The sequence below is a fragment of the Phyllostomus discolor genome, chromosome 14, assembly GCF_004126475.2.
Source record: "Phyllostomus discolor isolate MPI-MPIP mPhyDis1 chromosome 14, mPhyDis1.pri.v3, whole genome shotgun sequence".
In the NCBI taxonomy this organism is placed as follows: Eukaryota; Metazoa; Chordata; class Mammalia; order Chiroptera; family Phyllostomidae; genus Phyllostomus; species Phyllostomus discolor.
Window position 1 is genome coordinate 6563616 of NC_040916.2, and position 541143 is coordinate 7104758.

Genomic DNA, 541143 nt, shown 5'->3' on the forward strand with positions numbered 1-541143 from the left:
CGCCCTCTTCCAACCATGTTTTTTGACAAGGTCTGAACATGAAAAGAGGGCATTCAAGGAATCCATCTTCCTGGAAGAGAGCGTGGCATACAAAGGGGGGCAGTAATTTTTCTGGGGATTGCTTTTAATAATTTCCTTGCTAATATTAATCATGGTCTTACTTTGTACCCTGATTCCCATAAGAACAGAACATGAGAAGAAAGAGGCTCAAAAACAGTAATAATTGATTTTGAGGGAAATTCTGAAGGGACAACTAGTTCTCCCTAGACTATTGAATCATGCCCAGATTGTTTTAAATCAAGTGTTTATAAACCTGAGTAAGAAATTATCCCCGATTGTTCCCATAAAAGAATTCATAAATCAGTTACAATAGGTTGAATTATTGGCAGACTTTCCCATGCCTGTTCCTTACCCATAGATACAAAGAGTCTTTCTAGAAAACAAGAAAAAAACTATATAGACCCTTACCCACAGCCCAGGATACCCCTGGGTAGCATATTAGATTATTGGCAAATTATGGTATCCCCCAAAAGGAGCTAATGGTCTCCAGAGGGTTCCAGATCTCCCATTGCCTTATACAGGAGCATATAATGAGGGTGACATTAGAATGGTCAATTAGGATGAAGTTCAAGTGTTTTATAATAGTCTAAATTTCATGGAAAGGCTAGCTTGAAGCAGGCCTCCCTGGTGTTTATTAACTAAAAAATAAAAAGAGTTTACTGTAGCTGAATTTTCTGTTTATCTCTCCTTACCTGGTTGTTTTGGAGATTAAAAGGTGGTGGGATTGTTAGATATCTGTATCTCAGGTTTATTGATTTGCATAATTCCAATGAAGTTGTATAAAATAATTTCCTGACCAGAGAATAAAATCCCCTCTAATGAAATAGCCCCTGAGTGTCTAAAAGTTGTTGGAGTAACAGCCCCACCTTTACCTTGAATAGGAATATATATCAAATAAAATTAGACAGGCAAAGAAATAAAAAAAGCTGATTAACTATTATAAATTAAGCACATAGAAACAGTTACCAGGGAGTTAGAGTCCATGGTACATAGAGAAATATTTTAGACAGAAAGGTAAATAGGTAAGTTAGACATCACAAAGGCCTTATAATAAATTTCCTATAACCTCTGTTCAATTTAGCGTGTCCTTTTGCCCCAGGACAAATTCTGAGAATTTTAATAAACAATAAGACATTCAAACTCTGTACGTACAGCTATTTCTAATTGTCTGATTTATGGCTTTCATGGTTATAATAATCTTTGTTTAATATAACTGAATCTATGGGAATTTTTGGATTTTTCCTGGTTACCTTTGTATTAATTTTTTTCTGCTTTACCTAATCGCAAATGTCAATCACTGCTAAAAATGAAAGTATAAAAACCTGCTTGTACTTGCAATAAATGGAACAGAGCATCACTGTCCTCTGAGGCGTGTTGTCGTCTGTCTCCCATCGCCGACGCCTTACCCACCTTTCAGGAAACCCTGGACCTAGCTGCGGCTGGACCGCGGCAGCCCCCACTGACCAGTATAGTAAAGTTGTCATTGTTCATACATGTGCATTCCAGTCCACTCTCCTTGGCACAAACCATTCTCCTTATATTATCAATTGCTGGACTTCTTCTAGAAAGACCTAGTATGCATGGAGTAGTCTTTTTATACTAATACTGTGGAAATTCCATTGCACACTAGAGACATTATTGCCTTTCTATTAAAAAATTAGGCACATAAAGTTATCTAGATCAAATTTTCCTCTGTGAAAACTGGGCTATATTCAGAATATATCAAGGCTATCTTCAATGCCCATTCCACTTCTCCAGAAGTATGCAGACCATGAAACCAACATGCTCCTAGCAGGCTAGAGCTCCTATTTGGGTCTCTTGGATTTCACTTGGTCTTCACATTCCCTGTCTTTTAGTTCTTAAGTTTTCATTGAGGGAGAAAAAACAGATCATTTTATTGGTAGAATTTCCTCAAATGCTTGAGCAAAGGGGGAGGTTTGGGCCATTCTTTTGGTTCAGAGAATAGTAAGGAAAGAGAGAGGCTGGAGGCAGGCGTTGCAGAGACTGTTCTGCCAGGAAGTGCCTACCACCACCCTGAGTGGGCTTCCCCGAACCAGGACACTACAATGTGCATTTACACAGCAAAGGTGGCGGTGCTGTCACTGAAGGAAGAATCTGGCAGGTCAAGAGTTTGTGTACAGAGCCCTCTTGCTGGTCCACTCGTGTGACAAAAACAAAACCAACCTCTCTTAAATCTTTATTTTGCCCAAACTAAACAACAACCTATTGTCTGCCTTCAATCAGACTACGGTTCTAACTGGGTGGACTATCAAAACAGAAGCATGTCGTTTAGGAATTTAGTCACCTTTTCTTAAATTTTAAGGCTTGCTGACTTCCTCAGGTCATTTGAAAAAATAAAAATCTGGCCCTGACCAGTGTTGATCAGTTGCTTGGGCCTAGTTCAGCAAAGTGAAGGGTTGCAGGGCCACCAGTTGGATTCTGGTCAGGACACCTACCTGAGTTTTGGTTGGGACCTGGTTGATCCAGAAGTCCCAGTTGCGGAGTGTGGGGGGGTGGGTGTACCAGAGGCAACCTATTGATCTCACATCAATGTTTCTCTCCCCCTCTTTCTTCTTCCCTTCCCCTGTCTCTAAAAAATAAAATCTTTACAAAATAAAAATCTGGATCCTATGGGTTGAGTATCAGTAACAGCAGAGGCAGCAGCCTTCCCTCTGAGCCACAAGTAGAAGTTAATAGTCCTTTATTTGTCAGTGGAACACCCAACCTCAATCTAATCATTCACTATCCAAAGAGCTGTTCATTTAAAAGAATCAAGGACTCTCAGTTCTGCTTGTATAAGGAATACAACAAAGCTATGGGTTTTACTTTACATTTTAAATAATTGGAAAAAAGAAAATTTTAAAGTTTTCTTAAAAATAAGATGCACAGGTATTTATGTATTTGATAAAACATATTCATGAATTTAAATATCATAACAGGGGCTCACATTATTACAACAACCAATCAGAAGCTCACACTTGCAGGCAATATGTTACAAACCATAGGATGACTGTTGCGTGTGGGTCACTGGCCAGCAGTGACCACGGAACACTGTGGATGGCTCGCCGAAAAACACGCGAGAAACATACACAGAGACAACCAGGTCCTGTGGGGAAGTAGGGACAGAATGGCCACCCCCCCTAGTGGGGAGGGCCCTGATTTACCATCCATACATGCTTTTATTGGGCTCATTTTGCATAATAATTCAGGTATAGTACAGTACTTATCAGGGGGAAGTAAGGAACTATAGAAAACAAGGAACTCTGCTGGTCTATTGAGTCGGGGTCAAAGAGCTGTAAGACTTTGAGGAACAAACTTCCTCCTTGGACCCTTCTTATTCAACTGAGAGCATTTTAAACAAAGAAGGTTTCACAGTAATTTACATGTTCTTTCTTAGGACTAATCACCCAGGGAATCTACCCCTTTTCAGCACAGAGCTATACCACCCTGTCATTGTTTCAGGCTTAGCACGGGAACTCAGGCAATAAGATTTTCTCCCAGACATGAGAACTCAGGCTATGTCAAAGCCAAGGAGCGAGGGTCTATCACCCTCTTACGCTGCAGCCCCCAAAGTCCTTCTTTTGGGGGGCCTCCCAAAGTGATCGTGCCTGGCTTAGGTCATTCCCCCCGTGGGGAATCTTACCCGTCTTTGGCTAACCGACCAAGCTTTTTGGGGTTCAGCAGCAGAAGCAGCAGCATTCCTGCCAGGGAGACAAGCCCTTGTCTCCTTGCTGGCTTACGGTTCCAAGGGCGTTCCCTTAGCCTTAGCCTAGGCGGGGGTTTCAGCTTCTGATACCAGCCAGGGCGGTTCCCAACAGATGACTTTTACATGACATGGTTGTGAGAGGCTTTGTAGGAGAGATGGCAGGAAATACAGGTTAACCAGGCTAGCATGCAGTTAAACAGGCAACACAGGCTTTCCCCTGCTGAAAGTCCCACTCAGAGACAATGGCCTTTCACTAAGTTAGCTAACTTATAATAAGACAGTATGCCACACTATTCCTAAGAAAACATAATTACTTACTGTGGGAAAATATATTTTCAAATCGAGACAATAGAACTATTCATTATGGGAAAATTATTGTAACAAATAGCACTGTGTTGTGCTTAGATTTCAGGAAAACTAGAAATTACCAAAATTTATAACTTATGATGCTTCAAAAAGAAGACCGGATAAAATCATTTGTCTCCACCATTAGGATTGTATGAGTTACAACGAATTTGAGAATTATTGTAATTTTCACAATAGCCATTGTTTTATGTCATTATATAATTATTTAAAAAATATTTATCAAATTATAAATGTAATTATCATAAAGTATACTAATATATATTCCATAATAGATAAACTGATAGAGTGAAGTGGGTAAATACAGGTACAGACCCAAATTTATATGCAAACTTAAGTTTGAATGAATTGATAACTCAATTCAGCAGAAAGGTATAATTTAAAAATGAGGTCAGCGTAACTGTACATTGTTCTGGAAGAAAAAATGATTGCTCCATCACAACATTTACATAAGAAAAACCCAGGTAGATTAAATATCTAAAATTTAAATATAAAGCATTATTTTATTATGCATTATGTGTGAGTATAGAGGTATACAACAAAAATTGAGAATAATAATTGAATAAACAATACCAGAAACCCAAGAACTATAAAGTATTTTATCACATTAAAAATTAAAGCTGACAAAATTCACTGTAAGTGTAAACCAGAGAGAAAATATTTAGACAGCAAGTCAAAACCTAATATAAAATTAATTTCATACATCGAAAAGAACAATACATTCAAATAAAAAAATGGACAAACCATACAAATAAGCAATTACAGACAAAAAATTCATATTGCCAATAAAAATACTAAAAGAAGTTCAAACTCACAGGTATTCAAAGACATGAAAATAAAAATTATAAATTAATTTTGATTAATCAGAGAGGCAAAATTTAAACAATGTTGAAAATATTTTGGTAAAGCAAACATACATTGGTGAAAGAAGTGTCAAGTTCAAGCACTGGAAAGGAATCTGACAGTATATAACATTCTCTTTCCATCTTTGTCCAGCAACTTGGACAAAACCTTTGAAATTAAAGCTATGTGAACATCTATTATATCTATTACCATTCTTAAACAGAGAGAAAACTAGATTGCAGATACTGTTCTAATAATTTTCCATATGCAGTTTTACTTTATTTTATCTTTATAACTGATTATCTTCTGTTGCCCAATCCCAGAGACTTGAGTTGTTAATATGGCATCTATAAACTACATAGAGTTTTCACATGGCTCAATATTTCATAGTTTTTAAAGCATATCTTATTGATTATGCTATTACAATTGTCCCACTTTTTTCTCCCCTTAATCCCTCTCTGCTCTGCACCCCTCCTCCCACCAGCACTCCTCTGCCTTAGTTCATGTCCATGAGTCATACATATAAGTTCTTTGGCTTCTACATTTCCTATACTATTCTTAATTTCCCCCTATTTTGTGCCTATCAATTGTGCTTCTTATTCCCTGTACCTTTTCCCCCATTCTCTCCCCTCCCTCTCCCCACTGATAATCCTCCATGTGATCTCCATTTCTGTGATTTTGTTCCTATTCTAGTTGTTTGCTTAGTTTGTTTTTGTTTTTTAGGTTCAGTTGTTGATAGTTGTGAGTTTGTTGCTATTTTACTGTTCATGGTTTCGATCATCTTCTTTTTCTTAGATAAGTCCCTTTAACATTTCATGTAATAAGGGCTTCATGATGATCAACTGCTTTAACTTGACTTTATCTGGGAAGCACTTTATCTGCCCTTCCATTCTAAATGACTGCTTTGCTGGTTAGAGTTATCTTGGATGTAGGTCCTTGCCTTTCATGACTTCAAATACTTCTTCCCAGCCCCTTCTTTCCTGTAAGTTTTCTTTGCAGAAATTAGCTGGTAGGCTTATGGGAACTCCTTTGTAGGTAACTGTCTCCTTTTCTCTTGCTGCTTTTCAGATTCTCTCCTTATCTTTAATCTTGGTAATGTAATTATCATGTGCCTCAGTGTGTGCCTCTTTGGGTCCAAGTTCTTTGAGACTCTGAGCTTCTTGAACTTCCTGGAAGTCTATTTCCTTTGCCAGACTGAGAAAGTTCTCCTTCATTATTTTTTCAAATAAATTTTCCATTTCTTGCTTCTCCTCTTCTTCTGTCACTCCTATGATTCGAATGTTGGAACATTTAAAGTTTTCCCAGAGGTTCCTAAGCCTCTCCTCACTTTTTGAAAGTTCTTATTTTGTCCTTCTGTTCTGGTTGAATGTTTATTTCTTCCTTCTGTTCCAAATTGTTGATTTGAGTCCTGATATCTTTCCTGTCACTGTTGGTTCCCTATACATTTTCCTTCATTTCACTTTTAATAGCCTTCACTTTTATCTGTATTTTGCAACTGTACTCAACCATTTCTGTGAGCATCCTGATTAGCAGTGTTTTGAACTCTACATCTGACAGATTGGCTATCTCCTTGTTGCTTAGTTCTTTTTCTGAAGTTTTGATCTGTTCTTTCATTTGGGCCATGTTTCTTTTTCTTGGGGCCTCTGTTATGTTGTAAGAGGCAGAGGCTTAGGTATTTCACCAGGGCAGGGCAACCGACTTCACTGCGTATGGCACTGTATGTGGGGGAGGGGTCAGAGAGGGAATAATACAGCTTCCTCAATTCTTACCCTGCTTTCAGTCATGTCTGCTGCTACCCACAAGCAAATTGGGCATTTCTGGTGTTGATTCTTGGGTGAGTGGGTTTGTGTACATTCTAGGACCCCATGGGTCTCTCCAACAAACTCTCCTTTGAGCCTGAGAGTTTCTCCCACAACCACAGGTTTTTACTATCAGAGATTTTGAGGCTTTATTTTCCTGCACTGGAACCCTGGGTTGTGCAGTCTGTCTTGCTCCCCAGTTGTTCCTCCTGGCTTGTCTGCACACAAATGTGGGATATCCCTGTCCACTGCCTGCTGTCTCACCTGCCTGGTCTGACTTTTTGCTTTGCCATGCATCCTCTCTGTCCAGCTGCCTGTCTGCACCCCTCCCACCAGTCTGGATGAATGTTTCCTCTTTAATAACATAAAATGTTAACATTTTAAACAAATATATGATGATAGCAAAGAAATTTATCATATCGTATTGCTGATGTATTATGCTTTTCCGTATGCAATTATTGGACAATCAGTTGCTTGTTTCCCCATTTTTTTAAACAGGCAGGTGGACTTTAATCAGTTATGGTTATGTCTCCATCTAGTGGTAAGAATATATTTGGAGTACTTGTACAGTAAGTAAAGCCACCATCACACCAAAAAATCTGAAATGCTGTATAAACAGGAAGTACTGTGGTTGTTATTATGTAGATGTCATCAGGGTCCCCACAAGTTATCTTGTTGTTACACAGGGAGGCAATACTATTTTCTACTACATAACTTTACTTAAATTTTACTTGTCTATTTAAATTAGTAGCATCAAGTTTTTGAAATATTAACAAGATCTTTTAATATAAAACTCAAAACTCTAACTTAAAACCATACCTTAAGTGTGCAGCTGGTTCTTATTTATGTGATAGTCAGTTAGTTATATGGCTATTATATCAGCTCTGCCTAGATTTAAACCTTCTGAATTTATACACATGGTCTCACCTAACCCTTCCCACAATTTTGTGAGAGAATGAGTGTTTTATGTTTCTGTCTTATGATGAAGAAACGTGGTGCTAGGAGATCTTACAATTTACACAATCTCAATAAATAGGTAGATGTCACAGACAAAAGTTTATCCTAGATTTTCTGACTCCAAATTCAGTGCTTTTCATAAAAACTTTCTTATTTGCAATTATGATGAATAATTAAACAGTATTTCTATAAATACTCACATACAACAGGAATATAAAGTATTATAAACTTACATTATAAAGATAACAATGAGGTCCCTGAATGTAAGAAATTATGAGGAAGTATGATTAAAAGCTACTTGATAAGAGTATATTCTTCATACTGAGTTAAACTGACCATCAAAATAAAAAAAAAAATCCAGAAACTTGAGAGACTTCAAATACATATAATTTATAAAAATATATATACATATATATGTGTATACATATACACACATACCTCCCCACTCTTTCTAAAGCCATTTTCTTAAAACACTGATGGATGAATTATTACTAAGTTAAGATTTCTGCCAAAAATTAGAAGAATGACCAGGAGAAAATGCTATGTAGTTCAACAAACATTTGTTTATAATAGCAAAAAAAAAAAGGAAAAATACAAGTTAAGTACCTGTATTTGTTGATTGTATATATAAGGCACTATGTGTAAGAAGTGTGCATGTAAGAAGTAAAGGCCAACTATAAAGGAGTAAGATGAGGTTCTTTTCTTTTAAAAAAAATAGTTTTGTTTTTGTCTTCTTCTTACACTTCACTATTCTATTCATTCTATTTCTAGCAAAGGGGCTGTGATTTGTATAAAACCATAAGACAACAGGAATGGAGGACAGATAAAAGGTGTCACAACGTTTTCTGTTCCAGTTTCTGCAATATCTGAACAAGTAGACTCCAAGTCCAATTGAAGGTCCACTATTCTCAGTGGTACCTTAGGGATCTCCTGTATGTGGACAAGCAGATCCTAAGCATATACTCTATGCGGATGAGTTCCTAAATTGCGATCTCAATTTATCTTAATTTCTGCATTCTGTCCTCCATCATCATTACCATATGCATTCCATTTAAAAAAATGAGGTGTAAAACCCAATGCTCTGATCTCAAACCCAAATCTTGTCAGCTATTACTAAAAACAGAGGGGACTGAAATTACTTGTGGCCCTAATGAGGCACACTCAAAACTAATCACAGATTTTTGTTTTAGTACAATATAAGTTCTAAAGACTTTCTCCCTTCCTATAACAGGCAATAAATAAGCACAGGCTAGTCGACACATTTTTCTGCCCCTGGAAAGGTTCCATTATGTCAGGGCAAGTAACTTCCCAACCTAGGTCAAATTTATCCTAATTGTCTTCCACAAGTCAACTCTGAACATGTTCTCCCCACAAGAACTTTTGAGTTGTATCTTGAACAGACATCTGGCTGCATATTAGGACATCAGATTCCAGGCCCAGCTGTCACTAACTTTTATGATCACTTACCTTCCAGGACCTTAATGCCCTCTCTTGTGAACTGAATGAATTAAAGTGAAGAATCTCAAAGGTTTCTCCCAGCATTAGTACTGATTCTACAGTTTAATCAAGTGCTAGAAATGAATTTCTGACCTCCACTTCAAAAGTCCCTGGTAGTAGAATGAGTTGATTCTATGACCAATCCTTGCAGAAAATCTGCTGTGAAAATAACTGAAAAAAACTTGGTATATGTTTTTCCAGAAGAAGCTGCCTCCTTTCTTATAGGTTTAACATTTTCTTTGTCAGTAGAGTTAATCAGTTTTACAAGTACCAAAAGGATACACTTGACTTTATGTCTCTGGAGAACCACAGTTATTGCTGCTTTTCCTCTTAGTAAACTCTACTCAAGATTTTAAAATTTCATGGAAATCACAGATATTTGGGTGCTTTTAGGTTTTTAAAATATACTGCTTGAGTTTTATCTTTATGGGTTCTTTTAGACTCTTTCTCTGAAGGAGGAATGGAACATTGCTTCTGATCTCAACTTGGCAGTAAGGTCCACCAAGTCTGTTCCACTCAGGGCTGAGACCACCTCACTCTTAAAACCTGCCCTCCCCATGACTACTTGTCCCTTCAGTGATCTTGGGTCTTTATGGAGAAAACTTCTCTAAGATCCTGATGTAGAAATCAGGCCCCGAGATAAATTATTCCCCTACTGTGTTCCTCACGTTTCTTAAATTAATGTCATACCTCCCTCATTCTCTTTGTGCCCCTCCTTAGAAGAGTCTTCTAAAAGACTACCCAAAGACCCAAGTTTTCCAAATGATTGATTCCTTTGCAGAAAGTAAGACGTTTCTCTCCCTTCAAAGTCTGAGGCAATCCAGTTGCATAAATTTCCAGCTAAGGGCTTCCAGGGAGTTTCTTAAAGCAAGGAGAGATGGAGTGCTTCCAATTCTTCCTGAAGTCACCAGCTGGGAGGTCAATGAGAGGCCAGTTTTAGTCCCTGATCACACAAACCCTCTGGGAGACACTGCCCTTTGTGGGGCTACAATCAACAAGTGTGAAGAGGTTTCAGAGTACCCTACAGTTAGCTGTCCCTCCTCTTTACAGAAGGGTTCCCTGCCCTTGCCTTCACCTCTGCTCTGGCTCCAGATCCTGAGTCTGCTTCTGAGTGGTCCAATACAGACTTCCAAGAATGCTGCCACTCATTCCTTCCAGATTCCCTACTCCCATTTGTAGGGTTTTGTTTCTTATGCTGTTTGCTAGGAGCTTATTATATCTTTCTCTATACATCCTTGTTTATCTCAATTAATGATAAAATATTTCAAAGGATTGGATTTATCCTGTCACTTTTCACTTTAGCTCATTGAAGCATTGCTTCTTTGAGTATTTCTTACTGAGCTTTTCTAATGACATATTTTCTTATCAGTTTAATAGAGAAAATAAAAACAATAGCCACTAGTTGAGAAATTATTTGCATACTTAAATATTTAAGCTATTTTGAATCAGGTAAAATGGTGAAATTTTGTCTTGTTTTATTTTAAAAAATTGAAATTTTTAAAGATTTTATTTATTTTTAGAGAGAGGGGAAGGGAAGGGGAAAGAGGGAGAGAAACATCAATGTGTGGTTGCTCCTTGCATGTCCCCTATTGGGGACCTAGCCCACAACCCAGGCATGTGCCCTGATGGGGAATCGAACCTGCGACCCTTTGGCTTGAAGGCCAGTGCTCAATCTAATGAGCAATACCAGTCAGGGCTAAAAATTTGAATTTAATAATACAAGTTCTTAATAAAGTTTTAGAAACCTCCCTTGTGTTCTTTTCAACAGATAATTATTTAATACTCTGTTAAGCTGGTGTTGCAGTAGAACTCCAGAGTGTACAAATTAAAATAACATGTTCCACACCATTTAAGTTCTTGATAATCAAATAAGGAGATAAAAATTCATACTCTAGCATCTAAAATTATTTTCAGGAACAAAGCATGGGATAAATAATGCATTCATTAAAAGTAAACGACTACCTGTGGTTCAGGAAAACATATGACTTGAGAGGGAGTACGATGTACCTTTTATTACTACACATACATCAAGGCAATATGGTGGACTATGTTGACTCTCAAAGCTTCCAATCCCACACAAAATAATACAAAACACCCAAATTATTTTTTAAAAATATATAACTGAGCTTAAAGTTAAGAATGGAAATCCCCAGGTAGAAGAAATGAATAGAATATTCAAAATCAATGTAGTGATCAAGAGCTAAACCCAGTGACCTATAGAGGAGACCCTATGGGGAAATGGTTAATACCAGGATTTGGGACTTGAGCTGAGTCCCAAGCACCACTGGCCCCTAGAAAGGGGCCCTTTCACAAATCTGAAAGCCAGCCCATAAAATGGAAACTGGAATACCCTGCCCTTTATACCAGGGAGGCAACAAAAAAACAAGAGGGAGGAAAAAAAGATGCAGGAAGCCCACCTCAAGCCTTGCTCAGTTTGTCGTATGAATTTGCATTAACCAATGTGTAAAACCAGAACTGATAAAACTGAAACTCTCGGGGCCTTGGTAGAGTCAAATGTGTTCCTGTCCCTCAGGAGCTCCTCTGCAAACCAGTCCACTTAACTCCTGTGAAAACAACTCCCACTGGAGAAGAGTTCAAGTAAAACATGTGTAACCCTCAAGAGGAGACAGAGAACTAGTGAAGAGACAGAGAGAGAAGGTACAATGAACTAGAGAAACCACATTTAATGAAATACAGACAGTAGAAAAATATGAGCATGCCATCAATTAAGGATATTTACAATATTTAAAGAAAAGTAAGGAGTAGAAATTGTAATGCAAGAACACATAATGAAAAGGACTACATATGTGGAAAAGAAAGAACAAAGCAAATTCTAAAAATAGAAAATATAGCAATTTATACTTTCATATCTGGCCAGATAGCATAACAAGTACCAGGCTTGCCCTGCTACTGTAAAACACAAAGGAAAAAGGACTCCTGGACATGGACAACAGTGTGGTGATTACAGAGGGGAAGGGGCTATAAGAGGACTAAATGATAATGGAAAAAAACATAATACATTAAAAAAACAAGTAAATTGGATTAAATATAGAAGAGCAATAGTTTCCAGACATTAAATAACAGCCAAAGCAGGACTATGCTTCCTGAGAGAAGGAAAACCAATTATGTGACTCCTATACTTGCTCTGGCTTCTTACAGGGACATGTTTTGGATCACAACAGAGAGGGCTCAAACACTTTGAGAGATGGAGATCAGAGTTCAGGGAGTCTGAAGCAGCAGAAGCTGTCTGGAGGGAGGACAAGAGTGGAAAGAGCTGTACACAAACCGAGCTCCAGAAATCCACCTAAGGGTCACCTTACATCAGACATAGTTCAAATAGCAGCACAGACTGTAATCCTGGAGGGTGAGCTTAATCTAAGGAGGAGCTTGCTATCTGGAGACAGATACCAGGCTGCAGCACAGGGACCAAGCAGTCTGGCAGAATTGACAGGCAGCCTGAAGTTTGGTGTGGGCCAGGTGGCTACAATTTGCTGGGCCAAGTATCAGAGAGAAGAGAAGCTGCACAGATTCACAGAGGGGTGCTCTCAAGTGTGTGACTGAGTACTAGTTACACATGGGAAAAGAAACTACCTGAGGCCAGAGAAACAAGCACCAGAAAGACACAGGCAGAAAATTCTTGAAGCTCAAGACGAAGAATAATTTGTGTTCTTACAGGCAAGAGTACAAAGATCTCAGCATGTGTAAAAGGGTATTCCCTTACCACTGAGGTTAAATTAACTCTAAAATAAAGACTGTTCTGAATCCACTTAATAAACTTAAGAACAGAAAATAAACAAATTTAATGCTATTTTAAGAATTTTTTTACTGTAATAAATATACATAAAATCAACACTATTTAGGCAGTTAAGTACCTTTACCACACTGTGCAACCATCACCACTACTTATTTCTTGAACCTTTTCATCTTCTCATACTGAAACTCTGTACCCATTAAACGGTAACTCCCCATTCTCCCCTCCCTTTATCCCTTGGTAACCTCTATTCTACTTTTCTGTCTCTATGAAGTTGCCTATTCTAGGTGCCTCATGTATGTGGAATCATACAATATTTGTCCTTTTGTGCCTGGCTTATTTCATTTAGCATAATGTCTTCAAGGTTCATCCGTGTTGCAGCATGTATCAGAGTCCCATTGCTTTTTAAGGTGAATAGTATACTATTAATGTATACATAATTTTTAAAAATTCATTTTCTGTTTGAAATAGTAGGCAGTTATGAGTCAGGAGATAGGAAGGAGGAAACTCCAGAGGGGCCCCAGGGCTAAAACAAAAGACACTGAAATAGGACAGAGACCCTGTTCTAAGACTGGTGCCCCCACTTTCTGGAAAAGTGCTGAATCATGGCGAATCATGACTGCCCCTGCTCAGAAGATGCTACGTGACCTCTACTCCAAAAAGCATTATAATGCATTAGCATTGTGGGACCCCCTGCACTGGTGGCCAATCAAGGAAAATCATGGAAGACTGCATGTGCAGTAGCTTTAAAGTAATATAACTACTTGCACATACACAATAAAACCCCACCAAAACTAGCCAGGAAATATCTACCCTATGAGAACAGAATCCCTCTAGCCACTGAGGGTCAATCTCTGCTTGGCATTGACCCGCTCCCATGTTCTGTGAGGTGTACTATAGCTTAATATGTCTTGCTCTCTCCACTATAAACTCTCTGTGTATTTGCTTCAATTCCTTGTTCGTGATCACTAAGAACCTGGTTGCCTGTGCCCACCTGCCATAGTTAGACAGGTATGAGCAGAGTAGGAATGACAGGCCAGGAACACAAAGGTTATCCAGGGCAGAAAGCCCCAGGTGTTTAGCAACACACAATTGTAGGGCGAGACCTCACCACCAGGGTGAACTTTTTCTCCCCTAGCACATTGCTGGTTGTTTGGTTTAGATCCACTGATCTTACATATTGCTGGCCATGGGGTTTGAATCTTTCCCTGACCTTCCTCTCTCAGAGAAAGAAAAAGGGCTGAAGAATATCTTCCAAGGACTCCCATACAATCCTTTGCAGAACCACTCACTTAAGTATTAAGCATGAGATATAACATCTAGGCCTCAGTTGTTTTTAAGCCCCAGGCCCAGAAAAGGAGCAAGGCCAGGCATGGCAACACCATGGCTAACATCAGACCAGCTGTGATAACTCATGATCACCTGCCTTGGCACTGGCCAATGAGTTGAGACCATGACCCTGAAAAGATACACCTGGAAAGCTCATGAACATTCTATTGAGAACCTCCTCTGAGACCTCCAGATGAAAGTCCTGAAGATTAAAGACCCAGATTACTTCTATGTCTTTCTCTCCTCTCTCACATGCCCATGCCTTCTCCCACTCCCTTCTTACCTCAGAGCACACTCTTTGGGTCTCTGGAGCATACCTGTACCTATCCCCTTCTTCTTCCCCTGCATGGGTTACTTTTGTCTTTCTTTCTCCTAAGCTCCAAGGGCCGTTCTTTTGCTTCTGTAACTTGTTTTCTGAGCCCACACAGCCCAGCTTACTCACTTCTTTCTACTTCCATGACTATCTAAATAAACTTTCTCCTTCAATTTGAGTTCATTGGTTCTGAATTCTTTCTTTGCCAAACTCAAGCACTGAGATTGCTACACTGAATGAAATCCTATTGCCAGTAACACCTGGTGCCATTCTTCCTCTAACATTTTGATAGACATTTGGGTTGTTTCACATTTTGGCTATTGTTAATAATGATGCAATGAATACTGGTGCACAAATATCTATTGGAGTCCTTGTTTTCAAGTCTTTTGGATCTATACCTAGAAGTGGAATTGCTGGATCATATAATTTTGTTTAATTTTTTGAGGAGCTGCCAAACTTTTCTACTAAGTGGCTATACCATTTTACATTCCCATTAGCAATGCATAAAGGTTCCATTTTCTTCACTTTCTTTTTTAAAACAAGCAAGTCCATTTAATTTTAATTTTCAAATTCTTCCTGCCCAGCTGGTAGAAAAGTTCTCTTCATTCTGGTGCATATGTTCTTTTGGATTCGTGTTTCAGGGTCCTTAGGATGTAATCCCAGCAGTGGAATAGCAGCACAATTTACAATAGCCAAGTGCTGGAAGCAACCTAAGTGCCCATTAGTAAATGAGTGGATCAAAAAACTATGGTACATTTACACAATGGAATACTATGAAGCAGAGAGAAAGAAGGAGCTCCTACCCTTTGCAACAGCATAGATGGAACTGGAGAGCATTATTCTAAGTGAAATAAGCCAGGTGATGCGGGACAAATACCATATGATCTCACCTTTAACTATAACATAATCAACAGAAGAAAAAAGCAAGCAAAATATAACCAGAGACACTGAAATTAACAACAGTCTGACAGTAACCATTGGGGAGGTGGGCGGGGATAATGGGGGGAAGGGTTTTCAGGAACTACTATTATTAAGGACACATGGACAAAACCAAGGGGGAGGGTGGAAGCAAGGGAGGGAGGTGGGTTTGGCTGGGGTGGGGGGAAAATGCAGATGACTGTAATTGAAAAACAGTAAAATAATTTTTTTTTTAAATTTCTCTTCATTCCTTCCTGTGCCCCTCACACTCACCCCAGGGCTGAATCAAAAATACAAGGAAAGGTGTTGAGCCCTTTGGCCCACACAGATTATCACTGAAATGTTCTTTGCTGCTGTCTGACCCCGTCAAGGTTGGCTGATTTTTGTTGCTTTTACACTACTGTTGAGACAAGGCACATTCTTTTAAGGCAGGGAACCTCGGGTCTGTAAGTTCTACTACATACACATTGCTTACAGCCATTTCCCCTCTGAGGTCATGTAAAATCCCAGCACTACCAGAAAGTCCATCCTGGTTCCTTGTACTCTGAAATGCACAGACCCGTGTCTCCATCCCTGAAATCACTGTGCTCTCTGGGAGCAAGTTGCACTCTCCTTTCTGTCTCTTCAAACCCCCCAATTTCTCTAAACAATTTTGCAAATCTTTACATCCTCGAACAAAAGACCGGAAATCTTGCACATAACTTCTGCTTTTTTGCCAGCCACATACTTTCCCAGAAACAATGAAGACAGGGTCACAGTAAGTTACACCTGATCAGTGCAATGGGGGAAGGAAACGGAGGCATTGGGGGGGGGAGGCTTAATTAATACTTTAAAATATTACCCAGACAAATAAACAATTATATTTAAAATAAATACAAAAATAAGACATACATGCTCAGGGGAAAAATTTGAGAAATGCAGTAAATATAAAGAAAAAATTATTATTTATATTCACACCACCTAACATTAACATTTTGAATATATCCTTTCAGTCTTTCCCCTGAATATAGAAATGTACTTACAACGTAAGCTGATACATGCCACCTTTCACCAATTTAGAGTCTACCTTTATTAAATAACTAAATAAAATGTTTTAAGCTTCTATTTCATGTGATTTCCAGAAATCTAGTGCCCTTTTTTCTAGTTCTGAGATTTCTGAATGGCAAAAAACCTACTACATTCTTCTGGTTGTTTTTCACCCACTGTTTCTGGTTTTATCTAAATTCACTGTGCTGTTCAATATCATGGCCATTAATCACATGTGGTCATTTGAATTTAAATTAGTTATATTTAAATAAAATAGAAAATTCAGTTCCTCAGTCACACTGAAAATATTCAAAAGGCACACGTGGCTAGTGGCTGTCATATTAGACAATGCAGATGTAGAACACCCCATCATTGCAGAATGCTCTATTGGGTGGTACTGCTTTGGCTCACTTAAACTCATCTGACTCCTCCCCTGCACCTGCAACCATTTCCTCTTACCACCTAGCTCCCACACCTATATTCTCCAAAACACCAAAGCCCCATTGCTGCTGGGTGTTTAATAAAAAAAAAAAAAAGTATTTTCTAAAGGCTTAGCAATAGCAGAGGGATATTATTGCAAAAACAGGAAAATAACTTCAAAAATAGCGGGTGTCACAGTTGCTCCAATTCACTAACCTGCAGATATAATGTGTAAACCCATCCAACCAGTAAACTAATTGGGCCTCGGTTTTGCAACTGATGGGTAGAGCAACAATTACCTTTTTATTCAAGTGTTAAATGATTTTGAGCATTTATCATGCTCTTCTCTTATAGTTAAAAACATCATGTAATAAAATACATATATGATGAAAAGTTAGAAATTAAGATCAAGTATTCTTATGCAATTAGATGTCTATTTTCATTACAAAAGCAATCTTTCCTCTGTCGTTGACCTTCTGCTATATTGTTGACCTTCTTTTGCTTCTTTTCTCTTTTTTGATCAAGGTCTCCAACATTCCATATTTTAGGCTACCAATGCAAAAACTGAAAATTTATTATGCTATTATGATGAGAAATTTGGCTCCCAATTTTCTAAATTTCTCCCTAACTAGACTGGCCTATGACTTCTATTTTCAGAACCAGAGATGCCCTGTCATTGACCTTTCATAAGCAAATGAGCAATTTTTTCTGAAGAAGAATTTTGTCATTCTTCTAAAGTGCTGAAGCAGTTACTGGGGAATTTTGTTTTGTAACTGACAGTTTTTTTCTCCCTTTCTTAATGTTGCTTTGTTCACTTTCTTAATATTTTCCATATTGTGTTTTATACATTTCTATATAATGTTTCCTTCATGTATCCTACTTTACCTAAGTATCCTTGCTATTGGATATTTACATGTTTGATTGGTCCATTTCAATCTGACTACAAATGCAGGGATTAGTAACTTTGCATGCACTTGTGATTATTTCTCTAGGATAATTTGGATCAATTATTTGATCCATAATAAATTTGTAAATATTCGCTACCTTCCACAGGAGATATGTTTACATCCTGATACTCCTCCCCTCTCAACATTGATGTGGAGCTTGGCCAAGTGACTTCTTTGGCCAGTGAAATTTAGCACATTTGACACAAGCAGAAAACTTAAATATGCTTCTGCATTTAGGCTTGCCTTACTGCCCTTTGATAATCTTTCATGAAGACAGCACACTATGTAACTGCTACCTATAGACAAGGCCCTAGGAAAAAGTAAAAACAACACAGGGAGTAGGCTTGAATTCAATCTATAATCTGGAGACAAGCCCAGATTACTTCTTCTAATGCAGAGTCACCCAGTTGAGCCGCTTCTAAATTAGCCAAAATGCCATCAACCTGCAGAAGCATGAGCATGAGAAAAAATATTGGTTAATATGGCAGTGAATTTTAGGATAGTTACACAGCATAATTGCAGTGTAAATCAATCAATACACTTTCCTTATTAAGCTTTGCATTAAGTTACAAGGTTCCCAAAATGACCCTGTCATGGGTTCCAGGTGAAATTTATGATTTTGTTTCCAGGAAACTCAGAGACAAAATCTTACTGTGACTAAAAAACTTTTTAATTACTCAAATAAAAACAAAAGCCAGACTAAACTTGCGTAAACTCAACTAGACTATAATACTGCAACTCAAAGCATTAACTTTATAGATCTCAAATCTTAGGGAATTTAGCTTTTTATCCCCAGACAAGAGTCACTGTGATGATTTCAAATTCATACTATTAAATGGTTTTATCACTGAAGAACAATAATAACTGTCCACAAGAAAATGAATACCTGGGTAACTTTGCTGCAAACTCTGGCTACTTAGCATGCACTGGAAAAAGCTGAACAACTCTAGGTTGAGAAGATCAGTAAACAAACATAACATGTGCCTTGGGCAACAATAAATAAAATAAATGCATTTCCTATTTTTACATCAGCTGTAAGGAAATGAAAAGGGTTGAAAGACTGCATTGTTTGTTTATTGATTCTAAATGCAGTAGAGAATTTGGAGATAGAAAATGACAAGCCCTAGGATATTTATAAAAGGACAAAAATATTCAGCACCCAATCAGGTCAAATTTATAATGCCTAGTCTTCAACAGAAAACTGTCAGCTGTGCAAAGTGCAATAAAATACAGCCCATAAGGGAGAAATCAATCAATTTAAATTTGCCCAGAACTGACATAGATGATAGAATGAACAGACAACTCCAGTAAAAACAGTTATGATTATATTACAAACATCTAAAAATAATTAAAAGCATGGAAGGTATAAAATGACATAAGCTGAACTTCTTGAACTAAAAACTACAATTTGAAAATGAAAAGTACTGTGGACATGATTAGCAGTATATTAGACATTGAAGAAGTTTCATGATTAATAAACATGAAAAGATAGTAACAAAAGCTATCCAAATGAAACACTGAGAGAAGAAAAAAGGGCAGAGCATTTCTAAACTGTGAGATAACTTTAAATGACCTAAAATACATATAATATTTGATTCTTGGAGAGGAAATAAAAGGACAGAAAAACAATATTTGAAGAGATAATGATCCCAAATTTTATTGATTTGGTGAAAACCATAATGTGCAAGTCAAAGAAGTTCACTGAATCCCAAGCATAAGAAATAGGGAAAAAAATTATTCCAAGACGTATCATGATCAAATTGCTTGAAACCAGTTGTAAAGAGAAAATCTTAAAAGCAACCAGAGGAAACAAACATTTATGAACAGAGAAATCATGGTGAAGATGACAGCAGATTTATTGATAGAGACAATGCAAGAAGATGGTGTAGTAACATCCTCAAAGTGCTGAAAGAAAATTCAGTGAAATTCTATACCCAGTGAAATGTGGAAAAATAAAGGCAAAACAAAGGCTTTTTCAGACATAGAAAAGTTGAAAGAATTTATCATTAGCAGACTTACACTACAAAAAATGTTAAAGGAAATTCTTTAGGCAGAAGAAAAATATCATATAGAAATATCATCCTATACAGGAGACAGAAAAGCATCAGAAATGATAATTAAATGGTAATTGTATGTTTTTTCTTTATTATTAAAACACAGGTATATTGGAACTTGGAAACAGATTATGGACAAGTTATTGACCTGCACATAATTATGTCACATGGAAGAATCCAGGAGACCCTATCTGTCCAAGAACTTGAAAAATACATTGATGAGAAAAATTCCAACATTCTTTAAGTCCTGTGTACTAAATTTTCTTTGCAGACTAGGAATGGTAGTGGAAAATTATGCCATTGAAAAGGCCTCTTTGAATTCAGTGAGGATAATTGATATCTGAAGTGCTGATGTCCAAATGATAGTGCTTATTAAGCAGAAAATAGATGGTTATGGTAATCAATACCAATGCCAAAGCACTAGTAATGGTTGACCCACAGATGTCTTTGACCTTGACTATTGAATAAGATTTTTCCTTTGACTCGTTTTTGTTCTTTTGGTTTGTTGTTTTTTTAGTATATTTTATTGATTATACTATCACAGTTGACCCATTCCCTCCTTTATTCTCCTCTGCCCTGCACACCCCCTCACACCCTCATTCTCTGCCTTTAGTTTATGTCCATGGGTTGTACACGTCAGTTCTTTGGCTTATACATTTCCTATATTATTCTAAACCTCCCCCTGTCTATTTTGTACCTACCATTTATGCTATTTATTCCCTGTACCTTTGCCCCCTTTTTCACCCTCTTCCAATGACAACCCTCCATGTGATCTCTATTTCTGTGATTCTGTTCCTGTTCTGGTTGTTTGCTTAGTTTGCTTTTAGGTTTGTGTTTTTTTTTAGGTTTGGTTGTTGATAGTTTGTTGTCAGTTTACTGTTCATAGTTTTGATCATCTTCTTTCTCTCAGATAAGTCTCTTTAATGTTTGATGTAATGAGGGTGTGGTGATGATGAACTCCTTTAACTTGACCTTATCTGGGAAGCACTTTATCTGCCCTTCCATTCTAAATGATAGCTTTGCTGGATAGAGTAATCTTGGATGTAAGTTCTTTCCTTTCATGACCTGGAATACTTCTTTCCAGCCCCTTCTTACCAGCAAGATTTCTTTTGAGAAATCAGCTGATGGTTTTATGGGCACTCCTTTGTGGGTAACTGTCTCCATTTCTCTTGCTGCTTTTAAGATACTCTCCTTATTTTTAATCTTGCGTAATGTAATTATGATGTGCCTTGATGTGTGTTTCCTTGGGTCCAACTTCTTTGGGACTCTAGGAGTTTCCTGGACTTTCTGGAAGTCTATTTCATTTGCCAGATCAGGGAAGTTCTTCTTCATTAGTTTTTCAAATAAGTTTTCAATCTCTTACTCTTACTCTTCTCCTTCTAGTAACCCTATGATTCAGATGTTGGAATGTTTAAAGTTGTCCCAGGGGTTCCTAAGCCTCTCATATTTTTGAATTCTTGTTTCTTCATTCTGTTCTGGATCAATGTTTATTTCTTCCTTCTGCTCCAAACCATTGATTTGGGTCCTGGTTTCCTTCTCATCACAGTTCATTCCCTGCATATTTTATTGTATTTCACTTTTTACAGCCTTCACTTTTTCCTTTATTTAGGGACCATACTCAACCAATGCTGTGAGCATCCTTATTACCAGTGTTTTGAACTGTGCATCTGATAGGTTGGCTATCTCTTCGTTTCTTAGTTGTATTTTTTCTGGAGCTTTGATCTGTTCTTTCATTTTTGCCATTTTTCTTTTTTGTCTCGGTGTGCCTGTTACATAGTAAGGGGAAGAGCCTTAGGTATTTACCAGGGTGGTGCAACCCACATCACAGTGCTCTGGCACTGTATGTGGGGGAGGGGTCAGAGAAGGAACAATGCTGCTTGTTCAGCTCTTTGCTGACTTCCAGTCACTTCTGCCACTACCCACAAGCAAACTGGGCCCTTCTGGGCTGATTCCCTGGAGGATAGTTTTATGTACATTCTAGGACCCTGTGGGTCTCTCCAATGAACTCTCCTGTGAGGCTGGGAGTTTCTCATACTGCTGCCTCAACCCTCACATGTCTTTTTGGTCAGACATTTGAGGCTTTATTTCCCCAGGCTGGAACCCTAGGTTGAACAGTCTGTCTCACTTCTCAGTTGTTCCTCTTGGTTTATCCACACTCGAATGTGGGACCATCTGCTCCACCAGCCACTGCCTTGCCTGCCCTGGTCCTCCAGCCACTGCCTTACTGAGTCCTGTCTGCCTAGCTGCCCATCTACACCCCTTCTACCAGTCTAGATGGATGTTTCTTCTTTACCTCTTTTGGTGTCAGACTTCCATACAGTTTGATTTTCTATCAGTTCTGGTTGTTTTTTGTTTTTAAATCTGTTGTCCTTCTTTTGGTTGTGCAAGGAGGCACAGTATGTCTACCTATGCCTCCATCTTGGCCAGAAGTTCTATATTTTCTAATTCTTGAGTGAATAGATGAAATGCACACACTCAACAACAAGCAGAATCCAAATATTTTTTCCCCTAATTTGTGTATTGAGTGATATTCTGGTAGGAAAACCAGAGAAACTGGCTAGTGAAAGCCCCTAGAACTGTCACTATTTACCCCAAAAATAAGCCAAAAGAAATCTTGCTTTCCTCGAGAAATTGTAGAGATTAATACACTCATTAATGATCTGAAGAGTCCAGAATTCATGATTTCTACAATATATTCATTTAACTCACTTGTTTGCCTTATGCAGAAACCAATGCAAATTGTCATGCAAACTATATGAGCTTATTATTAACTTAATGAGATGATAACTTCTGCTGACAGTGCCACTCAACACAACTCCTCTTATCTGCCATGCAGATAATATGATCCAGAAAATATTTCTCTTCACTTCCTAGTGAAGAGAAAGTGATTTGCTTACACCCAGGAGGGTCATCAATACACATTTTCTGCTCTACTTATTTTTTACATCAACTCTCCATCCTTCTGCCTTAATCTAGTCTGTAGCAACCTTCACCATCTCTCCATTTCAAATAATATTATAACCCTGTGACATGGTTTAGGAATAAAGAGAAAACTAGGAAGACTATACTATAAGATAAGGTTAGAAAAATCAGCAAGGATGAGACAATTCAGCTTCTTATAGACCAAGCTTTGAAGGATGTTAGGATTTTGGTCTTTAGCTTAAGGACAATGGAAAGTTTTTAAAGATTTTAACTTTGAGAGATTGGTAAAAGTAAGGAGATAGACATTTTTTTAAATTGTTAATATTACTTAAATAACAGTAAGGAACTTATTCTAACCAAGAAGAGCAAAATGAGAATTATATTTTAAAGATTAATTAGTATTCTGTCAAAAAAATGGATTAGAATGGGTAAGGCACTAGAATTGAAGGGAAATTAATTAAAAGACTACTACATTATTGCAGGTGAAAGATGGTAATAGCTTAGAATATGGTGGCAGAGATATGGAATGTATGTATGTATAGAAGAGATATTTAGAATAAAGAATAAATGGATTTCAAAGATGGATAAAATAGTGGACTCTGAAAGAAGTGTGGTGTCTAATATTTTTAAGTTATGCAACTGGATGAATACATGGTTTTTTCCATTCAGTGAGATTAGAAATATTGGAGAGAACAAGCAAGCTTTGGGGCAAGTTAGGTGTCTGACATTTTGAGACTGAGGAGAAGTGTGAGGTAGATTTAGAACTTTTTTAAGTCATGCACATACACTTGTAATAAGTGTATTTTCCTGTGGAGATATAACAGAATGAGAAGAGGACAGACCAGGCTTGTGTTTTGAGAATCTCTGTCATTTAATTAATAAGTAGAGGAGGATAAATCTGCAAAAACAAAAACAACAAAACAATTTTTAAATTATAGAAAGGAAGAGTGGTCAGAATATTAGGTAGAAAATCAGTAGATAATAATATTTCAGGAAGCTAGAAGAATAAACTGTTTCTAGAGGAAACATGAGGTTAACAATGTCAAATTCTACTGAAAAAAATGTCCACTGGATATGACAATATGGAAGTGATTGTTAACCTAAATGAGAGAGGCAAAGGCCTAATTAAAGCAGATTGAGCATTAGTAAAAGCTGTTGAAAAGAATAAGAAATCTATAACTCTTTTAAAATGTAAAAAATATTTGGCTCTGAAAGTAAGGAGAAAGGTGAAAATAAGGTGTTAGCTAGAAGAGGGTCTGAATAGAAGATGTTAGAGAAAAGCTTTAAAATTTATTTGCCTTTACCATTTCATTTATTTAAATAATTTAAAATCTTTGTTTAGGTTACTTAAATATTTACTTTTTAGTTGTAGTTGACATATACTATTGTATTAGTTCTAGCTGTACAGAATAGTGATTAGGCTTTTATATACTCTACAAAGTGATCACCCTGATAAGTCTAGTACCATCTAGCACCATGCTTAGTTTTTACAATATTGTTGACTATGTTCCCCATGTTGTACTTTCTATCCCTGTGACTACTTTTATAATTGACAATTTGTACTTCTTAATCCTTTTAACCTTTTTTTCTACCCGTACAACCCCCTCCAATCTGGAGACCATTATTTTATTCTCTGCATCTATGAGATTATTTCTGTTCTGTTTATTTATTTTGTTATTTTTAAATTTCACATATAAGTAAAATCATATGGCATTTTTCTTTCTCTGTTTGATTTATTTTACTTATAATATCCTCTTAGGTCTACCATGTTGTCGTAAATGGCAAGGTTTCATTCTTTTTTAATATTTTAGCAGAATAATATTTTACTACATATATGTACATCTTTTTTTTATCTAGCCACCTACTAGTGGATACCTAGATTGCTTCTATATTTTGACTTTAAAACATTTTTAACATGTTTAAATATCACCAGAAATGATACAATGTTAGGAAGCAATTGAAGATGCACCAAAGAGAGGAATTATTTGGTAGTGTAATATTTTTGAAAAATCTGGAAAGAGTAGAATTCAAGACTCAGGTGAAGAGATTAACCTTAAGTAGGAGTATAGACAGGAAGGTAGAAGAAAAAAATGGGTTCAGATGGAGGTTCATAGAATTGGTAGCAAGAAACTCAAAGAATGTATCTTCTGATGGCTTCTCAGTGAAGAAAAGGACAAGCTCATCAATTAAGAATGAGGTGAAAAGTCAGAAAAGAGGCAATATGCTTGGAAGGATACGGAGTATAAAGAAGGCTCAGAGTAATTACTGAGAAAATCAATTAGCACAACAAATTGTAAGGTTGCCTTGCAAGAGGGAATATCCATTTGAAATTGATTACTGAATTTCTTCACCAGTGCAGCTTGCAATTGAAGATGAAGGAGGTGCAGAGAAAGAAGAAAATAGGACTGATACAGGCTTGGAGCTTCCTAAACACTTGTAATAAGAAAACAGAAAGGCAAAGGAGTCTCGCATTATTGGTAGAAGTGTTATTCAATTTGCGGTTTATAGCCTCTAGAGTAATTAAGGAACTGAAGAAAGAGTGAAGGGGTGGAGCTACAGAAGGTCCTAATATGATCAAACAAAAGCCAAGAATGAGAAGTTTCTAATTGAGTCAAAGGTCAACAGTGAGTAGAGAGGAGATTATAGACAGAGAGCAGGATGCTGACTTTGTAATTTTGTCAGTGATGCAATATTATGACATAACAAGGCCTACAGTGTTACCAAGGAAGTAGATTGTCAAAAATATCTACTTGAAACCATGCTAAATTTTAACCTTGCTCTTAAAGTCAATATATTGACAATTATCATTTGATCAGTCTGTAAATTTAAAAAATAAATCCACTGGGAATACACGTTCATGTGTAGTCTCTGAATCCATTCTCATAGACGATATTTGCATATTTTAAATTGGTAGCAACTGTAAAATTTTATATTTAGAGTGCACACTTCCTTTCAATGGCATTCAAATTTCTTTTACTCACTAGCTCTATAACCTTGGCTGATCATCAGAATCACCTGGGGAAATTTTTAAATTCATAAATTACCAGCCTGCTCACAGCTAAACAGTAGTTCTCAGTAGATTCAGTAGTTTTCATGGGGGAAAATGGGGAGCGGTATATTTTAAAAAAAAACCTCGTAAGTAATTCTGACAATTCACCAGGGATGGCAACCATTGGCCTAAGAGATGGGGGAAGTATTCTGCCTCTTACTTCTCAACTCCTCAATGCAATCTTTTCAAGCTGGACATTTAAAAAGGAGCAGCAGGGATGCTGGAAGAAGGGGCCACAAACTGTGAACAAAAGGGGTCAAAATTTACATTTCATGAAGCTAATTTATGGATTTGAATAATTTTAAAAAATTAAGATATTCCATTATTTTAATTTCTGATTATCTTTTAAAAAAGTAAGGGCTATTTCACAGTTTCTCTATTATAAGAGTAATACTCCAATAATAATTTTATCTATAATATTATATATTATGTATTATATAATATTACATATAATATTATTTATTATATAATGTTACATATAATATTATATGTATTATATATATAATCAGAAATTGAAATAATGGAATATCTTAATATTTTTAAATTATTCAAATCCAGGGATGCCAAACTCATTTTTACCGGGGGTCATGTCAGCCTTGAGGTTGCCTTCAAAGGGCTGAATGTAATTTTAGAACTGTATAAATGCAACTATTCTGTAACAGTTAAGAGAGAGCTCAGTGCTGCTACAGGGTAGAAATAAGGTGTCAGACTGGATAAAACAAGGTGGAGGGCCAGATTTGGCCTGCGGGCCTTGTGTTTGCCACCTGTGTTATATAATAACTATATCATACACTTTACTATAAAATGGTATAATATTTGTGATATTAATTTCAAAATGGTCTTTTTTATATTCTCCTCCGTATCTGATTTTTAAGACTGAAAAAAGAGATAACTTGGATAGTTATTGTAGAAAACTCATTAAAGATGATGACGAAAACTACAAAAATAGTAAAAGGCATACAAAGAAGAGAACAGAATAAAAGTGAGTTATAGGATAGAGACAATTTAGGATTAGGAATGTACCTTCAGATTTCTATAGGAGTTCTAAAGCTAACTTTTTATAAGTAACACAAAGAAGTTGTTTTTTTCTTTAATTTTGGTTTAAAGACTGGCTTCACATCATCTGATTATTTCAAATTATATGATTATTCCGAATATTAGCTTATTCTTTAACCAAAAAAACAACCAGAGACTTAAACCCAACTCTCAAAGTTGCTATTGTCACAAACACTCTTTAACCTAAGAAGGATTAAAAAAGAAGAATCGAAAAGCAAGTGCAGTGTACCTTGCTTCCTATTTCCCATGGGAACTCTTAAAACCTATGGGGGAGGGGAGGAAGTGAATTTAATTATGTAAGTCAAATCAACCACAGAATAGCTGGGAAAAAATAGTAATAAGACTGTCAAACTACAGGTAGAGACAATTAAACCCTTTTAAACTCCACATGTTTAGAAATATAGTTCAATGACTATAACACACTACTGGGAAGCACATTTACGATCTATGAATTTGTGCTTAAATTAAACTCATTGTATTCTTACTTAAGCCTTTATAAAATAATCATTCCTTACAATTGATAATTCACCTTAAATAAAAGACTGGCTTTGGCCCTCTTAATGACTTGGAAAAATTATTGATGGCAGATGTACAAAATATATGATTAATGTGAAATAGGAATGAATAGCCAGAGCTGGCTGTAAAGGAGAAGGATCCAAAATAATATTAACATAGGAAAACTTTAGGTCAATTCTAACAGAAGCTAATATTCAAAATGTAACTATAAACACTGGTACTTAATTTTTAAAATCTTCAAATGTTCAAATGCATAAGTTCAGCATGGGAACTAACATGACTTAAGAGCTGTTCACGTGAAAACAATTTCAGTATTTAAATAATTCAATATTAGCCAATAATGTGATAGAACAGTCTAAATCAGTGTTATTATTTTGGAAAACATTCACATAAGTGTAGTATTGAGGAAGAAAGTATAACCTCATTATTATCTTGTTGAGGTCAGCTTTGCCCACCATATTTTAGAAGGAGCATAAGCAAACTGGCTTGTATAGAACAGTGAAAACAATGGTACAAGAGCTTGAATCTGTAATATAATTTGTTAAAGAAACACTTGGCCTATAAAAGAGAAAGATCAGCTGGTCTCAAATATGTGAAGCAGCATTAGCTCATTCTGTACAGTTCCAAATGGCAGGACTCAGTAAGGTTGATGGATGATGGACAAATTTTGCCTCCATGTCAAAACAAGTAAGGACAAAATATCTCTACAAATTTTAACCCAAGGGGAACTAGAAAGTTCTCTGGGGATAATACTAACATATGGTCATGCTTTAGACAAAGAAATAAAATGCTCAGTGACTTTAAAATGTATTCAAATAGTGGTCCCACACTAACAACATCAAAATAATAACCTGAGATTATTAAAAACAAAAGTTCTAGATCCTTCACCTGGGGATTCTAAGTTATTTGGACTTATCTGGGTTGCAGCACAGAAATCTGTATCTTTAACATGCTCCTGGGTGATTGTGATGATCAGCCATGTTGGGAAACCACTGAATCACATTATTTCCAAAAGTCTGTTCCGACTCTAAATGGTATAATCCCAAATACTTACAAAAGATGATGTTATTGGCCAAATAGCCTAAAGAAATATCCAGTGGGGTTAAGACTCAATGTATATTTTTATTTATATAAAATATATAATTTATATATTTAATTTGTCATTAGTTACCTTATAAGAATATCCTAAATATGTCCTGAAGAGAATTTAGAAGAAGAAACAAAATACAAACACTAGTTTGTTTACTGTCTAATTATCCTACTAGATAAATTAAGAACATTGATATTAGCTAGATTTTATGGATGTCCCTGGGTCAAATATAGTACGTCTTTGCCATGCTGTAGAAAGCACCGGCCTTTCTTAGTTTAAGATAGGGATTTTCCACAGGGAGCAAAGGATCTTTTGTCTAGATAGACAACTCTACTGACTGCAGCTCACTTAAAAAAGCATATTAGAAAGAAAATTGCTATGAGTAAATTCTCACAAAGCACAATGTCCTTTAAATTTAAATTTTCACATTGTCCTTTAGTCAGCATGCACTAAGTCAGTAATTCTTGGGAATTTTTTCTTCACTATCTGTGAACTACTTCTGGTTCAGGTTCCACTGTGTTGTACTCAAGCATGTGGCACTGGGACCACAGACAATAACTTGTTTACATGAGCAAGGATAGCTGAACTGACAGGGCTGTGATTAAGGCAGACTTTCTACAGATGAGGCCATAGGCCCGTTTGCAGTAGATTAGTTTTCAAAGTGCTAATGTAGAGACTTAATAATCATAAAACATGAGAGTTGACACAGCCCTTAAAGAGTACAAAGTTCAAAGGTTAGGAGAGGGAATGTGACTTGACCAGGTCTTTCCCTTAGACAATGATGGAACTGGGACTAGAAACTGAACATTCAGTCTCAGGTGTGCAGGAGAAGAAAATCCAAGAGTATCTACCTCAGACACCACTCTTAGGAAAAGCAGTCCCATGTAAATGGAGATAGGCAGTGGTTAACATTTAGTTTGTATGTGGTGACAGTGACAACCAAATGGGGATTTGCTCTACAAATAGAAGGTAAACATGTAAGATGACTTTGGTGGGGGAAGCAATGGCAGTGGTGATTCAAGAGCAAAGGAAAATTACTGGAGGCTTAATTCAGGTTATTGAGTAGAAATTTAACCTAGGGTCTAAGACTTATGAGATACTGTTTATATAATAAATATAATGTAAGAAAGAGAAAGACAATCAGAAACTTAGCACAGAAAGAAGAAAATCTTGCAAAGAAAGATTTTGATGCACTCAACACATTGTGGATTCTTTGGGGGGCTGGGAGGTGAGGGGATGACACCTAGATAGAAGTAATTGGCTTTCCCTGTACCACCACAATAGTATCACAATATTGGCACCAAAATCAAGTTCTAGAGCAGTTTTAAAATGAAAAATGAGGTGCATATTAAAGAAGTTCTCAAATAAATTAGTGTCTAAGAGACAATATTTGGAAATATTCTATAAGAAAATTAGGATTTTGGTCCACCTATCAAATCGGAAAATAGCTGTTACTGAACAAAAAAGTTCATCCCCCCCCAGAACCAGCAGAGCCAAATGTTGTGCAGTGGAGAAATCAGTGTCGCTTTACTTGTGGAGCACTAAACAAGGAGAATAAGAAGCTGTATTGCTTAAAGCCTAAGCTCCCCAATGGCTAACCATCAGAAGGTTTTAAGGAGTTAGGGGCAACAGATATGCCAAAGTGCTGGTGGGGCAAGTTTGGTTGGAGAATTTTGGAACTTTACCATTTATAGTAAAAGGTTTCAGCACTAGATCTTCCTTGACAACAGACCCTCTGCTTCTTAAAAGATTCCAGTGTTCAAGTTCCCATGATGTCCTGTCTTTTGGTTCTGTGGGGAGTAGTGAGACTTTGCTTCCAGGTGGAGCTGGAGGACAGGGTTGGCACAACAGCAGGCTGCCTCTATAAAATCACTGGAGGACTGTATTAATCACCAATCTGCCTTAAAGCTGCAGAACCAGTTTTAAGCTGGTCTATGTGATTTGTATGCTGTTTCACAACTAGGTATTGTAATGCTTTATAGAAATGCTGTAAACCTACAACTAAACTTCACTAGCTGTAATTCAATATTTTTGGATAGGACTCTGGAGTCATAGTTAAGTTGGGTAAATGGTTAAGTAAATTTTGGAATATACTTGGTAGCATATTAATATAGATATTAAAGTGATACACATGAAGATTTGAGAAATATATGAAAAATGTTAAGATATAGGATAAGTGAAAAATAGGACATATATCACAAGGTTGTTGTAAGGATTAAAGTCGATAATTGATGTGAAAGTAATTTTAGACAATAAAGTGCTATTAAAATATAAAGTATTATAACTATAGGAAAACTATTTTGCATTTGCATGAGGAATTTAAAAAACTGCAAAATATATGTAGTTGTTGTCTTAAGAAGAGTGGCTTAGGGCCTGGTGGTATGGCTCAGTTGCTTGGAGCTTCATCCTGTACACCAAAAGGTTGTGGGGTGGATCCCCAATCTGGGCACATACCTAGGTTTCAGGTTCCATCTGTGAGCAGAGCACATATGGGAGGCAACCAATTGATATTTCTCCCTCTTTAAAATCAATAAATATATCCTTAGGCGAGGATTTAGAAAAAGAGCATCTTAAGGGCCTAATTTTTAAAATAAACTTTTTCAAATTAAAAAAAAAACATTTGTTTTAAATAGTTAAGTTGAATCCTTGCCAAAATTGAGAACCTATAAAATGTAAAATTTCAGCTGCCTAGAGAAGGAATAAATATAGTTTTACCACTCCATAAAATGTCTAGGAAGAATGGAGATTCATAAAAAGGAAACACATAAGAAAAATGTGCACTATAATTATGATTTTATCAAAAGTAAAGGAACTGTGGAATTTTTTAGTGAAAATTTTTTACAGTATAGAATTAGAAATGAACCAGATGACACTTGACTGGGACCAAAAAAGTTGATTCTCAAATTCCAAATTAGTTTGGGAAAGCTACAAAAGGTAGTCTAGAATATAGCTTTTGTGCTGGACAAATGACAACTTCCAAAACCAAAGGGTGTTAAAATCACAAGGAAAGAAGTTTGTGTGTATTTTCAGTTTTGCCAAAAGAAATCTTCCCTGTATGTCTTCCCAGAATCCTACCACAGTTAGCACTTAAGCAGAAGTTTTTTGGGTTGTCTTAATTCCATCATGTAAATCCTATGCAACTTGGACATGACTAATGATGGTGTTTTTTAAAAAAATGCTTCTCTAAGTTTTGATGTTTCAGATTCTTAAATTATCCTTTACCTGCTTTTTTCACTGGCCCCAATTTTGATTTGAGTTGACCCAGAAGCAAATCTGAGTGCTAGTTGTCTCTAAGGAAGGCACTTCCAGAAAATACTAGGGGTGGGGAGAGGATGGGAAAATGAAACAGGAAAGGGAAGGAAACTAACAAAGTGTGCATCATCACACTCAGTCCTATTGAGGAACTCTGAGAGACAGCAAATAAGTCACATAAAATTTATCCCAACAGAGGGGCAGAGCAGGTGAGATAATTTTCCACCAATTCCCCATTTGCCATTGGTTGAGAACTGCTTATGGGAACATGATTTTCCAACAGGTCTAACTTGCCCTCTCTGGACCCAACATTCTTCCATAGTGAGAAAAATACTGGGACAGAGGATCCAGTATTTGCACCTTGGGAAAAATGCAGGCTAGAATTAAGATGGAGTAAGAGAGCATGAGCATTTCACTCTATTACAAATACAGAAATATAGCCCCCCACCCAAAAAAAAGGTGTTTTTAGAATGTAAAAAGCCCTTGGATATGGAGAAGTCCAGAGTCTTATGGGAGAAGATGGAGGGGCAAAACATGAACATGAGGATTCAGAAATGCTCCTTAGAAAAAGTAAGCTTTAAATTGACACCCAAATGTTGAGTAGAAGCTAATCCTTGTCAAGGCTGTTTTCCCAAGGCCCAGCACAAAGACTAGATAGAGCAAAGTAAATTCCCAATTAATGTTTTCCAAATACATGAATGAGGACAAGCAACTGAGAAGAGAAAAATATATATAGGAGATTCAATGTTTTGAAAGAAATCACTTTGTTTTAAGGCAAATGGTAATAACATTGTATGGATAAGCAAAGGATGAATTTCCATCTGAAAGGAATAATACTGATGGTAAAAGAGAATTATTTATTCCAATAGAAATGGGGCTGCAAACTTAAAAGTTCATTTTCTGTCTATGTATTGTGCACTTCCTTCTAGCTCCAATAACATTTAAAACAGCTAATTTGCAAAAAAAAAAAAAAGAAAGAAAAGAAAAAAAAAGAAAAGAAAAAGAATCCCTGGGGTTTATAAGATCTAAGTTGAAACCTGAGCCATTAGTAAGAGTTGTCCAAAAGAGGGGTGGTTGTAGCAATCGTGGAAAAGGAGTTGGAAAATATCCTAGGCAAGGGAACAGCTTGTTCAAAGATGTGTTAAGGCAAGTAACTAAGTAGTGTGAGGGAAAAAACAAGAACATGAAGCTGGAACATCTTCACTGTAAGATTTACAGGTCACCTTAAGATATTTGGGCTGTACTTGAGGATCATGATAAAGCAAAGGATTTCAAATGGAGCCATATGACCAGGTAGAAAGAAAGGGTAAGAAGGTGATAAAATTGATAAAATCAGGCCAGCTGGCCACCCAGATAAGTTTTCTCAAGGTTTATATGTGTGTCCTCACATTTTAATGACTAATCCTTGATTTCACTAATTCAAAAATTGGTTTTCATCAGCATAAGAATCATCCTCTGGTGGTCAGACACACTAACACAACTTGCATGGAAATGTTTCTATAAATTGTGTAAATTTTCCAGTGACCTATTCATGTCTCCCACAGGAAACCTCTCCTTCCTTTTATGCATACAAGTCTAGACCTCAGAAGGTCACTTCTAGAGTTGGAATTACAGAAAATAGACAAGGAAAGTATGTTATATTGAGGAATATTTCACCCAATTTTACCCAAGCCTATGATTCTTAATCCAGACTGTGTGTTAGAATCACTCAGAGAGCATTTTAAAATTATTGATGTGCCTCTTATACGGATTGTCAGTTAATGGGAATGAGTCCCAATTTGTTTTTGTAAACATGAGTAGGCTGTGCTACTGTATAACCTGATGAGACAGTTTCTCCGCTGAGTAGATGTTTACATCCCTCAAAATTCTGTTTGCCTCACTGCACAAGATGAGATATACACTGTCCACATTCTTGTCTCTGGCCCCAGGTTTTCTAGCTTCTGCTACAAACCACTTGTGTTTCATCAACACATAGTTTCTTTTTCATTTTACAATATTTCAAACATACAGAAAAATAGTTAGAATAATAAATAACTGTGAACCCCAAACCAAACTTAGTCAAATCTTAACCATTTTACATATTTGCTTCAGATTATTGGTAAAATTAAAGATATTAATTTGTCTCCTATATATCTTAGTCCAATCCAATTTTTCTCCCTTTCTGTTTAGAGATATCCATGATCTCTAAAGTGGTACTCATTATTTCTATGAATGTTTTATCTTTTTACCAAAAGTAGATTCATTTTTAATATATGCATTTTAAAAAAAAAATGTATCCCAAACTAATACTGTCTTGTTTACTTGTAATATTTTATAATTGAATCATTTTCCATGTAACCATTAATTTTCTATCTTTCTCAAGAGAATGTTTTTGGAATTATCCATGCCAATACATGTAGCTTTAATACAACCAATTTTACCGATGTATAAATTATGTACCTTTGTATAAATGTAACTTCCATGCTAGAGTTTCTCTTGGGTATTCACCTCAAAGCAAAATTAGTGGACACACACACACACACACACACACACACACACACACAGGTCTGTCCAGAAAGTATCCAGCCACACACTATGAAAAACAGAGACATTAATTGAAGAAGATAAAAGATACAAGAAATATTGTACATAGGACAATGGTGCCTCATTCTCCATCAAAGTTATGACCTTTCTGAGGAAATCTGGTTTATTAGTAGCAGTTTGAATTAAGTCATTGGCAACCAGTGCATGATGTTTCTCCTACTCGGGTATCAGAAGCCATGGAACAAATTTTGCCAGGAAACATTTCATGCCAAGATCTTGCATCAAAAATCTCAGACATAGTAGTTTTTGGAATCCCCAGATCAGCTTCTGGTTCTTACATTGTCAGTTACCAATCTTTGTTGATTGCAGCCCATACATGTTCAGCATCCTCAGGATGCTACAATAGCATTCTGCTTGTTGTGGGCCTTCCAGAGTGTGGATCATTTTCAACCTTCTCAACCATTTTTGAAGCATATGTGCCACACTTTTATTTGTGCTGTGCTCATTGCATTGTCCCTGAAAGCCTTCTGAGTCATCCAAATAGTTTTCTCAGAGGAACATTCAAGCTTAACACAGAATTTGATGCAGATTCATTGCTCTACTCACTTGGTCATTTTGAATATGATGGCCACACAGTGCACATGTTCTCTCAAAGGTGTCTACCACCCCCACTGACTAGTATAGTAAGGTGTCATTGCTCACCCAAGCACATTCTGGTCCATTCTCCTTAGCTGATTGGTTATATCAATGTCACAAACCGTTGTCATTATATTAACAATAGTTGGACTTTTTCTGGACAGACCTCATATATGTATACATGTACATACATAGAGATTTACTAAATGTGGTCAAATAATTCTGCACAGAAGTCCTAATTTACTTTACCACCAGCATGCCGTGAAAATGCCTTTTGTGTCACATCCTCATCAGTGCTTGGTATCATTGACGATAACAACTTTAAAATTTTGGCCAATCTGATGGGTGTGCAATAATATTGGTTTTAATTTGTAATTTCTTGATTACTAGTGAGATTTAGCATCTTTTTATACAATTATTAGCTATGCAGTTTTCCTTTTTTAGGAAACATGAGTCAAGAAATTTTTCAGCCAGCATAGAAAGATTTATAATGTTCTTCAGAGGAAAATATTTCAAAGCTATGTTTATCATTGGAAATGTAGAACTAAATACCCATTTGATCATGAATTATTACAAATTACATAGACTTATAGGAGAAATATGTGCAAAGTGCATTTTCACAAAAGCAGAAAGTAGAAAAATGTACACAATGAAATGCTTTAGGAAAGAAGAGGATTGGGATGAAACAATGAAAAATAGTTCGAGTATTCTATCTCATCAGCAAAGGAGACAGGTTTTATTGTTTTTATAAACCCCACAATTTATCAATAGATAAATGTGTTTCATTATGGCTCATAGAAAGAAGTTTCAATGATATTGAAATCTTTGGGAGCTAGGAAATACATGAAATAATTTAATTATTCAGAGATATTTGAAGTTACACCCTTTGGGACCACTTAATTACACTAGAATGATCTTTTTGCCTATTGTTTTTCCAGCAATTAGAATAATGTTTGGTCCATATCATTTGTTCAATAAGTATTGTTGAATGAATAAATGACAAAATAAATGAATGCCTTCATTTACTGTTATGTAAAGATATCATTGCCCTTGCCTGTGACTTTTCCAAAAATACACCTTATTTTCATGTGAGAACCCATGTTTCCATGGGTTCCATGTTTCCATGGGTTCTCACATGAAAACCCATGTGAGAATAGCAACAGAAGGGAACAGAAGGGAATAGCATATGATAACAGGGTGGACCAGTTCTTTTGGAGACACGGCTTTTAAAACCTCTGATGACTTACAGACCTTTCAACTACCAGAATACCAAAGATAAGTATGTTATCATATGCCAAACTTCACTTAATATGAATGTAAAGTTTCTAGGTAGATTTTCTCAAAAGAGACCTCCCTCTAGGAAGACTTGTGATAGAGAAGTAATGTCCAGTATGTTTTCAAAGAAATGTCAGCCTAGATGCTGGCAGATGTATTCTCCACCATTGACTGCACTCCCTGGAGAGGTAAGTGCTACAGACACCATTGCTATCTACTCATTTTATCAATATCACAACAAAAACATTAAGCTCCTTGAAAATTACTCAAAATTCTTCAAGACTTTCTCTTTTGTAATATATAAACACTGGCAGAAATAGTTTATAAAGTAGTAAAAACAGATACAGAATATTGAAATGAGGGAGAGACCTGAAAACAAGTTAGCCATGAGAAAAGATGCTATGTGAGGAAGAAACTGTGTGATTATTATTACATGTTGAAATTGGGAAACTGGCTCCTGACTTGGTAGAAACATCTTTATTTTTCAAACAGACTTAAGCAAAGAAAAATGGAAGAATTGTGACAAAATGTACTGATAATTGAATTTTTAACAGTTAAAGAAAGCAATGCAAAATGTACAAGGAGGGAGCAATGCCATGTGGGAGTGATTCTGAATTAAAGCAATTGAAGGGACAAACAACTACAACAAAACCTTTTACTGAGGCCTAAACAAGAGCTTCTGTGTGTGATTTTGCAGTTTGTTGTGCCCAGAGCTAAAGCACAGACTGAAGTTCAATTCAAGTCACACCCCCCAGCACCAGGCTGTTTCTGCCTGAAGGGGGCCCTCTTTTAGAGGCTATTGCTAGTGGTACAAAGTCTATCAAGAAATCTTCATAACCCCTGTTAAGCTTGCAAAATCACCAGCCAAAGATGCAGCAATAGCTTGCAAAATAAAAGATCCCCAGAGGAAAAACTGCATGTTTAATTATTTTGAGCAAGTTCACGCGTTACTATTTACTGTACTTCTTATACAACATGTTTCAGTGAAGTAAAATTTTAGATATATGACTTACAATATACCAGGGAGTTCTCATCTGTAATTTTTTAAAAAAATATTTTTATTGATTATGCTATTACAGTTTTTCCAACTTTTCCCCCTTTACCCCTTCTCTGCACTGACATTCCAACCCTCTAGCATTCCGCGCCTCTTAGTTCATGTCCATGGGTTGTACATATAAGTTCTTCAAGTTCTCTGTTTCCTACACCATTTTTTATCTTTCCCCATCTATTTTATGCCTACTAATTATGCTTCTTCTTTGCTGTACCTTTTCCTCCCTATTCCTCCTTTTCCCCCTCCCCACTGAAATCCTCCATGTGATGCCCATTACCCTGATTCTGTTCCTGTTCTGGTTGTTTGTTTAGTTTTTGTTTTCATTGTTTTTCTTTTTTTTAGGTTCATTTGTTGATAGTTGTGAGTTTGTTGTTATTTTACTGCTCATATTTTTGATCTTCTTTTTCTTAGATAAGTCCCTTTAACATTTCATATAATAATGGTTTGGTGATGATGAACTCCATTAACTTTATTTTATGTTGGAAGCACATCTAAGATATTAAAAGATAAATTAATAGGAATAGAGAAATGTTTAGATGCAATTGTTCATTGATATTTTCATGCACTACTTAACCTTGATGCATGAACTACTTTCTAAAACTTTTGAAGGAAGGAAAATTTGATTTTCTTTTATTTGCTGCACATTACAATAGAACTTGAAATAGTAACTAATTAACCCTTAAAATTGTATGTTAGCTGGCAAGAATTTATAGATTTTCTAGGTTGGGAGATAATAGATTGTCTACATTTCCTACATGCTGTCACTGATGATTTTGTATTTCTTTAAATTGAAATCAAAAGTGAGAATGCATACGCATGTGTGTTTTAATATACTGAGTGTTGTTTTGTGAGTGGCAAGTTGTAGACCCTTGATGAACTCTACCTTTTTCAGCTACTTGCTACATTTGTAAACATTATCTATCATTGATCTACTTCCACCAGACATATATAAAAATAGCCCAATCTCAAATTGCTCTGTGTTGCCCAATGATCTGGGAAGTTTAAAGGGGATCTTTAAAATGTTTATAAAATAAAGTTTTTATTATATTGATTGCTATGCTGTTGTTTTTTTAATTGCTTTTAAATTTAGAGAAATTGCTTTCACTTTGAGGTTTAAACCCTGTGACCTCAAGAGAGCAAATTGACTTAGAACTTTTATAGATGTGTTAAAATTGCTTTAATAAATTTATCAAATTTTTATGTATGTCATTATTCTCATTGTGAATAAATTAAAATTTTCACTGGATTATTATACTATTTGTCATGTGAATTATTAACTTTACAGTTTATAGATTTTAATAAAATTCAAAACTAGTTCACTTGATTATTCTGTGTCTTGTTTTGGTGTTGAGCATTAATCTTTCAAATTCCTCTTAATACACAAACTGAACTTCAACTTATGTGAAAATTTATTTCCAGGAATAAATGATGATGGAAGAAAAATTTACTTTGAGAGGTGAACATATGATGCAATATATGGATAATGTATTATAGAGTTATACACTTGAAACTTGTATAATTTTATTAACCGATGTCACTCCAATAAATTCAATAAAAATTTAAAAAGAGAAAATATGGGCTTTAGAAATGCTTTTTTAAAATCCCATTTTGGATAGGGGAAAAGATGGCAGCTGAGTAGGTAGAAGCTGAACCCACTTGCTCATGCCCCCAGCACAGATTTTCAGCTGATCTTCTGATAAGTGACCTGAACAATCGACAGAATCTTAGCTTAAAGGAATTTTTGAAGTCAAAAAGTACAGAAGAAGCTTTGCACCATCGGGTAAGAGATTTTATAAAGTGAAGGGGGAATACCCTGTGTGAGGTGCTTGAAGCAAAGAAAAGAACAGAAGAGAGAAATTGCAGTTTAGTAGCTCCCACTCCTCCTGAAGCAGGGGAGCCCCGGTCCCACACAGGGAACCCCCAACCCTAATCAGGAGAGACTTGGGAGGATATACAGAGTCTGGGAGACTCAGGTTGCACACACACAGCTAGCAGCACATCCATAATTGCAGCACCAAAGGGAGAGTCTAAGAGAGAAATCCTAGCTCCTAAAACTGTCAGAGACACTGACAGGCTGTAGCTAGTTCTGACCTAGAAAGACTCTTGCCCTTTGGGGAACTGGAGCGTGTGGAGATTTAGGCAGTGGCTTGGGGGTGCCACATAGGGACTTTTTTAAAAGAGAGGAGCAGAGACATAGCTGAGGAAACTCAAACACGTGTGCAGCTGCCCTGCCAGTAAAGAGGCCAGATTCAAAGCATGGTTCATGTCCAATGAACCCAGCTGGGCAGGAAGAGAAGAAAGCTGTACTGTGAATGGATTGAGGGGCCCCATCAAGCATGGCTGGCAAGCAAGGGGCTGCACGCAGGATGCAGGGTTTGGTTCTGAGCCTCCTCACTCCGAGAACAGTGAGCTGGGAACTGGATAGGCTAGAGCTAAGCACTTGAGGTTCCTTACAGCCAAGAAAATCACAGAGTACAAACTTCTGGGAAGGGGAAGTGTGTTCAGCCCCATTTGCAAACTCTGCAGAACAGTAAGGCCAGGCTTAAGAAGCCCCTGCCAGGTGCATATCTGCAGAGGAAAGAAAGAAAATCTTCAAAGAAGCCCTTTATGAACTTTTTATCAGATACTATGCTGGTCCTCCTTAGGCCCTACTCTGCTGAAAACAGCAGAACAGAGATATCAGAAATCAGTACAGCAAGAAGTAATCATGGCCCTGCCCTGCCTTGGCTCTCACACATAGCTGCCATCAATTTCAAGCAGGAAAGAGCTGGCTTATACGCTGTCTTGTTCCAGATTGGTCTCTCACATGAAACAGGGAGTTAATTAATCAGAAACTATACATTACTGGAAATAATCTGGAACAAACCAAGATGTGTGGCATGGGACCAGGGGAACACACCCACCATCTTCCCTGAAAACTGAGGAGTGCCTCCTGGGGGGTTGGGGTGGGGTGACCCAAAGATCCCACCCACCTGATTGCACCAGAGTTCCTCTCTGGAGGCAAGTGGAGGTGGTAAATGTGGTGCTGCCAGTCATTAGAGGAACTACCCCTGGGCCTTGTACTGATCAAAAGCCAGCAGGGCAAAACAGCGAGGACTAACCAAGCCTGAAGGAGACAACCACAGGCTGTGGGTCAACTGTAGCCTCAAACAGGCTGTCTAAAGCTAGGCTGGGACACCAGCTGATATCAGGGATGGATCTTGAAGGGGAAGACAGTAAGGCCAACAAACACCAGACTCTGCTGTGCTAAAGTCCACTTTGTTCTTTTTCATTATTTGCGACATTTTTTTCTCCTGCATAGTGTTTTAACACTGTTGCTTTGTCTTCAAATTTGTTCTGATTAGTTTATTTATTTATTTATTTATTTATAGACAGAGGGGAAGGGAAGGAGAAAGAGAGGGAGAGAAACATCAATGTGAAGTTGTCTCTCATGCATTCCCTACTGGGGACCTGGCCTGCAACTAAGGCATGTGCCTTGACTGGGAATTGAACTGGCAAACGTTTGCTTTGCAGGCCAGTGCTCAATCTACTGAGCCACACAGGCCAGGGCAATTGTTTATATATGATTTTTACTTTTATTTTTAAAATTATTTTTAATTTAGTTTTAACTCCAATCACATATTTTACACTTCCCTTCTCTATTCCATTTTGCCTTCATCCTTATCTTTCTTATTTTTGTTTTAAATTTTACTTTTATCCTTTTTACACCTTGTTTCTATTCCTCACTTTTACTATTTCTCCTCCCATCATCCTCTCAAAACATCTTTCTTTCCTTTAGTCATTTCACATTCTTTTCCCCTTTCATATAATATCCTGTAGTCATTCTACTTTTATTAATATTTGCTTGGTTGTCATTGATATTGGCGTTGTTGGTGCCCTACTTCAATTTTACTCCTAGCTGTTCACTATTTTTTTTATTTTTAAATTTCATATTTTATTGTTCCCCTGTCCTACTCCATTTTGCCTTCCTCCTGCCCTGTCTTATTTTTGTTTTGAATTTTATTTCTGCCCTTTTATAGCCTGGTTTCTGACCCTTACACTTATTATTTTTCCTCCTTCTATCCTCTCAAAATCAGTTTTCTTTTCTCTAGATATTTTACAGTCATTTTTCTTTTCTTTCTTATAACATTATTTTTCTCTTTCCACCTTTATTAACCTTCATTCTTTGTCATGGATATCACTGCAGTGGTGGTTTTCTTCTATTTGGTTCCTATTTTTCACTATTTTTTCTCCAAACCTCATATTGTACTCTTTCCCTTTCTTACTCCAGGATGCCCTATTTCACCCTATTTTATTTATATTGTAAATTTTATTTTCTCTTTTTCTTTAACATGTTCATATTCCCTACTCTTATTATTTCTCTACTCCCTACCCTTTCAAAATCATTTTCTATTAGTCATCTCATATTTTTTCTTTTGTATAATATTTTTATTCTCTTTCCACTTGTGTTAATATTAGCTCATTTGTTGTTACTATAGCAGTAGTGGTTATGGGAAATTTTTGATGGTGTGGATGTTTTGTCCTGGCAGTTCCTGTATAAGACCATACAAGACATGATGGGGGTTGTGACTCATAGTCAGCCAGCCAGGAGAACCCATCAATGAATGAACCAAAAACAACCACAACACAAATATAAGATAGCCCATGTAAACTGCATAAAGAGCATTCCTAGAGGATGTAGCTCTAGAGCTCTAGGATACTGCACCACTGAGTTCCTCAGGACTGCTACCATAGAAGGCCACCCAATGAAGAGAGGGAGTCAAAACAGATCAATCTATTACATGGGAACAAACAAAAATAGCCACCTAAAATTGGAGAGACAAAGAAATAATTCCCAATCAAAAGGAAGAATCCCAGAAAGAGTGCTAAATGAAATTTAGCACTTGCTGCTAAATTTGCTCCTAGATTTAAGGCAAGCAATTTATCAAATCTAAAGTGCAAAGTAATGGATATAAGGATACTAAAGGAACTCAGTGAAAATAACAAGGAACTTAGTGGTAACTACATCGGCATGAAAAAGGACATAGAAACTATGAATAAAAACCAGGAGGAAAAGAAGAATACAATATCCAAAGTGAAGGATACACTAGAAGGAATTAAAAGTATGCTAGATGAAACATAGGATCGAATCAGCGAGTTGGAATTTAAGGTAGAAAAAAAACATCTAGTCAGAGCAATAAAATGAAAAAAGACTCCAAAAGAATAGAAATAGTTTAAGGGAGCTGCAAGGCAACAGAAAACATAACAGTGTTCACATCAGAGGGATTCCAGAAAGAGAAGAAAAGGAGCAAGGGATAGAAAACCTGTCTGAAAAAATGACAGAAAATTTTCCTAACTTGGTGAGGGAAAAAGTCATATAAATTCAGGAAGCAAAGTGAGCCCCAATCAAAATGAAACCAAAGAGGTCCACTCCAGAACACATCATAATTAAAATGGAAAAATCTAAAGGCAAAGAGAGAATCTTAAAGGCAGCAAGGGAGAAACAGCAGTAACATACAAGAGAGCTCCAATAAGGCTAGCAGCTTATTTCTCAACAGAAACACTACAAGCCAGAAAGGAATGGCATTAAATACTCCAAGTAGTGAAAAACAAAGACCTCCAACCAAGACTACTCTACCCAGCAAGTCTCTCATTTATAAAAATAAGAAGCTTCCCAGAAAAAAAGATTAAAAGAGTATATCCCCACTAAATCAGCATTGCAAAAAGTGCTTTAAGATTATGAAGAAAAAGAGAGAGTAAGAGGAATGCAGACACAAAGGGAATAATACCAATGAATAAATATCTACGGATGATATGGTTAAATGCTTCAATCAAAAGACATAGGATAGCTGAGTGCATAAGAAAACACAACCCACATACATGCTATCTATAAGAAACCCACCTCAGAAAAAAAAAGATGAAAAGAAGCAGAAAGTGAAGGGATGGAAAAGCAAATGGACATGAAAAAAAAAAAAAAGGTGAGGTAGCAATACTGATATCATACAAAATAGACTTTCAAAACAAAGGCTATAACAAGAGACAAAGGCCAACACATAGTACTTAAAGTTGTCCAACAAGAGAATATAACCCTTGTAAACATATATTCACCAAAGATAGGAGCACCTAATTACATAAAAAAGTCTTGGAGAACTTTAAGAAGATCACAGCAATACAGTCATCATAGGGGATTTTAACACCACACTATCAACAATGGATAGATTGTCCAAACAAAACATTAACAAGGATATTGTGGCATTGAATGGCATGCTAGGTCAAATGGACTTAATTGATATTTACAGAGTATTTCACCCCAAAGAAGAAAAACATACATTCTTTTCAAATGCACATGAATCATTTTCAAGGTAGATCACACAGTAGGACACAAAACAAGTCTCAGTAAACTTAAGAAGATTGAAATCATATCAAGAATCTTATCTGACCACAATGCTATGAAACTAGAAATCAATCACAAGAACACTGAAAAACATGTAAAGACATGGATGCTAAATAATATGTTGTTAAAGAAAGAAGGGGTCAACGATAATATCAAGGGAGAAATCAAAAGATACCTCAAATAAATGAAAATGAGGACTTAACAGTCCAAAATCTGTGGGACATGGGAAAAGCAATCCTAAGAGAGATAATCATAACATTACAAGCCTATCTCAAAAAAAAAAAAAATAACAAGCAAAAGCTCCAATAAACAATTTAACTTTACACTTAAATGAAGTAGAAAAAGAACAATGAATAAAGCCCAAAGCTAGTAGAAGGAAGGAAATAATAAAGATCAGAGCAGGAATAAATGAAATAGAATATAAAAAAGTAATACAAAAGATCAATGAATCCAAGAGCTGGTTTGTTGAAAAGATAAAATTAGATCCAGAAACCTTTAACCAAACTCATCGAGAAAAAAAAAAGAGAGGACCCAAATAAGTAAAATGGAAGTGAAAGAAGAGAAATAACTGACACCAAAAGAATACAAAGGATTGTAAGAAAATATTATGAAAAACTACATGCCAACAAACTGGACAAAATAGATAATTTCTAGAAACATACAATCCTCCAAAACCAAATCAGGAAGAATCAGAGAATCTGAATAGACAGATTCACCTAATGAAGTTGAAACCATAATCAAAAAACTCCCAGCAAGCAAAAGCCCTGGACTGGATGACTTCAGAGGGGAATTTTACCAAATTTTTTTCTAAGCAAAACCAACACCTCTCCTCAAACTATTTCATAAAATTCAAGGAGGGAAGGCTCCCAAATTAATTTCATGAGGTCAGCATTTGTTTAATTCCAAAACCAGATAAATACTTTACCAAGAAAGAAAATTATAGCCCAATATCCCTAATGAACATAGATGCTAAAACCCTCAGCAAAATATTAGCAAACAATATACAGCAATGCATCAAAAAGATCATGCACAATGATCAATTGGGATTTATTCCAGGAATGCAAGATTGGTAGAACATCCACAAATCAATGTGATTTACCACATAAACAAAATGAAGGAAAAAATACATGATAATATCAATAGATACAGAAAAATTATTTGATAAAATTCATCACCCATTTATGATAAAAACTCTCAGTAAAATGGGAAGAGAGGGAACATAGCATAACACTATAAAGACCATATATGACAAATCCACTGCCAACATCATACTCAATGGGCAAAAACTATAAGCATTCCCCTTAAGATTAGGAACAAGACAGGCATGTCTGCTTTCACTTCTCTTATTTAAATTAATACCAAAAGTCCTAGTCACAGCAGTCAGATAAGAAGAAATAAAAGGCATCCAAATTGGAAAGGAAAAAGTAAAACTATCAGTATTTGCACATGACATGATGCTATACATAGAGAACCCCAAAGATTCCAACAAAAACTGCCAGAACTGACAAATGAATTCAGCAAAATAGCAGGATAGAAAATTAGCATCTGAAATTAGTTGTGTTTTTATATACTAATAATGAACTAACAGAAAGGGAGATTAAGAAAACAATCCCATTCATAACTGCCACAAAACAAAAAACAAACTAACAAAAACCCTAGGAATAAACAACCAGGGATTTAAAAGTCCTGGTCAGAAAGTTATAAGGCACTGAAGAAAGAAATTGAGAAGATACAAATAAATGAAAACACATTTTGTGTTCTTGGATAGAAAGAAGTAACATCATCAAAAAGTTTATACTACCCAAAGCAATCTATAGATACAAAGCAATTCCTATCAAGATTCCAATGGCATGTATCACAGAACTAGAACAAATATTTCAAAAATTTATATGGAACCACAAAATGTCCCACAATAGGTAACAGTAATCCTGAGAAAGAACAAAGTTGGAGGAATCACACTACCTAGGTAATATCAAACTCTATTATAAGGCCATAGTAATCAAAGCAGCATGGTACTGACATAAAAATAGACACATAGATCAATGGAACAAAATAGAGAGCCTAGAAATAAACTCACACCTTTATAGTTCATTAATATTTAACAGAAGAAGCAAGCACATGCAATAGTCTAAAGATAGTTTACAATAAGTGGTATTGGGATTTTGGACAGATAACATGCAGTAAAATGAAACTAGATTACCCTATTACACCATACACAAGAATAAATTCAAAATTGATCAAAGACTTACATGCTGGACCTAAAATGATAAAAATCATAGAAGAAAATATAAACAGCAAAATCTTGGACATTGCTTGTAGCAATATTTTATCTGCATATTTCCCTAGGCAAGGGAAACAAAAGAAAAAGTAAACAAATGGGACTATGTCAGAATAAAAGTTTTTGCGCAGGAAAGAAAATCATTAACAAAATTAAAAGACAACCCACAGAATGGAAGAACATACTTGCTGATACATCTGATAAGGAGTTAATATCCAAAATTTATAAAGAACTTACAAAACTCAACACCAAAAAAACAAACAACCTAATATTAAAAATAGGTAAGGGACTGAAGAGACACTTATCCAAAAAGAACTTATAGGTGGCCAAAACACATATGAAAAAGATGCTCAGCATCACTAATCATCAGAGAAATGAAAATTAAAACCACAAAGAGATACTATCCCACACCCTCCATAATGGCTACCATCAATAAATCAACAAACGAGTGCTGGCAAGGATGAGGAGAAAGGGGGACCCTCTTGCACTGTTGGTGGGAATGCAGAATGGTGCAACCACTGTTGAAAGCTTTATGCAGATAACTCAAAAAATTAAAAATGGATCTGCCTTTCAACCCAGCTATCTCACTTTTGGGATATATCTGCAGAAATCCAGAACACTAACTCAAAAGAACATAAGCACACCTATGTTCACTGCAGCATCGTTTGCAATCACCAAGATATAGAAGTAGCCCATGTGTCCATCAGTAGATGAGTGGATAAAACAACTATGGGACAGTTACACAATGAAATACTTCTCAGCCATAAAAAGGAAGAAAATTACCTTTTGCAACAGTATGGATGGACCTGAAGAACATTATGCTAAGTGAAATAAGCCAGTCAGAGAAAGACAAACACCATATGATTTCACTCCTATTGGAATCTAATGAACAAACTGAACTAAAAAGGAAAATGGAGACAGACTCATAAATGGACAGCAGGATGACAACTGGAGGCAGTGCAGGGAGTGTAAGGGGTGGAGGGATTGAGCAAAAAGGAAAAAAGACTGAAGGACATGGAAAACACTGTGATGATTGCTAGGGGGAGGGGCGTATAAGAGGGCTAAATAGTAATGGAAAAACTAGAATAAAGATCCATTCAAAAAGTACTTGACTGTTAAGTAAATTAGGGAAAGTGCTCTCTTTTTAATGAAATTATGTATTAAATGTTTGGAATTTAATTTAGTGTAATTAGTAAATTAGTTTGTTGAAGTTATTTTAAAAGTGAACTCTAGGCAAGGAAGATGAGCTGAAGGATTTCTTCACATGTCGAGGAAAATAGAAATAAAGACAATGAGCCATGACTAAGTCTTAACTTCTTGAAACCAGTGATCTTTGTGTAAAATTTGGATAAACCCCAAAGAAGAAACAAAGGAGCCACTAAGAAAGGGTAGAGAAGTCTGGAAAAAGAATGAAAGGACACCCTCCTCCACTACTTACTGACCCCTCACTGCTCTTCTTAATCAGGCCATTGCAGGAGGCAATGATGGGATTCCACAGCTGATAGCAGTCACCATTCCCATTGGTGATCAGGGGGATATTTCAAGTATTCTGCACCTCTGAAAACTGTAGGTGCTCAAGTCTTTGCTTCAGTACCCCACAAACACAGAATCTGAAGTAGGTCAAAAGCAGTAAAATATATACAAACCCATGCATTTTGCAGGAAGGTAGATCCAAATGGCAGCAAAATCTCTTCTGCCTTGACTTCAAAGGAGTGAAAATATAAATGATCATGAAATGTCTGTAAAGAGGTAGCCTGGAAAGCCCCTGTAAATGTCCCTAGCCTCCTGACCATCCCATACCATTGTCACCACTAGCACCACCACCTAGTCTCAAGGTTCAGCATTGCAACCCGATGTTTGACCATTTTCATGGAGGGTTCATTCATTAACACCGTATAATAGAATTATACTGAAGTAATTTACAATACAGGCTGTTGGTTCTAAACCAGCCGCTCACTTAAATAATCAAGTGGTTTAGAAGGAGGAAAAAATTGCCCTAACCAGGATCTAGACACTGATTCTACTGAAGCTGATATTACATTAATTCTGCTTTAAAGGGGAAAGAACGTTGCTCTTTGTGTGACTCCTGAATAAACTTCTTTCACTATTGAGGATGCAACATTCCACACTCCAAATCCAGTATGGAAACCCCCCAAAAGGGAGCAGTTCCTCTTCTGCTTTTTAGATAAACTGACCATTTTTTTTTCTTTTAGGAAATCCCTAGGAATTGATTTTTCTTTCTTTACAAAAATGACATTGTGTTGTATTCAAGAGATCCACATTCCAGGATGTTAATTTAGTTAGATGGTACAAGCATGGGAACTGTTTTTAAACTCCATAATAATGTCATGACAGAATTAGTGTTGTGACAGATTTTTAAAACACTGTTTGATTTGGGAAAAACTAACCCTTGTGGAAAATTATTTCCTTCTCTGGTAGCTACCTGGGGGCTCTCTACCATGCCCAGACACTCACTATACATGTGTATTCTTGGCAATATGCCAGGAAGTTCAAGCCCCAGACCTTGTCACCACTGAAAACCACAACTAGCAGATGTGTTAGCTCCACATGTATGGCACTTATAAAATGTGCTGGAGCAAGGACCCCATCCATTCCTATGGTCTAAGGTCACCTGAGTATAAATAAAATTTTGTTGTAAGAAAGGAGGACTAGAAAGAGTTAGCTTCAGATGACTTGATATCAATATCCTTTGTAATTCACCAAAAGCTGGAAGTTCCACAACTGATCAATGGTCATAAACAGTATTTTGGGTAAATCATACTGGGAAGCATTTTGCTACGGACTTGTAGATTGGTTCATTGAACAAATTTGGCAGGCTTTCTTGATCCATCTATTCTAATGACCTCTTGTACATTTCTAATGTTCACCATTACTTTTATTCTTTTCTCTGTTGTTGAACACTCTCACTATTCATTTGTCCAATTAATTAGACTTTTAAAAAAAACTTTGTTTTTATTTTTTTATTTGACTGATTTTTACTCTTATTTTTAGAAAACCTTCTGCTATTTTCTTTGGATTTCTTTTTCTAGCTACTTGAAAGAGGTGCTTTTCTGATTTTCTTTTCAATGTATCCATGTAAGACTTCGCATTTTCTTCTAGAACCTGCATCAGCTGAATCCTACAAATTTTAATGTGATTTTCTCATTTGATTCATTTGAAATACATACTAATATATGTTAATTTCTATTATAATTTTTCTGTCTGGTGCATGCATTATTTGGAAATGTTTATCTTAATTTTCAAATTGAAGTCAGAAAACATACTGTATGATTGAATCCTAGAGGGTTTATTTGAGAATTGCTTTATTACCTAGTCTGTGGTCAACTTTTGCAAATTATCCTTATGTACTTAACAAAAGTGTGTTAAGTACACCCTTGGGCTCAGTATTTTGTAAGCCCATTACTTATATCATACTTATTAATCACACTGTACAAATTTTCAATACATTTGCTAATTTCCTGTCTTCTTATTCTATCGATTTATTTTGCTAGATAAATTAAAATTTATATGTGATTTTTGAATTGTGAATTTCTCTATTTCTTCTTACTGTCAAACTTGCCTTACATGCTTTGATGCTATGTTATGGTATGCAGACAAATTTATAATCATGACATCATCTGAAGAATTATTCTTTTAACATTATCAAGTGACCCTCTTTACCTCTAGTGTTTCCTGCCTTACTTTCTATTTTGTCAACAATTGATATAACTATATTTTATTTATCTTACTGGTATTTGCATGTTATATATTTTACCATTATTGATTTTTAAGTTTTCTGTATCTTTAAGTTTTTTGTAATCAGCTTTATTGAGTCATTTAATAGTTCACATACATTTAAAGTGTTCAATTAAATGGTTTTTAGTATATTTACAAATATGTGCAACAATCATCATAGTTAATTTTAGCATGTTTTTATCACCTGAAGAGGAAACCTTGCACCCCTTAACTATCACTCTACTATACTTCCATTATCCTCCTCTTCGTCAGTGACTAATGGCTAATGTACTTTCTGTCTTTATAGATTTCCCTACTTCCATACCAATGGCATCATATAATGTGTGGAATTTTGTGACTGGTTTCTTTAACTGAGAATGTTTTCAAGGTTTATCCAAATTGTAACATTTATCAGTGCTTCATTCCTTTTAATGGCAGAATAATATTCCATTGTATGGATTGTTTACCCATTCAACAACTGATTACCAATTGGGTTTTTTCCACCTATTGGCTATTAAGAATAGTGCTGCTGCCCTGGCTGGTATAGCTTGGTGGATTGACCCCTGGCCTGTGAACCAAGGATTACTGCTTCAATTCCCAGTCAGGGCACACACCTGGGTTGCAGGCCCGGTCCCTAATAGGAAGCGTGCAAGAGGCAGACACACATTGAAGTTTCTCTCCCTCTCTTTCCCCTTCCCTTTCCCTCTATCTAAAAACAAATAAATAATATCTTACAAAAAAAAGAGTTTTGCTGCTGCAACAGGGTGCAGCCAGTCCCCCCCCTCCCCCCCACAAAAGGGGATTTGTAACAGGGTCTAGAACTTGGGGTGTTGAGGAATATGGGATATTCCCAAATCCACAAGGCAGGCAACCATGGGGGAATGGAAGATGTGGAACAGGGCCATTGAGACTTATTTTGCAAATCAATAACAGCAGGATAGTTTAATACCTGGTATGAAAAATGGTTATTTTGCATATCAACAAGTCTAGCTAGGGAGATGGGAGTGACTTTGACCAGTGATGTAACTGGGGGGCAGCTCCCCCTGGTTACAGTGCCTGCTTGAGAGCTTGGAGATGGTTTGCTCCATGCCATCAGGCCACACTTGCCTGGACTTACTGACAGTCAAGAAAGGCATAAAAACTGCAGGAATGCTACCAGGTGTAGCCAATTGTGGGAGGAGTCAGAAATGGGGTTACAGAGGAAGATTTGCACCAGGATTTAAACCTAGGCATGGCAGCCATGCTGGAGTCTTAACCACGTGGTTTAGGGAGTGGAGAGGGAGCTCCATTGACCACGTGGTTCAGGAAGCAGGAAAGCAAGATGTGGCAGCCATGAAAAATTCTCTCTCTCTTAGCAGTTTGAAAGAATGCAGAAAGACAATGTGAGACCTTGCGGGAAGGAAAGGGGTGAAAGGACTCTCACTGGTGGACCGTGAGAAGGGGCCGCATGGTTTTGGATTGAGAACTGGACATCAAGGCAAAATAGCTGAAGGTGCTCTGAACCACGGGAGTTCTGCCCAGAAGAGCATGGATTACTGGGAGGAACCGAGAGTCTAGCCAAGATGTAGACTTCTATTTCTTTTTCCTGAGATATGGTACCCCTGAGTGGCCTGACTGGGCAGAGGGGGAAAGGCAGGACTGTGTGTGTTTGGTGTGTTTGTGGGTTTTGAAATTTTTAAAGATGACATTCTGCCATTACCCTGAACCCATATAACTTTGGAATAAATAGCTCCTTTCCCTTTTACCAAACTCTAGCATTGAGAACCACAATTCTTAACACATGGTGGCGGGCAAGACAGTACAGAAAAGCCCTGGGGGAGGGGTCTTATTTCAATAATAGTATCTTGGCCCCCCAAAGGGTTCATTCTATAACTGCTATAAATAGGCATGTACAAGTTTTAGTGTGGACTATGTTTCATTTCTCTTGTGTATATATGTAGGAGTGGAATTGCTGTGTTCAATCATTCAAAAAACTACCAAATTATTTTCCAAAGTAACTGACAGTTTTACAATCCCACCAGCAGTGCATGAGGGTTTCAATTTTTCCATATTCTTGAAACACTTTTTATTATCCGATTTTGTCATTCAAGGAAGCCTTGATTTCTTTCCAGTGGCCCAAAATCTTTCAAAATCAAAACTCAAATTCTCATATACCCTGAAAACTGACCAATTGGTTTTCCTCTTTCTCTTTTATTTTGTCCTGATACTTCCACTGATATAGTTTGACTATATATATTTATATTTATATTATGTATTTATAGTTATATTTATATGAATATCTAGATAGTTAGATCCATATCCATGCATACACAAGAACTCACATGTGCATGCACATACACATATTCTAGCATTCAGAATTGTTTCCATTGGAATGATTCATCTATTTAACTTAGGACATAATGTAACTAAAAGTAGAATTATGTTCTTTTGTTTATTTTTTCATGTTTTCTTATTCTGGTTGATATGTAGGGGTGTTTATATGTCCTGCATAATAACCTTAATTTTAATTAAATAAGTTGCAGGGTTTTTCTTTTTGTTGACTTTATTGTGGTGACACTAAGTAACAAAATTATACAAATTTCAGGTGAACAATTCTATAACACATTATCTGTACACTGTATTGTGTGTTCACCACCCCAATGAAAGTCCATACATGATCATTTATCCCCCTTAATTATCCTCCACCTCCCCCCAGCAATCACCATACTGTTGTCCATGTCCATGATTTTTTCTCCACTTTTTCTTTTTTGCTCAATCCCTCCACCTCAACAGCCTGTTCTCTATGAGTCTTTTTGTATTTTGCTTGTTAGTTCATTTTGTTCATTAGATTTCTCATATAAGTGAGATTTTATGGTATTTGTCTTTCTCTGTCTGGCTTATTTCACTTAATGCTCTTATAATGTTCTCCAGGCCCATCCATGCTGTTTTAAAGGGTAAGATTTCTTTCATTTTTATAGCTGAGAAGTAGTGCATTGTGTAAATGTATCACAGCTTTTTTATCCACTCAACCACTGTTGGACATTTGGGGTGCTTGCAAATTGTGGCTATTGTAAATAATACTGCAATGAGCATAGAGGTGCATATGCTCTTTTTAATTGCTGATTCAGGTTTCTTCATATAAATTCACAGAACTGGAAACAGTGGATCATATGGCAATGGCAGTTACATTTTTAATTTTTTGAGATATCTCCATAGTGTTTTTCACAGGTGGCTGCCCTAATCTGCATTTTCACCAACAACGCATGAGGGGTTCCTTTTCTCCACATCCTCACCAACACTTGTTTGTTGATTTACTGATGATAGCCATTCTGATAAGAATGAGGTGATATCTCATTGTGGTTTTATTTTGCATTCCTCTGAGAATTAGTGTCATTGAGCATCTTTTCATGTGTTTACTGGCCATTTGTATGTCCTCTTTGGAGAAATGTCTACTCATGTCCTCTGCCCATTTCTTAATTAGATTGTTTGCTTTTTGTGTGTTGAGTTTTATAAGTTCCTTATACATTTTGGATATGAAGCCCTAATAGCATATTGGCAAATATGTTCTCCCAGTCAGGGGGTCATCTTTTCATTTTGCTCATGGCTTTCTTTGTTTTACAAAAATTGTTTAGTTTGATATAGTCCCATTTGTTTATTTTTTTTCTTGTTTCCCTTGTTCAAAGAGATATATCAGAAAAAACACTGCTCTGAGAAATGTCCTAGATTTTACTATGCTTTCTTCTAGGATTTTTATGGTTTCAAGTCTAACAGTTAAGTTTTTAATCCATTTGGAGTTTGTTCTTGTGTATGGTGTAAAGAAGGGGTCTAGTTTCATATTTTTGCATATATTTCCAATTTTCCCAACACCGTTTTTTGAACAGATTATCTTTAACCTATTGTATGTTTTTGCCTCCTTTGTCAAATATTAATTAACTATGAAGGTTTGGGTTAATTTCTGGGATCTTTATTCTGTTCCATTGATCTATATGTTTGTTTTTAAGCCAATGCCATGCTGTTTTGATTACTATGTTCTTATAGTATAGTTTGATATTAGCTAATGTGATTCCACCAACTTTGTTCTTCTTTTTCAAGATTGCTGTGGCTGTTTGGGGTTTTTTTGTGGTTCCATATATATTTTTGGAATATTTGTTCTAGTTCTGTGAAATATGCCATCGGTATCTTGATAGGAATTGCACTGAATCTACAGATTGTGAGGTTAATTCTTCCTGTCTATGAACACAGTATGTGCTTCCATTTTTTCTATTTCTTTCTTTAGTGTCTTATAATTTTCCAAGTAGAGGTCTTTTACATTATTAGTTAAATTTATTCCTAGGTATAGTTTTATAGGGCTTTTTTGTTGCAATCATAAATAAGATTGTTTTCTTAGTTTTCCTTTCTGAAAGTTAATTATTAGTGTATAAAATGCAACTGATTTCTGGATATTTATTTCATATTCTGCTGCTTTACTGAATTCATTTATCTGTTATGGTAGTTGTTTGAAGGAATCTTTATGGTTTTTATTTATAGTATCACATCATCTGCAAATAATGACAGTTTTTATTTCTCCCTTTCCAATTTTAATGTTGTTTTCTTCTTATTTTCTTATTGTTGTGGCTAAGACTTCCAGGACTTTGTTAAATAAGAGTGGTAAAAGTGGACATGCCTGTCTTGTTCTTGATCTTACAGGAAACACATTTTTTCCATTTTTTTTCCATTAAGTGTAATGTTGGCTGTGGGTTTTTCATATATGGCCTTAATTATGCTGAGGTATGTTACTTCTATTCTCACTTTGCTGAGAGTTTTTATAATAATTAAGTCCTGAATTTTATCAAATGCTTTTTCTAAACTTATTAATATGATCATGTGGTTTCTATTCTTCATTTTGTTTATGTGTTTTATCACATTGATTTGCAGATATTGTAACTTGCATATCTGGAATAAATCCCATTTGATCATGGTGTATGATCTTTTTAATGTATTGCTAGGTATAGTTTGCTAATATATTATTGAATATTTTAACCTCTATGTTCACTTGGGATATTGGTATATAATTTTCTTTCATTGTACTATCTTTATCTGGTTTGGGGATTAGGATAATGCTGGACTCATAAAAAATAGTTTGAAAAAATGCTCAGCATCACTAGCCATCAGAGAGATGCAAATTAAAACCACAATGAGATATCACTTCCCACCAGTAAAAATGGCCGTTATAAATAAATCAACAAACAACAAGTGCTAGTGAGGCTGTGGAGAAAAGGGAACCCTAGTACACTGTGGTGGGAATGCAGACTGCTACAGACACTGTGGAAAACAGGATGTAATTTCCTCAAAAAACTAAAAATGGAATTGCCTTTTGACCTGGCAATTCCACTGCTGGGATTATACCTTAAGAATCCTGGAACACCAATTCAAAAGAACCTATGCACCCCAATGTTCATAGCAGTGCTATTTACCATAGCCAGGTGCTGGAAACAGCCTAAGTGGCCACAGTAAATGAATGGATCAAAAAAACTGTGGTACATTTACATGATGAGATACTATGCAGTAGAAAAAAAAGAAGGAGCTCCTACCCTTCACAACAGCATGGATGGAACTGAAGAGTATTGCGCTAAGTGAAATAATACAGGTGGTGAAAGACAAATATCATATGATCTCACCTATAGGTGGAACCTAATCAACAAAACAAGCAAACTAGCAAAATATAACCACAGAAATGGAACTAAGGAAAAAACTAACAATAACCAGAGGGAATGGTGGAGGGAGATAATGAGGGAAAGAAGGGGAAGGGTCATCAAGGAACATGTATAAAGGACCCATGGACAAAGACAATGGGTTGTGGGGAAGGACTGAATGTGGGAGTTGGGGGTGGATAGGGCAGGGGAGAGTAATGGGGGGAATGGGGATAACTGTAATTGAAAAACAATTTCTAAAAAAAAAGAATAAAAAAGTTTGTGAGTCTTCCTTCCGCTCAAATTTTTTGGAATAGTTTGAGAAATATAGGTGTTAATTCTTTGAATATTTGGTAAAATTCACCTGTGAGGCCTTCCAGTTCAGTACTTATATTCGTTGGACATTTTTTGATTACTGCTTCAATTTCACTAGTTGTAATCTGTGTATTCAGATTTCTGATTCTTTCTGATTTAGTTTTGGAAGCTTGAATGTTTCTAGGAATTTACCCATTTCTTCTAGATTGTACAATTTGTTAGTATATAATTGTTTATAATATTTTTATAATATTTTATATTTCTTTGGTGTCAGCTGTTACTTCTCATCTTTCATTTTTAATTTTATTTATTTGGGTCCTCTGTCTTTTTTTTCTTAGTGAGTCTAGTTAAAACTTTGTCAATTTTGTTTATATTTTCAAAGAACCCATTCTTGCTTTCGAGTGTTTCAACACAAAACATGTAATGTGTTTTTAGATTATATGTTCTTTATTTTTACTCTGACCTTGATTATTTCTTTCCTCTACTCACTTTGACCTTTGTTGTTATTTTCCAGTTCAAGTACAAATTTATATTGTTTATTTGAGATTTTTTTTTTTTGGTTTCTTAAGGTAGCTCTACAATGCTATGGATTTCCTTTTAAGGACTGCTTTTGCTGTGTCCATAAATTTTGTTGTTGTGTTCTAATTTTCTTTTGTTTCAAAGTATCTTTTTCTTTCTTCCTTGATGTCATTAACCCATTCACGTTTTAGTAACATGCTACTCAGCCTCCATGTCTCTCTGTGCTTTCAATTTTTTTTCTTGTGATTTATTTCTAGTATTATCCCATTATGTTCAGAAAAGACAGTTGGTATGATTTCAATCTTCTTAAATGTATTGAGATTTGTTTTGTGTCTTAACATGTAGTCTAGCCTAGAAAATGTCCCATGTGCATTTGAAAAGAATGTATATTCTGCTTCATGGAGTGAAATACTCTGAAGATATCAATTAAATACATCTGATCTAGTATGTCATTGAAGGCTCTCATTGCCTTGTCATTTTTCTGTCTGGGAGATTTATCCATTGATGTGAATGGGGTGTTCAAACCCCATACATGACTGTATTATGCCAACCTCTCCTTTTATGTTCATCAAGATTTACTTTGCATATTTGGATGCCCCTATGTTGGGGGCATAAATGTTTATAAGGGTTACATCTTCCTGTTGGATTGCTCCCTTTATCATTATATCATGTTCTTCTTTGACTCTTAGTCTTTGTTTTAATGTCTATTTTTGTCAGATGTAAGTATAGCTACCTCAGCTTTTTTTCTTTCCATTTGAATTAAATATCTGTTTCCATCCCTTTACTTGAAGTTTGTGTGTTTCTTTTGCTCTGAGGTGGGTCTCTTGTACACAGGATTATATGGGTCTTATTATGTTATCTATTCAGAAACCTTATGTCTTTTGATTGGAACATTTAAACTATTTACATTTAAAGCGATTATTGTTAGATATGTATTTATTACCATTTTATTCTTTTTAACTATGTTCCTCTCCCTCCTCCTCCTCTTCTTCCTGCTTCTTCTTTTCTTCTTAAAGAAGGTCCTTTAATATGTCTTATAATACTGATTTGGTGGTAACAAACTCCTTTAGCTTTTGGTTGTCTGGGAAGTTCTTGATTTCTCCTTCATTTTTAAACGATAGCCCTTCTGTGTAAAGTAGTCTTGGCTGTAAGTCCTTGCTTTTCATCATTTTGACTATTTCATGCCAAATCCTCCTGGCCTGAAGTGTTTCTGTAGAGAAATCAGCTATCAATCCTATGGAAACTACCTTGTTGGTAACTAACTTTTTTTCTCTTGTAGCTTTTAAGATTCTCTCTTTGTCTTTAAACTTTGCCATTTTAATTATGATGTGTCTTGGTGTAGGCCCCTTTGGATCTATCTTTTTTGGGACTCTCTGAACTTCCTGGACTTTTGTATCTTTTTTTTCTTCACCAGGTTAGGGAAGTTTTTGGTCATTATTTCCTTAAAAGGTCCTTGACCTATTGTTCTTTCTCTCTTCGATGTCTGGTACCCCTATGATACAAGTGTTGTTATACTTCATGTTGTCCTAGATGTCCCTAAACTATCCTCATGTATTTTTTTTTCTTTTTTGCTGCTCTGATTGGGTGTTTGTTTCCTACCTTGTCTTCTAAATTGCTGATTGGATCTTCTGCTTTATCCAACCTACTATTTATTCCTTCCAGTGTATTCTTTATTTCAGATATTATGTTCTTCATTTGGGGCTGATCTTTTCTTATGATTTCTATTGCTTATGAGCATCCTTGTAACCATCACTTTCAACTCTATATCTGATAAATTGCTTGCCTTCATTTCATTTAGGTCTTTTTCTGGCATTTTTTTCTGTCCTTTTATTTGGGGTCTGTTTCTTTGTCTCCTCATTTCAGCTGCCTCTTTCTGTTTCCCCCCCCCCCAAAGTATTAGATAGATCTACTATGCCTTCTAGTCTTTGTGAGGTGGCCTAATTTAGTAAGTGTATTGTGGAGTCCCATGATGCACTCTCCATGATCACCTGAGCTGGGTGCTTCATAATTTCCCTTGTGTAGGTTATGTGGGCCCTCTTTTGTCATTACATCTTGATTACTATTGGCCTGTTTGTATATGGGATTGACCCTGGGGCTGGCTGACTGTGAGGCTCAACTCAGATCACATTGTGCAAACTGCTGTGCAGGTGCTGACCACACAAAGTTAAATTCACCTCATCAGAGTTTGTTGCCCACTGAGGTCTCCCTTTGGGTATGGCACTTGTGAACCTAATTGGATCCTACTCATTGTCTGAAGCTGGCCACTGGGTATGTTACTTCTGGGATCCTCTTGGGAGGGACTCTGGTCAGACCAAGGTGAGATGCTACCTGTGTGAGATGCTCTGGATAACTCGTTCAGAGCTACAAGGGATCCACAATTTGTGCCTGATTCTACTGGGTCTTGGCACACAGGGAGGGCCAAGCTCAGCATAAAGCTGGCTTTTACCAGCACTGGGCCTGGGGGAAGGTCAGCAAAATTCCAATGTACCCCTATATCAGCCTCCCCTGCCTCCACCTGCTAGCTGTAATTTAGGCTCAGTCATTGAAAGAGCCTCTGGCTGTATTTTCCAACAGGGCATAAGCTCCACAGGGTGGGCCAAGAAGGAATCTACAGGGTGGGGCTACTGCTTTCCTCCAGGCTGATGCTGAACGGAAGGGAGTGGTCCACCCAAGAAAAATTGTGTTTTTGGTATGGGAGAATGACTCAGCACAGTGATCCCAGTGGTTGTCTTTTCAGGTTATTCCCCAGAGACACAAACCCCAGATTCTCCTCATGTGAATCTAGTTCACTCTGCCCTTCCTCCACTGGATCTCAGGGTGAGTGGCTGCATGCATTGTCCCTTTAAGAAAGTGCCTGTCTCCGGTGGACTCTCATCTCTCTCTGGTGGACATCTTTTCACATCCAGATGTTATGTGGGCACCTATTCCTAGCTCTAGTGTTCTGAGCTAGGTAGCCCAGCATGGTGTTAAGACTCCGTTCTCAACAGGAACCCCCTGCAGCTGAGATATACCTCCAGAACCTCAATTGCAGCTCATGAGAACAGGGCCAGCCCTTTCCACATTCCTGCTCTTCCTACCAGTCTTGATACAGCTTCTTCTGTAAATCCTTGGTCCTAAGACATTTTTTCAGCCAGTCTTCAGTTGGTTATTTAGAATGATTATTCTGAATATAATTTAGTTGTACATCCAATTTGGTCCTGGAATGAGGTGAGTGTAACTTCCACCTACTCTGCTGCCATCTTGGATCTATAAATATCTTATATAGTTTATATGGTTTTACCCTCAATAGTGCCTTTCAATGAACAAAGTTCTTAATTGAATATAGTGGAGTTCATCCATCTTTTCTTCATTTATGTCTATTATAAATTCTTACTCTAAGGTAAATTAATATGAAATTCATAATTTATATATAAACATAGATAGAAAAATGTAAATAGATATAGGAATAAGTGTACATAAATATATTTCCCAGCACTGCCTTCTCAGAGGGTGTAGAAGCAATGATACTCCAATAGCAATGAACATACTTAGCATCAAATTCTTGGTTTTCAAATACTAATCTCCACTAAAAGGAACTAGCATTCATTGGAGAAATGGCAAGTTCCAGTGCTGGGTCTGGAAAAATACAAGGTGAGCTTGGGACATCTTGTTTTGCCAGAAAGGAAGAGCTCAAAGAATGAGGGGTACTGGTCAATGTGATACTGGAGCTAACTTGAGGGCTCCCGTTGGCCAAAACAGGGGCAAGCTGAGCACCAAAATAAACAATAGTAGTAATAAATTATGCCATTTTTAAGATAAAGTCTATATTGATATAGATATGTCCATGTTGATATAGATAAATAAATGAAAGGAAAGAAAAAGCTTTAATTTACAGTAGAATGTCAACAGCTAAATATAGAAAAAAATGATTGAATGAAAACAATACTGTTTAACAACCACCATAGTAATCATTGATGCAGGCAAGAATTACCTAAAACACTAAATAGTAAAATTAGTGGATGAAAATTTCATGAAAAATAAGATATTTGCGTATTTTCAAAGTATCTCTTCACAAAATCTTACTAATTTCAAAGGAAAAATAGTGAGTCAAATTAACATCATGAGCAACAGGATAAATAGACACTATATGCCTCCTGATATAATTCAATGAAAAGGATACATCACTTTTGTGATGTTACTGCAAAAAAAAAAAGCATGACCTAGATCTGATCAACAAGAAACATCTGATAAAACCAAACTGAAGCATGGGGTAGCCAGTCCCCAAATGACCCCAAGTGATGATCCTCATTTCCTGATATTCCCATTCATGTATAGTGCCATGCCCTCTCATACTGAAATGGGCTGATATGTGCGTCTGTATTACTGAAAGTTCTCCAGAGAAACAAAACCAATCAGAAAGAATGAGGGGGAGAGAAATTGTAAGGAGTTAGCACATGCTATTATGGGGGTTGATGAGTCCCAAGATCTGTAAGGTAAGTTGGCAAGCTGGACACTCAGGAGAGCCCATGTCTACCTCTTTTCTGAAGGCTAGCAGGCTAGCACCCAGGAAGTGCTGATATTTCAGTTCAAGTCTGAAAATGAAAAAAAGAAAACTAATATTCCAGTTTGAAGGTAGTCAGATAGGAGGAATTTTAGATTATTCATGGAATGGTCATCCTTTTCTTATATTTAGGTCTTCAAATTATTGGATAAGTCCCTCTCATATTAAGCAGGTCAACTTGCTTTACTCAGTATACTAATTTAAATGTTAATTTCAGGGGGTTTGATCCACAATAGTAACATAGGAGGCTCCTGAATTTCCTCCCTTCCACACATAAGCCAAATGTAAGCTATGCATGGAACAATTCTCTCTGAAAGAAGTCCAGAAATCAGCTGAATGGCTCCTACACACTAAAAAAGAAAAAAAAACTCTTTAAGATGAATAAAAATGGTTAAGATATAATCTTGCCTTTACCCCTGCCCCTGTCAGTACAGTGATGCACAACTGGGGGGAAACTCAATTCTCAGCCTATCCTTGAAAAGTGAAGGGTTTGGACTCATTATCTAGCACTCTAGCTTTTAAGACTTCCACATGAAGAATGGGCCCTCAAACTGCATGGCTCTAAAACCCACAGGGAGCACACAGAAATGCCCAGTTCTATTTTTCCTTGAAAGAGGTCTACATGCATACTTAAAGGCTTCTTCCTGAGGGTTTAGCTTCCAACCAGCCTGCATATAGGTGCTGATTGAGATCTTTCCCTTTAGGGCACTGAAAGAATTTGGCATACCTTCAACCACTGTGAGCCAGTAAGAATGAAAAAGGTGGCTTGAGAAATCACAAAGATTTGAGAGAAAATCAAGAGCTAGAGCTAGGCTGAATAATAATCTTCTACACAAGACCACTCTTTCAAGACTGAAGAGGTGAATCTTTTTTTCTTTTTTTAAAATTTTTAAAAAGATTTTATTTATTTATTTTTAGAGAGGGAAGGTTGGGGAAGAGAGAGAGAGAAATATCAATGTGCAGTTGCTGGGGGTCATGGCCTACAACCCAGGCATGTACCCTGACTGGGAATCAAACCTGCGACACTTTGGTTTGCAGCCCGCGCTCAATCCACTGAGCTATGCCAGCCAGGGCTTGAATCTTTTTTCTAACGTACCAACATAGAGAGTCAAGGCAAATGAAGAAACAGGAATGTTTTATATATTAAAGAATAAGATAAAACTCCAGAAATAGAAATGGACCTTAATGAAATAAAGATAAGTGATTTACCTAATAAAGAGTTCAAAATAATGCTCATGAAGATGCTCACTGAGATTAGGAGAATAATGTATGAACAAAGTGAGAATTTTAGCAAAGAGAAAATACAAAAAAGAATTTAAAAAATTATAGAGCTGAAGAATGAAATCACTAAACTAAAAAAAAAAAATCAGTAGAGGGCTTCAACATCAAACTAAATCAAGCAGAAGAAAAGATTAACAAACTGTGAAACAAGACAAAAGAATTAATCAAATAAGAGTAGCAAAAAAAGAAAAATAATAAAAAGTTGTAAAGATAATATAAGGGACTTGTAGGATACCATCATCTGTATCAATACTCATATTAGAGGAGATTACTCTAGAAGGAAAGAAGAGAGGCAAAGGGACAGAAATGTTTGTTCAGAAAAGTAATAGTTGAAAAGTTCCATAACCTGGGATAAGTAACAGACATCAGATTCAAGAATTCCAGAGAGTTCCAATCCAAAGAGACCCACACAAGGTTACATTATAATTAAAATGCTGAAATTTTAGTGTCCCAGGTTCGATTCCCAGCCAGGGTACATTCCTGGGTTGCAGGCCATAACCCTCAGCAAGCATACATTGATGTTTCTCTCTCTGTTTCTCTCTCTCTCTCTCTCTCTCTCTCTCTCTCTCTCTCTCTCTCTCTCTCTCTCTCTCTCTCCCTCCCTCCCTCCCTCCCTCCCCTCTCTAAAAATAAATAAATAAAATATTTAAAAAAAAAAAGATGAAATTAAAGACAAGGAGAAACTCTTAAAAACATTTAAGAAAACAGCAATATGGTGTTTAAGGGCAGCAATATGGATATAAGGGCAATCCCATAAGAAAATTAGCAGATTTTTCAGCAGAAACTTTTGGCCAGAAAGGAATGTCATGATATATTTAAGTGCTGAAAGAAAAATACAACTACCAACCAAGTCTACTCTATACAGCAAAGTTGTCTTTGAGAATTAAAGGAGAGATAGAGTTTCCTAGACAGGCAAAAACTGAAGTGATTTATCACCACAAGACCAGTCTTATAAGCAATGTTAAAGAACTTCTTTAAGCTGAAATAAAAGGGTGCAAATTAGTGATAGGAACACATATCAAAGTATAATCTCACTGGAAAGACAAATATATAGTTAAATTCAGATTACTCTAATGTTGTAATTGTGGTTGATAAATCACATTTAAAGAACACTCCACCTAACAGCAGGAAATACATGTTTTCTTTAAGTGCACATGAAACATTCTGCTGCATTTTTATGTACTAATAACAATCTTTCAGAGAAATTAAAAAAATATACCATGTACAATTGCACTGAGGAAGAATAGAATACCTATAAATAAATTTAAATGGAGAAGTAAAAGACCTGTATACTGAAACTATAAGTCATTGGTGAAAGAAATGGAAGAAGACACATACACACACACAAAAAATAGAAAGATATTTTGTGCTCACAGATTGGCAGAATTAATATTGCTGTAATGTCCATAGAACCCAAAACAATATACAGGTCCATGCAATCTCTATCAACATTCCAATTATTTTTTCACATATACAGAAAATAACAATCCTAAAATTTGTACAGAAACACAAAAGACTCCAAGGAGCCAATCTTGAGAAAGAAGACAGAGCTGAAGGCCTCACGCTTCCTGTTTCAAACTATATTACAAAGATTTAAAAAATCAAAACAGTATGGTATTTGCATAAAGACAGGAACATAGATCAATGGGAAAGAACAGAGCATCCAGAAATCAAGGTCTGTCAGGAAAAAGTCCAGCCATTGTTAAAATAATGAGAATGGCTCACACAAAATCAATGTAACCTGGCAGCCAAGTAGAATGGACTAGAATTTGCACATGTCAACAGTGATGATTTCACTGTACTAGTCAATGGGGGCAGTGAATGCATTGAGCGAGTACATGTACTGTGTGGCCAACACATTCAAAATGACTGGGAGAGTAGAGCAATGAATCTGCATCAAAATTTTTGTTAAGTTTGAACACTGTTCTATGGAAACTATTTGGATGATTCAGAAGGCTGCAGCTATCAGCAAACCAATGATTGGCAGCTTCATCATGAAAACCTGGCCACTCATGCATCACATATCATGAAGAGTTTTTGTGCAAAACATCAAATCACCCAGATGACTCACCCCTCTACAGCCCATATTTGGTGTCCAGTGACTTCTGCCTTTCCCAAAGCTAAAATCACCTTTGAAAAGAAAGAGATTTTGAACCATCATTGAGGTTCAGGAAAATACAACAGGGCAGCTGATAGGATTGGGAGAACTATGTGAGGTTCCAAGGTGCCTGCTTTGAAGTGGACAGAGGCATCATTGTCCTAGGTACAGTGTTTCTCATATCCTATATCTTCTTCAATAAATGCCTCTATTCATCATATTACATGTCTGAATACCTTCTGGAGAAACCTCATATATGTGGTCAGTTAATTTGTGACAAAGAAGCCAAGAAAATACACCGCGGAGGACAGATAAATTCTTCAATAAAGGTGTTGGTCAAACTTGACAGCCACATGCAAAAAAATAAAACTGGCTCCCTGTCTTACACCATACACAAAAATCAACTCAAAATGGATTAAAGACTTGAATATAAGATCTAAAACTTTTTAAAACTCATAACAGAAAACAGAGGGTAAGCTCCTTGACATTGGTCTTGGTAATGCAACATAAGCAAAAATAAATAAGTGTAACTACATCAAATTAAAAACCTTCTGTAGAGCAAACACAAAAAGGTGCTCAACACCACTAACCATCAAGGAAATGTAAATCAAAACTACAGTGAGATATAATCTCACATCTGTTAGAATAGCTATCACCAAAAGGACAATTGGTAAGTGTTGGAGAGGATGTGGATAAAAGGGATCCCTTGTAGTCTTTTGGTAGGAAGGTAAATTGGTACAGTCACTAGGAAAACAGTATGGTGATTCCTCAAAAAAATAAAAATAGAATTACTATATGACCCAGGAACTCCACTTCTGTGTATATATCCAACAGGAAATAAATCACTATCTGAAACAGATGAATAAATGAATGAAGAAAATATGACACAGGACTTCTGGCCAAGATGGAGGAATAGGTAGATATACTGTGCCTCCTTGCACAGTGAAAAGAAGGACAATAACAAATTTAAAAACAAAAAACAACCAGAACTGCCAGAAAATCAAACTGTATGGAAGTCTAACAACCAAGGAGATAAAGAATAAACATTCATCCATAATGGTAGGAGAGGCAGAGACGGGAAGCTGGGTGGAGAGAACTCATGGCAAGGCCTCAACTGGAGAACTGGGCAAAGTGGAGTGGAGAACTAGCTGGTGGAGTGGGTGATCCCATGTTTGTGTGCTGATAAACTGGGAGAAACAACTGGGGAGCAAGACAGACCATGCAACCCAGGGTTTCAGTGATGAGACATAAAGCCGCAAAACCTCTGACTGAAAAAAACCAGTGGGGGTTGTGACAGCAAGGGAAATTCCTAGCCTCATGGGTGAGTTTATTGAAGAAACCCACAGGATCCTAGGAGGTACACAAACCTACCCACCCATGAATTGGCACCAGAAGGGCCCAATTTGCTTGTGGGTAGTGGAGGCAGTTACTGAAAGCTGTCCCAGAGCTGAACAAGCTGCATTGTTTCCTCTTGGACCCCTCCCATATACAGCACCACAACATAGTGACTTGGGTTGCCCTGCCCTGTTGAATACTTAAGGCTCCTCCCCTTACTACATAACAGCCATGCCGAGACAAAAAAAAACTATGGCCCAAATGAAAGAATAGATCGAAGCTCCAGAAAAAATACAACTAAGCAACGAAGACATAGCCAACCTATAAGATGCACAGTTCAAAACACTGGTAATCAAGATGCTCACAGAAATGGTTGAGTATGGTCACAAAATGGAGGAAGAAGTAAGGGCTATGAAAAGTGAAATAAAGGAAAATGTACAGGGAACCAATAGTGATGGGAAAGAAACCAGGACTCAAATCAATGGTTTGAGCAGAAGGAAGAAATTAACTTTCAACCAGAGCAGAATAAAGAAACAAGAATTCAAAAAATTGAGGAGAGACTTAGGAACCCCCAGGATAACTTGAAACATTCCAACAACCAAATCCGGAAGGTACCAGAAGGAAAAGAGGAAAAGCAAGAAATTGAAAACTTATTTGAAAAAAATAATGAAGGAGAACTTTTCTACTCTGGCGAAAGAAATAGACTTCCAGGAAGTCCAGCAAGCTCAGCGAGTCCCAAAGAAGTTGGACCCAGGAAAGCACACACCAAGACACATCATAAGTACGTTCTCCAAGATTAAAGATAAGGAGAGAATCTTAAAAGCAGCAAGAGGAAAGGAGAGAGTTACCTACAAAGGAGTTCCCATAAGATCATCAGCTGATTTCTCAAAAGAAACCTTGCAGGTAAGAAGGGATGGAAAGAAGTATTCAAAGACATGAAAGTCAAGGACCTACATCCAAGATTACTTTATCCAGCAAAGCTATCATTTATAATGGAAGGGCAGAAAAAGTGCTTCCCAAAGAAAGTCAAGTTAAAGGAGTTCATCATCACCAAGTCATTATTATATGAAATGTTAAAGAGATTTATCTAAGAAAAAGAAGATAAAAAATATGAACAGTAAAATGACAACACACTCAGAACTATCAACAACCAAACCTAAAAATAAAACAAAAAACAAAAACAATCTAAGCAAACTACTAGAACAGGAACAGAATCACATAAATGGAGATCACATGGAGAGCTATCAGTGGGGAGGGGCAGGGAATGGAGAAAAGGTGCAGGGAGTAAGCAGCATAAATGATAGGTACAAAATAGACAGGAGGAGGTTAAGAATAATACAGGAAATGGAGAAGCCAAAGAACTTCTACGTATGACCCATGGACATGAACTAAGTAGCGAGGGGATGTGAGTGGGAGAGGGTGTGCAGGGTAGAGGGGAATAAAGGGAGAAAATTGGGAAAACTGTAATAGCATAATCAATAAAATATATTAAAGAAAAAAGAAATTGTGACACACACACAGAGGACTACTATTCAATAATTATAAAGAATGAAAATTTGCCATTTGTGACAGCAAAGATGAATCTTGAGGGCTTTATGCTAAGTGAAATAAGTCACACAGGCACAGACAAATACTATATGATCTCATTTATATGTGGAATCTAACAAAAGCGAACTCATAGAAACAGAGAGCAGGTTGGTGGTGTCTGGAGGTGGGGGGTATGGAGTGGGCAAAATGGGTCAAGCTGTTCAAAAGTCACAAACTTCCTGTTAGAAGATAAATTAATTCTGGTGATGTGATGTACAGCATGGTGACTATAGTTAACAATACCATACTGTATATTTGAAAGTTACTAAGAAGATAGATCTTAAAGGTTCTTATTATAAGAAATAAGATGTAACTATGTAGGTGATGGTAGTTAACTAGCCTTATTGTGGTAATCATTTTACAATATATACATATATCAAATCATTATGTTGTATACCTTAAACTAATACGATATTATATGTCAATTATATCTCAATAAAATGGGAATAATGGAAATAAAAGTCACTTACCACTATAAAAATGTTCATCTTATCCATAAGCACCCTAACAGAAAGACTCAGAATGTTTGACCATGTATCTGACACATGAAATTAATCATCATAGTATCCAATAGAATATCATGGAAATAACATACTATACCTTCTAAGGGTAGATTATACAAAATATTGTGGCTTCTGCTGTACTCTCTTGTTATGGGAGTAGAATAAGAATGAGCCTCCATGTCACAAGACTGCTCAAATACAGGGTCCAGCACAAGTAAGATCCCCTTTTTATTACAAATCCTTTTATTAAAAAATCATAAGCATGTAATTCTGTAACATAATATCACACTCAAGCACACCCTATGACATTTCAGGTGAAATGTTTAAATTAAAACTATAAATTATTATACCAATTTTATTACCCTACCAACCACACTCTAGCAAGCCTTACTTCTGCCAGATGCTATAGTATAATACTATGATGAGGTCCACATGGTGGGGATATGAAGCCTCCAGCCAAAAGCCATGTCAGTGAACCATCTCACATGAGGATCTTTCAGTCCCAGTCAAGTCTTCCAATGACTGCCGTTCTGGCTGATGTCTTGATTGCAACCTCATGAGAAATTCCAAGGCAGAACCACCTTGCTAAGCTGCTCTCAAATTCCTGGCACACAGAAACTGTGTGAGATAGTAAGTATTTATTATTTTTTCAATCCTCACCTGAGGATATGTTTCCTGATTTTAGAGAGAGAGAAAGGAAGAGAGGGAAACATCAATCAGTTGCCTCCCATATGCACCCTGACAAGATCAGCCTGCAACCTAGGTATGTGCCCTGATCAGGAATTGAACCCACAACATTTTGGTGCATGGGACCACACTTTAACCAACTGAGCCACCAGGCCAAGGCAATAAATATTTATTCTTGATTTAAATCAGTAAGTTTAGGTTAATTTGATAATATGCAATAGATAACCAATCTTAAAGTCATTCTACCAAAAATAATTGATGTGTACTCTTCAAAAATGTGAAGGTCATGAAAGGCAAAAAAAAAAAAAAGCTGAAGACTTTGTTCAGACTAAATGAGATAAAAAACATAACATTCAAATGCATTGTATGATCTTAGAATGATCCTAGACTAGAAACAAAGTGTGTTTGTATATTAGCTTATAATAACCATCACTGAGATGATTGGAGAAATTTGAGTATAGTCTATTGCTTAGATAATAGTATTGTGCCAATATTAATTTCCTGGTTTTGCTCATTGCATTGTAGTTGCGCAAGAGGATGTTCTTGTTTTTAGCAAATATAGACTGCAGTATGGATGAAGGAGGGATGTCATTCCTGTAAGTGATCTCAAACAGTTCCAAAGTAACAATTATATAATTATATAATAATATGTGCATGCATCTATGTATATTATATTCATATATATGAAACTATATCTATCTATATTTATTCTCTGTCATTATCTACCCATCCATCCAAAGTGAAAGAGAGACAGAAATGGTATAGAAAAAATGAAATGTTAACATTTGGAGACTATATATATATATACACACACATATATCCATACACATATATATATATATTCAATTCTTTGTGCTACTCTTGCCACTTTTCTGTAGAAATTATTTCAAAGTAAAGACAAATACCATATGATCTCACCTGCAAGAGTAATGTAAGGAACAAAATATACTAATAAACAAATTAGAATCACAGACAGGGAAACATGGAACAGACTGCAAGTGACCAGAGGGAAGTGGGGAGGGGGGTAATGGTGGAAGAAAGGGGAAGGGACTAGACAAAAAACATCTATGAATGGCCCACGGACATGGACAACAGTATGGGAATTAACTGTGGGAGGGGTGGGATGGGCAGAGGGCAATGGAGGAAAAACTGGGATAACTGTAATAGAATACCAATAAAATTATTTTTAAAAAAGGACATGATAGCAGAGGTTGCCGCTGTTCAAAATTTCCTTTCTAAATAAACTCTTGTTTCAACCAGGGGGTTAGAATTAATAGCTTTTTAAATAAATTTAGTGGATTCAAGCCAAAATTTAAAAAAAAAAAAAAACGAGGAAAAGAAATGTTATTCTTGATTAGTAAGGGTGATTACTATTTTGTGAAACTTTTGTTCCACTTCTCCAGAGGCAAAGGCAGATGCACTGAATAGCACAGTGGGAAAGTTGGAAAGCCACGGCACTGTTGGCTAGAGTGTTAGCCAATGACAGGGGGTCAGAATTCCACCGTTCACCCGCCCCCTCTGACCTGCCTCTTGCTGCCAGGGCCACCCTAACCGGCGTGGGCGTCCGGCCCCCAGGCAGCCTGCAGGTGCACGTGCAAAGCTAACACGTGATGCCAGACACTATTTAAGAGGGCACCTTCCCTTGCTTGCAGCTGCCTCCTGTTTCAGCCCTACGCTCCTGGAGCTGCCAGAGGCTCGCGGATCTCGGAACGCATCCCACCGCTGAGGCTGCCGCCGTGGCATGGGCACCGCGGGCCTGCTCTGGGTTTTCTTGGCTCTCCTCACGCCTAGGGTCCTCGGTGAGCTGGGAGGGGGAGCATGGAGGTAGGGACGCGTCTGTTTGGGTCAGGGACGATGTTTTGTGCCATGAGGCAAAGCAGAATCAAAAGCGAGAAGGTGGGGGCAATACCAGACGCTTGCCTTCCTCCAGCTCGCTTTGGGGGACCCCTGCAATCTCTTGGTCCTGAAGGTACTCACTGGCGGCCCCAGGGGCTGGGAGCACCAAAACTGGAGGCTGCCCTACAGAGGGGCGCTGTGTGATCTACCTGGTGAGGCTGGTGGCATGCACTCTCAGTTCCCTCTGGCTCCCCGCCCCTAGTCTCAGCAGGTGCTCCACACTCTCCGCGGGGTGTCTGCTAGCTCTAACCATGGCCACATAGCCAAAAGCTGCCCTTGATATGTGCAAAGTCCGAAGCACGCTCTACTAGTCGCGGGAGTTTTTATATCTGCTGAACTGGCTCCTGCGGCGTGCAGCGTGTCCTCCCGCTTCCTTCCCTAAGAATGTCTGCTTCCTAGGCATGGTGCTCACATTTCCCGCCACCCCCCCCCCGCTTTTTTTATTGTAATTTTTGTAAAGAGCTCCTAAACAACAAACTCCTGAAGTTACTTAGACAACGCGAGGCATGAATTAAAACTAGTTGTCTTTGTGTTGTTTATCTTCTGTGATGGTTATAGCTGCAGAAGGTCTCATTTAACATTTATTGTAACCTCCACCCCAAGACTGGACTAATCTTAAAGAAATGTAATTTGTCCAGATTAGAACCTCCTGGAGACCAGATAGGTCTAACTTTCTCCTAATTACCTCCAGGGTACAGTGAATTCCTAGTTTACTAAGAAGGTAACTCTATGCAGACCTCAATGACTGGGTGACTTTGGGCAAGTCAGTTAGCTCCCTGATTCTCAGTTTCTTCCTCTGTGAAATGAAGCTAGAGATCAACTGCTCTGCCACCTTACTGAGCTTCCCTGAATAGCTGATGAAATTGACAAATGTGTGTTAGATATTAGTTGTTACTACTAACTACCAGTAATAACACTACTTGATGGACCAATTTTATGCAGCCAGCGTTTAAGCTTAACCACCTCCAGCCTGTTAAGGAAAAATTACAACTTATTTGTTCTGCTTCCTGACATTAACTTTCTCCTGACGCTTAATTGACTATTTTCCCAAACGATTGTCTTATTTCTCTCTCCTACACATTAACTCCCTTTAAATGCACATTCACAACTTTCTCCAACACCTGTGTGGCACAGTTGCAGTCCAGGCTTCCCTCCAGCCTTGCATTGCTATTTCTAACTTTTAAAGAAACGATTATAAATTGAAAATCAAATTCTTCACCAGCTCTGCCAATCACCACCCCTTCCAAGTGTGCCAGAGTATCCCTTCTCAGTACCATCCTCTAGGTCACTTAAACCCAAACACCTGAGAGACTAGGTCTACCAACCTGACAACTCTGTTAGCTAATGCAACCCTTTTGTTTGTATCAGTCATTCTAATGTGGGTATTATATAACCTGTGTAACAACCTCCTTTCTTACAGGTTGCTATGATATCAGTCTTTAACCTTCCCAATAGTGGAAAATCAAAATTCTTGAAACTACATATATTTTTCATTATCCTACTTCCTTTCTCAAAAATCTAAAAGGGTTTTATGTTTAGAGGGGGAAAAACTGATTTGTTAGGGAAAAATGAAGTCATCACTTTCAACCTCATTGACCCTACCCCCTCACCAAGGACTCTTTCAATGGGCAACAGTGGGAGTCTCTGGGGCCCCTGAGGGCAGTGTTTGGCTCCATCTGCCTAGTTCGTCAAGATCAAACTCAACATTGAGGGACCCATTTAATGCTTTTAGCCTGCAGAGCGAGGAGCTTTGTTCCTTCCATGTGTTCTTAAACTGACTGTCAGCTGCTAGTTTGGTGGCAGCAGACCTGGCCTCTGTCAGTGTAGGGGCCTTGCTGGCTTCTTTCTAAACAGCTCAAGTTCTCACAACCTGCATGGAAAACGTATGCAACAGAACATGTTCAAAAAGAGAAAAAATGGAGGAACAAGAAATGGCAAAATTTTAGCTACAAGGCAGCATAAATGTTAAGAATTCTAAATATGATGTAAGAATTATACTCAAATAGAACACGAGAATTTATTTTTTAAAAACATCTAAAAGGATTTCCTACTGCCTGTGTAATTAAAAAAAAAAATCAAACGTCTTCAGCCTTTCAAGCCCTTTGTAATTGGATCTCACCGAAGCATGCCCCTCCAGATTCCTCATTTTTCCTATCATGCACATACCATTCATTGTCTTCCCTGACTGTCCCCCCATGGTTCTTTGTTTATACTTTGCCCACACCCCTATCCTGACTTTGTCACCTACTATGTACCTTCCCCAGACTGTTTCTTGGCTCTTGGCCAGTTCCTGCCCCTGAACATGCTTAAGAAGTTCTTAAGGGACTTTTTTAAAATACAGGTTCCTAGGTTCCACATCACACTCTAGAGATCTGTAGGTTTGGGATGTGGCCCTTAAAGCTGAGGTTTAACATGCACTCTGGAAAATTCTGAAGTAAGTATCTATGGGGCATACTGCTGTAAGCAGGTATATGGGAAGCAAATCTCCTTCTTAGAGTATTTCTCCACTTCTTTAGTTTGCCGATTTACATGATTCAAATTTACTGCACTAATTAATTTCATTCTTGCCAAGATCCTCAAACAGGAATTCCCTTGTTTTCTAGTCATCTACCTCCATCTAAGATCAGATCCTTTTACTCACTTGCTTAAAATCTGTCAAGGGCTTCCCATCACATTAGAATAAAATTAACGCACCTTATCCTTGACTACAGGCCTCTGCCTCTCTCTAAAATTCTCTGTCCCACCCCCCAACTTCCTCTGTTCCAGCCACACTGACTTTCTTTCCATTCCTTGGACACACATTTGTTTAGTCTTTGCGCTAAGTGTCCCCTCTGTTGAAATGCTCTTCCTACAGATCATCTTGACTGTCTGCTGGGCATTCAGGTCTCAGCTCCACCTTTATTCTTTTCTGACTTTTATCTGAAGCAGTTGTTCCCCCAGGTCACTCTCTATCCCATAACTATGTTCTATTTCCCAAAGAGCACCTATGTCACATGAAATACTCTTGCTTATTTACTTGCTTGGGTTTGTTTCCTCACTGGAATGCATGTTCCAGGGGAACATTGCCCAGTGAATTCTAGAACTAGCATATAACTAGGAGTTCAATAAAGGTGTTCTTTTCCTTTTTCAAGAATGGAAAAAGTATCCTTTCTACTGAAAAACCAACTCCTCTTCCTGTATTCATGATTACATTGCATCTCCTCTTGCCTTTGGAAGGTCTTTACTTCTGCAATGTACTCTGACTTGTGTCATTCCATTTATATCACTTGTTGACTTATTCCCATCAGGAGTTAAACATGCCCTAAGACTTCCTTTATTTGGTAAAGAGAACTTCTCATAACCAATGGAACTTCATTTTTCTGCATCTATCCCTCATCATTTTCAGCAAAATTTTCCATTGGCTACTTACTCACATACCTTTATCTCCTTAACCCACTCTAGACAAGCCTCCTTCCCCACCATTTTCCTAAGGCTGCTCTCTCAGCAAGCTCACTACTGACCTTCATGCTGGCAAATCCAGTGATCATTTCTCTATCCTTATCTTCCTCAGGCTTTCAGCAAAAGCTGAATACTTCCAACCTCTTAAAGCAGTTCCATCCTCATTTTCCAAGACAGGACACTCTTACCTACTTTTTCTGTACCTCTCTGGTTGCTCTTAGTCCCTTTTGCCCTATCTCCAAATATTAGAGGGCTTGGGGGTTCAATGCTGGACCTCTTCTGTTTTTCTCAATACTTTTCTTCCTAAAAGATTTCACCCAATTTCATGGTTTTAAACACTATTTATATGTTAATGACTTATTTGTTATCTATAATCCTAACCTATCCACTGACTGGCAAATTTGTACATCCAACCACCTACCTAGCATTTCCATCTGGAGACCCAGTAAGTGTGTTGAATACACCAAATCTAAAGTGCAGTCAATTCTATTCCTACCATATCTTACTCACCCCCTCCACCCCACCCCCCCCCCAAAAAAACTGGTTCTTTCCCAGGCTTTCCCCTCTTAGTACATATATTACAATCAACTAAGTAACTCAAGTGAAAAGCCTAGAAATTATTACTAAATCCTCTCATTTCCTTAACCCCACATCTAATGTACAAAAAGTCTTCACAATTTATTTTTATGTATATTCCAAATTGATCCACTTCTCACTATGTCCTTGTAGTCCATGCCTCATTTTTACTGTCTGAAATACTATCATAGCCTCCAGACTGCACTCCTTGGCTTCTGAAAGTAAAAGTCCAGTCTATTCACCCAATTGCCAGAGTATTCCTTTTAAAAAGTCAGTCAGGCTGTTTGACTCTCCTGCTTGAATTCTCCAATGACTTCCACTCAGGATAATCTCCAGACATCTGACTGCCACTTGAGGAGCCCTATGCAATCTGTCCTTACTGAGACTTCTAACTTGATGTCATGCCCCTCTGTTTTAATCACTGTATCCAGGCTCACTTGCCTTTTGTCTCTCCCTAAAGAGTAGCAAACCCATCCCTACTGTTAGGCCTTTGTGTACAAAGCTTTTATCTAGTGCTCTGCCTGGCTGGTTGCTTCTTGTCCTTCAGTAACAACTCAGTGCTGATTCTTTATAGGCCTTCTTTAAGCATCATAACTAAAGAGATATACTGTGCTATTCCCTCATCCTTCTGGTGCATTACATTTTGACACATCACTCTGTTTATTTCCTTTAAAAATCTTCTATCTGTTTATTGGCATTTATTTATTATTTGTCCTGCTCTATTGGAATATAAATTTCATGAAGGTGGGAGCCTTGTCTCTAATGTTCACTGATGCATCTCCAAATTTAGGACAGTACCTTGGTTAATACATATAACCATTATTCAAAAATGATCAAATAACAAGGAAGCCCAGTGTTAAGTGTTTGATTATAATAATTTTCAATAATAATTTTCCTCCTACCTGCTTTCTGACTTAATTTTTATTTTTACTTATATTATCTTATATAGTTCTTTTTTTTCACTTTTTAAAATTGATGTTTGAATACAGTTGCCTCCATTTTTCCACCACCACTTTCCCCTGCCCTACCCATGCCCACCTCCCACCCTCAATCCCACCCCACTTTGGCTCCATCCATGGATCCCTCATTCATGTTAATTTACATTCCTTTCCCTTCTTTCCCACATTATTTCCCTCTTCCCTGCACTCTGGTTACTGTCAGTTTCTTGTCGATTTCCATGTCTCTGGCTATACTTTACTTGCCAGTTTGTTTTGTCAATTAAGTTCCACTTATAGGTGAGATCATATGGTATTTGTCTTTCACCACCTGGCTTACTTCACTTAGCATAATACTTTCCAGTTCCATCCATGTTGTCGTGAAGGGTAGGAGCTCCTTCCTTTCTGCTGTGTACTATGCCATTGTGTAAATATGCTGCAGTGTATTGATCCACTCATTTACTGATGGCACCTAGGCTGCTTCCAGCACTTGGCTATTATAAATTGTGCTGCTATGAACATTCAAGTGCATAGGTTCTTTTGGATTGATGTTTTAGGTTCTTAGGATATAATCCCAGTAGTGGAATTGCCAGGGCAAAAGATAATTTCATTTTTAGCTTTCTGAGGAAATTCCATACTGTTTTCCACAGAGGCATTCCCAGTTTGCATTCCCACCAACAGTGTACTAGGGTTGCCTTTTCTCCACAACCTCACCAGCACTTACTATTAGTTGATTTGTTTATGATGGCAGTTCTGACCAGTGTGAAGTGGTATTTCATTGTGGTTTTAATTTGCATCTCTCTGATGGCTAGTGATGCTGAGCATCCTTTCATATGTCTCTGGGCCCTCTCTATGTCCTCCTTAGAGAAATGTCTGTTCAGATCCTTTGCCCATTTTTTAATCGGATTGTTTGTCTTCCTGGTGTGGAATCATGTATAGTTGTTCTTCATTAATTTCAAATGAATTTCTAAGCCATTCTAGGAAAAGCTACTTGGATCTAAATAAAAATTAAATGTATTTCTGTTCTCTAGAAATAACTTTCTCTATTTAGTTTTTAACATGTTTTAAGGAATGTATATGTCAATGTCTTGCCACTATCTTCTATTTTAGATCTAGTCATGATCTACTCAGATTTTTATTTTGGATATTAGGAGATATGAAGAGGGTTCAGTGATGCTTAAGAAAATTCATATTACTCAGAATTCATGAACTAACCTTCCCTTTTCTGAAATGGAACAGAACATGATTGCTAAAAATTCTGTCTTTGACCTGGGATTTTGATAATTTCATGACTAATGAGAGCTAGTGTCTGCCAAAAGAAAAAAAGTCCCAAGTATTCTTATTAAGGATACAAATTTCCCATTTGCCATTTGGAAAGTGTGATTCTCCTCTCCTTTCACTTTGGAAGGTCATGTTATAGAGTACCTTTCTGCTTTTGCTGCTTCAGAATCTTGGTTCCATCGTACTCCATGTCTTTGCTCTAATCTTGTGGACTAAAATTGGTTTCCCAGCTTGTGGAGAGTTATTTGATATTGTCCTTATCCACATTGGATAATTGCAGGTTAAATCACTTGCTTAAATTGACACAAGTAATGTCATGGCTGTGAAGATGGTCTTCATTGAGGTCAAACCCTGTCTTTCCCTATAGAGGCCTGGTGTTTTACACAGGCAGGCACTTGGAGACATTTATAGTTGTTAATGGAGGACACCAAAGGAGTCAAGAAAAGGAATAGAAGGAGACCTACAGTGTGCTCTGGCTCCCAACAGTGATGGGTATTCTTAGTAAATCTGTATGACTTCAGCAGAAGTGTTGGGCTATAGACAGGCTGGGACTGGCTAAAACTGTGGGAGGTCTCTTTGCCTTTATGTTCACTAGTCCACATTTTTTCTTTAACTTTCACTTGTACCCATCTCAGGTTTGTTTGAAAAAGAGATTTCTAAATTTATTATTTAAATATACTGCCATTCTAAAATTAAAACTTGAGATTTTATACCTAGAAAAATGACTTTTCTAAGCATATCCTCAAGTATGTGGGTATTACAGTTTCTTACCCATATCATAGGATAAAATTTGTTTCTTAGATAGTGTTATTATTATTTTTTAACTCACAGGGAATTGTCTTGAAATGACTAGTTCCTTTTATCTGGCACCTGTCAGGAAAAAATTACTAAGCTCTCTTAGAGGGCATATTATTCGACTAGGTTAATGGAATGCAATAATGAAGGATAATAAACACACACATTTTTATTGGTAGAAACTAAAGCTTTAATGACTAAGAAAGTAATGTTAATTCATTAAAATAATTTTAGGGAATCTTACATGCTCAAGCTCATTAGGCCTCTGATGTACTTTAGTTTCCTGTGCTATATTAGAAAACTTTATTTATAAGGTTTTATTTCTTATATGGGAGGTTCTGAAAAGATGAAATAACTCCAGGGTCTTTATGATATTTTATGAAAACTGATTTTCTCCATCTAAAGTCTGTCCTAAAATGTCTTTGAACTTATCAGCTTATGTTTTCTGTGTATGCACCCATACTGCAAGATATATGTACTTTGTCTAAGAAACTATTGCCCCATTTTGGGTTTACTTTCTAAAAGTTATCAGGGTAATTGGTGACAAAACAGAAGCAGAGTAGAAGTTTTAGCCTCTCTTACTTTCGATATTCATGTGGTCTTTGTCTCTAGGTCAGTGTAAGTTCCTGCCAAGGTATCCTTTTGCTAAGCCAAAAGTTCAGAGTAATCAGTCTGAGTTTGCTATTGGGACATCTTTGGAATATGAATGCCTTCCTGGGTATATCAAAAGGTCATTCTCTACCACCTGCCTAGAGACCTCCGAGTGGTCAGATGCTCAGCAATACTGTAAACGTGAGTAATCTTCATAATAGAGGCATCTTTGGATCTATTAGTATCTCTGTGGGCTAACCTGTTATTTTTCATGATAAATGATTAGCAAATTAGCAAGTCATCTCCATAAAGGGGGTTCCTGGGTTTTTCTTCTTTTCTTTTACTCCTAAGGGTGTTGAGTATTGAGGTTAAGTCACCACAGCTGGCCCACCCTGTTTACCTCTGATTTCCATGACTTTATGTTCTCTGTACTGTGTTAGAGTGAGGTTAGAAGTTAGTATGCACAGAATAATAGTTTCACATCATTCTTACCTCCATTTAATTCAAGAGGTTTTTTTTTTTAGTAACTACTAGGTATGAAGCTTTACGTTAGATGATGGGGCTAGAGAGAACCATAAAAGTCTGCCAGTCCCTTCCTGTGAGGAAATCTTATACTAATTGTAAAGACTGGCTTTTAAACAAATACTGTACTATCATGTAATTTCACTTATTCATAGCTGAAAAATTTCTATGAGATCATAAAAAATGTAAATAATAAATGCAATCTAGGAGAATTAGGAAAATCTATACATCATAGGCAGAGGAAATATCATACACAAAAGCATGAAAATGTAAAAGAACATGACATCTTCAGAAAATAGAAAAATTCAGTACACAGTGAGGAATAGTAGTTGATTAAGTAAACTGGAGCTTAACTGTGACTGGCCATGAATTTTTTCAATCAACAATGTTAAGTTATTGTAAGTTAAAATGTAGGTAGTGGTACAACCATACTTGTGCTTCTGAAAGGTGATGTGTTCACTGGTAGATGTGCATAGAAGTTGGAAACCAGAGTTAGAAAGGTAAATTTGTTACTCAATTCTCCAGTGAGAGATTACAGCTTTGATAAAATAGTTGGTTTGGAGATTTTTGGAATTCAGTTACTAATATTTGGTGACCAGCTCAATGAAGGGCCGGAGATAAAGAATGAGTTACAAAAAGGAAACGATGACTATTAAGTTTGTTTGTTTTTTTTCTTTAAGTCACAAGAGCTGGTAGATGATGCCATCACCTGACAGAGTATAAAAAGGGGAAATAGAGATTATAAATCTTGTTGACCACAAATAACGTTTTGCATGCACACTCAGAAATATAGGCTATATACTTTAAGTAAATGTTGTTCTGGAGTTGACTATTCCCTTGGAAGATAGAAGTTTTATAAATGTCAGAAATTTCTTTGAGTAAACATAAATAAGCTAGCCAAAAAGTCCAGTCAGGTTGGGACTTATATAAAACATGAAAGGCTCCCCAAATCCTGTTTTGTTTTGTTTTATTTTCCTTTGTAGGTAAATCATGTGTAAGTCCTGGAGAACTCCTCCATGGCTCTGTCCTCACACACATGAATATCGAATTTGGGTCTACAATTACATATTCTTGTAACAAAGGGTGAGTTGGCAGGAGACATTTCCAGGGTACGTGGGTTTTATAGCCATCATTTCAGCCAGAAGCCATTTGTCTTCAAAAGGGGATTTGAGTAATTGCCACCTACCCTTCAAAATAGAGAAGCAAAAAGAGAATCACCTCCCTCATCTGCTCTAGAGACTGTCTTTCAGGATTACCCACAAGAGAGGTTACCTGGAAGAGAAAGTAGCTTGGGCTACCCTTCTTCCAATTGTAAATCTCCAGTGTTACTGACCAGCAGGCAAATTTTACTTGGCTTTAGATTCTTTAATCTTTTGTATGAGTCCTTAGTCCATCACTGATACTTGTCATACATGATATTCCATCCTTTGCCATTCTTTCAGTGGACAAAGAGCTAAGCTTTCCTGAAGTGTACACCTAGCTGAGAGGTGATCACTCATCTCTTTGTCTTTAGATACCGACTCATTGGTGACTCATCTGCTACATGTATTATCTCAGGCAATACTGTAACCTGGGATAAGGACATGCCTTTATGTGAATGTGAGTACAATGATCCCTTTACTGCACCCTATGTAGTTCTTCTTGTATTCTTCTAGAAGGAAATTAGGCATCTGCATATCAAAATGTGTACCCAGACAAAGTTACAGTTGGTTTGGAAATTTCTGGACACAGAGTTGTGGTTTATGTTCTTCCAATTACCCCCATCCCACCACACTTTCCTTTCATTTCTCCCCTTTGATGATAAGTTATTTCATACTGAATAAGGGCTTGAATCTAAATAAAATATACCATGAGATTACACTGCCAACTTTATTTCATGAAAACTGTAGGTCATCCCAGGTACCTCATATAACAATTTATCTGTATTCTGAAGATGAGATCTAGTGATCTTGTCATAGTTTTGTTTGTTTGTTTGTTTGTTTTTTATACTTTATATCAGGGAAGTTCCAGGCATTTTCCTACCTTTCAGCCTCCTATATAATCATCTTTAAGACAAGGTTATACTATTCAACAAAATGTGTTCCTTGTAGACTGAATTAGAGTTAAGTTTTTAAGGCTGAATATAAAATTCTCAGAAGGTATAACATTTAAATATCTCCTTTCTTTTCCACCTGATTTTCAAAAAGCTATTCCTTGTGAGGCACCCCCAGAAATCTCCAATGGGAACTTTTCTAGCAGCAGTAGAGAGAATTTTTACTATGGAATGGTGGTGACTTATCAGTGCCATGTTGGACAGAATGGGGAAAAGTTGTTTGACCTTGTGGGTGAGAAGTCAATATATTGCACCAGCAAAGACAATCAAGTTGGCATCTGGAGTGGCCCTCCTCCTCAGTGTATTAATCTAGTCAGATGCCCAATTCCAGAAGTTGAAAATGGAATTATAGAATTTGGATATAGACGTTCATTTTCCTTAAATGATACTTTGATGTTTAAGTGTAAGCCTGGCTTTACCATGAAAGGCAGCAACACAGTATGGTGCCAACCAAACAGTAAATGGGATCCTCCACTGCCAAGGTGCTTCAAGGGTGAGTTGGATTGAAAATTTGGTAATCTATAAATGAAATTTGGTTTAATAGACACATGGTAGCTATGAAAGGAGGAGGAGAAAGATAGTAGATATGGTTGGGTATCCTCACTAAAGAATTTCAATGTGAACTTTGAAAGTAAAATGTACCCATTGATGAGGTAGGAAATTTACTACATCATGGAGCAATGTGAGATCTACATTAATGTAGGGGAATTTAGAAGGTGCTTTCAAAAAGCAGATAGTGCCAGAGCCAATGATCAGATATTTTTCTGAAACACATACATAAATCAATTTTATTTGAAGTTAAAATGAATTCTCAATCCCATTAGTCATGCCAATGGGGTAATTGGCTGATGTTGGAATTTGATTCAAATATTTGTAGACATTACACATTCTTATATTGAAAATAAGGCTAGAATTAAGATTTAGTCTCTTCCCCCATTCTCTCTTTCTCCCCTATTCTTATTGAGAATATCTGACTTACAAAAATATGGCTACATTCAGATCCCCTTGCTCTCACACTACAAGGCCCAGAACCCTTATTGACCTGGTTTGGGGAGCAGGAAAAATGAGGTAGATTTTGGTGGTAAAAATGTATTACCAAAGTTTGATTCCCTTGACTACTGTATCAATGAAAAGAAAACCACCATCATTTTAGTTAAATAAAGTAGAAAATGATGAGTAAATGTAATGTTTCCTGGTACATTAAGAGAGAAAGCAGATGGTTGCATGGTTCATCATGTATAAAAGAAAGTAATGAATGTTATCCCACTCCAGATTACTAAAGGACTCTCTGCTTTATATTAGGAGAGTTGACATGACCAACTTCATCCCACCCCTGAGACCCCAAAGTTGGCTTAGGTTGTAGAGAAGAAAGTTCTTATTTCACAAATAAAAGGCCTCTGGTCGTGTTCTTTCCTCAGGGTGTCTACCACCTCCACATATCCACCATGGTAATTATAACAAAATGGATAAGGAATTCTTTGCAATTGGACAGAAAGTGTCCTACAGCTGTGAGCCTGGCTACAGTCTCATTGGAGCTAACGCTATGCAGTGTACATCCTTGGGAACCTGGAGCCATACAGCCCCCAAATGTGAAGGTGCCTAAAGCTCAATTCCATATTAAGGAAACTCAGCTGTTTCCTGACTCTTCATGTGCCAGCTCTGTCTTTTTTTTCCTAGTGGACTCATGCGATGCCATTCCAAACCAATTTCTCAACGGCCAGGTGGTGGCTCCTCCTAATCTCCAGCCTGGGGCAGAGGTTTCTTTTGTTTGTAATGAGGGGTGAGTGTGAGGTGACAGGGCCTGAATTGAGACTTATGACTTGTAGCTATGCATTACAAAATGTGATCTCTAGGACTGTTACTGTTTTTTCCTCCCTCTAGTCCTTTCCCTCCTGTTCTTTACCATTTATGACTAAGAATCCTGTTATTAATCAAGTCTGGTTAAGAATTCTGTTATTAACCAAACTAGTTTTCTTCAAGTATAGATATTGTGCATGGTCTGTGAAAAGTGGGCATTATGTACTCATCATTAAAAAAGGAAAGTTTGAGGTCCAAAGAGAAGACTTCTCTTATGGAGAATGAATAGATGATGGGGGGTTTAGTGAAAGAGACTCTCTGGGATACGCTTAGGGAAAAAGATCTTTGATATTTACTTCACTCAGAACTGAGGTTTATTCCTTCAAAATTATCAAGAGAATCTTGAAATTTGGAAGCCAAAGAGAAAAAGGAGAATATTTTAAAAATTCGTAATCATTAATATTTTTTTTCTGTTTTCACTTGGTCTGATGTCATCACATAGCTGAACTGATTCACAAACAGTCTTGGACTTTTCCAGCCTAAAATGCTTTAAAAAACTGAGCTCATTAATACCACGTGTTTGAGAAATATGATTAATTCCATGCAACTGAGAACTGGTTTCTTCTGGTGATGATTTGCTGCCCCTTATTGTTTAAGGTACCGGTTAAGTGGCAAATCTTCTAGTCAGTGTGTCTCAGAAGGGATGACAGTACGCTGGAATAATAAGTTTCCCGTCTGTGAACGTGAGTAGAAGCAAAAATAAGTATGAATCTCACCTCTTGATTTTTGATGTTACCATGCATATATAAATTATAACATCTTACCCATATGTGTACTTTGAACATGGACATGGTCATGGACTCTTCAGTATGTTCTAGAGTGCAGACCAAAATGAAAGGTATTCAGTTGGCTACATATTTCTTGAGTATTCTATCTATATTAAGATAAAGGCTCTGGAAAGTTACCCCACTGTAACTGAGTAGCACATCTGTGTTGAAATGGTTTGGCCATGTGTTCTTATCCCAGTTCCTCTACTGATGAGCAACTCTTAGAGCTAAATGGAAATCAACCAGCAGTTCTGAGGTTGGCACTTTTCCTTCATTCTGAGACTCACTCAGGAAAGGTGTGTATACACCAATCCAGCTGTAAAGAATTAACATTAGTACAAGAATATAAAGGATATGAGGTCATTATTCCAAATCCCTGACTACTTCCTGTGGCTTTTTCAAAAGGATGCGGCATCAAAGGATGACAAATGACTGTAGTGAGCCTGCAGTATCTTTAGTAGAGGAACAGAATGTCCTTTCACCACTTGTAGCCCCAGTTGTGTGTTTGAAACAGGCATCAAATAATTTCTACGTTTCAGGTGTTGTACTTGCTCATTTCAGGCCTTTTATCTCTCTGGGTCCCAGTTATGACCTTATGAAGTAGCTTGATTTATATGATACACTAGGAAACTGAGACTTAGAGATGGTAAGACTTGCCCAAAGTCACACAGCTATTGAATGACAGTGAGGATTTGAAACCAGGTCACCTGAGCCCACATTTCATTAGTCCATGGTGCCCCCACATGTGATTAGCATGTCATTAACATATAATTTCATGTGCTGTTTGTCTTTGTTTTATTAAAGTTGATTAGACTCAGAACTATTTAATAAATATGTTTTATTGTCATTGTTTGGTCAAGATGATACCTATAACTTGTATATTGATTTGTTTGCTGAGGATCAAGTGAATGGTAAGAATTTAGGATCTTTGGTATCAGTAGGACTATGAGTAAGAAATAAATTATACACATTTCTAACTCTGTTTTTGATAAAGTGACATATCCTGTATTTGGACATTTAATCTAAATTTGATTCTTTTTGTTGTCATAATTAATTTCACTGCATATTTCTTTTTTTAATTTTCAGGGATTTCTTGTGACCGTCCTCCTGAAATAAAAAATGGTCATACCAGTTCTGTTACTGTCCCTGTACCTATTAATACTGTTGTGAGGTACAGGTGTTTGCCTAACTACCGCCTCATTGGAGAAAGAAGCCTTTTTTGTATTAGTAGAGACCAAGTGAAAGGAACCTGGGATAAAGATGCTCCTATATGTGAATATTTCAACAGGCGGTCTACTTGCCCTGAGCCCATAGTACCAGGGGGATACAAAAATAAAGTATCTAGGCCACCATACAGACATGGTGATTCTGTGACATTTACCTGTAACACCAACTTCACCATGAAAGGAAACAAGACTGTTTGGTGCCGAGCAAATACAAAATGGGGACCAACACCACTACCAATTTGTGAGAGTGGTGAGTAAATAGGAAATTAAACTGAGTTGGGAGGGTGGGTCCTTGTATTTCTGTGCAGGTGAAGTTTTGTATCATTCTGAAGGAACAACAGTGTTGATGTATGAATGGTGGGGATTAGGGTGGAAGCATGGCCAGGATGAAAAGTATAATTTTCCTGGGGTATTTTTTTTTAGTTGTAAAGGATATGAATGTTCATTCAACAAGCATCAATAGAACAAATGTTTTAAATTATGATGGGAAAATGTAACTGAACATACCTAATAATTGAATTGTATAAGTCTCACAAAATTGGGGGTCAGAGTTTGTTAGTGCTATGTGAATTATGTGGTTTTAAAGCATATATCTGAGTTAATGTTAAAATGAGAAGAAATGTGAGATCTGTTAGCAAAATTACCACCCCATGGACTCAACACTTATCTATAAATAGCCACTGATACAGCCTGGCAACAATGGTGCCCTGTTCTATGTGACTCCATAAACACTTTCTGAAGTGATCCAGTATTTTTCCAAATTATCTCCCAGTCATAACATTTCAAATCAAATGACTTTACAAGTGAGGTCTCCATTAGTTTTTATGTAGTTGGGCTTATGTTGTTGCTGAAATCTAAATCTGAATTTCAATTATACAGTTACAGGGACTGGCATATTTGACAAACATTTTACCATCAACATTATCTATTTATTTACTTAGTGAAGAACAAAATCAGTTTGAAATTAACAAGTTAAAAAAACTATTATTGGAAAAATATAATTTTATGTATATATTTATAAATAAATATATAATCTCAGAGGTACGGATTGTCTGAAGATAGTCACAAAATGAGGTGACTGTACAAAAGAATTAAGCCAGCCCTGGCTGGCATAGCTCAGTGGATTGAGCACGGGCTGGGAACCAAAGTGTCCCAGGTTCGATTCCCAGCCAGGGTACATTCCTGGGTTGCAGGCCATAACCCCCAGCAACCGCACATTGATGTTTCTCTCTCTCTCTCTCTCTCCCTCCCTTCCCTCTCTAAAAAATAAATAAATAAAATCTTTAAAAAAAAAAAAAAGACTTAAGCCTTTATAAAGATTTAGGTAGATCTTTATGTATTTACATGGAAAGGTCTCATATGTATTAAGCAAAGAAAGAAAGGCATAAATTAAGATATGAGTACACAGTGTCACCCAATATGTGTGTGTGTGTGTGTGTGTGTGTGTGTGTGTGTATATATATATATATATATATCACATATAGGATCCCACAAAACTGTTACTAATATCTAGCAGGATAACCCCCTAATAATATGCTACTTTCGGAGAAGAGAATAAGCTTAAATGGAGGTGAGAGTATCTGTGAAAATGGACTATTTTTTGATAATTGATATTTCTCACAAAATAAATCATAGTGACTAAAAATGAAAAACAATGAGCTATTTGTAGTATAAAATGGATATGATTAAATCACACTTGTTTGACCTTTAAAAACGTTGAGTTGAAAATTCATGACTTGTTACCACAGATCATGTGTCATTTATTTGGATTTGTGTACTATGTTAAAATGTATATTGTGAAGAACATTTCATCTAATGGTCTTTTTTAAAAATGTATGTGTGTAAAGATTTCCCCCTGGAGTGTCCACCACTTCCCATGGTCCTCAACGGAAATCACACAGGAAACAATGTTGGCCCCTTTGTCCCTGGATCGTCTGTGAATTACCACTGTGAACCCGGTTACTTGCTTGTTGGAGAAAAAAACATTCGTTGTTTGTCTTCAGGAGCCTGGAGTGCTGTCATTCCAAAATGTGAAGGTACTCTAAATTTACAATCAATTTTCAGAAATTAGGCTATTCTGTTGTGTGCCATGCCTTGTGCATCTTTGGTGTGTTTCCATAGAAGCACGGTGTGCACCTCCAAGTCCATTAGTCAATGGGAAGATAAAGGAGCCTTCAAGTCTTCAGGTTGGCGTAACTGTGAGCTTTTCCTGTAATGAAGGGTGAGTGTCTGGAGGGTCTATGAGACTTAATCCTTTGGGCTTCTCTGTGCATGGTGACCTGTGAAGGCTCCTCTGTGAGGATCTATGGAGAGCTGGGGATGAGGTTGTGACAGATAATGCTAATAAGAGTAGATGCACACAAATCAAATAAACTTACCTGGGTCTTTAAGTAGAGGTTATTGACACATATCAATGGCTGCCTAATAATTCTGAATGACCACCCTCTGTCTACAGGTATAGATTAGAGGGCCTACCTTCTAGTCAGTGTGTAATTGCTGGACAGAATGCTTTATGGACCAAGATGCCAGTGTGTAAAGGTAGGTTATACAAACTGTGCTCTGCAATTAGTTCCTTGTCTGAGGCTCAGGAGGGCACTGAATTCTTTCGACAAAAAGTTTCTAATTAGAGAGCAGATATTTCTCCTAGACATCTCTAAGGGTTATAGCTGAAGCATTTTTCAGTTGCCTCTTTATTCTGTTTATTCAAGTAAGGCAGGGTCCTAGGCTTTTCTTTCTCTGAAAGCTATGTAGACTTGTAATCTGGGCCATGTATATAAAGGGGATAATATACTCAGTAAAAGAAATCGAAGGACCAGAAGAAAATCTGGAATAGATCATTTTTTTTAATTATATTCTTACAGCTGCATTGATTGTTTATTGAAATTCAGGAGTTAAGACTGGCATCAAGTTTGTGGCTTTGTTTGCAGCTCAGCTACAATCTTGTGATTTCTCCGTGTAATTTCTCTAGAAATTCTTTGCCCACCACCTCCTTCTATTCTCAATGGAAGACATACAGGCAACCCTTCAATGAACGTTCCATATGGGAGCACAGTCACTTACACCTGTGACCGGGGCCCAGAGGAAGGAGTGGACTTCATCCTGACTGGGGAGAGCACGATCCGTTGTACCAATGATAGTCAGAAGACTGGGACCTGGAGTGGCCCTGCCCCACGCTGCAAACTTTCTATTTCTGGGATTCAGTGTCCACCTCCCCAGATCCTTAGAGGCCAAATACTGTCTGGGCAGAAAGATCAATATTCATATAACAACACTGTGGTATTTGCTTGCTCATTTGGCTTCACCTTGAAAGGTAGGAAGGAAATACGATGTAATGGCCAAGGCATCTGGGAGCCATCCCCACCAGTCTGTGAAAAGGGTGAGTGTTCCAATACCAACAAAAGGTGCTACTGACTGATCCCATCAAACAATTAAATGAATGGGTTGCGGACTTAGGCAGGGCCTTTTCTAGTTTCTAGTCCCCTCAATTTTACTAAATACTACAGTGTTTATGGATTATGCAGAAGGCTTTTTTTAACACTGCCCCAGTGTTGGTTCATTTTGTGGAAGTATCCTTAGGAAAATAACATTAGGGAACACTAAGTTGCTCATTTCTTTAGGGAATAAAAATGCTTGTTTATCCTAACACTGGTGTCTTAGAAGGGAAGTCAGCAAAGCCCCCACCCCATGGAAACATTAGAATCTGTCATGAAAGCATACAAGGTGATTCCTTAAGAAAGGAAGAGACAAGAGAGAAGGTAAAGCACTGAGTGGGAATTGAACAAAATCTGCAGCAGCCTAAGAGCAGAAAAGAGGAAAAGATCAGAACCACTGATCTAAAATTACCCCAAACTGGGTTGCAACATACCTTCTGTATCATACAATTGCTGCCAGAGGGAAATTATAACATTACTGTAAATTTCTTTGGTTATTTCCTCCTGTTGCTGTTGTTTATGTATGAAAATTTTCCTTCCTTCTCTCTAGAGTGTCAAGCTCCTCCTAAAATCCTCAATGGGCACAAGGAAGATGGACACAGAACCCTCTTCGAACCTGGAACATCTATAAAATATAGATGTGACCCTGGCTATGTGCTGGTGGGAGAAGAATCCATACATTGTACCTCTGTGGGGGTGTGGACACCCACTGCCCCCAAGTGCAAAGGTGCCAGGCTTTGCATGCTTGTGTTTTATGATTTTGAGATTACCTTGAGTTGATTTCTCATCCTACTCTCTTTTTTCTTAGTGGCAGAGTGTGAACCTATAGGAAAACATCTCTATAGAAAACCCCAGGCTCAATTTATTAGACCAGATGTTAATTCTTCTTGTGATGAAGGGTGAGTGAGTGCTGGCTCACCTGAACTAGGGCTGGCTTATCAGTGCACACTGCAAGCTCTGTGTAAGAGTTTACTGCAAAGACCTGTCTCTGTCATGTGTTCATGGAAGTGCTGATTGTGTCATTTTTCCATGTGTGGGAACTATGGCAATGGCTGATGGAGCTGATGCTGGCTACATTTTTGTTCCTATTGCTTCTTGTCCTGAATGTAGTGAGTCTGCTATAGCGCCAATAGCTCTTGCTTAGCTTAGTGGTCACTAGATGGTAAAATGACATGACTCTACCTCTAGGTACCGGTTAGGTGAGAGTGTTTATCAGCTTTGTCAAGGCATGATTCCTTGGTTTATGGAGATTCGTCTTTGTAAAGGTGAGTAGCATATATAACAGAGAAATTAAAATAATGTGAGACCTATGCATGCCCTGGGAGATTTCTGTTTTAGGCTATGTTTTGGGAATAAGATATTAAACTCTGTTCCATTAACTTTGTCAAGTTTTGCTGTCTCTCCACTGTGACCTCTCTTTACTTCAAAGCATAGCAACCACTTAATTTAAATGTATTCAGTTGCTGCTCCTCTTCTGTGATTTAAGAGTATAAGATGATGAAAGCAGTAAGTATATGAGTCACCATGCTTAATTTGGGGTACACCGTGGTTTAGTAGAGAAAAAGGAGATTGGTATGGGATCTGACCTCTTATTCTGTATCTACTGCATCGTATGATCTTGGTGATTTATATAACCTCTCTGAAACTTTAGCCCCTCATCTGTAAAGTCAGCTCAAGAATGCAGACTTCAAAGTTATTATAATTAAGTGGTAGTATCCCTACTCTGTAAATGAGAATATTGCCTGTCAAAAAGTAAATGCTCAATCAACAATAAATATTCTTGACTAAACTATCATATCACCTCAACACAAAGATGGCACTCCAAATATACTTAACTCTATATGCTCCTGTGCCTTTTATTCACCTATTGTTTATTAAAACCCAAAATTTTAATTACTAATTTCCTACTGGTCTTGACTGCCTCACAATGTTATATTAATGTACATGTTCATTTTTAACAAAGATTTCCATTACAGAAGTCCTTTCTATGAACCCTGTTTAAGCTGAATTTTACACATCTAATAAGCTTTGACATAACTCATATCATAAAAATTCATCTGTATTCTCCAGGAAATGTGATAACAGTGGTTTCATAACCAGGTCCATGTCTCTTCTTTGGTTTCTAATACTGAAACAGATTTATTTAATCACTTCTCATCCATCCAGAAATCACCTGTCCACCGCCCCCTGTTATCTACAATGGGAGACACACAGGCAGTTCCTCAGAAGACATGCTGTATGGAACCACAGTCACTTATACGTGTGACCCTGGGCCTGAGAAAGGAGTGGAATTCAGCCTCATTGGGGAAAACACCATCCACTGTATAAGCAACAGTGAAGAGAGAGGCATCTGGAGTGGCCCTGCTCCTCTGTGTAAACTTTCCCTCCCTGCTGTTTGGTGCTCATATGCCAGCATTGCAAATGGACACAAGATATCTGGCAAGGAAGCTCCATATATCTACAATGACAGTGTGACATACGAGTGTGATGATGGATTTACTTTGAAGGGCAGCAGTCAGATTCGTTGCAAAGCCAATAACACCTGGGATCCTGAAATACCCATGTGTGAAAAAGGTAAAACCAAACACAAAAATAGGAGGTATTTACTTAATTTTCTTATCTCCCACCCAAAACTAGAGTCATGGGAAAAGTCAATGGGGCACAAATTACTCTTCTGTTTCTTCCATCTGTAACAGAATGTTCCATGTGTGTTTTATATGTTCTTCATGTAAATACCTCTTGTATCCAGAGGATATTCAGAGTAGATAATGACAAGCCCTGATTAAAGATGTCTAGTTCTTTCAAAAGTACAGAAAGCATTTAGTATTTAATTGGAGTTTTGTGATCCTTGGCTTAAATGTTTAAGATTGTCTATTGTCAAATTTTGTACACTTAATGTTCCAGAGCACAAATTCCTTTTTGTTGGTATTTATGTGGGGAGTTTTCTCTTCAGACTGCCAGCCACCTTCTGGGCTCCTCCATGGTCAGCACACAGGTGGAAACGGGGTCCTCTTTGTCTCTGGGATGACTGTAGACTACACCTGTGACCCTGGCTACTTGCTTGTGGGCAGCAAATCCATTCAGTGTATGTCTTCAGGAAATTGGAGTCCTTCTGCCCCTCGGTGTGAAGGTACTTTCAGTTCCAGAGTTGCCTTTCTCTTTGATCCCAGGCATGTATAAGTAATTCCAACCTTCTTCCTCTAGAGGCACCATGTCAGCCTGTGGGAGAAGATGTTCAAGAGCTTCCAGGTGATTTCCCTGTGATTCCAGTTAATACATCCTGTCATGACGGGTGAGTATGAGATGGCCCATTCGGAGAGGCTCTCCACTTGGTTTTGTGCAGTAGTCCTACCCTCAGCTTGTCCTGATGACTCTCTTTAGAGGTTACTCATTGCCACACTCACAGGGAATGTGAGGTTCCAAAGGTCCAACTAACACCTCTGACTTTTTAGTTCTTTCTTGACCTGGAAATGGCTTTGCTGTGAGCAACTCTAAATCTAATAGTTTTCTTACTTGGAGGGTCTAGTGTTTTAATTTTTCTTTATCAAAATTCGTGTTTAAGAGTGCTTCTGCATTTGTGTTGTGAGGGGGCTAGGTTTCAGAGATGTGACATTGAGAAGAAGAAATGTATTATAATCTCTCTCTAGGTACCAGCTGACTGGACATTCTTATCGGAAGTGTCAAGATGGTGAGAATGGGGTTTGGTTCCAAAAGATTCCACGCTGTAAAGGTAAGACAGCACTTAAAATTGTCACTGGGGTAGTAAGGCATTCAAGCATCAGGCCATTGAGGAACCACCTCAATAGTCTTTGTGCTCTATCTCAGTGTACCTCAGATAAGAAATATCTTTCACTGTTTGGTCATCACTGTGTCACTGGGAAGCAAAGCTGTCAAGTAGGAGCTGAGTATTTGGCATACATCTCCTAAATTATATTTATATGCGATGGATATAAATTATATATAAATATATATTTCTAATTCATGGTAATATAACTGTGTTTCTTTTACTCTTATTACTTTACTGGATTTTTAAATTTTTTAGAATGAATACATACTATTTATATAATCAAAATGTTTATAAACTGTTTAAAAGAACACATTGTAAATCTAAATCATATTATAGTTATGTGCTATACACACAGTTGCAAATCCTCATTTGTATCTGAATGATGACTGTTCACCTTGGTGTACTTGCTAAAGCAGAACTTCCTGAATCTCTTCTGCAGCTATTCACTGCCCACCTCCACCAGAGACTGACAATGGGAGGCACACCGGTGTGATGGCAGAACACTTTCTGTATGGAACTGAAATTTCTTATGAATGTGACCAAGGATTCTCTCTTCTGGGAGAGAAAACTATACGATGCATAAGTGATTCTAAAGGACATGGATCTTGGAATAGACCACCCCCACAGTGCTTAAAACCTCATCCTGTGACCCATTGCTCTAACCCAGAAGTCAAACATGGATACATACTCAATAAAACTCATTCATCATATTCCCACAATGACATTGTATATGTTGCCTGCAACCCCGGCTTCATCATAAATGGCAGTGAGCTGATTAAGTGTCATACCAATAACAAATGGGTGCCAGGTGTACCAACTTGTATCAAAATGGGTAAGTTATTTTAGGACATTAACTATAGGATGGTGCTCAAAATCAGGACAAAGATTTTTCAATCTGTACTTGCTTGCTATTTGACTTAAAGAAATGCATGTAAAAGCTTGCTTAAGAAGATACCTGCCTTATCTTCTCACCCAATTCTTTTTTCTTCTCTTTATAAGTGGATTGAGCTAAATATATGAAAGGACAATGGTTAATTGGCAAATTGTTATTGTCTACAAAATTTATTTTGTTACTAAATTAGAATGATAAGAACACACCTACCATTGAGGGGGGTGGTCAAAGGTGTGGCTTGATAATTGGATATTTAAGGCTGTAAGACCAGCCAGAAAGAGAACTTTGCATATTCTGAGGAGTGAAGCTGGCCTTTGGACTCTTTGAATTCTCTCTCTTGTAATTGTAGTTATCATTTGTCTGTTTTATTTCTGTCAGTGACTAGGTGACCATGTACAATAGAGGGTGGCAATTAGTGACCCAAGAACTGAATTTAAGTCACCAGAATGGTTCTCTTTGGCCAACATAATATTCTCATTTTAAGTGAAACACATGTTTACAGCCCAAGATAAATGTTGAACCTCTGATTTAGTGAGGGTTCCCTCTGCTCACCTGGCAAGCAGCAGTTGCTTGAATTGGCCTTTGGCTGTCATGTTTAGAAGGGCAGGTTCTCTCTTCTTTGTGGTATCTAAAGGGAAAAGTGAAGACTACTATTGGTTGGTAGATTACAATTGTGGGCTGCAGCCATAGGTGTTTCATTATCTTACTTTTGACATTTTTCTTCAGATCGTGTACAACATACACAGACAGTGCAAATCTCTGTCCAGTGCTGCTTGGTTTGGGTGGAAGGGATATGACTAGATACCAATCAGTTGGCTTGTTGCCTGCCCTCTTTCTGTATGGCCGTCACCCACAGAAAGTGTTGGCTGTGCGTTCCTCTGCGCTAAACTAAAGACCCTTTTTATTGGCGTCTAAGCCCTCATAGGATGTCAACCTCCATTTAAGATCCCCAATGGGAATCACACTGGTGGCGATACAGCTCGATTTTATGCTGGAATGTCAGTCCTGTACAGCTGTGACGAAGGCTACCTGCTGGTGGGAGACGCACGCCTTTATTGCACACGTGAGGGAACCTGGAGTCACCCTGCCCCTTTTTGTAAAGGTGCATTATCTACTTAATATTTTAAATTTGTTCTGAATAGATATATTTAGTTAGGAACTTCGAATTTAGAAGCAGCAAATAAATGTTTAATTAGATTATTTAATTAAGTGCATTTTAATTAGATTAATATATTAATTAACCTAACTACCACAAAATAAGAAAAATGACTGAGTGTGTAGTTTGTTGGGTGAATGATCAATTATGTAATCCTTTAAATATAGAAAGTTGAAATGTTTATATAAATTAAACAACCAAAGTGTATTACACTGTGATAACAATTATGGTAAGTATGCATCTGACAAAACACTAATGAAAAAGTACAGTGACTTTTTTCAATGTATTTCCTTTGTGTGATGATGGGATTATGAGTATATATTTTTTATAACAGTTTCAGAATGTCATTTTATTAGGCACATAGAATATGAGGAGTGAGTTAAAATGAGGGGGAACCCAAAAAACCTAGACCTTATTTATTAAAAAATTGTGTATTTATTTTTACTTGTTTAAACTTCACTCACCTTTAAAGCACTCTCCATTTGATGCAGTACACCTATTGAGACATTTTTTCCACTACTCAAAACAGTTTTCAAACTCATCAATTTGAGTGCCTTTTAGTGCTTTTATTTCTTGTTTCACCTCTTCCACATTGGCAAAATGTTTCTCTTTGAGGACTTTTTTCAGCCAGGGAAACAAAAAATAGTCACTTGAGGTGAGATCAGGTGAATAGGGAGGGTGAGGTATGGGGGTCATGCCATTTTTGGACAAAAACTGCTGACTACTCAGTGATGTGTGGGCAGGTACACCCGTAAATCACCCATCATGAAATGGGCAAATGTGTTGAAAGAGTTAAAAAAATTCAGAGGCTGCCCTGGCTGACGTAGCTCAGTGGATTGAGCATGGGCTGCAAACCAAAAGTGTCACAGGTTCGATTCCCAGTCAGGGCACATGCCTGGGTTGCAGGCCATGACCCCCAGCAACCACACATTGATGTTTCTCTCTCTCTCTTTCTCTCTCTCTCAAAATAAATAAATAAAATCTTTAAAAAAAAATTCAGAGGCTGAACGTAGCCTCTCACAACAACATCAGCTGGTACACTGATACAGATGGGTTCCTAGAACACTCACATAGTAGGGGAAGCCTGTACTACAAGGGGTCCATTCTCCAGAAGATAATTACAATTTTGGGCTCCCTCCTCATGTGTAACATTTGGTGATCACTTTTTCCTGTGTGTCTAACACTGTACACAGAATTTTGAGTGCATTGTCATTTAGCCTTTTTGAGAACCATATGAAGTTGGTACCATTTTTATTTTTATATTAGAGATGAAGTCTCAGTAGAATGAGGAGATTTGTAACTTTTCCAAAGTCACACATTAGGAAGGCCTAGTACCAGGAATCAAATCCAAAAATCTCCCAGTATTGACCCCTACACTGAAGAGATGAAAGAAAAAAGGAGGAAACATGTACATGTATGAATTGGAGAGTAAGAGTTGACGGTAATAAACCAGTAATTCAGAATTCCTACCCACTTAGCCCTCACAATTTCCCTGACAAGTCATTAAAATTAACTAGCTATTAGTTTAGAAACTAAAACACAAGGAAGGAAAGTAATCCTGGTTTAAATTACATAGAGGTTATTGAGATAGATGGCTGACCCTGAAAGACTCTACCTATGTTATATTTGTTTTTCAGTCAGACTTTACTTACTGAGATGAACTAAGTTGGTTCTGTAAAACTTTTCATTAGGGGTGGAATCTACTTCATTGCTAAATTAGATTTCTTTGATTTCAGAGGTAAACTGTAGCTTCCCAGAGTATATGAATGGAATGCAGAAGGGGCTGGAGTCTGGGAAAAAGTATCAGTATGGTGCAATTGTTACTTTGGAGTGTGAAGATGGGTATACCCTGGAAGGCAGTCCCCAGAGCCAGTGCCAGGAGGATCATGGATGGAACCCTCCCCTGGCTGTTTGCAGATCACAAGGTAAGTACAAGGGACTTTGCTGGCACTTGTCTCACTGGAGGGAAGTGACTGAGGGATACCCCTCAATGTTAGGGACTCCTGGGTTTTAAGTTGAACTAGGCCTGTAACCAGCGGTACAGTAATAGACAAATTTTTAGTTGGTTGTGTATTCTAGAAAAAGCAAAGCTTTCTGAGGATAAGGGAAGTAAAGAAACAGGAACACTCACTTAAAAGGTACAAAACTCACAACCTTACATTTTGTAAGGAGCTGCTGCTGAGACTTCCCTTGTTGCTGTCTTGATTTATAAGGGCTTACCAATTTGACAGGGACCTCAAAAAATATGTTAACAAACCAGTCATAGCAGTTAATAATTGCATTCCAACCTGACTATATTGTTTTTTTAGTTAGTGAACTACCCAACTTACTTAATTAAAAAAGTGAAAACTCAACAAGTTCAATGAGTTGCAATATAAGAAATGAGGAAAGAGTGGGTAAACCTAAGGTTCCAATTCATCCTTTTAAGTAGACTTAGAGAGAGAGGAATATTAACCTAGAGAGAATGCTAACTTCGGGAGAGTGCTGTGGGACTTTGGGCTATATTGATTCATGCAACTAGATTAATATGTTCACAATTTTGGATTTTCCTTAGGCTCGCTTGCTCCTCTTCTTTGTGGTAAGTTTTCTTAAATAATTAAGAATCATTCTAATGATTTATAAAAAATTTATATAAAATTTGAGGTCTTACATTCTTCCTGTTACCATTGGTTCTCTTCAACTCATAAGAAATGATCTTTTTTGGCATTTTAAGGAAATTTTAATGTGCCCTTCACTTTGAAAACTGTCACTTTTGGATACAATTGAATAAATAATTTGAATAGCCAGCTATTCCCAGTTTTTAAGTTGAAAGTTTGGACTATATTTACTCTTGGTCTTTTGCATGATCTGGCACTATCAAAATAGGCTGGCTTATTCTACAACAGAAAATATATTTCACAACTGAGAATTAAATGTTGTCATGCAAAGTCATAGGACCCTAGTGTCCCCAGCTCCTAACTTTACCCCGGTGACAAGAATATTACTAGCAAAATGGAAAGGAACAGAGAAGCCCAACAGAACTTGACTGGAACCCTGGGGTCAAATGCTTGATGCTTTAGATTAACAGTGGAATGTATTGTATCAGAAAAACCATAAGGCCAAGTATGATTATTTAGGAATTCTATATTTATATGGTGCAGAAATGGTAAGCATAAAAGTAGCATGCCATATTCTCTTCCATTAGGAATAATCTCCATAATCACTTCAAAACTTTATAGGTAACATTTTCCTGCCATTTGATACTTGCTGTTTTGTTTTCTAGGTCTTTCTGCAGGTTTTGTGATTCTTATCTGCTTGATTGGTGTCGTCTTACACATGATATTAAAATACAGAGTACAGTAAGTTCAATGCATGCTTAACCAAAATTCACTACAGGTTTCAGCTTCTTGCCTGAAACTAAACACAGAAGCACAAGTTACAGGAAAGGAATATAGTAATGTGAGAACTGGAATACAATGTCTTATGCTATATATAGGAAGCCCTATCTGTAAGATCTGAAAAGATATTGAACATTTATTTAAATGGCTTATAATCAAATGACACATTATAAAAATTCTAGAAAACAGAAAGAAAAAATCCTAGAGGTAGCCCTGCCTGGCGTAGCTCAGTGGATTGAGCTCGGGCTGGGAACCAAAGTGTCCCAGGTTCGATTCCCAGCCAGGGTACATTCCTGGGTTGCAGGCCATAACCCCCAGCAACTGCACATTGATGTCTCTCTCTCTCTCTCTCTCTCTCTCTCTCTCTCTCTCTCTCTTTCTCGCCCCCTTCCCTTCCCTCCCTAAAAATAAATAAATAAAATCTTTAAAAAAAAATCCTAGAGGTAACAACTATAGATATTTTGGTATATTCCTATCTGATCTTTTTCTCATACTCTTTTTCTCTTTGCTCTTCTTATACTAAAATTACCAAAATTTACTTTGGTAGTATAGTCCCTCTGCCTAATATTTTTCACTTTGCACATTTACATTCTTTGTATCTTTACATCATGCTTTCTTTTTTCAGAAATAATAGTACATTGTTCTATTATGTGTATTTCTGCATTGTGGAAATGTAGGTGGCTTCCACATTGATCTTAATAATAAAGATATGAGGAATACCTTTTAATAAATTTCACATGTACTTATTTCAAGTGCTTATATTTCTGGAGTTAGTAAGGATAAATGTGATGTTTTAAGATATTTAATAAATATTGCAAGTGATTTTCCAGAAAGTTTGTTCTAACTTGACCAAATATCAAATGATTAATATATTTATGTTTGTTGTATTTGTGTATGTATTTCTGTATGTTGTGCTTCTGGACTCCTTTTTCTGCTTTATTGATATGTCCATTTTATCAAAACCACTTTGTGTTGCCCTAGCCATATTGGCGGGCATCATCCTATAAACCCCCAAAGTTACCAGTTTGATTCCCAGTCATGGCATATGCTTGAGTTATGGGGTTCTGTGCTTTGCCCTGTCAGGCACTTACAGAAGGCAGAAGGCAGAAGGCAATCAATTGATATTTTTCTCTCACATCGATATTTCTTTCCCTCTTATTCTCCCTCCCTACCTGTCTCTCTACAGTAAAATTTTTAAAGAAAAAAAGCTACTTTGTATTTAATAAGTATGGCTTTCTACTATTCTACTCTTTGGTTGGACAGGAATCCCCTCACTATATATATTTTTTAAGAATATTTTCCTCTATTGTCTTATGTTTGTTGTTTCAGGTAACTTTTTGATCATTTGTCATTTTCTAAAAACATATGATGTGATTTCATTTATATCTATAGATTATTTTGTAAGAAATTTATCTTTTCTGTAAGGTCTTCCTATTCAGAAACATACTAGGCCTTTTTTCTTTTCAAGTAATCATTCACTCAGTTGTTGTTTTCATAACTACTTAAGTATATTACTAGGTTTCTATGTTTTGTTATGTACTACTATACAGTATTTAGACATACCAGTACTGGCTTTTGATTTATTAATTTTTAATACATTTGAATCTATAATGTTGCCAAAGTATGCCATGTAATATTTGGTGAGGATGCAAAACAAATAATCAGTATTTGAGATTTTTGATCAGAAAAAGTTCCACATTGAAGGAGTTTTTTTGTTCTTGTTGTTGTTGTTGCTTCTCTGTCTTTTGGCCAAAATCAAGTGAAGGAGCTGTTTTAGGTGAGATTTAAGAGAGTGTACACAAAAATGGAAAGTTCATACAGGCAGAAGGAGCCATTTAAGTAAAGACCCAGAGGCTTATCATTCTACCATTTACTCTGAGAACAAATAAACAGTTTGACACGACTGGGAAATAGGTGAAGGTGGCATATGTTAAGGTGGAGGCAATGGAATAAAAGTCCTATTTGACACATAAGTCTGGTGGGAATTACAGGATATTCTGGCATGTGCAAAGGATATATTATTAGCAAATGACACCATCAGGTATCAGTCTTGGAATGTTCTTTGTGCATAAGTTCTTATGTACTATACATGACTGTTAGCGAAGATAATCAGATGAAGTCTTACTAAGTCTCAAATTCCAGTGGAATGGCCAGGTCACATCACCCCAAACATATCACTCACAAACTCCAGCAAAAGTTTCTTTAATATACCAAGTGATCTGGATCTTTTATTTAGCATACAACCAGTACCATCTGATTACATTGTTCACAGTTGTATGTCTAGTTTAGATATCAGACAAAAAGGGACTACATTGAAACTATGCAATGATAGCATCGATGAACCTGAATAGTTTGTTCTAAGCCTGGGAGGGCCCGAGCAGGACAGGTCTGGCAAGGGTCTACAATTGGAATGTGCTTCAGACTGTTGTGTTTGCCAGAGAACGATGCTGTGAATGACTTCAGGAGAAAGGGGATTCTTTGACCAAATAAGATGGAAAAATACTGCATACTATATTTTTTTCATGGAGATTCACAATCACCATGAGAATAAAGTCCTGTAATAAAGAAGCTAGTTAATGTTTTTTAAACTGGAATTTCCCAAACTAATTTGACTGCACAACTTTTTTTTTCTCACATAATGCTTTTAACATCCCTTGGAACTGACCTGCATTTAATAGACAATTTGGGAATCTAGAAAGGTGGTCAGAAGCTAAATCATCAAAAGCCTGCAGGCTGTAACAGGGAGTTGTGGTTTATTTTATAGGAATTTAATCAAGGAAAAAAATATGTTCAGATTTGCATTTTCACAAAGTGGCAGGATTGAGTCATCAGCCAAAGCAGCAGTGGCAGGGATCAAGAAGATAGAACAGATGTAAGAGAAATCTTCACTGTTAAGACTACAAGATTCCCAGAATTGTGTATCCTGTTGAATGTAAGGAGAGGGGGGCACAGAGACTGAGTCAAGAGGAGGTGACTGGGTGGTCCTAGTGTTGAACCAAAAAGGGAGAGGGACAGGTTTGTGGGGAAAGTTGATGAGTTCAGTTCTGACCATGAAACTTTGTGGCACCTGTGATGCAGGATTCAAGGGGGGCCTGGACTTGGGTAGGTGACATTTAACTCAGAGTTGAAACTTTGGGACCAGAAAGAACATCAAAGATAAAAATAGGGATGAAACTAATTTCAGAAGGACTGCAATATTTAAAATGCAAGAGGGGAAGGAACAGTCATAGGTAGGAAGAAAGTTAGGAGAGAGTAGTTTCACAGAATTGAAGAGAGAAAAGGGTCTCAAGAAAAAAAATAGGATGTCATTTGCATGACTTTCCTCACAGGAAGTTAAGAGATAATTTTAGCCAAGAGTAATTGCAAATTTAAATAAATAGAAAATGTGGTCTCTATCTCTTTCCTTCATTCTCCTTCCTAAGCTTGCTATCAGGGCATGGCATGTGTAAGGGAATTTTCAACCTTTGGAAATGCCTACAAACTCAAATAATTCATAGTGTTCCAGTCTGATTATTATTAATTTTATTAGCATAATTATAGCACGTGCTATTATTTAAGTGTCTCAACTGATATGAACCAAATTCAATTTATTTTTTGAAAGTTGATATAGACATTTGAGCTGCCTTGAATACTTATTGTAAATGAGATGAATAATCATTTTGAAATGGATGGAGAGTAGGATTATAGCTGGGGTGGAGGGAGGGGAGGTTGGGGGTGGACAATTGAGCAAAAAGCAAAAAACTCATGGACATGGACAACAGTGTGGTGATGCTGGGGGCTAGGGGTCATAAGGGGACTAAATGGTAATAAAAAATAAAAACAAAATATTAAAAAAGTTAAAAATTAAAATGATGTCCTTCATGAGCATGGACAATGGTGTGGGGATTGACTGAGAGAGTTGGGACATGTGCTTGGTGGAGGGGTACAAAGGTGGAAAATTCAGACAACTATAATAGCATTAAAATTAAAATATTTAAATAAAAAAATCAAAAATATTCAACAAAATGGATGCCCTGTAACAAAACTAAATATTTATAAAAAGCATCTAAACATTTGAAGGGGAAACTATGCTATTATTTTCTAGGTCTTTAATATATTTTGATAAAATATAAATATCATATTGACCTAAAATTACCATTTCATAATGTTCTTAATGGATCTTCCTATAAGCTGGCTCTTAAATATGGTAGTGAGAGGCATGCTGTAAGTAACCTTAGAAGTAATTTTTCTTTCCCAGTAATTATGTAATACTTTCTGTAATACTTTCTGAGTTCTACATGGTATTATGATCACATTTTTGCCCTTTGCTAATTTCAGCAAAGTGGTCTTAGAAGCACCAGAAAGTATATGTGCTTTCAAAGACAAAAAGTAAAAATGTCCTCAAAAAATCATATAAAGCTTTAGTGCTGTATGACCATGTAAGGATTTTGAACTAAGCATCAAATATAAAAATTTTCTTTTAAATTAGAAAGATTATGTCCCAAAAAGGTAAACCTATAATCATATCCTAAAAAAAAAGACTTTAATTTTTTTTCCAAACTGGTGGTTATAGTTATTAGTAATTAAAAGTCCTGGTTCTCATAGAAAGCTGCCTAGTATCAACTTTTGACTTGGACACTTGGCAACCTAGTAAGTTATTTATTTTTATGGTCCTTTCCCCCCAAAATGGGGATTTTAGTGATTATTTTATAAGCTATTTAGGACAATATAATGGAATCATCCATGAAAAGTACTTACCATGTATTGGGAATCATGGAAAGAAGACAACTGTTACATGTTTATAGCAATCATAGTGAATAAGTAAAAATGTTACTTTTCTTTCTTCTTTCATTTAGCCATTATTATACAAATAAACACCCTACAAAAGAAGATCTTCATTTAGAAACACGAGAAGTCTATTCTATTGATCCATACAACCCAGCAAGCTAATCAGAAGATAAACTGGTATCTAATGAAAATAAAATATTTTTATTAATTTCTATGTCAAAATGTCCTTCAAATTCTATTTATCAGTAAGCATAGTACTAAGTATGTATGGTTCTATTGCACAATTTTAAAATAATCTTGCATAGAAATTGTTACTTAGGTCATACTGCCAATTAATGTTCCTGTTATTTTTTATTCACTTAGCCATTCAACAAATACTTGAATAAATAACAAAATGATTGAGAATATTATCAATAAGAAGATGGTATTATGAAAACAAAAAAAGCAGGAAAAGGGGATAGGTAGGGCAAGGTGGTTAAAGAGGAACTTCTTACTGAGAAAATGGCATTTAAGCAAAGACTAGAGTGAAGTAAGGAGCCATCCATGTGGGAGAAGAACATTCCAGGAAGAAAGATCAGTAAGGCCAAAGATCATAATGTGTTATGTGCATGCTGTGGCCAGAATGGCTTAGTATGGACTAACTAAGGAACAAAGTGGTAGAGATGAACTCAGAGGTAAGGGAAGGAGGGTAAGGATGATTGATCATGTAGAGTATGCTAGGCCATTCAGTGAATTTGGGGGTTATTTTGAGATGGGAACCATTGGAGGTGTTAAGCAGAGAAGGAATTTATCATTGTAACTGTTGTGTTAAGAACAGAGTGTAGGAAGCCAAGGGCAGATGATGGGGAATCAGTGAGGACTCTACCACAATAATGCAGGCAGTGAGTGGCTACCACCAAGCTGGTGAGAAGAGATCAAGTTCTGCATGCACTTTCAGGACAGTGACAGTAGGATTTGTTGCCAGTTTGTGTCAGAATATGAAAGAAAAGGAGGAATCAATAACAATACAAGTGTATTTTGGCCTGACAAAGTGGAAATATAGAACTGCCATCAATTAAAATGCCAGAGAATTTGAAAGCAGGATTTGCAAGATAAACCAGGATTTCCACTTTGAAGATGTTAAGTATGAAATATCAAATAGACATCCAAGTAGAAGTGCCAGAAAGGCAGCTGAATATACAAAATAGGTCCAGGCTCGAGATGCAAATTTGGGTCCTGCCAGTGTATGGATTTACATAAGAACAAAATCAACTAAGATCCCCAAGGGTGAGAAAGAGGCTAGGGAAGAGAAAAGGTCCAAGGGCTGAGTCTTGGATCCTCCAACATTAGGAGTCATGGATTAAGAAGGAATCAACAAAGAAGCCAAGAATCCTTGATACAAGAGGAAACCACCTGAGCGTGGTAGCCTAGAAGCCATATGAATAAAGAATTGCAAGGAGGAAACTCTGTCAAATGCTGCTGATAGATCAAGAAAATGAGTAGTGAAACTGCCCATTGCATTGAGCTGTACAACACTTGTTGGTAAACTTGACAAGAACTGTTTTGGTGGAGAGGAAGGAAGCAAGACCCTGACTGAAGTGAGCTTAAGAGAAAATGAAAGGAGAAAAATTGGAGGTATCAATTAAGACAACTCTTTCAAGGAGTTTTTCTGTGTGGAAGAGCAGATAAGTAGAGTGATGACAAGAATAAGAAAGAAACCAAGAGATATACTTTTAAGAATGAAGAAATGGCAGCTACGTTGCTATTCCTGTGTGCTGCTGAGAATGATCTAGGAGAAAGTGGGAAAATGATGGCAAAAAAGGGCAGAATTGCTGGAGCAATGTTTGGGTCAGCTAGAAGGAACAGCATCTAGGGCACAAGCAGGGTGGTGTAGACCTCAGACAGGAGCATGGCCTTAGGAACAGGAGGGAAAGCAGAATATATGGGTGCAGATGAAGGCAGGTGGGGAGGTGTGATGGTGAATGCATGTGTGGAAGTTCTCTTCTGATGATTCTGCTTTCCCACTGACTAGAAAGTAAAATGATCAGCTGAGAAGAAGACTGAGAAAGGAGATGATAGAGATTTAAGGAGTAAGGCAAAGGCATTAAGTAGCCACCCTGCATTAGCAGGCAACAGCAAGGGTCCCCCTGAGGTTTCCAGGAGTAAATGGGAGTGAACAGTTGAAGGTTTATTGTGTGCAGGCATTATGCTGACAGTCTCTCATGCCTTACCTTGTTTAGCCCTGATACATCACTGAAAGTTGAGTATTGTCCCAAGATAATACCAAGGTGAGCCAATAATATCTGAGATGAGAAAGCCAGGGCTAAATGTTTCTCTTGATCATGGTTTTGGGGTCAGTAATTGACAAAAGTAGAATCCAAGTTCAAATCTGACTTCAAACTGCTTTCTTTTACATAATCTATAAAATACAGATATCATCTCTGACCTCTTATAACTTTAATAGTAAAAGTAAAAATAGGACACATACATATCATAGTGTAAGAATACATTGAGTAAACAAGATACAGAAAAACAGCTCTGGCAGTGGAGCAAGAAAAGGTAACTTGCTGTGGGAGAGTCAGAACAAAAGGGTTGAGAATAGCATCAGGCCATGATGGAGTGATCTTTAAATTGAAAGTCATGGGAGTTCAAAGTAAAACTATAACATAAACATTAGTTAAATGAATATTTGGATAAGTGAGAATGAGACTATTGCTTCAGTTCTCTCTCACCTTTATTCATATTTATCAATATAAAATTTAAGTTATTTGTTTCATATCATGTTATCTAAAGAAAGACCTCTTAATAGAATGATGTTGTCTCATAGGCTTGATGCTTCATTGGTTGTAGCATGTAGTATATGCAGAGAATGTCACCACTCCCATTATTTAAAGTTTGATTTGTACCAATGTTATTTGTGCTGCTTCTTAAACACAAATTATCTATTTCAGTGTGCCTTCTTGCTTGGAATCCAGCTGAATGTGGATTGGAAAGAAAGCATTTGAACATCAGCAAGTAATTAATTCAATATGAATGAAACGATTTCATAAGCTATTTCTTCCTATTTGCACTTATTTTGAAGCAAAACAAAGAAAGTTTGCTTGATGGTAAAGATGGGAGCCTGGTTTCACTGCCACCTGCTCTTCAAGGCGTTTTTGAAGCATCACCTGTGATGTGCCTGGAGCCAGGCTGGGGCTATAATCAATTATGTAGCTCTGAAAGTGTCACCGTTTTAAGGAAGGAACTAAAATGAACTGTCCTTCTATGTAGACTCTTCTTTTTGTAATTAGCATGCTTACTGTTACCATATACTTTTGGTTATGGTGTGGTTTTAATTCCCTGTGGCTAGTACGGGCATACCTTTGTTGGGAAGTCTGATTTTATTTTAATATGGTTAAACATGTATTTTCAGATATGGTTAAACATTTCACTTCTATTTCCACTTGGTTTGAATTTTTCTCATATTGCCTTTGGTTATTGGGTATTTGGCAAAGTGTATTGGCTTATTTGTTACCTTTCCATAATCACCCAGTAATCATAATTTGCACAATTTTTTAAGTTATGGAGGTCAAGTTTCAATTCTAACATTTTTGTATGCAATCAATCTGTAGATATTTCCTTGGCAGTTTTGTCAGAAGCTCTAGTTGCTTGTAAAATGTCACTTGATAATATGTACATTAGTTATTCAAATAAATTTTATCTTAAAAAACACTTGCCTTATATGACTTTTATTTCTGATTTCAATGAACTATTGAATATAGACATAGTCAGGGTTTTTAGAGTTCATGATTTAACATTTATGCATTCTAGATCTCACCTCAACATCTTTTTGGCCAGTCTTAATCTACAAACTCAATTCCTTCATCCTCAAAACTTTCTCTTATATTTGTCTAGCTAACACCTTTCCACAACCCATCACCACACTCTTCCTCTCTGGCCACACTCTAAATCTTGTTGTCAATTTTCTCTGTTCCACCATTTCCCTGTTTCCACTACTGAGGAAATAAAACCTTGCTTCCTGACTATCAAGAATTTACTCTCTCCATCTCCTCCCAGACTATGTATGCTGTTTGTGGTCTTTTTAAAAAACTGTGGAAAAAGTATAAAACATAAAATTTTCTCTCTAAACCCTTTTTAAGTGTACAGTTCAGAAGTGTTGAGTACATTTACATCATTGTGAAACAGAGCTCTAGACCTTTTCCATCTTAAGAAATTTTTTTTCCTTTGAACAAAACAGGTTTATTTTTTAAATTTTATTTAAATTGTTGTTGCAGTACAATTTTCTTTTACTCCCATCCCCACCCACTCACCCAGGCCTTCCCTCCTCCCTCCCATTTCCACCTGCCCCTAGTTTTTATCCATGTGTCCTTTATACTCGTTCCTGTAAACCCTTCCCCTTTTCCCCTGAAATTCCATCTTAAGAAATTAAATGCTATTCTTAGTACACAATAACTCCACATTCCCCCATCCCTCCAGTCTTTGGCAACCATGACTTTACTTTCTGTTTCAATCAATTAACTACTTTAGCTACTTCATATTGGTGGAATCATACAGTATTTGCCTTTTTTGACAAATGTATTTCACTTAGCATAGTGTCTTCAAGGTCCATCCCTATTGTAACGTGTTTCAGATTTCTTTCTTTTTTCAGGCTCAACTGTATTTCATTGTACATATATACAACATTGTGTTTATGCATTCATTTGTCCACGAGCATTTGGCTTGCTTTTACCTTGTGGCTGTTGTGAATAATATTGCTGCAAACACAGGTGCGCAAATATCTCTAAGACATTTCTTTCAATTCTTTTGGATATATACCCAGAAGTGGGATGTAGTTCAGTATCTTTTATTCATTCCTATTTTCATTTTCATTTCTCTATTATCGGTTCATGCACCTGAGGCCAGCTACTGTAATCTACCATCATCTGTATTATTCATCTTTCTCTTAACAAATGATGGAAACATCATGGGTAACTCTCAACTTTCTCTTCCTCCACCTCCAAGCTTATCTGTATCCACTGTCATTTCCACCAACCACTTTGCACTGATTATACTCTTCTCTACCATCCCTTTCTCTTTCTTCCAGGACATTGCTCCATTAGTTATATCCTCTCTCATCACTGGCTCCTTTCTACCTGCAAACCTGCACAAGCTAATACTCATTCATGTGCAAATCACAAAAATCTACCTCACACTGGTTTGGACCAAAATGGGATTTTATTGTATCACATGACAGAAAAGAGCATGGGTGTGCTGGCTTCAGTCAAAACAGGAATTAAATATTGAAACCCCGTCCTCAGGAATCTGTTCCATCCTCTTTCTGCTTTTCTCTGCTGGCCTCAGTCTGTAGTTGACAACTCTAAAAACTGGAAAAATATTTGCTTGATAATGACAAGCACACACCTCATCAGCTTAGCATTCCAGAAAAAAAGTTTTTCTGTCCAATAATGTCTTCAAAATTCCCTTCATTACCTCTGATTTGTCCAGACACAGGTCATATGTCCCCAACTAAACCACTTACTAGGGCCAGGACAATGAAATGCCAGATGACAAAGCCTGAGCTGGCTGCACAGGCTCGGAGCTGGGGTAGGATTGATCAACCTCAGTGGTTCTCAAATGGGGTGACTAAGTTTGCCCTGAGGACATTGTCAATGTCTGTAGACATTTTTGGTTGTTAGAACTGGAGGAGAGGAGTGTTTTGACATCTAGTGGGTAGAAGCCAAAGATAACTGCTAAACATCCCAAAGTGCATAGGGAAGCCTCCGACAACAAACAATAAGCTGTTTCAACATGCCAGTAGAGTCAGGGTAGAGGAACAATGGTCTGTGTGAACCACAGGGAACTAAGTTAAAGAGGGAATTTCCTGAAGGATAATCAGAGGACCAATCCCAGATGAAAGGGCTCACTTTAAGCAGCCCAGCTGAAAACAAATCCTCCTCAAACCATCCATGCTTCCCTCTTAAGCTATCCCCTACCCTTTACCACTAAATTATCTGAAAAAGTGGTTGACCTTAGTTACTTATTTCACTTGTTCACTCAACAAATAATTATATACATCCTTCAGTGTGCTAAACAATGTTTTAGGTCATGGGATGCAGCAGTGATAAAATAAAAGTCCTCATGTAGCTGTCATTCTAGTGAGGAGAAACAGAATATTAAGCAGATTGTCAAATTACAATTGAACAAAGAATATAAATACAATATTTTTAATTATATAAAGCAGTGAAAAAGGAAAGAAAGTTCAATGGATGTGCAATGGTTAATAGTGGTCAAGGAAGGCTTTATAGATGGGGTCACATGTGAGCAAAAGAACCCAAGATGAGGGAGCCATGCAGATAGCTATCCGGCCAGAAAGTGTTCCATGAAAAAAGAACATTAAAAGGAAAACAAACAACTATGCTGGCAACATTTGGAAAAATCTATTAGAAAAGGAAACAGTGTGCTGAAGAAAGAGGAGAATTCCTGGAGGGATGTTTTTGAACAAGTAAAAGCAGATGAACTGTCCTGAACTAGTAGACTTGGAGAAGGTAACTTTAGATAATGCTGTGAACAGCAGAACCATAGGTCTTCAGCTGAAGTGAGGAAAGAAGTTTGTGGGAATTTGTTTTGATTGCTTCTATTTTCTCTGAAGGAAAGCAGAAAAACTGTAAACATATTGAGAATGAAGTAGGAGATGTCTACATTCAACATTGATTAAAAATAAATTTTATCACTTAATAGAATGACAGAGTAAATGGACTAGGCAAATACAGTAGGAATACTTGCCAGCATTACAATGGTCCACTTGAAATGAGTTGTCTTTAAAGTAAGAGTAGTCATCAGGGATCCATGTTTTTCTCCAGCCATATTCTGTTTCTTGGGAACAGGAGCAAAATTATGGAGAATTGACTCTACCCAGGATTATTGTTTGTCTAAAGTGTATCACAAGCGACAGAAGGGCAATGGAGCTGAGGTTGCGTGCAAGATAGTGATTACAGTGATAGAACATGGAAATTAACCTGGTAAGGCTAAAAGTGAGGATGAGAAGAGGGTCTGAGGCTGAACGATGGTGATGAGAGCAGTGGATTGCAGGTACTGAGAAATATGGAGGTTGTTGTGGTCAGGGCACACTAGAAGGGCAGGACTGGCGGTTGGACAGTGGGAAGATAGAAACTCTGGAAGGTCTGCAGTTATTAATGAGGACAAGTTATAAGGTACTTCCATGGACATAAGTGGCAGACTAGAGTGAAAGACCAGATCATCAGCAGAAAATATAAGGCACTGAAAGGCCAGGTATTTGGAAATAGCATCACTATGAATATTGAATCACTTGGGAGTATGAATGCCATAAGAGTGCTGAAGGTTGCTGTGAGGTAGGAGCTAAAACCTTCAAGGAATGAAGGGAGACAGCAGAAGCCAGGAGATTAGTGCAAAAGAGGTGGTAATGAGTGGTGTATTCTGAGAGCATGTGAGGTAAGGCTAGGGAGTTGAAGCTTCTATTCCCTTTTCATCAACCTACTGGGATGTTGCTGCTTCTTCCATTGCTCTACTGGGAATAACTTGAAAGGATGATAACAGATCCTTGAAAATATGTCATTAAATATATTAAAAAAGAGGTGCAAAAATTGATACGATCAAATATGATAAATATTTTTTGCAGTAAAGTCTTGAAAGAAAGATGAATGGAAACTAATGGAAAATAAAAAACACACTTTACATTTGCGACACTGTCCTTTCTCATCTATTGAAGATCAGAACTAAGACTTGAGTAAAAGAGCCAAATGAAGTAAGACAGTGTCCTGGAATCTATGTGAGCTGATGCTATGCATGCTGAATTATGTAGGTTTGCTGGACTGTGGGTGTTCATTTGTGAAGTTTCACTCAGTGTACCTTTCCATCATGAGTGTCTTTGCTCCACCATGAGTCTTAGCTATGCTTGGAGGACAAAGGACCTAACACATTTTCTGACATATCTGCTACCATATCTCTTCAAGTCTCTTCCTACCCCCTCTGTACAGTACTTCATATTTGGAATTCCTCCACCCTCCACACAGCTCATGTCAACTCTTGCTTTAGAAACAGCTGAGTCTTCTTTCTACTAATTTTGAAATCTGGGTTCTAGTCTCAGAGGCTAAAGACCCCTAAAAGTTCATGGTTAGGCCTTATTCTATATAAATGCTTTCCTTTGTAATCCATGTACTTTATTTTATGCATTTAAAAATAATTCTGAGAAGGGATCCATAGGATTAACCAACAGGCAAAAAGATCCATAATATATAAAACTTAAATATTTGTTTTCCAAAGAACTTTTTCCTAGGACTTTCCCACATCCCCTGGACCACAGTAAACTCCATCTGTCCCATACCCAAGGCTTTATCAGTTAAAAAAAAAAAAGGAAAATCTTTTTATGCTTTTTCTTGACCCAGTAACACACACTCTTTCTCTCATATTTGTCTCCTATTGCTGCAGTAACATGTTACCTTGTAGGCACAAATGACACAGATTTATTCTTTACAGTTCTGTTCAGAAGTCTGAAAAGAGTCTGATAGGGCTAAAATCACAGTGTTAGCATGACTGGTGCCTTCCGAACGCTCCATGGGAGAATTCCTGACTTGCTTTTTCCAGCTTCTAGAGGGGACTGTCATTCCTTGGTTTATGGCAGCATCATTCTATCTGCTTTGGTCATCACTTTCTCCCACTGTGATCTACCTACTTCCTTCCTCTGACCAGGACGCGGTGATTACATTCCCTACCCAGATAATCCAGGGCAATTTCCCCATCTCAAGATTTACAGAACCTCTCATTACATAAGGTAACATATTCACAGGCTCTAGGGATTAGGATGTGGACATCTTTAGGAAGCCATTTTTCAGGGGACCACACACTCCAACTTCTCCAATCTTTAAACTCTTAACCCCGTGCTCCAAATATGTCCCACCCCCATATTTTTAAAAATTGTAATAAACTGTAAAACCATTAATTTAGAGTCCTGGAGCAAATTATTATTTTATTTTTCTCACCACTAACTTTAGGAAAAGAAATAACAAATATCTAATGCACAGGCAAATTTTGTTCGTTCCATCTCCAGTATCTTCTTTAATTCTCCACTTTACCTCCAGTCAAGACCAATATCAAATCCAAGCTGGGTGACGTCAAAGCCTCCTTGCTAGCCTCTGGGTCTATTCACCCTTCTCTTATTGTAAAGTGATCTTCATAAAACAGACATAATTTTATCTAAAAAATTCAAATCTAAGTCACTCTCTTTAATAGAAGCACCTTTCAATGTCTTGGTATATCTCAGTTCAACATAAAGAAATTGGTCCTTCATCCTCCCTCTACACTCTACATGTTGTCTGCAACTGTCGCTACAACACAGACTGCAAGCATGTCATGAGATGACCTACCCACGCAAATTCCTGCAAAGGGCAAAAGTCAGGTGGGAGTGTAAAGCAGCTGAGTTGGGAGAATCCACTTCCTTTGGAACTGCCCATTCAGGCAGGCAGAACACACCAAGGAACTGAAGATTTACTAGATTTTGTTTCTGTACATAGGTCCCTAATCTAAGGTGGCCTCTGGGAGGCAAACTCGCTAGAAACAGTGTAAATTGAGAGTAAACAAGACATCGCCCATTAAGGGGAAGCTGTGGTCAAAAGCTTTTTGTCCCGGAGCCCCAACAGCGCTCCCCAGACCTTGAGGGCACAGCCCTGACTGTGGTCTCTGTCCTCTGAGCTGCGTTTTCCCGTGACTTGGATTTTCTTCCAGATTGCATCGGGTTCCCAGAAGTGCTTGGGGAAGATGGGAGACTCCCCTTCGAAGAGCCAGGAGTCTCTCTGGCCGGCGGCAGCGGCGTCCCTTCTCTCCTGCTCCCGAGGAGCCCTCCTGGCGGTTCTGGTACTGCTCGCGCTGCCGGCAGCCTGGGGTGAGACGCCAGCGGAGGTGGGGAGCAGACCCAGAGGGCAAGGCAGCCGCTGGACATACGGATCCTGGGGTTTCGTTTTCAAAGGGCTAAGCCTGAGAGGGGGCGAGGGCAACGGATTTCCAACTCTGGGATGCCTACTGTGTAGCCAGACCCTCCTTGCCTCTGGGTAAAAGTCGAGTTCCCTTCTGCAGTGTCTTATGTGGTCCCCAGAGCAGAGGAGAGCACAGATGTTAAAGTGATGCCAAGCCAAATTCCTATAGCAAGAGAGACTGGCTGTGTTAGAACCTGTCGCTTATCCTAGTGAAAGAAAAAGGTCTGGAAGGCTGACCAGCCTGGGTGCTAATCCTAAAAACTTCTTAGCTGTGAGGAAAGTTACTGCCCCTGCCCGCTTCTGTTTGCTCATTTGTAGAATGGGAACACTGATATCCCTACCTTGTGGTATTGCTGCAGAATGGCATAAACCATGCCAAGGGTCTATCTAACACAGTGCCTGTCAGCTAATTTCTATTCCCCAACCTAATGGTGCTGTGCACTTTCTTCATGAGGGTGTTTGAACAAGCAGTCCCTGGAGGTGCAGTTTTCACGAGAAACTCCTGCTTTGGGCTATATTCAGCCCACTCATCTCGCACCACCACCGCCATCATTAATGTGAACTTACTGAGTGCCTACTTTAAGGCATATCACTTGTGGGGCACTTGGTGTTAGAAGAGGTGTGGAAGCTCCAGAACCCTCAGAGTGTAGGTAGCCTCAGGTAGAAGGAACTGTCCAGTGGTTTACTTAATGTCTGTTTTTACTCATGTGTTCAGTACAAAGTACAGCCTGTAATAACTATGATGGAAATTTGGGGGCCATACCTTTCCTTGCTTCCTTTTAACTTCAGACAGGTAAACAACTTCAAGGAGAACCCTTTTCTCCTTATGTTTGGCTTTCCCAGGAGACTTCTTAGTTGCTTGGACTCATTGGCAACATCTCATGTAAGAGACAGTCTTGATTCTTTTTGTCCTGCTTCTTCTTGACAACTGGGGTTGCTCTTCTCTGTCACTAGACACTTTACACTCATTATTTCTCCTCTAAGAAAGGGGGGAAAAATAAGTGTTCATGACAGTTCAAGTTACTATTTTATTTCCTACGACATGAAAATCATCCCAAGTAAGTTAAGTAATCTGTTGCCAGTGCATAGAAATCGTTGTGGACCTTGTGAATATCTGGCTCCCTTCTTACTAGAATGTTCTTATAGTTTGTCCGTGTTTACTAAGTTACTGTTATAGAAAAATCCCAGACACTGTTAAGTGCAAAAATATATTTATTAAGGTTATCACAATAACCTCCTAATGTGGAACAAACTAAACCAAACTAACTAGTGATTTACCTGCCAAAGTAATTTAAATAAAGAAAATGCTGCTGGAATGCTGACAATATCTGAGCTCTTTGGATTGAAAAGAAGCATGGGAGAGCTATGCCTCCAAGGTGAATGCATATAGACCTAGGGGTGGGGTTTTATGAAATCTCTGTGATTAGAAGACCAGGGTTCAGGGGTCTTGGATCCATTAAGTCAATTAACATCCCCAATTTTAAGTGTTCATGAATATAAAATGAACATAATTGACATGGGGTCATCTGAGGGGCCTATTGCAAAAATCCCAACAGGAAGTGTATGTGATAGTGTTTTATAACCTGAAAATTCCCAAGCAGGTCCTGAGTAAGATGTCACAAAAGAGAATCTAAAGGCCACAGGATGACTGCAGTGGAGACATCTCAGCTCCAATGATCAGAGAAAGATGAATGGAAGCAGCATGGCTTAAGCAGCACTTTAGAAGTTAATCCTAAGAACAGTGGCACAGGATAATTCACAGAGACATTTGATAAAGTTCATCACACTAAGGAAGCAGTACTAGGATAGTGTTTAACATAAGGCAGTCTCTGTCGCCCTCTCCTGGCTCTCAGGTCAATTTTCACTGGTCCCCTGCTGCAGAGATGCAAAGTAGAAAGTTGGGGGAGGGAGGGCAGTGTGCTCTGTGTGTTTTCTGAAGTATTTCAGTTTACCTATGCTCAGATAAGAAGTTTCCTGCCTTCTGTTTCCTGGTTATAGCCACTGTAACCTTCACGACTGAACAAATAACTTCCTAATTTTCTTTCATAAAATCACTGAGTGAAATAATTCCAACACTCAATTCAAGCAAACAAGAAAATGGCAAACCTTACAACCCCTCTACACACACAAAACACAAACACACACAGACACAGGTACAAGCTCTTTGTGGGAGGCATTATGGGGAATTAACACTCTCAGTCTCATCACAACTTATGCAAAACTTGACAGAAACAGAAATGTCGACATCAAGGAACGACTTGAAATATAGCTTTATATCCATCATTTTTCATAGAGAAACTCACCGTAACTGTATTTTGTCCCTTTAGATGTTAGCAAAGATCATATTAAATTATTATTAGCAAAACATCTGTAATTATTACTTCATTTGTATCCTGTTTCTTTAAATCTCAATTTATATGTAATATATTAGTATACACATATAATTTATAAATATACAATATCAAATATAAATATTTAATTATAGTATTAACTAATGTGCATAACAACATAAAATTATATTTCTGTTATATGACAAGTTTATATACTTGAATATGTTATATTTATAATCCATAACATATGTAATTACATTATACATTATAACTATGTCATTATATATAATAGCTTTAGTAAGCTATATAATGTATATTACAATATATACTGAGTTATAGTTTGTGTATATTGTTTATATGCATAATATAATACTATTATAGTACATAATATCAAACTATTTAATATATAATATATACCATATGCCACAGTAGAAATTAATGTTCTATAATATACATATTATATCATATATATTTGTATATATGTAATGTATACATTACCAAATGTAATATACAATGTTTATTTTATATAATATATACTTATAGTTAAGCATGAAGTATATAAATTTTGACAGTGCATGATTTTCTTTCCTTGAACTGATAGGGTTGCTTAACCAAAACACTTGCAGGTCCCTTCAATACAGAGGACAATATGTAGACTGGGGAGCAGAGTGTACTCTAGGTTGGTAGCTCATGCTTGAACAGATGTGGAATAATCACGAATAAATTGAGCTTGTAACAAAAATAAATCAACCTGCCTTAAATGGAAGGTTTGAATCAGAAGGATTTGAGAGTAGATGGTGTCATCTAAGACCAAAAAAAAAAAACTACAATGAGAAAATATGCCTGCTGTAATGGCTAATGTTTTTAAAACCAGCTGTACCAAGTGTTTGAAATAAGGTGAAGTAATTGGACTGTCACATTCTGCTCACTGGGAAAAAGATATAGCCACTTTGGGAAACAGTTTGGCCATTTCTGAAGACATCAAAAACACATTATCATATGAGTGAAGCCTTTTACTTGCAGGTTTTTACTCATCTGCATACTTAGGAAAGCTTCTGAGATCACTGGTCACTGATTCTCCAGTGCTTTCCCAGCAAAACAGGCTTATTCCACACGTACATTAAATAACTCTTGGCACCAAAGTGAGCCTACCTTTACAGAATATTCAAATCTCCTGTTTACATTTTTTTCTATGAATAATAACTATACTACTATTTTTCAAGTGCCTTCTATGTGTAAGGTGCTACTAAAGGCTGTGCATGTTGACTCTACCAGCAAACCTACCAGCTAAGTATTATCATCAGCTTTCTGAAGATGAAACTGAGCTCAATGAGATTAAGCAGAAGGTCACAGACTTCAGAGCTAGTAAGTTCAAAGCTAGGTCTCTATGAATTCAAAGTTTTTAACACCATATGCCATCATCTTTTGTATTAATTTCTTATTGCTCCTGTAACAAATCACCATGGACTTAATGCCTTAAAGCTGCAATGTTCAACCAGGGTGCCACAAGAGGCACACTGGCGTGCCGCAAAAATTTTCAAAACATGCAGTACCTGACTGTGTACTCAATGGCATTGACCTTTTTTCCCTTAGATTGTTAATTAAAAAAAAAAACAACAACAACAGCCAACACAACAATAGTAGTGTGATGTGAATAAATCAAAAGTATATCCATTTTTTGTCAGATTGGCCAAAAAAATTTTTTGTGTGTCACAGAATATTAGTAATTAGTTTGTATGTGCCATGAGATGAAAAAGTTTGAAAATTGCTGGCTTAAAGTGACAGAAATATATTCTCTTACAGTTCAGGGTGTCAAATCTAAAATGAGTCCACAGGGCTGTGTTCCTTCTGGAGGCTACAGGACAGAATCAGTTTCCTTGCTCTTCCTGTCTTCCAGAGTCTGCCTATAGCCTTTGGGCTTGTGGTCCCTTTCTCTACCTTCAAAGCTAGCAATGCAGCATCCTCATGTCTCTTTCTTTAGTCTCCTTTGACCCTTTGCATCCCTCTTATGAACACCTTTGTGATTATCTTTAAGGCTCACACAGGAAATCCAGGATAATCTTCCCATTCAAGATTCCTAATCACATTTGCAAAGCCCTATTGCCATGTTATGTAACACTCATAGCCTCCAGGGATTAGGGTGTGGATGTCTTTGGGAGCTCATTATTTAGCCTGCCACACATTTCTACATAGGTTTTCAAAATCATAGTTGAGCTTGCTGAGGGAATCCATTACCATTAGGGTCCAGCTTGGTAGCAAATGGTTATAGCCCAACAACCTGCAGTGTGTACATTGAATATGACTAGAGAGAGTTAAAATATGTGCAGTATTTCAATATATGATCATGATAGAACAAATGACAGGAAGGAAGTAACTGGAGTTAGCATTTTCCATGCTTCTTGCATTATTGGGGAAATAATGGTTAATTACATGTTAATATGCTAAGAATGCATGTTCTTTATATGAACAATAAAAAGAATGTGTAACTAATAACATGATAAAATAACAGTATAATAATAACTCTAATTGATAGTCACAAAGAAGGCAAAATAGAAAAGAATAAAAATGTAAGACAGATTAAAAGCAAATAGTAAGATGGCAGCTCTGATCCCAAGTGTATCACCAATTACATTAAATATAAATAGATAATTTCACTCTAAAGACATAGATGGGCATACTGCTGCATTTCCCAAACTGAGGTACCCTGGGAGCTTCCATGAACTCACAGAGGACCTATGGGATATTTTAAGTTTTCAGTGGAACCACAGAAATACTGAGGATCTGTCAGATACTGTGTAAGCTACTAGTTCAGTGTTCTTCTGGGGTACATTAGATTGCAGTAGGTTTTTCTTGATGACATCAGATCTTTGCAAAACTGTGTTTTCAGCAGTGGTTGTGAAAAAGAAGTACCAAATAAAGATTATATGGAAGGGGAAGTGACATGGAAGTTTACAATCTGATGCCAAGGTTTGAGATTTTGAGCAGTATGCAACATCCATTATAAAATTGTGGTGGGAACAAGAATTTTTAAGTTGTTTGGACCTAAGTGTCTAACAAAGGGAACTGTTAAGTATTTCTTTTTTTACTAAGAATGACATGAAAAAATTACTGAGACCCTAAGAGTGCTGTGAACTGAGTGAGTTCAGGAACCTCTATCATAATGAGTAAAAATAAAAACTATATGGTACATACAAAAAAAAAACCAGTATACATGTTCAGACAAAGAATGGATGAATATATAAGGATGGAAAACATACCATGCAAAAACAAACCAAAGAAAGACGATTTTTTTAATTTATTTTTTATTGTTAATGCTGTTACAGTTGTTCCCATATTTTCTTCCTTTCCCCACCTCCACCCAACCCCACCCTTTCCTGACCCCAAAGAAAGCTGTTATGACAAATGAGGAATTATGACAATCTTTGTCTTTAAGTTATCATGTGTGTTTATATTTAAAATATGGTTGATATATTGAGGATTAAATCTAAAATAGTATTTCTTTTCTAATTGTCTTACAAATAAAGCAGACAAAGTAGCATTGGAGGCAAAATTCATTACTAGACATAGTCTGCTACAAAATATAATAAAAATAAAATAAAAATGGACAGAATTAGAAAAAGAAATAAGACAAATGTATAATAAGATGGAATATTTTAATACCACTACTTTAGCATCTGGAACAATAAGCAGACCACCCCCATCCCAAATTAGTAAGTATCCAGAAGATTTGAGCAAATATGATTAACTATTGATTTGGCCTCACTGGCATACCCAAAACACTGTGGTAGTGGGTACACTACCATAAACGCACCCTTTTTACAAACACGTATGATACGTTACATCAGTTGACCAGATGCTGAGACATACAAGCGTCAATCAATTTCAAAACTCTACAACAAATCTGCAGCTAAAAATTGCCTCAGCCTTGACTGGCATGTCTCAGTTGTTTGAGCATCTGTCCCTGATAGGAAAGGATCACCAGTTTGATTCCCAATCAGGGCACATGCTTGGGTTGCAGACCCAGTTCTTGGTTGGGGCATATGGGAGGGCGACCAGTTGATGTTTCTCTTTCACATCAATGTTTCCCTCCCTTTCTTTCTCCATCCCTTCCACTTTCTCTAAAATAAAACATAAATAAATAAAATCTTGAAAATGTCCTCAAATGTTTGTAAATTGTGCAAAAACATTGCTAAATAAATCATGAGTCAAGAAGAAATCACATTGGTCATTTCCAAATATCTTGAACTGATAAAGCTGAAAATATGCAATTGTACACTGGAAACATATCCTCAGAATAAAATAATAACCTGAACACTTATTCTAGAAATTATGAGAAGCTAAAAATAAAAGAAGTCTAAGTTACCATCTTAAGAAATTTATTTTTTGTCGAGCTCAGGAAATAAACTTAAGAAAATATCAGTAAAGATGAAATAAAGATAAGAGCAAATTGATAAATCCAAAATGTGATTATTTAAATCCTAATAAAATTTAACAATCAGTCTCAATCTACCCTCCATTATTTGAATTATTTAATAGAGTGTATAGGGAGAAATAGAAGATTAATCAAAACAGAAGAGAACATATTTCTAAAATTTCTAATGTAAAATGATACTTTCCTAACAAACATTTCTTCCTAACTACATGTTGTTTAACTCTAAGTGGTGTTTTATTATTTTAACTTAAATCTCTTAGGTCTTAAGGGGAAGCAATTTAGTCTAATATTTAATTCAAGATATGCATTATAAAATATATGCCCTCATAATCTATAGCTTTAGCTTTAGTTCTTGAGCTTTGTATACAAAGCCTGTGCTGAATTTTCCTTTGCTGAAGTAATTGGCTTGGCAACATCGTTTAACAGTTGTGAATGCTATTGAAGGCCAGAGAAGAGGCTTACAGTCCCATCAGGGGACTGTCCTTGGTGGCCTACTGAGAGTGAAGATGGATGGGGAAATACATGAGTTTCTCTTATTACACAGGAGGATGGAATAGATGAAGCCAAAGCCTAGGACTTCCTGACTGACTAAAATGTGAAGCTATAAATTAATTCCCCCTTCAATGAAAGAATAGATAGATTAGATATATAGACACAGATGAAATAGATAGATTATAGACAGATAGGGATATGGATATAGAAATATGTATCTTAACTGAATTCAAAATAGAATGGACTTTTTAAAAAATTTTCACCCAAGAATGTGTTTATTGATTTGAGAGAGAAAGAAAGAGAGGCATCAATGTGAGACAGTAACATTGATGGGTTACCTGCCATATGCACCCTGACCAGAGATTGAACCCCACAACCTAGGTAAGTGCTCTGTCTGGGAATAGAACCTGCAAACTTTTGGCGTACGGGAACACACTCCAACCAACTGAGCCACACATCTGGGGTCAGCATGGACTTTTTAAATGGGTAGATATTGATTTTAAAAGCTTATTTCTAAAGTTATTGCTAAGGGAAACAATCCTTTCACCATTATTAAAGTGTTCATTTTCTTCTTTGATCTTATCTTTGAAGTATGTTGGAGAAAAGATGAAGTGGAGTAGAAGTTCCTCCATTGACTTTGATGTCACTGTGATCTTGATCTTCAGGTCAATGCAACCCCCCAGCCTATTTTGAAACAGCCAAGCCTACAAGGCCAATTAATGCAGATGAGTTTCCCATTGGAACATCTTTGCAGTATGAATGCCGCCCTGGTTTCCAGAAGAGAAGTTTCTTTATCACCTGCCTAGAAAACTCAGTCTGGTCAAAACCTAGTCAAAACTGTTCACGTAAGTAACTCTGGACTGAGAACTCCTCTGTATCAGTTAAACATCCATAAGATCTATGAGGTTGTTCAAATTTTGGAACTAAAGTGCCTATGACTTGATTAATTGCCCTAGTAGTAGCAGATGTGAGTTTTATTCCTATAGATCATAGCTTCCTGCTGCTTTGAGTGCCTGGTACCTTCATTACAAGTTCATTGCTTGAGAAGCTATCATTATAAGGCACAATCAAGGGGAAAAAAAAAACTCTATTTAATAGGATCTGCCATGTCACAACTAAAATTAAATGGGAGGAAAGAAAAGTGCAGGCAGGGACAAAAGCCCTGATGCTGAGACCTTTATACTGGTTGAGTCACAGAGTAAACAAATAAAGTTTACATTTTTCTGGGGGCACTGGTGGGAAAGAGACAGACCTGGAAGAAGGGTGCTTTTTGAAAGTGGCAGTCTTATGAAATTCCCCAATATGGTAAAATCATTGGAACTACAAATGTTCTTCAGTAAGCTACAGCCAGATTGGGTTTTTATGTACAAAGAGAAGTTCAGAGTATTCTGCACCCAGTCCCCAAATTCTTCTTCTTTCCCACAGGTAAATCATGTGGATCTCCTCAAGAACCCATAAATGGCAAAATGGAAATAACTGGAGGCACCCAGTTTGGATCAATTATTAATTACTCTTGTAATGAAGGGTGAGTTGGCAGTAGCATTTTTGGGGGGTGACCATTCAAAAATTATAACACCAATCTCTAAACAATAGTATTAGATAGGAGAGTTAAATGACCTGTCTGTTAAAAACATAGCGATACAATTCGTAAGTGGAGGTGGTGGCTTCAATCCAAGCACTTAACTGCACTTACAATGATTAAACAAGTCTTTCAAAATAAGAAAAATCTGTATCCTAGCTAGAAAATTGGGGGTGCGTGTAGCACATCAAATGAATGTGCGTAAAACCAAGTGAAGCATTCATTATATGGGGAGGACAAGCTCTCCAAAGAAGTAAATGGAGCAAACACTAGTTGACCCACAAGTACATTCTTATCTCAAAGCATCAGGAGCTGGAGATGGTGGACTCAGGGGCAAGTGGGAAAGAGTAATTTGTTTAGGATGATGGAGTAGATGTGGGGGATGGGCAAATCTAATTTTATAGCACCTGTCCAGAAGTGCTTACAGTGTGATGACTTGCTGCGGACATAGTCTTGGCTGATCCTTAGGGAAGACAACCAATTTAGGAAAGAAGTAGGGAGACTGCTTTACTTTATATCTTACCTTTTGCTTTATTTTTTGCTTACTAACAATACATACAAAGTAACATAAGAGAAAAATTAAAATAGTAACAATAAAATAAACTCCATTGTATAAACTACTCACCATAAGAAACATTACTAGCACCTTTGTAATCTCTTGTGTGCCCTTCCCAATTCTCATTTCTCCACCTCTAGCACCTCTCCAGAAGTAACCACCATTCTGAATTTTGTGTTTGTCATCCCCTGGTGTTTCTTTCTGATTTTCTCCCAGGCATAATTCTAATCACTGTATTTTTAGCTTTATATAAATAGCATGATGTTATATGTACCTCTCTGCAACTTGCTTTTTTATTTAACAGTTTCTTTCTGACACTCACCCATGTGGTAGTAGTGGCTAATTCATTTTCACTTTGGGTGGTATTCTCTTGTATGGATATACCACAACTTCTTTACTTGTTCTTGGTTGTTTGTTAGAGATTGTATTCTTTTGACTTTGTTTCATTTTGGCTATTATAAGCATTCCAGATATAAACATACTTACATGTGTCTCCTAACACACATATGCAAAAGTTTCTCGAAGACAGTGGTTTTCAAGTTCATTACTATGATCCACAACTATGAAATATTTTTCTACAGCACATTGTACAAGAGGTTCTAGCCAGGACAATTGGGTAAAAAAAAAAAAGAAAAAAATGATATCCAGATGAGACAGAAGAATTAAAATAATCTCTGTTAACAATTGGCATGCTTTGTTATTCAAACAAATTCAAGAAGGAAGACTCCCAAACTCTTTTTATGAGTCTAGTGTTATTTTCATCCTAAAACCAGGTAAAGACATAAGAAAGAAAGAAAATTATAGGCCACTATCTCTGATGAACATAGATGCTAAAATCCTCAACAAAATATTGGCAATCCAGGCCCAGCAATATATTAAATAGTTCATACATCATGATTAAGTGGGATTTATCCCAGGGATGTAAGGATGGTATAACATTTATGAATCAATAACTGTAATATGTCATATAAACAAAATGAAAGACAAACATCACATGGTCATATCAATAGTTGCTGAAAAAGCATTTGATAAAATCCAGCACCCATTTAATAATAAAAACTCTCAGCAAAGTGGGAATAGAGGGAGCATACTCAGCATAATAAAGGCCATATATAAAAAACCTACAGCAAACATCATATTCAATGGGCAAAAACTAAAAGTGCTTCCCTCAAGATCAAGAACTAGACAAGGGTACTCACTTTCACCACTATTACTCAACGTAGTATTGGAAGATCTAGCCACAGCGATTAGACAGGAAAAAGAAATAAATGGCATCCAAATTGGAAAGAAGGAAGTAAAACTGTCATTGTTTGCAGATAACATGATAGTATACATAGAAAACCCTATAGTTTCCACCAAAAATTAACCCAATACTTAACCCAATAAGTGAATTCAGCAAAGTGACAGGATGCAAAGTCGATATTAAGAAATTGATGGTGTTCTTGTACACCAAAAATTAATTATCAGAAAGAAAAAACTAAGAAAAAAATCCCATTTACTATAGCAACAAGTAAAATAAAGTACTTAGGAATAAATTTAACCAAGGATGTAAAAAAAGACCTGTACTTCAAAAATGATGGAATATGAAGAAAGGTACTGAGGAAAGTACAAATAAATGGAAGTGTATACCATGTTCATGGACTGGAAAAATTAATATCATTAAAATGTTCAAACTAGTAAAGCAATCTATAGATTCAGCGCAATTCTTATTAAAATACCAATAGCATATTTCACAGATCAAGAATAAGTATTCAAAAAATTTACATTGAAACAAACAAACAAAAAACAAATTGCCTCAGGAATACTGAGAAAGAAAAACAAAGTTTCAAGGATCACAATACCTCATACTAAACTATACTATACTAAACTATACTACAATGTCACTGTAATCAAGAGAGTCTGGTAATGGCATAAGAACAGACACATAGAGCAATGGAACAGAATAGAGAGCCCAGAAATAAACCCATGTCTCTATGGTCAATTAATATTTGACAAAAGGGGCATGAGAATAAATGGAGTAAAAACAGTCTCTTCAATAAGTGGTGTTGGGAGAACTGGGCTGGCACATGCAAAAAAAAGAAACTAGGTCACCAGACCACACTTCCACCATACACCAGAATAAGCTCAAAATGAATAAAGGACTTAAATATGGCTCATGATACCATAAAAGACCTAGTGGGAAACAGGCAGCAAAATTTCAGACATCCCATGAAGCAATATTTTTGCCAATATATTTCCCAGGGCAAGGGAAATAAAGGGGAAAAAATAAATGGGATTACATCAAATTGAAATGGTTCTGCATAGGCCTGGCTGATGTGACTCAGTGGACTGAGTGCCTGCTTGATAACAAAAGGTAGCTAGTTTGATTCCCAGTAAAGGCTCATGCCTGGGTTGTGGGCCAGGACCCCAGTAGGGGGTGCATGAGAGGCATCCACACACTGAAGTGTTTCACCCTCTCTTTCTCCTTCCCTTCCCTTCTCTCTAAAAGTAAAATAAATAAAATCTTTTTTATTTTTATTTTTATTTATTTTTTATTGTTCAAGTATAGTTGTCTCAATTCCCCCCCCTCCACCATTCCTCCCTGCCCCACCCTGGATCTTACCCCCCTTTGGCTGTGTCCATGTGTCCTTTATACACGTTCCTTGACAATCCTTCTCCTTTATTCCCCCATTGTACCCCTTCCCCACCCCTCTGGTTACTGTCAGTTTGTTCTTTATTTCAATGTCTCAGGTTATATTTTGCTTGCTTGTTTGTTTTGTTGATCAATTGACTTTTAAATATTGTTTTACTATGCAAAAAACTTACTAAACTGTCTTTTGAGTTATGATATTTTAACTATAGAATCTTTTTGATTTTCTATAAGTATAACCATAAATTCAAATAAGAACAATTTCATTTATTTCTTTTCAGTTCTTGCTCCTTTTATTTCTTTGGCCTTGCATTTTTGTACTGCCTGAGACCTCCACAAAGCTGATAGTAGGCAGTTTGTCTCATTCTCAATTCCTAGGAAAAAGCTTTCAATGACTCAACATTGAATATGATGTTTGCTGTAGGATTTTTCTACATATCCTTTTTTAAAATTGTAGTCTTAATTTGCTAAACTTTTTATTTTGAATGCATTTTGAATTATATTAACCATATTTTCTGTATTGTTAGAGATGATATGACTTTTCTCCTTCCATCTGTTACTATGATAAATTGCATTAACAGATTAAACATTATATCTGTGAGGAAACCAACTTGGTCTGAAAGTATAATAAATATTTTTTCTATATTACTAGATTTGTTTTACAATATTTTGTTTAAAATCATTTTCTTTCATGCTTAGAGTGTGATAGACCTAATAATTTTCACTTCTTATACTGTGCTTGTCTAGCTTTACAGGAAATTTATCCCTATACAATCAGCAAAGTGTGTTCCTTTTCTAAAACAGGCTTGATCTATCAAATCTTATTTAGTAATTTTTAACATATTTTATTGATTATGCTATTATAGTTGACCCATTTGTCCCATCTTTATTCCCCTTTGCCCTGCACACCCCCTCCCACCTACATTCCCCCCCCTTAATTTATGCACATGCATTGTACATATAAGTTCTTTGGCTTTTACATTTCCTATACTATTCTTAGCCTTCCCCTATTTTGTACCTACCATTTATGCTTCTTATTCACTGTACCTTTTCCCCTGTTCTCCCCACTCCCCATCCCTGCTGATAACCCTCCATGTGATCTCCATTTCTGTGATTCTGTTCCTGTTCTAGTTGTTTGCTTAGTTTGTTTTTGTTTTTTTAGGTTAGGTTATTGATATTTGTGAGTTATTGTCACTTTACTGTTCATATTTTTGATCATCTTTCTCTTACATAAGTCCCTTTCCCATTTGATGTAATAAGGGTTTGAGGATGATGAACTCCTTTAACTTGACCTTATCTGGGAAGCACATTATCTGCCCTTCCATTCTAAATGATAGCTTTGCTGGATAGAGTCATCTTGAATGTAAGTACTTGCCTTTCATGACTTTGAATACTTCCTTCTAACCTTTTCTTGCTTGTAAGGTTTCTTTTGAGAAATCAGCTGATGGTTTTATGGGAACTCCTTTGTAGATAACTGCCTCTATATCTATTGTTTTTTTTTTTAAGATTCTCTCTCCCTCTTTAATCTTGGCTAATGTAATTATGATGTGCCTTGGTGTGTTTCTTTGGGTCCAACTTCTTTGGGACTCTCTCAGCTTCCTTCCTGGACTTCCTAGGAGTCTATTTTCTTTACCAGATTGGGGAAGACCTCCTTCATTATATTTTCAAATTCTTGCTCTTCCTCTTCTCCTTCTGGCACCCCTATGATTTGGATTGTGGAACATTTCAAGTTGCCCCAGAGGTTCCCAAGCCTCTCCTCCTATTTTTGAATTCTTGTTTATTCATTGTTTTAGTTGAACATAATTTTCTTCCTTCTGGTCTAAACCATTGATTTAAATCCTGGTTTCCTTCCCATCACTATTGGTTCCCTGTTCATTTTTCTTTATTTCACTTTTAATAGCCTTCACTTTGCAACCATACTCAGTCATTTCTGTGAGCATCCTGATTACCAGTGTTTTGAACTGGTAGGGTGATATGTTTACTATCTCTTCATCACTTAGTTGTATTTTTTCTGGAGCTTTGACCTGTTCTTTCATTTGAGCCATTTTTTTTGTCTTAGCATGCCTGTTACATAGTAAAGGATGGAGCCTTAGATATTTGCCAGGGTGGGGCAGCCTATGTCACTGCATTGTGGTGCTATATGTGGTGGGGCTGTCCAAGAGGGAACAATACCATTTGTTCAGCTCTGGGTCAGCTTTCAGTAATTTTGTCTGCTACCCACAAGCAAATTGGGCCATTCTGGTGCTGATTCCTGGGTGGGTGGGCTTGTATACCTTCTAGGACCCAGTTGGTTTCTCCAATAAACTCACCTATGAGGCTTGGAATTTCTCCCACTGTCACAACCCCCAAAGGTTTTTTCAGTCAGAGGTTTTGAGGCTTTATGTTCCATCACTGGAACCCTGGGTTGCATGGTCTCTCTTGCTTCCTAGTTATTCCTCCCAGTTTATCAGCATGCAAATGTAGGACCACCCACTCCACCAGCTGCCAACTGCCCCAATCCTCCATCCACCTCCTTGTTGTGAGTCCTCTCCACACCAGCTGCCCATCTCTACCTCTCCTACCAGTCTGGATGAATGTCTCTTCTTTAACTCCTTTGTTGTTAGACTTCCATACAGTTTGATTATCTTGCAATGCTATTTTTTTTGTTTTTAATTTATTTTTATCCTTCTTTTGGTTGTGTGAGGGGGCATAATGTATCAACCTATGCCTCAATCTTGGACAGAAGTCCTTATATAGCAACTTTTTCAATTTCTATGTTGCATTTCTGTCTTTTTTTGTTTATACTGTATTTAAGGCTATGTACATAGGTGCATACATATTTAACACTTGCTGATTTTCCAGGAGTATTAAAAGTTTGACATTAAGTAAGATTGCTATTTCTCTTAAGCAATGCTTTTTGCATGTATCAATTTTGTGTGTAGACTTAAAGTATTTGTACTTTTAATATAATTATAGTATTTTCTTTTATTACTTTCATATTTTAATTTTTTTTTACTTCTTACCTTCCTGTGTCATTGTTTTAGGTGAGTCTATAGTAAGCAACTTATTTAAACTTTTTAACACAACCTGATCATCTCTGCCTTATAACTAAAGAGTTTATTTACTTTTAGTGTAATTACTAATACTTAACATTAATGTCCACAATCTTATTTTGTGTTTTATATTAGACTACTTTTACTCAATGTTTTCCATACTTTATGAACATATTTTGTGTTGATTGGGTTTCATATTCTTATTCCATTATTTCCTTTACTAGTTTAGAATTTATAGCCTATGTTTATATTAATTTAAAAGTTATCCTGGAACTCTTCACTCACATACTTTAAAATTCTAAATTTAATTACAATATATTTATGCCCCACCATCATTACATAGACTTAAGAAAACTTTAACAAATTTGAATTTGCAAATATATTCAATAATACCTTGACTCTATGAAACTATATTTATTAATGCATTTGTGTAATAAATATTTATTGAGTACTTACTCTATGCTCAGAACTGTTGTGGAATTGGAAATATATCAGTTAACCAAAGGAAGTTCATCTCTAATGAAGCTAAATTATATAAATTATAGGGGGAAGAGACACTAAATAAATAAATAAATAATATTGTAATATGAGAGTGATAACTGCTATGAAGGAAAATATATAGGCTAAGGGAATAGAGAGCCACAGGGGACACAGAGAGGTCAGAGAAGGTAATGCTGAGTTAGTAAAATTTGGAGACTTGAACAGAGTAAGAGACTGAGCCGTATGGGGAAGTTGCATCCTGACAATGACAAAGCTTTGTTGGAGAAATGTTATTGGAGCTGTGAAGGTTTTGTAAGGAAACCAGTATGACTATAGCAGGGTGAGTGAAAAAAAAAACAGTGATAGGAAAAGTGGTCTGAAGAATAGCCAGAGCTAGATATAGGATGGTTATGCAGACCACAGCAAGGACTTTGGACTCAGTGTAGGTTTGTCAGGAGGTCATTGGAGAGTTTTAAGCAAAGGAGCAACATGATCTGATTTGGGATTTTAAAGTTTCACTTTAGCTGTCACAGGAAGGATCTGTTCTTGGAGGGCAAATGAAATAGCAAAGTCGGTTAAGGGCTATTCTTTTGGTCAGGTGAAAGATGCCTCTGGGCAGGACTGGAACAGTGGTTCTTAATTTGGCAATCTCTGCAAATTCTTTTGGTGTCCCAGCTGAGAGGGTGCTACTGGCATCTAGTGGGTAGAGGCCAGGGGCACTGTGAAACTTGTTACAGTGCACATGTTTTGATGTGAGGACGTTCTCCTCACATCAAAAAATTAATGGCCCAACATATTAACTGTGTATACGTTGAGAAACGTTGAACTACAGTTAGAGAAGTGAGAAGTGATTGTATTCAAGGTATACTACAAAAGCAGAGATGACAAAATTTCTGAATGGACCAGATATTGAGCTGAAATAAAAAGAGGAAAATGAATGGCTACAAGATTTTTTATTTGATATGAAAGCATGAAAGCAGTAAATATCATGAATGGACTACAAACATTTTTCCTAACACACAACACTAAATAAATAACATATGTATTTAATGGATGTTACTTCAGTGTAATAAAAATTGTCAAACATAATTTCCAACTGAAAGTATTATTTATTTATTTATTTATATTTATATATTAAGATGCATACATACATACATAAGAAGATAGAAAAAAGTTATAAGCCAGAATTCCTCTTAGGATAGACATTGTACCTTACAATGTTGAATCTCCAAAGGGGGTGTTCTGTGCAAGGGAAGGAGAGGTTACTTGTTACTGCAGAGCAGCAGGAATAGAAAGGCAAGTAAACAAGAGAATAAAATGCCTAATGGCAATCACTCCCCAGTGTAACACCTCCCTAAAACTGCCCCCAAATTACACACATAAAAAATGCTTTGAGCAGGTGAATTTAGAGGAGAGACATAGAGAAAGACAGGGCTTTGCTGCTGGGTGAACTGGAGTACACAATCCTAAGACAACAGGGACAGACTCCAGAGGTGGAAGCAGAGAGAAGTGTGGGTGAGGAAGCCTGGGATGTAAAGGAATCATGAAGATGGAGGAGGACTCACACAGCTGTGAAGTATAGGACCTGATCCAGCTTAGCCACACATGTGTGACAGTTGATATCCATGTTATGTGTATATGTCTTTATAGGAAAGGCTGAAAGAATTTACTCTAAGTCCTTGCCACCCCAAAATGGTTCACAGACCAGCAAGGTCAGCATATTCTGGGAGCTTGTTAGAAATGCAGAATCTTCATATCCACTGAATCAGAACCAATTTTCACATAATCCCCAGGTGATTTCCATGCAAATAGAACTCTAACATAGCACTGCTCTAAACCATTAACTATGCTAACTTCTATAATATAGTACTAGCATAATTTTTCCCATTAGTGGAATTTTCTGTACCTTTCTAATTTTTTTTCACAATGAATATGTATGAACTTCTTGAATCAGCTTTTAAAGAGTTAATACTAAAACTTGCAATTTCAGGAAAGGATGGGAAGATTCATTTTCTCTGCTTCTCTCTGTACACATAACCAAATACTCTACAAATAGTTCAAATACAATTATTAAAAGGAACACAAAATTTGGAAAGAGGTGAATTCCTGACGTCCACAGAACTTAAAAATTGACACCATTGTGAGTTCTTTGGGTCTTCTTTTATCTCCAATGCTGAGTGCTTTTCTGGAGAGGACTGGAATCTGGAAGCTGCAACAGGCAGAGAAAGAAGGGAAGAGCAGGAAAGAAGGGAAGGGGAGAGAAGGGGAGGGGAGAGAAGGGCAGAGGATCTGCTCTTTGGTCATAGGACAAGGAAAGAAGAAGCCAAGCAGAGACATAGTGGAGACCCATTCTTAGTGGCAGTGATACTCCACTGTTCATACATTAGAAACATAATCAGGGATGAAAGAAGGCTATCCCTTCCATGCCACACACCCATGAGAAGCAGCAGGCTCCACTCTACCCCTACTCCATCAACAGCTTTCTCAATTGTAGATTCTGAGTGGGCTGACACATCTCATGCCCCATACCAACCAGCAGCAGTGGGCCCTATTCTGCTGGCAGCAGTAATGTTAACAGAGTCAAAATATCAAGACCCAAACTTTAAGGCAGCAACAAGAGAGTCTTTTCCCTTATGGCAGGAATGCCACAAGGTCCAGTGTCCTTCTCACAGTAGCAGAGAACATCCCAGGGTCAGTGTCTCTTAACCCTACACCCATGGCAGTGAGCCAATTTAGGACCAGAAGGTGAATCAAGCTTGATGTCTCTTGATTTTCCAACCAGTGGGATAAACCTCCCAGACCCATGTCTCCAGGACCTCCACGTAGCCACTGAAGACAGCTTAGATAGATGCTTCCTTCCCCTGTTGCCACCAACACAGGTGAAGTGGGAAGCTCACCCTCACCAGGAAGCCAGAGGACAGACCAGAGCATTTATTCTCCATCCCAACAGCTGATCACTCCCCATTCTTCATCTAGTGACCCCAGGCAGCCTAGCAAAGCACCTTCATTCTCACAGGCAGCTTCAGCAAGAGTCCCCTGAGGACTTATATGGAGACAGAAGAATGAAACAGACCAGAATGGCATTTCAAGGCTCCGAAGACTAAGTTGTCATTGGAACTAAATCCCACAAAAGGAGGCCAGAATCTGCCCACTACCTAAATGACATCCATTGCTTTCACATTTTCCATTTGAACCCCAGTTGGTTTGTTTTGCTGTTTGAATAAAGTTTGTGCTGCCATTATTTTTATGTAAATTTATAAGACAATGTTCTAGCTATACCAAATAACACTTGACTGTTATTTGACATTATTTGTCTCAATTTGTAGTAGTATCAAGTTTAGCCCTACTCTATACCAGTTCTTGTGAATTGTTCAGCCCAGTGTTCCATCACTATACAGAGTGTCTGTTGAAGCAAATAGAAGTGTCCTTTTTTTACAAGGTGTATGGCAAACTTTGGGGCATACTAATGGAGAATCTCTGCCTTTAACATTTAAGATATAAAATTAGTGTTCAACTGTTTCTGTTCTGCTTGGATTTCCTTTGGTTCTACTTTCATGAATCTTAGTGAACTTAGATTGATATAAAAATGTGTCTTAAGGTAATAAAGAAGAGAGATGCCATCTAGCTTACAAAGTATGAAAAAGCATATTTTAAAATCCAAGTACAAACATAAAAATTAAGAAATTGATAGCTCTTTGATAAGCGGAAATTCTTCTGAATTCTTCAAGATTGTTATTTTTTTGTAAGTAACATTCTAGGCAGGGACATTACCCATGAACTTAAAAGATAACATTCATTGTCCTTTGCCTCTAGATACCGACTCATTGGTGAATCCTCTACTGCATGCATCATTGTAGGCAATATTGTCGCCTGGGATAACAAAGCACCTGTTTGTGAGAGTAAGTTGTAATATTCTTTGTTATTATTTTTACCAGTAGATTCTAAGTATTCACCTGGGCTTATAAAAATCTGAGCTGAATTCCTTTTGTGCATTTTGTTCTTCAGACAGTGGAAGATGGCTCTAGTATCCTCAAAGTACTTGTGCGTTTCCTGGAAACTGTTTCATTGAGTTCTCCCTTATTTTGGGATGTGCCTTTTCCCTAAATCTGGGACTTATAAATATATAAAAGCCTCTAAAATTTATTTTTACTTCAATAATTTGGAATTCTGTTGGTTCTGCCATCCCCAGTGTAATAATCATTCTGCTTAGTAAAGAAAGAAAGATTTATAAAGTGATGCTCTCCAAGGTTAGTGAAGCTGTGTAGGAACCAACACTCTCAGGTCCTGAGGGTTCCACAAACCCTTTTGAAAGGTGCTGTGTACTATAAGCCTCAAAAGTGGGCATATATGTGAATTTTGGCCCAATTCTTAGAATTCATACTTAGGAAATAAACACAGATTTTTGTAAAGAGTTCACTGTAAACTTTTCATTGTTGCTTTCTTTATAATAGCAAAATTGTTACATTAACCTAAATGTACTATGTATTTCAAAATATGCTTTAGAAATAAATACTGGAAGGAAAGACACATGGTAAAAAGGACTCTATAGGATATCCTAGGAAACATGAATACCATACATAGTTAGGAGAAAGATATTTATACATCAGAGCTTTCTTCAGTCATAAAAGAAAAATATGGAGAAGCACTTAATGACATGTAAAGATGTTTATTACATATATTTTATGTGAACAAAACAAATGACAAAACAGTTTTATGACAAGATCTCATTTTATTAAAAATAATACATCTATATCTATTTTCATCTCTATCTCTAATTTTGCAAGCCTTTTTAATATCCAAATCCCAGTACATATTTTTTTTTAAGATTTTATTTATTTTATTTTTAGACAGAGGGGAAAGGAGGGAGAAAGAAAGGGAGAGAAGTATCGATGTGTGGTTGCCTCGAGTGCTCCCCCTACTGGGGACCTGGCTCACAACCCAGGTATGTGCCCCGACTGGGAATCAAACCAGTGACCCCTTGGTTTGCAGACTGGTGCTCAGTCCATTGAGCCACACAAGCTGGGGCTAAATCCCAGTAAATGGTTTTAAGCCTCCTTGGTGAAGGTGAGAGGGAAAAGTTACATATACTTTTTGGGTGTGTAGCTGGGTGCTTCCTCAAGAAGGTCCAGTCTCCCCTTTCTTCAAACTCCTCTGTGCCTGTCAATGGGTTTCAAGTCTGGCAGCTGGCTGATGAATAACCACATTCTCTTTTTCAGTGTTTCAAGTCAGACTTCTTGTCAGCAGACCTAAGACTTTTTCTGGTTGTACAAACCAACACTAACACTTTAGTCCACTATTCATCTCCCTGGCTTTTTGACACTCCATGATCAATTAACTGACAACAAAGATCTCTGCAGATAAATCATTGTGATTTCTGTTTCAATTGTCGTTGGCAATGAAGTGCTGCTACTTGTCCTCTGCCACACTAAGGTGTTTTCATCCCCCTTGAATTCAAGGAAACTGGTTTAATAGCTACAGTACACACAGTCAAGCTGGTCTGCATAGAATAGCCATTTCAGAGTTTTTCAAAGATGCTGGAACTCCTATGTGAACGTATTTCTCAAAGTCTTGGGAGAATGGTCTCTCTTTCAACCCATTTCTCCACCCACTCCCCAACCAACCCTATAGACTTAGTTAAGGAATGGGTGATCAGGTCTTACAAAATTAACCCACTCTTGCATTCTCAGTCCCCTATTCCCTAGTGGGGACTTGTGCCCAGAGCCAAGAGGGTTCTTGGCCCTGCACAGGAAGGAATTCAAACCCCAAGTTAGACAAATAAAAGGTTAAAGTGGAAAAGCAGGTTTTACTGAGTAGGGAGAACAAACACGAAAAGCCACTGCATAGGCAGAGTAGAGGTCTCTCCTCATAAGAGAAGGAAGAGAGAGAGACCCCAACCATCTCTAAAGGGAGAGCTTACATCTGTTCATAGTTTTTATGGAAAATTGGGGGTATGGGAAAATAGTGGAAAAAGTTGGGATTAACTTTAACCTCTGTTTGGTGCATTTTGTGGCCTCATGTTCTCCCTTTATGGCACAGGTGGCAAACACAAGGCCTGTGGGCTGAATGTGGCCCTCCACCTTGTTTTATCCAGCCCAGCACCTTCTTTCTATCAGGTGGCAGCGCTGATTTCCTTGACCCGAGTTAAGGAGTAGTTATATGTACATATTCCTAAAATTATATTCAGCCCTTTGAAGGCAACCACAAGGCTGATGTGGCCCCCAGTGAAAATGAGTTTGACACCCCTGCTTTATGGTATGGGTAAATAATGAGGTGCTGATCAACCTTTCCAAGAATTTTCTTTGTCCCAAGGCTCCTCATTGTCTGCTTGCATCTCCAGTCAGCTGAGTGCCATGTTAGGCAGCATGTGGCAGGCCCCTGACCTACTTTTGTCTTCCTTTAGTTAAATTGTGTAGTTCTCATGCCCCTCTCCATATTAATAGGTTTCTTCCTCTGAGGTATGTTAGTAGAATTCTGTCCTCTCAACTTTATTCAGTATAATCCACACTCAAACTAACACATTGAAATCAGAATCTCATTTCTTTTGCTGCATTTTCACATCTCATGAGTCATAATTTTTTTCCCTCTCCACCCAACCTCGCCTCCAGTCCTGCCAGGACTTCATTCCAGTCAAAGGATGTGAGGCGGTAGGTGTAGGTCCTGAGGAAGAGCATGAGTTGTTATCAGTTGAGTTGCCATTATTAGTAAATAAAAACGTACTATACCCAGTTAAATTTGCATTTCAGATAAACAAATATTTTTGCAGTATAGATATTCACCATGCAATTCTGGGGTATACCTATAGTTAGAAGTTTGTTATTATTTTTCCGAATTTCAAATCTAACTGGACCACCTATATTTCCTCTGGTAACTGTATGAGGGCAGCTGCCTCAGGAGGGGCCACTGGAGTTTCTTCAGGCAAGTGGAGGCTTACCTTCTCAGACAGGGGAGGAAGGGTTGTTTCTCCTAGCAAAGGACAACTCAGCAGAGTTTCCAGGTTCAAGTTATTCAGCTTCATTGGAATCTGTCCATGGATCTCCAGCTCACTTTTTAGAATCCTTTCCAAGCATTACTCCAGCTCTAGCATAGAGACCCTGTGAAGCTGTGAATTCAATTTGCATTAGAAGTCAGCCACAGGATTAGGTGTTGGATTTGTTTTCCAGAAATCTTAACCCTGTGACTATAGGATGCAAGTGTATTTCAGCACAAATATGTACACATTCAGATCCAGACATTGACCAGGAATTTAAAGCTTGAACTCACCATTTTCATTCTCTCAAATTCTCTAGTGTACTTAAACGCAAGCAACCAACCATATGATATGCCTCCTTAAAATATTCTAGGACAGCAACCACTTGGTCTCTCAAAGCTTTGCTTCCATGCTTATAGATGGCTACATGTGATTACTAGGTGACCATTTGTCCATGCATGCCATCAACTATTTGTGTGCCCTTTTCCACAGTAGCATTAACATTAATTTCTTAGATATAATCATATTAAAGAACCAATCCTAATTTCCTCTGTTACCCTGGGATAAATATTTGTCCAAATACAGAAGCAGAACTATCAGAATTATGAAATAAGAGATTTATTATCAAATTAGAACTTATTGTGTGAGCACCCAGTCTAAAAACATGAGAACCATCATTAACCAGGTGCCTCAGAGTCAGAGCTTTCAGGAGCGGAAGGACACCTGGCTGCTGGGGTAGAGCTGTGAGGAGCTGGTGTAGAAAAATGTAAGGCTGGCTGGCTCTTCACAACTGCTGCTGCTGCTGCTGCTATAAGTTCATAGTGACACATCTGACAATGTGTAGGATTCAGTGTATGTGAGCAGGTCCAGCATTTTTGGAGAGGTATATGCAAAAAAGGGGGAGCAACAACAAACCAAAATCCCCAGCTCCTCTGCATATGTCCCCTGGTCACCTCCAGCCAAGGAAGACCTACAGAGGAGACTGCCTGTTGCTTCACTCCTGCCCTCAAATTTCAGGCTGCTTTCTCAAGCTTCAACCCTAACCTAGAGCCATACAGGCAAAGACAATCTGGGTGACCTAGTTCTATTTAGCCTGGATGACACTGTATAAAACCACTACACAAGTACAATATAACTTATTTTTCTTTCCACGCTTTCCCAACGCTCCCCCTTTGTAACTTTATTTATTTTTGTAAATGAATATTAGTAATTTATGTTTGCATTTATATCAATTAGATTTAAAAAAAATATTTTATTTATTTAATTTTAGAGAGGGAAGGAGAAAGAGAGAGAGAGAAACATCAATGTGCAGTTGCTGGGTGCCGTGGCCTGCAACCTAGGCATGTGCCCTGACTGGGAATAGAACCTGCAACACTTTGGTTTGCAGCCCGTGCTCAATCCACTGAGCTATGCCAGCCAGTGCTTCCTTTAGATTTTTAAAATGTTTAAAGTACAGTAGTCTACAGTTTCATAAATGTTCCCATGTATATGCAAATATATTCAAATTTTATTTCCTACTGCTACATATCTGTGTTTCTTCTCTTTCCCTATATATTTTATTTAAATCAAGGATCTTTTGATTTTATTTCTTTAAAAAGCTATGCTGATTTCATTTATAACAAAAATGAGAAGAAAACAATTGGAAAAGAGTAAGGGGAAAACTGTGTAAACTATGTCATTATATAAACAAGTGCTACTTGCAATTAAAAGAATGAGAATTGTATTAATAAATGCACATTTATAGGGAAGGCAAAAGCAAGGGGGGGAAATTGGGACATTGTTTTATAAGGAAACAATAAAAAGTGGAAAAAATAAAATAAAATATAAAATCTTAAAAATGTGAATTGTATTAATAAATGGATACATTTATAGCAAATAATATAAGTAGGAAAAACAGAATTATGCTTTTTTTGCACAACAAATTACAACTTTGTAAAATCTAATATACATGTTAGAAAAGGTTAAAAGCAAATAATGAATGTTATAATGATAATAGTTTAGTTAGTAATTCATTGGAATGTTCTCACTAGCTACTTCCATTCACTATTACTTAAATTGTTTCCTTTTCTAGGTATTACATGTGAGCCACCCCCAGCCATAGCCCATGGAGATTATTATAGCACCAGTAGAGAGTATTTTCCATATGGAACAGTGGTGACCTATAGCTGCACTGATCAAAGGACAAGGGAAAAGTTTGTCCTTGTGGGTGAGAAGTCAATCTTTTGTACCAGCGAAGACAATCATTCTGGCACCTGGAGTGGCCCTCCGCCTCAGTGCCTCATACCTAATAAATGCACTCCTCCAGAAGTTGAAAATGGAATAAGGGTGTCTGAGAACAAAAGCTTCTTCTCCTTAAATGAAATCGTGAGGTTTAGGTGTGAGCCTGGCTTTTTCATGAGAGGACCCTCCAGCGTGCGATGCCAGGCCCAAAACAGATGGGAGCCAGAGCTGCCCAGCTGCTTCCGGGGTGAGTCTGACTGAGGCTTTGAAGGGGCCTGCAGAGGACCCGAGCTGTAGACCAAGGTATTGGTGTATGTTGTGGGGGGAAGATGCGCGGTGAGCTGCGTGAGTAAAGTTTCTTGAGATCAGGCATGAAATTAAGTCTATGTGTGTGTTTCTGTGCACGTAAGTGTATGTGTGTTCAAGCTGAGAAATAGAGCTGAATATGGGCATGGAATGTGAAGTTTCCTTAGGATTCTTATGAACAGAAGTTCTCTGCATGTGTCCCTATATCCATTCTTCATCATTTACCAGTTACTCTTGAGTACAGTAGTAAGTGATTTCTCTGTTTCAGCACAATAATGTAAGCTGAAAACAATAGCATGTCCTAGTTACCATTCTTTGCATGATTTACAGAGAAAATTGAATCTTAGGTAAGAAAACTTTCCAAGATTAAACAGATACTAAGTCATAGACTAAAGACAAAAATTCAAGTTTGCCTGACTCCAGAACTATGGAAATCAAAAGCCACTCTAGATATTTCAAGGAGTAGGGGATTATTGGAATGGCAGGAAGAGCAAAAGGAGGAAGGCTGTTTGCACAGTGCAGGAAGCTGCCCTTACTCCTGGACTAGTGCACGTGCACCTGCACTGACTGCTGGAACTGTCACTGAGGAGCTTCTCCTCCGAAGCGGATGTGGCTTCCAGGATGCAGCTGAGGTGCCTAGAACCAAAGCCACTGCATTGCTGGAAGTGATGTTGCCACTGCCCAGCAAGGACCACCAATGCTGCTACTTCCTGAGCCTCCTCTAGAAGAATAATGGCCTATTGTCTTCCTGCCTTTTAATTCACTGTATATTCCACCAGTTGACAAAGTCTAACCACAACCCAGCTGTCAAGGAAGATAAGCAACTGTAGTTTGCAGGCTTCCAGTCTAGCAAAAGAGAATGCAGAGAGTGTGAGGCAGGGAGTTCACAGAAATGCAATCAACAGAGCATTTGAGTATGGAGTCACTGTGCTTTTGTCAATCAAGAGAGGGAAGGGGTTAATGAGCCCTGAACATGGGATTTAGAGCCTCAGAATATTTCCAAAGTCATTTATTCTAGCCTGAGCCCCTATTTCTTGTTTGAAAAAGCTGAAGTCCAGAGAGGGGAACTGACCTTCTCTAAGCCAAAATGAAATGATTTTTCATTTCACTACAGTTTCCTATAATTTGAGACTCAAGTGCACTCAGATTGAGTTAAAACAAACTGCTTGAAGAGACAGTCAGAGACTCAGTTACAATCTGCTGTATCCAATATGCACTCTCATTAAGAGGGCTATACTTTTTCTAGAAGATTTTGTTCAGTGGTTGCCCATCCTTTTGTTGGCATGAAATGAGTGGTTAAGTGAGACCTGGCCATATGGACTATAGAGAAGAGTCTCAGAGTTCTCCAAGCCATTTCAGGAGGCCACCAAAAGAGGAGTTGCAAGGGGATGAGAAAAGATGTGAGTCTTCTTTGTTGTACCAGATGTGATCAGTGATTGGCAAATCTGCTAGATAAGACTTGGACACAAGCATTCTTTATCACCAAAAAGTAAAAATTGGTGATGCTTTTCTAGAAGATAGTATGAAGATTAAAAAAATCTTTCAAGCCCTGGTGAGGTAGCTCTGTTCTGTATAGTGTCATCCCCATACATCAGGGTTGCAGGTTCAATGCCCCATCAGGGCACACACAAGATGTAACCAATGAGTGCATCAGTGGGTGGAATAACAAACCGATGTGCCTCTCTCTCTCATTGCCATTAATAAGATAAGGGTATTAGTCAGCCAGATTTTAAAAAAAATATATATGGACTTAGAGTATATTTCTGTTGTTCAGATTACTACTGAGAAAAAGGAATTTTCATAAAATTAACAGCACTTGGGTCTCTTTCCCCAGTATGTCAGCCACCTCCAGAAATCCTGCATGGTAAGTGCACCCTAAGTGACAAGGCCAGCTTTTCCCCTGGGCAGGAAGTGTTCTACAGCTGTGAGCCTGGTTATGACCTCAGAGTGGCTTCCTCTCTGCGCTGTACACCCCAGGGGGACTGGAGCCCCCAGTGCCCAGATGTGTGGGTGTGTACACGCTCTTGTCTGGTTTGAATTTTTTTTAAAGAGTTTATCACCACCAAGCCATTATTGTTTTTTAATATATTTTTTAATGGAGACATTCTTTTTTTATTTTATTTATTTATTTTTTAGAGAGGGAAAGGAGAGAGAAAGAGAGAGAGAGAGAAACATCAATGTATGGTTGCTGGGGGCTGTGGCCTGCAACCCAGGCATGTGCCCTGACTAGGAATCAAACCTGGGACACTTGGTTTGAAGCTTTTAGCCTGGGGCTTTATTCTCCACCTGCCTGTGTCATCCCTGTTTTCCTTTTTCTCCAGTGAAATCATGTGCCGACTTCCTGGACCAACTTCCTAATGGCCGCGTGCTCCTTCCACTTAATCTCGAGCTGGGGGCAAAAGTGTCCTTCATTTGTGATGAGGGGTGAGTGTGAGCTTGCCAGGCCTTCTGGAGATGGAAATAGGACTTAGAAGTTCATTCAAAAGGGGAGGTTTTGGTGTGGCTAAAAAAAGAAAAACCTCAGGAACATTAAATTTTGGAAGTGTGTAAGAAAAGTAAGACTAAGAAAGAGGTGGAACTAATAATATGGGATATGAAGGAAAAATTGGGACATATATTAAAGAGCATGTATAAAGACAATATAATGAGTGGTTATGAATACATATGTTATACATTGTTTGAAAAAAAAACATATTTTCCAAGCAGAGAAGAATCAAAGTTTTGGAGAGTCCCAAGAAAAGATTGATATGTAACAAAAAGCTTATTAAAATAACTAAGATTATTTAAGAATTATTTCAGGTATTTCTTTGAAAATCAAAAGTGAAATTTATAATATAAGCAATATATGCAAAGTATACTTAATACTCTAAAAGTATAAGAACAGACATTTTAATCCAGTCATATATCTACTGTTTGGTAAGGGGCTCAGGTCTCTGAATTGTGATCATGGTGGCTGATGTGATGTTTTAGGTAAGGTCATTAACTTGTGTGAATCTGGTGCTCTTCAGTGTACTCATCTCAGCATGGGAAGGATATAGTGTGAGCAGTGAAAGACCTGACTCAGGCTGTTCCAAAGAATCCTGGCAGGCACTCAGTGCCAGTACCCAATAAGATTTAGGAGCCACCATGGTCCCACGTAACATTTAGAATTTTGGACAGTTTCATACAAAGTAATTTCCGATCTCCTTTCCTTTTAGCCTAGAGTTTTCAAACCTACTCTCCAGTGGCTCATCGTGCTGTTGTGAGCCTCCCTCACAGTCATCACAGATGTAGAGACAAAAGAACAGGCTTTGTTCTCTTTGCAGATATTCTCTGTTTTTTGGGTTTTTTTCAGTCCAACCTGGGAGCTGTTTTAGTTGTTCTCTCATTATCAGAATTAGGCAGCCATTGCATTAGAAGACTGAGTTTTCCATCAGAGCAATGAGTACATTTATCAAGTTTGTCTTGGAACAATCAGCTAGAGAGATTCACTTCTCAGAGTCTGAGTCCAGGATCAAGGAGATGGCTGCTCTGCTATGACTGCCTTCTTCAAGGCTGGGACTCCATGTTATGTGACCAGCTAACAGTGCTTCACTGTTCTCCCCTCCTGGAGGCTGTGATCTGTCCAAATTGGAGTGGCCTCCAAACCTCTGCTGCCTGTTGGTTTCACACGCTAAGATGTTTGGCAAACTGAATGGCGTTTTGGCTAAGCCAGCTCACCTATTCACCACCTCTTTCTTCTTTAGATTCCACCTAAAAGGCAGTTCTGCTAGTCATTGTGTCTTGGCCGGAATGGAAAGCCTTTGGAATAGCAGTGTCCCTGTGTGTGAACGTGAGTAGAAGGAAAAACACTTTCGGCAAATTTCTCCCTTAATCTCGTTAAGATTTTGACCTATGGCCACCCCTGCGTGGTTCTCCTGTGTTTTATTCTGATTTATTGTGAAATAGTTACTGATTGTATATGTATTTACCTGTGATCAGTTTGTTGTGAATGAAGCACTGTGCTGTGCACCATGAGTTTGGGGAAGCACTTGCTCTCTCTCTCTGTCATTTTGAATTCTGTGTTCCATGTGACATACCCTAGTTTCCTTCTAGGTCAAGAGAGATTAAATGACGTGAATCTTTAACAAATTTCTTCCTTCCTTCCTTTCCTTAATCTTTCTTTTCTTCACCCACCAGATTGTAATTCTTCTACAATTGTTCTGCTTATTTTCTAATATATAAACATAAACATTCTTTTTTTTTATTTTAGATGCATATCACAAGTTTTGTTTTCCTTTCTTTTAACAGTTCACTTTCTATGATATTTTTTGTATTACCACTTACCCCCATACACTTTTCTACCACCATCTACATGCCTCTCCTACCCCATCACTACACTGTTGTCCTTTTCCATAGTTCTTTCTTTTATCTCAGTCTTCTACCTCCCAAACCCCATCTCCAGAACTTTCAACCCACTATATCTGTCTCTATTGTAAAAAATTCATTCATTCAAACAACTGTTTCCTGAGCACATACTATGTGTTTGATGTTCTCCTAAGCACTGGTGTTATAGTAAATGTTATGGAAACAATAGATAAGAGCAATTGCAAGAATGAGGGCAAAGTGAAGAGCAACATTACATGGGATATGCAGTTTAAAACTCCTGAAACTCTCAAAAAATGGAACTAAATAAACTATGTTCACAAGTAATAAGTTGATGAAAAAATGAGTCTTCCATGTTCTCCTATTCTTCTCATTTATAATTTGCCCAATATGAGAATAGAACTTGCTTTATCTCTTGATTTTAAAGATTAGAATATATGTAGCAATCAAATTTTACTACAATGTTTTTATTACTAGATATCTACTCAGACATAAAAATGTACTTCTTATAGTAAAGCTTATAAGAACATAACTTATATGTACGTCTGCTACCCATGAAACACAATATTTCTTGATGAGACATAATAAGTGGCTGCCTAAATTTGACATGTATTAAAGCTCAGTTACTGATTAAACTATCTTTCTTATTTTACATGACCTTTCCAAGTTGAAGTAGCTTCTTCCAAACCCTCAGCCTAGTTACAAACAACAATACGAAAAGAGAATGGGACTGTTTTAAACAGAAAAACATCAACTACAAAGAAGTAATGATCTGAAGCCTTGTCAAAAGTAAAGAAGAAAATTAAATTACAAATAGATCCATATATTTTAAAAAGAAAACAATTAAATTGCTGAGAATTACCACAATGACCAAGATGCTCCAATTCATTGTGTCAGCACGCTGTCATAATCAGGATTGATGGCCAGATTAAATAAATGCTGAAGGAAGAGTTACATATCTTTAAGCTGATTAGTACACATGGATACATTGCAGAAATATTTGTCAAGAATGTAAGCTCCTTGGAGGACAACAACTTTACATGTGCTGTATCCCAGAGCACTGATGAGTGGCTGGCACAGAATAAATGCTGAAGTAATATTTATTAAGTAGTTGAATGAGTTACCTTAGTAAGGGATATTTTTCTTCTAAAGATTTTTTAATAAAGTTAAAATATTTCTAAAGTATATTTTCTAGCAAAATGTTTGAAATTAATTTAACAGTATAAAGTTTTATTATCAAGAAGATTTAACTGTTAGGGAGATTCAAGATAAGCCCACTTCTTTCGTACTTTTTCCATGAAAAACAACATTGAGAACTTATTTCATTTAGCTCATCTCATCAAAGGCTTTAACCAAAGATGTACTGTCATAATGTGTTTTAGGTAGCACCAAGTCTAACAACCTATGACTATGGAATGCCTCTGGGAAACTCACAGCCTTTGCCTTCTTTCCAGAAATTGTATGTCCAAATCCACCAGATATCCATAATGGAAGACACACAGGAAAACCTCTGGAAATCTTTCCTTATGGAAAAGAAGTAACTTACACATGTGACCCCCACACAGACAGAGGGACGACCTTCATTCTCACTGGGGAGAGCACCATACGCTGCACAAGTGACAGTCAAGGGAATGGGATTTGGAGTGGCCCTGCCCCTCGCTGTGGACATCCAGGTTAGTGCACACTACCCCACATCCTAAATGGTTCCAGAATACCTAAGGCAGAACTTCCAAAATTTGGGGAGTGTGCAACACTTTTAATTGCTCTGTAGACAAACACCACAGATGCTTTCAGCCAGTTTGGCCTAGGTTGTAAATTAAAATAATGCTTCTTTGGTTCTTTGCCTCCAGTCATTGTAGTCATTGAATTCTTTTCACTGCAGTAAAAGGGAAGTGAACAGGAATATGAACCCAAAAGAAAATGCAAAATAAAGAAAGTGTGTATATCTAAGGTCTGGAGAATGTTTCTGAAGACATCCAACCACTCTAAGACACCCATCTTCAGGACATGAAAGACAGAAAGGAGAAAGTGAATTGTAGAAGGGACCCTAGTCTTCACCTTACTTACTGACAACTGAGAAACTCTGAGAGAAAAGAACCATCCTAAAAGGAAAAGGACCAAGGTCTAGTCTCCCAGAATCATTTTTGCCTCCACTGTCCTCCTCCATCACCATGGCTTTAATGCCAGGTGCACTTAAGAGCCTGTTTATCAATGTAGAGACCTAGTCCATACTCACTGAATCTATAGTGAGAGACAGTCTTCCCTTAAGTTCTGTGATTTTCTGTTTCATCAGAACCCTATCTGAGATGGCAACCCTTGTGTTATCATCTAGATTATTAGACTGGAGACATCTTCATGTGTGATTTGTCCTTAGGGGTAAATTTCAATCATACTGGGGACTCCCTAAACTGGAAGTTAAGAGAACTAATATTTGGCTTTAAGATAAAAGTCAAAAGGTGATATAAATAAACTAATATCCCATGGAAAATATTAAAAATAACTCAATATTTATAGAGAGAGAAATTATTGAGTAATCTCAAGAGGTGAGAAATTGCTTGATGATCTTCCAAATGAAAATACTGTGGGTGCAGAATTGGCTATGGTATAACCATTTCTATGTGAAGGAATAATTGGAAGAGAGGTGGAGGACAGCTGAAAGAAAAACTAAAAGAGAAGGTATTGTCAAAACCAAGTGGAAATGATTTCTATTTTTCCAAGCATGTGTACTTTATTGGACTCACATTTTGAATCCGAAGTGAGCCTAGAGCTAATAGGCCATAGGAGCTTGGAGCTAAAGCTAGAATTTAATTCAATATACACCTCCAACAATGTCTTCTTGTAATGGTAAGTACAGTATGTTAGTTTGTTTTATTTTAAGGAGATGCTATCAGTTCCTCTTGTGTCAAAATGGCTTGCTTAGGAACCAGACCTACAGAACTGGTGGCTGCTTCCTAGTGTCAAGAAATACCTTGAGTTCTCCATTCATGCTTGAGAGGCCCCCATGGGGGACTTGATCCACTAAAGGACAGGGAAACCAGACAGGATGGTGGAACCTGGGCAGGAGAGCCCTTTCCCAGAAAAAAATGTGGAAAAGAATTGAAGCTGTCTTTTACAGTAAATTATATGAGCAAAGCGACCAAAGAGTGGAATACCCTTTCAGAAAGTATACTTTCTAAAGGGCCTGTGCTAATAATGGAACTTCCCCTCCCAAGGCTATGTGGAAATTATCTCTCCAGGACTAAAAGTTTCTTTTGCTCTGACACTGAATCTCACGGGAGAGAGAAATAAGGTCCCTGGGTATCTTTATGTTAAATGTGATGTTCTTGATATTTTGTTTCCTAGGTTACTGTAATGCCCCAGGTCATTTTCAGTTTGCTAAGCTGAAAACGCAAACCAATGAATCTGAGTTTCCTGTTGGGACATCACTAAAGTATGAATGCCTCCCTGGGTACTATAGGAAGTCCTTCTCTATCAGTTGTCTAGACAACCTGGAGTGGTCAAGTGCCAAGGATGTCTGTCGACGTGAGTAAACCTTGCATTGGAGCTTTTCCATGTCTGTCAAATTATCCATAGGATCTTTGGATATCTAAGTTTTCCACGTTTAGAGACAAGAAAACTTTGCTTCTCACAAGTGTCCACATGGGTGGATGTAAGAGTCAGTGTTGTAGATCATCCCTAACTATTAGTTGACACATTTGCTTCTGACAATTTTCCAAGAAATATTTGCAGGAAAAGCAACATCTTTTACAGGAAAAAATAAAGAAGATAAATTGTTTGAATAACCAGGTAGGAAGAAACTACCATGCAATAAAGCCATAATTAACCTTTACATTTTGATGACAAATTTCAGGAGAGATAAGACAGGTCTAGATGGGAGGTCTGTCTTAATGTGGTGTCTAGTAGGCAGCCCAACTCAGTTGGGTAAGTCAAAAATATGTGGAACCTTCAGAATTGCATGTACTTTTTGGAAAGCTACACAGTGAGGTTGGGACCTCATGTACTACAAAAGTTCGGATTACTCTACCTGGCTCCAAAATCTGTTTCTTGCCACAGGTAAAGTATGCAGAACTCCTCCAGATCCAGTGAATGGAATGGTACACGTAGACACAGACACCCAGTTTGGATCCAGAATTAAGTATACTTGTAATACAGGGTAAGTTGGCCATAACACCTCTTGATTCAAGATTTGCAGAATGGCAATACTACCGTTTAGTCACACCACAGTAGGAAGGGGACTAGACTATAACCATCTGCTGCTTAAAAGCCTGACTTAGGTGTTTCAGTTTCTGATTGAAATGAACAAAGGTATGATAAGATAAAGGGGGAAATGTGTAATCTTTCTGGAAAACAGGACAGTGCATACAACAAAAGCGAGGTCCTCACCATGTGCAAAGGAAGAAAATGTGGGGAGAGCACAGCCAAACCATACAAAGAGCCCTAACTGAGAGTGCACATTGCTGGAACAAAGGGAAGGCCATGGAGCATTGTGTGAGAAAACAAATCTTAAAGGTAAATGCACTATTAGTTTGCTAGGGCTGCCATAACAAAGTACCAGAAACTGGGTGTCTGAGAACAACAGGAATGTATTCTCAGGCAGTTTTGGAGTCCAGAAGTTCAAAATTAAGGTGCTGGCACACCATGATCCCTTCAAAGCCTCAGAGGGAGGTTCTCTCCTTACTTCTGCCAGCTACTGGTAGCCTCAGTCCTTCCTTGGCATGTGGCTGCATCACACCCACTTCTGCCTCTGTCTTCCCATGGCCGACTTCCTTTTGCATCTGTGTCTCCCCCTCCCTCCTGTGGCACACAGCATTTCTCCTCTCTGTATGGCTCTATGTCCAAAGTTCTATCTTTATAAAGATGCCATTCCTATTGGATTAGGGCTACCCTAATGGCCTCATATAGACTTGATTACATCTTCAAAGACCTTACTTCCAAATGAGGTCACATTCATGGGGACTGGGGTTTAGGACTTTAACATACCTTTTTGAAGAACACTATACAGCCCTGTAAAAGGGCCCATGTGAAAATGTCCAACATAAAATCTGTACTCGGTGGTTGTCATGCCCTTGGTGGTTACCCTTGCTCAGCACACAGTGGACTCTTGACTACAGCAGCTGAGCCCATTAGAGAATCTGGGCTACATTTGTGCCACAGTTGGCACTGGAGAGGCATTTATGGTCCTCAGCAAACGTAAGTGCCACCCAAGGCCTAGAAGACCAGAGTACATGTAATCTGACAAAGTAAAATTAGAGTAAATCTAAACAATTTCTTTCTCTGAGCACTTTTAAGTACAGTCTCCAAATACTCTGACTGTTCCCTCTTCATCTTGCATTACTGAGTGAGGTGAACCTGTCTATGGTATGAAACAGGAAACCATTAAGCTCATGACAAATCCCAGAAAAAATGTAAACAGACCAATTTGAAGAATCAGTATTTCTTCTTACAAAACATAGTTACTTCCAAGAGATCAGGAAGACTTTTAGAAAAATGTCTGGTTTGTGTATATTTTTAATTTTAATTTTACTGTTGACACTGTTACAATATTCCAGCTCCACACTTTTGCCCACCTCCACTGAGACCATGGCCCATCTTCCCCCTGGCCATCACCACACTGTTGGCTGTATCTGTAGGTTCTGCAACTATGTTCTTTGACATTTCCCTTCACGTTCTCTTATCCAGTCCCCATCCCCTCCCCTCTGACAGCTATCAGTCTGTTCCATGGATCCATGCCTGTGCATCTATTTTGTTCATGAGTTTCTTTTGCTCATTAGACTCTACATATAAATGAAAAAAACATGGTATTTTTCTCTCTTTGATGGGCTTATTTTACTTAGCATGATTACTTCTACCCTTGAAAATTTCAAGGGCCATCTGTGTGTCTTCTTTGGAAAAGTGTCTATTGAGGTCCTTCAACCATTTTTTTCTCATATTTTGTATTTGTTACACTTTTCTTGTTGTTCCAGTACAGTTGTCTCCATTTTCACCCTACCATGCCACCCTGCCCCACCCAGCCACACTTCACATCCTCAAACCTACTCCCTTTGGCTTGGTCCATGTGTCCTTTTTACATGTTTTTGAAGGCCCTTCCCCTATTATCCCTCTCCCCTGTCCTCTCTGGTTACTGTCAGTTTGTTCTTGATTTCATTGTCTCTGATTGTATTTTGCCTGCTTCTTTGTTTTGTTGGTTAGGTTGCACTTATAGGTGAGGTCATATGGTATTTCTCTTTCACTGACCGGCTTATTTCACTTAGCATAATGTTTGCCAGTTCCATCAGTGCTGTCCCAAAGAGTAGGAGCTCCTTTCTTTCTGCTGCATAGTATTCCTGTGTGTAAATATACCACAGGTTTTTTTATCCTCTCATTTACTGATGGGCACTTAGGTTGCTTCCAGTACTTGGCTATTGTAAATTGTGCTGCTAGGAACACTGGGGTGCATAGGTTCTTTTGGATTGATGGTTCAGGATCCTCAGAGTATAACCCCAACAGTGGTACTGCTGGGTCAAAAGGCAGTTCCATTTTTAGTTTTCTGAGGAAGTTCCATACTGTTTTCCACAGTGGCTGCACCAGCCTGCATCCCTACTAACAGTGCACTAGGGTTTCCTTTTCTCCACAACTTCACCAGCCCTTGTTGTTTGTTGATTTGCTTATGATGGCCATTCTGACCAATTTGAAGTGGTATCTCACTGTGGTTTAAATGTGCATTTCTCTGATGGCTAGTGATGCTGAGCATCCTTTGATATGTCTCTGGGCCCTCTGTACATCTTCTTTGGAGAAGTGTCTGTTCAGGTCCTTTGCCCATTTCATAATTGGATTATTTTTCCTCCTGAAATGGAGTCATGTGAGTTCTTTATATATTTTGGAGATCAAACCCTTGTCTGCGGTATCATTTGCAAATATGTTTTCCCATTGAGTTAGTTCTCTTTTCATTTGCATGCTGTTTTCTTTAGCTGTGCAGAAGCTCTTAATTTTGATGAGATTCCTTTTTTTTTATTCTTTCCCTTATGCCTCTTCCTGTAGGGGACATATAGGTGAAACTATTGCTGAATAGAATGCCTGAGATTTCCCTGCCTATCTTTATCTTCCAAGACATCGATGGTGTCACAACTTATTTTTAAGTCTTTTATCCACCTTGAATTTATTTTTATGTATGGTATAAGTTGGTGATCCAGTTTCATTTTTTTGCAGGTAGCTGTCCAGCTCTCCCAACCCCATATGTTGAAGAGGCCCTTTTGACTCCATTTTATGCTCCTTCCCATTTTGTCAAATATTAATTGACCATAGAGACTTCTGTTCATTTATGGGCCCTCTATTCTGTTCCATTGGTGTATGTGTCTGGTCTTAGGCCAGGACCATACTGTTGTGGTTACACTGGCCTTGTAACATTGTTTTATATAGGAGGGATCATAGTGTGTGATCCCTCCTACTGTGTTCTTCTTTCTCAAAATTGCTGCAGCTATTCCACCCACTTTTTCAATTGGATTGTTTGTGTTCCCGGTGTTAATTGTATAAATTATTTATATATATTGGAAATTAACCCCTTATTGGATATATCATTGGTAAATATGGTCTCCCATGGGGTGAGTTCCCTTTTCTTTCTTTTTTTTTTTTATGGTTTCTTTGCTGTGAAGAAGCTTTTTAGTTTGACATACTCCCATTTATTTATTTTTCTTTTGTGCCCTTTACGTTAAGAGACATATCAGCAAACATATTGCTATGTGAGATGTCTGAGATTTTACTGTCTAAGTTTTCTTGCAGAATTTTTATGGTTTTACAACTGACAGGTTTTTTTTTCCATTTTCAGTTTTTCTTGTGCATAGAGTTACTTAGTTGTCTAGTTTCATTTTTCACATGTACCTGTAGAGTTTTCCCAGCAACATTCCTTGAAGAAACTACCTTTACTTCCTTGTATTCTCTTGTATCCTTTGTCAAATATTAATTGTCCATATGGGCATGGGTTGATTCCTAGGCTCCCTGTGCTGTTCCATTGATTACGTGCCTGTTCTTACACCAGTATCAGGTTGTTTTGATTACATGCCCTTGTAGTATAGTTTGCCATCAGACATTGTGATACCTCCAACGTTGTTCTTCTTTGTCAAGACTGCTGAAGCTATTCAGGGTTTTTCTGGTTCCACACACATTTTTGAATTATTTGTTCTAGATCTGTGAAACATGCCATTGATATTTTAGTGGAATTTCACTGAATCTACAGATAGCTTTGGGTAGTATGGACATTTGAATGATGTTAATTTTTCTATCTTACCTATTTGTATCTTTCTCATTTTCTTTCTTCAATGTCCTACAGTTTTCCAAGTACAGTACTCTTACTTCCTTGGTTAAATTTATTCTTAGGTACCTTATTTTACTGTTGCAATAGTAAAGGGGATTGTTTTTGTAGTTTCTCTTTCTGATAGTTCATTATTTGTGCATAAAATTCTCACCAATTTCTGAATATTGGTTTTATATCCTGATATTTTGTCCTATTCATTTATTAGAACCAAGAGCTTTTGGGGGGAATATTTGGGATTTTGTATGTACAGTATTGTGTCATGTGTGAATAATGACCATTGTACTTCCCCCTTTCCAGTTTGGATACCTTTTGTTTTTCCTTTTGGTCTGGTTACTGTGTCAAGGACTTCCAACCGCATATCCTTTTCAGGAATATGTTGAGCAAGAGAATTGAAGGTGGACATCTACTTGTTCCCAATATTAAGGGGTACACTCTCAGTTAGTGTTTCAGTATGATGTTGTCTGTAGGTTGTTCATATACGGCCAGTCCTCATCCTAATGGTCTCTCATTATAGGCAGTGTCTACAACCCTTTTGAAAAGAAGTGGGCATTTCTTCCCCTTCTCAAGGTAGCAGAGGCTGAACTAGCAATGGAGATTGGATTTGACTCCTAATGATGTAGCCACACAGCCTGGCACTTGCCCATCTGATTCCAGACAGAAACCACCCTACAGGAAGACACAAGGACCAGGCCAGCTGAGTGACTCAAAAAGTGATGGGCAGGCACCTGGCTGTGCACTCCAGGTGGGGTGCACTGTCCTCTCTTTCCCAAGCCACATATTGTGGCCACTGTCTGGGTTGCCTCCAAAAGCATCACCACTAAAAAGACAGTCCCTTAAAGTCACTTCTGTGTATAGCCAGCAGATCCCTCCACAGAACCCAGAGATGGCCATGTGGCCCTACCAGCAGTCAGAGTCTGCACTGTGAACTCCCCAGGCTGGTTCTGTAACAATAGGAGGGCTCTTCCCTAGCAGTGTGCCATCTGAATATTTCAGGCAGACAGCATTCCCACTGACTTTTACCACCAATTGCTATGAGGGCTCCCCTTCTTGTCTCTCTTGCCCTTACTTAGGCTGGGTCTCTCTGAATGGGGATGAAACCTCACACTCCTAGGAGGATGGAGTTTTGCAGTCATGTTGTCTCTCTGGCTTTGAGGCCACTGCTGCACGTGAATGCAGGGGCTATCATTTCCTGCATCTCTGCCTGTCTTTCCAGCAGCTATGTGACTTCCTCTGTAAATCCTGGTTTAATATTTCAGGTCAGCTAGAGTTCAGTTGGTTGTTCAGGTTGGCGGCTGTGTAATTTACCTGTAATTTGGTGAGTGCCAAAAGCCAGTCTGTGTAGCTTCCACCTACTCTGAAGCCATCTTGGAATCCATTCCTGTTTATATTTTTAGTAGGATTCAGTTGCATGCTGTTTCTTTCAAGCCCCTTGAAAACTGAGAATGTTTCCACACGGATGAAAAGCACAATTGTCAAACTAAAAATCTATGACAAACACATTGAATGTTGAATAAAATTAGTACAGAAAGTAAGAAAAGAATAACCAAATTCTCTGTGAATTCGGTGAAATAGAATAAAGAAAGAGACCAAAGAGAAGCTATGTGTAAGACAGACAGTATGAGGATTCAAAATACTGGTAAAAAAAGGTACAGAGAAAAATAATAATCCATACCTACCCATCACTAGGGAAACATTCTTATTTCAGGGAAAAAGATTACATTTGGGTGGCAAACACTCATTGCAATATGCCGATAATGTATTATAGAATTGCACACTAGCAACCTATAAATAATATTAACCAATGCCATGCCGATAAATTTATTTTAAATGTGAAAGAAGAAAAATAAAAGAAATTTTAGTGACTGCAATAATTCAGAAGGGAAATTCATAACTATAAACCCTGCAAAAATGTTGATGCACATTGATATAACTGTAATCCTTTCCATCACTAAATTGCAAAAGATAGTGTTTCTAATGAGCCAAGCTATATTCATGTCTATAGCCTCCAAATATACATTCACGAAAAAGTTATGACACATAAGTAGACACAGTAGGAAAAAATCCAGGCCATCCAGAAAAAAATTTTTAAAAACGAAAAATGATGAAGTATAAAAAACTACCAGTGATGTAAAACTTGTAAAATCCAAAAAAGAAAAAAAAACACATAATTTTCAAAAAGCATGGTCAAATATTTGCAACAAAGTTAAGAACCCTAATGGAATGATAGAACTAATTTTTCAAAATTGAAACTCTGCAATGTAATAATTAATTAACAACCTCCAAAGTTGTAAAATGTATCCATAAAACTTGGAAAAAATTGGAGAGAGCAAGAAAAGATATGCTATACTTATATTACATGGGCAATAGGTAAACTATACATATTTTGACCACACTAAAATTGAGAATATAGACCTAAGAACAAATGTTTGTGTAGATATGCCATATGGACACATGAAATGAAATTTCTAATGAAATAAAAATGGGATATTTAACTTTCAATTTATTAGAACACCTAAAATAGTTCACCTTTCTGCTTCATATACAAAATACAATGGCTTGTAAATAGGATCAAGAGCACCACATATAATGATGCTTACAAGAACCATGCCTAAGTTAAAATGACATAGCAGTGCTAATTATATATGCATATTAGGAAAATGCAAAGATTTAAAACTGGCAATAATAATAATATGAGAAAAATACAGAATTTAAGAGGTAAAGTATTGAACAGGTCTACAAAAGGATTGTTTATTTTGGTTCCTTGGTGCAATCCATAATGAAGCCAAAAGTTAAGAAACAGAGTATTGTCATGAGAAATTAAAGATGAAATAGCCCTTGCAATAGTGAGAGGACAGGAAAAGAGAAACAAGAAACCCCAGATCAAACAAGTGGACTTTAGGCTAGTCCCTAGACTTCCCCCAGATCAAACGTTGTCAGATCTGCCTTGTATTCCTGCTGTGAGGAAGCTGATGGGAGGTGGATGGAATAATTTTCACTTTTTACCTTCAGGTTTCATCTCATTGGCCACCCATCTGCCAAATGTATCATCTCAGATAATACTGTCATTTGGGATATGGAGCCACCGCTCTGTGAACGTGAGTTACAATCTCTTCCTATTTGTCCCACCAGTTAATCCTAGCATCGGCCCCCTGGAATTACTAAGAAACAGTCTCATTTCTCTTGGCAATGATGTTCTTCCAGAATTTCAAAAGAGAGTGATCATATGATGAAAAGTGCTTGCAGTATTCTAAGCTTCTAGGGCTTTCTGGTTTTTTTTTCCTTATCTTGGTGTATAATCTAGTTAAAACAGCCCCCAGCTTCCTCTTTTGTTGGCTGAACATTTCCCAATTTGAAGATCATTCTCTTCAGGGAAGTAAACAAATGCAAAGTTAGTGAAAGTAGCCCAGCTTCCTCTCTGTCAACTCTCAACATCATGTCATGTATTGAAGCAGTGGCTCTCTCCCTTCCTCCTTGTTCTTTGACATGGCATGCTGTCTTCCTGCTCAGAAAGAATGAAGAGGGGTTAAGAGAAATGCAAGACAATATGAAACATAATAATTTCCATATAATAGGGATACCAGAAGGAGAAGAAAAACAGCAAGGGATAGAAAACCTATTTGAAAAAGGAATGATGGAAAACTTCCCTAATTATATGACAGAAAAACTCACACAAATCCAGGAAACACAGTGAATCCCAATCAAGAGGAACACAAAGAGGCCCACCTCAAGACACATCATAATTACAATGGCAAAATTTTGAGACAAAGAGAGAATCTTTCAGGCAGCAAGGGAGCCCCAATAAGGCTAGCAGCTGAGTTCTCAATGGAAACACTCCAAGCCAGAAGAGAATGGCAAGAAATATTCCAAGTAATGAGAACCAGAGGTCTGCAACCAAGGCTACTTTACCCAGCAAGGCTCTCAATCAAGACAGAAGATCAAATAAGAAGCTTCCCAGACAAAAGAAGTCTAAAAGAATACACCTCCACCAAACCAGCTTTGCAAGAGATGCTAAAGGGACTGCTTTAAGGAAATGAAGTAAAAGAGAGAGAGAGAGAGAGAGGAACACAGGTACGCAAATGGCAATGAATAAGTACCTATCAATAAGAACCTTAAATGTAAATGGATTAAATGCTCCAATTAAAAGACATAGAATGGCTGAATGGATAAGAAACCATGACCCACACATATGCTGCCTATGAGAGACCCACCTCAGAATAAAAGACCAATACAGGCTGAGAATGCAGGACTGGAAACAGATTTTCCAAGCAAACGGACAGGAAGAAAAAGCCAGGGTAGCAATACTCATATTAGACAAAATAGACTTCCAAAAAAAGGCCGTAAAGAGAGACCCAGAAGGTCACTTCATAATACTCAAGGGAAGAATCCACCAAGAAAACATAAACATTGTAAATATATATGCACCCAACATAGTAGCATGATGCATGCTCACCGGCCAGCAGTGAGAGTGGAACACTGTGGATGGCTCGTTGAAACACGAGAAAGACATACACAGTGACAAGCAGTTTTTGTGGGGAAGTAAAAACAGAATGGCAACTCTCTCTAGTGGGGAGATCACCTCGTCCCCATTCCCAAGCAGGTTTTTATTGAGAAAACAGAATTAGTTTGTGGATTCACAGTCTGGCAGAAAAGATCAAAAGATGTAGGTGACTTACAAAGGTGCAGACAGAACCCCTACTGGGATTCTGGGCAATGAATGGGGTTTTAACATATGAAAGGACTACAGGTTCCAAAGGTTTCCTGTCTGTGCCTTTAAATTCGAAGTTAATAACGTCCTCCAGCAAACATCTCACAGTATCTTGCATATTCTATGTACCAGTCCTGATTACCCCGGGGATCCACCGTTTCTGGTCTGGGCTGCACCGCCCCTGCTATTTCCACAGGACTGAGTTAACAGAGAAGACAAAGGCAGCCAGGAGACTTGGATTTCTAAAAAGGACTCAAGCTTTGACAAAGCCAAGGAGGCAGGGGTTGATGTCCATCACCCCTTGGTATCCACAGCTCCGAGTCTCTTCCCTTAGGGCATTCTCACATGATTGCATCTGTCTTACATTCATTCTCTTTCTTAGAGAATTGTTACCCGTCATTGACCACTGATCATGCAATGAGAGCCAGACATTAGAACAGGCAGCGTTCATGCCAGGGAAATAAGTTTTGTCTCCTTCATGGCTTCTGGTCTGGAGATCTTTCACTCAGCCTAAGTCACGGGGGGTTATAGATTCCTGAGACCAGGCAGGGCAGTCCCAACAGGAGCACATAAATACATAAAGAAAATCTTAGAGAACTTCAAGAAAGATATTGACAGCAACACAATTATAGTGGGGGATATTAACACCCCATTGTCAAAAATGGACAGATCTTCCAAACAAAATATCAACAAAGATACTGTGGCATTGAACAGTGCCACATTGTGGCAATGCCCTAGATGAAATGGACTTAACTGATATATACAGAGCCCTTCATCCCAAAGCAGCGAAATACACATTCTTTTCAAATGTACATGGAACATTTTCAAAGATACACCACATGATAGGACACAAAACAAGCCTCAACAAATTCAAGAAAATTGAAATCATACCAAGAATTTTCTCTGATCACAAGGGACTGAAAGTGGAAACCAACCCAAAGGAGAAAAACAATAAACACTCAAAATCATGAAGATAAAATAGCATGCTATTAAACAATGAATGGGTCAAAAATGAAATTAGGGAATGAATCAAAGATTTCTGGAAATGAAAATGAGCTCACAACAACCCAAAAACTATGCGACACAGGTAAGGCAGTCCTGAGAGGGAAGTTCATAGCAAAACAGGCCTACCTAAAAAAGATAGAAACCCTATGTCTACAAGATAGAAACCCTATGTCTACAAGAACTCAAAGAACAACAACAAAGACAGCCCAGAGCAAGAAGAAGGAAGGGAATAACCAAGATCAGACCAGAATTAAATGAAATAGATACTAAGACCACAATTCTAAGGATCAATGAATCCAGGAGTTGATTCTTTGAAAAGATAAACAAAATCGACAAGCCTTTAAGCAGACTCATCGAGGAAAAAAGAGAGAAGACCCAAATAAACACAATCAGAAATGAAAGAGGAGAGATTACAACTGATACTACAGAAACACAAAGGATTGTAATAAATTACTACAAAGAACTGTATGCCCAGAAATTTGAAAACCTAGATGAAATGGAGGAATTTCTAGAAAAATACAATCTTCCAAAACTCAGTGAAGTAGAGGCAGAAAGCCTGAACAGACCAATGATAGCAAAGGAATTTGAAGCAGTAATCAAAAAACTTCTGGCACACAAAAGCCCTGGACCAGATAGTTTCACAGGAGAATTCTACAAAGCATTTAAGGAAGAGATAACCCCTACCCTTGAAAGACTATTCCAAAAAAATCTAAAAAGATGGAACACTCCCAAACTCTTTTTATGAGGCCAACATCATCCTAATCCCAAAACCAGATAAAGACCCAACAAAGAAAGAAAACTTGAGGCCAATATCACTGATGATCAAAGACATGAAAATCCTCAACAAAATACTGGCAAACCGCATCCAACAATACATTACAAAGATCATATACCATGAACAAGTGGGATTCATTCTAAGGATGCAAGGATGGTACAATATTCACAAACCAGTAAATGTAATACATCACATAAACAAAAGCAAAGACAAAAATCACATGATCATATCAATAGATGCAGAAAAAGCATTTGATAATGTAGAGCACCCATTTATGATAAAATCACTCAGCAAACTAGGAATAGAGGGAGCATTCCTCAACATAACAAAGGCCATATATGAGAGACCTACAGCCAACATCATACTCAATGGGCAAAAACTAAAATATTTTCCCTAACATCAGGAACAAGACAAGGATATCTACTTTCACCACTTCTATTCAACATAGTACTGGAAGTTTTAGCCACAGCAATCAGACAAGAAAAGGAAATAAAAAGCATCCAAATCAGAAAGGAGAAAACAAAACTGTCAGTGTTTGCAGATGATATGATAGTATACATAGAAAGTTCAATAGACTCGGCCAAAAAACTACTTGACCTAATAAATGAATTTGGCAAAACAGCGGAATACAAAGTCAATATCCAGAAATCAAAGGCATTTCTGTACACCATCAATGAAACAGGAGATAAGAAATCAAGAAAACATCCTCATTTGATATAGTGAAAAGAAAAATAAACTACCTAGGAATAAACCAAACCAAAGAAGTAAACAACCTGTATTCAGAAAACTACATAACACTGAGGAAAGAAATCAAGGAAGATACAAACAAAGAAAATATATACCGTGTTCATGGATTGGAAGAATTAACATCATCAAAATGTCCATACTATCCAAAGCAATTTACACATTCAATGCAATACCTATGAAAGTACCAATGGCATATTTCACAGACATAGAACAAACACTGCAAAAATTTATTTGGAACCATAAACGACCCCAAATAGCTGCTGCAATTTTGAGAAAGAAGAGTAAAGTAGAAGGGATCACAATACCTGATACAAACTGTATTACAAGGCCACTGGAATCAAAACAGCCTGGTACTGGCATAAAAACAAGCACATGGACCAATGGAACAGAACAGAGAGCCCAGAAATAAACCCAAGTCTCTATGGTCAATTAATATTTAACAAAGGAGGCAGCAACATAAAATGGAGTAAAAATAGCCTTTTCAACAAATGGTGTTGGGAGAACTGGACAGCTACATGCAAAAAAAAAAATGAAACTTGAGCACCAACTTACACCATACACAAAAATAAATTCAGGTGGATAAAAGACTTAAATGTAAACCCTGACACCATTAAAATCATAGAGGAGAATGTAGGTAGGAAAATCTCAGATATTTTATGCAGACACATTTTTACTGACATGTCCCCTAGATGGAGAGATATAAAGGAAAGAATAAACAAATGGGTTCTCATCAAAATAAAAGCTTCTCTGCAGCTAAAGAAAACAGTATTAAAATAAAAAGAAAACCACATGTATGGGAAAATATATTTGCCAATGATACCTCAGACAAGGGTTTAATCTCCAAAATATATAAAGAATTTACACGACTCCACTCTAAGAAGACAAGCAACCCAATTAAATAACGGGTGAAGGACTTGAACAGACACTTCTCCAAGGAGGACATACAGAGGATCGAGAGACACAAGAAAAGATGTTCAGTATTGCTAGCTATCAGAGAGATACAAATTAAAACCACAATGAGATACCAATTCACACTGGTGAGAATGGCCATCATAAACAAAACAACAAACAAGTGATGGACATTGTTGTGGAGACAAGGGGACCCTGGTGCACTGTTGGTGGGACTGCAGACTGGTACAACCACTATGGAAAATATTATGAAACTCCCTTAGAAAACTAAAAATGGATCTGCCTTTTGGCCCAGCAATTCCAGTGCTGGGACTGTATCCTAAGAACACTGAAACACCAGTCCAAAAGAACCTTTGCACCCCAATGTTCATAGCAGCACAATTTACAACAGCTAAGTGCTGGAAGCAACCTATGTGCCCATTAGTAAATGAATGGATCAAAAAACTATGGTGCATTTACACAATGGAATTCTGTGTAGCAGAAAGAAAGAAAGAGCTCCTACCCTTTGCAACAGCATGGATGGAGCTGGAAAGCATTACGGTAAGTGAAATAAGCCAGGCAGTGAAAGACAAATGCCATATAATCTCACCTTTAACAGGAACCTAAACAACAAAACAAAGAAACAAGGAAAATATAGTCAAAGACACTGAAATAGAGGTCAGGCTGACAGAGACTAGAGGGGAGAGAAGAGGGTATTTCAGGGGAGAATGGGAAGGGTTTACAGGAACAAATATAAAGGACACATGGACAAAAACTAGCTGGGGGTTGAAATGGGAGGCAGTTGGGGAGGGATGGGTGGGTGGGCTGGAATGGGAATAAAAGGCAGAAAACTGTACTTGAACAATGACTAAAATAAAAAAATACAAAAAAAATCTATCCCAAGCTAAAAAGGAATTAAATTGTAGAATACACTGTTACACTGAAATATTATTAAGACAACAAACGTATTTTGGAAAACATATGCTGTGTGTGTCTGCTCTTATTTAAGATTACAGATTAAAGAATTACCAGTGGTGCTTCTAGGTAATGGACTTAAAGGTAATTTTCATTTATATTTTATAAATATTCTACAAGAAATCTGTATCTTCTTAAATATTTTTAAAGTAAAAATAAATAAATAAATATCTTTCTATGTTAATGTATACCTGCCAAAAATGACAGAGAATATGTTGTATCATTTGGAAAGCTTTAAAATGCCTAGGAGTAATCTCATACTTAGATATTAGACTTAAATTGTCCATAAAATGAGGTGTGTTTTTCAAAATGTTTTTATGAGTAGCATTTTAACACATTTTCCCCACTTCTATATCCTCCATTTTTCTGACTCAATATTTGGCAAAACGTTGGCAATATTGGCACTATATCCTTAATACTCACATTTTCCAACTTACTAGGATACAGTAGAACACATACTCAGTTATTTTTATTTCTTCTGAATCTGTGACTATTGGGTCAGGTGTGATATTTCATATTTGTGCTTTATCTCTATTTTATTAGTTGTGCCAGAGATTTTGTTTTTGTTTATTCGGTAAAGATGCCATACTGTGTGCTGCATCATATTACTAACCAATAGAATAATGCCAAATGCCTTCTATAGAAAGAGAACTGAATTAATTAATTACATTGAAATAACATGAAAGTTCTCACTTAAAATGAGACACTTAAGATATGACACATTTATTGAAATAATGTTAATGGAGAAGGGCAGGAGCCATCACATCGTGATCACTGAATCTACATTGTGCAAAGACATGTCTGTACATTAGAAAAGATTAGACAAGAGCAGAGAGAGGTGTTGTGAATATTCACATTTAGTGAATTGGATTTTTAAAAACCTGGTTGCCAAAATGTATAAATATAGCTTATAAGATATTGAAGTTTTGTTTAACTTGCTGTCCCCTCTTTAGGTATTCATTGCAGGCCACCCCCAGCCATAGCCCATGGAGATTATTATAGCATCAACAGAGAGTATTTCCCATATGGAACGGTGGTGACCTATAGCTGCACTAATCGAAAGACAAGGGAAAAGTTTGTCCTTGTGGGTGAGAAGTCAATCTTTTGCACCAGCCAAGACAATCATTTCGGCACCTGGAGTGGCCCTCCGCCTCAGTGCCTCATACCTAATAAATGCACCCCTCCAGAAGTTGAAAATGGAATAAGGGTGTCTGAGAACAGAAGCTTCTTCTCCTTAAATGAAATCGTGAGGTTTAGGTGTGAGCCTGGCTTTGTCATGAAAGGATCCTCCAGTGTGCGATGCCAGGCCCAAAACAGATGGGAGCCAGAGTTGCCCAGCTGCTTCCGGGGTGAGTCTGACTGAGGCTTTGAAGGGGCCTGCACAGGACCCGGGCTGTAGGAGGACCAGGGTATTGGTGTATGTTCTGGGGAGAAGATGCGTGGTGAAGAGTGTGAGGGAAGTTTCTTGGGATGAAGCATGAAATAAACAAGGGATATGTGTGTGTGTGTGTGTGTGTGTGTGCACATTCTGTGCTTGTGCCTTCATCTGGAGAAGCAAGAGCTTAATTAATCAAGAAAGGAGATATTTGGGACTCTCATATTGGATAATTCTGAGGCCACACAGCTGGCTCTCAGTTACATGGGAAAAATGATGTGAATTTTCTGGTCAACTGTGTCATAAGTACTTCATATGCATTATCTCACAACCTTCCTTTCAATTAGTGTTAATCACTTATCTATATGACACTGAAGTTAGTTTGGTCTTTCAGAGGTTAAGTAAATCGTCCAAATCAGGTGCCAGTAAGTGGCATATGCAAGAATAGAATGCATGTGTGTCACACCTTGGAGCTTGAATGCTGTGGTTCTTTCCATATTTCTATCAGCACCCATCACAGAAAGAAAGACTGTTTATCAGGACCAACATCCTAGCTTCAGAATAGTCACAAGGACCTTAGAGTGTATCTATTCTGTTCTACATCATACATTTTACCATCAGGAATATGAAGTTAAAAGTGAAAGTATCTTTCTAAAAGACAAAGAGATTTTTCGTTCACCTTTCATTAGATATCAATTAGGCTAACATTAAAATGAGTTTTCATGCTCTAAGCACACATCAAAAGGGCTGAAACATTGACTCACATAGTCTCTAAGCAATGTGCCCTCTCTTTACAAGGACAGGCATATTGAGGGGCTTTTGTTCTTGATGGCTTGTTTTGTCTTCTTATGCCAAAATTGCTGGCTTAGGAGTGGCTTGGTAAATAATTGTGGTGGATACACAGGGATAGAGGTGAAGCTCACTGTGCTGCCACCAACCTGTATTAGCTTGTGTGATCACTGAGAGAGCAGCTGGCAGGACAAACAGACAGAGATATAAATATGAATTTTGCTAACTTCAATCATAAGAACACGATAACAGAGATGAAGGGAAGTCTGTTAAATAGATTTACACTCAGGCAATCTTCTCATTATCTGAAAGCTGAAGCTGTAAATTAGATGACCTTTTAGCAAATATGTGCATGGGGAAGCCCACCAATACTAATACCTTTGTACTAAACAGCCAGCACCATAAGAAGTGTTCCTGTGCCTGGTGAACTGATGGATATGTTCTAAACCTCATGCAGGGAAAGAGTAGGTTCTAATTCTCTAGGTCTCACTCATGGATGGACTTTGGCTACATCTCTCCCTTATTCTTAACTTCCACATGAGTAAAATGCAGACATTGAGGGATCAGTTGTTTTTCTTGGTTAGACCTAAACTGCTCTAAGTATTCTGGAGTCTCTAACTCCTTAGATGGGTTAAGATTTAGCAAAAAAACATTTCCCCACAATTCATAATAACTTTTACTTGTTCTCTCCTCAGTATGTCAGCCACCTCCAGAAATCCTGCATGGTAAGCACACCCTCAGTGACAGGGACAGCTTCTCCCCTGGGCAGGAAGTGTTCTACAGCTGTGAGCCTGGCTATGACCTCAGAGGTGCTGCCTCTCTGCGCTGTACACCCCAGGGGGACTGGAGTCCCGCAGTACCCAGATGCACAGGTACATACACTCTTGTCTGGTTTGAAGTTTTTAGCTTGGGGCTTTATTCTCCACCTGCCTGTGTTATCTCTGTTTTCCTATTTCTCCAGTGAAATCATGTGCCTACTTCTTGGACCAACTTCCTAATGGCCGTGTGCTCCTTCCACTTAATCTCCAGCTTGGAGCAAAAGTGTCCTTCGTTTGTGATGAGGGGTGAGTGTGATCTTGCCAGGCCTTCTGGAGACTGAAATTGGACTTAGAAGTTCATTCAAAAGGGGAGGTTTGTGTGCGGCAAAAAACAAAACAAAACAAAACAAAAAAAACATGTCAGGAGCATTAAATTTTGAAAGTGTGTAAGAAAAGTAAGAGTAAGATTTTGCTGCCAGTGTTTTCCTCTAGGACCCTTATGGTGTCACAACTTATATTTATGTCTTTTATTCACCTTGAATTTATTTTGTGTTTGGTGTAAGTTGGTGATCGAGTCTCATTTTTTTGCATATAGCTGTGCAGATCTCCAACACCTTTTGTTAAAGAGTATCTCTTTACTCCATTTTATGCTTCTTTTTTCTCTGTCTAATATCAATTGACCATTCAGAGTTGGGTTCATTTCTGGGCTGTCTGTTCTGAGTGGAACAGTCCATTGGTCTAGGTGTCTCTTCTTATGCCAGTACCAGGGTGTTTTTATTACCGTGGCCTTGTAATACAGTTTGATATCAGGTATTTGAGACAGCATGGATGTAATTGGAGAGAATTGTGTTAAATGAAATCAGTCAGGCAATTAGGGAAATATGCCATATGATCTCACCTTTAACTGGAACATAATCAACAAAAGGGAAAAGCAAGCAAAGTATAACCAGAGACACTGAAAGTAAGAAAAATCTGACAGTAACCAGAAGGCAGGTGAGAGGGATTAATGGAGGGAAGGGTTTTCAGGAACTACCATAAAGGATGCATGGACAAAACCAAGGGGGAAGGTGGAAGCCAGGGAGGAAGGGGAAGGGGATTTGGCTGGGATGGAGGGGAGTGGTGGGGGGAAAATGCAGACAACTATAACTGAACAACAATAAAATAATTTAAACAAAAACCAAACAAACTAAAAGAAAAGCAAGAGTAAGAAACAGGCGGAACTAATAATATGAGTTATGAAGGGAAAATTGGGACATATATTAAATGGCATGTATAAATATAATACAATGAGTGATTATGGATATTTATATTATACCTTGGGGAACAAAAGACATATTTTCCAAGGAGAGAAGGCTAAGAATAATTTGGAGAGTCCCAAGAAAAATTTGATGTGTTAGAAAAAGCTTATTTAAAATAATTAAGATTATTTAAGAATTATCAGTCATTTCTTTAAAAGTCAAATTTGTAATAAGAGCAAAAGTATAACACTAAGAATTTTAATCTAATCATATATCTACTGGTCAGTAATGGGTTAGGTGCTCTGAATTGTGATCATGGTGGCTGATGTGATGTTTTCAGGTAAGGTCATTAACTTGTTTGTGTGAATCTGGTGCTCTTCACTGTGTGCACATCTGGGCATGGGGAGGATCAAGCATGAGCAATGAAAGACCTGGCTCAGGCAGTTCCAAGGAATCCTAGCAGGCACCCAATGCCAGTACCCAATAAGATTTAGGAGCCACTACGGTCCCATGTAACATTGAGAACTTTGGATGGTTTCATACAAAGTAATTTCCGATCTCCTTTCCTTTTCCTCTAGAGTTTTCAGAGATACTCTCCAATGGCCCAATGTGCTGTCGTGAGCCTCCCTCACAGCCGTCACCGATGTAGAGACAAAAGAACAAGCTTTGTTCTCTTTGCAGTTATTCTCTGTTTTGTCTTGTTTTTCAGTCCAAACTGGGAGCTGTTTTAGTTTTTCTCTCACTATCAGAATTAGATGGCTGTTGAGTTAGAAGACTGAGTTTTCCATCAGGGCAATGAGTAGATTTATCAGGTTTGTCTTGGAACAATCAGCTAGAGATTCACTTCTCAGTGTCTGAGTCCAAGATCAAGGAGATGGCTGCTCTACTATGACTGCCTTCTTCAAGGCTGGGACTCAATGTTATGTGACCAGCTGACAGTGTTTTACTGTTCTCCCCTACTGGAGGCTGTGATCTGTCCAGATTGGAGTGGCCTCCAAACCTGTGCCATCTGTTGGTTTCAGATGCTAAGATGTTTGGTATACTGAACAGCTCACCTATTCATTACCTTTATCTTCTTTAGATTCTACCTCAAAGGCAGTTCTGCTAGTTATTGTGTCTTGGCCGGAATGGAAAGCCTTTGGAATAGCAGTGTCCCTGTGTGTGAACGTAAGTAAAAGGAAAAATACTTTAGAACAATTTCTCCCTTAACCTGGTTATTATTTTGACCTATGGCCACTCCTGGGTGGTTCTTCTGTTTTTTATTCTGAATTATTGTGAAATAGTTGCTGACTTTATGTGTATTTATCTGTGATCAGTTTGTTGTGAAGCACTGTGCTGTGCACCATAAGTTTGGGGAAACATTTGCTCTCTCTCTCTCTGTCATTTTGAATTCCGTGTTCTATGAGACATATCCTAGGTTCCCTTTAGGTAAGGAGAGATTAAATAATGTGAAGCTTTGATGAATATTTTCTTCCTTACTTTCCTAATTCTTTGTTTTTAATTTTTTTTCTATCAGCATGCAATCACTCTAAAATTTTTCTATTTGTTTTCTGACATAAAAATATAAAACATTTTTTACTTTAGATGCATATTACCACTTATATTTTGTACTTTAATAGTTCTGTTTCATTGTATTTTTATTACCATATAACCTGTCCCCCAATGCTCTTCTACCTCCATCCAAATCCCTGGACTCCAGCAATCATCACACTGTTGTCATCCTTCATAAGGTTTTTCATTTTAAGGCCAATCATTTTACCCCACACCTACTGCCCAGAACTGTCAACCCATTCTCTAACTATGAGTCTGTCTCTATTAAAAAATTCATTCATTCCCACAACTATTTACTGGGCACATACTATGTACTTGTTGTTCTTCTCAGCACTGGTGTTATAGCAGTGAACCAGTTAATTCTCTCTCCCCATATTATTTTTACCCAAGTGGGGAGATGATCAGGAAATACAAAGAACAAATAAGTATTATGGATATGATAGATCAGAGGAATGAAAGAATGAAAGGAAAGTCAGGAGCCACATTTCATGAGGTAAACACTGCAAGACTACTTGTGCTCTCAGTGTGTCCCTAAATAAATTACGTTGAACAATTCATAAGTAATAAGCTGATTCAAAAAGTGATTCTCTGATGTGTAGTGTCAATACCTAGTTCTTCTATTCTTCCCATTTATATGTTGCCCAATAGAAGACAAGACTTTGCTTTGTCTTTTGGTATTAAAAATTGGAATATATATACCCACATATGCATACATATAAAATATTACTACCATGTTCACTTTGCCAAAAATGTACTCAGAGATCAAATGTACTTTCTATAGTAAAATATATGAGAATAACTTACATGTAGATGTCTGCTATGCATGAAGCCCAATGTTTCTTGATGAGACATAATAAGTGGCTGGCCTAGTGACATATATTAGAGCTCACTTGTTGACTGAACTATCTTTCTTACTTTTCATGACTCTTGCTGGTTGAAGTAGCTCCCTCCAAACCCTAAGGCTACTTAGAAATGCCAATTAGAACTGAGGAGGGGAGTGTTTTAAACAGACAAGCAGATAATAGAGAGAAGTAAATATTTGAAGCCTTGCTGAAAGTAAAGAAGAAAATTAAATCATAAACAGATCCATACATTTGAAAAACACAGCAATCTGAATGGTTTAGAATTATCACAATGACCAAAGATGCTTCAATTCATTGTGTCAGCATCCTGTCATCATCAAGATTGATGACCGGTATAAATACATTATCAAGGAAGAGTTTCATATCTTTAGGGTGATAGTACCTGAGGATACATTGTAGAAATATTTCTCGAGGATGGAAGCTCCTTGGGGGACAACGACTTTGCCTGTGCCATATGCCAGGGCCCTAATGAATTGTGGCTGGCACAGATTAACTACTGCTCAACTAATATTTATTAAGTACCTGAGTGAGTTAGATTTCAAAGGGTTAATTTTTTTAAATTTTGGAACTTAATTTAAGGGTGTCAAGTTTTATTATCCAAAAGACTTAACTATCAGGGAGACTCAAGACAAGTCCACTTGTTATGTACTTTTTCAATGAAAAATGACATTGAGATCTTATTTCATTTGGCTCATCTCATCCAAGGCCTACACCAAAGAGGTACTGTCACAAATGATTTTTAGGTAGCACCAACTCTAACACCCTATGACTGTGGAATAACTCTGGAGAAAACTCCTCAATGAAACTCACAGCCTTTGCTTCTTTCCAGAAATCGTATGTCCAAATCCACCAGATATCCATAATGGAAGACACACAGGAAAACCTCTGGAAATCTTTCCTTATGGAAAAGAAGTAACTTACACATGTGACCCCCACACAGACAGAGGGACGACCTTCATTCTCACTGGGGAGAGCACCATACGCTGCACAAGTGACAGTCAAGGGAATGGGATTTGGAGTGGCCCTGCCCCTCGCTGTGGACATCCAGGTTAGTGCACACTACCCCACATCCTAAATGGTTCCAGAATACCTAAGGCAGAACTTCCAAAATTTGGGGAGTGTGCAACACTTTTAATTGCTCTGTAGACAAACACCACAGATGCTTTCAGCCAGTTTGGCCTAGGTTGTAAATTAAAATAATGCTTCTTTGGTTCTTTGCCTCCAGTCATTGTAGTCATTGAATTCTTTTCACTGCAGTAAAAGGGAAGTGAACAGGAATATGAACCCAAAAGAAAATGCAAAATAAAGAAAGTGTGTATATCTAAGGTCTGGAGAATGTTTCTGAAGACATCCAACCACTCTAAGACACCCATCTTCAGGACATGAAAGACAGAAAGGAGAAAGTGAATTGTAGAAGGGGCCCTAGTCTTCACCTTACTTACTGACAACTGAGAAACTCTGAGAGAAAAGAACCATCCTAAAAGGAAAAGGACCAAGGTCTAGTCTCCCAGAATCATTTTTGCCTCCACTGTCCTCCTCCATCACCATGGCTTTAATGCCAGGTGCACTTAAGAGCCTGTTTATCAATGTAGAGACCTAGTCCATACTCACTGAATCTATAGTGAGAGACAGTCTTCCCTTAAGTTCTGTGATTTTCTGTTTCATCAGAACCCTATCTGAGATGGCAACCCTTGTGTTATCATCTAGATTATTAGACTGGAGACATCTTCATGTGTGATTTGTCCTTAGGGGTAAATTTCAATCATACTGGGGACTCCCTAAACTGGAAGTTAAGAGAACTAATATTTGGCTTTAAGATAAAAGTCAAAAGGTGATATAAATAAACTAATATCCCATGGAAAATATTAAAAATAACTCAATATTTATAGAGAGAGAAATTATTGAGTAATCTCAAGAGGTGAGAAATTGCTTGATGATCTTCCAAATGAAAATACTGTGGGTGCAGAATTGGCTATGGTATAACCATTTCTATGTGAAGGAATAATTGGAAGAGAGGTGGAGGACAGCTGAAAGAAAAACTAAAAGAGAAGGTATTGTCAAAACCAAGTGGAAATGATTTCTATTTTTCCAAGCATGTGTACTTTATTGGACTCACATTTTGAATCCGAAGTGAGCCTAGAGCTAATAGGCCATAGGAGCTTGGAGCTAAAGCTAGAATTTAATTCAATATACACCTCCAACAATGTCTTCTTGTAATGGTAAGTACAGTATGTTAGTTTGTTTTATTTTAAGGAGATGCTATCAGTTCCTCTTGTGTCAAAATGGCTTGCTTAGGAACCAGACCTACAGAACTGGTGGCTGCTTCCTAGTGTCAAGAAATACCTTGAGTTCTCCATTCATGCTTGAGAGGCCCCCATGGGGGACTTGATCCACTAAAGGACAGGGAAACCAGACAGGATGGTGGAACCTGGGCAGGAGAGCCCTTTCCCAGAAAAAAATGTGGAAAAGAATTGAAGCTGTCTTTTACAGTAAATTATATGAGCAAAGCGACCAAAGAGTGGAATACCCTTTCAGAAAGTATACTTTCTAAAGGGCCTGTGCTAATAATGGAACTTCCCCTCCCAAGGCTATGTGGAAATTATCTCTCCAGGACTAAAAGTTTCTTTTGCTCTGACACTGAATCTCACGGGAGAGAGAAATAAGGTCCCTGGGTATCTTTATGTTAAATGTGATGTTCTTGATATTTTGTTTCCTAGGTTACTGTAATGCCCCAGGTCATTTTCAGTTTGCTAAGCTGAAAACGCAAACCAATGAATCTGAGTTTCCTGTTGGGACATCACTAAAGTATGAATGCCTCCCTGGGTACTATAGGAAGTCCTTCTCTATCAGTTGTCTAGACAACCTGGAGTGGTCAAGTGCCAAGGATGTCTGTCGACGTGAGTAAACCTTGCATTGGAGCTTTTCCATGTCTGTCAAATTATCCATAGGATCTTTGGATATCTAAGTTTTCCACGTTTAGAGACAAGAAAACTTTGCTTCTCACAAGTGTCCACATGGGTGGATGTAAGAGTCAGTGTTGTAGATCATCCCTAACTATTAGTTGACACATTTGCTTCTGACAATTTTCCAAGAAATATTTGCAGGAAAAGCAACATCTTTTACAGGAAAAAATAAAGAAGATAAATTGTTTGAATAACCAGGTAGGAAGAAACTACCATGCAATAAAGCCATAATTAACCTTTACATTTTGATGACAAATTTCAGGAGAGATAAGACAGGTCTAGATGGGAGGTCTGTCTTAATGTGGTGTCTAGTAGGCAGCCCAACTCAGTTGGGTAAGTCAAAAATATGTGGAACCTTCAGAATTGCATGTACTTGTTGGAAAGCTACACAGTGAGGTTGGGACCTCATGTACTACAAAAGTTCGGATTACTCTACCTGGCTCCAAAATCTGTTTCTTGCCACAGGTAAAGTATGCAGAACTCCTCCAGATCCAGTGAATGGAATGGTACACGTAGACACAGACACCCAGTTTGGATCCAGAATTAAGTATACTTGTAATACAGGGTAAGTTGGCCATAACACCTCTTGATTCAAGATTTGCAGAATGGCAATACTACCGTTTAGTCACACCACAGTAGGAAGGGGACTAGACTATAACCATCTGCTGCTTAAAAGCCTGACTTAGGTGTTTCAGTTTCTGATTGAAATGAACAAAGGTATGATAAGATAAAGGGGGAAATGTGTAATCTTTCTGGAAAACAGGACAGTGCATACAACAAAAGCGAGGTCCTCACCATGTGCAAAGGAAGAAAATGTGGGGAGAGCACAGCCAAACCATACAAAGAGCCCTAACTGAGAGTGCACATTGCTGGAACAAAGGGAAGGCCATGGAGCATTGTGTGAGAAAACAAATCTTAAAGGTAAATGCACTATTAGTTTGCTAGGGCTGCCATAACAAAGTACCAGAAACTGGGTGTCTGAGAACAACAGGAATGTATTCTCAGGCAGTTTTGGAGTCCAGAAGTTCAAAATTAAGGTGCTGGCACACCATGATCCCTTCAAAGCCTCAGAGGGAGGTTCTCTCCTTACTTCTGCCAGCTACTGGTAGCCTCAGTCCTTCCTTGGCGTGTGGCTGCATCACACCCACTTCTGCCTCTGTCTTCCCATGGCCGACTTCCTTTTGCATCTGTGTCTCCCCCTCCCTCCTGTGGCACACAGCATTTCTCCTCTCTGTATGGCTCTATGTCCAAAGTTCTATCTTTATAAAGATGCCATTCCTATTGGATTAGGGCTACCCTAATGGCCTCATATAGACTTGATTACATCCTCAAAGACCTTACTTCCAAATGAGGTCACATTCATGAGGACTGGGGTTTAGGACTTTAACATACCTTTTTGAAGAACACTATACAGCCCTGTAAAAGGGCCCATGTGAAAATGTCCAACATAAAATCTGTACTCGGTGGTTGTCATGCCCTTGGTGGTTACCCTTGCTCAGCACACAGTGGACTCTTGACTACAGCAGCTGAGCCCATTAGAGAATCTGGGCTACAATTGTGCCACAGTTGGCACTGGAGAGGCATTTATGGTCCTCAGCAAACGTAAGTGCCACCCAAGGCCTAGAAGACCAGAGTACATGTAATCTGACAAAGTAAAATTAGAGTAAATCTAAACAATTTCTTTCTCTGAGCACTTTTAAGTACAGTCTCCAAATACTCTGACTGTTCCCTCTTCATCTTGCATTACTGAGTGAGGTGAACCTGTCTATGGTATGAAACAGGAAACCATTAAGCTCATGACAAATCCCAGAAAAAATGTAAACAGATCAATTTGAAGAATCAGTATTTCTTCTTACAAAACATAGTTACTTCCAAGAGATCAGGAAGACTTTTAGAAAAATGTCTGGTTTGTGTATATTTTTAATTTTAATTTTACTGTTGACGCTGTTACAATATTCCAGCTCCACACTTTTGCCCATCTCCACTGAGACCATGGCCCATCTTCCCCCTGGCCATCACCACACTGTTGGCTGTGTCTGTAGGTTCTGCAACTATGTTCTTTGACATTTCCCTTCATGTTCTCTTATCCAGTCCCCATCCCCTCCCCTCTGACAGCTGTCAGTCTGTTCCATGGATCCATGCTTCTGCATCTATTTTGTTCATGAGTTTCTTTTGTTCATTAGACTCTACATATAAATGAAAAAAACATGGTATTTTTCTCTCTTTGATGGGCTTATTTTACTTAGCATGATTACTTCTACCCTTGAAAATTTCAGGGGCCATCTGTGTGTCTTCTTTGGAAAAGTGTCTATTGAGGTCCTTCAACCATTTTTTTCTCATATTTTGTATTTGTTACACTTTCCTTGTTGTTCCAGTACAGTTGTCTCCATTTTCACCCTACCATGCTACCCTGCCCCACCCAGCCACACTTCACATCCTCAAACCTACTCCCTTTGGCTTGGTCCATTTGTCCTTTTTACATGTTTTTGAAGGCCCTTCCCCTATTATCCCTCTCCCCTGTCCTCTCTGGTTACTGTCAGTTTGTTCTTGATTTCATTGTCTCTGATTGTATTTTGCCTGCTTCTTTGTTTTGTTGGTTAGGTTGCACTTATAGGTGAGGTCATATGGTATTTCTCTTTCACTGACCGGCTTATTTCACTTAGCATAATGTTTGCCAGTTCCATCAGTGCTGTCCCAAAGAGTAGGAGCTCCTTTCTTTCTGCTGCATAGTATTCCTGTGTGTAAATATACCACAGGTTTTTTTATCCTCTCATTTACTGATGGGCACTTAGGTTGCTTCCAGTACTTGGCTATTGTAAATTGTGCTGCTAGGAACACTGGGGTGCATAGGTTCTTTTGGATTGATGGTTCAGGATCCTCAGAGTATAACCCCAACAGTGGTACTGCTGGGTCAAAAGGCAGTTCCATTTTTAGTTTTCTGAGGAAGTTCCATACTGTTTTCCACAGTGGCTGCACCAGCCTGCATCCCTACTAACAGTGCACTAGGGTTTCCTTTTCTCCACAACTTCACCAGCCCTTGTTGTTTGTTGATTTGCTTATGATGGCCATTCTGACCAATTTGAAGTGGTATCTCACTGTGGTTTAAATGTGCATTTCTCTGATGGCTAGTGATGCTGAGCATCCTTTGATATGTCTCTGGGCCCTCTGTACATCTTCTTTGGAGAAGTGTCTGTTCAGGTCCTTTGCCCATTTCATAATTGGATTATTTTTTCCTCCTGAAATGGAGTCATGTGAGTTCTTTATATATTTTGGAGATCAAACCCTTGTCTGCGGTATCATTTGCAAATATGTTTTCCCTTTGAGTTAGTTCTCTTTTCATTTGCATGCTGTTTTCTTTAGCTGTGCAGAAGTTCTTAATTTTGATGAGATTCCTTTTTTTTTATTTTTTCCCTTATGCCTCTTCCTGTAGGGGACACATAGGTGAAAATATTGCTGAATAGACTGCCTGAGGTTTCTCTGCCTATCTTTCTCTTCCAAGACGTCGATGGTGTCACAACTTATTTTTAAGTCTTTTATCCACCTTGAATTTATTTTTATGTATGGTGTATGTTGGTGATCCAGTTTCATTTTTTTGCAGGTAGCTGTCCAGCTCTCCCAACCCCATATGTTGAAGAGGCCCTTTGACTCCATTTTATGCTCCTTCCCACTTTGTCAAATATTAATTGACCATAGAGACTTCTGTTCATTTATGGGCCCTCTATTCTGTTCCATTGGTGTATGTGTCTGGTCTTAGGCCAGGACCATACTGTTGTGGTTACACTGGCCTTGTAACATTGTTTTATATAGGAGGGATCATAGTGTGTGATCCCTCCTACTGTGTTCTTCTTTCTCAAAATTGCTGCGGCTATTCCACCCACTTTTTCAATTGGATTGTTTGTGTTCCCGGTGTTAATTGTATAAATTATTTATATATATTGGAAATTAACCCCTTATTGGATATATCATTGGTAAATATGGTCTCCCATGGGGTGAGTTCCCTCTTCTTTCTTTTTTTTTTTTTTGATGGTTTCTTTGCTGTGAAGAAGCTTTTTAGTTTGACATACTCCCATTTATTTATTTTTCTTTTGTGCCCTTTACTTTAGGAGACATATCAGTAAACATATTGCTATGTGACATGTCTGAGATTTTACTGCCTATGTTTTCTTGTAGAATTTTTATGCTTCTACAACTGACAGGTTTTTTTCCATTTTCAGTTTTTCTTGTACATACAGTTACTTAGTTGTCTAGTTTCATTTTTCACATATACCTGTAGAGTTTTCCCAACACCATTCCTTGAAGAAACTACCTTTACTTCCTTGTATTCTCTTGTATCCTTTGTCAAATATTAATTGTCCATATGGGCATGGGTTGATTCCTAGGCTCCCTGTGCTGTTCCATTGATTACGTGCCTGTTCTTACGCCAGTATCAGGTTGTTTTGATTACATGCCCTTGTAGTATAGTTTGCCATCAGACATTGTGATATCTCCAACGTTGTTCTTCTTTGTCAAGACTGCTGAAGCTATTCAGGGTTTTTCTGGTTCCACACACATTTTTGAATTATTTGTTCTAGATCTGTGAAACATGCCATTGATATTTTAGTGGAATTTCACTGAATCTACAGATAGCTTTGGGTAGTATGGACATTTGAATGATGTTAATTTTTCTATCTTACCTATTTGTATCTTTCTCATTTTCTTTCTTCAATGTCCTACAGTTTTCCAAGTACAGTACTCTTACTTCCTTGGTTAAATTTATTCTTAGGTACCTTATTTTACTGTTGCAATAGTAAAGGGGATTGTTTTTGTAGTTTCTCTTTCTGATAGTTCATTATTTGTGCATAAAATTCTCACCAATTTCTGAATATTGGTTTTATATCCTGATATTTTGTCCTATTCATTTATTAGAACCAAGAGCTTTTGGGGGGAATATTTGGGATTTTGTATGTACAGTATTGTGTCATGTGTGAATAATGACCATTGTACTTCCCCCTTTCCAGTTTGGATACCTTTTGTTTTTCCTTTTGGTCTGGTTACTGTGTCAAGGACTTCCAACCACATATCCTTTTCAGGAATATGTTGAGCAAGAGAATTGAAGGTGGACATCTACTTGTTCCCAATATTAAGGGGTACACTCTCAGTTAGTGTTTCAGTATGATGTTGTCTGTAAGTTGTTCATATACGGCCAGTCCTCATCCTAATGGTCTCTCATTATAGGCAGTGTCTACAACCCTTTTGAAAAGAAGTGGGCATTTCTTCCCCTTCTCAAGGTAGCAGAGGCTGAACTAGCAATGGAGATTGGATTTGACTCCTAATGATGTAGCCACACAGCCTGGCACTTGCCCATCTGATTCCAGACAGAAACCACCCTACAGGAAGACACAAGGACCAGGCCAGCTGAGTGACTCAAAAAGTGATGGGCAGGCACCTGGCTGTGCACTCCAGGTGGGGTGCACTGTCCTCTCTTTCCCAAGCCACATATTGTGGCCACTGTCTGGGTTGCCTCCAAAAGCATCACCACTAAAAAGACAGTCCCTTAAAGTCACTTCTGTGTATAGCCAGCAGATCCCTCCACAGAACCCAGAGATGGCCATGTGGCCCTACCAGCAGTCAGAGTCTGCACTGTGAACTCCCCAGGCTGGTTCTGTAACAATAGGAGGGCTCTTCCCTAGCAGTGTGCCATCTGAATATTTCAGGCAGACAGCATTCCCACTGACTTTTACCACCAATTGCTATGAGGGCTCCCCTTCTTGTCTCTCTTGCCCTTACTTAGGCTGGGTCTCTCTGAATGGGGATGAAACCTCACACTCCTAGGAGGATGGAGTTTTGCAGTCATGTTGTCTCTCTGGCTTTGAGGCCACTGCTGCATGTGAATGCAGGGGCTATCATTTCCTGCATCTCTGCCTGTCTTTCCAGCAGCTATGTGACTTCCTCTGTAAATCCTGGTTTAATATTTCAGGTCAGCTAGAGTTCAGTTGGTTGTTCAGGTTGGCGGCTGTGTAATTTACCTGTAATTTGGTGAGTGCCAAAAGCCAGTCTGTGTAGCTTCCACCTACTCTGAAGCCATCTTGGAATCCATTCCTGTTTATATTTTTAGTAGGATTCAGTTGCATGCTGTTTCTTTCAAGCCCCTTGAAAACTGAGAATGTTTCCACACGGATGAAAAGCACAATTGTCAAACTAAAAATCTATGACAAACACATTGAATGTTGAATAAAATTAGTACAGAAAGTAAGAAAAGAATAACCAAATTCTCTGTGAATTCGGTGAAATAGAATAAAGAAAGAGACCAAAGAGAAGCTATGTGTAAGACAGACAGTATGAGGATTCAAAATACTGGTAAAAAAAGGTACAGAGAAAAATAATAATCCATACCTACCCATCACTAGGGAAACATTCTTATTCCAGGGAAAAAGATTACATTTGGGTGGCAAACACTCATTGCAATATGCCGATAATGTATTATAGAATTGCACACTAGCAACCTATAAATAATATTAACCAATGCCATGCCGATAAATTTATTTTAAATGTGAAAGAAGAAAATAAAAGAAATTTTAGTGACTTCAATAATTCAGAAGGGAAATTCATAACTATAAACCCTGCAAAAATGTTGATGCACATTGATATAACTGTAATCCTTTCCATCACTAAATTGCAAAAGATAGTGTTTCTAATGAGCCAAGCTATATTCATGTCTATAGCCTCCAAATATACATTCACGAAAAAGTTACCACACATAAGTAGACACAGTAGGAAAAAATCCAGAAAAAATTTTTTTAAAATGAAAAATGGTGAAGTATAAAAAACTACCAGTGATGTAAAATTTGTAAAATCCAAAAAAGAAAAAAACACATAATTTTCAAAAAGCATGGTCAAATATTTGCAACAAAGTTAAGAACCCTAATGGAATGATAGAACTAATTTTTCAAAATTGAAACTCTGCAATGTAATAATTAAATAACAACCTCCAAAGTTATAAAATGTATCCATAAAACTTGAAAAAAAATTAGACAGACCAAGAAGAGATATGCTATACTTATATTACATGGGCAATAGGTAAACTATACATATTTTGACCACACTAAAATTGAGAATATAGACCTAAGTACAAATGTTTGTGTAGATATGCCATATGGACACATGAAATGAAATTTCTAATGAAATAAAAATGGGATATTTAACTTTCAATTTATTAGAACACCTAAAATAGTTCACCTTTCTGCTTCATATACAAAATACAATGGCTTGTAAATAGGATCAAGAGCACCACATATAATGATGCTTACAAGAACCATGCCTAAGTTAAAATGACATAGCAGTGCTAATTATATATGCATATTAGGAAAATGCAAAGATTTAAAACTGGCAATAATAATAATATGAGAAAAATACAGAATTTAAGAGGTAAAGTATTGAACAGGTCTACAAAAGGATTGTTTATTTTGGTTCCTTGGTGCAATCCATAATGAAGCCAAAAGTTAAGAAACAGAGTATTGTCATGAGAAATTAAAAATGAAATAGCCCTTGCAATAGTGAGAGGACAGGAAAAGAGAAACAAGAAACCCCAGATCAAACAAGTGGACTTTAGGCTAGTCCCTAGACTTCCCCCAGATCAAACGTTGTCAAATCTGCCTTGTGTTCCTGCTGTGAGGAAGCTGATGGGAGGTGGATGGAATAATTTTCACTTTTTACCTTCAGGTTTCATCTCATTGGCCACCCATCTGCCAAATGTATCATCTCAGATAATACTGTCATTTGGGATATGGAGCCACCGCTCTGTGAACGTGAGTTACAATCTCTTCCTATTTGTCCCACCAGTTAATCCTAGCATCGGCCCCCTGGAATTACTAAGAAACAGTCATTTCTCTTGGCAATGATGTTCTTCCAGAATTTCAAAAGAGAGTGATCATATGATGAAAAGTGCTTGCAGTATTCTAAGCTTCTAGGGCTTTCTGGGTTTTTTTTCCTTATCTTGGTGTATAATCTAGTTAAAAGAGCCCCCAGCTTCCTCTTTTGTTGGTTGAACATTTCCCAATTTGAAGATCATTCTCTTCAGGGAAGTAAACAAATGCAAAGTTAGTGAAAGTAGCCGAACTCCCTCTCTGTCAACTCTCAACATCAGGTCATGTATTGAAGCAGTGGCTCTCTCCCTTCCTCCTTGTTCTTTGACATGGCATGCTGTCTTCCTGCTCAGAAAGAATGAAGAGGGGTTAAGAGAAATGCAAGACAATATGAAACATAATAATATCCATATAATAGGGATACCAGAAGGAGAAGAAAAACAGCAAGGGATAGAAAACCTATTTGAAAAAGGAATGATGGAAAACTTCCCTAATTATATGACAGAAAAACTCACACAAATCCAGGAAACACAGTGAATCCCAATCAAGAGGAACACAAAGAGGCCCACCTCAAGACACATCATAATTACAATGGCAAAATTTTGAGACAAAGAGAGAATCTTTCAGGCAGCAAGGGAGCCCCAATAAGGCTAGCATCTGAGTTCTCAATGGAAACACTCCAAGCCAGAAGAGAATGGCAAGAAATATTCCAAGTAATGAGAACCAGAGGTCTGCAACCAAGGCTACTTTACCCAGCAAGGCTCTCAGTCAAGACAGAAGATCAAATAAGAAGCTTCCCAGACAAAAGAAGTCTAAAAGAATACACCTCCACCAAACCAGCTTTGCAAGAGATGCTAAAGGGACTGCTTTAAGGAAACGAAGGAAAAGAGAGGGGGTGGGGGGAACACAGGTACGCAAATGGCAATGCATAAGTACCTATCAATAAGAACCTTAAATGTAAATGGATTAAATGCTCCAATTAAAAGACATAGAATGGCTGAATGGATAAGAAACCATAACCCACACATATGCTGCCTATGAGAGACCCACCTCAGAATAAAAGACCAATACAGGCTGAGAATGCAGGACTGGAAACAGATTTTCCAAGCAAACGGACAGGAAGAAAAAGCCAGGGTAGCAATACTCATATTAGACAAAATAGACTTCCACAAAAAAGGCCATAAAGAGAGACCCAGAAGGTCACTTCATAATACTCAAGGGAAGAATCCACCGAGAAAACATAAACATTGTAAATATATATGCACCCAACATAGTAGCATGATGCATGCTCACCGGCCAGCAGTGAGAGTGGAACACTGTGGATGGCTCGTCGAAACACGAGAAAGACATACACAGTGACAAGCAGTTTTTGTGGGGAAGTAAAAACAGAATGGCAACTCTCTCTAGTGGGGAGATCACCTCATCCCCATTCCCAAGCAGGTTTTTATTGAGAAAACAGAATTAGTTTGTGGATTCACAGTCTGGCAGAAAAGATCAAAAGATGTAGGTGACTTACAAAGGTGCAGACAGAACCCCTACTGGGATTCTGGGCAACGAATGGGGTTTTAACATATGAAAGGACTACAGGTTCCAAAGGTTTCCTGTCTGTGCCTTTAAATTCGAAGTTAATAACGTCCTCCAGCAAACATCTCACAGTATCTTGCATATTCTATGTACCAGTCCTGATTACCCCGGGGATCCACCGTTTCTGGTCTGGGCTGCACCGCCCCTGCTATTTCCACAGGACTGAGTTAACAGAGAAGACAAAGGCAGCCAGGAGACTTGGATTTCTAAAAAGGACTCAAGCTTTGACAAAGCCAAGGAGGCAGGGGTTGATGTCCATCACCCCTTGGTATCCACAGCTCCGAGTCTCTTCCCTTAGGGCATTCTCACATGATTGCATCTGTTTTACATTCATTCTCTTTCTTAGAGAATTGTTACCTGTCATTGACTGCCGATCATGCAATGAGAGCCAGACATTAGAACAGGCAGCGTTCATGCCAGGGAAATAAGTTTTGTCTCCTTCATGGCTTCTGGTCTGGAGGTCTTTCACTCAGCCTAAGTCATGGGGGTTATAGCTTCCTGAGACCAGGCTGGGCAGTCCCAACAGGAGCACATAAATACATAAAGAAAATCTTAGAGAACTTCAAGAAAGATATTGACAGCAACACAATTATAGTGGGGGATATTAACACCCCATTGTCAAAAATGGACAGATCTTCCAAACAAAATATCAACAAAGATATTGTGGCATTGAACAGTGCCACACTGTGGCAATGCCCTAGATGAAATGGACCTAACTTATATATACAGAGCCCTTCTTCCCAAAGAGGCAAAATACACATTCTTTTCAAATGTAAACGGAACATTTTCAAAGATACACCACATGATAGGACACAAAACAAGCCTCAACAAATTCAAGAAATTGAAATTGTACCAAGCATTTTCTCTGATCACAAGGGACTGAAACGAGAAACCAACCCCAAGGAGGAAAACCCAAAACACTCAAAATCATGGAGACTAAATAGCATGCTATTAAACAATGAATGGGTCAAAAATGAAATTAGGGAATGAATCAAAAGATTTCTGGAAATGAAAATGAACTCACAACAACACAAAAACTATGCGACACAGGTAAGGCAGTCCTGAGAGGGAAGTTCATAGCAAAACAGGCCTACCTAAAAAAGATAGAAACCCTATGTCTACAAGAACTCAAAGAACAACGACAAAGACAGCCCAGAGCAAGTAGAAGGAAGGGAATAACCAAGATCAGACCAGAATTAAATAACATAGATACTAAGAGCACAATTCTAAGGATCAATGAATCCAGGAGTTGATTCTTTGAAAGATAAACAAAATCGAGAAGCCTTTAAGCAGACTCATCGAGAAAAAAAGAGAGAAGACCCAAATAAACACAATCAGAAATGAAAGAGGAGAGATTACAACTGATACCACAGAAATACAAAGGATTGTAATAAATTACTACAAAGAACTGTATGCCCAGAAATTTGAAAACCTAGATGAAATGGAGGAATTTCTAGAAAAATACAATCGTCCAAAACCCAATGAAGAAGAGGCAGAAAGCCTGAACAGACCAATGATAGCAAAGGAAATTTAAGCAGTAATCAAAAAACTCCTGGCACACAAAAGCCCTGGACCAGATGGTTTCACAGGAGAATTCTACACAGCAATAAGGAAGAGGTAACCCTTACCCTTGAAAGACTATTCCAAAAAATCTAAAAAGATGGAACACTCCCAAACTCTTTTTGTGAGGCCAATATCATCCTAATCCCAAAACCAGATAAAGACCCAACAAAGAAAGAAAACTTGAGGCCAATATCACTGATGATCAAAGACATGAAAATCCTCAACAAAATATTGGCAAACCGCATCCAACAATACATTACAAAGATCATATACCATGACCAAGTGTGATCCATTCTAAGGATGCAAGGATGGTACAATATTCACAAACCAGTAAATGTAATACATCACATAAACAAAAGCAAAGACAAAAATCACATGATCATATCAATAGATGCAGAAAAAGCAATTGATAAGGTACAGCACCCATTTATGATAAAAACACTCAGCAAAGTAGGAATAGAGGGACCATTCTTCAACATAATAAAGGCCACATGCAAGAGACCTACAGCCAACATCATACTCAATGGGCAAAAACTAAAATCTTTTCCCCTAACATCAGGAACAAGACAAGGCTGTCCACTTTCACCACTTCTATTCAACATAGTACTGGAAGTTTTAGCCATAGCAATCATACAAGAAAAGGAAATAAAAGACATCCAAATCAGAAAGGAAGAAACAAAACTGTCACTGTTCGCAGATGACATAACAGTGTACATAGAAAGCGAATAGACTCCGCCAAAAAACTACTTGACCTAATAAATGAATTTGGCAAAACAGCGGGATACAAAGTCAATATCCAGAAATCAAAGGCATTTCTGTACACCATCAATGAAACAGGAGATAAGAAATCAAGAAAACATCCTCATTTGATGTAGTGAAAAGAAAAATAAACTACCTAGGAATAAACCAAACCAAAGAAGTAAACAACCTGTATTCAGAAAACTACATAACACTGAGGAAAGAAATCAAGGAAGATACAAACAAAGAAAATATATACCGTGTTCATGGATTGGAAGAATTAACATCATCAAAATGTCCATACTATCCAAAGCAATTTACACATTCAATGCAATACCTATGAAAATACCAATGGCATATTTCACAGACATAGAACAAACACTGCAAAAATTTATTTGGAACCATAAACGACCCCAAATAGCTGCTGCAATTTTGAGAAAGAAGAGTAAAGTAGAAGGGATCACAATACCTGGTACAAACTGTATTACAAGGCCACTGGAATCAAAACAGCCTGGTACTGGCATAAAAACAGGCACATGGACCAATGGAACAGAACAGAGAGCCCAGAAATAAACCCAAGACTCTATGGTCAATTAATATCTGACAAAGGGGGCAGCAACATAAAATGGAGTAAAAATAGCCTCTTCAACAAATGGTGTTGGGAGAGCTGGACAGCTACATGCAAAAAAGTGAAAGTTGAGCACTAACTTACACCATATACAAAAATAAATTCAAGGTGGATAAAGACTTAAATATAAACCCTGACACCATTAAAATCCTAGAGGAAAGCGTAGGTAGGAAAATCTCAGATATTTTATGCAGACACAATTTAATGACATGTCCCCTAGATGGAGGGATATAAAGGAAAGAATAAACAAATGGGTTCTCATCAAAATAAAAGCTTCTCTGCAGCTAAAGAAAACAGTATTAAAATAAAAAGAAAACCACATGTATGGGAAAATATATTTGCCAATGATACCTCAGACAAGGGTTTAATCTCCAAAATATATAAAGAATTTACACGACTCCACTCTAAGAAGACAAGCAACCCAATTAAATAACGGGTGAAGGACTTGAACAGACACTTCTCCAAGGAGGACATACAGAGGATCGAGAGACACAAGAAAAGATGTTCAGTATTGCTAGCTATCAGAGAGATGCAAATTAAAACCACAATGAGATACCAATTCACACTGGTGAGAATGGCCATCATAAACAAAACAACAAACAAGTGATGGACAGGTTGTGGAGACAAGGGGACCCTGGTGCACTGTTGGTGGGACTGCAGACTGGTACAATCACTATGGAAAATATTATGAAACTCCCTTAGAAAACTAAAAATGGGTCTGCCTTTTGGCCCAGCAATTCCAGTGCTGGGACTGTATCCTAAGAACACTGAAACACCAGTCCAAAAGAACCTTTGCACCCCAATGTTCATAGCAGCACAATTTACAACAGCTAAGTGCTGGAAGCAACCTATGTGCCCATTAGTAAATGAATGGATCAAAAAACTATGGTGCATTTACACAATGGAATTCTGTGTAGCAGAAAGAAAGAAAGAGCTCCTACCCTTTGCAACAGCATGGATGGAGCTGGAAAGCATTACGGTAAGTGAAATAAGCCAGGCAGTGAAAGACAAATGCCATATAATCTCACCTTTAACAGGAACTTAAACAACAAAACAAAGAAACAAGGAAAATATAGTCAAAGACACTGAAATAGAGGTCATGCTGACAGAGACTAGAGGGGAGAGAAGAGGGTATTTCAGGGGAGAATGGGAAGGGTTTACAGGAACAAATATAAAGGACACATGGACAAAAACTAGCTGGGGGTTGAAATGGGAGGCAGTTGGGGAGGGATGGGTGGGTGGGCTGGAATGGGAATAAAAGGCAGAAAACTGTACTTGAACAATGACTAAAATAAAAAAATACAAAAAATATCTATCCCAAGCTAAAAAAGAATTAAATTGTAGAATACACTGTTACACTGAAATATTATTAAGACAACAAAGGTATTTTGGAAAACATATGGTGTGTGTGTCTGCTCTTATTTAAGATTACAGATTAAAGAATTACCAGTGGTGCTTCTAGGTAATGGACTTAAAGATAATTTTCATTTATATTTTATAAATATTCTACAAGAAATCTGTATCTTCTTAAATATTTTTAAAGTAAAAATAAATAAATAAATATCTTTCTATGTTAATGTATACCTGCCAAAAATGACGGAGAATATGTTGTATGATTTGGAAAGCTTTAAAATGCCTAGGAGTAATCTCATACTTAGATATTAGACTTAAATTGTCCATAAAATGAGGTGTGTTTTTCAAAATGTTTTTACGAGTAGCATTTTAACACATTTTCCCCACTTCTATATCCTCCATTTTTCTGACTCAATATTTGGCAAAACGTTGGCAATATTGGCACTATATCCTTAATACTCACATTTTCCAACTTACTAGGATACAGTAGAACACATACTCAGTTATTTTTATTTCTTCTGAATCTGTGACTATTGGGTCAGGTGTGATATTTCATATTTGTGCTTTATCTCTATTTTATTAGTTGTGCCAGAGATTTTGTTTTTGTTTATTCGGTAAAGATGCCATACTGTGTGCTGCATCATATTACTAACCAATAGAATAATGCCAAATGCCTTCTATAGAAAGAGAACTGAATTAATTAATTACATTGAAATAACATGAAAGTTCTCACTTAAAATGAGACACTTAAGATATGACGCATTTATTGAAATAATGTTAATGGAGAAGGGCAGGAGCCATCACATCGTGATCACTGAATCTACATTGTGCAAAGACATGTCTGTACATTAGAAAAGATTAGACAAGAGCAGAGAGAGGTGTTGTGAATATTCACATTTAGTGAATTGGATTTTTAAAAACCTGGTTGCCAAAATGTATAAATATAGCTTATAAGATATTGAAGTTTTGTTTAACTTGCTGTCCCCTCTTTAGGTATTCATTGCAGGCCACCCCCAGCCATAGCCCATGGAGATTATTATAGCATCAACAGAGAGTATTTCCCATATGGAACGGTGGTGACCTATAGCTGCACTAATCGAAAGACAAGGGAAAAGTTTGTCCTTGTGGGTGAGAAGTCAATCTTTTGCACCAGCCAAGACAATCGTTTCGGCACCTGGAGTGGCCCTCCGCCTCAGTGCCTCATACCTAATAAATGCACCCCTCCAGAAGTTGAAAATGGAATAAGGGTGTCTGAGAACAGAAGCTTCTTCTCCTTAAATGAAATCGTGAGGTTTAGGTGTGAGCCTGGCTTTGTCATGAAAGGATCCTCCAGTGTGCGATGCCAGGCCCAAAACAGATGGGAGCCAGAGTTGCCCAGCTGCTTCCGGGGTGAGTCTGACTGAGGCTTTGAAGGGGCCTGCACAGGACCCGGGCTGTAGGAGGACCAGGGAATTGGTGTATGTTCTGGGGAGAAGATGCGTGGTGAAGAGTGTGAGGGAAGTTTCTTGGGATGAAGCATGAAATAAACAAGGGATACGTGTGTGTGTGTGTGTGTGTGTGTGCACATTCTGTGCTTGTGCACAGGAGAAGCAAGAGCTTAATTAATCAAGAAAGGAGATATTTGGGACTCTCATATTGGATAATTCTGAGGCCACACAGCTGGCTCTCAGTTACATGGGAAAAATGATGTGAATTTTCTGGTCAACTGTGTCATAAGTACTTCATATGCATTATCTCATTGACTCTTCACAACCTTCCTTTCAATTATGTTAATCACTTATCTATATGACACTGAAGTTAGCTTGGTCTTTCAGAGGTTAAGTAAATCGTCCAAATCAGGTGCCAGTAAGTGGCATATGCAAGAATAGAATGCATGTGTGTCACACCTTGGAGCTTGAATGCTGTGGTTCTTTCCATATTTCTATCAGCACCCATCACAGAAAGAAAGACTGTTTATCAGGACCAACATTCTAGCTTCAGAATGGTCACAAGGACCTTAGAGTGTATCTACTCTGTTCTACATCGTACATTTTACCATCAGGAATATGAAGTTAAAAGTGAAAGTATCTTTCTAAAAGACAAAGAGATTTTTCGTTCACCTTTCATTAGATATCAATTAGGCTAACATTAAAATGAGTTTTCATGCTCTAAGCACACATCAAAAGGGCTGAAACATTGACTCACATAGTCTCTAAGCAATGTGCCCTCTCTTTACAAGGACAGGCATATTGAGGGGCTTTTGTTCTTGATGGCTTGTTTTGTCTTCTTATGCCAAAATTGCTGGCTTAGGAGTGGCTTGGTAAATAATTGTGGTGGATACACAGGGATAGAGGTGAAGCTCACTGTGCTGCCACCAACCTGTATTAGCTTGTGTGATCACTGAGAGAGCAGCTGGCAGGACAAACAGACAGAGATATAAATATGAATTTTGCTAACTTCAATCATAAGAACACGATAACAGAGATGAAGGGAAGTCTGTTAAATAGATTTACACTCAGGCAATCTTCTCATTATCTGAAAGCTGAAGCTGTAAATTAGATGACCTTTTAGCAAATATGTGCATGGGGAAGCCCACCAATACTAATACCTTTGTACTAAACATCCAGCACCATAAGAAGTGTTCCTGTGCCTGGTGAACTGATGGATATGTTCTAAACCTCATGCAGGGAAAGAGTAGGTTCTAATTCTCTAGGTCTTACTCATGGGTGGACTTTGGCTACATCTCTCCCTTATTCTTAACTTCCACATGAATAAAATGCAGACATTGAGGGGTCAGTTGTTTTACTTGGTTAGACCTAAACTGCTCTAATTATCCTGGAGTTTCTAACTCCTTTGTAGAATGAAGATTTAGCAAAAAAAATATTTCTCCACAATTCATAATAACTTTTACTTGTTCTCTCCTCAGTATGTCAGCCACCTCCAGAAATCCTGCATGGTAAGCACACCCTCAGTGACAGAGACAGCTTCTCCCCTGGGCAGGAAGTGTTCTACAGCTGTGAGCCTGGCTATGACCTCAGAGGTGCTGCCTCTCTGCGCTGTACACCCCAGGGGGACTGGAGTCCCGCAGTACCCAGATGCGCAGGTACATACACTCTTGTCTGGTTTGAAGTTTTTAGCCCAGGGCTTTATTCTCCACCTGCCTGTGTTATCTCTGTTTTCCTATTTCTCCAGTGAAATCATGTGCCTACTTCTTGGACCAACTTCCTAATGGCCGTGTGCTCCTTCCACTTAATCTCCAGCTTGGAGCAAAAGTGTCCTTCGTTTGTGATGAGGGGTGAGTGTGATCTTGCCAGGCCTTCTGGAGACTGAAATTGGACTTAGAAGTTCATTCAAAAGGGGAGGTTTGCGTGTGGCAAAAATCAAAAACAAAAACAAAAGAACCATGTCAGGAGCATTAAATTTTGAAAGTGTGTAAGAAAAGTAAGAGTAAGATTCTCTGCCAGTGTTTTCCTCTAGGACCTTTATGGTGTCATGACTTATATTTATGTCTTTTATTCACCTTGAATTTATTTTGTGTTTGGTGTAAGTTGGTATGGAGTCTCATTTTTTTGCATGTAGCTGTGCAGATCTCCAACACCTTTTGTTGAAGAATATCTTTTTACTCCATTTTATGCTTCTTTTCCTTTTGTCTAATATTAACTGACCATACAGAGTTGGGTTCATTTCTGGGCTGTCTGTTCTGTTCCATTGGTCTAGGTGTCTCTTTTTATGCCAGTATCAGGGTGTTTTGATTACAGTGGCCTTGTAATACAGTTTGATATCAGGTATTTGAGACAGCATGGATGTAATTGGAGAGAATTGTGTTAAATGAAATCAGTCAGGCAATTAGGGAAATATGCCATATGATCTCACCTTTAACTGGAACATAATCAACAAAAGGGAAAAGCAAGCAAAGTATAACCAGAGACACTGAAAGTAAGAAAAATCTGACAGTAACCAGAAGGCAGGTGAGAGGGATTAATGGAGGGAAGGGTTTTCAGGAACTACCATAAAGGATGCATGGACAAAACCAAGAGGGAAGGTGGAAGCCAGGGAGGAAGGGGAGGGGATTTGGCTGGAATGGAGGGGAGTGGTGGGGCGAAAATGCAGACAACTGTAACTGAACAACAGTAAAATGATTTAAGCAAAAACCAAACAAACTAAAAGAAAAGTAAGAGTAAGAAACAGGCGGAACTAATAATATGAGATATGAAGGGAAAATTGGGACATTTATTAAATGGCATGTATAAATATAATACAATGAGTGATTATGGATACTTATATTATACATTGGGGAACAGAAGACATATTTTCCAAGGAGAGAAGGCTAAGAATAATTTGGATAGTCCCAAGAAAAGTTTGATGTGTTAGAAAAAGCTTATTTAAAATAATTAAGATTATTTAAGAATTATCAGTCATTTCTTTAAAAGTCAAATTTGTAATAAGAGCAAAAGTATAACACTAAGAATTTTAATCTAATCATATATCTACTGGTCAGTAATGGGTTAGGTGCTCTGAATTGTGATCATGGTGGCTGATGTGATGTTTTCAGGTAAGGTCATTAACTTGTTTGTGTGAAGCTGGGCTCTTCACTGTGTGCACATCTGGGCATGGGGAGGATCAAGCATGAGCAATGAAAGACCTGGCTCAGGCAGTTCCAAGGATCCTAGCAGGCACCCAATGCCAGTACCCAATAAGATTTAGGAGCCACTACGGTCCCATGTAACATTGAGAACTTTGGATGGTTTCATACAAAGTAATTTCCGATCTCCTTTCCTTTTCCTCTAGAGTTTTCAGAGATACTCTCCAATGGCCCAATGTGCTGTCGTGAGCCTCCCTCACAGCCATCACAGATGCAGAGACAAAAGAACAGGCTTTTTTCTCTTTGCAGTTATTCTCTGTTTGGTTTGGTTTGGGTTTTTGTTTTTTTAGTCCAAACTGGGAGCTGTTTTAGTTTTTCTCTCACTATCAGAATTAGATGGCTGTTGAGTTAGAAGACTGAGTTTCCCATATGGGCAATGAGTAGATTTATCAGGTTTGTCTTGGAACAAGCAGCTAGAGATTCACTTCTCAGAGTCTGAGTTCAGGATCAAGGAGATGGCTGCTCTACTATGACTGCCTTCTTCAAGGCTGGGACTCCATGTTATGTGACCAGCTAACAGTGTTTCACTGTTCTCCCCTCCTGGAGGCTGTGATCTGTCCAGATTGAAGTGGCCTCCAAACCTGTGCCACCTGTTGGTTTCAGATGCTAAGATGTTTGGTAAACTGAATGGCGTTTTGGGTAAACCAGCTCACCTATTCTTTACCTTTATCTTCTTTAGATTCCACCTAAAAGGCAGTTCTGCTAGTCATTGTGTCTTGGCCGGAATGGAAAGCCTTTGGAATAGCAGTGTCCCTGTGTGTGAACGTGAGTAGAAGGAAAAATACTTTAGAACAATTTCTCCCTTAACCTGGTTATTATTTTGACCTATGGCCACTCCTGGGTGGTTCTTCTGTTTTTTATTCTGAATTATTGTGAAATAGTTGCTGACATTATGCGTATTTATCTGTGATCAGTTTGTTGTGAAGCAGTTTGCTGTGCACCATAAGTTTGGGGAAGCATTTGTTCTCTCTCTCTGTCATTTTGAATTCTGTGTTCTATGAGACCTATCCTAGGTTCCCTTTAGGTCAGGAGAGATTAAACAATGTGCAGCTTTGATGATTTTTTCTCCCTTACTTTCCTAATTCTTTGTTTTTAATTTTTTCTATCATCAGGATGCAATCACTCTAAAATTTTTCTATTTGTTTTCTAACATATAAATATAAAACATTTTTTACTTTAGATGCATATTACTACTTATATTTTATACTTTAATAGTTCTTTTTTATTGTATTTTTATGACCATAAACCTCCCCCCCAATGCTCTTCCGCCTCCATCCAACCCCCTGGACTCCAGCAATCATCACACTGTTGTCGTCCTTCATAATGATTTTCATTTTTAGGCCAATCCTTTTACCCCCCACCCACTGCCCAGAACTGTCAACCCATTCTCTATCTATGAATCTGTCTCTATTAAAAAATTCATTCAATCCTCAACAATGATTAAAATAAAATTTAAAAAATCGTGTTAAAAACAGCATAGAAAAAAAATTCATTCATTCCTACAACTATTTACTGGGCACGTACTATGTACTTGATGTTCTTCTCAGCACTGGTGTTATAGCAGTGAACCAGTTAATTCTCTCTCCCCATATTATTTTTACCCAAGTGGGGAGATGATCAGGAAATACAAAGAACAAATAAGTGTTATGGATGTGATAGATCAGAGGAATGAAAGAATGAAAGGAAAGTCAGGAGCCACATTTCATGAGGTAAACACTGCAAGACTACTTGTGCTCTCAGTGTGTCCCTAAATAAATTACATTGTACGATTCATAAGTAATAAGCTGATTCAAAAAGTGATTCTCTGATGTGTAGTGTCAATACCAAGTTCTTCTATTCTTCCCATTTATATGTTGCCCAATAGAAGACAAGACTTTGCTTTGTCTTTTGGTATTAAAAATTGGAATATATATACCCACATATGCATACATATAAAATATTACTACCATGTTCACTTTGCCAAAAATGTACTCAGAGATCAAATGTACTTTCTATAGTAAAATATATGAGAATAACTTACATGTAGATGTCTGCTATGCATGAAGCCCAATGTTTCTTGATGAGACATAATAAGTGGCTGGCCTAGTGACATATATTAGAGCTCACTTGTTGACTGAACTATCTTTCTTACTTTTCATGACTCTTGCTGGTTGAAGTAGCTCCCTCCAAACCCTAAGGCTACTTAGAAATGCCAATTAGAACTGAGGAGGGGAGTGTTTTAAACAGACAAGCAGATAATAGAGAGAAGTAAATATTTGAAGCCTTGCTGAAAGTAAAGAAGAAAATTAAATCATAAACAGATCCATACATTTGAAAAACACAGCAATCTGAATGGTTTAGAATTATCACAATGACCAAAGATGCTTCAATTCATTGTGTCAGCATCCTGTCATCATCAAGATTGATGACCGGTATAAATACATTATCAAGGAAGAGTTTCATATCTTTAGGGTGATAGTACCTGAGGATACATTGTAGAAATATTTCTCGAGGATGGAAGCTCCTTGGGGGACAACGACTTTGCCTGTGCCATATGCCAGGGCCCTAATGAATTGTGGCTGGCACAGATTAACTACTGCTCAACTAATATTTATTAAGTACCTGAGTGAGTTAGATTTCAAAGGGTTAATTTTTTTAAATTTTGGAACTTAATTTAAGGGTGTCAAGTTTTATTATCCAAAAGACTTAACTATCAGGGAGACTCAAGACAAGTCCACTTGTTATGTACTTTTTCAATGAAAAATGACATTGAGATCTTATTTCATTTGGCTCATCTCATCCAAGGCCTACACCAAAGAGGTACTGTCACAAATGATTTTTAGGTAGCACCAACTCTAACACCCTATGACTGTGGAATAACTCTGGAGAAAACTCCTCAATGAAACTCACAGCCTTTGCTTCTTTCCAGAAATCGTATGTCCAAATCCACCAGATATCCATAATGGAAGACACACAGGAAAACCTCTGGAAATCTTTCCTTATGGAAAAGAAGTAACTTACACATGTGACCCCCACACAGACAGAGGGACGACCTTCATTCTCACTGGGGAGAGCACCATACGCTGCACAAGTGACAGTCAAGGGAATGGGATTTGGAGTGGCCCTGCCCCTCGCTGTGGACATCCAGGTTAGTGCACACTACCCCACATCCTAAATGGTTCCAGAATACCTAAAGCAGAACTTCCAAAATCTTGTGATTACAGCATCATTTTTTTATGCATGGACACAATTAAATGCTAAATCAGTAATAAATGATTTTGCAATATGTCAACATGGAAGGTTCTGATGACTCTAGTAGTGTCTATAGCATTGGAGATAAGAGAGCAAAGTAGTGGGTGGTGGTTCTAATTCCAACTAGAATTGGAAGAAAAATGTTTTCAAAGCATAGGAATTGAAAGCAAATACTTAAGGATCTTAACTCATATAAGTCATGACACCCACAGATTTGGAGGGAAGCACAGACCAGGAGAGAACAAGCCTGGCAAAATCACTTTTAATTGCACTGTAGATAAACAACATAGATTCTTTCAGCCAGTTTGGCCTAGGTTGTAAATTAAAATAATGCTTCTTTGGTTCTTTGCCTCCAGTAATTTTAGTCATTGAATTCTTCTCACTGCAGTAGAAAGGAAGAGAAAGGTAATATGAACCTAGAGGAAAATGCAAAATAAGGAAAGTGTGTATATCTAAGGTCTGGAGAATGTTTCCTAACACACCCAACCAAATAAGACACCCATCGTCAGGACATAAAAGACAGAAAGGAGAAAGTGAACTGTAGAATGGATCCTAGTCTTGACCTTACTGACAACTGAGAAACTCTGAGAGAAAAGAACAATCCTAAAAGGAAAAGGACCAAGAGCAAGTTTCTCAGAAGTTAGTTTTGCTTGCACTGTCCACCTCCATCACCAAGTGCCCTTATGAGCCTGTTTACCAATGTAGAGACCTAGTCCATACTTTTTGAATCTATAGTGAGGGACAGTCTTTCCTTAAGTTCTACGATTTTCTTTTTTTATCACAACCCTATCTGAGCTCTTACATGCTGTGAGGACTTTGGCTACATCTCTCCCTTATTCTTAATTTCCACATGAATAAAATGCAGAGGTTGGGGAATCAGTTGTCTTTCTTTTCTTTTTTTTAAGAAACTTTTTTTCAAGGTTTTATTTATTCATTTTTGGAGAGGGAAGGGAGGGAGAAAGGGAGAGAGAGAGAAACATCAGTGTGTGGTTGCTGGGGGCCGTGGCCTGCAACGCAGGCATGTGCCCTGAGTGGGAATTGAACCTGCGATGCTTTGGTCAGTTGTCTTTCTTGGTTAGACCTAAACTGCTCTAAGTATTCTGGAGTCTCTAACTCCTTAGATGGGTTAAGATTTAGCAAAAAAACATTTCCCCACAATTCATAATAACTTTTACTTGTTCTTTCCTCAGTATGTCAGCCACCTCCAGAAATCCTGCATGGTAAGCACACCCTCAGTGACAGGGACAGCTTCTCCCCTGGGCAGGAAGTGTTCTACAGCTGTGAGCCTGGCTATGACCTCAGAGGGGCTGCCTCTCTGCACTGTACACCCCAGGGGGACTGGAGTCCCGCAGTACCCAGATGCACAGGTACATACACTCTTGTCTAGTTTGAAATTTTTAGCTTGGGGCTTTATTCTCCACTGTCTGTGTTATCTCTGTTTTTCTTTTCATCCAGTGAAATCATGTGCCGACTTCTTGGACCAACTTCCTAATGGCCGTGTGCTCCTTCCACTTAATCTCCAGCTTGGAGCAAAAGTGTCCTTCATTTGTGATGAGGGGTAAGTGTGACCTGGATTAGAGATAGGAGACTCAGTACTGAATGGTAATTTGCTGATATACTGGGCAAAGGGGATTTACCCAAGATGAGGGCTGCCTACTGGAAAACATACTAAAAGAGCCTAATGTCTAAAACAAAGATTGAGAAGAATGGTAAGAATTATATGGAACCATGAACACATATTTTTAAAGGAAAAATGTATAAATAACTGAACAGTAGAACTGTAACAACAGATCTTAACTATTTAGGTGGAACATTAAGTGTATGAATAAATAGTAATTTGTGGATAGGAAAAATACATATTACAGAAGGGTTGTTTTTTTAAAAAAAGTTTAATATATCAAAACATTTATTATAAGACAAATAACATGCAATGACTATTTTGGGATATTTTTAAACCAATAAGAATTTGGAATAGAAATAAAAGACTAATTAGAAATATTTTATAATGTGATTAAATCATCTAATTGGTATTGGGTTGGTTGAAGGAGCCTGAAGACTGGTGGTCATATTTCAGGTAATATCATTAACTTTTTGTGTGACTCTAAATGATCTCGGTATTATGTTCCAACATTATTAAGAGATCAAAAGCATATACTACAAAACAATTGTTCTTGATGTATTCCATCTAACTGATAGTCATTGGTACCTATTAAATGCAAATGAGAATCATCAATTTAGTGTGCACTGAAGGAGGAGGCTTCATTCACACAGCTCAGTTGTGACACAACACTGATTAGGAACAAATAGCACCCCTGTGAACAACTCAATTGTGATGCAACTTGGTATAGAACAATACAACTGTGAAACAGCTCAATAGTGTTACAGTTCAGTTATGATACAACACAGATGTGAAGTAGCATGGCTGAGAAGTGTCCCTGGAGCAAGGTGGCTGGGGGCCCCTCTCCAGATGGTCAGGCAAGACAGCCCCAGCCAGGGAAACATAGTCTTTAGTGAAAGGGAAAGTGTGCTTCCTGACCGAGAGTGGAGCTGACTTACATAGACAGAAGTCCCTTCCCTGGTTCATAATTGGTTCATTGTCATGTAAATGAGGACTCCAAATCCACACAGTTTGGTTAAAAAAAAAAAAAACACCCAAAACATTGGTCAGAATGCAACCACTCTAATTTGCTGGTGGAGATGCGAAGGAGGATATAGCTGTGCAGCTCCAAATGGGTGAGAACTGGCTCTATAGCAAGGACACAGTGTGGGCAACAATTGAGTGTGGTAGGAAGGCAGTTCAGTATAGATAGTTCTCCCTGAAGCATGGCTAGTGTGAGAGGCGCCTGTTTAGCAATGGCCATTAGACTCTGTTTATGAAATTGAGCTTTTTTTTTAGGATTTCTTTTTGTTGTTTTTGTTCAAGTACACTTGTCTCCATCTCCCCCCCACCATTCCCCCACACCCCAGCCATCCCCAACTCCCACCCTCGATCCTATACCACTCTGGTTTTCTCCATGTGTCTTTTGTAGATGTTCCTGAAAACCCTTCCCCTTTTTTCCCCCATTATCCCCTCCCACCTCTTCTCTGGTTACTGTCAGTTTGTTCTTAATTTCAATGTCTCTGGAACCTAATCAACAAAATGAACAAGCAAGCAAAACATACTTGAGCCTCTAAAACATTTGGATCCCTCTTAAACAGGTACATCTGTTATTGGGTTAACAATTCCAAGGATTCCTTGACTATCATTAAATAACACCCAAAAAAAAAACCTGGAGGCAAGTCAGAAGACTAATTGTGTGACAATAAACCAGATGTTTTAGGATAATAGTGCTCTAAAGAAATCTCTCTTCTTACCTTTTCTTCTTTTTACTAGTTAATCAGACTCTACTCTTTAAGAATCCAGATATACCATATGTATGATTAAGGAATATTTCACATGTATTGGCAAAAAGAACAGTCTTTGGTATCTTTCCTCATGTTCTATGATTTGACAACTCATAAAGCAGGAGCTATTTCCTTCCTGGTCCACTAAGAATAGAAAATGCTCATTTTCCATTAGAGGACAAAGTTCCACCTAATGACAGAAAGGGGGCTGTCAGAGAAAAGTCGGGGAAAGATGGACTCCTGAAGATCTGGAACCAGATCAAGAAAATGCCCAAGTTTTTTGGTCCATCTTCAGTACAGGCCTGTCACACCCTGAGCTTTGACAGTTATTGCGTTATGCCTCACTGGAAGCTATAGTTTCTCAAAATGTTTTTGTTGCTGAACCTCTATCCTGGGAAACCAAATGAGCTAAGGTTTTAAACCTTAAGTTTTGCTTAAGAATTATATTGTATTTTAGCAGAAAGTAAGAAGCTGAGATCTATCAAAGAATGAAAAAGGGAATTGGTATGCTCACCCAAGTCACTACTGCTTTTGTTCCTTAGGTTTCATTTAAAGGGAAGTTCTACAAGTTACTGTGTCTTGGTTGGAATGGAAAGTTTTTGGAATAACAGTGCTCCTGTGTGTGAACGTGAGTAGAAGGAATATCTGTTCAGATCTGCAATTTTGTCTTTTTTTTTCATTTTCTTACTGTGTTTTTGTCCCATGAAATGATCAAGTATCTGCTGCTCTGTTTATCTTTATTTTTGATAGAAATATTTCTTTGTTGTATTAGTTATAAGGAATGTTTGTTGGAAAAGTGACCCTGAGCCTCAATGGTTTTTGGTACCATCCAAAAATTATTTGGTAGCATACTACGTGCAATAATGGGAGAAGTGCTTTACAGGTGGAGAGAAATCTGTGCCCTGAAGCTTTGTCAATTTTTTCTTTTTTTCTTCTCAACAGTGATGAACACACTGAAGCCTTTATATCATTTTCTGAATCACCCATTCATTTCTGTACATTTTTTTAGCACCTACTATGTCCCAAACAGCCTTCTAGACTCCTGGAGTATGCCTATAAACAAGATAGACTAGGTCCCTGCTCCCATGTTGTTTATATTCTTGGACAGAAATAAAGATACTTAAAAATAGCAAGTAAACAAGGAAACATACATAAACAATTTCAAATAATATTAAGTGTTTAAGAAAACAACCAAGGTAATATAATAGATTAGTTATGTGACTAGCAATAAGGAATGCCAGGGAAGGAATAAAGTTTCCATTTTAAATAAGGTGATTAAGGAAGTCCTCGCTGAGAAAGTAATTGCTCTTGTTTAAGCATTGACAGCAGTGAGTTGACTACCAATGTGAGAACATAGAGGAAGAACCTTCCATTCAGATGGAACAGAAAGTACAGAGAAAGTCCCAAGGCAGAAATATTCTTGTCATTCTTTGAAAACCCTGTCCTAACATTTTCTCAGAAGCTTATATGGCTTTTGTAGAGTGAGCAAATGCAACAGTAGTAGGTGATGATAAAAGAAAAGTAACCTTAGAAACTTGTTTTCACTCTGAGCAAGATGGAAAGCCATTGGAGTATTCTGAGTAGAAAAGTAACACAATCTACCTTACTTTTAATGATATAACTCATTACTCTAGAGAGGACTAAGTTGAATGGGTGTATCTTAGATGGAGATTCCCCAGAAATAGTACCAGAGGGAATTTTTATGTAACAGTGTTCCATTGGAGGGTACACTCCCAGAGCAGCAGTACCCGAAGGATAAGAAAATAGGAGGCAAGGAGGAAAATACAGCAAGTAAATAAAAGATACTATGTTACCAAGGCAGCCATAAGCCTCACAAGAAAAAAAGTTGGTTGTTTGGTCACATAGAACATCTATATGGAACCAAATCTCTTTATCAGAAAGAGGAAAAACAGCCTATCTGTTGGCTCTTTTCTGTCTCCTGTCTCATGTTTATCCCAAGAATTTTAAACCCCTGGCTTCCATGTTGTGTTCACTCATCCCTCAGTTCAGACTCTGGGGATGTTACATGACCTGCTGCATGGTAGTCAATCTAAGCCTAGAAGTAGAAGGAGCCAAAGTGGTCATGGATCCATCATATTAGCTTAGATGTGGGAATTGCCTTGAGCTCCACTGCAGTAGAATAGCAGAGGCTGTGCAGGTGCCTGTCTTTCACCCTGTGGAGGCTGACACAGCCAATGCTGTTTGCAAGTGAGTTAACAGTGGTATCAGTCAGCGTGCTGGATTAGGAAAGCAGTTAAGTGGCCAAAAGTCAGGTATAGTAGAAGGTCTGAGGGTGCAAATTGGGAAGCTACTGTAAAAATCTAATCACAGATGTTGGCTCAGGATACCAGTGGCAGAGGTGATAAGAAGTGCTTGAGTTATGGATACATTTGGAAGGTAGAAATGACATGATTTTTTGATGGGTTACACATAGAGATTAAAATAGAGACTAAATGAGGTCACCTAGGGAATGAGTGTGGCCAGATAACAATAGAGGCAGGGGCTAAATTCTGTCAATCCAACAATAAGAACTCAGAAACAAGGGAAGAAATGTGCAGAAGAGATGAAGAAGCAGCTGGTACACTAAGAGAAAAAGCAGGAGGATGAGCATATCTTGGAAGCCAAGTGAAGAAATTCATTTAAGGAGATGAGACCAAGCAATCATTTGAAATTCTACAGAGAGATCAAGTAAGAGGAGGACAGAAAATTATCATTGGGTTCGGCAATTTGGAGGTAATGAGTGACCTTGGTAAAAGCAGTTTCAGTAGAGTTATGGGGGCACTTGCTTGATTGGAATGAGTTCAAGGGAGAATGAAGGGGTGTAAAAATTCATAGACAACATCTTAAAGGAATTCTAATGTAAAGGATGTAGAGAAATGAAGCTATAGCTGCAGAGGGAAATAGAATTAAGGGAGTTATTTTTTTGTTTATATGTTTTTAAGATGACAGTGAGTTAAATACAAAAATACTACCAAAACATCCAGTCTATTTATTTCTTCACTAAATAAAATAGAATGTTGTTTCATCTTCTCATCATAACTATTGAAAAATAATTTTTATAATAGAATTTTCACATGAATATTTTGCTTTAAAATTACTTGTACTTTTTGTACTGATTTATATAATGAAACTTGATAATTAGATCTTTCTTATTTGGAAGTCTCCTAGTGGAAAGTCTTAAGTTTCTTAAAGTATAGTTATCAATCATGAAGTAAAAAAAACACTCTCATCAACCCAAAGATATACCTAAAATTGCTTGCTAGAGTATAAACATTAATTAAGCTACTCCACCCTATGGTTAGTTTATCCCTGATTCTATCAAGCTGCAGTATCCTTTTCCCAAATACAGATCAAACTAGAAGCGGAAAGGGGCCTCTCCAAATAGTTTCATTCAAAAGAAGAAACATGTGTTTCTTTAATGAGGAATAAAACCTGTAAAAACTAGTAAGTATCTCAAAAGTCACAACATTGCTGAGCCTTTTGGAGCATTCATGGAAGTATGGAGGATGTTTCATTTTAATGTGGCATTACTGTCAACATTTTGTTTTTGAGAATATTAGCCTCAAGTCATCAAGAAAAGATTTCATCACTGATAAAGAAAGAATAAATGTATATTTTGAAGTATTTCTCTGAAATGAAGATCCTTAATGTTAAAAGAGCTTGTATATCTTGTGGTTGATATATGGCAGGTGATCAAAAATCTGCTTATTGGGTTAATGGATGATTTTCTTGTTACATCAATGATTTTCTTGTTAATGTGGTTAAGAAGTTTTCTTTTTTCTTCAAATGAATAAGCTCTCAATTATTCAGAAATCTTAACTCTCTGAAGAGTTCAGGGTGCTAAAGTCACTTTTGGACTTTTGTAATAAACATTGATTTAGGTGTCATTTCATTTAGCTGCACCACAGCAAAGAACTAACATTTATTTTGCAGTCTATAATCTCCCTAAGAGTGTAATTGTTGTTTTATTGGCAACAGCATCAGAGCATCCCATAACTTTAGAATTAAGTCAGATTAAAATATAAACATTTTAATGTAATTTATAGCTCTTGTCTTCATTCTAGAAATCTTCTGTCCAAATCCTCCCACAATCCTTAATGGGAACCACACAGGAACTTCTCTGAGAAACATTCCCTACGGAAAAGAAATATCTTATACATGTGACTCCCACACTGACAGAGGAATGACCTTCAATCTCATTGGGGAGAGCACCATCCGCTGCACAAGTGACAGTCACGGGAATGGGATTTGGAGTGGCGCTGCCCCTCGCTGTGAACTTTCTGTTCCTCTTGGTCAGTACCGACCTCCACATAACCCTAAATGGGTTCAGAACATCTGTACCAAATCCTTCATATTTCTATAACAAGATTGTAGTATTTATTTGTGAGTTTATCTTTGTCATAAGTGGAAGTGTCAATATTTCATTCCATAGCTAAAACAGATGGTTCCAGCAGTGCCAAGCTATGTTTGAATAGGGAAGATGCTAATTAATAAATGTCCTGCTGGTCAAGCAGTAAGGAGAGTAGAGTAAGAGGCTCAAAGGGTCTGGGCAGGAAGAAGGCAGTAAGCACTTCCTGTGTGAATCAGGAAGAAAAATGTATTTGTTGAAGAGGACAGGAAAACAAATGTCTGTGAACACTAACAAATATCAAGATAACTAAGAAACACTCTGTACAAGTTCATGGGCACGCAAAACATAAAACTGACAATATAGATATTATTTATTAGCTAGTCTTATGCTGAATATGTTAAGTAACAAAAAGGACTCACTTTATCTTTGGATCTAAAGACATCAACTCAAAGTAAACTTATTTGTCAGCTTACCTCTGGACTCCATTTTAATGTTTGTCCTTAAACTTTGGGAGTGAGAAGAAGCAAAGAAAGATCAGCGCAAGTAAACTACTATGAAAAGAAAGAGACTATTTCTTTCTAAGGAATGGAGCAGATTGCCTGGTCCTTGAGGCCTGACTGTAGTAGGCCTTCTTAGGAATGAAACCTGGAGTAAACTCAGGTGTGGCACCAGCCTTGGAATACCACATGCCCAGCAGGGGAGTCCTGAGAGAGAAGAGCAATCCAGTGAGAAAAGGCCACACACAATCAAAAGCATTTAACCTTTCCTTGATCTCCCTCATCCTCCAACTCCGCTGTATAGATCAGAATCTAGTGAGATTTCTTTAAGTGCAAATGTATAGACCCCAGCCAGGCTCACTGAATTGGCAAACAAAAGTAGTCTCCTCCAAAGAAGAGATAGCTGAGTTCAGACTCTATTTCTTTTTTTTTTTATTTTATTTAAATTGTTGTTGCAGTACATTTTTCTTTTACTCCCATCCCAACCCACCCACCCAACCCTCCCCTCCTCCCTCACATTTCCACCCACCCCTAGTTTTTATCCATGTGTCCTTATACTCGTTCCTGTAAACCCTTCCCCTTTCCCCCTGAAATTCCCCTGAAATTCCCTCTCCTCTCCCCTCTGAACTCTGTCAGTCTGTTCTTTATTTCAGTGTCTTTGGTTATATTTTGCTTCTTTGTTTGTTTTGTTGTTTAGATTCCTGTCAAAAGTGAGATCATATGGTATTTGTCTTTCACTGCCTGGCTGATTTCTCTTAGCATAATACTTTCCAGTTGCATTCATGCTGTTGCAAAGGGTAGGAGCTGCTTATTTCTTTCTGCTGCATAGAATTCCATTGTGTAAATGTATCACAGTTTCTTGATCCATTCATTTACTGATGGGCATCTAGGTTGCTTCCAACACTTAACTATTGTAAATTGTGCTGCTATGAACATTGGGGTGCATAGGTTCTTTTGGATTGGTGGTTCAGGGTTCTTAGGATATAATCCTAGCAGTGAAATTGCTGGGTCAAAAGGCAGATCTATTTTTAGTTTTCTGAGAAAATTCCATACTGTTTTCCACACTGGTTGCATCAGTCTGCAATCCCACCAACAGTGCACTAGGGTCCCCTTTTCACCACAACCTCTCCAACACTTGTAGTTTGTTGCTTTGTTTATGATGGCCATTCTGACTGGTGTGAAGTGGTATCTCATTGTGGTTTTAATTTGCATCTCTCTGATAGCTAGTGATATTGAGCATCTTTTCATGTGTCTCTTTTTTTAAGATTTTATTTATTTATTTTTAGAGAGGGAAGGGAGGGAGAAAGAGAGAAACATCAATATGCGGTTGCTGGGGACCGTGGCTTGCAACCCAGGCATATGCCCTGACTGGGAATCGAACCTGCGACACTGGTTCACAGGCCCTGCTCAATCCACTGAGCTATGCCAGCCAGGGCTTTTTCATGTGTTTCTGGATCCTCTGTATGTCCTCCTTGGAGAAGTGTCTGTTCAAGTCCTTTGCCCATTTTTTAATTGGGTTGCTTGTCTTCTTAGAGTGGAGTTGTTTAAGTTCTTTATATATTTTGGATATCATACCCTTGTCTGAGGTATCATTGGCAAATATGTTTTCCTATACAGTTGGTTCTCTTTTTATTTTAATACTGTTTTCGTTAGATGTGCAGAAGCTTTTTATTTTGATGAGAACCCATTTGTTTATTCTTTCCTTTATGCCCCTTGCTCTGGGGGACGTATCAGTAAAAATGTTGCTGCATGAAATATATGAGATTTTCCTGCCTATGTTCTCCTCTAGGACTTTAATGGTAACATGGCTTATATTTAAATTTTATCCACCCTGAATTTATTTTTGTGTATGGTGTAAGTTGGTGCTCGAGTTTCATTTTTTTGCATGTAGCTATCCAGTTCTCCCAACACCATTTGTTGAAGAGGCTGTTTTTACTCCATTTTATGTTGCTGCCCCCTTTGTCAAATATTAATTGATTGTAGAGGCTTGGGTTTATTTCTGGGCTCTCTGTTCTGTTCCATTGGTCCATGTTCCTGTTTTTATGCCAGTACCAGGCTGTTTTGATCCCAGTGGCCTTGTAATCGAGTTTGGTATCAGGTATTGTGATCCCTCCTACTTTGCTTTTCTTTCTCAAAATTGCAGCAGCTATTTGGGGTCATTTATGATTCCATAAAATTTTTTGAAATGTTTGTTCTAAGTCTGTGAAATATGCCATTGGTACTATCATAGGTATTGCATTGAATGTGTAAATTGCTTTGGGTAGTATGGACATTTTGATGATGTTAATTCTTCCAATCCATGAACATGGTATAGGTTTCCATTTGTTTGTGTCTTCCTTAATTTCTTTCTTCAGTGTTCTGTAGTTTTCTGAATACAGGTCTTTTACTTCCTTGGTTAGATTTATTCCTAGGTATTTTATTTTTCTTTTTGCTATTTCAAATGGGATTTTTTTCCTGATTTTTGTTTCTGCTGTTTCATGGTTGGTATACAAAAATGCCTTTGATTTCTGGATATTGACTTTGTATCCCACTGTTTTGCAAAATTCGTTTATTAGGTCCAGCAGTTTTTTAGCAGAGTCTATAGGATTTTCTGTGTACACTATCATGTCATCTGGAATCAGTGACAGTTTTGTTTCCTCCTTTCCAATTTGGAGGCCTTTTATTTCCTTTTCTTGTCTGATCGCTGTGGCTAAAACTTACAATTCTATTGAATAAAAGTGGTGAAAGTGGACAGCCTTGTCTTGTTCCTGATCTTAGTGGAAACGATTTTAGTTTTTGCCCATTGAGTATGATGTTGGCTGTAGGTCTCTCATATATGGCCTTTATTGTGTTGAGATATGCTCTCTCTATTCCCACTTTGCTAAATGTTCTTACCAAAAATGGGCGCTGTATCTTATCAAATGCTTTTTCTGCATCTATTGATATGATCATGTGATTTTTGTCTTTGCTTTTGTTTATATGATGTATTACATTTACTGATTTGCGAATATTGAACCATGCTTGCATTCCTGGAAGGAATCCCACTTGGTCATGGTGTATGATCTTTTTAATGTATTGTTGGATGCGATTTGCCAATATTTTCTCGAGGATTTTACTGCCTATTTTCATCAGTTATGTTGGCCCGAAGTTTTCTTTCTTTGTTGTGTCTTTATCTGGTTTTGGGATTAGGATTATGATGGCTTCATAAAAAGAGTTTGGGAGTCTCCCATCATTCTGGATTTTTTGGAATAGTCTGTGAAGGATAGGGTTTAGCTCTTCTTTAAATGCTTTGTAGAATTCACCAGTGAAACCATCTGGACCTGGACTTCTTTGTGTCAGGAGTTTTTCGATTATTGCTTCAATTTCATCTGCTGTTATTGGTCTGTTCAGGCTTTCTGCTTCTTTTTTATTGAGTTTTGGGAGATTATATTTTTCTAGAAATTTGTCCATTTCACCTAGGTATTCAAATTTCTGGGCATACAGCTCTTTGCAGTAATTTCTTACAATCCTTTGTATTTCTGTAGTGTCATTTGTAATCTCTCCTCGTTCATTTCTAATTGCATTTATTTGGATACTTTCTCTTCTTTTCTTGATGAGCCTGCTTAAAGTCTTGTCCATCTTGTTTATCTTTTCAAAGAACCAGCTCTTGGACTCATTGATCCTTAGAATTGTGCTTTTAGTCTCTACGTCATTTAATTCTACTCTGATCTTGGTTATTTCTTTCCTTCTAGTTGCTCTGGGCTGTCTTTGTTGTTTTTCCTCGAGTTCTTGTAGACATAGGGTTAGGTTATTTGTTTGTAATGTTTCTATCATTTTTAGGTGTACCTGTGTTATTCTGAACTTCCCTCTCAGAAGTGCTTCACTATGTCCCATAGGTTTGGGGTTGTTGTGAGTTCATTTTCATTTGTTTCCAAAAATCTTTTGATTTTGTCCCTAATATCATTCTTGACCCATTCATTGTTTAATAGCATGCTATTCAATCTCCATGATTTTGACTGTTTTGGGTTTCTTCCTTTGGGGTTGGTTTCTAGTTTCAGTCCCTTGTGATCAGAGAAAATGCTTGGTATAATTTCAATTTTCTTAAATTTGTTTAGACTTGCTTTGTGTCCTATCATGTGGTCTATCTTTGAAAATGTTCCATGTGCATTTTGAAAGAATGTGTATTTTGCTTCTTTGGGATGAAGGGCTCTATATAAATCAATTAAGTCCATTTCCTCTAGGGCATTGTTCAATGCCACAATAACTTTGTTGATATTTTGTTTGGAAGGTCTGTGCATTTTTGGAGAGTGGGGTGTTAAAATCCCCTATTATAATTGTGTTGCTGTCGATATCCTTCTTAATGGCCTCTAAGATTTTCTTTATGTATTTGGGTGCTCCTATGTTGGGTGCATATATATTTACAATGTTTATATCTTCATGGTGGATTCTTTCCTTGAGTATTATGAAGTGACCTTCTGGGTCTCTTTTTATTGCCCTTTTTTGGAAGTCTATTTTGTCTGATATGAGTATTGCTACCCTGGCTTTTTTTCCCTGTCCATTTGCTTGGAAAATTTGTCTCCAGCCCTTCATTTTTAGTCTGTGTAGATCTTTTCTCCTAAGGTGGGTCTCTTGTGGGCAACATATGTGTGGGTCATGTTTTCTTATCCATTCAGCTATTCTATGTCTTTTGGTTGGAACATTTAATCGATTTACATTTAAAGTTGTTACTGATAGGTACTCATTCATTGCCATTTTCGTACGTGTGTTCCTCTCTCTCTCAATCTCTCTTTTCTTTCTTTTCCTCAAAGCAGGCCCTTCAGCCTCTCTTCAGCGCTGGTTTGGTGGAGGTGTATTCTTTTAGACTTTTTTTGTCTGGGAAGCTTATTTGGCCTTCTGTCTTGATTGAGAGCCTTGCTGGGTAAAGTAGCCTTGGTTGCAGACCTCTGTCTGTCATTAATTGGAATATTTCTTGCTATTCTCTTCTGGCTTGGAGTGTTTCCATTGAGAACTCAGCGGTTAGCCTTCTTGGGGCTCCCTTGTATGTTACTCACTGCCTTTCCTTTGCTGCCTTTCAGCTTCTCTCTTTGTCTTGGTATTTTGCCATTTTAATTATGATATGTCTTGATGTGACCCTCTTTGGGTTCCTCTTGACTGGAACTCTCTGTGTTTCCTGGATTTGTGTGACTTTTTCCCTCATCAAATTAGGGAAGTTTTCCATCACTCCTTTTTCAAATAGGTTTTCTATCCCTTGCTCTTCTTCTTCTCCTTCTGGTATCGCTATTATACGGATATTATTACATTTCATATGGTCTTGCATTTCTCTGAATCCCTCTTCATTCTTTCTGAGTCTCTTTTCCTTTTCTTGCTCTTTCTGGGTGTTTTCTTCTACTTTGTCCTCCAGCTCACTGATCTGATCTTCTGCTTCATCGATCCTGCTTTTCATTCCTTCTGCTGTGTTCTTCAGTTCAGAAATTGTATTCTTCATTTCCTCTTGGCCCTTGTTGAGAGTTTCTATTTCCTTTTTCATGTTGATGTAGTTTTCAGTGAGTTCGTTGTAGCTTCCCTGTAGTTTCTGATAGCTCATTGTGAGGTTATTGAGCTTCCTGGTGATCATTGCTTTGAACTCAATATCTGATCGTTGAATTGCTTCTATTTCATTTAGCATTCTGAGGCTTCCTCCTTTCCTTTCATTTGGGGATTGTTTCTTTGTCTGCCCATTGTTTGTGAGACTCTTCTTGTTAGCCTCAGCTTCTTACATTGATCTGTTCTGGCTCCCTGGGTTTGTGGTGTGAACTTCTTTAGTAGAATAGCAGTGAGTTTCAGTGGTGCAGTTTTCTTGATCTCCCGAGCTCACTGGTCTTGGGCTCTCATTTAAGTTGGCTATGGGTTTGCCTTTGGGTTTTGATATTTGTTGGGTCTTTCTTTGGTGGTTCCTTCTCACCAACTGGTTAAATGAGGGTCACTCTGTCCAGTACCTCTTGTATTTTGTTGTGCTGGTGAGGGCAGGTTGTATTGAAGCTGGTTCTTCCGTGTATGCAAGGTTTTGAGGATTCTCTCTTGCTCTTGTTCAGACGTTTGTATTTGGTACTGTCTCTACTGTTTAGTTATATTTCCAGATAAGTCCTGGATTGAGGTTTGTGTGGTTGCCACTTCCTTTTTCACCTTCTTCTGTTGTTATGTTAGTGGTTCCTTTGTTGTTGGATTTCCTCTTCCAGTGGGTATCCTGGTGTTTACTGCCTACACATGCCCTTTTTTTGTGATGAGCTGTAGGGGGAAGGAAAAATGGTTTAAGACAGCAAGAGAGTATTCTATGAAATTTACAGTAGCAGCCAGTAGAGAAGAGATAGGACATCCTTTGACTATGTATAGTGTTAACTGTGATCTTCCACCCAGCTAGCTGATTTTTAGAAAGGATGGCAAGAAGATGAGACTCTTGTTGGGGAAGGAAGGATTGTGAGTTGGATGTATAAAGCAGTGAGGTTGGGGGAGGTTAGATTCTGATGTAAGGTGAGAGTAAAGGATAGGAAATAGTTGTAGTATGTGAGAGAATAGAGTTAACCACTACAGTAATAGAGTTCAGGAAACTTTGAAATGAGCTAAGATCTGGGAGAGTTATTGTGAAGTAATTACAATTGCATGGAACAGCAATTATTTACAATAATATTAGGGCAGAAATTGTATGGCAGAATCTATGAGATCTAGGTAACAAGAATAGGGAGTACAGAGCCTTGAGTAGCGTGCTAATGGGACACAGGTGAGTTAAAGGACAGTAGTTAGCAATACACTATGGAAAGAGATATCAGGCAAAAGCTGTCAGGTCATACAATATATCCAGTCTAGCAAAGCAGACTATACAAAAAGAAGAGGGATACAAAAATACTATTTAAAAATATGTAAGAATACTGGAAAAATAATAATAATACAAATATGCAATAACTTGCAGGTCCTCTGTAATAGCAGAGTGAAATTTGTCTCACTGTCCCAGCTATTGTGATGCCCCTTCTTTGGGTTCAACTTTGGTCTTTTCACAGATCCAGGATTTTGTCTCACTTGTAGGTATTTAGAAAAAAATTTAAAAAATAAAAATAAAAAAGGCAGACGAAGGAAGGAAGAAGAGATAAAATTGGAGGAAAGGAAGGAGGAAGGAATAAAACAACAAAGTTGGAAAGAGAGGAAAAAGAAATTAAAATTGAATGAAAACACTAAAATTAAAATATTAAGAATTGTTAAAAAATAGAATCAAATTAAAAAGTCTCTTGGTTTCAAAGTGGCCAAACCAGTTTTTCTTCTCTTGCTGGCTGAGGTAGGCTGAGGAGTGATTGGTATGGCTGAATTCCTGGGTCAGCGACTGGCTCCCGCACTGTCTGGGAAGCTAACGTGGCTCCTCAGCCTTGCACCCTGGGTGTGGGAATCAGGCCTTTCCCCAGGGTTACTGCTGTGGACTAGGGTGTGGGGATGCTCTCCCTGGGAGTACGCATGCCCTCGGCTAGGTGGCAGGAAGGCTGGAGCGATTGATCACTTTAGGAGAATTCCCCAAACAGTGTCTGTCTTTTCATTCCTTCCTCTTGAGAAATTCCTCCTGTTCAAGCCTGCCGCTCCACACAATGGCCTGGCTTCTCCCAAAGCCAAAAACTCCCCAGCCAGACCCTCCAGCCAGACCTGTGATGCGGGGATCAGGGCCCGCTGTGCAACCCAGCCCCTCTGGTGTCCACAGCCTTCAAAGGTGCTCACAGCCCTTGTGTGTTTGCTAGCACCTGGATTCCTCCCAGTGCCGCTCAGGCCTTGTTTGGCTGGGGAGGAAGCAGTTGTCCCAGCTCTCTCCCAAGGGCTCTGTGGCAAACCCAGCAGCGGGCACTGGGTCTGGGGCTGTAGCCCCTGGACCCCACCCTGATCCCTAGGACCCTACCTTGTTGCAGCACTCTTCTTAGGGTCCGGTTTTTCAGTTCCACCACAATCCTTGGTCCCCTATTTTCACATATGCTGAAGTATGTTGGTTGCTTGCTTCTCTACTCCATAGATCAGCCAGAATTTTCTCCCCTGAGTAGAGGGAAGCCAAATCTGCTCCTTCCTACTCCGACACCATCTTAGCCCCAGACTCTATTTCAAAATATGCAGCATACAATATACTTTCTCACAAAGAACACATAGCTTCTTAGAAGGTGCTGCTTAATAGCTTAATACATTTTGTTCTTGTCCTTACATGTCTAGTTTAGCAGCAGAAAGAGGAGAATGGTCTATTAGTTTTCTAGGGCCACTATGGCAAATATCCAGAAACTAAGTAGCTTTAAATAACAGAAATTTATTCTCTCTGAGATCTGGAGGCTAGAAGTCTGAAATCAAAGTGTTGGTAGGGCCCCATTTTCCTCTACAGGTCTAGGAGAGAATCCTTCTTTGCCTCTTCCAGCTTCTTACTACTCCTATATTGTGTATACATTACTCTAATACCTGACTCTGCCTTCACATGGCCTATTCCTCTGTGTCTCTGCCTCTCAAATCCCTTTTCCTCTTTTATAAAGAAACCACCAGTCACTGATTTTAGGCCCATTCCAGTAATCTAGTATAATCTCATCTCAAGATCATTACCTTAATTATATATAAAAAGACCTCTATTCTAAATAAGTTCCCATTTTGAGATTCTGGATGGATACATCATTTGCAGGGGACATCATTCAACCCACTGCAAATGCTATTTAGTGCCAGAGAGGCAGCTTATAATAACATTCTAAATAAGGGACAGGGAGGAAGAAATGGAAAGAGATGGTAAAATATGCCTTGATATGCACTGGTACATTAACACCAATGTATGAGGTTAACTCTTGGTACAGACACTCTGATAGGAGGACTGACATGTGAAATAAGAGAAGAAAATCCAGAAAGGTGAATAGTATTTATGTGGCAAAAAATTTTTTCATGACTAGGTGTTGTTGGAAAGTACCATTTTAAGGTAACTTCAAGAAAACGTTTGCAATTATTATGTCTCTGTTTCTGTGATCCCATATATCCACTTAATTGGAGAGAAAGGCAGGTAAAATGGAAGTCTCATTGCTCACTTTGGTATTCCTGTGGTTTTGGTCTCCAGGTTACTGTAAAGCTCCAGAACAATTTCTATTTGCCAAGCCTATAACCTTAACTGATGGGTCTGAGTTTCCAATTGGGACATCTTTGAGCTACAAATGTTCCCCTGGGTATTTTGAGAATACGTTCTCTATCACCTGTCTAGCAAAGTTGGTCTGGTCAAGTGCCAAAGATATCTGTAAACGTGAGTAACCTGCTCAAAGCATCTGTGGAATCTGACTTGATTTGTTTTGATTTTGAAGGTGAGAAATCTAAGTTTGCCCAAAATATTTAAATGGAGGGTGGACTTGTAAGTCTTCCTGTTTTATTGTCTGGGATTCTGCACCTTGACAAGATACTCATTTCATGGAAAAGACTCACACAAAAGGAATTGGAGGGAAATTTTCCATTCACTGGAGGTTACATTTGATGGTTAGAAATATTAATGAAAAAGGAACACAAAAGAAAATTATGTGGGTTGCAGTGAACTGTGCTTCACTAAGATGGAGGGAAATCCTAACTTATCAAGCCTTTGATTTAGGCTGGTAGGATGAAAACCATTCTTTTGCCATACTTAATTTGTATTAGGAGATACAAGGTAGTCATTTTAAAAGCAGTACTCCATAACTGCTTTATTCTAAGGTTATATTGTGAGTCTCCTCAAGGTGGCAATTCTGGAAAAATCACAGATGTATAGGCTGTTTAGTATGCTACACTCCAGTCTGAATCTTAAAAACAAATGTAAATTGAGCTGTATGCCTAGTTTAAAATTCTGCTTCTTTCTTACAGGAAAATCATGTGGAACTCCACCTGAACCCATCAATGGCATGGTACATATAAACACAGATACCCAGTTTGGATCAACAGTTAATTATTCTTGTAACGAAGGGTGAGTTGGGAGCACTCTCTCTGGAGTATGAGTTCCAGAACAGCAATGTCAATCTCTGTCCCAGTCTTAGATAGGCAAACTAGACCACTGCCCTCTATACTTAAAACAGTAAGCAATGGGACTTCTTCAGAGAGATAAAAATACGATAAAAGGAGTCTAAAAAAGCAGGGACTATCTGTGTCTGTGTAATAAACTAAGGAAGGCACCATGCTTCTGCCAAAGCTAGTACATGTGAAATCTGGTAAGTTAGCCACTGAATAAAAAGTATCAGCCTGACAAATGAGGAAAATGAAAAATATTTTTTGAATCCTGCAAACATCAGGTACTTGAGCTGAGTTGGAGGACCCTAAACAAAGGATTGGAAGAGTAATTCTTATGTAACAGCAGTCTAGGGAAATGTAGGCATTAAAACACACACACAGAGAGGGGATGGACACTAATGGAGTTTTTTGTTTGGTACAAAAAACTTTACCAAGTTTGACTGTTCCTTGGTACAGTAACTGAGCAGAATCCATTGCCCCAACTTAAAGGGAGTAATTAAAGAGAATGCACTAACTTTTAGTTGCCACAATAAACTTAGAAAAAAGGTAACTATGTATATTACATCTTTCTGCAAAAACCGCCCCTGGTGTCAGCCCTATCCTATCCTACTCAAGTCATTGTACCTATCATCCAGCAATATTAAACTAAGATAAATCAACATTCACCCCCTGCTCACTTTATTTGAGTCTGGAGATTTTAATACCTTTCCAGACAATCTCTTCACCAATCCCTCTCACCTTCCATTGTGAAAAAGCCTAGAGCTCTTTCTTTCATGAGTAAAACAAAACATCAGGACATACAAGGGAAAAAAGATACAGCAATTAAAAAAAAGAGCAATCTAAGATATCAGAGAAAATATTCCTCAACAAATCAGTGTACTACAATAAACAAGGGAATTAACTCCAAAACAGGAATTAGAAATCCCTCATATGTGTTTGCAACACAGAAGCTATGAAACAATAAGAGGCATTTGTGAGATTTAATGATGTGATACCAGTAAAGTTTATACATGAATAAATACACAGTAGTCTAAAAAAGCAACAGTGATCAAGAGATTCAATTCTAAAGAAAAAGAAATCAAAGAGATCATGTGAATACTGGATTAACTTCTCCTGAGTAAACCAAGGACCACAATGAAAATTACACACACACACACACACACATACACACACACATGCACTCACACATGTTGAGACATAATAAAAAAAAGTTAAAAAACAAAAAGAGGTGAGGTAACAACTAGCACATAATGGAAGGTACTTTCCCAGGTGAGAAAGAAAAAGACTAGATTGTTCTAATCTTAAGACTTACTAAATGCAAGATTAATGATAAGAGACCCTCATCCTCCATGGAGAAAATGTATGAAAATCAGATATTTAAAAAATGTTTCAACTATCCAGAGGTAAAATAAACAGAAAAAAAATCATATTATCATCAAATGTTTCTTCCACACAATAGATAGCAAAAATTAGTGTTTTGAGGGAAAATACTGTGCCATGAAATATCTATAACCAGTCAAAGCACAGAAGTGTAGTTTTACATGACCAAGAACCCAAAACATATACTAATTTGATATATTTCCTAAAAAAAAATTCCCACATTATATGTGTTTTGACTTCTTTTATGTGACTACATACTGTTAAGTAGAGGGTATACATTATAATATAATAACATTAGAAATTCATAAGCAAAGAAGAAATTAAAACAGAGTTTTGGATCTTGGTCAGAGAGCAAATTAAAACAGCCATTGCAGATTATGTATAGAAAAATAATAATGAATGATTATTAAGTACAGCTGGCCAAAGCACTCTACCTACAGTTTTACATAAATTGACTTAAACTTTAAAATTATATTAGAAGTGAATACCACATATAGGCCCCATTTTGCAGAAGAGACAACTGAGGTAGAAGAATTATTGAATTTTCCCAAATATATATACCAGAGGGTGAAGTTAGAGTTTTTTTTTATTGTTGTTCAAGTACAGTTGCCTCCATTTTCTCACACCATTCCCTCCCTACCCCACCCATCCCCACTACCCACCTTCAATCCTACCCCCTTTGGCTTTGTCCATGTGTCCTTTATACATGTTCCCTGATGAGCCTTTCCCCTTTTCCCCCCATTATACCTCTCTCACCTCCCCTCTGCTTACTGTCAGTTTGTTCTTTATTTCAATGTTTCTAGTTATAATTTGCTTGCTTGTTTGTTTTGTTGATTAGGTTCCACCTATAGGTGAGATCATATGGTATTTGACTTTCACCACCTGGCTTATTTCACTTAGCACAATGCTCTCCAGATCCATCCAGCCTGTTGTGAAGGGTAGGAGCTCCTTCTTTCTTTCTGCTACATAGTATTTCATTGTGTAAATGTACCATAGTTTTGTGGGTCTTTTAATTGTTGTTCAAGTACAGTTTTCTGCCCTTTACCCCTATCCCAGTGTGCTATAGTTTTCTGATCCACATATTTACTGATGGGCACTTAGGTTGCTTGAAACACTTGGCTATTGTAAATTGTGCTGCTGTGCACATTGGGGTTCATAGGTTCTTTTGAACTGGTGTTTCAGGATTCTTACTCCACCACCAACTTACACCATACACAAAAATAAACTCAAGATAGATAAAAGATTTAAATATAAGTTGAAACACCATAAAAGTCCTAGGGGAGAACATAGGCAGGAAAATCTTAGATATTCTATGCAGCAGTATTTTCACTGCTATGTCCCCTAGAGAAAGGGGCATAAAAGAAAGAACAAACAAATGGGACTTCATCAAAATAAAAAATTTCTGCACAGTTAAAGAAAACATCAGCAAAATGAAAAGGAAACCAACCATATGGGAAAACGTGCTTACCAATGATACCTCAAACAAAGGTTTGACCTACAAAATATGTAAAGAACTTGCATGACTCCACTTCCAGAACACAAGCAATCCAGTTAAAGAATGGGCTAAGGGCCTGAACAAATACCTCTCCAAGGAGGACATATAGAGGGCCTAGAGATGTATCAAATGATGCTCAGTGTCACTAGCCATCAGAAAGATGAAAATTAAAACCACAATGAGATACCTCTTCACACCAGTCAGAATGGCCATCATAAACAAGTCAACAAACAAGTGCTGATGAGATTGTGGAGAAAAGGAAACCCTAGTATACAGTGGGTGGAATTGCAGACTGCTCCAGCCACTGTGGAAAACACTATGGAATTTCCTTAGAATTTGAGTATTGCTAGTTTGCATTAATAGCCTACAGTGGTAAACTGTACATTATTTAGATTCATTATTAATGCTGATGCAAATATTAATCATGAATTTTTTTGCCAAAACTGTTCTTAGAGAAATATTTAATATTTTTGTTTTTTTGATAAGAAAAATTCAAATAAATGAACAAAATATTTTTAAATTACTAAAAACAGAAACAAGACAGGTGAACTAAGGACTTAGTAATGAAAATAAATTAATGAATTGAAAAATAGAAACAATAGCAATGATAAATACATCTAAAAGCAGGCCTTTTCTGAAGTGGCCAGTTAAAATGAACAGAACTTTGCCAAATGTAATTTCACAAGATAACAAATCTACAAATACACATCAGATACTGAAGGGATTCAACACTTTATAAAATATTATATCTTCTTGATCAGGCTCCCCAACCTCTGGACAGGTACTTGTCATGACCTGTTAGGAACCCGACCACACAGCAGGAGGTGAGCTTGAATGTAATGTGCTTGAATCATCCAGAAACCATCCCCTCCACTCCAGTCTTTGGAAAAATTGTCTTCCACGAAACTGGTCCTTGGTGCCAAAAATGTTGGGGACCACTGCTCTAGATCATAATGAAATTGAAAATACTCATGAAATGTGTCATTTTATAGGAAAAATACAACTTTTCAGGAAGTACTTAAAAATAGGTAGAACAGGTGATGAACCCATATACTTGTACATTTGAGTCTCTGTTTTTAATCTTTCAAATATACGTACAGCTACAATTGGAATTGCAGGATCATATGACAATTCTATGTTTAACTTTTTGGGGAATCACCAAACTTTTCTACCACAGCTACATGATTTTACATTCCCACTGGCAATATATAGGGGTTCCACTTTTTTCACATCCTCATCAACACTTACATTTTTTGTTTTCTAAAAATTACTATATTGCTATCCTAGAAGGTGTGAAGTGGGTTTGATTTGGATTTCTCTAATGACTACTAATGTGAAGTATTATTTCATGTGTTTATTGGCCATTTGTATACCATCTTTGGAGGATCATTTATTCAACTGTTTGGCCCTTATTTTCATTGAGTTTGTTTTTTATTATTGAGTTGCAGGAATCCTTTATATATTCTGTACATTGAATCCTTCTTAGATAAGTGGTGTGCAAGTATTTTCTCCTACTCTGTGGGTTGCTTTTCCACTCTCTTTCTGGTGTCTTTGTGTTGATGGGAGCGGCAGTCATATAAAAACTGCTGAGGCTGAGGAATCTGACAGCTTGTGGTTGAGCAGGTTGTAAGGCCAAGTGGGAATCTGTACTTTGCAGATGTGGAATTGGTGCTTGTGTCCAATTTAACCAGCTCTCCCTTCTAAGGGTAATTGAGGCTGTTGACATCTAGGGTATATATAAATTTAGATTAATATATATATATATATATATATATTAGGTAAAAATATATATGTGTGTGTATATATATATATATTTTTTTTTTAAGATAAAAAGCCAAGAAGGATTCATAGCAAAATATTAACTATGATTAATGGTAGGATCATGGGTGGTATTTTTTTTATCTTTGAACTATTCATGACTTCTAAATGTGTCCTAATACATATTAACTTTTACAATCCAATAAAATTTAGTTATATATTTTTTAAGAAAAACAGGCCTACTAGAGAATCATATCTGTAACCTACTTTTAATAATTGTCTCCATAGATTCCCTCTACTGAAAAATAGGTCAAAGCACATAAGCAAATAGGAAAAGGTAGGAATGGCACTCTATCCCAATCTTCCAGTGTTTCTGCAAGCTTCTCCACAGTGTGTATATCTGATGCAGACCCCAACTTGTGGGGTCCACCACATTGTGGATGAGACATGAGATATTAACATGGACTACCATGTTCTGTGGAGGAAAAGGGTGAGCATGGCTTTTCTCTCGGGGGGGCAAAAGTCATGGCCCTTGCCATGACCGGCCTTTATTGGGTTTCTCGGCATATTACATGATAGTCCGCATTTACTATGCTCAGGTTTGATTTAGGTGGTTACCTTTTACAGAAAACAAAGGAGCCAATGCCGGTAATCACATCACAGAAAAGGGATATTTGCACATGAAAAGGCCAAAGTTGTTGAACCAGTTACACTCATCCTTGGAAGGTTTAGCATGGATTTTAGGAAGGTACTTTAGAGTAAACGTTTGCTGCCTCAATTCAGGGTGAGGGAGTTTTATCAAAAGCAAGTCTCAAAGTGGCTTAGGTACATTGCAGGCCTGACTCCCGACAGGAGAACCTATCCGTGGGCGTGGGTCCTGTGCGTATCTAAGTGGGAGCAGGGCCCACGCAATGCAGAACAGTCTCCCACATATACTGAATACAGGGAAAGGAATCTCATAGCTTTTCTTGGCCAAAGGTATAACTTCATTACTAACAAGATTTCTAATGGCCACGGGAGCCAACAATTAGATTCCAACAAAAGAACTTCAGAGCAGTAGCAATAAGGTCAGGAAAATTTTTTGCCAATGTAATCATTACTGCAGCATATTAATGTCTTGCATTATTTTTCAAAACATTCACTGTTTTTACAGCCAACCATAGGCTGAAACCTGCTTCACACTGTTGCTCCAATGCTCTAGTTTAGTCATAGTCAGCAGGTTAAGAGCATCATTTATAAGGTCAAAAGTCAGAGAACACCATGATCCTGTGCTCTTAAGGTAACTTTAAAAGGTTGGTAGTAGATAGGCAGAAGAAAACACATATGTAGTGCAGGTATTATCATCTTCTTTCCTGTAATGATCCTCAAATTGCTTGCAGAAATTTTGAAGACTAAATATGTGTTGACATATGTGAAAATATTTTTACAACATAGCCATTAAAAAAATTTAATAGCTCTGGATGGTGTGGCTTAGTTGGTTGGGCATCGTCCAACAAAGTGAAAGGTCACCAGTGTGATTCCCAGTTAGGGCACATGCCTGGGTTGTGGGCCAGGTAACCAGTTGGGGGCATGCAAATGGCAACAGATGGATGTTTCCTCTCTCACATCGACGTTTCTGTCCCTCTCTTTCTCCCTCCATTTCCCTCTCTCTAAAGTCATTTTAAGAAATTAATAAGTTAAATTAAATTGCCACCTAAATATAAAAGTGACTTGAAGTGCCTAAAAAATAATCAGTTGTTTTGTTGTTTTTTTTGTTGTTGTTGTTTTTTTGCCCTGGCTGGTGTGGCTCAGTGGATTGAGCACTAGACTGTGAAGCAAAGGGTCACTGGTTCAATTCCCAGTCAGGGCACATGCCTAGGTTGTGGGCCAGGTCTCCAGTAGGGGATGCACGAAAGGCAACCACATATTGGTATTTCTCTCCCTCTTTTTTCCCTCCCTTCCCCTCCACTCTAAAAATAAATAAATATAATTGTAAAATATATATTCAGCATTTGCTATAAGGTCCTCATCATATTTATGTTACTGTTATGGGATGAGATGATATATCGGTTAGGATTCAATTAAGCTATAAAGACAGAGAAAAAGAAACAAAACAATAGGAACTTAAACAAGATAGTAGTTTCTCTCTCAGGTTAAGAACCATGGGCAGTCTAGGCCTTGTATGGAGGCTCCACAATACACAGAAACCTGGGGTTTTCCCATTTGCGACTGTGTCTCATCTCCTGGTCCAAACTTGAGACAGGGAAGAGGAAGAATGGAAGAGTAGAAACACTTTTCAGACACTCCATTTACATGTTTCCAGCAATAAAGTGGCTACATTTGCTGTTAGGGAAGCTGAGGCATGAAGCTTTTATTGAAGGTGGGCATTGGCCAGTTAAAAATAGAGGGTTCCATTACTAATAGGAAAATAGATACTGGAGATAACAACAGTCTCTACTACAAATGGTTACTGCCCTGATCATGTGTTTTTAGTAATCAAGAGGCAAAGTTCATAGTTATTCCAGTAACTATTTTCCTGTTACATGACATTGCATTAGATACCTTAGATTTCAGTTAGTCCAGTTTAGCCCTGCTGTACATTAGAACACTTGACTTGCTTTGTGGGTATCTTTTGTGACATTTCTTGCAGTAACAGTATAGGGATATCATAAATAAAAAATTAATAATGATGAAATATTTGAGAATTTGTGCCCTACTTTGAATGGTTTTATGGCTCACCAGGTGAGTACTCCTGCCTTTCATGTTTAAAGTGTAAAGGTGATTAACTGTTTCCTCTGGCTCTCATTCACTAAATCTTCAGTAAAGCTATCATTCATTACTTCAATGAACAAATATTTTTTGAGCACCCCAAGCTTAAATATCTTTTTGGCTAGGGCTAGAGATTGCACATATTTTCATAAGACATATTTTCTGCCTTCAAGGAGCTCATAACTGCCTTCACAAAGGTACATGTGGATTACGTAACTCTGTGCACTTCCCTAAAGATAAGGATGAAAATACTTATGAAAATGTACCATTATGGATAACACAATTATTGCATTGAGTTGTGAGGTACTGGGAATGAAGATAGATTAAAGAGGTGAGAATTGAAATTTGTTCTTAGCATTAGAGAACTAATTTGCAACCCTGGCTGGTGTGGCTCAGTGGATTGAGCACCAGACTGTGAAGCAAAAGGTCACTGGTTCAATTCTCAGTCAGGGGACATGTCTGGTTTGCAGGTCAGATCCCCAGTAGGGGGCACATGAGAGGCAACTACACATTGATATTTCTCTCCTTCTCTTTCTTCCTCCTTTCCCCTCTCTAAAAATAAATAAATAAAATATTTTAAAAAAGAGAGAACTAATTTGCAGATGGAGATTGGATTTCTTCCTTGAGATAGCCCATGTTTTAATATGTCCTGTCATTTGTAAAATCCTCCTGGTATTATTTTCTCATGGCGACTTAGGTAGGAAATGTATGGAGGGTATAATCATTTTTCATTCTTTGTTTCTAGACATCGACTCATTGGTTCCCCATCGGCTGCCTGTCTCCTCTCAGGCAGTAATGTTACTTGGGATAAGGAGGCACCTGTTTGTGAGAGTGAGTTGAAATATTTTTCCTGATAATTCCCTACAGCTGATAAAGATTTGACCCTGTAGTTACAAAAAAGAAACCTAATCCTTCTTGCACAGAGTAGTCTCTCAGATATTTGAAAATTGAAGTCAAGTGTTGCATGGGGGGTTTTCTTGGTTTCATTTTTAATTTTAGGAGGTAATTTATCTGAAACTGTGGGTGATTTGAACTCAGGTAAAATTGCCCTACTCTCCTACTTTAATAGTAAACTCTGTTCAAGGAAAAGGTCAATCTCCTAGTGAGAATGATAGGGTGCATATATCTTTTCAAGTTAGTGTTTTCATTTTGGGGGGGAAAAATACTCAGAAGTAAAATTGCTGAATTATATAGTAGTTCTCTATTTTTAATTTTTAAGCACCATTTATACTGTTTTCTATAGTGGCTGCACTGATTTACATCACCACCAACAGGGCATAAGGGTTCCCTTTTTTCACATTCTCACCAGCACTTGTTATCACTTATCTTCTTGATGACAGCCATTCTAACAGGTAGGAGACATCTCTTTGTGGTTTTAAACTGCATTTCCCAGAAGGTTAAGGATGTGGAGCATCTTTTCATGTACCCTTTGACCAATGGATGTTCTTTTTGGAGAAATATCTACTTAGGACTTCTGCTCATTTTTTAATCAAAACACTTTGTTGTTGTTGGGTTGTATAACTTTATTATATATGTTGGATATCATCTAATCCAATATACGGTTTGCGAAAATTTTCTGTAGATTGTCTTTTTCACTTTGTTAATTGTTTCTTTTGCTATGTAAAAGCTTTTAAGATTAATGAGGTCACATTTGTTGATTATTGCTTTGATAGTTGTGCTTTTGCTGTCATATCCAATAAGTCATTTCCAGGACCAATGTTGAGAAGCTCTTTTCCTGCATTTACTTCCAGGACTCTTATAGTTTCATTCTTATATTTAAGGCTTTGATCCATTTTGAGTTAATTTTCATGGGTGGTGTACAATAGAAATTCAGTTTTATTATTCTGCACACGTTGCTTCAGTTTTCCCAGCAGCATTGTTGAAGAGACTGTTCTTTCCCCATCTGTTGCTCTTGGCTACCTTGTCAAATATTAGCTGACCATACAAACAGTAATTTAATTCTGGGGGTCTATTCTGTGCCATTGGTTTCTGTGTCCATTGGTTCTTGTGCCAATACCATACCATTTTTATTGCTGTAGTTGTGTAGCATAATTTGAAATCTGAAGGTGTGATACCTTCAGTTTTATTATTCTTTTTCCTCAGACTTGCTTTGGCTATTTAGGGTCTTTTGTGGTTCTGTAAAATTTATAGGATATTTTTTCTACTTCTGTGAAGAATGCCATTGCTATCTTAGTGGAAATTGCTGTGAATCTATTGATGGCTTTTGGTAGTATAGATATTTTAATAACATTACAGTAATTCTCCCCATCCATGAACATGGTATATTTTTCCAATTTTTTATGTCTTCTTTGATTTTTTTTGGAAAGTCTTGTCATTTTCATTATATAGATCTTTCACTTGGTTAAATTTATTCCTGAGTATTTTATGACTTTTGATGCAATTATAAATGGAATAGTTTTCTTTATATCTTTCTCAGAGGTTTCATCATTAGCATGTAGAAATACAACTGATTTCTGGAGGTTGACTTTGTATTCTGCAACTTTACTGAAATGATTAATTAGTTCTACATTTTACTTGGTTGAGTCTTTTGTATTTTCTATATACAGAATCATCACATCATCTGCAAATAATGACAGTTTCATTTCTTCCTTCCCAATTTGGATGCCTTTTATTTCTTTGTCTTGCATAATCACTCTAGCTAGGACTGCTAGTACTATATTGGATAAGAGTGGTATAAGAGTTGAAATTTTTAACTTGTTCCTGATCTTAGAGACAAAAGTTTCCACTTTTCACCAAAATGTATATCAGCCGTGGGTTTGTTGTATGTGGCCTATATTATACTTAGGTGTGTTCCTTCTATAGCCAGTATGCTGAGGGTTTTTATTATGAAAGGATGTTGTACTTTGTCAAATATTTTTCTGTATTTATGAAGATGATCATGTAATTTTTATATCTCCTTATTAATGTGGATATTATACTTAATGATTTGCCTATGTTGAAAGATCCTTGCATCCCAGGATAAACTCCACTTGGTCATGGTGTATAATTATTTTTATGTGTACTTGAATTTTGTTTGCAAATATTTTGCTGATAAATTTTACATCTATAGTCATTGGGGTTATTGGTCTATAGTTTTCTTATGCTGCCCTTAGCTAGCTTTAGTATCAGATTACTGTAATGCTGGCCTTATAAAATGAATTTGAACACATACCTTCCTCCTCAACGTTTTATAAAAGTTTGATGATTATTTAATTCTTCTTTGAATGTTTGGTACAATGTATCTGTGAAGGCATCTGGTCCTAAGGTTTTTTTGTTGAATGTTTTTGATTACTGAACCAATCTCTTTGCTTATCACTGGTCTGTCAAGACTTTTTTATTTCTTCCTGGTTCTTAGATGGCTGTGTGTTTCCAGAAATGCACTAATATCTTCTAGGTTATCTAATCTGTTAGCAAATCATTATTCATTGTAGTCTATTATGATTCTATGTATTTTTATAACTTCAGTAGTAATGTCTCCTTTTTCATTTCTAATTTTTGTCTCAGTCATTTTTTTCTTAGTCTGACTAAAGCTTACAAATTGTGTTCATCTTTTTGAAGAATGAGCTTTTAGCTTTGTTGATCCAGTCTATTATTTTTCTGGATTCTTTTTCATTTAATTAAATTCTGGTTTTATTTCCTTTCTTCTGCTAACCTTGGCCATAATTTGTTCTTTCTCTAGTTTCTCAAGGTATAAATTTAGGATTTTTATTTGAGATCTTTTAAATTTCTTAACTTGAATTTACTACTATAAACTTTGCTCTCAGAAATGCTTTTCCTGCATCTCATAACATTTGATATGTTGTATTTCTATTTTTCTTTGTTTTGACATAGATTTTTGGTTGTGTTTTGATTTCTTCTTTGGCCTACTAGTTGCTTAAAACTGTCTTATTCGGTTTCCACATATTCCTAGAGATTCCCAATTGTCCCCTCTTGATAACTAATTTTATACCATATGGTAAGAAAAAAAGTCATATAATTTTAATTTAAAGTTTGCCAAGATTTGTTTTGTTTCCTAATAAATGATCTACCCTAGAAAATGTTCCATCTACACTTGAGAAAAGTATGTATTCTGCTGTTGGTAAATGGAATTATATGTTTTTGTATACATAAGTCCACTTGTTCTAGAGTATGGTTCCATTTCAGCATTTCTTTGATTTTCTGTCTGGATGATCTATCCATTGCTGACAGAGGCGATGTTGAAGTCCCCTCCTATTTTTGTGTTGTTGCCTACTTCTCCCTTGTGATCTGTTAGTTGTTGCTTCCCATATTTTGATACTCTTTTGTAGGGTGCATACATACTTATGATTGTTATATATTCTTGATGTACTATTTTATCATTACATAATGACCTTTTTTCTCTCATTATCATTTCTGGCTTGAAGTCTAATTTGTCTGATATAAGTGTGGCTATGGTTGCTATCTTTTGGTTTCCACTTTCCAACTCTTCATTTGAGCCTACATATGTTTTTAGCTGAAATGACTTTTCTTTAGTCAGAATATCATTGGGTCTCCTGTTTTTATCCATCCAGCCTCTCTGTGTATTTTATGGTGAATTTGATCCATTTCTAGTAACTGGTGACTGATGTGTGAGGACATTCTATAGCCTTGTTGTCATATGCCTTTTGGTTGTTTTGTATCTCCTTTGTTTCTTTTCCCTTCTGTTTCTGTCTATCTCTGTAAAGAGGCATTTTTCCACTGTGATTTGCTCAGTCTCCTTTTTTTAATGTCTTGTGACTCTACTATAAATTTTTGCATTATGATTGCCATGTCATTTACATAAAACCTACATAGATATAGTCCTTTTATGCTTATAGCACCTTATCTTCATTGACCTATAAGAGTTCCACCCTTTAATTCCTCCCTTTTATATTTTTGATATCACAGTTTTCCTCTTTGATGCTGTGAATTTGTTGAGAAAGTATAGTAGGTATACTTATTTTAATGTTCGTTACTTAAACCTTTATGCTATAATTAACACATATTTTTTATCTGTGCTAAAGTATTGTGTACTTCTGTTTGCTTTTATGTTATTAATGAACATCTTTTAATTTCAACTGGAAGGACTCTTTTCAGCATTTCTTGCAAGACAGGTCTAATGGTAATTAACTCCCTCACATTTTATTTGTCAAAGAAAGCCTTTCTCCTTCATATCTGAAGGCTAACTTTGCTCTGATAAAGTATTCTTGGCTGGCATTTTTTATCTTTCAGTCTTGGAATCTGCCATTCCATACTTTCTTGGCCTGAAGAGTTTCTGCACAGAAATCTGCTAGTAAGCTTAAGGGTTTCCTTTGTAGGTTACCTCCTTTTTTTCTGGCTACATTTAAAATTCTTTCTTTATCATTGATTTTTGACATTCATTATATTGTAACTTTGAGTTCTTTTTGTCTTGAGATAATCATCTGGTCTGTTATCTTCATGGACATGTGTGTTAAATACCTTCCCTAGGTTTAGGCAGTTATCAACTATTATTTCTCTCAATATACTCTGTCCCCTTCTCTCTCTCTTCTCTTTTTTGTAAGCCCTTTTTTTTTTAATTTTTTCCATCATATCTGGTAAATGTCATGAGGTTTCTTTATCTTTTTTAAATCTTAGTTTTTTTCCCTCTTCTGAGTCATTTCTAAATTTCTCTGCTCCAGGTCACTAGTTCTGTCTTTGCTTTAATCTGCCTTATTTTCTAAATTCTCTAATCTATTGTCAATTAGACTCATTGAATTTTCAGCTCCAGAATTTGGTTCTTCTTTAAAATTTCAATTTCCGTGGTAAGGAATGTTTTGTGTTCATGAATTTTATTCCTCAGTTCATTGAATTGCCTTTCTAAGTTGTCTTGTAGCTCATTGAATCTCTGTATAATAGCTACTTTGAATTTTCTATCAGTTAGGTAACAATATTTCATGCTTTTGTTTTGGTTGCTGGGGAATTATAATTTTATTTTTTGACACAATATTACAATGTTTTTCCAGTGTTTGACAACATGTTTCTCTGCTGTGGCATTTTATTTTTTGAAAATATAATTTATTGATTATACTATTACAGTTGTCCCATTTTACCCTCTTCATTCCCCTCCACCCTTTACACCTTCTCCTATCCACATTCCCCTCCTTTAGTTCATGTCCATGGATCACAAGTTCTTTACCTTCTACATTTCTCATACTATTCTCACCCTGCCCCTGTCTATTTTCTACCTACCATCTATGCTACTTATTCTCTGTACCTTTTCCCCCTCTCTCCTCCTCCCACTCCCCTGTTGCTAACTCTCCATGTGATCTCCATTTCTGTGGTTCTGTTCCTGTTCTAGTTGTTTGCTTAGTTTGCTTTTGTTTTTGTTTTAGGTGTAGTTGTTAATAATTGTGAGTTTGCTTTCATTTTACTATAAAAGATTTTTATCCTCTTTTTCTTAGATAAGTTCTTTTAACATTTCATATATTAAGGTCTTGGTGATGATGAACTCCTTTAACTTGACTTCATCTGAGAAGCACTTTATCTGCCCTTCCATTCTAAATGAAAGCTTGGCTGGATAGAGCAATCTTGGATGTAGATCCTTGCCTTTCATGACTTGGAATACTTGTTTCCAGCCCCTTCTTGCCTGTAAGGGCTCTTTTGAGAAATCAGCTGACAGTCTGATGGGAACTCCTTTGTAGGTTACTGTCTCCTTATCTCTTGCTGCTTCTAGGATTCTCTCCTTCATTTTTTACCTTGGCTAATGTAATTATGATGTGCTTTGGTGTGTTCCTCCTTGGGTCCAAGTTCTTTGGGACTCTCTGAGCTTCCTGGACTTCCTGGAAGTCTATTTCCTTTGTCAGACTGAGGTAGTTCTCCTTTATTATTTGTTAAGATAATTTTTCCACTTGTTGCTCTTCTTTTTCCCCTTCTGGTACCCCTATAATTCAGATGTTCGATGTTTAGAGATGTTCTGGAGATTCCTAAGCCTCTCCTCATTTTTTTGAATTCTTGTTTCTTCATTCTTTTCTGTTTCATTGTTTCTTTCTTCCTTCTGGTCCACTCTATTGATCTGAGTCCCAGTTTCCTTCCCATCACTATTGGTTCTCTGTACATTTTCCTTTATTTCACTTAGTGTATCCTTCATTTTTTCATCTAATTTGTGACAAAATTCAACCAATTCTGTGAGCATCCTGATCACCAGTGCTTTGAGCTGTGCATCTGATAAGTTGGCTATCTCTTCATTGCTTACTTGTATTTGCTGTGGAGCCTTGATCTGTTCTTCCATTTGGGCCTTTTTTTTTTTCTCTTGTGGCATCTGTTATGTAGTGAGGGGCAGAGCCTTAGCTGTTCACCAGGGCAGGGCAACCCAGTGGCTGGGTTGTGACACTGTATGTGGGGGCGGGATCCAAAAAGGAACAATGGCGCTTGCTCCACTCTCTGTTGGATTTCAGTCCCATCCGCTGCTTCCCACAAGCAAACTGGGCCCTTATGGTGCTAATTCCTGGGTAGGCAGGCTTGTGTATGTTCTAGGACCCTGTGGGTGTCTTCAACAAACTCTCCCATGAGGCTGGGCATCTCTTCCGGCACCTCAACCCCTACAGGTGTTTTTAATTGGTGATTTAAGGCTTTATTTCCCCATGCTGGGACCCTGAGTTTCAAGGTCTGTCTCACTCCCCAGTTTTGCCTGGTTTATCTGCATGTGAATGTGGGGCACTCCGGTCAGCCAGCTGCCTTGTGTGCCATGCCCTGCTTCATAATCACCACCTTGCTGGGTCTGCCTGTTGCCACCCCATGCCTGGGGTCTGCCAGACACTGCCTGCATACCCAGGGTCCACCCGCTGCCTTCTTGCACACCCAGGGTTTGTTAGCTGCTGCCTTGTGCACCCAGTGCCACTACTTTTTTTGCCGGGACCCCTAACCACCAGTCTGCCCAACTCCACCCCTCCTACTAGTCTAGATGAATGTGTCTATTTTAACTCATTGGTTGTCGAAATTCCATACAGTTCAATTTTCTATCAGTTCTGGTTGTTATTTTGTTTCTAAATTATTGTTGTCCTTATTTTGGTTGTGCGAGGAGACACAGTATGTCTACCTATACCTTCATCTTAGCCAGAAGTCTGCTGTGGCATTTTAAATAAAACACTCCTGTCTCAGTTTTGACTTCAACTATTAGACTTCAACACACTTGGAATCAGAAATCTTTTCTTTTCTTTCCTTTCTTTTTTCTTTCCAAAAGGAAAAGCAAAATATAGCACTATAGCTCAAGTTTTTGGTTTCTCTTTATCTGACCTGGATGTTGGGCTGCAGTGGGAGAAAAAAGAACTGCTATAGAAAAAGCTGGTGGCAGAGTAGGAAAAGATGTGGGCTGAGCACCTGAGGCTTTGTGGGTACCCATGGCCACGTAGGGGGATCTTTAAATGGAGGTCATAAAGTAGGAAATCAAATAGTTGCCAACAAAACAAAATTAATTACTTTTCAAATTGATTAAAATCTTAGCTACCTGGAGGGACTTTTGGACTTTTGCAAAACTGAGATTTAAGTCTCAGTTTCCTTAGTTTCCTCTCATAAAAATGTTTTACAAATTTAAATTTGATTCACCTCAGTTATTATTCTTATAGAAAAAAAATGTGTTTATAACAGTCCCAGAGTACCATTATTGTATAATCAGTTTGACTGAAACTCTAATGGCACATAATTCTCTTGTCTTCTTTCTAGAAATCTTCTGTCCAAATCCTCCCACAATCCTTAATGGGAGCCACACAGGAACTTCTCTGAGAAACATTCCCTACGGAAAAGAAATATCTTATACATGTGACTCCCACACTGACAGAGGGATGACCTTCAATCTCATTGGGGAGAGCACCATCCGCTGCACAAGTGACAGTCATGGGAATGGGATTTGGAGTGGCCCTGCCCCTCACTGTGAACTTACTGATTCTACTGGTCAGTGCACACTCCCCCCCCCCCCCAATGGATCAGTGTATCCATTGGGCAAGAACTTCCATACTTCTATCATTACAGTCATTTATACATTTCAACATGACTTTGTTATGAATATCAGACACAGAAGTACCTGCCAGGAAAATCACATGGTTTCGGAGGTGCTTCCCTATGCTAATTGGTGGTAATCTGATGACTGCCCACTGGGGTGAGCAATGTAGGATGGTGAGGAGAGGAGGGATCAGAGAGTGGAGAGAACCAGTGAGTCCCAGAGTTTATAAAGAACATTTTAAAAGCAATGAAAACTAATGCCAATGAAAATATTCGGACATGCCATCTCTATTACTACTTGCTTTTATACTAGATAGATGGTGTGCTGACCAAAATGTATATGTTGATGGAGTAATTTACTTCAGAACTGGTGCTACAAAATGCTACAGAAATAATTAGAAATGTCCAAAGTAAGCATTTGTGCTTCTTTTATTACATCTAAGTGTTACACTCAACCCATTACTGCATTTGTTGACCCTTTGTCTCACCTTTAGCAAAGGGAACTCAGGGTGCCCTGGAGAAAAGTAGTGGATGGTTGTGTTCTTGGCCTCTGTAGCACATTTCTTTTCTAACTTTAAATCACAGCACCTGGCTCTCAGAGTGTCCTTTGTGGCTGTAATTGTCCACACAAGCTCCATACTCTAGTGAGGACAGACACCAGTGAATCAGTAATTTGTAGATCCCAGTGGTATTTCCAGCTGATACAGTCTGCAGATAGAGAAAGCACATGACTCTATGTAAAGGCTGAGATGTCTGGGTTAGCAGAACTAGTCTTCCCACTGACTCACAGACATATAGTGCCTTGAGACCTGCCTGCCTGGGTCTTCATGCAGCTCTTATAGTCACAGATATTATTAAATGTGCTGACATGCTCATACTTTTATGGTTAACTGAGTCTTTTCCTGCTCCTAGTATGCCCACCTCCACCCAAGATGCACAATGGGCATTACGCTGGAGGGGATGCATCTCCATATCTTCCTGGGATGACAGTCAGCTACATTTGTGCCCCAGGTTACCTGTTGGTGGGAAAAGCCTATATTTTCTGTACACATGAGGGAACCTGGAGCCAATCTGACCGTTATTGTAAAGGTATCTCTTATTTTTGCTTGGTTTTTATGTAAGACTGATGCATGAAACTAATAAGGTTGAGATAGATAATTTCTGAGAAGATGGTGAAATGAGTGTCAGTAGAAAAGGAGAAAAGGAAAACAAACAGTGGGAAGGATGGTTTCCCAAGGATCCTCAGCTCTACCAAATAAGTAGGAAGAACCAATGGAGTTTTCAGTAATACAATGATATCACACACTAATTTAAAATGCTTTACAAGCTTTTAACTAATAAAATATTTCAGCTCTAAAGGACCCCAGAGGATCACAGTTGGTCCTCACACATGCCCTCAGAATGTCAATAAGAGACTAGAAGCACTTTGTTGTGAGGACAATACAAGTGAGGTCAAGAGGAATTAGTTCTGCAATTATTGCCTAAGGAGTCTCACTACTGTGGAAAGCAGCACCAATAAGATGGCACTGGTTCAGTCAAGATAGCATAAAATATATAAAACAAAATGGAATCACTCATGTTAACCAAGATGGCACCAGTCAGCCAGGACACTTTGGTTCAAGAGGGAACCTACCTAAGTCATACGAGATACATTCACCAAGGAGATACACTCAAGATATCTGCACACATGATCAGGACAGTCATATGTGCAGAACAGGACCACCTATAGACAGGCTCCCGGAGAAATTCTCCACTTGCCATCAGAAATGCCAAGACACTTATCAAGAGACCCAGACGGGTGGAGTATACCACTCTCAGGTATAAGTGAGGCAGGCTCCAGACCACTGCTGAGACAGCTGAGCTCCACACACCAGAGTGGTGCTCCATGCCACACTGATCTCCTTTGCATCAGCCACCAGAGGCTAATAATTTAGATGCCCTGCTGGACTGAGGATTTCTTCTGCCCTGCTGCCCACCTGGCTGCAGAGATTCTTCTTTGCAAAATGCTGAAGGCTCCCTCGCCCACTGTGCTATCTCCCAGACCTACAGACAGACTCTGGGACTTGGGGTCATTATTCCCCATTGATTGCCGTGTGTGTGTTACATTTCTCTTCAACTATTAGAGTGTGAGCACGATATTAATGTATGTTGATGTTCTGCTTTGAGTGAATCTGCATTCAATAAAAGCTAAGTGAATAGCATAGTTACCTTGTATGACTCTTGTCTGATCCTTGGTGCCAGGCTACACAGCCGGCAGCTAGCAGAGTAGTTGCCTGTCTTACTTTTAAGAAAGATTATATTGCCAACATACATTTGCAACAGCTCTAATCTTCAATACTAAAAGTAAGGTGTTTGTTTATTTACTTTTACAAGTCTCTGAAACAAGTCCCCTAAATTATTTCCATTATGTCTGCCTGTGTTTGCAAAATAACATACAACTTTAAAATCTTTGTTGGCAATATTCGAAAAAGCTGCAAAATGTAGAAATAAAAAATCGTATGATATTGAGATCTCTACAAAAGTGAGTTGTGTTAGTCTCCAGAATTTGATGGGGTGGTATTAGTATTCTTGCTATCTTACTGAGGAGGAATGTGAGGTGAAGCAAAATCCAGTCTTTGATCCAGTCTGTGATCCACAGCTCAGGGAGCGGTGGTGCTAGGATTGGACCCCAGCTCAGCCCCTGCTTTCAAACATTTCACTCTATACTGTCTCCTTTTCAATGTGGCTCTTTTAACTTTGCAGAACTATAAGTTAAGTGATTTTTGCTTTGCTTGTTTCTTTTCTATTCTTTTCATTTTCAAAATACTATGTAAGGGCAGAGATGAGATATTTCTAATAGTAAGGACTTGTTAGTTTTATGGCTGCCATGGTTACAGGAAATTTATGCCCCCACACTGACCTAAAAGTCTCAGAAACCCTCCTGGGCCTCCTGCCCCTCAGTTTTACAGGCAGAGAAGAAGTAGCCCACCAAAATGATAGTGAGTGACTCTGTTCTGGTTATTTGCCAGAATGGGTGACACTTGCAGAGCCGCTGTGGCTCTGCTGAAACCAAAAGCTCCCCTTTCCTTGCCTTAGTTACATAAGGAATATGAGGATTCAGGTAATAGTTCAATGATTAATTATTTAGATTAAGACTATGGGATAGTTGCTCTGAAAATGAAAGAATTATATTCTATTCTTCTGGAAGTTGCTTTCTTTCCATTTAAGTAAATTTGTTTTAATAGCTGTTCTCTCAGAACATGGCTTATTCATTCTCCATTTTTAGCATTAGCAAAATCAACCAGGAACCTTGTTTAAAAGACAGTTTCTTAACCTGAATCCCAAAGAACTTTGATTCTTACATTTTCAGTTGGAGTCCAGAAGTCTACTTTTAGTAATTCCACTATAAACCCACTATAATATTCTGATGTAGAAAGACCACAGACCATACTGTGGGAAAGAGTACTTTACCTGGTTGGGTTATATAAAGAAAAAAAATAGACTCTTACAACTGAAAAGCAGATTTTGCTTAAATTGAAGAAAGTGTTTGCTGCTCTGAGAAAGAAAGCAAAGGTTGAGCTAAATGAGATAAATTAAGTAGAAAATTGGTATTTTACATTTAGAATCATGCTATTCTAACTTCTTTGTTCTATGTATAGAAATGAGCCAGAAACAGGCATTTAGTCAAGAGGCAGAAAAGCAGTAGTTGTATTCCTAGGGAGAGCTGATGTGATATTCCTGTTTCCTTAGGGTCTGACCCAAGTGGACCCAGGCTAGAATACAAGTTAGCCTAACTCTTAATCTGTTCACAACTTTCCAGTTGCAGAGTTGCTCACAATTAAAAGTGACTTACAGCACATTCCACATTCAATTATTTGACCTAAGAAAACAAAGTCAGAGAACTTTAAATCATGACATGTTGGAGGAGAGGATGTAGTTTTTCTTGATGGAAAACATGATGAATGGTCTTTGATGAAGGGAAAATAGGTTTGAGTTCATAGAGCTTTTCATTATGGCAGTTACTACAAACATTTATCAATAAAATATCGATTTCCTTCTGATTTTTCTAATTTCAGAGGTAATATGTAGCCTCCCACCATTTATGAATGGAATCCAGAAGGGGTTGGAAGTGAGCAAAGAATTTAAATACAGAGCAAATGTAACCTTGGAGTGTGAAGATGGGTATACTCTAGAAGGCAGCCCCTGGAGCCAGTGCCAGGTGGATAACACCTGGGACCCTCCTCTGCCCACATGCACATCTCGTAAGTACAAGAGCAAGTGCAAGGACTGTAGGTCCTTATCAGTCATGGTACTGTTCATCCATTCACTCATATACTGTCATCAAATGTGGTGTGATGTTTATGGCACATGGTAGAACTAAGAAGTGCACTAGAAGCCTCTGCTTCTTCTCCAAAAGCCCTTAACAATGAAGAGTCAGGCAAGCCTTCCTCTCCTCACACTTCTCAACCTGTTTCTCTCTCCTGGGGGAACCCTCTTAACCTTTTGTGTTTACATTGCTCTATTGTTGCATGCATCTCACAGTAATGATTTGTTTATAGCCCAGGGACCTTAAAACTCAGAAGTCCATCAGTGATAGAGCCATTCTTCAAGAATATTTTCAGCATGAGTCAGGAAGCACCTTCCAAGTTGCTGAGACTAGCTTTTTCAGCTCCCTCACTGGCGTAGGCTACAAGATTGTAAACTAGTACAACTGGACTCAGCAGATTAGAAATCATGTATCTGAGCTCTGGAGAAGAATAGCCCTCTGCTGGCAACTAGAGGGTAATGTAACATAGAAAATCCTAAACCTTGAACTTGTATGCATCAAGAAGCTGATGCGCAAAATTAACAATGAATAACTTATCTTAACCTAAGTTAGTGCTAGTTTTCTTCCACCCATCCTTATGATTCTTATTTATAATAATGAGTACCAAGATTCTTCAAGATATGCTTAATAGTTAACCCCTCAAGTGTGCTAGCTAATCTTATAAATAATATTCCCAAATTATAAACTTGTCACTCTCTTAACAGCAGATTGCATCCACTTTGTCAAAAAGCTCACTGCCTACCTGACTGAATGAATGCCTTTAGAGGATTCTGAAGATGTAGATGTGAAAGACAGAAAGTTCACACAATTGGGGGACCACCCTACCAGATATTAAAAGAGAATGGAAAGCCACAATATACAAATCACTTTAAACCAGCACAAGTAGATATTTGTGAAACAAAAATAGATATTAAGTGAATTATACTTATTTTATAAAAGAAACAAGATCAATATTAATAAAATAAGGGTTGTTGTAAATAACAGTAAGATTATCTTATAAATGAAATATAATAGTTGGTATATCATCAATCCACAGGAAAGATAAACATGATCAAATAATATAGGTAGCACTGAAACAAACCTAAAAACTTTCTTTATATCTTACAAAAAGTAACAGATGTAATAAAGAGTTAAAGTTTTAAAATTCAACATGGAAAAGCTAACATAAAAATTAAAGATATATTTACCAAACTACTAGAAGAAAGTAAACTATGAGAATTTTTGATATAATAGAGAAAATCATTAAAGGTCAACAAATTTAACCTCCAGGTTATGTATGTATTTTGGAAAGTAAATAAGAAAGCAGAAGAGAGATGAGAAATATGTAAAATTTAATGAAGAGTTAATAATGTTATCATACAAGTAGCAGTAGTGGTAGTTGTGGTGGTAGTGATGGTTGTAAATTAACAACTACTGAGTGCTTAATTCCACTGTTCAGAGGTTAAAGAAATTCTACACATATGTAAAAGCCTAGATGCATGGGAGCATGTACCAGGAGGGAATGTACCAACACATTTAATGGTAGTATTATATGATTTTTCTTTTGCTCTATTTTATACATTTTAGCTATAGTTCTACTAATTCAATGTTAAAAATATTAAGTTGAAAAGAAAAAAACACACATCCTGAATATACAAGATAAATGAGACTGAGTAAAACCAGTGTTTCTTTATATATATTAGAACAAAATGAGACTGTGTAAGGACAAAAATTAGGATAGACTGTCCCTGGCTGAGGGCTCCTGTGGAGTGTAAGACTGATGCATTTGTGACCTTTGTCCTCTTTTTAGGCTCACATGGCACTCTCATTATTGGTAAGTTTTATAAGAGCTTGTTGAGAAACTCTAGCATCTCTAACAGTAAGTATATTAAGTACCCACTTACAATGAATGAAATGTAAAAAGAGAGATCAAAATATCTTACATTGTGATTTCATTCAGAAAGGAAGTAGTGATAAACTCAAGCCATGTGTGACAGAACTGGCATCCTCACATGCGTATAGAGTGAGTGTTCTCTGCAAAAGCTTCTATACTAGCTGTGAACCATTACAAATGACCAGTCATTCATGTCATTTTATTGTAGATGGAGAATACAACCTGGGAATATTCTTTGGGATGATAGTCCTGCTCACTTGCACAAATTGGGAACCACAAAGACCAGTTTTTTAAGCCCACTTCTGTAATCTGTGTATGTGAGAGGAAGAGTCATGATAATTTGCTTTGGAGGGAGTTGGTAGAGTCTGTGGTATATAATAGTTTTTGCCTCAGGCCTTACACAAGAGACTTGTGCAGGGCCCTGGAGAGCTGGAGCCCAGGAGCACCAGCACTGTTCTCAGATACTTGTTGAAAGGCTGCTGTTGGACTAAAGGTTACAACACTGCTCTGCTCACTCCTATCTATAATCCTGTGGTTGTTACATTAATGTCCTTGATTAAACAAGCAGCAGAAGGGGAACCTTGAAGGTAAGCCTGTGTCAGTGTTTGTTAAACCAGAACGTAGTTGTATTTTTTTTAAAAAAATCATTGGCAACCTCTAGAGAGACTAGATATTAAGATAGAGTTTAAAATATATGCATATATTTTCCATGCATTTAACTGCCTTGTTTTACTGCCTAGGCACATCCTTTGGTATGGTCTTTATTGTACTCAGCATTGTTTCCTGCTGGATTATTCTAAAGCGCAAAAAAAGGGTCAGTACAGCCATATTCTCTTAGAAAATGGTTATTACTATACTTGCCTCCTCTTGGAAGCCAAAGAGAAGTAAATGAAAACCTCAGATAAAAGCACTACATAAACAGATGTAGTAATTTTTATAAAGAAGGCCTTTGAAGCACATTATGCAAAGAGAAATATTCACACTAATATATACCATATGAAGAACACTTCTTTTAAAAGGTTAGAATTTTAAGAAGGACTCGAGTTTTAGATAAGAGAAAACAGTAGAAGGAATTTTCCCAAAGATGTCAATGAGGCAGCTGGTGTCCCACTTTGCTGAGGACATTCCAGACTCCCTACTCAGTACACAGACCCTATCAGGGAGCTAACAGTCAGAAAGCGTGCCCCACTGGTCCACACATCTCAGGCTGCCAGTGTGGAAGGACTGAGGTATTGCATTGGTTATTTTAAAAATAAATATTTTATTACAACCATTTACCTTTTAGCCCTGGCTGGTGTAGCTCAGTTGGTTGTGCATCATTCCCCAAAGTGAAAGGTCACCAGTTCAATTCCCAGTGAGGCCACATGCCTGGGTTTTGGGTTCAAACCCCAGTTAGGGGCATACAAAACACAACTTTAGATGTTTCTCTCTTGCATCAGTATTTCTCTCCTTCTCTTTCTCCTTCTCTTTTCTCTCTCTAAAAGTAAATAAATAAACTCTCTCTTAAACACCATTTACCTTTAAATTTACAAATACCTTGGAAGGATTAAGATCTAAATAAAGAAATATTCTTGATTGGGAAGACAAGACACAGTTTTTTAATTAGTTTGTTTACCAATAATAAAATCAGTGAGATTAAAATCAAAGAAATCAGTGTTATAAGCTTAACAAATTCTATACCAATGAAAAACAGCTTATAAATATAGCTGAACAGTTTTCTAAACAAATGCATTATAAAAACTGAAAAAAGCATTATAAAAACTGAAGGTTTAACATTTCACAAAACGTACCAATGTAAATTTTTAAGAGTAGACTGTCACAGCTGAACTTTTTTGCAAATAATCTAGTCACTTCCTTCTCCTTCTTCTTTGAATTTCCCACTTCTATTAATTTATCTCTAATGTTTTTGGTCCCCACCACACACCTCATCATCTCCCTTCCTTGATGATGTTCTCCCTGTGAGCAGAAATCATCTAGAGGTACTCAAAAGAATTTTGATTAATAATTTCTGACCTCTACTTGTGGAGTAGACATTAGTCATGCAAATAGCAACAGCTAATATAGCTTTACCATTTATTGTCTTCTTTGGTATGCAAAGCAATTCTAAGAGGTAGGTAAGTACAACAACGTTGTCCCAAAGCACAAAACATAAATTCAGAGAAATTCAGCAACTTGTTTAATATCATATCAGTAGGAAGTTGTTAAGAGTTAAACTTTTAATTCCAGTTATCTGACTCAAAATCCTGAACCCATTCAGCTGTTCCACTGATAATTTTAGTTGCACATTTCTTAATCTATATTCCAGAAAATTCAGTACCCAGAACTATACACACTATAAAGCTGGAATATTTCTTTTGATCCCTTTCTTATAAACCTTTCATCCCCACTTCTATGTACTTGGATTTGTTTTAGCTATTTGGGTATATTGAGCCAATATCCTTCTGTAGAACAGTATGCAATCTCTCATAACCACCATGAACCAACTAGATTGCCATTTATTCGACATTACTTCAAACCGGGAAAGTAACCCACAAGTCTGGCTACCCACTACCATGAAAGCCAACCTCATGAAGCAGGTTCTAGTTGTGAAGGAAAGGGGTTTATTCAGGAGTCTACAGTCTGAGAAGATGGCAGGCTCATGGATCCAAAACCATTTTACCATCTCAGGCATCCTGGCTAGGTCATTCAGGGGAACCATGGGAAGAGGGAGACAAAGGAATTTCTGGCAACATGAAGTTTCTCAGCTCTGCTCTCTGGTGCTTTCAATGTTCCCTCCTGTGTGTGTCATCATGGAGTTGTATTGCTCTATCCACAGTTTTACAGCAGATGTTCAGGAGCAGGATGTGCATGCAATGTTTCCACTGGTTCTAATATAAATTGCTGACACTTGTCCAGTTCTTGTGGTCAGGGGCGTTCCTAGATCAGGCAGGAACTGCAACTGCTGATGTCTACAAAAGACTCATAAGGAAATTTTTAATACATAATTTTTCTGAGCCTTTTAATACAGCCCATTCTATAATTGCTACTTGATTAATATGGGTTTTTTTCAACCACTGCTGTAATTCTCCACTGTTACATACTCATTGAGGTTGTATTCTCTCACACCCCATATATAACTCATCATCCAAGACAACTTTCAGACCATTACTTATCTCACCACAGAATCACTGCTCCTTGGAAGCCCATACCACCTGCATGTACAACCCTCTCCTTCCTCATACTGGATCTCAAGTTTGCCTTTCCTCATCCTGTGAAAACTTTGGCTTCTGACTCACATTTTTTTTTGTCTCAAGTGAGGTCCTCATCTATTTCATATGAGAGGATAAAGAGTAAATAATGAGAAAGTAGTGGAAAGTGGTAGCATACATTTCCTCTTTGTGCTTCCAGGCTTAAATCCCTAGTAGTAATGCACACTTGAAATAAAAGTGCTGGCATTATTTATCAATTCATTTATCTAAAATAAACTTCTCATTAGATAACCCCAAAAGAAGCAGCACAGTATATCATGTAAGACCATGGGATTTGCACAAGCAAGACCTGTGTTCACACTCACTTACTAGCTTTAAAACCCTGTAAAACATCCTTCATCTCTCTAATCTTTATTACCCTTGCCTGGAAGGTAGGAGTAATAGTAGTTCCTACCTCAACTTAACAGAGTGCATTGCTTATGATGAATGTCAGATAATGTTAGCTATTGTTATTTATACATAACTTATAATTAAGATTTAAGTGCTTACATATTTCTTTTACTGTCAGTTCTCATATATCTTCACGACAACAACTGCTACTTCCTATACTATAGGTCTTACATAAAATACAGAACATGTATATTCACTATCAGGGCAAAAGGAAGCCTTGTGTTAGATTGCAGTGCAAAGCCATTTACATTATGAAGCTTGATGTCACAGCTTTGTTGAACAGTATTTACTAATTAATATAACTTTGGGAATAGGTAAATGGGTTGTTTTACAGGATGAGCATTTGTCTAGAAGCAGTTTAGAGTTATGACACAACATATAGGATGGTTTTAGTATTATTTTCTAATCCAAGGTTTTACTTAGTCTTGAAAAGTAGACTTGGCTACATTTTTCTTTTTAGATACCTTACAAAGATATCCAAAACCTGAGGCAAATTGTGCTCTAATTTTCCAGAAATTTCATTAAAAAAGCCACCAACTAACTTCTTTCAAAACTGAAATGTATGTAATTAAATAATTTTCCTATTTTTTCTCCCCTGCCAATTAGCAGTAATAGAGATGAAGAACCTAAAGAAGTAAATATTCATTTACAACCCCAAGAAGGCAGCTGTGATCATGCAAAAAGTCTGCAAACAAATCAGGAACATAACAGGTACCCAATATTCAAATTAACTCAAAAGGCTTTTAAAAACTCAAATATGGAAGATGGAAATGGGATTTAAATATGATGTTGCACCAGGTAGGTTCCTGATACCAAAGATGTTTGGAAGTATTCAGGAGCTGGAAATGTCATGTTGTTGTTACTTTTCTTGGATAACTGTTATCTCTGTCATCTGGGGTGAGGACTCTGTCAGCGCTGTGCACAGGCACTGGTTCTCAAAGCATTCCTGTAGTTTTGCTCATTTATGCCATGAACCTTTGAGAAGTAGAAAGCTTTACTTTTCCTTGTGGAACCCAAAAATTTGCCATTTGGGTGTGTCTCCAACTCCCCCAGTTTCCCTTAAATACGCAGAGTCTCTTGAGGATCCCATGGAGACTTTCTCTTAACCTCTTCACTTTCCCACTTTCACTGACCTCTGTTCCTCACCTGATCTCCTAGGAAGGCTCTCTCCTTCCTGTCCTCCTCCTCTTGAGCTTGTTACCATGTCTTATCCCTTCATTCCACCCACTCAAGTAGCCCTACACCAAGCTGTTGTGTAGTAAATGCCCAGCTTCCTGATAAAGATGTGATGGGAAATAACACTACAACCCAAAGTGGCACACAACATAGACATGAATATTAGAAATTGCTGAACGAAAAAGTAACTGTTTTTGTAAATAAAGTGTTACTGGAACACAGCTGTCCAGTCATTTACCTATTGTCTGTGACTTTTTCACACTACAACTCAATTGAAAAGAGTAGTGTCCCCTTTACCTGTGGGGGATACATTCTGACATCTGCAGTGCATTTCTAACACTGTGGATAGTACTGAATCCTACATATACTATGTTTTTTCCATCTTATCTATGCACTCATTGCACACTGTGGCCATGACTTTTGCAGTTTGAGGTGTGACAGCAAAACCAGCACAAATTTTCTTTTCCCTCTTCATAATTCACTGGTGGAAGATGTGTCTTGTCTTAGATCTTAGCAACTTCAGAATATTGTTTTTCTTCTCTGAAGTTGAAAACTTTCACTTTTTACTTAAAGGAAGCACTTCAGAGCTTCTCTTTGGCACATCAAAGTGCCAACATCACTACTCTTGCACTTTGGAGCCATAAGTAAGTAAAATAAGGGTGACTTGAACAAAGCACTGTGATACCATGACAGTCCATCTAATAACCCACATGCTGCTTTGTGACTAGCAGGCAGGGAGCATATACTGTGGATACACGGGGCAAAGGAAGGATTTATGTTGTAGGTGGGATCACCTGAGATTTCATTATGCTACTCAGAATGGCATGCAATTTAAAACTTATGAATTGTTTATTTCTGGTTTTCCATTTAATATGCTCAGATCAGGATGGACTGTGGGTGGCTGAAATCATGGAAAGCCAAACCACAGATAAGGTGAGACTAACTGTACATGCCACAGATTCCCAGAGACTGTGTGGCCCACAAAGTCAACATATTTACTACCTGGAACTTAAGAGGAAAAATTTATAAAAGGCTGAACTATTTCACACTATAATTATTTTCTCACTGGCCAGGTACCCTTTAACCTTGGCTTTTTACCCTGTTTCCAAGCCTCTCTCACATTTGTCCATTTTGTTCATAAATTTAACCCATTCTAAGAGTACGTCATGACAGCTCTTAGTTTTCTTGTAACTCCCAAACTCCATTTTTCTTCAGCACACAAAGCAATTCATCCAGGCCTTGTTTACTCTGGCCATGCCCAACAGTCCTAACATTTCCTATCTGTAAGTTCCCCAGGGCATTTTCAGAAACAAGCAAAACTCTAGAAAGGGATCAGGCCACTCCTGTGGAAAACAGAAGCAAAACGCCACATTTTTTTTTCTTTTTTTTTTTTTTTATTTCAATCATTGTTCAAGTACAGTTTTCTCCCCCCTACTCCCGTTCCAGCCCCTCCACCCAACCCTCCCCCCTTCCCCCCATTACCCCCCACCCTTAGTTTTTGTCCATGTGTCCTCCAAATTTGTTCCTGTAATCCCTGCCCATTCCCCCCTGAAATTCCCTCTTCTCTCCCCTCTGGCCACTGTCAGACTATCCCCTATTTCAGTGTCTTTGGTTGTATTTTGCTAGTTTTTTGTTTTGTTTTGTTTTGTTTTGTTGTTTAGATTCCTGTTAAAGGTGATATCATGTGGTATTTGTCTTTCACTGCCTGGCTTGTTTCACTTAGCATAATGCTTTCCAGCTCCATCCATGCTGTTGCAAAGGGTATGAGCTCCTTCTTTCTTTCTGCTGTATAGAATTCCATTGTGTAAATGTACCATAGTTTTTTGATCCATTCATTTACTGATGGGCATCTAGGTTGCTTCCAGCACCTAGCTATTGTAAATTGTGCTGCTATGAACATCGGGGTGCAAAGGTTCTTTTGTATTGGTGTTTTAGTGTTCTTAGGATAGAGTCCCAGCAATGGAATTGCTGGGTCAAAAGGCAGATCCATTTTTAGTTTTCTGAGGAAGTTCCAAACTGCTTTCCATAATGGTTGTACCAGTCTGCAGTCCCACCAACAGTGCACTAGGGACCCCGTTTCTCCACATCCTCTCCAACACTTGTTGTTTGTTGCTTTGTTTATGATGGCCATTCTGACTGGTGTGAAGTGGTATCTCATTGTGGTTTTAATCTGCATCTCTCTGATGGCTAGCGATATTGAACATCGCTTCATGTGTCTTTGGATTTTCTGTATGTCCTCCTTGGAGAATTGTCTGTTCAAGTCCTTTGCCCATTTTTTAATTGGGTTACTTGTCTTCTTAGAGTGGAGTCGCGTAAGTTCTTTACATATTTTGGAGATTAAACCCTTGTCTGAGGTATCATTAGCAAATATGTTTTCCCATACAGTTGGTTCTCTTTTTATTTTGATACTGTTTTCCTTAGCTGTGCAAAAGCTTTTAATTTTGATGAGGTCCCATTTGTTTATTCTTTCCTTTATGTCCCTTGCTCTAGGAGACAAGTCAGTAAAAAAGTTTCTGCGTGAAATATCTGAGATTTTCCTACCTACGTTCTCTTCTAGGACTTTAATGGTGTCATGCTTTATATTTAAGTCTTTTATCCACCTTGAGTCTATTTTTGTATAAGGTGTAAGTTGGTGCTCGAGTTTCATTTTTTTGCACGTAGCTGTCCAGTTCTCCCAACACCATTTGTTGAAGAGGCTATTTTTATTCCATTTTATGTTGCTGCTTCCTTTGTCAAATATTAATTGACCGTAGAGGCTTGGGTTTATTTCTGGGCTCTCTGTTCTGTTCCATTGGTCCATGTGCCTGTTTTTATGCCAGTACCAGGCTGTTTTGATTACCGTGGCCTTGTAGTATAGTTTAATGTCAGGTATTGTGATTCCTCCTACTTTACTCTTCTTTCTCAAAATTGCAGCAGCTATTCGGGGTCGTTTATGGTTCCATATAAATTGTTGAAGTGTTTGTTCTATGTCTGTGAAATATGCCATTGGTACTTTCATAGGTATTGCATTGAATGTGTAGATTGCTTTTGGTAGTATGGACATTTTAATGATATTAATTCTTCCAATCCATGAACACGGTATATGTTTCCATTTGTTTGTGTCCTCCTTGATTTCTCTCCTCAGTGTTATGTAGTTTTCTGAATACAGGTCTTTTACCTCTTTGGTTAGGTTTATTCCTAGGTATTTTATTTTCCTTTTTGCTATTTCAAATGGGATTTTTTTCTTGATTTCTGCTTCTGCTGTTTCATTGTTGGTGTACAGAAATGCCTTTGATTTCTGGATATTGACTTTGTATCCCGCTGTTTTACCAAATTCATTTATTAGGTCAAGCAGTTTTTTGGTGGAAAACGCCACATTTTTAAGTACATTTTTTGGCCCACCTCTTTCCCATAGCAATGTGCATTAATGTAAACCTTGCATTTGGTATCTAAACCTCTGTCAGAAATCCTAAATTCTACAGAGGACATTGAAAGCAGCCACCAGGAAAGGTAAGGGGATGGGAGAGGCATTTACAGTTATTCAAGAAACAGGCAATTCAACTCTTTCTAAACCAAAATGTACAGGGTTTGGTCAATTTTCTCCTAAAGAGAAATGAATACACAAAGCCCTATGTTTATTATCTGGATTCTACTCACTTTATTTCTGTCAAATAGATTGTTTTTCAAGACTGGTTACGGAAGCAAATGAAATGTACATTGTTATTTAATAATTCAGATGGGGCCATTTAGTTTTTGAAGCTTTAATGATCCCTTTCAAATGGGCATTTACAAATGCCTGGGAAATGTGTGGCTACTATACAAAGGGGATAAGGAAGTCATGAGTGAAAATGGCATGTCTTCCTAGGAGAATATTTTTTCTGAGGTTATTCATATAGTTCAAAGGGAAAGTAGTAGTATTTTTATATTAACACAAATACATTGTAAGGGAGCAGAAGGCAAATATTGCAAATTTTAGGATAAAATAAGACAGAGAATACTGCACTTTAAGTTAGCCTCTAAGCCTCTGGGGTGATTTGTTTTTCTTTTTTATTGGGGCACTTTGACAGAAAAGTTATGCAAAATTTATTTATAGCAGATTGCGAGGGTGATGGTTATCTTTATTATAATTCATTTAAAAATATTCCAAAAGAATGCTTAAAATACCATATGATTTTGCCTCATCTCTGCCAGGTTACTTGCCTCAAGCACATTTCCATCTTTTTTATATTCTAGGTTGCATTAGCCCAGCTCAGAATTCACTCACTCAAGAATTTCTCCCAAATAACTCCAGTCTAAAGAAATGTCTCTCTTTGGAACTCACAGCACTTCCTGCCTATTTCAACTTTTAAAATAAATTATTTTCTTGCGAGGATAATTTGCACTTATTATTGAAAACATAGAAAATACTGAGAAATACAAAAATATAAAAACTACTTATAATATCCTCCACCCAGTAGTTAGTATTGTTAAGCTACTTTTAACATTATCTTACATTTCCACAGTTATACTTTGAGATTATATTGACCTGATTTTGAAGGAATTTGGTTTCCCCAAGTGAAAATCATTCTTCCCATTGTTAAAAACCATATGTAAACACATCCCACAGCATTCAACATTTCAATCACTGTTTTTACCTCTTAACTCTATTGCATTTATTCATTTGCTCACTTTTTTATTTTATTTTAATCATTGTTCAAATACAGTTTTCTCCTTTTTACTCCCAATCCAGCCCCCCTCCCAGCCCTCCCACTTCCCTCCCATTACCACCCTCCCCTTAGTTTTTGACCATGCATCCTTTAAGTTTGTTCCAGTGAACCCCTCCACATGTCCCCTGAAATTCCCTCTTCTCCCTCCAGTGGGCACCATCAGCCTGTCCTCCATTTCAGCATCCCTGGCCATACTTCGCCTGTTTCTTTGTTTTGTTGTTTAGGTTCCTGTTAAAGGTGAGATCATATGGTACCTGTCCCTCAGTGCCTGGCTTGTTTCGCTTAGCATAATGTTTTCCAGCTCCATCCAAGCTGTTGCAAAGGGCAGGAGCTCCTTCTTTCTTTCTGCTGCATAGAATTCCACCATGCAAATGCACCACAGCCCTTTGATCCACTCATCCACCGATGGGCATCTTGGCCGCCTCCAGCATCTAACCATTGCAAATTGTGCTGCTATGAACACCGGGATGCACAGGCTCCCCTGGACCAGTGTTCCAGTATTCCCAGGATAAAGTCCCAGCAGTGGAATCACAGGGTCAAAAGGCAGATCCATCTCCAGATTTTTGAGGAAGTTCCACACTGCTTTCCATAGTGGCTGCACCAGTCTGCAGTCCCACCAACAGTGCACTAGGGATCCCCCCTCTCCACAACCTCTCCAACACTTGTTGTTTGTCGCTTTGTTTATGATGGCCATTCTGACAGGTGTGAAGTGGCATCTCACCGTGGCCTCAATTTGCATCTCCCTGATAGCCAGCAATACTGAACATCGTTTCATGCGTCCCTGGATTCTCTGTATGTCTTCCTTGGAGAAGTGTCTGTTCAAGTCCTTTGCTCACTTCCCAATTGGATTCCTTGTCCTCCTAGAGTGCACTCGTGTAAGTTCTCCATATATTTTGGAGACCAAACCCCTGTCTGAGGCACCACCAGCAAATATGTTTTCCCACACAGCTGGCTCTCTTTTACTTTTGATACTGTTTTCTTTAGCTGTGCAGAAGCTTTTAATTTTGATGAGGTCCCATTTGTTTATTCTTTCCTTTATGTCCCTTGCTCTAGGGGACAAGTCAGTGAAAAAGTTTCTGCGTGAAATATCTGAGATTTTCTTACATTCTCCTCTAGGACTTTAATGGTGTCACGTTTTATATTTAAGTCTTTTATCCACCTTGAATTTATTTTTGTATATGGTGTAAGTTAGTGTTCAAGTTTCATTTTTTTGCACGTGGCTGTCCAGTTCTCCCAACACCATTTGTTGAAGAGGCTATTTTTACTCCATTTTAGTTGCTGCCTCCTTTGTCAAATATTAATTAACTGTAGAGACTTGGGTTTATTTCTGGGCTCTCTGTTCTGTTCCAATGGTCTATGTGCCTGTTTTTATGCCAGTACCAGGCTGTTTTGATTACGGTGGCCTTGTAGTATAGTTTAGTGTCAGGTATTGTGATCCCTCCGACTTAACTCTTCTTTCTCAAAATTACGTCAGCTACTTGGGGTCGTTTATGATTCTATATAAACTTTTGAAGTGTTTGTTCTATGTCTGTGAAATATTCCATTGGTACTTTAATAGGAATTGCATTGAATGTGTAAATTGCTTTGGGTAGTATGGACATTTTGATGATATTAATTCTTCCAATCCATGAACACGGTATATGTTTCCATTTGTTTGTGTCTTCCTTGATTTCTTTCCTGAGAGTTATGTAGTTTTCTGAATACAGGCCTTTTACCTCTTTGGTTAGGTTTATTCCTAGATATTTTATTTTTCTTTTTGCTATTTGAAATGGGATTTTTTCCTTGATCTCTGCTTCTGCTGTTTCATTGTTGGGGTACAGAAATGCCTTTGATTTCTGAATATTGACTTTGTATCCCGCTGTTTTGCCAAATTCATTTATTAGGTCAAGCAGTTTTTGGTGGAGTCTATAGGGTTTTCTGTGTATACAATCATGTCATCTGCAAACAGTGACAGTTTTGTTTCCTCCTTTCCGATGTGGATGCCTTTTATTTCTTTTTCTTGTCTGATTGCTTTGGCTAAAACTTCCAGTACTATGTTGAATAGAAGTGGTGAAAGTGGACAGCCTTGTCTTGTTCCTGATCTTAGTGGAAAAGATTTTAATCTTTGCCCATTGAGTATGATGTTGGCTGTAGGTCTCTCATATATGGCCTTTATTATGTTGAGGAATGCTCCCTCTATTCCCACTTTGCCGAGTGTTTTTATCATGAATGGGTGCTGTACCTTATCAAATGCTTTTTCTGCATCAATTGATATGATCATGTGGTTTTTGTCTTTGCTTTTGTTTATGTGATGTATTACATTTACTGATTTGCGAATATTGAACCATCCTTGCATTCCTGGAATGAATCCGACTTGGTCATGGTGTCTGATCTTTTTAATGTATTGTTGGATGTGGTTTGCCAGTATTTTGTTGAGGATTTTAGTGTCAATGTTCATCAGTGATATTGGCCAGAAGTTTTCTTTCTTTGTTGTGTCGTTTTCTGGATTTGGAATTAGGATGATGTTAGCCTCATAAAAAGAGTTTGGGAGACTCCCATCTTTCTGGATTTTTTGGAATACTCTGTGAAGGATAGGTGTTAGTTCTTCCTTAAATGCTTTGTAGAATTCTCCTGTGAAACCATCTGGCCCAGGGCTTTTGTGTGTTGAGAGTTTTTTGATTACTGCTTCATTTTCTTTTGTTGTTATTGGTCTGTTCAGGCTTTCTGCTTCTTTTTCTATTGAGTTTTGGAAAATTATATTTTTCTAGAAATTTATCCATTTCACCTAGGTTTTCAAATTTCTTGGTCTACAGTCCTTTGTAGTAATTTCTTACAATCCTTTGTATTTCTGTGGTATCAGTTGTAATCTCTCCTCTTTCATTTCTGATTGTGTTTATTTGGGTCTTCTCTCTTCTTTTCTTGAGGAGTCTGCTTAAAGGCTTGTTGATTTTGTTTCTCTTTTCAAAGAAGCAGCTCTTGGATTCATTGATCCTTAGAATTGTGCTTTTAGTCTCTATGTCATTTAATTCTGCTCTGATCTTGTTTATTTCCTTCCTTCTGCTTGCTCTGGGCTGCCTTTGTTGTTGTTTCTTGAGTTCTTGTAGACGTAGGGTTAGGTTGTTTGTTTGGAATGTTTCTAACTTTTTTAGATGGGCCTGTATCGCTATGAACTTCCCTCTCAGGACTGCCTTGGCTGTGTCCCATTAGTTTTGGGCTGTTGTGAGTTCGTTTTCATTTGTTTCCAGAAACCTTTTGATTTCTTCCCATTCTTGGGAAGAAATGAATGGGTGTCATTCTTGACCCATTCATTGTTTAATAGCATGCTATTTAATCTCCATGATTTTGAGTGTTTTGGGTTTTCCTCCTTGGGGGTGGTTTCTAGCTTCAGTCCCTTGTGGTCTGAGAGAATGTTTGGTATGATTTCAATTTTCTTGAAATTCTTGAGGCTTGTTTTGTGTCCTATCATGTGGTCTATCTTTGAAAATATTCCATGTGCATTTGAAAAGAATGTGTACTAAGAGTCTTTGGGATGAAGGGCTCTATATATATCAGTTAAGTCCATTTGATCTAGGGCATTGTTCAATGCCACAATATCATTTTTTGATATTTTGTTTGGAAGATCTGTCCGGTTTTGACAGTGGGTGTTATAATCCCTTACTATAATTGTGTTGCTGTCAAAATCTTTCCTGAATTCCTCTAAGATTTTCTTTATGTATTTGGGTGCTACTATGTTGGGTGCATATATATTTACAATATTTATGTCTTCTTGATGGATTCTTCCCTTGAGTATTATGAAATGCCCTTCTGGGTCTCTCTTTATGGCCTTGTTTTTGGAAGTCTATTTTGTCTGATATGAGTATTGCTACTCCGGCTTTTTTTCCTGCCCATTTCCTTGGAAGATTTGTTTCCAACTCTTCACTTTCAGCCTGTGTAGGTCTTTTATCCTGAGATGTGTCTCTTGTAGGCAGCCGATATGTCAGTCATTTTTTCTTATCCATTCAGCTATTCTATGTCTTTTGATTGGAGCATTTAATCCATTTATGTTTAAGGTTATTATTGATAGGTACTTATTCATTGTCTTTTATGTATGTGTGTTCCTCTCTCTCTCCTTTCCCTCCCTTCCTTAAAGCAGTCCCTTTAGAATCTCTTGCAGAGCTGGTTTGGTGGAGGTGTATTCTTTTAGACTTCTTTTGTCTGGGAAGGTTCTTATTTGGCCTTCTATCTTGATTGAGAGCCTTGCTGGATATAGTAGCCTTGGTTTCAGACCTCTGGTTCTCATTACCTGGAGTATTTCTTGCCATTCTCTTCTGGCCTGAAGTGTTTCCATTGAGAAGTCAGCTGTTAGCATTATTGGGGCTCCCTTGTATGTTACTTCCTGTTTCTCCCTTGCTGCCTTTAAGATTCTCTCTTTGTCTTGAAATTTTGCCACTTTAATTATGATGTGTCTTGAGGTGAGCTTCTTTGGGTTCCTCTTGATCAGGACTCTCTGTGTTTCCTGGATTTGTGTGACTTTTTCTCTCATTGAATTAGGGAAGTTCTCCTTCATTACTTTTTCAACTAGGCTTTCTATCCCTTGCTCTTTTTCTTCTCCCTCTGGTATTTCTATTATACAGATTTTATTACGTTTCATATTGTCTTGCATTTCTCTTAATCCCTCTTCATTCTTTCTGAGCCTCTTTTTTTTTTTCTTGCTCTTTCTGGATGTTGCTTTTTACTTTGTCCTCTAGCTCACTAATCCGAATTTCTGCTTCATTGATCCCACTTTTCATTCCTTCTACTTTTTTCTTCAGTTCAGAAATTGTATTCTTCATTTCCTCTTGTCCTTTTTGAAAGTTTCTATTTCCTTTTTCATGTTTATATAGTTTGCAGTGAGATTTATGTAGTTTCCCTCTAATTTCTGAAAGCTCATTGTGAGTTCATTGAACTTCCTGATAATCATTGTTTTGAACTCACCATCTGATAGTTGAGTTGCCTCTATTTCATTTAGCATTTTTCCTGAGGCTTCCCCATTTCCCTTCAATTGGGGGTTGTTTCTTTGTTTTCTCATTGTTTGTGGGTTTCTTCTTGTTTCTTCTTGTTTCTTAAATTGATCTGCTCTGGTTCCCTGTAATTATGGTGTGAACTTCTGTGGTAGAATACTTGTGAGATTCAATGGTGCAATCTCCTTCGTGTATCCTGGTGTTCACAGGTACCCCCTACTCTTTTTTTGTGATCAGTTGGAGGAGTAAGGCGAAATGGTTTAAGACAGCAAGACAGTATACTATGATATTTACATTAGCAGCCAGTAGAGAAGAGATGGGTTATCCTTTGGCTCCTTATAGCGTTAACCATGATCCTCCACACCACTATCCATGTTTTAGAAAGGATGGAAAGAGGGCAAGTCTCTTATTGGGGACGAGAGGATTGTTAGTTGGATCTAGAAAGCTGTGAGGCTGTGGGAGGTCAGATTCTAAGGTAGGGTTGGATTAAAGATTAGTATATAGGAGTAGTGTGTAAAAGAATAGAGACAGCCCCCACAATAGTATAGTTCAGGAAATTGCAAGGTGGGCTGAGATCAGGTAGGGGTATTGAATAGTATTTAGAATTGTATGGACTAGGTCTTATTAACAGTAATAGTAAAATGACAGTCTTGTGGCAGAATTGATGAGATCTAGATAACAAGAATAAAGAATATAGAACCTTGAGAGATGTATTAATGGAACACAGATGAAGGATAGTAAATTATCAACACACTGTGACTGAGATACCAGGGGGAACCTATCAAATGACAGTATAACCAGCCAAGCAAAGAAGATTATACAGAAAGAAAAAGAATACCAAAATATTATTAAAATAAAAAATGTCGAAAAAGTGAGAAAAAGATAATACAAATTTACAGTAACTTGCAAGATTAAAACAAAAAAAAGGAAAGAAAAGCAGAAGATGGAGTGCAGGAGAGATAAATTTGGAGTGGAAAGAATAATATTAGGATGAATGGAAGAGAAACATAAGGGACTGCAAGACATAAAAATAATAAGAATTGAAAAATAAAACGTCACTTAAAACACAAGATAAAATCAATCAACCAAAAAGAGCCACAAAAACCAAACCAAACCAAATAAAACAAAACAAAATTTACAAAAAAAAAAACCTCTTGTTGGTTTCTAACTGGCCAAACCAGTTTTTCTGATCTTGCTGGCTTCAGCAGGCTGAGGGACCTTTGAAATGCTTCTCTCTCTTCCCAGCCAGATCTCAGCAAGTCTCTCAGGTACCCTGGGCTCTCCCGAGCACACTCGCTCTCAGGAGCTCACTGCCACATTCTTCTGGACTCCGGGGTCCCTGCAGGGTTCCAGCTCTATGATCTCAGGAGGCACCCGAGACACATTGGGACTGCGCCCTCCCTGGGAATCGTAAAAGGGCGAGCCCCCCCACCAAACTTTTGAGATTTGGGGTCTAGTATCACCCTAATTGCCATGACCCTTCCTGGTTCACAGCTCGAGAGTCAGGACTCCTGATGGGGCACGAGCCGAGCCCCTCCCAGCTCTGGGTTTTCCACCGATCCCCACTCCCACCGGGCCAGGGGTGTTGGCACACCTCCTGGCTGCCCCTGGCCGGGCTGGCTGGAAATCCCTGAGTCACGTACTGTAGGAACACACTAAGCACCGCGTCCCCTCCGGGATCACAGCACGAGAGTCAGGCCTCCCGACGGGGCGAGATCCATGCCCTTCCTGGCTCTGGGTCTTCCACCGATCTGCTCTCCCACCAGGCTAGGGGTGTGGGTGCACTTCCCAGTTGCCCCTGGACCCGCCAACTGGAGGCCCTCACCTCTCCCAGGTCTCTGGGTGGGTGTTCGTAGTCCCTGGGCGATTTTTTCCCAGTCCAACTGGCCAATCTGTTCCTTCAAGCAATGCCTTCTGCCCTGGAGTTGCTCAACCCCCGCATTCGGGGGAGGGAGCAGCGACCCCCCTCTCCCGGGAGCCCTGAGGCAGACTCTGAGTACCGGGCCTGGGGATTGCACACCCCTAGACCCTGTACTGATCCCTGGGTCCCTTTTGTCCTGAAGCAGTCTCCTTACCGTCTGGTTTTTCAATGATCGCAATATTTTTTGATGTCCTGCTTGCAAAAGTGATTCAGTAATCTAATCCACTTGCTGTGTTTCTCCACCGATCCGCGAGTTTCCCTCCTCTTCACAGAAGCTGAGAAACACACTGCCTAGAGTAAAGCAGCCATCTTCCCTGAAAAAAAAAGCCACTTGCTCCCTTTTAATTCTATAAACATTGATTATTCACTTTAGGGTACCCTACATTGTGCTTATGTGTTTTCTCTCCCATGCTAAATTAACTTATAAGTAAGGACCATATTTTTAAAGTTCCCAAAATTTCTGAGTATAGATTTGACCAAATGAAAAGTGTTTGATAAGTATTTGAGAATGAATTTACCTAAATTTTAGTTGTCCTCAACTTTTTTGAAACATTCCTTACATCAAGGTACATCTCAAATTGTGTTCATTGACTGTTGACCACCTTTTAATAAAAAGGTAGGAATTCCTTAATGAATTGAACTCAAATTTTCATTTAAAGTTTAACATTTTGACCACAGGTGTTCTATAGGAGAAAAGTTAATCATTTGCGTCAACATCTCATAGACAAGGAGTGAATTAGATTCTGAACCAAGCTGCAGATCTGTGCACTCAGTCCTGCTACAAGGTCAGAGAGGGTGATGTAAGTAAAGAGGCAGACTCGAAAGACACAGCCATGTGCTGAAGAACATGAAAATGCCCACTGTAGATGCAGGTGACTTATGATGTTGGGAACACCTGTGAGCTAGAAAGAGAACAATGATGAGGGGTCAAGTAATAGAAATTACTGGGGTTTTCACGTGGGTTGATAGGCTTTATTAGGGGTCTGTCCATTTGTGACTAGACTGTATTCCTGGCCTTAAGAAAGAGGAGAGGTCAGCATGGCCTCAGGAAGCATTTGGATGACTCCGAGGCTATACAATACCTCCTTTCTATCTTGACTGTGATAAGGGGAAGAGGACATACTTTCTGAAGGCAGCCCCTCTCCAACATACTAGATCCAGTATACTTTCCCCTTCCACAATCATGGTTAAAAAAGAAGACTCAAGGAATGATTTTGTGGGTTACGAGGGATCTGTACCTCTTCTGAAAAGAGGCTCTTTGTATTTAGCTGCTCAACTTTGAGGACACTTTTTCTTTGACAAAAGAAGAATTGGGGAATGGTCGAGTTATTCACTCATCTCTCTCTCACCTACTCAGTATCTCAATTTATGTCATACTGTCCTGTGCCCTATACAGCAACCAGTGAGAAATACACACTTCTTTTAAACTTGTCACTTGTATGTAATGCCAGCATCATGATTATCAGCACATAAATTTGGGAAGTTCAGTTGTTGACTATGCTGTCATCTAAATAAGAATTCTTGTTATTTCAGTGTCATTCCTGGATAAAGTACTAAAAAGCTGGAGAATGCCTCAAATTAAAATCATCATTGGAAAAGAGCCAATTCATTGCAACAGAATTAGACCTGAGACTCATAAATCCTTTGAAGTGACTTCACAGAGATGCAGGCATGTGCACTGAAGATGCTGAAGCTCTCCCAATACCTCAGGAAGCTCCATCCTCTTAGTTTGCACACTGTCACCTCTTTCCTTGTGCTGAAAGCACACATTGTCTGGTCGGAGGAAAGACTGCACTTAGAATATATAAACAGTGTCAATTACTCAAAAGAAGAAGGTGTGACCTAGGATTTCTGTTAATAAGTTTGCCATTTGTCTTTCTTATGTTTAATTGTTTATGTAGATGACTCTTGAACAATGTGGGGGTTAAGTGGTCCCACCTAAATAGAAAAGGTCTTTCTGATCTGTGGTTTGCTAAATTCTGGATGTGAAATCCCAGGATATGGAGGACCACCAGTATAGTTATTAAAAAACATCCACATATAAGTGGTCCCATGAAGTTCAAACTCCTGCTGTTCAACTGTTAACTGTAATATGGAATGGATACATTTAAGGAGAATTGAGAAAGCACAGGAGGAAGATATAAAAAACAAATGTCACCTGTAACTATACTACCCAATGATAACCACTGTTAATGTTTGAATTTACATTCTTTCTTTGTATATGTTTCTTTATACACACACATATATATTTCTTTCTTAAATACCTTCCCTTTTGTTTATAGAGCAGAATCCACTTTTTTAACACAGATTGAAGTAAATGAATGCTATATCATTTTTCAATTTCTAAAGAAAAATAAGTAATTCCTGTTTACTAAAATCACATTAAATGACTATAGGAAAGTTGGGTCAAGAATATTCATGGGAAATGTCTGGAAAAAATAAATTTTGTATATTTCCTAAGGTCTATATCAAAAGTACTTTGTACTATGTTCTGTTTTAAAAACATACTAAAATTTAAATAAAATGATATAAAAGTATCTTATTTACTTACATAAAAGTATCTTATTTTTAATTAGTTCAGAATAAACTAAATTTATTAAGGAACATATCTTTTAAGAATTTATCAAATTAATACACAAGCATTGACACATTCTTAATAAGTAGCCCCAGAGTCTTTAAAAAATCCGCATCCTTATGGATCAGAAATTCATATGGTGTGATATTATGGACTATGCTGAGAATCTCTAGAAAATATCAGTCTTTCTGGATTTTAAGAATAGATTTGTGTATGACTACTGCTAACTTCTGTGCAATTCTGGTTTTAGTAGTTGTTTTAAAGCATATTCTGCCACATTTACACTGATAAATATAAATAGCGAATTGGATATCAACCAGAAGGTCAATTTAAAATCATGAAAGAAAAAAAAAAGCAGCATAACCAGAAAGTCAGCTGACAAAGTGGGAGAAAAAAATGCAACATATAACAGTCAAAGTGTCACGGTCTTGATTGAGAGTTAGCAATTCAAAGACCAGCCCTCCCCTTCTTTTCCCAAAGCAGGCAAGAGATATTTCTACAAGTCACAGAAAGAAAGAGAGAGACAGAGAGGGAGAGGGGGAGGGAGAGAGAGAGAAGGAAGGAAGGAAGGAAGGAAGGAAGGAAGGAAGGAAGGAAGGAAGGAAGGAAGGAAGGAAGGAAGGAGGGAGGGAGGGAGGGGAGAGGGAGGGAAGGGAGGGAAAGAAAAACAGAGAAATCCATAAATATGTAAAAAGGAAATCATGGTTTGCGAGTTGGAACATGAGCAAACATCCATTATTTCTCATGTTTCAATACAAGTATCTTTTAAAGGAAGACTAGAAATTAACTGTTTGAGAATGAGCCTTGCTTAGAATTAAAAATCCCCTTGTAAGAAAAAATACTAAATTCTTTTGCTTACCCCAGAATGGAGTAGGTTGGTGAGCAATGTCATTAACCAATATCTGATGCCTGTGACTTTTTAATTGTTAGAAATTCATGAGATATGTTATAAACATCACTTGTCTGTGGGAACTACCATACATACTAACAATGTGTAAAATACCATATTGTCTAACCTAATTATATTATTGAGCAATTCTGTTAACCTCTAGCCTCACATTTTTGATCTGAAAGCAGCAGCTGAAACGGTTACTCTCCAAAGCTATTTCTAATGCTAATCTAACTTTCTTTTTGCCATTTTGTATACTTAGATGTGAGATGTAAGTTAGTTTAAGACCACAATGCTCAAATGAAATTTTCTGTCTCCACTATTATAATAGGAAAGGAATAACATGCTTTATCATTGAAAATCTACTTATGGAATATGTTTTGCAATATATTTACTTTTTAAAGGCTTCATTGCAAACAGGGACAAATAAATGTGTTCCATCTGAGAAATGCCCTTCTTCCTTTATTTGATTGGTTTCAGAATACCTGCTTTGGGTGTGGCATGCCACAGCAATGCTCTTGCTGGTAACAGCTTTTGGCAGGCAGATGCTTACCAAGTGCAACAGAGGAGGCATGGCTCCCAGGGCCAACATCAAAAAAGATAATGTATCTTCTGTCTAGACATCCTCTTTCAGGTTTTCACAAACACCAAAGCTGCAATTCACCATGGTATTGAAAAGCATCATGTAAATATACTAATTTAGGAGCAAATAATCATCTAACATTGTTTTATTTTAAAGAAGTGGGACTCTCATAATGACATCCCCAACCACCAACTACATCATAGCACAGTTCATAAAACCTTACAAGGGATCTACTACACTGCTCAAAACCAGGTATTCATGCATTTTTGCCATTCTCTTCTCTTTGGCAGTTTGACAGAATCTTTAGGAGGAGCTAGAGGAAACATGAGTTTTTACTCTGCTCCTTTCAAAACCTTGACTCTTTTGAGTTCCTTGTGAGGACCTTAGGAAGTTCACTGTCAATACTGTCCTCTGAGCTTAGTCACTAAAATGTTCTCAAGGCTGAGGGACAGATATTAGCTTCACTTCATAAGTCAGCTCGCTAGCCTGATTCAGGAAGGTTTTCAGGAAGCAGACAGTCATATCTCTCATTCTTTTTAGAGACAAATTCAGCTTTGCTTTTAGTGTCTAAAATTGGTAAAAATAAAAATCTCTCAGAATGTTTTAGCATCTGGTAAGCTGATGCAGGAAAGACTGGCAGAGGCATGTTAAATGCACTTGACAGCAACACCCATTTGTTTCATTCAGTATTAAATCCATATTTGTTATACATCGACTACAGGCCTAGAACTGTCTGGGCACTGAAAAAAAGGCAAGAAAGCTCCATTCCTGAGGCATGGAGCTTGTCCAGACAAATAGGCAGCAAGCTTTGGAACCTAGCAAATGGAGCCTCCTCGGTTTAGTTAACTCAACAAAAGTTGAAGCAATCAATGTGAGAATTCTCAATTATATTAAGAATGCCCTGATGAACACCTAGTGTGGAAATTTCATTGATTGAAAAAAAATTGCAATTAAACTTCAGTCCTTGGACCTAATCAAGTACCTATAACTAGGAAACAAAGCACTAATCATGCTTTTCTGTATCTTTTGAATTTTGTCACAAGAAAAATAAACTTATTTTCAAGCCTATGAATAGAATAGAAGGAAAAGCATTTTTTAAAACTTTATTGAGATATAATTGACATATAGCATGGTGTACAGATGGCTGTGGAGATGGGTAAATAGATTCTCTGTTTTCATAAATAAGTGTCTACACTGAACCACTAAACATTTCTGTTATATAACTTTTTTTAATTGTCAGAATGAAGAGAAGCAATAATTTCCCTTCGTTGGATTTTCTATTCAGTGTCTCCTTAATTATACCTCCTTTATTCTGTGTCACCATGGAGTATCTAATTTTACAATCATAGATATTTAGGTGTTTATTTTATACATCACCTCCACACTTAGTGTCTTGAGTGCTCTGTAAAGAGTTCGAATATTATGTTGGTCTGAAAGGAAGTGGACATTCCATGGTTTTTTAATCCATAAAGTCTTTGGCTCATCTCACACACAGAACTGTTTAAATACATATAAAGTTTTCTAATTCCAGAAGAAGCATTCGACGTTTGTACTGACAGCCTTCATTTCCTCCCCATCCTCTCATTCTGTAACCCTCTGCAATACAGGTTCTACCCCCCACCATTGCATGGATAAATGAGATGCTGATGTATATGTCAGATTGCTTAGCATTTTTTCTTTACCTGACTCCAAATGTAATATAAGATCAGTCAACACAGAAAACCAAAAACTGCTTTTGTTTCAATAAAAAGGATATCAAAAGTTATACACAAATTTGATTCTGCTTTTTCCTACTTCTGAATATATTATAGTTTCTCACCCTGATATTTTTGACATTGTTGTACAGAATTCCATCCCACAAGGCTACATACTACCAGTTCCTTAATACTATTATTAGATATTTAGGGTTCATATTTTTTCTGAAATTATACATCATCGCTCCCAGTTCTGATTATTTCTTTAGGATAAGCTCTAAAATGGAACTGGTGGCTTAAAATCCATCTCCATTTAAAAACATTTCACATTTGGAAAACTTATGTTAAAAATTAAAATAAAAGTCTTAGGGTGCTGGTCCCCTCAAAATGTTTACTCCCATTGGTCAATGTCATTCTTCTTTGGCAACTAATACAAAGGAAAGATCAATTTCTTCTTTTTTCTTTTTTTTTTTTTTTTTTTGCTCTTTACTACCAATCACATTACTCCTTTTTTTTTTCTTTAGTCATACAGGTTGACTCGCACCCCTGCCAATAAATCTTGTTCATTCTTAATTTACCAACATTAAAAGATTGTTTCATCAAGAAAGTTCTCAATATCTACATGACCTAACGAAGTCCCACCCATGCTAACTCGAATGATATTCGTTGTTTCCAAAAATTTGCCACTTGGTACACCCTGGTCCTTATCTTTTTTTATGCATGTATATATCGTCTTCAATGAAACATTTAGTCTGGAAGGGCAAAGGCCCGTGGAGTTGAGGCTTAATATGCTTAATTGCACAGTGTTGCTTAATTCTTTAAACATCAAACGTCAGGTGTTGAGAATGCAGTGGCCAAATCAGCCAGGCCAGGCCCTTTCCAGTCCAGACTTAAGCACTACCCCAGGGCAGAGGCCCCTCCTTGCAGGCGGCCCCATTAGCCCTGCCCGCCTCCCGTGCCCGCCCAGGACACGCCCACCCATGGTTGGCACCTGACCCTTTGTGAATCTGGGGTGCGCAGGGTCCCATAACTTGACTCAATAAGGTACCTGTTCTTTGGCTCTAAGGTTTCCCGCTGATCTCCCAGAAAATGATGGTGTCTCGCAGGACACAAAAGACACCTCTCTGCCTCCCCAAGAGTCCCTTTTCTTCTTGGAGCTTCGTTGGGATCATTTTGGTGACTCTAGTGCTCCTGTTACCCACATCCTTCGGTAGGAGGCTAGCGTAGGTGTAGCTCTGGGGTCGAACTGGAGCAAGTCAGGGAGCAGGCAATCCAGAGCCCAAGGAGGAGAAGCTTCGTTTGGAGGGTCAGGTTGGAGGCGCTGGGCTTGGTCCCTCAGGATGGTGCAGATGTTGCGGGGCTGAGGTGAAGGCGGGGCCAGAGATGCCCAGGTCTTTCTGTGCACGGATAAGGTGGTGGAAACCCCTTAGTCCCCACAGTGAAAATTGCTTCCGAGCCTTGGCGGACTCTGGGCACCGCAGGTATTTGCCCAGGTCTACGCTGTGTCCCTAGCAAAAGCTTGCAGGTGTTTGGGGCTGAACAAATCAGGATGGGAAGGGCGGATGGACCTTGTGCTCAAAGGAGGGACTTGCTCTTGAGTGCCCCCATACGTGGGGAATGTTAGTAGGCCTGTGGTGTGCCCATGAGAAGGGTTTGGGTTGTGTTGCTGAGGTGGGGTGATGCCTTGGTGAGTGTGCTGTTGTGCCCCACTAGATTGGGCTGAGGTATCTCAAGTGGGTGTTGCCCGGAGTGTGCTTTGCGGAAGTGTCCAGGGCACCAGTAGAGCAAGGGAGCTCGCTGCTTGTTTTGTATGGGTCTGGGAAGAGCATGTTGTGTGTATAGAGCTCACCCGATAGAAGGCTCTGGGTTCCTGGGATAGAGAGTTTTGGAAAGGCACTCAGTGCTTTTTGTACATACAGGGAATAGGATGCTTGTTAGCAAGTATCAGCCTAGTGGGGTTTGTTTGTTTCTTTGTTTGTTTTGTTTTATCTGTCATGCAATCATATTTGTATTCCTATCCAGTATAGGTGGTATCATATTCTATTCTACCACCAAATGGCTTTGGCTTTTTTTTTTATTATGTTGGGTCCTATCTGAGGGATGATGCAAAACAACCTAAAAAACATCAGTAGCCAAATTTAATGAAAAATGAGTATCCTAAAAAAAATTGTTAGTATAGTTTTCCTTATGGTTCATAAACTAAAGCTGAAGGCCCTTCCACTAAGCTTATTTTGTGCTTCATTGAATGGAATATGTACTTTTCACGTGTGTGTGTGTTCTATGTGTGTGTATATATACATATATGCCAAAAAAGACATACTTATTATACAAAATATACACAAGCACAGGACAACCATTTTTAACAATTGAGGGTGTATTTTTTCTCTCTTTTTATGCCCCAATTACTTATAGGATTCCATTACATATACAGTTTGTTTGTATGCTACATTCTGTCCTTAGCAGAATTCATTCAATCAATGTTTGCCTTTTTATGTGCCAGGTCCTGTGCTGGTTTGGGGGCCACACTGGTGAACAATACCAAACCATTCCAATTTTCATGATCCCTGTTTCACTATTTATTTCTGCACTCGTGCACACATGCACACATATAGGAACATAAGCTGGGACTGTGTTTTGCCCACTGTTAGATCCAGGCACATAATAGGCAATCAATCAACATTTGCTGAAATTTATTGGAACTGGCAGAAAGGAACCAAACCATAATGCTGGTATGTTATGACCCTAGACAGGTGCTCTGGAGGGAAGGAGCATGTGCCTCTGACAGCATTTAACAAGTGACTGGTCAAGGGGAGACTTTTCTGCTCATGAGACAGGCCAAACTCTGCTGCTTTGGGGCTTCTGCCCTTGCTGTCCCTCAGTGTGGGAACATTCTCCTGCTGCCTCTTACATAATTGGCTCCTTATCCTTCAGACTCACTGATGATGTTACCTCCTCAAGGACCTTCTCTCACCAAATTATCTCAGGGAGACACACACACCCCAGTTCATATCCCCTCTAACTTGCAGTCACTCTTCTTCCAAAACTCGTTTTTCTGTCCATTCTCCACTGGAATTTAGAGATCTTGTGTGTCTTGTCACACTTGTGGTTCCAAATGCTCAATATTTTTACCTCAGAGTCAGTGCTCTTGTATAAATATTAAGTGCCAGAATATTAAGTATAATATTCAGCTGGGTCTTAGAACTCAGGGGGGAAAATATCCCTCCTGCCTTCAGGGGAGAATTTCCTCCAAGAGCCATGCTTGGAATGGGCTTTCTGTAGCGTCTAACAGGCTAAGGCAAAACAAGCTGGGGGTCAGAGAGGCTCTGTTTTCCCCTGTTAATGTTGAGTCTGTCTGCAGGGTTCAAGTTACTCCAGTCTTCTTGATATTGATCACTTAAAATTTCATTTATGGGGGAGTGAAAGAATAAGAACAGTGATTGTAAGAAGAAAATGAAAGGAATTTAAAAAAATAAAGATTGTGCTAAACACTAGAAATTGAAGGAAACTATAAACACAGTTTAGAATATACGAAAATAGATAAAGTGAATAGGAAGCAATGTGGAAGGTAACAAAACTAGAAATGAAAAGGAGGAAAGACAAGGTAGAAGGTTAAGGCTGAATGGTAAATATGTAAAATACGCACGGGATGTATTGTACAGCATACAGAGTATTGTCAATAATACTTTAATAATTATGGATGGTGCCAGGTAGGTACTGGACTTGTCAAGAGGATCACTTTGTAAATTATATAAATGTCTAACCTCTGTGCTGTACACCTGAAACTAATAATAATGAATGTCAGCTATAATTGAAAAAATAAAATAAAACGGGCTCTATTTTCTAGGGGGAAAAAACAAGAATAATACTGTAGATCATTAGGGAAAATAGCATAAAATAAAACTTAGAGAGTAAAAATGAGAAATCACTATGCCATAAGGAAAATACATGAAAAAATAATCAACATTTCACTTGAAGCAGCTCAGGAGGAGACTTTGTAAGTAGACAGTGTTGTGCTGGGGAGGCTTGCATCTCAGAAATATTTGCCAAATGGTTTGACATCACAGAAGGGAATATTTGTAAAATTTTGGGACCAGTCTCATTCTTCCAGAGAGGGATGCTTTCTTGGACAAAACTTAAAATCTCTTTCTGTGGATGGTCTCTACTGCCTATTTTAGGTCTTTTCTTCCTTTCAAATTAAAGAAGCCAAGATCAACAAGTACTTATGCAATAGTTTCTCAATTTCCTTAGTCTGCATATTACAATGCAAAAAAAGCAGTTCTTACCTTACCAATTGCTAGGTTTCCAGAACACTGGACAATAGGCAACAAAAGAAATCGATAACCAAATCATTCCCCAGTGCATAAAGTTTAAACTAATTATATTAGTACTAGATTCATTACAGTATCTTCACCATTGTTTTCTGTTTGATAGCAGTGGTATTTTTGAGTACTAAGTTTTTTTTTTGAATAGCTACTATGAGGGGCACATTGTGCTAGGTGTTATGGCCACATGGATGAGTGAAGTTAGCCACGTTAACTATTAAATGCAAAAATATGTGCTAATTATCAGAGAGATCCCAGCAGAGTCCGTGAGAAGAAGATTGGTCTCTGCCTCCCTGGAGGAAGCAGAAAAGGCTGCATAGAGGAGATATTGAGTGGATTAAGTCTAAGAAGATGAGTTGAGCAGGAGGTACAGCTGAGAAGATAGAAACAGTGCCCATGAATTGCAAAATTTTATATTGTTATAATGTACATATTATGCAAAGTGATCTATAGATCCAGTTCAACCCCTATCAAGATTCCAATGACATATTTCATGAAATATAACTAACAACTCCAGAAGTTGTATGAAACCACAAAAGACCCAAAGTAGCCAAAGCAATGTTAAGAAATCGTAAGGAGGCATTACATTTTCTGATTTCACACTATAGTACAGGGGTTTAGTAATCAAAAGAGCAAGGTCTTGGTATGAAAACAGACATACAAATCAATGGAATAGTAGAGAGCACTCAGAAATATATCCATGCCTTTATGGTCAATTAATTTGTAACAAAGAAGCCAAGTTCATACAATTGAGAAAAGATAGTCTCTTCAATCAATGGCATTGATAAAACTGAACCCCTACCTTACAACATATACAAAAATCAACTCAAAGTATATTAAAGACTTTTATATAAGACCCCCAAACCATAAAACTCCTAGAAGAAAACAGGGGTAAGTACCTACACGTTGGTCTTGACAATAACTTTTTTTTTTTGATTTGACACCAAAAGCAAAGGGAACATAAGCAAAATAAAACAAAAACACCAAGTAGGCCCTGACCAGTGTAACTCCATTGGCTGGGCAAGGTTAGAGGTCAGCAGTTCAATTCCCAGTTGGGGCATATGCCTGGGTTGCATTTTTGTTCCTAGTCAGGGAATATATGAGAGGCAATGTTTCTCTCTCACATTGATGTATCTCTCCCTCTCTCTCTCTTTCCCATCTCTCTGATAATAAATAAAATCTTTTAAAAACAAGTGGAAGTACATCAAACTAACAGCTTCTTCACAGCAAAGACAATCATCAACAAAATGAAAAGACAACCTACACAGTGGGAGAGAGTATTTGCAATTGATATATCAGTTAAAGGGTTAATATCTGAAATACATATGAAACTAATAAAACTTAAGAAAAACAACCCAATATTTTTAAATGGGCAAAAGACCTGCACAGACATTTATTCAAAGAGAACATATGAAAAGGTGTTTGACATCACTAATCATTAGGGGAATGCAAATCAAAACCACAGTGAAATATTACCTCACACTTGTCAGGATGGCTATCATCAAAAATAATTAAGATGTAACAAAATAACAATAGCTGGTGAAGATGTGAGAAGAGGGATCCCTCATACACTGTGGAGGGATTGTAAATTTACACAGCGACTATGGAAAACAGTATGATGAATCCTCAAAAAAGTTGAAAATAGAGCAGCCATGCAATGCAGCAATATCACTTCTGGATATTTATCCAAAGAACACAAAAACATTAATTCAAAAAGATATATGTACCCCATGTTCATTGTAGCATTGTATATAATAGCTAAAATATGGAAGCAATAAATGTTTTCTTTTCATCTATAGATGAATAAAGATAATATATATAATGGAATATTAATTATATAACTTATTGTATAATTATGGATAATGGAATATTGTCCAGCAATTAAAAAGTATGAAATCTTGCCATTTGTGACAACATGGATGAACCTAGAGGGCATTGTGTTAAGTGAAATAAGCCAGACAGAACAAAACAAATACCTTATTATTTCACTTACACATGAAATCTAAACAAAACAAAATAAAAAATGAACCAACAAAACAAAAAAGAATCAGACCCATAGATACAGAGAACAAGCTATTGTTGTCAAAAAGGAAAGGGATGGGAGGTGCAGGGGAAATACTTTTTTAAAGGTGTTTAGTAAGAACTCTGAAGTCTTGATACATTTTTTCATTTAGGGAACTCATGGGACAAATCCAAACAGTCTTAAAAATTAGTTGTAGTGTCAGAAAAAAAAAGGAAATGCATGATCTTATTAGGAAGGTAAGACTTCCTGCTAGATCAGCAAAGAGTAAAAGCCTAGAGATAAGTGGCAAATTTCCAAGTACACATTAAGTGGTACTGGATTAGAAATAAGAAAAATTGGTATGAACTGAGTAATCAGGAAAATAATTGTTCCTCAGAGTGATGAAGGGAGAGAGAGAATGAGAGAGAGACATACATGGGAGAAATCCTTCGTTTGCCTCCCGCATTCATCTACCTGCAACCTAGGCATGTGCCTTGACTGGGAATTTGACTTGCATCCCTTCAGTCTACAGGACAACAATCCAACCAATCCCTGAGACACACTGGCCATGACAGGATAATTTTCATATATCAAATAGAATCTACTATAGTCTTCTACAGAGAAATTTCTGTGTCTCCACTGACCTTTCAATAAACTAAGGTATAAATTTACCATGTATTTCCAAAATCTTCAGAAGCTTATGGAGAGAAAATAAGTGAGGAAATGGTGTTTGCAACAACATTAAAAAGTTCCTGACAGTGTATGTATTCCAAACAGAATTTTCCTCAGGTTCTGCAGTTAATGGACTATTCCTTTTTAGAACAATCCATACTAGTCACTGGACCATCTGCAGGTGGAAATAGAGAAGGACTCTCTACTCTACACCCTGTTTGTAGCTGTCATGTGCAGGTTGCCAAAAAAAAAGTGATGAGACAGTTATTGTATAACACAGTTATTATTAGGAAGTGCTCTTAGGCTCCATATTTATAGAACAGAGAAGAGAAAAATTATAACTGGGCAAAAGAGGAAGCTAAGCATCACTGCAATCACAGTGAGGGCCTCAGGCAACTATTTGGGAAGTTGTGAAACTGGAATGATCCTTTAAAGGTGTCTTAAATTAAGGAGATATAGCTAACATTTTATATCCCATGTAGATTAGTCATGGATTATGGACTACATCATAAATGGAGTGTGACCATGGAAAAGTTGCTTTAAAAACAAAAAAGAAAAGAATGAAAAAGATGGCAGTACCAGAGCTAATGATCAAAGAATTCTTCTAAAACATATATATGATTAGATTTTATTTAAATGAGGATACAATAAATTATCAATCCTACTGACAACAAAGTGGGAGAAACTGGATGATGTCAGATTTGATTCAAAATACTGTAGAGCTATATACATTTTCATATTAAAAGATGTAGCCTTTATGCAATAAGGCTAGAATTAAGATTGAGTTCTTCCCTCATTCTGGTTAATTGAATACAACAATGAAGAATAATAAATAAATATTTTCTTATTGCTAGGACCTAAAGCTTTAATGACTTAATTGTAATGCTAATTCATTAAAGTTATTTTAGGTATCATATATGTGCTGAATTTATAAAGTCTCTGGTATACATTAGTTTCTAGTGCTATCTCAGAAAACTTATTTATAAGGTTTTAATTTTTATTCTTGAGATGTAAGAAAATGAATCAACTCCAGAGTCTTTATGAACTTTTATGAAAAATTACTTGCTTCATCTCTTCCTCTAAAGTCTATCCTAAAATGTCTTTGAAGTCCTGAGCTTATTTATCTGTAAATGTACCCATATTGCAAGAAGGGTATACTTTGTCCCAGAAATTATTGCTCCATTTTAGGTTTACTTTCTAAAAGTTAAAGTTGTCAGGGTAATTGGTGACAAAACAGAGGCAGAGTAGAAGTTTTACCCTCTCTTTCTTTTGATATTCCTGTGATCTGTCTCTCTAGGTCAGTGTAAGTTCCTGCCAAGGTATCCTTTTGCTAAGCCTAAAGTCAGTTTGAATTTGCTGTTGGGACATCTTGGGAATTTGAATGACTTCTTGGGTAATAGAAAAAGCTCATTCTTTACCACCTGCCTAGAGACCTCCAAGTGGTCAGATGCTCAGCAATACTGTAAATGTGTGTAATCTGTAATAGAGGCATCTTTGGATCTATTAGTGTATCTCTATGGGTTAACCTGTTATTTTTCATGATAAATGATCAGCAAATTAGTAAGTCATCTCAATAAAGGAGGCTACTGGGTTCTCCATGTTTTCTTTGATGACACTGAGTACTGAGAGTAAATCCCCACAGCTGGCCCACCCTGTTTACCTGTAATCTCCATGACTTTCTCTATGTTCTCTATACTGTGTTAGAATGAGGTTAAAAGTTAGTATGCACAGAAAAATAGTTTCATGTCATTCTTACCTCCATTTAATTCAAGAAAAATTTTTAGTAACTACTAGGTATGAAGTTTTATGCTAGATGATGGAGCTAGAGAGAACCATAAAATCCTGTGAGTGCCTTTCTGTGAGGAGCTCCTATATTAATTGTAAAGGCTGGCTTTTAAACAAATACTGTACTATCACATAATTTCACTTACAAACAGATGAAAAACTTCTATGAGATCATACAGAAGTAAATAATAAAGGCCATATCTAGGAGAATTAGAGAAATCTAGACATCACAGGCAGAGGAAACATCTTACACAAAAGCATGAAAATATCAAAGAACATGACATCTTCAGAAAATAGAAAAATTCAGTACATGGTGAGGAATAGTACTTGATTAAGTAAATAGGAGCTTAACTGTGACAGGCCATGATTTTTTCCAACAACAATGTTAAGTTATTGTAAGTTAAAATGCAGGTATTGGTATGACCACATTTGTGCTTCTGAAAGGTAATGTGTTCACTGGGAGATGTGCATAGAAGATGGAAACCAATGGAGACCAGAGTTAGAAAGGTACATTTTGTTACTCAATGTTGCAGTGAGAGATTATAGCTTTGATAAAATAGTTGGTTTGGAGATTTTTGGAATTCTGTCACCAAAATTAGGTGACCAACTGAATGAATGGTGGGGGATAAAGAATGAGTTACCAAAAGGAAATGACTATTAAGTTTGTTTGTTTTTTTTCTCTTAAGTCACAAGACTTGGTAGATGATGCCATCAACTGACAGAGTATATAGAAAGGGGAAATAGAGATTATAAATTTGGTTGACAACAAGTAGTGTTTGCATGCACACTCAGAAATATAGACTATATGCTTTAAATACTGTTCTGGAGTTGACTATTCCCTTAGAAGATAGAAGGTTTGTAAATGTCAAAAGTTTCTTTGAATAAACACAAATAAGCTAGTCAGAAAGTCCAGTCAGGTTGGGACTTATATAAAACATGAAAGACTCCTCAAATCCTAGTCCCAAATCCTGTGTTGTTTGGTTTTCCTTTGTATGTAAATCTTGTGTGAGTCCTGGAGACCTCCTCTATGTCACTGTCCTTAATCACACACATGAATATCGAATTTGGGTCTACAAGTACATATTCTTGTGACAAAGGGTGAGTTGGCAGGAGACATTTCCAGGGTACGTGGGTTTTATAGCCATCATTTTAGCCAGAAGCCATTTGTCTTTAAAAAGGGATTTGAGTAATTGCCACCTATCCTTCAAAATAGAGAAGCAAAAAGAGAATCACCTTCCTCATCTGCTCTAGAGACTGTCTTTCAGGATTACCCACAAGAGAGGTTACCTGGAAGAGAAAGTAGCTTGGGCTACCCTTCTTCCAATTGTAAATCTCCAGTGTTACTGACCAGCAGGCAAATTTTACTTGGCTTTAGATTCTTTAATCTTTTGTATGAGTCCTTAGTCCATCACTGATACTTGTCATACATGATATTCCATCCTTTGCCATTCTTTCAGTGGACAAAGAACTAAGCTTTCCTGAAGTGTATACCTAGCTGAGAGATGATCACTCATCTTTTTGCCCTTGGATACCGACTCATTGGTGACTCATCTGCTACATGTGTTATCTCAGGCAATACTAGTGAGGGAGAGGTGGGGGATAAAGGGAGACAACTGTACTTGAACAACAATAAAAAATAAAAAGTAATAAATACTGCGATCTGTCATAAGGACATACCTTTATGTGAATGTGAGTATAATGATCCCTTTACTGTACCCTATGTAATTAGGGTACAGTATTCTTATATTCTTCTAGAGGGAAATTAGGCATCTGCATATCAGAATGTGTACCCAGACAAAGTTACTGTTGGTTTGGAAATTTCTGGGCACAGAGCTGTGGTTTATGTTCTTCCAATTTCCCCCATTCCACCACACTTTCCTTTCATTTCTCCCTTTTGATGATATTTCATACTGAATAAGGGTTTAGATCTAAAATATGCCATGAGATTACACTACCAACTTTATTTCATGCAAAATGTAGGTAATGTCAGGCACCTCATATAACAATTTATCTGTATTCTGGGGATGAGATCTAGTGACCATATCATAGTTTTTTTGACTTTTCATCAGGGAATTTCCAGACATCTTCCTATCTTGCAACTTCCTATATCATCATCTTTGAGACAAGGATATACTATTTCAACAAAATGTGTTCCTTGTAGGCTGTATTAGAGTTAGTTTTTTAAGGCTGAAAACAAAATTACCAGAAGGTAATTACATTTAAATATCTTCTTTCTTTTTTTACCTGGCTCCAAAAAAGCTATTACTATGAGTCGCCCCCAGCCATCTCCAATGGGGACTTTTCTAGCAGCAGTAGAGAGAATTTTTACTATGGAATGGTAGTGACTTATCAGTGCCATGTTGGACAGAATGGGGAAAAGCTGTTTGACCTCGTGGGTGAGAAGTCAATATATTGCACCAGCAAAGACAATCAAGTTGGCATCTGGAGTGGCCCTCATCCTCAGTGTATTAATCTAGTCAAATGCCCAATTCTGGAAATTGAAAATGGAATTATAGAATCTGGATATAGACATTCATTTTCCTTAGATGATACCTTGATGTTTAAGTGAAAACCTGGCTTTACCATGAAAGGCAGCAACACAGTATGATGCCAACCAAACAGTAACAGTAAATGGGATCCTCCACTGCCAAGGTGCTTCAAGGGTGAGTTGGATTGAAAATTTGGTAATCTATAAATGAAATTTGGTTGAATAGATATGTGGTAGCTATGAGAGAAGGAGGAGAAAGATAGTAGATATGGTTGGGTATCCTGGTTAAAGAATTTCAAAGTTAGAGGAGGAAGATGGTGGCAAGGTAGAAGGGAGCAGATTCTGCTTTTTCCTACACACAGGAAAAATCCTAGCTGACCTATGAAGGAACAGAGCAAATAGCCAACAGTGCCCCAGCATATATGAAAATATGACACCAAAAATTGTAGCAGAAATTGAAAAACCAGACAGTAAGGAGAGTGCTTCAGGACAGTAAGACCACAGGGACCAGCATGGGGACCAGGATTGCTGCAGCCCCAGGCCTGGGGCCCACCAGATCTGCCACAGGGTTCTAAGGAGAGAAATGGGTCAACTACTCTCTCCCCAGACAACCAAAGTTTGAGCAGCACCGGGAGAGACCTGGTTGCTTGAAGTTGGGAGAGACCTGGTTGTTTGAAGTCACAGAGAGGGGAATAAGGACTAAGTGGCAAACACACAGGGGCTGTGAGCACCCACGGAATCTGTGGACACCTGCTGGGGAGAGTTGAGAGTCACACCATGACAGGCCCTGACCCCAATAGTCTCCAGTCTGGCTGGAGAATTGGGCTGTGTGAGAGGCCAGGTCGCTGCACAGAGGTGCAGGCTTGAGTAGGAAGAATTTCTCAAAAAGAAAAAGTGATAAAAGAGGCACTGTTAGAGGAACTCTCCTGCAACAATCGCTCCAGCCACCTCCCCACCCAGCCAGGCAGAGCAGGAAGTCCTGAGCGCCCCCCCACGCCCCCCCGGCCACACACACACACCATAGCACTGGGAAGGGTGCACGCCCAAACCCATGGGGACGGGAGGCAACCTGGCCAAGGGCTTGCACCCACAACCCAGAGAGAGTGAACTCTGCAGAAGGCCCCAGCCCACAGTGGTTAGCACCAGGGAGAGTGCGCTCTGAGGAATGCTTGGATCCTACACCCAAGGCTCCTCAGAGAGACACCAAGCTAGCTCTGGGGAGAGTGCACGCTAGACTGACTGAGTGCAGATCAGAAAGGGAGAAAAGTTCCTCAGCCTGCTGCAGCCAGCGAGACCAGAAAAACTGGTGTGGCCAATTTGAAACCAGCAACAGGCGCTCTTTTTTTAAGTAATTTTTCATTTTTTAATTTTATTATGTTTTTATTTCTCAAGTCCTTTTTCCTTTCTCTGCTTCTTTCTTGTTTTATTCCTTCTTCCTTTCTTTCCAATTTTATCTCTTCTTCCTTCCTTCTGTTGCTTCTTTTTTTTTAAATACCTACAAGTGAGACCAAAAAACTTGGAACTATGAAAAGACCAGAGTGGGACCCAAAAAGGGGGCATCCCAACAGCTGAGACAGTGAGACAAATTTCACTTCGCTATTACAGAGAACCTGAAAGTTATCACATATTTGTATTATTATTTTTTCATTATTCTTATTTTTTATTTTAACAGTATTTTTGTATTCCTCTTTTTTTTGTTTAGTCTTCTTGGCGTGGCTGGTTATATTGTACCATTTGACAGGATTCCCCTGGTCTCTCTTTCATAGTGTATTGCTAATTACCTGTCCTTCACTTCACTTGTGTTCCATTAGCACACTAGTCAAGCTCTTATACTCCCTATTCTTGTTATCCAGATCACATAGATTCTGTCATATGATTGTTGCTCTAATATTATTATAAATAATAACTGTTCTATATGATTGTAAATGCAACACAACACCCCTCCCATATCTTGGCCCACTTAGCCATTTCCTGAACTCTATTACTATAGTGGTTAATTCTATTCTCTCACACACTACATCTATTTACTATCCTTTACTCTTACCTTACCTCAGAATCTAACCTCCCACAACCTCACTGCTTTATAGATCCAACTCACAATCCTTCCTTCCCCAACAAGAGTCTTATCTTCTTGCCATCCTTTCTAAAAATCAGCTAGCTGGGCGGAAGATCACAGTTAACACTATACATAGTCAAAGGATGTCCTATCTCTTCTCTACTGGCTGCTACTGTAAATTTCATAGAATACTCTCTTGCTGTCTTAAACCATTTTTCCTTCCCCCTACAGCTCATCACAAAAAAAGGGCATGTGTAGGCAGTAAACACCAGGATACCCACTGGAAGAGGAAATCCAACAACAAAGGAACCACTAACATAACAACAGAAGAAGGTGAAAAAGGAAGTGGTAACCACACAAACCTCAATCCAGGACTTATCTGGAAATATAACTAAACAGTAGAGACAGTACCAAATACAAACGTCTGAACAAGAGCAAGAGAGAATCCTCAAAACCTTGCATACATGGAAGAACCAGCTTCAACACAACCTGCCCTCACCAGCACAACAAAATACAAGAGGTACTGGACAGAGTGACCCTCATTTAACCAGTTGGTGAGAAGGAACCACCAAAGAAAGACCCAACAACAATCAAAACCCAAAGGCAAACACAAAGCCAACTTAAATGAGAGCCCAAGACCAGTGAGCTCGGGAGATCAAGAAAACTGCACCACTGAAACTCACTGCTATTCTACTAAAGAAGTTCACACCACAAACCCAGGGAGCCAGAACAGATCAATGTAAGAAGCTGAGGCTAACAAGAAGAGTCTCACAAACAATGGGCAGACAAAGAAACAATCCCCAAATGAAAGGAAAGGAGGAAGCCTCAGAATGCTAAATGAAATAGAAGCAATTCAACGATCAGATATTGAGTTCAAAGCAATGATCACCAGGAAGCTCAATGAGCTCACAATGAGCTACCAGAAACTACAGGGAAGCTACAATGAACTCACTGAAAACTACATCAACATGAAAAAGGAAATAGAAACTCTCAACAAGGGCCAAGAGGAAATGAAGAATACAATTTCTGAACTGAAGAACACAGTAGAAGGAATGAAAAGCAGGATCGATGAAGCAGAAGATCAGATCAGTGAGCTGGAGGACAAAGTAGAAGAAAACACCCAGAAAGAGCAAGAAAAGGAAAAGAGACTCAGAAAGAATGAAGAGGGATTCAGAGAAATGCAAGACCATATGAAATGTAATAATATCCGTATAATAGCGATACCAGAAGGAGAAGAAGAAGAGCAAGGGATTGAAAACCTATTTGAAAGAGTAATGATGGAAAACTTCCCTAATTTGATTAAGAAAAAGTTACAGAAGTCCAGGAAACACAGAGAGTCCCAGTCAAGAGGAACCCAAAGAGGCCCACCTCAAGACACATCATAATTAAAATGGCAAAGTTCCAAGACAAAGAGAGAATCTTAAAGGCAGCAAGGGAAAAACAGGAAGTAACATACAAGGGAGCCCCGATAAGGTTAGCAGCTGATTTCTCAATGGAAATGCTCCAAGCCAGAAGAGAACTATTCCAAGTAATGAGAACCAAAGGCCTGCAACCAAGAGTACTTTGCTCAGCAAAGCTCTCAATCAAGATAGAAGGCCAAATAAGAAGCTTCCCAGACAAAAGAAGTCTAAAAGAATACACCTCCACCAAACCAGCTCTGCAAGAGATGCTAAAGGGACTGCTTTAAGGAAAGGAAGGAAAAAAGAGAGACGAACCTAGGTGCAAATATGGCAATGAAAGTACCTACCAAAAATAACCTCAGACATAAATGGATTGAATGCTCCAATCAAAAGACTTAGAATAGCTGAATGGATAAGAAAGCATAACCCACACATACGCTATCTACAGGACAACCCCTCAGGACAAAAGACCTACACAGACTGAAAGTGAGAAGCTGGGAACAAATTTTCCAAGCAAACAGGTAGGAAAAAAAAAGCCAGGGTAGGAATACCCATATCAGACAAAATAGACTTCCAAAAAAGGTGCATAAAAAGAGACCCAGAAGGTCACTTCATAATACTCAAGGGAAGAATCCACCAAGAAGATATAAATGTTGTAAATATATATACACCCAACATAAGAGCACCCAAATACATAAAAAAAAATCTTAGAAGAATTCAGGAAAGATTTTGACAGAAACACAATTATAGTAAGGGATTATAACACCCACTGTCAAAACCGGACAGATCTTCCAAACAAAGTATCAAAAAATGATATTGTGGCATTGAACAATGCCCTAGATCAAATGGACTTAACTGATATATATAAAGCCCTTCATCTCAAAGACGCTAAGTAAGTACACATTCTTTTCAAATGTACATGGAACATTTTCTTTTTTTTTTTCTTTTTTTAAAAGATTTTATTTACTTATTTTTAGAGAGGGAAGGGCGGGACATACAGAGAGAGACATCAAAGTGCAGTTGCTGGGGGTCGTGGCCTGCAACCCAGACATATACCCTGACTGGGAATCGAAGAACATTTTCAAAGATAGACCACATGATAGGACACAAAGCAAGCCTCAACGACTTCAAGAAAATTGAAATCATATCAAGCATTTCCTGTGAGCAAAGGGACTAAAACTAGAAACCAACCCAAGGGAAAAAAGCAAAAACACTTAAAATGATGGAAATTGAATAGCATGCTATTAAACAATGAATGGGTCAAGAATGAAATTGGGGAAGAAATCATAATATTTCTGGAAACAAATGAAAATGAACTCACAGCAACCCAAAATTTATGGGACACAGCTAAGGCAGTCCTGAGAGGGAAGTTCATAGCAACACAGGCCTACCTAAAAAAGACAGAAACATTTCAAACAAACAACCTAACCCTATGTCTATGAGAACTCGAGAAACAACAACAAAGACAGCCCAGAGCAAGTAGAAGGAATGCAGTATCCAAGATCAGAGCAGAATTAAATGACATAGAGACTAAAAGCACAATTCTATGGAGCAATGAAGCCAAGAGCTGGTTCTATGAAAAGATAAATAAAATCGACAAGCCTTTAAGCACACTCATCAAGAAAAAAACACAGAAGACCCAAATAAGCACAATCAGAAATGAAAGAGGAGAGATTACAACTGATATCACAGAAATACAAAGGATTGTAAGAAATTACTACAAAGAACAGTATGCACAGAATTTGAAAACCTAGGTGAAATGGACAAATTTCTAGAAAAATATAGTCTTCCAAAACTCAGTGAATAAGAAGCAGAAAACCTGAACAGACCAATAACAGCAGATGAAATTGAAGCAGTAATGATAAAACTCCTGACACACAAAAGCCCTGGACCGGCTTTTTTCACTGGAGAATTCTACACAGCATTTAAAGAAGAACTAACCACTATCCTTCACAGACTATTCTGGAATTCCAGACTATATTCCAGACTATTTTCTGGATTCCAAAAAATCCAGAATTATGGAAGACTCCCAAATTCTTTCATGAAGCCAGCATCATCCTAATCCCAAGACCAGATAAAGACACAATGAAGAAGGAAAACTTCAGGCCAATATCACTGATGAAAATAGGCACTAAAATCCTCAACAAAATATTGGCAAACTGCATCCAATAATACATTAAGAAGATCATACACCATGACCAAGTGGGATTCATTCCAGGGATGCAAGGATGGTACAATATTCATAAATCAGTAAATGTAATACATCACATAAACAAAAGCAAAGACAAAAATCACATGATCATATTAATAGATGTGGAAAAAACATTTGATAAGGTACAGCACCCATTTATGATAAAAACACTCAGCAAAGTGGGAATAGAGGGAGCATTCCTCAACATAATAAAGGCTATGTATGAGACACCTGCAGCCAACATTATGCTCAATGGACAAAAACTAAAACCTTTTCCACTAAGATCAGGAGCAAGACATGAATGTCCACTTTCACCACTCCTATTCAACATAGTATTGTAAGTCCTAGTCACAGAAATCTGACCAGAAAAAGAAATAAAAGGCTTCCAAATTGGAAAGGAGGAAGTAAAACTGTAATTGTTTGCAGATGACATGATAGCATACATAGAAAATCCTATAGACTCGGCCAAAAAACTGCTCAACCTAATAAATGAATTTGGCAAAACAGTGGGATACAAAGTCAATATCCAGAAATCAAGGCAATTTTTGTACACCAACAATGAAACATCAGAAGCAGAAATCAAGAAAAGAAAAACCCATTTGATATAGCATCCAGAAAAATAAAATGCCTAGGAATAAACCTAATCAAGGAGGTAAAAGACATGTATTCAGAAAACTGCATAACACTGAAGAAAGAAATCAAGGAAGATACAAACAAATGGAAACCTATACCATGTTCATGCATCAGAAGAATTAACATCATCAAAATGTCCATACTACCCAAAGCAATTTACACATTCAATGCAATACCTATTAAAGTACAAATGGCATATTTCACAGACATAGAACAAACACTTCAAAAATTTGTATGGAGCCATAAATGACCCCGAATAATACCTGCTGCAATTTTGAGAAAGAAGAGCAAAGTAGGAGGAATCACAATACCTGATACCAAACTCTATTACAAGGCCACTGGAATCAAAACAACCTGGTACTGGCATGAAAACAGGCACATGGACCAATGGAATAGAACAGAGAGCCCAGAAATAAACACAAATCTCTATGGTCAATTAATATTTGACAAAGGGAGTAGCAACGTAAAATGAAAATAGCCTCTTCAACAAATGGTGTAGGGAGAGCTGAACAGCTACATGCCAAAAAATGAAACTTGAGCATCAACTTACATCATACACAAAAATAAATTCAAGGTGGGTAAAAGATTTAAATATAAGCCGTGAGACCATTAAAGTCCTAGAGGAGAACGTAGGCAGGAAAATCTCAGATATTTCACACACCAACATTTTTATTGATATGTCCCCTAGAGCAAGGGACATAAAGGAAAGAATAAACAAATAGGATCTCATCAAAATAAAAAGCTTCTGCTCAGCTAAAGAAAACAGTATTAAAATGAAAAGAGAACAACTGCAGGGGAAAACATATTTGCCAATGATACCTCAGACAAGGGTATGATCTCCAAAATATATAAAGAACTTACACTACTCCACTCTAAGAAGACAAGCAACCCAATTCAAAAATGGGCAAAGGACTTGAACAGACACTTAACCAAGGAGGACATACAGAGGATCCAGAGACACATAAAAAGATGCTCAGTATTGTTAGCTATCAAAAAGATGCAAATTAAAACCACAATGAGATACCACTTCACACTCGTGAGAATGGCCATCACAAACAAAGCAACAAACCACAGGTGTTAGAGAGGTTGTGGAGAAAAGGGGACCCTAGTGCATTGTTAGTGGTATTGCACACTTGTGCAAACACTATGGAAAACCAGTATGGAATTTTCTCAGAAAATTAAAAATGGATCTGCCTTTTGACCCAGCAGTTCCACTACTAGTATTATATCCTAAGAAGCCTGAAACACAATCCAAGAGAACCTATGCACCCCAATGTTCATAGCAGCATAATTTACAACAACCAAGTGCTGGAAGCAACCTAAGTGCCCATCAGTAAATGAATGGATCAAAAAACTATGCTACATTTACACAATGGAATTCTATGCAGCAGAAAGAAAGAAGGAGCTCCTACCCTTTGCAACAGCATGGATGGAACTGGAAAGCATTATGCTAAGCGAAACAAGCCAGGCAGTGAAAGACAAATACCATATGATCTCACCTTTAAAAAGAACCTAATCAACAAAAAGTGTCCCATGCAACAGGAATGTTAGAAGGAAAACAAAAACTATGCCTGCAACTTTTGGAAAAATAACGTATCTCTATGTTTATGGTAAAATCCATTGGAAGAGGAAAAATAGTGTGCTGAAGAGAAAGGAGAATTCCTGGAGTGATGTTTTTGAACAAGTAAAAGTAGATGAACTGTCCTGCACTAGTAGATATGGAGAAGGTAACTTTAGATAATGAATTGGACAGCAGAACCATAAGTCTTTGGCTGAAGGGAGGAGAAAAGTTTGTGGAAATTTGTTTTGATTGCTTGTATTTTCTCTGAAGAAAAGCAGAAAAACTTTAAACAGATTGAGAGTGAAGTAGCCAATTTCTACATTCAACATCAATTTAAAAATATAAAATGACCACTTAGTAAAAATGACAGAGTAAAAGGACTAGGCATATACAGTAGGAATACTTGCCAGCATTTGAATGAGTTGTCTTTAAAGTAAAACTAGTTATCATGGATACATGTTTTTCTCTAGCCATATTCAGTTTCTTGGGTACAGGAAGAAATTATGGAGAATTGACTCTACCCAGGATTATTGTTTGTCTAAAGTGTATCATAAGTGACAGAAGGGCAATGGAGCTGAGGTTGCATGCAAGATAGTGATTACAGTGATAGAACATGGAAATTAACCTGGTAAGGCTAAGAGTGAGGACACCCAGAGCATCTGAAGCTGAACAATGGTGGTGACAGCAGTGGGTTGCAGGTACTGAGAAATACAGAGGTTGTTGTGGTCAGGGCAAACTAGAAGGGCAGGACTGGTGGTTGGAGAGTGGGAAGATAGAAACTCTGGAAGGTCTGCAGTTATTAATGAGGACAAGTCATGGACATAAGTGGCAGATAGAGTGAAGGACTAGATCATTGGCAGAAAAGATCAAGGCACTGAGAGGCCAGGTATTTGAAAATAGCATCACTGTGAATATTGAATCACTGGGGAGTGTGAATTCCATAAGAGTAGTGAAGGTTGCTGTGAGGTAGGAGCTAAAACCTTCAAGGAATGAGGAGAGACAGCAGAGGCCAGGAGATTAGTGCAAAAGGTGGTAATGAGTGGTGTATTCTGAGAGCATGTGAGGTAAGTCTAGGGAGTTGAAGCTTCTGTTCCCTTTTCATCAGCCTACCGGGATGTTGCTGCTTCTTCCATTGCTCTACTGAGAATAACTTGAAAGGATGATAACATGTTCTTGAAAATATGGTATTAGATGTATTAAAGAAGAGATGCAGAAAGCGATATGATTAAATATGATAGATATTTTTTGAAGTATAGTCTTGAACGAAAGATGAAGGCCCTGGCTGGCATAGCTCAGTGGATTGAGCATGGGCTGCGAACCAAAGTGTCACAGGTTCAATTCCCAGCCAGGGTACATGCTTGGGTTGTAGGCCATAACCCCCAGCAACCACACACTGATGTTTCTCTCTCTCTCTCTCTCTCTCTCTCTCTCTGTCTGTCTCTCTCTCTCTCTCCCCCTCCCTCCCTTCCCTCTCTTAAAAAAAAGTCAATAAATAAAAAATCTTTAAAAAAATCTTAAAAAAAAGAAAGATGAATGGAAACTAATGGAAAATAAAAAACACACCTTGCATTTGTAACACTATTCTTTCTCATCTATTGAAGGTCAGAACTGAGACTTGAGTAAAAGAGCCAAATGAAGTAAGACAGTGTCCTGGAATCTATGTGAGCTGACGCCATGCATGCTGAATTATGTAGGTTTCTGGACTGTGGGTGTCCATTTGTGAAGTTTCACTCAGTGTAGCTTTCCATCATGAGTGTCTTTGCTCCACCATGAGTCTTAGCTATGCATGGAGGACAAAGGAGCTAACACATTTTCTGATATATCTTCTATCGTATGTCTTCAAGTCTCTTCCTACCCGCTCTGTACAGTACTTCATATTTGGAATTCCTCCTCTCTCCACACAGCTCATTCCAACTCTTGCTTTAGAAACAGCAAGAGTCTTCTTCCTACTAATTTTGAAATCTGGGTTCTAGTCTCAGAGGCTAAAGACCTCTAAAAGTTCATGGTTAGGGCTTATTCTATATAACTGGCTTCCTTTGTAATCCATGTACTTTATTTTATGCATTTAAAAATAATTCTGAGAAGGGATCCATAGGATTGACCAAACAGGCAAAGAGATCCATAATACATAAAAATGTTAAATATTTGCTTTCCAAAGGGCCTCCTGTTGGGCCTTTCTGGAAGTCCAGCTTCATAATCAACAAACTACCTATATTCCCAACTTTTTCCTAGAACTTTCCCACATCCCATGGACCACAACAAATTCCATCTGTCCCATACCGAAGGCTTTATCAGTTAAGAAAACTGAAAATCTTTTTGTGCTTTTTCTTGATCTAGTAACACACACTCTCTCTGTCATATTTGTCTCCTATTGCTGCAATAGCACATTACCTTGTAGGCACAAATGACACAGATTTATTCTTTACAGTTCTGTGCAGAAGTCTGAAAAGAGTCTGATAGGGTTAAAATCACAGCATTAGCATGACTGGTGCCTTCTGAAAGCTCCAGGGGAGAATCCCTGACTTGCTTTTTCCAGCTTCTAAAGGGGACTATCTTTCTTTGTTTTATGGCAGTATCATTCTAACCTCTGTTTCAACTACCACCTTCTCCCATTCTGATCTACTGTCTTTCTCTAACTAGTACCCAGTGATTATATTCCCCACCCAGATAATCCAGGACAATTTCCCCATCTCAAGATTTACAGAACCTCTCATTACATAAGGCAACATATTCACAGGCTGTAGGGATTAGGACGTGGACATCTTTAGGGAGCCATTTTTCAGGGTATCACACACTCCAATTTCTCCCACCTTTGAACTCTTCACCCCATGCTCCAAATATGTCCCAAACCCATTTTTTTTATTTTGATAAACGGTAAAATGATTCATTTAGATCTCTGGAGCAAAATATTATTTTATTTTTCTCACCATTAACTTTAAGAAAAGAAGTAACCAATATCCAATTCACAGGCAAATTTTGTTCATTCCATCTCCAGTATCTTTTTTTTATTTATTTTTTATTGTTCAAGTAAAGTTGTCTCCATTTTCCCCCACACTAGCCATTCCCACTTCCCACCCTTGATCCTACCCGCCTTTGGTTTTGTCCACGTGTCATTTATACATGTTCCTGAAAACCATTCCCTCTTTCTCTCCCATTACCCGATCGCACCTCCCCTCTGGTTGTTGTCAGTTTGTTCTTTATGTCAATGTCTCTGATTATAATTTGCTTGCTTGTTAGTTTTGTTGATTAGGTTCCATTTATACATGAGATCATATGGTATTTGTCTTTCACTGCCTGGCTTATTTCACTTGGCATAATACTCTCCAGTATCTGCTTTAATTCTCCACTTTACCTCCACTCAAGACCAATATCAAATCTAAGCTGGGTGATGGCAAAGCCTCCTTGCTGGCCTCTGTGTCTATTCACCCTTCTCTTATTGTAAACCTATCTTCATAAAACAGACAGAATTATATTTAAAAAGTTCAAATCTAATTAAGTCGCTTAAAAAAAAACGTTCAATGTCTTGGTATATCTCAGTTCAACATAAAGAAATTGGTCCTTCATCCTCCCTCTACACTGTACATGTTGTCTGCAACTGTCGCTACAACACAGACTGCAAGCATTTCATGAGCTGACCTACCCAGGCAAATTCCTGCAAAGGGCAAAAGTCAGGTGGGAGTGTAAGGCAGCTGAGCTGGGAGAATCCACTTCCTTTGGAACTGCCCATTCAGGCAGGCAGAACACATCAAGGAACTGAAGATTTGCTAGATTTTGTTTCTGTACATGGGTCCCTAATCTAAGATGGTCTCTGGGAGGCAAATTCACTGGAAACAGTGTAAATTGCGAGTAAACAAGACCTGGCCCTTTAAGGGGAAGCTGTGGTCAAAAGCTTTTTGTCCCGGAGCCCCAACAGCGCTCCCCAGACCCTGAGGGCACAGCCCTGACTGTGGTCTCTGTCCTCTGAGCTGCGTTTTCCCGTGACTTGGATTTTCTTCCAGATTGCATCGGGTTTCCAGAGGTGTTTGGAGAAGATGGGAGACTCCCCTTCGAAGAGCCAGGAGTCTCTCTGGCTGGTGGCAGAGGTGCCCCTTCTCTCCTGCTCCCGAGGAGCCCTCCTGGCGGTTCTGGTACTGCTCGCGCTGCCGGCAGCCTGGGGTGAGACGCCAGCGGAGGTGGGGAGCAGACCCAAAGGGCAAGGAAACCGCTGGACATTCGGATCCTGGGGTTTTGTTTTCAGAGGGCTGAGCCTGCGAGAGTGGGAGGGCAACGGAGTTCGGAGTTCAGAGCTCTGGGTTGCCTTCTGTGTACCCAGACACTCCTTGCCTCTGGGTAAAGGTCGAGTTCCCTTCTGCAGGGTCTTATGTGGTCCCCAGAGCAGAGGAGAGCACAGATGCTAAAGTGATGCCAAGCCAAATTCCTATTCCTCCTGTAGCAAGAGAGACTGGCTGTGTTAGAACCTGTCGCTTATCCTAGTGAAAGAAAAAGGTCTGGAAGGCTGGCCAGCCTGGGTGCTAATCCTAAAATCTTCTTAGCTGTGAGGAAATTTACTACCTCTGCCCGATTCTGTTCGCTCATCTGTAGAATGGGAACACTGATATCCCTAACTTATGGTGTTGCTGCAAAATAGCATAAAGCATGCCAAGGGTCTAACACAGTGCCTGTCAGCTAATTTCTATTCCCCAACCTAATGGTGCTGTGCACTTTGTTCATGAGGGTGTTTGAACAAGCAGTCCCTGGAGGTGCAGTTTTCACGTGAAACTGCTGCACTGGGCTATATTCAGCCCACTCACCCTCTACCACCACTGCCATCATTAATGTGAACTTACTGAGTGCCTACTTTAAGGCATATCACTTGTAGGGCACTTGGTGTTAGAAGAGGTGTGGAAGCTCTGGAACCCTCAGAGTGTAGGTAGCCTCAGGTAGAAGGAACTGTCCAGTGGTTTACTTAACGTCTGTTTTTACTCATGTGTTCAGTACAAAGTACAGCCTGTAATAACTGTGATGGAAATTTTGAGGCCACACCTTTCCTTGTTTCCTTTTAACTTCAGACAGGTAAACAACTTCAAGGAGAACCCTTTTCTTCTTATGTTTGGCTTTCCCAGGAGACTTATTAGTTGCTTGGACTCATTGACAACATCTCATTTAAGAGACAGTCTTGATTCTTTTTGTCCTGCTTCTTCTTGACAACTGGGGTTGCTCTTCTCTGTCACTAGACACTTTACACTCATTATTTCTCCTCTAAGAAAGGGGGGAAATAAGTGTTCATAACAGTTCAAGTTACTATTTTATTTCCTACGACATGAAAATCATCCCAAGTAAGTTAAGTGATCTGTTGCCAGTGCATAGAAATCGTTGTGGACCTTGTGAGTATCTGGCTCCCTTCTTACTAGAGTGTTCTTACAGTTTACCTGTATTTACTAAGTTACTGTTATAGAAAAATCCCAGACACTATTAAGTGCAAAAATATATTTACTAAGGTTATCACAATAACCTCCTAATGTGAAACAACCTAAACCAAACTAACTAGTGATTTACCTGCCAAAGTAATTTAAATAAAGAAAATGCTGCTGGAATGCTGACAAAATCTGAGCTCTTTGGATTGAAAAGAAGCATGGGAGAGCTATGCCTCCAAGGTGAATGCATATAGACCTAGGGGTGGTATTTTATGAAATCTCTGTGATTAGAAGACCAGGGTTCACAGGTCTTGGATCCATTAAGTCAATTAACATCCCCAATTTTAAGTGTTCATGAATATAAAATGAACGTAATTGACATGGGGTCATCTGAGGGGCCTATTGCAAAAATCCCAAAGGAAAGTGTATGTGATAGTGTTTTATAACCTGAAAATTCCCAAGCAGGTCCTGAGTAAGATGTCACAAAAGAGAATCTAAAGGCCACAGGATGACTGCAGTGGAGACATCTCAGCTCCAATGATCAGAGAAAAATGAATGGAAGCAGCATGGCTTAAGCAGCACTTTAGAAGTTAATCCAAAGAACAGTGGCACAGGATAATTCACAGAGATATTTGATAAAGTTCATCACACTAAGGAAGCAGTACTAGGATAGTGTTTAACATAAGGCAGTCTCTGTCGCCCTCTCCTGGCTCTCAGGTCAATTTTCACTGGTCCCCTGCTGCAGAGATGCAAAGTAGAAAGTTGGGGGAGGGAGGGCAGTTTGCCCTGTGTGTTTTCTGAAGTATTTCAGTTTACCTATGCTCAGATAAGAAGTTTCCTGCCTTCTGTTTCCTGGTTATATCTACTGTAACCTTCACGATTGAACAAGTAACCTCCTAATTTTCTTTCATAAAATCACTGAGTAAAATAATTCTAATACTCAACTCAAGCAAACAAGAAAATGGCAAACCTGATAACCACTCCTACACACACAGAACACAAACACAAATACAAGCTCTTTGTGAGAGGCATTACAAGGAAATAACACTGTCAATCTCGTCACAACTTATGCAAAATTTGACAGAAACAGAAATGTAGACAATATCAAGGAACTACTTGAAATATAGCTTTATATCCATCATTTTTAATAGAAAACTCACTGTATTTTGTTCCTTTAGATGTTAGTGAATGATCATATTAAATTATTATTAGCAAAGCATCTATGTTTATTGCATTTGTATCCTGTTTCTTTTTTTTCTCTTAATCATTATTCAACTACAGTTTTCTCCCTTTTACTCCCATTCCAGCCCACCCACCAACCCTCCCCACTTCCCTTCCATTACCACCCTACCCCTAGTTTGTGTCCATGTGTCCTTTAAATTTGTTCCTGTAAACCCTACCCATTCCCCCCTGAAATTCCCTCTTCTCTCCCTTCTGGTCACTGTCAGTCTGTCCTCTATTTCAGTGTCTTTGGTTATATTTTGCTTGTTTCTTTGTTTTGTTGTTTAGGTTCCTGTTAAAGGTGAGATCATATGGTATTTGTCTTTCACTGCCTGGCTTATTTCACTTAGCATAATGCTTTTCGGTTGCATCCAAGCTGTTGCAAATGGTAGGAGCTCCTTCCTTCTTTCTGCTGCATAGATTTCCATTGTGTAAATGTACCATAGTTTTTGATCCATTCATTTACTAATGGGCACATAGGTTGCTTCCAGCACCTAGCTATTGTAAATTGTGCTGCTATGAACATCGGGGTGCATAGGTTCTTTTGTATTGGTGTTTTAGTGTTCTTAGGATAGAGTCCCAGCAGTGGAATTGCAGGGTCAAAAGGCAGATCCATTTTTAGTTTTCTGAGGAAATTCCATACTGCTTTCCATAGTGGTTGTACCAGTCTGCAGTCCCACCACCAGTGCTCTAGGGTCCCCTTTTCTCCACAACCTCTCCAACACTTGTTGTGTGTTGCTTTGTTTCTGATGGCCATTCTGACTGGTGTGAAGTGGTATCTCATTGTGGTTCTAATTTGCATCTCTCTGATAGCTAGCAATATTGAACATCGTTTCATGTGTCTTTGGATCTTCTGTATGTCCTCCTTAGAGAATTGTCTGTTCAAGTCCTTTGCCCATTTTTGAATTGGGTTGCTTGTCTTCTTAGAGTGGAGTCGTGTAAGTTCTTTATATATTTTGGAGATTAAACCCTTGTCTGAGGTATCATTGGCAAATATGTATTCCCATACAGTTGGTTCTCTTTTAATTGTGGTACTGTTTTCTTTAGCTGTGCAGAAGCTTTTAATTTTGATGAGGTCCCATTTGTTTTTTCTTTCCTCTATTTCTCTTGCTCGAGGAGACATATCAGTAAAAAAGTTTCTGTGTGAAATATCTGAGATTTTCCTACCTATGTTCTCTTCTATGACTTTAATGGTGTCACAGTTTACATTTAAGTCTTTTACCCACCTTGAATTTATTTTTCTGTGTGGTGTAAGTTGGTGCTTGAGTTTCATTTTTTTGCACATAGCTGTCCAGTTCTCCCAACACCATTTGTTGAAGAGGCTATTTTTATTCTGTTTTATGTTGCTGCCTCCTTTGACAAATATTAATTGACTGTAGAGACATGGGTTTATTTCTGGGCTCTCTGTTCTGTTCCATTGATCCATGTGCCTATTTTTATGCCAGTACCAGGCTGTTTTGATTACAGTGGCCTTGTAATATATTTTCTTTTTACCATTTCAAATGTGATTTTTTCCTTGATTTCTGCTTCTGCTGTTTCATTGTTGGTGTACAGAAATGCCTTTGATTTCTGGATATTGACTTTGTATCCCACTGTTTTGCCAAATTCATTTATTACATGAAGTAGTTTTTTGGCCGAGTCTATTGGACTTTCTATGTACACTATCATGTCATCTGCAAACAGTGACAGTTTTGTTTCCTCCTTTCCGATGTGGATGCCTTTTATTTCTTTTTCTTGTCTGATCACTGTGGCTAAAATTTCCAGTACTATATTGAATAGAAGTGGTGAAAGTGGGCAGCCTTGTCTTGTTCCGGATCTTAGTGGAAAAGATTTTAATCTTTGCCCATTGAGTATGATGTTGGCTGTAGGTCTCTCATATGTGGCCTTTGTTATGTTGAGGAATGCTCCCTCTATTCCTACTTTGCTGAGTGTTTTTATCATAAATAGGTGCTTTACATTATCAAATGCTTTTTCTGCATCTATTGATATGATCATGTGGTTTTTGTCTTTGCTTTTGTTTATGTGATGTATTACATTTACTGATTTGTGAATATTGTACCATCCTTGCATCCCTGGAATGAATCCCACTTGGTCATGGTATATGATCTTTTTAATGTACTGTTGGATGTGGTTTGCCAGTATTTTGTTGAGGATTTTAGTGTCAATGTTCATCACCAATATTGGCCTGAAGTTTTCTTTCTTTGTTGTGTCTTTATCTGGTTTTGGAATTAGGATGATGTTGGCCTCACAAAAAGAGTTTGGGAGTGTTCCATCTTTTTGGATTTTTTGAAATAGCCTGTGAAGGATAGGGGTTAGATCTTCCTTAAATGCTTTGTAGAATTCTCCTGTGAAACCATCTGGCCCAGGGCTTTTGTGTTTTGGGAGTTTTTTTATTACTGCTTCAATTTCATCTGCTGTTATTGATTTGTTCAGGCTTTCTGCTTCTTTTTCATTGAGTTTTGGAAGATTATATTTTTCTAGAAAGTTGTCCATTTCACCTAGGTTTTCAAATTTCTGGGCATACACTTCCTTGTAGTAATTTCTTACAATGCTTTGTATTTCTGTGGTATCAGTTGTAATCTCTCCTCTTTCACTTCTGATTGTGTTTATTTGGATTTTCTCTGTTTTTTCTTGATGATTCTGCTTAAAGGCTTCTTGATTTTGTTTCTCTTTCAAAGAACCAGCTCTTGGATTCATTGATCCTTAAAATTGTGCTTTTAGTCTCTATGTCATTTAATTCTGCTCTGAACTTGGTTATTTCCTTCCTTCTACTTGCTCTGGGCTGTCTTTGTTGTTGTTCCTCGAGTTCTTGTAGATGTAAGGTTAGGTTGTTTGTTTGGAATGTTTCTAACTTTTTTACATGGGCCTGTATTGCTATGAACTTCCCTCTTAGGACTGCCTTGGCTGTGTCCCATAAGTTTTGGGTTGTTATGAGTTCATTTTCATTTGTTTCCAGAAACCTTTTGATTTCTTCCCTAATATCAATCTTGACCCATTCATTGTTTAATAGCATGCTATTTAATTCCATGATATTGAGTGTTTTGGGTTTTTTTTCCTTGGGGTTGGTTTCTAGCTTCAGTCCCTTGTGATCCAAGAAAATGCTTGGTATGATTTCAATTTTCTTGAAATTCTTGAGGCTTGCTTTGTGTCCTATCATGTGGTCTATCTTTGAAAATGTTCCATGTACATTTGAAAAGAATGTGTATTTAGCTTCTTTGGGGTGGAGAGTTCTGTATATATCAGTAAAGCCCATTTCATCTAGGGTATTGTTCAATTCCACAATATCTTTATTGATATTTTGTTTGGAAGATTGGTCCATTTTTGATAGTGGAATGTTAAAATCCACCAGAATAATTGTGCTGCTTTCAATATCTTTCTTGAAGTTCTCTAAGATTTTCTTTATGTATTGGGTTGCTCCTATGTTGGGTGCATATATATTTACAATAATTATGTCTTCTTTGTGGATTCTTCCCTTGAGTATTATGAAATGACCTGCTGGGTCTCTCTTTATGGCCCTTTTTTAGAAGTCTATTTTGTCAGATATGAGTATTGCTGCCCTGGCTTTTTTGTTCCTGTCCATTTGCTTGGAAAATTTGTTTCCCACCCTTCACTTCCCAAGCCTGTGCAGGTCTTTTATCCTGAGGTGGGTCTCTTGTAGGCAGCATATATGTGGGTCATGTTTTCTTTTCCAATCAGCTACTCTTTGTCTTTTGATTTGAGCATCTAATCCATTTACCTTTAAGGTTATTATTGATAGGTACTTATTCATTGCCTTTTATGTATGTGTGTTCCTCTCTCCCTCTCTCTTTTCCTTTCTTCCCTTAAAGCAGTCCCTTTAGCATCTCTTGCAAAGCTGGTTTGGTGGAGGTGTATTCTTTCAGACTTCTTTTTTTCTGGGAAGCTTCTTATTTGGCCTTCTATCTTGAATGAGAGCCTTGCTGGGTAAAGTAGCCTTGGTTTCAGACCTCTGGTTCTCATTACTTGGAATATTTCTTGCCATTGTCTTCTGGCTTAGAGTGTTTCCATTGAGAAGTCAGCTGTTAGCCTTATCAGGGCTCCTTTGTATGTTACTTCCTGTTTTTTCCTTGCTGCCTTTAAGATTCTCCCTTTGTCTTGAAGTTTTGCCATTTTAATTATGATGTGTCTTGAGGTGGGCCTCTTTGGGTTCCTCTTGATTGGGACTCTCTATGTTTTCTGGATTTGTGTGACTTTTTGTCTCATCAAATTAGGGAAGTTTTCCATCATTACTCTTTCAAATAGGTTTTCGATCCCTTGCTCTTCTTCTTCTCCTTCTGGTATCCCTATTATATGGTTATTATTACATTTCATATTGCCTTGTATTTCTCTTAATCCCTCTTCATTCTTTCTGAGCCTCTTTTTCTTTTCTGGGTCTTTCTGGGTGTTTTCTTCTACTTTGTCCTCCAGCTCACTGATCTGATCCTCTGCTTCATCAATCCTGCTTTTCATTCCTTCTACTGTGTTCTTCAGTTCATAAACTGTATTCTTCATTTCCTCTTGGCCCTTGTTGATAGTTTCTATTTGCTTTTTCATGCTGATGTAGTTTTCAGTGAGTTCATTGTAGCTTCCCTGTAGTTTCTGGTAGCTCATTGTGAGCTCATTGAGCTTCCTGACGATCATTGCTTTGAACTCAATATCTGATAGTTGAATTGCCTCTATTTCATTTATCATTGTTTCTGAGGCTTCCTCCTTTTCTTTCATTTGGGGATTGTTTCTTTGCCCATTGTTTGTGAGACTCTTCTTGTTAGCCTCAGCTTCTTAAATTGATCTGTTCTGGCTCCCTGGGTTTATGGTATGAACTTCTTTAGTAGAATAGCAGTGAGTTTCAGTGGTGCAGTTTTCTTGATCTCCCGAGCTCACTGGTCTTGGGCTCTCATTTAAGTTGGCTTTGTGTTTGCCTTTGGGTTTTGATTGTTGTTGGGTCTTTCTTTGGTGGTTCCTTCCCACCAGCTGGTTAAATGAGGGTCACTCTGTCCAGCACCTCTTGTATTTTGTTGTGCTGGTGAGGGCAGGTTGTGTTGAAGCTGGTTCTTCCATGTGTACAAGGTTTTGAGGACTCTCTCTTGCTCTTATTCAGATGTTTGTATCAGGTATTGTCTCTACTGTTTAGTTGTATTTCCAAATAGGTCCTGGATTGTGGTTTGTGTGGTTACCACTCCCTCCTTCACCCTCTTCTGTTGTTATCTGTTAGTGGTTCCTTTGTTGTTGGGTTTCCTCTTCCAGTGGGTATCCTGGTGTTCACCACCTCCACCTACTCTTTTTTATGATGAGTTGGAGGGGGAAGGCAAAATGGTTTAAGACAGCGAGAGATTATTCTATGATATTTACAGTAGCAGCCAGTAGAGAAGAGATAGGAGATCCTTTGACTATGTATAGTGTTAACTGTGATCTTCCACCCACTTAGCTGATTTTTAGAAAGGATGGAAAGAAGATGAGACTCTTGTTGGGGAAGGAAGGATTGTGAGTTGGATCTATAAAGCAGTGAGGTTGTGGGAGGTTAGATTCTGAGGTAAGGTGAGAGTAAAGGATAATAAATAGGTGTAGTGTGTGAGAGAATAGAGTTAACCACTACAGTAATAGAGTTCAGGAAACTTTGAAATGGGCTAAGATCTGGGAGGGGTATTGTGAAGTATTTACAACTGCATGGAACAGCAATTATTTACAATAATATTAGGGCAACAATTGTATGACAGAATCTATGAGATCTAGGTCACAAGAATAGGGAGTACAGAACCTCAAGTAGTGTGCTAATAGACACAGGTGACTTAAAGGACAGTAGTTAGCAATACACTATGGAAAGAGATATCAGGGGAAAGCTGTCAGGTCATACAATATATCCAGTCTAGCAAAGCAGACTATACAAAAAGAAGAGGGATACACAAATACTATTAAAAAATATGTAAGAATACTGGCAAAATAATAATGATACAAATATGCAATAACTTGCAGGTTCTCTGTAATATCAGAGTGAAATTTATCTCACTGCCCCCGCTGTTGTAATGCCCCTTCTTTGGGTTCAACTTTGGTCTTTTCACATATCCAGGATTTTGTCTCACTTGTAGGTATTTAGAAAAAAATTTAAAAAATAAAAATAGAAAAGGCAGAAGGAAGGAAGAAGAGATAAAATTGGGGGAAAGGAACGAGGAAGGAATAAAACAAGAAATCCGGAAAGAGAGGAAATAGAAATCAAAAGGGAATAAAAACAATAAAAATTTAAAAATTAAGAATTGTTAAAAAAATAGAATCAAATTAAAAAGTCTCTTGGTTTCCAAGTGGCCAAACCAGTTTTTCTGCTCTTGCTGGCTAAGACAGGCTGAGCGGTGATTGGTACGGCTTTTCTTCCTTGGTCAGTGGTGCTGGCACTGGCTCCCACACTGTCTGGGAAGCTCACATGGCTTCTCAGCCTTGCGCCCTGGGTGTGGGAATCAGGTCTTTCCCCAGGATTACTGTGGATGGGGTGTGGGGATGCTCTCCCTGGGAGTGTGCATGCCCTCGGCTGGGTGGCAGGAAGGCTGGAGTGATTGATCACTTTAGGAGAATTCCTCAAACAGTGTCTGTCTATTCACTCCTTCCTCTTGAGAAATTCCTCCTGTTCAAGCCTGCCGCTCCACACAGTGGCCTGGCTTCTCCTGAAGCCAAACTCTCCAGCCAGACCAGTGACTGTGGGGATCTGGGCCTGCTGCACAACCCAGCCCCTCTGGTGTCCACAGCCTCCAAAGGTGCTCACAGCCCTTGTGTGTTTGCTAGCACCTGGATTCCTCCCAGTGCTGCTCAGACCTTGTTTGGCTGGGGAGGGATCCATTGTCCCGGCTCTCTCCCAAGGACTCTGTGGCAAGCCCAGCCGTGGGCACTCGGCCTGGGACTGCAGCCCACGGACCACATGCTGGTCCCTGGGACCCTACCTTGTTGCAGCACTCTTCTTACGGTCCAGTTTTTCGTTTCTGCCACAATCCTTGGTCCCCTATTTTCACATATGCTGAAGTATGTTGGTTGCTTGCTTCTCTACTCCATAGATAGGTCAGGATTTTCTCCCCTGAGCAGAGGGAAGCGGAATCTGCTCCTTCCTACTCCAACGCCATCTTATATCCAAGCTCTGTATCCTGTTTCTTTAAATCTCAATTTATACATAATATGCAATATTAGTATACACATATAATTTATAAATATACAATATCAAATATAAATATTTAAATATGGTATTTGCTAATATGAATAACAGAACATAAAATTATATTTCTGTTATATGACATATTTATATACATGATTATGTTATATTTATAACCTATTGTGGCAGATTTTGTCCAGCAGAGTCCACATGTTGTGACTGAGGACGAGAATAAATGCACAGGCTACAGCAGTCCTGTGGAGAAAAGGGAGATGGTACAGCCCCTCTCTCAAGAGGAGAGCACCTCTGAGTGCTTTAGCCTCTCTCTCAAGAGGAGAGTGCCCTGACCCTTGCCTAGATAGGCTTTTATTGTTTTTCTTGGGTCTTACATCAAAGAAGGATTTATTGTCTACTACACAGAATATTATTGTCTACATTTTAGGTGTAATCAAGGAAATGAAAATAACACATGCCGAAGAGAAAGGCAGCGAGCTCATTAGCTCCATCACTGGGAAAATTTACACAGACTGTGGAAATTACCTTGAAGATAGACAACACACATTTACTGTTTCAGACTAGGGTGAGGGACTTTCTGCAAGAGCAAGCCATTTCTGTGTGCATTTTCTAGGCCTGATTCCCATGAGAAAACCTGATTTGAGGGTCTGGCTCCTGCCCACCACATTGCTTCTGTAGGTTTTCCATACAGAGCTGAGTCACATTTGCCAAACCTAAAACAAACCAGTTTCCTACAATTTATAACATATATAACATATATAATTACATGATACATTATAACTATGTCATATCTAATAGCTTTATTAAGCTATATAATATATATTATAATATATACTATAAATTATAGTTTGTATATATTATGTATATATAACATGTAATACTATATGTTATAGTGCATAATATTAATCTATTTAATATATAATATATACCATATGCCACATTATACATTATAAATTAATATGTTATATAATACGCCTTATGTTACATATTTTTATAATATACCAAGTATACTACAATATGTTTATTTTTTATAACATATACTTATAGTTAAGCATGAAGTATATAGATATTTGACAGTGCATGATTCTTTTTCCTTGAACTGATGGGGTTGCTTAACCAAAAACTTGTAGGTCCCTTCAATACAGAGGACAATATGTAGACTGGGGACTAGAGTGTACTCTAGGTTGGCAGCTCATGCTTGAACAGATGTGGAATAATCATGAATAAATTGAGCTTGTAACAAAAATAAATCAACCTGCCTTGAATGAAAGGTTTGAATCAGAAGGATTTGAGAGTAGATGGTGTCATCCAAGACAAAAAAAAAAAAAACAAAACAAAACTACAATGAGAAAATATGCCTGCTGTAATGGCTAAAGTTTTGAAAACGAACTGTACCAAGTGTTTGAAATAAGGTAGAGTAATTGGGCTGTCACATTCTGCTTACTGGTAAAAAGATATAACCACTTTGGGAAACAGTTTGGCCATTTCTGAAGGCATCAAAAACACATCATATGAGTGAAGCCTTTTACGTTCAGGTTTTTACTCATCTACATACTCAGGAAAGCTGAGATCACTGGTCACTGATTCTCCAGTGCTTTCCCAGCAAAACTGGCTTATTCCACACGTACATTAAATAACTCTTGGCACCAAAGTGAGCCTACCTTTCAGAATATTCAAATCTCCTGTTTACATTTTCTTTTTCTATGAATAATAACTATACTACTATTTTTTCAAGTGCCTTCTATGTGTAAGGTGCTACTAAATGGTTTGCATTTTGACTCTACTAGCAAACCTACCAGGTAAATATTATCATCAGCTTTCTGAAGATGAAACTGAGCTCAATGAGATTAAGCAGAAGGTCAAAGACTTCAGAGCTAGTAAGTCCAAAGCTAGGTCTCTATGAATTCAAAGTTTTTAACACCATATGCCATCATCTTTTGTATTAATTTCTTATTGCTGCTGTAACAAATCACCATGGACTTAATGCCTTAAAGCTGCAATGTTCAACCAGGGTGCCACAAGAGGCACACTGGCGTGCCGCAAAAATTTTCAAAACATGCAGTACCTGACTGTTTATTCAAGGGCATTGACCTTTTTTCCCTTAGACTGTCAATTTAAAAAAAAAAAAACAACAACAACAGCCAACACAATAGTAGTATGATGTGAATAAATCAAAAGTATACCCATTTTTTTGTCAGATTGACCAAAAAAATTTTTTTTGGTGTGCTACAGAATTTTAGTAATTAGTTTATGTGTGCCATGAGATGAAAAAGTTTGAAAATTGCTGGCTTAAAGTGACAGAAATATATTCTCTTACAGTTCAGGGTGTCAAATCTAAAGTGAGTCCACAGGGCTGTGTTCCTTCTAGAGGCTACAGGACAGAATCAGTTTCCTTGCTCTTCCTGTCTTCCAGAGTCTGCCTATAGCCTTTGGGCTTGTGGTCCCTTTCTCTACCTTCAAAGCTAGCAATGCAGCATCCTCAAGTCTCTTTCTTTAGTCTCCTTTGACCCTTTGCATCCCTCTTATGAACACCTTTGTGATTATCTTTAAGGCTCACACAGGAAATCCAGGATAATCTTCCCATTCAAGATTCTTAATCACATTTGCAAAGCCCTATTGCCATGTTGTCTAACACTCATAGCCTCCAGGGATTAGGGTGTGGATGTCTTTGGGAGCTCATTATTTAGCCTGCCACACATTTCTACATAGGTTTTCAAAATCATAGTTGAGCTTGCTGAGGGAATCCATTACCATTAGGGTCCAGCTTGGTAGCAAATGGTTATAGCCCAACAACCTGCAGTGTGTACATTGAACATGACCAGGGAGAGTTAAAATATGTGCAGTATTTCAATATATGATCATGTTAGAACAAATGACAGGAAGGAAATAAAGGAGTTAGCATTTTCCATGCTTCTTGCATTATTGGGGAAATAATTGTTAATTACATGTTAATGTGATAAGAATGCATGTTCTTTTTATAGGAACAATAAAAAGAACATGTAACTAATAACATGATAAAATAACAATATAATAATAACTAATTGATAGTCACAAATAAGGCAAAATAGAAAAGAATAAAAATGTAGGACAGATAAAAAGCAAATAGTAAGATGGCAGCTCTGATCCCAAGTGTATCACCAATTATATTAAATATAAACAGATAACTTCACTCTAAAGACATAGATTGTCATATTGCTGCATTTTCCAAACTGAGGTAGCCTGGGAGCTTCCATGAACTCACAGAGGACCTATGGGATATTTTAAGTTTTCAATGGAACCACAGTATCTGATCTCTCAGATACTGTGTAAACTACTAGCTCAGTGTACTTCTGGGATACATTAGATTGCAGTAGGTTTTCTTGATGACATCAGATCTTTGCAAAGCTGTGTTTTCAGCAGTGGTTGTGAAAACGAAGTACCAAATAAAGATTATATGGAAAGGAAAGTGAAGTGGAAGTTTACAATCTGATGCCAAGGTTTGAGAATTTGAGTAGTATGCAACATCCCATTATAAAATTATGGTGGGAACAAGACTTATTAACTTGTTTGGACCTCATTGTCTAACAAAGGGAACTGTTAAGTATTTCTTTTTTGACCAAGAATGACATGAAAAAATTACTGAGACCCTAAGAGTGCTGTGAACTGAGTGAGTTCAGGAACCTCTATCATAATGAGTAAAAATAAAAACTACATGGTACATACAAAACAAACAGTATACATGTTCAGAGAAAGAATGGATGGATATATAAGGATGGAAAACGTACCATGCAAAAACAAACCAAAGAAAGCTGACTTTTAAAAAACATTTATTTTTTATTGTTAATGCTGTTACAGTTGTTCCCATATTTTCTTCCTTTCCCCACCTCCACCCAACCCCACCCTTTCCTGTCCCCCAAAGAAAGCTGTTATGACAAATGAGGAATTATGACAATCTTTGTCTTTAAATTATCATGTGTGTTTATATTTAAAATATGGTTGATATATTGAGGATTAAATCTAAAATAGTACTTCTTTTCTAATGGTCTTGCAAACAAAGTAGACAAAGTAGAATTGGAGGCAAAATTCATTACTATACATAATCTGCCACAAAATATAATAAAAATAAAATGAAAATAGAATTAGAAAAAGAAATAAGACAAGTATGCAATAAGATGGAATATTTTAACACAACTATTTTAGCATCTGGAACAATAAGCAGACCACCCCCATCCCAAATTAGTAAGTATCCAGAAGATTTGGGAAAATAAGATTAACTATTGATTTGGCCTCATTGGCATACCCAAAACACTGTGGTAGTGGGTATACTACCATAGACACACCCTTTTTACAAACACGTATGATACGTTACATCAGTTGACCAGATGCTGAGACATACAAGTGTCAATCAATTTCAAAACTCTGTAATAAATCTACAGCTAAAAATTGCCTCAGCCTTCACTGGCATGGCTCAGTTGTTTGAGCATCTGTCCCTGGAAGGAAAGGGTCACCAGTTTGATTCCCAATCAGGGCACATGCTTGGGTTGCAGACCCAGTCCTTGGTTGGGGCATATGGGAGGGTGACCGGTTGATGTTTCTCTTTCACATCAATGTTTTCCTCCTTCTCTTTCTCCATCCCTTCCACTTTCTCTAAAAATAAATAAATAAATAAATAAATAAATAAATAAAATCTTGAAAATGTCCTCAAATATTTTAAATTATGCAAAACATTGCTAAATAAGCCATGAGTCAAGAAGAAATCACATTGGCCATTTCCAAATATCTTGAACTGATAAAACTGAAAATATGCCGTTGTACACTGGAAACCTATCCTCAGAATAAAATAATAACCTGAATACTTATTCTAGAAATTATTAAAAACTGAAAATAAAAGATATCTAAGTTACCATATTAAGAAATTTACTAGCCCTGGCTGGCGTAGCTCAGTGGATTGAGCGCGGGCTGGGAACCAAAGTGTCCCAGGTTCGATTCCCAGCCAGGGTACATTCCTGTCTCTCTCTCTCTGTTTCTCTCTCTCTCTCTCTCCCCCTCTTCCTTCCCTCCCTAAAAATAAATAAATAAAATCTTTAAAAAAAAAATAAAAATAAAAAAAGCTCCTGTTTCCTTGTAAAAAAAAAAAGAAAAAGAAATTTACTTTTAGCCCTGGCTGGCATAGCTCAGTGGATTAAGCGTGGGCTGTGAATCAAAGTGTCACAGGTTCAACCCCAGTCAGGGTACATGCCTGGGTTGCAGGCCATGACCCCCAGCAACCGCACATTGATATTTCTCTCTCTCTTTCTCCCTCCCTTCCCTCTCTAGAAAATAAATAAATAAAATCTTAAAAAAAGAAATTTACTTTTTATCGAGCTCAGGAAATAAACTCAAGAAAATATCAGTAAAGATGCAATAAAGATAAGAGCAAATTGATAAGTGCAGAAGTTGATTATTTAAACCCTAATAAAATTAAGTGATCAGTCTCAATCTACCTTCCAATATTTGAATTAATTAATAGAGTATGTAGGGAGAAACAGAAGATTAATCAAAATGGAAGAGAACATATTTCTAAATTTCTAGAAATATGTAACATATTTCTAATGTAAAATGATACTTTTCCAACAAATATTTCTTCCTGATTACATGTTTAACTCTAAGTGATATTTTATTATTTTAACTTAAACTTTTTAGGTCTTAAGGGGAAGTAATTTAGTCTAATATTTAATTCAAGATATGCATTATAAAATATATGTCCTCATAATATATAGCTTTAGCTATAGTTCTTGAGCTTTGTGTACAAAGCCTGTGCTGAATTTTCCTTTGCTGAAGTAATTGGCTTGGCAACATCGTTTAACAGTTGTGACTGCTATTGAAGGCCAGAGAAGAGGCTTACAGTCCTATTAGTTTCTGATCTACTGAGAGTGAAGATGGATGGTGAAGTGCATGAGTGCTTCTTATAACACAAGAGGATGGAATAGATGAAGCTAGAGCCTAGGACTTCCTGACTGACTAAAATGTGAAGCTATAAATTAATTTCCCCTTCAATGAAAGAATAAATAGATTAGACATATAGACACAGATGAAATAGATAGATTATAGATAGATAGGGATATGGATATATAGATATATCTTAATTGCCTTAAAAATAGCATGAACATTTATTAATTTGAGAGAGAAAAAGAGAGAGGCATCAATGTAAGACAGTAAGATTGATGGGTTACCTGCCATATGCACCCTGACCAGAGATCGAACCCACAACCTAGGTAAGTGCCCTGTCTGGGGATAGAACCTGCAAACTTCTGGTGTATGGGAAGACACTCCAACCAACTGAACCACACATCTGGGGGCAGCATGGACTTTTTAAATGGGTAGATATTGATTTAAAAAGCTCATTTCTAAAGTTACTGCTAAGGGAAACAATCCTTTCACCATTATTAAGATGTTCATTTTCTTCTTTGATCATATCTTTGAAGTATATTGGAGAAAAGATGAAGTGGAGTAGAAGTTCCTCTGTTGACTTTGATGTCACTGTGATCTTGATCTTCAGGTCAATGCAACCCCCCAGCTCATTTTGAAACAGCCAAGCCTACAAGACCAATTAGTGCACATGAGTTTCCCATTGGAACATCTTTGCAGTATGAATGCCGCCCTGGTTTCCAGAAGAGAAGTTTCTTTATCACCTGCCTAGAAAACTCAGTCTGGTCAAAACCTAGTCAAAACTGTTCACGTAAGTAACTCTGGATTGAGAACTCCTCTGTATCAGTTAAACATCCATAAGATCTATGAGGTTGTTCAAATTTTGGAACTAAGGCACCTATGACTTGATTAATTGCCCTAGTAGTAGCAGATATGAGTGTTATTCCTGTAGGTCATAGCTTCCTATTGCTTTGAGTGCCTGGCACTTTCATTACAAGTTCATTGCTTGAGAAGCTATCATTATAAGGCACAATTGAGGGAAAAAAAAACTCTATTTGATATGATCTGCTATTTCACAACTAAAAGTAAATGGGAGGAAAGAAAAGTGCAGACAGGGACAAAAGCCCTGATGCTGAGACCTTTATACTGGTTGAGTCACAGAGTAAACAAATAAAGTTTACATTTTTCTGGGGGCACTGGTGGGAAAGAGACAGAACTGGAAGAGGGGTGCTTTTTGAAAGTGGCAGTCTTATGAAATTCCCCAATATGGTAAAATCATTGGAACTACAAATGTTCTTCAGTAAGCTACAGCCAGATTGGGTTTTTATGTACAAAGAGAAGTTCAGAGTATTCTGCACCCAGTCCCCAAATTCTTCTTCTTTCCCACAGGTAAATCATGTAGATCTCCTCAAGAACCCTTAAATGGCAAAATGGAAATAACTGGAGGTGCCCAGTTTGGATCAATTATTAATTACTCTTGTAATGAAGGGTGAGTTGGCAGTAGCATTTTTGGGGGGTGACTGTTCAAAAATTATAACACCAATCTCTAAACAATAGTATTAGATAGGAGAGTTAAATGACTTGTCTGTTAAAAACATAGCGATACAATTCATAAGTGGAGGTGGTGGCTTCAATCCAAGCACTTAACTGCACTTACAATGATTAAACAAATCTTTCAAAATAAGAAAATCTGTATCCTAGCTAGAAAATTGGCGGGTGCGTGTAGCACATCAAATGAATGTGCCTAAAACCAAATGAAACATCATTATATGGGGAGGACCAGCTCTCCCAAAAAGTAAATGGAGCAAACACTAGTTGACCCACAAATATATTCTTATCTCAAAGCATCAGGAGCTGGAGATGGTGGACTCAGGGGCAAGTGGGAAAGAGTAATTTGTTTAGGATGATGGAGCAGATGTGGGGGATGGGCAAATCTAATTTTATAGCACCTGTCCAGAAGTGCTCACAGTATGACGACTTGCTGGGAACATATTCTTGGCTGATCCTTAGGAAAAACAACCAATTTAGGAAAGAAGTGGGGAGACTGCTTTACTTTATATCTTACTTTTTGCTTTGTTTTTTGCTTACTAACAATACATACAAAGTAACATAAGAGAAAAATTAAAATAGTAACAATAAAATAAACTTCATTGTATAAACTACTCACCATAAGAAACAATACTAGCACCTTTGTAATCTCTTGTGTGCCCTTCCCAATTCTCATTTCTCCACCTCTAGCACCTCTCCAGAAGTAACCACCATTCTGAATTTTGTGTTTGTCATCCCCTGGTGTTTCTTTCTGATTTTCTCCCAGGCATAATTCTAATCACTGTATTTTTAGCTTTATATAAATAGCATGATGTTATATGTACCTCTCTGCAACTTGCTTTTTTATTTAACAGTTTCTTTCTGACACTCACCCATGTGGTAGTAGTGGCTAATTCATTTTCACTTTGGGTGGTGTCCTCTTGTATGGATATACCACAACCTCTTTACTTGTTCTTGGTTGTTTGTTAGAGATTGTATTCTTTTGACTTTGTTTTATTTTGGCTATTATAAGCATTCCAGATATAAACATACTTACATGTGTCTCCTAAAACAGATATGCAAAAGTTTCTCGAGGACAGTGGTTTTCTAGTTTATTACCATGATCCACAGCTAAGAAATATATTTCTACAACATATTGCACTAGAGGTTCTAGCCAGGACAATTGGGTAAGAAAAAGAAAAAAAAATGACATCCAGATGAGACGGAAGAATTAAAATTATCTCTGTTAACAATTGGCATGCTCTGTAATTAAAAAAACTTCAAGAAGGAAGATTCCCAAACTCTTTTTATGAGTCTAGTGTTATTTTCATCCTAAAGCCAGGTAAAGACACAAGAAAGAAAGAAAATTATAGGCCATTTTCTCTTATGAACATAGATGCTAAAATCCTCAACAAAATATTGACAATTCAGATCCAGCAATACATTAAACAGATCATACTCCATGATTAAGTGGGATTTATCCCAGGGATGCAAGGATGGTATAACATTTACAAGTCAATAAGTGTAATATGTCATATAAACAAAATGAAAGACAAAAATCACATGGTCATATCAATGGATGATAAAAAAAACATTTGATAAGATCCAGCACCCATTTAATGATAAAAACACTCAGCAAAGTGGGAATAGAGGGAGCATACCTCAGCATAATAAAGGCCATATATAAAAAACCTACAGCAAACATCATATTCAATGGGCAAAAACTAAAAGTTCTTCCCTTAAATCAGGAACTAGACAAGGGTATCCACTTTCACCACTATTACTCAACATAGTATTGGAAGATCTAACCACAGTGATCACTCAAGAAAAAGAAATAAAAGACATCCAAATTGGAAAGGAGGAAGTAAAACTGTCATTATTTGCAGATGACATGATAGTATACATAGAAATCCCCTATAGTTTCCACTAAAAAACTACATGACCTAATAAGTGAATTCAGCAAAGTGACAGGTCACAAAGTGGATATTCAGAAATTGATAGCATTATTATACACCAAAAGTTAATTATCAGAAAGAAAAACTAAGAAAAAATCCCATTTACTACAGCAACAAGTAAAATAAAGTACTTAGGTATAATAAGTTTAACCAAGGATGTAAAACAAGACCTGTACTTGGAAAATGATGGAACATGAAAAAAGGTATTGAGGAAGATACAAATAAATGGAAGTAGATACCATTCTAATGGACTGGAAAAGTTAACATCATTAAAATGTTCAAACTAGCAAAGCAATCTATAGATTCAGCACAATTCTTATTAAAATACCAATAGCATATTTCACAGATCAAGAATAAGTATTCAAAAAATTTACATTGAAACAAACAAAAAGAAACCCAAATGGCCTCAGGAATACTGAGAAAGAAAAGCAAAGTTTCAGGGATCACAATACCTCATATTAAACTATACTACAATGTCACTGTAATCAAGACAGTCTGGTACTGGCATAAGAACAGACACATAGAACAATGGAGCAGAATAGAGAGCCCAGAAATAAACCCATGTCTCTATGGTCTATTAATATTTGACAAAAGGGGCATGAGCATAAATGGAGTAAAAACAGTCTCTTCAATAAGTGGTGTTAGGAGAACTGGACTGGTACATGCAAAAAAATGAAACTAGACCACCAACTTCCACCATATACCAGAATAAGCTCAAAATGGATAAAGGACTTAAATATGGCTCATGATACCATAAAAGACCTAGTGGGAAACAGGCAGCAAAATTTCAGACATCCCATGAAGAAATATTTTTGCCAATGTATCTCCTGGGGCAAGAGAAATAAAGAGAAAAATAAAAAATGGTATTACATCAAATTGAAATGGTTCTGCATAGCCCTGCTGATGTGGCTCAGTGGATTGAGTGCCTGCTTGAGAAGAAAAGGTAGCCAGTGTGATTCCCAGTAAGGGCTCATGGCTGGGTTGTGGGCCAGGACCCCAGTAGGGGGTGCATGAGAGGCAAGTACACACTGAAGTGTCTCTCCCTCTCTTTCTCCTTCCCTTCCCTTCTCTCTAAAAGTAAAATAAATAAAATCTTTTTAATTTTTATTTTTATTTATTTTTTATTGTTCAAGTATAGTTGCCTCAATTCCCCCCCCCCACCATTCTTCCCTGTCCCACCTACATCTTACCCCCCTTTGGCTGTGTCCATGTGTCCTTTATACATGTTCCTTGACAATCCTTCCCCTTTACTCCCCCATTGTACCCTTCCCCACCCCTCTGGTTACTGTCAGTTTGTTCTTTATTTCAATGTCTCAGATTATATTTTGCTTGCTTGTTTGTTTTGTTGATCACTTGACTTTTAAATATTGTTTTACTATGCAAAAAACTTACTAAACTGTCTTTTGAGTTATGATATTTTAACTATAGAACCTTTTTGATTTTTTATAAGTATAACCATAAATTCAAATAAGAACAATTTCATTTATTTCTTTTCAGTTCTTGCTCCTTTTATTTCTTTGGTCTTGCATTTTTGTACTGTCTGAGACCTCCACAAAGCTGATAGTAGGCAGTTTGTCTCATTCTCAATCCCTAGGAGAAAGCTTTCAATGACTCAACATTGAATATGATGTTTGCTGTAGGATTTTTCTATGTATCCTTTTTTAAAATTGTAGTCTTAATTTGCTAAACTTTTTATTTTGAATGCATTTTGAATTATATTAACCATATTTTCTGTATTGTTAGAGATGATATGACTTTTCTCCTTTAGTCTGTTACTAGGATAAATTGCATTAACAGATTAAACATTGTATCTGTCAGGAAACCAACTTGGTCTGAAAGTATAATGAATATTTTGTTCTATATTGCTAGATTTGTTTTACAATATTTTGATTAAAATCTTTTCCTTTCATGCTTAGGGTGTGATAGAAGACCTAATAATCTTCACTTCTTATACTGTGCTTGTCTAGCTTTACAGGAAATTTATCTTTATACAATCAGCAAAGCGTGTTCCTTTTCTAAAACAGGCTTGATCTATCAAATCTTATTTAGTAATTTTTTCCTTTTAAATATATTTTATTCATTATGCTATTACAGTTGACCCATTTGTCCCATTTTTATTCCTCTCTGCCCTTCACACCTCCTCCCATCTGCACCCCCCCCCCTTTAGTTTATGTAAATGCATTGTACATATAAGTTCTTTGGCTTCTACATTTCCTATACTATTCTTAACCTTCCCTTGTCTATTTTGTACCGACCATTTATGCTTCTTATTCACTATACCTTTTCCCCTGTTCTCCCCACTCCCCATCCCTGCTGGTACCCTCCATGTGATTTCCATTTCTGTGATTCTGTTCCTGTTCTAGTTGTTTGCTTAGTTTGTATTTGTTTTTTGAGGTTCAGTTATTGATAGTGGTGAGTTTATTGTCAGTTTACTCTTCTTTCTCTTACATAAGCCCCTTTCCCATTTGATGTAATAAGGGTTTGGTGATGATGAACTCCTTTAACTTGACCTTATCTGGGAAGCACTTTATCTGCCCTTCCATTCTAAATGATAGTTTTGCTGGATAGAGTCATCTTGGATGTAGGTACTTGCCTTTCAAGGCTTTGAATACTTCCTTCTAACCCTTTCTTGCCTGTAAGGTTTCTTTTGAGAAATCAGCTGATGGTCTTATGGGAATTCCTTTGTAGGTAACTGTCTCTACTTCTCTTGCTGCTTTTAAGATTCTCTCTTTCTCTTTAATCTTGGGTAATGTAATTATAATGTGCCTTGGGACTCTCTCAACTTCTTGGACTTCCTGGAAGTCTATTCTCTTTGCCAGATTGGAGAAACTCTCCTTCATTATATTTTCAAAATCTTGCTCTTCCTCTTCTCCTTCTGGCACCCCTATGATTTGGATGTTGGAACATTCCAAGTTGTCCCAGAGGTTCCTAAGCCTCTCCTCCTATTTTTGAATTCTTGTTTCTTTATTCTGTTCCAGTTGAATGTTTTTTTTTCTTCCTTCTTAATCTAAACCATTGATTTGAGTCCTGGTTTCCTTCCCATCACTATTGGTTCCTTGTTCACTGTTTTTTTATTTCAGTTTTAATAGCCTTCACTTTTTCCTATATTTTGCAGCCAATTCTGTGAGCATGCTGATTACCAGAGATTTCAACTGTACATCTGATAGGTTGGCTATCTGTTTGTCACTTAGTTGTATTTTTTTCTGGAGCTTTGACCTCTTCTCTAATTTGGGTCATTTTTTGTCTTGGTGTGCCTATTACATAGTAAGGGCAGAGCCTAAGATATTTTCCAGGATGGGGCAACCTATATCATTGTGGCACTCTGTGTGTGTGTGTGTGTGTGTGTGTGTGTGTGTGTTGTGGGGGTGGTCCAAGAGGGAACAGCATTTCTTGTTCAGCTGCGGGCCAGCTTTTAGTCACATTTTTCCACTACCCATAAATAAATTGGGCCCTTCTGGCGCTAATTCCCAGATTGGTGAGTCTGTGTACCTTCTAGGACCCTGTGAGTCTCTCCAGCAAACTCTCCTGTGAGGCTGGGAGTCCCTCCCACTGCTACAACACCCACAGGTTTTTTCAGTCAGAGGTTTTGAGGTTTTATGTTCCATCACTGGAACCCTGGGTTGCCTGATCTGTCTTGCTCCCTAGTTATTCTTCCCAGTTTATCAGCATGCAAATGTAGGACCACCCACTCCACCAGCTGCCAACTGCCCCGATCCTCCATCCACTTCTTGCCGTGAGTCCTCTCCATACCAGCTGCCCATCCCTACCTCTCCTACCAGTCTGGATGAATGTTTCTTCTTTAACTCCATTGTTGTTAGACTTCCATACAGTTCAATTACCTTGCAATTCTGGTTGTTTTTTGTTTTTATATTTGCTGTTGTCCTTCTTTTGGTGGTGTGAGGAGGCACAATGTATCTACCTATGCCTCAATCTTGGACAGAAGCCCTTACTTAGTAATTTTTTCAATTTCTATCTTGAATTTATGTCTCTTTTTTTGTTTATACTATATTCTTGAGGCTATGTACATAGGTGCATACACATTTAACACTTGCTTATGTTCCAAGAGTATTAAAAGTTTAACATTATGTGGGGTTGCTATTTTTCTCAAGCAATGCTTTTTGCATGTATCAAATTTGTGTGTAGACTTAAATTATTAGTACTCTTAATATAATCATAGTATTTCTTTTATTATTTTCATACTTTTTAAAAAACAGAAATTCTTTTTTTTAAGATTTTATTTATTTATTTTTAGAGAGGGAAGGGAGGGAGAAAGAGAGAGAGAGAGAAACATCAATGTGCGGTTGCTGGGGTTCATGGCCTGCAACCCAGGCATGTACCCTGACTTGTAATCGAACCTGCGACACTTTGGTTCGCAGCCCACAATCAATCCACTGAGCTACACCAGCCAAGGCTTATTTTCATACTTTTTAAATATTTTTTTTTTACTTTTTACCTTGCTGTGTCATTGTTTTAGGTGAGTCTATAGTAAGCAACTTATTTAAACTTTTTAACCCAATCTAATTATCTCTGCCTTATAATTAAAGATTTTATTTACTTTTAATGTAATTACTAATACTTAACATTAATGCCTACCATATTATTTTGTGTTTTATATTGGACTACTTTTACTCAATATTTTCCATACTTTTTGAACATATTTTGTGTTGATTAGGTTTCATATTCTTATCCTATTATTTCCTTTACTAGTTTAAAAATTATAGCTTATGTTTATATTAGTTTAAAAGTTATCCTGGAACTCTTCACTTGCATACTTTAAAATTCTAAATTTAATCACAATATATTTATGCCCCACCATCATTACATAGACTTAACAAAACTTTAACAAATTTGAATTTGCAAATGTATTCAATAGTACACTTATTCTATGAAACTATATTTATTTATGTATTTGTGTGATAAATATTTATTGAGTACCTACTCTATGCTCAGAATTGTTGAGGGGATTGGGAATAAACCAGTTAAGCAAAGAAAATTTATCTCTAAAGAAGCTAAATTATAGTGGGGGTAACAGACACTAAATAAACAAATAAATAAATAATATTGTAATATGAGAGTGATAACTGCTATGAAGGAAAATATATAGGCTGAGGGAATAGAGAGCCACAGGGGACATACAGAAGTAAGAGAAAGCAATGCTGAGTTAGTAAAATTTGGAGACTTGAACAGAGTGAGAGACTGAGCCATGTGGGGAAGTTGCATCCTGACAATGACAAAGCTTTGTTGGAGAAATGTTATTGCAGCTGTGAAGGTTTTGTAAGGAAACCAGTATGACTATAGCCGGGTGAGTGAAAAAAAACAGTGATAGGAAAAGTGGTCTGAAGAATAGCCAGAGCTAGATATAGGATGGTTATGCAGACCACAGCAAGGACTTTGGACTCAGTGTAGGTTTGTCAGGAGGTCATTGGAGGGTTTTAAGCAAAGGAGCAACATGATCTGATTTGGGATTTTAAAGTTTCACTTTAGCCGTCACAGGAAGGATCTGTTCTTGGAGGGCAAATGAAACAGCGAAGTCAGTTAAGAGCTATTCTTTTGGTCAGGTGAAAGATGCCTCTGGGCAGGACTGGAACAGTGGTTCTCAATTTGGCAATCTCTGCAAATTCTTTTGGTGTCCCAGCTGAGAGGGTGCTACTGGCATCTAGTGGGTAGAGGCCAGGGGCACTGTGAAACTTGTTACAATGAACATGTTTTGATGTGAGGATGTTCTCTTCACATCAAAAAATTAATGGCCCAAGATATTAACTATGTATGGGTTGAGAAACGTTGAACTACAGTTAGAGAGGTGAGAAGTGATTGTATTCAAGGTATATTACAAAAGTAGAGATGACAAAATTTCTGAATAAACCAGATATGGAGCTGAAGTAAAAAGAGAAAGATGAATGGTTTCAAGACTTTTTATTTGATCTGAAAGCACAAAAGGAGTAAATATCATGAATGACACAGAAGCATTTTTTTCCTAACACACAACATTAAATAAATAACATATGTATTTTAATGGATGTTACCTCAGTGTAATAAAAACTGTCAAACATAATTTCCGACTGGAATTATTATTAGTTATATATATATATATATATATATATACACGCACACATATATATAATTAAGATGCATACAAACATAAGAAGATAGAAAAAAGTTATAAACCAGAATTCCTCTTAGGATAGACATTGTATCTTATACAAAGTTGAATCTCCAAAAAGGCTATTCTGTGCAAGGGAAAGAGAAGTTGCTTGTTACTTCAGAGCAATAGGAATAGAAAGACAAGTAAGCAAGAAAATAAAATGCCTAATGGCAACCACTCCCCAGTGTAACACCTCCCTAAAACTGCCCCCAAATTATACACACAAAAAATTCTTTGAGCAAGTGTATTTAGAGGAGACACATATAGAAAGACAGGGCTTTGCTGCTAGGTGAACTGGATGGAGTACACAACCCTAAGACAATAGGGACAGGCTCCAGAGGTGGAAGCAGAGAGAAGTGTGGGGGAGGAAGCCTGGGATGTACAGGAATCATGAAGATGGAGGAGGACTCACACAGCTGTGAAGTATAGGACCTGGTCCAGTTTAGCCACACATGTGTGACAGTTGATATCCATGTTATGTGTATATATCTTTATAGAAAAGGTTGAAAGAATTTACTCTAAGTCCTTACCACCCCAAAATGGTTCACAGACCAGCAAGGTCAGCATATTCTGGGAGCTTGTTAGAAATGCAGAATCTTCATATTCATTGAATCAGAACCAATTTTCACATAGTTACCAGGTGATTTCCATGCAACTAAAACTCTTACATAGCACTGCTCTAAACCATTAACTATGCTAATTTCTATAATATAACATAAGTATAATTTTTTCCCCATTAGTGGAATTTTCTGTACCTTTCTAATTTTTTTTCACAATGAATATGTATGAACTTCTTGAATCAGCTTTTAAAGAGTTAATACTAAAACTTGCAGTTTCAGGAAAGGATGGGAAGATTCATTTTCTCTGCTTCTCTCTGTATACATAACTAAATACCCTAGAAATAGTTCAAATACAACTATTAAATGAAACAAAATTTGGAGAGAGGTGAATTCCTGAGGTCCATAGAACTTAAAGAATGATACCATTGTGAGTTCCCTGGGTCTTCTTTTATTTCTAATACTGGGTGCTTTTCTGGAGAGGACTGGAAGCTGGAAGAAGTAACAGACAGAAAAAGTAGGGGAGAGAAGGAAAGAAGGGAAGGGGATGAAAGGGAAGGGGAGAGAAGGGGAGAGGACCTGCTCTCTGGTCATAGGATTAGAAAAGAAGAAACCAAGCAGAGACATAGTGGGGAGACCCATTCTTAATGACAATTGCACTCTACTCTGCACATATTAGAAACATAAGCAGAAATCGGGGATGAAGGAAGTCTATCCCTTCCATGCCCCACACCCATGAGAAGCAGCAGGCTGCACTCCATCCCTACTCCACCAATAGCTCTCTCAATTGTAGATTCTGGGTGAGCTGACACATCTCATGCTCCACACCAGCCAGCAGCAGTGAGTCCTATTCTATTGGCAGCAGCAATGTTAGCAGAGCCCAAATAACAGGACCCAAAGTTCAAGACAAGAAGAGGGTCTCTTTTCTTATGGTAGAAATGCCACAAAGCCCAGTGTTCTTCTCACAGTAGCAGAGAACATCCCAGGGTCAGTGTGTTTTAACCCTACACCTATGACAGTGAGCCAATTTAGGACCAGAAGGTGAACAAAGCCTGGAGTCTCTTGATCTTCCAACGAATGGGATAAACCTCCCAGACCCATGTCTCCAGGACCTCCCCCCCACTGAGGAGAGACTAGATAGATGCTTCCTTCCCCTGTTGCCACCAACACAGGTGAAGTGGGAAGCTCACCCTCACCAGGAAGCCAGAGGACAGACCAGAGAGTTTATTCTCTATCCCAATGGCTGATCACTCTTCATTCTTCATCTAGTGACCCCAGGCAGCCTAGCAAAGCACCTTCACTCTCACAGACAGCTTCAGCAAGAGTCCCCTGAGGACTTATATGGAGCCAGAAGAATGAAACAGACAAGAATGGCATTTCAAGGCTCCAAAGACTAAGCTGTCATTGGAACTAAATCCCACAAAAGGAGGCCAGAATCTACCCACTACCTAAATGACGTCCATTGCTTTCACATTTTCCATTTGAGCTCCAGTTGGCTTGTTTTTCTGTTTGAATAAAGTTTGTGCTGCCATTATTTTTATGTAAATTTGTAAGACAATGTTCTAGCTATACCAAATAACACTTGACTGTTATTTGACATTATTTGTCTCAATTTGTAGTAGTATCAAGTTTAGCCCTACTCTATACCAATTCTTGTGAATTGTTCAGCCCAATATTCCATCACTATACGGAGTCTTTGTTGAAGCAAATAGAAGTGTTCTTTTTTTCAAGGTGTATGGCAAACTTTGGGGCATACTAATGGAGAATCTCTGCCTTTAACATTTAAGATGTAAAATATAACATTTAAAATATAAAATATAATTAAAATATAAAATGTAAAATTTAAAATGTTCAGCTGTTTCTATTCTGCTTGGATTTCCTTTGGTTCTACTTTGATGAATACTACTGAACTTAGATTGATATAAAAATGTGTCTTAAGGTAATAAAGAAGAGAGATCCCATCCAGCTTACAAGGTATAAAAAAGAAAATTTTAAAGTCCAAGTACAGACATAAAAATTAAGAAATTGATAGCTCTTTGATACATGAAAATTCTTCTTCTGTATTCTTCAAGATTGTGATTTTTTTGTAAGTAACAATCTAGGCAGGGACATTACCTGTGAACTTAAAAGATAACATTCATAGTTCTTTGCCTGTAGATACCTACTCATTGGTGAATCCTCTACTGCATGCATCATTGTAGGTGACATTGTCGCCTGGGATAACAAAGCACCTGTTTGTGAGAGTAAGTTGTAATATTCTTTGTTATTATTTTTACCAGTAGATTCTAAGTATTCACCTGGGCTTATAAAAATCTGAGCTGAATTCCTTTTGTGCATTTTGTTCTTCAGACAGTGGAAGACGGCTCTAGTATCCTTAAAGTACTTGTGCGTTTCCTGGAAACTGTTTCATTGAGTTCTCCCTTATTTTGGGATGTGCCTTTTCCCTAAATCTGGGACTTATAAATATATAAAAGCCTCTAAAATTTATTTTTACTTCAATAATTTGGAATTCTGTTGGCTCTGCCATTCCCAGTGTAATAATCATTCTACTTAGTAAAGAAAGAAAGATTTATAAAGTGACGCTCTCCAAGGTTAGTGAAGCTGTGGAGGAACCAACACTCTCAGGTCCTGAGGGTTCCGCAAACCCTTTTGAAAGCCGCTATGTACTATAAGCCCCAAAAGTGGGCATATATGTGAATTTTGGCCCAATTCTTAGAATTCATACTTAGGAAATAAACACAGATTTTTGTAAGGAGTTCACTGTAAACTTTTCATTGCTGCTTTCTTTATAATAGCAAAATTGTTACAGTAACCTAAATGTACTATGTATTTCAAAATATGCTTTAGAAATAAATACTGGAAGGAAAGAAACATGGCAAAAAGGACTCTATAGGATATCCTAGGAAACATGAATACCATACATAGTTAGGAGAAAGATATTTATACATCAGAGCTTTCTTCAGTCATAAAAGAAAAATATGGAGAAGCACTTAATAACATATAAAGATGTTTATTACATATATTTTATGTGGAAAAAACAACAGTTTTATGACAAGATCTCATTTTATTAAAAATAATACATCTATATTATTTCTCTATTTTCATCTCTGTCTCTAATTTTGCAAACTGTTTTTATATCCAAATCCCTATAAATGGTTCTAAGCCTCCTTGGTGAATGCAAGGGAGAAAAGTTACATATACCTTTTGGATGTGTAGCTGTGTGCTTCCTCAAGAAGGTCCAGTCTCCCCTTTCTTCAAACTCCTCTGTGCCTGTAAATGGGTTTCAAATCTGGGAACCAGCTGATGAATAACCACATTCTCTTTTTCAGTGTTTCAAGTCAGACTTCTTGTCACCAGACCTAGACTTTTTCTGGTTGTACAAACCAACACTAACACTTTAGTCCACTATTCATCTCTCTGGCTTTTTGAGACTCCATGATCAATTAACTGACAACAAAGATCTCTGCAGATAAATCATTATGATTTCCGTTTCAATTGTCTTTGGCATTGAAGTGCTGCCACTTGTCCTCTGCCACACTAAGGTGTTTTCATCCCCCTTGAATTCAAGGAAACTGGTTCCATAGCTACAGTCCCCACAGTCAAGCTGGCCTACATAGAATAGCTATTTCAGAGTTCTTCAAAGATGTTGGAACTCCTATGTGAATGTATTTCTCAAAGTCTTGGGAGAATGGTCTCTCTTTCAACCCATTTCTCCACCTACTCCCCAACCAACCCTATAGACTTAGTTAAGGAATGGGTGATCAGGTCTTATAAAATTAACCCACTCTTGCATTCTCAGTCCCCTATTCCCTAGTGGGGACTTGTGCCCAGAGCCAAGAGGGTTCTTGGCCCTGCACAGGAAGGAATTCAAGACCCAAGGTAGACAAATAAAAGGTTAAAGTGGAAAAGCAGGTTTTATTGAGTAGAGAGGACAAACAAGAAAAGCCACTCCACAGGCAGAGTAGGATGAGAGAAGGAAGAGAGAGACCCCAACCATCTCTAAAAGGAGAGCTTATATCTGTTCATAGTTTCTATGGAAAATTGGGGGTATGGGAAAATAGACATTAGAGAAAGTTGGGATTAACTTTAACCTCTGTGAGGTACATTTTGTGGCCTCATGTTCTCCCCTTATGGCACAGGTGGCAAACATAAGGCCTGTGGGCTGAATCCAGCCCTCCACCTTGTTTTATCCAGCCCAGCACCTTGTTTTTACTAGGTGGCATGCTGAGCTCCTTGCCCCTGTAGTTAAGGAGTAGTTACATTTATACAGTCCTAAAATTGTATTCAGCCCTTTGAAGGCAACAACGAGTCTGATGTGGCCCCCAGTGAAAATGAGTTTGACACCCCTGCTTTATGGTATGGGTAAATAATGAGGTGCTAATCAACCTTTCCAAGAATTTTCTTTGTCCCAAGGCTCCTCATTGTCTGCTTGCATCTCCAGTCAGCTGAGTGCCATGTTAGGCAGCACGTGGCAGGCCCCTGACCTACTTTTGTCTTCCTTTAGTTAAATTGTGTAGTTCTCATGCCCCTCTCCATATTAATAGGTTTCCTCCTCTGAGGTATGTTAATAGAATTCTGTCCTCTCAACTTTATTCAGTATAATCCACACTCAAACTAACACATTGAAATCAGAATCTCATTTCTTTTGATGCATTTTCACATCTCATGAGTCATAATTTTCTTCCCTCTCCACCCAACTTCACCTCCAGTCCTGCCAGGACTTCATTCCAGTCAAAGGATGTGAGGTGGTAGGTGTAGGTCCTGAGGAAGAGCATGAGTTGTTATCAGTTGAGTTGCCATTATAAGTAAACAAAAACATACTATACCCAGTTAAATTTGAATTTCAGATAAACAAATATTTTTGCAGTATAGATATTCACCATGCAATTCTGGGGTATACCTATAGTTAGAAGTTTGTTATTATTTTTCCGAATTTCAAATCTAAATGGACCACCTATATTTCCTCTGGTAACTGTATGAGGGCAGCTGCCTCAGGAGGGGCCACTGGAGTTTCTTCAGGCAAGTAGAGGCTTACCTTCTCAGACAGGGGAGGAAGGGTTGTTTCTCCTAGCAAAAGACAACTCTGCAGAATTTTCAGGTTCACGTTATTCAGCTTCATTGGAATCTGTCCATGGATCTCCAGCTCACTTTTTAGAATCCTTTCCAAGCATTACTCCAGCTCTAGCATAGAGACCCTGTGAAGCTGTGAATTTAATTTGCATTAGAAGTCAGCCACAGGATTAGGTGTTGGATTTGTTTTTCAGAAATCTTAGCCCTGTGACATGCAAGTGTGTTTCACTTGCAAATATATATACTTTCAGATCCAGAGACTGACCAGGAATTTAAAGCTTGAACTCACCATTTTCACTCTCTCAAATTCTCTAGTGTACTTAAACGCAAACAACCAACCATATGATATGCCTTCTTAAAATATTCTAGGACAGCAACCACTTGGTCTCTCAAAGCTTTGCTTCCATGCTTATAGATGGCTACATGTGATTACTAGGTGACCATTTGTCCATGCATGCCATCAACTATTGGTGTTCCCTTTTCCACAGTAGCATTAACATTAATTTCTTAAATATAATCATATTAGAGAACCAATCCTAGTTTCCTCTGTTACCCTGGGATGAATATTTGTCCAAATACAAAAGCAGAACTATCAAAATTATGAAATAAGAGATTTATTATTGAATTAGAACTTATTGTGTGAGCACCCAGTCTAAAAACATGAGAACCATCATTAACCAGGTGCCTCAGAGTCAGAGCTTTCAGGAGGAGAAGAACACCTGGCTGCTGGGGTAGAGCTGTGAGGAGCTGGTGTAGAAAAATGTAAGGCTGGCTGGCTCTTCACAATTGCTGCTGCTGCTGCTCTAAGTTTATAATGACACATCTGACAATGTGTAGGATTCAGTGTATGTGAGCAGGTCCAGCATTTTTGGAGAGGTATATGCAAAAAAGGGGGAGCAACAACAAACCAAAATCCCCAGCTCCTCTGCATCTGTCCCCCAGTCACCTCCAGCCAAGGAAGACCTACAGAGGAGACTGGCTGTTGCTTCACTCCTGCCCTGATATTTCAGGCTGCTTTCTCAAACTTCAGCCCTAACCTAGAGCCATACAGGCAAAGATAATCTGGGTGACCTAGTTCCATTTAGCCTGTGTGACACTGTATAAAACCACTACACAAGTACAATATAACATATTTTCTATTCTCTCCACTCTTTCCTGACCCTTTCCCATTGAAACTTTCTTCACCATTGTAAATGAATATGAGCAATTTACCTTTGCATTTATATCATTTACATTTTCAAAACATTGAATATACAGTAGTCTACAGTTTCATACATGTTCTGATATACATGGAAATATATCCAAATTTTATTCCCAAAGCTATATGTCTCTGTTGCTTCTCTTTCCCTATATATGTTATTGGAAGCATGGAATTTTCATTTTATTTATTTAAAAAGCTACCATTATTTCATTTATAACAAAAATGAGAAGAAAATATTTGGAACAGAGTAAACAGAAAACGGTGTAAACTATATCATCATGTAAACAAGTGCTATTTGCAATGAAAAGAATAGGAATTGTATTAATACATACACATGTTTACAGGGAAGGGAAGAGGAATGGGGGAAATGGGAACAACTATAATAAAACAAAAAAATAGAAAAATTAATAAAATAAAATATACAATATTAAAAATGTGATTTGTATCAATAAGTGGATATTTTTAAACAAATAATATATGTGGGAAAAGGAGTATTGTGCTTTTGTTTGAGGAACAAAGTAAACTTTGTAATAACTCAGCTACATATTAGCAAAGGGTAAAGGTAAATAATGAGTGTAAAAATGGAAATAGTTTAATACTTCATTGGAATATTCTCACTACTCATGTCCATTTACTATTATTTCAATTATTTCCTTTTCTCAGTTATTAAATGTGAGCCACCCCCAGCCATCGCCCACGGAGATTTCTCCAGCAGCAGCAGAGAGTCTTTCCCATACGGAACGGTGGTGACCTATCACTGCAGGCAAGCAAGGGGAAGAGAAAAGTTTGTCCTCGTGGGTGAGGCGTCAATACATTGCACCAGCAAAGACAATCATTTCGGCACCTGGAGCGGCCCTCCACCTCAGTGCCTCATACCTAATACATGCACCCCTCCAGACATTGAAAATGGAATAAGGGTGTCCGAGAACAGAAGCTTCTTCTCCTTCAATGAAATCGTGAGGTTTAGGTGTGAGCCTGGCTTTGTCATGAGAGGACCCTCCAGCGTGCGATGCCAGGCCCAAAACAGATGGGAGCCGGAGTTGCCCAGCTGCTTCCGGGGTGAGTCGGACAGAGGCTTTGAAGGGGCTGCAGAGGACCCAGGCTGTAGGAGGACCAGGGTATTGGTGTATGCTCTGGGGCGAGGATTCGCGGTGAGCGGCGTGAGTCAAGTTTCTTGGGGTGAAGCAAGAAATTCAGTCCGTGTGTGTGTGTCTTTTTGTGCATGTAAGTGTGTGTGTGTTCAAGCTGAGAGACAAAGCTGAATAGGGGCACAGAATGTGAAGTTTCCTTAGGATTCTTAAGAACAGAAGTTCTCTGCACGTGTCCCTATCTCCGTGCATCTTCATTTACCATTTACTCTTGAGTATCCTAATCGCTAATTCGTAATCAGTGATTTCTCTGATCAGGCACCATAATAGAGGCTGAAAACACTGGTGTGTCTTACTTACCATTCTTTGCATGATTTACAGAGAAAAATGAGTCTCAGAGCGGTTAGAAAACTTTCCATAATTAAGCACATGCTAAGTCAAGTCATAGAGTAAAGACAGAAATCCAGGTTTGCCTGACTCCAGAGCCATGGAAATCAAAAGCCACTCTAGATATTTCAAGGAGTAGGGGATTTAGTCCAGATAATGGATGCAAGGCTCTTGGAAGGGCAGGAAGAGCAAAAGGAGGAAGGCTGTATGCACAGTGCAGGAAGCTGCCCTTACTCCTGGACTAGTGCATGTGCGCCTGCACTGACTGCTGAAACTGTCTCTGAGGAGCTTCACCTCCAAAGCTGATGTGGCTTCCAGGATGCAGCTGAGGTCCCTGGAGCGAAGCCAGGGCATTGCTAGAAGTGATGTTGCCACTGCCCAGCAAGGACCACCAACGCTGCTACTTCCTGAGCCTCCTCTAGAAGAAGAATGGCCTATGGTCTTCCTGCCTTTTAATTTGCTGTAGATCCCTCTAGTTGACAAAGTCTAAACACAACCCAGCTGGCAAGGAAGATAAGCAACTGTAGTTTGCAGGCTTCCAGTCTAGTAAAGGAGAATGCAGAGTGTGAGGCAGGGAGTTCACAGAAATGCAATCAACAGAGCATTTGAGTATGGGGTCACTGTGCTTTTGTCAATCAAGAGAGGCATGGGAGAAATGAGCCCTGAACATGGGTTTTTGAGCCTCAGAGTATTTCCAAAGTCATTTATTCTAGCCTGGGCCCCTATTTCTTGTTTGAGAAACCTGAAGTCCAGAGAGGGGAACTGACCTTCTCTAAGCCAAAATGAAATGATTTTTCATTTCACTACAGTTTCCTATAACTTATTTGAGACCCAAGTGCATTCAGATTGAGTTAAACCCAAGTGCTTGAAGAGACAGTCAGAGACTCAGTTACAATCTGCTGTATCCAATATGCACTCTCATTAGGAGGGCTATCCTCTTTCTAGAAGATTTTGTTCAGTGGTTGCCCATCCTTTTGTTGGCATGGTATGAGTGGTTAAGTGAGACCTGGCTGTATATATGGAGTATAGAGAAGAGTCTCCGAGTTCTCCAGGCCATGTCAGGGATCCACCAAGAAAGGGCTTGGAAGGAGATGGGAAGAGATGTGAGCCCTCTTTGTTGTACCAGATGCGGTGAGTGATTGGCAAATCTGTTAGATGAGACTTGGACGCAAGCATTCTTCATTGCCTAAAAGTAAAAGTTGGTGATGATATTCTAGAAAGTAGTATCCAGATTAAAAACAACAACAACAACAACAACAACAACAACAAAACAAGAACCTCCAAGCCCTGGTGAGGTAGCTCAGTTCAGTGTAGTGTCATCCCCATATATCAGGGTTGGAGGTCCAATCCCCCATCAGGGCACGCAGGAGAAGTGACCAATTAGGGCATCCATGGGTGGAATCACAAATCACTGCCTCTCTCTCTCTCTCTCTCTCTCTCTCTCTCTTTCTCCCCCCCCCCCCCGTCTCTCTCTCAATGCCATTAATCAAATAGGGTGTTACTCAGCCACATCTTGAAAAAATAGAGACAGACTTATAGTATGATTGTGTTGTTCAGTTTGCCACTGAGAAAAAGAGAATCTCATACAATTCACAGCACTTGGGTCTCTTTCCCCAGTATGTCAGCCACCTCCAGAAATCCTGCATGGTGAGCACACCCTCATTGACAAGGCCAGCTTCTCCCCTGGGCAGGAAGTGTTCTACAGTTGTGAGCCTGGCTATGACCTCAGAGGGGCTGCCTCTCTGCTCTGTACACCCCAGGGGGACTGGAGCCCTGCAGCGCCCAGATGTGTGGGTGCGTACACACTCTTGTGTGGTTTGAAGTTTTTAGCCTGGGCTGGGCTTTATTCTCCACCTGCCTGTGTCATCCCTGTTTTCCTTTTTCTCCAGTGAAATCATGTGCCGACTTCCTGGACCAACTTCCTAATGGCCGCGTGGTCCTTCCACTTAATCTCGAGCTGGGGGCAAAAGTGTCCTTCGTTTGTGATGAGGGGTGAGTGTGAGCTTGCCAGGCCTTCTGGAGACTGAAATTGTGACATATATGAAATGGCATGTATAAAGACAAATACAATGAGTGGTTATGACTACGTATGTTATACCTTGTGTGGAAAAACCATATTTCCCAAGCAGAGGAGAATCAGAGTAATTTGGAGAGTCTTGAGAAAAGTTTCGTAGGTAAAAAAAAAGCTTATTAAAATAGTTAAGATTAGTTAAGAATTATTTCAGGCGTTTCCTTAACCATCAAAAGTGAAATTTGTAATGGGAGCAAAAGGGTAAGAATAAGCATTTTAATTTGATCGTATATCTACCGATTGGTAATGGGTTAGGTGCTCCGAATTGTGGTCATGGTGGCCGATGTGATGTTTTAGGGAAGGTCATTAACTTGTTCCTGTGAATCTGGTGCTCTTCACTGTGTGCACATCTGGGCATGGGAAGGATTGAGCGTGAGCAATGAAGCACCTGGCCCAGGCTGTTCCAAAGAATCCTGGCGGGCACCCAATGCTAGTACCAATGAAAATTTAGGAGTCATCAGGGTCCAATGAGTGTTGAGAATGCTGGATGCTTTAATGGAAAGTCATTTCTGATCTCCTTTACCCTCCTCTGGAGTATTCAAACCTACTTCCCAGTGGCCCAGGGTGCTGTTGTGAGCCTCCCTCACAGCCATCACAGTTGTAGAGACAAGAGAGCAGGCTTTGTTCACTTTGCAGTTGTTCTCTGTTTTTTTGTTTTTTTTTTTCGGCTCAAACTGGGAGCCATTTTAGTCGATCCATCAGTATCAGAAGTAGGGAGCTGTTGCGTTAGAAGACTGAGTTTCCCATCAGGGCAATGAGTAGTTTTATCAGGTTTGTCTTGGAACAGGGAGCTAGAGATTCACTCCTCAGAGTCTGAGTTCAGGATCAAGGAGATGGCTGCTCTGCTATGACTGCCTTCTTCAAGGCTGGGACTCCATGTTATGTGACCAGCTAACAGTGCTTCACTGTTCTCCCCTCCTGGAGGCTGTGATCTGTCCAGATTGGAGTGGCCTCCAAACCTCTGCTGCCTGTTGGTTTCACACGCTAAGATGTTTGGCAAACTGAATGGCGTTTTGGCTAAGCCAGCTCACCTATTCACCACCTCTTTCTTCTTTAGATTCCACCTAAAAGGCAGTTCTGCTAGTCATTGTGTCTTGGCCGGAATGGAAAGCCTTTGGAATAGCAGTGTCCCTGTGTGTGAACGTGAGTAGAAGGAAAAACACTTTCGGCAAATTTCTCCCTTAATCTCCTTAAGATTTTGACCTATGGCCACCCCTGCGTGGTTCTCCTGTGTTTTATTCTGATTTATTGTGAAATAGTTACTGATTGTATATGTATTTACCTGTGATCAGTTTGTTGTGAATGAAGCACTGTGCTGTGCACCATAAGTTTGGGGAAGCACTTGCTCTCTCTCTCTGTCATTTTGAATTCTGTGTTCCATGTGACATACCCTAGTTTCCTTCTAGGTCAAGAGAGATTAAAAGATGTGAATCGTTGACAAATTTCTTCCTTCCTTCCTTTCCTTAATCTTTCTGTTCTTCACCTACCTGATTGCAATTCTTCTACAATTGTTCTGCTTATTTTCTAACATATACACATAAACATTCTTTCTTTTTACTTTAGATGCATATCCCAAGTTGTGTTTTGCTTTCTTTTAACAGTTTACTTTCAATGATACTTTTTGTATTACCACTTATCCCCCATACGCTTTTCCACCACCATCTACATGCCTCTCCCTCCCCATCACTACACTGTTGTCCTTTTCCATAGTTCTTTCTTGTTATCTCCTTCTTCCACCTCCCAAACCCCATCCCCAGATCTGTCAACCTGCTCTCTGTCTGTATCTGTCTCTGTTTTAAAAAGTTCATTCATTCAAGCAACTATTTCCTGAGCGCACACTATGTGTTTGATGTTCTCCTAAGCACTGGTGTTATAGCAGTGAACAAGATAAGTTGATCCCTTGTCCCCTTGTTATTTATCCCAAGCGAGCGATGGTCAGGAAAATGATCAAACAAATAAATGTTGTGGAAGCAAGAGATACGAGCAATTGCAAGAATGAGGGCAAAGTGAAGAGCAGCATTACACGGGGTAGACTGCTTAAGATTCCTTAAACTCTCAAAACGTGTACCTAAATAAATTATGTTCACAAGTAATAAGCTGATGAAAAATGGGAATACAATTTCTAAAAAGCCGGTATATGACAGGTATCAGCCCTTAATTTTATTCATGCCTTGTGTTGAGAAGTTGACATTTTATGATTTATTCTTTGAAAAGTAATCACCACGTTTTTTCTCAAGGATACCAGTACAAAAATATTTACCAACACTATTGTTAGTGATAGTGAAAAAATCAGGGCCCTGGCTGGCATAGCTCGGTAGATTTTTCACGGGCTTTGAACCAAAGTGTCGCAGGTTCGATGCCCAGTAAGGGTACATGCCTGGATTGCAGGCCATGACTCCCAGCAACTGCACATGGATGTTTCTCTCTCCCTCTCTTTCTCTCTCTCCCTCCCTCCCTCCCTCCCCTCCCTCTCTAAAAATAAATAAATAAAATATTTAAAAAAACAACAAGAAAACGCAAAACAATGTAAACATTGATCATATTTCAATGTTTCAGAAATAAGGACTCCACACAGGAGTGAGATGATCCTTTCGAAATTAGGGAGAAAAATACAATTTCTTATTATATTTAGTTTCATTTTGTACTTAAAAAATTTCCATTTATCTGTTTTTAAAGCACTGAATACATTAGTACGTCGCGTGTGCATATTATTTACAACGAAATAAATATACACACAATGGGAAAAATCAAAGGAATAAGATATGTGTTTTGGGAACAAAAAAAAAAGTTTAAAATGTCACAGAATGCATTGGCCAAGAGAGACAGCTCTCTGAAATGAAATTGTATGTACACTGTTACACTGAAGTATTAAGACAACACAGATGTTTTGGAAAACACATGGTGTGTGTGTCTGCATGTATTAAAGATTACACATTAAAGAGTTATCAGCGGTTCTCCCAGATAATGGACGTAAGATACTTTTTCATTTATATTTTATAAATGTTCTACAAGGAGTATGTATCTTCTTAGATATTTTAAAGTACAGATAAATAAATTGATATGTTTACGTTAACCTATACCTGCCAAAAATGATAGAAATATGTTGCATGTCTTGGAAGGATTTAAAATGCCTAGGAGGAATCTGATACTTAGATATTAGAGTTAATTTGCCCATAAAATGACCTGTGTTTTTTAAATCGTTTGATTTGTAGCATTTTGACGCATTTTCCCCACTTCCATAGCTTCCATTTTTCCGAACCAATATGAGGAGGCTATATCGATAGCCTTAATATTCTTTCAAAGTTTGTAAATCACTAGCATGGACTAGAACATATATATGGTTATTTTTATGACTTCTGAATCTGTGATCATTGTGTCATGTATAATGTTTTACATTCGTGCTTTATCTCTATTTTATTAGTTGTGGCAAAGATTTTGGTTTATTTATTTGATAAAAATGCCATGCTGTATGCTACATCATATTCCTAAGCAATAGGAGAAAGCCAAATGCCTTCTGTAGAAGGAGGACTGAATCAATTACAGTGAAATAACCCAAGGGACCTCACTTAAAATGTGACACTTGACATATGACACATTTACTGAAATAATGTTAATGGGAAAGGGCCAGAGCTATCACGTTGTGATCACTGAATCCACATTGTGCAAAAACCTGTCTGTACATTAGAAAAGATTAGACAAGAGCAGAGCTGTTGTGAATATTCACATTTGGTAAATTGGATTTTTTAGAAAACTGATTGCCAAAATGTATAGATATAACTTTTAAGAAATTGAGGTTGTGTTTAATTCGTTGTCCCCTTCTTAGGTATTTATTGCAGGCCCCCCCCAGCCATCGCCCATGGAGATTTCTCCAGCAGCAGCAGAGAGTCTTTCCCATACGGAACGGTGGTGACCTATCACTGCAGGCAAGCAAGGGGAAGAGAAAAGTTTGTCCTCGTGGGTGAGGAGTCAATACATTGCACCAGCAAAGACAATCATTTCGGCACCTGGAGCGGCCCTCCACCTCAGTGCCTCATACCTAATACATGCACCCCTCCAGACATTGAAAATGGAATAAGGGTGTCTGAGCACAGAAGCTTCTTCCCCTTGAATGAGATCGTGAGGTTTAGGTGTGAGCCTGGCTTTGTCATGAGAGGACCCTCCAGCGTGCGATGCCAGGCCCAAAACAGATGGGAGCCGGAGTTGCCCAGCTGCTTCCGGGGTGAGTCGGACAGAGGCTTTGAAGGGGCTGCAGAGGACCCAGGCTGTAGGAGGACCAGGGTATTGGTGTATCTTCTGGGGCGAGAATGCACGGTGAGCGGCGTGAGTCAAGTTTCTTGGGGTGAAGCAAGAAATTCAGTCTTAGTGTGTGTCTTTTTGTGCATGTAAGTGTGTGTGTGTTCAAGCTGAGAGACAAAGCTGAATAGGGGCACAGAATGTGAAGTTTCCTTAGGATTCTTAAGAACAGAAGTTCTCTGCACGTGTCCCTATCTCCGTGCATCTTCATTTACCATTTACTCTTGAGTATCCTAATCGCTAATTCGTAATCAGTGATTTCTCTGATCAGGCACCATAATAGAGGCTGAAAACACTGGTGTGTCCTACTTACCATTCTTTGCATGATTTACAGAGAAAAATGAGTCTCAGAGCGGTTAGAAAACTTTCCACGATTAAGCACATACTAAGTCAAGTCATAGAGTAAAGACAGAAATCCAGGTTTGCCTGACTCCAGAGCCATGGAAATCAAAAGCCACTCTAGATATTTCAAGGAGTAGGGGATTTAGTCCAGATAACTGGATGCAAGGCTGTTGGAAGGGCAGGAAGAGCAAAAGGAGGAAGGCTGTTTGCACAGTGCAGGAAGCTGCCCTTACTCCTGGACTAGTGCACGTGCGCCTGCACTGACTGCTGAAACTGTCTCTGAGGAGCTTCTCCTCCAAAGAGGATGTGGCTTCCAGGATGCAGCTGAGGTCCCTGGAGCCAAGCCATGGCATTGCTAGAAGTGATGTTGCCACTGCCCAGCAAGGACCACCAACGCTGCTACTTCCTGAGCCTCCTCTAGAAGAAGAATGGCCTATGGTCTTCCTACCCTTTAATTCGCTACATATTCAACCAGTTGACAAAGTCTAACCACAACCCAGCTGGCAAGGAAGATAAGCAACTGTAGTTTGCAGGCTTCCTGTCTAGCAAAGGAGAATGCAGAGAGTGTGAGGCAGGGAGTTCACAGAAATGCAATCAACAGAGCATTTGAGTATGAGGTCACTGTGCTTTTGTCAATCAAGAGAGGCACGGGAGAAATGAGCCCTGAACATAGGTTTTAGAGCCTCAGAGTATTTCCAAAGTCATTTATTCTAGCCTGAACCCCTACTTCTTGTTTGAGAAAGCTGAAGTCCAGAAAGGGGAACTGACCTTCTCTAAGCCAAAATGAAATGATTTTTCATTTCACTTCAGTTTCCTATAACTTTTTTGAGACCCAAGTGCATTCAGATTGAGTTAAACCCAAGTGCTTGAAGAGACAGTCAGAGACTCAGTTACAATCTGCTGTATCCAATATGCACTCTCATTAGGAGGGCTATCCTCTTTCTAGAAGATTTTGTTCAGTGGTTGCCCATCCTTTTGTTGGCATGGTATGAGTGGTTAAGTGAGACCTGGCTATATATATGGAGTATAGAGAAGAGTCTCCGATTCTCCAGGTCATGTCAGGGGTCCAAGAAAGGACTTGGAAGGAGATGGGAAGAGATGTGAGTCCTCTTTGTTGTACCAGATGCGGTGAGTGATTGGCAAATCTGTTAGATGAGACTTGGGCGCAAGCATTCTTCATTGCCTAAAAGTAAAAGTTGGTGATGCTATTCTACAAAGTAGTATCCAGATTAAAAACAACAACAACAACAACAACAACAAAACAAGAACCTCCAAGCCCTGGTGAGGTAGCTCAGTTCAGTGTAGTGTCATCCCCATATATCAGGGTTGGAGGTCCAATCCCCCATCAGGGCACGCAGGAGAAGTGACCAATTAGGGCATCCATGGGTGGAATCACAAATCGCTGCCTCTCTCTCTCTCTCTCTCTCTCTCTCTCTTTCTCCCCCCTCCCCCGTCTCTCTCTCAATGCCATTAATCAAATAGGGTGTTACTCAGCCTCATCTTGAAAAAATAGAGACTTACAGTATGATTGTGTTTTTCAATTTGCCACTGAGAAAAAGGGATTCTCATACAATTCACAGCACTTGGGTCTCTTTCCCCAGTATGTCAGCCACCTCCAGAAATCCTGCATGGTGAGCACACCCTCATTGACAAGGCCAGCTTCTCCCCTGGGCAGGAAGTGTTCTACAGTTGTGAGCCTGGCTATGACCTCAGAGGGGCTGCCTCTCTGCTCTGTACACCCCAGGGGGACTGGAGCCCTGCAGCGCCCAGATGTGTGGGTGCGTACACACTCTTGTGTGGTTTGAAGTTTTTAGCCTGGGCTGGGCTTTATTCTCCACCTGCCTGTGTCATCCCTGTTTTCCTTTTTCTCCAGTGAAATCATGTGCCGACTTCCTGGACCAACTTCCTAATGGCCGCGTGGTCCTTCCACTTAATCTCGAGCTGGGGGCAAAAGTGTCCTTCGTTTGTGATGAGGGGTGAGTGTGAGCTTGCCAGGCCTTCTGGAGACTGAAATTGTGACATATATGAAATGGCATGTATAAAGACAAATACAATGAGTGGTTATGACTACGTATGTTATACCTTGTGTGGAAAAACCATATTTCCCAAGCAGAGGAGAATCAGAGTAATTTGGAGAGTCTTGAGAAAAGTTTCGTAGGTAAAAAAAAAGCTTATTAAAATAGTTAAGATTAGTTAAGAATTATTTCAGGCGTTTCCTTAACCATCAAAAGTGAAATTTGTAATGGGAGCAAAAGGGTAAGAATAAGCATTTTAATTTGATCGTATATCTACCGATTGGTAATGGGTTAGGTGCTCCGAATTGTGGTCATGGTGGCCGATGTGATGTTTTAGGGAAGGTCATTAACTTGTTCCTGTGAATCTGGTGCTCTTCACTGTGTGCACATCTGGGCATGGGAAGGATTGAGCGTGAGCAATGAAGCACCTGGCCCAGGCTGTTCCAAAGAATCCTGGCGGGCACCCAATGCTAGTACCAATGAAAATTTAGGAGTCATCAGGGTCCAATGAGTGTTGAGAATGCTGGATGCTTTAATGGAAAGTCATTTCTGATCTCCTTTACCCTCCTCTGGAGTATTCAAACCTACTTCCCAGTGGCCCAGGGTGCTGTTGTGAGCCTCCCTCACAGCCATCACAGTTGTAGAGACAAGAGAGCAGGCTTTGTTCACTTTGCAGTTGTTCTCTGTTTTTTTGTTTTTTTTTTTCGGCTCAAACTGGGAGCCATTTTAGTCGATCCATCAGTATCAGAAGTAGGGAGCTGTTGCGTTAGAAGACTGAGTTTCCCATCAGGGCAATGAGTAGTTTTATCAGGTTTGTCTTGGAACAGGGAGCTAGAGATTCACTCCTCAGAGTCTGAGTTCAGGATCAAGGAGATGGCTGCTCTGCTATGACTGCCTTCTTCAAGGCTGGGACTCCATGTTATGTGACCAGCTAACAGTGCTTCACTGTTCTCCCCTCCTGGAGGCTGTGATCTGTCCAGATTGGAGTGGCCTCCAAACCTCTGCTGCCTGTTGGTTTCACACGCTAAGATGTTTGGCAAACTGAATGGCGTTTTGGCTAAGCCAGCTCACCTATTCACCACCTCTTTCTTCTTTAGATTCCACCTAAAAGGCAGTTCTGCTAGTCATTGTGTCTTGGCCGGAATGGAAAGCCTTTGGAATAGCAGTGTCCCTGTGTGTGAACGTGAGTAGAAGGAAAAACACTTTCGGCAAATTTCTCCCTTAATCTCCTTAAGATTTTGACCTATGGCCACCCCTGCGTGGTTCTCCTGTGTTTTATTCTGATTTATTGTGAAATAGTTACTGATTGTATATGTATTTACCTGTGATCAGTTTGTTGTGAATGAAGCACTGTGCTGTGCACCATAAGTTTGGGGAAGCACTTGCTCTCTCTCTCTGTCATTTTGAATTCTGTGTTCCATGTGACATACCCTAGTTTCCTTCTAGGTCAAGAGAGATTAAAAGATGTGAATCGTTGACAAATTTCTTCCTTCCTTCCTTTCCTTAATCTTTCTGTTCTTCACCTACCTGATTGCAATTCTTCTACAATTGTTCTGCTTATTTTCTAACATATACACATAAACATTCTTTCTTTTTACTTTAGATGCATATCCCAAGTTGTGTTTTGCTTTCTTTTAACAGTTTACTTTCAATGATACTTTTTGTATTACCACTTATCCCCCATACGCTTTTCCACCACCATCTACATGCCTCTCCCTCCCCATCACTACACTGTTGTCCTTTTCCATAGTTCTTTCTTGTTATCTCCTTCTTCCACCTCCCAAACCCCATCCCCAGATCTGTCAACCTGCTCTCTGTCTGTATCTGTCTCTGTTTTAAAAAGTTCATTCATTCAAGCAACTATTTCCTGAGCGCACACTATGTGTTTGATGTTCTCCTAAGCACTGGTGTTATAGCAGTGAACAAGATAAGTTGATCCCTTGTCCCCTTGTTATTTATCCCAAGCGAGCGATGGTCAGGAAAATGATCAAACAAATAAATGTTGTGGAAGCAAGAGATACGAGCAATTGCAAGAATGAGGGCAAAGTGAAGAGCAGCATTACACGGGGTAGACTGCTTAAGATTCCTTAAACTCTCAAAACGTGTACCTAAATAAATTATGTTCACAAGTAATAAGCTGATGAAAAATGGGAATACAATTTCTAAAAAGCCGGTATATGACAGGTATCAGCCCTTAATTTTATTCATGCCTTGTGTTGAGAAGTTGACATTTTATGATTTATTCTTTGAAAAGTAATCACCACGTTTTTTCTCAAGGATACCAGTACAAAAATATTTACCAACACTATTGTTAGTGATAGTGAAAAAATCAGGGCCCTGGCTGGCATAGCTCGGTAGATTTTTCACGGGCTTTGAACCAAAGTGTCGCAGGTTCGATGCCCAGTAAGGGTACATGCCTGGATTGCAGGCCATGACTCCCAGCAACTGCACATGGATGTTTCTCTCTCCCTCTCTTTCTCTCTCTCCCTCCCTCCCTCCCTCCCCTCCCTCTCTAAAAATAAATAAATAAAATATTTAAAAAAACAACAAGAAAACGCAAAACAATGTAAACATTGATCATATTTCAATGTTTCAGAAATAAGGACTCCACACAGGAGTGAGATGATCCTTTCGAAATTAGGGAGAAAAATACAATTTCTTATTATATTTAGTTTCATTTTGTACTTAAAAAATTTCCATTTATCTGTTTTTAAAGCACTGAATACATTAGTACGTCGCGTGTGCATATTATTTACAACGAAATAAATATACACACAATGGGAAAAATCAAAGGAATAAGATATGTGTTTTGGGAACAAAAAAAAAAGTTTAAAATGTCACAGAATGCATTGGCCAAGAGAGACAGCTCTCTGAAATGAAATTGTATGTACACTGTTACACTGAAGTATTAAGACAACACAGATGTTTTGGAAAACACATGGTGTGTGTGTCTGCATGTATTAAAGATTACACATTAAAGAGTTATCAGCGGTTCTCCCAGATAATGGACGTAAGATACTTTTTCATTTATATTTTATAAATGTTCTACAAGGAGTATGTATCTTCTTAGATATTTTAAAGTACAGATAAATAAATTGATATGTTTACGTTAACCTATACCTGCCAAAAATGATAGAAATATGTTGCATGTCTTGGAAGGATTTAAAATGCCTAGGAGGAATCTGATACTTAGATATTAGAGTTAATTTGCCCATAAAATGACCTGTGTTTTTTAAATCGTTTGATTTGTAGCATTTTGACGCATTTTCCCCACTTCCATAGCTTCCATTTTTCCGAACCAATATGAGGAGGCTATATCGATAGCCTTAATATTCTTTCAAAGTTTGTAAATCACTAGCATGGACTAGAACATATATATGGTTATTTTTATGACTTCTGAATCTGTGATCATTGTGTCATGTATAATGTTTTACATTCGTGCTTTATCTCTATTTTATTAGTTGTGGCAAAGATTTTGGTTTATTTATTTGATAAAAATGCCATGCTGTATGCTACATCATATTCCTAAGCAATAGGAGAAAGCCAAATGCCTTCTGTAGAAGGAGGACTGAATCAATTACAGTGAAATAACCCAAGGGACCTCACTTAAAATGTGACACTTGACATATGACACATTTACTGAAATAATGTTAATGGGAAAGGGCCAGAGCTATCACGTTGTGATCACTGAATCCACATTGTGCAAAAACCTGTCTGTACATTAGAAAAGATTAGACAAGAGCAGAGCTGTTGTGAATATTCACATTTGGTAAATTGGATTTTTTAGAAAACTGATTGCCAAAATGTATAGATATAACTTTTAAGAAATTGAGGTTGTGTTTAATTCGTTGTCCCCTTCTTAGGTATTTATTGCAGGCCCCCCCCAGCCATCGCCCATGGAGATTTCTCCAGCAGCAGCAGAGAGTCTTTCCCATACGGAACGGTGGTGACCTATCACTGCAGGCAAGCAAGGGGAAGAGAAAAGTTTGTCCTCGTGGGTGAGGAGTCAATACATTGCACCAGCAAAGACAATCATTTCGGCACCTGGAGCGGCCCTCCACCTCAGTGCCTCATACCTAATACATGCACCCCTCCAGACATTGAAAATGGAATAAGGGTGTCTGAGCACAGAAGCTTCTTCCCCTTGAATGAGATCGTGAGGTTTAGGTGTGAGCCTGGCTTTGTCATGAGAGGACCCTCCAGCGTGCGATGCCAGGCCCAAAACAGATGGGAGCCGGAGTTGCCCAGCTGCTTCCGGGGTGAGTCGGACAGAGGCTTTGAAGGGGCTGCAGAGGACCCAGGCTGTAGGAGGACCAGGGTATTGGTGTATCTTCTGGGGCGAGAATGCACGGTGAGCGGCGTGAGTCAAGTTTCTTGGGGTGAAGCAAGAAATTCAGTCTTAGTGTGTGTCTTTTTGTGCATGTAAGTGTGTGTGTGTTCAAGCTGAGAGACAAAGCTGAATAGGGGCACAGAATGTGAAGTTTCCTTAGGATTCTTAAGAACAGAAGTTCTCTGCACGTGTCCCTATCTCCGTGCATCTTCATTTACCATTTACTCTTGAGTATCCTAATCGCTAATTCGTAATCAGTGATTTCTCTGATCAGGCACCATAATAGAGGCTGAAAACACTGGTGTGTCCTACTTACCATTCTTTGCATGATTTACAGAGAAAAATGAGTCTCAGAGCGGTTAGAAAACTTTCCACGATTAAGCACATACTAAGTCAAGTCATAGAGTAAAGACAGAAATCCAGGTTTGCCTGACTCCAGAGCCATGGAAATCAAAAGCCACTCTAGATATTTCAAGGAGTAGGGGATTTAGTCCAGATAACTGGATGCAAGGCTGTTGGAAGGGCAGGAAGAGCAAAAGGAGGAAGGCTGTTTGCACAGTGCAGGAAGCTGCCCTTACTCCTGGACTAGTGCACGTGCGCCTGCACTGACTGCTGAAACTGTCTCTGAGGAGCTTCTCCTCCAAAGAGGATGTGGCTTCCAGGATGCAGCTGAGGTCCCTGGAGCCAAGCCATGGCATTGCTAGAAGTGATGTTGCCACTGCCCAGCAAGGACCACCAACGCTGCTACTTCCTGAGCCTCCTCTAGAAGAAGAATGGCCTATGGTCTTCCTACCCTTTAATTCGCTACATATTCAACCAGTTGACAAAGTCTAACCACAACCCAGCTGGCAAGGAAGATAAGCAACTGTAGTTTGCAGGCTTCCTGTCTAGCAAAGGAGAATGCAGAGAGTGTGAGGCAGGGAGTTCACAGAAATGCAATCAACAGAGCATTTGAGTATGAGGTCACTGTGCTTTTGTCAATCAAGAGAGGCACGGGAGAAATGAGCCCTGAACATAGGTTTTAGAGCCTCAGAGTATTTCCAAAGTCATTTATTCTAGCCTGAACCCCTACTTCTTGTTTGAGAAAGCTGAAGTCCAGAAAGGGGAACTGACCTTCTCTAAGCCAAAATGAAATGATTTTTCATTTCACTTCAGTTTCCTATAACTTTTTTGAGACCCAAGTGCATTCAGATTGAGTTAAACCCAAGTGCTTGAAGAGACAGTCAGAGACTCAGTTACAATCTGCTGTATCCAATATGCACTCTCATTAGGAGGGCTATCCTCTTTCTAGAAGATTTTGTTCAGTGGTTGCCCATCCTTTTGTTGGCATGGTATGAGTGGTTAAGTGAGACCTGGCTATATATATGGAGTATAGAGAAGAGTCTCCGATTCTCCAGGTCATGTCAGGGGTCCAAGAAAGGACTTGGAAGGAGATGGGAAGAGATGTGAGTCCTCTTTGTTGTACCAGATGCGGTGAGTGATTGGCAAATCTGTTAGATGAGACTTGGGCGCAAGCATTCTTCATTGCCTAAAAGTAAAAGTTGGTGATGCTATTCTACAAAGTAGTATCCAGATTAAAAACAACAACAACAACAACAACAACAAAACAAGAACCTCCAAGCCCTGGTGAGGTAGCTCAGTTCAGTGTAGTGTCATCCCCATATATCAGGGTTGGAGGTCCAATCCCCCATCAGGGCACGCAGGAGAAGTGACCAATTAGGGCATCCATGGGTGGAATCACAAATCGCTGCCTCTCTCTCTCTCTCTCTCTCTCTCTCTCTTTCTCCCCCCTCCCCCGTCTCTCTCTCAATGCCATTAATCAAATAGGGTGTTACTCAGCCTCATCTTGAAAAAATAGAGACTTACAGTATGATTGTGTTTTTCAATTTGCCACTGAGAAAAAGGGATTCTCATACAATTCACAGCACTTGGGTCTCTTTCCCCAGTATGTCAGCCACCTCCAGAAATCCTGCATGGTGAGCACACCCTCATTGACAAGGCCAGCTTCTCCCCTGGGCAGGAAGTGTTCTACAGTTGTGAGCCTGGCTATGACCTCAGAGGGGCTGCCTCTCTGCTCTGTACACCCCAGGGGGACTGGAGCCCTGCAGCGCCCAGATGTGTGGGTGCGTACACACTCTTGTGTGGTTTGAAGTTTTTAGCCTGGGCTGGGCTTTATTCTCCACCTGCCTGTGTCATCCCTGTTTTCCTTTTTCTCCAGTGAAATCATGTGCCGACTTCCTGGACCAACTTCCTAATGGCCGCGTGGTCCTTCCACTTAATCTCGAGCTGGGGGCAAAAGTGTCCTTCGTTTGTGATGAGGGGTGAGTGTGAGCTTGCCAGGCCTTCTGGAGACTGAAATTGTGACATATATGAAATGGCATGTATAAAGACAAATACAATGAGTGGTTATGACTACGTATGTTATACCTTGTGTGGAAAAACCATATTTCCCAAGCAGAGGAGAATCAGAGTAATTTGGAGAGTCTTGAGAAAAGTTTCGTAGGTAAAAAAAAAGCTTATTAAAATAGTTAAGATTAGTTAAGAATTATTTCAGGCGTTTCCTTAACCATCAAAAGTGAAATTTGTAATGGGAGCAAAAGGGTAAGAATAAGCATTTTAATTTGATCGTATATCTACCGATTGGTAATGGGTTAGGTGCTCCGAATTGTGGTCATGGTGGCCGATGTGATGTTTTAGGGAAGGTCATTAACTTGTTCCTGTGAATCTGGTGCTCTTCACTGTGTGCACATCTGGGCATGGGAAGGATTGAGCGTGAGCAATGAAGCACCTGGCCCAGGCTGTTCCAAAGAATCCTGGCGGGCACCCAATGCTAGTACCAATGAAAATTTAGGAGTCATCAGGGTCCAATGAGTGTTGAGAATGCTGGATGCTTTAATGGAAAGTCATTTCTGATCTCCTTTACCCTCCTCTGGAGTATTCAAACCTACTTCCCAGTGGCCCAGGGTGCTGTTGTGAGCCTCCCTCACAGCCATCACAGTTGTAGAGACAAGAGAGCAGGCTTTGTTCACTTTGCAGTTGTTCTCTGTTTTTTTGTTTTTTTTTTTTCGGCTCAAACTGGGAGCCATTTTAGTCGATCCATCAGTATCAGAAGTAGGGAGCTGTTGCGTTAGAAGACTGAGTTTCCCATCAGGGCAATGAGTAGTTTTATCAGGTTTGTCTTGGAACAGGGAGCTAGAGATTCACTCCTCAGAGTCTGAGTTCAGGATCAAGGAGATGGCTGCTCTGCTATGACTGCCTTCTTCAAGGCTGGGACTCCATGTTATGTGACCAGCTAACAGTGCTTCACTGTTCTCCCCTCCTGGAGGCTGTGATCTGTCCAGATTGGAGTGGCCTCCAAACCTCTGCTGCCTGTTGGTTTCACACGCTAAGATGTTTGGCAAACTGAATGGCGTTTTGGCTAAGCCAGCTCACCTATTCACCACCTCTTTCTTCTTTAGATTCCACCTAAAAGGCAGTTCTGCTAGTCATTGTGTCTTGGCCGGAATGGAAAGCCTTTGGAATAGCAGTGTCCCTGTGTGTGAACGTGAGTAGAAGGAAAAACACTTTCGGCAAATTTCTCCCTTAATCTCCTTAAGATTTTGACCTATGGCCACCCCTGCGTGGTTCTCCTGTGTTTTATTCTGATTTATTGTGAAATAGTTACTGATTGTATATGTATTTACCTGTGATCAGTTTGTTGTGAATGAAGCACTGTGCTGTGCACCATAAGTTTGGGGAAGCACTTGCTCTCTCTCTCTGTCATTTTGAATTCTGTGTTCCATGTGACATACCCTAGTTTCCTTCTAGGTCAAGAGAGATTAAGATGTGAATCGTTGACAAATTTCTTCCTTCCTTCTTTTCCTTAATCTTTCTGTTCTTCACCTACCTGATTGCAATTCTTCTACAATTGTTCTGCTTATTTTCTAACATATACACATAAACTTTCTTTTTTTTACTTTAGATGCATATCCCAAGTTGTGTTTTGCTTTCTTTTAACAGTTCACTTTCAATGATACTTTTTGTATTACCACTTATCCCCCATACGCTTTTCCACCACCATCTACATGCCTCTCCCTCCCCATCACTATGCTCTTGTCCTTTTCCATAGTTCTTTCTTTTTATCTCAGTCGTCCACCTCCCAAACCCCATCCCCAGATATGTCAACCCGCTCTCTATCTGTTTCTGTCTCTGTTTTAAAAAGTTCATTCATTCAAGCAACTATTTCCTGAGCGCACACTATGTGGTTGATGATCTCCTAAGCACTGGTGTTATAGCAGTGAACAAGATGAGTTAATCCCCTGTCGCCTTGTTATTTATACCAAGGCGAGCAATGGTCAGGAAAATGAGCCAACAAATAAATGTTATGGAAGCAAGAGATACGAGCAATTGCACGAATGAGGGCAAAGTGAAGAGCAGCATTACACAGGGTAGACTGTTTAAGATTCCTTAAACTGTCAAAATATGTACCTAAATAAATTATGTTCACAAGTAATAAGCTGGTTAAAAATGGGAATACAATTATTAAAAAGCCAGTATATGACAGGTATCAGCCCTTAATTGTATTCATGCCTTGCATTGAGAAGTTGACATTTTACAGTTTATTCTTTAAACAAAAATTACTATGGTTTTTTTTGCAAGGATATCAGGATAAAACTATTTACCAACACTATTGTTAGTGATAGTGAAAAAGTCAAAAAATATAAACATTGATCATATTTCATTGTTTCAGAAATAAGAATTCCAACGGGTGTGAGATGATCCTTTGGAAATTAGGGGAAAAATACAATTTCTGATTATATTTAGTTTGATTTTGTACTCAAAAAATTTCCATTTATCTGTTTTTAAAGCACTAAATAAATTAGTACTTTTTGTGTACATATTATTTACAACTAAATAAATATACACACAATGGGAAAAATCAAAGGAATTTTGAAGAATATGTTAAAAGCTTTATGAAACCATGAACAGTCATATTTAAAGTAAAATAAGTATATAACTGTACATTGGAACCAGAACAACAGATCTTTGCTGTTTAGATGAATCATTAAGTGTATGGATAAATAGTAATTTGTGGATAGGAAGAGATACGTGTTCCAGAAGGCTTGTTTTTTTAAAAAGTTTGATATATTAAAAAGTTTATTTATAAATTTAGTAACATGGAAGGACTGTTTTGGGATATTTTAGACCAATAGAAATTTGAAATAGAAATAAAAGACTTACTAAAATTATTTTATAACCTGATTAAATCATCTAATTGGTATTGGGTTGACTGAAAGCGCCTGAAGCCTGGTGGTCACGTTTCAAGTATCATCATTAACTTTTTGTGTGAATCTAAATGATCTCAGTATTATGTTCCAACATCATTAAGAGGCCAGAAGCTTGTAGTACAAAGCAATTGTTCTGTCTATATTACACCCAACTGATAGTATTGGTACCCATTAAATGCAAATGAAAATCATCAATTTAGTGTGCCTGAAGGAGGAGGCTTTATTCACACAGCTCAATTGTGACACAATACTGCTTAGGAACAAATAGCACACCTGTGAATGACTCAATTGTGATACAACTAGGTGTAGAACAATATGACTGTGAAACAGCTCAATAGTGTTACAGGTCAGTTATGATACACCACAGATGTGGAGTAGCATGGCTGAGAAATGGCCCTAGAGCAAGGTGGCCTGTGACCCCTCTCCACATGACCAGGCAAGAGAGCCCCAGCCAGGGAAACACAGTCTTTAGTGAAAGGGAAAGTGTGCTTCCTGACCCAGAGGGGAGCTGACTTACATAGACACAAGTCCCTTCTCTGGTTCATGACTCGTTCATTATCATGTAAATGAAGACTCAAAAATCCACAGTTTGATCAAACAAACAAACAAACAAACAAACAAACAAGCAAACATGGTCTGAATGGAGCCACTCTAATTAATCAGTGGAGATGCTAAGGAGGATATAACTGTGTAGCTCCAAATGGGTGAGAACTGGCTCTATGGCAAGAACACAGTGTTGGCAACAATTCAGTGTGGTAGGAAGGCAGTTCAGTGCAGACTGTTGTCCCTAAAGCATGGCTGGTGTGAGAGGCCCCTGTTTAGCAATGGCTATTAGGTTCTGTTTATAAAATGGAGTTTTTTTTTTAGGATTTTTTTATTGTTGTTCAAGTATAGTTGTCTCCATTTTCCCCCCACCATTTCCCCCACCCAAGCCATCCCCAACTCCCACCATCAATCTTATCACACTTTGGTTTTGTCCATATGTCCTTCATAAATGTTCCTGAAAACCCCTCCCCTACCTCCTCCCCATGATCTCCTCCCACCTCTGCTCTGGTTAATGTCAGTTTGTTCTTAATTTCAATGTCTCTGGAACCTAATCAACAAACCAAACAAGCAAGCAAATATATTTGAGCCTATTAACATTTCAATCCTTCTTAAACAGGTACATTTTTCATTTGGGTCAACTATTCCAAGGACTTCTTGAGTGTAATTAAATAACACTCAGTAAAGAACTGGAGACAAGTCAGGAGGCCCATTGTGTGACAATAAACCAGATGTTTCAGGATAATTGTGCTCTAAAGAAATCTCTCTTCTTATCTTTTCTTCTTTTTACTAGTTAATTGGACTCTACTCTTTAATAATCCAGATATATCATATGTATGATTAAGGAATATTCCACATGTATTGGCAAAAAGAACAGTCTCTGATATCTTTCCTCATGTTCTATGATTTGACAACTCATAAATCAGGAGCTATTTCCTTCCTGGTCCACTAAGAATAGAAAATGCTACATTTTCCATTAGAGGACAAAGTTCCACCTAATGAAAGAAAGGAGGCTATCAGAGAAGAGTCAGGGGAGGTGAACTTCTGATGATCTGTGGCCAGATCAAGAAAATGCCCATGATTTTTGTTCCATCTTCAGTACAGGCCTGTCACACCCTGAGTTTTGACAGTTATTGCATTGTCCCTCATTGGAAGCTATAGTTTTTCAAAATTTTTTGGCTACTGAACCTCTATCCTGGGAAGCCAAAAGAGCTCAGCTTTTAAACCTTGGGTTTTACTTAAGAATTACATTGTACTTTAGCAGAAAGTGAGAAGCTGAGATCTATCAAAGAATGGAAAAGGGAAATGGTATGCTCACTGAAGTCACTACTGCTTTTGTTCCTTAGGTTTCATTTAAAGGGAAGTTCTATAAGTTACTGTGTCTTGGTTGGAATGAAAAGCCTTTGGAGCAACAGTGCTCCTGTGTGGGAGCATGAGTAGAAGAAATATCTATTCAGATCTGCAATTGTCTCCTTATTTTTTTTAATTTTCTTACTGTGTTTTTGTCCCATGATATGATGAAATGTCTGCTGCTCTGTTTAACTTTAGTTTTGATAGAAATATTTCTTTGTTGTATTAGTTAAAAGGCTTGTTTGTTGGAAAAGTGACATTGAGCATCATGTGTTTTCAGCACCATTCAAAAAATATTTGGCAGCATACTACATGCTATAATGGGAGAAGTGCTTTATAGGTGGACAGAAATTTGTGCCTCAAAGCGTTGTCAAATTTTCTTTTTTTCCTGTCAAAAGTAATAAACACAATGCAGCCTTTCTGTCCTTTTCTGAATCACCCATTCATTTCTATTCATATTTTTTTAGCACCTACTATGTCCCAAACAGCCTTCTAGACTCCTGGAGTATGCCTCTAAACAAGATAGACTAGGTCCCTGCTCCCATGTTGTTTATATTCTTGGACAGAAGTAAAGATTCTTAAAAATAGCAAGTAAACAAGAAAACAGAGGTAAACAATTTCAAATGATATTAAGTGTTTAAGAAAACAACCAAGGTAATATAATAGATTAGTTATGTGAATAACAATAAGGAATGCCAGGGAAAGAATAAAGTTTCTATTTTAAATAAGGTGATTAAGGAAGTCCTCACTAAGAAAGTAATTGCTCTGGTTTAAGTATTGACAGCAGTGAGTTGGCTACCAATGTGAGAACATAGAGGAAGAACCTTCCATTCAGATGGAACAGAAAGTGCAGAAAAAGTCCCAAGGCAAAACTATTCTTGTCATTCTTTGAAAACCCTGTCCTAACATTTTCTCAGAAGCTTATATGGCTTTTGTAGAGTGAGCAAATACAACAGTAGTAGGTGATGATAAAAGAAAAGTAACCTTAGAAATTTGTTTTCACTCTGAGCAAGATGGAAAGCCATTGGAGTATTCTGAGTAGAAAAGTAACACAATCTACCTTACTTTTAATGATATGACTCATTACTCTAGAGAGGACTAAGTTGAATAGACATATCTTAGATGGAGATTCCCCAGAAATAGTACCAGAGGGAATTTTTATGTAACAATGTTCCATTGGAGGGTACACTCTCAGAGCAGCAGTACCCAAAGGATGAGAAAAAAGGAGGCAAGGAGGAAAACACAGCAAGTAAATAAAAGATACTATGTTACCAAGGCAGCCATAAGCCTCACAAGAAAAGAAGCTGGTTGTTTGGTCACACAGAACATCTATATGAAACCAAATCTCTTCATCAGAAAGAGGAAAAACAACCTATCTGTTGGCTCTTTTCTGTCTCCTGTCGCATGTTTATCCCAAAAATATTAAGCCCCTGGCTTCCATGTTGTGTTAATTTATCCCTCAGTTCAGACTCTGGGGACCTCACATGAGCTGCTGCATGGTAGTCAATCGAAGCCTAGAAGTAGAAGGAGCCAAAGTGGTCATGGATCCAGTCATATTAGCTTAGTTGTGGGAGTTGCCTTGAGCTCCACTGCAGTAGAATAGCAGAGGCTGTTCAGGTGCCTGTCTTTCACCCTGTGGAGGCTGACACAGCCAATGTTGTTTGCAAGTGAGGTAACAGTGGTATCAGTCAGCGTGCTGGATTAGGAAAGCAGCTAAGTGGCCAAAAATCAGGTATAATAGAAGGTCTGAGGGTGAAATTGGAAAGCTACTGCAAAAATCTTATCACATATGTTGGTGCAGGATACCAGTGGCAGAAGTGATAAGAAGTGCTTGAGTTATGGATACCTTTGGAAGGTAGAAATGACATGATTTTTTGATGGGTTACACATAGAGATTAAAATAGAGACTAAATGAGATCACCTAGGGAATGATTGTGGCCAGATAACAATAGAGGCAGGGGTTAAATTGTCAGTCCAACAATAAGAACTCAGAAACAAAGGAAGGAATGTGCAGAAGAGATGAAGAAGCAGCTGGTACACTAAGAGAAAAAGCAGGAGGAGGAGCACATCTTGCAAGCCAAGTGAAGAAATTCACTTAAGAAAAAGAGTCCAAGCAACCATTTCAAATTCTACAGAGAGATCAAGTAAGAGGAGGACAGATAATTATCATTGGGTTCAGCAACTTGGAGGTAATGAGTGACCTTGGGAAAGTCAATTGCAGTAGAGTTGTGGGGGCACATGCTTGATTGGAATGAAGGGAAATTCAGGGGAGGATGAAGGGAAGTAAAAATTCATAGACAACATCTAAAAAGCAATATTCTAAAAAGCTGCAAAATGTGGAATTAGAAATCATATGATACTGAGGTCTTTACAAAAGTGAGTTATGTTAGTCTCCAGAAGAATCTGATGGGGTGTGATTAGTATTCTTGCTATCTTACTGAGGAGGAACTGGAGGTGAAGCAAGATCCAATCCTTGATCCAGTCTGTGATCCACAGCTCAGGGAGTGGTGGTGCTAGGATTGGACCCTAACTCAGGTCGTGCTTTCAAACATTTCACTCTATACTGTGTCCTTTTCAATGTGACTCTTGATTTTGCAGAACGTTAAGTGATTTTTGCTTTGCTTGTTTCTTTTCTATTCTTTTCATTTTCAAAATACTATGTAAGGGCAGAGATGAGATATTTCTAATAGTAAGGACTTGTTAGTTTTATGGCTGCCATGGTTACAGGAAATTTATGCCCCCACACTGACCTAAAAGTCTCAGAAACCCTCCTGGGCCTTCTGCCCCTCAGTTTTACAGACAGAGAAGAAGTAGCCCACCAAAATGATAGTGAGTGACTCTGTTCTGGTTATTTGCCAGAATGGGTGACACTTGCAGAGCCGCTGTGGCTCTGCTGAAACCAAAAGCTCCCCTTTCCTTGCCTTAGTTACATAAGGAATATGAGGATTCAGGTAATAGTTCAATGATTAATTATTTAGATTAAGACTATGGGATAGTTGTTCTGAAAGTAAAAGAATTGTATTCTATTCTTCTGGAAGCTGCTTTCTTTTCATTTAAGTAAATTTTGTTTTAATAGCTGTTCTCTCAGAACATGGCTTATTCATTCTCCATTTTTAGCATTAGCAAAATCAACCAGGAACCTTGTTTAAAAGACAGTTTCTTAACCTGCATCCCAAAGAACTTTGATTCTGATATTTTCAGTTGGAGTCCAGAGGTCTATTTTTAGTAAACCCACTGTAAACACACTATAATATTCTGATGTAGAAAGACCACAGACCATACTGTGGGAAAGAGTACTTTACCTGGTTGGGTTATATAAAGAAAAAAAATAGACTCTTACAACTGAAAAGCAGATTTTGCTTAAATTGAAGAAAGTGTTTGCTGCTCTGAGAAAGCAAAGTAAAGGTTGAGCTAAATGAGATAAAGTAAATTAAGTAGAAAATTGGTATTTTACATTTAGAATCATGCTATTCTAACTTCTTTGTTCTATGTATAGAAATGAGCCAGAAACAGGCATTTAGTCAAGAGGCAGAAAAGCAGTAGTTGTTGTATTCCTAGGGAGAGCTGATGTGATATTCCTGTTTCCTTAGGGTCTGACCCAAGTGGACCCACACTAGAATATGGTTAGCCTAACTCCTAATCTGTCCACAACTTTCCAGTTGCAGAGTTGCTCACAATTAAAAGTGACTTACAGCACATTCTGCATTCAATTATTTTACCTAAGAAAACAAAGTCAGAGAATTTTAAATCGTGACATGTTGGGGGAGAGGATGTCGTTTTTCTTGATGGAAAACATTACTGAACTTTGCTGAAGGGGAAATACGTTTGAGATCATAGAGCTTTTCATTATGGCAGTTACTACTAACATTTATCAATAAAATATCAGTTTCCTTCTGATTTTTCTAATTTTAGAGGTAAAATGTAGCCTCCCACCGTTTATGAATGGAATCCAGAAGGGGTTGGAAATGAGCAAAGAATTTAAATACAGAGCAAAAGTAACCTTGGAGTGTGAAAATGGGTATACTCTGGAAGGCAGCCCCTGGAGCCAGTGCCAGGTGGATAACACCTGGGAAACCTCCTCTGGCCACATGTACATCTCATAAGTACAAGAGCAAGTGCAAGGACTGTAGGTCCTTCTTAGTCATGGTGTAACAGGGTGCAGCCAAGGCAGGGGGCTCAAATGGGAATTGTAATCTGTTCTAGAACTCAAAGTGTCCAGGAAATAATAGAAAAAAATATATATATATATTTGATGTCCTCACCCCCACAAGTCTGAGCTGGGGGAAGGGACACATGCAGCAGGGCCATTGAGAGCTGTTTTGCATAGCAACAGTTTTGCAGATAACCTCTAGATAACCTCATTTAACATATCTCTAACCTTTAACTGGTTTCCTAGTATGTTAAATAGCTGTGACCAGGCTTTGAGCCAGGGAGTTAAGAGTGACTTCAACCCATGATGCAATCTTGGGGCAACTCCCCCTGGTTACAGTGCCTGTGTGAGAGCTTGGAGATGATTGGCTCCATGCCATGGGGCCATGCCTGCCTGGACTTACTATGGCAGCCCAGTAAAGCTGAAAGAAATACGAAAATGCTGGCAGGTATAACTAATTGTGGGAGGAGTTGCAAAAGGGGCTGCAGAGGAAGATTGGCACTGGGATTTAAACCCAGGTATGAAAGGCATGTTGGGCTGCTTTTTTGGGACCACATGGCTTTGGCAAAAGTTGGGACTATGCAGCTTTAGGGTGCTCCCTTTTTGGGATGTGGCTTAGGAAGCATGAAAGACTTTGCTTGGAAGAAAAGGGTGAAAGTACTCTTGCAGGTGGACCATGACAAGGTGCCACATGGTTTTGGATTAACTGGAGATCACGGTGGTGACACAGCTGATAGTGGTGGAACCAAGGAGCTCCCTGAACCATAAACTTCTACTTCTTTTCCTGAGATACAGCACCCTGGACTGGGTAAAGGGGAGAAGGAAGTACTGTGTATTTGTAGGTATTTTAAAGGACTTTAGGATTTTTAATGAAGACATTAAGTCATTACTCTAAGTCTGTATACCTTTTTAAATAAATAATCCCTTTCCTTTTCACCGATCTCTGGCATTGAGAGGTGTCTTTCTCTGGTGGTGGGCAAGGTAAACCTAATACAGGTGGGGGGCCCACAGAGCACCATGGTGGGGTCCATTTGGTAATAGTATATCATTCACCACTCCCTCTGGGTCTTTTCTATAACAATAGTACTGTTCATTCTAAATTCATACTGTCATCAAATGTGGTGTGTTGTTTATGGCACATGGTAGAACTAAGGAGTGCAGTAGGAGCCTCTGATTCTTCTCCAGAAGCCCTTAGCAATGAAGAGTCAGGCAAGCCTTCCTCTCCTCACACTTCTCAACCTGTTTCTCTCTCCTGGGGGAACCCTCTGAACCTTTTGTGTTTATATCGCTCTATTGTTGCATGCATCTCACAGTAATGATTTGTTTATAGCCCAAGGACCTTAGAACTCAGAAGCACATCAGGGATAGAGCCATTCTTCAAGAACATTTTCAGCATGAGTCAGGAAGCACCTTCCAAGTTGCTGAGACTAGCTGTTTCAGCTCCCTCACTGGTGTAGGCTACAAGATTGTAAACTGGCACAGCAGCACTCAGCAGATTTAGAAATCGTGTATCTTTGAGCTCTGGAGAAGCATAGCCCTCTGCTGGCAACTAGAGGGTAATGTAACATAGAAAATCCTAAACCTTGAACTTGTATGCATCAAGGAACTTATGAGCAAAATTAACAATGAATAACTTATCTTAACCTAAATTAGTGCTAGTCTTCCTCCACCCATTCTTATGATTCTTATTTATAATAGTGAGTACCAGGATTCTTCACAATGCAAATGTGCTAGCTAATCTTACTTAGAAATAATATTCCCAAATTATAAACTTGTCACTCTCTTAAAAGCAGATTGCATCCACTTTGGCAAAAAGCTCACTGCCTACCTGACTGAATGAATGCCTTTAGAGGATTCTGAAGATGTAGATGTGAAAGACAGAAAATTCACACAATTGGGGGACCACCCTACCAGATATTAAAAGAGAATGGAAAGCCACAATATACAAATCACTTTAAACCAGCACAAGTAGATATTTGTGAAACAAAAACAGATATTAAGTGAATTATACTTATTTTATAAGTAAAACAAATTGATATTAATAAAATAAGGGTTATAAATAACAGTAAAACACCTTATTTTATAAGTGAAAAATAGATATTAATAAAATAAAGCTTATTATAAATAACAGTAAAAGTATCTTATAGATGAAATATAACAGTTGAGATATCATCAATTCACAGGAAAGGTAAACATGATCAAATAACATAGGTAGAACTAAAACAAATTTAGAAATTTTATTTATATCTTACAAAAAGTAACAGATGTAATATAAAGTTTTAAAAGTCAACATGGAAAAGTGAGCATACAAATTAGAGTATACTTATCAAAGTCCTACAAGAAAGCCAACTACTTGAACTTTTTGATAGATGATAGAGAAAATCAAAAAGGTCAACAAATTTAACTTACAGCTTATGTATATATTTTGGAAAGTAAATAAGAAAGCAGTAGAGAGATGAGAAATATGTAAAAACATAATGAAGAGTTAATAGTATTATCATACAAGCAGCAGTAGTGGTAGCTGTGGTGGTAGTGATGGTTGTAAAAATTAACATCTACTGAGTGCTTGTTTGGAACCTCCCCTGCCTGGTTTCAGAAGCTGTAACTCCCCCTGTCTAAAACTGACTGAGAGACCTTGAGACCATAAGCCACTAAGGAGACAAAGCTTATCTTCCCAGCAGGGGCACCTCCTCTGCCCCCTTTACTTCACTATCCTTGGCCCAAGGTGGTTGACTGGTTAGCCAATGATGCGTAAGATTCCTCAACAGAGGAACAACCTAAGACAGGCATGGTCATGATGGGGCCATCAGGGAAGGACTTGGGGGACTCTAGAAAAAAGGGAGTGATGGACACTCACCCCTCAGCTTTGACATATCCTGAGTCCTTATTCTATCTGTAAGAAGTCTCCTAATCTCTTGGCTGCCTTACTTCCCCTGCCTGACTTAAGCCTGAGACAATGCCAGAGGTGGGTGTGTGTGGCTCTGTGCTGGAAAGGGTGGGTTCCCCAGAGCAATCAGGCCTAAGAAAGAATACATAAAATCCTGTGAAACTTGCTTTGCTAAGAATACCCTCAATTTCAATGCTAAGGGTCCAAGCATAGAATGCAAAGAGTTTGTTTCACCAAAGTTTTATGGCCCTTTAGCTATCTGACCCTACCAGAGAATAAGCCCTCAGAGTCCCTTGAATGTTATCTATTTTTTGATCATTACTGCCTGACAATAATTGAGCTTTATGTATATGCCCTGTATTCCTATACAAATTAAACCCAATAAAAGCCCATTGAGGAATAGGCTCAAGGCCCTTCTCCTTTCAGAGATCAGCCACCTTTCCTCCCCAAGCAGATCATGTCTTGGTAGACTTAGTCTCATCCATGGTAGAAAGCGGGAGCAGGGAGGCTCTGCAAGTGGAGCCCCCCACACATACATCTAGCACCCAGAACAGGAACCTGACAATTCGGGACCTGCTTTGACCAGAGGCTATGAGCCCTTGTCATGGATAGCACGCCTAAGAGGACAGAAATTAGTACTTTCCTCTCCCCAGGACAAGGGCATCTCTCAGTAAGGCCCCAGGTGTGTTACAGATAAGAGGAAAGGTTTATCTTGTGCCACCCCTTGAGTGGTTTTCTTCTCATTTTGCTTCCCTGCACCCTCTTCTGTAAATGGGAGTCTTGGTTTCTCTTTCCCAAGCATTTGCCGCATCTCATGGGCACAGGTGAAGCATCTAAAAGCCACTAGGACGCTCACCTCTGGAAGACACTCGTGAAAAGATAAGTTGGAACATGGACTGGGACAGAACACTAGGTTTCCTGCCACAAGCAAAAGTCCACACAACAAGAGACACGTTGTAAAAGCATTCACATTCCCATCCCCTGCAGCAGGATCCCTGTCTAGGTGTAGGCTTGGGGAAGAGAAAGCATAGACTTTCACCGTTTAACTAGATTCCTAATCACCCTTCAAGCTCACACCCTTTAAGCCTATGCAGGGCCAGGTCTCTGCCAAGGACAGAGAGTGGTGGAGTGGGGGTTGGTCCCTCTTGCCACCCCTCCCCCAGGCATGCAGGAGCAACCTTCCCCCACACCAGCTCTGGGCACAGTTACTGACCCACAGGATCTGCCCCAGGGCCATTGTTCCACGCAGCACCTGGCAGCCAACTAAGAACTGGTGCAGACAGCAGGTCACCAAGGGGAATTCCATCCAGGTCATCCCTGAGGTAAAAGCAGCCCATGCTTTAGGAGGCTGCCAGCATACTTGGCTTTGAAAAAGGGGTTCCTACTATCCTACTATTTTTCTATCTGTCTCTCTCCCCATGGTTTGGTCTGGATGCTCAAGTTGGAAGCATTCAGCCTTATATCCATTCCCACCCCACTTAATATCTGGGGCAGGGACCTCCTCACCTAGTGGGGAATGGAAATCACCCTGCTCTGGGCATTAAACCCAGAGGGTTGCAACCTCAAATAATTTGGCAAACACATGTTACTCACTATCCCCCGATTCATTTTATAATATACTCCTTAAGTCAAACGTTTGGCAATATAATCAGGATTAGGATTTAAAAAACTTACTATGCTTATTTTGAAATGTTATGTGGATTGCGTATGTTGTAGAAAGGTCAAATAAGCCATAGATGGTATTTAAGGAAGAAATTAAAAAAGTGAAGGAAAGGGGGGCCCTGCTGGACAAAGCTCCCCCCACAAGTGCTTAATTCCACTTTTCAAAGGTTAGATAAAGAGATTCTACAAATATGTAAAAGCCTACATGCATGGGAGCATATACCAGGAGGGAATGTACCAACACATTTAATGGTAGTAGCACTACATGATATTTTTCTTTTCCTCTATTTTACACATTTTAGCTGTAGTTCTACTAATTCAATGTTAAAAATATTAAGTTGAAAAGAAAAAAACACAGATCCTGAATATACAAGATAAATGAGACTGAGTAAAACCAGTGATATATATATAAGAACAAAATGAGACTGTGTAAGGACTAAACTTAGGATAGACTGTCCCTGGCTGAGGGCTCCTGTGGAGTGTGACACTGATGCATTTGTGACCTTTGTCTTCTTTTTAGGCTCACGTGGCACTCTCATTATTGGTAAGTTTTATAAAGAGTTTGTTGAGAAACTCTAGCATCTCTAACAGTCAGTATATTAAGTACACACTTATAATGAATGAAAGGTAAAAAGAGAGATCAAAATATCTTACATTGTGATTTCATTCAGAAAGGAAATAGTGGTAAACTCAGGCCATGTGTGACAGAACTGGCATCCTCACACGTGTATAGGGTGAGTGTTCTCTGCAAAAGCTTCTATACTAGCTGTGAACCATTACAAATGACCAGTCATTCATATAATTTTATTGTAGATGGAGAATACAACCTGGGAATATTCTTTGGGATGATTGTCGTGCCCACTTGCACAAATTGGAAACCACAAAGACCAGTTTTCTAAGCCCATTTCTGTAACCTGTGTATGTGAGAGGAAGAGTCATGATAATTTGCTTCAGAGGGAGTTGTTAGAGTCTGTGGTATATAATAGTTCTTGCCTCAGGCCTTATACAAGAGACTTGTGGTGCAGGGCCCTGGAGAGCTGGAGCCCAGGAGCACCAGCACTGTTCTCACATACTTGTTGAAAGGCTGCTGTTGGACTAAAGGTTACAACACTGCTCTGCTCACTCCTATCTATAATCCTGTGGTTGTTACACTACTGTCCTTGATTAAACAAGCAGCAGAAGGGGAATCTTAAAGGTAAGCCTGTGTCAGTGTTTGTTAAACCAGAATTTAGTTGCATTTTTTAAAAAAATCACTGGCAACCTCTAGAAAGACTAATTATTAAGATAGAGTTGAAAGTGTATGGATTGTGTTTTCCATGCATTTAATCACCTTGTTTTACTGCCTAGGCACATTCTTTGGTGTGATCTTCTTTATTATACTCATCATTGTTTCCTGTTGGATGCTTCTAAAGTGCAAAAAGGGGTCAGTATAGCCATATTCTCATAGAAAATGTTTCTTACTACACTTGCCTCCTCTTGGAAGCCAAAGAGAAGTAAATGAAAACCTCAGATAAAAGCACTACATAAACAAATTGGAACATCATAAACAAATTACTACATCATAAAACAGATGTAGTAATTTTTATAAAGAAGGCCTTTGAGTGTCGCAGGTTCGATTCCCAGTCAGGGCACATACCTGGGTTGGTGGCCACAGCCCCCAGCAACCACACATTGATGTTTCTCTCTCTCTCTTTCTCCCTCCCTTCCCTCTCTAAATAAATAAATAAATAAAATGTTAAAAAAAAAAAAGAAGGCCTTTGAAGCACATTATGCAAAGAGAAGTATTCACACTAATATATACCATATTAAGAACACTCCTTTTAAAAGGTTAGAATTTTAAGAAGGACTCGAGTTTTAGATAAGAGAAAATGGTAGAAGGAATTTTCCCAAAGATGTCAATGAGGCAGCTGGTGTCCCACTTATGCTGAGACATTCCAGACTCCTGCCTTGGTGCACAGACAGTATCAGGGAGCTAACAGTCAGAGAGTGTGCCCCACTGGTCCACACATCTCAGGCTACCAGTATGGAAGGATTGAGGTATTGCATTGGTTATATAAAAAAATAAATATTTTATTACAACCATTTACCTTTTAGCCCTGGCTGATGTAGCTCAGTTGGTTGGGCATCATTCCCCAAAGTGAAAGGTCACCAGTTCAATTCCCAGTCAGGCCACATTGCCTGGGTTTTGGGTTCAAACCCCAGTTAGGGGCATACAAAACACAACTTTAGATATTTCTCTCTTGCATCACTGTTTCTCTCCCTGTCTTTCTCCCTCTAATCTCTCCCTCTAAAAGTAAATAAATAAACTCTCTTTTAAACACCATTTACCTTTAAATTTACAAATACCTTGGGAGGATTAAGATCTAAATAAAGAAATATTCTTGATTGGGAAGCAAAGATACACAGTTTTTGAATTAGTTGGTTTAACAATAATAAAATCAGTGAGATCAAAATCAAAGATATCAATGTTATAAGCTTAACAAATTCTATACCAGTGAAAAACAGCTTATAAATATAGCTGAACAGTTTTCTAAAGAAATGCAGTCCCCTAAAGAAGCATTATAAAAACTGAAGGTCTAAGATTTCACAAAATGCACCAATGTAAATTTTTAAGAGCAGACTGCCACAGCTGAACTTTTTGCAAATAATCTAGTCACTTCCTCCTGCTTCTTTGAATTTCCCACTCCTATTAATTTATCTCTAATGTTTTTGGTCCCCACCACACACCTCACCATCTCCCTTCCCTGATGTAGTTCTCCCTGTGAGCAGGGACCACCTATAGGCACTCAAAATAATTTTGTTTAATAATTTCTGACCTCTACTTGTGCAGTAGACAACATTAGTCATGCAAATAGCAACAGCTAACATAGTTTTACTATTTATTGTCTTCTTTGGTATGCAAAGCAACCCTAAGAGGTAGGTAAGTACAACAACATTGTTCCAAAGCACAGAAAACCAATTCAGAGAAATTCAGCAGTTTGCTTAGAATCAAACCAGTAGGAAGTTGTTAAGAGTTAAGCTTTTATTTCCAGTTATCTGACTCAAAATCCTGAACCCATTCAGCTGTTCCATTGATAATTTTAGTTGCACATTTCTTAATCTATATTCCAGAAAATTCAGTACCCAGAACTATATATACTATAAAGCTGGAATATTTCTTTTGATCCCTTTCTTATAAACCTTCCATCCCCACTTCTATGTACTTGGATTTGTTTTAACTATTTGGGTATATTAAGCCAATATCCTTCTGTAGAACAGTATGCAATCTCTCATAATGACCATGAACCAACTAGACTGCCATTCATTCAACATTACTTCAAACCGGGAAAGTAACCCACAGGTCTGGCTGCCCACTACCACAAAAGCCAACCCCATGAAGCAGGTTCTAGTTGAGAAGCAAAGGGGTTTATTCAGGAGTCAACAATCTGAGAAGATGGCAGGCTCATGCCTCCAAAACCATCTTACCATCTCAGGTGCCCTGGCTAGATCATTCAGGGGAACCATGGGAAGAGGGAGACAAAGGAATTTCTGGCAACATGAAGTTTCTCAGCTCTGCTCTCTGGTGCTTTCAACATTCCCTCCTGTGTGTGTCATCACGTAGTTGTATTGCTCTATCCACAGTTTTACGGCAGATGTTCAAGAGCAGTATGTGTAGGCTACATTTCTGCTGGTTCTGATATAAATTGCTGACACTTGTCCAGTTCTTGTGGTCAGGGGCATTCCTAGGTCAGGGAGGAACTGCAACTGCTGATGTCTACAAAAGACTCATAAGGAAATTTTTAATACATAATTTTTCTATGAGTCTTAAATACAGCCCATTCTATAATTGCTACTTGATTAGTATGGGATTTTTCAACCACTGTTGTAATTCCCCACTGTTATGTACTCATTGAGGTTGTATTCTCTCACACCCCATATATAACTCATCATCCAAGACAACTTTCAGACCATTACTTATCTCACCACAGAATCACTGCTCCTTGGAAGCCCATACCACCTGGATGTACAACCCCCTCCTTCCTCATACTGGATCTCAAGTTTGCCTTTCCTCATCCTGTGAAAACTTTGGCTCCTGACTCACACTTTTCTTTTTTGTCTTAAGTGAGGTGAGGTCCTCATCTATTTTACATGAGAGAGTAAACAGTAAGAAACGAGGAAGTAGTGGAAAGTGGTAGCATACATTTCCTCTTTGTGCTTCCACTCTTAAATCCCTAGTAGTAATGCATGCTTGAAATAAAGGTGCTGGCATTATTTATCAATTCATTTATCTAAAATGAATTGCTCATTAAATAACCCTGAAAGAGGCAGCATAGTGTATCATGTAAGACCATGGGATTTACACAAGTAAGACCTGTGTTCACACTCTCTTACCAGCTTTAAAACCCTGGAAAACATGCTTCATCTCTCTAATTTTTATTATCCTTGCCTAGAAGGTAGGGGTAATAGTAGTTCCTACCTCAACAGAGTGCATTGCTTATGATGAGTGTCAGATAATATTAGCTATACACAACTTATACTTAAGATTTAAGTGATTACATATTTCTTTTGCTGTCAGTTCTCATTATCTTCATGACAACAACTGCTACTTCCTATACTATAGGTCTTCCACAAAACACAGAACATGTATATTCACTATCAGGGGAAAAGGAAGCCTTGTGTTCAATTGCAGTGCAAAGCCATTTATATTATGAAACTTGATGCCGCAGTCTTGTTGAGCAGTATTTACTAATTAATATAACTTTGGGAATAGGGAAATGTGTTGTTTAACAGGATGAGCATTTGTCTAGAAGCAGTTTAGAGTTCTGACACAACATATAGGATGGTTTTAGTATTATTTTCTAATCCAAGGTTTTACTTAGTCTTGAAAAGTATGACTTGGCTACATTTTTCTTTTTAGATGCCTTACAAAGATACCCAAAACCTGAGGCAAATTGTGCTCTAATTGTGCAGAAATTTCACAAAAGGAGCCACCAGCTCCTTTTTTCAAACCTGAAATGTACGTAATTAAATTATTTTCCTACCTTTTTCTCCACTGCCAATTAACAATAATAGAGGTGAAGAACTTAAAGAAGTGAATGTTCATTTACATCCCCAAGAAGGGTGCTGTGATCATACACAAAGTTTGCAAACAAATCAGGAACATAGCAGGTACCTAATATTCAAATTAACTCAAAAGGTTTTTAAAAACTCAAATATGGAAAATGGAAGCAGGATTTTAATATGATGGTGCACCAGGTAGGTCACTGATACCAAAGACGATTAGAAGTATTCAGGAGCTGGAAACGTCATGTTGTTGTTGCTTTTCTTGGGTAACTGTTGTCTCTGTGATCTGGGGTGAGGACTCTGTCAGTGCTGTGCACAGGCACTGGTTCTCAAAACATTCCTGTAGTTTTGCTTGTTTATGCCATGAACCTTTGAGAAGTAGAAAGCTTTACTTTTCCTTGTGGAACCCAAATGTTTGCCACTTGGGTGTGCCTCCAACTGCCCCAGCTTCCCTTAATTGTGCAGGATTCTTGAGGATCCCGTGGGAACTTTCACTTCACTTCTTCCCTTGCTTTCCCACTTTCACTGACCTCTGTCTCTCACCTGATCTCCTAGGAAGGCTCTCTCCTTTCTGTCCTCCTCCTCTTGAGCTTGTTACCATGTCTTATCCCTTCATTCCACCCACTCAAGTAGTCCTACCCCAAGCTGCTGTGTAGTAAATCCCCAGACCTTGATAAAGGTGTGATGGGAAATGACACTACAACCCAAAGTGGCACACAACATAGACGTGAATATTAGAAATTACAGAACGAAAAAGTAACTGTTTTTGTAAATAAAGTGTTACTGGAACATAGCTATCCAGTCATTTACCTATTGCCTGTGGCTTTTTCACACTACGGCACAATTGAAAAGAGTAATGCCCCCTTTACCTGTGGGGGATACATTCTAAGATCTGCAATGCATTCCTAATACTGTGGATAGTACTGATCCCTATATGTACTATGTTTTTTCCATCTTATCTATGCACTCATTGCACACTGTGGCCATGACTTTTCCCGTTTGAGGTGTGACAGCAAAACTAGCACAAATTTTCTTTTCCCTCTTCATAATTCACTGGTGGAAGATGGGTCCTTACTTAGATCTTAGCAACTTCAGGATATTGCTTTTCTTTTCTGAAGTTGAAAACTTACACTTTTTACTTAAAGGAAGCACTTCAGAGCTTCTCTCTGGCATGTCAACTTGCCAGCATCACTACTCTTGCACTTTGGAGCCATAAGTAAGTAAAATAAGGGTGACTTGAACACAGCATGTGATACCATGACAGTCCATCTAATAAGCCACATGCTGCTTTGTGACTAGCAGGCAGGGAGCATATACTGTAGATACACTGGGCAAAGGAAGGATTCACATTCCAGGTGGGATCACTCGATATTTCATATTGATACTCAGAATGGCATGCAATTTAAAACTTATGAATTGTTTATTTCTGGTTTTCCATTTAGTATGCTCAGATCAGGATTGACCATGGGTGGCTGAAATCATGGAAAACAAAACCATAAATATGCAAAAAGGAAATCATGGTTTGCGAGTTGGAACTTGAGCAGATCTCTATTATTTCTCAGGTTTCAGTAGAAGTATCTTTTAAAGGAAGACTAGAAATTAACTGTTTGAGTTTGAGCCTTGCTTAGAATTAAAAATTCCCTTGTAAGAAAAAATTCTAAATTCTTTTGTTTACCCCAGAATGGAGTAGGTTGGTGAACAATATCATTAACCAATATCTGATGCCTGTGACTTTTTAATTGTTAAAAATTTGTGAGATATTTTTAAACATCACTTTTCTGTGGAAACTACCATACATACTAACAATGTGTAAAATACCATATTGTCTACCTAATTATATTATTGAGCAATTCTGTTAACCTCTGCCCTCACATTTTTGATCTGAAAGCAGCAGCTGAAACGGTTACTCTCCAAAGCTATTTCTAATGCTAATCTAACTTTCTTTTTGCCATTTTGTATACTTAGATGTGAGATGTAAGTTAGTTTAAGACCACAATGCTCAAAAGAAATTTTCTGTTTCCACTATTATAATAAGAAAGGTATAACATGCTTTATCATTGAAAATCTACTTATGGAATATGTTTTGCAATATATTTACTTTTTAAAGGGTTCATTGCCAAGGGACAAATAAGTGTGTTCCATCTGAGAAATGCCCTTCTTCCTTTATTTGATTGGTTTCAGAATACCTGCTTTGGGTGTGGCATACCACAGCAATGCTCTTGCTGGTAACAGCTTTTGGCAGGCAGATGCTTACCAAGTACAACAGAGGAGGCATGGCTCCCAGGGCCAACATCAAAAAAGACAGTGTATCTTCTGTCTAGACATCCTCTTTCAGGTTTTCACAAACACCTAAGTTGCAATTCACCAGGGCATTGAAAAGCATCATGTAAATGTACAAATTTAGGAGCCAATAATTATCTAACATTGTTTTATTTTAAAGAAGTGAGACTCTGATAATGACATCCCCAACCACCAACTACATCATAGCACAGTTCATAAAACCTTACAAGAGATCTACCACACTGCTCAAAACCAGGTATTCATGCATTTTTGCCATTTTCTTCTCTTTGGCAGTTTGACAGAATCTTTAGGAGGAGCTAGAGGAAACATGAGTTTTTACTCTGCTCCTCTCAAAACCTTGACTCTTTTGAGTTCCTTGTGAGGACCTTAGGAAGTTCACTGTCAATACTGTCCTCTGAGCTTAGTCACTAAAATGTTCTCAAGGCTGAGGGACAGATATTAGCTTCACTTCATAAGTCAGCTCGCTAGCCTAATTCAGGAAGGTTTTCAGGAAGCAGACAGTCATATCTCTCATTCTTTTTAGAGACAAATTCAGCTTTGCTTTTAGTGTCTAAAATTGGTCAAATAAAAATCTCTCAGAATGTTTTAGCATCTGGTAAGCTGATGCAAGAAAGACTGGCAGAGGCATGGTAAATGCACTTAACAGCAACACCCATTTGTTTCATTCAGTATTAAATCCATATTTGTTATACATCTACTACAGGCCTAGAACTGTCTGGGCACTGAAAAAAAGGCAAGAAAGCTCCATTCCTGAGGCATGGAGCTTGTCCAGACAAACAGGCAGCAAGCTTTGGAACCTAGCAAATGGAGCCTCCTCGGTTTAGTTAACTCGACAAAAGTTGAAGCAATCAATGTGAAAACTCTCAATTATATTAAGAATGCCCTGATGAACACCTAGTGTGGAAATTTCATTGATTGAAAAAAAATTGCAATTAAACTTCAGTCCTTGGACCTAATCAAGTACCTATAACTAGGAAACAAAGCACTAATCATGCTTTTCTGTATCTTTTGAATTTTGTCACAAGAAAAATAAACTTATTTTCAAGCCTATAAATAGAAGAAAAGGCGTCTAAAACTTTATTGAGATATAATTGGCATATGGCATAGTGTACAGATGGCTGTGGAGATGGGTAAATAGATTCTCTGTTTTCATAAATAAGTGCCTACACTCAGCCACTAAACATTTCTGTTATATAACTATTTTATTACTGTCAGAATGAAGAGAAGCAATAATTTCCCTTCGTTGGATTTTCTATTCAGTGTCTCCTTAATTATACCTCCTTTATTCTGTGTCACCATGGAGTATCTAATTTTACAATCATGGATATTTAGGTGTTTATTTTATACATCACCTCCACATTTAGTGTCTTGAGTGCTCTGTGAAGAGCTCGAATATTATGTTGGTCTGAAAGGAAGTGGACATTCCATGGTTTTTTAATCCATAAAGTCTTTGGCTCATCTCACACACAGAACTGTTTAAATACATATAAAGTTTTCTAATTCCAGAAGAAGCATTCGACGTTTGTACTGACAGCCTTCATTTCCTCCCCACCCTCTCATTCTGTAACCCTCTGCAATACAGGTTCTACCCCCCACCATTGCATGGATAAATGAGATGCTGATGTATATGTCATATTGCTAAGCATTTTTCTTTACCTGATTCCAAATGTAATATAAGATCAGTCAACACAGAAAACCAAAAACTGCTTTTGTTGCAATAAAAAGGGTATCAAAAGTTATACACAAATTTGATTCTGCTTTTTCCTACTTCTGAATATATTATAGTTTCTCACCCTGATATTTTCGACATTGATTGTTGTATAGAATTCCATCCCACAAGGCTACCTACCACCAGTTCCTTAATACTATTATTAGATATTTAGGGTTCATATTTTTTCTGAAATTATACATCATCGCTCCCAGTTCTGATTATTTCTTTAGGACAAGCTCTAAAATGTAACTGGTGGCTTAAAATCCATCTCCATTTAAAAACATTTCACATTTGGTAAAGTTATGTTAAAAATTAAAATAAAAGTCTTAGGGTGCTGGTCCCCTCAAAATGTTTACTCCCATTGGTCAATGTCATTTTTCTTTGGCAACTAATACAAAGAAAAGGTCAATTTTTTTTTCTTTACTACCAATCACATTACTCTTTGTTTTTTCTTTAGTCATACAGGTTGACTCCCAACCCTGCCAGTAAATCTTGCTCATTATTAATTTACCAGCATTAAAAGATTGTTTCATCAAAAAAGTTCTCAATATCTACATGACCTAACCAAGTCCCACCCATGCTAACTCGAATGATATTCCTTCCTTCCAAAAATTTGCTGCTTAGTACACCCTGGTCCTTATATTCTTTCATGCATGTATATATCATCTTCAATGAAACATTTAGTTCTGGAAGGGCAAGGGCCCCATGGAATTGAGGCTTAATATGCTTAATTGCGCAGTGTTGCTTCATAGTTTTCCTTCCCAGGGGTCCTCTCAAGGGAATAGGGGACAGAGTAATTTATTGCACATCAGGTGTTGAGAATGCAGTGGGCAAATCAGCCAGGCCAGGCCCTTTCCAGTCCAGACCTAAGCACTACCCCAAGGCAGAGGCCCCTCCTTTCAGGAGGCCCCATTAGCCCTGCCCTCTTCCCATGCCCGCCCAGGACACGCCCACCTGTGGTTGGTGCCTGACACTTTGTGAATCTGGGGTGTGCAGGGTGCCATAACTTGACTCAGTGAGGTACCTGCTCCTTGGCTCTGAGGTTTCCTGCTGATCTCTCAGAAAATGATGGCGTCTAGCAGAAGGCAAAAGACACCTCTCTGCCTCCCCAAGAGTCCCTTTTCTTCTTGGAGCTTCGTTGGGATCATTTTGGTGGCTCTAATGCTCCTGTTACCCACATCTTTCGGTAGGAGGTTGGCGTGGGTGTAGCTCCGGGGTCGAACTGGAGCAGGTCAGGGAGCAGGCAATCCGGAGCCAAAGGAGGGGAAGCTTCGTTTGGAGGGTCAGGTTGGAGGCGCAGGGCTTGGTCCCTCCGGATGGTGCGGGGCTGGGGTGAAGGCGGGCCAGAGATACCCAGGTCTTTCTGTGAACGGATCTAGGGCGGTGGAAACCCCTTAATACCCAAGGTGAAAATTGCCTGGTGGTCGCCCCGAGCCACGGCGGACTCTGGGCACCGCAGGTATTTGCCCATGTCTAAGCTGTGTCCCTAGCTGAAGCTTGCAGGTGTTTGGGGCTGAATAAATCAGGATGGGAAGGGCGGAGGGACCTTGTGCTCAAAGGAGGGACTTGCTCTTGAGTGCCCCCATGCGTGGGGAATGTTAGTAGGCCTGTGGTGTGCCCATGAGAAGGGTTTGGGCTGTGTGGCTGAGGCGGGGTGATGCCTTGGTGAGTGTGCTGTTGTGCCCCAGTAGATTGGGCTGAAGTATACCAAGTGGGTGTTGCCTGGAGTGTGTTTTGTGGAAGTGTCCAGGGCACCAGTAGGGCAAGGAAGCTCGCTGCTTGTTTTGTATGGGGCTGGGAAGAGCATGTTGTGTGTATAGAACTGGCCTGATAGAAGGCCCTGGGTTCCCAAGCTAGAGTTTTGGAAGAGTGTGCAGTGCTTTTTGTACATACAGGGAATAGGTTGCTTGTCAGCCTAGTGGGGTTGGTTTGTTTGTTTGTTTCTTTGTTTGTTTTGTTTTTCCTGCCATGGAATCATCTTTGTGTTCCTATCCAGGACAGGTGGTATCGTATTCTATTCTACCACCAAATGGCTTTGACTTTTTTTTTCATTATGTTGGTTCTATCTGAGGGATGATGCAAAACAACCTAAAAATCATCACTAGCCAAATTTAATGAGAAATTAGTATCCTTAAAAATTTGTTAATATAGTTTTCCCTATGGCTCATAAACTAAAGCTGAAGGCCCTTCCACTAAGCTTATTTTGTGCTTCACTGAATCAAATGTGTACTTTAATATATGTGTGTGTGTGTGTGTGTGTGTATGCCAAAAAAGACATACTTATACAAAATGTACACAAGCACAGGACAACCATTTTTAACACTTGAGGATATATTTTTTCTCTCTTTTTATGCCCCAATTACTTATAGGATTCCATTACATATACAGTTTGTTTGTATGCCACATTCTGTCCTTAGCAGAATTCATTCAGTCAGTATTTGCCTTTTTATGTGCCAGGTCCTATGCTGGTTTGGGGGCCACACTGGTGAACAATACCAAACCACTCCAATTTTCATGATCCCTGTTTCACAGTTTATTTCTGCACTCGTGCACACATGCACACATATAGGAATGTAAGCTGGGACTGTGTTTTGCCCACTGTTAGATCCAGGCACATAGTAGGCAATCCATTAACATCTGCTGAAATTTATTGGAACTGGCAGACAGTAACCAAACCATAATACTGGTATGTTATAACCCTAGACAGGTGCCCTGGAGGGAAGGAGCATGAGTCTCTGACAGCATTTAACAAATGACTGGTCAAAGGAAGACTTTTCTGCTCATGAGACAGGCTAAACTCTGCTGCTTTGGGGCTTCTGCCCTTGTTGTCCCTCAGTGTGGCAACATTCTCCTGCCGCCTCTTGCATAATTGGCTCCTTATCCTTCAGACTCACTGATGATGTTACCCCCTCAAGGACCTTCTCTCACCAAATTATCTCAGGGAGACACACACACCCCAGTTCAAATCCCCTCTAACTTGCAGTCACTCTTCTTCCAAAACTCTTTTTTCTGTCTATTCTCCACTAGAATTTAGAGATCTTGTGTGTCTTGTCACACTTGTGGTTCCAAATGCTCAATATTTTTACCTCAGAGTCAGTGCTCTTGTAGAAATATTAAGTGCCAGAATATTAAGTATAAAATACAGCTGGGTCTTAGAAATCAGGCAGAAAAATATTCCTCCTGCTTTGAGGGGAAAATTTCTTCCAAGAGCCATGCTTGGAATGAGCTTTCTGTAGCATCTAACAAGCTAAGGCAAAACCAACTGGGAGTCAGAGAGGCTCTGTTTTCCCATTTATCTTGAGTCTGTCTGCAGGGTTCAAGTTACTCCAGGCTTCTTGATATTGATCACTTAAAAATTTCATTTATGGGGGAGTGAAAGAATAAGAACAGTGATTGTAAGAAGAAAATGAAGAGAATTTAAAAAAATAAAGATTGTGCTAAACACTAGAAATTGAAGGAAACTATAAACACTGTTTAGAATATATGAAAATAGATAAAGTGAATAGGAAGCAATGTGAAAGGTAACAAAACTAGAAATGAAGAGGAGGAAAGACAAGGTAGAAGGTTAAGGCTGAACGGTAAATATGTAAAATAGTCACGGGATGTATTGTACAGCATACAGAGTATTGTCAATAATACTTTAATAATTATGGATGGTGCCAGGTAGGTACTGGACCTGTCAAGAGGATCACTTTGTAAATTATATAAATGTCTAACCCCTATGCTGTACACCTGCACTAATAATAATGAATGCCAAGTATAATTGAGAAAATAAAATAAAACAGGCTCTATTTTCTAGAGAAAAAGAACAAGAATAATACTGCAGGTCATTAGGGAAAATAGCATAAAATAAAACTTAGAGAGTAAAAGTGAGAAATCAGTGTGCCCTGCAGAAAAAATACATGAAAAAGTAAACATTTCACTTGAAGCAGCTCAGGAGGAGACTTTGTAAATAGACAGTGTTGTGCTGGGGAGGCTTGCATCTCAGAAATATTTGCCAAATAGTTTGACATCACAGAAAGGAATATTTGTAAAATTTTGGGACCAGTCTCATTCTTCCAGAGAGGGATGCTTTCTTGGACAAAACTTAAAATCTCTTTCTGTGGATGGTCTCTATTGCCTATTTTAGGTCTTTTCTTCCTTTCAAATTAAAGAAGCCAAGATCAACAAGTACTTATGCAATAGTTTCTCAGTTTCCTTAGTCTCCATATTACAATGCAAAGAAAGAAGTTCTTACCTTGTCAATTGCTAGGTTTCTAGAACACTAAATGATAGACAACAAAAGAAATTGATAACCACATTCTTCTCCAGCACATAAAGTTTAAACTCGTTATTTTTAATGCTATATTCATTACAATATCTTCACCATTGTTTTCTGTATGATAGCAGTGGTACTGTTGAGTACCAAATTTTTTTGAATAGCTACTATGAGGGGCACATTGTGCTAGGTCTTATGGCCACATGGATGAGTGAAGTTAGCCATGTGAACTATTAAATGCAAAAGTATGTGCTAATTATCAGAGAAATACAAGCACAGAAGAGTCCATGAGAAGAGGATTGGTCTCTGCCTCCCTGGAGGAAGCAGAAAAGGCAGCATAGAGGAGATGTTGAGTGGATTAAGTCTAAGAAGATGAGTTGAGCAGGAGGTACAGCTGAGAAGGTAGAAACAGTGCCCATGAATTGCAAAAATTTTAATTTTTATAATGTACATATTATGCAAAATGATCTGTAGAACCAATTCAATCCCTATCAAGATTCCAATGACATATTTCATGAAATATAACCAACAACTCCAGAAGTTGTATGAAACCACAAAAGACCCAAAGCAGCCAAAGCAATGTTAAGAAATCGTAAGGAGGCATTATGTTTTCTGATTTCACACTATAGTAGAGAGGTTTAGTAGTCAAAAGAGCAAGGTCTTGGTATGAAAACAGACATACAGATCAATGCAACAGTAGAGAGCACTTAGAAATATATCTATGCATATATGGTCAATTAATTTCTGACAAAGAAACCCAGTTTATATAATTGTCTCTTCAATCAATGGCATTGATAAAACTGAACCCCTATCTTACAATATACACAAAACTCAACTCAAAGTATATTAAAGACTTGAGCATAAGACCCAAAAACCATGAAACTCCTAGAAGAAAACACAGGGGTAAGCACCTACACATTGGTCTTGACAATGACTTTTTTGGATTTGACACCAAAAGCAAAGGCAACATTAACCAAAAAACAAAAAAAAAAAACAAAAACAAAAACAAACAAAAAAAAAAAACAAAAAAAACTAGTAGGCCCTGACCAGTGTATCTCCATTGGCTGGGCAAGCCTAGAGGTTGCCAGCTCAATTCCCAATTGGGGCACATGTCTGGGTTGCATTTTCGGTCCTGTTCAGGGCACATGTGAAAGGCAATGTTGCTCTCTCACATCAGTGTTTCTCTCTCACATCAATGTTTCTCTCCCTCTCTCTCTCTCCTCCCCATCTCTCTAAAGATAAATAAAATCTTTAAAACAAGTGGAACTACATCAAACTAAACAATTTCTTCAGCAAAGGCAATCATCAACAAAATGAAAAGAAAACCTACATAGTGGGAGAAAATATTTGCACTGAAAATAAATATCAGTTAAAGGGATAATATCCAAAATGCATATGACACTAGTAAAACCTAACAGAAGAAAAATAATCCAATTTTTGAAATATGTGCAAAAGACCTGAATAGACATTTATCCAAAGAAAACATATGATAAGGTGCTCAACATCACTAATCTTTAGGGAAATGCAAATCAAAACTACAGTGAAATATCACCTGACACTTGTCAGAATGACTATCATAAAAAAACTAATAACAAGAGCTGGTGAAGACGTAGAGAAAAGGGAACCTCATACACTGTGGAGGGATTGTAATATGGTACAGCCACTATGGAAAAAAGTATGAAGAATCCTAAAAAAATTTGAAAATAGAGCAGCTATGCAATGCAGCAATACCATTTCTGGATATTTATAAAAAAAACATTAATTCACAAAGATATATGAACCCCTATGTTCATCATAGCACTGTTTATAATAGCTAAGATATGGAAGTGATGTATGTTTTCTTTTCATCTCTAGAGGAATAAAGATAATATGTACATAATGGAATATTGATTATATAATTATATGTGTATATGTTTATTATATAATTATAGATGATGGAATATTATCCAGCAATAAAAAAGGATGAAATCTTGCCACATGGGACAACATGGATGGACCTAGAGGGCATTGTGTTAAGTGAAATGACTCAGACAGAAAAATTCAAAAACCTTATGATTTCACCTACATGTGAAATCTAAACAAAACAAAACAAAAAATGAACCAACAAAACAAAAATAATCAGACTAATAGATACAAAGAACAAGCTATTGTTGCCAAAGAGGAAAGGGATGGGAGGTGCAAGGGAAAAATAATGTTTTAAGCTGTTTAGTGAGAACTCTGAAGTCTTGATACATTTTTTTCATTTAGGGAACTCATGGGAGAAATTCAAAACAGTCTTAAAAATTAGTTGTAGTGTCAGAAAAAAAAGGAAATGCATGAACTTATTAGGAAGATAAGACTTCATGGTAGACCAGGAAAGAGTAGAAGCCTAGAGATAGGTGGCAAATTTCCAAGTACAGATTGTTACTAGATTAGAAATAAGAAAAATTGGTATGGACTGAGTAATCAGAAAAAAAATTGTTCCTCAGAGTGATGAAGGGAAAGAGAGAACCAGAGAGAGACATACATGGGAGAAATCCTTCGTTTGCCTCCTGCATTCATCTACCTGCAAAGTAGGCATGTGTGTTGACTGGAAATTCGACTTGCATCCCTTCAGTCTACAGGACAACAATCCAACCAATCCCTGAGCCACACTAGCCATGACAGGATAATTTTCATATATCAAGTAGAATCTACTGTAGTCTTCTACAGAGAAATTCCTGCATTTCCACTGATGTTTAAATAATCTGAGGTATAAATTTACCATGTATTTTCAAAATCTTCAGAAGCTTATGGAGAGAAAATAAGTGAGGAAATGGTGTTTGCAACAACATTAAAAAGTTCCGGACAGTGTATGTATTCCAAACACAATTTTCCTGGAGTTCTGCAGTTAATGGACTATTCCTTGTTAGAACAATCCATACTAGTCACTGGACCATCTGCAGGTGAAAATGGAGAAGGCCCCACTGCTCCACACCCTGTTTGTAGCTGTCACATGTCAGGTTGCCAGGACAAAAGTGGTGAGACAGGGTTATTGTATAACACAGTTATTAGGAAGTGGTCTTATGCTCGATATTTATAGGAATGAGGAAGAAAAATTAGAACTGGGCAAAAGAGGAAGCTAAGTATCACTGTGATCTCAGTTAGGGCCTCAGGCAATTTAGGGCCTAAGGCCACGCTATGGGAATTTGTGAAACTGGAATGACCCTTTAGAGGGATAAAGCCAACATTGTACATCCCATGTAGATTAGTCATGGAATGTGGACTATGTCATAAACTGAGTGTGATCATGGAAAAGTTGCTTTAAAAAAAAAAGGAAAAGAATGGAAAAGATGGTAGTACCAGACTTAATGATCAAAGCATTTTTCCAAAACATATATATGTTTAGATTTTATTTAAATGAGGATAAGTTAAATTCTCAATCCTATTGGTCATGACAGTGGAAGAAACTGGATGATGTCTGATTTCATTCAAAATACTGTAGAACTATACATTCTCATATTAAATAATGTAGCCTTTATGCAATAGAATTAAGATTGAGTCTCTTCCCCCATTCTAGTTAATTGAATACAATAATGAAGAATAATAAATAAGCACGTTTTCTTATTGCTAGGACCTAAAGCTTTAATGACTTAGGTAGCAATGCTAATTCATTCAAGTAATTTTAGAAATCATGTGTGATTTTATTTATAAAGGTTTCTGGTATACTTTAGTTTCTAGTGCTATCCCAGAACACTTTTTATTTATAAGGTTTTAATTTTTATTCATGAGGTTTTAAGAAGATGAATCAACTCCAGGGTCTTTAAGGAATTTATGAATAATTATTTTCTTTATCTCCTCCTCTAAAGTCTATCCTAAAATGTCTTTGAAGTCCTGAGCTTATTTCTCTATAAATGTACCCATACTGCAAGAAGGATGTACTTTGTCCCAGAAATTACTGCCCCATTTTAGGTTTACTTTCTTAAAGTAAAAGTTGTCAGGGTAATTGGTGACAAAACAGAAGCAGGGTAGAAGTTTTAGCCTCTCTCCTGATATTCCTGTGGTCTTTGTCTCTAGGTCAGTGTAAGTTCCTGCCAACATATCCTTTTGCTAAGCCTGAAGTTCAGAATGATCAGCCTGAGTTTGCTGTTGGGACATCTTGGGAATATGAATGCCTTCCTGGGTAATAGCAAAAGGTCATTCTTTACTATCTGTCTGAAGACCTCCAAGTGGCCAGATGCTCAGCGATACTATGAATCTGAGTGATCTTTGTAATAGAAGCATCTTTGGATCTATTAGTATATCTCTATGAGTTAACCTGTTATTTCTCATGATAAATGATCAGCAAATTAGTAAGTCATCTCAATGAAGGGGGCTCCTGGTTGCTCCATGTGTTCTTAAGGGCATTGAGTATTGAAATTAAATCCCCACAGCTGGCCCACCCTGCTTACCTGTCATCTCCATGACTTTCTCTGTGTTCTCTGTACTGTGTTAGAATGAGGTTAGAAGTTAGTGTGCAAAGCTAATTATTTTCACTTCTTTCTTACCCCATTTAATTCAAGAGATTTTGTTTTAGTAACTACTAGGTATGAAGCTTTATGCTAGATGATGGGGCTAGAGAGAATCATGAAAGTCTGCTAGTCCCTTACTATGATGAACTATACTAATTGTAAAGACTGGCTTTTAAACAAATACTGTACTCTGATGTAATTTCATTTATTCAAAGTGATAGCCCTGACTGGTGTAGCTCAGTGGATTGAGCACGGGCTGAGAACCAAATGGTCGCCAGATTGATTCCCAGTCAGAGCACATGCTGGGTTGTGGGCCAGATCCCCAGGAGGGGGTGTGCAAGAGGCAACCACACACCGATGTTTCTCTCCTTCTGTTTCTCCTTCCCTTCCCCTCTCTCTAAAAAATAAATAAATAAATAAACGAAGTCTTTAAAAAACAGAGATAAATTTATGAGATCATAGAGAAATTAGTAATAAATGCTATCTATAAGAATTGGGGAAACCTAGGCATTAAAGGTACAGGAAACAGCATATGCAAAAGCATAAAGGTATGAAAAACATGATGTCTTTGGAGAATAGGAAAATTCAGAGTGGTTGCAGTAAGGTACATGGTGAACAAGAGTAGTTGATTAAGTAGATTGGAACTTAACTGTGAAAGGACATGATATTTTTCCAATCTAAATGACAAATCATTGTAAGGTGTTTTTCATTTGTTTTTGCACATGGAAGAGTGATTTTTTTATTACTGTTCAAGTATAGTTGCCTCCATTTTCATGTCACCATGCTCCACCATGCCCCCTGCCTCCCACCCTCAAATCTATTCCCTTTGGCTTTGTCCATGTGTCCTTTCTATGTGTTCCTTGATGGTCCTTCCCTACTTTCCCCCATTATCCCTCTCCCTGCTTCTTTCTGGTTACTGTTAGTTTGTTCTTTGTTTCAATGTCTCTGGTTATATTTTGTTTGCTTGTTTGTTTTGTTGTAAGTTTTTAAATGTAGGTAGTGGCAGGACCATGCTTCTGAAAGATAATGAGCCCAGGGGAAGATGAGCATAGAAGATGGAGACCAGTGGAGACCAGAGTTAGAAAGGTAAATTGTGTTCCTCAGTGATCCAATGAGAGATAATAGCCTTGATAAAATAGCAGAGGAGAATGGGAAGGGTTTACAGGATCAAATATAAAGGACACATGGACAAAAACTAGGGGGATGTGGAAATGGGAGGGAGGTGGGAAGGGATGGGTGGGTGGGCTGGGATGTGAGTAAAGGAAAGAAAACTGTACTTGAACAATGATTAAAATAAAATTTTAAAAAATAGTAGGTTTGGAAATTTCTGAAATCAGTCACTAAAATTTGGTGACCAACTGAATGAAGGGCAGGGAATAAAGAATGAGTTTCAAAAAGGAAAAAATGACTGATAAATTTACTTTTTTTCCTTTAAGCCATAAGATTTGGTAATCACAGTAAGTGAATATAAAAAGGAAAAATAAATACTATAATTATGGTTGACCACAAATAATGTTTGCATCACACTCACAAATATAGAGTATATGCTTTACACAATTACTGTTCTGGAGTTGACTATTCATTTCCTTGGAAGACAGAAGTTTAATAAATGTCATAAATGTCTTTGAATAAACATGAACAAGCTAATCAGAAAGTTCAGTCAGGTTGGGACTTGTAACACAAAAGGCTTCCCAAATCTTAGTCCCAAATCCTGTTTTGTTTTGTTTTCCTTTGTAGGCAAATCATGTGTGAGTCCTAGAGAACTCCTTCATGCCTCTGTCTTCACACATGAGTATCAAGTTTGGGCCAATAAATATTCTTATAAAGAAGGGTGAGTTGGCAGGAGACATTTCCAGGGTATATGGGTTTCACAGCAGTTGTTTCAGCCAGAAGCCATCTATCTTCAAAAAGGGCTTTGAGTAATTGCCACCTACTTTTTAAAACAGAGAAGCAAAAAGAGAATTGCCTACCTCATCTGCTCTAGAGACTGTCTTTCAGGATTATCCACTAGAGAGGTTACCTGGAAGAGAAAGTAGCTTGGGCTACCCTTCCTCCAATTTTAAATCTCCAGTGTTTCTGGCCAGCAGGCGAATTTTACTCGGTTTTAGATTCTTTAATCTTTTGTATGAGTCCTTAGTCCATCACTGATACTTGTCATACATGATATTCCATCCTTTGCCATTCTTTCAGTGGACAAAGAACTAAGCTTTGCTGAAGTGTACATCTAGCTGAGAGATGATCACTCATCTCTTTGTCTTTAGGAGTTTTTTAATTGATTTGAGAGAGAGGATGGTGGAGAGAGGGAGGGAAACATTGATTTGTTGTTCCACTTATTTATACATTCATTGGTTGCTTCTCATAAGTGTTGTGACTGGAGTTTGAACCCACAGTCTGGGCAAATCTGGATGACTGTCTAAAGAACCGAGCTACCTGGCCAGGGTCTTTGTAATTTCAATATCAATTCATTAGTGACACATTTGCTTCATGTATAATATTATCTTAGATAATATTGTAATGTGGAATAAGGTCATGCCTTTATGTAAATGTGAGTGAAATGATCCCTTTATTTTACATGCTAGGTAAATCCTCTTGTATTCTTCTAGAGGGAAATTAGGCACCTACATATCAAAATTTGTACTCAGGAAAGTTACATGTGGATTGGAAAGTTCTGGGCACAAAGCTGTAGTTTGTTTATCTTCTTCCAATTCCCTTTGATTACTTCCCCTTTGATGACAAGTTATTTCATAGTGAATAAGGACTGAAGTCTAAATTATACCGTGAGATCACACACTGCTAACTTCACTCCATGCAAACAAAAGTCATGCCAGGTGTTTCCTATAACAGTTTATCTATATTCTGGCATTGGATCTACTGACCATACTATAGTTTTTTGAGTTTACATCAGGGAAGTTCAATGCATCGTTCTACTTTGCTACTTACTATTAAATAGCTTTGAGATAAGGATATTCATTTTCAACAAAAATTGATCAATTGTACACTGAATTGGTTGGACAAAATACCCTGAAAGTGTAACATTTAAATGTCTTCTTTTCACACCTAACCCCCAAAAACCCTTTCCTTATGAGTCACCCAAGACATATTTAATGGGCACTTTTATAACAGCAGTAGAGAGGATTTTTACTATGGAGTAGTGGTGACTTATCAGTGCTATGTTGGACAGAATGGAAAAAAGCTGTTTGACCTCGTGGGTGAGAAGTCAATATACTGAACCAGCAAGGGCAATGAAGTTGGCACCTGGAGCAGCTCTCCTCCTCAGTGTATTAAAATAGTCAAATGCCTAATTCGAGAAATTGAAAATGGAATTATGGACATTCATATAGACATTCATTTTCTTAAATGATACCATGATGTTTAAGGGTAAGCCTGGTTTTACCATGAAAGTCGGCAACAAGGTATGGTGCCAATTAAAAAGTTCATGGAATGCTCCACTTCCAAGGTGTTTCAAGGATGACTTGGAATGAAAATTTGGTGATCTACAAGTAAAATGATACTTTTGGTTGAATAGAAAAGTGGTAGGTGTGGGGAAAAGAGGTAAAGATAATAAGTGCAGTTGGGGCTATCCTGGTTTAAGAATTTGAAAGTAAACTTTGAAAGTAGTATTTACATGTTGAAGAGGTAGGGCACTTGCTATAGTCTGCAGTGTGTTAGAGCTACATTAATTTGGGGAATCTAGAAGACATTTAAAAAAAGCAAATAGTACCCGAGCCAGTGATCAGAAAATTTTTTCTAAAGCATGTATGATATTCAATTTCAGTTAAATGAGGATAAAATGAATTCTCAATCTTATTGGCCATGCCAAGGGGAGAAACTGGCTGATGTCAGAATTTGACTCAAAAAAAAAAACCAAAAAACCTGTAGGCATTCTATATTCTCATATTGAAAAATGTAGTCTTTCTGTAATAAGGCTAAATTAAGGTTGAATCTCTTCCCCCACTCTCTCTTTCTCCCCTACTCTTACTGAAAAATATAAGACTTACAAAAATTTGGCAACATTCAGATCTACCCCCTCACACACACATACAAGGCCCAGAACCTTTATCAACTGGTTTGGGGAGTGGGAAACTGAGGTAGATTTTGGTGATTAAAATGTATTACCAAAGTTTGGTTCCCTTAACTACAATATTAGTGAGAGGATAACCAAGATCATTTCAGCTACATAAGTAGAAAATGATGAGTGGATGGAATGGTTCCTGGTACAGATCAAGAGAGAGAAAGCAGATGATTGCATGCTTCATCATGTCTAAAAAAACGATAGGATGTTATCCCACTCCACATCACCAAAGGACTCCTTGCTTTACATTTAGGAGAAATGACACAACCACTTTCATCCCACCCCTGCTAACCCCAACATGGATTAGGTTGTAGAGAAGAAAGCTCTTATTTCAGAAATAAAAGGCCTCTGGTCCAGTTCTTTTCTCAGGGTGTCTACCACCTCCACATATCTACTGTGGTAATTATAACAAAAGGAATAAGGAAATCTTTGCAATTGGACAGAAAGTGTCCTACAGCTGTGAGCCTGGCTACAGTCACATTGGAGCTAACACTATGCAGTGTACATCCTTGGGAACCTGGAGCCATACAGCCCCCAAATGTGAAGGTGCCTGAAGCTCAATTCCATCTTAAGGAAAATCAGCTGTTTCTTGACTCTTCATGTGCCAGCTCCGTCTCTTTTTTCCTAGTGGAATCATGTGATGCCATTCTAGAAAAATTTCTCAACGGCCAGGTAGTGGTTTTTCCTACCTTCCAGCCTGGGGGAGAGGTATCTTTTGTTTGTAATGAGGAGTGAGTGTGAGGTGACAGGGCCTGAATTGAGATCTATAACTTACAGCAAAGCATTGCAGTATGTGATCCCAAAGACCGTTACTGTTTTTCCCTCCCTCTAGTCCTTTCCCTCCTGATCTTTACCATTTATCACTACGATTTCTGTTATTAACCAAATGCTATTGGTTTTCTTCAAGTGTATGTATTGTGCATAACCAACCAAAACTCAGAATTATCCGTCTATCATTGAAAAAGCAGAGTTTGAGGTCTAAAGTTAGGCTATATTATGACGAATGATTAGATGATGGGCATTTAGTAAGAGGGGCTCTTTGGGTTGAGCTTAGGGGAAAGATCTTTGATATTTTTGTCACTCAAAACTGAGATTTGTTCCTTCTCTTGAGGCCAAGAGAATCTTGAAATTTGGAAGCCAAGGAGAAAAAGGAGAATTTTTCCTCTTAAAATATTTTATTGTTCATACTATTACAGTTGACTCACTTAAAAATTTATAATCATTAGGACTTTTTCTCTGTGTCCACCTGGTCTGAAGTCATCACATAGCTGAACTGATTAATAAACAATCTTGGGCTTTTTCCTTAAGCCTAAATGCTTTTAAAAACCAAGCTCATTAATACCACATGTTTGAGACATGTGATCCATTCCATGCAATTGAGAATTCATTTCTTCTGGTGATGATTTGCTACCCCTTATTGTTTAAGGCACCAGTGAAGTGGCAAATCTTCTAGTCAGTGTGTCTCAGAAGGGATGAGAGTATGCTGGAATAATAAGTTTCCTGTCTGTGAATGTGAGTAGAAGCAAAAAGAAATACGAATCTTACCTCTTCATTTTTGATGTTATCATGCATTTATCAATGATAACATCTTATCTGTGTATGTACTTTGAACATGGACACGCCACTCTTCTGCATATTCTAGAGTGCTGACCAAAATGAAGAGTATTCAGTTCGCCACATATTCATTGAGTATTCTATCTATATTAAGAAAAAGACTCTGGAAAGTTACCCCACTGTAACTGAGTAGCACATCTGTGGTGAAATGGTTTGGCCACGTGTCCTTATTCCAGTTCCTCTACTGATGAGCAACTCTTAGAGCTAAATGGAAATCAACCAGCAGTTCTCAGGTTGGCACTTTTCCCTCATTCTGGGACTCACTGAGGAAATGTGTGTATATACCAACACAGCTATAAAGAATTAATACTCGCACAAGAACGTAAAGGATATGAGTTCATTATTCCAAATCTCTGACTACTTCCTGTAGTGTTTTCAAAAGGATGCAACATCAAAGGATGACAAACGACTGTAGTGAGGCTGCAGTATCTTTAGTAGAGGAACAGAATGTCCTTTCACCACTTGTAGCCCCAGTTGTGTGTTTGAAACAGGCATCAAATAATTTCTACATTCCGGGTGTTGTACTTGCTCATTTCAGGTCTTTTGTCTCTCTGGGTCCCAGTTATGACCTTATGAAGTAGCTTGATTTATATGATACACTAGGAAACTGAGACTTAGAGATGGTAAGACTTGCCCAAAGTCACTCAGCTATTGAATGACAGTGGGGATTTGAAACCAGGTCACCTGAGCCCACATTTCATTAGTCCATGGTGCCCCCACATGTGATTAGCATGCCATTAGCATGTAATTTCATGTGCTGTTTGCCTTTGTTTTATTAAAATTGATTAGACTCAGAACTATTTAATAAATATGTTTTATTGTCATTGTTTGGTCAAGATGATACCTATGGGTTCTATATTGACTTGTTTGCTGAGGACCAAGTGAATGGTAAGAATTTAGGTTCTTTGGTATCAGTAGGACTATCAGTAAAAAATAAATTATACACATTTCTAATTCTGTTTTTCATAAAGTGGCATATCCTATATTTGGACCTTTAATCTAAATTTGAATCTTTTTGTTGTCACAATCAATAACACCATGTATTTATTTTTCTTTTTTTAATTTTCAGGGATTTCTTGTGACCGTCCTCCTGCAATCAAAAATGGTCATACTAGTTATATTTCTGTCCCTGTACCTATTAATACTGTCGTGAGGTACAGGTGTTTGCCTAACTACCGCCTCATTGGAGAAAGAAGCCTTGTTTGTATTAGTAGAGACCAAGTGAAAGGAACCTGGGATAAAGATGCTCCTATATGTGAATATTTCAACAGGCGGTCTACTTGCCCTGAGCCCATAGTACCAGGGGGACACAAAAATAAAGTATCTAGGCCACCATACAGACATGGTGATTCTGTGACATTTACCTGTAACACCAACTTCACCATGAAAGGAAACCAGACCGTTTGGTGCCGAGCAAATACAAAATGGGGACCAACACCACTACCAGTCTGTGAGAGGGGTGAGTAAAAAGGAAATTAAACTGAGTTGGGAGGGTGGGTCCTTGCATTTCTGTGCAAGGTTCAGAAGTTTCGTGTCATTCTGAAGGAAGAACAGTGTTGATGTGTGAATGATGGAGATTAGGGTGGAATCATGGCCAGGGTGAAAATGATCATTTCCCCGGGGCATTTTTTTAGTTGTAAAGGATATGAATGTTCATTCAACAGGCATGAATAGAACAAATGTTTTAAATTATGATCAGAAAAAGTAACTGAACATACCTAATAATTGAATTGAATAAGTCTCACAGGATTGGGGGCCAGAGTTAGTGCTGGTTTTATGAACTGTGTGGTTTTAAACCATATATCTGAATTAATGTTAAAATGAGAAGACATGTGAGATCTGTTAGCAAAATTACACCCCACGGACTCAACACTCATCTGTAAATAGCTGCTATGCACCCTGGCAAAAATGGTACCCTGTTCTATGTGACTCTATAAACACTTTCTGAAGTGATCGAGTAGTTTCCCAAGTCATCTTCCCAATCATAACATTTCAAATCAAATGAGTTTACACGTGTGGTCTTTATTAATTTTTATTTAGTTGGGCTTAAGCTATTGCTACAATCTAAATCTGAATTTCTGTTATAAAATTAGGGTAGCTGGAATGTTTGAGAAACATTTTATTATCAAAATTAGCTATTTATTTACTTAGTGAAGAACAAAATCAATTTTATATTAGCATGTTAAAAAAATTATTTGAAAACATGGTTTTATGTATATATTTATAAATATATAAACTCAGAGGTAAGGACAATCTGAAAATAGTCACTAAATGAGGTGACTGTACAAGAGAATTCAGCCTTTATAAAGATTTAGGTAGATCTTTATGTATTTACATGGAAAGGTCTCATATGTTATTAAGCAAATAAAGAAAGGCAGAGAATAAGATGTGAGTATACACAGTGTCACCCAATATGTGTATATATATATATATGTATCACATATAGGGTCCCAGAAAACTGTTACTAATATTGTGACAGGACATAGCTGAGCAGTAGCCATTCTTAGATAGGAGCTGAACAGCAGCCATTTCCAGATAAGCAGTTATCTCAAGGTCGTTTGCTAACCCCCGCTTTCTGCTTCTGTATGCCCACTTTCAGCAGCTGCACTCCTTCCTCCACCTCCTTCTGCCTTTGCAACAAGAATATAAGCAGCCCCATCCTGATCTCAGAGCCCAGAATTTGGAATCTGTCTCCTCTGGGTCCACATGAGTGAATAAAACTCCCCTTCACAAACCCCGAAGCCCTCTGAGTTGTCTTTTCTGTAACATTTTGGTTCCCTGACCAGAAATGACTCAGGAGAGCAGGCTGTTGCCTCCAGTGAAGGTGGCCCTGGGGCGGCTGGTGGGGCCCGGTGGTGTTAAGGAGGCATGCACCCAGTGATTTCGGGTCCTGGACATCCTGGGCTAAACGGGCTAGGCCCCCGGACTGCTCTTTGACCCAAGCTGGTGGGGTGCGACTGCTGAAATCTGGGAAGGCACCTATCTGGTAAGTGCCCCGGGGACCTGTGCCAAAGAACAGGCCCACCCTTGAGGTGGAAGGAGAGACTGATCACCCCTCAGGCCGGAAGGCCCAGGTAGGGTTCCCACTGTTTAGACGGGTGGGAACGTGGTAAGCTCCGTGTGCTTGTGTGAATAACTGTGTTTATTGCTCCACCAGCAGAAGCCTACAGCTTCAGTGAGTCCCTTCCCTTGTCTGTCAGCTCCGATCAGGAGAATTCATTATGTGGGGGGATAGTTCAGTGTAGCGTCATCCCCATCCATCAGGGTTGGAGGTTCAACCCCCATTAGGGCACACAGGAGAAGTGACCAATGAGTGCATCCATGGGTGGAATCACAAATCGCTGCCCCTCTCTCTCTATCCCTCTCTCTCTCTCTCTCTCTCCCTCTCTCTCTCTCTCTCTCTTTCGTTGCCATTAATCAAATAGGGTGTTAGTCAGCAAGATCTTGAAAAAATAGAGAGAGACTTATAGTATGATTGTGTTGTTCAGTTTGCCACTGAGAAAAAGGGATTCTCATACAATTCACAGCACTTGGGTCTCTTTCCCCAGTATGTCAGCCACCTCCACAAATCCTGCATGGTGAGCACACCCTCATTGACAAGGCCAGCTTGTCCCCTGGGCAGGAAGTGTTCTACAGTTGTGAGCCTGGCTATGACCTCAGAGGGCCTGCCACTCTGCTCTGTACACCCCAGGGGGACTGGAGCCCTGCAGCGCCCAGATGTGTGGGTGCGTACACACTCTTGTGTGGTTTGAAGTTTTTAGCCTGGGCTGGGCTTTGTTCTCCACCTGCCTGTGTCATCCCTGTTTTCCTTTTTCTGCAGTGAAATCATGTGTCGACTTCCTGGACCAACTTCCGAATGGCCGCGTGGTCCTTCCACTTAATCTCGAGTTGGGGGCAAAAGTGTCCTTCCTTTGTGATGAGGGGTGAGTGTGAGCTTGCCAGGCCTTCTGGAGACTGAAATAGCACTTAGAAGTTCATTCAAAAAGGGAGGTTTTGGTGTGGCAAAAAACAAAAATAAAAACAAAAAAAACAAACCTTAGGGGCATTAAATTTTGAAAGTGTGTAAGAAAAGGAAGACTAAGAAGCAGGTGGAACTAATTATGTTAGATATGAAGGAAAAATTGTGACATATATTCAATGGCATGTATAAAGACAAATACAATGAGTGGTTATGAGTATATATGTTATACATTGTGTGGAAAAAAACATATTTCCCCAGCAGAAGAGAATCAGAGTAATTTGGAGAGTCACGAGAAAAGTTTCATAGGTAAAAAAAAAGCTTATTAAAATTAGTTAAGAATTATTTCAGGCACATCTTTAACCCTCAAAAGTGAAATATGTAATGGGAGCAAAAGGGTAAGAATAAGCATTTTAATCTGATCATATATCTATCAGTTGGTAATGGGTTAGGTGCTCCGAATTGTGGTCATGGTGGCTGATGTGATGTTTTAGGGAAGGTCATTAACTTGTTCGTGTGAATCTGGTGCTCTTCACTGTGTGCACATCTGGGCATGGGAAGGATTGAACGTGAGCAATGAAGCACCTGGGCCAGGCTGTTCCAAAGAATCCTGGCGGGCACCCAATGCCAGTACCCAAGAAGATTTACGAGTCACCAGGGTCCCATGGCTGTTGAGAGTTCTGGGTGCTTTCAAACAAAGTCATATCTGATCTCCTTTCCTCTCCCCTGGTGTATTCAAACCTACTTCCCAATGGTCAACTGTGCTGTTTTCAGCCTCCCTCACAGTCTTCACAGTTGTAGAGACAAGAGAGCAGGCTTTGTTCACTTTGCAGTTGTTCTGTTTTTTTTTTTGGCTCAAACTGGGAGCTGTTTTAGTCGATCCATCAGTATCAGAAGAAGGGGGCTATTGCGTTAGAAGACTGAGTTTCCCATCAGAGCAATGAGTAGTTTTATCAGGTTTGTCTTGGAACAGGGAGCTAGAGATTCACTTCTCAGAGTCTGAGTCCAGGATCAAGGAGATGGCTGCTCTGCTATGACTGCCTTCTTCAAGGCTGGGCCTCAATGTTATGTGACCAGCTAACAGTGCATCACTGTTCTCCCCTCCTGGAGGCTGTGATCTGTCCAGATTGGAGTGGCCTCCAAACCTCTGCTGCCTGTTGGTTTCACACACTAAGATGTTTGGCAAACTGAATGGCGTTTTGGCTAAGCCAGCTCACCTATTCACCACCTCTTTCTTCTTTAGATTCCACCTAAAAGGCAGTTCTGCTAGTCATTGTGTCTTGGCCGGAATGGAGAGCCTTTGGAATAGCAGTGTCCCTGTGTGTGAACGTGAGTAGAAGGAAAAACACTTTCGGCAAATTTCTCCCTTAATCTCGTTAAGATTTTGACCTATGGCCACCCCTGGGTGGTTCTTCTGTTTTTTAATCTGAATTATTGTGAAGTAGTTGCTGACTTTATGCGTATTTATCTGTGATCAGTTTGTTGTGAATGAAGCACTGTGCTGTGCACCATGAGTTTGGGGAAGCACTTGCTGTCTCTCTCTGTCATTTTGAATTCTGTGTTCCATGTGACATATCCTAGTTTCCTTCTAGGTCAAGAGAGGTTAAATGATGTGAATCTTTGACAAATGTCTTCCTTCCTTCCTTTCCTTAATCTTTCTGTTCTGCACCCACCAGATTGCAATTCTTCTACAATTGTTCTGCTTATTTTCTAATATATACACATAAACATTCTTTCTTTTTACTTTAGATGCGTATCCCAAGTTTTGTTTTGCTTTCTTTTAACAGTTCACTTTCAATGATACTTTTTGTATTACCGCTTATCCCCCATACCCTTTTCCACCACCATCTACATGCCTCTCCCTCCCCATCACTACGCTGTTGTCCTTTTCCATAGTTCTTTCTTTTTATCTCAGTCTTCCCCCTCCCAAACCCCATCCCCAGATCTGTCAACCCGCTCTCTATCTGTATCTGTCTCTGTTTTAAAAAGTTCATTCATTCTATCAACTGTTTCCTGAGCGCACACTATGTGTTTGGTGATCTCCTAAGCACTGGTGTTACAGCAGTGAACAAGATGAGTTAATCCCCTGTCCCCTTGTTATTTATACCAAGGTGAGCGAGGGTCAGGAAAATGAGCCAACAAATAAATGTTATGGAAGCAAGAGATACGAGCAATTGCAAGAATGAGGGCAAAGTGAAGAGCAGCATTACACGGAGTAGACTGTTTAAGATTCCTTAAACTCTCAAAATGTGTACCTAAATAAATTATGTTCACAAGTAATAAGCTGATGAAAAATGGGAATACAATTTCTAAAAAGCCAGTATATGACAGGTATCCGCCCTTAATTGTATTCATGCCTTGTGTTGAGAAGTTGACATTTTATGATTTATTATTTAAAAAATAATCACCACGGTTTTTCTCAAGGATATCAGTACAAAAATATTTACCAACACTATTGTTAGTAACAGTGAAAAATTCAAGGCACTGGCTGGCGTAGCTCAGTAGATTTGCGCGAGTTTGAACCAAAGTGTCGCAGGTTCGATTCCCAGTAAGGGTACGTGCCTGGGTTGCAGTACATGACCCCCAGCAACTGCATATGGATGCTTCTCTCTCCCTCTCTCTCTCTCTCCCTCCCTCCCTCCCTCCCTCTCTAAAAATAAAAAACTAAAATATTTTAAAAAACAAGAAAAAGTAAAAACAATGTAAACATTGATCATATTTCAATGTTTCAGAAATAAGGACTCCAAACAGGTGTGAAATGATTCTTTGGAAATTAGGGGAAAAAATACAATTTCTGATTATATTTAGTTTCATTTTGTACTTAAAAAATTTCCATTTATCTGTTTTTAAAGCACTGAGTACATTAGTACTCTGTGTGTGCTTATTATTTACAACTAAATAAGTATACACACAATGGGAAAAATCAAAGGAATAAGATATGTGTTTTGGGAGCAAAAAGAAAAAGTTTAAAATGTGACAGAGTGCATTGTCCAAGAGAGACAGCTCTCTGAAATGAAATTGTATGTACATTGTTACACTGAAATATTAAGACAACACAGATGTTTTGGAAAACGCATGGTGTGTGTGTCTGCATGTATTAAAGATTACACATTAAAGAGTTATCAGCGGTTCTCCCAGATAATGGACTTAAAGACACTTTTCATTTATATTTTATAAATGTTCTACAAGGAGTATGTATCTTCTTAGATATTTTAAAGTAAAGATAAATAAATTGATATGTTTACATTAACCTATACCTGCCAAAAATGATAGAAATATGTTGTATGTCTTGGAATGCTTTAAAATGCCTAGGAGGAAACTGATACTTAGATATTAGACTTAATTTGTCCATAAAGTGACATGTGTTTTTTTTAAATCGTTTGATTTGTAGCATTTTCACGCATTTTCCCCACTTCCATAGCTTCCATCTTTCCAAGCCAATATAAGCAGGCTATCTCGATAGCCTTAATATTCTTTCAAAGTTTGCAAATCACTAGCATGGACTAGAACACATGTATGGTTCTTTTTATGACTTCTGAATCTGTGATCATTGTGTCATGTATAATGTTTTACATTCGTGCTTTATCTCTATTTTATTAGTTGTGCCAGAGATTTTGTTTTATTTATTTGATAAAAATGTCATGCTGTATGCTACATCATATTCCTAACCAGTAGGATAAAGCCAAGTGCCTTCTGTAGAAGGAGGACTGAACCATTATAGTGAAATAACACAAAAGTCCTCACTTAAAATGTGACACTTGACATATGACACATTTACTGAATAATGTTAATGGGGAAGGGCCAGAGCTATCACGTTGTGATCACTGAATCCACATTGTGCAAAAACCTGTCTGTACATTAGAAAAGATTAGACAAGAGCAGAGCTGTTGTGAATATTCACATTTGGTAAATTGGATTTTTTAGAAAACTGATTGCCAAAATGTATAGATATAACTTTTAAGAAATTGAGGTTTTGTTTAATTTGTTGTCCCCTTTTTAGGTATTTATTGCAGGCCTCCCCCAGCCATCGCCCTCGGAGATTTCTCCAGCAGCAGCAGAGAGTCTTTCCCATACGGAACGGTGGTGACCTATCACTGCAGGCAAGCAAGGGGAAGAGAAAAGTTTGTCCTCGTGGGTGAGGAGTCAATACATTGCACCAGCAAAGACAATCATTTTGGCACCTGGAGCGGCCCTCCACCTCAGTGCCTCATACCTAATACATGCACCCCTCCAGACATTGAAAATGGAATAAGGGTGTCCGAGAACAGAAGCTTCTTCCCCTTGAATGAGATCGTGAGGTTGAGGTGTGAGCCTGGCTTTGTCATGAGAGGACCCTCCAGCGTGCGATGCCAGGCCCAAAACAGATGGGAGCCGGAGTTGCCCAGCTGCTTCCGGGGTGAGTCGGACCGAGGCTTTGAAGGGGCCTGCAGAGGACCCGGGCTGTAGGAAGACCAAGAGATTAGTGTATGTTCTGGGGCAAGGATGCGCGGTGAGCGGCGTGAGTCAAGTTTCTTGGGGTGAAGCAGGAAATTCAGTCTTAGTGTGTGTGTTTTTGTGCATGTAAGTGTGTGTGTGTTCAAGCTGAGAAACAAAGCTGAATATGGGCACAGAGTGTGAAGTTTCCTTAGGATTCTTAAGAACAGAAGTTCTCTGCACATGGCCCTATCTCCGTGCTTCTTCATTTACCATTTACTCTTGAGTATCCTAATCGCTAACTCGTAATCAGTGATTTCTCTGTTCAGGCACCATAATAGAGGCTGAAAACACTGGTGTGTCCTAGTTACCATTCTTTGCATGATTTACAGAGAAAAATGAGTCTTAGAGCGGTTAGAAAACTTTCCACGATTAAGCACATACTAAGTCAAGTCATAGAGTAAAGACAGAAATCCAGGTTTGCCTGACTCCAGAACCATGGAAATCAAAAGCCACTCTAGATATTTCAAGGAGTAGGGGATTTAGTCCAGATAACTGGATGCAAGGCTGTTGGAAGGGCAGGAAGAGCAAAAGGAGGAAGGCTGTTTGCACAGTGCAGGAAGCTGCCCTTACTCCTGGACTAGTGCACGTGCGCCTGCACTGACTGCTGAAACTGTCTCTGAGGAGCTTCTCCTCCAAAGAGGATGTGGCTTCCAGGATGCAGCTGAGGTCCCTGGAGCCAAGCCATGGCATTGCTAGAAGTGATGTTGCCACTGCCCAGCAAGGACCACCAACGCTGCTACTTCCTGAGCCTCCTCTAGAAGAAGAATGGCCTATGGTCTTCCTGCCTTTTAATTCGCTGTAGATCCCACCAGTTGACAAAGTCTAACCACAACCCAGCTGGCAAGGAAGATAAGCAACTGCAGTTTGCAGGCTTCCTGTCTAGTAAAGGAGAATGCAGAGAGTGTGAGGCAGGGAGTTCACAGAAATGCAATCAACACAGCATTTGAGTATCGCATCACTGTGCTTTTGTCAATCAAGAGAGGCCCAGAAGAAATGCTCCCTGAACATGGGTTTTAGAGCCTCAGATATTTCCAAAGTCATTTATTCTAGCCTGAACCCCTACTTCTTGTTTGAGAAAACTGAAGTCCCGAGAGGGGAACTGACCTTCTCTAAGCCAAAATGAAATGATTTTTCATTTCACTTCAGTTTCCTATAACTTTTTTGAGACCCAAGTGCATTCAGATTGAGTTAAACCCAAGTGCTTGAAGAGACAGTCAGAGACTCAGTTACAATCTGCTGTATCCAATATGCACTCTCATTAGGAGGGCTATCCTCTTTCTAGAAGATTTTGTTCAGTGGTTGCCCATCCTTTTGTTGGCATGGTATGAGTGGTTAAGTGAGACCTGGCTACATATATGGAGTATAGAGAAGAGTCTCCGAGTTCTCCAGGCCATGTCAGGGGTCCACCAAGAAAGGGCTTGGAAGGAGATGGGAAGAGATGTGAGTCCTCTTTGTTGTACCAGATGCGGTGAGTGATTGGCAAATCTGTTAGATGGGACTTGGACGCAAGCATTCTTCATTGCCTAAAAGTAAAAGTTGGTGATGCTATTCTAGAAAGTAGTATCCAGATTAAAAACAACAACAACAACAAAAACAAGAACCTCCAAGCCCTGGTGAGATAGCTCAGTTCAGTGTAGTGTCATCCCCATACATCAGGGTTGGAGGTCCAATCCCCCATCAGGGCACGCAGGAGAAGTGACCAATGAGTGCATCCATGGGTGGAATCACAAATAGCTGCCTCTCTCTCTCCCTCTCTCTCTCTCTCTCTCTCTCTCTCTCTCTCTCCACACACACTCTCTCCTCTCTCTCTCTCTCTCAATGCCATTAATCAAATAGGGTGTGAGTCAGCAGATCTTGAAAAAATAGAGAGAGACTTATAGTATGATTGTGTTGTTCAGTTTACCACTGAGAAAAAGGGATTGTCATACAATTCACAGCACTTGGGTCTCTTTCCCCAGTATGTCAGCCACCTCCACAAATCCTGCATGGTGAGCACACCCTCATTGACAAGGCCAGCTTGTCCCCTGGGCAGGAAGTGTTCTACAGTTGTGAGCCTGGCTATGACCTCAGAGGGGCTGCATCTCTGCTCTGTACACCCCAGGGGGACTGGAGCCCTGCAGCGCCCAGATGTGTGGGTGCGTACACACTCTTGTGTGGTTTGAAGTTTTTAGCCTGGGCTGGGCTTTGTTCTCCACCTGCCTGTGTCATCCCTGTTTTCCTTTTTCTGCAGTGAAATCATGTGCCGACTTCCTGGACCAACTTCCAAATGGCCGCGTGCTCCTTCCACTTAATCTCGAGTTGGGGGCAAAAGTGTCCTTCCTTTGTGATGAGGGGTGAGTGTGAGCTTGCCAGGCCTTCTGGAGACTGAAATAGCACTTAGAAGTTCATTCAAAAAGGGAGATTTTGGTGTGCCAAAAAACAAAAATAAAAACAAAAAAACAAACCTTAGGGGCATTAAATTTTGAAAGTGTGTAAGAAAAGGAAGACTAAGAAGCAGGTGGAACTAATTATGTTAGATATGAAGGAAAAATTGTGACATATATTCAATGGCATGTATAAAGACAAATACAATGAGTGGTTATGAATATATATGTTATACATTGTGTGGATAAAACCATATTTCCCCAGCAGAAGAGAATCAGAGTAATTTGGAGAGTCACAAGAAAAGTTTCATAGGTAAAAAAAAGCTTATTAAAATTAGTTAAGAATTATTTCAGGCACATCTTTAACCCTCAAAAGTGAAATATGTAATGGGAGCAAAAGGGTAAGAATAAGCATTTTAATCTGATCATATATCTACCAGTTGGTAATGGGTTAGGTGCTCCGAATTGTGGTCATGGTGGCTGATGTGATGTTTTAGGGAAGGTCATTAACTTGTTCGTGTGAATCTGGTGCTCTTCACTGTGTGCACATCTGGGCATGGGAAGGATTGAACGTGAGCAATGAAGCACCTGGGCCAGGCTGTTCCAAAGAATCCTGGTGGGCACCCAATGCCAGTACCCAAGAAGATTTACGAGTCACCAGGGTCCCATGGCTGTTGAGAGTTCTGGGTGCTTTCATGCAAAGTCATTTCTGATCACCTTTCCTCTCCCCTGGTGTATTCAAACCTACTTCCCAATGGCCCAGCGTGCTGTTTTCAGCCTCCCTCACAGCCATCACAGTTGTAGAGACAAGAGAGCAGGCTTTGTTCACTTTGCAGTCATTCTCTGGTTTTTTTTTTTTGGATCAAACTGGGAGCTGTTTTAGTCGATCCATCAGTATCAGAAGAAGGGGGCTGTTGCGTTAGAAGACTGAGTTTCCCATCAGGGCAATGAGTAGTTTTATCAGGTTTGTCTTGGAACAGGGAGCTAGAGACTCACTTCTCAGAGTCTGAGTTCAGGATCAAGGAGATGGCTGCTCTGCTATGACTGCCTTCTTCAAGGCTGGGACTCCATGTTATGTGACCAGCTAACAGTGCTTCACTGTTCTCCCCTCCTGGAGGCTGTGATCTGTCCAGATTGGAGTGGCCTCCAAACCTCTGCTGCCTGTTGGTTTCACACGCTAAGATGTTTGGCAAACTGAATGGCGTTTTGGCTAAGCCAGCTCACCTATTCACCACCTCTTTCTTCTTTAGATTCCACCTAAAAGGCAGTTCTGCTAGTCATTGTGTGTTGGCCGGAATGGAGAGCCTTTGGAATAGCAGTGTCCCTGTGTGTGAACGTGAGTAGAAGGAAAAACACTTTCGGCAAATTTCTCCCTTAATTTGCTTAAGATTTTGACCTATGGCCACCCCTGCGTGTTTCTTCTGCATATTCTAGACTGCAGACCAAAATGAAGGGTATTCAGTTGGCCACATATTCATTGAGTATTCTATCTATATTAAGATAAAGACTCTGGAAAGTTACCCCACTGTAACTGAGTAGCACATCTGTGGTGAAATGGTTTGGCCACGTGTCCTTATTCCAGTTCCTCTACTGATGAGCAACTCTTAGAGCTAAATGGAAATCAACCAGCAGTTCTCAGGTTGGCACTTTTCCCTTCATTCTGGGACTCACTGAGGAAATGTGTGTATATACCAACACAGCTATAAAGAATTAATACTCCCACAAGAATGTAAAGGATATGAGTTCATTATTCCAAATCCCTGACTACTTCCTGTAGTGTTTTCAAAAGGATGCAACATCAAAGGATGACAAATGATTGTAGTGAGGCTGCAGTATCTTTAGTAGAGGAACAGAATGTCCTTTCACCACTTGTAGCCCCAGTTGTGTGTTTGAAACAGGCATCAAATAATTTCTACATTCCGGGTGTTGTACTTGCTCATTTCAGGTCTTTTGTCTCTCTGGGTCCCAGTTATGACCTTATGAAGTAGCTTGATTTATATGATACACTAGGAAACTGAGACTTAGAGATGGTAAGACTTGCCCAAAGTCACTCAGCTATTGAATGACAGTGGGGATTTGAAACCAGGTCACCTGAGCCCACATTTCATTAGTCCATGGTGCCCCCACATGTGATTAGCATGCCATTAGCATGTAATTTCATGTGCTGTTTGCCTTTGTTTTATTAAAATCGATTAGACTCAGAACTATTTAATAAATATGTTTTATTGTCATTGTTTGGTCAAGATGATACCTATGGGTTCTATATTGACTTGTTTGCTGAGGACCAAGTGAATGATAAGAATTTAGGTTCTTTGGTATCAGTAGGACTATCAGTAAAAAATAAATTATACACATTTCTAATTCTGTTTTTGATTAAGTGGCATATCCTATATTTGGACCTTTAATCTAAATTTGAATCTTTTTGTTGTCACAATCAATACCACCACGTATTTCTTTTTCTTTTTTTAATTTTCAGGGATTTCTTGTGACCCTCCTCCTGCAATCAAAAATGGTCATACTAGTTATGTTTCTGTCCCTGTACCTATTAATACTGTCGTGAGGTACAGGTGTTTGCCTAACTACCGCCTCATTGGAGAAAGAAGCCTTGTTTGTATTAGTAGAGACCAAGTGAAAGGAACCTGGGATAAAGATGCTCCTATATGTGAATATTTCAACAGGTGGTCTACTTGCCCTGAGCCCATAGTACCAGGGGGATACAAAAATAAAGTATCTAGGCCACCATACAGACATGGTGATTCTGTGACATTTACCTGTAACACCAACTTCACCATGAAAGGAAACCAGACCGTTTGGTGCCAAGCAAATACAAAATGGGGACCAACACCACTACCAGTCTGTGAGAGGGGTGAGTAAAAAGGAAATTAAACTGAGTTGGGAGGGTGGGTCCTTGCATTTCTGTGCAAGGTTCAGAAGTTTCGTGTCATTCTGAAGGAAGAACAGTGTTGATGTGTGAATGGTGGAAATTAGGGTGGAATCGTGGCCAGGGTGAAAATGATCATTTCCCCGAGGCATTTTTTTAGTTGTAAAGGATATGAATGTTCATTCAACAGGCATGAATAGAACAAATGTTTTAAATTATGATCAGAAAAAGTAACTGAACATACCTAATAATTGAATTGAATAAGTCTCACAGGATTGGGGGCCAGAGTTAGTGCTGGTTTTATGAACTGTGTGGTTTTAAACCATATATCTGAATTAATGTTAAAATGAGAAGACATGTGAGATCTGTTAGCAAAATTACACCCCACGGACTCAACACTCATCTGTAAATAGCTGCTATGCACCCTGGCAAAAATGGTGCCCTGTTCTATGTGACTCTATAAACACTTTCTGAAGTGATCGAGTAGTTTCCCAAATCATCTTCCCAATCATAACATTTCAAATCAAATGACTTTACAAGTGTGGTCTTCATCAATTTTTATTTAGTTGGGCTTAAGCTGTTGCTGAAATCTAAATCTGAACTTTTGTCATAAAATTAGAGTAGCTGACATGTTTGAGAAACATATTACCATCAAAATTAGCTATTTATTTACTTAGTGAAGAGCAAAATCAATTTTATATTATCAAGTTAAAAAAATTATTTGAAAATGTTATTTTAGGTATATATTTATAAATATATAAACTCAGAGGTAAGGACGATCTGAAAATAGTCACTAAATGAGGTGACTGTACAAGAGAATTCAGCCTTTATAAAGATTTAGGTAGATCTTTATGTATTTACATGGAAAGGTCTCATATGTTATTAAGCAAATAAAGAAAGGCAGAGAATAAGATGTGAGTATACACAGTGTCACCCAATATGTGTATATATATATATGTATCACATATAGGGTCCCAGAAAACTGTTACTAATATTGTGACAGGACATAGCTGAGCAGTAGCCATTCTTAGATAGGAGCTGAACAGCAGCCATTTCCAGATAAGCAGTTATCTCAAGGTCGTTTGCTAAGCCCCGCTTTCTGCTTCTGTATGCCCACTTTCAGCAGCTGCACTCCTTCCTCCACCTCTTTCTGCCTTTGTAACAAGAATATAAGCAGCCCCATCCTGATCTCAGAGCCCAGAATTTGGAATCTGTCTCCTCTGGGTCCACATGAGTGAATAAAACTCCCCTTCACAAACCCCGGAAGCCCTCTGAGTTGTCTTTTCTGTAACATTTTGGTTCCCTGACCAGAAATGACTCAGGAGAGCAGGCTGTTGCCTCCAGTGAAGGTGGCCCTGGGGCGGCTGGTGGGGCCCGGTGGTGTTAAGGAGGCATGCACCCAGTGATTTCGGGTCCTGGACATCCTGGGCTCCACGGGCTAGGCCCCCGGACTGCTCTTTGACCCAAGCTGGTGGGGTGCGAACTGCTGAAATCTGGGAAGGCACCTATCTGGTAAGTGCCCCGGGGACCTGTGCCAAAAACAGGCCCACCCTTGAGGTGGAAGGAGAGACTGATCACCCCTCAGGCCGGAAGGCCCAGGTAGGGTTCCCACTGTTTAGACGGGTGGGAACGTGGTAAGCTCCGTGTGCTTGTGTGAATAACTGTGTTTATTGCTCCACCAGCAGAAGCCTACAGCTTCAGTGAGTCCCTTCCCTTGTCTGTCAGCTCCGATCAGGAGAATTCATTATGTGGGGGGATAGTTCAGTGTAGCGTCATCCCCATCCATCAGGGTTGGAGGTTCAACCCCCATTAGGGCACACAGGAGAAGTGACCAATGAGTGCATCCATGGGTGGAATCACAAATCGCTGCCCCTCTCTCTCTATCCCTCCCTCTCTCTCTCTCTCTCTCTCTCTCTCTCTCTCTCTCTCTCTCTCTCTCTCTCTCTTTCGTTGCCATTAATTAAATAGGGTGTTAGTCAGCAAGATCTTGAAAAAATAGAGAGAGACTTATAGTATGATTGTGTTGTTCAGTTTGCCACTGAGAAAAAGGGATTCTCATACAATTCACAGCACTTGGGTCTCTTTCCCCAGTATGTCAGCCACCTCCACAAATCCTGCATGGTGAGCACACCCTCATTGACAAGGCCAGCTTGTCCCCTGGGCAGGAAGTGTTCTACAGTTGTGAGCCTGGCTATGACCTCAGAGGGCCTGCCACTCTGCTCTGTACACCCCAGGGGGGCTGGAGCCCTGCAGCGCCCAGATGTGTGGGTGCGTACACACTCTTGTCTGGTTTGAAGTTTTTAGCCTGGGCTGGGCTTTGTTCTCCACCTGCCTGTGTCATCCCTGTTTTCCTTTTTCTGCAGTGAAATCATGTGCCGACTTCCTGGACCAACTTCCAAATGGCCGCGTGCTCCTTCCACTTAATCTCGAGTTGGGGGCAAAAGTGTCCTTCCTTTGTGATGAGGGGTGAGTGTGAGCTTGCCAGGCCTTCTGGAGACTGAAATTGCACTTAGAAGTTCATTCAAAAAGGGAGGTTTTGGTGTGGCAAAAAACAAAAATAAAAACAAAAAAAACAAACCTTAGGGGCATTAAATTTTGAAAGTGTGTAAGAAAAGGAAGACTAAGAAACAGGTGAATTAATGTGAGATATGAAGGAAAAATTGTGACATATATTCAATGGCATGTATAAAGACAAATACAATGAGTGGTTATGAGTACATATGTTATACATTGTGTGGAAAAAAACATATTTCCCAAGCAAAAGAGAATCAGAGTAATTTGGAGAGTCACAAGAAAAGTTTCATAGGTAAAAAAAAAAAGCTTATTAAAATAATTAAGATTAGTTAAGAATTATTTCAGACATATCTTTAACCCTCAAAAGTGAAATTTGTAATGGGAGCAAAAGGGTAAGAATAAGCATTTTAATCTGATCATATATCTACCAGTTGGTAATGGGTTAGGTGCTCCGAATTGTGGTCATGGTGGCTGATGTGATGTTTTAGGGAAGGTCATTAACTTGTTCGTGTGAATCTGGTGCTCTTCACTGTGTGCACATCTGGGCATGGGAAGGATTGAACGTGAGCAATGAAGCACCTGGGCCAGGCTGTTCCAAAGAATCCTGGCGGGCACCCAATGCCAGTACCCAAGAAGATTTACGAGTCACCAGGGTCCCATGGCTGTTGAGAGTTCTGGGTGCTTTCAAACAAAGTCATATCTGATCTCCTTTCCTCTCCCCTGGTGTATTCAAACCTACTTCCCAATGGTCAACTGTGCTGTTTTCAGCCTCCCTCACAGTCTTCACAGTTGTAGAGACAAAAGAGCAGGCTTTGTTCACTTTGCAGTTGTTCTCTGTTTTTTTTTTTTGCCTCAAACTGGGAGCTGTTTTAATCGATCCATCAGTATCAGAAGGGGGCTATTGCGTTAGAAGACTGAGTTTCCCATCAGGGCAATGAGTAGTTTTATCAGGTTTGTCTTGGAACAGGGAGCTAGAGATTCACTTCTCAGAGTCTGAGTCCAGGATCAAGGAGATGGCTGCTCTGCTATGACTGCCTTCTTCAAGGCTGGGCCTCAATGTTATGTGACCAGCTAACAGTGCATCACTGTTCTCCCCTCCTGGAGGCTGTGATCTGTCCAGATTGGAGTGGCCTCCAAACCTCTGCTGCCTGTTGGTTTCACACACTAAGATGTTTGGCAAACTGAATGGCGTTTTGGCTAAGCCAGCTCACCTATTCACCACCTCTTTCTTCTTTAGATTCCACCTAAAAGGCAGTTCTGCTAGTCATTGTGTCTTGGCCGGAATGGAGAGCCTTTGGAATAGCAGTGTCCCTGTGTGTGAACGTGAGTAGAAGGAAAAACACTTTCGGCAAATTTCTCCCTTAATCTCGTTAAGATTTTGACCTATGGCCACCCCTGGGTGGTTCTTCTGTTTTTTAATCTGAATTATTGTGAAGTAGTTGCTGACTTTATGCGTATTTATCTGTGATCAGTTTGTTGTGAATGAAGCACTGTGCTGTGCACCATGAGTTTGGGGAAGCACTTGCTGTCTCTCTCTGTCATTTTGAATTCTGTGTTCCATGTGACATATCCTAGTTTCCTTCTAGGTCAAGAGAGGTTAAATGATGTGAATCTTTGACAAATGTCTTCCTTCCTTCCTTTCCTTAATCTTTCTGTTCTGCACCCACCAGATTGCAATTCTTCTACAATTGTTCTGCTTATTTTCTAATATATACACATAAACATTCTTTCTTTTTACTTTAGATGCGTATCCCAAGTTTTGTTTTGCTTTCTTTTAACAGTTCACTTTCAATGATACTTTTTGTATTACCGCTTATCCCCCATACCCTTTTCCACCACCATCTACATGCCTCTCCCTCCCCATCACTACGCTGTTGTCCTTTTCCATAGTTCTTTCTTTTTATCTCAGTCTTCCCCCTCCCAAACCCCATCCCCAGATCTGTCAACCCGCTCTCTATCTGTATCTGTCTCTGTTTTAAAAAGTTCATTCATTCTATCAACTGTTTCCTGAGCGCACACTATGTGTTTGGTGATCTCCTAAGCACTGGTGTTACAGCAGTGAACAAGATGAGTTAATCCCCTGTCCCCTTGTTATTTATACCAAGGTGAGCAAGGGTCAGGAAAATGAGCGAACAAATAAATGTTATGGAAGCAAGAGATACGAGCAATTGCAAGAATGAGGGCAAAGTGAAGAGCAGCATTACACGGAGTAGACTGTTTAAGATTCCTTAAACTCTCAAAATGTGTACCTAAATAAATTATGTTCACAAGTAATAAGCTGATGAAAAATGGGAATACAATTTCTAAAAAGCCAGTATATGACAGGTATCAACCCTTAATTGTATTCATGCCTTGTGTTGAGAAGTTGACATTTTATGATTTATTCTTTAAAAAATAATCACCACGGTTTTTTTTAGGATATCAGTACAAAAATATTTACCAACACTATTGTTAGTAACAGTGAAAAATTCAAGGCACTGGCTGGCGTAGCTCAGTAGATTTGCGCGAGTTTGAACCAAAGTGTCGCAGGTTCGATTCCCAGTAAGGGTACGTGCCTGGGTTGCAGTACCTGACCCCCAGCAACTGCATATGGATGTTTCTCTCTCCCTCTCTCTCTCTCTCTCCCTCCCTCCCTCCCTCCCTCTCTAAAAATAAAAAACTAAAATATTTAAAAAAACAAGAAAAAGTAAAAACAATGTAAACATTGATCATATTTCAATGTTTCAGAAATAAGGACTCCAAACAGGTGTGAAATGATTCTTTGGAAATTAGGGGAAAAAATACAATTTCTGATTATATTTAGTTTCATTTTGTACTTAAAAAATTTCCATTTATCTGTTTTTAAAGCACTGAGTACATTAGTACTCTGTGTGTGCTTATTATTTACAACTAAATAAGTATACACACAATGGGAAAAATCAAAGGAATAAGATATGTGTTTTGGGAGCAAAAAGAAAAAGTTTAAAATGTGACAGAGTGCATTGTCCAAGAGAGACAGCTCTCTGAAATGAAATTGTATGTACATTGTTACACTGAAATATTAAGACAACACAGATGTTTTGGAAAACGCATGGTGTGTGTGTCTGCATGTATTAAAGATTACACATTAAAGAGTTATCAGCGGTTCTCCCAGATAATGGACTTAAAGACACTTTTCATTTATATTTTATAAATGTTCTACAAGGAGTATGTATCTTCTTAGATATTTTAAAGTAAAGATAAATAAATTGATATGTTTACATTAACCTATACCTGCCAAAAATGATAGAAATATGTTGTATGTCTTGGAATGCTTTAAAATGCCTAGGAGGAAACTGATACTTAGATATTAGACTTAATTTGTCCATAAAGTGACATGTGTTTTTTTTAAATCGTTTGATTTGTAGCATTTTCACGCATTTTCCCCACTTCCATAGCTTCCATCTTTCCAAGCCAATATAAGCAGGCTATCTCGATAGCCTTAATATTCTTTCAAAGTTTGCAAATCACTAGCATGGACTAGAACACATGTATGGTTCTTTTTATGACTTCTGAATCTGTGATCATTGTGTCATGTATAATGTTTTACATTCGTGCTTTATCTCTATTTTATTAGTTGTGCCAGAGATTTTGTTTTATTTATTTGATAAAAATGTCATGCTGTATGCTACATCATATTCCTAACCAGTAGGATAAAGCCAAGTGCCTTCTGTAGAAGGAGGACTGAACCATTATAGTGAAATAACACAAAAGTCCTCACTTAAAATGTGACACTTGACATATGACACATTTACTGAATAATGTTAATGGGGAAGGGCCAGAGCTATCGCGTTGTGATCACTGAATCCACATTGTGCAAAAACCTGTCTGTACATTAGAAAAGATTAGACAAGAGCAGAGCTGTTGTGAATATTCACATTTGGTAAATTGGATTTTTTAGAAAACTGATTGCCAAAATGTATAGATATAACTTTTAAGAAATTGAGGTTTTGTTTAATTTGTTGTCCCCTTTTTAGGTATTTATTGCAGGCCTCCCCCAGCCATCGCCCACGGAGATTTCTCCAGCAGCAGCAGAGAGTCTTTCCCATACGGAACGGTGGTGACCTATCACTGCAGGCAAGCAAGGGGAAGAGAAAAGTTTGTCCTCGTGGGTGAGGAGTCAATACATTGCACCAGCAAAGACAATCATTTTGGCACCTGGAGCGGCCCTCCACCTCAGTGCCTCATACCTAATACATGCACCCCTCCAGACATTGAAAATGGAATAAGGGTGTCCGAGAACAGAAGCTTCTTCCCCTTGAATGAGATCGTGAGGTTGAGGTGTGAGCCTGGCTTTGTCATGAGAGGACCCTCCAGCGTGCGATGCCAGGCCCAAAACAGATGGGAGCCGGAGTTGCCCAGCTGCTTCCGGGGTGAGTCGGACCGAGGCTTTGAAGGGGCCTGCAGAGGACCCGGGCTGTAGGAAGACCAAGAGATTAGTGTATGTTCTGGGGCAAGGATGCGCGGTGAGCGGCGTGAGTCAAGTTTCTTGGGGTGAAGCAGGAAATTCAGTCTTAGTGTGTGTGTTTTTGTGCATGTAAGTGTGTGTGTGTTCAAGCTGAGAAACAAAGCTGAATATGGGCACAGAGTGTGAAGTTTCCTTAGGATTCTTAAGAACAGAAGTTCTCTGCACATGGCCCTATCTCCGTGCTTCTTCATTTACCATTTACTCTTGAGTATCCTAATCGCTAACTCGTAATCAGTGATTTCTCTGTTCAGGCACCATAATAGAGGCTGAAAACACTGGTGTGTCCTAGTTACCATTCTTTGCATGATTTACAGAGAAAAATGAGTCTTAGAGCGGTTAGAAAACTTTCCACGATTAAGCACATACTAAGTCAAGTCATAGAGTAAAGACAGAAATCCAGGTTTGCCTGACTCCAGAGCCATGGAAATCAAAAGCCACTCTAGATATTTCAAGGAGTAGGGGATTTAGTCCAGATAACTGGATGCAAGGCTGTTGGAAGGGCAGGAAGAGCAAAAGGAGGAAGGCTGTTTGCACAGTGCAGGAAGCTGCCCTTACTCCTGGACTAGTGCACGTGCGCCTGCACTGACTGCTGAAACTGTCTCTGAGGAGCTTCTCCTCCAAAGAGGATGTGGCTTCCAGGATGCAGCTGAGGTCCCTGGAGCCAAGCCATGGCATTGCTAGAAGTGATGTTGCCACTGCCCAGCAAGGACCACCAACGCTGCTACTTCCTGAGCCTCCTCTAGAAGAAGAATGGCCTATGGTCTTCCTGCATTTTAATTCGCTGTAGATCCCACCAGTTGACAAAGTCTAACCACAACCCAGCTGGCAAGGAAGATAAGCAACTGCAGTTTGCAGGCTTCCAGTCTAGTAAAGGAGAATGCAGAGAGTGTGAGGCAGGGAGTTCACAGAAATGCAATCAACACAGCATTTGAGTATCGCATCACTGTGCTTTTGTCAATCAAGAGAGGCCCAGAAGAAATGCTCCCTGAACATGGGTTTTAGAGCCTCAGATATTTCCAAAGTCATTTATTCTAGCCTGAACCCCTACTTCTTGTTTGAGAAAACTGAAGTCCCGAGAGGGGAACTGACCTTCTCTAAGCCAAAATGAAATGATTTTTCATTTCACTTCAGTTTCCTATAACTTTTTTGAGACCCAAGTGCATTCAGATTGAGTTAAACCCAAGTGCTTGAAGAGACAGTCAGAGACTCAGTTACAATCTGCTGTATCCAATATGCACTCTCATTAGGAGGGCTATCCTCTTTCTAGAAGATTTTGTTCAGTGGTTGCCCATCCTTTTGTTGGCATGGTATGAGTGGTTAAGTGAGACCTGGCTACATATATGGAGTATAGAGAAGAGTCTCCGAGTTCTCCAGGCCATGTCAGGGGTCCACCAAGAAAGGGCTTGGAAGGAGATGGGAAGAGATGTGAGTCCTCTTTGTTGTACCAGATGCGGTGAGTGATTGGCAAATCTGTTAGATGGGACTTGGACGCAAGCATTCTTCATTGCCTAAAAGTAAAAGTTGGTGATGCTATTCTAGAAAGTAGTATCCAGATTAAAAACAACAACAACAACAAAAACAAGAACCTCCAAGCCCTGGTGAGATAGCTCAGTTCAGTGTAGTGTCATCCCCATACATCAGGGTTGGAGGTCCAATCCCCCATCAGGGCACGCAGGAGAAGTGACCAATGAGTGCATCCATGGGTGGAATCACAAATAGCTGCCTCTCTCTCTCCCTCTCTCTCTCTCTCTCTCTCTCTCTCTCTCTCTCCACACACACTCTCTCCTCTCTCTCTCTCTCTCAATGCCATTAATCAAATAGGGTGTGAGTCAGCAGATCTTGAAAAAATAGAGAGAGACTTATAGTATGATTGTGTTGTTCAGTTTACCACTGAGAAAAAGGGATTGTCATACAATTCACAGCACTTGGGTCTCTTTCCCCAGTATGTCAGCCACCTCCACAAATCCTGCATGGTGAGCACACCCTCATTGACAAGGCCAGCTTGTCCCCTGGGCAGGAAGTGTTCTACAGTTGTGAGCCTGGCTATGACCTCAGAGGGGCTGCATCTCTGCTCTGTACACCCCAGGGGGACTGGAGCCCTGCAGCACCCAGATGTGTGGGTGCGTACACACTCTTGTGTGGTTTGAAGTTTTTAGCCTGGGCTGGGCTTTGTTCTCCACCTGCCTGTGTCATCCCTGTTTTCCTTTTTCTGCAGTGAAATCATGTGCCGACTTCCTGGACCAACTTCCAAATGGCCGCGTGCTCCTTCCACTTAATCTCGAGTTGGGGGCAAAAGTGTCCTTCCTTTGTGATGAGGGGTGAGTGTGAGCTTGCCAGGCCTTCTGGAGACTGAAATAGCACTTAGAAGTTCATTCAAAAAGGGAGATTTTGGTGTGCCAAAAAACAAAAATAAAAACAAAAAAACAAACCTTAGGGGCATTAAATTTTGAAAGTGTGTAAGAAAAGGAAGACTAAGAAGCAGGTGGAACTAATTATGTTAGATATGAAGGAAAAATTGTGACATATATTCAATGGCATGTATAAAGACAAATACAATGAGTGGTTATGAGTATATATGTTATACATTGTGTGGATAAAACCATATTTCCCCAGCAGAAGAGAATCAGAGTAATTTGGAGAGTCACAAGAAAAGTTTCATAGGTAAAAAAAAGCTTATTAAAATTAGTTAAGAATTATTTCAGGCACATCTTTAACCCTCAAAAGTGAAATATGTAATGGGAGCAAAAGGGTAAGAATAAGCATTTTAATCTGATCATATATCTACCAGTTGGTAATGGGTTAGGTGCTCCGAATTGTGGTCATGGTGGCTGATGTGATGTTTTAGGGAAGGTCATTAACTTGTTCGTGTGAATCTGGTGCTCTTCACTGTGTGCACATCTGGGCATGGGAAGGATCGAGCGTGAGCAATGAAGCACCTGGGCCAGGCTGTTCCAAAGAATCCTGGCGGGCACCCAATGCCAGTACCCAAGAAGATTTACGAGTCACCAGGGTCCCATGGCTGTTGAGAGTTCTGGGTGCTTTCATGCAAAGTCATTTCTGATCACCTTTCCTCTCCCCTGGTGTATTCAAACCTACTTCCCAATGGCCCAGCGTGCTGTTTTCAGCCTCCCTCACAGCCATCACAGTTGTAGAGACAAGAGAGCAGGCTTTGTTCACTTTGCAGTCATTCTCTGGTTTTTTTTTTGGCTCAAACTGGGAGCTGTTTTAGTCGATCCATCAGTATCAGAAGAAGGGGGCTATTGCGTTAGAAGACTGAGTTTCCCATCAGGGCAATGAGTAGTTTTATCAGGTTTGTCTTGGAACAGGGAGCTAGAGACTCACTTCTCAGAGTCTGAGTTCAGGATCAAGGAGATGGCTGCTCTGCTATGACTGCCTTCTTCAAGGCTGGGACTCCATGTTATGTGACCAGCTAACAGTGCTTCACTGTTCTCCCCTCCTGGAGGCTGTGATCTGTCCAGATTGGAGTGGCCTCCAAACCTCTGCTGCCTGTTGGTTTCACACACTAAGATGTTTGGCAAACTGAATGGCGTTTTGGCTAAGCCAGCTCACCTATTCACCACCTCTTTCTTCTTTAGATTCCACCTAAAAGGCAGTTCTGCTAGTCATTGTGTGTTGGCCGGAATGGAGAGCCTTTGGAATAGCAGTGTCCCTGTGTGTGAACGTGAGTAGAAGGAAAAACACTTTCGGCAAATTTCTCCCTTAATTTGCTTAAGATTTTGACCTATGGCCACCCCTGCGTGTTTCTTCTGCATATTCTAGACTGCAGACCAAAATGAAGGGTATTCAGTTGGCCACATATTCATTGAGTATTCTATCTATATTAAGATAAAGACTCTGGAAAGTTACCCCACTGTAACTGAGTAGCACATCTGTGGTGAAATGGTTTGGCCACGTGTCCTTATTCCAGTTCCTCTACTGATGAGCAACTCTTAGAGCTAAATGGAAATCAACCAGCAGTTCTCAGGTTGGCACTTTTCCCTTCATTCTGGGACTCACTGAGGAAATGTGTGTATATACCAACACAGCTATAAAGAATTAATACTCCCACAAGAATGTAAAGGATATGAGTTCATTATTCCAAATCCCTGACTACTTCCTGTAGTGTTTTCAAAAGGATGCAACATCAAAGGATGACAAATGATTGTAGTGAGGCTGCAGTATCTTTAGTAGAGGAACAGAATGTCCTTTCACCACTTGTAGCCCCAGTTGTGTGTTTGAAACAGGCATCAAATAATTTCTACATTCCGGGTGTTGTACTTGCTCATTTCAGGTCTTTTGTCTCTCTGGGTCCCAGTTATGACCTTATGAAGTAGCTTGATTTATATGATACACTAGGAAACTGAGACTTAGAGATGGTAAGACTTGCCCAAAGTCACTCAGCTATTGAATGACAGTGGGGATTTGAAACCAGGTCACCTGAGCCCACATTTCATTAGTCCATGGTGCCCCCACATGTGATTAGCATGCCATTAGCATGTAATTTCATGTGCTGTTTGCCTTTGTTTTATTAAAATCGATTAGACTCAGAACTATTTAATAAATATGTTTTATTGTCATTGTTTGGTCAAGATGATACCTATGGGTTCTATATTGACTTGTTTGCTGAGGACCAAGTGAATGATAAGAATTTAGGTTCTTTGGTATCAGTAGGACTATCAGTAAAAAATAAATTATACACATTTCTAATTCTGTTTTTGATTAAGTGGCATATCCTATATTTGGACCTTTAATCTAAATTTGAATCTTTTTGTTGTCACAATCAATACCACCACGTATTTCTTTTTCTTTTTTTAATTTTCAGGGATTTCTTGTGACCCTCCTCCTGCAATCAAAAATGGTCATACTAGTTATGTTTCTGACCCTGTACCTATTAATACTGTCGTGAGGTACAGGTGTTTGCCTAACTACCGCCTCATTGGAGAAAGAAGCCTTGTTTGTATTAGTAGAGACCAAGTGAAAGGAACCTGGGATAAAGATGCTCCTATATGTGAATATTTCAACAGGTGGTCTACTTGCCCTGAGCCCATAGTACCAGGGGGATACAAAAATAAAGTATCTAGGCCACCATACAGACATGGTGATTCTGTGACATTTACCTGTAACACCAACTTCACCATGAAAGGAAACCAGACCGTTTGGTGCCAAGCAAATACAAAATGGGGACCAACACCACTACCAGTCTGTGAGAGGGGTGAGTAAAAAGGAAATTAAACTGAGTTGGGAGGGTGGGTCCTTGCATTTCTGTGCAAGGTTCAGAAGTTTCGTGTCATTCTGAAGGAAGAACAGTGTTGATGTGTGAATGGTGGAAATTAGGGTGGAATCGTGGCCAGGGTGAAAATGATCATTTCCCCGAGGCATTTTTTTAGTTGTAAAGGATATGAATGTTCATTCAACAGGCATGAATAGAACAAATGTTTTAAATTATGATCAGAAAAAGTAACTGAACATACCTAATAATTGAATTGAATAAGTCTCACAGGATTAGGGGCCAGAGTTAGTGCTGGTTTTATGAACTGTGTGGTTTTAAACCATATATCTGAATTAATGTTAAAATGAGAAGACATGTGAGATCTGTTAGCAAAATTACACCCCACGGACTCAACACTCATCTGTAAATAGCTGCTATGCACCCTGGCAAAAATGGTGCCCTGTTCTATGTGACTCTATAAACACTTTCTGAAGTGATCGAGTAGTTTCCCAAATCATCTTCCCAATCATAACATTTCAAATCAAATGACTTTACAAGTGTGGTCTTCATCAATTTTTATTTAGTTGGGCTTAAGCTGTTGCTGAAATCTAAATCTGAACTTTTGTCATAAAATTAGAGTAGCTGACATGTTTGAGAAACATATTACCATCAAAATTAGCTATTTATTTACTTAGTGAAGAGCAAAATCAATTTTATATTATCAAGTTAAAAAAATTATTTGAAAATGTTATTTTAGGTATATATTTATAAATATATAAACTCAGAGGTAAGGACGATCTGAAAATAGTCACTAAATGAGGTGACTGTACAAGAGAATTCAGCCTTTATAAAGATTTAGGTAGATCTTTATGTATTTACATGGAAAGATCTCATGTGTTATTAAGCAAATAAAGAAAGGCAGAGAATAAGATGTGAGTACACACAGTGTCACCCAATATGTATATATATACATATGTATCACATATAGGATCCCAGAAAACTGTTACTAATACTGTGACAGGACAAAGATGAGCAGTCGCCATTCTTAGATAGGAGCTGAACAGCAGCCATTTCCAGATAAGCAGTTATCTCAAGGTCATTTGCTAACCCCTGCTTTCTGCTTCTGTATGCCCACTTTCAGCACCTGCATTCCTTCCCGAACTTCCTTCTACCTTTGCATCAAGAATATAAGCAGCCCCATCCTGAGCTCGGAGCCCAGAATTTGGAATCTGTCTTCTCTGGATCCACATGCGTGAATAAAACTCTCCTTCACAAATCCAGAAGCCCTCTGAGTCTTCTTTTCTGTAACATTTTGGTTCCCTAACTGGAAACAACTCACGTGAGCAGGCTGTTGCCTCCAGTTAAGGTGGCCCTGGGGCAGCTGGTGGGGCCCGGTGGTGTTAAGGAGGCATGAACCCAGTGATTTCAGGTCCTGGACATCCCGGGCTCCGTGGGCTGCTATACATCCCAGGCTCCTCTTTGACCCAAGCTGGCAGGATGCGAACTGCTGAAATCTGGGAGGGGCCTATCTGGTAAGTGCCCTGGGGACCTGTGCCTAAGACCAGGCCCACCCTGAGGTAGAAGGAGAGACTGATCACCCCTCAGGCAGGAAGGCCCAGGTAGGGTTCCCACTGTTTAGACAGGTGGTAACGTGGTAAGCTCTGTGTGCTTGTGTGAATAACTGTGTTTGTTGCTCCACCAGCAGAAGCCTACAGCTTCAGTGAGTTCCTTCCCTTGTCTGTCAGCTCCAATCAGGAAAATTCATTATGTGGGTGGTTAGTTCACTGTAGTGTCATCCCCATACATCAGGGTTGGAGGTTCAACCCCCATTAGGGCACACAGGAGAAGTGACCAATGAGTGCATCCATGGGTGGAATCACAAATCACTGCCTCTCTCTGTCTCTCTCTCTCTCTGTCTCTCTCTCTTTCTGTCTCTCTCTCCCTCTCTCTCTCTCTCCCATTGCCATTAATTAAATAGGGGGTTAGTCAGCCAGATTTTGAAAAAATAGAGAGAGACTTATAGTATGATTGTGTTGTTCAGTTTGCCACTGAGAAAAAGGGATTGTCATACAATTCACAGCACTTGGATCTCTTTCCCCAGTATGTCAGCCACCTCCACAAATCCTGCATGGTGAGCACACCCTCATTGACAAGGCCAGCTTGTCCCCTGGGCAGGAAGTGTTCTACAGTTGTGAGCCTGGCTATGACCTCAGAGGGCCTGCCACTCTGCTCTGTACACCCCAGGGGAACTGGAGCCCCGCACCGCCCAGATATGTGGAGACGTACACACTCTTGTCTGGTTTGAAGTTTTTAGCCTGGGCTGGGCTGTATTCTCAACCTGCCTGTGTCATCCTGTTTTCCTTTTTCTCCAGTGAAATCATGTGCCGACTTCCTGGACCAACTTCCTAAGGGCCATGTGCTCCTTCCATTTAATCTCCAGCTTGGAGCAAAAGTGTCCTTCATTTATGATGAGGGGTGAGGGTGAGCTTGCAGCCCTTGTGGAGACTGAAATTGCACTTAGAAGTTCATTCAAAAGGGGAGATTTGGGTGTGCCAAAAAACAAAAATAAAAACAAAAAAACAAACCTTAGGGGCATTAAATTTTGAAAGTGTGTAAGAAAAGGAAGACTAAGAAGTAAGTGGAACAAATTATGTTAGATATGAAGGAAAAATTGTGACATATATTAAATGGCATGTATAAAGACAAATACAATGAGTGGTCATGAGTACATATGTTATACATTGTGTGGAAAAAACCATATTTCCCAAGCAGAGGAGAATCAGAGTAATTTGGAGAGTCCCAGGAAAAGTTTCATAGGTAAAAAAAAGCTTATTAAAATAATTAAGATTAGTTAAGAATTATTTCAGGCATTTCTTTAATCCTCAAAAGTGAAATTTATAATGGGAGCAAAAGGGTAAGAATAAGCATTTTAATCTGATCATATATCTACCAGTTGCTAATGGGTTAGGTGCTCCAAATTGTGGTCATGGTGGCTGATGTGATGTTTTAGGGAAGGTCATTAACTTGTTCGTGTGGATCTGGTGCTCTTCACTGTGTGCACATCTAGGCATGGGAAGGGTTGAACGTGAGCAATGAAGCACCTGGCCCAGGCTGTTCCAAAGAATCCTGGCGGGCACCCAATGCCAGTACCCGAGAAGGTTTACAAGTCACCAGGGTCCCATGGCTGTTGAGAATGCTGGATGGTTTCATACAAAGTCATTTCTGATCTCCTTTCCTCTCCTCTGGAGTATTCAAACCTACTTCCCAGTGGCCCAGCATGCTGTTGTAAGCCTCCCTCACAGCCATCACAGTTGTAGAGACAAGAGAGCAGGCTTTGTTCACTTTGCCTTTATTCTCTGTTTTTTTTTTGGGTCAAACTGGGAGCTGTTTTAGTCGATTCATCAGTATCAGAAGTAGGGAGCTGTTGCGTTAGAAGACTGAGTTTCCCATCAGGGCAATGAGTAGTTTTATCAGGTTTGTCTTGGAACAGGGAGCTAGAAATTCACGTCTCAGAGTCTGAGTTCAGCATCAAGGAGATGGCTGCTCTGCTATGACTGCCTTCTTCAAGGCTGGGACTCCATGTTATGTGACCAGCTAACAGTGCTTCACTGTTCTCCCCTCCTGGAGGCTGTGATCTGTCCAGATTGGAGTGGCCTCCAAACCTCTGCTGCCTGTTGGTTTCACACGCTAAGATGTTTGGCAAACTGAATGGCGTTTTGGCTAAGCCAGCTCACCTATTCACCACCTCTTTCTTTTTCAGATTCCACCTAAAAGGCAGTTCTGCTAGTAATTGGCTGGAATGGAGAGCCTTTGGAATAGCAGTGTCCCTGTGTGTGAACGTGAGTAGAAGGAAAAACACTTTCGGCAAATTTCTCCCTTAATCTGCTTAAGATTTTGACCTATGGCCACCCCTGGGTGGTTCTTCTGTGTTTTAATCTGAATTATTGTGAAGTAGTTGCTGACTTTATGCGTATTTATCTGTGATCAGTTTGTTGTGAATGAAGCACTGTGCTGTGCACCATGAGTTTGGGGAAGCACTTGCTCTCTCTCTGTCATTTTGAAGCCTGTGTTCCATGTGACATATCCTAGTTTCCTTCTATGTCAAGAGTGATTAAATGATGCGAAACTTTGACAAATTTCTTCCTTCCTTCCTTTCCTTAATCTTTCTGTTCTGCACCCACCAGATTGCAATTCTTCTACAATTGTTCTTATTTTCTAATATATACACATAAACATTCTTTTTTTTTCCTTTAGATGCATACCCCAAGTTTTGTTTTGCTTTCTTTTAACAGTTCACTTTCTATGATACTTTTTGTATTACCACTTATCCCCCATACCCTTTTCCACCACCATCTACATGCCTCTCCCTCCCCATCACTACGCTGTTGTTTTTTTCCATAGTTCTTTCTTTTTATCTCAGTCTTCCACCTCCCAAACCCCATCCCCAGATCTGTCAACCCGCTCTCTATCTGTATCTGTCTCTGTTTTAAAAAGTTCATTCATTCAATCAACTATTTCCTGAGTGCACATTATGTGTTTGATGATCTCCTAAGCACTGGTGTTACAGCAGTGAACAAGATGAGTTAATCCCCTGTCCCCTTGTTATTTATACCAAGGCGAGCAATGGTCAGGAAAATGAGCCAACAAATAAATGTTATGGAAGCAAGAGATACGAGCAATTGCAAGAATGAGGGCAAAGTGAAGAGCAGTATTACACAGGGTAGACTGTTTAAGATTCCTTAAACTCTCAAAACGTGTACCTAAATAAATTATGTTCACAAGTAATAAGCTGATGAAAAATGGGAATACAATTTCTAAAAAGCCAGTATATGACAGGTATCAACCCTTAATTGTATTCATGCCTTGTGTTGAGAAGTTGACATTTTATGATTTATTTTTTAAACAAAAATTACCACGGTTTTTTTTGCTCGGATATCAGGATAAAACTATTTACCGACACTATTGTTAGTGATAGTGAAAAAGTCAAAACAATGTAAACATTGATCATATTTCAATGTTTCAGAAATAAGGACTCCAAACAGGTGTGAGATAATCACTCAATTCACTACTGCTTTTGTTCCTTAGGTTTCATTTAAAGGGAAGTTCTACAAGTTACTGTGTCTGGTTGGAATGAAAAGCTTTTGGAGCAACAGTGCTCCTGTGTGGGAGTGTGAGTAGAAGAAATATCTATTCAGATCTGCAATTGTCTCCTTATTTTTTTGAATTTTCTTACGGTGTTTTTGTCCCATGATATGATGAAATGTCTGCTGCTCTGTTTAACTTTAGTTTTGATAGAAATATTTCTTTGTTGTATTAGTTCAAAGGCTTGTTTGTTGGAAAAGTGACATTGAGCATCATGTGTTTTCAGCACCATTCAAAAAATATTTGGCAGCATACTACATGCTATAATGGGAGAAGTGCTTTATAGGTGGACAGAAATTTGTGCCTCAAAGCGTTGTCAAATTTTCTTTTTTTCCTGTCAAAAGTAATAAACACAATGCAGCCTTTCTGTCCTTTTCTGAATCACCCATTCATTTCTATTCATATTTTTTTAGCACCTACTATGTCCCAAACAGCCTTCTAGACTCCTGGAGTATGCCTCTAAACAAGATAGACTAGGTCCCTGCTCCCATGTTGTTTATATTCTTGGACAGAAGTAAAGATTCTTAAAAATAGCAAGTAAACAAGAAAACAGAGGTAAACAATTTCAAATGATATTAAGTGTTTAAGAAAACAACCAAGGTAATATAATAGATTAGTTATGTGAATAACAATAAGGAATGCCAGGGAAAGAATAAAGTTTCTATTTTAAATAAGGTGATTAAGGAAGTCCTCACTAAGAAAGTAATTGCTCTGGTTTAAGTATTGACAGCAGTGAGTTGGCTACCAATGTGAGAACATAGAGGAAGAACCTTCCATTCAGATGGAACAGAAAGTGCAGAAAAAGTCCCAAGGCAAAACTATTCTTGTCATTCTTTGAAAACCCTGTCCTAACATTTTCTCAGAAGCTTATATGGCTTTTGTAGAGTGAGCAAATACAACAGTAGTAGGTGGTCATAAAAGAAAAGTAAACTTAGGAACTTGTTTTCACTCTGAGCAAGATGGAAAGCCATTGGAGTATTGTGAGTAGAAAAGTAACAGAATCTAAGTTACTTTTAATGATATAACTCATTACTCTAGAGAGGACTAAGTTGAATGGGCGTATCTTAGATGGAGATTCCCCAGAAGTAGTACCAGAGGGAATTTTTATGTAACAATGTTCCATTGGAGGGTACACTCCCAGAGCAGCAGTACCAAAGGATGAGAAAAAAGGAGGCAAGGAGGAAAACACAGCAAGTAAATAAAAGATACTATGTTACCAAGGCGGCCATAAGCCTCACAAGAAAAAAAGCTGGTTGTTTGGTCACACAGAACATGTATATGGAACCAAATCTCTTCATCAGAAAGAGGAAAACAGCCTATCTGTTGGCTCTTTTCTGTCTCCTGTCTCATGTTTATCCCAAAAATATTAAGCCCCTGGCTTCCATGTTGTGTTAACTTATCCCTCAGTTCAGACTCTGGGGACGTCACATGACCTGCTGCATGGTAGTCAATCTAAGCCTAGAAGTAGAAGGAGCCAAAGTGGTCATGGATCCAGTCATATTAGCTCAGACATGGGAGTTGCCTTGAGCTCCACTGCAGTAGAATAGCAGATGTTGTTCAGTGCCCGTCTTTCACCCTTGTGGAAGCCGACACACCCAATGTTGTTTGCAAGTGAGGTAACAGTGGTATCAGTCAGCGTGCTGGATTAGGAAAACAGCTAAGTGGCCAAAAATCAGGTATAGTAGAAGGTCTGAGGGTGCAAATTGGAAAGCTACTGCAAAAATCTAATCACAGATGTTGGTGCAGGATACCAGTGGCAGAGGTGATAAGAAGTGCTTGAGTTATGGATACATTTGGAAGGTAGAAATGACACGATTTTTTGATGGGTTACACATAGAGATTAAAATAGAGACTAAATGAGATCACCTAGGGAATGATTGTGGCCAGATAACAATAGAGGCAGGGGTTAAATTCTGTCAGTCCAACAATAAGAACTCAGAAACAAGGGAAGGAATGTGCAGAAGAGATGAAGAAGCAGCTGGTACACTAAGAGAAAAAGCAGGAGGATGAGCACATCTTGCAAGCCAAGTGAAGAAATTCACTTAAGAAAAAGAGTCCAAGCAACCATTTCAATTTCACAGAGAGATCAAGTAAGAGGAGGACAGAAAATTATCATTGAGTTAAGTGACTTGGAGGTAATGAGTGACCTTGGTAAAGGCAATCACAGTAGAGTTGTGGCGGCACATGCTTGATTGGAATGGAGGGGAATTCAGGGGAGAATGAAGGGGCGTAATAATTCATAGACAACATCTAAAAAGCAATATTCTAAAAAGCTGCAAAATGTGGAATTAGAAATCATATGGTACTGAGGTCTTTACAAAAGTGAGTTATGTTAGTCTCCAGAAGAATCTGATGGGGTGTGATTAGTATTCTTGCTATCTTACTGAGGAGGAACTTGAGGTGAAGCCAAATCCAATCCTTGATCCAGTCTGTGATCCACAGCTCAGGGAGTGGTGGTGCGAGGATTGGACCCTAACTCAGCCCCTGCTTTCAAACACTGCACTCTATACTGTGTCCTTTTCAATGTGACTCTTGATTTTGCAGAACGTTAAGTGATTTTTGCTTTGCTTGTTTCTTTTCTATTCTTTTCATTTTCAAAATACTATGTAAGGGCAGAGATGAGATATTTCTAATAGTAAGGACTTGTTAGTTTTATGGCTGCCATGGTTACAGGAAATTTATGCCCCCACACTGACCTAAAAGTCTCAGAAACCCTCCTGGGCCTTCTGCCCCTCAGTTTTACAGGCAGAGAAGAAGTAGCCCACCAAAATGATAGTGAGTGACTCTGTTCTGGTTATTTGCCAGAATGGGTGACACTTGCAGAGCCCCTGTGGCTTTGCTGAAACCAAAAGCTCACCTTTCCTTGCCTTAGTTACATAAGGAATATGAGGATTCAGGTAATAGTTCAATGATTAATTATTTAGATTAAGACTATGGGATAGTTGCTCTGAAAATGAAAGAATTATATTCTATTCTTCTGGAAGTTGCTTTCTTTCCATTTAAGTAAATTTGTTTTAATAGCTGTTCTCTCAGAACATGGCTTATTCATTCTCCATTTTTAGCATTAGCAAAATCAACCAGGAACCTTGTTTAAAAGACAGTTTCTTAACCTTCATCTCAAAGAACTTTGATTCTCACATTTTCAGTTGGAGTCCAGAAGTCTACTTTTAGTAATTCCACTATAAACCCACTATAATATTCTGATGTAGAAAGACCACAGACCATACTGTGGGAAAGAGTACTTTACCTGGTTGGGTTATATAAAGAAAAAAAATAGACTCTTACAACTGAAAAGCAGATTTTGCTTAAATTGAAGAAAGTGTTTGCTGCTCTGAGAAAGAAAGCAAAGGTTGAGCTAAATGAGATAAATTAAGTAGAAAATTGGTATCTTACATTTAGAATCATGCTATTCTAACTTCTTTGTTCTATGTATAGAAATGAGCCAGAAACAGGCATTTAGTCAAGAGGCAGAAAAGCAGTAGTTGTTGTATTCCTAGGGAGAGCTGATGTGATATTCCTGTTTCCTTAGGGTCTGACCCAAGTGGACCCAGGCTAGAATACAGTTAGCCTAACTCTTAATCTGTCCACAACTTTCCAGTTGCAGAGTTGCTCACAATTAAAAGTGACTTACAGCACATTCCACATTCAATTATTTGACCTAAGAAAACAAAGTCAGAGAATTTTAAATCATGACATGTTGGGGGAGAGGATGTCGTTTTTCTTGATGGAAAACATTACTGAACTTTGCTGAAGGGGAAATACGTTTGAGATCATAGAGCTTTTCATTATGGCAGTTACTACTAACATTTATCAATAAAATATCAGTTTCCTTCTGATTTTTCTAATTTTAGAGGTAAAATGTAGCCTCCCACCGTTTATGAATGGAATCCAGAAGGGGTTGGAAATGAGCAAAGAATTTAAATACAGAGCAAATGTAACCTTGGAGTGTGAAGATGGGTATACTCTGGAAGGCAGCCCCTGGAGCCAGTGCCAGGTGGATAACACCTGGGAAACCTCCTCTGGCCACATGTACATCTCATAAGTACAAGAGCAAGTGCAAGGACTGTAGGTCCTTCTTAGTCATGGTGTAACAGGAATCAACCAAGGCAGGGGGCCCAAAGGGGAATTATAATGGGTTCCAGAACTCAAGGTGTCCAGGAAATAATAGAAAAAAAAAAAAATATATATATATATATTTGATGTCCTCACCCCCACAAGTCTGAGCTGGGGGAAGGGACACATACAGCAGGGCCATTGAGAGCTGTTTTGCATAGCAACAGTTTTGCAGATAACCTCTAGATAACCTCATTTAACATATCTCTAACCTTTAACTGGTTTCCTAGTATGTTAAATAGCTGTGACCAGGCTTTGAGCCAGGAAGATAGGAGTGACTTCAACAACCCAAGATGCAATCTCGAGGCAACTCCCCCTGGTTACAGTGCCTGTGTGAGAGCTTGGAGATGATTGGCTCCATGCCATGGGGCCATGCCTGCCCAGACTTACTATGGCAGCCCAGTAAAGCTGAAAGAAATATGAAAATGCTGGCAGGTATAACTAATTGTGGGAGGAGTTGCAAAAGGGGCTGCAGAGGAAGATTGGCACTGGGATTTAAACCCAGGTATGGAAGGCATGTTGAGCTGCTTCTTTGGGGACCACATGGCTTTGGCAAAAGTTGGGACTATGCAGCTTTAGGGTGCTCCCTTGTTGCCATGTGGCTTAGGAAGCATGAAAGACTACTTGGAAGAAAAGGGTGAAAGTATTCTTGCAGGTGGACCATGACAAGGTGCCACATGGTTTTGGATTAACTGGAGATCATGGCGGTGACACAGCTGATAGTGCAGGAACCAAGGAGCTACCTGAACCATAAACTTCTACTTCTTTTCCTGAGATACAGCACCCTGGACTGGGTAAAGGGGAGAAGGAAGTACTGTGTATTTGTGGGTATTCTAAAGGACTTTAGGATTTTTAATGAAAACATTAAGTCATTACTCTAAGTCTGTATACCTTTTTAAATAAATAATCCCTTTCCTTTTCACCGATCTCTGGCATTGAGAGGTGTCTTTCTCTGGTGGTGGGCAAGGCAAACCTAATACAGGTGGGGGCCCACAGAGCACCAGGGTGGGTTCCATTTGGTAATAGTATATTATTCACCACCCCCTCTGGGTCTTTTTTATAACAATGGTACTGTTCATTCTTCACTCATACTGTCATCAAATGTGGTGTGATGTTTATGGCACATGGTAGATCTAAGGAGTGCAGTAGAAGCCTCTGATTCTTCTCCAAAAGCCCTTAGCAATGAAGAGTCAGGCAAGCCTTCCTCTCCTCACACTTCTCAACCTGTTTCTCTCTCCTGAGGGAACCCTCTGAACCTTTTGTGTTTACATCGCTCTATTGTTGCATGCATCTCACGGTAATGATTTGTTTATAGCCCAGGGACCTTAAAACTCAGAAGTCCATCAGTGATAGAGCCATTCTTCAAGAACATTTTCAGTATGAGTCAGGAAGCACCTTCCAAGTTGCTGAGACTAGCTGTTTCAGCTCCCTCACTGGTGTAGGCTACAAGATTGTAAACTGGCACAGCAGCACTCAGCAGATTTAGAAATCGTGTATCTTTGAGCTCTGGAGAAGCATAGCCCTCTGCTGGCAACTAGAGGGTAATGTAACATGGAAAATCCTAAACCTTGAACTTGTATGCATCAAGGAACTGTGAGCAAAATTAACAATGAATAACTTATCTTACCCTAAATTAGTGCTAGTCTTCCTACACCCATCCTTATTATTCTTATTTATAATAGTGAGTACCAAGATTCTTCAAGATGTGCTTAATAGTTAAGCCCTCAAATGTGCTAGCTAATCTTACCTACAAATAATATTCCCAAATTATAAACTTGTCTTCTCTCTTAAAAGCAGATTGCATCCACTTTGGCAAAAAGCTCACTGCCTACCTGACTGAATGAATGCCTTTAGAGAATTCTAAAGATGTAGATGTGAAAGACAGAAAATTCACACAATTGGGGGACCACCCTACCAGATATTAAAAGAGAATGGAAAGCCACAATATGCAAATCACTTTAAACCAGCACAAGTAGATATTTGTGAAACAAAAACAGATATTAAGTGAATTATATTTATTTTATAAGTAAAACAAATGGATATTAATAAAATAAGGGTTATAAATAACAGTAAAACACCTTATTTTATAAGTGAAAAAATAGATATTAATAAAATAAAGCTTATTATAAATAACAGTAAAAGTATCTTATAGATTAAATATAACACTTGAGATATCATCAATTCACAGGGAAGGTAAACATGATCAAATAACATAGGTAGAACTAAAACAAATTTAGAAATTTTACTTATATCTTACAAAAAGTAACAGATGTAATATAAAGTTTTAAAAGTCAACATGGAAAAGTGAGCATAAAAATTAGAGTATATTTATCAAAGTCCTAGAAGAAAGCCAACTTCTTGAACTTTTTGATAGATGATAGAGAAAATCAAAAAGGTCAACAAATTTAACTTACAGCTTATGTATATATTTTGGAAAGTAAATAAGAAAGCAGTAGAGAGATGAGAAATATGTAAAAATATAATGAAGAGTTAATAGGGTTATCATACAAGCAGCAGTAGTGGTAGCTGTGGTGGTAGTGATGGTTGTAAAAATTAACATCTACTGAGTGCTTGTTTGAAACCTCCCCTGCCTGGTTTCAGAAACTGTAACTCCCCCTGTCTAAAACTGACTAAGAGACATTGAGACCATAAGCCACTAAGGAGACAAAGCTTATCTTCCCAGCAGGGGCACCTCCTCTGCCCCCTTTAATTCACTATCCTTGGCCCAGGGTGGTTGACTGGTTAGCAAATGATGGGTAAGATTCCTCTTAGGTAACAACCTAACGCAGGCATGGTCATGACGGGGCCATCAGGGAAGGACTTGGGGGACTCTAGAAAAAAGGGAGTGATGGACACTCACCCCTCAGCTTTGACATATCCTGAGTCCTTATTCTATCTGTAAGAAGTCTCCTAATCTCTTGGCTGCCTTACTTCCCCTGCCTGACTTAAGCCTGAGACAATGCCAGAGGTGGGTGTGTATGGCTCTGTGCTGGAAAGAGTGGGTTCCCCAGAGCGATCAGGCCTAAGAAAGAATACATAAAATCCTGTGAAACTTGCTTTGCTAAGAATACCCTCAATTTCAATGCTAAGGTTCCAAGCATAGAATGAGTTTGTTTCCCCAAAGTTTTATGGCCCTTTAGCTATCTGACCCTACCAGAGAATAAGCCCTCAGAGTCCCTTGAATGTTATCTATTTTTTGATCATTACTGCCTGACAATAATTGAGCTTTATGTATATGCCCTGTATTCCTATACAAATTAAACCCAATAAAAGCCCATTGAGAAATAGGCTCAAGGCCCTTCTCCTTTCAGAGATCAGCCACCTTTCCTCCCCAAGCAGATCATGTCTTGGTAGACTTAGTCTCATCCATGGTAGACAGCAGGAGCAGGGGGGTTCTGTGAGTAGAGCCCCCCCATACACACACACACATCTAGCACCCAGAACAGGGACCTGACAATTCGGGACCTGCTTTGACCAGGGACTACGAGCCCTTGTCACAGGTAGCACGCATAAGAGGACAGAGATTAGTACTTTCATCTCCCCAGAACAGGGGCATCTCTCAGTAAGGCCGCAGGTGTGTTACAGATAAGAGGAAAGGTTTATCTTGTGCCACCCCTTGAGTGGTTTTCTTCTCATTTTGCTTCCCTGCACCCTCTTCTGTAAATAGGAGTCTTGCTTTCTCTTTCCCAAGCATTTGCCACATCTCATGGGCACAGGTGAAGCATCTAAAAGCCACTAGGACGCTCGCCACTGGAAGACACTCGTGAAAAGATAAGTTGGAACATGGACCAGGACAGAACACTAGGTTTCCTGCCACAAGCAAAAGTCCACACAACAAGAGACACGTTGTAAAAGCATTCACATTCCCATCCCCTGCAGCAGTATCCCTGCCTAGGTGTAGGCTTGGGGAAGAGAAAGCAAAGACTTTCACCGTTTAACTAGATTCCTAATTACCCTTCAAGCTCACACCCTTTAAGCCTATGCAGGGCCAGGTCTCTGCAAAAGACAGGGAGTGGTGGAGTGGGGGTTGGTCCCTCTTGCCACCCCTCCTCCCCATGCACTCAGGAGCAACCTTCCCCCACACCAGCTCTGGGCACAGTTACTGACCCACAGGATCTGCCCCAGGGCCATTGTTCCACGCAGCACCTGGCAGCCAACTAAGAACTGGTGCAGACAGCAGGTCACCAAGGGGAGTTCCATCCAGGTCATCCCTGAGGTAAAAGCAGCCCATGCTTTAGGAGGCTGCCAGCATACTTGGCTTTGAAAAAGGGGTTCCTACTATCCTACTATTTTTCTATCTGTCTCTCTCCCCATGGTTTGGTCTGGATGCTCAAGTTGGAAGCATTCAGCCTTATATCCATTCCCACCCCACTTAATATCTGGGGCAGGGACCTCCTCACCTAGTGGGGAATGGAAATCACCCTGCTCTGGGCATTAAACCCAGAGGGTTGCAACCTCAAGTAATTTGGCAAACACATGTTACTCACTATCCCCCGATTCATTTTATAATATACTCCTTAAGTCAAACGTTTGGCAATATAATCAGGCTTAAGATTTAAAAGACTTATTATGCTTATTTTGAAATGTTATGTGGATTGTGTATGTTGTAGAAAGGTCAAATAAGCCACAGATGGCCTTTAAGGAAGGAATTAAAAAAGTGAAGTAAAGGGGGGCTCTGCTGGACAAAGCTCCCGCCACAAGTGCTTAATTCCACTTTTCAAAGGTTAGATAAAGAGATTCTACAAATATGTAAAAGCCTACATGCATGGGAGCATATACCAGGAGGGAATGTACCAACACATTTAATGGTAGTAGCATTACATGATATTTTTCTTTTCCTCTATTTTACACATTTTAGCTGTAGTTCTACTAATTCAATGTTAAAAATATTAAGTTGAAAAGAAAAAAACACAGATCCTGAATATACAAGATAAATGAGACTGAGTAAAACCAGTGTTTTGTTTTGTTTTTTATATATTAGAACAAAATGAGACTGTGTAAGGACAAAACTTAGGATAGACTGTCCCTGGCTGAGGGCTCCTGTGGAGTGTGAGACTGATGCATTTGTGACCTTTGTCTTCTTTTTAGGCTCACATGGCACTCTCATTATTGGGAAGTTTTATAAAGAGTTTGTTGAGAAACTCTAGCATCTCTAACAGTCAATATATTAAGTACCCACTTACAATGAATGAAAGGTAAAAAGAGAGATCAAAATATCTTACATTGTGATTTCATTCAGAAAGGAAATAGTGATAAACTCAGGCCATGTGTGACAGAACTGGCATCCTCACATGCGTATAGAGTGAGTGTTCTCTGCAAGAGCTTCTATACTAGCTGTGAACCATTACAAATGACCAGTCATTCATATAATTTTATTGTAGATGGAGAACACAACCGGGGAATATTCTTTGGGATGATAGTCGTGCCTACTTGCACAAATTGGAAACCACAAAGACCAGTTTTCTAAGCCCATTTCTGTAATCTGTGTATGTGAGAGGAAGAGTCATGATAGTTTCCTTCAGAGGGAGTTGGTAGAGCCTGTGGTATATAATAGTTTTTGCCTCAGGCCTTACACAAGAGACTTGTGCAGGGCCCTGGAGAGCTGGAGCCCAGGAGCACCAGCACTGTTCTCAGATACTTGTTGAAAGGCTGCTGTTGGACTAAAGGTTACAACACTGCTCTGCTCACTCCTATCTATAATCCTGTGGTTGTTACACTAATGTCCTTGATTAAACAAGAAGCAGAAGGGGAACCTCGAAGGTAAGCCTGTGTCAGTGTTTGTTAAACCAGAATTTAGTTGCATTTTTTAAAAAATCATTGGCAACCCCTAGAGAGACTAGTTATTAAGATAAGAGTTGAAAATGTATGGATTGTGTTTTCCATGCATTTAATTGCCTTGTTTTACTGCCTAGGCACATCCTTTGGTGTGATCCTCTTTATTGTACTCATCATTGTTTCCTGTTGGATGATTCTAAAGTGCAAAAAAGGGTCAGTATAGCCATATTCTCATAGAAAATGTTTCTTACTATACTTGCGTCCTCTTGGAAGCCAAAGAGAAGTAAATGAAAACCTCAGATAAAAGCACTACATAAACAAATTGGAACATCATAAATAAATTACTACATCATAAAACAGATGTAGTAATTTTTATAAAGAAGGCCTTTGAAGCACATTATGCAAAGAGAAGTATTCACACTAATATATACCATATTAAGAACACTCCTTTTAAAGGTTAGAATTTTAAGAAGGACTCGAGTTTTAGATAAGAGAAAACAGTAGAAGGAATTTTCCCAAAGATGTCAATGAGGCAGCTGTTGTCCCACTTTACTGAGACATTCCAGACTCCCTACTCAGCACACAGACCCTATCAGGGAGCTAACAGTCAGAGAGTGTGCCCCAATGGTATACACATCTCAGGCTGCCAGTGTGGAAGGATCAAGGTATTGCATTGGTTATATAAAAAAATAAATATTTTATTAAACCATTTACCTTTTAGCCCTGGCTGGTGTAGCTCAGTTGGTTGGGCATCATTCCCCAAAGTGAAAGGTCACCAGTTCAATTCCCAGTCAGGCCACATGCCTGGGTTTTGGGTTCAAACCCCAGTTAGGGGCACACAAAACTCAACTTGAGATGTTTCTCTCTTGCATCACTGTTTCTCTCCCTGTCTTTCTCCCTCTAATCTCTCCCTCTAAAAGTAAATAAATAAACTCTCTTTTAAACACCATTTACCTTTAAATTTACAAATACCTTGGGAGGATTAAGATCTAAATAAAGAAATATTCTTGATTGGGAAGCAAAGATACACAGTTTTTGAATTAGTTTGTTTAACAATAATAAAATCAGTGAGATCAAAATCAAAGAAATCAATGTTACAAGCTTAACAAATTCTATACCAGTGAAAACAGGTTATAAATATAGCTGAACAGTTTTCTAAACAAATGCCGTCTCCTAAAGAAGCATTATAAAGACTGAAGGTCTAACATTTCACAAAACCTATCAATGTAATTTTTTAAGAGCAGACTGCCACAGCTGAACTTTTTTTTTTTTTTTGAACTTTTTGCAAATAATCTAGTCACTTCCTTCCTCCTGCTTCTTTGAATTTCCCACTCCTATTAATTTATCTCTAATGTTTTTGGTCCCCACCACACACCTCACCATCTCTCTTCCCTCATGATGTTCCTATAGGCACCACCTATAGGCACTCAAAATAATTTTGTTTAATAATTTCTGACCTCTACTTGTGCAGTAGACAACATTAGTCATGCAAATAGCAACAGCTAACATAGCTTTACCATTTATTGTCTTCTTTGATATGCAAAGCAACTCTAAGAGGTAGGTAAGTACAACAATGTTGTTCCACAGCACAGAAAACCAATTCAGAGAAATTCAGCGGTTTGCTTAGAATCAAACCAGTAGGAAGTTGTTAAGAGTTAAGCTTTTATTTCCAGTTATCTGACTCAAAATCCTGAACCCATTCAGCTGTTCCATTGATAATTTTAGTTGCACATTTCTTAATCTATATTCCAGAAAATTCAGTACCCAGAACTATACACACTATAAAGCTGGAATATTTCTTTTGATCCCTTTCTTATAAACCTTCCATCCCCACTTCTATGTACTTGGATTTGTTTTAGGTATTTGGGTATATTGAGCCTATATCCTTCTGTAGAACAGTATGCAATCTCTCATAACCACCATGAACCAACTAGATTGCCATTCATTCAGCATTACTTCAAACCGGGAAAGTAACCCACAGGTCTGGCTGCCCACTACCACAAAAGCCAACCCCATGAAGCAGGTTCTAGTTGAGAAGCAAAGGGGTTTATTCAGGAGTCAACAATCTGAGAAGATGGCAGGCTCATGCCTCCAAAACCATCTTACCATCTCAGGTGCCCTGGCTAGATCATTCAGGGGAACCATGGGAAGAGGGAGACAAAGGAATTTCTGGCAACATGAAGTTTCTCAGCTCTGCTCTCTGGTGCTTTCAACATTCCCTCCTGTGTGTGTCATCACGTAGTTGTATTGCTCTATCCACAGTTTTACAGCAGATGTTCAGGAGCAGGATGTGCAGGCTACGTTTCTGCTGGTTGTGATATAAATTGCTGACACTTGTCCAGTCCTTGTGGTCAGGGACATACCTAGGTCAGGGAGGAACTGCAACTGCTGATGTCTACAAAAGACTCATAAGGAAATTTTTAATACGTAATTTTTCTATGAGTCTTAAATACAGCCCATTCTATAATTGCTACTTGATTAGTATGGGTTTTTTTCAACCACTGCTGTAATTCCCCACTGTTACGTACTCATTGAGGTTGTATTCTCTCACACCCCATATATAACTCATCATCCAAGACAACTTTCAGACCATTACTTATCTCACCACAGAATCACTGCTCCTTGGAAGCCCATACCACCTGGATGTACAACCCTCTCCTTCCTCATACTGGATCTCAAGTTTGCCTTTCCTCATCCTGTGAAAACTTTGGCTCCTGACTCACACTTTTCTTTTTTGTCTTAAGTGAGGTGAGGTCCTCATCTATTTTACATGAGAGAGTAAACAGTAAGAAACGAGGAAGTAATGGAAAGTGGTAGCATACATTTCCTCTTTGTGCCTCCACTCTTAAATCCCTAGTAGTAATGCATGCTTGAAATAAAGGTGCTGGCATTATTTATCAATTCATTTATCTAAAGTGAATTGCTCATTAAATACCCCTGAAAGAGGCAGCACAGTATATTATGTAAGACCATGGGCTTTGCACAAGTTAGACCTGTGTTCACACTCACTTACCAGCTTTAAAACCCTGGAAAACATGCTTCATCTCTCTAATCTTTATTATCCTTGCCTGGATGGTAGGGGTAATAGTAGTTCCTACCTCAACTTAACAGAGTGCATTGCTTATGATGAGTGTCAGATAATGTTAGCTATTGTTATTTATACATAACTTGTAATTAAGATTTAAGTGATTACATATTTCTTTTGCTGTCAGTTCTCATTATCTTCATGACAGCAACTGCTACTTCCTATACCATAGGTCTTCTACAAAATACAGAACATGTATATTCACTATCAGGGGAAAAGGAAGCCTTGTGTTCGATTGCAGTGCAAAGCCATTTACATTATGAAACTTGATGCCGCAGTCTTGTTGAACAGGATTTACTAATTAATATAACTTTGGGAATAGGGAAATGTGTTGTTTAACAGGATGAGCATTTGTCTAGAAGCAGTTTAGAGTTCTGACACAACATATAGGATGGTTTTAGTATTATTTTCTAATCCAAGGTTTTACTTAGTCTTGAAAAGTATGACTTGGCTACATTTTTCTTTTTAGATGCCTTACAAAGATATCCAAAACCTGAGGCAAATTGTGCTCTAATTGTGCAGAAATTTCACCAAAGGAGCCACCAGCTACCTTTTATCAAACCTGAAATGTACGTAATTAAATTATCTTCCTACCTTTTTTTCCACTGCCAATTAACAATAATAGAGGTGAAGAACTTAAAGAAGTGAATATTCATTTACATCCCCAAGAAGGCAGCTGTGATCATGCACAAAGTCTGCAAACAAATCAGGAACATAGCAGGTACCTAATATTCAAATTAACTCAAAAGGTTTTTAAAAACTCAATATGGAAAATGGAAGCAGGATTTAAATATAATGTTGCACCAGGTAGGTCACTGATGCCAAAGACGTTTAGAAGTATTCAGGAGCTGGAAACGTCATGTTGTTGTTGCTTTTCTTGGGTAACTGTTGTCTCTGTGATCTGGGGTGAGGACTCGGTCAGTGCTGTGCACAGGCACTGGTTCTCAAAACATTCCTGTAGTTTTGCTTGTTTATGCCATGAACCTTTGAGAAGTAGAAAGCTTTACTTTTCCTTGTGGAACCCAAGCATTTGCCACTTGGGTGTGCCTCCAACTCCCCCAGCTTCCCTTAAATGTGCGGGATCTCTTGAGGATCCCGTGGAGACTTTGTCTTCACCTCTTCCCTTGCTTTCCCACTTTCACTGACCTCTGTCCCTCACCTGATCTCCTAGGAAGGCTCTCTCCTTTCTGTCCTCCTCCTCTTGAGCTTGTTACCATGTCTTATCCCTTCATTCCACCCACTCAGGTAGCCCTACCCCAAGCTGTTGTATATTAAATGCCTAGCTTTTTGATAAAGGTGTGATGGGAAATGACACTACAACCCAAAGTGGCGCACAACATAGACATGAATATTAGAAATTGCTGAATGAAAAAGTAACTGTTTTTGTAAATGAAGTGTTACTGGAACATAGCTATCCAGTCATTTACCTATTGTCTGTGGCTTTTTTACACTATGGCACAATTGAAAAAAGAGCAGTGCCCCCTTTACCTGTGGGGGATACATTCTGACATCTGCAGTGCATTCCTAACACTGTGGATAGTACTGAATCCTACATATACTATGTTTTTTCCATCTTATCTGTGCACTCATTGCACACTGTGGCCATGACTTTTGCAGTTTGAGGTATGACAGCAAAACTAGCACAAATTTTCTTTTCCCTCTTCATAATTCACTGGTGGAAGATGTGTCTTTACTTAGATCTTAGCAACTTCAGAACATTTTTTTTTCTTTTGTGAAGTTGAAAACTTTCACTTTTTACTTAAAGGAAGCACTTCAGAGCTTCTCTTTGACATGTCAACTTGCCAGCATCACTACTCTTGCACTTTGGAGCCGTAAGTAAGTAAAATAAGGGTGACTTGAACACAGCACTGTGATACTATGACAGTCCATCTAATATCCCACATGCTGTTTTGTGACTAGCAGGCAGGAAGCATAGACTGTGGATACACTGTGCAAAGGAAGGATTCACGTTCCAGGTGGGATCACTCGAGATTTCATTATGCTACTCAGAGTGGCATGCAATTTAAAACTTATGAATTGTATATTTCTGGTTTTCTATTCAATATGCTCACATCAGAATGGACTGTGGGTGGCTGAAATCGTGGAAAGTGAAACCACGGATAAGGTGAGACTAACTGTACATGCCACAGATTCCCAGAGACTGTGTGGCCTACAAAGTCAACATATTTACTATCTGGAACTTTTCCTAGAGGAAATGTTTATCAATGCCTGAACTATTTCACACTATGATTATTTTCTCACTGGCCAGGAACCCTTTGAGCCTTGGCCTATTAACCTGTTTCCAAGCAAAATCTCTCATTTGTCCATTTTGTTCAGAAATTTAACCCACTCTCAGAGTACGTCATGACAGCTCTTGGTTTTCTTGTATCTTCCAAACTCCATTTTTCTTCAGCACACAGAGCAATTCATCCAGGCCTTGTTTACTCTGGCCATGCCCAGCAGTCCTAACATTTCCTATCCATAAGTTCCACAGGGCATTTTCAGAAATAAGCAAAAGCTCTAGATAGGGATCAGGCTACTCCTGTGGAAAAGAGAAGCAAAACGCCACATTTTTAAGTACATTTTTTGGCCCACCTCTTTCCCATAGCAATGTGCATTAATGTAAACCTTGCATTTGGTATCTAAACCTCTGTCAGAAATCCTAAGTTCTACAGAGAACAGTGAAAGCAGCCACCAGGAAAGGTAAGGGGATGGGAGAGGCATTTACAGTTACTCAAGAAACAGGCAATTCAACTCTCTCTAAACCAAAATGTACAGGGTTTGGTCAATTTTCTCCTAAAGAGAATGAATACACAAAGCCCTATGTTTATTATCTGGATTCTACTCACTTTATTTCTGTCAAATAGATTGTTTTCAAGACTGGTCATGGAAGCAAATGAAATAAATGTACATTGTTATTTAATAATTCAGATGGGGCCATTTCGTTTTTGAAGCTTTAATGATCCCTTTCAAATGGGCATTTACAAATGCCTGGGGAATGTGTGGCTAGTATACCAAGGGGATAAGGAAGTCATGAGTGAAAATGGCATGTTTTCCTAGGAGAATATTTTTTCTGAGGTTATTCATATAGTTCAAAGGAAAAGTAGTAATATTTTTATATTAACACAAATACATTATGAGGGAGCAGAAGGCAAACATTGCAGGAGTTTTTAAGATAAAATAAGACAGAGAATACTGTACTTTAAGTTAGCCTCTTAGGCTCTGAGGTGATTTCTTTTTCTCTATTATTGGGGCACTTTGACAGAAAAGTTATGCAAAATTGATTTATATTAGCCATGCTGCCACCAAATATAACAGACTAAATAGCAGCAGATTGTGAGGGTGATGGTTAACCCTGTTATAGTTCATTTTAAAATATTCCAAAAGACTGTTTCAAATACCATATGATTTTGCCTCATTCCTGCCAGGTTACTTGCCTAAAGCACATTTCCATCTTTTTTACAATCTAGGTGCATTAGCCCAGCTCAGAATTCACTCACTCAAGAAGTTCTCCCAAATAACTCCAGTCTAAAGAAATGTCTCTCTTTGGAACTCACAGCACTTCCTGCCTATTCCAACTTTTAAAATAAATCATTTTCATGTGAGGATAATTTGTGCTTATTATTGAAAACATAGAAAATACTGAGAAATACAAAAATATAAAAACTACTTAAAATATCCTCTGCCCAGTGGTTAGTATTGTTGAGCTACTTTTAATGTTATTTTGCATTTGCACAGTTATACTTTGAGATTATATTGATCTGATTTTGACGGATTCTGGTTTCCCAGAGTGACAATCATTCTTCCCATTGTTAAAAACCATATATAAATACATTCCAGAGCATTCAACATTTCAATCACTGTTTTTTACCTCTTAACTCTATTGCATTCATTCACTTGCTCATTTTTAATTCTGTAAATATTGATTATTAACTTTAGGGTACCCTACATTGTGCTTATGTGTTTTCTCTCCCATGCTAAATTAACTTATAAGTAAGGACCATATTTTTAAAGTTCCCAAAATTTCTGAGTATAGACTTGACCAAATGAGAAGTGTTTGATAAATATTTGACAATGAATGTACCTAAATTTTCATTGTCCTTGGCTTTTTTGAAACATTCTTTACATCAAGGTGAATCTCAAATTCTGTTCATTGACTGTTGACCACCTTTTAATAAAAAGGTAGGAATTCCTTAATGAATTAAACTCAAATTTTCATTTAAAGATTAACATTTTGACCACAGATGTTCTATAGGAGAAAAATTAATCATGGAATTATGGACATTCATTTAGACATTCATTTTCTTAACTCATACCATGATGTGTAATGGTAAGCCTTGTTTTACCATGAAAGTCAGCAACAAGGTATGGTTCCATGTAAACAGTTCATGGAATGCTCCACTTCCAAGGTGTTTCAAGGATAACTTGGAATGAAAATTTGGTGATCTATAAATGAAATGATACTTTTGGTTGAATAGAAACGTGGTAGGTATGGGAAAAAGAGGTAAAGATAATAAGTGCAGTTGGGTATCCTGGTTAAAGAGTTAGAAAGCAAACTTTGAAATTTGTAGTTACATGTTGAAGAGGTAGGACATTTGCTATATTCTGCAGTGTGTTAGATCTACATTAATTTGGGGAATTTAGAAGACACTTTAAAAAGCAAATAGTACCCAAGCCAGTGATCAGAAAATTTTTTCTAAAGCACATATGATATTCAATTTTATTTAGATGAGGATAAAATGAATTCTCAACTTTATTGACCATGCCAAGGGGAGAAACTGGCTGATGTCAGAATTTGACTCAATAAAAAAACCCGTAGGCATTGTGCATTCTCATATTGAAAAATGTAGTCTTTCTGTAATAAGGCTAAATTAAGGTTGAATCTCTTCCCCCACTCTCTCTTTCTCCCCTACTCTTACTGAAAAATATAAGACTTACAAAAATTTGGCAACATTCAGATCTACACCCCCCCCCGCCCCCCACACACACATACAAGGCCCAGAACCTTTATCAACTGGTTTGGGGAGTGGGAAACTGAGGTAGATTTTGGTGATTAAAATGTATTACCAAAGTTTGGTTCCCTTAACTACAATATTAGAGAGAGGATAACCAAGATCATTTCAGCTACATAAGTGGAAAATGATGAGTGGATGGAATGGTTCCTGATACAGATCAAGAGAGAGAAAGCAGATGAGTGCATGCTTCATCATGTCTTAAAAAATGAATGGATGTTATCCCACTCCACATCACCAAAGGACTCCTTGCTTTACATTTAGGAGAAATGACACAACCACTTTCATCCCACCCCTGCTAACCCCAACATGGATTAGGTTGTAGAGAAGAAAGCTCTTATTTCAGAAATAAAAGGCCTCTGGTCCAGTTCTTTTCTCAGGGTGTCTACCACCTCCACATATCTACTGTGGTAATTATAACAAAAGGAATAGCCTGGCTACAGTCTCATTGGAGCTAACACTATGCAGTGTACATCCTTGGGAACCTGGAGCCATACAGCCCCCAAATGTGAAGGTACCTAAAGCTCAATTCCATCTTAAGGAAACTCAGCTGTTTCTTGACTCTTCATGTGCCAGCTCCGTCTCTTTTTTCCTAGTGGAATCATGTGATGCCATTCCAGAAAAATTTCTCAACGGCCAGGTGGTGGCTTGTCCTACCTTCCAGCCTGGGGGAGAGGTATCTTTTGTTTGTAATGAGGGGTGAGTGTGAGGTGACAGGGCCTGAATTGAGATCTATAACTTACAGCTAAGCATTGCAGTATGTGATCTCTAAGACCGTTACTGTTTTTCCCTCCCTCTAGTCCTTTCCCTCCTGATCTTTACCATTTATGACTACAATTTCTGTTATTAACCAAATGCTATTGGTTTTCTTCAAGTGTATGTATTGTGCATAACCAACCAAAACTCAGAATTATCCATCTATCATTGAAAAAGCAGAGTTTGAGGCCTGAAGTTAGGCTATATTATGAAGAATGATTAGATGATGGGCATTTAGTAAGAGGGGCTCTTTGGGTTGAACTTAGGGGAAAGATCTTTGATATTTTTGTCACTCAAAACTGAGATTTGTTCCTTCTCTTGAGGCCAAGAGAATCTTGAAATTTGGAAGCCAAGGAGAAAAGGGAGAATTTTTCCTCATAAAATATTTTATTGTTTATACTATTACAGTTGACTCACTTAAAAATTTATAATCATTAGGACTTTTTCTCTGTGTCCACCTGGTCTGAAGTCATCACATAGCTGAACTGATTAATAAACAATCTTGGGCTTTTTCCTTAAGCCTAAATGCTTTTAAAAACCAAGCTCATTAATACCACATGTTTGAGACATGTGATCCATTCCATGCAATTGAGAATTCATTTCTTCTGGTGATGATTTGCTACCCCTTATTGTTTAAGGCACCAGTGAAGTGGCAAATCTTCTAGTCAGTGTGTCTCAGAAGGGATGAGAGTATGCTGGAATAATAAGTTTCCTGTCTGTGAATGTGAGTAGAAGCAAAAAGAAATACGAATCTTACCTCTTCATTTTTGATGTTATCATGCATTTATCAATGATAACATCTTATCTGTGTATGTACTTTGAACATGGACACGCCACTCTTCTGCATATTCTAGAGTGCTGACCAAAATGAAGGGTATTCAGTTGGCCACATATTCATTGAGTATTCTATCTATATTAAGATAAAGACTCTGGAAAGTTACCCCACTGTAACTGAGTAGCACATCTGTGTTGAAATGATTTGTCCATGTGTTCTTATCCTAATTCCTCTACTGATGAGCAACTTTTAGAGCTAAATGAAAATCAACCAGCAGGTCTCAGGTTGGCACTTTTCCCTTCATTCTGGGACTCACTCAGGAAAGGTGTGTATACACCAACCCAGCTGTAAAGTATTAACATTAGTACAAAATATAAAGGATATGAGGTCATTATTCCAAATCCCTGACTACTTCCTGTAGTGTTTTCAAAAGGATGCAACATCAAAGGATGACAAATGATTGTAGTGAGGCTGCAGTATCTTTAGTAGAGGAACAGAATGTCCTTTCACCACTTGTAGCCCCAGTTGTGCGTTTGAAAAAGGCATCAAATAATTTCTACATTTCGGGTGTTGTACTTGCTCATTTCAGGTCTTTTATCTCTCTGGGTCCCAGTTATGACCTTATGAAGTAGCTTGATTTATATGATACACTAGGAAACTGAGACTTAGAGAAGGTAAGACTTGCCCAAAGTCACACAGTTATTGAATGACAGTGAGGATTTGAATCCAGGTCATCTGAGCCCACATGTCATTAGTCCATTGTGCCCCCACATGTGATTAGCATGTCATTAGCATGTAATTTCATGTGCTGTTTGCCCTTGTTTTATTAAAATAGATTTGACTCAGAACTATTTAATAAATATGTTTTATTGTCATTGTTTGGTCAAGATGACACCTATAAGTTTTATATTGACTTGATTGCTGAGGACCAAGTGAATGGTAAGAATTTAGGATCTTTGGTATCAGTAGGACTATCAGTAAAAAATAAATTATACACATTTCTAATTCTGTTTTTGACAAAGTGACATATCCTGTATTTGGACCTTTAATCTAAATTTGAATCTTTTTGTTGTCACAATCAATAACACCACGTATTTCTTTTTCTTTTTTTAATTTTCAGGGATTTCTTGTGACCCTCCTCCTGCAATCAAAAATGGTCATACTAGTTATGTTTCTGACCCTGTACCTATTAATACTGTCGTGAGGTACAGGTGTTTGCCTAACTACCGCCTCATTGGAGAAAGAAGCCTTGTTTGTATTAGTAGAGACCAAGTGAAAGGAACCTGGGATAAAGATGCTCCTATATGTGAATATTTCAACAGGCGGTCTACTTGCCCTGAGCCCATAGTACCAGGGGGACACAAAAATAAAGTATCTAGGCCACCATACAGACATGGTGATTCTGTGACATTTACCTGTAACACCAACTTCACCATGAAAGGAAACCAGACCGTTTGGTGCCAAGCAAATACAAAATGGGGACCAACACCACTACCAGTCTGTGAGAGGGGTGAGTAAAAAGGAAATTAAACACATTTGGGAGGGTGGGTCCTTCATTTCTGTGCAAGGTTCAGAAGTTTCGTGTCATTCTGAAGGAAGAACAGTGTTGATGTGTGAATGGTGGAGATTAGGGTGGAATCATGGCCAGGGTGAAAATGATCATTTCCCCGGGGCATTTTTCTAATTTTAAAGGATATGAATGTTCATTCAACAGGCATGGATAGAACAAATGTTTAAATTATGATCAGAAAAAGTAACTGAACATACCTAATAATTGAATTGAATAAGTCTCACAGGATTGGGGGCCAGAGTTAGTGTTGGTTTTATGAATTGTGTGGTTTTAAACCATATATCTGAATTAATGTTAAAATGAGAAGACATGTGAGATCTGTTAGCAAAATTACACCCCACGGACTCAACACTCATCTGTAAATAGCTGCTATGCACCCTGGCAAAAATGGTGCCCCGTTCTATGTGACTCTATAAACACTTTCTGAAGTGATCAAGTAGTTTTCCAAATCATCTTCCCAATCATAACATTTCAAATCAAATGACTTTACAAGTGTGGTCTTCATTAATTTTTATTTAGTTGGGCTTAAGCTGTTGCTGAAATCTAAATCTGAACTTCTGTCATAAAATTAGGGTAGCTGGAATGTTTGAGAAACATTTTACCATCAAAATTAGCTATTTATTTACTTAGTGAAGAACAAAATCAATTTTATATTAGCAAGTTAAAAAACAATTATTTGAAAACATGGTTTTATGTATATATTTATAAATATATAATCTCAGAAGTAAGGACGATCTGAAAATAGTCACTAAATGAGGTGACTGTACAAGAGAATTCAGCCTTTATAAAGATTTAGGTAGATCTTTATGTATTTACATGGAAAGATCTCATATGTTATTAAGCAAATAAAGAAAAGCAGAGAATAAGATGTGAGTACATACAGTGTCACCCAATATGTATATATACATGTATCACATATAGGATCCCACAAAACTGTTACTAATATATAGCAGGGTTACCCCCTAATAATATGTTACTTTTGGAGAAGAGAATATGCTTAAGTGAAGGTGAGCGTATTTGTGAAAATGGACTACTTTTGATAATTGATATTTTTCACAAAATAAATCATAAAGTAACTAAAAATGAAAAATAATGAGATATTTGTGGTATGAAATGGATGTGATTAAATCACGCTTGTTTGACCTTTAAAATGGTGAGTTAAAAATTCATGACCTGTTACCACAGATCATGTATCATTTATTTGGATCCGTGTACTATGCCAAAATGTATATTGTGAAGGATATTTCATCCAATGGCCTTTTTAAAAAATGTGTGTGTGTAAAGATTTCCCCATGGTGTGTCCACCGCTTCCCATGATCCCCAATGGAAATCATACAGGAAACAATGTTGGCCCCTTTGTCCCTGGATCGTCTGTGAATTACCACTGTGAACCCGGTTACTTGCTTGTTGGAAAAAAAACATTCGTTGTTTGTCTTCAGGAGACTGGAGTGCTGTCATTGCAAAATGTGAAAGTACCCTAATTTTACAATCAATTTTCAGAAATTAGGCTATTCTGTTGTGTGCCATGCCTTGTGCATCTTTGGTGTGTTTCCATAGAAGCACGGTGTGCACCTCCAAGTCCATTAGTCAATGGGAAGATAAAGGAGCCTTCAAGTCTTCAGGTTGGCGTAACTGTGAGCTTTTCCTGTAATGAAGGGTGAGTGTCTGGAGGGTCTATGAGACTTAACCCTTTGGGCTTCTCTGTGCATGGTGACCTGTGAAGGCTCCTCTGTGAGGATCTACGGAGAGCTGGGGGCGAGGTTGTGACAGACAATGCTAACAAGAGTTGATGCACACAAATCAAATAAACTTACTTGGGACTTTAAGTAGAGGTTATTGACCTATATCAATGGCTGCCTACTAATTCTGAATGACCACCCTCTGTCTACAGGTATAGATTAGAGGGCCTACCTTCTAGTCAGTGTGTAATTGCTGGACAGAGTGCTTTATGGACCAGGATACCAGTGTGTAAAGGTAGGTTATACAAAATGTGCTCTGCAATTAGTTCCTTGTCTGAGGCTCAAAAGGACACTGAATTCTTCTGACAAAAAGCTTTTTGTTAGAGAGCAAATATCTCTCCTAGACTTTTCTAAGGGTTATAGCTGAAGTATTCAGTTACCTTTTTATTCTCTGTTTATTAAAGTAAGGCAGGGTTCCTATGCTTTTCTTTCTCTGAAATCTACGTAGACTTGTAAGCTGGGCCGTGCACATAAAAGAGATAATACACACAGTAAAAGAAATCAAAGGACCAGAAGAAATCCTGGAATAGATCATATTTTTAAAATTATATTCTTACAGCTGCATTGATTGTTTATTGAAACTCAAGTGTCCAAGGTCTGGGAACATAGGAGGTGAGACTGGCATCAAGTTTGTGGCTTTGTTTGCAGCTCAGCTGCGATCTTGTGATTTCTCCGTGTAATTTCTCTAGAAATTTTTTGCCCACCACCTCCTTCTATTCTCAATGGAAGACATACAGGCAACCCTTCAATGAACGTTCCATATGGGAGCACAGTCACTTACACCTGTGACCCGGGCCCAGAGGAAGGAGTGGACTTCATCCTGACTGGGGAGAGCACGATCCGTTGTACCAATGATAGTCAGAAGACTGGGACCTGGAGTGGCCCTGCCCCAAGCTGCAAACTTTCTATTTCTGGGATTCAGTGTCCACCTCCCCAGATCCTTAGAGGCCAAATACTGTCTGGGCAGAAAGATCAATATTCATATAACAACACTGTGGTATTTGCTTGCTCATTTGGCTTCACCTTGAAAGGTAGGAAGGAAATACGATGTAATGGCCAAGGCATCTGGGAGCCATCCCCACCAGTCTGTGAAAAGGGTGAGTGTTCCAGTACCAACAAAAGGTGCTACTGACTGATCCCTTCAAACAATTAAAGGAATGGGTTGTGGACTTAGGCAGGGCCTTTTTTAGTTTCTAATCCCCTCAATTTTACTAAATACTACAGTGTTTATGGATTACATAGAAGGCTTTTTTTAACACTGCCCCAGCGTTGGTTCATTTTGTGGAAGTATCCTTGGAAAAATAACATTAGGGAACACTAAGTTGCTCATTTCTTTAGGGAATAAAAATGCTTGTTTATCCTAACACTGGTGTCTTAGAAGGGAAGTCAGCAAAGCCCCCACCCCATGGAAACATTAGAATCTGTCATGAAAGCATACAAGGTGATTCCTTAAGAAAGGAAGAGACAAGAGAGAAGGTAAAGCACCGAGTGGGAATTGAACAAAATCTGCAGCAGCCTAAGAGCAGAAAAGAGGAAAAGATCAGAACCACTGATCTAAAATTATCCCAAACTGGGCTGCAACATACCTTCTGTATCATACAACTGCTGCCAGAGGGAAATTATAGCATTACTGTAAATTTCTTTGGTTATTTCCTCCTGTTGCTGTTGTTTATGTATGAAAATTTTTCTTCCTTCCCCCTAGAGTGCCAGGCTCCTCCTAAAATCCTCAATGGGCACAAGGAAGATAGACACAGAATCCTCCTCAAACCTGGAACATCTATAAAATATAGATGTGACCCTGGCTATGTGCTGGTGGGAGAAGAATCCATACATTGTACCTCTGTGGGGGTGTGGACACCCACTGCCCCCAAGTGCAAAGGTGCCAGGCTTTACATGCTTGTGTTTTATGATTTTGAGATTGCTTGGAGTTGATTTCTCATTCTAGTCTCTTTTTTCTTAGTGGCAGAGTGTGAACCTATAGGAAAACATCTCTATAGAAAACCCCAGCTCAATTTATTAGACCATATGTTAACTCTTCTTGCAATGAAGGGTGAGTGAGTGCTGGCTCACCTGAACTAGGGCTGGCTATTCAGTGCACACTGCAACCTCTGTGTAAGAGTTTACTGCAAAGACCTGTCTCTGTCATGTGTTCATGGAAGTGCTGACTATGTTATTTTTCCATGTGTGGGAACTATGGCAATGGCTGATGGAGCTGATGCTGGCTACATTTTTGTTCCTATTGCTTCTTGTCCTGAATGTGGTGAGTCTGCTATAGCGCCAATAGCTCTTGCTTAGCTTAGTGGTCACTAGATGGCAAAATGACATGACTCTACCTCTAGGTACTGGTTAGGTAAGAGTGTTTATCAGCTTTGTCAAGGCATGATTCCTTGGTTTATGGAGATTCGTCTTTGTAAAGGTGAATAGCATATATAACAGAGAAATTAAATGTGAGACCTATGCATGCCCTGGGAGATTTCTGTTTTAGGCTATGTTTTGGGAATAAGAATATTAAACTCTGTTCCATTGTCAAATTTTGCTGTCTCTCCACTGTGACCTCTCTCTACTTCAAAGCATAGCAACCACTTAATTTAAATGTATTCAGTTGCTGCTCCTCTTTTGTGATTTAGGAGTATAAGATGATGAAAGCAGTGAGTGTATGAGTCACCATGCTTAATTTGGGGTACACTGTAGTTTAGTAGAGAAAAAGGAGATTGGTATGGGATCTGATCTCTTATTCTGTATCTACTGCATCGTATGATCTTGGTGATTTATATAACTTCTCTGAAACTTTAGCCCCTCATCTGTAAAGTCAGCTCAAGAATGCAGACTTCAAAGTTATTATAATTAAGTGGTAGTATCCCTACTTTGTAAATGAGAATATTGCCTGTCAAAAAGTAAATGCTCAATCAACAATAAATATTCTTGACTATCATTATCACCTCAACACAAAGATGGCACTCCAAATATACTTAACTCTATATAATCCTGTGCCTTTTATACACCTATTGTTTATTAAAAACCAAAATTTTAATTACTAATTTCCTACTGGTCTTTACTGCCTCACAATGTGATATTAATGTACATGTTCATTTTTAACAAAGATTTCCATTATAGAAGTCCTTTCTATGAATCCTGTTTAAACTGAATTTTATACATCTAATGAGCTTTGACATAACTCATATCATCAAAATTCACCCATATCCTCCAGGAAATGTGATAACAATGGTTTCATAATCAGGTCTGTGTCTCTTCTTTGGTTTCTAATACTGAAACAGATTTATTCAGTCACTTCTCATCCATCCAGAAATCACCTGTCCACCGCCCCCTGTTATCTACAATGGGAGACACACAGGCAGTTCCTCAGAAGACATGCTGTATGGAACCATAGTCACTTATACGTGTAACCCTGAGCCTGAGAAAGGAGTGGAATTCAGCCTCATCGGGGAAAACACCATCCACTGTATAAGCAACAGTGAAGAGAGAGGCATCTGGAGTGGCCCTGCTCCTCTTTGTAAACTTTCCCTCCCTGCTGTTTGGTGCTCATATGCCAGCATTGCAAATGGACACAAGATATCTGGCAAGAAAGCCCCATATTTCTACAATGACAGTGTGACATTCAAGTGTGATGATGGATTTACTTTGAAGGGCAGCAGTCAGATTCATTGCAAAGCCAATAACACCTGGGATACTGAAATACCCATGTGTGAAAAAGGTAAAACCAAACAGAGAAAAATAGGAGGTATTTATTTAATTTTCTTATCTCCCACCCAAAACTAGAGTCATGGGAAAAGTCAATGGGGCACAAATTGCTCTCCTGTTTCTTCCATCTGTAACAGAATGTTCCATGTGTGTTTTATATGTTCTTCATGTAAATAACCTCTTGTATCCAGAGGATATTCAGGGTAGATAATGACAAGCCCTGATTAAAGATGTCTTAGTTCTTTCAAAAGTACAGAAAGCATTTAGTATTTAATTAGAGTTTTGTGATCCTTGGCTTAAATGTTTAAGATTGTCTATTGTCAAATTTTGTACGCTTAATGTTCCAGAGCACAAATTCCTTTTTGTTGGTATTTATGTGGGGAGTTTTCTCTTCAGACTGCCAGCCACCTTCTGGGCTCCTCCATGGTCAGCACACAGGTGGAAACGGGGTCCTCTTTGTCTCTGGGATGACTGTAGACTACACCTGTGACCCTGGCTACTTGCTTGTGGGCAACAAATCCATTCAGTGTATGTCTTCAGGAAATTGGAGTCCTTCTGCCCCTCGGTGTGAAGGTACTTTCAGTTCCAGAGTTGCCTTTCTCTTTGATCCCAGGCATGTATAAGTAATTCCAACCTTCTTCCTCTAGAGGCACCATGTCAGCCTGTGGGTGAAGATGTTCAAGAGCTTCCAGGTGATTTCCCTGTGATTCCAGTTAATACATCCTGTCATGACGGGTGAGTATGAGATGGCCCATTCAGAGAGGCTCTCCACTTGGTTTTGTGCAGTAGTCCTACCCTCAGCTTGTCCTGATGACTCTCGTTAGAGGTTACTCATTGCCACACTCACAGGGAATGTGAGGTTCCAAAGGTCCAACTAACACCTCTGACTTTTTAGTTCTTTCTTGACCTGGAAATGGCTTTGCTGTGAGCAACTCTAAATCTAATAGTTTTCTTACTTGGAGGGCCTAGTGTTTTAATTTCTCTTTACCAAAATTTGTGTTTAAGAGTGCCTCTGCATTTGTGTTGTGAGGGGGCTAGGTTTCAGAGATGTGACATTGAGAAGAAGAAATGTATTATAATCTCTCTCTAGGTACCAGCTGACTGGACATTCTTATCGGAAGTGTCAAGATGGTGAGAATGGGGTTTGGTTCCAAAAGATTCCACGCTGTAAAGGTAAGACAGCACTTAAAATTGTCACTGGGGTAGTAAGGCATTCAAGCTTCAGGCCATTGAGGAACCACCTCAATAGTCTTTGTGCTCTATCTCAGTGTACCTCAGATAAGAAATATCTTTCACTGTTTGGTCATCACTGTGTCACTGGGAAGCAAAGCTGTCAAGTAGGAGCTGAGTATTTGGCATACATCTCCTAAATTATATTTATATGCTATGGATTAAATTACATATGAATATATATTTCTAATTCATGATAATATAGCTGTGTTTCTTTCACTCTTATTACTTTACTGGATTTTTAAATTTTTTAGAATGAATACATACTATTTATATAATCAAAATGTTTATAAACTGTTTGAAAGAACACACTGTAAATCTAAATCATATTATAGTTATGTGCTATACACACAGTTGCAAATCTTCATTTGTATCTGAATGATGACTGTTCACCTTGGTGTACTTGCTAAAGCAGAACTTCCTGAATCTCTTCTGCAGCTATTCACTGCCCACCTCCACCAGAGACTGACAATGGGAGGCACACGGGTGTGATGGCAGAACACTTTCTGTATGGAACTGAAATTTCTTATGAATGTGACAAAGGATTCTCTCTTCTGGGAGAGAAAACTATACGATGCATAAGTGATTCTAAAGGACATGGATCTTGGAATAGACCACCCCCACAGTGCTTAAAACCTCATCCTGTGACCCATTGCTCTAACCCAGAAGTCAAACATGGATACAAGCTTAATAAAACTCATTCATCATATTCCCACAATGACATTGTATATGTTGCCTGCAACCCCGGCTTCATCATGAATGGCAGTGAGCTGATTAGGTGTCATACCAATAACAAATGGGTGCCAGGTGTACCAACTTGTATCAAAATGGGTAAGTTATTTTAGGACATTAACTATAGGATGGTGCTCAAAATAAGGACAAAGATTTTTGAATCTGCACTTGCTTGCTATTTGACTTAAAGAAAAGCATGTAAAAGCTTCCTTAAGAAAATACCTGTCTTATCTTCTCACCCAATTCTTTTTTCTTCTTCCCTTTTTAAGTGGATTGAGCTAAATATATGAAAGGACAATGGTTAATTGGCAAATGGATACTGTCTACAAATTTATTTTGTTACTAAATTAGAATGATAAGAACACACCTACCATTGAGGGGGGTGGTCGAAGGTGTGGCTTGATAATTGGATATTTAAGGCTGTAAGACCAGCCAGAAAGAGAACTTTGCATATTCTGAGGAGTGAAACTGGCCTTTGGACTCTTTGAATTTTCTCTCTTGTAATTGTAGTTATCATTTGTCTGTTTTATTTCTGTCAGTGACTAGGTGACTATGTACAATAAAGGGTGGCAATCAGTGACCCAAGAACTAAATTTAAGTCACCAGAACGGTTCTCTTTGGCCAACATAATATTCTCATTTTAAGTGAAACACATGTTTACAGTCCAAGATAAATGTAGAACCTCTGATATAGTGAGGGTTCCCTCTGCTCCCCTGCCAGGCAGCAGTTGCTTGAATTGGCCTTTGGCTGTCATTTTTAGAAGGGCAGGCTCTCTCTTCTTTGTGGTATCTAAAGGGAAAAGCGAAGACTACTATTGGTTGGTAGATTACAATTGTGGGCTGCAGCCATAGGTGTTTCATTATCTTACTTTTGACATTTTTCTTCAGATCGTGTACAACATACACAGACAGTGCAAATCTCTGTCCAGTGCTGCTTGGTTTGGGTGGAAGGGATATGACTAGATACCAATTAGTTGGCTTGTTGCCTGCCCTCTTTCTGTATGGCCATCACCCACAGAAAGTGTTGGCTATGCGTTCCTCTGCGCTAAACTAAAGACCCTTTTTATTGGCGTCTAAGCCCTCATAGGATGTCAACCTCCATTTAAGATCCCCAATGGGAATCACACTGGTGGTGATACAGCTCGATTTTATGCTGGAATGTCAGTCCTGTACAGCTGTGACGAAGGCTACCTGCTGGTGGGAGACACACGCCTTTATTGCACACGTGAGGGAACCTGGAGTCACCCTGCCCCTTTTTGTAAAGGTGCATTATCTACTTAATATTCTAAATTTGTTCTGGATAGACATATTCAGTTAGGAACTTTCTACTTAAAATCATCAAATAAATGCCTTAATTAGATCATTTAATGAAATACATTTAATTAGATTAATATATTAATTACTCTAAATACCACAAAATAAGAAAAATGACTGGGTGTGTAGTTTATCTGGTGAGTGATCAATTATGTAGTCTTTTAAATATAGAAAGTTGAAATGTTTATATAAATTAAACAACCAAAGTGTATTACACTGTGATAACAATTATGGTAAGTATGCATCTGACAAAACACTAATGAAAAAGTACAATGACTTTTTTCAGTGTATTTCCTTGGAGTGATGGTGGGATTACAGGTACATAGTTTTACAAAAGTTTCAGAATGTCATTTCATTAGGCATATAAAAATGAGAAGTGAGATAAAATGAGGGGGACCCAAAAACTTAGAGCTTATTTATTTAAAAATTGTGTGTTTATTTTCCTTATTTAAACTTCAGTCACCTTCAAAGCACTCTCCATTTGATGCAGTACACCTATGGAGGCATTTTTTCCACTACTCAAAACAGTTTTTGAACTCATCAGTTTGGGTGCCTTTTATTGCTTCTGTTGTTCTTTTGTTTCACCTCTTTCATGTTGGTAGAATGTTTCCCTTTGAGGACTTTCTTCAGCCGGGGAAACAAAAAATAGTCACTCGAGGTGAGATCAGGTGAATAGGGAGGGTGAGGTATGGGGGTCATGCCATTTTTGGTCAAAAACTGCTGACTACTCAGTGCTGTGTGGGCAGGTACACCCGTAAATCACCCATCATGAAATGGGCAAATGTGTTGAAAGAGTCTTCAAAAAATTCAGAGGCTGAACGTAGTCTCTCACAACAACGTCAGCTGGTACACTGATACAGATGGGTTCCTGGAACACTCACATAGTAGGGGAAGCCTGTACTATAAGGGGCCCACCCTCCAAAAGATAATTATAATTTTGGGATCTCTCCTTATATGTAATATTTGTTGAGCCCTTTTTCCTGTGTGTCTGATACTATACACAGCATTTTGAATACATTGTCATTTAATCTTTTTGAGAACCATATGAAGTTCTCATTGGTACCATTTTTATTCCTATATTAGAGATGAAATCTCAGTAGAATGAAGAAATTTGTAACTTTTCCAAAGTCACACATTAGGAAGGCCTAGTATCAGGATTCAAATCCAAAAATCTCCCAGTATTGACCCCTACACTGAAGAGATGAAAGAAAAAGGGAGGAAGCATGTGCATGTATGAATTGGAGAGTAAGAGTCGACAGTGATAAAATAGTAATTCAGAATTCCTACCCATTTAGCCCTCACAATTTCCCTGACAAGTCATTAAAATTAAACAGCTATTAGTTTAGAAACTAAAACACAAGGAAGGAAAGTAATCCTGGTTTAAATTACATAGAGGTTATTGAGATAGATGGCTGACACTGAAAGACTCTACCTACATTATCATTTTGTTTTTCAGTCAGACTTTACTTACTGAGATGAACTAAGTTGGTTCTATAAAACTTTTCATTAGGGGCGGAATCTACTTCATTGCTAATTAGATTCCTTTGATTTCAGGGGTAAACTGTAGCTTCCCAGAGTATATGAATGGAATGTAGAAGGGGCTGGAGTCTGGGAAAAAGTATCAGTATGGTGCAATTGTTACTTTGGAGTGTGAAGAAGGATATACCCTGGAAGGCAGTCCCCAGAGCCAGTGCCAGGAGGATCATGGAGGGAACCCTCCCCTGGCTGTTTGCAGATCACAAGGTAAGTACAAGGGACTTTGCTGGCATTTGTCTCACTGGAGGGAAGTGACTGAGGGATACCCCTCAATGTTAGGGACGCCTGGGTTTTAAGTTGAACTAGGCCTGTAACTGGTGGTACACTAACAGACAAATTTTTAGTTGGTTGTGTATTCTAGAAAAAGCAAAGCTTTCTGAGGATGAGGGAAGTAAAGAGAGAAAGAGAAACACTTACTTAAAAGGTACAAAACTCATGACCTTACATTTTGTAAGGGGCTGCTGCTAAGACTTCCCTTGTTGCTGAATCTTGATTTATAAGGGCTTACCAATTTGACAGGGACCTCAAAAAATATGTTAACAAACCAGTCATAGCAGTTAATAATTGCATTCCAACCTGAGAAATCCCTTGACTATATTGTTTTTTTAGTTAGTGAACTACCCCAACTTACCTAATTAAAATGTGAAAACTCAACAAGTTCAATGAGTTGCAATATAAGAAATGAGGAAAGCGTAGGTAAACCTAAGGTTCCAATTCATCCTTTTAAGTAGACTTAGAGAGAGAGGAATATTAACCTAGAGAGAATGCTAACTTCGGGAGAGTGCTGTGGGACTTTGGGCTATATCGATTCATGCAACTAGATTAACATGTTCACAATTTTGGATTTTCCTTAGGCTCGCTGCTCCTCTTCTTTGTGGTAAGTTTCTTAAATAATTAAAGAACATGTTAATGACTTTTAAAATTTTTATATAAAATTTGAGGTCTTACATTCTGCCTGAGTGTTATAATTTTCCTTCTTTAACTCTTAAGAAATTATCTTGTTTGGTGCTTTAAGGAAATTTCAATGTGCCCTTCACACTGAAAACTGTCACTTTTGGATAGAGTTGAATAAATAATTTGAATAGCCAGCTATTCCCAGTTTTTAAGTTGAAAGTTTGGTGTATATTTACTCTTGGTCTTTTGCATGATCTGGCACTATCAGAATAGGCTGACTTATTCTACAATAGAAAAATATATTTCACAACTGAGAATTAAATGTTGTCATGCAAAGTTATAGGATCCTAATGTCCCCAGCTCCTAACTTTACCCTGGTGACAAGAACATTACTAGTAAAATGGGAAGGAACAGAGAAGCCCAACAGAACTTGACTGGAACCCTGGGGTCAAGTGCTTGGCACTTTAGATTAAATGTAGAATGTATTAAACTAGAAAAACCGTAAGGCCACGTATGATTATTTAGGAATTCTATATTTATGTGGCTTAGAAAAGAGAAGTCAAAAAAGGAACATGACATAATCCCTACCACTAGGAATAGTCTCCATAATCACTTCAAAACTATATAGGTCACATTTTTCTGGCATTTGATACTTGCTGTTTTGTTTTCTAGGTCTTTCTGCAGGTTTTGTGGTTCTTATCTGCCTGGTTAGTGTCACCTTATGTTTGATATTGAAACACGGAAAACAGTAAGTTCAATGCATGCTTAACCAAAGCAGAAAAGGTTTTCATTTCTTGCTTGAAACTAAACACAGAAACATAAGTTATATTAAAATAATTTAAAATGAGATAACAGGAATATGGTATTTTGTAAGTTAACCAATAGTCATTGACACCAGTTCAAGCTCAACACCAACAGGAATCCCTAATCTGGAGTGCAGTAAAGAAGGAAACTTGATTCAGTGCAAAACAGCTCAATTATAATACAGCAAGGTAATGAAAAAAACATGGCTGTGAGACAGCCCTGGGGCCAGGAGGCTCTGGGCCCAGGCCTCTCCCTGGCTAGATAGTTCTGCCATGCTACCTTTTTGGTCTGCTCTGCTATGGCCTGTGCTGGTTTGCTCTGCTCTGGTGAGACATCTTCAGTGATTTAGCTCAGATGAGGAAATTCAGTCCTCCGGGGAAAGGGAGGGGGACTCTCCCCTTGAGCTAAAAAGGAGCTTTTGTATAGGGAGCCTTACATAGGCACAATTCCCTGCTCTTGGTCCATGATTGGTCCATCCTCATGTATCTGATGAGGACTCCAAATTCTCCCAGTTTAATTGGTCAAAAAGGCACTGTCCTGATTGATCAGAAATGAACTGTTCTGATTGGTCAGTGAAGATGTTGCTATAGCTGTGCAGCTCTGATTTGATGGAAGAAGCCTTAGTCCTATACGTTGATATGGGATTCTAGGAACTTTTTATAAGGGCTGCACTGTGGCAAAAACACAGTGCTGGAGGCAGTTCATTGCAGAGGCAGATAGTTCAGCTCAGGCTTCTCCCTGAAGTTTGAGTGAGGTGCCCTGTGTAGAATGGTTAATGTGCCCTTTTACAAAAACTTTGGCCAGTTAGCCACCAGGAGCCCTCTTTTAGTAGGTATTTTCTTTCTCAGGGTCACATCACATATACTATATACAGGAAGCCCTATCTGTAAGATCTTAAAAGATATTTAATACTTATTTTATTTGCATAAGTTATTCAGATATTGATTTATAAAATATATAGAAGTATAAAGAAAAAATCCCAGCAATAACCACTGCAGATATTTTGAAATATTCCTACCTGATATTTTTCTTATATCTTTTTTCTTTTTCTTTTTTAAACTAAAAATTTGGTATTATAGTCTCCTGCCCCCATTTTCTAATTTATTTATTGTTTATACTGTTATAGTTGTCCCAATTTTACCCCCCTTGGGTTCTCTCCCCCAACTTGCCCCCCACTTCCATAGTCTTTCCCCACACAATCATCCATGTCCATGGGTCCTTCATATGTATTTTTTGACCTTCACTGTCTTTCAAACAGTCTAAGCATCTCCCCTCTGACAGCTACCAGTCTATTCCATGATTTTATGACTCTGGTTCTATTTTGTTCACTAGTTTACTTTGTTCATTAGATTCCTCTTATAAGTGAGATTATATGGTATTTGTCTTTCACCAACTGGCTTATTTCACTTACCATAATAGTCTCTATTTCCATCCATGATGTTGCAAAAGGTAGAGACTCCTTCTTTTTTTCTTCTACATAGTATTCCATTGTGTAGCACAAGTTTTTAATGCCCTCATTTACTGATAGGCACTCAGGCTGTTCCCAGATCTTGGCTATTGTAAACAGCGCTGCTACAAACATAGGGGAGCATAACTTCTTTTGAACTGGTGTTTCGTGATCCCTGGGGTATATTCCCACCAGTGGAATCACTGGGTCAAAAGGCAGTTCTGTTGTTAATTTTTTATGGAAATTCAATACTGTTTTCCACACCTAATGAACATATTTTTTGTGTCTTGAAGTTATGTTTCTTTTTAGTTACTTAATAGAATACTATTATTTTATAAGGATTTCTATATTGTAGAAATTTAATTTTCTTCCACATGTAATTTGATAACAAAAATATGAGGAGTGCTTTTGAATAAACTTTGTTTCACGTCTACTTATTTCCTCAGCATAGATTTGTATAATTACTAAGGATAAGTATATGAAGTTTTAAGACTTTTAATAAAATTGCTAAATGACTGGACAGAAAGTTTGTTCTAATGTAATCAAATATCAAATAGTTAATATAGCTGGATATGTTGTGTTTCTGAACTCTTATTTCCTGGTTTATTGATCTTTCAATATTTCCACCAGAAATCTTTTGTGTTTAACTAACATTGCTTTTTACAACTATACCATCTGGTAGGGCAGGAACACCCCCCACTATAATTTTTTAGGATTTCCCTTTCCATTATCATGTGTTTGTTCTTTCAGGTGACATTTATATCATTTTTCATTTTCTAAAACCAAATATGTTGTGATCACAAGTAAGCCTATAGATTAATTTGTGAGAAATTGGCATATTTTCTGTAATGTCTTCCCATTCAAAAACATACTACACCTGTCTTCTGTTCAAGTAATGTTTCACTAAATTGTAGTATTCATGACTATTTAAGTATATTACTAGGTTTCTATGTTTTGTTATGTTATGTGTTATTATCCAGAAATTAGACATAGTTTTATATTTTATTTTTAACTTATTAATTTTTTGTACATTTGAATCTATTTTGTTGCCATGGTGTTTCATGTGATATTTGGTGTGGACACAAAACACATGGTCAATGTTTGAAAATTTTTATCAGAAAGTGCCCCACATTGCAAGAGAAGTTTCAGGTGATATTCAAGTGAGTGTAGACAAGAAGAGAAAAGTATTACAGGTGAAAGGAACAGTTTGAGTGAAGACCCAGAAACTTGTCATTCCATAATATACCATGAGAATTACATAAGGAATTTGATGTGACTGAGAAATAGTGTCTGTGAATGTGTTTGAAGGTAATGGTAGTATAGGTTTAGGTGGGGGCAATGGAATAAAAGTCCCCCCCTGGCACATAAATTTTGTGGAAATTACAAAATATTCTGGTATGTGCAAATGATACATTATTAGCAAATGTCACTATTATGTATCAGCCTTGGAATTTTCTGTGTGCATAAGTTCTTGAGTCTTTGTACATGACAGTGTTAGGGAAGATAGTCAGGTGAAGTCTTGCCAAGTCTCAAATTCTAGTGGGGGATGACCAATTCATGTCACACCAAATATGTCACCCATGAACTCCAGCAAAATTTCTTTAAAATACCAACTGAGCCAGTGCCATCTGATTACATTGTTCACAGTTGTATGTCTAGTCTAGATATCCAACAAGAAGGGACTACATTGAAACTATGCAATGATGGCATTGATGAACCTGAGTAGTTTATTCTAAGCCTGGGAGGGCCCTAGCAGGACAGGTCCAGCAAGGGTCTACAGTTGGGATGTACTTGAGACAGCTGTGTTTACCGGAGGATGGTGTTGTGAATGACTTCAGGAGAAAGGGCAGTCTATGACCAAATAAGATGGAAAAATACTGCATACTACATTTTTCTCAAGGATTTCACAATCACCATGAGAATAAAGTCCTGTAATAAAGAAGCCAATTAATGTTTTTTTTAAAGATTTTGTTTATTTTTATTTTTAGAGAGGGAAGGGAGAGAGAAAGAGAGAGGAGAGAGAGGAGAGAGAGAGAGAGAGAGAGAAACATCAATGTGCGGTTGCTGGGGGCCATGGCCTGCAACCCAGGCATGTGCCCTGACTGGGAATCGAACCTGCGACACTTTGGTTCGCAGCCCGCGCTCAATCCACTGAGCTACACCAGCCAGGGCAAGAAGCCAATTAATGTTTTTTAAACTGGAGTTTTCCAAACTAATTTAACTGCACAACTCTTTTTTTCTCAAATAATGCTTTTAATAACCCTTGGAACTGATCTGCATTTTATTTAACAGGCAATTTGGGAATCTAGAAAGGTGGTCAGGAGCTAGATCACCAGAAGCCTGAAGGCTGTAACAGGGAGTTGGGGTTTATCCTACATGAATTTAAGCAAGGAAGAAATATGTTCAGATTTGCATTTTCAAAAGAAGAGGCATGAATGGGGCATCAACCAAAGCAGCAGTGGCTGGGATCAAGAGGATGGAACAGATGTAAGAGGAGTCTTCATTGTTAAGACTACAAGATCCCCAGAACTGTGTATCCTGTTGAATGTAAGGAGAGGGGGGCACAGAGAATGAGTCAAGAGGAGGTCACTGGGTGGTCCTAGTGTTGGACCAAAAAGGAAGAGGGACAGGTTTGTGGGGAAAGTTGATGAGTTCAGTTCTGACCACTCAAGAGAGGGTCCTGGACTTGGGTAGATGACATTTAACTCAATGTTGAAGCTTTGGGACCAAAAAGACCATCAAAGTTAAAAACAGGGATAAAACCAATCTCAGGACTATAATGCTTAAAGGGCAGGAGAGGAAGGAACAGTCAGAGGTGGAAGAAAGCTAGGAGTGAGAGTAGTGTCACAGATTTGCAGAGAGAAAAGGGTCTCAAAAAATGGGATGTCATTTGCATGGTTTTCCTTGCAAGAAGTTAGAAATAATTTTAGCCAAAAGTAGTTATAAACTTAAATAAACAGAAAATGTGGCTTCTATATCTTTCTTTCATGCTCCCACCTTTGCTCTCAGAATATCACATGTACAGGAAAATTTACAAATTTTTGGAATGCCTACAAACTCAAGTAATTTAAATTGTTCCACTTGATTATTATTAAGTTTATTAACATGATTATAGCAATACTATATATAAGTATCTATATTGATATGAACCAAATATATGTTACACTAAATTGTTTGGTGTCACTCTCATGTTTATTTCTATTTTCTAACAAACTACAATTTATTTTCTGATAGTTGGCATAGACATTTGAACTACATTAACAATTTTTTTGTAAATAAGATGACTAACCACTTAAAAATGACAAAATTAAATATTTTAAAACCATCTAATATTTGAAGAAAAGACCATGCTATTTCTTCTATTGTGTAAGATATTTTAATAAAATCTAAATATCATGATAACTGAAAAATAATTATTTTATGATATTCTTAATAGAGCTTTTATTAGCTGGCTTCTTAAATATGTAGTGACATGCTGTGAGTACCTTAGAAGCAATTTATCTTTCCCAATAATTTTGTAATACTTTATTTTTGAGTTCTATATGGTAGTATAATCACATTTTCTTGGCTTCTGTTAATATCAGCAAAGTGGTTTTAGAAACACAGGAAAGTGTGTGGGCTTTCAAAGATGAAAAGTAAAAAATGTCCCCTTAAAAATCACTTAAAGCTTTTACTGCTATATGACCATATAAGAATTTGAATTAAACATTAAGTTAAAAAAATCCTTTTATGTTAAATTGGAAGATTGTGTCCCAAATAGGTAAACATATAATCACATCTTAAATAAAAGCTTTTTCCTGATTTTTTTTCAAACTGGGGAATACAATTCTTAGTCATTTAATATTCTAGATCTGAGGTAGAGCGCCTAATGCCAACTTTTGATTTGGACACTTAGCAGTCTAGCAAATTATTTATATATATGGGCCTTTACAAAAATTAGGGATTGTAGTGATTATTTCATCAGACAATAAAATGGAATGACCCATTAAAAGTATTTACCATGAAAAAAGGGTATTTACCATGTGTTGGGAAGTATAGAAAGAAATAACAGTTATATCTTTATAGCAATCATAGCTAATGAGTAAAAATTGTATTTTTTCTTTCTTCATCCACTTAGCAATTGTTATACAAATACAAACCCTAGAGAAGGAGATCTTATTTGGAAATATGGGAAGTATATTCTATTGATCTACACAACTCAGCAAGCTAACCAGAAGATAAACAGGTATCTAATGAAACTGAAATGTTTTTATGCATTTCTGTGTCAAAATTTTCATTTTTATATTTACCAACAAGCATATTACAAAATATATATGTTACATTGCACAGTACTTTAAATCATGCATGGAAATCGTTCATTTACCTGTAAATTGCCAACTAATGTCCCTGCTTTTTTTTAACTGATTCATGCATTCAACAAATATTTAAATAAATAACAAATATTAAGAATAGAAATTAATGAGATAAGTATTATGAAAAAGTAATAAAGCAGGAAAAAAAGAATAGTGAAGGCAGGGTAAATTGGAAGGGAATTTCTCACTAAGAAATGGTATTTGAGCAAAACTAGAGCAAAGTAAAGAGCCAGCCATGTGGGGACATGATCATGTTTCATGAACAAAGATCAGTAACATAAGGGTGTTGTTTGCAGGCTGTGGCCAGTATGGCTTACTATCAACTAAAGATGAGTGAAGGTGGTAGAGATGAAATCAGAGAGTAAGGGGAGGATTGTGAGGATGATGGCTCAAGTACAGTATGCTAGGTCATTCAATTAGTTTGTGTTTATTCTGAGATGGGAACCACTAGATGTGTTAAGTGGAGGAGCAATTATAACTTCTGTGTAAGAACAGAGTGTGGGAAGCCCAGGGCACAAGATGGAAAATCAGTGAGGACTCTACCACAATAATGCAGGCAGTGAGTGGCTACCACCAAGCTGGTGAGAAGAGGTCAAGTTCTGCATGCACTTTCAGGATAGTGACAGTAGGATTTGTTGCCAGTTGTATCAGAACATGAAAGAAAAGGAGGAATCAATAATAATACAAGTGTATTTTGGCCTGAGAAAGTGGAAATATAGAATTGCCATCAATTAAAATGCCAGAGAATTTGAAAGCAGGATTTGCAAGGTAAACCAGGAGTTCCACTTTGAAGATGTTAAGTATGAAATATCAAATAGACATCCAAGTAGAAGTGCCAGGAAGGCAGCTGGATGTACAAATAGGTTCATACTCAAAATGTAAATTTGGGCCTGTCAGTGTATGGATTTACATAAGAACAAGATCAACTAAGATCCCCAAAGGTAAGAAAGAGTCTAGGGAAGAGAGAAGGTCCAAGGGCTGAGCCTTGGATCCTCCAACATTAGGAGTCATGGATTAAGAAGGAACTACCAAAGTAGCAAAGAAGAATCATTGATACAAGAGGAAACCACCTGAGTGTGGTCATCTAGAAGTCACAGGAAGAACGAATTGCAAGGAGGGAACCCTGTCAAACACTGCTGATAGATCAAGAAAATGGGTAGTGAAACTGCCCATTGCGTTTAGCAGCACAACACTGTTGGTAAACTTGACAAGAACTATTTGGTGGAGAGGAAGGAAGCAAGACCCTGACCTGAAGTGAGCTTAAGAGAAAATGAAGGAGAAAAATTGGAGACATCAATTAAGACAACTCTTTCAAGGAGTTTTTCTGTGAGGAAGAGCAGATAAGTAGAGTGATGGCAAGAATAAGAAAGAAACCAAGAGAAATATTTTTAAGAATGGAGAAATGGCAGCTGTGCTGCCATTCCTGTGTGCTGCTGAGAATGATGCTAGAGAAAGTGGGAAACTGATGGCAGGAAAGAAAAGGCAGAATTGCTGGAGCAATGTCTGGGTCAGCTAGAAGGAAACACCATCTACAGCACAAGCAGGGTGGTGTAGACCTCAGATAGGAGCATGGCCTTAAGAACAGGAAGAAAAGTTGAACATATGGGTACAAATGAAGGTAGGTTGGGAGGTGTGATGGTGAACGCATGTGTGGAAGTTTCTCTTCTGATGATTCTGTTTTCCCACTGACTAGTAAGTAAAATGATCAGCTGAGAAGAAGATTGGAAAAGGAGATGACAGGGATTTAAGGAGTAAGGCGAAGGCATTAAGTAGCCACCTACATTGGCAGGCAACAGCAAGGGTTCCCTCTAAGTTTCCAGGACAAAATGGGAGTGAGTAGTTGAAGGTTTATTGTGTGCAGTTATTATGTTTAGAATCTCTCATGCTTATCTATTTAGTGCTGAGTGCACACTGAACTTGAGTATTGTCCCAAGATAATAAGAGATGAGCAGATAATATCCGAGATGAGAAAACTAGGGCTAAATATTTGTCTTGTCCATGTCTGGGGTCAGTGTTTGGCAAAGGTAGAATTCAAGCTCAAATCTGACTGAAACTGCTTTCCTTGCGTAATCTTGTGACATAAAGGATCCTAGCTCTGCCCTCTTGGGAACTAATTTCAGGAAAAAAAAAACCAGACATATACATATCATAGTGTGAGAATACATACCGTGAACAAGATACAGAAAACTGCTGTGGCAATGGAGGAAGAAAAAGTAACTTGCTACTGATGAATCACAGAAAAAGCAGAGGAACAGGGGAGGCCATGCCAGAGTGATATCTAAATCCAAACCTGTGGGGATCCAAAGTAAAGCTATATATGACACAAAATTTTGTGAATGAATATGTGAATGAATGAGAATGAGACTACTGCTTCAGTCTCTCCCTCACTTTTATGCATATTTATTAATATAAAATTTAATTGTTACTTGTTCCATATCATGTTATCTTAAGAAGGACCTCTTAATATAATGATATTACCTACTAGGCTTGATGCTTTATTCATTACAGCACTTATAATTTGTATATACAGAGAATATTAATACTCCTATTATCTAAACTTTGATTTGCACCACTACTATTTATGCTGCCACCTAAACACAAATTATTCATTTCAGTGTACCTTCTTGCTTAGAATACAACTGAACATGGGTTAGAAAAAATCATTCAAATATCATCAAGTCTATTTGTATGAACTCAACGTCAGCAAAATGATTTCATAAGCTACTTCTTTCTATTTGTATTTAGTCTCAAGGAGAACAAAGAAAGTCTGCTTGATGATAGAGATGGGAGCCCGGTTTCACTGCCACCTGCTCTTCAAGGTGTATTTAAAGCCTCACCTGTGATGTGCTGGAGCCAGGCTGTGGCTGTAATCAATTACGTAGCTCTGAAAGTGTCACTGCTTCAAGGAGGCACTAAAATGAACTGTCCTTCTATGTAGACTCTTCTTTTGTAATTAGCATGCTTACTGTTACCATATACTTTTGATTATGGTGTGGTTTTCAGTATTTAGGCAAAGTATGAAGCATTTTCTATGGCCACCTGGGACATAACTTTATAGAGAAGTCTGATTTTATTTTAATAGTAGCTTTTTGTCAGATATGGCTAAACATTTTTTTTTATTTTTGCTTGGTTTTTCTCACACTGTATACCTTTTGTTTCCATAATCATTTACTAATTCAAAAATATGTTTTCAATTGTGAGAATGTAATTTTAATTCTTAGGTTCTTGTGTACAGCTCAGTCTTTATATTTCCTCTCTAGTTTTGTCAGAAGCTCTGGTTGCCTATAAAATGTCACTTAATAATATGTACACTAGTTATTCAAATAAATTTTATCTTTAAAAAATACTTACTTCGATTCCCAGCCAGGGTACATTCCTGGGTTGCAGGCCATAACCCCCAGCAACCGCACATTGATGTTTCTCCTCTCTCTCCCCCTCCCTCCCTTCCCTCTCTAAAAATAAATAAATAAAATCTTTAAAAAAATACTTACCTTATATGATTTTTTGTCATATGAGTTCTTGAATAACGGACATAGTCTTAGAGTTTTCAGAGTTTCTGATTGGACACTTATGAATTCTGAATCCTACCAATTAGTCATTTTAGCCCAGACTCTCAACCCACAAACCCAGTTCCCTCCATCCTCAAGATTTTCTCTTATATTTCTCTAGCCAACACCTTTCTCTACCCTTCTTTCTCTCCCTCTACCTCCAAAGCTTACCTATAGCCACTCATCATTTCCACCAACCACTTTTTACAGATTATACTGTTCTCTCTCATCCCCTTTCTGTTCTTCCAGGACATTGCTCCATAAGTTATACCCTCTATCATCACTGGCTCTTTTCCACCAGCAAACCTGCTCAAGCTAATACCCATTCATCTGCAAGTGACAAAAATCTCTCTCACTGGTTTGGACCAAAATGGAATTTTATTGTATCACATAACAGAAAAGATCATGGATGCAGCTGGTTTCACCCAAAACAGGAATTAAATATTGAAATCATGTCCTCGGGAAATCTGTTCCATCGTCTGTTTCTGCTTTTCTCTGCTGGCCTCAGTCTGTGGTTGACACTCCTTAAAAACTGGAAAACTATTTGCTGACAAGGCCAAGCACACACCTCGTCAGCTTAGCATTCCAGCAAAAAGAGCTTTTTCTATCCAATAACTTCTTCAGAAATCCTTTCATTAACTCTGATTTATCCAAAAACAGATCACATGCCCCCAGCTGAACCACTTACGAGGGTCAGGGCAATAGTAAGAACCACATGACAAGGCCAGAGTTGCCTGCCCAGCTTAGAGCTGGGGTAGGACTGATCAACATTAGTGGTTCTCAAGTGGGGTGACCAAGTTTCCCCTGAGGACATTGGCAATGTCTGTAGACACTTTGGTTGTTAGAGCTGGAGCAGGGGAATGTTTTGGCATCTAGCAGGTAGAGGACAGAGAACTGCTAACATCTCACAGTGCACAGGGCAGCCTCCTACAACAAAGAATAAGCTGTTTCAACATGTCAATAGAGTCAGGGTGGAGAAACCATGGTCTTGTGAACCACATGGAAACTATGGGAAGACGGGAATTTCCTGAAGAAATAATCAGGGACTAATCCCAAATGAAGCAGGGGCCCACTTTAAGCAGCCCATTTGAAACAGATCCTCCCCAAACCATCCATGTTTCTCTCTTAAGCTATGTCCCTACTCTTTACCACTAAATTATCTGAAAAGTAGTTAAAAAGGAGGTACAATAAGTGTTGTGATCAAAGTAGATATTTCTTTCAGTAAGTCTTAGAAGAAAGACTCATGGAAACTAATGAAAAATAAGAAAACATACCTCCTTGCATTTGGAACACTGTCCTTTCTCCACTAGTGAGGGCCAGAGCTGAGCCTTGAGTACAAGGGACAAATGAAGTAAGATAGTGTCCTGGAATCTTTATGTGAGCTAAGGCTACGCCATACTGGGTTATGGAGGGTTGCTGGACTGTGGTCTCCATTTGTGAAGTTGCACTAAGTAAAAAATAGATTTCCACCTTTAGTGTCTTTATTCCATTATGAGACATAGCTATGCATTTAGTGTAATTCTGCTATAAGCCTCTTCCTACTCCCTCTCTACAGCACTTATATTTGGAATTCCTTCACCCTCCACACAACTCAGTCCAACTCTTGCTTTAGAAACAACTGACTCTTGTCCCTAACTAATATTTTGATTGTTTTTAAATTTTTTAGATAATATTTGTTAAAATATTATATGAATTTCTGGTTGTACAACATTATAATACAACATCTGTATATTCAATTTTGTGTTCATCACCCAAAGTTCATTTTCTTCCCATACTGTATACTTGACCCTTTTACTCTCCTTTTCCTTTTATATTCTTTTCCCCCCTTCACTAACTTCCATTTGTTGTTTGTATCTATGTGTTTGTTTTCTTGTTGTTATGTTGTTGCTTCTTGTTTTATAACCCACTTACCAGGGAAATCATACAGTTCTTTTACTTTTCTGTCTGCATTATTTCATTTAGGATACTACTGTCAAGATCCACCCATGTTGATGAAAATGTCAATATTTCATTTTTTTGTAAGGGCTGAGTAGTGTTCCATTATATATGTGCCACATCTTTATTCAATTGTCTGTCAAAGGACATTTAGGTTGTTTGCATGTCTTGGCTATTCTAAATAATGCTGGAATGAACATAGCCATAGACATATTCTACAAATGAGTATTTTCAAAACTTTTCAGGTAGATACTCAGTAGAGGAATTGGTGGGTCATATGGTAGCTCTCTTATTACTTTTTTGAGGAAACTCCATACTGTTTTCCACAGCAGCTACACCAATTTACTTTCCCACCAGCAGTGTACCACTCACTGTTCTTTTTTCTCCAACACTCATATTTATTGTTTTATTGATAATAGTCATTCCAGCAGATGTAAGGGGGTATCTTACTGTGGTTTTGACTTGCATTTCCCTAGTAACTAGCTATATCAAACACTTTTCATACATCTGTTGACCATCCATATGTCTTCCTTGGACAACATGTCTGCTCAGGTCCATTGCCCATTGTTTAATCAGGTTGTGGTTTTGGTTTTGTTGTTGTTGACTTGTGTGAGTTCTTTATATATTTTGGGATATTATCCCCTTATAAAGGTATCATTTGCAAACATCGTCTCTCCTTTAGTTGGTTAGCTTTTTGCTTTGTTGATAGTTTCTTTTGCTGTGCACAAGATTTTATGTAGTTTGAAGCATTTTCAGTCATTTATTTTTGCTTTGACTTCCTTTGCCTTTGGGGACAAGTTCATAAAAACCCATCTGAGACCATAGTTCATTAAGTTTAATGCCTATGTTTTTTTTTTCTTTGTATTTTATTGTTTCAGACCTTACATTTAAATCTTCAAATCCATTTTAGGTTTATTTTTGTATATGGTGTAAGAATATTAGTATAGTTTCTTTTTGATATGGCTGTCACTTTTTCCAACACTATTTATTGCAGAGATTTTTCTTTCTTCATTTTATATTCTTGGCTCCTTTGTCAAAGTTTAGTTGTCCATTTATATATGCATTTGTTTCTGAGTTTTTTAATTCTGTTTCATTGATCTGTGTGTCTGTTTTTCTGCTAATATCATACTGTTTTGATTACTGTAGCTTTTAATATAGTTTGAAGTTCAGAGTGTAATACCTCTGGCTTTATTCTTTGTTTTATCAGGATTGCTGTAACTATTAGGTGGTCTTTTTGTGGTCATGTCAACATGAGGATATTTTGTTCTATTTCTGTGAAAAATGCCATTGGGATTTTGATAGGGATAGCATTAAATCTGTAGATTGCGTTAGGTAGTATGGACATTTTAGCAATGTTGATTCTTCCAATCCATGAACATAAAATATCTTTCCATTTTCTTGGTGTCTTCTTCAATTTCTTTCAAAAATGTCTTGTAGTTTTCAGTGCACAGGTTCTTCACCTCCTTTGTTAAGCTTATTCCTAAGTATTTTATTATTGTGGTGTGTGATTGTAAATGGTATTGTTTTATTCACTTCTGGTTTTATTAGTATATAGAAACATAATAATTTTTGCATATCGACTTTGTGTCCTTCAACTTTACTCTATTTGTTTATTATGTTTAATAGTTTTTTGGTGGAGTCTAGGGTTCTCTAGATATAGAATTATGTCACCTGAACATAATAACAGTTTATTTCTTCATTCATAATTTGGATGCTTTTTCTTTCTTTTTTCTTGCCTTAGTGCTCTGGCTAGGACTCCCAGTAATACGTTGAACAACAGTGGTGAGAGTGGGCATCCTGTCTTGTTCCTGATCTTAGAGGAAAGTTATCAGTTTTTATACCATTAAGTATAATGCTAGTTAAGGGTCTGCCACATATGGCCTTTATTATGTTGAAGAGCTTTTCCTTTTATACCCATTTTATTAAGTGTTTTTTATCATAAATGGATGTTGTATCTTGCTTTGTTTTACATTTGCTATTTATGCATCTAGTGATATGACCATACAATTTTTATTTGTTATTTTGTTAATGTGGTATATGTCATATTGATTGATTTGTGGATATTGAATCATTCTTGTATCCTTGGAATGAACCCCTCTTGTTCATGATGTATGATCCTTTTAATATATACTATTGTATTTGATTTGCATTATTTATTTAGAATTTTTCATCTGTGTCATCAGAGATATTGCCTGTCATTTTCTTTTGTGTGTCTGTGTTGTCCTTGCCTTGTTTTGGTATCAGGGTGACCTTAGCCTCATAGAATGATGTCACAACTATTCTCTCCTTTTCAAATTTTCAGAAGACACTGAAAGAACTGGTATTAAGTCTTCTTTGAATGTGGTAGAATTCACCAGTCAATCCATCTGTTGTTGGACTTTGTTTTTTTATTATTTCAATTCCTTGCTATTATCAGCCTATTAAGATTTTCCAGTTCTTCATGATTCAGTCTAGGAAGGTTGTACATCCCAGGAATCTGTTCATTTCTTTTAGGTTTTTGAACTAAGTGGCATATATCTTTTATAAGTATTCTTGTATAATCTTTTGTATTTTGTGTGTGTTCATTGTAACTTCTCCTCTTTCATTTCTGATTTTTCTATATTTGTATTTTCCCTGTTATTTTCCTTATTGAGTACAGCCAGGGGTTTGTCAATTTTGTTTATCTTTTAAAAAAACAGCACTTTGTTTTCATTTTTTCTATCATCTTTTCATTTTCTATTTTCATTTATTTCCACTCTGATTTTGTAGTTTTCCTTTCTTCTAAGTAATTAGGTTTAATTTGTTTTCTTTTTCCTAGCTCTTTACAGTATAATGTTAAACTATTTATTTTTTGCCCTGGCTGGCATAGCTCAGTGGATTTGAGCGCGAGCTGCAAACCAAAGTGTCGCAGGTTCAATTCCCAGTCAGGGTACATGCCTGGGTTGCAGGCCATGACCCCCAGCAACCACATATTGATGTTTCTCTCTCCTCTCTCTCCCTCCCTTCTTCTCTAAAAATAATATAAATTTTTTAAAAAAATTTTTTAAAACCCTATTTTTAATTTTTTTCTATTTCTGGAGGTAGGCTTGTAATGCTATAAAATTTCCATATTAATAATACTCTTTCTGTATCCCCCAAATTTTAATTTGTATATTTTCATTTCCATTTATCTCTATGTATCTTTTGACCTCTAATTTTTCTTTGACCCAAAGTTATTCAGTAGATGTGTTGTTTAACCTCCACATATTTGTGGGTTTTCCGGAAGTCTTCTTGTAAAAATTTCCAGTTTCATACCATTGTGATTGGAATATTTGCTTAGTATGAGTTCTATCTTTTTACATTGATTTGGACTAATTTTGTACTCCAACATATTGTTCTGTCCTTGAGAATTGTTCCATGTGCACTTGAGAATACACATTCTTTTTTTTTCAGAGAGGTTTTTCTATTAATTTTTTAATTTTATTTTAATTGTTGTTGCAGCACATTTTCTATCTTTTACCTCCCATCCCAGCCTTCCCCTCCTCCGTCCCATTTCCACCCACCCCTATTTTTTTATCCATGTGTCCTTTATACTTGTTCCTGTAAATCCTTCCCTATTTCCCCTGAAATTCCCTCTCCTCTCCCCTCCAAACACTGTCACACTCTTTCTTTTGGGATGGAAAAGTGGACTGATATCAATTAAGTCTATTCTGTCAAATGTGTCATGTAAGGTTAATATTTCCTTATTGACTTTCTGTCTGGATGATCTATCCATTGCTGTCAGGGTCTCCTACTATTCTGTTAGTTTCTCCCTTTAGGTCTGTCAGTAATTTGCTTTATCTATTTCAGTGCTCCCAGGCTGGGTACGTCTATAGTAATGTGTTATGTCTTCTTGACAAATTATCCTCTTTATTCATGACAAAATGTCCATTTTGTCTCTCCTTCCCTTCTTACCTTGAAATCTGTTTTGTCTGATATAAGTACTGCTATATCTGCTTTTCTCTAGATTTCATTTGCTTTAAAGACATCAGCCACACAGCTAGAAACCTGGTCTACTAGCATGTACATTCATTCTCATTCTCTCTTCATTTTAATTTGACAGGTTAATAACACCTTTAGCAAAAATTGGAGGAACCACTCCAATTTTTATTCCTCTACTTCACTCAAAGTCTTGACTATACTTTTCCTTTGAACTCAGTCCCTAAAATGATCTCAAGGCTCCACATCATAGGTCAGCTTGCAATGCCTAATTTAGGAAGGTTTTCTGCGCAGACGCTTGTAGCTCATTCCTCTTAGAGACAACTCCCACTTTGTTTCTACACAAAGTTTTTTGAAAAAGATAGAACAACAGTGTTTGATAATTTACCTTCCCAGCGGTGCTCTCAGGGGAGTATGGCAGAGTCATTTATAATAGGGGTTGGGTGTGCAGTGGCCAAATCATCAGGCTTGATGGGATTCGGGTAGCAAACATTCAACAACGAAACACTCAAGTATTGCCCCTAATTATGCCTGAATAATGCTAAATTTGAGCAAGGGCCCTGGCACTACTAACAGTTTGGAGACCTGAGGACGAAAGTGAAACACTAGAGGTCTGCTGTCCCCTAGGCAATCCACTGTCTAGGCTCTGTTTTGTTTGTGTTGTTGTTGTTTTTCTTTCCCCAGGGTGATGTGCTTTATTCTATCCTGCCTTCCGGGAAAGACGCAGTGACGACTCCACCAGCTCCTCTACTTTCCAGAGCTGCCAGTAGACCCGGGTAGATTAGGACCCGGCAAACGGGACCTCCTGTTCCCCTCCAGCGCTCACAGGCCGCTCCCCGCGCCCTGGCCCCGCCTTTCTACTCTCGGAGTGGCCCCGCCCATCCACAGTGGCGCTGCAGTTCACGCCCACCTGCGGTTACTTACTTAACACTTTGTGAGTCTAGCCATTGTTGCGTCTGGCGTCTGCACTCAAAAAGGTAAATGCTCACCGTCTCTCAGATTTCCCGCTGACCTCCCGGAAAATGACAGCGTCTTGCGAGCTGCGCAGGGCACCTGTCCGCCGCCCCAAGAGTTCTTTTTTTCCTTGGAGCTTCGTTAAGATTCTTTTGATGGCCCTAGTGGTCCGGTTACCCACATCCTTTGGTAGGAATCTGGAGACGGTGTGCGGTCCTGTAGCAAGTCGGGGAGCAGGCTGACCAGAGCCAAGGGCTGGGGGGATTCGTTTAGTGGGACCGGTAGGAGGCACGGGGCTTGGTCGACCCCGGTGGTAGGGAGCTGGGGTAGAATGCCTATTCGCAGAGCTTCAGGGTTGTGCTGTGACAGATCCAGGATGGTGAGGTCCTGTAGTGCCAGCGGTGAATGTTGCTGGGTAGTGGGCGCTGAGCCTTTTGGGGTACTAGGTGCTGCCGGCTTTTGCCCGGGGCGAAGGTTTATCTCCAGCAAAAGCTTGCAAGTGTTTGGGGACTGAGTCATTAAGGATGGAAAGCCCTCACCTGTGCTGAAGTGAGGGCTTTCTGTTCAGTGCCCGGTGCTTGGGGATGTTAGGGCCCGTGCTGTGACTGTGGAGAGGTTCTGCGCTCTGCTCCCTGGGCGAGGTGAGAGTGTTTGTGGCCAGCTATGTTGGGCTGGGAGAACAGGCATTACCTGGTGTTACGGTTTTCAGAAATGTCCAGGCTAGCGGTGTGGAGTGAGGGCAAGGAAGCTCACTCCTCGCTTTGTTTTGGTGGCTGAAGGCGCATGTTTTGCAGGGTAGTCCTTGAGATCCCTGGGATTTAGAGAGATTGGTAACGCCACGCAGTGCTTTTTGTACATAAAGGCATCATGCTCCTTATTGCCCAAAAATCATACTGGTAATGGTTTGCTGACTGGGTTTGTTTGTTTGTTTGTTTGTTTTGAACTGTGGAGTCACCTTCCTATTCCTGTCCAATATAGACAATACCCTATTCTGTTCTTGAATGTCTTTGGGCAATGTTTTACTTTTTAAAATTAGGTTGGGCCCTATTTAAGGGAAGATCTGAAGAAATCTAAAAAAAAATGGTAATCAAACCTAGTTAGAAATGAGAAACGTAAGAAATGAACAATAAGTAATGGTACTATGGTCACACACACACACACACACACACACAACACAGCTCAAACTAAAAGCTGAAGGCCATCCACTTTTAGGATAGTTACTGAGATTGAATGCATAAATCAAGCAACAGTTACATAATTTAATCACAGACATGCTGTTATGAGATTTCTTTCTTGATGGTTCCAGGAAATTCTAGAATGATGCATTTGTATAGGAACAGAATTATATAGAATTTCTAGCTCATGGTTGTTTTTCTATTATAAGTGTAAATGTCTAGCTCAGGGTATTCAGTAAATGTAATGTTAATAAAATTCACCTCTATACAAATCCTCTTTTTAAAAATGCTGTTAATTACTGGGGCTTTGGGGTTGCTTTTTGCTTTTATCTTGGACAGTTGATTGAGGAACATTCAGATACTAGGTCAGCATAGTGGATATGTTGAAAAACATTTTGTCAGTAGCTCAATTTCAGGGCATGATGGAAATGAAACGTTGGCCTGTGTATATATAGAGAATCTTAGAATTTAGAATATGACACAAAATAAGAGTAATATTTCACGTCTTTAGAGTTCTCTTGACCAGTCTCACACTTTGAAGTAATACCAGTCCAGGGAGTAAGAAACTTGAGGGTTCCTCAGGGATCAAAACGGACCTTTCTCCTTAGGTCCTTAACCTTGTAGGAGAGGCCTCTGCATTCTTTTAGCCCTTTAGGACTTGATGTGTCTCCATCACATTATTTTATGTAATTGTTCTAACACATTTGTTAGGTTTTCAAGTCCACAGATAATTAAAAATAAAAGGAATTGCTGAAATAAAAATGAAACTATGGAGAAAAAACTATCAAAATGAAGCAGAAGTAAAAAAATTCTAAAAGCAGAGCAATACAGTAGCTTTACTGTAGGATATATTGGATTTACAGCTCAAACAGCTACTTCAGGGAGCTTGTGAGGGAACGCAAGATCTACTGATCAGTGAAGGGAGATTATATTATAATTAAAATAATGTGTGAGAAAGCAGGTTTTGTCCACATTGGGCTATTCAAAGTAATAAATTTTAAAATTTAAATGGCATCCGTTCACTTATAAAATGCTCCATTCACTAATATGAAATGAATTTATATATTTTTGAAATACTTGAGCCCATATTTATTTTGATCTATGATCCATAAAATGTTTATTTAATAATCACCTCTTACCACAGCATTTCTTGAGCACTGGGTAGAATTAGCAGAATAAGAAAGCATATGACCTCTAACTTCTGGGAATTTGACTCCTGTGAGGAGACTAAGCCTAAAATAAGTGAAAAATTTGTTTCAAACTGTGGAAAAGTATGTAATCTGGGCAGAGTGCTATATAGTACAGAAGATTTCTTAGAGGAGAAGTGGGTTTTGAAATGAATTTAGGAAAAAAATTGAGAATGATGCAAATATATATATATATTTGCAAAACATTGTGTGTATGTGTATAGTATATATTGTGTATATATATATATATATTTGCAACCCAAAACATTGATTTTTGCTTCTTAAATTTACTGTTGAATGAAAATTCAGCTCATTCCCCAACAAACCAAAAGCCAATAGATTGTTACTTAAAGTGCAGCACATTGTCCACTACTACCACCACTTGGGTAAAAGCAGGGAACAATTATCTAAAATCTTGCTGAAGAGTGTTCCATTTATTCTGTAGTACCTACCTGCTACCAGGCCATAGTCCCTGGTTGGTCAGAGATTAAATATTTTATTTTTATGTTCTTATTTTCCTATTTTTAGGTCGCTGTGGTTTCCCACCAACGTTCGAGTCTATGGACATTAAGGGTTACCCTAGAGCTTCATATGACACTTGGGAGAAAGTATTTTATACTTGTAAACCAGGATACAATTATAAATTATTTTCCCCCTACAACACCTTTTGTGAGCCAAATAATACATGGTACCCTCTTGATGAAGCCTGTACCAGTAAGTAAACAAATCCTTTCTTGTGTGTGTGTGTGTGTGTGTGTGTGTGTGTGTTTGCTGTAGTGTTTATTTATTTTTTTACACAATTTAGGGTCCATTTTCCACTATGGCAATGAAGATTTTCTTATGTGAAACTAGGTTTTTAGATAGCAGTGCAGTTTTTAGGATTTGACAGATCTCCCAGAAATTTTTCTGTAGGCAGTTGGTTGCCGGGGTAAATTTTATATTTTCTTTTATAATAGTTAACTCAAGAAAATAATAGTACATGAATTGAATAGTATAGAATTTTGATAATGATTTAAATTTGTTTTGAAATTTGTATTAAAAAATTAAAAAATTTTCTTTTAGAAAAATTATGTTCAACTCCAAAAGTTGAAAATGGTGGAATAGTTGACCCAAATAAGGCCCTTGAATTCAATACAGAAACTCACTTCTATTGTGATGATGGGTAAGTTGCTCCTTAGAGAAAATATGGTACTACCAATTCCATACTGTTTTTCTTCTCAAGTATTTCCATAAAGTTGATTTTACTTTGCTTTCTGTGTGACAAGTTGTACTTTCACCCAGTCAACTCTTGGGCTTTTTATGGAAACTGAAAAGATATGTATTTAATAGAAAAAAATTTACATCAGAGGAAAGCAAAATTATATAACCCTTGCTATATGTAATAATGAGATTATTGTAAGCATCACAAGTGTAGTAATCACAATGACTTTATCCTTGACAACAAAGTGTACCCCACTCTAAAAAAAGCAAAACAATTCTCAGAGTTGAAGGATGGCTCACAGAAGTGTGTCAGTAAAGTCCTCTAATTCCTTACATATCTTGTGCCTGGTTGTTCTATCTTTTATTGTAAGTGGAATATCGAAGTCATTTAGCTGTTACTGTAGAAATGGTTGTTATGTAGAAATGTGCATTTCTCCTTTCAATTCCATTTGCTTCATATATTTTGATGTCTGTCATTAGGTGTCAGAGTGTTTATAACATATCTGCTTTTCATAAATACCTTTTATTTAATATTTAAGATCTCTTGTATTTGTTTCTTGTAACCATTTTGATTTTAAGTCTAATTTTATCTGATATTAGTATAGCCATCCCCGCTCTTTTTGGGGATAATGTTTACATGGACTATCTTTCTCCATTCATTCACTTTCAACCTGATTTTGTCTTTGGATCTCAAGTGAGTCTTTTGTAGACAATGTATAGTAGGATCACATGTTTTTTGTCCATTCTTTCAACCTCTTTCTTTTGATTAGAGTTTGTCATTTAAATGTAAACTATTGGTAACAAGGAGCATCTTCTGTCTTAGTGCTACTTGTTTTCTATATGCCTGATAGCTTTTTTGTCCACTTCCAACATTAGTGTCTTCTTTTTTAAGTCATGTCATTTTTTTAAAGATTTTATTTTATTTTTTAGAGAGGGGAGGGGGGGAGAGAGAGGGAAACATCAATGTGTGGTTGCCTCTAGTGCGCCCCCTACTGGAAACCTGGCCAGCAACCCAGGCTTGTGGCCTAGACTGGGAATCAAACCAGTGACCCTTGGATTCACAGGCCGGCACTCCACCACTAAGCCACACCAACCAGGGCCTTTTTAGTCATCTTTTTATAATGAAATATTTAAATTCCTTTCTCATTTCCTTTTGTGTATATTCTATGACTATTTTCTTTGTGGTTACCATGGGGATTACATTTAAAATCCTAAAGTTATATCAATCTAAATTAGAACACATAACAACCTAACTAACTCCTTTATAGCTTCATACCCACACCATTTGGTTGTTACCATCACAAAATTTCATCTTTATATACTTTGTGTCCCAAAGCATAAATTAATAGTTCTTTTAAATACATTACTTTTTAACATATAGAAAACAAGATTGGGAGTTAAAAAATAAAGTCACAATAACACTTCACACTAATACTTTTCTTTAAATGTATTATCTCTTAAATTGTGAAGAAAACAAAAATTACAGTTACCAACTATTATTACAAGAATACAAGCTTTTATATTTGTCCATGTATTTATATTTAGTGAGATGTTTAGTTCTTTTTTTGGGTCAAGGTTACTTTCTACTGTCCATTTATTTGACCTTGGAGGACTCCCTTAAGAATGTCTTGAAGGGAAGTTTTAGTGGCCACAGACTCCCTCAGCTTTTGTTTTCCTGGGACTGTCTTATTTTCCCTTCACTTTTGAGGACAATTTGGCTGGATAGAATATTTTTGGTTTTAAAGGGGTTTTTTTTCCCACATTTTAGTGTGGCAGCCCATTGTCTTCTGGGTTCCAAAGTTTCTCATGATCTGCTTATTATCTTATTGAGTATCCCTTGAATGTGATGATTCAGTTTTCTCTTCCTAATTTAAAGATTCTCTCTTTGTCTTTGGTCTTTGAAAGTTTGATTGCAGTAGTCCTTAGATTAGTATCCACAAGAGATTAGTATCCCCTTGTGGATACCAATCCAATTCTCACATATAAAAAGGCATGTTTGTATATAACCTATGGATATCCTCCTGTATACTTCATCTGTAGATTACTTACAATACTTAATATAATGTAAATGCTATGTAAATAGTTGTCATATTGTTTATAAAATAATGACAAGAAAAAATCTGTACTTTTTTTTTAAAGAATATTTTGAATTCTTAGTTGGTTAAATCCATATTTGTGAAATCTGCAGATTTGGAGCATCAACTGCATTATGTCTTAGTGTGGGTCACTTTGAAATCATTTTACCTGGAGGTCATTGAGTTCTTGGATGTTTATATTTATGTCTTTTATCTAATTTGAGGAGTTGCCAGCTATGATCTCTTTATATATATATTTTTCCCATGCTGTCATTCTTCTTATTTTGTGATTCCCACAATGAGTACGTTGGTTCACTTAATAGTATCTCACAGGTCCCTTAGGCTCTGTTAAATTTCCTTCACTCTGTTTTCTTTTTGTTTTTCAGACAGAATAAATTTCATTGTCCTAACTTCATGAGCAGTGATTCTTTTTTCTGCCTGCTCAAATCTGCCTTTAATCCCTCTAGTGATTTTTTCATAGCAGTTATTGTACCTCTGAGGTCCAGAGTTTTTTTCACCTTTTTTAGCTTTTATGTTATCTTACTGATATTTCAATTTTGTTCATACATCATTTTCTTGACTTTCTCTACTTCATTTTGTTCTTTGAGCATCTTTAAGAGAGTTATTTTGAAGTCTTTGTCTAGTAAATTTGCCATCATGCTTTATTAGGGACAGTCTTTTTTTTATGGACCATACATTCCTCTTTTTTGCATGCCTTTTGATTTTGTTTTTGTGGAATACTGCATATTTAAATCTAATAATGTGGTAACTTTAGAAATCAACTCCTTCACTATTCTTAGGCCTTACTGCTTTTTTGTTATTGTTTTTTGTATGTTTGATTGTTGTAGGGTATCTCTGTGCTAAGGATCAGCCTCAGATGTAAACTGAAAGTCTATTCAGGTTGTTTCAGAGCATTTCCATGGGCACATGCACTCAATTTCTAGTATTCCATATACATGCCGTTGTGTTTTAAATATCCCTGTTTTTAATGTCTGTCTCCTGAGAGAGGAAAAGCAAAATATGAAGTAGGGAGAAAAGGATGCAGGATCTCTAAGTTCCCTGAAAATAATTTCAGGTGGGGAGAAAAGGGAATACTAGAAGGGGAGGAGATGCCACAACAATAACTGCCCATCTTTTGGTCCACTTCTTTGTTACCAGAAGCAGTGATCAGAGTGCAGACCCCTGATATTTGTACAACAGGACATTTTTACCCATCAACTTACTTCAACCTGCTTCAAGAACACATACGGGTGCCTGATCCATTGTAGGTAGTGAAGGATATGTAGCTCCTATTTTCCTAAGAGCTGAAATTTATTGAAATTACATTTACTTGTCAGAGTCTTCCCTTGGAAGTTGCAAGCATTTGGTAGACTCCCGAGTTCCAAATAGTTACATCAAGCAGATTCTACCATTGAAATCATTGTCTAGTTGGGTAGATAGAGTCCTAGTGCTACCTACTCTGCCATCTTCTCAGAATTCTCTCTTAACACTAAAATATGGGACGAGGGGAATGAGTGAGCCTTGATGGAAAAGGCAACCCAAACCATCTACAAGCAGTTTCACTATTTTTTAACTTAAGTAAAAAAAAAATGGAACATCCACTTAATAGTTTTAGAGAGACAGCTAAAGCATTTTGAGGGATGTCAAACATTTAAGACATAAATTCTTTTCAAAGAAATGGTAGCCTTATTGACAAACAGAATATATACAAGAATGTCAAAACAAAATAGTAAATAGGAAGTATCAAATAGATATTTATAAATATTGCAATGAGAATTCAGGAGAGAGAACAGTAAATTTAAATAATCGATTTTTTAATTTTTTTAATTGTTATTGTTGTTTAATTACAGTTGGATGCATTTCGCCCCAACTGCTCCACCCACCCAAACCAAATCCCCCTCCCTCCCTTGTTTGCACTTTCCCCTTTGTTTTTGTCCACGTATCCTTCATAGTAGTTCCTGAAAACTCTTCCCCCCATTATCCCCTTCCACTTCCCCTCTGGTTACTGTCAGATTGTTTTTACTTTCAGTGTCTCTGGTTATATTTTTCTTGCTTTTTTCTTTTGTTGATTATGTTCCAGTTAAAGGTGAGATCATATGATATTTGTCCCTCACGACCTGGCTTATTTCACTTAGTATAATGCTCTCTAGTTCCATCAGTGTTGTCCCAAAGGGTAGGAGCTCCTTCTTTCTCTCTGCTGAGTACAATTCCATTATGTAAATGAACCACAGTTTTATAATCCACTCATTTACTGATGGGCACCTAGTTTGCTCCAACACTTGGCTATTGTAAAATGTGCTGCTATGAACATTGGTGTGCATAGATTATTTTGGATCGGTGTTTCAGGGCTCTTAGGATATAGTCCAGCAGTGGAATTGCTGAGTCAAAAGGCAGTTCCATTTTTGGTTTTCTGAGGAAATTCCATACTGTTTTCCACAGTGGATGCACCAGTCTGCATTCCCACCAGCACTGCACTCGGGTTCCCTTTTCTCCACAACCTCTCCAACACTTGTTTGTTGATTTGTTTATGACAGCCATTCTCAAAAGTGTGAGGTAGTATTTCATTGCGGTTTTAATTTGAGTCTCTCTAATGGCTAGTGATGCTGAGCATCTTTTCATATGTCTCTGGGCCCTCTGTATGTCCTTCTTAGAGAAGTGTCTGTTCAAGTCCTTTGCCCACCTTTTAATTGCGTCGTTGTCTTCCTGGAGTGGAGTCTTATGAGTTCTTTATATACTTTGGAGATCAAACCCTTGTCCAAGATATCTTTGGCAAATATGTTTTCCCATATGGTTGGTTCTCTTTTCATTTTAATGCTGTTTTCTTTGGCAATGCAGAAGCTTTTTAATTACATTAGGTTTCATTTGTTTATTCTTTCCTTTATGTCCCTTGCTTTAGGGGACATATCAGTGGAGATGTTGCTGTGTGGAAAGTCTGAGATTTTCCTGCCGATGTTTTCCTTTAGGACTTTTATGGTGCCATGACTTATATTTGTCTTTTATCTACCTTGAATTTATTTTTCTTTATGATATAAGTTGGTGATCAAGTTTCATTTTTTTGCACATAGCTGTCCAGATCTCCCAACACCATTTGTTGAAGAGGTTATTTGTATTCCATTTTATGCTGCTGTCCCCTTTGTCAAATATTAGTTGACCATAGAGACTTGGTTTTATTTCTGGTCTGTCTGTTCTGTTCCATTGGTCTATGTTTTAATGCCAGTACTGGGCTGTTTTGATTACACTGGACTTGTAATACAGTTTGATATCAGGTATTGTGACCCCTCCTACTTTGTTCTTCTTTCTCAAAATTGCTGCAGCCATTCAGGGTCATTTATGGTTCCATATAAATTTTCAAAATGTTTGTTCTATACCTGTGAAATATGTCATTGGTACTTTCATAGGGATTGCATTGAATCTATAAATTGCTTTGGGTAGTATGGACATTTTGATGATGTTAATTCTTCCAATCCATGAGCATGATACATGCTTCCATTTGTTTGTATCTTCCTGAATTTCTTTCTTCAGTGTTGTGTAGTTTTCTGAGTACAGGTCTTTTACATCTCTTGGTTAGGTTTATTGCTACGTACTTTATTTTTCTTGTTGCAGTATCAAATGGGATATTTTTTTCTGATTTCTGTTTCTGATATTTCATTGTTGGTGTACAAAAACGCCTTTGATTTCTGAATACTGACTTTGTATCCCACTGTTTTGCTAAATTCACTTATTGGATCGAGTAGTTTTTTGGTGGAGTCTGTAGGATTTTCTATGTACACTGTCATGTCATCGGCAAACAATTACAGTTTTACTTCCTCCTTTCCAATTTGGAAGCCTTTTATTTATTTTTCTTGTCAGATTTCTGTGACTAGGACTTCCAATACTATGTTGAATAGGAGTGGTGAAAGCAGACATTCATGTTTTGTTCCTGATCTTAGTGGAAAAGCTCTGAATTTTTGCCCATTGAGGATGATGTTGGCTGTAGGTCTCTCATATATGGCCTTTATTATGTTGAGTAACGTTCCCTCTGTTCCCACTTTGGTGAGTGTTTTTATCATAAATGGGTGCTGTACCTTATCAAATGCTTTTTCCACATCTATTGATATGGTCATGTAATTTTTGTGTGATTTGTGAATATTGTATCATCCTTGCATCCCTGGGATGAATCCCACTTGATCATGGTGTATGATCTTTTTAACATATTGCTGGATGTGATTTTCCAATATTTTGTTGAGGATGTTAGCATCTATATTCATGAGCAATATTGGCATGAAGTTTTCTTTCTTTGTTATGTCCCTATATGGTTTTGGGGTTAGGATGATGCTGGCTTCACAAAAAGAGTTTGGGAGTCCTCCATCTTCTTGAATCTTTTAGAATAGTCTGTGAAGGATCGAGGTTAGCTCTTCCTTAAACGCTTTGTAAAATTCTGATGAGAAACCATCCGGTCCAGGGCTTTTGTGTGTCAGAAGCTTTGATTACTGCTTCAATTTCATCTGCTGTTATTGGTCTGTTCAGGCTTTCTGCCTTTTCTACATTGAATTTTGGAAGGTTATATTTTTTCTAGAAATTTGTCCATTTCACTCAGATTTCAAATTTCTTGGCATATAATTCTTTGTGGTAAATTCTTACAATCCTTTGTATTTCTGTGGTATCAGTTGTAATCTCTCCTCTTTCATTTCCAATTGTGTTTATTTGGGTCCTCTCTCTTTTTTTTCCTCAATGAGTCTGCTTAAAGGCTTGTCAATTTTGTTTATCTTTCCAAAGAACTAGCTCCTGGCTTCATTGATCCTTAGAATTGTGCTTTTAGTCTCTATGTCATTGAATTCTGCTCTGATCTTCATTATTTTCTTCCTTCTACTTGCTCTGGGTGGTCTTTGTTATTGTTCCTCAAGGTCTTGTAGGCATATGGTTAGGTTGTTTATTTGAAATGTTCCTATCTTTTGTAGATAGGCCTGTATCACTATGAACTTCCCTCTCAGGACTGCTTTTGCTATGTCCCATAAGTTTTGGATTGTTGTGAGTTCATTTTCATTTTTTTCCAGAAACTTTTTTAATTCTTCCCTAATCTCATTCTTGACCCATTCATTGTTTAATAGCATGCTATTCAATCTCCACGAGTTTCAGTGTTTGGGTTTTTTTTTCTTGGGATTGGTTTCTAGTTTCAGTGCCTTGTGGTCTGAGAAAATGCTTGATATGATTTCAAATTTCTTGAATTTGTTGAGGCTTGTTTTGTGTCCTATCATGTGGTCTGTCTTTGAAAATGTTCCATGGGCATTTGAAAAGAATGTGTATTTTGCTTATTTGGGATGACAGGCTCTATATATGTCAGTTAAGTCCATTTGATCTAGGGCATTGTTCAATGCCACAATATCTGTTTAATATTTTGTTTGGAAGATCTGTCCATTTTTGACAGTGGGGTGTTAAAATCCCCTACTATAATCGTGCTGTGGTCAATATCTTTCTTGAAGTCCTCCAAGATTTTCTTTATGTATTTGGGTGCTCCTATGTTGGGTGCATATATATTTACTATATTTATGTCTTCTTGATGGATTCTTCCCTTGAGTATTATGAAGTGACCTTCTGGGTCTCTTTTTATGGCTCTTTTTTTGAAGTCTATTTTGTTTGATATAAGTATTGCTATTCTGGCTGTTTGTTTGTTTGCTTGGAAAATTTGTTCCTAGCCCTTCACTTTTAGTCTGTGTAGGTCTTTTGTTCTGAGATGGGTCTTTTTTAGGCTACATATGTGTGGGTCATGCTCTCTTATCCATTCAGCTATTCTATGTCTTCTGAGTGGGGCATTTAATCCATTTATGTTTAAGGTTATTATTAATAGGTACTTATTCTTGCCATTTTTTTCAAACCTGTTTTCTTCTCCCTCTCATTGTTTTTCTTCCTGTATTAAAGCGGACTCTTTAGCATCTCTTGCAAAGCTGATTTCCCTAGTTTTCTCTTCCATAGTATATTTTTAATTTTCCATCTTTCACCTTACTTGTGTTCTAATAGCACACTACTCTAGGTCCTGTACTTCCTATTCTTGTTATTTAGACCACATAGATTCTTTCATATGGTTGTTGTTCCATTACTATTGTAAATAGTTGCTGTTCCATCCAGTTATAAATACCACACAGTACCCCTCCCAGATCTTCACTGTTTCCGGAACTTAATTACTGTTGTAGTTAACTCTATTCTCTCACACACTACATGTATTTTCTCTCATTTACTCTCACTTTACCTTATAATCTGACCTCCCACAAGCTCACTACTTTCTAGATCCAACTCACAATTATCCCCCCCCAACAAGAGTCTTATCTTTTTTCTACCCTTTCTGAAAAGTTGCTAGTTGGGTGAAATACCATGGTTAACACTATACATATATAAAGGATTCCATATCTCTTCTCTATGGGTTGGTACTTTAAATACTATAAAATACACTCCCACTGTCTTAAACCATTTTGCCTTCCCCCTCCAAATGATCACAAAAAAAGGCAGGTGGGATCTGTGAACACCAGTATATCTGCTGGAGGAGAAAACCCACAAACAAAGCAACCAGCAACAGATAACAACAGAAGAAGGTGAAGAAGGGAGTGGAAGCCACACTAACGTCAATCCTGGACCAATCTGGAAATACAAATAAATGGTGGAGAAATTACCCAGAACAAACAAGTGAACAACAGTGAGAGAGAAGCCTCAAAACCTCGTACACACAGAATAATCAGCTTCAACACAACCTGTCCACACCTGCACAACAGAATATAAGATGTGGTCGATGGAGTGACCCTCAGATAACCAGCTGGAGGAAAGGACCCACCAAAGACCCAACAGCAATAAAAAATGAAAGACTTACAGAAAACCAACATAAATGACAGCCCAAGACCAGCAAACTCAGGAAATCAAGGGGACTACACCACTGAATCTCACAGGTCTTCTACCATAGAACTTCACATCATAAACCCAGGGATTCAGAACAGATGAATTTGAGAAGCAGAGGCTAACAAGAAGAGTCTCACAAACTTTGGGAAGACAAACAAACAATCCCCAAATGAAAGGAAAGGAGGAAACCTCAGAAAGAATGCTAAATGAAGTAAAGGCAGGTCAACTATCAGATATTGAGTTCAAAGCAGTTGTTTGAAGGAAGCTCAATGAGTTCACAATGAGCTACCAAAACCTACAGGGAAACTACAATAAACTCACTGCAAACTATATCAGCATGAAAAAGGAAATAGAAATTTAAAGGGCCAAGAGGAAATGAGGAATACAATTTCTGAAATGAAGAACACAGCAGAAGTCATCAAAAGCAGGCTAGATGAAGCAGAGGATCGGATCAGCAAGGCGGAGGACAAGGTAGAAAGAAACACAGAGAAAGAGCAAGAAAAGGAAAAGAGACTCAGAAAGAACAGAGAGGGGTTAAGTAAAATGCAAGACAACATGAAACGTAATAATATCTGTATAATAGGGATATCAGAAGGAGAAGAAGAGCAAGGGATAGAAAACCTGTTTGCAAAAGGAGTGATGGAAAACTTCCCTAATTTGATGATAGAAAAAGTCACACAAATCTAAGAATCACAGACTGTTCCAATCAAGAAGAACCCAAAGAGGCCCACTTCAAGACACATCATAACTAAAATGGCAAAATTCCAAGACAAAGAGAGAATCTTAAAGGCAGCAAGGGAAAGACAGGAAGTAACATACAAGGGAGCCCCAATAAGACTAGCAGCTGACTTCTCAACGGAAATCCTCCAAACCAGAAGAGAACGACAAGAAATATTCCAAGTAATGAGAACCAGAGGTCTGCAACCAAGGCTACTTTTACCCAGCAAGGCTCTCAATCAAGATATAAGGCTAAATAAGGAGTTTCCAAGACAAAAGAAGCCTCAAAGACTATACCTTCTCCAAACCACAGATTTTTTTATTTGTTTCATCCAATATGTCTGAGGTATCCCTAGAAAGATATTCTGATTTAAACAATACATGCAGAAGATGGATGCATAGGTAGAAACACTGTGCTTCCTTGCTGAACCAAACTAAGGACAACAAAAATTTAGAAACAAAATAACAACAACAACAAAAAAACAGTACTGAAAGAAAATTGAACTGTATGGAAGTCCAACAACCAAGGAGTTAAAGTAGACACATTCATCCAGATTGGTAGGAGGAGCAGAACCAGGCGGCCAGGTGGAGAGTGGTCACAGCAAAAACAGCAGTGGCTGGTGGACCCTGGGCGAAATACAGTAGCTGGCAGATCCTGGGAGCACAGGCAGTGGCTGTCAGACACAGACAGGCAACAGATTGTGGAGCAGGGCCCAGCGAGCAAAGCAGCTGGTAGACCTGGTGGTACCACATTCATACACAGATAAACCAGGCAAAACTGGGGAGCAAGACAGACTGCACAACCCAGCGTCTCAGCTCCAGGAAATAAAGCCTCAAAACACCAATTGAAAACACCTGTGGAGGTTGAGGTGCCAGGAGAGACTCCCAGCCTCACAGGAGAGTCCACTGGAGAGACCCACAGAGTCCTAGAACATACACAAACCCACCCAGATGGGAATCAGCACCAGAAGGGCCCAATTTGCTTGGGGAAAACAGCAGAAGTGACTGAAATCTGGCAGAGAGTGGAGCAAGTGCCATTGTTCCCTCTCTGAACCCTGCCCCACATACAGCATCACAACACAGTGACTGGGTTGCCCCGCCCAGTGAACACCTACGGCTCTGCCCCTCACTACATAACAGGCATGTCAAGACAAAAAAAGTGGCCCATATGGAAGAACAGATCAAAGCTCCAGAAAAAATACAACTTAGCAATGAAGAGATAGCCAACCTATCAGATGCACAGCTCAAAGCACGGGTGATCAGGATGCTCACAGAATTGGTTGAATTTCATCACAAATAAGATGACAAAATGAAGGCTATACTAAGTGAAATAAAGGAAAATGTACAGGGAACCAATAGCGATGGGAAGGAAACTGGGACTGAAATCAATGGAGTGGACCAGAAGGAAGAAAGAAACAATCAAAAGGAAAAGAATGAAGAAACAAGAGTTCAGAAAAATGAGGAGAGGCTTAGGAACCTCCAGGACATCTTTAAACATTCCCACATCCAAATTATAGGGGTGCCAGAAGGAGAAGAGGAAGAGCAACAAGTGGAAAACTTATTTGAACAAATAATAAAGGAGAACTTCCCCGATCTGGCAAAGAAAATAGACTTCCAGGAAGTCCAGGAAGCTCAGAGAGTCCCAAAGAAGTTGGACCCAAAGAGGAACACTCCAAGGCACATCATAATTACTTTAGCCAAGATTAAGATGAAGGAGAGACTCCTAGAAGCAGCAAGAGATAAGGAGACAGTTGCCTGCGAAGGAGTTCCCATCAGACTGTCAGCTGATTTCTCAAAAGAGACCTTATAGGCAAGGAAGGGCTGGAAAGAAGTATTCCAAGTCATGAAAGGCAAGGACCTACATCCAAGATTGCTCTATCCAGCAAAGCTTTCATTTAGAATGGAAGGGCAGATAAAGTGCTTCTCAGGTGAAGTCAAGTTAAAGGAGTTCATCATCACCAAGCCCTTTTTATATGAAATGTTATAGGTACTTACATAAGGAAAAGAAGATAAAAAAATATGAACAGTAAAATGACAGCAAACTCACAATCATTAACAACCACACTTTAAACCAAAACAAACAAAAAAACAAACTAAGCAAACAAGTAGAACAGGAACAGAACCACAGAAATGGAGATCACATGGAGGGTTAGCAACAGGGGATTGGGAGGAGGAGAGAGGGGGAAAAGGTGCAGAGAATAAGTAGTATAGATGGTAGGTAGAAAATAGACAGGGGCAGGGGGTAAGAATAGTATGGGAAATGTAGAAGCTAAAGAACTTATAAGTATGACACATGGACATGAACCAAAGGGGGGAATGTGGGTGGGAGAGGGTGTGCAGGGTAGAGGGGAGTGAAAGGGAGAAGTGGGACAACTGTCATAGCATAATCAATAAAATACATTTTTAAAAAAAGAATGCATGCAGCCCTTAGCAGGTGGCTCAGTTGGTTAGAGCATCATCCCATACACCAAAAGGCTGTACATTCCATCCCCTGGTGGTGCACACACCTAGGCTGAGGGTTCGATCCCTGGTCAGGACATGTACAAGAGGCAACTGATTTGTGTTTCTCACACTGATGTTTTTTTCTCTCTCTCTCTCTCTCCAATCCCTCTCCCTCTCCTTCCCTCCTTCTTCCTTCCCTCTATCTCTAATATCAATATACATATCCTCAGCTGAAGATTATTTTTCAAAAAATACATACACACCTCATTGTATTGTCCTTTGCTTGATTGCACTTTGCATGCGTTGCATTTTCATTAACATCAAGACATAACCTTCCACCAGCAACAGTTACAGTGAAGCTGAAGGTTCAAATGATGATTAGCACTTTTAGCAATGAAGTATTTTTAATTAAAATGTACTTATTGTTTCTTTAGACATAATGCTATTGTGCACTTAATAGTCTACAGTATAGCACAAACACAACTTTATATGCACTGGTAAATCGAAAAAAAAGTATGACTTGATTTATTGTGATATTCACTGTATTGTGATGGTCTGGAACCAAACCTGTGATATATCTGAGGTATGCCTGTGTTAATGAGGGCTAAAACTTACCTACCACTCATTATGTATCAGATACCCAATCATCTAACACTGAAAACAACCTCATGAGTTACATAGTATTATCCCCTTTCATAGATGAAGAAAGTGAAAAAGGAAAACATTAGGGACTTTGCCTAATACCAATAACATGTCAGTCATGGAGATGGAACTTGAATCCAGTCAGGCAAGCTCTACAGACTGATCTCTCTATTCAATTGTTGTCCTGATTGGGTAGAATGGAAGAAGTAAAGGCATAAAAATACATGTGTAGGGTGTCCAACCTTTTGATATCTCTGGGCCACACATTAAATACATTGTGATGCATAATCACACAAAAAAATCTCATAATGCATTAAGTAAATTTATGATTTTCTGTTGGGCTACATTCATAGCCATCCTGGGCTGTGGATTGGACACTCCTATATGTGATTGCCAGAGAGAGCAGAGACCAGACTGACAGACAGGCATGACAGATTTATTTAGATATATTCATTTCTTGGCCAATGTGTATTCAAATGCAAAATTGTTTAATGAAATACCAGATTTGGTTAGCGCTTTCATTACGTCATTTAAGAGAATTCCTCCTCAAATTACTTTAGTGCAGAAAAACAACTATATGAACTTTTCCTCTTTATTGTGCACATCTTCATAACAAGTAAAAAATAGTAACCAGTAACCTTTTCCTTTTTTAATTTAGTTATTACTTAAAAGGTGAACAAATTCTAACTTGTATACTTTCTGGAGACCAGGTGTATTGGAACTATGCTATCCCAACATGTGAAAGTAAGTAAATTTTCACTATAGAATTTAGACCAGCAATTCTTGATCTTTTTGGCCTTTGGGACCCACTTATGCTAATTTTTTAAAATTAAAGTATAGTTGACATACAATAGTACAACATAGCGTATTCAATATTTATATGCCTTACAATAAGTCTAGTAACCATTTGTCACTGTACAAATTTATTACATTATTATTGAATACATTTCCTGTGCTGTACATTACATCCTGGTGACTTACTTATTTTATAACTGAAAATTTGGACCTCTTATTCCCCCTCACCTTATTTATCCATCTTCCCAGCCTACTTTACTATGCAACCATCAGTTTGTTCTCTGTATCTATAAGTATATTTCTGTTTTGTTTTGTTTGTTTTCTTATTTTAGATTTCACATGTAAGTGAAATCATATGGCATTTGTCTTTCTTTAACTTATTTCACTCAGCATAATACCCTTTAGTCCATCAATGTTGTTGCAAATAGCAACATTTCATTCTTCTTTATGGCTGGGTAACATTCCATTTTATATGGGTATATATTTGTATGTTTTATATGTGTATGCCTATGTACATATATACACATAGATATATGAGGCCAGTCCAGAAAAGGTCCAGCCATTGTTACCATAGCAAGGACAGTTTGTGTGACACTGATGTAACCTGGTAGCCAAGGAGAGTGGACTGGAATGTGCATGCATGAACAATGATGACTTCACTGTACTAGCGAGTGGGGGTGGTAGATGTCGTTGAGTGAGCGTGTGTACTGTGGGGCCATCACATTCAAAATGACTGAGCAAGGACAGCAACAAATCTACATCAAATTTTGTGTTAAGATTGAACATTCCTCTCCGGAAACTATTTAGATGATTCAGAAGGCTGCAGCTATGGGCAACTGGTAGATGAAGCTGTCACAATTGGCAGCTTCATCATGACAGTGTGCCCGCTCATGCATCATGTCTCCTGTAGGGTTTTTTGGTGAAACATCAAATCACCCAGTTGACTCAGGACCCACTACAGCCCAGGTTTGGCACCCTTGACTTCTGGCTGTTCCTAAAACTAAAATCACCTTTGAAGGGGAAGAGATTCCAGACTATAAGATTCAGGAAAATATGAGGGGACAGCCAATGGTGATTTGGAGAACTGTGGGAGGTCCCAAGATACCTACTTTGAAGGGGACAGAGGTGGCATTGTCCTATGTACAGTGTTTCTCGTACCTTGTGTCTTTTCAGTAAATGTCTCTTTTTCATATTAATGGCTAGATACCTTCTGGATGGACCTCATATGGTTTACATCTTTTTTGTCCATTCATCTATTGATGGACACCTAGGTGGTTTTTACACCTTGGCTGTTATAAATAATGCTGCAGTAAATCTAGGAGTGTGCATATCCTTTTGAATTACTGTTTTTATTTTCTTCCAATAGGCACCCATAAGTGGAATTGCTGGGTCATACTGCACTTCTATTTTTAATATTTTGTGGTAATTTACAACTGTTTTCCATAGTGGCTATACCAATTTACTGAACCACCAACAGTACAAGAGGATTCCCTTTTCTAGAAATCTTTGCCAATACTTATTGTTTGTCCTTTATGTTTTTAAATTAACAAATATCCCAGAGCTTTGCTTTATGTGGGTTATGCCTATTGATATTTATTATTTTGTAATTAAAACTGAGAAGTGTCTAAAATAATTTATTTTTTAAAATGGTAAACTCAATACATGTTAAAATATGCAATGTATTTCTTATAAACAATACAAAATTTCCAAAACAAATAGTGAGAACAAAGGCATTGTTTTACATTTTTATAAATCTCTTCAAAATCTAGCTTAAAGGAAGATACCTAGAGTCAGTCTGCTGTAAAATAACAGTTTGTAGCTTTTGGAAATTTTCACTTGTACACTCATAAGGATGAAAGTGAAAAAGACAATATCTTAGTATTATTGTGAACCAGCAATTAGCAAATGGACATAACTATAAATTATAAAGCATATCTTGGCTAGCAGTGAATTTTATCTTTAATCACAAGTATGTTTTCTCATGAAATTTTCAACAACTCTTATGATGACTAGAACAAAACTTAAAATGGCCTTATAGATAAATATAGGTACTTAAGAAAATTAGTTTTCTTTGGAAGTTCATTTTACATGGTTTGACTTAGAGTTATACATTTTTTCATGGAACCTTCTAAATGGATATTGGATTCACAACTAGACTGTAGAAATCATGTTGATAAAATTACTAAAGACAGTTCATAGGATTTTACCAATGTTTTCTTAATCTTTCATCTTTCCTTTTTTTCTCTTCCTATGTTTTCTCTTTTAAAGAGATTTTGTGTCAATCACCTGGAAAAATAGAAAATGGAAAACACACTAATAGCTGGAGGAATGTATTTGAATTTAATGAATTAGTAACTTATAGTTGTGAGCCTTCAAATGGACCAGATGAATATTCACTTGTGGGAGAGAGCAAACTTATTTGTTCTGGTCCTGGCAAATGGAGTAGTGACCCTCCTCAGTGTAAAGGTAATGATATTTCCATTTATCTTCTTCATTTGTAAATACTGTGGAAACACTTTGTAAATAATTTAGCTATAAGTAAACAAACTCATATGTGCTTCCTCCTCCTGTTAAACTGACTTCTAATTTAATTTAAAATTTGTCAAATTGAATCAAATATAGTTTTAGTTGTAGAATTTTCTACCCCCAACCCAAATGTCATTCCAGTTTACACAATGTGAACTACTGAGTATATGTGGAAATATTACAAAAAAACTTTATGTTTATAAATTTGACAACCTAAATGGAATTCACAAATTCTTTGAAAGAAACAAATTACTGATGTCCATTGATAGATGAACAGATCAAAGAAAATGTGGGGACTTCTGGCCAAGATGAAGGCATAAGTAGACACACTGTGCCTCCTCACACAACCAAAATAAGGACAACAAAAATTTAGAAACAAAACAACAAGTACCAACAGAAAACTGAACTGTATGGAAGTTCAACAACCAAGGAGTTAAAGTAGACACATTCATCCAGAGTGATAGAAGGGGCAGAACTGGGCAGAGAGGGGTCACAGCAAAATAACACCAGTGACTGGTAAACCCCAGGTGCACAAAGCAGCAGCTGATGAACCCCAGGCACATGGGGCAGCAGCTGGTGGACCCAGTGAGGCAGCAGATTATGGAGGGCCTTGGCACTCAAGGTGGCTTGCAGACTCAGGCAGTCCCACATTCACACACAGATAAAACGAAATGGGAACAAGACAGACCATGCAACCCAGGATTCCAGTGTGGGGAAATAAAGCCTCAGAACACCAATTGAAAACACCTGTGGAGGTTGAGGTGCCAGGAGAGACTCCCAGCCTCACAGGAGAGTCCACTGGAGAGACCCACAGAGTCCTAGAACATACACAAACCCACCCAGATGGGAATCAGCACCAGAAGGGCCCAATTTGCTTGGGGAAAACAGCAGAAGTGACTGAAATCTGGCAGAGAGTGGAGCAAGTGCCATTGTTCCCTCTCTGAACCCTGCCCCACATACAGCATCACAACACAGTGACTGGGTTGCCCCGCCCAGTGAACACCTACGGCTCTGCCCCTCACTACATAACAGGCATGTCAAGACAAAAAAAGTGGCCCATATGGAAGAACAGATCAAAGCTCCAGAAAAAATACAACTTAGCAATGAAGAGATAGCCAACCTATCAGATGCACAGCTCAAAGCACGGGTGATCAGGATGCTCACAGAATTGGTTGAATTTCATCACAAATAAGATGACAAAATGAAGGCTATACTAAGTGAAATAAAGGAAAATGTACAGGGAACCAATAGCGATGGGAAGGAAACTGGGACTGAAATCAATGGAGTGGACCAGAAGGAAGAAAGAAACAATCAAAAGGAAAAGAATGAAGAAACAAGAGTTCAGAAAAATGAGGAGAGGCTTAGGAACCTCCAGGACATCTTTAAACATTCCCACATCCAAATTATAGGGGTGCCAGAAGGAGAAGAGGAAGAGCAACAAGTGGAAAACTTATTTGAACAAATAATAAAGGAGAACTTCCCCGATCTGGCAAAGAAAATAGACTTCCAGGAAGTCCAGGAAGCTCAGAGAGTCCCAAAGAAGTTGGACCCAAAGAGGAACACTCCAAGGCACATCATAATTACTTTAGCCAAGATTAAGATGAAGGAGAGACTCCTAGAAGCAGCAAGAGATAAGGAGACAGTTGCCTGCGAAGGAGTTCCCATCAGACTGTCAGCTGATTTCTCAAAAGAGACCTTATAGGCAAGGAAGGGCTGGAAAGAAGTATTCCAAGTCATGAAAGGCAAGGACCTACATCCAAGATTGCTCTATCCAGCAAAGCTTTCATTTAGAATGGAAGGGCAGATAAAGTGCTTCTCAGGTGAAGTCAAGTTAAAGGAGTTCATCATCACCAAGCCCTTTTTATATGAAATGTTATAGGTACTTACATAAGGAAAAGAAGATAAAAAATATGAACAGTAAAATGACAGCAAACTCACAATCATTAACAACCACACTTTAAACCAAAACAAACAAAAAAACAAACTAAGCAAACAAGTAGAACAGGAACAGAACCACAGAAATGGAGATCACATGGAGGGTTAGCAACAGGGGATTGGGAGGAGGAGAGAGGGGGAAAAGGTGCAGAGAATAAGTAGTATAGATGGTAGGTAGAAAATAGACAGGGGCAGGGGGTAAGAATAGTATGGGAAATGTAGAAGCTAAAGAACTTATAAGTATGACACATGGACATGAACCAAAGGGGGGAATGTGGGTGGGAGAGGGTGTGCAGGGTAGAGGGAAGTGAAAGGGGGGAAATGGGACAACTGTCATAGCATAATCAATAAAACATATTTAAAGAAATTTGGAAGCCATATGACAAAGTATATACTTCAATCCCTACCTCACACCATATATAAAAATTACTCTTTATAGTTGTAAATGTCAAATTTTAAACCATAAAACTTCTATAAAAATTAGAGAAAATTTGCTGCCCAAACACAATGGATTAGTACTTAGCAATACACAGGGTGAAGTTTTACCACTTGGTATAGCATGAATGGAACAAGAAGGTATTCATTTCAAGTGAAATCATAAATTAAAAAGACAAATATGATATGATTTAACTTATATGTGGAATCTAAAACAACAAAACAAATTAACAAACCATATAAAAACAGACCTATAGATACAGAGAATAAACTGATGGTTGCCAGAGGGGAGAGGAGTGGAAGGATGGATGAAAAGAAAATATTGAATGAGATGAGATTAACATTGAATCTTCACCCAAAATTTTTAGTGAAACGCTTTTAACCATGAAAACATATATTTAAAAAAAACTTTGTAACTTCTATACCATGCTCTGTCACTTAGTTGGGTTACTGTGGCTAGGTTTATTTATCTCTCTAAGGCTCAGTTTGCTCATTAGTAACATGGCAGTAGCCCAAGGAAGTGCTCCTACAATTAAAAAAATAATAAGACACCAAATACCAAAACTACTCAAAGATAGCCTGTATAGTCTTATATTTATTAAAGAAACAGACTTAAAACCTTTTCACAATGAGAACTGCAGACCCAGTAGCTCACCTGGGGAATTCTACCAAACACTTTAGGAATAAATAATAGCACATGTAAACAAACTTGCCAAGAAGTATAAGAGGAGGAAATACTTCTCAACTCATTTCATGAGGACATTAGCATGATACCAAAATCAGACAATATCATTGCAAGAAAATTATAAACAATATCTTTAATAAATATAGAACCAAAACTTCTAAAGAAAATATCAACAAATCTAATCTTGACATATATAACAATAATAGTATATCATAACCAATTAAAATTTATTCCATAAATGCAAGATTGTTCAAACTCAAAAATTAATCAGTGTAATTTATAATATCAATAAATTTTAAAGAAGAAAACAGTATAATCTTATTAGATGCCACCAAAAAGCAGTTAACAGAACTCATTATCTTTTCACAATAAAACTTCTCAGCAAACTAGAAATAGAAGAGAACTTAATATCTCCACCTGTTAAAAGGCAAAAGTGTCACAGCTAACATTATTCTTAATAGTGAAAGATGAATTTATTTCCTCCCAAGGAGGAAATAAAGGACCAGAAGAAATAAAGGAGCATTGGACCAGAGGTCCTGCAACAAGGGGGAAAAATAGGTGTGTGTACATATATGAAAGGAAGCAATACAATAGTTTCTTCACTTATTCCATTATTGTCTGTGTAAAAACTTCCAAATACTTTAGTTTCAGCAAGGTTGCAAAATATAAGATCAACCTTCAAAAATCAATTGTATATCTATATACTAGTAGTAAACCACTAGAAACTGAAATTTTAAAACTACTGTTTAGAACACCCCCAAAACACAAAATACTTACATTGAAATCTATCAATATATGTAAAAAAGTTTGAATGCTAAAAAGTATTAAGTACTAATAAAGGAAATTTTAAAAGACCTTAATATATGAAGGGCTATACATTGGCCATTGACTGGAAGACTCAATATAATCAAGACATCAATTCTCAGTATTTGATCTATAAATTCAGCACAATCCCAATAAAATTCCAAGCAGAACTTTTGGTAAATTGAGAGAACTGATTCTAAAATTTACATGGAATGATAAAAGAACTAGAACAGTCAAAACAATTTTTAATATAACTGAAGTACACACTCTACCTGATGTCGAGTTTATATAAAGCAAGCTATAAGGAATAGATATTGTGTTTTTAAAAGGATAGCCATATAGAACAATGTAACAGAATAGTGAGTCCATAATTAGACCCTTACAAATATGTCCAGTTGCTTTTCATTTCAGGTATAGAAACAATTCATTGGAAAAATGATATTTTCAAAGATAGTACAGGCAAAATTGGGCTTCCATATGGAAAAAAAGAACCAGAATCAATGTTAGAACCATTCTCAAACATTTACTCAAAATGGGTCATAGACTTAACATGTAAAACCTAAAACTGTAATACTTTTATGAGAATGGTTAGGAAATATTTGTGATCTTGCCAAAGATTTCTTAAATACAACCCATGAGTCATGACTCTTTTAAATATTTTAGTAAATTGTATGTTCCACCCTCAAAACCTCTGGCCTGAAAAAGACTTAAGAAAATGAAAACAAAGTCGTAAATAGGGAGAAAATATTTGCAAAGCACACACCTGATAGTGGACTTTTATCTATAATATATGAATAACTCTCAAAGCTCAACAAGAAGAGAACAATCCATAGTTTTAAAATAGGCGAAAGATTTAAATATACCCATTTCACCAAACATGATATACAAATGACAAAAAAGTAAATGAAAATGAAAATTTGCTCAATATTGCAAGTACAAAAATGTAATTAAAAACCAAAAGTAACTCTAGCTGTGTGACTCAGTTGATTGGAGCATCATCCCAGGCACTAAAATGTTGTGGGTTTGATAATCAGTCAGGCAGGGCACATACCTAGGTTGTAGGTTCAATCCCCAGTTGGGGTGCGTATGGGAGGCAACTGATTGGTGTTTTTCACATTAATGCTTTTTTTCTCTCCTTCCCTTCCTCTCCCTCTAAAATTAATAAACATATCTTCTCATGAGAATTAAAAATGAATAAATAAATTAAAATAATGTCAAAAAATAAATTTAAACCAGAAGGAGATGTGGTTTAATACCTTTTAAAATGGCTGACATAAAAACAAAAACCTAGCAAATGGTATGTACTGGCATGGATATGGAACACTTGAAACTTTTATACATTGCCAATAAGTATGCAAAGTGTAAGACTACCTTAGAACCCAGTTTTACAATTTCTTATGAAGTTTAAAATACACTTCATTTTATTTGTCAATCCAAGTAAAATTAAAACATGTTCACATAAAAGCTTCTATGAGAATATTCATAGTAATCTTAGTTTTAATCATATTGGCCTGGAAACTACCCACATTGTCTTTACTTGGTAAATGGATGAACAACTGTGGTACATCCATATGATGGTATAAATATACAGCAATAAAAAGGAATGAGCTCCCAAATCATGCAACCACAGGAATGAAATTCAAATGTATTCTGCTTAGTAAAATAAGCCATACTCAGAAGGATATGATCCCATTCATGATATTATGGGAAACTAACACGATAGAGATGGAAAACAGAGCAGTGGTTGGCTGATTGGTGAAGGGACTAAAGGTTGATCACTCAGTGGCATGATGAAGTACTAAGAGGTAGTGGAACTCTTTTTGTCTTTATTGTGGTAGTAATTACATGATTATTTATAATTGTCAAAACTAATGCAGCTATGCAAATAAAAGGATGAATTTCACTGGATGTAAATTATATCCAGTAAACTTAATTTAAAGGCAAATCATTAGGTGGAACTGATAGCAGATTGGCACAACAGTGAAAACATAAGTGAACCTGAAGCATGACAATGCAAATCTAACGTGATTTGAGAAGAGAGAAGCTTATAGAACTGTGAGAGAGTGGCAAGCATTTAAACATACATGTAATTGGAGTCTCAGAACAAAAGGAAAGACAGCAATGTAAACAATTATTTTACTAAATACAGGTCCAAAATATTGAAATTGTGTCAAAAACAACCACCCCCTAATCCAGGAAACTTAGTAAACCTAGCAGAATAACTATATTCTTTAGTTTCTGAAAAACCCACTAAACTAAACACATCATGGCAAAACTATCAAAGATAAAATACGAAAGAAAAAGCATCCAGTGAGAGCAGAAAAGAAATAATACATTGCCCCACCCCTTTAAGAAAGAATGACAGCTGATTTCTCCCAAGGAACTGTGGAGACTAGAAGACAATATTTGCTCATGTGCTGGAAGGAAAATAAAACAACCTAGAAATCTCTGTCATTGAGAAATCTTCAAAACTGATGATGAAATAAAAACATTTTTAGAAAACAAAAAAATCTAAGAGAATTATCATTACCTGACCTGCACTGCAAGAATTGCTAAAGGAAGTATTTCAGGCAGAAGGGGAAAGATAACTGATAGAAATTCAGATCCACAGGTGAGAAGGAAGAGCACTCTTCTGGTTTAAGTGGCTGTACATTATGGGTCTGTATGTATTGTTCAGATTTAATCTTATAAATCATTCTCTTGTACTTATTGCCTAGCCCAGTTTTTTGTTGTTGTTGTTGTTGTTCTTGTTTTTTCCAAATTCTCCCAAACCCATTACTGGATTCTGAAATCAATGTGGGGGTCATGAGAAGCATTTTACTTCTTGAGAAGCAGAGTAGAATGGGCAATACCAGAGCACATTGGTATGAAGTCTAAGTATTAACTTTATGAAGTCTAAGTATTAACTTTTAACTTTTTCTCAGTCTTGAGTGCTTACATAACAGCTTACAAACTAAAGTTTTTTCTTTTTAAGTGTCTGGGTTGCAGTCCAAAATGTTTGTAAAACATGGTCCTAACTCAATGGGCCTTTCTATTTCTTTAACAACCCAGTTCATGTATGTTGTTGCTACCTGAAAACTTTTTCTTTGCATCTTTTTGCATGGCTAGCTTTTCAACTTCTAAATTTCAACTCAACTATTACCTTTCCACAAGGGTCTTTTCTGCTTTTCTAAAAAGACAGATTATTTTAATCAGTGTCAGTATAAAATTTTAAAAATCTCTAGAGGTAAAGAGTATCAAAAGTTGCATTTGAACTTACCCAGAATTTGTATCTGATACTCTTCACAAAATCTGCAGGAGAAAAAAAAATGTATGAAACCAATAAGCTATAACGACTTTTTTTCTAGGTGGAAAAGTTATCAGATTTCTCTAAATCTGTTTACGTGGAACTAAAATACACACAAAAAAAGGTTTTTTAAAACAACACCTTGCCTTTCATTCTTTATCTTTTCCACTGGAAACTGTTACTTTGCACTGTTTTATCCAGGTACTATGTTAAAGCAACTTTCCATAAACTCTGGAATTTTTTTACTTCATAGTGGTCAAATGTGACTATCCAGTACTCAAACATGGAAGGCCAGTATCCAAAATTAAAGAAAAATTTTCCTACCAAGATGAGATTTTATTTCAGTGCCTGGAGGGTTTCTATCTTAATGGCAGCAACCCAGTATTCTGTGGTGGAAACAATACTTGGGAGCCTGAGATGCCAACATGTATTAAAGGTACATATTGTTTTATTTCCCTTCTTGTTTCTTAAGGTTTTATTTCTTTGACATTAAACATCAGTGATACCAAATGTTTGAAAAGAAGCAATTTCAGTAATTAACTCCATCCTGTATTTATATCCATGACAGATATATAATGTAAAGTTCATATAGGATTTTGCTATTGTTCTTTTTGTGTGTGTTTGTATAGTTCTTAGCAGGTTATGTACATCAGGTAGGTTTATAAATTTCCCTTGTTCAGTACTTCCATGTATAAACATGGTTAGCAACCATTTTTCAGAATAAACTGAAACATGGGAATTTGTACCTTTGATTTATATCAATGACAAGAAAGTATAATTCCCAAGTGATTGATCCTACATTATTATGTTTTTCAATGTCAATTCCTGCCAATTCTAAACCTCTTACTTTGAGTCATTGAAATTTAGTAACATCCTACTTATATTTTACAAGAATCCATTAAAATCATGTTATGTATACTCATTCATCACCTTTAGTAATAAAAGATGTAAGAACATATTTATAGCATTTTAGTTATTATTCTTAGTGATTTAAAATTATTTGCCGTAGTCTGCAGATATAAACAGGTATGTAAGCTTGGGCAAGTTACTTAAATTTCAAATGTACTTACTTAAATAATTTAATGCCTTCCTCACTGGGTGAAAATAAAGTTTAAACTGGTTGCTCTTACTTAAACCACTTAGCACAATGCATGGCATATAGTAACCTCTTAAAGAAAGCTCACATATGACTTACAGCATCACTCCAATTGATATTTGTGAAGTAGGTCTACAGTGTTTATCTTCTCATATGTATTTTGGTGTGTGTCACCAACTTTGCTATTTTAATTCATCTTAAAAGGGATCTTTTGATACATTTAAATGTATAACCATGGTCCAGGACTGTTTTATTTCCCAGAGTGCAAGTTTATTTCTTTTTATATACTACAACTTGAACTGGGAAATTTCTGCTGTCTCTAGAACAAGGCTTATATTTCTACTACCCCTACCCCAACCAACTCTGCCTCAAAAAATTACTCTTTGTGCCTTTACTGGGCATTTCTGTTTCACAACAGAAACTAAATTTCATACCAACTGAAAGGCAGGAAAAGTCATTAGTTATTGAAATGAAATGGAGGACTTCTTGCATGGACTACTCATCAACTGCCCTGTTCAACACTTGAGAAATTATTTTGATATGGTGGAAGGAATTGTCTTCCTAATTTTGGTGTTGCTATCTCTAGCTTCTCTTTGGCTTCAGCAGAAACAAGAGACATGTGGAATAGTGGGAAGAATAGTGGGGATAGTGGGAAGAGCCTGAGCTGACCTCACTCAGGGCTCTAGTTTTGTTCTGCTTACTCTTGGAACATCATTTCTGTCAGCTTTCATTTCCTGTTGTTTAATGAGAGTATTTGAACTCAAATCTCAATCACTGTCTTCTAATTTGCTTGTATATTTTCTGTTGTCCTAAACTTTAAAGGGTTAAGGAGAATTATGCACGTAACTATGGTAATTGGAACACCTTTTTATAATTCCTGCACACCTAGTACCTCCATGAGTATCTTAGTTGAGTGCTGTGAGGTTTGCAAGTTGAGGGAGAAGAGATGGTTTTTTAGTGGGCTGCTACATAAGACTGCATGAGAATTTTACACCTATTGACCATTCCATATTTGCTCACATGGTCCTAGTGGGTATATGCATTGCAGGATACTTTGTTTGTTGATATGCTCTTTTGAAAGAGTTGACTATAAGAATTCAAAAAGGATTCATAAAACACTGATACAGTTTAATATTTGAAAGAAGAGAAGAGGATTGTGAGAAAAAAACTTATCAAGAGGAAAAATGACAAGAATCATTTTAAAAAATCAAACCTCCTCATGGTATTATTAGTGTAATCAATTTTTTTTATCATTAGAGAAAACCCATACAAAGAGGACCAATCACAACATATAATGGTAATAAAGTAGATCTCATTATACTAATATGAAATAGTGTTTATGAAATACTAAACAGAAAAGGATACAAATTATTTCATATGATATTACTTGAATAATGTATTTTAAATATATGTGTTTACTCTGAAAACATAATTTTTATGATTTATTAATAGTTAACTTCTAGAGTCTCCATTATAAAGTATAAAATTATAGTGAACATTTTTATGTATACAAATATCCTTAGGTACTTATATAAATATATATTCAGGTCATATCCCAGAAATAGAAATGCAAAGTTCAGAAAGTACACACATTTTTAATTGTGAGGAATAATCAATCTTTCTAAGAAAAAGTCTAATTAAATCCATAATTTTTACTGACAAGACTGATGAATGGAATCAAATTTATTTTTTTCAGGTTTCAAACCTACTCATCCAACCAAGCCCCCACTTTCAAGATATCCAGGTTCAGTAATTCTTTTTTTTTTTAAGATTTTATTTATTTGTTTTTAGAGAGGGAAGGGAGGGAGAAAGAGAGAGAGAGAGAGAAACATCAATGTGTGGTTGTTGGGGGTCATGGCCTGCAACCCAGGCATGTACCCTGAGACTGGGAATCAAACCTGCGACACTTTGGTTCGCAGCCCGTGCTCAATCCACTGTGCTACACCAGCCAGGGCAGTAATTCTTTATCATACTTATATTATTAAGAACTTTGTGAACTGATGGATAAAAAGTCATGTTTTATTTTAATTTGCATTCCTTTTCATTATTAATGAAGCCGAATCTTTTTTGTCTACATTTATTTATTTATATCTTTTGTTCAGTTTCTATTAGGTTTCTAAAACATTATTTTTGTTGCTTGCAAGAGCTCATTATAAATTAAAGACCTGTAATAAATACATAGTGAACATTTTTCCAGGTCTTTTTTGGCCTTAATTTTACCACTTCATTTTCTTTGAAGACTTTTATACGATACTATTGGATATAGATTTCTTTTTATAACTTCTGTTACATGTGTAGTATACAAATGTATTTTTGTAAGTTTTCAAACATTACAAAAAGTGTACAGAGTAAAAAATTAGTTCTTCATCTCTTTTTCTGGTACATTGTCTGAGTTAATCATTGTTGATAACTAGGTGTCTTTTTATCCATTTCTGATGGATAAAAAGGATAGGATACACCCTTTCCTAATAGAATACATCACTATTCTTATTTATGCAGTTATATGTAGTTTCGCATTTTTCACTTTTCTTAACTAGAAATGGAATTATACTCTTCATATTTTTCTAAAACTCTCATGTTTTACACTTATTCTATTAGATTGGGGCTGTAGTTAGGTGATGATTTTAACATATATCATGTTTCATTTCACTACTCTCCTATCAGTGGTCAGTTATGTGTGCAGAAGGTTCGCATTACTGGGTAGTTGAATGTTTCAATCTTTTCCTTAATGTCTATGAGTGCTGTGTCTTTCTTATAACAGCTTCAAGTCTTCAAATTATGTGCATGTAAACATTTCAACCATGTGTTCTGATTGTATTCTTTGCATTTAAATCATTGGTATATCTGAAAATTATGCTACATGGAATGAGATTGGGTTATTCTCTATTCCACCCACCCCATTCAGTAGCTAAGTAGCACCATCTATGGAATACATCGTTTTCTCTCCAACTGTTTTAACATGCATTAAATTCAGAGGTGTTCTAACCTTTTTTCTGTTCTCTTAACTGTATATTCCTGTGCAAGCATCAAATTCTTCTTTTAATGTAGCATTATAATATGTTTTAATACGTGGCAGAACACTTCCTGTTCAGAAGTATGCAAGCTACTCTCATGTTAATTTTTTCAGATCAATTTTTGTTTAATTTTTTACTATTTCAACCATTCTAATACATTCACATTGATGTACAATCATCACTACTATTTCCAAAACTTTTCATCTTCCCAAACTGAAATTTTATACCCCTTAAACAGTAACTCCCCATTCATACCCCTCCTTTCATCTCCAATGACCTCTATTCTAATTTCTGTCTCTATGAATTTGACATCCTAGGTACTTTATGAATTTGACATCCTAGGTACTTTATATAAGTGGAATTTTACATTTGTCTTTTCTATATGGCTTATTTCATACAGCATAATGTTTTCAAGGTTCATCCATCTTAGAGTAGCATGTATCTGAACTTTATTCCTTTTTATGGCTGAAAATATTTCATTACTTGTATATACCATATTTCGTTTATCCATTCATCTGTTAATAGACTCTTGGGTTATTTCCACCTTTTGGCTATTCTGAATATTCTTCTCTAACTATTGGCATTCAAGTATCTGTGTGAGTCTCTACTTTCAATTTTGAGGGTGTATGCCTAGGAGTAGAATTGCTAGGTTTTATGCTAATTCTATGTTTAGTTTTATGGAATGGCCATTCTGTCTTCCACAGAAGCTGCACCATTTTACATTCTCACCAATGGTGCATGAAAGTTTTAACTTCCCTACCTCTTACCCAACACATGTTATCCTCTGTGTTTTTTCTTTGTTTTGTTTTTTATAATAGCCATCCTAATATATGGTAAGTAAAAAGTGTGAAGTAATATCTCATTATGGTTTTTATTTGCATTTCTCTTTTTTTTAATTTTATTTTAATCATTGTTCAAGTACAGTTTTCTGCCCTTTACTCTCTGCATTTCACTCTTGATTAGCGATGTGTAGAATATCTTTTTTGTGTGCTTATTTGCTATTTTTATATCTTCTTTGGAGAAATGTCATTCAAGTCCTTTGCTCATTTTTGAATCAGGTTAGGATTTTTATTAATGATTTTTAGGAGTTCATTATACATTGGAAATTAATATTTCTTCAAATGGATGATTTGCAGATGCTTTCTTCCATTATGTGGGCTGCCTTTTCATTCTATTGACAGTGTTCTTTGATGCGCAAAGTTTTTTATTTTGATGAAGTCCAATTTATCTTTTTTGTTTTTGTTGCCTGTGCTCTTGGCGCCATATCCAAGAAATATTGCCAGATCCAGCATTATGAAGTTTGCCCTCTATGTTTTCTTCTAAGAGCTTAATAGTTTTAGTTTTTGTATTTAGTTTTTTATCACTTTTGAGTCGATTTTTAAATATGATATAATGTAAGGGTCAAACTTCATTCTTTTGCTTGCAGATCTCTAGTTTTCCAAGAACCATTTGTTGAAAAGACTACCCTTTCCCCACTGAATGTTCTTAGAAACATGTTATAGGCTATTATTTCACCATATATGTTAGGCCCTCTATTCTATTCCATTGGAATTGGAATCAGGAAGCATGAGTCCTCTCAACTCTTCTTTTTCAAGATTGTGTTGACTATTCCATGTGCTTTAGATTCCATGTAAACTTTAGGATGGATTGTTTTAATTCCTGCAAAACACCCTCAGAATTTTGATAGCGGCTTTTAGTTTATCTGTAGAGATTTTTTTTTCAGTATTCATATCTTAACAATATTAGGTGTTCTAATCCAAGAAAAAGAATGTCTTTTATATATTCATGTCTTCTTTAATTATTTTTCATAATATTTTGTTTTTGTAAGAGTCATTTGCCTTCTTGGTTATGCCCAAGTATTTTATTCTTTTTGATATTATACATGGATTTGTTTCCTTAACTTCCTTTTTGGGTTGTTTATTTTGGTATATATATAAATGCAGCTGATTTTTGCATGTTGATTTCATAGCCTACAATTTTGCTCAATTCATTTATTAGTTCTATCAGCATGGGATGTGTGTAATCTTTAGGGTTTTGTACATAAAAGATCATGTCAACTATGAAGAGAGATAATTTTATTTTTCCAAGCCACTTTTGATCCTTTTTATTTTATTTTTTACCTAATTACTGTGACCCTACATCTAATATTATGTTGAATAAAAGAGGCAAGTGTGGGCATCCTGTCTCGTTCCAGATCCTAAGGTAAAAACTTTTGGTATTTCACCATGGACTAGGATGTTTGCTATGGGCTTTTTACAAATGGCCTTCATTATATTAAAAAGCATTTCTACTCTAGATCAATTTCTAAATCTTAAAAAAAATTAGGTGGAATCATGTTGACTTCAAATCTAATTTTGAGAATACAGTAATGATAAATTCACTTGCTGTGCCACACAGTACTGTGACAGGAAATGTCAGTGCACAGGAAGAAGAATGCTGTTAGCATTCAATATAAATTTTGAATATTTTATGATTCTACTTCAATGAAAGATATTATTTAAAAGGAAATGAAATCATAAGCAATTTTATACAAACACAAAGCATCAATGTAATAAAAATTATAGATCTAAGTTTTATTTAGTCTTTCTTTCTCTGTTTTATACTTTTTCCATTTTTTTCTAGGATATCCCAATCCTCTTGAATTTCCACCAATTGAAGAAATTGTGGAATTAGGTATTTCATTATTAATAATTCTTTACTATGAGACCTTAGAGTTCTACATGAATACATTATGTTTCAATTATTTGTAGTTAGGCAAAAAACAAGATGTCACAAATTATTAATGATAACTGACATTTATAGGTATTTTAGTATCCAAATACCATAACAAATGTGATAGTATGTATAGATACATGTAAGTAGTTTTTTCTGACCTTATGAATTCTAATTGTCCTATTTACCTTTACTAAATAACCTTGTGTGAAAACTACAACACAAAACAGTGACAAGTTGGGTTCCTATTAGGAATTTTACAAGACACATCCTATAACCGGAATCTATTTGAAGTGTTCTATGATCAGAATGACTTAGATGTACTAATAGTCATGCTAAAAGTAGATTGATACCTTTTTGCTGTAGTTTTTAGATGATTTGATCAAAAGTAAAATGCAATTGCTATCTGGGACCCATACATGCTCAATATCTTTAAAACTAGTTTCATTTTTTTCTCAGATTCAGGAGTCATAGCTCTAGTTATTTTTACTATACGTAAGTATCCCAAACTTGAATACCACTTACATCAAAATATTACCATGAAGAAGTGCACTTTTAATGATTTTTTAGTTTCTATAGCTTTTTTAGCTTGAAATTAAGTTAATTAGTGTAGAAAATATCCCTGACCTCTCATATGATACACTTCAATTTGTTGGTGATTGTATACTCACTTAAATTCTATATGTCCAGTTATTAACAAATCTTAAATAATTTTTTCCAAGATGATGAGTCATGAGACTCTTCATCACAAGTATGATTCGGGTAATTTTCTAAACCAAACAAGGACTCTTCTCAGACTTACTGTGAACTGCTTAACTGATTCCAGGGAATTGCATTTAGATAATGAAGAGTCCAGATGGAATATAAATGTATATGTGCTTAAATAAAATAACATTTCTGACCACTGAAATGTAACCAACATTAATTTCATCTGCTAGATTTTGAATCTTGGAAATTATTTTTCATAATTATATGTAATTTGTTTTCTGGTTTCTTATAGTTGTTGCCCTTGCAATAATTTGCACCTGTTTGTATAAATACCTTCGCAGAGTGAAGAAAGTGTAAATTAAACATGTTTCTTCTGATTTACTGGTCCTTCTCGCTCTTGACATACTTTTGTGTCTCTTTTGTTTATACTCTGTATTGCACGTCATCTATTTTTAAAATTTGAAGCATTAGTGTGCCATCTGAATTATATTTCTTTACTAAAATTACTTCCAGCTGCTTTTAATAGCATTGTAACAAGAATAACCTGTCAGGGTTGCTTTAGCTATTGCAACTGTAAGGAACATTTTAGTGACATTTTAGGTTCAAGTTTTGCAGCAAATCATGGACCATGATGGGTCCTTTCCCACTGTAGGTGTACCCTATTTTCTAAGGTAGACTAGTGGCTGGGATTAAATTTAAAATAGTTCACTGTGAGACTTTGAGACTCTGGAATTTTTAGAATGAAAGCTTCCCTTTGCCTGTATAATATAGGAAGTTGTAAGAAGCTATGTAGGTGTATTTTCAAGTACCCAGTTTGATTTTTTTTTCATTTAGAGTTTTTATTTATATAAATTAAATGGAAATTAAAAGCAACACTATTTGATTTCCCTCTTATGTTCTCTTAATTTCCTAGGCTATAGTAAACTGATGGGGTTAAATGTCAAGTTACTGAAAGGAACAATATTTACAAGCCACCTCCTTAACTTTATCTGCCTTTTTATTTATGGAAATGGGTAGGTTTAGAATGGAAAAAAGTCTACAAATACATATCTTCTAAGAAGAATAGAGTTTTTAAACATTAAACTTAAATTTTAATGAAATAATTAACAATTTAATGAAAGACTTAGAGTAAATCCTGGAGCATAAACTAAGATTATGCTTTGAAATTTCTGAATTTTAGTAACTTTTTGTAGTTTTTCAAATACCTCTGAAATCAAACAATAATTTTAAGAATATTGATATTTATGGCTTTATGGTGCTTATTTAAAATTTAAAAACCAAAATGAGAGCCAACAATCTTTTATTTGGGACCAAAACATTGCAAGTCATGCCACACAAATTCAGGCAGAAACCCATACACTGTTCCAATTATACTGCGAAAGTGAAGGGGTTTTATGAGAAAAGAAGAATTTTATTGGCTCTGAAAAATTGAGGTACCCTTTAGCTATGTGTGATTAGTTATGGGTTCTATCTTCAAATACAAAGTCAATAATTATCATTCCTTGTTGTCAGGATCTGTAGCCCTGCTGACTTTACAAACATTTGTTTATAACACGATGTTGCTTTGTATTAGTCCAAAAGTTGTTATGCCCAGTTTAAACATTCCAACAGTTCAGGGAGCAAGACATGCAAGGCCATTCCTCTAGAACAGCTGCTCTAGCTCCACTTTAAAATGGCTCCACTTATGTCAACTTTTACAATAATATCTTTTCATTTTATATTAATCATATGGTTTAGGCTATGTAACAAAGGTACATTTTTCACTCATAAAGAATTCAAACATTTTTTTTCTATTATTGGCTCCCTTTTTAAAATACCCAAACAAAATGTATACCAAGACATATTATAATTAGAATGCCAAAGGTTAAGACAGAGAGAATCTTAAAAGCATTAAGAGAAAAGCAGTTAATTAACATACAAGGGAGCTCCCATAAAACTGTCAGCTGATTTCTCAACAGAACTTTTGCAGGTCAGAAGATATTAAAAAGAAATATTCAAAGTGATAAAAAGTAAGGATCTACAACCAATATTACTCTGCCCAGCAAAGATATCATTTAGAATGGAAGGACATTAAAGAGCTCCCCAAGCAAGATAAAGCTAAAGGAGTTTATCACCACCAAATCAGTATTACATGAAATGTTAGAGTCCACTTTAAGAAGGAAAAAATACATAAAATATGAATAATAATAAAAATAAATACATATCTATCAACAACTGAATCAAAAATAAACAAAGAAGCAGAACAAAAACAGACTCATGTATATAGAGAACGTTTTAATAGTTGCCAGGTAGGAGAAGGGTTTGAAGGACGAGTGAAAAAGTAAAAGAATTGGGAAGTAAAAATTGGTAGCTACAGAATAGTTACAGGGATGTAAAGTACAGCATAGGAAATACAAGGTCTATCCGGAAAAAGTCCAGCCAATGTTAATATAAAGACAACAGTCTATGCAACCTTGATGTAACCTGTCAGCCAAGGTGAGTGAACTGTGCACATGTATGAACAATTACAACTTCACTGTAGTAGTCAGTGAAGGTGGTAGATGCCATTGGGTGAGTATGTGTACTATGTGGCTGTCACATTCAAAATGACAGCAAATAGAGTGACAAATCTGCAACAGATTTTATATTGAGCTTGAACATTCCTCCATGGAAACTATTCTGATGATTCAGAAGAGTTTCAGGGATGATTGCAGTGCAAATAAAAGTGTGGTACAAATGCTTCAAAGAAGGTTGAGAATCTGTTGAAAGTGATCCATGTTCTGGAAGGCCTGAAACAAGTAGAACACCTGAGAATGTTGAACATGTATGGGCTGCAATCTACAAAGATTGGTGAATGACAGTGTGAGAACTACAAGCTGACCTGGGGATTCCAAAATCTACTGTGTCTGAGATTTTAATGATGGATCTCAGCATGAAAAGTGTCACGGCAAAATTTGTTCCACAGCTTCTGCTACCAGAGCAGAAGGAATATCATGCTGCCATTGATAGTGGCTTGATTCAAACTGTTACCAATGAACCCTCTCTAAAAATAAATAAATAAAATATTTATTAGTAATAGTAATAATTTAGAAAAATAAGTTATAAATAAAGCACCCAGCATGCTTTCATTTTCATCCTAAATCTTGTACTTATGGAAGATATCATATGCATGTTTACATTTCAATCAGTAGCATATTTTAAATTACATATGCACTACACTGTATATAGGAAATACTATCAATTGGATATGTTTATAAGTCCAAAAGATTTGTGTAGTATGCACAAAAGAAGCCATGGAACACCTTACAAAGGAGACTTTATGGGTTATAACCTAGTAAAAGTTATAAAGGAGACTGCACTATTGGTCTCCACAGAGTCTATGTAACATCTATTACATAAGGCCACTCTGGGAATACCAGGAGATGTAGTAAATCTACCTGATGCATAGAAACAAACACAGGGAATCAGACAAAATGAGGAGACTAGGAAACATGTCCCAAATGAAAGAACAAAATAACTTTAGAGAATAATTAAAGGAAATGAAGACAAGCAATCTAACAGATACAAAGTTTAAAATGCTGGTTATAAGGATGCTCAATGAACTTACAGGAAGGATAGATTAACTCAGTGAAAATGTCAACAAAGATATAGAAAACATTAAAAATGGCATAAAACAAAAAAAAGAACCAATTAAAAATAAAATACAATAACTGAAAGAAAGAATACATCAGAGAGAATAAAAAGAAGGTTAGATAAAGCAGAGGATTGAATCAGCAATTGGAAGACAAGGTAGCTGAAAACACCCAATTAGAAAGAAAAAGAATTTTAAAATAGAAGGAAAGTTCAAGGGACCTCTGGGACAACATGAATCATACCAACATCCACATCATATGAGCACCAGGAGGAGAAGAGAGAGAACAAGATACTGAAAACCTACTTGAGGAAATAATAACTGAAAACTTTCCTATCCTCTCAAAGGAAAATGACATACAATGTCAGCAAATACAGAGAATTACAAAGAAAATGAATACAAAGATGCCCATACCAAGACACATCATAATTAAAATGATAAAGGTTAAAGACAGATAATCTTTTAAGTATCAAGAGAAAAGCAATTAAGTAAAAGCTCTCACTAAACCATCAGCTGATTTCTCAACAGAAACTTTGTAAGCCAGAAGATATTGACATGAAATAGTCAAAGGGATAAAGGTCAAGGACCTGACACCAGGATTGCTCTACCCACTAATTCAATCATTTAGAGTTGAAGAACATACAGTTTCCTGACAAGAAAAAGCTAAAGGACTTCATTGCCACTAAACCAGAAACACAAGAAATGTCAAAGGGAGTTTTAAAGTAGGAAACAGGAAAGAGGAAGGAAGGAAGGAAGGAAGGAAGGAAGGAAGGAAGGAAGGAAGGGAGGGAGGGAGGGAGGGAGGGAGGGAGGGAGGGAGGGAGGAAGGAAGGAAGGAAGGAAGGAAGGAAGGAAGGAAGGAAGGAAGGAAGGAGAAAGAAAGAAAGGGAAAGGGAGGGAGGAAGGGAGGGAGGGAGGGAGGGAGGAAGGAAGGAAGGCAGGAAGGAAGGAAGGAAGGAAGGAAGGAATGAATCTCACTGACAAAGGCAAACAGTAAAAGCAGCAGATCAACAAATTATAAAGTTAGCACAAAAGTTAAATAACAAAAGTAAAATAATTTTAATGATTGCACATGTAACTACATGCAATAAATTAAGGGGCATGTACAAATACACACAAAAGTTAAAAATTATGACAAAAGCATAAACATAAGGGAGGTGAGTAAAAATTGTAGTGATTTTAGAAGGTGTTTGAACTTAAGTGTGCATCAAGTTGAAATAGGCTGCTATAAAAATAGCTAGGTATATAGGAGGTACATGGTCTCCCCAAAACAAAAATCTATGAGATATACCAGAATAAAGAAAAAGGAACCCAAACACAATACTATAAAAAGTCATCAGCATAAAAGAGACAAAAACAAGAGAATAAGGAACAGAGAAGAACTATAAAAACAATCATAAAACAAAAAAGGCAATAAAAATATACCTATCAATAACCACTTTAAATGTAAGTAAGTGATACAATAGAAAGACCTGGTGTAGCTGAATAGATTTAAAAAAACCAGAACTGTACATAAACTGTCAACAAAAGATTGACTTTAGATCAAAGGATGTACACAGACTGAGAATAAAGGAATGAAAAAACATTTCATGCAAATGCACGTGAAAAAAAGCTGGAGTAGCAATACTTATTATCAGACAAAATACACTTTAAAGTAATAACTGTCCACAAGAGAAGAAAAGGGACATTTTCTTATGATAAAGGGATCAATACAAGAAAATATCACTCCTATAAACATTTATAAACCCAAAGTAGAAACTCCTAAGTATATTAATAGACATAAAGAAAGCAATTGACAATAATACAGTTATACTAGGAAACAGTAACACCCTTTTGCCATAAGTAAATAGATCATCTAGACAGAAAATCAATAATGAGACAGTGGTCTTACATGACACTTGAGGCCAGATGTACTGAACTGATATTTCTGGAGCATTTCACCGCAAAGCAGCAGAGTATACATTCTTTCCAAGTGCATATGGAAAATTTTCCAGAATAGACCACATGTTAGGCCACAAATCAAGTCTCAATAAATTTAAGAATATTAAAACCATGCCACATTTTTTTCTGGTCACAATAGTATGGAACTAAAAATCAAATGCAAAATGAAAAGTTAAAAACACATGAACATATGAAAGCTAAAAAACAAGCTACTAAACAATGAGTTAAAAATGAGATCAAGAATTAAATCAAAAGATACCTTGAGAAAAATAAAAACAAAATGGCCCACTATGGCCAGGTAGATCAGTTGATTAGAGCATCACCTTGATACACCAATGTTGTGGGTTCTATCCCCAGTCATAGAACATACAAAAATCAACCAATAAATGCATAAAGAAGTGGAATGACAAATTGGAGTCTCTCTCTCTCTTTCTGTCTGACTCACTCTCTCTCTCCCTCCCCTCCCACCTCCCTGTCTGAAATAAAAGACCAAAAGTCTTTGAGACATAGACAAAACAGGTCTAAGAAAAAAATTCATAGCATTACAGGCCTACCTCAAGAAATAAGAGAAATATAAAATAAACAACCTAAGCTTACATCTAAAGGAACTAAAAAAACGAACAAAGTCCAAAATGAATAGAAAAAAAGAAAATAAATCTGAGTGAAAATAAATAAAACAGAAGCTTAAAAATTAGTAAAGATCAATGAAACCAAGAGCATATTCTTTGAAAAGATAAAAATCATTGACAAACCTTTAGTCAGACACAATAAGAAAAAAGAGATAGGACCAAATAAATAAAATCAGAAATGAAAGAGGAGAAGTAACAGCTGACACCACAGAAATACATAGGACTGTGAGAAAACACTGTAAATATTTATATACCAACAAATTGAACAACCTGGAAGAAATGGGTTATTTTATAGAATCATACAATCTCCCAAGACTGAATCAAAAAGAAACAAAAAATTTGAATAGACACATAACTTTTCATGCTATTGTACTAGTCATCTAAAAACTCCCAACAAGTGAAAGTTCTGGGCCAGATAAATTTTTGCTTACAAGTGAATTTTACCAAACATTTAAAGACAAAGTAATAGCTATCCTTGTTAAACTATTCTAACAAAGAGAAGAGAGACGCCTAAGCTCATTTTATGAGGCCAGGATTACTCTGATATCAAAACCAAAGACATTACAAAAAAATTATAGGTCAATATTCCTGATGAACATAGATGCAAATTTTCTCAACAAACTATTAGCAAATTGAATTTAGCAATAAATTTAAAAGATCATAAATCATAATAAGGTGGGACTTATTCCTGTGATGCAAATTTAGTTCAATATCTGCAAATCAATTAGCATGATAGCCACATAAATAAAATTCAGGATATGACATGATCATTTGATCACATCAGTAGATGCAGAAAACACATTGACAAATCCAGCAACCATTTATGATAAAAATTTTCAACAGAGAGGGCATAGAGGAAAAACAACATAATAAAGGCCATGGTTGACACAGTAATACCATACTCAAGGTGAAAATCTGAAAGCAACATAATAAAGGCCATGGTTGACACAGTAATACCATACTTAAGGTGAAAATCTGAAAGCTTTTTATTTAAGATAAGAAATAAGAAAAGGATATATTCAACATAGTTTTGGAAGTCCTAAACAGCAATCAGAAGAGAGAAAAGAAATAAAAGCCATTTATATTGGAAAGGAAGAAGTAAAACTCATTATGTGTAGGTAACATGATACTATAGAGACCCCTAAAGATTTCACACACAAAAAAAATCTATTAAAACTGATAAATACATCCAATAAAGTAGCAGACTACAAAATTAATATTCAGACTTCATTTGCATTTTGTACACCAATAACAACCTATTGGGAAGAAAGATTAGGAAAACAGTTCCATTCAAATTGCATCATTAAAACCACAACGAGATACCACCTCACACCAGTCAGAATGGCCATCATAAATCAACAAACAAGTGCTGATGAGGTGGTGGAGAAAAGGAAACCTTAGTACATTGGTGGGATTGCAGACTGGTGCAGCCACTGTGGAAAACAGTGTGAAATTTCCTCAAAAAACTAAAAATGGAATCACCTTTTGACTCGGCAATTCCACTACTGGGATTATACCCTAAGAACCCTGGAACATGAATTCAAAAGAACCTATGCACCCCAATGTTCATAACTGCACAGTTTACAATAGCCAAGTGCCAGAAGCAGCCTAAGTGCCCATCAGTAAATGAGTTGATCAAAAAACTGTGGTACATTTACACAATGAAATACTATGCAGCACAAAGAAAGAAGGAGTTCCTACCCTTTGTGACAGCATGGATGGAACTGGAGAGCATTATGTTAAGTGAAATAAACCAGGTGGTGAAAGACAAATACCATATGATCTCACCTATAAGGTGAACATAATCAACAAAACAAATAAGCAAACAAAATGTAACCAGATATTGAAATAAAGAACAAAGTGACAATAACCAGAGGGGTGGGTGGAGGGGGATAACAGGGAAAAGAAGGGGAAGGGTTGTCAAGAAACATGTATAAAGGACCCATGGACAAACCAAAGTTGGGTTGGATTGAGGGTGAGGGTTGGGGTGTAGGGGAGTGCAGTAGGAGGGAAATGGGGACAACTGTACTTGAACAACAATAAAAAGTTAAAATGATAAATTTTTATAATCTAAAAAAATAAAATTGCCCTGGCTGGCGTAGCTCAGTGGATTGAGCACGGGCTGCGAGCCAAAGCATCGTAGGTTCGATTCCCAGTCAGGGCACATGCCTGGGGTTGCAGGCCATGGCCCCCAGCAACTGCACATTGATGTTTCTCTCTCTCTCTTTCTCCCTCCCTTCCCCCTCTAAAAATAAATAAATAAAATCTTTAAAAAAATAAAATAAAATAAAATAAAATAAAATTGCATCAAAAAATAAAATATCTAGGAATAAATTTAACCAAAGAGGTAAAAGGCCTCTACTCAGAAAACTATAAGACATTGAAGAAAGAAATTGAAGAAGACACAAATAAATAGAAGCTTCTACGATGCTCATGGAAAGGAAGAATTAACATTAAAATTCAATACTACCCAAAGAAATCTATGGATTCAATGCAATACCTATCAAAACACCAATGGCATTTTTCAACAGAACTAAAACAAATAATTCTAAAATTTATATGAAACACAAAAGACCCCAAATGACAAAAAAAAATATTGAGAAAGACAAAGTTAAAGGTACTATGCTACCTGATATTAAACTATCTTACAAGTCCATAATAATCAAAGCAACATAGTACTGGCATAAAAACAGACATATAGGATCAATGGAACAAAACAGAGAGACCAGAAACAAACCCTATATGGTCAATTAATCTATGGCAAAGGAGACAATGATACTAAAGACAGTATCTTCAACAAACTGTTGTGAATACTAGACAGATACATGCAAAAGAATCAATTTCTTACACCATATACAAGAATAAACTTAAATGGTTTAAGCCTTAAATATAAGACTCAAAACCATAAAACTCCCAAAAGGAAAGAAACATAAGCAGTAAACTCTGATATTTCTCTCAGCAATTTTTTTTCTGATGTATGTCCTTAGGCAAAGGAAACAAAAAATAAATAAATGGGACTACACCAACTAAAATTTTTGCACACCAAAGGAAACCATCAACAAAACAAAGGCAACCTACTGAATAAAAGAAAATATTCATCATTATACATCCAACAAGGGGTTAATATCCAAAACTTATAAAGAATTCATACATCCCAATGCTAGAAAGAAGCACAATTCAATTTAAAAATGGGCAGAGTACCTGAATAAACACTTCTCCAAAAAGGACATACACATAGCCAATAGACATATGAAAAGATACTCAATGTCACCAACAATCAGAGAAATGCAAATTAAAACCACAATGAGATATTACCTCATAGGCTATCATCAGTACTTCAACAAACAAAAAATGTTCACAAAGATGTGAAGAAAAGGGAACTGTAGTGAAAATCTTGGTAGAATTGTAAATTGGTATAGCCACTATGGAAAACAGTATGAAGACCCTCAAAAAATTAAAAATAGAACTACTAGTTGACCCACCAATTCCACTGCAGGGTATTTACTGGGAGAGCTCCTAAACACTACTTTCAAAAGATATATGTGCCCTTATGTTCATTGCAATGTTATTTACAATGGCCAAGATGTGAAAGCAACCTAAGTGTCCATAAATAAACAAATGGGTAAAGAAGAGGTGGTACATATGTATCTGTATATGTATTACTGTGCCATAAAATAGAATGAAATTTTGCCATTTGCAACAACATGGATGGACCTAGAGGGTATTATGCTAAGTGAAATAAGTCAAACAGAGACAGACAAATACTGTATGATTTCACTGATACCTTGAATTTAAAAACAAACACAAACAAAACAGAAACAAATTGTTAGACACAGAGAACAAGTTAATGGTCACCGAAGGGAAGCAGTATTGGAGGAATGGGCAAAAAGGTAAAAGAGATTTTGCAGTTATAAAGGTAGTCATGGAATGTAAAGTACAGCATAGGGAATATAGTCAATAATATTATAATAGCTTTATATGGTGTCAAAGACATACCAGACTTATTGGGGTGATCACTTTGTAAGTTATACAAATGTCTAATCACTGTACTATATACCTGAAACTCATAATATTGTATATCAAGTGTCATTGGAAATCATTTAAAAAATCTGTGCTGCACTTTACATAGCCTGCATATTGGTCAGCAGAGTCCTTCCCTGTAGACCAGCAGGTCTAGAGCCTGTGGGCTCCCCATGTGCCACATGGGCCCAGGCTCCCTGGATGGACTGTGATGTCCGTGAGGGCTTTCATGTTGTCCTTACTCATTCTTGCTTTTCAAGCCCAGGAGTGCAGAGCTAGGAATCACAGAAACACAAAGTGAAATTTCTGGGAGGGATTTTAGGGCTCATTCAGTCCAATGTCTTCACTTTGCAGGTAAAGAAGGTGAGTCCAAGCAAGAGAAGAGGCATGCTCAGCATAGGGTGACATATGAGCAGTTAGACTAGAACTTGACTGGCTTGACTTCTAGTCCTGTGGTCTTTATGAAATGAGGAGGACTGTGAGTCAATTTCTTTTAGGAGAGCACTAAGTCATTATTTTCCATGTGCATTCCTCTCCTGTGTTCTATCAGGTCTGTCTATCTGCATGTCCATCAGTCCATCAAATAGACACAGACATATTCCATAAACAGCCAAAGACATCATGGAAAGAGCCAGCATAAGTGATGAGTACTTGGAGAAGCCCAACTTGAGTTTGCATTTGAAAAATGGACACCCCATAGCCCATTCCCACAATTCCAAGCTGGCTCTGCACACTAGCTGAATCTCCAGTGTCTGATAAGTGGATGCAGACATACACTAACCTGGTCACTAATTCATCCATTTGAAGCCACCGCGCTGCTTCACAGATGCAGGAGCCATACTTCTCAGGAGGGCAGGAAGGAGAAAGGGAGGGGAGAGAAGAGAAAAAGCAAGGAGGAAATGGCAGGAGTAAAGGAGGATGTCAATGAGCTCTAGTCTACCAGAATGAAAAGGACCCAGTCCAGCCCGCTAGACAGAATTTCTCAGCACTGACATCTAGGTGCCTCTCTTACATTCTAAGTCCCAGCCATAAGAAGTTTTGCTTTTCATTTCTTTCCACCCAAAATAAATCTCAAAGCCCTCACTTCCTCATCGTTTCACTTCCAGCTCGAATCTCAGAAGCAGCATCTTCCACACCTACCCATGGGTCATGTCTGGCCCACTCGCCTGAAGCCTTCAATGTCACAAGAAGTTCTGAAATTTGCTCAGCTGCAAATGTATTTTACCACCCTCTTTGCAGCTCCCACACATTCTTGGATTTCCAAAGCCACTGTAGCATCAACCAAGCAGGAGCTGCTCTGAGGTCCAGACAGCTGTTGTGAGGTGGTGTTAGAGATCCCAAGGCCTGGCTGAGAGGAACCTGGCAGTGAGTGGTCAGTCGATTACCATAAGTCTCACCTGTTTAGGTATATGTCACACCGGCCTTCCCTGATTTCAGAGTCAGGCTGTCTTTCCTATGTTATTAAGAAGCAAATACATTATTTGTGATGAGCTGTAAGTTTATGTATATAAGTTTATTGCCATGCTTGTTACTTTTTAGCTTCTCAGCTATCAACTTCCACCCAACATGATGCTGTTAGCCTTGACTTTCTAAACTTCACAATTCTCCGTGCCCTGAAATCACATGGTTCCCAGGCCTTATGCTTTATCTGCCCAGCTGGGTCTCTCTTCAACTTTATATTTCACCAGATCACAGCTTTCCTTTGTGTATATCTTACCTTTTCCCAGACCCCCACCCCATCCCATTAAATGTATCAGGCATTATTTACTGAGCACCCACTGAGGTCAGACACTGTGAAAGCACTTCAGGGTTTGCAAAGAAACATAAGATATAGCTTCTATCGTCAGAGAACTTCCAATCTTATTCCTATAATACAAACAAAAATAACCACAATGCAAGGAACAGTGTGTCATGGCCTTCTACAATGGAGATAGGTAGGTCAGATGGGAGGTTTGAGTAGAGGTAGGTGATATTTGAGGTGGGTCTCATAGGGCATGTATGATTTTAACAGATGGAGTTGGTAAGAAAGTACCTATGGTAGCAGGAAGTTCAAGAGCAAAGGCAATAAGGTAGGAGCAGCGGTGTATATGTGATTTCTCACAACTCCATCAGGTAAGGGTTCTGTAGGCTGTAAGTGACAGAAAAATCAATGAAAAGCTGTTTAATAATAAGGATGTTTATTATTTCTCATATCAAGAAAATGGTCCCAGGGTTGGTATTAGGGCTCAGTGTCAGCTTCCTGCAGTTTTCTTGGCCTCCCCTCTCATAGCTTAAAGACGGCTTCAGGAACTCTAAGCATCCCATCTTCACATGAAGCTCAAAGGGGAAAAAAAAAGGATATATCTCAGTGATTCTTTTTACGAGTGAGAGATATGTCCCCAGAATGCCCAGCAGACTTCCCTTCACCAGCCAGGACAGCATCACTGGCAATGGGGACTGGAACTGACTTAAACAGATCAACCTTCACCTCCAGGACCTGGGGAAGATACTGGCCTAAGCGGGCATTTGAGTAACAAAGAGTAGGGAGTTTCTGCCCTTATAAGTTTGCTTTCTCACATCTTTGTAAGCCTTTGCACAGACAATTCCTTCTGCCTGGGGTGCATAGTGACTCTGACCTGTGCCCTAGGAACTCCCAAAGCGCTCTCCATTCCCCAACCCGACTGAGTTACAGCAGTCATTTTATTGTTTGCCAGCTCCCCTGGATTCTGAGCATGTTAAGGGCAGGGACCATTTTTAATCACTTTGTATGCCTATTTAGATGCCTAGCCCACATTAGATGTCCAGTACATGTCTGTTGAACTGAATAAATGTTTGCAGCACAGATGAATGAGTGAGTGGGGGAAATGAGCTAGGTGATGTAGGTGCAGGGTGGTACCATCTGAGGCCAGTCATGTGGTTTCTAGGTAGTTTTGCACCTCTTCTTCCCTTGCATCTATGCGGACCCATTGGCCAAACTCCACAGGAGATGATGGGGTAACTGGTACTGGGCAGCTTAGCAGCACCTTCAATGAGCTCGTGTAACAGACACAGGTAAGCAATTTCCAGGCTGTAACTTGATTGAAATGTGAGTAAGTGAAGCCAGGAAGGGGGAGCTAAGGGAAGGAGAAGTCCTCCCTGTGGAAATTGATGAAATATTCTTGGCTATTTAGTAGAATCTCAGAGGTACAATCCTCACCCTCACCTTGATAATTAAAGTTTTTGATTCCAGGTGAAAACTCATAGTGAATTATTGATCATAGCTACAGACCTGATGAGGTTGTAATATCTTTGCACTGAGTAAAGCTTTCTCTTGATAAGCCGTCAGCAAGAATGTACAGCCGATAAATCCACTTGAAGATTCTACTAAATTCACATCTTCACTAGAAGGACTGCAGGCAGTGTAGTGGGGCTATAACTATTATACACCCCCAAAAAGAACCCAAGCAGGAGGGATCCCTGGGTTTGTGGGGGAGGAAGCATCAGTACTTCACGCTGAACTGTGTGATGTGCCCTCCTTGACCCCATGTTCAGTCATGATTCCCTCTGTCACTAATTTTGAGGGAAATGAACATATAAGTAAGCCACATGAACAGGTTCCCTTCTGTCCTCTGCTGTGTCAACCACCTTCAGTATCCAGGCAACTGGAGAATGTTATGTGAAATGAGATGGGGAAAATGAGGTTGTATCTGCAGCATTAGTATGGTATTGTGATCAATAACTCATCCTCTCTAGCCAGAAAGAACTGGGTTCAAATCCTGACTCTGCCACTTATGAACTCGGAGTATTGGTCAAGTTATTTCCTGCACCTCTTTGAGTCTGCACTTGCTTCTTTGTAATAAGAAGCTAATATTAGCACTTCCCTAATAGGGCTATTGTGATGGATAAAAGCCAAAAGCCATCATGCATGCAGAGCCAAGTGGAAGGTGCCTGTTATAGAGTTAACATTCAATTAATATTATCTTGTACTTTTTTATTATGCTCATAATAAAAAAGAAGGTGTTTTCCTTTGGAAACAAGTGGGAGTAAAACAAAAGACTTCTTGGAGAAAAAGTGATTTTATTCCACCCAGAACTATGTGAAATCAGTCCTCAAGAAATGTCCTCCCAGGAAGAGGGACAGAAACATCACCAGAGAGTGAGATTGATTTGTTTTGAAAATAATTTTATGATTGGGTTGGGGTGGAGTCCTAATCTCCATGAAATTGAGCTACATTTAAAAGTCTCAACATGGGACAGCGATCAGTGGTGTCTCAGTATCACCCTGGCAGTGGATCTGCTTCAGTTATTGATAACAGAAAGAGAAAAGAAAGTTTCTGCCCTGGCTGGCGTAGCTCAGTGGATTGAGCGCGGACTGCGAACCAAAGTGTCACAGGTTCAATTCCCAGTCAGGGTGCATGCCTGTGTTGCAGGCCATGACCCCCAGCAACCGCACATTGATGTTTCTCTCTCTCTATCTCCCTTCCTTCCCTCTCTAAAAATAAATACAATTTTTAAAATATATATAACTACTATTGATATGGGCTGTACTATTGTTATAGGGTGCAGCCAAGAGGGGGGACCCCAAATGGGCATTTGAAATGGGGTCCAGAACTCAAGGTGTCCAGGAGATTTTAGGATGTCCTCACCTACGCCCCCCTCCCCAGGGTGTGGGTTGGAGGAAGGGACAAATGGAGTGGGGCCATTGAAAACTGTTTCGCATAGCAATGGCCTTGCAGCTAACCTCTGGCATGGTCATTTAACATATCTATAACCTTTGACTGGTTGTATAGATATGTTAAATAGCTGTGGCCTCCCCTGGGCCAGGGGGGATGGAAAGGATCTTCTGTAACTGGGGGGCAGGTCCCCCGAGTAACAGCACCTGAGTGGGAGCTTGGAGAAGATTGGCTCCCTGATATGGGGCCACGCCTGCCCAGATTCATGATGGCAGTCCAGTAAAGCTGGAAGGGTATGAGTTCTGGCCTGTGAGGCTGAGTGTGGGAGGAGTCGGAAATGCGGCTGCAGAGGAAGATTGGCAGAGGAAGATTGGCAGGATTTAAACCCAGTCACCGCAGCCCTGAGAGAAACATGAGGCTGTGGCAGTGCAGAAAGGATCACAGCTATTGAGAAGGGAAAACCACAAGGCTTGAGCAGAGTCACCACTCGGCTTTGGCAGAGTGGAAACCCCCCTCCCTTGACCGTGGCCCTGAGAGGGAAGAAGCACGGGGTTTTGGCTGAGTGGGGACTCTCATGGTCCTGGGAGAGAGGACCACCACGTGCCTTTGCCAGAGTGGGGACCCCCACAGCTTTAGAAGGGGGAACCACCACCTGGTTTTAGCAGAGATCCCAGCGACACAGCTGAGGGTGCCAGGAACCCAGGGAGGTCTCCCAGTCAGGACGGAGTTCTGACTGGGAATAACCAGAGGACTGCCTGAGCCATGGACTTCTATTTCCTTTCCTGAGATAACGGTACTCTGGACTGGGCAAAGGGGGAAGGAAGGACTGTGTCTGTTTGTGGGTGTTTTAAGGGACTTTAGGATTTTTGATGAAGACATTAGGTCACTACTTTAAGTTTGTATAGCATTAAATAAACATTTCCTTTTCACGAATCTCTGGCATTGAGAGATGTCTTTCCTCTGGAGGCAGACATAATGGACCTGGTGGCTTCTTTCAGTAATAGTATATTGTCCCAGGCCCGCCTTGTTCTGTAACACTATCACCATTCTTTAAAATTAAAAAAGAAAAAGTTTCTATTATCTCCAAACCAAACGTCTTGGGGGCCAACACAGCTCCAAGGAAGATGGCATGGGCACCCTTTTCCCAGCCTCGAGGATCTTCAGCTGAATTCAGGACTGCATGCAAACTCCATTATTCCCGCCAGCCCCTGGGGTGAGAAGCAGCACAAGGAAGACTCTCCTAGTTCAGGGGGAGGGCTGGAGAGCCTCCCCAAAGCTTCCTTCTTCCCTGGAATTACAGGGGTCTCTGTGAGCCTGGTCAAAGGAGAGCTGGCACGCCAGGCAAAGGGGCAGGGTGGTGGGAGCCCCTTAGAAGTCCAGAGCCCACCCAGGTGAATGTGGGGTTAAAAAGTGCACTCGTGACCTTTCCGCGAGGCACACCAGCACCTTGAACAACCCTGATCCTTCATTACACTGCCCTGACAGCATGACCCACTAGAACCTGCACACACTACGAGCTCCTCGGAGGCAGGGGCGGGGTGGTATCTGCTCTAGTACCCACTGACCTAGCACGGTGCCGGGGTCTTAAGTAAGTTCTCAATACATGGGTCATGAGCTAACTAAATAGAACTGCCAGGGAAGAAAAGGGGAAGGGGTTTATTTCCTCTAAATCTTTTTGAGGTGATAATGACACCTCTGAGAAAAACAGTCCTCGGGTATCATTATCGTCAGCTTTTGAAAAGTGTAACTATGAGCAGCTTTTGAAAACGCTAACTGTTGATGAACGTGGTGGTGAACCACCAAGTCTCGCAAGTGGCAGGGACGATTCCCGGTAGCCAGGAAGCCAGAGAACTGTCAGACCGCCCCCCCACCCCCCCCCGCCCGACCGCGGGCGCGGGCAGAACCTCGGCTGCCAGGGGGATGCAACGGATCAGAACCACCGCCATCCGTCCAGACCTAACGCAACAGCCCGGGCGTTCGGCCCCGCCCGACCCTGAACGTCGTGGCTCAGGCCACGCCCATCATTGGTACCTCACTAGACACTTTGAGTCCGGGGATTGTTGCGTTTGGTGTCTGCACTCGAAAAGGTAAATGTTCTCTGTCGCTCCAGTTTCCAAGTTGATCTCTTGGAAAATGAGGGCGTCTCATGCGCCGCGCACGGCACCTCCCAGCCGCCCCGGGAGTCCCTGTTTTTCTTGGCGCTTTGCTGGGATCGTTTTGGTGGCCCTAGTGCTCCAGCTACCCAAAACCTCCGGTAGGGGATGGGAGAGGGTGTGAACTCTATAGGCGAACTGGAGCTTGTTGGGGAGATGGCCGACTGGAGCCGAGGGCGAGGAGAGGGAGATTTGGTGGGTCCACCAAGAGTCAAGGGACTTGGGCGATCCCGGAGGTGCACAGTTGGGGTGAAGGCGTGGCTAGAGCTCCTCGGGGTTGTGCTGTGCCGGGATACTAGGGGAGTGGGGCCCTGAAGTGCCGGCGGTGAAGTTTGCTTGGTGGTCGGCATCATTGAGCCTTGCGGGGCGCTGGGTGGGGGCGGGTGTTGGCCAGGGTCCAAGAAATAGCTTGCATGTTTCTGGACTGAGCCAAGCGGGATGGGAAGCGCAGGCCGGGTGCTCAAGGGGTGCCCAGGTGCCTGGGAATGTTGCTAGAGCAGGTGCTGTGCGGATGGGGAAGCTATGCAGTCCTCCGAGAAGGCGTAATGTCTTGGTGTTTAGGCCCTTCTGGGTAGGCCTGAGAGGAGCTCGAATTGGGTGTTAGCGGGTGTGTGCTTTGTACAATTGTCCAGGCCAGCAGTACGAGATGTGCGGCAAGGAAGCTCGCTGCTTGCTCTCCATGGGGGCTGGGGAGCACATGTTTTGCAGGGAACCCTTGAGGTGACAGCTAACTCTAGGTCCTGGGATTTAGAGGATTTTAGATGGGCATGCAGTGCCTTTTGTACATAAAGTAACAGGCTCTTTGTTGCTCCAAAATTGTATTATTGGTTTGAGGCTGTTGCTTTAAAAATAAACAAACAAACGTGGAGTAATCTTCCTATTCCCATCCAATACAGACATTATCATTTTTTATCCCCAAATGTCTTTTGGGCAATGTTTTTTTTTCCCCCTTTTTTTCATTAGATTGGGTTCTATTTGAGGTGAGGTCTGGAACAACCTAAAAACTACTGGTAACCAAACCTAATCAGAAATGAGTATTCTAAGAAATGATTGATAAGTAACTGTAATATGGTTTTCCTCTAAAGCTCATAAACGAAAGCTGAAGGCCATCTACTCAGTTTGATACATGTTTCATTCAATGGAATAAGTACTACTATGTGTGTGTGTGTATGCTAAAAATCATGTGTATTGTATAAAATGTACACAATGAAAGGGTAATTATTTTTAATACTTGGGTATATTTCCTTCTGTCTTTATATGCACTTGTGTGTCTATGCCCCAATTATTTTAGGACCCTATTACATATACATTTTGCATGCAGCATTCTTTCCTTAGCAGAATTCATTCAATAAATATTTGCCTTTTATGTGCCAGGTCCTGTACTGGTTTGGGGGCCACACTGGTGAGCAATAACAAACCATTCCTACTTTCATGATCTTTGTTTCACTATTTTTTCCTCACTCATGCACACACATGCACACAAACACCCACATACTGGAATATAAGCAGGGACTATGTTTTGCCCACTGTTAGATCTAGGCACACAGTAGGCAATCAATCAACATTTGCTGAAATTTATTGGGACTGGCAGACAGTAACCAAAGCATAATACTGATATGTTACAACCCCAGACAGGTGCTCTGGAGGGAAGGAACCATGGTTCTTTGACAGCATTTAACAAGTGACTGGTCAAGGGGAGACTTTTCTGCTCATGAGACAGGCTAAACTCTGCTGCTTTGGGGCTTCTGCCCTTGCTGTTCCTCAGTGTGGGAACATTCTCCTGCTGCCTCTTACATAATTGGCTGCGTCTTATCCTTCAGACTCATTTGCAATCTTACTCCCTGAGGAACTGTCTCTGAGGGAACTATATCTAAAAAACACACACACTCCAGTTCCAATCCTCCCTTACTTGGAATCACTCTTCTGAAACTGTCTTTTCTATCCTCTGTCCACTGGAATACAGAGATTTTGTCTGTCTTGTCACACTTGCGGTTGCAAATGTCCAATTTTTTGCCTCAGTATCAATATATTTGTATAACTATTCAGTGTCAGAAAAATGAAGTATAATGTTTAGCCGGGGCTCAGGGCCTAGGAACAAATCTCTCTTGCTCCAAGGGAAAGGTTCTTCAAAGAGCCATGCTTAGGATGGCCTTTCAGTGGTGCCTGACAAGCTAAGGCAAAGACAGCTGAGGGTTGGAGAAGCTCTTTTCCCGTTTATGTAGAGCCTGCAGGGCTCATGTTGCTCCAGTCTTCTTGTTACTGATCATCAAAAACTTTGTTTCCATGAGGGAGGGAAGGGAACAGTGATGGTAAGAAAACTAGAAGAAATTTTTAAAGAAGAATAAAGTTTAGTATAGGCTTAACACTAGAGTTGAAGAACACTGTGAATGCTATTTGGAATAGAGGAAAATACATAAAATGTAGGGTGCAACATGGAAGGTAACAAAACTAGAAATGAAGGGGATGAAAACAAGGTTAAGTTTAAGGTTGAAAGTTAAAATCAGAATAAAATAAAACTTAGACAAAAATTAAAAATGAGAAATCACTTTGCTGGGCAGGGAAAACATGTGGATAAAATAAACATTACTCTCTTGAAGTGGCTCAGAAGATGGATTTGCAAGCAGACAGTGTTGTGTGTGGGAGGCTGGCATCTCAGAGTTCGTTGTCAAATTCTAGTAAGTTGCAGGAAGGAACACTTGTATTTCCAGGAACAATCTCACTCTTCTAGAAGGGGTCTTCTTTTTGGACAAACCCACAATATACTGTTATATGTGTTCTCTAATACCTATTTTAGTTTTTTTCCTTTCTTTCTAATTAAAAAAAAAACTATGATCAACAAGTGCTTACACAGGAGTTTCTTAGTTTCCTTAGTTTGCATATTACAATGTAAAGACACCAGTTGTTTGCCTATCAATTGCTAGGTTACCAGGATACTGGCAGATAGGCAACAAAAAAAAATTACATATCCAAATTCTTCTCCAGTGCATAGAGTTTTAAATGATTATTTTCAATATTGTATTCATTACAACATCTTTTTTACCATCGTTTTTTATTTGACAGCACTGGTACATTGAGTATTGAATTTTTTTTGAATAGCTGCTATGGAGGACATTCTGAGCTAGGTCTTATGGCCACATGGATGAGTGGAATCAGCCATGTTAACTAATAAACTCAAAAACATCTGCTAGTGACCTAAGAGATCCATGCAGAAGACTGAGTCCAAGAATAGAGGACTGGTCACTGCCTCCTCAGGGCAAGGAGACAATGCTTCCTAGAGGAGATGTTGAGTGAATTAAGTCCACAAGATGAGAGCTGAGGTGGGGGGAGGGTATGCAGAGCACAGGGAGCAGTGACTGAGCAAAGACGGAGGGATGTGATAGGGCTCAGGGCATTCATGGACTCTTGAGCTGTCCACTGTGGCAGCAGTAGAGCAAAGTAGGCAGGAGAAAGGCATAGAACTAGATCGAAGAGTGACTAATTGTAAAAAGAAACAGGGTAGTTAGTAGTGAATCATTATCACCATAAAATTTAAACTACAATGTCATTACCTGTTCTTTTAGGGCACCTTGAGCACTTCTGTTTGACTTAGCACAGTACAAATCTAAAGTAGTGTTGCTTTAATTTCTCCAGGCTTAGTAGAAGACGTATTCTTGAGGACTAAATTGCAAACAGGGTGTGCTGGTGTAAGCATGCAAGTGTTCCACACAGGCAGCAGTGTTTGTAGTAGAACCAGGCTGCCTGGGTGGCTCGGCTCCTGGATCAGTTGCCTACTAGGAATGTATTCTTGAGCAAGTTACTTCACCTGCCTATGCTTCAGTTTGCTCATATTGAAGAGGGGGAAAGAGTACCCAACTCATGGCATAATTAAGATTAAGTTACTTAAAAAGCACTTGAAATAATGGTTGGCACAGGTAGTGCTCTATGTTTGCTATTTCTAAACTTATTCATAACATCACTATCATTGTAAGAATCAAGTACCCGAATCTTTCATAGCCAACCATTGCCATACTTTAGGAAAAAATATAACCTACAGTATTTGGAATTCAGCTTAGGTAATATTTAAAAGCCATTTCTAATAATAACAATAATGAGAAATGGGTACATAATAAACTAAGCATAAATGTTTTGACATGAAAGAAATTTGATAAAGGGAAATATCGATAAATAAATTAATAAAAAATGAACACAGGCATAAGAATAACAAAGAAAAATTATGATTTGGAGACATCTCCAAGACAAGCTGGCTGAACAGTAAAGAACTGAATGTTGATCTGAGAGTGTCTAGAACTGGTATCTGTGTTCACTCACCTCTAATGCTAGGTGCAGCAATGAATGAGACGAGGTCCTCAAGGAGGTGACAGTCTCATAGAGAGCATAAACAATAAACAGTTACTATAGTAAAAGTGTTTAAGAGAAAAGTGGGGAAGCATGAGGACACTTAACTCAGTACTTAAGTGAGAGACATGAAGAGCCTCAAGGAAGGAGTCTCATCTAAGATGGAGCTGAAGGGTTAGCAGGTGGGAAGAATGGCAGGGTCTCTGATCAAAGCTGAAGGAAAATGATGCATGCAGGCCTAGCATGCGAACACAATTCAAAAAACTTAAGTAATTTAATGGCCACTACAAGGAACTGAATATGGCTTGAGAATAGTGTGCAAGAGAAAGCAGGATTCAGATAGTGACAGATTGTACTGTGAAAGTCTTTAGTCATGCTAAGGAGCCTTAGACATTATCCTGAGGACATTGGGTATCCATTGAAAAGTATCTGGCTTGGGAGGTCCTTGGTCACTGTGTCATAGCAATATTACTCTGGTAGCATTATGAAAAATGAATTGAATGGATAGTACCAAGGTAGGCGAGAAGATCTATCCAGAAACTGGTCACAATCCAGATAAATGACAGTGGTTGTAGAAGTAAAGGACAGCACTAGAGGGATGAACAAGCATTCAGTTGTGGAAACAATATATCTAGTTTGCTGGGTATGTGTAAATGTGAAGAATCAAAAGGGTGAATTCATTATGTTAAGATAGCCTGACACTTTCCAAGTGGAGTTGTGTGGAGTGGCAACTGAATATGTAGACCTAGCACCCCAAGTAGAGATCTAGAATGGAGAGGGATTTGGGAGGCAGCTCTCCTCGGGGGTAACAAGGTTGTGGGAGTATATCTACCCACCAAGGGTGTCCGCAGAATGAAGTAACAAGAGTTCCCAGAAAGACCATTAGGAACATCCCATTATCCCATTATCTGATCAGGCAGAGAGGGAAGACTAGCCAGAGGACAAACTGAAAACCAAGGTGGTTGTGCTGTCCTGGAAACCAAAGAGAGCTTTTCAGACAGAAAGGAGCAAAGACAGAATGATCAATAGCTCCAGATGTTAGAAACAGTGTAACTGAAATTACTGAGGAAGAAAATGTTAGGATTTGTAGAAAAACAAGGCCACTTAATGACTTTTAAAGTAATTTAGTGATTTTTGTAGGCCTAGAAATGAGTCAGAAGTGAGAAATAACAGAGGTGTAGATGCCAGAGTCTGCATTTTGGGAAGCAAAGAAAGTTTAAAAATAGGTTGTGTAGACAGTGGGAAGAAAGAGCAAGATGGTCAGGTTTCACTGGGCTCCAGTTTAATGAGAGACCATGATTTTCTGAAGGCATCATCTGGGTAGGGCTGTGTGTGTACTCATGTGAGAAAGTGATTTTAATTTTTGCAAGCAGGTAGAAAGTACTTACCCAGGGTTGGCAAATGTAGACAAGGTGAACAGTTCTTTTGGCCAATAGTAGAAAACTATTACATTTTCCTAAAACTCACCTCGAACATTAGAAAATTTTCTAAATGCAGCCCATCATATTACATAATGTCATCTATTGTTGAAATACAGTATTTCGGCCCAGTAGTAAACTTATTATAAACTACCTAGAAAAATAAGTCAGTATGCTGTTTTTCTGTATCTGGAAATGTTTGGTTTGAACATCATTGATGGAAGGAAATTCAGTGTTCTGAGCAAGGTAAGAAATTTGATTATTAAAATGTGTGATATTAGACTCGATTATCACAATATATAAACCAAGTATCAACTGGTAGCCAACCATATTTTAAATTCTGCACATTATTGTAAGCATCTTTAATAATGCATGTTCGTGGGAAGAAATACTTTGAATTAGTTGAATAGGTTAAAGCAGCCAATTGACTTTTCCTTTTCCATGCAGAGACTATATATATATGAGAGTAATATTGGGCTTCCTCTCTTCTTAATCTGCTTTCCATACAAAGCAGGTAATGCAGTTACAAAGACTGAATGCATAAAACAAAGAACACTTGTATGATTAAATCACAGACATGTTGTTATGTGGTTTCTTTCTTGGTGGTTCCAGGAAATTTTGAAATGATGTTATGTATTCTGAGTGGAATTATGTAGCATTTCTAGCCCGTGTGTTTTTTTCCTATTTTAAGAATGTCTGTCTCGCTGTACTCAATAAATGTAATGTTATTAATAAAACTCACCTCTGTACTAATCTTCTTTCTTAAAATGCTGTTTGCCTTTTGTATTTGTTTTGTTACAGGCAGTTGTATTCAGATACCAAGGTCAGCGTAGTGGAAATGTTGAAACATTTTGCCAGTAGTTCGATTATGAGATATGATAGAAATGAAATGGTAGACTGTGTATATAGAGAGGATGTTAGAATTTAGAATATGATATGAAATAAGAGTAAAATTGCCCTTGTTTAGAGTTCTCTTTGCTGGTCTCTCAATCGGAAGACCAAGATTCAAGGAGTAAGAGAGGAAAGGTTTCTCAGGGTTTTCAAAACAGACCTTTCTCCTTTCTCCTTCAGTCCTTAGCCTTGTAGGAGAGGCCTCTGCACTCTTTTAGCCCTTTAGGGCTTAATGTGTCTCCAGCACATTATTTTACATATTGTTCTAACACATTTGTTAGGTTTTCAAGCCTACAAATAATTTAAGGGAAAGAAAAATTGCTGATGTAGAAATCATAAGAAGCAGAAAAGTCTACTTAAAAAAAAACCCAAAGTAAAAAATTTTATGGCATAGCAATGTAGTAATTTTACTATCAGGAATTGTTGGACACACAGCCCAAACAGCTACCTCAAAGCACTTCGGAGAGAATATATGATCCATTGATCGGTGAAGAGAGATTAAATTACATTTAAAGTAATGTCCAAGAAAGCAGTTTTTTCTTCATCAAAGGTTATTAAAAGTAGTAAATGTTGATATCTAAATATCTATTCACATATAAAATGCTCAGTTCACTGATATGAAACATATGACATGAAGTCTTATATTTTGAAATAGTTTAGTCCATATTTATTTTGATCTATGAATCTACAATGCTTATTTAATCACATCATAACATAGCATTTCTAGAGCACCCACTGGGTACAAAGAATACAGATGCTTCTCTGTCCTTGACAAAGTTGCCTTCAGAGAGAAGACTGAGCATGAAGTGACAAATCATCATCAATTTATATTTCAAATTATGGAAGAGTAATCTGACCAAGGACTATATACTATGGAAGTCTTCTTAGGGTAGAAGTGTGAAATGAACTCAGAAAAAAAGTAGGAAAAGATGAATAACTATATATACTTTTTGACACCCCAACCTTGATATTTGTCATTTCAATTTACTGTTGAGTGAATATTTACCTTACTCCCCAACAAAACAAAAGCTAATAGAATGTTATTTAAAGTAAGCACGGCATATCCTCAGCTTGTGTAGATGCATGAAGCAAGCATTTAAAAACTTGCCAAGGACCTTTCCATTTATTCTGCACCACCTAACCACTGCCAGACTACAGTCCCTGGCTGATGAAAAGATAAAACACTTCATTGGCCTCTTCTGATTCTCTTATGCCCAGATGCCTGTGGTGATCCACCAAGATTTGAATCTATGATGTTCAAGGGTAATCCTGCACCCTTTTATCGTCATGGGGACAGAGTCGAATTTAAGTGTCGTTTAGGATACAAGCGTATTGTACCTCTTCTCGCTACCACCGCTGTTTGTCAGCCTGATAGCACTTGGACACCCCTCCAGGAGGCTTGTACAAGTAAGTACACAAAACTTTTCTTTTTATTGCTCTGGAGATTTTTACACACATTAGAGTGCATATTTGACTGCTGCAATGGTGATTTTCTCATGGGAGTGTGGATGTTAGATAGCAATGTCTTTGAAAATCTCCTGGGAATCTTTTTCTTGTCAATTGCTTATCAGGGTAAATGTGAATCTTAAGTTTGGGCTTTAAATAGTTAAATGAATTTACAAGAGCAATATATGATCTTTTTAATGTATTGTTGGATACAGTTTGCCAATATTTTGTTGAGAGTTTTAGAAAACTGAAAATGGATCTGCCTTTTGACCCATTAATTCCATTGCTAGAATTATAAACTAAGAACCCTGAAACATCAGCCCCAAAGAATCTATGCACCCCAGTGTTCACAGCAGCACAATTTACAATAGCCAAGTGCTGGAAGCTATGTAGGTGCCCATCAGTAAATGAATGGATCAAAAAACTATGGTACATTTACACAATGGAATTCTATGCAGCAGAAAGAAAGAAGGAGCTCCTACCCTTTGCAACAGCATGGATGGAACTGGAAAGCATTATGTTAAGTGAAATAGCCAGGCAGTGAAAGACAAATACCATATGATCTCACCTTTAACAGGAATCTAATCAACAAAACAAACAAACAAGCAAAATATAACCAAAGACACTGAAATTGAGAATAGGCTGACAGTGAACAGAGAGGAGAAGGGAGGGAATTTAGGGGAAGGGGGGAAGGGTTTGAAGGCACTAGTATAAAGGACACATGAACAGTAACAGGGTTGGGGGGTGGAGATGGGAGGGAGGTGGGGAGAGCTCAGGAGGTGGGCTGGGATGGGGGTAAAAGGCAGAAAACTGTACTTGAACAACAATTAAAATAAAAAAAGAGAAAATATATAAAATAAATAAAAATAAAAGAGTAATGTAGAATTTTGACTTTGATTCAAATCTGTTTTAAAATGGATAAAAAACAACAAATTTGAACATTTCCTTTTAGAAAAATCATGCCCACAGCTAGCAGATCCCACAAATGGTCAAGTGGTCTACGTAAATGGAACTTACCAGTTTGGTTCACAGGCTCACTATGTTTGTAATGACGGGTAAGTTGCTCCTTAGAGAGATAAGGTAAATATCACTAGTTCTATTTCTGTTTGGTTCTCTTCTAAGCATTCCCATGATTTTGATTTCATCTTGCTTTCTGTGTGACAAGTTGGACTTGTAGCCAGTCAGCTCTTAATGTTTTTATGGAGACTGAAAAGATATGTAATGAATAGAAATTTAAATTGAAGAAAAGGAAAATTTTATAGTTTTATGTGTATCATTAGCATTAAAAATGTAGTAATCATAGTGACATTACTTTAACAACAAAGTGTACGCTATTTCACATGGCCAACCCTCAGAGTTGAAGGAGGGCTTACAGAACGAGAGGTAGATTTGCCCACCAAGGATATTATTACATTGAGATAATTCTGTAAAGTGTCAGAAGAATATTGACCTGGTTAGTCTGGACCATAAGATTGATCAAGACCTCTTAGTTGGAAAACCTGATTTCTCAGACTGCTACAAAGAATGAAGGTCTGAAAAACTATTACCAAGCACTTAATAGTAGCTTTGTTCTATAGGACTCTTTTAATAGTATATATTTGAAAATCTGTGAAAAATATGCATTTGGAGGGTAAATATAATACACTGTAAAAATGCAACTGATTTTTTAATATTGCCTTTGTATACTGCTACTCTGCTGTATTCATTTATTAGTTCTAGCAGAATTTGCGTGTATATGTGTGAGTGTAATTTCTAGGGTTTTCTACATTTAAGATTTTATTATCTGCAAATAGTGACAATTTTACTTCTTCCTAACCAACTGGGTGCCTTTTATATCTTTTTTTCTTGTCTAATTTCTCTGGCTAGAACTTCTAGTACTTTGTTAAGTAGAAGTGGCAAAAGTGAGCATCCTTGTATTGTTCCTGATCTTAGAAGAAAGCTTTCAGATTTTAACCATTGCGTATGATGTCTGTTGTGAGTTTTTCACGCATAGCATTTATTATCCTAGGGGTACTTACCTCCTATACCTAGATTGTGAGTACTTCTATGCAAGAGTGTTAAATTTTAATAAGTCCTTTTTCTGCATCCGTTGAGATGATCCTGTTGGGTTTTTTTCCCTTCATTCTGTTCATATGGAAGACTACCTAGATCAATTTTCCTATACTGAGTTACCCTTGCATTCAGGAATAAGACTCACTTGTGCATGGTGGATAATCTTTCTGGTTTCTATTTGCTATGATTTGATGCATGTTTTTGCATCAAAGGTCAGAATGGATATTGGTCTGTGGCTTTCTTTTCTTGTAATCTTTTTCTGCCTTTGGTGTCACAGTAATGCTCTTCTCATGGAATAAGTTCGGAGGGCTTCTTTCCTCTGCAACACTTTGGAGAAGCCTGAGAACACCTGGTATGAGTTTTTCTTGAAATGTTTGGTAGGATTCACCAGTGAAAGCATCAGGTCTCTCTGGCTTTTCTTTCTTGGAAGATGTCTGATTACTGATTCAGTCTTACAAATTATAAGTCTACTCAGATGTCATATTTTGTGTGTGTGTGATTCAGTCTTGCTCAGTTTTGTGTTCTGGAATTTTTCCGTTTTATCCAGGTTTTCCAGTTTGTTGGATCAAGTTGTTCATAGTACTTTAAAATATTTTGTGTTTTTGTAGAATCAGTATTAATGCCCCCAGTTTTATTTTTTATTTAGTAATTTGTCTTCTTTTTTTTCTTAGTCCATCTAGCTAAAGTTTCATCAATTTAGTTGATCTTTCTGACCAAATAACTTTTAGTTTGATTTATTTTTCTCTCTTGTTTCTCTTTACGATGTTTTATTTATCTCTGCTCCAAACTTTATTATTTCCTTTCTTTGGCTAACACTGTATTTAATCCTTTTAATTGTTCAAGTTGTAAAGTTAGGTGGTTGATTGCAGAGCTCTTGTTCTTTGTTGTAAGTGTTTATAACCATAAATCCCTCCCTTGGAAATACTTTCGCTGCATCCAAAAAGTTTTAGGATATTATGTTTTCATTTTCATTCATTTCAAAGTATTTTCTAATTTCTGTTTGATCTATTGGATGTTTAAAAGTGTAAATGCTTGCAATTTTGTGAATTATCCAGGTTTCCATTTGATATTGGTTTCTAATTTTGATAAGAGAAAGATTCTGAGCTGTGTGAAATTAAATTACAGAAGGCTAGAGGGGTAGGAGGAAGAGACAAGGAGTCATCAGTTAACAGAGCCAAGGGCAGAAACGAGAAAAGCTGCTCACTTTCCTAAGTGTATGTTGAACCATTGAATCACCTTGCAGACCTATTTCAGCATAGTGTTTAGAGAAGAGCTATTTCAGGAAATAGTCTAACCTAAAGAGGGATAGCTGACCACCATTCTCCACTGCATCCTGTGGACACATGCACATTCCAAATGTTGTCCACAAACAATCCAAAAGCAGCAAATACTTCTTTCTTATGGATTCTGTCCCTATCCCAGAATTAGACCAGCTTTACTTTCCCTTGCCCTCCTTACCTATAGTCATTGTCAATTATTCCAAAACAACTTACTAAAACTTACAGAGTACTCACTATATGTCAGACACTATTTATCTACTATTCAAAACAACCCTGTGAGGTATATACTATTACACCATTTTCATAGATGAGGAAACTGAGAAAGAGAAACATTAAGGGTAGCTCAAATAACAAGTTAGTCTGGCAGCTGGGATGTAAATCCAGGCAGCTGAGCACGAGGGCCAGATTTCTCTACTTGGGCGTTTTACTAGGCTGAATGGCATGAGCAAGTTCAGAGAAGTGAATGTTGATGTGCCTCCTGGAAATAGAAAAGAGGCCAGACTATCAGGCAATGACAGACTTATTTAGACACTTTTCTCTAGGCCTATGAATGTTCAAATGCAAAATCTCTTTAAGTTGCCAACTTGCTTAGCAGTTCAATACATTCTGTTTAAGAAATTTCTCCCTCAAACTACTATAGTGCAGAAAAACAATCACATAAAAATTTTCTTTATAATCATGTGCTTCTTCTTAACGAATAAAGAAAACAGTAATCTTTCTTTTCTCATTTAGTTATCACTTACTTGGAACAAAAATTGCATATTGTGAACTTTCTGGAAATAGTGTGGAATGGAGTGACAGTCCTCCACAGTGTGAAAGTAAGTACATTCTCTCTTTAGAATTTAGAGCCACAGTGCTCAAATTCTGTTCCCTGGGGACTCCTTTATGCTTTTAATTTAATAAAGACCCCACAGAGCTTATCTTCAGGTGGGTAAGTCAATTGATATCCATTATCTTAGAACAAAAACTGATAAATTTTAACAATAAATATTTATATATTCATGTTTAAGAACTCATAAGCTTGATGCATATTTGACTATGGAACTTTTACATGGAAGATCAAAACTTTAAAAACAAGTGATAGAATAATGGCATTGTTTTACATTTTTCAAATGTCTTCAAGTTCTGGCTTTAGAGGAAGATGCCTGGATTCAGCACATTGCATTAGCAGACAATTTGCAGGCATTGGAAATTTCACTGTACACTCTTAAGGATGAAAGTGATGAAAGGCAGTGATATCTGAGTCTACCTGTGAACCACTGATTCACACATGGATATGTTTATTAACTGTGAAGCCTTTTTCAATGACCACTGAGTTTTACTTTTAATCACCAGCAAATTTTCTCATTAAACGGTCAACCTCTCTAATGATGAGAGCAAAACTTGGAATGGTCTTGAAGATAATACAGCTATTTCACATAGGTATCTTCTACTGGTATTAAGAAAACTACTTTTATTCTAAAAGTACAGCTCCACATCAGTGTTTTGAATTGGTATAATACATTCTCCCATAGAAACTTTCTTCTTAATGGACATTGGATTCACAACTAGATTGTAGAAATTCATATGTTAATAACTACTGAAGGTAGTTAACAGGATGTTACTAATACTGTCTTCATCTTTAAACTTTTTTTGCCTTCTGTGTCTTTTTTCTATTTTTAAGGAATTTTATGTCAACCTCCCGGAAAAATATCAAATGGGGAATATACGAATAGCTACAAGGACATATTTGAATATAATGAAGTAGTAATTTATAGTTGTAATCCCTCAAATGGACCAGATGAATATTCACTTGTTGGAGAGAGCAGGCTTATTTGTTCTGGGCATAATGAATGGAGCAGTGACCCTCCTCAGTGTAAAGGTAACATTTCCATTTCTTTCTTTCTTCATTTGTAAATAGTATGGAAACACTTTCAAAATACTGTTGCCAAAAAGTAAACAAAATAGTCATATGAGCTTGGTCCTCCTGTTAAATTAGTTTTTAAGTTAATTTACTATAGGGCAAATAGATTTAAAAAATACTTCTAGTTATAGAGTTCCCCAATGTTCTCATCATCCCAATGTTCTTGGTACTTCACTGTATACATTGTGAATTAGTGTGTATATGCATGAATTAAGATTTTTTTTGCTTGAGAGCATCACAAAACACACACCGGCTTAAAAATAAAGTCTCGTAATATGGGACATATAAGAGTTCTGGCCAGAGGAAATGGTAAAATGCAAAAGACTAAACCTCTCACCAACAAGAGTGATAAACTCTGGATAAAACATACAATCATACCTTGTTTAACTGCACTTTGCTTTTTTGCATTTCATAGATGTTGTAATTTTTACAAATGGAAGATGAGACCCCTAGGAGCAAAACTATTATGACTTACTTTATTATGATACTCCCTCTTTATTACTGTGGTCTGGAACAAATCTGCAGTATCTCCAAGGTATAAAAAGCAATGTTCACTGCATAAAAGCAATGTTGACTACATTCAAGTGTGACCAAAAACAGGGAGACAACTGGAGTGTATTTGACTCTTGAAAGAAAGAAATCACTGTATGACAACAAAGTTTCTCTTTTCAAGTACATATAGAACAAACTCTAATAACATATTGTAGTCAATAAGATAATTTTTTAATTTCCAAAATTTAATTCATTTATTGTATAATAAATATCACAATGGGATGAATGTAGAATAAAAACAAACATAGTATCTGTAAAATCCCCAAATATTTGAAAATTATTAATGGCAATAATAACTCATCAATGAATCAAAGAACAAGTCACAAAAAATTGAAAAGTGTTTTGAATGGAATAAAAATTAAACAATATATCAATATATCAAAATTTCTGGGACAAAGCAAAAGCATTGCTTAAGAGGGATATTTATAGCCCTGGCTGGCGTAGCTCAGTGGATTGAGCCCGGGCTGTGAAACAAAGTGTCGCAGGTTCGATTCCCAGTCAGGGCACATGCCTGGGTTGCAGGCCATAGCCCCCAGCAACCACACATTGATATTTTTCTCTCTCTCTCTCTTTCTCCCTCCCTTCCTTCTCTAAAAATAAAAATAAATAAAATCTTTAAAAAAGAGGGATATTTATAGCATAAAATACCTACATTAGAAAAAGAGAAAGATCTCAGATCAGTAATATATGCTTAAGATGTATTCTATCTTAAGAATTGAAAAAGAAGCAATTTAAATAAAGAACAAGGAAATGATAAAACTAGAAATCAATGAAATTGAAAAGAGAAAAAGTAGAATCAATAAATACATGGCTTTTGGGGAAGACCAATAAAATAGATAAACCTATAGCCAGTTTGATAAGAATAAAAGAAGATACAAACAACCAATATCAAGAATGAAGAAGAGGACATTACTAAATATTCTGTATACATTTAAAGTATAATAGGGGAATAACAGAATTTTATGCCTATAGCTTTGACAAGTTAAACCTCTGACAAAGACACCTACAGGCTCCATGTCCTCACTGGGTAATTCTACCAAACATTTCAGGAGTGAATAATAGCAGCTCTATATAAACTCTTCAAGAAAAATAGAAAGATGGCATTGCCTTGATATCAAAACTAGGAAAATTATAAACAGTATCCATTATTAACATAGAATCAAAACTTCTTAGCAAAATATTAACAGATTAAATACTGTCATATAAAAATAACAATATCATAATTAAGTAGTATTTATTCCATGAATGCGATGTTGATTTAAATTTAAAAATTAATCAGTATAATTTGCTATATAAAAAGAGTATAAAAGAAGGAAAAACACATGATCATCTTAATAGATGTAAAAAAACATTTGATAGAATTTATCATCTTTTCATGGTAAAACTTAGCAAATTAGGAACTGAAGTGAGCTACCTGTCTGAACCTGCCAAAAATCACCTACATTACATGAATCTCACAGCTAACATTATACTTAATGTTAATAAAGTAATTTATTTCCCCTTAAAGTTGAAACAATATAGGATGTCTACTCTCACCATTGTATTCAGTATTATATTGAAGGTCATAGCCAGCACAATGAGGCAAGATATAGAAAAAGGCATATGTATTGAAAAGGAAGAAATAAAATAGACCTTATTCATTTATGGCATGATTGTTTAGAAAATATGAAAGACTGAAGCTTTAGACAAGAACTTAATGTGCAGTAGTCAATTCTATGTCTATTTACTGGCAATGATCTATTAGAAACTCAAAGTTTTAAAGTACTATTGACAACAGCTCCAAACTGCACAAACTATTTGTAAATAAACTAACAACATATGTGCAAGATTTGAATGGTAAAACCAACTGAACACTTAAAAGACATTAAACAAGACATTAATTAATAGAGAAAAATTCTCTATTTTTCATAGATTGAAAAGATTGTTCATAGATCAAAAGACAATATAATAAAGATGCCAATTCTCTGTAACTGATCTATAAATTGAAAACAATCTCAGTAAAAAATGCCACATCAAATTTTATAGTAATGAAAACTAAACTTTATATGGAAAGATACTCAAAACAATTTTGAAAAAAATTAGAAGATTCAATCTTCCTGGTGTCAAGACTTACTATAAAACATAGTACAAGGCATATGCTTAAGGTAGTGTGGTATTGGTGAAAGAATGACCATAGAAAACAGTAGAACTATATAGAGGCCCTAGAACAGACCCTTTAAACTGTGTTGATTTCTTTACTGGCGCACAAAATATGCAGTGGAATAGCTAATAGTACAGGGACAATTGGATAACCATATGCAAAAACATTTTTTTAAAAACCCTAAGCCCATGTTAAGACCGTATTTCACCATTTACTGAAAATAGATCTTAGACTTAAATTTAAACCTATAATTATAAAACTTACACTAGAAAACATAGAAAATATTTGTGACTTGGCCAAAAAATATTAAATATAATCTTACAAGCCTGATCCTTTAATGAAAAATAATGAACACATTGGACTTCTTAAAAACTGAAAAGTTCTTCTCTCAAAAGACATTGTACCAAGAATAAAAATTAAATGATAATAAACACTAGAATAAAATACTGGCAAGCACATTTCTGATAATACACTTGTATCTGTTATGTATGTAGAAACACAATAATGAGAAAACATCCCAATTTTGTTAAATAGACAAAAGATTTGAATAGACCTATTTCACCAAAGTAAATATAAGGGTGGCAGAAGTACATCAGAAGTTGCTTAATATGATTAGTAAATACAGAAATGTAATTTAAAACCACAGTGACATACCATTGAACATCTACTTGAATGGCTGAAATTCAAAGCAAAAACAAACACGTAATAGAACCATACACTGGAAAAGATATGAAGCAATTGGAACTTCCATACATTGCTGGTAAGGATGCAAAGTGGACCCTGGCTGGTGTGGCTCAGTGGATTGAGTGCTGGCCTGAGAACCAAAAGGCCACTGTTTGGATTCCCAGTCAGGCACATGCCTTGGGTAGTGGGCCACGTCCCCAGTAGGTAACACGTGAGATGCAACCACACATTGATATTTCTTTCCCTCTCTTTATCCCTCCTTTCCCCTCTCTTTAGAAATAAATAAATAAAATCTTTTTTTTTTAAAGAATACAAAGTGGTATGTCTGTTTTGGAACACAGTTTGGCAATTTCTTATAAAGTTAAGTATACATTTACCATACAGCTCTGCAATCTGAGCAAATTAAAACTTGTGCACATAGAACCCCTGTGTGACAATCTTCTTAGCAGCCTTAGTCATAATCACATTCTAGAAAATCAATATTATAGGGATGAAAACAGATCAACGGCTGGCTGGTTTTGGGAGGTGGTTGTGGGGTCGGGGGTGGGAGTGCTGAGTACTAAGTGGCATGAGGAACTGTTGGATGTAATGGAACTTTTCAAAGTCTTTTCTGTGGTGGTAATTACACAGTGTTTCCATTTATGAAATGTCATAAACCTGTACACTCAAAAGAGTTTTACTGTATGTTAATTAAATTCAGTACACACCTAACTTAAAATCATTAATGTGACTAATAGCATTTTAGCACAACAGAAAAAGCTCAGTGAACCTAAATTCAGGACAATCGAATCGAACATGATTTTAAAAAATATTAAAAATATGTAGAGATAATGTAGCAAAGAGCAGCAAACAATCATACATGTTATTGGAATTTCAGAAAGGAGAAATAACAGTATGGACAATTATTTGAATAAATATTAACCCAAAATTATTCACATCTGAACCAAAATAGCAAACCCGCAAGTCCAGAAATGTGAGTGACTCTAGTAGGTTAAATAAATTTTAAAATTTTACCAAGAAATCCCCACTAAGTGAAAACACTTGTGATAAAACTACTACAATCAAACGTTAAAGTAAAAGAAGCCCTGAGAAAGGGGAGGAATGCATATTACATTGCCCCCGCCCCCATAGAGTGAGAACTGAACTGACTTCCCTTGGATCCGTGGCAGAGCTGTGGAGACTAGAAGACAATAATATCTGCTAAAGTACTAAAAGAAAAACAGAACACATTACCTAAAAATCTCTTTCAAGGAGAATTTTTTCAGACCTGGAAGTGAAATAAAAACATTTTGAGATAAAGGTAAGAGAATTTCTCACTATCCAGCCTACACTACAAATGTTGCTAAAGGAAATACTTCAGGCTAAATGGATACCTTACCTGATGGAAATTCAGATCTATAGGTAAGGAGGAAAACCACTCTTCTGGTTTAAAAGTCTGTATGTTACTGGCCCTTATCTATTGCTAGGATTTAATCTCATAATCTCTTTTACTTACTGGACAACTCAAGGTTTGGTTTGTTTGCTTGTTTGTTTATTTGCTTCATCTTTTCCAAATTCTGCCAAACACATTACTGTATCCTCAAATCAATCTATAAGGTCATGGTCAGCATTTTACTTCCTAATTAGAAGAGTATAATTGGAAAATACCAAAGCACAGTGGTATGGAGTCTAAGTATTGACTTTTAACTTTATCTCAGGCCTGTAGAATTATACAATGGGTTACAATGTAAAATGTGATCTTTGATTATTGAGATATAGTCCAAAATGTTTGGTAAATACAGCCCTAACTTCGTTGGCCTTTCTATTTTTAAATATCCCAGTTCATGTAAATTCTTGCTACCTAAGAACTTTCTTTTCTCGTATCTTTACATGGTTAGCTTCCTATCAATGTTTATATTTGAGCATAAGGATAACATTCTCACAAGAGTCTTTCCTGCCTTTCTAAAAAAGCAGTGTACTGTCGTCAGTATCAGCAAGACTTTTTTAAATCCCTAAAGAGAATAAAATTTGCTTTTGAAATTTCCCAGAATTTGTATCTGGTAGTCAGATACTTCTAAAAATGTGTCAGTATGGGAAAAACATAAAGGATTGAGCAAAATGGGAAAGGACTCATGGCCATGGACAACAGTGTGATGGTTGCAGAGGGGAGGAAGGTATAAGGGGGATCAATATTAATGGAAAAAAATACAATTGAAAAAAATATTTTTAAGAAAATATCACAAAATAAAACAAAGGAAACCAATAAACTATAATGACAGTCTGTTCTACTTGGGAAAATATTAGATTTCTCTATACCTGTTTACTTGGAATTAGATGTTTTTAAATTAAAATCCTGCCTTGTCTATTTATTCCCAGTGGAAATTACTAACTTTGCACTAGTTTTCCTGTCCTGTGTTAGAGCAGCTTTCCATTAATTATGGAATTTCTCTGCCTTTTAGTGGTCAAATGTCAATATCCAGTACTCAGGAATGGAAGACTGGTGGCAGGATTTAGAAAAAAATATTACTACAAAGCACAGGTTACATTGGAATGCCTGGAGGGATTTTACCTTGAAGGCAGCAGCTTACTTACCTGTGGAGCTAACAGTAATTGGGAGCCTAAGATACCAAAATGTATTCAAGGTACAAATACCTTTTCTTTTTTTATTATTTTTTTGACATTTACATTTTATTTCTTGACATCAATGAAACAGAATAATTGAAAAGAGGCAGTTTTTGTAATTAACTATGTCTTAGATTCATTTCCATGACAGATGTATGACATAAAATGTATATGTTATTTATATTTGTTAGCACATTATGTACATCACTGGTGCCTAAATTTCTGTTGTTTGGCATTTTTATGTGTAAATTGTGTAGCATATATTTTTCCAATAAGTTGAAGCATGGGAAAGTTTACTTATGTAAGTCAAGAATAAAAGGCATCTTATCATATACTGAAAATAATAACCATTGGTTGAGCCAGCCTACATTATTTTGTTTTCTAAATGTTTACTCCTCCCAGGAAAAAAACTATGATTTCCTATGTCTCAGAATTAGTAACTTTCTGCTTTATTTTTCAAAGTTTAAATACCTGTTGATTTTTTAAAAATCCTTTGAATGGTGGTTTACAGTCATTCATAATTTTAGTAATAAAAAGAAAAATAACATATTTACAGCTATTCTAGTTGTTATACTAATGATTCTAAATTGATTTTTCATAGTCCACAAATATAAACAGGTGTGTAAACTTAGGCAAGTTACATGAACTTTAAATGTGTTTCCTTGTATGTAAAATGATTTAATGCCTTCCTCACTGGGTGATAGTAGAGTTGAAATGGGCTGCACTTAGAGCACTTAGTACAATGTCTGGACTATAGGAAGCTCTTAAAAGAAGCTCATTTATGATTTACAGCATCACTCTAATGTACGCGAAGAGGAAGGTCCATAACTTCCATGTTGTCCGCTTCCATTGACTTTGCTCTTTTATTCACTTTAAAAGTGATCTGTTGACACCTTTATAAGGTATCTTTGTATGACCAGTTTCGTTCTTTTTATATAGTAGCATTTAAACTGGGAAAGGTTTGCTATCCCCAAAACAAGATCCATATTTCTACCACCTTTCCACACTTCATACAATAGTGTTTTTATCTGTACTGGGAATGTTTATTTGGCAATGGAAGCTAAACATTATAGCAGCTGAAAGGCAGGAAAAGTCTTCATTTAAGTGAAAAGGAGTACTGATCAACTGCTCTGCTAGAGACTTCAGAGATCCGAGACTTCTGGTCAAGATGGCAGAGTAGGTAAGCACTGAGCTTGCCTCTTCCCACAGCCACATCAAATTACAGCTCAGTTATGTAACAGTCAACCTGGAAAACCACTTGAAGACTAGCTGAACTAGTGGAACTCATGTAACTAAGGATATAAAAAAAGAGGCCACATCAAGACTGGTATGAAAGACAGAGGTGTGAAGTGGGCTGGTCCCAACCCATGTGTGGCAGTTGAGAATCAGGAGGGACATTGTGACTGCGGAGGTCCCCACTGAGGATTGAGAGGTCCTAGCTCCACACCAGGCTCCCTGGACCAGCATTCCAGTGTTGAGAAGAGAATTTCACAGCAGCTGGCTGTGAAATTCAGTGGCTGTTCAGTCCAATCTTATTGAGATGGAGAGCTGCTAAAAACCCAGATGTTCTCCTAGAAGGCCTGCATACAGGCTCAGTCACTCACAAGCACTCACCCTAAGCACCAGAAAAGGAACAGTAGCTCAAAAAGCACCAGAGACATGTGGGGAGAAACTGAAATGTGTGGCTTCAGGGCAAGGGCTGTCATTGTCTCTACAGCCTTCAGGGAGAGACTGGCACCAAATCTGAATCTGTATTAACCCAGTATATACCACTCACAAAACCCCGTTGACTCCCTGCAACTTAGCTCTAGCCCATGTACACACTGCCATTGGCTCTTTCAGTGGCTAATGGGCAGATGTGGCCTGCACTGCACACTTTCTTAAAATTTGCCAAAGTCTGCAGGCCTCAAGAAGGCAGTGGCTGACCTTGGTGTGCCCTATGCCTTTTGCAGAGTGGCTCCACGCTCATTGTGGGTGGCTGCTAGCCTCAAGTCACATTGTGTCTTCTCCTACAAGCCTCCTGGCCTAGCACAGGCAGTAGGCAACCCGGGATTACTTTGTAGCTCATACAAGATGGCCCTAGTCCCAGCACAGGCAGTGGTTGAACTTAGCCTGTACTGGAGCCCCACTCAAGAAGCCCCAGAACCAACACACCTGATGGCACTCAATTAGCTCCGAAAAAGGCAAACCCAAAAGGTGGTCTCAAAAGGCACCAGAGCCCCACTGGGGTAAATCACATTCCATAGGGTCAGTTCCCACTGTGGTCATTGTCAGTCCTCACAGCCAGTCAGCCTGAGGGACTACACCACCTATTGACTAGCAAACAGCAATCAAGGTTCAACTACAGTAGGGGGGCACACACAATTCACACGAGGGACACTCTTGGAGCATCTGGTTCAGGTAACAGGGAGACCATGCCACTGGGCCCCAAAGGAAACCTATTACATAAGGCTACTTGCCAAGACTGGGAAACAGCAGATCTGTCAAATACATAGAAAAAACACAGAGAAGGAGTCAAAATGAAAAGACAAAGAAATATATCCCAAATTAAATAATAGGAGCAAACTCCAGAAAAAGAACGAAACAAAATGGAAATAGCAATCCATGAGATGCAGAGTTCAAACCACTGGTTATAAGGATGCTCAATGAACTTAGGGGAAGAATAGATCAACAGAGTGAGAACTTCAACAAAGAGAGGGTTAACATAAAAAAATAGAAACCATAAAACTAACCAGTTAGAAATGAAGACTTCAATAACTGAAATGAAGAATACTCTAAAAGAAATCAACAGCACATTAGATGAAGCTGAGGATCAAATAAATAATTTGAAAGACGAGATAGTGGAAAACACCCAATCAGAATAGCAAAAAAGAAAAAATATTAAAAAATGAAGATAGTTTAAAGGGCTTGTGTGACAACATCAAAGTTGCCAATGGACAAATCATAGGAATACCAGAAGGAGAAGAGAGAGAGAGCAAAGGATTGAAAGCCTATTTGTGAAATGACTAAAACTTACCTAACCTGTTGAAGGAAACAGTCACATTAAGTCCAGAAAGTATAGATAGTCTCATACAAAACAAACTCAAATAGGCCACACCAAGACACATCATAATTAAAATGCCAAAAGTTAAAGACAAAGAGAGAATCTTTAAAGCAGCAAGAGAAAAGCAGTTAGTTACATACAAGGGAAACTATCATCATAATATCAACTGATTTCTCAATAGAAATTTTGTAGACCAGAAGGGATTGGCATGAAATATCCAAAGTGATGAAAAGCAAGGACTTATAAGCAAGATTACTCTACCCAACAAGGCTATTATTTAGAATCAAAGTAGAGATAAAGAGCTTCCCAGACAAGAAAAAGCTAAAGAAATTCACCACTATACAACCAATATTATAAGAAATGTTAAAGGGACTCTTTAAGAAAAAGAACATAGATATAAAAAAGAACATAAAAATGAATAATAAAATGACAGTAACTACATATATATATATATATATATATATATATATATATATATATCAATAATCACTTTAAATGTAATTGGATTAAATGGTTTATTCAAAAGACACAAGGAAGCTAAATGGATTTTAAAAAACAAGACCCATTCATATGCTGTCTACAAGAGACCCATTTTGGATCAAAAGACACACATAGACAAAGTGATGGAAAAGATACTTCATGCAAACAGAAATGGAAATAATCAGGGATAGCAATACTTATATCAGAAAAAATATATTCTAAAACAAAGTCTATTAAAAGAGACAAAGAAGGACATTACACAATCAAAGGATTAAAGCCAACAAGAGGATCTAACTCTTGTAAACACTTATGCATCCAATGTAGAAACAATTAAATTCATAAATTAAATATTGATGGACATAAAAAGAGAGATCAACAGTAATAGAGTAATTGTAGGAAACTTTTAACACTCTACTGACATCAGTGGATAAATAACAAAGATAGAAAACCTAAAGAAAATAGCAGCCTTAACTGACATACTGAGACAGATGGATTTAAATATTTTTAGAGCACTTTACTCCAAAGCAGAAGAATATACAATTTTCAAGTGCACACTGAACATTTTCCAAGTTATACCACATGCTAGGCCATACATAAATTTAGCCTCCATAAATTTAAGAAGGTTGAAATTATCTTCTCTGATCATAATATATGCAACTAGAAATCAATTACAAGAAGAAAACAACATTTGGAGGCTAAATAAAATGCTGTACATAATGGATGGATTAACAATGAGAGCAGGACATAAATCAAAAGTTACCTTGAGTAAAGTGAAAATAAAAACAAAATGACCCAAAATGTATGGCACACAGCCAAAGCATTTTTAAGAGAGAACTTTATAATAATACATGTCTACCTCAAAAACCAAGAAAAATCTCAAACAACTTAACTTTATACTTAAAGGAACCAGAAAAAGAAGAACAAACAAAGCCCAAAGTGAATAGAAGGAAGAGAATAATAAAGAGCTGAGTGGAAATAAATTAAAAAGAGGCTAAATCAAAATAAGTAGAAAAAATCTGAAATCAAAGGATGATTCTTTGAAAAAATAAAGATGATTGACATACCTTTAGCCAGACATATAAAAAAAGAGCCCAAATAAATAAAATCAAAAGTGAAAAAGGAGACATGACAGCCAACACCACAGAAATACATAGGATTTATAAGAAAATACTATGAATGACTATATGCCAAGAAATGAGAAAATATGGAAGAAGTAGCCTAGAAACATAACCTTCTAAGACTGAGTCAAGAAGAAATAGGAAATCTGAATAAACCAGTAACCACTAACAAAATCAAATCAGTAATCAAAATATTCCCAACAAACAAAAGTCCTGGACCAGATGGTTTCACAGGTGAATTTTAGCAAACATTCAAAGAAAAATTAATACCAATTCTTCTCAAACTATTCCAAAAAATTTAGGAGGAAGGAAGGCTTCTGAGCTCATTTTATAAGTCAGCATTATCCTGGTCCCAAAACCAGACAAAGCATTACAAAGAAAAATTATAAGCCAATATCCCTGATATATGCAAGAATTTTCAACAAAATACTAGCTAACTGAATTTAGCAATATATTAAAAACATCATATACCATGATCAAGTGTGATTTATTCCTGGATGCAAGGTTGGTTCAATATTTGCAAATCAATTAACATGATATATTACCTAAACCAAATGAAGGATAAAAATAATTAATCCTATCAAAATATGAGAAAAAAGCATTGAAAAAACCTAGCATTCATTTATAATAAAAATTAGCAAAGTGGGAATAGAGGGAATAGTAAAGGCTACATATGCCAAACCTACAGCTAACATCATACTCAGTGATGAAAAGCTAAACTTGTTTTCTTTAAGATCATGAACAAGACAAGAATGCCCACTTTTATAGCACTTGTTCAACATAGTATTAGAGGTCCTAGCCAGAGCAATCAGACCAAAAAAAAAAGAAAAAAGAAAGAAAGACATAAAAGGCATTCAAATGGAGAGGAAGAAGAAATGATACTAAACTACATATAGAAAGCCCCAAAGATTCTACCAAGAGAATAGAATGGATAAATGAATTCAGTAATGTAGCAGGATACAAAATTAGTTTTCAGACATCAGCTGCCTTTTTATACACCAATAACTAACTATCAGAAAGAGAACTTAAGAAAACAATTTCTGCCCTAGCCAGTGTGGTTTTGTTGGTTGGAGCATCTTTCATCCCATAAGCTGACGGGTAGCAGGTTTGATTCCCGGTCAGGTCACATACCTGGGTTGCAAGTTTGGTCCATAGTGGGGACATGTGTGAGAGACAGTTGATTGATGTTTCTCCCTCACAACTATGTTTCTCTCCCTCCTTTCCCTCTCTCTAAAATCAATAAGCATGTCTTCAGGTGAGGAAAAAAAAAACGTTTTTAAAGAAAGAAAACAATCCCATTTACAATACCACTAAAAATCTAAAATACCTAGGAATAAGTTTAACCAAGGATGTAAAAGACTCTGTACTCTAGTGAAATAAGACAGTCACAGAGGAACAAATACTGCATGACCCTACTTATATGAATTACCTAAAATAGTGAAACTCATAGAAGCAGAGAATAGAATGATGGTTTCCAGGGATTGAGAGGAAGGGGAAACAGACAATTGTTAAAAAAAATTGTAAGACACTGAAGAAAGAAATTATAGAAGATACAAATAAATGAAACATATACTGTGTTCATGGACAGAAAGAATTAATATCATTAAAATATGCATACTGCCAAAAGCAATCCCTATCAAAATACCAATGGCATTTTTTAAAGAATGAATAATTCTAAAATTTATATGGAACCACAAAATACCCTGAAGAGCCAAAGAAAGCTTAAGAAAGAACAAGGTTAGAGGTCTTGTGCTACCAGATATCAAAATATACTATAAGTCTATAGTAACAAATGGCATGACACTGGCATAAAAAGCAGACATATAAATCAATGGAACAAAATAGAGAGCCCAGAAATAAACTCACACCACCAAAAAACTACTTGACCTAACAGGTGAATTTAGAAAAATAACAAGATACAAAATGTATATTCAGAATTGAAGGCATTTTTTATACACCAACAACAAAATATCAGAAACAGAAATTGGGGGGAAATCCCATTTTCTATAGCAACAAGAAAAATAAAGTACCTAGAAATAAACCTAACCAAGGAAGTAAAAACCTGTACTCAGAAAACTACACAACACTAAAGAAAGAACTTAAGGAAGACATAAATAAATGGAAGCATATACCATTTATGCATAATCCATGTTCATGGATTGGAAGATTTAACATCATCAAAGTGTCCATACTACACAAAGCAATTTGTAGATTCAATGCAATCCCTCTTAAAATACCAATGACATATTTCACAGATATAGACCAAACATTTCAAAAATTTATGTGGAACCATAAACAACCTTGAATAACCACAGCAATTTTGAGAATGATGAACAAAGTAGGAGGGATCACAATACCTGATAAAACACTATATTACAAGGCCACAGTAATCAAAACAGTCCGGTACTGGCATAAGAATAGACACATAGATCAGTGGAACAGAAGAGAGAGCCCAGGCATAAACCCATGTCTCTATGGTCAATTACTATTCGACAAAGGAGGTAGAAACATAAAATAGAGTAAATATAGCCTCTTCAACAAGTGATTTTGAAAGATCTGGACAGCTACATGCAAAAAATGAAACTCGACCACCAACTTGCACCATTCACAAAAATAAATGCATGATGGATAGAAGACTTAAATATAAGCTGTGACACCATAGAAGTTTTAGAGGAAAACATAGGCAAGAAAATTTCAGATATTCTATGCAGCAATGTTTTCACCAATATGTCCCATTGAGCAAGGGACATAAAGGAAAGAATAAACAAATGGGACTTCACCATAGTAAAAAGCTTCTGCACAGCTAAAGAAAACATCAGTAAAATGAAAAGGGAACCAACTGTACAGGAAAACATATTTGCCAATGATACTTCAGACAAGGGTGTGATCTCCAAAATATATAAAGAACTCACATGACTCTACACCAGGAAGACAAACCACCAGGAAGACAAACCACCCAATTGAAAAATAGACAAAGGACCTGAACAGACACTTCTCCAAGGAGGACATACAGAGGGCCCAGAGACAGATGAACAGATGCTCAGCATCACTAGCTATCAGAGAGATGCAAATTAAAACCACAGTGAGATACCACTTCACAGTGGTCATAATGGGCATCACAAACAAATTGACAAATAACAAGTGCTGGTAGGATGTGGAGAATAAGGAACCCACTAGTACACTATTGGTGGGAATGCAGACTGGTGTAGCCATTGTGGAAAACGGTATGGAATTTCCTCAGAAAACTAAAAATGGAACTGCCTTTTGGCCTGGCAATTCCACTACTGGGATTATAAACTAAGAACCCTGAAACACTAATTCAAAATAACTTATGCACCCCAATGTTCATAGCAGCTCAATTTGCAATAGCCAATTAACAGAAGCAACCTAAGTGCGCATCAGTAAATGAGTGGATAAAAATATATGCTATATTTACACAATGGAATACTATGAAGCAGAAAGAAAGAAGGAGTTCCTACCCTTTGCAATAGCATGGGTGGAACTGGAGAGGATTATGCTAAGTGAAATCAGCTAGGTGATGAAAGACAAATACCATATGATCTCACCTATAAGAGGAACCTAATCAAGAAAACAAACAAGCAAGCAAAATATAAACACAGACATGGAAATAAAGAAAATCTGACAGTAACCAGAGGTGAGGTGGAGGGGTATAATGGGAGAAAATAGCCAAGGGTTGTCAAGAAACACATAGAAAAGATACATGGACAAACCAAAGGGGGTAGGATGGAGTGTGGGAGGTGGAGGTGCATGGGGTGAGGGAGAGTGGCAGGTGGAAAATGTGGACAACTGTAGTTGAACAACAATAAAAAAAAGTTCAGGAAGCAAGACTTACATCAGACTGTACAGACTTTAAAACAAAGGCTATAAGGAGAGACAAAGAAAGACATTTCATATATAAGATCCAAGATATGGAAGCAACTTAAGTGTTAGACAACTGGATAAAGAAGAAATGGTACATATATACAATGGAATATTATTGGGCCATAAAGATAGTGAAATCTTATTATTTTCAACAACATGAAAAGATAAAGACCATATGATTTTACTTATACGTGGAATCTAAAAAGCTAAAACAATCAAGACAGAAAGAAACTTACAGATACAGAGAACAAACTGAAGGTTGCCAGATGGGAAGGAGGTTAGGGAGCTGGGTGAAAGAAGGTTAAGGAATTAAGAAGTACAAAGGCATAGTTACAAAATACTCACAAGTGTGTAAAATAAAACCCATGTAATATAGTCAAGAGTATTGTAATAAGTATGTATGGTGCCAGGTGAATACTAGATTTTTGGAGGAAAGGGGCCACTTCATGAGTTATTTAAGTGCCTAGTCACTATACTGTACACCCCATACTAATATAATAAATCCTTGAATGTCAACTGTAATTGAAAGAATCCCTAAAACAGATAAATATCAAAACTTGCATTTGAACTTGCCCAGAATTTGCATCTGGTAGTCAGATCTTTCTCAAAACTTACTGTGGGAAAAGAAATGTGAGAAACCAATAAACTATAATGACAAGTTTTTTTTTCCAGCTGGAAAAAGTTGTTACATTTCTCTAAATCTGTTTACTTAAATTAAAATGTACAAATCAAGTCTTTCATAAAAAAAAAAAATCTTGCCTTCCATTCCTGTCTTTTTGTTCCCAGTGGAAATTACTACACTGCACTAGTTTTTCTCTCCTAGGCTAAAGCAGCTTCCCATTAATTTTGAAATTTCTTTACTTTTCATTGGTCAAATATGAATATCCAGTATTCACGAATGAAGGACTGGTGTCAGGATTTGGAGGAGAATATTACTACTACAAAGCGAAGGTTGTAGTTGAATACCTGGAGGATTTTTACCTTCAAGGTAGCAGCACAGTTTTCTATGGATCTAACAGTTTATGGAACTGTTAGATGAAACTGTTAGATGGAGCCTAAGATGCGAAAATATATTAAAGGTACAAAGGTGTCTTCTCCCTTCTTGTTTTTTTAAAGATTTTATTTCTTTGACATTAAAAATCAATGACACAGAATAATTGAAAAGAAGCCATTTTAGTAACTAACTCTATCTTGTATTCATTTCCATGACAGGTATTACATACATTTTACAAAGAATTCTGCTGTTGTTATTTGTATGTTTCCATAGGATCTTAGCATGTTCTGTACATCACACATTTTTAATTGCAGATGAACTTTGAAATCATTTAGTAAGCCTTCCTATATTTTTAATTTGAAGTAGAATCACATTAAACTCATAGGCTAATTTTAACAATACACTAATGACAAACTTGTTTGCAATTCCAAGAGTGTTATAGAAATTATTACTGGTCAGGAAGAAAATGACAATGATATTGAATGTAAATTCATAATATTTTATACTTTTTAATGATAAACATTAAGATAATTTATAAAAGAAAAAGTGAAATTGTAAGAGGTTTTTACGAAGGTTTTATTGTCTTTATGTTTTTTTACTTATTTCCATTTTTCTTTTAGGACATTCCACTACCAGTAATAAGTCACCATCTAAAGACATTGAGGATTTCGGTATTACTGTGGTTATTAATGACTATACATTATGAGACCTTAGAATTCTACATGAAAATATGATAACTAAATTATGTGTAGTTAAAGAAGAAGCAATCTGCCACAAATAAATGATAATTGATATTGGTAATTTAATAATGCAGATACCATGACAAATATAAGCATTAGTATGCATAGATACGTATAGATAATACAGTCTTTAGAAGATGCCTTAAGTAAGAATTCCTAATAGGGTGAGGTAACTTTCTCAATTGCTGTGTAGCTTAAAATTTATACAAGATAACATGCTTTTGTGATGGCAGTTTATAGATTAATTTTCTTTCTGTTGATATTTTATATATGGAAGCCTTAAAGTATTTTAAGTAGGGTTAGTTGCAGGCTCACAAGTCCATGCAATATATGTTAAAGGAAATTATACAGTTTTACAGAAATAAAATATAAATATTTCTAGATGAGTAAAAGAAAGAAAAATATTTATTGCTGTTTTACATTAGATTTGCTTAGTAAGGTAATCTTTCAATAAAATGTACTTCAGGTTTGTCATGTTTTTTCCTCTGAATAACACTGTGATCAGACTGTCATCTGCCAGTAAATCCAGTGCCATCCTAAAACATTAAAAACTTGATAATTTTTATAAAAGGAAAAGAGAAGAAAACATAATATCATATGCTTTGACTTAGAGAAATTTAATAAAAGTTGTGGCAACTTAGAAGCAGAGATACTACTGACCAACATTTGTAGGGATTAAAATTCTATAGTGTTATTTCTCTCTGGATAGCCAAAAATGCAAGCTTAAGTTTCTAAGCATAATTTCTTCCATATGCCCTGCTGTTTCATTTACATTCTTAGAATCTCCTTAATAATTATGGCTATGTTTTATAGTTCTTTTGGAGGAAGATATAAAGAGGGGTTGATGATAAGGTCAAATATCATTTGTAAAAGACTGCAGATTGCACCTGTGTGATAGGTTAAAAGAATTTCATCACAACTTATTTCACAGATCCACTTCTGGTGGAAAAAAAATAAACTCCTAATAAAATAATAAGAAATGGTAGATTAAATGCTAAACTAAACCAAGTATAATAAGATAATGTGTTTTTTAAATGATTTTTCTCTAGTGAATTCTGATTGTTCTAGCAGTAACCTTTACTCAGTAACCTGGTGTGGTAGCTACACCAGGTAGCTACAAGGGTTCTGTGACCAAAATGAGCTTCATGCACTACCAGTGACACTAAACTACATTGGTAAACTTTTTCTCTGCTGTAGTCTATAGATTATCTGAAGAACTAAAATGTATTTGCTATCTGGAGACTCACATGTGCTCAATTATCTTCAAAAAAGTTTTAATTTTTTTTCTCAGATAGAGGAACCATTTAGTGATTATTCTTACAGTAAGTGTCCCAAACTTGGATTGCACTTAAATCAAAATATTATTGTGAAGAAGTGCATCAATTAAAATTTTTTTTATTTATTGATTTTTAGAGAAAGAGAGGGAGGAAGAGATGTATGTGCTCTGACCAGGGATCCAACTCACAATCTTGGTGTATTGGGACAATGTTCTAACCAACTGAACTACCCAGCCAAGACAAAGTGCATTCATTACTTTTTAATGATGTAGAAACTTTTCACTTTCTATAGTTTTTATATCTAGAAATTAAATAAACCAGTCTAGAAAAGCCTCACCTTTTCTAGATATACTACCTTATGTTGGTAATTGTATATTCTTTTATATTCCATATTTTCATTTAGTAATGAGCCTCAAATAATACATATTTTTAATATGATTAGTCATAATATGATTATGATTTGGGGTGAGTTTTCATCCCAAATGTACTTTGGATGTTTTTCTAAATTTAAAATGAACTCCTCTCTGACTTACTATGGACTATTTAGGTGATTCCAGAGATTTGGACTTAGTGAAAAGTCCAGATAGAATATAAATGTATATGTGTTTAAATAAAATAATATTTCTTCCAACTAAAATGTAACCAACATTAATTTCTTCTGCTAGATTTTGAAACTTGGTATTAGTTTTTAGAGTTAAATATCATTTGTTTCCTGATTTCTTGTAGTTCCTGGTGTTGTGGAAATTGGCACCGGCATGTACAAATATCCTATCAGGAAGACAGAGTAAATTAAACTTGTTTCTTGAATACATTGGTGCTTGTCACTCGTGGTATACTTTTGTGCAGCCTTGGTTTTCATTCTGTGTTGCATGTTGCCTTGTTTAAAAATGTGCCTATGTGAGTGTGCTGTCAGAATTGTACTTCTTGCTAAAAATATTTTAACTACTTTTAATATTATAATAAGTAATTGGCGTAGAGTTACTTTAGCTATTATGACTGTAAGAAAATTTCTGTAGTGTTTGAAGTTTAAGTTCTGCAGAAAATTATGGATCATTAAAGAACCTATAACCTAGAATGATTTAACTGCTAAATTTATCATTCAGAATTGTAGGAAAGATGAAGTGTTTCCTGGACAAGCAAAAACTAAAGAAGGTCATCACCATTAAAGGAGCTTTACAGGAAATGTTAAAGGGTTTTCTTTCAGAAAAAAAGGGAAGACCATCACAGAAATTTTAAAATAAAACAAAGAAAAAAATCATAAGCAATGACAAATATTTAATAAAAGCAGTAAATCAGACATTTACAAAGCTCAAAAGTTCAAAAGACAAAAGTTCCAACCTCAACTTCAGAAAGTAGGAGATACATAAAACAAAAAGATCTAAAATATGCTATCAAAATCATAAAGCATAGATATGGGAATAAAAATGTAGTCTTTTTTAGAATATATTGAAATGTAAATGTCTATCATTTTTAAATGGATTGCTATAGATCAGTGATTTTCAACTGGTGTGTCACAAGAACTTTGGTAAAACATGCAACACCTGATTATTTAGTCAGGGTCACTGACCTCTTTTCCCTTAGATGGTGAAATAAAAAAATGATGACACCCAACACAGTAAGAGCTGTCCGGTGTGAATGAATCAAATTTACACCTTTTTTTTTGTTAGATCAGCAAAAAATATATTTTTGGGTGTGCTGCTGAATTTAGTAATTAATTTATGTGTGCTGTGAGATGAAAAAGATTGAAAATCACTGCTATAGATATGGAATGATATACATTAAACTCATGGTAATGACAAACCAAAAACCTATAAAAGATACACAAAGAAGAAAGAGAAAATAGCCCAAAGAAAACCAGCAAACCATAAGGTCAGGGACCAAAAGAAGAATAGAGGAAAACTACAAAAACAACCAAAAACAATGAACAAAATAATAAGCACACACTTATTGATAACTCTAAATGTAAATGGATTAAATGCTTCAACAAAGAGTTATAGTGTGGCTGAGTTAAAAAACATGGCCCATCCATATGCTGCTTGTAAAACACTGCACATGAAAGACTCATACAGATTGAAAGTGAAGGGATGGGAAAAGATATCACATGCAAATAGCAACCCCCAAAAAGCTAGCATAACAATACTCATATCAGACAAAATACATTTTAAAACAAAGAATGTAAAAACAGACAAAGAAGGACATTACATAAATATAAAATCATGATGAGGACATAACAATGATAAATATCCATGCATCCAGCATATGTTGCTAAATACATAAAGGAAATATTAATGGACATGAAGGGAGAAACTCATAGTAATACTATAAAAGTATTGGGACCTTAATACCCCACTCACATGAATGGGTATATCATACAGCAGAAAATTAGTAAGAAAATTCTCTTAAATGTCACATTAGAACATACTGACTTCATAGACATTTGTAGAATATTTCACCCCAAAACTGTAGAATACAAAGTTTTTAAAGTACATATGAAACATTCCCTATGGTATATCACATATTAGGACACAAAACAAGCCTCAGTAAATTCAACAAGATTGAATTCATATCCAGCACAGTTTTTGACCAGTGTCATAAAACTAGAAATTGATCAACCACAGAAAGAAAACTCAAACAAAACCCCCACAAATATGTGAAGACTAAATAATATGCTACTAAACATCAAATGGATCGAAGAAGAAATCAAACAGAAGATAAAAAATACCTTGAGAAAAATAAAAATGAAACACAATCTTTTGAAATATATGGGATTGAACAAAAGTGGTTCTAAGAGGGAAAGCTTATAGCCATAAAGGCATACATCAAGAACCAAGAAAAATTTCCTGGCTGGCATAGCTCAGTGGATTGAGCGCAGGCTGCGAACCAAAGCATCACAGGTTTGATTCCCAGTCAGGGCACATGCCTGGGTTGCAGGCCATGGCCCCCAGCAACCGCACATTGATGTTTCTCTCTCTCTCTCTCTCTTTATCCTTCCCTTCCCTCTCTAAAAATAAATAAATAAAATCTTTAAAAAATATTTTTAAAAAAAGAACCAAGAAAATTTAGAAATAAACAATTGAACTTTACAACTAAAGAAACTAAAAAAGGAACAAACAAAACCCAAAGTAAACAAAAGGGAAGAAATCATAAAAATCAAAGTGGAATAAATGAAATAGAAATCTTTTTATAAGACAATAGAAAAAATCAATGTAACTAAGAGCCGGATCTATGAAAAGATAAAGATAAAGAAAACTGATAAATCTTTAGCCAAACACATCAAGGAAAAAGAAAGGGCCCAAATAAAAATAATAGTAAGTGATAGGGAAGTTACAGTCAATACCACAGAAATACAAAGAATCATTAAAAAATTTTACACAAAATTATTTGCAAACAAACTCCATGATATAGAAGAAATAGAAAAATTGCTAGATGCATATGACTTGCAAAGACTAAACTAGAAAAAAATCTAAACAGACCAATTATTGGTAATGAAATTGAAGCAGTAGTCAAAAATTCTCTCAACAATTATAGTTCAGGATGAGACCAATTCACAGGTGAAATTCTTCCAAACATTTAATAAAGAATTAATACCCATAGTTCTTAAACTGTTTCAGAAAATATCAAAAAGGAAGAAATTCTTCCAAACTCATTCTACAAAATCACCGTTACCCTAATACCAAACCCAAACTAAGACATGCAACTGATGAACATAGGTGCTAAAGTCCTCAACAAAATATTAGCAAACCAAATACAACAGTGCCTCAAAAAGATCATACACCATGATCAGGAGGGATTCCTTCCACAAATACAAGATTGGTACAACATTCTCAAATCAATAAATATGATTCACCACATAAACAAAATGAAGGATAAAAGCCACACACTCATATCAATAGATGCAGAAAAAGCATTTGATAAAATCCAGCAACCATTTATGATAAAGCTTAGCAAAATGGGAATTGAGAGAACTTCCCTAAACATGATTAAGGTTGTATATGACAAACCAAAGCCAGCATCATACTCAATGAGGTAAAGTGACAAGCATTCCTCCTGAGATTAAGAACAAGATAGGGATGTCTGCTTTCACTTCTCTTGTTCAACATAGTAGTAGAAGTCCTAACCATAGCAATCAGACAAGAAGAAGAAATAAAAGGCATTCAAATGGGAAAAAAAGAAGTAAAACTATGTTTATTTGCAAATGGATGATATTCTACATAGAGAACCCTAAAGAGTCCACCAAGAAACAACTAGAACTGATAAATGAACTACTCAGCAAAGTAGCAGGATATAAAGTTAATATCCAGAAATCAATTGCATTTTTATTTTATTTTTTAGTTCAAAAGTCTTTTTTTAATTTTAATTGTTGCTCAAGTACAGTTTTCTGTCTTTTACTTCCATCCAAGCCCACCCCTCCAGTACTCTCCACCTCCCTCCTATTTCTACCCCCCTAGTTTTTGTCCATGTGTCTTTTATACTTGTTACTGTAAACCCTTCCCCTTTTCCCCTGAAATTCCCTCCCCTCTCTGCTCTGGTCATTGTCATCCTGGTCTCTGTTTCAGTGTCTTGTTATATTTTGCTTGTTTGTTTGTTTTGTTGTTTAGGTTCCTGTTAAAGGTGAGATCATATGGTATTTCTCTTTTGCATTTTTATATGCTAATAATGAACTATCAAAAGGGAAATTAAGAAAACAATTTCATTCACAATTGCTTCAAAACAAATACAATACCTAGGAATAAATCTAACCAAGGATGTAAAAGATTTGTACTCAGAAAATTATAAGACACTAAAGAAAGAAGTTGAAGAAGATACAAATATGTGGAAGCACATATTATGTTCATGAATAGGACAAATTAACATCATTAAATTATCCATACTACCCAAAACAATCATGGATTCAACACAATTCCTGCCAAGATACCAATGATGTATTTCACAGAACTAGAACAAATATTTTAAAAATTCAGATGGAATCCCAAAAGGCCTCAGATAGAACTACAATCTTGAGAAAGAAAAACAAACTTGGAGGAATCATGCTACCTAATATCAAAATGTACTACAATGCTACAATAATCAAAACAGCATGGTACTGGCATAAAAACACTCACATATATCAAAGGAAAAGAATAGAGAACTCAGAAATAAACCCATACCTTTATGGTCAATTAATATTTGATGGAGGAACCAAGCATATACAGTAGGCTAAAGACAGTTTAATCAATAAATGGTATTGAAAAAATTGGTCAGATACATGAAGAAAAAGGAAATAGACCAACTTCTTATACCATACACAAGAATAAATTCAAAATGGATTAAAGACTTAAATGTTAGATTAAAAACCATAAAAATGTAGAACAAACCATAGGCAGTAAAATCTCGAACACTGCTCATAGCATTATTTTATCTGCACATCTCCTCAGGCAAGGGAAACAAAAGAAAAAATTAACAGATGGGACTACATTGAACTAAAAAGTTTTTTTTTACAGCAAAGGAAACCATCTACAAAATCAAAAAAAACCACTGAACAGGAGCACATATTTGTCAATACATCTGTAAGGGCCTAATATCCAAAATTTATAAGGAATTTATAAAACTCAACACCAAAAAATATTTAATTAAGGAATGGGCAAAGTACCTGAAGGGACACTTCTCCAAGGAGGACATACAGATGGCCCATTCACATATGGAAAGATTCTCAGCATCACTAATCATCAGAAAAATGCAAATTAAAAGCACAATGAGATATCACCTCACACTTGTCAGAATGGCCATCATCAGTAAATCAACAAATATCAACAAGTGTTGCCAAGGATGTGGAGAAAGGGGAACCTATTTTGGCACTCTTGGTGGGAATGAAGATTGGTGCAGTCACTGTGGAAAGCAGTATGGAGATACTTCAAAAAATTAAAAATGGAACTGCCTTATGACCCAGCAATTCTACTTCTGGGAATGTATCCAAAGAGACGCAAAACACTAATTCAAAAGAACAAAAGCACCCCTATGTTCACTGCAGCATTATTTACACTTGACAAGATATAGAAGCAGCCCAAATATCCATCAGTGGATGAGTGGATAAAATAACTAGGGAACATTTACACAATGGAATACTACTACTATGCAGGTATAAAAAGAAGAAACTTTTACCCTTTGTGACAGCATGGATGGACCTGGAGAATTATTGTAAGTGAAATAAGCCAGTCAGAGAAAGACAAATACCATATGATTTCACTCATGTGGAATCTAATGAACAACTTGAACTAACAAGCAAAATAGAAACAGACTCATAGAGAGAGAGAGCAGGCTGACAGCTGTGGGATCGGGGGCTTTAGAACGTGGAGAGACAGAGCAAAAGGGGAAAGGACCCATGGTCATGGACAACAGTGTGGTGATTGATGGGGGAGGAGAGTATAAGGGGGACAAATGGTAATGGGAAGAAATATAACCAAAAATAAATTTTAAAAGAGAAATCTATGCGATTTTTTCTATCACATTAGTTATCTATGATAACTGTATATACTATTCTACATACACATATTAACTGTGGTAAAATGCCATATTACCTACACTAGCTTGTTTTATTGTGCATTTCTGTTAACCTCATGCTTTACATTTTTCATCAGAAAATCAAGGACTCAACTAATTGATATCCAAAGCTCTTCTCTTTTTTTTAATAAAACTTATTGTGGCGGAATTGGTTACTATTAACATTCTAACTCTGTTTTGTTTGCCTTTGGGTGAACAAGTATCAAATGTAAGTGATTTTTAAGTCTATGCTATTAACATGAAATTCTGTCTTCACCATTATAATGAGAAATAAAAGTTTTTTACTTTTCAAATCTACTTATGGAATGTGGTTTGTAATATGTTTTCTTTTTAAAGCCAAGAGGGAATAAAATGAGTGTGTTTTTGCTGAGAAATGTTCTCCTTTATGTTTTGGAATGTTTTCAGAATTGCTGTGTTGGTTATGGCATGCCACAATATTGCTTTTGCTGGTAAAAGCTAAATATGAAAGTCAACTAGATAGTAAGTGCTTACCAGGTGCAAATCGACAGGCATAGCTCCCAGGACCAACATCTAAAAGATGGCTTAACTATCCTCTGTCCAGCCATTCACTTTCGGGTTTTCACAAATCTAGTGGGTCATTCACCAGGGCAGTGCAAGTCCTTCTCTGAGAGCACTCACAGGTCCATTCATGCTGCTACTCCCACCTCTGAAAAGGATAATGTAAATATGTACCAATTTAGAATGCAAAGAATCAGCTAACTCTAAGTTTTATTAAAGAAGTTGACCCTGATTTGGCATGTTCTCAAGCAAATAAGGACTCCACATCCACACAGTCTTATTGGTCTAAAACACACTGTCTTGACTGGCCAGAGTTTAGCCACTTTGGTGAAGATGTGAAAGGAGATATAGATGCACAGCTCCAGTTAGACTGGGAAAGTCTCAGTCTTATTGGAGCTCTCTTAGAAGGGTCAACTCAGATGGCAGGAACACTGTGCAGAAGGCTTGGCAGCCCAGTCTGTGCATTTTCCCTGCAATGAAGAGTGCATGAGGGGTTCTGTAAACAATGGCTGACCGACTCTGGTTATGAATTTGAGCCCAATTAGGAGGAGTCCTTTCTGGCATTTGAAGTTTGTACTGAGAGCTTCCATTTCCTTACCCACCTCTCGTTTCTTAACCCTGTGTGATATGGATTCTGTCTACACCAGTCTATGAACAAAACAGATGTTGATATAGGAGTTGGGTTATTACATCTTTTTTCTTTACCTGATTCCAGATGTAACATGTCAATACAGAAAACTGAAAAACAGAGGAACTTAAATATGCATAATCTATCAAGTATTAGTTAATTTGGGTATATTTCCAACTAATCTTTCTCATGTGTATTAATATGCATTCTATTTACAAAATGCCAAAAGCCACAAGCTGATTAGGAGATTTATCCACTTATGAAAATATCAGTGTTCCTCACAATGATATGTTTACACTTCCTGCTGCATAGAATGCCATCCCATAAATTCCTTAATACTGTTACTAGACACTTAGGAGGGTTTACATTTTTCCAAAATTCTGCATCTTTGCTCACAGCTCTGATGATTTCTTTGGGATAAACTCTAGATAAGAATGGGGGTTTAAAAGTCATGACCATTTTAAAACTTTCAACAACAAATTATAGCAAAAACAAAATTTGAGAGTGGGGCTGCTCCCAATATGTTTACTCACAACTCGACATTTTGATTCTTTGTCAACTAAGGAAAAAAATGTCAGGTCCTTCTGTGTGCTCTTTAACATCCCTCATGTTGCACTTTTTCCCTTTTACTGGTCTTAAAGATTTACATCTACAAATAAATCTTGCTCATTCTTAATGTTCCAGAATTGAGATTGTTTCACTACAAAAGTTCCCCTCCTTATCAATTCCTATTCATCCCACCAATCATGGCCTTACTCGCATCGAGGAATTTGACACTGAATAAACCCTTGTCCTTACGTTTTTCAAGCACTTGTATTCCGTCTTCAGTTATACTTAGTTCCAGAACAGTATGGGCCCCATAGATTGAGGCCCAATTCACTTAACGGCACAGTGTTTAATAATTCAACTTACCAGGGGTCCTCTCAACGTAGTAGGGGTAAAATTTCCATTGGGACTGGGAGTGCAGTGGCCAAACCATGTTTGTAATCTTGAAATCTGGCAGGACTTCAACCATGAAAATCTCAAGTATTGTCTCTAATTATGCTTGACTAATGCCGAATTAGAGCAAGGGCCCTGGCACAAGTGCCAGTTTGGAAGCCCCAGGACGAAAGGAGAACCTTAGGGATGCTGGCCCTTAGGGGACCCACTGTCTGGGCTCTGGGTTTCTATTTTCAGGTCGATGCTCTTTATTCTTCCACCTAGTGTTCCAGAAAAGCCGCCATGATAATTCCGCCAGTTCTTGTTTCCTTTCCACCCTGCCTTAGTGGGAGGCTGCAGTGAACCTCCATGTCCGGGAAATCTCGAATGTTCATCCCCCATAGGTAACTGTCCTGATAGACATGGGCATGGGCAGAGACTGAGTTGCCAGCACGCGGGGTTCCAGCCTAACCTAAGGCACCTCCAGGGCACTGAAGCCTTGCCCTGCAGTCCGCTCATTGGTCCTGCCTAACCCTGTACCACACAGCCCAGGCCACGCCCACCAGCAGTACATCATTGGACTCTTGAGCTTGCTGATTGTTACGTCTGCAGCATCCACTCAAAAAGGTAAATACTCACTGTCCTCCAGATTTCACGCTGTGTCCCAAAAAATGAGGGCGTGTTACGAGCTGCACAAGGCACCTATCCGCCACCTCCAAAGTCTCTTTTCATCTTCGTGCTTTCTTGGGATCCTTTTGGTGGCCCTAGTGCTCCTGCTACCTATAAGCTCCGGTAGGAGAAGGGAAAGGGTGTGCGTCAGGGACCAAACAGAAGCGGGTTGGGGAGCAGGATGTCGGGAACCGAGCGCAGAGGGAACTTTGCTTAGTAGGCCAGGTAGGAGGCCGAGGACACGGTCAACCCGCATGGTGCGGAGTGGAGGTAGAATGCTTACCCACAGTGCTCAAGGTTGTGCTATGGCGATTCAGACAGTGAGTACCCTGTAGTGCCTGCAGTGAGGGTTCCTTGGTGGTAGGCACGGAGCCTTGTGGGGCACAGGGTACAGTCCATGTTTTTCAGGGGGCCAAGCTGTGTAAAAGCTTGCAGGTGTTTGGGGACCAAGCCAATCAATCATAATGGACAGCACTGACCCAGTGCTGAAGGTAAGGGCTTCCACTTGAGTGTTCAGTTGTGTGCGGAGGTTACTAGGGCCTCTGCTGTGCCCATGGGGAGGGTTTGTGCTGTGTTCCTTAGGCAGGGCAATGCCTTGGTGAGTGGGGTGTTGTGCCCCACTGAGTTGTGCGGGGGAATCCCAGGTCAGGTGTTGCCGGGTGTTATTTATCCTTTACAGAAGTGTCCAGTGGTGCAGCATGTGAGGCAAGGAAGCTCTCTGCTTACTTCATATGGGTATTGGGGAGCAGGGTATTATGGGACCTTCTCTGAGCAAACTGTATCAAGGAGACCCACACATTCCAGCTCAAACCACACCCCCCAACTAGTGGGATGATCTCATTGTAAGGTATAAAATTATCAAATCATTATCTTGTATACCTGAAACTAATATAATCAATATTGCATTGTATACTAACTATACTAATTAAAAAACCAAAGTAGAGTGATCACTAGTAAGGAATTAAAACAGGAATCAAAAACTTTCCCTTAAACAAAAGTCCAGGTGAGCAGGGCAAAGTAGGAAAAATTGGGATAACTGTAATGGAATAACAGTTTTTAAAAAGTCCAGGTCCGATTTTTTTATTATAAGAACTTCTGGCAAGATGGAGGAATAGGTGGACGCACCATACATCCTCGCACAACCAAGAATAGAACAACAATAATTTACAGATATAATATCACTCAGAACTGTCAGAGGATTTATCAGAATGGAAGTCGAACAGCCAAGAAGTTGAAGTAGACCCGTACATCCAGACTGGTTGGGGACTATGAGCCGGGCAGGCGCGGGGCTGGCACAGGTCGGCGGCCCGCGGAGGTGGGGGGAAAGTTGGCGCAAAATCGGCGCAACAGCCATCTGGGGCGCAAGAACACAGCGGTGATCCCTGAGTACGCAAGCAGCGGCTGGGGGAACCAGTGGGGCAGCGATTGTAGACCACGGCAGAGCTCGCAGCCCAGGATCCCAGGGAAGTGTCTGAGCCCAGGAGAACGGAACTACTGCCATTGTTCCCTTCTGCCCCTGCCCCCGCCCCCGCCCCCACCCCCACATATAACGTCATAATCTAGACACTGGGGTGCCCAGCACCGGTGAACACCTAAGGCTCTGCCCCCCACCATAACAAGAGCGACCAGACCGAAGAAAAAAAAAAAATAGGAGAGACAGGGAAAGACATAAGACATGTTTCCAGCGGAACAGATCAGTCCCCCAGGACTCATCCTTTTGAGCGACCTAGAAATAGCCAATCTATCAGATGCACAGTTCAAAACACTGATGATCAGAAAGCTCACGGAATTGGTTGACTTTGGGCGCAGTTTAGTTGAAAGGATGCAGGTTACCATAAAAGAGATGCAGGAAGATATACGGAGGAGAGCCAATAGTGAAAGGAAGGAATCTGAGTCTCAAAACAATACAGTGGACCAGAAGGAAGATAGAATCAACCAAGCAGGAAAGCATGATGAAATAAGAATTCAAAAAATCGAGGAAAAGCTTAAGAGCATCCAGGACACCTTTAAATGTTCCAACATCACAATTATAGGGGTACCAGAAGGGGAGGAGCAACAAGTGGAAAAGTTATTTGAACAAATAATAAAGGAGAACTTCCCCAATCTGGCAAGAAATCCAAGAAGCTCAGAGAGCCCCAAAGAAGTTGTACCCCAGAAGAAACACAACAAGGCACATCATAATTACATTAGCCAAGGTAAAAATGAAGGCGAGAATCCTAAAAGCAGCAAGAGATAAGGGGACAGTAACCTACAAAGGAGTTCCCATCAGACTGTCAGCTGATTTCTCCAAAGAGACCTTACAGGCAAGAAGGGGCTGGAAAGAAATATTCCAAGTCATGAAAAACAAGGACCTACATCCCAGATTGCTCTATCCAGCAAAGCTCTCATTTAGAATGGAAGGGAAGATAAAGTGCTTTTCAGATAAGGTCAAGTTAAAGGAGTTCATCATCACCAAGCCCTTATTTTATGAAATGCTAAAGGGACTTATCTAAGAAAAGAAGATAAAGAAAAGACATGTATAGTAAAAGGACAGCAAACTCACAATTATTAAGAACCACACCTAAAGCAAAACCAAAAGAAACTAAGTAAACATTAGAACAGGAACAGAACCACAGAAATGGAGGGCACATGGAGGGCTAGCAGCAGGGGGGTGGGAGGAGGAGAGAGGGGGAAAAGGTATAGAGAATAAGTAGCATAGAATGTAGGTTGAAAATAGATAGGGGGAGGGCAAGAATAGTATGGGAAATGTAGAAGCTAAAGAACTCACAAGTATGACACATGGACATGAACTAAAGGGGGGGAACGTGGGTGGGAGAGGGGGTACAGGGTGGAGGGGAGTGAAAGGGGAAATGGGACAACTGTAATAGCATAATCAATAAAATATATTAAAAAATAATAAAATAAAAATAAATAAAAAATAAAAAGTCCAGGTCCAGATTGTTTACGTGGTTAATTCTGCCAAGCATTCAAAGGATCATGTACCATGATCAAATGGGGTTCATTCCAGGGATGGACAGATGTTTCAATATTCACAAACCAATCAATATGATATACCACATTAAGAAAATAAAAGATAAGCCCTGGCTGGCGTAGCTCAGTGGATTGAGCGCAGGCTGGGAACCAAAGTGTCCCAGGTTCGATTCCCAGCCAGGGTACATTCCTGGGTTGCAGGCCATAACCCCCAGCAACCGCACATTGATGTTTCTCTCTCTCTCCCCCCTCCCTTCCCTCACTAAAAATAAATAAATAAAATCTTTCAAAAAAGAAAAGAAAAGATAAAAACCACATGGTCATTTCAAGATGCAGAAAAAGCATTTGACAAAATAACATCTATTTATAACTAAAACACAACCAAAATGGGTTTTACAGAAACATAGTATCTCAACATAAGAGAGGTCATCTTTGACAACATTCAGCTAATGTCATACTCAATGGTGAAAAACTGAAAGCTTTTCCTCTAAGGTGAGGAACAAGACAGGGATGCCCACTCTCACCACTGTTATTCAACACAGTACTGAACTTCTACACAGAGAATATAGGCAAGAAAACAAACTAAAAGTCATCCAAATTGGGTGTGAAGAAGTGAAGCTGTCACTATTTCCATATGACAAAATTCTATATAGAGAAAACCCTAAATACTCCACCAAAAGACCATTAAAAAATGAGCAAATACTGTAAGTTGTAGGATACAATATTAATGTACAAAAGTCCATTGTGTTCTTATATATTAACAACAAAATAACAGAAAGAGAAATGAAAAAAATCGTATTTACAATTGGAAGTACAAATACCTAGGAATAAACTTAACGAAAGATGAGAAGGAGCTTCATATTGCATTGTGGAAAGGAAGTGAGGAAGACAATAAAATGGAAAGATATTACATGTTCATGGACTGGAAGCTTTAATATTATTAATGTACACACACATCTAAAGCAGTATACAAAATTTAATGCAATCCCCTCAAAGTCCCAATGGCATTTTTCAGAGAAATAGGAAAAAATCATCAAATTTTATGGAACTGCCAAAGATCCTGAATAGCCAAGCAATCTTGAGAAAAAAGAACAAAACTGAAGGTATCACACACCCTGACTTCAGTCTATGCTACAAAGCTACAATAACCAAAACAGTATTGTATTATGAGGAAAACAGACAGACAGAATAATGGAACAAAATCCAGAGCACAGAAATAACCCCACACATTTAAGAACAACCAGTTCCTGACAAAGAAGCCAAAAACGTAATGGTGAAAGAAAAGTCTCTTCAATAAATGGCACTGGTATTTCTGGTCAAGATGGCAGCATAGGTAAACACAGCTTGCCTCAACTACATCAAAATTACAACTAAACTACCGAATAACCATTGAGACGGTAGGAGGGACAGAGACAAAGAATTGGCTGGTCCCATGCCCTAATGTGCCAGGCAAAATTCAGGAGAGAGATCTCAGGAGTGAAGGGTCCCAGCCCCACACCAGGCCTCCCAACTCAGGGTTTCAGTGCCAGGAAGAGTAATCTCCACAACTTCTGGTTGTAAAACTAGCAGGGATGGAGGCTGTGAAAGACAGAAGCTGCAGGACTCCCTGGCAGTTCCTCTTAAAGGGCCCACACGCAGATTACTCATACTCACTCCCTCTGAGCTCCAGCACAGAAGCAGCAGATTGAAGGTCACCAGAGACATACACAGAAGAAGTGAAATGTGTGGCATCAGGGTAAGTGCTGAGGGACAGCTTTCTCCCAGACAGAAATGCTAGCAGAGACCACTGTTCCTTTTTTTGAGCCCTTCCCACCAACAGCCACAGAGCCAGCAGGCAGGCACTGTATCTGACATTCCATCAACCTGGCTCACACAGTTTGCCCCACCCTGGTGATTCCCTAAGACCTTGCCACAACCAACATCTGGGCCTACCCAAACTGTTTCCAGTGGCTTTACCATACAAGTGGATTATCTTGGCCCATGTGCCAGATTTTCCTAAATTCTCTCAAACAAGCATCATCTGGTTTCAACAAGCCCCATACCTCTTACTAAAGTGCCCCAGCCCAGCCTTGGTTCACAGCTTGGCCTTGCCTGGGCACCTCCAAGCCCAGCACAAGTGACAGCCATCAGCAGAATACTTTGTAGCTCATGCTGTGTGACCTCGAACAGAACAGAGATGGTATCTGACCTTGGACATAACACAAATCAAGGCTCAATTACAACAAGAGGATGCACACATCTCACACAGTGGTTGCACCTCAAGTACCCAGCTTGGGTAATAAGGGAGGTTGTGCCACTGCACTCTACAGGACACCTTCTACATTAGGCCACTCTGCCAAGCCTGGTAGATGTAGCAGCTCTACCTGATACATAGGAAAAAACACAGGGAGGCAGCTGAAATGAGAAGACAAAGAAATAAGGTTCAAATGAAAAAAAAAAAGGAACAAAACTCCAGAAAAAAAATAAACAAAATGTAGACAGACAAGCTACTAGATGCAGACTTCGGAATACTGGTTATAGGGATGCTCAAGGAACTTAATGAGAATCTCAACAGCATAAAAATATCCAGTCAGAAATGAAGCATATGCCCTGGCTGGCGTAGCTCAGTGGATTGAGCGCGGGCTGGGAACCAAAGTGTCCCAGGTTCGATTCCCAGCCAGGGTACATTCCTGTCTCTCTCTCTCTGTTTCTCTCTCTCTCTCTCTCCCCCCCTTCCTTCCCTCCCTAAAAATAAATAAATAAAATCTTAAAAAAAAAAAAAAGAAATGAAGCATACACTAATTAAATAAAGAACAATGTACAGGGAATCAACAGTAGAGTGGATGAGTCAAGAATCAAATCAGGGATCAAGAATCAGATCAGTGATGTGAAAGGTAAGGAAGCAAAAAACAATCACAACACAAGAAGAAAAATGGATTGAAAAAAATGAGGATAGTTTAAGGAGACTCTGGGACAACTTCAAGCATACCTACAATTCATACCATGGAGGAGCTACAAGGAGAAGAGAGACAGAAATTGGAAACCTATTTGAAAAAATAATGACAGAAAACATCCCTAACTTGGTGAAGGAAATAGACACACAAGCCCGGGAAGCACAGAGACACACAAACAAGGTGAACCCAAAGAGGCCCACATCAGAACACATCATAATTAAAATGCCAAAGGTTAAAGACAGAGAGAAAATTAAAAGCAGCGAGAGAAAACCAGTTAGTTATTTATAAAGGAGCCCCCATAAGGCAGTCAGCTGACTTCTCGAAGAAATGTTAAGGCTAGAAGGGATTGGCAAGAAATATCAAAGTGATGAAAAGCAAGGGCCTACAGTCAAGATTACTCTACCAAGTAAAGCTATCATATAAAATTGAAGGGCAGATAAAGAGATTCCCAGACAAGAAAAATCTAAAAGAGTGCATCACCACCGAACCAGTATTATAGGAAATATTAAAGAGTCTTCTTCAAAAAGAAGAAGATTAAAAAATATGAACAATAAAATGGCAATACGTACATATTTATCAACAATTGATTCTAAAAAAAAAAAACAAAATAAAAAAGAAGCAGAACAGAAACAGGATCACATACAGAGAGCAGGTTGATGGGTGTCAGATGGATGGAGGGTTGGAGACATGAGTAAAAGAAGTGCAAATGGGTACTTACAGAATGCTCACAGAGATGTAAAGAAAGAACATATATGCATGACCCATGTACGTGGACAACAGTGTGAGATTGCCTGAGGGAGTGGGGAGAGCTGGTTGGAGGAGGCAAAAATTGGGACAAGTGTAAGAGCATAATCAATAAAATATAATTTAAGAAACATACAGGTAAACCTGAAAAGCCACATGCAAAAGGATAAAACTAGACTTCTATGTGACATCATACACAAGAATTAATTTCAAATGGATTAAAGACTTGAATATAAGACCTGCAACAATAAAATACACAGAAGAGAAGATAACTATTCAATTTATCAACTTTTGTCTCAGAGGGATTTCTGTAAACTTGACTCCAAAGGCATAGGAAGTGGAAACAAAGAGTTAAATAAATGGAACAATACCTAATTTAAAACCATCTTCACAGCAAAAGAAACTGTTAATAATACAAAAAGGCAACCAACTGAATGGGAAAAAATATTTGCAAAAGATACCTTTGACAAGGTGCTGATTTCCAAAATATATGAAGAAATCATACAGCTCAACAACAAAATCTGCTTAGAAAATGGGCAGAGGACCTGGACAATTTTCCAAGATGGCCTCCAATATATTAAAAGATACTCGACATCACTAGGTATAAGAGAGATGCAAATCAAAGCCACAGTGAGATACCACCTCACACCTCTTAGAATGTTTATTATCAATAAGACAAGAAATAACAAGTACTGGAGAGGTTATGGAGAAAGAGGAAACCTCATGTACTTCTGGTGAGAATGTAAATTGGTGCAGCTACTATAAAAAACAGTATGAAGGTTCATCAAAAAAATTAGGAATAGAGCTAACATATGAACCAGCAATCCCTCATGTTGTCATCTACCAGAATAGTTTGAAAGCATTTATTAAGATATAGGGTACCTTATGTTCATTGCAGCATTATTCACAGTAACCAAGACATGGAAACAACCTACCTGTCCTTTAATGGGTGATTGAATAAAGAAGATGTCGTATATATATATATATGCAATGGAATACTACTCAGCCACATAAAAAGATTAAATATTGTCATTTGAAACAACATGGATGGATCTTGAGAGTATTATGCTAAGGAAGTAAGAAGCCAGACAAAGATAAAAACTGTGATTTCACTCCTATGTGGGATATAAAACAAAAAGCAACAAATGAACAAACAAAGCAAACAAAAAGAACACTTACAGACAACAAAATGGCAGTAACTGGAAGGGAAGAGTGATGGTGGGGGCACACTGAAGAAGTTAAAGGGAGGTGAGGGAAGGAGACTAAACTCCACAGTAGAGTATACAGATGTGCTATTCCAATGTTGTATATCTGAGATGTATGGAATGTTATTAACCAATGTTACGCCAGTGATTTCAATTTAAATGTCACATAAATTTTGTTATTTGTTAGAAGTGCAAATATGTGTCTTTTAAAGTTTAATATCAACCTGATATAAGACCAATCCAGGGAATCAGAAAAGTTTCTCAGGGATAAACACAGATCTACCCGCTTTCTCCTTAGGTCCCTAACCTGGTAGGAGAGGCCTCTGCATTCTTCTAGCCCTTTAGGACTCTATGCGTCTTCAGTACATTATTTTACGCAATAGTTTT

General features: G+C 38.1%; 7 protein-coding genes and 1 long non-coding RNA gene across 11 annotated transcripts; all 8 read left to right on the forward strand.

Annotated features, from left to right (window-relative positions):
- Nucleotides 1–69891: 69891 nt before the first annotated feature.
- On the forward strand, nucleotides 69892–105328 carry CR2 (complement C3d receptor 2). 4 transcript variants are annotated; one of them, XM_028531079.2, is made up of 27 exons: nucleotides 69892–70051; nucleotides 77786–77965; nucleotides 79270–79369; nucleotides 79800–79885; nucleotides 80473–80871; nucleotides 81797–81973; nucleotides 82056–82158; nucleotides 82833–82918; nucleotides 84089–84478; nucleotides 86076–86264; nucleotides 86350–86449; nucleotides 86684–86766; nucleotides 87197–87604; nucleotides 88210–88386; nucleotides 88468–88558; nucleotides 88848–88924; nucleotides 89826–90233; nucleotides 90613–90789; nucleotides 90864–90951; nucleotides 91307–91389; nucleotides 91886–92278; nucleotides 93255–93440; nucleotides 95231–95419; nucleotides 96049–96072; nucleotides 96757–96832; nucleotides 101707–101815; nucleotides 104569–105328. In XM_028531079.2, exons 1-26 carry the CDS (start codon nucleotides 69994–69996, stop codon nucleotides 101798–101800), a joined length of 4422 nt encoding a protein of 1473 aa, XP_028386880.1. In that variant the 5' UTR covers nucleotides 69892–69993; the 3' UTR covers nucleotides 101801–101815; nucleotides 104569–105328. The 4 variants fall into 4 exon arrangements, 3 of the variants coding, with proteins under 3 accessions (XP_028386880.1, XP_035870862.1, XP_035870863.1); XR_004900597.1 differs by lacking the exons at nucleotides 77786–77965; nucleotides 79270–79369; nucleotides 79800–79885; ... (2 more) ...; nucleotides 82056–82158; nucleotides 82833–82918 and adding an exon at nucleotides 103857–103905 and having other exon boundaries at nucleotides 69893–70051; XM_036014969.1 differs by lacking the exons at nucleotides 77786–77965; nucleotides 79270–79369; nucleotides 79800–79885; ... (2 more) ...; nucleotides 82056–82158; nucleotides 82833–82918 and having other exon boundaries at nucleotides 69893–70051.
- Nucleotides 105329–111170: 5842 nt separating this feature from the next.
- Nucleotides 111171–362792, forward strand: CR1 (complement C3b/C4b receptor 1 (Knops blood group)). The gene is given in 43 exon segments (XM_036014974.1): nucleotides 111171–111512; nucleotides 119523–119702; nucleotides 120283–120382; nucleotides 130947–131032; nucleotides 136172–136567; nucleotides 138461–138646; nucleotides 138948–139050; nucleotides 140352–140437; nucleotides 142425–142643; nucleotides 144313–144492; nucleotides 145024–145123; nucleotides 152267–152352; nucleotides 159306–159701; nucleotides 161212–161388; nucleotides 161478–161580; nucleotides 163594–163679; nucleotides 165756–165974; nucleotides 167644–167823; nucleotides 168355–168454; nucleotides 175588–175673; nucleotides 182590–182985; nucleotides 184502–184678; nucleotides 184768–184870; nucleotides 186897–186982; nucleotides 189126–189344; nucleotides 190639–190815; nucleotides 190904–191006; nucleotides 312036–312121; nucleotides 314802–315197; nucleotides 317215–317388; nucleotides 317484–317589; nucleotides 318726–318811; nucleotides 321492–321887; nucleotides 323905–324081; nucleotides 324177–324279; nucleotides 325417–325506; nucleotides 335832–335857; nucleotides 358695–358950; nucleotides 358952–359088; nucleotides 360041–360217; nucleotides 360300–360402; nucleotides 361098–361183; nucleotides 362355–362792. Coding segments are annotated over 43 exon segments (7251 nt in total). The 5' UTR covers nucleotides 111171–111388; the 3' UTR covers nucleotides 362753–362792.
- Nucleotides 230706–248994, forward strand: LOC118498073. The gene is made up of 3 exons (XR_004900598.1): nucleotides 230706–230927; nucleotides 234358–234462; nucleotides 248025–248994. It is a non-coding gene; the product is annotated as an uncharacterized LOC118498073 (long non-coding RNA).
- Nucleotides 362793–364073: 1281 nt separating the features above from the next.
- On the forward strand, nucleotides 364074–424360 carry LOC114512110 (complement receptor type 2-like). Its single transcript, XM_036015744.1, is given in 28 exon segments — nucleotides 364074–364137; nucleotides 364834–365010; nucleotides 365106–365208; nucleotides 366487–366572; nucleotides 369244–369639; nucleotides 371678–371854; nucleotides 371950–372052; nucleotides 373333–373418; nucleotides 374559–374948; nucleotides 377055–377231; nucleotides 377327–377429; nucleotides 378715–378800; nucleotides 381473–381868; nucleotides 383907–384083; nucleotides 384179–384281; nucleotides 385560–385645; nucleotides 415829–416236; nucleotides 416842–417018; nucleotides 417100–417144; nucleotides 417147–417189; nucleotides 417479–417555; nucleotides 418444–418851; nucleotides 419235–419411; nucleotides 419486–419573; nucleotides 419929–420011; nucleotides 420507–420899; nucleotides 421878–422063; nucleotides 423668–424360. Coding segments are annotated over 28 exon segments (5073 nt in total). The 3' UTR covers nucleotides 423946–424360.
- LOC118498072 (complement component receptor 1-like protein) lies at nucleotides 395888–404944 on the forward strand. Its single transcript, XM_036014973.1, has 4 exons — nucleotides 395888–396352; nucleotides 401516–401539; nucleotides 402340–402415; nucleotides 404465–404944. The coding sequence occupies exons 1-4, from the start codon at nucleotides 396268–396270 to the stop codon at nucleotides 404523–404525; spliced, it is 246 nt and encodes an 81-aa protein (XP_035870866.1). The 5' UTR covers nucleotides 395888–396267; the 3' UTR covers nucleotides 404526–404944.
- Nucleotides 411479–415045, forward strand: LOC118498071 (complement receptor type 2-like). Its single transcript, XM_036014972.1, is given in 4 exon segments — nucleotides 411479–411779; nucleotides 412951–413340; nucleotides 414685–414816; nucleotides 414819–415045. Coding segments are annotated over 4 exon segments (651 nt in total). The 5' UTR covers nucleotides 411479–411739; the 3' UTR covers nucleotides 414908–415045.
- A 20053-nt stretch (nucleotides 424361–444413) lies between the features above and the next one.
- LOC114512182 (membrane cofactor protein-like) lies at nucleotides 444414–476392 on the forward strand. The gene is made up of 9 exons (XM_028531080.2): nucleotides 444414–444595; nucleotides 444944–445043; nucleotides 458477–458562; nucleotides 460882–461079; nucleotides 468538–468720; nucleotides 471077–471124; nucleotides 475017–475067; nucleotides 475566–475601; nucleotides 476107–476392. The coding sequence occupies exons 1-9, from the start codon at nucleotides 444442–444444 to the stop codon at nucleotides 476169–476171; spliced, it is 921 nt and encodes a 306-aa protein (XP_028386881.2). The 5' UTR covers nucleotides 444414–444441; the 3' UTR covers nucleotides 476172–476392.
- Nucleotides 476393–492621: 16229 nt separating this feature from the next.
- Nucleotides 492622–512567, forward strand: LOC114512184 (membrane cofactor protein-like). The gene is made up of 6 exons (XM_028531081.2): nucleotides 492622–492731; nucleotides 500660–500848; nucleotides 501840–501942; nucleotides 504952–505037; nucleotides 505883–506080; nucleotides 511937–512567. Exons 2-6 carry the CDS (start codon nucleotides 500692–500694, stop codon nucleotides 512197–512199), a joined length of 807 nt encoding a protein of 268 aa, XP_028386882.2. The 5' UTR covers nucleotides 492622–492731; nucleotides 500660–500691; the 3' UTR covers nucleotides 512200–512567.
- Nucleotides 512568–541143: the final 28576 nt, after the last annotated feature.

Excerpts from the sequence above, each read along its gene's own strand:
- LOC114512184 (XM_028531081.2), top strand. The coding sequence starts at position 500,692 with ATGATGTTCAAGGGTAATCCTGCACCCTTTTATCGTCATGGGGACAGA. Across the intron at positions 505,038-505,882 it reads CAGTCCTCCACAGTGTGAAA|GAATTTTATGTCAACCTCCC; the intron begins GTAAGTACATTC and ends TCTATTTTTAAG. Across the intron at positions 506,081-511,936 it reads TGACCCTCCTCAGTGTAAAG|TGGTCAAATGTCAATATCCA; the intron begins GTAACATTTCCA and ends TCTGCCTTTTAG.
- CR2 (XM_028531079.2), top strand. The coding sequence starts at position 69,994 with ATGGGCACCGCGGGCCTGCTCTGGGTTTTCTTGGCTCTCCTCACGCCT. Across the intron at positions 90,790-90,863 it reads TTCTGCCCCTCGGTGTGAAG|AGGCACCATGTCAGCCTGTG; the intron begins GTACTTTCAGTT and ends TTCTTCCTCTAG. Across the intron at positions 91,390-91,885 it reads AAAGATTCCACGCTGTAAAG|CTATTCACTGCCCACCTCCA; the intron begins GTAAGACAGCAC and ends TCTCTTCTGCAG.
- LOC114512182 (XM_028531080.2), top strand. The coding sequence starts at position 444,442 with ATGGACATTAAGGGTTACCCTAGAGCTTCATATGACACTTGGGAGAAA. Across the intron at positions 445,044-458,476 it reads CACTTCTATTGTGATGATGG|TTATTACTTAAAAGGTGAAC; the intron begins GTAAGTTGCTCC and ends TTTTTAATTTAG. Across the intron at positions 458,563-460,881 it reads TGCTATCCCAACATGTGAAA|AGATTTTGTGTCAATCACCT; the intron begins GTAAGTAAATTT and ends TCTCTTTTAAAG.
- LOC118498072 (XM_036014973.1), top strand. The coding sequence starts at position 396,268 with ATGGGTATACTCTGGAAGGCAGCCCCTGGAGCCAGTGCCAGGTGGATA. Across the intron at positions 401,540-402,339 it reads ACATGGCACTCTCATTATTG|GCACATCCTTTGGTGTGATC; the intron begins GGAAGTTTTATA and ends TTTACTGCCTAG. Across the intron at positions 402,416-404,464 it reads ATTCTAAAGTGCAAAAAAGG|TTTTACAGCAGATGTTCAGG; the intron begins GTCAGTATAGCC and ends CTCTATCCACAG.